We start from the raw sequence: 576,716 nt of genomic DNA, 5'->3' as shown, positions 1-576,716 counted from the left end.
GACGCTGTGAAATCTTGTAGATTTCCCTGCGTCACTTTTACGAGATTTTCTCACGTCGGAACACCCACCCTGCATACATTACACCTGACGCAGGTATAATGTAGTGCAGGGCTTTACAAAGTGATGCATCTCCCTAGATGCATCACGTTGTAAATATGTTGCAATGTGGCGCATTGTTTACGACTCTGCTGCGTTACCGAAGTGACGCAACAGCGGCGTAAAGTCGTCGCAAGGGGCTTGTAAATCTGCCCCAATGTTTACAACTTGCATTTCTGCAGCGGCAATTTAAAACAAGCATGTGCACTGCAATCGGGCTCGCATTTATGAAAGTTAGAGCTATTGGCATTGTAAATTATAATGTTTTTTACTTATGTTTTTTTGTTTGGAGTGGAGTATTATAACAGGTAAAGCAGCTGACTTTGGAATTGGTGAACTAAGTTTCAGTTTTAAGATTGATTAATCATCGTGGGCTTTATGTAAATTAACTTTTTTCTTCTTAATAAAAACTATTGCATAGAAGGTTCATAAAACCGAAAAAAGAAATAAAGAAGAAAAGCAGCGACAGTGAAGTCACCCACTCGCTGGTTAGGAAGAACAAAACTGCAGAGGTACATTAGAGGGCTTGAATTGGAGGGCGAGTGAGAAAACATCAGGCGTAGTTCGCAGAGTTTTGCGTGACAAAATATCTCCACGCAGTTCTGTAAGTTGCGGAGTGCAGTGCAAACTGCCGTTTACGCTAGTCTTCCTGCCGCTCAGGTAGAAATTCTACCTGAGCGGCAGCTCGTGGTTTCGAACTTCCCGGTTGCGTGTGCGAGCGGGGCAAAATCTCCCTGCACAGAGCGGACTTTTCTGTACTTGGCGAACTCCGCGGTGCGCGGACTACTGCAAACGGAGCGGAGTTCACCGACCAGGCCTAGAAAACACGGAGGTAGATGCCGAAGACAGCTTACTGAATGCACAATGCGAGCAGCAGCTTAGTGCATGAAACTACACATGGAAAGCGAAACTACCACAGCTCCTTCTAGATGTCTGGCGATATTAATCTCATGTTATTCTCAGTTTGAACTGAATACTAAATTTAGTTTATTGAAACGGCAAGCAACTTTAAGTGGCCATCCTGTCTATAGAGGGAGAAAAAAACCACAATACCCTTTTCCCTCAGGCTATATTGTAGAGCAGCGTGGGCTGAGAAAGCACTGTAAGGCAGGGGACAACACCTGTAAGACCCTCTGAACAATGTGTGCATAGTAAGACCGGAACAAAGTGCACCACACTGTACAAAAATGGGGCACAGAAAAAAAGCAATGTATAAACAGGTTCAAATATAAAGCAATTTAACCTTACTTTGCAAACCTTAGAAGGTGTGCAACATACGGGAGTTTTAATTGAAAGGGTCATCTTTGTTTACCACAGGGGTTGGTGGTGGCACTCAGAACTGGTGCCAACCTGGGCACTTTTGTGAGAGTGAACACTGAGCTGTACTGTAAAAGAGCAGAACTAGTGCACCGGGGGCAGATCGCACAAACCCATGTAGTGGCCTGCTAACACTTTGCCATAATGTGCATAAACCGTGCCCTGCAGCACAACTGCAGGATGCATCCACTGAAGTGCTTAATTTGAGCTGGTGGTTTCAGGTGCTTGGCAGCGGCAATTATTAGTCAACTCCAATACTTTTGACAGTCTGCCACTTGGTGACGCGGTTTGACTAATTTGGAGATAAGCACACCAGCTGTTTATTATTTCATCATACATTGAAAATAACAAATACCTTCCACCAAGCCAACCTTATAGCTTTGGGGACCTGGAATAGTCTAAATTGACACATTTGTGGGAGTGTGATGATTAGTAGTTGTGCTGGTACTTTATTTGGAAGCGGTGGCAGGGGTAATGGGTGGTACATTCTGCAGTGGCCCCCTGATAAGTGCCCTGACACATATTGGAGAAGTGTGGCTCACTGGTTAGAGGAGGTAGACCCTGATGCAGAGGTCAGACCCGGGACCAGGGTTCAATTTCCGACGCGGCAGGGTCTTGAGCTCAAAATGTCCATGGACTCGATAATTCTCGCCTCGGTGCCTACTCGAATCATGGGTTCACACTCTGCAACTCTGGGCAATAGCTTGCTTAATCTCCACTACGGCCCCCCGCGATGGGATGCCTGGTCTTCACCTTGGGGAGGCCCAGTAGGGGTTATCTCGCAGGGAAAGCCAGGACGGGTTCCCAAAGCAAGCGCTAAGAGACCTGTCGGTGATTTGGCGCTATATAAATCGAAATTAACATAACATTTATTTTTTACAAATTAAGCACTTGCCCACTGTGTTATTTAACAATGTGTGCCGTCCTGTTAAATTGCACATTCTAAGCTCTACAGCACAACATGTGAGCTGCTGCCCTCAGCTCTGAGGTAAATTGGAAACCTGTACCCTTCCCATAGCCAGCACAAACAATGCCCAGCTGCTATAACACAGTGTCTGGACACCGTCTGCAACAAAGGCATAAAAAGTGGTAAAATAGGAAAAGAAAACAAGCATTTGCAATGCAATAGGGCTTGCATTAGTAAAGTTAGAGGTATTAGTATTGTAGATGACACATTTTTTATTTATGTTTTTGTTTTGAAAATAGCGAAATTAATAACTTTGTCATTTACAATGCCAATAGTGTTAACTTTTGCAAACGTGACACCTATAGCATTTGTAATGCAATATGTGTTGTATTTACATGACTTAGATGTATTAATATTAAAAAACCCTGAGTGATGTGGTGATGTCCCTGATTGATGTGGTGGTGTCCCTGAGTGATGTGGTGGTGTACCTGAGTGATGTGGTGGTGTACCTGAGTGATGTGGTGGTGTCCCCAAGTGATGTGGTGGTATCCCTGAGTGATGTGGTGGTGCCCCTGAGTGATGTGGTGGTGCCCCTGAGTGATGTGGTGGTGTTCCTGAGTGATGTGGTGGTTTTCCTGAGTGATGTGGTGGTGCCCCTGAGTGGTGCCCCTGAGTGATGTGGTGGTGCCCCCGAGTGATGTGGTGGTGGTATATATGTATTTATTCTAAAGACAACCCCTCTGGACTCTTTATGAGGTCAGAGGTAAAAGTACAATACAGGGAACTTAATTAGCATACAATAGGTTGCACAGTATAAGTTTTGCCCTAGGAGACTCACAAACCATATGCTAAAATAGTGGTATAAAAACCACGTGAGGAATAGATAGCAAACCTAGGGCCTGGGCCATCGCTGGGGTTTCTAGGAACAACCAAGGGTTAGGATGTAGGAGGCCCACGGGAGATGCTTGCAGTGTCTAAACACAGCCGCGGGTTACCATTGACTTTCTATGGGAAACTAACAAGTTACAAATTTACAATTCAAGGACACCTCTAGGATAACTACAATGGAACCCTTTTAGACTTAGACACTTGGAGGGCCAATACCCTCAAGACTACCAGAGTACTCGTGTTACCTCACCCACGGAAGCCGGGTGCATAGGTGTCTTTAACTGTCGGGTTTCGTTGTCGATTCCAATGGAGAGCTGCAAAGAAGTGCTGCAGGCGACCAGAGGAAAAGTGTCCCGGTGGATCCAAGGGTGGATCAGAGATGTGAAGAACCTGAAAGCAGAGGAGACAGAGTCTGGGCCACTAGCCAGTGACCAGGGCGGCGATAGAAAGGTGCCACCAGATGTTGGGCGATTTCAGGTGAAAAGGTGAAGTTTGTCTCTTCAGCCACGAGGACCAGGAGATGTCGACGACGACCAGGAGCTGGATTCGAGCTGTCCTACGAAGGATCTAGTTGACTGCGGTGTTGGTATCCGGATTGGACACAACAAGCCTTGGCAAATGCAATCCACGGAAGATGTCAAGATTGGCTTCGGTGAAGACCAGCAAGGTCTGGGGCACTTCACCTTTGCAGGGAAGCTGGAGCAAGCCTGGAGCAACAAGGAAAGCAAAGTAGTTTCAAGAGTGGTCTTCCTGGGGGCTCACTAGCCAATGGACTAGGAACCGTGAAGACGCGTCGAGCTGAAATGCACAAAGCGGGCCCATGGGACACTCGTGGAGTGTGGGCCTTTGAGCTTCGGTGCAAAAGGTGTTCGGGGCTGGGGCTTCAAGCACCCCAATGCACAACTTCAGGGTACCTCGGCTATATCATAGAACAGCTATAAGGAGATGGTTCCGAAAGCTGCAGAGGAGCTCAGCTCTTGCTAAGGCACCCTCTTACATAAAACCAAGCACTCTACCTCCAGGATTGTCGAGGTCTGCCTTAGGAGTGGCTTATAGGTGTATATTTGTCTACATATGGATATAGATATAGGTATACTATATCTAAGTAAGGGGTGATTATACCACCTTACCCAGGCTGTAAGATCAGACCTGTGGTGTCAGTTTGTAAAGGCTAACCAGGGGTGACACAATACATGCTGGAGCCCCTGGTAGGCCTAGTGTGCATCTATGCCCTGGGTACCTATGGTACACTATACAGGGGCTCACAAGGGTGACCCAGTAACCAATCTGGTATGTACCTAAAGTACATGGTATCAATTTAGAGAGAGAACAGCTGGGCTGTGGGCCTGATTAGCAGGTCCACAGCCACACTAAATTCGAAAAACCAGAGAATCACAGCAAAAAGTGGGGGTAGCCATAGGAAGCAGACCCTACTCTCCTACACAACCCCCTACCCCCCCCAACCGCAGGGACATTAAACTAACCTTAACAAGTTGAGTCTTCATGTTCTAAGTAGAAATATCTGGAGAGCACATCTGCATTGGCATGGTTACTCCCAGGTCTATGTTCCACTGTAAAGTCCATCCCCTGTAGGGAAATGGACCACCTGAGCAGTTTGGGATTTTCACCCTTCATCTGTTTTAGCCACTAGAGGGGCTTATGGTCTGTCTGAACTGTGAAGTGAGTACCAAACAAGTATGGCCTCAGCTTCTTCAGGGCCCAAACCACAGCAACGGCCTCCCTCTCAATAGCTGACCAACGTTTCTCTCTAGGGGTCAGCCTTTTGCTAATGAAAGCTACTGGCTGGTCTTGACCTTCTTCATTTAATTGTCATAGTACAGCCCCTACCCCCAACTCAGAAGCATCTGTTTGAACAATGAATTCTTTGGAGTAGTTTGGACTTTGCTGGATGGGAGCAGTGCTCATGGCCTACTTCAGGTCATCAAATGCCTTTTGACAGCTGACTGTGCACTGAACTTTCTTAGGCATTTTCTTAGAAGTTAAGTCATTCAGAGGTGTCACAATGGAACCATACCCCTTGACAAATCTCCTATAGTACCCAGTCAGGCCCAAGAAGGCTCTGACCTGAGTCTGGGTGGTTGGAGCAACCCAGTCCATTATGGTCTGGATTTTGCTCTGTAATGGTTGAACCTGGCCTCCACCTACCAGGTGGCCCAGGTACACAACCTGACTCGGCCCTATCTGGCACTAAGTAGCCTTGATAGTTAGGCCTGCCTTTTGCAGGACCTCCAAAACATTTTTCAGGTATTTCAGGTGATCTTCCCAGGTGGAGCTAAAGACAGCAATATCATCAAGATAAGCTGCACAGTAGTCATCCAGGCCTGAAAGGACTTTGTTCACCAACCTTTGGAATGTGGCAGGTGCATTTTTCAGACCAAAGGGCATTACCACAAACTGATAATGTCCACCAGGGGTTGAAAATGCTGTCTTTGCCTTGGCCTCTTCAGCTAACCTGATTTGTCAGTAGCCAGCTGTCAGATCAAATGTGCTCAGATATTTGACAGAGGCCAACTTATCTATGAGCTCATCTGCTCTGGGTATTGGATGGGCATCTGTCTTCGTGACAGCATTGAGACCTCTGTTGTCAGGCTCCACGCTGCAGGATTCGGTCGTTGTACATATAACTCCACCTCCCGACCTCACCAACACACTGGTACTAAAAACACAGTGTGTTCGAGGGATAGGGCGAGGGAAAACAAAGGAACAAAACCAGGAGGGGAAGGAAAGGGTCAGCAGGGAAGGGATGGCTGAAAGACAAGAACACAAGTTTACGGGTTACCACTGATCACAAGGAAACACCTACTCTCATTTCACTCTCACTAAATAGTCTTAAGGGTTCACCTTCTCAGAAAGCAGTGCACTCCTCCTCCTTCCCGATGTGTGAATATGAATAATCGAACAGATAATCCCTATGGAACAATAACAACAGTTATACTCTCCTTTTATATAAACACCTGCATCAAAGTCTCTCTGCTGTGATAGTACGTACCCTGCCTGGTATGTGTTCCGTGCCCAAAGTATAAACGTGTAATGTTGAGTGAACTCCACCCTTGAAACAAAACAAAAGTCAAGTGTTTGGCAGTGAAAAAACATTCCACCTTAAAAGCACCAAGGTACTCCAAATCTAGAAACGGCAAGACGTAGCTTCCTACTACCATCTTCCGCTCTAAGCCAGCTCCTGTACCCACAACTCCAAACACGGTAAGGTGTAGATGACCCACTACCTTCCGCTTTGGCACTAGCTAAGCTAGACACTAGTGCCTGTCTTCGTAGCGGTAATGCTCAGAACACTATAGCCCTAATACACTCCGCTCCCTCTTTACAGCAATTATGTTCTTTGATACAGGTCGCCGCCGCGCCTGTACGATCCTCACTGTTCCTTTAACAAGCAGGCAAAAAATGAATACACGGCTTCTCTTCATACGCTACGCGTTAATTGTCACGCGGAGCATATCCTACTCACAGTACTTGTAGGGAGTCTCCCTTCCCGGTTCGTTCTCCTTCCTTTCCTCTTCGAAAGGACTTTGGCTCAGAAAACCTTCGGAGGCTCTTGAAAGGCAATGCGCTTCACAACGCGCTGCTCGGGAAACCCGAGCGAACACCAAGGCGCGTTTCCGCTTTTCCCCCTTCGCCGCCTTCACCCGAGAAATGTCAAAATCCGTCCTAACTCGGCTCGGAATCAAGAGCAGACGAGCAGCCGCTCTCCGCCAGGGAAACCACTAAACAAACGCTGCAACCACAAAATCACGAACAATGTTACAAGGTCACTTCCTTCCTTTATAGGACCACGCCCCCTTTTAGACTTCTGGGACTTGTGGTTCCTATATCTAGGCAGGCGCCTTGCTGAATCCTGACATCTGTAGTCTACACAAAACCTCATTTCTCTCTCTAACCATCTTGGGTGTGAGGTTTTGGCACCAGGACTACTGAACTAGCCCAAGGGCTATCTGAAGGTTCAATTACTCCCAATTCCAACATCTTCTGGACTTCTGTCCTGATACAGTTCCTGACATGATCAGGTTGCCTGTAAATCATACTTTTAACAGGCAGACTGTCCCCAGTGTCTACTTCATGAGTGCACCAGGTAGTCTGACTTGGAGTCAGTGAAAACATTTGTCTTTATGCCTGCAGAGCTTGTCTGCAGTCACTCTGCTGTTGGTCAGTGAGGCTGCCAGCCAAGGCTACACCATCACCGGGTGATTTCAGGTGAAAAGGTGAAGTTTGTCTCCAGCCACGAGGAGCAGGAAGCGTTGACGCCGACCAGGAGCTGGATTCGAGCTGTCCCACGAAGGATCTAGTTGACTGTGGTGTAGGTATCTGAATTGGACCCAACAAGCCTTGGCAAACGCAATCCACGCAAGATGTCGAGATTGGCTTCGGTGCAGACCAGCAAGGTCTGGGGCGCTTCTCCTTTGCAGGAAAGCTGGAGCAACCAGGAAAGCAAAGTAGTTTCAAGAGTGGTCTTCCTGGGGACTCACTAGCCAACGGACTAGGAACTGCGAAGACGCATTGAGCTGAAATGCACAAAGCAGGCCCACGGGACACTCGTGGAGTGTGGGCCTCTGAGCTTCGGTGCAAAAAGTGCTCTGGGCTGGGGCTTCAAGTACTCCAATGTACAACTTCGGGATACCTCGTGAAGTAGGTGCAGCGTGCAAAATGTAGGATGTCCAGGTGTTCCGGTCCCGCGTCTCTCGTGTCCGCCACAGATCTCAGCTTTGCTGTGAGTGAAGGTCGGGGTCAGAGATGTCTGGAAGTCTGTGTCCTGTGTCACAGATTCTTCGGGATCCGGCGGGAGCCTCGAAAATGCAGACCAGCAAAGTTGCTGTTGGTGCCTGTTTGAAAAGGGTGGTCACTCCTTGACCACAAGGGAGATTTCTTCCGTCTTCCAGTCGAAATGGAATGTCGAAGGTCCAGGATATATGTTTCCTCCAGGGTAATCTAAAGTCTTAGGGACTGGGGTTCATACTTATAGTAAGTTTAGGGGTTGGACTAACTCTAAGGTCCCTCCTAAGGGTGGACCTGGAGAGGAGGTGGTTACACCCCTTTCCCTTTGTCCAGTTTTGTGCCAGACCTGGGGCTGAGTGCCCCAGCAACCGGTTTGAACTGGGAAATGCATGGAGCACCTTGTGTGCCCCAGGCAGTGTTTGAAAAGCGTTCACTGAATGCAACCCACCCTGCCCCAATACACAAGAGTCTGTCTGGGGAGGTGCTGGCACCTCCCTGGACAGAAAACCTATTGTGCAAGCCTCCCCTGCTGGAGTTTTGTCCAGCAGCAGAAGGACAGCTTCATGTCTGTGGCAGCAGCATCCATTGTGTGATGCTGGGGCTCTGTTTAACTTTAACCGGGTAAACCAGTAACTACATGTCTTCTCCCTCTAGAAGGGTGGAATGCTACCCCCGCTGCCAGAACTGGCAGAGGGGGGGGGGGGGGTTAGTATTCCAAAGTGTTTGACACCTTACACGACATGTTTTGATAAAGCCAAACCAAACTTAGCATTAACCGCTAGGATTATAATGCACTTATGCGTATATGGTATGGCTATATCATAGAACAGCTATAAGGAAATGGTTCCGAAATCTGCAGAGGGGCTCAGCTCATGCTAAGGCACCCTCTCACATAAAACCAAGCACTCTACCTCCAGGATTGTCGAGTTCTGCCTTAGGAGTGGCTTATAGGTGTACATGTGTCTATATATGGATATAGATATAGGTATACTATATCTAAGTAAGGGGTGATTACACCACCTTACTCAGGTTGTAAGAACAGACCTGTGGTGTAAGTTTGGAAGGCTAACTAGGGGTGGCACAATACATGCTGCAGCCCCTGGTAGGACTAAGGTGCACCTATGCCCTGGGTACCTATGATACACTATACAGGGGCTCACAAGGGTGACCCAGTAACCAATCTGGTATGTACCTAAAGTACATGGTATCAATTTAGAGAGATAAAAGCTGGGCGGTGGGCCTGATTAGCAGGTCCACAGCCACACTAAAGTCGAAAAACCAGAGAATCACAGCAAAAAGTGGGGGTAACCATAGTAAGCAGACCCTACTCTCCTACAGGACTCACCAGTCCTCAAACCACTCCTATGGAGGTTCCAGATCTCCTGCATCTTCTTTTATGGCGTCTTCTACTCCGGCGTCTGGATTCTCCTAGGGTCGCTCTCTCCACACTTCCTTCTTTCCACTCCCGAACACACAACCTTCAGCCATCTCCTCCTCTGCTTTATTGGCCACATGGACATTTCCCTTCCGGCCTCAGACGGGGACACTCCGAACTTGACTCTGCCCCTCCAGGGTTCCACTGCTTCGATCTCTTTGGTTTCTTCCTGTGTAGGAGAAGGACAGTCCATTTTCACTGTTGGTGTCCTTTTTCAGCTCCTCTCGTCACCATTCGGCCCTTGGATGAAAGGAACCCCTGAAAGAAGTATGGAGATGGGAGCGGGTGACTGGTGGGGTTCAGGGGCGCTTCATAACACTGTACTCTGCTGAATAGGAGTGGAAGGTATATACCTCAAGTTAATAGAAGTTTTACATAACAAGCTCACTGCCAGAATACAGGTAGGAAATATAGTAACAACCTCTATCGAGATTACCAGAGGTACCAGACAGGGGTGTCCGCTCTCACCATTACTGTATGCTATCATTGCTGAACCTATAGCTTGCACCCTGAGAGAATATCATGGGCACAGAGGCATATGGTTCCCTGGCTATAGACTTATAATATCAACATATGCTTATGTTACCTTATTATACATTTGTGATCCTGAAAGTAATCTCTCCCCGGTGCTAAGAGAGGTAGTTCGGTTTTGGGGCCTGTCAGGACTCCAGATCAACTGGGACAAATCTAATGAATTCTGTCTTACCCACGCTATAATACTGTCATGGTTCATGGGGGTTCCTGCCCCTCGACTGTCCGCAGCGTGTTTACCTCTTTGCGCATGCGAAGAAAAGTTTTCCTCACTTCCGGGTGACGGGCGGGTTGCGGTCTAATTCCGCGACCAGAACCCGCCTTTGCTGCACTCAGCGCTTCTGGGGGAATCCGCATAACTTCAGCGGTTCCCGCCGGTTCAGAGCTTCGAATTGATGTCTGTTTTATGCCCTGAATCTCTGCTACGGATCCAGACCTCTCACCAGGTAATCCGATGTCGCGCTGGAGCGCTGCCTCGTTCATGCTTATAGACCCCCTATTGCTTCCTGCGGGGGTGCTCTGTATACTCCAAGCCGGGGTTTCCCTTGGAGTGTGTCGAGCTGGGTTATTCATCAACGGTGCCTATTAGACTTTGCGCACTCCCTGGCACCTAACCGCCTGACCCTGCACCGCGCTGGAGCGCTTGCTTGTTTATTTCAAACGCCACGCTGGAGCGATTTATCTTTGTTTTAGCTGACCGCGTTGGAGAGCTTATCTTTGTTTTGGCTGACTGCGCTGGAGTGCTTTACCTTTGTTTTGGCTGACTGCGCTGGAGCGCTTTATCTTTGTTTTGGCTGACTGCGCTGGAGCACTTTACCTTTGTTTTGGCTGACTGCGCAGGAGCGCTTTGCCTTTGTTTTGGATGACTGCGCAGGAGCGCTTTTTCTTTGTTTTGGCTGACTGCACTGGAGCGCTTTACCTTTGTTTTGGCTGACTGCGCTGGAATGCTGCTTCTCATTTCCATACTAAAGATTACTTCTAGACACATGGCGCTTCTAAGTACAAGGTAGATACGGTTTAGCATGTGTGTAAGAGGAGAACGTAGAGGAGGGTTTATCTGTGCCAATTCTAATAGGGTCTCCCTTTGTCTTCCCTACCAGCTGGAGTTAACGGTCATTCCCCGAGCCGAAGGAAGTCCACCTCTGGTAGTCAGGACACCATTTCCATCATCTTTAGCTTACTTCCCCGGTCCCATCTCCATCCTGGTTGGTTCACACTCCTCCGCTGGGGTAAGGTGGGTACAGGGGCAATAGCTCCTGTCGTCTCTGCGAGATTACTTCGCAAGCAACAGGTAAGCCTTGTGGGGTACCTGACAAATACAAATGAAATAAGCTATGAATTCCCTCTGCAATGGTCATCAGACCCGGACAGGGATTTAGGAATACAAATACATGCAGACCTAATACAGGTATTTAGGGAAAACAATGGTAAAACTGTTCAATAATTAGAGAAAGACATCGATAGGTGGATCAAATTACCGCTCACTATGATGTGTCGCGTGGCAGTCATGATGATGGTCATCCTCCCTAGATTCATATTCCTTTTCCAAAATATTCTGATGTCGCAGCCCGTTAATTTTTCCAAAAAACTGTAGTCTCAGCTGCTCAGGCTGGTTATTATATGCCCCCATTTGTTTTAACTGGACCTCATAAAACAATACTATTCTACATGCGTCTTGCTTCAGGTGCTCCTGCTGCAATTTATATGTTCTTTGAAAAGCACCACACTGCACCTTTGTGGAAGTTTTCCTTATATACAGTGCCTAAAATAAAATAGGGAGTTGTCTGAATGATTTCACACAGATTTGATAAAAATAGCTGATTCATACCTTTTTAGAAATCCTTCTCTAACATAATGTATGAATAATTGGCACTTTTCATATAGTTTTCCTGTTCGGCTAGCTTTTGCCTTTGGGAAATGACTGTCGCCAGGAGACCACAAAGTGGCAACATTAGAAGAAAATGAAAATTAATTGTTTTTAACTTCAGAATGGCTGCAAAGCTCTGGTTTTTGAGAAAGAAAAGGTGACAGTGGGGGCAACCATATTTCATGTGGATTTGCCTACAAACGTGCTTTTCCAAGTTTAAGCTTTCTCTGCCATCATTCCTCACTAAACTCTATGGGTCAGATTTACAAGAACTTGCGCATCTCTGCATATTAGCAGAGATGCGTCAGTTCATTTGCGTCACGTAAGAAAACCCTTGCGCCACCATGGATGCGTTGCATTTACAATGTGGCGCACCTCATTGAAAGGATAGACAGATGCATGACGCATCTTTCGGCGTAAAGGCAGCGCGTTGCTGGAGTTGTGTCCTAAGCACAACACAACTCCAGCAATGGTCAGGAATGCCTAGTCCCATCATGCTGCGTCACTCCTTATGCCTGCTTCAAGCAGGCATAAGGTTTTGACGCAGTGGCATCATAAAACTGACGCTGTGAAATCTTGTAGATTTCCCTGCGTCACTTTTACGAGATTTTCTCACGTCGGAACACCCACCCTGCATACATTACACCTGACGCAGGTATAATGTAGTGCAGGGCTTTACAAAGTGATGCATCTCCCTAGATGCATCACGTTGTAAATATGTTGCAATGTGGCGCATTGTTTACGACTCTGCTGCGTTACCGAAGTGACGCAACAGCGGCGTAAAGTCGTCGCAAGGGGCTTGTAAATCTGCCCCAATGTTTACAACTTGCATTTCTGCAGCGGCAATTTAAAACAAGCATGTGCACTGCAATCGGGCTCGCATTTATGAAAGTTAGAGCTATTGGCATTGTAAATTATAATGTTTTTTACTTATGTTTTTTTGTTTGGAGTGGAGTATTATAACAGGTAAAGCAGCTGACTTTGGAATTGGTGAACTAAGTTTCAGTTTTAAGATTGATTAATCATCGTGGGCTTTATGTAAATTAACTTTTTTCTTCTTAATAAAAACTATTGCATAGAAGGTTCATAAAACCGAAAAAAGAAATAAAGAAGAAAAGCAGCGACAGTGAAGTCACCCACTCGCTGGTTAGGAAGAACAAAACTGCAGAGGTACATTAGAGGGCTTGAATTGGAGGGCGAGTGAGAAAACATCAGGCGTAGTTCGCAGAGTTTTGCGTGACAAAATATCTCCACGCAGTTCTGTAAGTTGCGGAGTGCAGTGCAAACTGCCGTTTACGCTAGTCTTCCTGCCGCTCAGGTAGAAATTCTACCTGAGCGGCAGCTCGTGGTTTCGAACTTCCCGGTTGCGTGTGCGAGCGGGGCAAAATCTCCCTGCACAGAGCGGACTTTTCTGTACTTGGCGAACTCCGCGGTGCGCGGACTACTGCAAACGGAGCGGAGTTCACCGACCAGGCCTAGAAAACACGGAGGTAGATGCCGAAGACAGCTTACTGAATGCACAATGCGAGCAGCAGCTTAGTGCATGAAACTACACATGGAAAGCGAAACTACCACAGCTCCTTCTAGATGTCTGGCGATATTAATCTCATGTTATTCTCAGTTTGAACTGAATACTAAATTTAGTTTATTGAAACGGCAAGCAACTTTAAGTGGCCATCCTGTCTATAGAGGGAGAAAAAAACCACAATACCCTTTTCCCTCAGGCTATATTGTAGAGCAGCGTGGGCTGAGAAAGCACTGTAAGGCAGGGGACAACACCTGTAAGACCCTCTGAACAATGTGTGCATAGTAAGACCGGAACAAAGTGCACCACACTGTACAAAAATGGGGCACAGAAAAAAAGCAATGTATAAACAGGTTCAAATATAAAGCAATTTAACCTTACTTTGCAAACCTTAGAAGGTGTGCAACATACGGGAGTTTTAATTGAAAGGGTCATCTTTGTTTACCACCGGGGTTGGTGGTGGCACTCAGAACTGGTGCCAACCTGGGCACTTTTGTGAGAGTGAACACTGTGAGCTGTACTGTAAAAGAGCAGAACTAGTGCACCGGGGGCAGATCGCACAAACCCATGTAGTGGCCTGCTAACACTTTGCCATAATGTGCATAAACCGTGCCCTGCAGCACAACTGCAGGATGCATCCACTGAAGTGCTTAATTTGAGCTGGTGGTTTCAGGTGCTTGGCAGCGGCAATTATTAGTCAACTCCAATACTTCTGACAGTCTGCCACTTGGTGACGCGGTTTGACTAATTTGGAGATAAGCACACCAGCTGTTTATTATTTCATCATACATTGAAAATAACAAATACCTTCCACCAAGCCAACCTTATAGCTTTGGGGACCTGGAATAGTCTAAATTGACACATTTGTGGGAGTGTGATGATTAGTAGTTGTTCTGGTACTTTATTTGGAAGCGGTGGCAGGGGTAATGGGTGGTACATTCTGCAGTGGCCCCCTGATAAGTGCCCTGACACATATTGGAGAAGTGTGGCTCACTGGTTAGAGGAGGTAGACCCTGATGCAGAGGTCAGACCCGGGACCAGGGTTCAATTTCCGACGCTGCAGGGTCTTGAGCTCAAAATGTCCATGGACTTGATAATCTCGCCTCGGTGCCTACTCGAATCATGGGTTCACACTCTGCAACTCTGGGCAATAGCTTGCTTAATCTCCACTAATGCCCCCCGCGATGGGATGCCTGGTCTTCACCTTGGGGATGCCCAGTAGGGGTTATCTCGCAGGGAAAGCCAGGGCGGGTTCCCAAAGCAAGCGCTAAGAGACCTGTCGATGATTTGGCGCTATATAAATCGAAATTAACATAACATTTATTTTTTACAAATTAAGCACTTGCCCACTGTGTTATTTAACAATGTGTGCCGTCCTGTTAAATTGCACATTCTAAGCTCTACAGCACAACATGTGAGCTGCTGCCCTAAGCTCTGAGGTAAATTGGAAACCTGTCCCCTTCCCATAGCCAGCACAAACAATGCCCAGCTGCTATAACACAGTGTCTGGACACCGTCTGCAACAAAGGCATAAAAAGTGGTAAAATAGGAAAAGAAAACAAGCATTTACAATGCAATAGGGCTCGCATTAGTAAAGTTAGAGGTATTAGTATTGTAGATGACACATTTTTTATTTATGTTTTTGTTTTGAAAATAGCGAAATTAATAAATTTGTCATTTACAATGCCAATAGTGTTAACTTTTGCAAACGTGACACCTATAGCATTTGTAATGCAATATGTGTTGTATTTACATGACTTAGATGTATTAATATTAAAAAACCCTGAGTGATGTGGTGGTGTCCCTGATTGATGTGGTGGTGTCCCTGAGTGATGTGGTGGTGTACCTGAGTGATGTGGTGGTGTACCTGAGTGATGTGGTGGTGTCCCCGAGTGATGTGGTGGTATCCCTGAGTGATATGGTGGTGCCCCAGAGTGGTGCCCCTGAGTGATGTGGTGGTGCCCCTGAGTGATGTGGTGGTGTTCCGGAGTGATGTGGTGGTGTTCCTGAGTGATGTGGTGGTGTTCCTGAGTGATGTGGTGGTGTTCCTGAGTGATGTGGTGGTGCCCCCGAGTGATGTGGAGGTGCCCCCGAGTGATGTGGTGGTGTCCCCGAGTGATGTGGTGGTGCCCCTGAGTGATGTGGTGGTGCCCCCGAGTGATGTGGTGGTGCCCCCGAGTGATGTGGTGGTGCCCCCGAGTGATGTGGAGGTGCCCCCGAGTGATGTGGTGGTGTCCCCGAGTGATGTGGTTGTGTCCCCGAGTGATGTGGTGGTGTCCCTGAGTGATGTGGTGGTGTCCCCGAGTGATGTGGTGGTGTTCCTGAGTGATGTGGTTGTGCCCCTGAGTGGTGCCCCTGAGTGATGTGGTGGTGCCCCCGAGTGATGTGGTGGTGTCCCCGAGTGATGTGGTGGTGTCCCCGAGTGATGTGGTTGTGTCCCCGAGTGATGTGGTGGTGTCCCCGAGTGATGTGGTGGTGTCCCCGAGTGATGTGGTGGTGTCCCTGAGTGATGTGGTGGTGTCCCCGAGTGATGTGGTGGTGTCCCTGTACAAGTATGTAGTGTGAAATGATGTAGGTTGGGTTGGAATTGTTAGTTGTAGAATTGTGTGACGGGTAAATGGAGTGGATGTGTGTAGTGGAATTATGTGACATAGTGTGCAGTGGCATTATATGGATAGTAATTATGTGATTTTGAGTGTACTGGTATTATGCGTAGGTGGATTGTGAGTTGGAAAGTCTGGGGCAGTATTAGTGGAATAGCAAAGCCTGCTTGACGTGCAACTCACTGCCACTGTAAAAGGTGAAAACTGTGGTGCCTTCTAGTAAAATTAAAAAATTCCATGTTGTCGTTTCAGATACACTGTAAGGGCTGGGGACAGTGTCAGTGGCATGGGATGCCCCTGCTTGAAGAGCAGCTCACTGCCAGTGTAAAATACGAAAAATATGGTGGCTTTTAAAACTAGATATGCTATAAATGTGGGTCTGCACACAGACCGCACACATGAAGGGCTGCATATTCTGTAATCAGTAGTTGCACACAATACATCTCTTAATGTAAACAATTTATCTCTTAACACAGCTGTGCGTTGCCATTCATGTCACAATGTGAAGTGACATTGAAAATGTGCTTGTTGATGGAAAACGATTTGACTTCAATATACAAACACTTTGAAATAGCATTTGCGCCTGACTAGATTTGTGCGTGTGTTATCTCCAAGCCACAAAACACGATGAACTTAAGCACTCATAAAAAAAGACATTCATATCATGAGCAAGTCGTGTTTCGGATCAAGTTTCTGAAAGCCCAGCTATTTGTCCTCAAGGCCTCCCTGGTTGACACAGGCACTCTGTCAAATTAATTTGCAAATATGCTTTTATTCTTAATGAAAGATTCAAATGTGCATTTATTTCATGTATAACACATCCATTTCATTTGTGTGCACAAATACAATATTATTGTATGTGATAGAGCGAGCTTTAGAAAATACTTTATTCAAGCTCGTGATGTCATACTCTCATAATTTGAATTAATATATTAATGAGTGTTTGCATGATTTGTTTGATTAATCCAACCTAGATTAAGTTTGCACCACACATGAACATGCGGGAAACTAATTATATGTGCTTCTGTTGCATTTGCAAGTCTGTTTTTGTAACACATTATTAATATTGTCCTGTTTATTATGTCTGTCCTATTGTCTTTGTCACCATTAACATGCAGCTGATCATTCATGGAATGTGCTTTTATATGTGCTTACATGTATGTCCTATGTTGTGTTTGTCTGTCTGTGTATTATTTAATCATCTTTTTACTCTTTCAGAAACATAAAGCAGGATTACATGAAGAATGGTAGTTATTATATGTGTTGCTTTATTTGTTTGCTTTTGCTAAATGTCTTTTTATTAGTGGGTTAATTAATAATTAGCAAGGGCTGGGTGGTACAGAAGGGTTTGTTTTACCTGAATTAACTATTCTTTTGTGTTTGTTTAAATAATAGTTTTCTGAAAAAGTGACGCAAGCTGAAAGTGGCACAGTGACGCAATCAGAAGTGGCGCAGAAAAGGCCTGCTGATATTAAAACCCACATGAGACAATTTATTCTGAAGTGGAGGAAAAGCCTTTTATTATGAAAGTTTTAAAAATGAACTGCTAAAGACAACTCTGTGGAGTGGGTTTGGTTGTGCCACGAAGGTTCAGAACGGTCTGGCTCAAGGCTAAAAGGAAGAGACGTGACAAGATTTCATATTGTTTGAACATTTTTGCTACAAATTGTAGCGGACTAAGGAACTGTTGCCAGGATTCTGTGCATGGACAATGACTTTGTGTAAAGCCTGGTCTCGTGGTGGAAGATGTCACAGTTTACTGTGGCGTGAGGTGATTCAGCCAATGGAGAGCCAGAATTCAGCTGTTGGAATGTGAAAAATAGTTAGCTCAGCTTATTTTAGAGTATAAGAATAGGCGTTAGCTGCAAACTTTTGGCTTACGCTCTTGATTCCAGAAGGACGTGTTCTGCTGTCCGATGATTACACGTAAGAAATGTAACTTTTAAGACTTTGTTTTCAGGCGATGAGGGTAGCGACTGAGAGATAGTTAGGTTTTGGAAATGCTCTTCCTTTTCACTTATTTCTGCTAATTAATAATGTTTTCTTGAAATAAGCTCTCTTTATAAAATGCTGAATAAAACTTATATGACTTTTTCTAATGCTTGCTTAATAAAGTTCCAAACCTAAGTTTTCTTAAATATGTTTTATAAACTTTTTAAAATGACAAGCTGGTCTTGTTTATTGTAGATAGTTTATTGTCAAATTCAACATATAGTATCTATTCACCTCATGATTTCTTATGGGCCTGGTATTGATTGGTAAGTGTAAGTGTGATAGTGGATTATGACATCATTTATAAAGAATTTTAGTTTCTGGGCTCCAACAACTTGGTAGCATCCGACGGTTTATATGTTGTTTTTGACATGCATGTTACATATATGTTGGTATAGACATAGGATTGATGTTTAACATATGTTAAGTTTTTGATTTTGTCAAATTGTTATATGTAGTCTTAAGGAATTTTTCCAGCAGTGTGAAAGATTCCTGGTTAATTGCCGGCAAGGTAGTGTGACTAGAAGAGTTACACAGTGCATTTGTCTGTTTCAAAATTGTGGTATAGCATGTATCATGTGTTGTGGGCGTACAACACAAGTTTAGGGACCTTAGATTGCATGGTTAAATGTTTAGTGAGGATTGTCTATGAAATTGTAGCATTAAGCAGAGGGACCTGGTGAGCCTGTTTTAAAGCTTTCTGTGAAGAGAGTAGTAGATGTATCCAAGCTTGTGTGAAGGGTAAGGGTTGTTTTCTCTTCCAAGGTTAGAGTCCTAGGAAGAAAAATAAGCGTTGATTTCTCTTCCAAAGTTAGAGTCCTGAGGAAGGAAATAAGCGTCGTCTATTCTTATCAACGCCTGACGTTTTCTGTGGTTGGTTCAAGTCCTGCCAAGAATTCGTGTGTGTATGAACAGGGTTTTCTTTGTCTGAAAGTGTGTGAATGCTTTGTAAAACTGAAGGGTAGGGTAAGAATTACTCTATTAGCAATAGAAACTATTCTGTGAGAATAGCGTCGTCTATTCCACACTAGGAATACTTGAATGAATGTTTAAAAACCTATCTCTTTGTTAGAGAAGCAGACAAATGGTTTGTTTTCATGTTGTTATTAATTGCGTTTTATAAAAAATGATTTAAAGTGTTTCTAAGCTTTTATGGTGAAGAATACGCTATTTTAGGCATTGTGCGTTATTTTAAACATTCTAAAAGCATTTTGCGCTATTCAAATGCTTTAAAAACTGCCTCGATCGAAAATTGTAAGGGAGGGGCTGATTTGGAGTGGAAGCGTGTGAGGAGACTTTGCAGCTGCAGCCTGCTGCATACGTCAGAGCCTGCCGCGCTCTGATTGGTTGGAATGTTAGAACAAGCGCTCCTATTGGTTGAAATACGATCTTTGTTTAAAATACTGTTATAAGTATTTTTTTTACATATTATTTCTTATTTTTTTAATTGTGTAGACTACTTTTTTTTAATTGTGTAGACTTAACTTTATCATCTTGGTTATTGTTATTGCGCGTTCGTTCTCTTATTTAATATTTTTTCTAAGTCTCTTGACAACCCGCCTAACTATATGCGCTCGCCTCGAGCCTATCTAATGTTTTTGCTCGTTTCCCTCTAATTTGTTTTCTTCCGTATCTCACCGAGCGTTCTCGGTATTTTATGAAAGAGGGGGGAGGCCTGGGAGTGGTGAAAGAGTAGCGTGAGGGAGCTAACAGCTGCAGCGGCTGATTACGTCAGCCGCCGCGCTGCCATTGGAGGAGACGCGCCGTCGCGTCTTTGAAGGGCCGCGCTCTGATTGGGCGAGGCTGTCGGGCCCACGGAGGAGCCGCGCTCTGATTGAGCGAAGCTCCCGTGCAGCGCGCTCTGACAGGGGTGAAGTGAAGCTCCTTGTGTAACGCGCACATTAAACGAGCGCGTGGGCACTTGTTAATGCGAGCGCCTGTGAAGGGAAAGCGTCCATTGTTTCATTTGTTTACACCCACCAGACACGCGTCATCATAGACTCGTGCGCACCCATTGGATGGTGTCGTCGCGTCGTGTCAGAGTGGTCTGATTGGGCGGCGTCTTTGGCAGTGTCATCGGAAAGTCGCGCACCCATTGGTTGGTGACGCGCACACCCCCCTGTGTCGCGACCTCATTGGCTAAGGCTTCGTGAGCCTTAGGATTGTTTGTTTACATTTGGATTTTGCCGATATTTCTTAAATAAAAGCCTGATTTAGATTCATTTTTTTTTTGACACACGTTTTTAATTATAGTATTATAATTAGATAAGCATTGTTGGTGTTGGGCATTGTAGATCATTAGCCAATTACAGTCACACGCTAGTTGGCTGGAACACTTGTATTAATGCACATTGTTTGTAATTAATGCCTAATAATTATTTTTGATATTTAATATTTACAATTAATTAGTGAATAAATGCAGGAGATATAATTAAAATAATAGCAGTAAATAAATAGTGATTTAAATAAGGATATTAATTATTTAATTAATACAAATTAGATAAAAATAGTTGTTTAAAGTTACAAATAAAATATAGTATTAAACAGCATCATTAGAAAAAGTGTTTAGGATTATTTTTTTACAGGTATATGTTGCAGAAGGTGTGTAAGTGAAAAATAAGTACATTTAAAACACATGTGAATATATGTTGGTTTTTATTGTTGTAAATAAATAAATATTTTGCGTTGTTATTGTTTTTGCAAATTTATGTTTTCCCTTCCAGGTTTATTAAAATTAGTGATGCAGGTAAATTAGGAGATATATTAAATTGATCAGGTTATAAAGTTTTACTTCACCTGACCTTGTCAAATAAATTAATTAATTGATCAGTAAACGCAATTAGGCTAATTAAGTGAACGTAATTACTTATTGTAATTATTTTAAATAATTTTAATAAAGGTAAGTATTTTAAATTATGGATAGTCATTATTTGAAGAAGAAAACATTTTTCTGCTATCAGAAAATGGAAAATATATTCAAACAGGTTAAAAGGCTTGTTGCTACATGTGAGAGCAAATTAATGAATACACAGGTGAGTAATGAAGTAACCAGTAAGCATAATAAAAACACAGATGTTACCACAAAAGAAATAATTTTTAATGAAAATCCAATTCCTGAATTAGCAAATGTAAATAATGAACCTGATAGAGAAGAATTTATTGATCAGTGTAAAAATGATGTTGTAAATACAGATCAGGATAAAAATTCAAGCAAACGCCCAGAGCAGATTAATGTGTCGCCAAGAGTCCCAGTTCAAATTAATAGAGTCCCAGTCCATACCTCTTCTCAAGGTGTCACAACAGGTAGGTATGATGAGATGCCTAGTACTTCTGGAATTTATTTTGCTGATCATGTAAGTTCTACAAATAATTTAATTGAGCAGTTAACGTCAGACATGGAAGCAGTGACAGTTCCTGTGATAATTGGACCTGTTCCCCCAGTGCTTGGGAAAGATGAAACTAGTTCCACAGCTTTAACGGTCCCAATTCAAAAATTTGCTGAAAAACTTTATTTTAATGTACCTGAAAATAAGTTAATAATGATTCCAACCCAGCAAGAGAGAGTGATGGCTCTAGTTTCACCTAGTGAAAACACTGACGTTGAACTGACACAGCCTGGTGAGTATAAATTACTGGATAATACAATCAGTACAGACAGATTAAAAAGATTGCAGGATGATGAGGACATGGAAGGCTTGAACAATACAGGTAGGATTGCCTCTGCCCATATAAAAGATTTAATTTGGGCTTTGAGAAAAAGGGGTAGTCTGAATAAATGGAAAACAGAATGGACGAAGAAAAAAGAGAAGGAAAAAGCGACTTTAGCTTTTGTAGGAGAGTGTAAAAATCCACAGATGTAGAGTGAGATAAATCAGCAGCAGCAGTTACTGAATGAACAGCTACAAATACAGCGACAGGTGGTGATTGAGCAGAAAGAGATATCTCCGCCGCCATTTCTAAATTATGTTATTGAGCAGAAATACAATACAGATACAGGATTCAGTGGAGTCCAGGAAAATAGACCTGATCCAGTTAAAATTGCAAACAAGCAGGGAAACTTATTTCCTAATGTTCCACAGTACAAGATGAAGCCAGAAACAATTCCTGTTATTGAAACATTCATTAAGCAGGGTGTCTTAAAAGAGATTGAGAACAGTCTTTGTAATTCACCAGATATGGGAATTAGAATGCCACATGAAATGTACAGAATAGTACAGGACCTGAGAAAGGTTAATGAGATAGTTATCCCTTGTTGTCCTATTGTGCCCAAACTAGTAGAGATCCTTTGTCAGATACCACATGATACTGAGTGGTATTGGGTTCCAATGCACCCAGAGAGTCAAATAATTTTTGCTTTCAGGTTCCAAGAGAGAATTCCTAGACAGGTAACTTTTATGATTCAGACAATGGAATCCGCTAAGACGCAAAAACAGGTAAGAATGCTCCTAGGCATGGTTGATTACTGTTGCCAATGGATTAGTGTTTTCTCAGTATTTGCAAAACCATTGCAGAGACTGACAAAAGCAGATATAAAAGACCAAATTGTCCTGACAGAAATTAAACTTGAGGCCTTTGAGCAATTTAAAAAGAGTTTGAGTGAAGCTCCTGTTCAGGGCATGCCAGACTTCAACAAAGAATCTGAGCTTCTAGATCAAATAGCAGAAATAAAATGTGCTGGAGAGAAAAATGATCATGTCTCAAAAGGTAATGAGTACGCAAGTACCATTGTTAAATTTTGTGCTCAGAAGAGGGTTGCAATCAAAGGGGAAAAATTCAATGAACATGTTTCATGCATCCTCATACTAATCTTTGCAATTCAGACATGGCAAGAGTTAAAACAATTACAAGATGAGGCACATGTTGAGGAGGAAAACACATGGCTCAAAGAAGGTTGGAGGCAGCGAGAGGAAGATGAAAGGGTTTACAAAGATGGCGGACCTGTTATGCCCAATTGCATGATTGCTGACATGGCACAGATGCACCATGGTCTAAGTCATTTAGCAAGAGACACAATGATTCAACAGTTCAGGGAAACATGTCTGACATGTCAGAAAAACACATGCCAGAAAAACAATGCAGATCAAAAGACATTTGAGAATTTGGGAAGCATAGGTCGGGAGGGTGGTTCATTTGCAAAAATTCAAATAGATTTCTTTGAATTGCCCCAACAAAACAAACTGAGATATGTTCTAGTCATCATTTGTTTACTTTCAAAATATTTAGAAGCTTTTCCAACAAGAAAGAATGATACAGTTTCTGTATTCCATCAGTTGGGAACAGATGTGGAAAAGGAGCAGGCTCATGATCTATTGCCAAGAGACTTGGTCAGAACAGAGGTTCATCGAAGGAGAAACTGTCTAGTAGCCAGGTGGCAGAAAGCAAGTCAGGTGACAACAGATACTGGATGGATTCATATCAGTAATACCCTTTGTGTATCTGAACTTGATAACACTGATGAAGACAGTGAAGACACTACAACTGATTCAGACTCTGAAAAAGAAATTCCTGAAGAAAATCCAGATCTTGAAGATCGACAAGGTGGTCGACATCTGGATGATGATGTCAAAAATCCAGATCTTGAAGATCGACAAGATGGTCGACATCTGGATGATGATGTCAATGTGAATGAAACATTGAATGAAGAAGATCTAGAGATTGTGATTCTAGATTCAGAAGCAGAAAATTCTGAGCAAGAAGTTAATCTAGTCCAGGAGAGTATTGAAAAGCAGAAGAGTAGCTCTGAATGCGGGAACAAGAATCCTGAAACTGGGAAGCTGAAGGTGATCCCTGAAGAAGAGGAAGTATTACCAAGTACCAGCTGTAAGGATGATGTTCCTAATGGAGTGAAGCTGCCGAGTAAAGAAGTTCCTTGGTACAGATTTAAAGTCTCAGAATATGTTACAGATGGGAGTGATGAAGAGTCTGAGATAAGAACATTTGAAAAAAGGGCTTGGAAAGCTGAATGTAAAGAAAGCAAGCCTAAAAAGAAACTCTTGAGAAAAGGTGATGTCTGGCCTAAAGATTTAAAGTTCAAATATGAAGTGTCAAGTCAGAAGAGTGATTCAGAGAAAAAAGAGCAAGCTGAAGATAAGATTGAAATGATTGCCAGGAAAAGCAAAAGACCATTGAGACCAAATGTAAAATACAAGTCTCCAGAATGTGCCTACATAACGATCTCTCCAATAGTGGAGGAGCGCAGTAGCAGTCAGGTGGTCTTGAAAGAAAATGGTGACAATGACTAAGTTTAGTTTTTCTTTAAGTTAAGGTTTATTTTTGGCATAAGGCTGAAGACATTGTGTTAGTTTTCTTTAAGTTGAGGTTTATTTTTGGCATAAGGCTGAAGAAATTATGTTAGGGTGACACAAGGTCGAAGAAATTGTGTTAGCTGGAAACACTTCTATGTAAGACACTAGGTCGAAGAAAACATGTTTTAGTTTGAAAAAGAAAAAAAAAAAAAGAGGGGGTATATACTATGTACTAATTTTTCAAAAATTTTCAAAAATTTACTTTTTGTTTTTTGTTTTGTTTTATAATACTCAGATTGATATTTGTTTTGTTGGTGCAGTTCAAAATGTAGTTATGCAATTTAAAACTTAGTTCCCTAAATTCATTGGGGGTTGGGGATTCAAAGGTGGAAAGGATTCAACTTAGCTGAATAAAGAAAGGGTAAAGGATATAGAATTAGTAGAATGTAGGACTCAATACTCATTATGAGAGTTGCAGAAATATAGATGAAATTAGAGCTTAAATACGAATCCAGAGTAAGCCTGAAACATGTTCAATAGATAAAATTTTTCATTAAAATTTTTTGGGTGTTGTTTGGTGATTTTGAAATCACCAGAGGAGGGAGTTGATAGAGCGAGCTTTAGAAAATACTTTATTCAAGCTCGTGATGTCATACTTTCATAATTTGAATTAATATCTTAATGAGTGTTTGCATGATTTGTTTGATTAATCTAACCTAGATTAAGTTTGCACCACACATGAACACGCGGGAAACTAATTATATGTGCTTCTGTTGCATTTGCAAGTCTGTTTTTGTAACACATTATTAATATTGTCCTGTTTATTATGTCTGTCCTATTGTCTTTGTCACCATTAACATGCAGCTGATCATTCATGGAATGTGCTTTTATATGTGCTTACATGTATGTCCTATGTTGTGTTTGTCTGTCTGTGTATTATTTAATCATCTTTTTACTCTTTCAGAAACATAAAGCTGGATTACATGAAGAATGGTAGTTATTATATGTGTTGCTTTATTTGTTTGCTTTTGCTAAATGTCTTTTTATTAGTGGGTTAATTAATAATTAGCAAGGGCTGGGTGGTACAGAAGGGTTTGTTTTACCTGAATTAATTATTCTTTTGTGTTTGTTTAAATAATAGTTTTCTGAAAAAGTGACGCAAGCTGAAAGTGGCACAGTGACGCAATCAGAAGTGGCGCAGAAAAGGCTTGCTGATATTAAAACCCACATGAGACAATTTATTCTGAAGTGGAGGAAAAGCCTTTTATTATGAAAGTTTTAAAAATGAACTGCTAAAGACAACTCTGTGGAGTGGGTTTGGTTGTGCCACGAAGGTTCAGAACGGTCTGGCTCAAGGCTAAAAGGAAGAGACGTGACAAGATTTCATATTGCTTGAACATTTTTGCTACAAATTGTAGCGGACTAAGGAACTGTTGCCAGGATTCTGTGCATGGACAATGACTTTGTGTAAAGCCTGATCTCATGGTGGAAGATGTCACAGTTTACTGTGGCGTGAGGTGATTCAGCCAATGGAGAGCCAGAATTCAGCTGTTGGAATGTGAAAAATAGTTAGCTCAGCTTATTTTAGAGTATAAGAATAGGCGTTAGCTGCAAACTTTTGGCTTACGCTCTTGATTCCAGAAGGACGTGTTCTGCTGTCCGATGATTACACGTAAGAAATGTAACTTTTAAGACTTTGTTTTCAGGCGATGAGGGTAGCGACTGAGAGATAGTTAGGTTTTGGAAATGCTCTTCCTTTTCACTTATTTCTGCTAATTAATAATGTTTTCTTGAAATAAGCTCTCTTTATAAAATGCTGAATAAAACTTATATGACTTTTTCTAATGCTTGCTTAATAAAGTTCCAAACCTAAGTTTTCTTAAATATGTTTTAATAAACTTTTTAAAATGACAAGCTGGTCTTGTTTATTGTAGATAGTTTATTGTCAAATTCAACATATAGTATCTATTCACCTCATGATTTCTTATGGGCCTGGTATTGATTGGTAAGTGTAAGTGTGATAGTGGATTATGACATCATTTATAAAGAATTTTAGTTTCTGGGCTCCAACATATGCAAGCAGGAATTCACATTCAGGATTAAAGTGAATAGAACAGCATCGGGCAAATCAGTTTGAAAGGAAAACGTTTCTCTTCTGGGCATAGCTGTGAGAATTCAAAGTGGAAAACATCTATTAGAGTGTCAGCATCACTTTAACATATGGCCACTTTGTGCGATCAACAGTGTTTGGGGCCCATTTGTGGTGGAGATGGTTCTAGCGCCGATAAGATCTCTGCAGACTCCAGAGCAGCCAGCCGCTTTGTTTCCGCATTGTCACTTTCATGTGCACAACACGACCTGAAGTAGATCCCCACAAACAATTAGCAAGACCTGGATTCCTTTAGATAAAAAAACTGAATGTTATGCACCCACATGGGATGAACATCAGATTGGAATTTGCTTGTTTTTTATGAGCTTTTATTTACGTATGTGCAATTAGATTGATTTGTTTCACTTGACTTGTTTATTTTATGGTTTGAGAGGCGATCATTTCTAATAGCATGCTATATCTGTTTCCACATTTACACCACAAACACTTCACTGAGTCTTTAGTTACATCATTATCTTGTTTTTAAAAAGGGATTTGTTTCACGGTATCCTCAGTTTTTAAGCACTGCATATAACTTTATGAACTCACATACAGGGCACGTTAAGACGCTCGGAACGTCACATGCACAAAAACATCATTTCCGTATGGCCCTTCACGTTCATTTACTTTGTAGAGGAAACTCGGAGACTAGCAGTCAGTTTAAGAGGTAGGCTTGGTTGACAAACAGCACTGAATGGGAGCACTTTTGTAAATATTTCACAATTGGGGAGTATATGACACAGCAGTCACAATGCGCTGTGAATAACTGGGTACTGAATGTGAGCACTTTGCTTTAAACACGTTTCTTTTGAGTAATTTAATTCGGTTGTCAACCGGGGAGTTAACAGCACAGTGGTCACAATGTGTGGTGAATTTCGGATCCGGAAGACTCCGGGACACGCTGCGCACTCGCTTTTTATCGACGTGTGGATAGTTCTTTGGCTTTCTACCACATTGTATACCATGAACACCACGTTGTTTTTCAATAAAACACTCCACTATTTCGCAAAGCACTTTTTTCATCCTGTGTATAGATATTTCTTCATCATGTGTTATAGCATGGACATTATGTTCTAGTTACAAATACACAGTAATTGAAGTATATATACACCCTGGTGATTAAGCCAATAACACGGTGCATGTCAGATTTAGTTTTTAGTTTCAGTCTAATATTCTAGGACTAGATTGCGCTGACTATTGTTATGTTATTTGGGTTCTTCTATAGCGCAACGGCTACTCCAGTAGGAGTGTCCCGGCGCTTTGGCGAAGAAGTCCTTTAAGGAAAGGAAACATAACTGCAGAAGAAAAGGAACAGCGAAGTTAACTAGTAAAAAGCCAGGTTTTTAATGCCTTTCTGAAAGACATCAGACTAGGGGCCTGTCTGAGAGAAATAGGAAGCACATTCCAAGCGCGCGGGGCCAGGTAATGAAAAGAACGCCCCCCTTGTCTGGTTCGTTTGATGGACGGAACGACCATTTTAGACAAGGAGGCAGATCGCAAAGCTCTGCTCGGCTTGTAAAGAGCAAGGCGCTTCCTAATATACCTAGGGCCTGAGTCATGAAGGGCCTTGTAGGTCAGCGTCAGGCTTTTGAAGAGAACCCTCTTGGCTATAGGAAGCCAGTGCAGTTCCTTCAACAATCATGTTTTAGATTCTGTAATCGGAAGGCCGGTGAGGAAGGGTCATAGCGACACGAAATGCATTGGGTAGTATTCTTGTATTGATTACAGAGTAAACTGCTGAATATTGTATACCATGGACACAGAATAATATTGAACAGACAGCCAATAATAAATTGGTGATATATGATTAAAAGTTCGTAATTATTGGAAATACATTGAAGAACATTCAGAGATGTCTTGATGAAAAACAGTTTTGTTTTTAAGTTAAGTGCGACCAGCAGCCAGGGAGTGGCTTGCCGTACCTGGAAAACATTTTGTTGTTGAATTATTTTAGCGCCCTTCAGGCACGGCGCCATTGACTGGGACGCACACTGTGAAACTGACTTTATAAGAAGGACAACGTGACAAAACAAGCACTCAAAGAAGAGCAAATGGTGGGGGCCTGAAGCAGTGGAGTGGGAGAGGTGAGGGGGGAGTCACGGGGAGATTAAGGGACAGAAGGCAAGCGGCCGTGAAGTGCAGGCGGGGGGCGGGGAGCAGAGCCTTTGAAGAGCCAGAGTGAGTGAAGTGAATAATTAGGGGAGGAGAACTGGCAGTCTGATAGGCAGGAGGCTCAGGCAAGCTCGTGCACGAGGCGTGCACTTCCCAAAATCCTCTGGGGAGAGCCCTTGGCCTTAAGAAATGGGTTGACTGCATTAGGGCTCTTTTCCTATTCCTGCGGAATAGGAAAGGACGAGCCCTAAAAAAGAAAAGAACACGGGGAAGAGAAAGACAGAAACCAGGACAGACAAGTATGCTAAACAAGCCTTGTTAACATGAGTTTAAGGGAAGGGAAGATATAATTAAGACATGGCCAGACTAGCTGAGCCGGGTGGGCCTTGCTTGTTATCAGTACCCATGGTTATGTGTGTGTATATCCGGCATGTCAAGGAGGCGTGAATCCTTTTGTATTGTAGCATTAGCACCTAATACCTAGACGATACTTAATGCACTTCCGGGTGGTCTTGTAAGATGTGTTTGTAGGTTGAACTTTACAGAGTCATACAAGGAAGAGTTAGAGTTTACCGCAAGGGGTTATGAGAAGGGCTCTAAAATATTGCAGTGATTTGCTGCTCTGCTTCAGCGTGAAGAAAGCAGAGATTTAACAGAGACAGAGATGTATCACTGTATATATTTTACGATTTTATGGTAATTTGGGGCCAATGTTTAAAGTAAGAGAAGGGCTGGCCAATTAGGAGCGGGCTTTATGTAGTCTGTGAAGTCCATGGTTTTACATCCGGTTGCTGTAGCCTAAACTATAAACACTTCTACATGTAATTGTGAGAAACACAACCCAAAATAGGTGAAGTGTGTCGAAAAGCAATCAGTTGATAAAGGTTATGCTACATCAGTGTCAATTGAGACTACATGGTGTAAACATGTTATTTTAGCAAGAAGTAACATTTCTAGAACACTTTGTCAAAGTCATACAATGCATCTCCTTTTCGTGGCTTGTCAGGGTAAAAAACAACATGTATATTATTGAAATGCATGTGGAGTGCAAATCAAGCACGTTTACAACCAAAGGGCTGTGCATTGCAGATGGGTGTGAGGTGCCACGCTTACACTTAGGGCAGGGCCTCGGTGCACGTACAGCAGGTTTGTTAATCACGCCATGTCCAGCTAATTGGCTAAATGTAATCCACAGGGAATGGATCCCACCCGGATACATGTTCAGACTGGAGCATCAGGGCAGTCCCAAGCCATAAATAAATAATGCACCACCGAGGTTAGGTCTGCCCGAAGCGCGGCCTGTATGTGAACATGCACATTTGTGTGTGCTTGTCTGCCTCAGAGACAATGAGAGAATCTGGTCTAACGGGCAGAGTTGCCTACTTTGGTGCTGGGCAACCAGGTTCGAGTCCTGGTATCGGCTTAGCATACTGTGATTTTGGGCAAATCATTTAATCTTACTGCACCTACCAAAAATGAATGTGGCTTTGTGTAAGGTAACTGGTGCTCATGTAAAGTGCTTCAATGCTTTCGGGTCAAGTGCTATATAAATCTGCAAAATAAATAAACACAAGGCTTCAGAGTGAGTATGTGTGGGACAGCAACATAGGGACAACAGCCAGAGGAGAGTAATGAAGAGCAGCTGTTCTGAATAAAAACAAACTGAAAGGGGCAGGAGGTGTTCTGGAAAGGCACTGAAGATTAAGTGAAGTAGAAGCAGAACTGGGAGTAGCAGCAAGGAGAGAACAGAAAGTGAAAATAGAGCTGTGCGGTGAAGCAGAACATATGGCCCGTAGTGAAACGATTCATGTAGCAGGGGCAGTCTCCAGGCTGAAATAAGACAGCCCAAAGGCGGGACAAATGTATGCTATTGATTAACAAAATCAAAGGAAATTGTAAAGGCAGGGAAAGAACCAATGGTATGCGCTGGGTGTGTTTAAAAGCCCATTTCCAGATACAGCATGCCTCGCAGGACCGCATGCGCCGCTTAGGCTTAATCTAAACAAGCGTTGGCATAGCCGATAGGTCTCGCCTTTGGGACCTTATAAGTGTTTAGTTATCTAGCACAATATCCTTGTTACAACAACATCAACTGTTGCATGGCTAAACAATTATAAGGTCCCAAAGGCGAGACCTATTGGCTATGCTAATGCTTGTTTATCCAGTATTAGGGGTGTCTTTCATAGATTCACATGCCTGAATCATTGCCCGTCGTCAAGATGGGAGCCTCCGGTACATAGAAAAGTAATGTCCTATAGACATACGTAGATAAAAATAGGCCTAAGGGCCTCACCTTAGTAGCCTATCCTAGTCCTTATGTAAAAAGGACCAAACTCTTAGAGCCAGCCAATCAGCTATCACCTCCCTCTAGAACCTTCCTGACAGGAGCCTCAGTCTCTCAGATTTTCTACCGCATGTTGTGCTAGGGAGTCTCCAGCCTGAGTTCTCCTCAGGATCTCTTCAAAACCAACTTGTTCACTTTTAAAAGTGAGTTCTTTCTTCAAAATCTCGAACAGGATTACTTCAAGCCACTTATCACTGCAGTAAGTGATTTATTTCTTCAAAATTCTGGCATGTCTGAATCCCATAAGAAAGCCCTTTTCAGGGCCTGCTCTTCATGTGGGAAGAAAAGGCTACATGTTGAAGACAAGCATGACCTATGCTTATATTGCCTTTATACTGACCACATACCTAAAGACTGTAAGATATGTAGGTCTTTCCCTAACAAGACCTTGAGGGACAGAGAAGGTCGCCTGCTCATCTGGCTGGACAGGCTTAAAGAGAGGGAAAATGTGGAATCCTCAGAGGGAAGCTTTTCAATGACCTCAGAAGTCTCCCTGAAGAGGCCAAGGGTGGCGTCCCCTGGCCCCTCAGACACTCCTCCTATGAAGGCACAAAAGAAGTCTTCAGAGGCAAGATCGATAAAATCTTCAGTGTCTGTAAAGGATTCTCAGGCTTTTAAGAAGCCTACGCAGTCGTCCAGCAAACTTGCGACATCCACCTCGGCGCAAAAAAGAGTTGTGGCGCCAGTCGGTTTTCTCATCAACGACGACCACTCCTTCATCGTCGTCAGCAGGTAAACCTATTCCATCTATAATACTGCTGAAGCCGTTGTCAAAGTCCAAAACCTCGTCGACGACGAAGATTGCCCAGTCGACGACGACATCGTAGATGAAGAGCCCCCCTTCGACGGGGGTGTTGACGAGGAAGACGTCGATGACCAAATCACCGTCGACGGGGAATGAATCGTCGACGAGCGCATCGTCGACGAAGGCATCGTCGACGAAGAAAATATAATTTACGGAGGCACAGTCGACGACGGTCATGCCGTCGACGAGGGTACCGTCGACGGGGGAATCGTCGTCGGCATTGGTCATTACTGAGCTGTGGAAGAAATCCAAGCTGATAGAAACATCGTCTATGACCCTACCACCGTCGACAACACCAGAGACGACGGCAGGGGCTCCTGCAAAAGGTTCTGTGTCTGGCAAACTGACCAAGAAGCAGATTACACCAGAAACAACGTCACCAAGTAAGGTGCAAATTCATTTGCCTACGGACATTCTCCAGAGTGAGGAATCTGAAGAAGAACTCCTGGATCAGGCTACTTCCATTTCAGACCTTCACGTGAAATGCCAGGGCACGGACGAAGAACAGGATGAGATGAGCTACCAGGAACACTCTTTCCAAGCTCATGTTCGCACAGAGGTCACCCCGATGGTATGCCTTTCCGTCTCAATTGTAAATGACCTTAAATACCTTATCCAGGACTACAAACAGCGTTTCCCGGAAACACCGGCAACTGAGACAGGGGGCCCGACGCCTGCTACGAATACACAAGCGGCAGCCCCAAAACAGACACGACCAACTACTCAGGTCCGCCATGAGAAAGTGCCACCTCAGGTGATAGAATCATCAGATGAGGAGGATGAAGAAGTGGAAGAGGGGGAACTCCATGAAATCCAGACGGATCACGAAGAGGAGGATGAGTATGTGGCATCTTCCCCAGCTTCACCCCAACCGCGCCAGGCAGATTCACCGCCAGTGGACATTGGCAGTTTCCATAAAATAGTGGAAAGAGCAGCGAAGCGATTTCATATGGTGATGGAATCAACTGAGACCGAGTGCTTCTTACATGACTTCAAGGAGCAAACAAAGAAGACAACGAAGTCTATCCCAATAATAGAATTTCTCTGGGACCAGGGAAAGAAACTGATGCTGACGCCGGCCTCTGTACCTGCGGTTGTTCCACGCCTGGATAAAAAATACAAGGCTCCAACCACAGCGCCAGCTTGCCTTAATGGGCACCCGAAACCGGATTCGGTCGTAACCCAGGCGGCCCAAAAGAATTCACGCAACCCTTACTCTCCTCTGTCAGCCCCACCGGACAGGGAAGGCAGGAAGTTGGACACAATCGGTAAAAGGTTTACAATGACATCGGCCATGACCATCAAGGTGGCCAACTCCATAGCCCTGTTAGGGCGTTATAACCGCCAGCTTTGGGAAGATATAGTCCCATATATAGCGGAACTGCCAGACACAGTTCAGGAGGAGGTCAAGGCACTGCTTACGGAGGGTCAAACCTTGGCAGCTGAGATCATGGATTGTGCCATAGATGTAGCCATGACGAGCTTTCGACAACTAGCTGGGGCAGCAGTCCTGCGCCGTCAGGGATGGCTTAAGGCAACATCATTCAGACAAGAGGTGCAGACGAAGGTGCTGGACAAGCCCTTCGACGGCCAACACCTTTTCGGGGACAAGATTGACGAGGCGCTCCAAGCGATCAAGAAAGACACTGATACTGCTAAAGCCCTTGGTACTTTGCAGGCAAGGAACCAGTCCTTTCGAGGCAACAAATCCAGGGGCCAGTCCTCCTACAGGGGATCCTATCAAAATAGGTCCTCGTATTCCTACCAGAATAAATCCCAGTACCAACAGAAGCAGCAACAAGGTCGTCAGACTTCTTATGGGAGATAAAACTTCAGGGGCAAAAATCAGAAGAAGAACACTGGCGGACGCCAGTGACCAATTACTCCAGCCAGTCCAGCAACTATATCCCTCATTAAAGATTGGAGGAAAATTGACCCATTTCCTAGACAATTGGCATCTCATCACCACAGATCGGTGGGTACTCCAATTAATAAGATTCGGCCATTCCCTGGAATTCACCACCATCCCACCTGCAACCCCTCCCCGCAGGCTTCCGCACAAACATCTACGCCTGCTGCTCCAGGAAATATCTGCGATGTTGAAGAAAGGAGCGATCGAGCGAGTTCCATCGTCTCTAAGAGGGAAAGGATTCTATTCCCGCTTCTTTCTTATACGCAAGAAGGAGAAAAAGTGGAGGCCCATACTAGACCGCAGGGCACTCAACTCTTTCCTGAAGAGTCAGTCGTTCAGGACGGTGACGATCCAAGAAATACTAGGCATACTGGAAAAAGGAGATTTTATGACATCTTTGGATCTCCAGGATGCCTACTACCACATCCTGATACTCAAGGGACACAGAAAATTCCTGAGATTCGAGGTGGCAGGACAGCACTACCAATTCAAAGTCCTACCGTTTGGCCTCAAATCCGCACCGCGGATTTTCACCAAGTGCCTTTCACCTGTGGCAGCTTTCCTGCGTCAAATGGGTCACCAAGTCTTCCCCTACCTCGACGACTGGCTGGTAAAGGCACCTTCAGCTGCAGACGCGACCGAATCCTCCAACGCCTGCACCAATCTCTTTCAGCAGCTAGGATTGACTCTCAATCACGAGAAATCCTGCATGACCCCAATAAGAAACATCACCTTCGTCTGGGCGACCTTGAACACGGAATGCGCAAGGGCATTTCCTTCAAAGGAAAGGAAAAACAAACTAATATCTCTGGCCACGGCTGTGGCATCAAAGAAGTCCCTAAGAGTTCGAACCTACAAATCACTCCTAGGAATGATGTCTTCTTGTATACTCCTCATCCCTCACTGCAGACTCAGGATGTGCCCATTGCAAGAAGCCCTCACGAACCAATGGACACAGAGTACAGGTTCTTTCGAGGACATTGTGAAGATAACACCACAAATATCCAAGAGCCTGGAATGGTGGAGAAATCACAAGAATTTGTCTATAGGACTGCCATTCCTACTTCCAGCAGCACCTCTGGTGATCACCACGGATGTATCCCTGGAAGGCTGGGGAGCTGTCCTCCAGGACCTCCAAATAAGCGGCAAATGGACAAATCAGGAGAAGCAACTCCATATCAATCTTCTGGAACTGAGGGTTGTGTATCTGGCACTACAAGCCTTTTTACCACGCATCCAGAACTCCCAGGTGCTCGTCAGAACGGACAACACCACGACGATGCACTATCTCAACAAACAGGGAGGAACGCGTTCGCTCACTCTATCACGCAAATCGCAAAAGGTCTGGAACTGGCTTGTACTCCATGGGATCACGCTCAGGGCGGACTATGTCCCGGGCAAGGACAACACCATTGCGGACGCCCTAAGCAGACAGAAATCCCTCTCCCACGAATGGGAGCTCGACAAGAGTACGCTGGATCACATACTCTCAGAATGGGGAGTCCCAGGAATCGACCTGTTTGCCACCAAGGAGAACGCCAAATGCCCAAACTACGCAAGCTGGCGTCCCCAACCAAGGTCACTCGGAAATGCTTTTTCCATCGGTTGGTTCAGCGTATTTGCGTACGCTTTTCCACCATTTCCGATGATTCCCAGGGTTCTCAGGAAGATGAAGGTGGAGCCTTGTACCCTGATCCTAATTGCCCCGTTCTGGCCGAGGCAGCACTGGTTCTCAGATCTTCATCGCCTCTCCATCAGGACACCGATTCGTCTGAAGCAGCACCCGAACCTGCTGACAATGTCCAACGGGCAGGTGCAACACCCGAACCTGCAATCGCTCAGGTTATCGGCCTGGCTCCTGAGCACAGAGAGTTCTGTCATCTAAACATCCCGCAGGAGTGCAGGGACGTGCTGGCAAAAGCAAGAGCGGACAGTACCAACAAAACGTACTCTCTAAAATGGAAATGATTCTGCATATGGTGTTTAGAGAAAGGCCTGAGACCACTCCATATCACACCCAAACAGATATTGCCATATCTACTGCACTTGGCACAGTCAGGATTGGCGCACGCATCCATAAAGGTGCATTTGGCGGCCATTTCACGGTTCACCAGGACTTACAAGGGACCGTCTCTTTGGTCCAATAGGCTTATCAAGCAGTTCCTAAAGGGACTATATAGATCCTTCCCAAGACCTAGAAGGGTCCCACCGACATGGCACCTCAATTTAGTCCTCAACCAACTCATGAAGCACCCTTTTGAGCCCATTCATCGAGCATCCATCAAGTACATCTCATGTAAGACGGCTCTGCTGCTCGCTCTAACATCTGCCAGGAGAGTCAGCGAGCTACAGGCTCTATCCATTCAGGAACCCTTCATGCAGTTCAAACAGGACAGGGTGGTGCTGAGGACAAATCCCAAGTTCATACCGAAAGTGCATTCAGACTTTCACCTTAGTGAACCGATGGTTCTACGTTACTTCTTTGCAAACCCTACCACCGCAGCAGAAAGGACGCTACACTCCTTGGACCTCAAAAGGTGTCTAAAGTTTTACATAGACAAAACAAAGCGCTTTAGGAAATCATCACAGCTATTTGTGGCCTACAGTAGGCCAAGGATGGGTATGCCTCTAACGAAACAGAGCATCTCAAGGTGGATATCCTCAGCGATAGCATTCTGCCATGACAGGGCCGGACGACCTTTGAGTGCTAATGTTAAAGCGCATTCCACCAGAGCGATGTCCACATCAGCAGCGCTGTTCGTTGGAGTGCCGATTTTGGACATATGTTGAGCGGCGACATGGAAGTCACCGCACACCTTCTCCAGACACTACTGCCTGGATGCTGAACTTATGAAGAATGCAGCAGTGGGCCAGGCGGTGCTTCGCCATCTATTCCAGTGAGGTGAGCCTTCCAACATCCCGCCATCCTGGTATGCACATCTCTTGCTGTTATGATATATTGATGTATGCTAATGTTTCAAAGTCGCATGGTAATATGTGTATTATCTAAAATGACTATATAGCATGATTACATCAGAAATGTGCATAATGTATTGCTGACTACTCTGATTCAGGCATGTGAATCTATGAAAGACACCCCTAATACTGGATAAGAAACGCGTTACTTACCTGTAACAGCAGTTATCCAGTATTGGTGTCTTTCATAGATTCACATGCAACCCTCCCGCCTCCCCTGGAAGGACTCACGTTTCTCTCTAACTGTATTACGCCTACCTAGCTTGGTGCGTACGAAAATCTGAGAGACTGAGGCTCCTGTCAGGAAGGTTCTAGAGGGAGGTGATAGCTGATTGGCTGGCTCTAAGAGTTTGGTCCTTTTTACATAAGGACTAGGATAGGCTACTAAGGTGAGGCCCTTAGGCCTATTTTTATCTATGTATGTCTATAGGACATTAGTTTTCTATGTACCGGAGGCTCCCGTCTCGACGACGGGGAATGATTCAGGCATGTGAATCTATGAAAGACACCAATACTGGATAACTGCTGTTACAGGTAAGTAACACGTTTCTTTGGCATGCTATCATTTTGAAGTAGTAAAGGGATTAGGAAGCATGAACTTTGCCTCTGTGCCCTTAATGAAATTGAACATGCTTATGATAGCTAACAAATGTGTCATCAAGCACTATTAATTTTTAAACACTGCAGTGAGCTATTGCACATGAAGATGAGTTCAGAGAGCATCCTGCAAGTTGCAGGTAAAATGCCAGAAGGCGGCAAAAAAGATTAGTAATGCAATGTAAAACATTAACATCACAAGTTTTAACCTACATTTATTTGGTGTGTTGCTCATTTGAAATGGGTGTTTGATTTGATTTTGACTATAGCTGTAAATCTCTAAAGAATTGTTTCTTAGCTATTAGTGTTTCCCACTCGATCCTATTCCTTCTATATTTATTGTTGCTCTGCATTTAATATTCTTTTTTTTTTTTACATCATTTTTATTGCATCACCAATAGAAATGTACAGACAATATATTTAGCAATAGGAATACAACATGTACAGGCTTAGTGTGATCCAGTCGATCTCTATCCGGGAGGTTCACCTCGATCTCGGCTCGGGCGACCTCATCCCTGGCCATATCTTGTAACTCCTTACAATGTCTGACCGCTTCATCCAGCACATAACCCTGGGATGCTTTTGTGGTTTTCACCCCTCCCCCTCCCCAAATTTCGGTACCCCAACATCCCTCCAAAGCAGCCTCCTACCCGCCCTCCCCCGTGGTCGCTCTGCACTTGGTTAATAGTGTAAAAATGTCCGGTGTGTTGCAGGAGGAAGTGATCTTTCGCTAAGGTGTGTTCTCCTGTGTAATGTTAGGGTCTGCTCCATCTAGGTCGCTCTCGCCATCCTGCTCCTCATCGTCCACATCCCGGAGCGCCTGCACCATCACCTCCCATGCAGTCGCCCTTTCCAGTGCCTTCTCGTCATTCAACCTCCAGGCCATCTGGTATCGTAGGGTACTTTCACACGCGGCCCATCTCAGACACTCCCCATACCATCTTTTATATGTGGGCCCCACTCTGGACTTCCAGTTTCTTGTGATCTCTCGCTTGGCCAAGATAAGCCCTAGATCTATAAATTTACTAGTCATCTTATTCCTAGGTGTGTGCGGGAACCAATGAAGGACGCCAACTGCTTTAGTAAACTGGATATCCCTGTCCGTCGCGGCGTTAAGGGCCCGCCCGACTTCCTGCCAATAATCGCCCAAAGAGGGGCAATCCCACAGCATGTGACACAAATCCGCCCCAGCCGTGTTACATCTGGGGCAAGCAGCGTCGGTCGCCCCAAAATACTGTTGGATTTTCCCGGGGGTGAGGTATGCCCTGTGAATGACATAAAAGTGAATCAATTGGAACCTGGCATTCCTCGAGCTCTTCCGTGCCCGCCTTAGCAACTGGCCCCAGGTCGTGTCTGGTATCTCCACCTGGAGGTCCAGCTCCCACTTGGCCTTCAGGGCTGCCAAAGGCTGCAAGGCCTCCCGCTGCATCCTAGAGTACAGGCACGTGACAGCCTTAAAGGTTCCCGCCGCCATCATGGCGTACTGACAGGCCATCGAGGTGCCCGGTTCCTGCAGCCCTTCCCCCCAGTGGGCTCGCATGGCGCCCGTGACTGCTGCGTGTAGCAAGTAGTCGCCCCTCGGGAGGTCAAATCGCTCCTGCAGGTCCCGAAACGGCAGCAACACCCCATCTTCGTAGAGGTCACCCAGCATTTGTATTCCGGCCTCCTCCCATCCTAGCAAGCGCGACCAGTCACCTCCATGTGGGAGGGCGGTGACCATTCCCAGCGGTATTTCGGGGGCATACATAAGGCGGACACCCGCCCGCTTACGGGCCCGGTCCCAGCAAAGCCGGAACGTCTGCTCCTCGACCGTCAGGTCTCCCACCTGGAGTTTCTGGTGCAGCGTAATATAGGCCAGAACGTGTCGCGGGGTGCCTTCCACTCTCGCGTCCTCGGGGCCTCTATACACTCTCGCCACCTCCTGAGTGAAAGTCTGCAGCTGCGCGGCTAGGTAATAACCTTCAAAATCCGGCACTGCCATACCTCCTTCATCTTTGGGGCGCAACAGCGTGTCGAGCGCTATGCGCCTCCTACCCGTGCCCCACAAGAACGCTATGACCAGTGACCTCAGGCGTTTGAAAACAGAGCTCGGGACCCATACCGGTAGTGTCCTAAAATAGTACAAAAGCCTGGGCAGGGCTATCATTTTAAGCAGGGAAATTCTACCAGCCAGGGAGAGCGGCAGAGTTGCCCAGAAGTCCATGGACCCCCGCAGGGCGTTAATACAGCGAGTGATGTTGCCATCCAGTAGGTCGGACGGGGCGTGGTAAACATAGACCCCCAGGTAATGCAGACAGCGCGGCTCCCACCGGAGTTCCTGAGCAGTGAGTGGGCACGGTTCTCCCGGCCTCAGGGGAAACAGACAGGATTTAGGCCAGTTAACCCTCAGGCCCGACAACCTACCGAACCGCCCCAGTAGCCGCCGCGCCCCCTGGAGCTCGGGGCCCGCATCGGCCAAAAACTTCAGCAAGTCATCTGCGTACAGGGAGATGAAGTGCGGTCTCCCCCTGAATGACAAACCTGCGTAGTGGCGGCCCAGTCTGGCTTCCGCAGCGAAGCGTTCCATCGCCAACGCGAACAGGAGCGGGGACAGGGAACAACCCTGTCTAGTGCCACGCCTAATCGGGTATTGTCTCGAGATCAGTGTGCCCACCCGGACCCTCGCTACCGCCTCGGTATAGAGGACCTTGGTCCACCTTATATATCCGTCCCCCAGCCCGAAGCGACGCATCACCTCATATAAGTATCCCCATTCGAGGCTGTCAAATGCCTTCTCAATATCAATGGATAGGACAAACGGGGAGACGGCGTCCGGCCAGTCCGCACCCATCAGTCTCGTGAGTCTACGGACGTTATGAGTGGTGTTGCGTGTCGGTATGAAACCGCACTGGTCACCGTGAACCAGGCCTGTCATGTGTATCAGCAATCTGTTGGCCAGAATTTTACTGAGGATCTTGTAGTCCGTCGTCAACATAGACAACGGACGATACGAGGATAGCGCCGCACTCTCTCTGCCCGGTTTCAAGAGCGGGATCATGAGAGCCTCGCACATGGAGCCCGGGAGTCGGCCCTTCTCCTGTGCCTCGTTGTACACCTCGCGCAGCCGTGGTGCAAGGTACTCTAGGTATTTGCCATAAAATTCGATCGGTAGTCCGTCAAGGCCCGGGGTCTTGTTCCTAGCCATCTGTTTTACAGCACAACCTATTTCTCCCAGAGAGATGGGCCGCCCTAGCTCTTCTGCCTCCGAGTCCTCCACACGCGGCAACTGTAACCCGTCCAAGAACTCCTCAAGCTCCTCCGCCAGTCCCGTTCCACCACTCTCGTAGAGCCCCTCATAATAAGCACGAAACTTATTCAGGATCCCGGGTTGAGTGCGGCAGGGCTCCTCCCCTGGCTCCTGGATCCCCATGATCGGCACTCCCCCCCGGACTGGGTTAGCAAGCCAAGCCAACATCGACCCCGCCTTATCACCTTCCGCATGCGCCCTTGTCATGTACGCCTTGTGGTCGAAGCTACGCAGCCGCTCTAGCTCTACCGCCAGCCCCTCCCGTGCCCCGCTAAGCCCCTCCTGCAGTTCAGGGTGATTCGGGCGCCTCTTCTCGAAATCCCTCAGCCGTGTCTCAGCCTTATCCAAGTCATCCAACAGAGTCTTCCTAGCCCCTGCCGCTTGTCCAATACAGTGTCCCCGCACCACCACCTTGAACGCATCCCATTCAACCGCCCTCGTGGAGGCCGAGCCACTGTTCTCCTCAAAATACCTCTCAATGCGCTCACTCAGAACCTCCCTGAACAACAAATCGTCCAGGGTGTCAGGTTGCAGGCGCCATGTTGGCACGCAGTTAACAGTCACCATCCATTCCAGAGACATCAACAAGGGGTTGTGGTCCGATATCGTCCTGGCCAAGTATTCCGCCCCTCCCACCGCGGGGAGCACACACTCGGAACAAAGAAACGCATCCAGCCTCACATGCAAGTCATGCAGGTGCGAGTGAAAGGAATAGTCCCTAGCGGTGGGGTGCAACGCCCTCCATGCATCCGTGAGGGCCCAGCTCTCTTGCCATTCCAACCTACGCTTGGCGACCCTATGTACTGGGGACGCGCGCAGCGGGGGATGGGACCTATCTAGGAACACATCCTCAACCGAGTTGAAGTCCCCCCCCAAGAGGACCGGCCCTGCCAAATAACCCGTCAATTTGCCCGAGATGGTAGACAAGAAGGCGGGCAGGTCTACATTAGGAGCATACACATTACAGAGAGATATCACCCTGCCTCTCAGCCTCCCCTCCACCGCCACATATCTGCCCTCCGGGTCCACCGATGACTTTGAGACCTGGAAGGGGACCCCCGCCCGTATCCAAATCAATGCCCCCCTTGCAAATGCCGAAAATGTCGTGTAGAATAGCTGCCCCCTCCAGCGCCTTTGCAAAGCCGCCCCTTCTTGCTTGTTTAGATGTGTCTCCTGCAGGAACGCTATATAAACCCCCCTACGCTTGAGGTACGCCTGAACTTTATGTCTGCGCGTCATGGATTGCATACCCCGCACATTCCAGGTCACACATTTCAACGCCCCAGTACTAGCCATCCCCCCCTACACAACCGGACCATACAGCAAAGAACAATGTCCGCACAAGTCCCGCGACCACGGGCCCACCCACCCACCCTCTCCAAACAGGAAGCCGAACCCCTCCAACAACAACTACCCCTCGAGCCACCCCAACTGCTCGCAACTCCCACCCCCCCAGGACAGGCCCCCCTGCAACTGGAAGTACCCCCATCCAAACCAAAACTCCCGACCACCCCTCAAGGAAAGGTGGTAATGGTCGCAGTCCCCACTGCGATGACCTTAGGGGCCAGTAAGGCGCGGCTCAATGCGATAAGACCTTAAAACAAATCAGCCCCGCGCGCTCCACCCCACAATCCCCACATTACAGCTCCCCAAAACCTAAAAAATAATGGTCTACTGCTGCGGGTCCAGTGCCCCGGTGTCCAACCAACGAGTCCACTCCACCAGTTCAGTTCAACACGCCTCCAGTATCTCCCCCGAAGTCTGCGGCGTCACAATAGGGCCCCGGGCTCCACCAAATTCCGATTGTCCTGTCTCCGAGCCCGTGCCCGGGACCTCCGATTCCGTGCCCTTCCCGGACTGAGTCCTGGCGGTCCTAGATAAGTCCACTACCGCCTGTAGCGCCGCCTGCCTCTCCGCCTCCGTCTGCGACACCGAGGGTTTCCCGGTTCTCTTGCGGTTCCTCCTGATCCGTTGGGACTGCCTGATCGGCTTCGCCACCTTAGCCTCCTCCTCCCTGGCCTTAGCACCGTCCGTTCCCGCTTTATAAGTGTCCCACCAGTCCCAAGCGTCCGCGGAGGTCGTGAAGAATAATGATTTCTCATCCACCACCACTCTTAGCTTGGCAGGGAACAACAGGGAGTACTTGATGCCTTCCTGGCGGAGCTCCCGCTTGAGGGACAGGAAGTTTGCCCGGAGTCGCTGCGTCTCAAATGTGTAGTCCGGGAACATGGTGACTCTGTTGTTATCCACTTGAAAGGGCCCTGCCTCTCTCGCCCTCTGTAAGAGCCAGTCTCTGTCCCGGTAATGGAGCAACTTGAACACCACCGGGCGAGGAGGAAGGCCCAAGGCTGGCGAGCGCGCTGGAACTCTATGTGCCCGTTCCAGGGAGAAGAAGGGGGACAGACCTTCTGGTGCCACCTCTGTCCGCAGCCAGTTGTCAAGGTAGCCCACCATGTCGTCGCCTTCAATTTTTTCCGGCAGGCCCACTAGGCGTACGTTGTTGCGCCTGTTTCTGTTTTCGGCATCCTCGGCCCTCCTTTCCAGCACCTTCAGGCGGTCCATCACGTCTGCCATCTGGGCCTTCATCGTTTCTTGGCCTGGGGCTAATTCCTTAACCGTGATCTCCACGGATTTCACCCTGTCTTTAAGTTTGTCGTGGTCAGCCTTCAGGAGGCCCAAGCCCGTCGCCACCTGAGCTATATCTTGTTGCAGGGCGTCCTTTGTGGTGGCGATGGCCTCCAGGATACGATCCTGCATCCGCTGCAATGCCGCTTGGTCTCGCTCCGCTCCCTCCGCAGCCTCAGTATCGGTCGCGCCATCTCCCTTCCCCTTCGGCTTCCCCATCTGGGCCGGGCTGGGCAGTGGTCTCCGAGTAAGTTCCTGGTCGCCCTCCGAGTGCCGTCGGGTTCCGTCCTCCGGCAGGGCTCCCGGGCCCAGATTTGTCACCAAGAAGCAGGAAACACTGAGCGATCGCAGCCCGGCCCGCGCCAGACGTGCCAGGGGCCCGGGGCTCTCGTCACTGGGTCACTGCCGCACTGTCGTCGCCCCTACCAGGGGGGCGGTCCTCCGCTACCGCCCGAGGGTGCGCCCAAAGTTCACTCGGCGCCCGGGGAGAGGCGCGACGCGGCCGCCAACACCCTTGATTTGTCAGGGAGCAGTCCTCAGTGGGTCTCCGGGCAGATGTCTCCGTCGCGTCTGATCTCATGCCCTCGCCGCCATTTTGGGGTCCGCGACTTCTCGCCTGGGTTCAACTTTCAAAGTCGAAATATTGCTGTGGGATGGCTCGGTGTCGTCCTCCGTGGGACCCGGACCCTCCGCAGTACCTTCCAGTACCGGATGGTATCGGTTACCTCGGGGTCCGATCAAATTTTCAGGATATTTTCCGGGATCGGGCACGGAGCTCCGAGCTCACGCTGCCTACCTCCTCGGCATCCAAGCCACGCCCCCCTCTGCATTTAATATTCATATGGGTTTGATGTTAAAAGGTATGGGTTGTGGTGTCTTCCTTCAACTGTGTGTTCTTGATTCAGTTAGCATGTACATCAATACCGAATGTGTGTGCTTAAAAACTGATCTAGTGGAGCAGTTATAAGACCTGGACCAAAAAATTGATTTAAGAAGGCCCTTGCTAAACATATGACCTATGATAATGTTGTTTATTATTTTAAGAAGGAATCTTTGTTAGTTCTATAGTTAAACGTCCCTTGAATGGTAATGGCTACCGGTGCAGCATTTAAGAAAAGGCACCAATTGAATATGGCTATTTCATTAACAGGTGTCACAGGGAGGCAAAATAAATCTGCATAAATGAATATCCCTGTGGCATGTTGTACTCTTTGAATGTAGGTGCAAAATGGGATGCATCCTGTAGAAGAAATACATTGTGACCTGTTTACATTAGTAGGAAAGCATTATGCCCTAGTGTTGCAAATGCGTCACTACGCTAAAAAGAAAAAAAAAGAAAAGTTGTGTTATGTGGGTGAAACAATAGTAGACGATTTATCAGAGGGCGAAATACATTTACGCAGAAAAAAGGGTGAAATTGCAAGAGAAAAATGTAGCACGCTGATGAGGAGCCAGACAGTGTGAGGGAACAGAACACCCACAAATTGGAGTCAATCTAAAATATATCGGGAAACAACATATGTAAGATCAGCAGTACAGCCACTAAATTCTGCACCTAAAATGTACTTCATTAACAATTGCAACAAGCATTTGCAATGCAATCGGTCTTGCATTAGGAAAGTTTGAGCTATTGGTATTGTAAATGACAAATATTTTATTTATGTGTTGGTTTTGAAACTAGCGATATTAATAGCTTTGTCATTTACAATGCCAATAGTTTTAACTTTCGCAAACATGACACCTATAGCATTTGTAATGCAATATGTGTTGTATTTACATGACTTAGACGCATAATATTACAAATAACAATGGCTTTTATTTTTTTTAATAATAAATACTTAAATACAAGTTATTGTAATTTATAATTATTATTATTATTATTGCATTTCTTATATAGCGCCAGAATCGACCCCCGAAGGGGTATCTCCGCGCTTGCCTTGGGAACCCGTCCTGGTTTTTCCCTGTGAGATAGCCCCTACAGGGCATCCCCAAGGTGAAAGCCAGGCATCCCGCCGCGGGGGGCCGTTGTGGAGATTAAGCAAGCTTAATGCCCAGAGTTGCATAGTGTGAACCCATGATTAGGTCAGGCACCGAAGCGAGAATTATCGAGTCCGTGGACATTTGAGCTCAACACCCTGCCGCGTCGGGAATCGAACCCTGGTCCCGGGTCTGACCTCTGCTTCAGGGTCTGCCTGCTCTAACCAGTGAGCCACACTTCTCCACTTCTAATGGCAATAGCTTAAACTTTTGTAAATAACTTTTGGGAAGATTAAGTTCAGTGTATTTTATTGTGATGAAAATCCATTAACCGAAGTGAAATATTAACATCTTTTTGTGACAGTTGTAATAAAGCTTGAAACATTGAGAGAACAACATATTTGAACCAGTTGTTGAATGGTTGCACAGAGTGATGCTGTGGCGTTCAGTGGTGCTGAGTGATGCTGTGGCCTTCAGTGGTGCTGAATGATGCTGTGGCCTTCAGTGGTGCTGAGTGATGCTGTGGCATTCAGTGGTGCTGTGGCGTTGGGTGGTGCTGAGTGATTCTGTGGCGCTGAGTGATGCTGTGGCATTAAATGATGCTGTGGCATTGAGTGATGCTGTGGCGTTGATTGATGCTATGGCGTTGAGTGATGCTTTGGCATTGAGCGATGCTGTGGCGTTGAGTGATGCTGTGGCATTGAGGGATGCTGTGGCGTTGAGGGATGCTGTGGCGTTGAGGGATGCTGTGGCATTGAGGGATGCTGTGGCGTTGAGGGATGCTGTGGCATTGAGGGATGCTGTGGCATTGAGGGATGCTATTGCGTTGAGTGGTGCTGTGGCATTGAGGAGTGCTAAGTGATTCTGTGGCGCTGAGTGATTCTGTGACGAGTGGTGCTGTGGCGTTGAGTGGTGCTGTGGCATTGAAGGATGCTGTGGCATTGAAGGATGATATGGCATTGAGTGGTGCTGTGGCATTGAGTGGTGCTGTGGCATTTAGTGGTGCTGTGGCATTGAGGGGTGCTGAGTGATTCTGTGGCACTGAGTGGTGCTGTGGCGTTGAGTGGTGCTGTGGCGTTGAGTGGTGCTGTGGCATTGAGGGGTGTTGTGGCATTGAGGGGTGTTGTGGCATTGAGGGGTGTTGTGGCATTGAGGGGTTTTGTGGAATGCAGTGGTGCAGAGTGATTCTGTGGTGTTGAGTGATGTTGTGGCATTGAGTGATGCAGTGGCGTTGAGGGGTGCTGTGGCATTGAGGGATGCTGAGTGATTCTGTGGTGCTGAGTGGTGCTGCGGCATTCGGTGGTGCTGAGTGATTCTGTGGCACTGAGTGGTGCTGTGGCGTTGAGTGGTGCTGTGGCATTGAGTGGTGCTGTGGCCTTGAGTGGTGCTGAGTGATGCTGTGGCATTGAGGGATGCTGTGGCGTTGAGTGGTGCTGTGGCATTGAGGGGTGTTGTGGCATTGAGGGGTGTTGTGGCATTGAGGGGTTTTGTGGAATGCAGTGGTGCAGAGTGATTCTGTGGTGTTGAGTGATGTTGTGGCGTTGAGTGATGCTGTGGCGTTGAGTGATGCTGTGGCATTGAGGGATGCTGAGTGATTCTGTGGTGCTGAGTGGTGCTGTGGCATTCGGTGGTGCTGAGTGATGCTGTTGCGTTGAGTGGTGCTGTGGTGTTGAGTGGTGCTGTGTGGTGCTGTGGCGTTGAGTGGTGCTGTGGCGTTGAGTGGTGCTGATTGATGCTGTGGTGCTGAGTGGTGCTGTGGCATTCGGTGGTGCTGAGTGATGCTGTGGCGTTGAGTGGTGCTGTGGTGTTGAGTGGTGCTGTGTGGTGCTGTGGCGTTGAGTGGTGCTGTGGCGTTGAGTGGTGCTGATTGATGCTGTGGCGTTGAGTGATGCTGTGGCATTGAGTGATGCTGTGGCATTGAGTGGTGTTGTTGCATTGAGTGGTGTTGTGGCATTGAGTGGTGCTGTGGCATTGAGGGGTGCTGTGGCATTGAGTGGTTCTGTGGCATTGAGGGGTGTTGTGGCATTGAGGGGTTTTGTGGAATGCAGTGGTGCAGAGTGATTCTGTGGTGTTGAGTGATGTTGTGGCGTTGAGTGATGCTGTGGCGTTGAGTGATGCTGTGGCATTGAGGGATGCTGAGTGATTCTGTGGTGCTGAGTGGTGCTGTGGCATTCGGTGGTGCTGAGTGATGCTGTGGCGTTGAGTGGTGCTGTGGTATTGAGTGGTGCTGTGTGGTGCTGTGGCGTTGAGTGGTGCTGTGGCGTTGAGTGGTGCTGATTGATGCTGTGGCGTTGAGTGATGCTGTGGCGTTGAGTGATGCTGTGGCGTTGAGTGATGCTGTGGCATTGAGTGATGCTGTGGCATTGAGTGATGTTGTGGCATTGAGTGGTGCTGTGGTGTTGAGGGGTGCTGTGACATTCAGTGGTGCTGAGTGAATCTGTGGCGCTGATTGATGCTGTGGCGCTGATTGATGCTGTGGTGTTGAGTGGTGCTGTGGTGTTGAGTAGTGCTGTGGTGTTGAGTGGTGCTGTGGCATTGACTGGTGCTGATTGATGCTGTGGTGTTGAGTAATGCTGTGGCTTTGAGTGATGCTGTTGCGTTGAGTGGTGTTGTGGCACTGAGTTATGCTGTTGCATTGAGTGGTGTTGTTGCATTGAGTGGTGTTGTGGCATTGAGTGGTGCTGTGACATTGAGGGGTGCTGTGGCATTGAGTAGTTCTGTGGCATTGAGTGGTGCTGTGGCGTGGAGGGTTGCTGTGGCATTAAGTGGTACTGAGTGATGCTGTGGCATTGAGTGGTGTTCTGGCATTGAGTGGTGCTGTGGCGTTGAGGGGTGCTGTGGCATTAAGTGATGCTGAGTGATTCTGTGGTGCTGAGTGATGCTGTGGCGTTGAGTGATGCTGTGTCGTTGAGTGATGCTGTGGCATTGAATGATGCTCTGGCGTTGAGGGGTGCTGAGTGATTCTGTGGCACTGAGTTGTGCTGTGGCGTTGAGTGGTTCTGTGGAATTGAGTGGTTCTGTGGTGTTGAGTGGTGCTGTTGCATTCAGTGGTGCGGAGTGATTCTGTGGCATTAAATGATGCTGTGGCGTTGAGTGGTGCCGTGGTGTTGAGTGGTGCTGTGGTGTTGAGTGGTGCTGTGGCGTTGAGTGGTGCTGTGGTATTGAGTGGTGCTGTGGCGTTGAGTGGTGCTGTGGTGCTGTGGCGTTTAGTGGTGCTGTGGCATTCAGTGGTACTGAGTGATGCTGTGGCTTTGAGTGATGCTGTGGCTTTGAGTGATGCTGTGGCTTTGAGTGATGCTGTGGCTTTGAGTGATGCTGTTGCATTGAGTGATGCTGTGGCATTGAGTGATGCTGTGGCATTGAGATCTAGCCAACAAGGAAAAAGGAGTTCAGGAGGTTATTATGGGAAGTTAACCAACACCTCTTACACCCAGACACTTGTTTTGTTCGCTTTATGGTTGCCTGGTCTGTTTGCTCAAAAGTTTTTTGTCAGTTTTATTTCAGATCAGTATGTTTTATTTAAATTGGTCTGAAATATGCTTCGCTACAACAGTACTGTTAGGGCAGAGGTCTTCAAACTTTTTGATGCCGAGACCCCCTTGTAAAACCTTTTTAGGCGTAAGGACCCCCTTCCGACAAAAGTTTCTAGAAACTGGTACTCCTCATCATCAACTTTTGACAACCATAAATGCGCCTGTTAGACCTCATCATATCCATCCATCATTCATCCACCCACACTTTCACACATCCATCTATCCTTTCATCCTTCCATCCATCCTTCCATCCCTACCTCCATCCTTCAACCATCCACCCTTTCATCCTTCCATCCATACATCCATCCTTTACCCATCCACCATTCCATCCATCCACCCATCATTCATCCACCCACCTTTTCACACATCCATCCATCATTCATCCATGCAACCTTTTATCCATCCATCCACCCTTTCATCCATCCATCCTTCATCCGTCCACCCTTTCATCCTTCCATCCATCCGCCCTTTCATCCATTCATCCATCCTTCATCAATACACCCTTTCATCCTTACATCCATAAATCTATCCTTCATCCCTCTATCCTTCACCCATTCACCCTTTCATCCTTCCATCCATACATCCATCCTTCATCCATCCACCCTTTCATCCATCCATTCACCCATCATTCATCCACTCATCTTTTTACACATCCATCCATCCATCATTCATCCATGCAACCTTTTATCCATCCATACATCCTTCATTCATCTACCCTTCCATCCTTCCATCCATCCACCCTTTCATCCTTCCATCCATCCACCCTTTCATCCATCCATCCACCCATTATTCATCCACCCACCGTTTCACATATCCATCCATCCTTCATCCTTACATCCATCCATCCACCCATCATTCATCCACCCACCTTTTCTGTGCCGCTCTCATGGGGGGGAGGAGGGGGGTCAGTATCTCAGCTTCTCTTCCTTCTTTCCCTGGAAGGGCATCTCTGTGCCTCCCTGCTGGAGGCGGGAGGGGGGACGTGTCAGGGACCCACAGCTCCAGGCGCGCAACATCCATTATACTCAAAGGGCTACACTACAGTGGCTGAAACCGTTTCAGGGACACACACACACAGCCACACCCGAGTACTTGACATGTCTTTAAAAGACCTTCTACTTGTTAATGAGCCTTTGATGTTTTTCACACCTCGGTGTGAATTAGGCCTCCGCCACGCCACCGATCAGCCCAACGCCAGGAATTGCATGCCCCTGACAGAATCTGCGACCCCCCTCCAAGGACTCCACGACCCCCCTAGGGGTCGCGCCCCACAGATTGAAGACCTCTGTGTTAGGGTGTTCTTTAAAGGAAGTTAGGAGCTCAATCTATTCGATTAGCTCATTTCCTGTTTGGAGAATTATTTTGAAAGATGGTGCAGTACTAAAATCCGCCATTAGATGGCAGTGCATCACCTTTTACAATGGAAACTAAGTCCAGAAAAGAGCTACTGTATTGAAGACTGATAGGAAAAAAGTCGTTTTGCGGCTGTTCAAGCGGAGGAGTACAAGCTTGTTAAAAAAATCCTAAGAGCAACCAGATTCTGGAGTGAGTGAAGACCTTCAAGTCATCTTTGATCTGTAAGACAATTAGACATTAGTGTGTTTCGGTGGATGTCCATGGATGGGGGTGGTTGGAGATGGTTGATAAAAAAGTAAAGCGGTGTTCACATCATCTAAAAATGTGGCCACTGATATTAGCGTGTGTCTGTGCAGCTCAGTGCTGGCCGGAAAACGGTCGAGGGGGTGAAAGACCAACAGCTGAGAGCTGTTAAGTGAAACAAGTCTTCACGGCTTAATGCTGTTTGGTAGGTGGGAGGGGAAGTAGGAGAGGGGGAGTGATAGAGCTGAAAGCGCATTGCTTTGAAGTCTCATGGCGGGGGGTGAGGGAGCAGTTTGGGAGGCATTCCTTTGAAGTCTGGTGCTGAACTGATAGGTTTGACGTGGACGCACGTCTCACACGAGTGCATACCATGAACTGCATGTAACCCGCCTTGTTCAAGAGTGTTGTTTCCCCTGTAATAGTTCAGAGCTATAAATAGCTCGACCTAAAAAGCTGAAAAGCATCATTTTCAGACACTCACCTAAAGCTCATATGTGATAAGTCATCTCTTATCTTATTCCACAAAATAGATACACTTTTTCAAGGGTGACTTAATACGTATGTGGCACTCAAGGTGTAAACCTACTACCCATTACACATGGTCTAAAGCACCTAAAGGTCACAAAGAAAAAGAAATAACAGGACCAGATGGGACCCTCCCGCACTCTAGAAGAAAATATTATTACCTCAGATGACAAAAATGCCTAAGGCACTCATACAAGAGCACTAATACAGCGCTGGGACACCTCTGTTTGAGGTAGCTGTTGCGCTTTATAAGTGTCCATATTAATATTAATGAGCCATGATGGCGCCTGTGCGTGTTACCATGTGCGTAAGCACACACGCTTTAAGCCACACAAAAAGCGTGTGGTCACCTTTTTGAAGCCCACTAACAAAATTTCGCCAGAGCAGCGCATAACCTGGCAAAGGCGAGACCTAAAAAAGCAGGGCAGAGAACAACACCCAGCAGAAGTGGAAAGACTTAAATCTTGCCAAAAATGAACATGACAAACGGCTCGAAACAGCACGAGACGGAGTGCTTAATTGTACTGAAACTCCCTGACACACAAAAGCACACCACTCCAAATCAGTAGCCATCAGGAAGGAGGCTGTGGTGTAACCTCTGGATATGCCAACTTTGGACCTGGGGAACAGGGTTCGAGTCTCGTCCAAACTGTGAATTTTAAGAAATAAAAAACAAAATGTAAATACAGGACGATAAATGGCACGAGTGATGCATTGTATTTAACATCTGAATGACTAAATCTTCGAGAAAGAATTGGTGACTGTGGGGAAAACTACATTTAATGTAGGTTTGCAAACAAACTTGCCTTTTCCAAGTTTAATCATTCTCTGCCCTCATTCATCACTAATCCCTATATTTACAACTCGCATTTCTGCAGCAACAATTAAAAAACGAAACAAAAAAAGGATGGAGAACAACACCAAGCAGAAGTGAAAAGGCAAAAATCTTGCCAAAAATAAACATGACAAACAGGGCGAAAGAGAACGAGATGGAATACTTCATTGTACTGAAACTCTATCATGATAAATCCCCTGACACACAGAAGCACTTAGCCCACCACTCCAAATCTGAAGCCATCAGGAAGGAGGCTGTGGCAAAACCTCCAGAGCTGCCCACTTTGGACAGGGTTTGAGTCGTAGCAAAACTGTGATTTTTAAGAAATAAAAAAACTGAATGTAACTACATGACGAACAATGGCAGGAATGATGCAGGAGAGAGGAGGAGGCAGCCAAGTAGTAAATTATAAACACGTGGTTGCAGATTTAGGAAAGCATATTGTATGTGCAATAGGAGAAAGTAATTTGAGAAAATAGTGCCCACAGACATGAAATAAAACATATCGAGTAACAACACACGTAAGAGGACCAGTCCTCATGGGATGGGAGAAAAGTAGGTATTAAGGAGGGACTAATAAGCCTATTGACGAATCAAAAGCCATAACTTACAAAGGACAGGAAGAGAAGCCAATTGTAAAGATGGGCAGAGCTTAATGCCCATATACTGAATAATGCATGTCTCGAAGAGACAGTGCAAGCCTGCCTAGGCGAGACCTAAAACACATAAGCGCTTTTTATTTTTTATTTTTTTACCGTTCTGTTTCGAATCAGTAAAAAAAAAAAAATAAGGCACTTACATAATTTCAAAAGAACACATATTGTCACATCCTTGTGTAGTGATGTCATCATGCGTGCACAGACAAATACCTCACAGCCTCCAATATTGGGGTCTATGGAGGGATCCCCACAGCAATTGCGAACCTGCCAGCTGCTGTGCGCATTCCAGGGTGGTGTGGGAGCCAGAACCATCCTTCTTTGCGCTCATTGGACGGGGGAAGCCTTCCTTCTGGCTCCCCTGCTTGTACGGTTGTGCGACTTTTCCCCCAAGACATGTACATGGGAGAGGAGCACTTTGCCTGCCAAGTCTGGCTGTGGCCCTCGGGGAAGCCAAGCACTATTGCAAATGGGTTCCACCCATTTAGTCTACCAGGTATTTTAATTTTTTGATCACCAGGTGTGTAGGCTGCACGCTTGAGACTACTGTTGTGTCAGCTAGGTAATTGCACACAGGTAGCCTGGTGTAGAAGGGACTCTGCAAGGCTTGCTGCTGATCTGAGCTAGGCCTTATAATAGTATTGCGGTACAAAAGGGGGTGGTAATGGATGGAGCATCTAAACCAATCAAGCACTCACACCCAGTTAAAAGATCTGGGTTTAATCCATCACTGTTCTTTAGCCCACTCTGCCACCCCAGTTCAGACATGGCTACATGCAAATCAGTCTGACCCTGTGCCTCATGGGAACAGTCCAGCCTGAACTGCCAAGCCATGCCTTCCATGGACCGGAAACAAGCTTCCGAGGACCAGTTTCTGGTATTCCAGCCATCTTCAGCCCGGCTTGCTTGAATCCAGTGGCAAAGTGAGCAAGGGACTCATGTCTGAGCATACCCTGCCACACTTATGGCGGCCAAAAGCGGTACAAAAGGGGGTGGTAATGGACAAAGCATCTGAACCAATCAAACACTCACACCCAGTCAAAAGATCTGGGTTTAATCCATCACCGTTCTTTAGCCCACTCTGCCACCCCAGTTCGGGCTGGACTGTTCCGATGAGGCACAGGGCCAGACTGATTTGCATATAGCCATGTTTGAACTGGGGTGGCAGAGTGGGCTAAAGAACGGTGATGGCCGCCATAAGTGTTGCAGGGTATGCTCATACGTGAGTCCCTTGCTCACTTTGCCACTGGATTCAAGCAAGCAGGGCTGAAGACGGCTGGAATGCCAGAAACCGGTCCTCGGAAGCTTGTTTCCGGTCCAGGGAAGACATGGCTTGGCAGTTCGGGCTGGGCTGTTCCCATGAGGCACAGGGTCAGACTGATTTGCATATAGCCAATGTCTGAACTGGGGTGGCAGAGTGGGCTAAAGAACGGTGATGGATTAAACCCAGATCTTTTGACTGGGTGAGAGTGCTTGATTGATTCAGATGCTCCGTCCATCACCACCCCCTTTTGTACCGCTTTTGGCCGCCATAAGTGTTGCAGGGTATGCTCATACGTGAGTCCCTTGCTCACTTTGCCACTGGATTCAAGCAAGCCAGGCTGAAGACGGCTGGAATGCCAGAAACCGGTCCTCGGAAGCTTGTTTCCGGTCCAGGGAAGACATGGCTTGGCAGTTCGGGCTGGACTGTTCCCATGAGGCACAGGGTCAGACTGATTTGCATATAGCCATGTCTGAACTGGGGTGGCAGAGTGGGCTAAAGAACGGTGATGGATTAAACCCAGATCTTTTGACTGGGTGAGAGTGTTTGATTGATTCAGATGCTCCGTCCATCACCACCCCCTTTTGTACCGCTTTTGGCCGCCATAAGTGTGGCAGGGTATGCTCAGACGTAAGTCCCTTGCTCACTTTGCCACTACTTTGCCACTGGATTCAAGCAAGCCAGGCTGAAGATGACTGGAATGCCAGAAACCGGTCCTCGGAAGCTTGTTTCCGGTCCAGGGAAGATATGGCTTGGCAGTTCGGGCTGGACTGTTGCCATGAGGCATAGGGTCAGACTGATTTGCATATAGCCATGTCTGAACTGGGGTGGCAGAGTGGGCTAAAGAACGGTGATGGATTAAACCCAGATCTTTTGACTGGGTGAGAGTGTCTGATTGATTCAGATGCTCCGTCCATCACCACCCCCTTTTGTACCGCTTTTGGCCACCATAAGTGTGGCAGGGTATGCTCAGACGTGAGTCCCTTGCTCACTTTGCCACTGGATTCAAGCAAGCCGGGCTGAAGACAGCTTGAATGCCAGAAACCGGTCCTCAAAAGCTTGTTTCCGGTCCAGGGAAGACATGGCTTGGCAGTTTGGGCTGGACTGTTCCCATGAGGCACAGGGTCAGACTGATTTGCAAATAGCCATGTCTGAACTGGGGTGGCAGAGTGGGCTAAAGAACGGTGATGGATTAAACCCAGATCTTTTGACTGGGTGAGAGTGTTTGATTGATTCAGATGCTCCGTCCATCACCACCCCCTTTTGTACCGCTTATAATAGTATTGGGCATTAATTGAGAGATCTGTAGCGTTTACTGGAAAATCTGTAGTACTTTCACAGTATTATACATATAGATGAAATCTGCCTTAAAGGAGAGTTTCGCTCCACTTAGGATTACACAGTCCGTCAAGGTGGCAAACATGCATGCTGAGCATGAATATGCAGATACCAATAACACACATACACATTTTATGGTATGTCAAAAATTGTGATATTTCTGTAACTAAGCCCATAATGAGATTCCAGGTCTTTGTCCCGAATGCAATGTCAAGGTAATTACTATTCTTCCCACCAGAAGAAGAAAATGCGTTTCCACACAACAGGAGAAATTATCAGTTATTGAACTAGTTACTGGGAGAGGAAAGGAGCATCTGAAAATTAGCTTTCACACTGCAACTGAGATGGGTCAGCCTAGCCCACAGAACTAAGGAGGAAGCCCAGACATCTGGAGTCAACAGGCGTGGGGGCCCCCTTTGCATTTTGGTAGGAACCGAGCTGGCAGTTATGCCAGCTGACGATCTCAGGGGAGCTCGTCACAGTGGAAATTTGATGGTACCATATTGGATTTTCCCAGAACGCTGAGCAGGGGTGGAGGGAAGATGTGGCATCCTAAGATTCACCAGTGGTGCCTGGCATCTAGAATTTTCCATCCCACTTATACACCTTTGCACAAGAGGGACAAAGGAACAAGACACTGGACATGGAAACCAACAACATCTGAGTAAAGGACAACTGGAAAGAGAAGCCACCCAATGCTCAGCAACGATGGGGTGAGTTTGTCTCCAGCTGGCCACAAAACAGTGACACTGGTACCCTTATGCCCTCTGAGGACCAATTAGGGAAGACCTGAACTCCACTGCCCCCTGAGTACACTTCAATTAAGCCAGGATTCATACAGAGACGGCTGGTGCATGGAGCGAGAAAATCAAGATCCCAACAAAGTGCACCCTTTTAGAGCCCAGGAGGCTCCTAGTGGCTAGAGTTCACCAGGGTTCCACGAAATTGGCCCCATGTGGCCCAAGTTATGCTCCTTTAAAGATTTGACTTTTGACTCTGTAACAGAGAAATGAGTGCATGGCACTCCATCGTATCTTCCATAATTTAGCCTGGGGCTGGCCAGACCTTGGGCGCTGGTGTATTTTTATTTAATTTAATGGACAGGGATCCTTGATGTAACTTCCGAGTCTGTTCACACCACTCTAGCAATAGCCAACAGTGTCTCTGAGAGTGCGAGAGGAGGGGGGTCGTGGATGGCAGTATTGACCGGCGCACCAATAGGGAAGGGGCCTGAATTGGAGGCATACCTTGGGACATTGCGGTGTGTGACTAGTCAGCTGGGTTCCAAAAGCCCTCCGGCTCAGTGGGAGATACTGCGTCATCAAAGAGCTGTAGGGCTCGAACTCTTGGTGGTTGTAATCTAGCATTTTCCAGGCATCCCAGGTGATCTACCAGCGGCTTCCACAGCTTCGTGAATTTGGTTTCCCGCAGCTCTAGGCGAGCCGTGAGCAGTTCCATTGCCACCGTGTGCCACAAGCGAGTGAACCATACATTGATGGAAGGCGTTTCTGGTTTCTTCCAATATACAGTTTGCTTCGCAGCTCCCAGCATGTGAAGACTGAGGTGCAGATCTCGGCGGGTCATTGCTCGCAGGTTCACTGGCTTAAGGCCCAGGATGAGAAAGAGCGACTCTCAGGTAACGGGTAGCCTAACACCCGCTTAATATGGCTGAGGACCTCTTTCCAATATGTAGCAAGGAGAGAGCATGTCCACCAAACGTGAAAGAAATCCCCGACTGCTTGTGTACAGCGCCAACACAGAGATGATGCATTAGGGAACATCTTTTGAAGTCGAGATGGAGTATAGTACCATTGGGTCATCACCTTTTAAGCAGATTCCTGTTGGGAGATGCTACGGAAAGTTTTTGGAATGTCACGCCAAAGATGTGCCCACTGAGAGGGAGTGATGTCTGCATCTGATAAGGATTGCCACTGCCATTGGTAGGGATGAAGTTCCAAGCGGCGCGCGTGCTGGAGAATCTGGTATATACGAGTTATTAAACCCCTGGAGAAGCGGCGTAAAAGGTCCCGTGGCCGCCTGTGATAGAGAGGACCCCTGTAAACAATGCCGAAGTTGAATATATTGGAACGTATCCTTCTCAGTTAGCCGAAATTCTGGTTACACTGGGCAAACGTTTTGAGGTCGTCCCCAATAAATAGGTTGTAAATTGTTCTGCAGTCCTGATCTGTCCAGTTTGCAAAGTGAGGTGGGCGATACGAAGGGGGAACTGCGGGTTGCGAGCAATTGGGGTATGCAGGGACGAAAAGGAAGTGAGGCCTCTATGGACCGCCACTTTATCCTAAATCTCAAGGACCGCTTCATACAGACGAGCTTCTCGGCCCTTGTAATAGCAAGGGACGTGAGCACACTCCTTATAGTAGCTTTAAATGCATCCCACAAAACAGGAAGGGGCATGTCAGGGAGGTGGTTAGTTTCAAAGTAAGATATGATGGCCGATTGGAGTTCTTCCCTATCCACTGGATCTCTAAGAATATGATGCGGAAACCGCCATCTTGTAGGCCGTTTGGGGTATGCAAAGCTCTCATGGAGGAGTAGTTCCACGTGTGCATGGTCGGAGATTGATATGTCAGATGTCGGCAGAAAGGGTATCCCCAATCAGCGAGTGTGAGACAAAGAGAAAATCAATGCGAGAGTAAGAGTGGAGCGCGTGAGAGTAGTAAGTGTAACTACGATCCTCAGGCAAATGGTAACGCAAGATTTAAAGCAGTAAGGGAGTTTTTCAGTGCCGCCGACATAGCGCCCACCCCATGGAAGGCACCCTCGCTACGATCCATCTTCGCATCCCAAACTAAGTTAAAGTCTCCTCCAACTATGAGGTCGGTATTCATCGGCCCTACCTGCTCGCGGAGAACCCTGCTCAGAAAAGCATCCTGGGTGGTTTGGCGAGTACACATTGCAGAGGGTGAGTGCGCGATGCCCTCTCGTGACCTCCACTTTAAGAAATCTGCCCTCCATGTCCTGGACTATTTTAGTGTCGCCCTGTGGAATGCCTGCCCTACAAAGAATGGCGACACCCGCTGTCTTGGTGACTGCCGAGGACCAAAACTGGTGTGGAAAGCGTGGGTGGGACATGAGCTTGACATCACGCCTAAGGAGGTGGGTCTCTTGTAAGAGAATGATGTCTGGGTTTTGCCACAATAAGTAGCGCCATATTTGGCGGCGCTTATTGGAGGAATGAAGCCCTTTCACGTTGAGAGAAAGGGCCCTCAAACTTGGAACAGAGGTCATAGTCAGCTACTGTCAGGTAAGTCGCTGTGACTAGCAAGTGGCCCCTGGAAGTAGTTAACTGCTGGAGGGTTTCCTTGGCGCTCAGGTGTCCCCCCGCCAAGGGGACAGGTGTGGAGAGGAAGGAGGAGGGGAGGATAGATACAAAGAAAACAATATAGTAACTGAAATGGCCAACATGGCCAACAACATACTAATCCAGTCCAGGGAGTAGCCAGGCACACCAGCACAGGCTGTCCTGGAGCTGTCACTCTCCCAGGAATAGGTGTGGGGGTAGATCATCGTGCTGTAAAGTAGATCAAGAAGGCCGGGGCGCAGTCCCAGGCCGCCGCGGTGTACAACAAATGTCCAGTGAAGCTCCTTCTGAAGTAAAGCAAAAAAGCAGGAAGGGGGCGTTGCAGTGCCTCGTTGGTGGATTAAAGCCTGCCTTTAAGCATAGGGGAGTCGTGCAGCCCATGGGCGTCCGCAGGTAGGGCAAGGGGGTGCGCTTGCCCCCCCCTGGATCGCCGGTCCCATTCCTTTTGGTCCGTAATGTTCAGATTACAGCATGCTGTTCCCCTGTGAGAAGCCCCAGGAGTTTAAATGTTCTCTCACTTGGGGCCTCTCGCACTTTTCTTTGAACTCTGGAGGCTGCGGCAGCCCCTCCCCGACCTCGAGCAGACTGTGGACAGGCCCATTGTCATTATCTCTGCTGCTGATCATCACATAAAGAATGACAATGGGCCGTCTGCATTAAACGTGCCTTGAAGGCGAGTGAGGAAGTTAAAATGTTGCCCCCCCCTGGAAGGCGAGTGATGAAGTTAAAATGTTGCCCCCCCTTGGAAACATTTCTGCGGACGCCCATGGTGCAGCCTGAATACTGGAGACAGAGCAATTCAATTAGTTGCGGCCACCCACAAGCCTATAGGTGACACGGCTCCATCAGGAAAAACTGTGCATTGTAGGATAGTCTGCCAACCGAGTAGAGAACATCTGTCGCAATCCTTTATGAGGGAGCACCCAGCCATTCAGGATTCTGCCCATGTCAGTTGCAGTGTGGGCCCTCCTGAAGCTCCCAGCGGGCATACAGTGTAGCGTCCCAAGTGTCCGCCAATTGTTCAGTGCCAGGGGGGTATGTAAATGTAAATGTAAATTGATACTTGTATAGCGCACTACTCACCCGCAAGAGTCTCAAGGCGCTTGTACGAATACCGCTGTGGAACCCATCCTGGCTTTCCCTGTGAGGCGTCCACTCCTGGGCACACCCAAGGTGGAGGCCAGGCATCCTTAGCGTTGTGGGGGCCATTGTGGAGATTAAGCAAGCTATTGCCCAGAGTTGCAGTGTGGGACTCCATGATTGGAATAGCCACCGAGGCGAGAATTATCAGGTCCGTGGAATTTTGAGCCCAAGACCCGCCGAGGCGGGGAATTGAACCCTGGTCCCGGGCTAGACCTCTGCATCAGGGTCTGCCGCTCTAATCATTGAGCCACACTTGCGGACAGCAAGTATGACATGCCAAGTAGGAGCACTTCCAAGTGACGTGATCGCTTTGTGAGGCTGGGAGCACGGAGACTCTGAAATGGCAATGCAAAGGGTCATGTTGGTCGTGTGCTGGTCCGTCGCTAGTTTTCATAGACAGGACGTGGCTTAAGGGTCTCCAGAAGTCTGCACAAGTAACAACGGGGGGAATACTCGCAGGGTGAAAAGTATATCCTGTTAAGGTGGTCGACCTCTGCAAAGCTCATTCACTTGACCACAGCCGTTTGCGAGCCCGAAGGCGATCTAGAGATTGGATATGTTGGATTATGTCCTGCTTCTCTTGGGAGGAGCTGCTATGATCCCTAGAGGAGGAATGTCGAGCATGGCGCACCTGGTTCCATTGTGACTTTAGTGGGATTCGGGCCTTGGCGGGCACACAGGATGGGCTCAACAGGGGGGGGGGGGAGAGTCGGGAATTTGAAGGAGTTAGGCTGCCTCCCTGTATGATCTCAGCACTCACCGCTTGGACTCCCACTGGAATATGAGGGGGAAAGGGTGCACCGATTGGTAGCGGATGTTTAACACCAGAAGCTTGTCTGTGATGGGCCTAAAATCTCTGCGGCGTCGAAGCGTCGTTGGGGCCTATTCCTGATATAGCTGAATGGGTACACCGTTGAGCCGGATCTCAGGCTTGTCTCGATCTGCCTTGAGGATGGCTTCCTTCTCAGTAAAAACATGTACTCGAGTCAAGGTGTCAGGGATGAGGCCAGGCCTCCCAGGAGGTCTGGCCACTCGATGTGCACGATCCAAGGCAGGTGAAGAGGCGTCATCATCCCCCCTGATGTCGCGGAGCAAGTCTGCTACAAAAGTCATTATATCAGTACCTTCTGCTCCAATCGTAACCCCCTTATGCGTATGTTGTTCCGGCGCCCCCTGTTTTCCAAATCTTCCTGTTTGATCTGCAACTCAATGTGCTGCTCCTCCAGGGTGGCCAACCTCTGCCATAGGTGTTCTTGATCTAACGTGCGGGTGTCCAGGGTTCTTTCAAGGTCATCCACTCGATCACCCAGCTCTGCCACATCCTTCCGGAGATCTTCGACGCAGGCCTGAACCTCAGTTCGCAAGGACCCTATTTCCGTTTTAAGTTCCTGCCTAAAAAGCACCATGAAGGCCTTTGTGACCGGCTCGGATGAGCCCCCAGTCACCAGCATCTCTCCAGTAGCCGATGCCGGCCCTGGTTTGTCCCACGTGGCCATGTTTGCAGCTTCCTTAGGGGTTACTGAGGGGTCTTTCCCGGTCCTTGACAGTCATGATCGCGGAAAAGTAGTGTCCTGTCGCTGCAGACCCCAATGGAGGCGCCCCCTCGTTAGAGGCCGCCGCCAGACTATTGTATCTGTGTGTCCCGCTTCCCAGCTTCGGTGCCAGCCAGCGTGCAGTTCATATGAAGATCAGGCCCAGCAGCGCAGTACTGTAAGGGATCTTTACTAAGAACTATGGGATAAACTTGGGTTCCAGGGGATAAGAAACAGACAACCGGGCAGAAGCTCAAGCGGGTAAATGTCCAAGGGGATGGCTCAGCATCTCCCCTCCCCTCAAATAGTGAACAACTCTTCGATGAGGAAAAAGGGGACTCAGTCTGTGGGGCAGTACTCCCTCAGATTGTACACGCTCCGTATGGGGCTGCCACCGGGGTTCCTGGAGGGGACGTCCAAACCCAGCAAGAGTCTCAGGCAGCAGGTGCCGGCAAAGTGACGAAGGCCAGGTGCCCACCCGGGCCTGCAGCGCATGAGTGGCCTGCAGTTGTGGTGACTGACTCACTCAGGAGGGCAGGGGTGTCGCCGCTGGGGTGTAACGCCAAATTCAGAAAAACAACGGGGATTGCAGGGAACTCAGGCAGTCTATAGAATACTATGAACCCCCAAGCGGCAGCAACAACACCCCCTACCCCTGTACCTGCGCAGGGCCCGCTCTCCTGGGCCCCACCACCTCCAGCCAGTCGCCAAAGTTCAGACAGAATCGGTGCAGCTCTCAGGGGGCAAATTGGCGGTCTCCCCCGTCTTCTCCGACGTGCGCGTTTAGATAGTGGGTGAAGGGCCCGCCAGCATGCAGGAAACCTCCGTATACGTCGCAGGTGATGGTGGCAGAGTGACACAGTGCCCTCGGGTATCTGGCAGTGGGCCGGCCTGCTGATGCAGATGATTAGGGCAGGTGAGTCGCCTCCGGCGTGTGCTCTATGCCCCAAGGGGAAGGCAGGGGGAGCAAAACTGCAGGTGGCCCAATGCACAAGTGATGTCCCCCAGCAGCGGCACTGGCACCCCCCTGCCCCTGTACTTGCCGGGAAACCACGCTTCTGGGCCTCTCTGCCGGTGATTGATCAACACTGTCCAGGCCCGAGGTTCCCCACTGCCGGAAAATGGCAGCCAGTCCCTCTCCCCAGATTACCAGCCAGCTGATCAGAGGGCTCGTAGCACTGTGGTTCCTCCGGCAGCCCTCCCTTCCGTCTGCAGTGAGTACCACTCCCGGGCCCTCACTCCAGCAACTCCAGAGGCCTCAGTGCAGTCTCCCGGGGTTTAAGTCGCTATCTAAGATCACTCCACTCCACTCCACTCCACCTCAGAGCAATCCAATCCAACCCACTCCTAACCAAACCACTGACCCCAATCAAATCCACTCCAATTTACCACACTCCAATCCTCTCAACCATCCCAGTCCAATCCCCCAAAAAATCAGTCCCACTTCAATTCAAAACAATCTGCCCCACTCCAATCCAAAACAATCTGCCCCACTCCAATCCAAAACAATCTGCCTCAATTCAATCCAAAAGTCTGCCCCAATCCAATCCAAAAGACTTCCCCAATACAATCCAAACATCTGCCCTACTACAATCCAAAACAATCTGCCCCACTCCAATCCATCCAACTCTAATCTGCTCCACTCCAGTCCAAAACACTCTGCCCCACTCTAATTCACCCTACTCCAATCCAAAACAATCTGCCCACTCCAATCTCTGCTCGCTCCAATCAAAAACAATCGGCACTACTTCAATCCTTTACACTCCAATCTCCCCCTCTCCAATCCAAAACAATCTGCCCGACTCCAATCCAAGACAACCTGCCCCATCTCCAAACAGCCAGACTCAAATTCACCTCAACCCAATCCATCCCCCTACATCCTAATTCACCCCACTCCAATCTACCACAACCCACCCAGCTCTAATCCTATCCAATTCCCTCCACGCCAATCCAATCTACCCCACCTCAATCCACCCCACCCTAATCCAATCCACCCTGCTCACTCCCCAATCCACCACACTCCAATCCAATCCACCTCAATCAAAAATAATCTATCCCACTCTAGTCTGCCCTACACCAACCGAAACAATCTAGCCCACTCCAATCCAAAACAATCTGCCCACTCCAATCCAAAACAATATGCCCCACTCCAATCCAAAACATTCTACTGGCTCCAATCTGCCCCACTCCAAACCACCCCCTCCTATTCACTCCAATCCCCCCAATCTATCCAAATCCAAGGTACCCCAGTCAATCCACCTCACTCCACTCTTATCCACTCCACCCCAATCTACCTCACTCCAATCCAATACATCCAATCCACCTCACTCCATTCCAATCAACCCCACCTCATTCCAGACCACCCCACTCCAATCTAATCTACCCCATCCAGCCCACCCCCTACAATCCACCCCACTGCACTTCAATCTAACCCACTCTACCCCAATCCAAGCCACTTAAACCCATCCCAGTACAGTTCACTCCACTCAATCCAGCCCACCAAACTCAAATCCAGTCTCCTTCCCTCTAATTCCCCCCACTCTAATCCACCCCAAACCAATCTAATCCACCCCACTCCAATTCACTCCACCCCATCCAGTCCACCCACTCTACTACAATCCAATCCACTCCAGTCCAATCCACCCCACTAACTGAATGGACTTCAACCCACTCTCCTCTACGACACTCTCTGCCACTGAAGTCCACTCCCTTCTACTCAACTCTACTGCCCCCTCTCCCCTCTACTCTCCTCCTATAAATCCAGTCTATAACACTTTACTTCACCCACTCCACTATAGGACACTGTGGTATTCGTGTATGTATCGTGCGTGTGTGTCTCGTGTGTGTGGCGCGTGTGTGTGTGTGGCGCGTGTATGGCATGCGAGTGTAGAGCGTGCATGGCGTGCGAGTGTGGAGTGCGTGGAAGGTCGTTTGTAGAATGCAGGTTGGAGTCAGTTACTGGAGGGGAAGGCGGAGGAGGTCCTGTGCTCATGTTGCTGTACTACTTGCTACTATCAAATAAAGAAGAAGATTAAATAAGCAACCCTGTCTGCGTGTCCCTGCTTACAATACATGGCGACGAGCGGGATCTACAGCGACAGCAACATTGAGCACAAATTTTTTTGGGGATTTATTAAATTTTTACATGATTCATGAAATTATGCTCAACTAACTTCAGAACGGTAACTACCCAACGAGCGGCGATCTCCTCGGCAATTTGGTACGTTTTAAATTTTTTTTTACCTCCAAATACACTATTTGACATAGTGCATTTTTCAAGTTGTCCTCCTAACCAGCATCGGCACGCGCAAGCTGTTATTTCTCAAGCGTGGAACTCCAGAGTGTCGTCACTACGCTGAGCGTCATCACGTGACTCCACCTTATCGTCACCACGCTCACGCTTCAGTGATATCATCTTCACGCACAGCGGCCATTTTTGTTGTTCTACTGTATCCTAGCAACGCGCTAACGGAGCAACGCGTCAAGTTCACAGCGCGTTAAGGAAATAACGCGTTTACAAAAGATTTTCAACAAATACTATTGCCGGATGCTGATTCCAACGCCGGTTGCTGTTTTAATATAAATAACTGTGAATTACCATTTTTAATATTATTTTAATCTTGGTGAACTGTTGAGCAACATAATTATAAGAAGTTAAGTATTACCACATTATTTTGAACTCTGGTGAACTATTTGCGCAAGCATTTGTAATTGTTTGAGCAACATAATTATAAGGAAGTTAGGTATTACCATACCATTTTGAACTCTGGTGAACTTTTTGCGCAAGTATTTACAAAGGAATCTTTTTAAATATTTTTTTTTCTTTTCTTCTGTATGGTGTAACTTGTACTTTTATTGAAATGTCTTCAATTCATCCACCGCCATTTTTTTTAGCAGAATCTGGTGAACCTCCTATTGCATGGGACTTATGGTTAGATATGTTTGAAGCCTATGTGGAAGTTTTAGCTGAAGAAGAGTCTTCCCAAGAAAGAAAGGTGTCGTTGCTTAAACATAGATTAGGTGCTGTAGGATTAAGGGAGTTTAAAAACCTTCCTAAAATTGAGAATGCTGGCGACATGGGGGTTTACCAATGTGCTGTTAAAAAAATGCAAGAAAGATTTGGGAGGAAAATTAATGTAGTGATGGAAAGGTTTAAGTTTTATTCAAGAGCTCAAAAAAGTGATGAATCTATTGATCAATATGTATCAGCTCTAAGAGGTTTAGCTGTCACATGTGAATTTGAAAGCATGACGTATGATCAAGTCTTGCGTGATCAGATTCTTATGAAGACCAAATCGAAGAAAATCCAAGAGAAACTATGGTCATCTGGAAGCACTTCCTTAAAAAATGCTATTGAAGTAGCTAGGGGTGTAGAAATTTCCGACCAATGCATTCGTGAGGTCAGGAATGAAAAGAATGATTCTGATTCTAATTCCATTAATGTTGTAAATAAGGGCGACAAGTCCAAATTCAAGAGTGATAATAAGATGACAAATTATTCATCTTATCCCAGTAAGAAAGGAAATGAAAAGAGTTTTGAAAGAAATAATGACCCGAAAAAATGTGCATGTTTTAGATGTGGGTCTTCTACTCATTTAGCAAATTATAAATGGTGCCCTGCCCTTGATAAAATTTGTACCAACTGTAAAAAAAAAAGGACATTTTACCAGAGCGTGTCGAAATTTCAAAGCTAAAGTTAATTATTTGCAAGATGACGAGCAGGATGACATTAATTGTGTCCAGGATGAGAATCAAGATGATGTTTTCCATGTAGTGGGTGACATATGCAGTATTCACGATGAAGTGGCTAAAGGGGCAAGTAGGGTTAAAAAGTTACCATCTTGCCTTGTTAATATCGATAGGTTAGAAGTAAAGGTCATGGTTGATTCTTGTGCCTGGTATACTATTATGGGTATGGATTCATTCAAATCTCTGTGGCCCAGCAGGCCATTACTAGGTCCTGATATACATCCTGGGAGTTACACCGGACACAGAATACCTTTAGAAGGTTTTATAATAGCCAAAATAAGTTTTGGGTGCAACTCTTGTCAGGGAAAAATTTATGTGGCCAATAAGGGTGCGACTATCCTGGGGTGGCCACACATTTATGATTTAGGCATGAAAATTGACCCTAGACTGGAATGCCCAGTTTACTCTATTCAGGATGAGTGTGTTGAAAAGGATGCTTACTCAAATCTTCCAGAGGAATTTCCTGATGTATTTTCAAGTGGAATTGGCAAAATGGTGGGATTCAAGCACAGAATAATATTAAGGGAAGGCGCATGCCCTATTCGGCAAAAACTTAGAAATGTCCCAATTAGTTATAGAGAAAAATTGGGTGAGATACTTAAAAAACTGTGTAGTGATGATATTGTTGAACCGGTTGAAAGTTCTGATTGGGTTTCGCCAGTGGTTATTTCGCTTAAATCCAATGGCGATTTGCGCCTGTGTGTAGACCTAAGATGTTTAAACGAGGCTATCTGGGTTGACACATTCCCTCTTCCAAATTTGCAAGAATTGACATCATCTGTGGGTGGTTCTTCTTGGTTTTCCAAGATAGACCTAACTAGTGCATACCATCAAATTGTGTTAGAGGACGATTCTAAACACTGCACTGCTTTTATCACCACAGAAGGAATGTTTAGGTATAAGCGTATGCCTTTTGGGCTCGCTAGTGCATCTGCAGTGTTCCAAAGGGAAATGTGCAGGGTCTTACAGGGGATTGAAAATGCTAAAGTGTTTCAGGATGACATTTTAATATTTGGGAAGAACAAAGAGTGTCATGATAAAGGCTTGTTTGCAGTTCTAGAAGCATTAAGGAAAAGTGGACTAACTATTAAAAATGAGAAATGTGTATTTGGGAAATCTGAGGTAGAATACTTAGGTCATGTCATATCTAAGGATGGTATTCGACCCAAAATTAGCCACGTGGATGCTATTTTAGCTGTTCCAGAACCTACAAGCAAAGAACAATTAATGTCATTTCTTGGACTGACAGAATTTTATTCACGCTTTATTGAGAACTATGCTTCAAAAGTTGAACCGCTAAGATCCTTACTAAAGAGAGGTGTAACATTTTCATGGGGTGATCAACAGAGAACTTGTTTTGAGAAAGTGAAGAAGGAAATAGTTACTACGCCTTGTTTGAAACCTTTTTTACCAACGGCTGAATGTGTTCTATCTGTGGATGCGTCTGGGTATGGCATTGGTGCTGTGTTTTCCCAACGGGTCAAGTCTGAAAAGTGGGTAGTAGCGTATGCTTCACGTACCTTGACCAAAGCGGAACGGAACTACTCCGTTATAGAAAAGGAACTGTTAGCTGCCTCATGGGCAGCTGAAAGATTTCGACTGTATATATGGGGAAGGAAGTTTAAAATTTGTACTGACCACAAACCATTAGTGAACATTTTGAGGCCTGAGGGCGGGAAGAACTTAACACCAAGATTAGCTTGTTTGGCTTCAAAGCTGCAAATGTTTAGTTTTGACATTGAATACATTCCCGGTAAAGACAATGTTGTTGCTGATGGCCTATCTAGATTACCCAATGCAGATTTGTCTGATGCAAAGACCAACACTGATTGTGAAGTGGCATTTACTGCTAAGGATGTATTTCTTATAGACGCTGAGAATGTTGTTAGCAGTATTTCTGAAGCATCTTGGGTGAGTGAGATGGAGAAGGATGTGGTCCTAAAAGAAATTAAACGATTCATAGTTGAAGGATGGCCTAGAGAGTCATATTTACGTGGTGAATCTATTGCCTTTTCTAAGATTAAGGATGAGTTATGTATTGTCAATGATATCATCTTAAGAGGTGACAGGATTGTGCCTCCAGTTGGCTTAAGGAAAGACATTGCTGAGAGAAGCCATTTTGGACATGGTGGTATGTCCAGTTCAAAGAGAAGAGTTAAGGAGTGGTTCTGGTGGCCAGGTGTGGACTCCATGGTGGACAAATTAGTAAGGGATTGCAAAATCTGTAACAGCAGTGATAAAGTGGCTAAGCCGTTGAGTGTGCCATTGACCATGGTGGAGCTACCTGAATACCCGTGGCAGAAAGTAGCTATCGACTTTATGGGGCCATTTTCAGCTTTGTCTTCTACAGATTGCTATGCCATTGTATTAGTGGATTATTATTCGAAATGGCCCGAGGTAAGAATGGTGAATGGAATGACTACGGATGTTGTCATTGAGTTTTTAGAGGATGTATTTTCGAGAGAGGGTGTACCTGAAATGTTGGTTTCGGATAATGGTCCCCAATTTGTTTCACAAAAAATGGAAGAGTTTTTATTGGTAATGGGCATTAAGCACATTAAGTCATCACTGTACCACCCAGAGGGAAATGGCCAGGTTGAGCGCTTCAACAGGGTGGTCAAGGAAGTGATTGAATTAGCATTGAGTGCAGGGTTACCCTGGAGGAAGGCTTTGCAAGAGAGGTTGACTGCCTATCGTGTAACTCCCCACTCAGCTACTGGGAAGACACCTTTCGAAATTTTGAGAGGCAGAAAGCCATTTACGGGGTTGGTTCCCTGGTGGTTAAGGAAGAGAAATAATAAAATGCAATGTAACACCAAGGACGTTGATGAAGAAGTCAGATCTGAAGTTAAAAGGTATCAAGACCGCAATCAGCAGTATCATGGAAACAGATGTAACTGGCCTCTAGTTAAGATAGGTCAGATGGTTAGGGTGAAGAACCCTAGGAAGGTATTGAAAGGTGAAAGTGTATGGTCCAAACCTTTAAAGGTAATTAAGGTTTTTGGTAGTGCTGTTGAATTGGAAGATGGCAAAAGGTGGAATTTTCGTCAATTGAGTTTTTGTAATGAGAGGAGGGATGTGGTTGGTGTACATTCTGATGGTGGGTCTTGTAGGGGTTACTTGTTAGGCGATGATTTTGGTTTGGTTAAGGATTTGAGGCTGACTGGCAATGCAGGTTCGTGTGAGCCTAGAGATGTTGTTGACGTTGGTGACGCTGGTCCTTCTGGTGCTAGAGATGTTATAGATGTTGAGGGTGTTGGATCATCTAGCTCTAATGTTGATATTAGTGGTGAATGTCTTCGCCGTGGCGATAGAGTAAGGAAGATGCCAGCTAGGTTTTTGGATTTTAAGTTAGGGTGATTCTTCCGATGGTTCCTTAGCTTTTTGAGGAGGAGGGTGTGTGGTATTCGTGTATGTATCGTGCGTGTGTGTCTCGTGTGTGGCGCGTGTGTGTGTGTGGCGCGTGTATGGCATGCGAGTGTAGAGCGTGCATGGCGTGCGAGTGTGGAGTGCGTGGAAGGTCGTTTGTAGAATGCAGGTTGGAGTCAGTTACTGGAGGGGAAGGCGGAGGAGGTCCTGTGCTCATGTTGCTGTACTACTTGCTACTATCAAATAAAGAAGAAGATTAAATAAGCAACCCTGTCTGCGTGTCCCTGCTTACAATAGACACTCCATGCCAAGAAGGTTTACCAATGCTTAACAGCAGCCACACTGGTATACAACATGGCAAAAACGCATTACTAAAGCCAATAGCTCTTGTATAGGCGAGACCTATTGGCTTTGCCACTGCTTGTTTCTTTTAGTTGTCTCAATTACCCGTAGCAGCTGAGGTGCTATCCTAGTTTTGTATGTGGTCTAAAACGCTAATGGGTAACCATTTGTTCTAGGTAACCTCTCGCTATTTGCAAAAGTGCTAACTGTATCTCATTTATAAAGAATTGTCCTTCTAGTTTCTTGTTTTGTTCTGGGTTTTTGGAGGGCAATGGGAGTTGCCTCAGAAATTGCTTGATTGAGCGCTCCTCTAGGTCCGGTGGAACCTTTTGTAACCTGCGGTGTTATTCCTCAAATACTTCGTTTATTCCTGTTTGGGTATGCACTAAAACCATTTTGGGCGCGTATGGCACCTATCGGGATTCTGGTGATGTCTGATTTTAAGAGCCATTCATATAATCTGCCCAATTTATCACTTTCCACAGGTTGCCGGGCCACATGCTCCTTCTAGTCCAATTTACCAAACTCATTCACGGTTTTGTTGTATTCCAACCGGAGTATGGCAAGAGCCTGGGGTGATTCGGAATCCCCTACTCCTCAAGTTCCAGCCTGTGGATTTTCGGTTCATAGTCTCATAGGTGTGGTTTGCCCCTTTCAAAGCGATGGAGCATGGTTATTTGATAATGATTCTTCTTGATGAATTCCTGCTCGTTGCATGTAAAAATTACTAAACGTACTTAAGGAACCTGACTAACATTGTGTCCTGTTGAACATCGAGAGTTTTTATAAAACTGCATTGTAAAACCATGCAGAAGGGTTTGTTTTTAAGTAAAACCGGTTTGAGATTGAGTCACTCATGAAACACAGTTCGTGCTTTAGTGAATAACGTGTCAGAAAATGCATTAGTGAAAAGTTTCTTGCTTTAATGCTTCCCCCCCCCACCCCTTGACTTGTGAAAATGGAACTGCAAAATGTTGTTTTGATTTATTAATGAAAATATGAGTAGAATTAAATAGTGCTTAATGGAGCATATTTTTCTTATGTGTTTACATTTTCTGAACCTGGGTAGACTTCAATTTTCATTTTAACTTTTATATTGCAGACCTCAGTAATGTATTGTGTCCTTCTTTATTCCCTTTTTGCACTAGAAAAGCCGACTCGATTATTTTAGCAGCGAATATTATCACTAAAGTTTTCTTTCTTTCAGTTGAAATGTCCATTTGTTGTGCAGATAATGACAAACTTGTTGCAAGCGGGAAAGGAAATATACGAGTGTTAGGGAGATGTTTCAAATGTGCTTCCTAGTTCCGAGGTGAAAGTCTTTTCCATATTCTTGGAGGACAAAGAAAGAGACAATAGATTATGTGAGGGTTCCGAATGATTTGGACTAAAATTGATCATTCTGCAATCACACCATGAGAAGATTGTGGGAAGGAACTAAGAATGTTTCGAGGTATAATTGCTCCGTGAGAAAAGGACCGATGCTGGCTATTTTTCTGCAATTCTAGAGCAGGACATGCTGTCAGTCTGAACTTTGATTTCCCTTGAACTGAACTTTCCTGATTCCTCCTGCATTTCATCGGCTCGTGAAATTGAGCAGGCTAAACCTTTTGTCTGAAGGATTGACTTCTTTGGCTATTGCACGCTGTGCTCTGGTCTATCCTGCTTCTTGGTCTTGACTAATCTGCAACCGAATTTTGGTTCGTTTAATACTTGAAATTGCATGCTGTATTTGCAATATGTGTTCTTTCTTTCTCACTCTCTCTATACTCTCTCGCCAGGCATTTGATTTGTGATATATATTGCTTAAACTGTGATTGAACTGTGTTTTACCTGTGTACATCTGAATAACCCAGTATTAAATTATTCGAGTTTTATTTTTGAATTTTGACCATTTCAATTCTAAGTTTTAGATAAAATTACCTCGATAAGTATTCCGAGTTTGTCTTTCTTTGCTGACGTTGTTATTGACAGTTTATAGATTGTTGAATATTGTGATTAGATAGCCATTTCTTCCTTACAGGTCCTCATGAGGGAGTGGCATCTGTCTCTGAATTACCTGAGGCCCTATTAGCTCTTACCAAGCTCGATCGGAGGACCTCATGGTTTGTATGTGGTTGTTGAGTGTCTATGGGCCAAACTCTATGATATTGTGAAATGTTTTTCAGAGATTTTTGTGCTATATTGCGGTGAGTAATCTTAGGTTTATATGCCCAAATGTACACCGCTTCCGCTGGATCAAAAGTATATCTTAAACTGATTGTGGCCGGAGAGTGTTTGTCACAGATAATCCGCATCTACCACTTTCTGGCTTGCCTCTGCAGAGCAGAGCGCTATTTATCTATTCAAGTGTGGAGGGCATGAAACCCTGACTAAAATGAGTATTCTCTACCCTGTATGAAGCAGTCACCATGTCTGTTTCCGGAGTTTTCAGTAACACTGCTACAATTGACGAGCCGTCATGATCGACTGGACTCCTGACCCAGGCGGTTTGTTCTACAACTTGCACACAGATAAAGTCCCACTACCAGATTGTGGGAGATGTATATTACACAGGAGGGATGGTGTCGGCATGGAAAAAAAGGAGCCCTGATTTGAAACTAAAAAACACTTCTACAGTATTAATTCACTAAACCATTGCAATGTTGTGCAACACATTAAAAACACACTATTCTTCCACACTAACTAACATGTTCATAAGCCTCACAAACACATACCTATGTATCAAATAACGCACCCTCCTTATCCCTAAATAAAGAGCAATCAACCACAAATGTGTATAACTACAATCAATGCATACATTTAAACGCATAGTGCATAGTTTCATTCCCTTCTCACTCAAAATAATAATGGGTAATCCAGTTCCCTTCTCATATGCACTACAATACAGATACTCTCATTCACCTACAACTATATCAACAAACTGGGTGTTCATTTCCTACTAACACATCAGATAAATTGGTTACACTCATTCCTCTTTGAATCCATCTGCAAAATTGGGTATTGTCATTTCCCTGCAACTCCCCAGGACCTACTAGATGTCTACCGTAGCGCTGGCACCCAAAGGATGCATGCAGCAGGTGCATCACTGGTGTGTCAAAGACAAGTGCGTTTGTGTATGGACCTCATCCAGCTCCAGGAAACCTGATCCTCCCATTACCCACAGCTACCATGCTGTGGTCCTCCGTGCTCTCAACTTCGGCCACTGCTCACCACAGTACTGCAACAGAACATGAAGGGAGGTTCAAATGCGTCTCCTGTACGGTCTTATACATTCTATTACACGCTACACCCACCAGCACCACCCAGCAGCCAGGGCCAGACTCGCCATAGCGGACTCTGGGAGTTACCCTAGTGGGCTACAAGGGTGGGGGCTGGTTTTGGACCCCTGGGGGCCGTTTTTGTTACCGGGGTCCAGTTTTATCAGCCCCTTGAGGCCGTCTGACTAAATTGCCAGGGCTGGTTTGTGTTCCCAGTCCGGCCCTGCCAGCAGCCCATTCACTCACACAGACCAGCCACCCACTCATGCTCACACAGACCAACCACTGCCCATGCAGCACACCACCCTCGCATACTAGCTCCTCAAAACCAACTTGCTCACTAAAACCACGAGACTTACTGCACGACCATGCTCTGGACCAGCTCTTCAACACAACAATATGGCTAAATCCACCATCTGCACTGAACATAGCTACAGCCATCTCTCAGACATCCAGGCTAGACCATCAGCAAATGTCCAGGTGTGAAATCACCATCAGCTGGACCAACTACATGGACACCCCAGCAGCAATATGGAACAACTTACGTTCAAGATACGCATTAGAGCTAACTTCTCCCTAGGCAGAACCCTTGTATACAGACCACCAGGACCTTACACCAGTTTCGCCAGTGACATCACGGACTTTGTCGCACACCTGACCATCAATGCCAACACCTTCATTCTACTCCGAGACCTTAACATTCACCTAGAAGACCGCACCAGCCCAAACTCTATGGCCCTTCTACAAAACCTCAGAAACCTTTGCCTCACCCTGCATATGTTACTGAACCCACCCACACCACCGGATACCTACCAGACCCGATTTTCTCCTCAGTCAGCAGCATCACACTTCACAAGCCAGCAACTATGACCACACCATCATCAGTTTTGGCATATCAATTTCGGATTACTACAGACCTACTCCCACTGGACCCACCAGCTGCAGTTGGAAAAGCATCACAGAAGCGGAATACTTCCACCCTCTCTGTGCATCGGTCTAAGCACATCAACAACTTGCCGAAAGCCATGAAGAACCACAACATCTGAATCGCTGCTTGTGGTGACACTCTGGCTCCCTTTAGGTGCAACCCAACAGCAAGAGCCCCACCTCAAGACAGCCGGTATACAGGGGGACTAAGGCTGATGAAATACCATTGCAAGCAACTGGAGCGCAAATAGAGTACAAATCAAGACATTACAGATTAAGAAAATCTACTCTAAGACAATACCACCAGCAGATACGGCACACAGAGCACACAGCTCCTGCAGTCCGCATAGGCGCTGGCACAAACCAAAGCAAGGAATCTTTGCCATCATCAAAGATTTCACTGTGTCTCCTGCCTCCACATCACCCCCTTGCAAGACCTTTACAACAAGCTCTCTGTATTTTTCTGTAACAAAATTCATATATAATTCCAACGTAATAATTCTTATTGCCACTATAAAATGATTGTCAAAATTACAAGACGAATTACATGGTGGTATTTGTGCAAGGCATATAATGTGTCAGTAGTGAAACAAAATCAAAGTGTGGTTTGACTATTTTTTATTAACGTAATTAGTCACAGTTGGTGTTTATTTTTAGCACTTTCGTAATTATTTTTTTGATGGTCGCGTACATATAGGCATCTATATTGGCATGTGCATACGTGAATGAATTCATCACTATTGTTCTGGGCATAGAGTTTTGTAGTAACGTGAGATTTGCGATTCACTGAATTTAAGTAATTTGAATTAATTTATAATTATGTATAGCAATCGCAAACTGCACTGGCAGTGGATTTCAATCACAAAGTAATGCCCAAGCACGACAAAATCTTGCATTTGAATCGTGTGTGAAAAGATTTTTTCTATGTCTATTCAATAGCCGATGTAAATAAAGAACGTCATCAAACTGCTCTGACGATCGAGTTGTGCATTTGTATATAAACTGTCTCTTTTATATGGAAAGGTGTTGTGACCAAGGCGGTCTGTTCGCCGAAACGCGTAAAGCCATTTGCACAGGGTAAATAAATTCCCTTTTCGTGAAGCCCACGGAGTCAGCGCCTTTTCTTTCTATCCTGACGAGCAAGGTTTGGATTTTATACATAGGGGCGTGCCGGAGCCCCTTAAGCTGACCCTCCTCGCTTTGGCGCTCTTCGTTACCTGGCAAACCCGAATGGACGTTCTTCAAGATTGAGGAAAACGAAGAGCCCCCCGAGCCTGCAAACAATACGACCGACGCTGATAGACTGCCACGGCGTGTGCGGCTTCGTCTCTTGTGTATGCCGGAGGGTGTCCGAGGAACGAGGTAAGCCCGCGTGTGCGGTGATCGGCGCTGGGAGTGTAAACGAGGTGGCGGACGGGAGAGGTAGTCCGTAGTGCTGTTTAGCAAAAAGCGGCAGTGGGTTTCAACAAAGGAGGATAACTATTCCCTAACTATAACAAGCGATGGCTGAGGAGTGGGTGCGTGAACGCATGGAGGCGGCATTGGACATCTTTAGTGAAACAAAGTGTTGATAGTCCCACTACATCGGGACAAAGTGCAGATCAACCATCTGAGGGAACCACCATCAAAACCCTATTAAGAGACTTTGAACGATTCAGAAAACAAGAAATTTCAAAATGGTGGGAATGTACATCATTGCGCAAATACTTGGAGGTAGGTCGAGTACCTCGAGGATTGAGGGTATTGGTGGTACCGACCTATGAAAACCCAGATCCAGCGATGCTGCAGGAATGGGCAGATAATAACGCCCAGTCTTCCAGAAATATGCTACAAATATTGGTAAAATATGCTGCCACTGATCGAGAGAAAATTCTGGCGCAATTGGAAGTTGTCAGCAAAGAACTGGAGAGCCATGTGAACCAGGTAGAAATCAACAAAGCTATGGTGGACATTAAATTAAGAGTGGAAAAATACGAGCAAACCATTAAAGAACGTAAGGCAGTCAAATTTCAAAGAGACCGCAATGATTATCTAAAAGGAAGGATTTACACTTTCGCCTGGAAGTTTGATAATATCAGAAGGCAACAAGCATTTACAATGCAATGGTTTTGCCTTTGGAAAAATTAGAGCTATTGGCATTGTAAATGACAATTTGTATTTGTGTTGGTTTTGAAAACAGATAAATAAATGGCATTGTCATTTACATTGCCATTAGCTTAATCTCTGCAGTCACTCTCTACTCTGCGCACTCTCTACTCTGCGCACTCACAACTTCACAATCTGCACTCTGGGCACTCACAACTTCACAATCTGCACTCTGCGCACTCACAACTTCACAATCTGCACATTCTGCACTCTGCGCACTCACTACTCTGCGTACTCTCAACTTCACAATCTGCACATTCTGCTCTTCGCACTCACAACTTCACAATTTGCACTCGGCGCACTCTGCACTCTGCGCACTCATTACTCTGCGCACTCACAACTTCACAATCTGCACACTCACTACTCTGTACACTCACAACTTCACAATCTGCACTCAGCGCATTCTGCACTCTGCGCACTCACTACTCTGCACACTCACAACCTGCACTCTGCGCATTCTGCACTCTGCGCACTCACTACTCTGCACACTCACAACTTCACAATCTGCACTCGGCGCATTCTGCACTCTGCACTCACACTATAATAATCCTTATGTCCTGTAACCAAGGGTTTGTGTGTTTAATACACCCCAGCACTGCCAGTTACCAGCGGTTCAGTGCCCCTTTGGACGCCGCACAACAACGTGAACACAGTGTGCTCCGAGGGCAGGGGCTTGTCCCGGCTGAGAAGGGAGGGGGCATTGAAACTACAAAGAATTGTTGATCCTGTACAAATCCGGGCTGACGTTCTTTACAGAGCCTAAAACGAATCGAGAGCAGCTTTGCGTGTACCTGTGTTAGCCTTTTACATATACTAATAACCGGCATGTTAATAAATAAATACGTGCGACAGCAATAAAGTGAAGACGGTGGGAACGGACAGCGGGAGGCAGGAATGGGCTCACGGACAGCGGGAGGGGGGCGGGAACGGACAGCGGGACATCACGCAACCCACCCCTGCAAAGGACACTTCCGAAATGGCGAAAACAAAGCTTTAAAAAATAAAAAAAACACGCCCACAGCCGCATGACGTGGGCAAAAGCCTAAAATTCTCTGGAACGCCCACGAATCTGCTACGGCATTGACAGACATAGCTCTGTTCCAATGGCTAGCCTCCATTTATGGAGCTAGCCAATGGAACAGAGGGGAAGGACAACGCACACATACTGTAGACATAAGATTTCGCCTGCGCGAAAAGCTGCGCAGTGCGCAGCTTTCGACAGGCGAAACCTAAAAGCGAAAATGGCTGCAATTTACTATTAGGACATGCCACACACATCAGGGCTTGTCCTACCTTATACTTACAATGCACCCTGCCCTTGGGCCTACCATATGGGTGACTGATATGAAGAAAAGGGAAGGTTTAGGGACTGGCAAGTGGGTGCACTTGCCCAGTCAGCATGACAGTACCAGCCTGCACGAAGGCTCTGCAGTGGCAGACCTCAGACACATTTTACAAGGCTGCTTCCGTGGGTGGCACAACCAGTGCTGCAAGCCCACCAGCAGCATTTGGATTTACACACCCTGGGCACACTCAGCGCACTAGACTGGGGTCTTACAAGTAAACCAAATAGCCAAACATGGAACCACCGATTAGTACATCAACTTACAATAGGGAGCACTTTCACTGTGGCACTGAATAGCAGTGGCACAGTGCCCAAAGCATCTAATACCAGCAAAAATACATGGGGCAACAACAACAAAAATGGAAGGAAGACCCAGGCCAATGGTGCCAGGTCTAACAGGGCCTACGTGAAGATTCATGTTTTCAGTTTCTTCCTGAATTCAAGGACTGAGCTAGCAGCCCTAATATGAAGGTGGGAGTTTGTTCCAGGCTTTAGGAGCCAGGTACCAGAAGGGCGGACCGCCGATTCTAGCTCGTCGGATGCGAGACAGCAACAAGTAGAAGGTTGTCTGAGCAGATGTGTCTAGAGGCGGTGTGGAAGCTGCTGTGGCTATTCAGGTAAGAGGAGTCTAGATTATGCAGTGCTTTATATGTGTGTGTAATTTGAACAGTGCACTAGTGTGCATGGAAAGCCAGCTGAGGTCATTGAGGCGAGTGGAGTGTGGTTGAGTGAGCCTGGCTGCTGCATTCTGAATGATCTGGAGCAGTTTGGTCAGCTGGGTGGAGAATCTGACATACAGCGTGTTTCTTTAGACTAGATTGCTGTTGAGCGCCTGGATGGTAATCTGGTTGGGTGCCTGGGTGTAGAAGGAAAGCATCTGAAGATTTGGATAAGGGTGTTGAGGGAAGTCTTGTGGAAGTAGGAAGAGGTAATCAGGTGACTGGACATTGGTTTGTTGACTACAAGGATTCCCAGGTTCCTGGCCTAGCAGCACGGGATGGGTCCAAGTTCAGATAAGCAGGCTGGGGACAGAGTGGAGAGTCCTTTCCGAAGAGTACTACCACTGTCTTATTGAGGGTGTTCACAGACAGGCTTGCTGGGTTTGCAGGAAAATGAGTTCAGTAAAAAGCATGTAAACATGGGGAATAAATATAATTGCTACGTCAAAACAAAAAAGTGGATGCCCAGACTGAACATGTAACTCCACAGGTACATACCCTGGCACCACAACTCATGGCGTCACTAACGTGTGCATACATGTACAAAAGCATGAACGCAAACACTTCCTCCACTCATACTACTACAAACCATGGTGTTCTAGTAATGATTTTTTTATGCTCATAGCCCCGAAGCTTGGTGCCCACCAAGCCACAAATATGCAGTAAAATCTATTACCATTCACACAAGATCTACAATGTCGTCGTACGATGACATTTAGCAGTCTGCTGTGTAAAGAAGAAAAAAGTGACACAGAGCAGGGAGAAATCAACGACAAAACAGCAAATAAGGTATACAAAACAGCTTGCTATGCCAAAAGCGCAAATGCTAAAACATAAGAGTGGGTTCAAGCGGTTTACAAAGATGAAGTCCGTATGAAGAACTACAGTATGTACATCAGAACTCACTCAGAGAAGGTAAACCCTCGCAAACAGAACAGCATACTCCAGCAGTATACAGAACAGAAACACATGGTGGTTATGCAGCAGCCCAAAACAAGAACTGCATAGAAATACATCCATTCAAGTAACACCAATAAAGGCCCGGAGTCACCTGGTCATGTGTAAAGATAAATGTGTGCATGCCCTGAACATGGGCACCAACTTCTGTGGGGCCCAATCAATATTTCAGCTGATTAGCTCCACTTTGCAGCAGTTGAAAGCACATTAAAGGCTTGGGAATTGCTAAGGAACGAAACTTCATACATGATTGCTGTATTCTGCTCGGAGTCGGTCAGTTGCTGCTTCTCTGCAGCGTAAGTACATGAGCGGTGGGAGTTGCAGGATGCGCTATATAACATTAGTCAGAACCCAAGAGGGTCTCAGTGCATTAGGAAGTAATGTTTTATCAAGACTTACACTAGAATTTTAATCTATGCCTGTTTCCCACTTCGATAATTGATTGCTTTCAAGAATAAAGGCCTAAAGTCACAAACTGAAACTTGTTTTTAATACTTTTAACAAAGTTATCACATGGCCTATTGTGAGATTCCCTGGCTTCAGGCAGTGCTGGCTTTTCATGTAGCAGCATTTCGTATTGCGGAACTTGTGTTTTTAACATTGTAAATGTGGACCGAAAAGTACAGCAATCAATACCTTAAGTAGTCACCTGTGCCATACAATCACTGTGTTGCTCTGTTTTTAAATGTTACAAAATGGTCCACTCCATTACCAATTTGGTTACTGCTTGAGCCACATGTAATACTAAATTAAAACCTTGTCCATCAGTTTCACTGGAGTACATTATTTCATTCCCATCAGGCATTTGACTTTAGTATACTGAAAATGTTTTAACGAGCTTCAGTAACAGGCAAAGCATGAACAGCAAGGGCAGGAGCACAGCAATATTTATTGACACTATACAAAGAATAGGAAAAGTGGTTAAGGCCAGACATTTTTTCCGGATCACACCGTGCTGATATTTGTATGCCTGCCATAGGTACAAATTAAGGTCTGAGACTGCAAACAAGTGCCTATTCTGTGGGCAGTTTGTAAAAGATGTGCTGTTTGCGTGAGTCTCCATGATCCTGCTGCCAGGAAGACCCACAATAAAATACATGCGCTGCCCAAAACACCTGAATTCTGCCTGCTTCTCAAGGTTTACTTGCAGTCAATTTATGCATTTTTTAGACCGTAATTTTGCTTTGCATGTCAGTGATTTGAAAAATGGTCAGCTTTCACCCATATGGCAAATTAGTGGATTATTTCTCCCACCACAAATTCCGTAAATCGGTCCATAAAATCCATCATAGATTTCTTTAAAGCTCAAACCTGCACAACTCACTCATGCAGACTTTCCAGGAGGTGGAAAACAAGAGAATATCATGTGAAATTGTAAATGTAACAATTGTTCTTTTTCCATAGAAAGAATATGGTTCCCCAGGGAAAAGCGCTTCACCTACGCCTCTGTTAGAGACAAGCGTCTTCCATTCACCCAAGAAAGTCACCTGTATCTCTCACTAGAGTAACCCTGTGTTAATGCACTGTGTGCAAGCCCACATGCTGAAGAAATCTAAAAATATACAAGCCTACATGTTTGCAAGTATTCGTCTATTTGTGGGGGTAGGTAGATCATGCTAAAATTATCCAAACCTAGGCTATAACTAATATTCACAACATTGGAAAATCTGTCACCCTAGCTGAATAATGGTGTGATATTTATGAATGGAAAATACTTTTCCCACATCTAAATGCCATGCTGGTTTTAATGTTTTAGAAATATAGCCTGGAGCTAAGGAAGCGAGGGGCAGGGCAGTGTGTGAACTAAAGGGTCAAGAAGCTGCGAGGGCAGTGATTGATCAGAGACAAAAAGGAGCACAGGAGAAGGGGTAGTGTGTGAGGAGAAGGGACAGGGAGCTGTGAGGGCAGTGTGTGAGCAGAAGTGGTTGCGAGTGGAGACAGCATTAAGTCTTCAGATGGGGCCCAGAAGAGAGGCAGTGTATGAACGGGGCAGTTTGTGAACAGAAATGGCAGAGAGGGCAACGAGTGTTCAGCGATGGCATGCAGCAGAGAAGGCACATAGCGCGAGCTCGACCCACAGGTTTCGGAGAGCATTAGTTACATAACACAAGGCCCCCCCCCCCCTCTAATTCGATCCTGGCTCCCGCGGCGATAGCTCGGGCCACAACGCCACGTCCTGTACCATACTTCCCGTTTCCTACTGTTAAGTGCCAGAGATGCTCTCTCATTCAAAGTTGCAAGGGCATCAGCGCGTGCCGCACAAGAGGCATAAGGACAACACAGACACGGCAAGTGTGCTGTTTGTCCGGCCAAACGTCCGCATACAGCAGCAGAGAAAGTACACAACAGAATTAACAATTCAGAGGAAAGAAATGTCAAATATCAGGATAAAATCGATAAACGTGCGTGGGAGTTACACCGCTGGCATTATTCTAAACCAAATAACAAAAAAAGTGTCGCTAAGAAAGCAGCAACACTTTAGCGCGGGGAGCGATGTGTGAAATAAACAGTTGTGCGCACAACACAAATCATACTTTACTAACTTCATTAAAGCAGCAAACACGCACCGCTGAGCGTAGTGCAAGTTGTGCGTTGTGTGTAGTGAATGATGAGAGGCTGAGTCGCTGCAGCTTGTAAGCAGGTGTGTAGTGAATGATGAGAGGAGGAGTCAGTGAGACAGAGAATTATTCATGTAAATTCCTATCCCAATAGACAGGCGCCGTCCTGAATTCCGCTCGAAGGCGTGCAGCTATGGACTAGTGCCTTGAAGTGTCAAGCACACCGCTTGCTTTCAGGTCCAAATAGGATTCTACAACAACCTGCGCTACTGTTGGGATTCTCTTCCTATGTTAAGAATCTCGATTCAAAGACATATCCGGTTACCAATGTCAATACAACGTGCACATTACTGGGGCAAAATGCAACCATATCTCTAATTTTACCCGTCATGCCACTGGTGCGATGCTAAATTGAAACACAAAGTCCACAGACTTCAGCCTCTCAGCATATTAGGGAAAGCCAGTGGTGGCCGGTAATTTTAGCAGAGAGGAGGGTGGACGGGGCACACACGCACACATACACTCATTCACACCCATACATTTACACACGTGCGCACACACACATCATTCACAACACTCCTTCCCAAAAATTCAAATATACACGCATGCACCAAACATAAAAAGAATCGATTCGCACTTACCTGCATCTCTCTGCCTCGGAAGTCCCAGGAGGGGGAGTCACAGCACGAAGGCCCAGTGTGTTGCCGTCAATCAACCCAGAAACTCGTACAATTGGATAGTAAGACGCTAGTGAAGCTACTGCAGGCACGCCTTTCATCGATATAACAAGCACCACGAGCACAGGGAGGGAGGGGGGTGGGAACGGGCACAGGACAGGGGGGTAGGGGGGGCGGGAAGCGGGAGGGGGGCGGGAATGGACCCGAGCCGAGCTCCAGAAACAAATCACTTTCACACGGGGAGGGGGGCGGAACGGACACACGGGGAGGGGGAGGAAGGGGCGGGAAGGCAAGATTTAACACGCACTCACCAGGGCTTCCTCTGGCGGCCGGCAGCCGTGGTCTGAAAAACGAAACTCCGCCCACCGCCGAAATAACCCCGCCCACCGCCGCATGACTACAAAGAGGGAATAGAACACCGGCAATGCCGGACCAGATTCGGGGGCGTTCCCGGCTTTCGCCTGACGTCGCGTGACGTCGGCAAAAGCCAAAGAATCTCGGGAACGCCCCCGTGTCTGGTCCGGCATTGACGGACAGGCCCCTCGTCCAATGGCTAGGCTCCATTTATGGAGCCAGCCAATGAATGACGAGGGCCGACCCAAACCCACACTACAGTACTCATTAGTTTTTGCCTGCGCAAAAAAGATGCGCAGAGCGCATCTTTTTGGCGAGGCAAAACCTAAAAATTACCCACCACCACGGGCAATTTACAAGAAGGATCTGTCCCCAGTGAATCAGAGGCGAGCTCGGGAGCAGAATCAGACCCAGGCACCGAAGGCACTCGTGGTCCGGTACAAAACGTGCCAACCCCCGTAGATGAATTTGTTTTTTTACGGGAAGATCGCCTGAGAAGTCTCAGGTCATGGCAACCACGCCCAGAGTACAACAAGAAAAACAGAAATCAAGGTGCAGACGGCGCAAGAACAGAAGATGGGGCAAACAAAAAACAGCAAATAACAAAAAAACAGACATACAGGGCGAACAGGAGACAATAAATATAGATAATGAACATACCAACACAGTGATAAATTTATCAGACATGGCGCTCTCAAATAAGGATGAAATAATTTTGACAAGAGGTTTGTCGTACTGTAAAAGAACTAATTTTGACTACATCCAAACCCGCATAGACTTACATCAGTTTATAAGGAAACTGAAACTGCGCAAACACTATATTAACACCAAAGACAAAAATATGAATCAGGACAAGCAGTCAACATCTGATAATGAACAAACAAGTTGGACGGTGGCGGATATGGATTTTATCCAGGAGATGGCTGAATTGGATAAAGACGGAGGAAGTCAAGAGTATCTGTGGAACACGGAAATGGCAGCCCAGCATGCCGGTATCAACATCTCCGAATCCGCCAAAACATCTTTCAGACCAAAACCAACCTTTTGTCCACTAATGCCTAAAGACAATCTAGACATCTTTTCAGATAAGGTGATGTTAGACCTGGCACCTTGGCGTGAGTTTCCCTTCCACTTTTTGCTGATGTGCCTCCGATGTTTTGCTGGTTTCCGATACTCAGGGCACTGCGCCACGGCCGACCCGTGCCGCAGTGCAAGTGCTCCCTACTGTAAATTGTACATGCGATTGGTATCCCTGATTGGTTCATTGGATTTACTGTCAGTCCTTAGTAAAGTGCACTAGGAGTGCCGGGGCTTGTAGATGCCAATACTGCTAGTGGGCCTGCAGCGCTGGTTGCGCCACCCACCGAAGCAGCCGTAAAGATGTGTCTGGGGACTGCGACCGCAGAACCCGCGTGCGGTCTCGTACTGTCACGCTAGCTGGGCAAGTGCACCCACTTGCCAGCCCGAACCTTCCCTTGACTACATATTAGTCACCCCTATGGTAGGCCTGCGGGCAGGGTGCGTTGTAGGTGTAAGGTAGGACAAGCCCTGATGTGTGTGGCATGTCCTAGTAGTGACTTACAACCAAAATCGTATTTCACTATTGAAGGCTACCTGCTTCCGTTAGGCCAGACTGAGCTGCTGGAATTATTACACCCTATAATCCCAGCAGGCTCAAGGAGCATGGTAGCGAGTCGTGTTTAGTATGCCTGAACTCAGGATGATAAAAGATTTCTTGTAGTCAAGTTTGTTTTAGTATCCTGGGTTTGCAAATGCTACTTTTAGAAAGTTAGCATTTGCTTGCCTAACCATTTCAGCCCGCCTCTGCTGGTATGTGTATCTGACTGTCTGGGATGTGTGAGTGACAGGGCTGGGGGGATGACAGGTGGTGAATGCGCAGATTGCACCTTAGTGGGAGGTAGGAGTGGCTCTTGACTCTGGGTCTTGCTGTGCTCTGCCACCACAATGAAGGCTCCACCCTCCTGGGGAGCGACTGATGACTCAGCCGACACCTGGCCCAGGAAGGGCGAAGCCCCATCAACAAGGTACTCTGGCTGCCCCTGTCCGCACAATGCTGGCTCCACCTCCTGTGGGGCGTCTGATGCGCCTGCCCCTCACACTGGAAGCAGAAGCCGAATTACACCCACCGGAGCACTCAAGGACTGAAAGTGGCTATGCAAAGGCCCCCCTGGCCTGCGAGAACAAAAGAAATACCGTATAAAAGAAGGAGCCCTGCTCCTTGAAAGTTAGATCCAGTTTGGGCTACAGAAGGAACTCTGCCCGACGAGAAGGACCGTGAAGGACAAGGAAGGGTACGGTCTCTTGCCTGTGTCTGGTACCTTGCTGCCGAAGGAGAGGAAAAAGGAAAGACTACGAAAAGACTTTTGCTTTACAAGACTTTGTGCCAAACTCTGCTGAAACGATCTCCAAGGGCTTGCTGTGAACTTGCCCCCTGACCAGCGCCCCAGGACCAGTGGGCGCTACATCCTGAAGAAAGCGACTGTGGGTGCTGCTTATCGCTGCAGTACCGACGGAGGAATCTCCTCCAAGGCAACGACATCCCCCTGACCACCGTGACCGGGGCCCAAAGCAACAGCGAGAGCAACGTGAGGTCCAGCCGCCGCTGGCCCGAACACCGTGACCGCAACTGCACCGGGAGCCCGAGAGCAAAGTGAAGGAGGACCTGTCCGGTCCGAGCTCCCGAGTTGACTGCGCCACGAGCAGCCAATCCACTTGCAAAGACGGACAGTCGCCCTGTGAGAGTCCTCCTGGTCGGTATCCTGCCCGACAGTTCAGCTGTGAGCGCACAGCTACCACCGGCACTTGGCTGGGTACGTCCTGCACTTGAGGACCGTACTGCCACTTGCCGCCACCACACAGCCGCCGCCTCCAGGGTCGGAGCGGACGACGAGGAAAGGACCCTGCCGCCACAGAGCACCGCTGCCCCGGATGACCCGTGACCTGCTCGACTGAGAGCCGCAACGAACAGCGACCCCGGGAAGGCAACGCGACGTGGGACAGCTCCCCTGGAAGCCGCCCGCTCCACAAGAACTTTGTTGAACCGGCCAGAAGGCCCTAAAGAACGCTTATTGCTAGAAAGAACTGTGGCAACTTGAACTAAGTAACTTGGAACCGCTATTTTAAAGCCTGATAACTGTATTCACTTGCCTGCTTGAAGTTTATATAAAGAGATATATTTTCAAAGAATACAGTTTGGTCTCATTGTGTGGTGGGTTGGTTGTGACGGTGTAATATTGCAGGTGTTTAACCCTATGTGCCCCAAAGATTAGCCTACGACTGCTTAAGCCACACTACCTAGAGGGTAAGCAGAGGTTGTCTGGAAGGTAACCCTCAGCCCTGACGAGGAAGAGAGAGTCCCTGCTTGTCGCCAGTGTTGCACTGCGCCAACTAGAGCCTCCCCCTTCCTACATTGGCAGCAGCGAGAGGATTTTTCGAATCTACATTTGCAATATTTATACCTGAGCTTCCGACCATTGCGCAGTGATTACGGTCCAGTTACTTAGCCACAGACTTTGCTTTTGAATTTTGCCGAAAAGAAGATTCCGAGTGTGAGAACCATGCCGGGCACGAAGAGCCTGGATGGAGCGGAATCCACGACCTCTGAGGTGTTGGAGGTGGAGTGGGATGCCGCGAAGCTGGATAAATACACCAGAGCTGAACTGAAGTTTTTTTTGCAAGAAACTCAAGGTTCCGCACGTTGGTTGCAAGAATAAGCCAGAGCTCTACAAGGCCCTGAAAGCCTGGATAGAGTCCAGAAAGGCCCCCAAAGTAGTTCCCAGGGGAACCAGCAGCAAGGTTCTCAGCCTCCCCCACCCCCGAAGCAAAACGGGGCCCCGACAGGTAAACCTGTTCCAAAGGGGCCCTTCAATTGTTACAAATGTGGCGAGCCTGGGCACATATCCAGTGACCCCAAGTGTCGCCTGTTTGGAAAACCCGCACCCACTGGTGCTCCGCCCCGTCAAGTGACTAGTGTTCACTTAGGAGAAGAAGTGATGGTCCCGGGGGGGTGGAGATCCCGTTCACATGACCCTAGTCTCCCTAGGAGACAGTGAGATGATCCCTACGAACTACCTGCCCTCTAACACTAAGAAATATGGGCAGGTGGTGATCATCAATGGCAAGGAAGCTGAGGCTCTTAGAGACACAGGAGCCAGTGTGACTGCAGTGAGGCAGCACCTGGTGTCTCAAGAGCAGGTTGTACCCCATGCCTACTGTCGGGTTATCAGCGCTGATAATTCGGAGAGTCAGTGTCCGATGGCTCAAGTTCCCTTCGAGTGGGGGGGGGTCTCTGGTACTCTGCAGGTCTGTGTGAAGAAAACCATGCCTGTTGACTGTTTGCTAGGGAATGACTTGGAGCACTCCCCTTGGGAAAAGGTGGAGAAGACGACTCACATGCGGATGGTGGGGCTGCCTGACTGGGCGTGCGTGACCACCCGGTCGATGGCAGCCAGTAGGGGTGATCAAGAGGTCCTTGGGCCTGAAGGAGAGGCCCAGGAACCGGCCTTAGGGAGAAGGCGCAGGGGGCGCGGGAAACCGGCCCCTGAAGTTCCCACGGTCCAGGAGGAAGCAGACCTTGAGGGGGATGCCCTGGAGCCTACAGGGGAACAGATCGCCGAACTGGGGGACCTGCCTGAGCTGACCCATTGGCAGCAAGAAGGAGGACCCTCCAGGGAGGAGTTCTGCAAGGAGCAGAAAGAATGCCCTTCTCTCGTGGGTATGCGGCAGCAGGCTGCAGACCAGGCCAATGGTGTTCAGGCCAAAACACATTATGTGTACTGGGAGAACGACCTCCTGTATTCAGAGCCTAAGGCTGCTGAACCTGGGTCAGCCAGTGTGCTGGTGGTACCCCAGAAGTTCAGAGCCTTCCTACTGGGTCTGGCTCATGATGTGCCTTTAGCAGGACATTTGGGGATGGACAAGACCTATGACAGGCTTGTCACCCACTTTTACTGGCCCCAAATGCACAAGAGCTCAGACGATCATTGTAGAACCTGTCCGACTTGCCAGGCAAGTGGGAAGACCGGAGGGAAGAACAAGGCTCCCCTCCAACCCTTCCCTGTGGTCGGTACGCCATTCCAGCGAGTGGGTATTGACATCGTTGGGCCTCTGGACCCCAAGACAGCCATGGGCAACAGGTTCATCCTGGTCTTGGTGGATCATGCCACCCGGTACCCTGAAGCTATCCCTCTGAGGACAGTGACGGCCCCCGTGGTGGGACGTGCACTGATGGGAATTTTCTCACGAGTAGGATTCCCTCTAGAGGTGGTGAGCGACAGGGGGACCAACTTCATATCCAAATATATGAAGTCCCTTTGCCAAGAGTGTGGCGTAACGTATAAGTTCACCACGCCTTACCATCCCCAAGGTAACGGGTTGGTTGAGAGATTCAACCGAACCCTGAAGGGCATGATCATGGGCCTAGAAGGTCCAATGAGGCGTAAGTGGGACGTCCTCTTACCATGCCTGCTCTTTGCATATCGCGAGGTACCACAGAAGTCCCTAGGGTTCAGCCCCTTTGAGCTACTGTACGGTCACCCCGTGAGAGGACTGCTGAGTTTGGTAAAGGAAGGCTGGGAGCAATCTCCCAGGAAACCTCCCCAGAATGTATATAGCTACATGCTGGCCTTCAGAAACCAAACCAGGCGCTTCAGACAACTTGCAGAGGCAAATCTGGAAGCGAGCCAGGAGGAGATGAAGCGGTGGTACGACCAGAATGCCACTCTGGTCGAGCTTCAGCCTGGACAAGAGGTGTATGTCCTGGCCCCAGTGGAGCCCTGTGCCCTTCAGGATAAGTGGACAGGCCCATTTGAGGTTGTGGAGCGCAAGAGCCCAGTGACATACTTGGTGGACATGAAGACGCCCAGGAACCCTTTAAGGGTCCTACATGTCAACCGCCTCAAGCCCCACTTACGAAGGTCCGAAGTGGGCATGTTGTTGGCAACTGACGACGGAATGGAGGAGGAGTCGGAGCCTCTTCCTGACCTCTTAGTGGCCTGTGAGAAAGACGGGTCAGTGGATGGAGTTAACCTCTCACCCACCCTGACCCCCGAACAACAGGAAGACTGCCGCCAGCTGCTGGGGCAGTTTCCAGATCTGTTCTCCCTGGTTCCGAGTGTCACAGATTGGTGCGTCCATGATGTGGACACTGGAGACAGCTTACCTGTGAAGCATAAGGCTTACAGAGTGACTGACAGGGTCCGGGCCTGCATCAAGGAGGAGGTCTCCAAGATGCTTGCCCTTGGGGTGGTTGAGTCTTCCAGCAGTCCTTGGTCCAGCCCCGTGGTCTTGGTCCCAAAGGCTGCTGCGCCGGGAGCCACACCCGAACTCCGGTTCTGTGTGGACTACAGAGGACTCAATTCAGTCACGAAGACTGACGCGCACCCCATCCCCAGAGCTGATGAGCTCATTGATCGGCGGGGGGCTGCCCGGTTCCTCAGTACGTTTGATTTGACGTCTGGGTACTGGCAGATCGCCTTGACCAATGGGGCAAAGGAGAGGTCGGCATTCTCGACACCAGATGGGCATTTCCAGTTCCGGGTTATGCCATTTGGGATGAAGAATGCCCCTGCCACCTTTCAGAGATTGGTCAACCAGGTGTTGGCTGGGCTGGACGAGTTCAGTGCCGCCTACCTGGATGACATTGCGGTGTTCAGTGGCACCTGGCCAGAACACCTGCGACACCTCTGGGAAGTGTTGATGGCCCTGCGCAGAGCAGGCCTCACAATCAAGGCAAGCAAGTGCCAGATTGGGCAGGGTTCAGTGGTGTACTTGGGACACCAAGTGGGGAGTGGCAAGGTAGCACCCTTGCAACCCAAAATTGAGACCATCCTGGCTTGGGAACCCCCCAAGACCCAGACTGCGGTGAGAGCCTTCCTGGGGCTCACTGGGTATTACAGGAGGTTTGTCAAGGGCTATGGCACGATTGTGACCCCCTTGACAGAGCTGACTTCGAAGAAGCAGCCCAGGAATGTGATTTGGACTGACACCTGTCAGAAGGCTTTTGACACCCTGAAGACTGCCATGTGCACGGCGCCCGTGCTCCTGGCTCCCGATTTCTCCAAGGAATTCATAGTGCAAACAGACGCTTCAGAGCATGGTGTAGGGGCTGTTCTTTCACAGATGCCTGAGTAGGGCTTTGACCAACCCGTAGCCTTCATAAGTAGGAGGTTACTTCCACGGGAAAGTAGGTGGAGTGCAATAGAGCGTGAAGCATTTGCTGTGGTCTGGGCGCTGAAGAAGCTAAGACCCTACTTGTTTGGGTCTCACTTTCGAGTTCAGACGGACCACAGGCCCCTCAGATGGTTGATGCAAATGAGGGGTGAGAACCCGAAACTGTTGAGGTGGTCCATTTCTCTACAGAGTATGGACTTTACGGTGGAACACCGCCCTGGCACCGATCACGCCAACGCTGACGGTCTGTCCAGATTTTTCCGCCTTAGTGATGTGGAACTCCCTGGGGAAGGGTAGTTCCCCCCACATTTCAGCTGGAGGGGACACATGTTAGACCTGGCACCTTGGCGTGAGTTTCCCTTCCACTTTTTGCTGATGTGCCTCCGATGTTTTGCTGGTTTCCGATACTCAGGGCACTGCGCCACGGCCGACCCGTGCCGCAGTGCAAGTGCTCCCTACTGTAAATTGTACATGCGATTGGTATCCCTGATTGGTTCATTGGATTTACTGTCAGTCCTTAGTAAAGTGCACTAGGAGTGCCGGGGCTTGTAGATGCCAATACTGCTAGTGGGCCTGCAGCGCTGGTTGCGCCACCCACCGAAGCAGCCGTAAAGATGTGTCTGGGGACTGCGACCGCAGAACCCGCGTGCGGTCTCGTACTGTCACGCTAGCTGGGCAAGTGCACCCACTTGCCAGCCCGAACCTTCCCTTGACTACATATTAGTCACCCCTATGGTAGGCCTGCGGGCAGGGTGCGTTGTAGGTGTAAGGTAGGACAAGCCCTGATGTGTGTGGCATGTCCTAGTAGTGACTTACAACCAAAATCGTATTTCACTATTGAAGGCTACCTGCTTCCGTTAGGCCAGACTGAGCTGCTGGAATTATTACACCCTATAATCCCAGCAGGCTCAAGGAGCATGGTAGCGAGTCGTGTTTAGTATGCCTGAACTCAGGATGATAAAAGATTTCTTGTAGTCAAGTTTGTTTTAGTATCCTGGGTTTGCAAATGCTACTTTTAGAAAGTTAGCATTTGCTTGCCTAACCATTTCAGCCCGCCTCTGCTGGTATGTGTATCTGACTGTCTGGGATGTGTGAGTGACAGGGCTGGGGGGATGACAGGTGGTGAATGCGCAGATTACACCTTAGTGGGAGGTAGGAGTGGCTCTTGACTCTGGATCTTGCTGTGCTCTGCCACCACAATGCGGGCTCCACCCTCCTGGGGAGCGACTGATGACTCAGCCGACACCTGGCCCAGGAAGGGCGAAGTCCCATCAACAAGGTACTCTGGCTGCCCCTGTCCGCACAATGCTGGCTCCACCTCCTGTGGGGCGTCTGATGCGCCTGCCCCTCACACTGGAAGCAGAAGCCGAATTACACCCACCGGAGCACTCAAGGACTGAAAATGGCTATGCAAAGGCCCCCCTGGCCTGCGAGAACAAAAGAAATACCGTATAAAAGAAGGAGCCCTGCTCCTTGAAAGTTAGATCCAGTTTGGGCTACAGAAGGAACTCTGCCCGACGAGAAGGACCGTGAAGGACAAGGAAGGGTAGGGTCTCTTGCCTGTGTCTGGTACCTTGCTGCCGAAGGAGAGGAAAAAGGAAAGACTACGAAAAGACTTTTGCTTTACAAGACTTTGTGCCAAACTCTGCTGAAACGATCTCCAAGGGCTTGCTGTGAACTTGCCCCCTGACCAGCGCCCCAGGACCAGTGGGCGCTACATCCTGAAGAAAGCGACTGTGGGTGCTGCTTATCGCTGCAGTACCGACGGAGGAATCTCCTCCAAGGCAACGACATCCCCCTGACCACCGTGACCGGGGCCCAAAGCAACAGCAAGAGCAACGTGAGGTCCAGCCGCCGCTGGCCCGAACACCCTGACCGCAACTGCACCGGGAGCCCGAGAGCAAAGTGAAGGAGGACCTGTCCGGTCTGAGCTCCCGAGTTGACTGCGCCACGAGCAGCCAATCCACTTGCAAAGACGGACAGTCGCCCTGTGAGAGTCCTCCTGGTCGGTATCCTGCCCGACAGCTCAGCTGTGAGCGCACAGCTACCACCGGCACTTGGCTGGGTACGTCCTGCACTTGAGGACCGTACTGCCACTTGCCGCCACCACACAGCCGCCGCCTCCAGGGTCGGAGCGGACGACGAGGAAAGGACCCTGCCGCCACAGAGCACCGCTGCCCCGGATGACCCGTGACCTGCTCGACTGAGAGCCGCAACGAACAGCGACCCCGGGAAGGCAACGCGACGTGGGACAGCTCCCCTGGAAGCCGCCCGCTCCACAAGAACTTTGTTGAACCGGCCAGAAGGCCCTAAAGAACGCTTATTGCTAGAAAGAACTGTGGCAACTTGAACTAAGTAACTTGGAACCGCTATTTTAAAGCCTGATAACTGTATTCACTTGCCTGCTTGAAGTTTATATAAAGAGATATATTTTCAAAGAATACAGTTTGGTCTCATTGTGTGGTGGGTTGGTTGTGACGGTGTAATATTGCAGGTGTTTAACCCTATGTGCCCCAAAGATTAGCCTACGACTGCTTAAGCCACACTACCTAGAGGGTAAGCAGAGGTTGTCTGGAAGGTAACCCTCAGCCCTGACGAGGAAGAGAGAGTCCCTGCTTGTCGCCAGTGTTGCACTGCGCCAACTAGAGCCTCCCCCTTCCTACAGGTGATCAAAGATTTGAAACAGTTGTCCCTAGATAGCAGCAATGACTTTTTGAAATCAAGGAGAAATGAAAGAACTGAATACGAAAGTGTAATGAATAAAATCAAGGCAAGAAAGGACATCATGGTACGAATGTCAGATAAGGGCGGGAATGTAGTGTTATGGCCCCAAGAGATGTACAACAGAGAAGCCTCTCTGCACTTATCTGACAGGGAGTGTTATGTGAGAATTAGTGCCACCAACGTAACAAGCATACAGGAAAGGTACCATCAATGTTTGTACACCTGGAAGTCTGCAGGATTAATTTCAAAGCAAGAATTAGAATTTTTAAGAAACAACTATCCGATGACACCGCACCTGTACCTCATTCCCAAAATACATAAAGATGAACTGTGCCCCCCAGGGATGCCCATAATATCGGCAATCGGGAGGCTCTTTGAGAATACCAGCAAGTTCACTGACTTTTTCCTACAACCCTTTGTACGTTGCTTGCCCTCGTACATAAAAGACAGTGGTGATTTTTTGACAAAAATCTATGATACTGACTGGCATTCAGACTTTGTCCTTGTAACGTTAGATGTGCAAAGTTTGTACACAAGTATTCGACACCATGATGGGCTGCATGCAATCAAACATTATCTTGACACTAGGGACATAACACTACATCAGCACACAGCCATGTTACTGCAAATGGTGGAATGGTGTCTCGAGAATAACACCTTCATGTTCAACAAGCTTCTTTATCGTCAGATTCAGGGGACTGCCATGGGTACTTGCTTCGCCCCCAGCTATGCTAATTTGCATATGGGCTGGTGGGAGGAGCAAGTACTCATGGCAGAACACGGCACAGAAATGTCCAACAATGTGCTGAAATACAGTCGTTACATTGACGACATTTTTTTTGCTGTGGAAGGGCAGTGAAGAGAGTGCAAGATTATTTGCTGAGAAACTAAATGAGAATTCTCTGAACTTAAAGTTCACATGCAACGCCAGCAAATCTTCTATTGTTTTCTTGGACTTAGAGCTTTTTGTTTCTGAGAACAAGATTCAAACAAGAACCTACAGAAAACCCACTTCCGGCAATTCCATCTTACATGCCGGAAGTTTCCACCCACACAGCCTGATTTCCAGTATCCCCTATGCTGAGTGTCTCAGAATGAAACGTAATTGCAGTACGCAAGAAGGTTTTGAAACATCCAAAGACCAGTTATTCAAGAGATTGCGTACAAGAGGCTACTCAGAAAAAATGTTAAAAACAGCAGAAGATAAATGCTTGACGAAAAGCAGAGAGAGCTTGTTGTTTCAGAACAAATCTATTGTAACATCTATAGAAAAGAATGAGACACCAAGAATTATCACTGGGTACAATGCCTACCATACCCAAGTACGTAAAATCTTGTACAGGCACTGGCCCATAGTGCGTAGTGATCCTGCATTAGGAACAATGTATACCAAGTTGCCGCAGATTACTTACAGAAGGGCGAAATCGATGAAACAGGAACTGGTATCTAACATTCCGAGCCAACCAAAAAATACTAACAGGCTCTCCAATAAGAAAGGATTTTTTAAGTGCACTAAGTGCAAAGCTTGTCAGTATGGTGTCAATGTCAGCAAAGTACACCTTCCGCTTAGGAGAACACCATTGGAGTTGAGAGGGGCCTACAATTGCAAAACAGATTACGCAATTTATGTCCTTCAATGTACATGCAAAAAGCGTTATGTTGGCAGCACCTTACATCCGGTCCATGTAAGAATTTTACAGCATTTGAGAGCAGTGACCAATGACGATCAGAGCTACCCGTGGCTCGCCACATTAACGCTTTTCACAAAGGGAGAACAGAAGATCTGCAATACTTTGTCATCGATAGTATTAGCAAAAACATCAGAGGTGGCAATAGACTCCTAGCACTTAGGAGGCTGGAGTCGAGATATATAATCCTTCTCGACACCAAGACTCCAAATGGGTTAAATTCTGACGAAGCTTTAAGTGTACACCTGTAACATCACATCTTATTGGAAAGTAGCCCGGTACCTGTAATTCATAAATAAAAAATAAATAGCTCCATGCTAATCCACGTATCCCACTCCTCTGAACCTTAACAGTGTGGATACTAGTGTGATATCATAGTATCAACACACTTTAATTAAAAAACATGAGGCACTTTTTTATTTTCAGTTAGGAGCACAAAGGGTAATTATAATAGGTTAATCACGAGTAATGAACCCACTAATCTTGTACTGAATGGCCTTGAATTATCACGAATTGTGGTACTTATAAATAAGCACAGAATGACCCAATAATGATTTGCCCACTTGGGCTTAATTCCAACGTAATAATTCTTATTGCCACTATAAAATGATTGTCAAAATTACAAGACAAATTACATGGTGGTATTTGTGCAAGGCATATAATGTGTCAGTAGTGAAACAAAATCAAAGTGTGGTTTGACTATTTTTTATTAATGTAATTAGTCACAGTTGGTGTTTATTTTTAGCACTTTCGTAATAATTTTTTTGATGGTCGCGTATATATAGGCATCTATATTGGCATGTGCATACATGAATGAATTCATCACTATTGTTCTGGGCATAGAGTTTTGTAGTAACGTGAGATTTGCGATTCACTGAATTTAAGTAATTTGAATTAATTTATAATTATGTATAGCAATCGCAAACTGCACTGGCAGTGGATTTCAATCACAAAGTAATGCCCAAGCACGACAAAATCTTGCATTTGAATCATGTGTGAAAAGATTTTTTCTATGTCTATTCAATAGCCAATGTAAACAAAGAACGTCATCAAACTGCTCCGACGATCGAGTTGTGCATTTGTATATAAACTGTCTCTTTTATATGGAAAGGTGTTGTGACCAAGGCGGTCTGTCCGCCGAAACGCGTAAAGCCATTTGCACAGGGTAAATAAATTCCCTTTTCGTGAAGCCCACGGAGTCAGCGCCTTTTCTTTCTATCCTGACAAGCAAGGTTTGGATTTTTTTTTTTTTTTTTTAATCCTCATATTGCGAAAATTCTATGTATATGGAAAATTTGGTTTCTACCTCTGGAGCTTTTTTTTGTACCGTCACTGCCCATTTCTCACTTGCCATGTGAGTTTCCTTTTCCTTGTTTTTCTCAGAGGAGACCCCTTGCCATTACATATCCACAAGTCTGTAAGCGAGGGAAGAGGGAGCTAGCCACCTTGGCTACTCTTATGAGTATCATACTCATATTCCAGACTGTGTATTCGCTTAATCATAGGACAGAATGTTATATCCTTCTTATGGATTTAAGTGTTTTTCCATAATTTCCCAATAATTAAACCTTTTACTGCTATAACCCCTTCTGTCTAGTTTGTTTATTTTGATAACGGAGTTCATCCATTCCCCATGTGAGGGGGGTGTTGGTCCAATCCACTTGATGCATATTTCTCTTCTCGCTATTACCATTAAGACAAAAAGTAACTTTGTTTCCATTACTGTTAGCCCTATTTGATCTGTTGCGTTACCAATCCCAAAAAGAATAAGAATTTCACTTACTTTTAGATGTTTTCTGAATATCAAATTTAGCGTCTTACCAACTTCTTCCCAAAATGTTCTTATTGTTGGGCAACTCCAAAACATGTGAATGTCATCTGCCCTTTCTTCCCCACACTTAGGGCATTTCTTAATTCCTGCATTCTTAAATTTTGAAAGTCTTTTCGGGGTCCAATAAGCTCTGTGCAGGGTGTACAAGTGATTTCTTTTCAGTCTCACAGATTTTAGTGTTGACCAGCATTTTTCTACTGACTCTTCCCATAACTTTTCTAATTCGTCCGTTTCCAAATCTTTCCCCCACGTTTGTTCTGCTATTTGGTAGCTTTCCTCTTCTTCTGTTAAAAATGTCCAGTACCATTTTGCTACCTCCTTTTTTATGGGTAAGGTTTTTGTCATTTCTTTTTCCAGGGTCTTGCTATCTTTATCCTGTGATGGTATTGTTCTTGCCCAACTATTTAATTGATAGTATTTAAATTTTGATATTGTTCCATTAGTGATTTTATTTATTTCTTCCCAAGAGATCAATGTTGAGCCATTTAGTAATTGACCCCAGTAGTTGATGTTGTTTTGTCTTAAGGGAATTGCCATAACGTCTTTCAGACAGCTCGGGGTTCCTGGGGAATTCCATATTGGTGCCAATGCACTGTAGTAGGGAATTTTTAGAGTCAATCTAATTTGTGTCCAGAGTTTTAGTGCTTCCTTAAGGACCTTTAATTTAATTTTTTTAAAGTATTTTTGATGTCCAAATTTGAAAAGATAATGATCCTCTGCTTCTGTAGTTATTTGCAAATATTCTGGATAGTGTTGGTGTATTCCCAGAAGGTTCCTTATGTTTTTGAATTGGAATGCTCTACAGTATTCCATTAGGTCCGGACTTGCAATACCTCCTTTCTCTTTTTTTCTCCTTAGCTGCCTCCAAGATATTTTGATTCCCTTAGATGACCATATGAAACTTGATAGTTCTCCCTGTAATTTTCTTAGTTCAACTTTTTTGAATTGCAATGGAATATTGTTAAACAAAAAGGTAAATTTTGGGAGGATGTTCATTTTTATGATGTTTGACTTCCCTATGAAACTTAAGGGCAGGCTAGACCATACTTTAAGTGATTTTCTTACGTCTCGGGCTACTCTGTTTAGATTGTTTTGTGCTATTTTATCTATATTTTGATTTATCAAAATGCCCAAGTATCTTATCTCTTTTTTTATGTTAGGACTATGAAAATGGGTATTCCATGTCATTATTTCTGTTTTAGTATGGTTTACTAAATAACCTGAAACTTGACCAAAATTAGAAATGGTTTTTTCTATAGCTGGTTTGGATTTCTCATATTCCTCTGTAAATAGCATGAGATCATCTGCGTATAGTGCTAATTTTTTCTCCCAACCATGATATTTAAAGGGGATTATATCTTTACAGTTTCTAAGTTTATTAGCTAGAGGTTCTATATACAAGTTAAAAAGTAAAGGAGAAAGGGGACACCCTTGTCTCGTACCTCTAGCAATTTTTATGTTGTTTGTGAGATTACCATTTACTAAGATTCTGGATCTAGGGTTTTTATATATTTCACCTATTGCATGAAGAAAGGGTTCCCCTAGATTATTTTTGGCCATTATACTATTTAGGAAAGCCCAATTCACTCTATCAAATGCTTTGGCAGCATCGACCGTTAGTATTGTAAGAGGAATGTTTTTTGATATAGCCAGATCTATGGTACTTATGAGTTCATGTGTCAGTTCATGTAATTGTCTTCCCTTTGTAAAGCCTTTCTGATCTGTGTGTATGAGGTGGGGTATGATCTTTCCTAATCTTGTTGACATGATTTTAGTAAAAATGTTATAATCTGCATTGAGCAGAGATATCGGCCGGTATGATTCGCATTTTTTGGGGTCTTTTCCTGGCTTTAATATTATTGTTATTATTGCATCATTCCAGGTATCTGGCAATGTTTCATTCTGTGTTAGTATTAAATTTGTTAGTTCTGATATTTGTGGGACTAGTGTGTCTGTTAACGTCTGATATAATTCATTTGGCAGTGCATCAGGTCCCGCTGCTTTTCCTTTTTTCAGTGATTTTATTATATCTTTAACCTCATTAGGTGTGATTTCTTTATTCAGCTCCCTTTTCTCCTCCTCCGATAATTTCAGTATGGGCAAATCTTTTAGGTATTTTTCTATTTGGTCTTTAGATGGATTTATATCTTCAGTGTATAACTCTGAGAAGAAAGTCTCGAACTCTTTTCTGATTCATCTTCTTCTGTAGTTTGTCTTGATTGATCTTGTTTACCTATGATGTTTATTTTGTTTCTTACAAAATCAGTCTTTAATTTCCATGCAAGCCATTTCCCACATCCTTCTCCGAATTCGTGCTTAGCCAACTTGCTTGCTTCCCATTTAACTTTCATTCTTTCCTCAAGGATATCACTTAAACATTCTTTTTGTTTCTGTCTCACTTTCTGCAGATTTTCCTTCCTTGTCGGATCCCTTTCTGTGTGTATTTGTGTATCTAAGATGTTTATACCTTTTTCAATATCCAGTAGTTCTTGTTTTAATTTCTTAGTTCTGTAAGCTCCCAAACTAAGTAGCTTACCCCTAATTACTGCCTTATACGTGTCCCAAGCTATTTGTTTAGATGTTCCTGTTTTATTATTCTCAAAAAAGGTTTCTGTTTCTTCCTTAAGAGCTTGTACTATTTCTTGATCTGAAAACATGGCTCTTTCCACTGTGAATCTTTTCTGTGTACGTACTATTTTAGTTTTTAGTGTTAATTGTATAGCTGAATGGTCTGATAGGTGGGCTGGAATATGAGTTAGGTTTGTTACATTTGTTAGTAGATTCCTGTCTACTAGAAAAAAATCTATTCTAGACCTGTGTCCTAGCCTTTTGTTATGAAATGTAAACGGTTGGCCTTTATCCCCTTTTTCTTTCCATATGTCTATTAAATCTAGATCCCTCTTATATATGCTTATCCACTCCCTCATTTTCGGTAAATTAGGTGAGTTAAAAATTTTTCCTGGGGGAGACCTATCGTTTTTAGGATCTGGAATAAGATTAAAGTCTCCTCCTAGGATTACCGGGGTATTGGCTGTTAGAAGTTGTGTATACAAATTCTGTAAGGGTTCTGGGTCATCGAGATTGGGGCCATAATATCCTACTATTGTATATGCCGTGTTTCCTAGTTTTATTTTTGCTACTTCCCATCTTCCTTTCCTATCAACTTCTGAAGATTCTATACTTGCCTTTAAGGATTTTTTCAGAATGATTATTACCCCTTTAATGTTGCAACTTTGATTTGTACATATATAAGCATCTACCCATCCTCTATTTTTCATTGCCTGATCCCATTCTTCTTTCAATAAGTGTGTTTCCTGAAGTATGATAATTTCACTTTCAGATGTTTTGAGATATTCCAAGATTTTATTTCTTCTACTTTTGGTTCTCATACCATTAACATTCCAACATAATATTTTAATGGTTCTACTAGTGTCTCCCATTTTCTTTGGTCTTTTTTTTCCCAGTAAGTTTCGGTAGCATTCTGCTTTTGTTATTACATTTTTGTTTTTCCATTTTCTTTTCCAATATCGAGGATTTATTTTTTAATTTTTTTTCCCTATTTTGCTCCCCACCCTTTTTTTTATGTTTGTTTTTTGTGCCTTTCTGTTTTAGTGATTTGTTCTTACACTCCCCGGGGAAGCCTCCTTTTTCTTCTTTCTTAGGGGCTTTCATTTACCCCCTTTCCGCTCCTCTTCTTGGACCTGGGAAATATATTCAGGAATCTAGCGTTTTAGGCGCTTATTTTTTATCTATTTACATTTGTTTTCATTTACAGTCTATTTGCGGACAATTTTCAAATCGTGGAATTTTCCATTTGAACAGTGTCTTTCATTAGACAGATCAGATTTTTCGCCTCTTCAGGATCTCTAATGTTCCTCATTTTATTTCGCCACATAATTCTTAAAGAGGGAGGAAACTTCATTTGTACCGTGGCCCCTAAAGATTGTAACTCTGGCATGAGTTTCCCTAGTTCCCATTGTCTGTCTTGAGACGCTTTGGACATATCTGATCTTATTCGAAAAGACCACGAGTCTTTATTGAAAGTTCCCTTTTTCAGGGCTTCGCCCAAGATTCTCTCCTTTAACGTGTACGTCTTGAAATTTATAAGAATTTTTCTGGGGTTCTTTCTTTCTTTGGGCTTTCCATAAGGGTCTCTATGAACTCTTTGTATGTCTTCATCTAAGGATTCTGCTTCACACCACGGGAAATGTTCCACAAGTAGTTCCACAATAAATTTCTTAATATCACTACCCTCTTTATTTTCTGGAACATTCAAAATTCTTATGTTATTTTTTCTAGCCTGATTTTCAAGAGATTCCATTTTTTCGTTTATGGATTTCCCCTCTTGTCTCAGCGTGTAGATTTCCTTTCTGTTGCTTTCCACCCTACTGTTCAATTTAGACACTTCTCCTTCTATAGCTGTTACTCTCTCCCCTAGTGCGTTTAGTTTACAATCCAATTTTTCACATACTTCTTGAATTTTGTCTTGTTTCGCCTCGGATATGGCGAATTTGTCCCTCATTTCATTCCATATTTTCTCAAGAATATCATTGGTCTGACTCCTAGGACTTTTAGGACTCGTTGGTCCTTCCTTCTCGGTTACTTGTTGCTCTACTACCTCATTGTTACTAGATAGGGTTTCTTCTAAATCTCCATTTTCTTGTGTTGTAACTGAGGTAGCCTTGGTTGTTGGTGCACCTACTTCGGCCATTTCTTGCTGTTCGGTCTGAGGTCTGGTTGTATCAACTTTTTTGATTTCTACTCCAGCTTTAATTACCAGGTTTAAGGGGAGATTTGAGTTCAGAATTTTGCTTTGTGGGTTGATGAGAGACTCCTTTTGTGAGACGTAATTTTCTTCTTCTTCCTGTAATGGACTTTTTTTTCGAATTTATCCAATGCTGGTACGGATAAATTTATATCCTCAGCCTCTTTTATTTTTTGTACCTGAACTTTAAAAAAAGTTCTTAAGGAGGGAGTAATTTTTATTTTTTGACTTGTATCAGCTTTATCTCCGGGTAGTTTTAAGAGCTTTTTTGTACGCTCTAGAGATGATTTTTTTGTCTTCCTTCTTTTAACTTCCCTGGGGGTGATATTTTTAGGGTATTGTTCTTGTTTAAGGAAGTTTCTGTTCCTAAGGCAGTAGTTTGAAGCCACAGCCACTTCACTTTTCTCCTCTTTATCCTTCAAAATGTCTGATTTCTTTGTATCATCCCTCTCTTGGGGAATTCGTGTTTTGGCTTCTATTCCTTTTCCATTACTCAGATCTTTCCCTCTAAATTTGCCCTCCTCCTCCTGTACCTTTTTATTCATGTGAGTCTTAAAGCTGAACACAGCTTTTTTTTGGTGATTTATGGCTATGCTGATATTTAATTTCACTTTTTCCTGCGTCTCTCTTGTCTCTCCTGTCTCCTCAGTCTGACTTAGATTTTTAGTCTGACCGTTTATTTCATTTGCCCCCACGTTTTTCCACACATTTTCTTGGGTCTCAATACCACATGAAACCACTCTCTGCACTCTCTGCTCCCCCTCGTTACAGCCGTTACCTGTACTGCTGCTGTTGCTGTCTCTACGGCTGATTCCCCGGAACAGGAAGCCCAGCCTTCCACACGCCCTCCTGTGTGCCGCTTTCGCCTTCACTGCTTCAGCCCAGACGCCGACGAGGCTCACGGTGTATTCCGGGACGTTTCTCTCTACCCCTGCCGAAGACACAGCATTTCCAACGGACTCCGCCACCAACTCTTCCCGAAACAGGTAACTGACCATTGAACCAATCTCGTGAAACAAAACGCTGAGGTTGCGAGCTAAAAACCACGAAATTAAGGGTCTCTGTCCGTGATACTGTTGGTTTTTTTTTTCTGCTTGTATTCCGTATTCCGTCTTCTTATGCCACTTCTCTCCGCATTTCCTCCGTATTGGTTACTCCGCTTTTAGAAATATTCACTCAATTTCTTGACTTCATATTACGCCGCTCCAACTCCGTCGATTACGCCTTGTAATCTGTGTCCAGGTCTCTTGTGAGGAGCGCTCCGACCGAGCGTCTCACTCAGCCGCCATCTTCCCCCTTCGCCTGTCGGTTTGGATTTTATATATATATATATATACACACATATATATATATATATATATATACACACACTTCAACCCTCAACCAGACCCTGTCACCATTGAAACGAAATGTCTGATCACGACTATAGAACAAACCCTGACATTGTTGCCTGCCATCACCATGAATCTAAGTCAGTTCCAGAGTTGTGTAAGGGGTAGTTTACACATGTCTTCTATTCCATGTTACCGCTCCCCAGCTTCTAGATATGCCCTATTTACTGGCTGGGTCAGTGTGCCAAGGAAGAACAGCAGTAGGTTGTGTACTCTTACTTTTGCTTCCCCACTCACATAAGACCACCCTGGTGGGTAGGAGGTTAGATGGAGTTCCCTGGCAGGAGTCTGTCCTTAAGAATGGCCATGACATGTCTTAGACAGTCAGAAGGGTTAGGTGGGAGTGCGGTGGACTATAGAGAAGCAACTAATAACCGAAAACTTGGGAGGGAGAAACTGTTGCACCAGTCCTCTGTGGCTGTAGAGCATTCAAAGTAAATTTAAGGAACAAAAAGTTGTTGTGTATGTTTTGCACATGCAATATCAGCATTTTAAAAGCATGGATGGAGTTTAGAGGACATGTTTTGATTCACTGTAAAGAAATCTACACAATAAAAGGATGCCTAATCCTTAATCCAGGAGCCCAAGCCTCTCGAAATATTTGCCTAAGTCCATTCTTTTAGTCAAAATGATTTAAAATGAGCCTAGATGTGTGGCAAATCTCCCAAAACTATATTTTTGTTGGTCTCCTTAACATACCTCTGAGAACACCGTATCCACTTTTTAGTCCTTGAGTGAACTCAGCCATAGTCGAGGGAGAACAATTCAAGGAACTGATTCTTTAATTCCTTCTGTGTTGGTACTTAATTCCAAGGTCACCTACCGCAAGCAATAGTACTTACTGATTCCTAGCTCAGATTTCTCTAGCTCAGATTTCTCTAGCTCGAGGCAGTGTTTTTTGGGTAACTAATCCTAGTGGACAATTATGATGATGATTTGAGGGAGGAGGGACGAGAATACAGTCAATCTTTTGCTGGGATCTCTTTAACAGTCTGGTTTCACTTTCAATCAATGTATTTCCATAGTTAGTAATGATTGGCCATGACACCACGCTCACCCTTTGATTTTTAAGCCACTTTCATGTAGGATCCCATCATTTCACCCTCATACATATAACATAAATTTGCAGCATAGTTGGGAAAGCACCAAATAGCGAAAAGCTGGGGACTGAGTAGAAGGCCCACTAAGGAAGCCTAGGTGGCGGATATGAGCCGAGCCATAGTAGAAAAGATAAGATAGAGATGTCAGAACTAATGAGAAGGCAGCAGGTGAAGTTGGGGAGTGGGTAGAAATGTTAACTAATGTTACAGACATGCCACATAATAACAGAAAGCACACAATACAGGATCCGAAACCCCACAGCAAGAGGCAACAATGTAGGTGAGCACTATGGGCCAGTGAGGAGATGGAGAGGAGTCAAAGGCAGGCCTGCCTAATTATGACGGGAGGGTTGCTATCAGATGGAAAATGATCTGAGGGAGGAGTGTACATCTGTGTTGACCATGTAAACATTTGGTGCAGGAAATTATGCCTGGTCTGTGTGCTCTGGGTGTCCTTGTGTATCGTAATCTGACGTGTGAATAGTTTAAAAACCACAAATAAAGATGATAAAAAAACATAACAATACATTATACATTCTGTGGTTAATTAATTCACAATTTTCACTCCTCGTGAAACTTTCAGAGTATTCCAAATCCATCAGATCCGCATGCCAGGAGTAGGGTAGGTATGAAGACAGGGACCTGAGCCACACAGCGCCATAGGGGATGAGACGAACATATTAATAAGTAGGAGGTTGCTCTGGAATGTCAGCACATAAGCAGAAGCTGCAAGTGAGTCGAACAGCAGGTTCACGACCAGGTTAGACGAGCAGGAAGGACGCTGGGCACGTACAAAACACAAAGGTAAGGGGGTAAAAGGGAACAGTTCAACAGTACTTCAGAGAGTCGTGCCATAGTGTTCATCTCTGCCACAGCTCATCATACACATCTTAAAAAATACAGAGGAGTGCAACTCTGCCAGGTGAATCAAACGGTTGTGGATGGGAATTTCACACAGTGAAATCAAGAACCACCACCCCCCACAATTCAGAAGAGTGTACAACATGCAAACAACATGACATATGTTCCTTATTTCATATAATCTGTTACATCAGTCCAGATCGTCTTAATATCTTTCCTCCTTTATTTCTCCTCAGCACTCTAAAGCAGCCTGGGGCGGCTTAAACACCAGGCAAGCAACCAACCTGAATACATGACCTATTATGCTCACAAAGGTAAATATAAATATATGCATGGACCTAATTCTTGACAAGAGTATCTCCATATCATTTATTAAAAATAGCATTATTTAGAACATCCCCACATACCGTGTACGACACAATAAATACTAGTGTCATTGTCATGTGATTAGGAGTTCACACATCACAATTTTATGTCCAAATGCTATCTCAGTAGATCTGCAAATATTTCCTTTGTGAACAAGCGGAAGGATCTTTTCATGATCTGAAAACTTGTTGCCATCTTGAGGCTCTGCCTTTTGTCCAATGAGTGGATGGACCAGAGTTCCGCCCGGCGGATGACATGTGGTGTAGGCCAAGGATATGACAGAGGAGCCCACCGCATGTTCTTGTGCCCATTTTCCTATTTGGGGCAATCTGTAATCTATTGCCTCATTAGACTGAAGAAAGTAGTAGTACTGAAGAACTTTGACCCCAGCAGGTCTTCCAATATTTCACCAAATGTCTTCTTCTAGCGTCTGGGATGTAATACTTGTAGTGAGGCAGATCCCCAACTCTCATTGGCCATAAAGTGAACCTGGATAAACAACAAAGGCAAAAAAAGGGGCTCAAGTATTCAACTCGAAACAAGTGCAGTTTCATTCAAAATCATGAATTGCAAAAACTACTCGAAAATAAAAACTATATGGAGAATGATGGAGATAGAAAGTGATTGGAATGATATGAAGCAGTCATCACCTAGTAGTCGAGGCTCCTGAATGTGGACTCTTCTGTTGAAATGGACAATGGTTTGCACAGAATTAGACAGTTTTCCTAAAGAGCTGGTGGCTTTGGGATAGCCAGGCACATTACCATATCTAGCCAAACTAAACCAGGCTTCTGTAGGTACCAGCTTGTTAAAAAAGTTTTGTATTTACCTAAAGACCAGTCCACATCTCACGATGTGCTAACTTACGTCATTTACATGTACAGGAATTCTGTGATGTATGATTTATCCCACTTTGTCAGGCCTCGTCCTTTTTTAGGTTTTGCCTGGCCGAAGGCTGCGCACTTGTGCGCAGCTTTTCGGCGCAGGTGAAATCTTTTGTTTACCATATGTGCTTCAGGAACGTCCCCCGGCTCCCATTGGCTAGCTCCATAAATGGAGGCTAGCCATGGGAGCCGGATCTGTCCGTCAAGGCCGGACCAGATTCGGAGGCGTTCCCGAGAATTTTTCGCTTTTGGCCCACGTCATGCGGCTGTGGGCGGTGCTTTTTTTTGGTGGGGGGAGGTTTGTTTTGTTCATTTCTCCTGGAAGGCACGCAATGAGGGACGTCTGCCTGACATCGGCTATCAGGTAAGCAGCATATTTTACTCGTGTTTCCCGTCCCCCCTCCCGCTGTCCGTGAGCCCGCCCCCCTCCCGCTGTCCTTCCTTTCCCGCTGTCCGTTCCTTTCCCTCCCCCCCCCCCTCCCGCTGTCCGTGTTTTCCTTTTCTCTGCTCCTTTGTTCCTGTTTCGCTGAGGTCAACCCCTGACTTCATAGCAAAAAAAAAATTATAAGGTGGGAGCTTCATTAATACCATTAAGATTTACTTATGCATATAGACAAGTTAGGGCAGGTCCTCAATTCTCTGAGCCAAGAAGCTACTCGGGGTCAACAGCACTCAACAAATACTATTAAACAGATAAGTAATATGTAGGAGCGCTGCACCTCTAAGGGGTGAATCTACTCTAGGCAGGGGTGCGCTCCTGGGAACACATGAAAAGGCCACTGTCTGAGAAAAGGCACGTAACACACTTGCACTTTTCAGGCATTACAATAGCGGCGATAGATATTGCACAAATATATATATCAACCTACAACTTCGGCCCCAGTTCTGAGTGGATCAGACCCGTGACGAGAATCACGGGTCGCATCGGGATTAAAAGATGTGGTGCCTCACCTCGAGACTTCGGATTCAGAAACTTTAAGCGTGCGGGAATCCCCTACCACTCTGCAGCCAGGGTGCCGTGGGCAACTGCATTTATGCAAATGTGGGTTCAATTTAGCGGCAGCATGCTCGGCGAGCCGTGTAATCTCAGCATTCCTTCTGGAGCCTTGCTTGCTCTTCAGCAGGGGGGTCCGTTCCGAGGGTAACGAGGAATACGCATTAATAAGGTGTTTGCAAAGCACGCGCAGCGCCTGCAACGAGCAGTGCATGTAGGGCAGAGCAAGGCTGGAAAGGAGAAATCTGCAGAACGGGGAGGCTAAAGCTGCAACCGGGGTCCAGGGCATTCTTGGCAAGCAAGCCACATTTTCAGCCCGAAAGAGATGGTGTCACATTTTTCTGTAGAAGTATTTTGGAGGATGGGAACACTTGTAGATAACTACTTTTATATGTACTTTTTTTAGATTGGTACTAGTGTGTAAGATACTCGAATGAGCAAAATTACCCCAAATGGGAGCCCCCAGGCCTCTGAGTTGGTCGATACTTCCTACCGGAGGCACCTCAGAGCAGGGACTGGCCCTGCCTGGCCTGGGCTCACCGAGGGTGCTGTTATTTTGCCTGTTGCTAGGGTGTGGACTGCACTTTTAGGAGCACATTCCTGGATCCTAATTGAGAATAAGTTGAAGAGAGGAGGTGGGGACAGGGGTGAGGAACTGTACAGTCGAACCTGGGTGCAAGAAGGGATCTTCGTGCTGTGACGGGACGGGCTGGGGCAGTCCGGTGTATGAAGCAAATATTTTTAGGCCAGAGCATGGACCACCGGCTGGCTACAGTGCTGGGTAAGTGCAAGTGAGGAGAGGGGATTCTTATGTGTAAGGGAGGCACGTTGTCTGCGAGCTGATTCTTTCGCAATATGTGTGGTTGTAATAATGCAGGGTGGGTGGGAAAGAGGGGTGCCCCGAGAATCACACTGCTTGCCTGCCGCAGGCATTCTGAGCTCGAGGTGTCATTGTGGGTAAAATAAGGGTGTTATGGGAATTACTGGGCTTAGCTATCGTGTATTGACAGGCAGGATGCAAACAATGTCTGAAAGTGCAGTGCAGCAAAGTGAGCTCTGGTGATTGTAGCACTGGCAGAGTGCATCCTGGGTCTGAGACGGTATTCGGGTTAACAAAGGACGTGTTGGGCATCTCGTGACGTTTTGGGTTAGGAAGAGTGCATTTTGGGCCTGAAATGGAATACTGGGGTATGCCGATGAACATTGGGTGTGTGTAGTACATTTTAGGCATGAGGTCTAATTCTTAGTTACGGAAATCTCTCTATAATATGGCATTCCTGGGACTTGTTGGGGTCCTTCCTTGTGGCAGTTGTGGTTTGTATGTGTAACAGAGCAGGGTTTGGACCGTATTCCTGCTGTGACAAATCGCGTTTTGGTATAATAGTGTGCATTTTCAAGTTGGCATCGGACATTCTAAGGCTAAACGGGAAGCATTTTAGTGGCAACGGAGCAGATTGTTGGCCTCTAACAAGGAGACACTGTGTTTGAACCAGGCATTGTGTGGAAGTGGATATTTTTTGTGTGAAAACAGCATTGAGGTTGTGACGTACCTTCATTACTGGTGGCATTATGTGTCTAAAACAAAGAGATGGCGCTCCTGAAAGAGTGCCATGGATCGAAAGTAGAACATTGTTTCTGAGGGAGAGTCGCTGTGGGCCGAATGCGGAGCACATTGGCTCGAAAAAGGGATGCCTTTTGTGTGTAAAGGAGAGACATTTTAGGTTAAAAAGATAGGGATGCCGGCACTTCTCAAGAGAAATGCAATACCTTTAATTGGAAAGTACCAGCACTTCTCAGAATTCAATCAATCAATCAATCATAGCATTTGTAAAGCGCACTACATAACCGTGAGGGTCTCAAGGCGCTAAGGGGGGGTATGCTGCTACTGTTCGAAGGGTCAGGTCTTGAGAAGTGTTCTGAAGGTCAGAAGGTCTTGGGTCTGCCGAAGGCAGATGGGAGGGTGTTCCATGTCTTGGCGGTGAGGTGGGAGAATGATATGCCGGTGGTCACTCTTCAGATGTGGGGGACAGTGGCGAGGGCGTAGTTTGCGGAGCTGGCGGGTGGGGGTGTAGAAGCTGAGTGACTAGGGAGTGCAGAGTGCAAGGGAGCGACTATGGAGTGCAGAGTGACTAGGGAGTGCAGAGTGACTGCAGAGATTAAGCTAATGGCAATGTAAACGACAATGCCATTTATTTATCTGTTTTCAAAACCAACACACAAATACAAATTTTGTCATTTACAATGCCAATAGCTCTAACTTTTCCAAAGGCGAAACCATTGCATTGTAAATGCTTGTTCTCTGCTAGATACGGCTGGTATATTAAATCTGCGCACGGAGAAAACTAAAAGTGTTTCCCAGTGCATGTGTTTCCTTTATGATCTTAAACAGACTTCTCTAACAAGTAGCTCGTGAACTACTGGAAGTAGCAGTCCAGTTCACAAAATTAGAAATTTTTGCTTGATTAAATAAAATATGTATTGCAAAATTGAAAAGCGAGTATGCGAGACAAACAATGTGTGGATTTTCAGCAAATAGCTGAGTGACAAACTATGCAGACTTCGGGAAACTTATTACCAATATTATTTTCTTAGTGTCTGTGGCCTTATGGCTGTTATCTATTACCCATGATGTACTAAGGTGACCACTGCTGGTTATATTGCAGATCCCTTAAAACCTGGCTATTCTGCTAGTATGATTAGCTCTGGACCAACTGCTGTCTGTTTAATAGCGCCGGGACACCCCGTTGGGGTAGCTGTGCACTCTATAAAATACACAAATAAAATAATAGTGGCCACTAATGTGGTCACGATTACAACACTATTATTATTGTTAGTGTAGGATGATTCTCATTGAATATTATTAGCTCTTAGAACATTTTGTAAACCCCGGATCTAAAAGTTCACTGTAGTTCGTTTCTCAGCCGCAGCAATTTTTTTTAGTTTGAGCCTAGTACAGGGCATGCGCTGTTATGTGAGGCGTCATGTATCTCTAATTATTATTATTCCTTGATATAGCGCATGGCTACCCGTAGGCATCCCAGCGCTCGGAGCCGCCAAAGATGTTATCCAATCTTACTAAAAGTGCTGAAAGAACCAAGTTTTCAGTTTCTTCCTCAATTCGAGGTGATTAGTCACTTCCCTAATTTTGGTGGGAAGCGAGTTCCATAGAGTGGATGCTTTGAAAGAGAACAGGCGGCCGCCCATTCTGGTCCTGCTGATCTTAGGGACTTTAGCTTGAAGTTTATTTGAAGATCTCAATGTCCGATAGGGACAGTAGAACAATATCAGATGTTTTAGTATTTTGGGACCAGAGTCCCACAGAGATTTATGTGCTATAAATAGCAATTTGAATTTTATTAGTTCTGTAATGGGTAGCCAATGCAGTTTCATCTGCGCCGGTTTGGCTGATACATTTCTAGGAGCATTGTGCAGGAGCCTTGTGGCACAGTTCTGAACCACCTGCAGCTTGCTGACGGTAGACTTGGGGACCCCCAGATATCGGGAGTTACAGTAGTCTAAGCGTGTCAGCACCAGGGATTGAACCAATATACTGCGTGCTTTGTCTGGGAGCAGGGGAAGTATTTTCCAAAGTTGTATGAGAATGCCGTAGCATGAGGCTGCCACTAGTACAAACTGGTGTTTGAGATTTAGGGAAGGATCAAGCCAGATTCCTAAGCTTTTGATTCTATCTCTAGGTTTGGGAGGAGCCCCTAAGCGGCTGGGCCATTGTATTTGAGGGGAGCGGTTGTATTTATTCCCTAGAATCATTAGCTCAGTTTTCTCTCCGTTCAGTTTTAAGAAGGAGGGATCCATCCAAGCAGCTACTGTAATCAGGCATGATTTTAAATCGAATTCAGTCTTCTTAGGATGGTTAAGGGACAACACCAGCTGTGTGTCGTCGGCGTACGTCACAATCTGTACTCCATACGGGAGGACAATGTCGGCCAAGGGTTTCAGATAGACATCAACAAGGGTTGGGCTTAGTGAAGAGTACTGGGGGACCCCGCAAGTAAGTGGTATTGATCTTGAAGATTGAGAGCCATCAAAGACCTGGAAGGTTCTCTCCTCCAGAAAAGATCTGAACCTGGCCAGGGCTTTCCCTACCACTCCTACCGCATTAAGTCTATCCAATAACATGCTGTGACTTAAGTGGGCATTAATCACACCCCTGGCTCCCCATTAGTTCTTTTGTTTACTTGTCAAAAATCCCTTTCGTTCAGTGGCTCTTTTTCGCATTTGTCCCTCCTTTGGGTGGGTGGTTCGTGTCCTTGGCGACTGGCCCTCTTACATGTTTATTTATTTATTTATTTATTTTTGGCAATTTTTAAAGCGCTGCAATTACCCGTAGGTGTCTCGGCGCTGGCAGCTAAAGGCTAACTAACCAGATAATAAACAATGAAACAGTGAATAAAGTGATCTACAGGGATGTCATTGAGAAAACAGCCAAGTCTTTAGCTGCTTTCTGAAGACAATCAAAGATGGACTAATCTTTATGTTAAGGGGAAGGGAGTTCCACAATTTCGCCGCTGCTATGGTGAAACATCTATCTCCCCAGGTCACTTTTCTTGTTCTGGGGATCTGAAGCATGTGAGCCGTGTTGGAGCGCAACGTTCTGGGGGTTGCCAAAGGTTTAAAGGAACTTCTCAGGAATCTAGGTCCCGTGTTATTTATTGCCTTATAGACAATACAGAGGGTCTTGAACTTAGTGCGACTTCTGACTGGAAGCCAGTGCAGTTGGTCGAGATGTCCAGAGACAGAGCTGTACTTGGGAATGCCCAGTAGAATTCTGGCGGAGGCATTTTGTATTAGTTGCAGTTTGGAGATAACCTTTTTTTGAGCATTGAGGAAGAGGGAGTTGCAGTAATCGATGCGAGAAAACACCAGTGTGGATATGAGTGTTTTTCCCATAGCTATGGGAAGGTACGGTAGAAGTTTCTTTATCTTCCTTAAGATGTTAAAGGAAGATGACACTACCGAATTCGCATGATGATGGAAAAGGAGCTTGTTGTCGAATATCACTCCCAGATTTCTAACTTTACTGACAGGTTGTGGTGGGGTTCCTAATTCCTCAGGCCACCATAACGGGGACCACACAGGTTGAATATTTCCAAACAGCATAACTTCTGTCTTAGCTGAGTTGAGCTTTAAGCAGTTGGAAGCCATCCAACTGCTAATCGCCCTCATACCATTCTTGAAATTTGCTGCGACCGTGGGTCCATCTTTGTGAATAGACAACACCAGCTGAGTGTCATCAGCGTATGTTGTCAAGTTGATGTTATGCTCCTTTATTACCCTCGCTAAGTCCGAAACATAGATATTAAAAAGGGTCGGACTTAGCGAGGAACCTTGAGGGACTCCACAGGGAAGGCTGAAAGTGGGTGAAGTAAAAGTACCCAACTTGACCGCTTGGCTACGATCCGCCAAGAATGATGCAATGAGGTCCCTAGCTTTATGTTTAATGCCGATGGCCTCGACACGGCCGACCAAAGTTACATGATCGACCGTGTCGAAAGCCGCCGACAAGTCCAGCAGTATTAGGACAGCGTGTCCACCCTTATCCATTGTAGCCCTGATTTCATCTGCCGCCTTGATCAGGGCGGTCTCTGTTCCATGACCTTGCCGGAAACCAAACTGGGTTTCGTCTAGCAAGTCATTAGTATGAATGTAGTCAGAAAGTTGTTTGTTCATGACCGATTCAAAGATCTTAGCAGGAAACGGCAGAGATGCAATGGGACGATAACTGGAGGGTAGAGTGGGATCTAGGGAAGGTTTTTTAAGAAGCGGCCTGATAATGGTGTTTTTCCAAATGGTAGGATAGGATCCAGTGACAAACATACTATTGCAGATACGTGCAAGTGGCATAGAAATAATGTCTGGGATGTTATTGAGTATAGATGGATGACAGGGATCCAAAGGGGAACCAGATTTGATTGACTGAATTAATTTGTGAATATCCTGTGGATTCGTGCTGGTAAATTCAGTAAATTCAGTAGAGGCTGTCAGAGTCTCGTGTAACTCAGAGTCAGAGGTGTCGAAGGTTATCACTTTAGGGCTGAAATCCTTGAATATGGATGTGACCTTTTCAGAGAAAAAGTCAGCCAGTATGTTACAGAGATTTTGAGACGTTTCCGTCGGGGGGTTAGAAGGTTCAGCAAGATGGTTGACAACTTCAAACAGTTTCTTCATACTACATCGGGCTTGGTTTATTTGGGCAGTATAATAGATGTTTTTCTCAGATACTATGCTCTGCTTATAGCTAAGAAGTGCGGCTTTGTAGGCAGTCTTGTCTGCTGAGTTGTAATATTTACGCCAATGTCGTTCCTTGTTACGACAATATTGTCGTTGGAGTCTAAGGTTTTCGGTAAACCATGGGGCCGAAGGGGTCTTCCTGTTGCATTTGTGTGTTTTAAGGGGGGCCAAGGTGAGAAAAGCTTCTTCCAAAATAGAGGTGTAGGTGGCTGCTGCAATATTTGGGTCGTGTACAGTGTCTATACTTGCAAAGGCGTCAGTAAGAATCTGTGCAAGTTGATTAAAATCAAGGTTTTTCCAATCTCTGGAGGTAAAATCAGGATTTACAGACGTGGTGTAGGGGGCTGTAGTTTTTGTTCGTATATCAAATAAAATAGCAAAATGGTCAGACCAAGTTAAAGGAAATATGACCTTTTTGATAATATGGGGGTCGTTAGTAAATATACCGTCAAGCGTATGGCCAGCTTCATGGGTTGGCTCTGTGATCAGTTGTTCAAGACCTACCGCGAGCAGATCATTGGTAAGCTGATCAGTATCTTTATCTAACAGAGAATCGAGATGAAAATTAAAATCTCCCAGGAGAGTGAAGTGTTTGTGATCTGCAGATAGCTCGCTCAGTTGATTGAGTTGAGAGAGAAAAATAGAACGAGAGCCTGGTGGTCGGTATAGAAGAGTACCTGTAAATGTTTGGTTGGTGGTGAGGGTAATCGTGAAAGCCAACGCCTCGCAACTTGAATGTTTAAGGTCGATGGTTTTCACACGAAGACAATTGCGGTATATTATTGCAATCCCCCCGCCTTTATGGGCAGAAATACGATCCTGCCTATGGACACAATAGTCCTCTGGCATCGCAGCCTTAAAGTCTGGCCCTGATGCATTGTCTCCCCAAGTCTCAGTCAGAAATAGGAGGTCAATAGCATAGTTATTGAGCAACTCCAGTATGTCAATTTTATGACAGGGGAGCGAGCGGGCATTAACAAGTGCAGCATGTATAAGTTTCTGGGAATTAGGGGAGATGTGGGTTTGGGTAACCGTGCTCTTATTAGTGCACAAAGTGCATAGGAAAGGACCTCCAATAGGGTCAGCTAATAAGCATGTAGGAGGTACATGTACAGTCTGAAATGTGTTATTCAAATGACGAAGTTCATTAGCAGTGTAAACTAACCTTGCTGAGGGTGACGATATAAGGGGGGTGGCCCTGGGCTCGTTCCAGGCTCGGACGGGCGCAGACGGGCTTGGCTTAGGCGCGGCTTCGGCGCGCGCCCGGCGCGCCCGCTGCGCCAGCCCGCTGCGCCGTCTGGAGACAACGCACATTATATAGCTAGTTGAGGAGGGCGTGAGTCCTGCGCGACTAGAGCGCTGACTCCGCTATCCCCAAGATGGCGCCCACCGCTGCCAGACGCGTAAAGAAATCGCCACAGACAGAGGTAGGGAAGTATTGAAAGAGCGTGTCAAGGGTGTCAGAGTGCCTACAATAATTCCCAATTACATTCTCGAAATTAAAAGCCCCCAAAAAGAATTATCGAACTAAATGCAATTTTTCGCAGCCTGGTGCAGAAACGCTAAGGAACACAGTAAAAACAATCTCGGTTGAGTATCTCTGGTATAGCGCGATTAGCCCGCAGCCCCAGTCGCTATCACAGGGGAGAGCTTCTTAGGCAACGCGGCCACCGGGAGGCTGGCTTAAATTTACTGGGAGGGCGTGAGTCCTGCGCGACTAGAGCGCTGACCCCGCTATCCCCAAGATGGCGCCCACCGCTGCCAGACGCGTAAAGAAATCGCCACAGACAGAGGTAGGGAAGTATTGAAAGAGCGTGTCAAGGGTGTCAGAGTGCCTACAATAATTCCCAATTACATTCTCGAAATTAAAAGCCCCCAAAAAGAATTATCGAACTAAATGCAATTTTTCGCAGCCTGGTGCAGAAACGCTAAGGAACACAGTAAAAACACAGTAAAAACAATCTCGGTTGAGTATCTCTGGTATAGCGCGATTAGCTCGCAGCCCCAGTCGCTATCACAGGGGAGAGCTTCTTAGGCATGCATTATTGATCCTCTGCCTATTTCGTTTCATTTGTGAACTTTTTCTGTTTCTATTTTCCTTTGGTTTGTGTATCTTGCTTGTTTTGGTAGGCAGGAGGAAAGCCGACTTTGGGCACTTTATGGAATGTTTATATGCGAGTTTCATTTTTTCTTTATTAACACTTTTTAACACTTTGTTGCACGCATTGGTGCACTGAAACTATATATGCACGCTGAAGGCATTTACACTTTATTGGAGATATGTATTTGTGACAGTGCTTAGCTCACAGGATTAGTTACAGCCTGTTTTCTATTTTTTGGGCTGGAAACTGTATGTGTCTATATCTTGTTATATTTCATCCAGGGTTATATCATGGTGGGAAGCTTCCTATCCTGTAATTATGGCCACTGCAGTAAATATTTACATTACCAAACAAGGCCTATATATTGTGTGGAATAGCGATAGCAATCTTTATAGCTAAGCCTCTGCTTTCAGTTCTTAACTAGAGCCCATTCAGCCCTCCTGACTAGTGGCGGCTCGCATAGGGCGTGCTGCAGGGCGGTGGAGGGGCAGGGTGGGGGGTAGAAAACTCAGACATACGACAGAACAGAGGAACGTAATAATTACTTTCTTTTGTTCCGTAGTATGCCCGTGTTTGAAACCCCCCTACACTGCCCCTCCCCGCAGCACGCCCTATGCGAGCCACCACTACTTGTCGCACCCTTTTTACTGCCAAGACAATAAGGTCTCAGCGCTTACCAAACAACTTGAATGCTGGCAGCCTGTCTCTTTTCACCGAATGTAACAATTACAATATAAATACCCAGCAACAAATTCACAAGCACGCTTTCTTTCATACGCAGCAAAAACATGTTACTAAGAAGCATAACAAAACGTTCACTTTTTCAAGCGCACACAATCATATACCAAACTCAAAGTTACAATAGAAAGATACAGACACTGTCTTGTTAACAGCACATCAAAGGAGTGCTGCATCTGGGATAAGCTACTAGATGTTCCAAAAGCAGGGCATGTATTTCATAACGTAACCACACTCAGACTCTACACCATACAAAGGCATAAATCTTCACCGGGCCATCTTATTTTTTAGGAATTAGCACACAGTTATGGTGCATTAAAACAGTCTGCCCTTGCCCTCACTATTAGCACACAAACTACATGCACACCATTTCGTTGCCCCAACCTGTTTTTTTTTATTTTTAACAATTCAGACAATATGTGCATACAAGATACTCATGGTTTTTAAACTCAGAATTATAACTATATTAGCCTTTTAAATTGTGTATCTTTACATATTTTAGGGCTATTGCTTGCTAGGGGAGGGAGCGGAACGTATGTACCAGTAAATATTTGTAACCTTATTACCCATGGCTTCCATGCAGTCCAAGTAGCTACTGTCTGGGATTTCCGTGCATGCCATGTATCACAAGGGACCTAAATACTGCCCAAGGTTTCCCAAACATGTAAAGCAGATGCCAGCAGAGAGCGTTTAATCACTCAGCCATCTTGTCATGACTCCTTATTGCATTTGCCATACCAGGGCATTTTTATGGGGGGGGGGGGGGGGGGGGCTGATTTTTCACTTTATGGCAGGTTGTGGGTACTTATGACATTTCTGAAAGGAGGGCATCTCTAAGTACAGTGCACAGTGGTGCCCAAGGCCTGTCTGACTGCAGTGCACTGGTGGTACATGTGAGATCTCAGAGTGTAGTTCACTAATCGTGAGAATGGCAAATGTGTCAATAAATGTTTCCTGAGGCAAGCATGTATTCCTGAATCAGACTGCGTAATCCAGTGTGTAGTAATTGTATAGCTCTTCAGTTCTTGGTGGCACAGCACCAAGGATAATGTGCTGCATCGCTAAACACTCATAAGGTCTCAAAGGCGAGACCTATTGGCTATGCCAATACTTGTTGTTTTTTTTGCACGAGGAAGCACAAGGAGAGAGAGGCATTACATGAGGAAAGTGTAGGGAATCTTTCAAAGGATAGCTGTAAGGAGCAGAGAGAAAGAAAAACATTTCAGAACCTCTTCTTTCATGAAAGCCTAAGGTCAGTGGTCACCAAACAAGGGTTGGTGAGGCCAGGGTTGGTTTGAAAGGAGGGAATCAATGTGAATGGCCTATGTAGGGGTAGCACTTTTTACAGTTGTGGGACTATGAATGTTTCGAAGTGACCACTAAGGGTTTTCACCATACATCAGACACTGTAGTAACTTGGGGCCATATGTACCAAGCAATTTTACAGTTGCAAACGGGCTGAATCTCAGAATCGGCCTGTTTGTGACCAGAAAAATGCTTTGGGGAATGTCCAAATTGCGATTCGGTAACTTGTTACTGAATTGCAATTTGGGTTTTGTGATTCAGTATTTGGAAAGGGTTTGTTTAGGGCAACCCTTCCAAATACTGGATCGCATCAGCATGTGCGAATGTTTTGAGACCGAAATGCAATCAAAAAATAATTGCACTTTACCACCAACTCAAAGTTGGTGGTAAAGTATTCGCAAACCGGAAGGGGTACCCATGGCACCCCATCCCCTTTGTGAATGTTGGGAAAACATTTTTTAACAGCAGGCAGTGGTCCCACGGACAATTGCCTGCTCTTAAAAAAATTAAACAAAACGTTTCATTTTCCTTTAATGAAAACGTTGCTTTTCAACAACAAAAAAACCCTTTATTAAAACACAATCACAGACATGGTGGTCAGCAGACCTCAGCAGGCCAACATCCCTGTGATGGCTGCGAATCCTAATGGGTCGCAAACTGCGACCTTACCTTTTTAATATTCATGAAGTAGGTCGGTTTGGGAGCCACTAGGAATCGCAAGCATGAAACAGAAGAGTTTCATACATAAGGAGTAGCGATTTCCAATTATAGATTTGGATGTAATCGCTATTTGGAAATCGCTATTCCTAGTCTATTGTACGTGTGTAAAATCAGAGTAAAGACATTCCCTCCATTTCTGCTACGCATTATATCTGATGGTGTTTCAGAGTTAAGTGTCGGATTTTACATTGGAATACTTCTGCTGCCGGCCGATTCTCTACACGTTGGGAAGACAGAGACCTATCAAACGTACAGTTTTTTAAACTGTGGATGGGACTGTTATTCCAACCATTCTTCCTACCAAAAACTGTGTGACTCAGAATAAAGAGATCAGGGTGGATTGATATCCTGTTTGCTCCCAGGGAAACAGAACACCTGAAACACTTCTTCTGAAGCAGACTCGTTGACCAGTTGTAACTGGTCTGAGCTGTACTTAGTTGAAACTGGGTAGTGAGTGACAGCCAACTTACATTCACTGTGAGCTAGTATCTGGAACAAGACTCTGCAGAGGAAGGTATGGAAATTGGTGTCAGTGCAAAGAACTGAACTGACAGCTAAGAAAAAGGAGGTACTACCATCTCCTGACCTTGGGTGCCGTGGAAAGACCAGAAAAGGTTGTCTGCCATGGAGACTCAGACCAGAGAAACCCTAGCTTGGAAGAAGTGAATTGTGCCTGCCTGCACAAGATTACTCACTCTCATCCAGCCCCTCTCCTGGTTGAAGGCAAGACGCAGCCTGGAGAGGGGGGGTCATGCTTGGCTGAAGTGGGAAAGGCTTCCAGTGTCCACTTGAGAGTAGTGCACAGAAACCTTTGACTGTCAATGCAGAATGTAGAAGCCATAAGGAACTGAGCTATTATTTAAAAAGCTATACCTTTGGAATTACTGATCTAATTTGTCTGGGTTGGGCCGTATTAATCATTACTTTCTGATTTTACTAAATTGGTCTGGGAGCTTTACTGAGTGATTTCTTGATTCAAGTGTTATGCGGCGTCTGCTAATCCTGAACACATATTCTCTAAAGTAGCTTTCTGCCTCAGTTCTGTACTGCTAAGGGTTAAACAAGTCTTTCTTAGAGAAACCGTTTTTACCTGACTAGGAGCTACTTTTGAACAACCCAGCTTCCTACATTGCAGTTATCCACTGAAATCACATTGGATACACCATCACAGACTGTTTCAATTCGTTGTAGTTAAAGACTTTATTTACATAAATAGAACCTTGGTGATATATGTATCGTCCCCTTCAGTTTGCACCTAGCATCAAGATCACATAACTCTTTCCATAAACAACTGAGCAGAACTTCAAGGTGCTTAGAAGGGCTAAGCAAAAAGTTGCGAAGAGCGGAAGCAAGGACCAGGTAGCGATCTTGTGGGAGAAGGCAGCACTAGGACAACATTAACGCAGAAAGTGCAATAACTAAGCATATAGAGTTCTTACAAAAGTAGACCACAGGCACTGGACGTTTGTCACGAAAGGTTTAATTTTTTCCTGATTTCGTCAATAAGCATCTCCCTCGGAACATCAACCTGTGCAAAAAATGGAAGAGAAGAACCAAGACAAATCAATGAAAATAGTACAGTCATAATTATTGTCGAGCAACAAAATAAGGATGAATGGCAGTGGGGTGTAGCTGATAGCAGCTACACTATAACTTAATATCCTAGACCACTTTATGACACAGCATTGACATCTCAATAGTGTTTTCAACTGGAGGCTGCAGATCTCGAAGGCAGTCCCAATGAAGCAATATGTCATTTCTGAAAGACAGCCACTGATATATGTGAAATTCTACGAAGAGTCACCAAAAGACAGGTCAGCAACTAAAACAGGGTATCTTGTGTATATAATGATGTGTTCATTGTGGCAAATAACATCTTGTAAACTGAAAATGAATGGATGTGCCGTTCCTAAAGTGGAGGGAAATGGGGGGGGGGGGGGGGGGGGGGGTCAGGTCTCTTACGGATTGCCCTCACACACCCCGAAGGATGTCATGCTTCATCATAGGGGCTTGGCTCCTCATCGGGCCGGCGCTGCAATGCCCGACTTACACCCGTGAAGGGGCTCTTTGCTGGAGAACTTTTCTGATGATGCCGTTGGGTGTGTGGGGGTATCCTGTTCCCTGAAAGGTGTGCGCACGTACTCTACCCATCTCGAACCCACAGTCTCAATTGTGAAGCACGCACACATCAGTATAGGAGTCTTGTATATATGCCACATACCACAACACTGCAGGGCTTTGTTTTTCATGACCGAAACTGGTTTTCACTCAAAGCCAGGGTCTCACACCACATGCATAAGCCAGACATAATGTCTTTGCGAACGGGAAAACAAAAAAAGCATCAACAAAGCATTGCGTTTTCTATAGAAAATGGGTAATAAGGAACTGATTTTTGAAAAAAAAGTGTGATGGAAAGCATTTTTTTTTATATTTAAAATAGTCCTTCATTCACGAAGCACTCCGTAGAAGGAGGACTGATACACCAAACAGCCAATAGCATCAGTTAAGAGACTGACTGAGCCAAAGTGCACTCTGAGTTGATAAATGCTAAAAATATGAGCATCCATATATATTTGAGGAAGCTTTTAACTTGTGCCTGGTTTCTGCCTATAGGCGTTCTCTGTCTGCCTTCTGTTTCTCTTTGGTTAGAAGAAAGTGGCTTCATGTAGTCTGCAGAAATATTGGCTTAATGCAACAAGTAATAGATGGGTGAATGGTTGGATGGATGGATGGACAGAGACATGAGAAGGAGGAGGAAAGGTTTGGATACGTCGATGGGTGATTGGTCTGCAGCAACATATCTGCGGATGACTGTCATACAAACGTGGGTGAATCATGAATGAATTGGCAAGATGGACAGTAATTATAAAACAGTGTTGACGTCACATAGATGACAGGAGCTGTTTCATGCACTAGTCTGTACTCTTTGGTTTCACTTTAAGGCAACAAACCTACATTAAACCTCATATATATATTTTATCTCACTTGTCACACATTTCACTTTTATCCTCGTGAAAAAAAGTAGTGACTTTTCTTAAAGTGTGCATGACAATGTCAGGACTTACACGACTGGGAGATTTTCTCTGTAGTAACAGGTTGTGTGCAAGGCCCAGACCTCCCGCCCAGGATGAATGCTGCAACAGGTTGTTTTTGAAAGGCGAAACTTCGCCCTTCCCCATCTGCAGATAATCTTTGGCCGTGCTGCTGAGGTCACGGCCGCGTCTTCTGGAAGTCAGATAGACTTCCTCGCGTTTCCTAAATTCCTTGAAGGGACATCTGATTCCAGGGCATTCGGATGTCAAAATCCTGCTTTGCACTGCCTTGGGCCCTGGTGTTTAAGGAAAAGCTTCTAAAGGGACCAGGAGCCAAGGGCGGGAAAAGGTTGCTCGGCTACTGGCGCAAGGCAAGGAGGACAACTTGAGGCCTCTCTGCTGGGGGCAAGCCCACCGTTAATTGACAGGCTGTGATAAGTGGGAGACATTTTTCATCTTTGCCCAGTTCCGCAGCACTTGTAAGGGACGTTTACGGACTCACACTCCAGTATGCACTGTGCACACTCACGTACATTGTGGAAGAGGGCAAGATCACACACTGGGGCGCAGTTCTTGCCACAGGGCAAACTACCAACCTCCAGACACAAATCTGTGAGCCAACACTCACAAGCACACTCACAAAGTGTAAATCTTGAACTCTGCACTGCACTAAAATTGTATGACGTGACATCTGAATGGTCTTGGGCAAAAACTGCTGTGAAAGGAGTTCCGTCCTGACTCTGCAAAAACAGACAGCAGGAAACAAAACCCATCCAGTAGACAGGGCTGGGGAGCAGGACCGGGGGCAGCATGAAACCAGAGGCGGGGAGGTCTCCTGAGCTCCGGGGAGGCATAGAGAATCAGAAGGGGTAAGGAGTAATAAATGGGGACACAGGGGAGGCGGGGTAGAAAGAGAGAGAAAGAAGGTTGTGAAGGCTTGGGTATGAGAGAGTAAGGGGTAAAGGGGCGAAGGGAGAGACGGAGGGGATATTGAGGAGGAAACATGGAAAGGCACTAATGTGAGTGCCTACTACATTGAATATGGTAATATGTCTTAGTTTTCCCTAAAATGCGGCAAGTTCCTACTGGGAGGGGCCATCCTGAGCTCACCGCGCAATGCCGCCAAAGAACAACTGCCCCAAGTTCAGCACATCCGGAGCCTTCCTGGGTCTCCCGGAATGTGATGACAATGCATACAACAATCGTAGGTTGCAGAAGCACTTGTACGCCTACTACAAGTAGTATGGTAATTTTCAGCTCTCCCACTTAGAGCGAACTCATAGCAGCAATCAGGACCTCTGTTGACAGGTTCTCCATAATGCCGTCTGAGCGAGAGTGCCCCCAGGTATGTGCTCAAAAGGGGGGGGAAAGGATCACACACACACACACACACACACACAATGTGGGTGCAATGTGGAGAGCTCGCTGAGGCAACCATATTAGCAACAAGACTGAAATGCAGCTGCCTGCGAGCATACGGTGAAGCTGCTATGGCCCAGCCCATTTTGGTCCCGGCGCCTCTGTGGTCTCTTCTGACCTGGTCGATGGCATCCTTAACAATTAACGAAAAGATGCACGGCCGCGAGACGCGCTCTGTCATGGGGAGGGAGAGGAGCGTTCAAGCTCGAGCAGGCAAGAAGGAGAGGCAAAAGTGAAAGCAGGCTGGCTGGCGAGTGGTGTGCGATGTGCGCGCACCATGACGAGAGAGGAAAGCCATATGGCACCTCTGCTCGTCATTGTGCGCGTAACCGCACGCTCGAGCCAGCCAGCTTTTGGTAGGACTTTTAAAAGCCCATTTACAAAATGTCTCGCCGAGTAGCGCATGCTCTGGCTCAGCGAGACCTAACAAGCTGTAGTATGGCCTAAGCCTGCTTTGCGCGCATGTTATGTTAGCATGGCTTATTAGAAATGTAAACACCATTTTACCCTTTGCTACTTTTGCGCAAGACACTGCATAGCTGTTTTTGTAAGTTAGCCTTCACAAAGGTCTACATATGAGAAAAGTTTTTATTTTCGACACCTCTAGACTTACATCGTGCCCCTCGTCTGCACAGTGAGTGCTGAAGACGTCAAGGTTATCAAAACATGTTAGCTGTTTTTCAACATGTTCGAGTAACGCTTTCTAGACACAACAATTTTGCAGCTGTGAGCCAACTAAGATTCTGGTGCCCTTGTTATTACACACTTGCCATGATTTCACACACTTGGAAGATTTTCCGTTTTCACGGATGCAGAGAGTTTTGGCTGATCCGAATGTGATTTATCTTACTGAGCGGAAAAGTAATAGGGTCCCCCAAACAAGCCTTAGAGATCGTCTTTAGTTTATAATACATAGTTTCTATATAGGGAGGGTGTCAAAACTAGGCGCAACAGGACCTGTTTTCACCATCATAGAATATGATTTCTCCTTTTGTATTTTATGGAATTGTCACAATGCTGACCATATTATTTTTAATCATATGTCTGCTTATGTTGGCTAAGATACTGCATCAGAGATCAAGTTGTTAAAATAAATATTTTAACCTTAATGTGTCTCTTCTTTACTCCTGTTGTGGACTGGTATGAGAGTAAGTCGCTTGTTCTAGGTTGTCTAATCATTGGTTACTTTACTATAGGACGAATAGCTAATGTGACACTGATGCTAGCTGGTTGGGGGTTTTCTAGGTACTGAGGTGAGTTTCTGGTACACCACAATTCACTTGTGTCCTAGGTCTCTGTGCACAGTTCTGTGTGTGAGCAGGATCCTTGCAAGAAAGCGGTGCGGGAACAAACTCACTTTCTTGTTTACAGCGCACAGGGAGCAGTGGTGGAGATTTCGGGTGAAGGAGAAGACCACCATGTAAGAGGAGGGTACGAGCAGCAGGTCAGTATTCCTCTTCCCCATGGAAGAGGAATACGGAAGTCTGTTAAGGGTGCAGAGGATCATAAGTTGCGTTTCAAGTGGCTTCTGTACATGCAACTTGCTGCGTAAGTTTTAGAGATGAGGCGGCGTCTTCAGGGCTTAACAAGCAGCAGCGGCATCTAGTGGGATGACGCTCGCTTTACTGATAAATATATTTTTTAATGCTGTTCAGAAATCATACACAAACTCATTCTGTCGGTCGCCCCCTCCGCCTCCCCCTTTCCAAATAACAGGCCTGTGGTTGTGCTAGTTATGGAGTGTGCCAGTGGCACCAGTGTGCTCAAAGGAGTGGATGCATGCATTCCTGTGCAGAGTGCATGTCTGGACATGTAGAATGAGGTCCCTCAACCTCTGTCTGCCTCACTAATGTCACGTTTATATTGGGGTGTCACCAGCTGCCTCGTCGTTTCTCAGTTTCGTACCAGGGTGTGTGCTTCAGCTCAAGACAGTCTTTCGTGTGTGCTGTACATTAAGGCAGACCTGCCAACTCACGCAGTGCAAAAGGGTGACACATGATATCGGCTTCCATCACACTTTCACAAGGTGAGGAGCCGATATCACACAGTGGCAGGGAAAACGAGCTGAACACCAATGTAAAAAGTGGATTTCTAGCTTGATGTCTGAGGCTTTGAACTATCGATGTCCATTAAGGGGGCCTTAGTAAGCGCTTTAAAAAATATATTTTTAAAGAAGGGAGCTTGGGGGCAAAGGTGCCTCTTAGGTACTTCTCGGCACGAGGCCCTGTTCCTTCCTCACTCAGTGAGGTTTTTTATCAAGTTGGCAGGTCTGTTAAGTTCCGGTAAGCTGCTTGACCCACGTTTTCATATTAGTTGTCCCTAAAATGTTCTTGTTTTTCTGTATTTTGGAATCAAAGGCATGCATCTACGAAAGCCTGGCAGAAGTTTTTGAGGATTGCGCATGTTATGCACCTTTTTAGGTCTCGCCTGTCAATTGAGCTTGCGAGAATATAGGGGCTTAACCAGAGCTTAACCAAACGGGCGATTTGATGCTGTGCCCGTGAAAAGCAAGCTCAATGCGCAAGCGCATTGACCTTAAAAGCGCGTGCACATCAAAGCCAGCCATCTGTTCCCCAGCAGCTCTTCAAAGGTATCCGCTCCGCCCCTTGCTGCATCAAAGGCTTTCATTTCGCTGCCGCGTTTTTTACTTTCATTTCGCGGCCACGTTTTTTTGAGTCTGCCCCTGTTGTGCCGCCAGACTTGTCTACCATAAGTAAGTCATACCTTGACCTTACTTTTTCACCCCCGATTATAAGTGTATAAAGCCTTTCCACTCTGCTTGTCGTTGTCAGCTCGAGGCATTGACGTCGCGTGACTCATGGAATGTATGGGCTGTGCATTTAATGTGAGCTTCACTTCACTCCGGTCCGCCTGCACCTCCCTCTCTCCCTCCCCTCTCTCTCCCCACCCACAGCCTTACTTGCACTTCTCCTCCCCCTCCCACCTCTGCTGTTGCTGCCCACGGCCTCCAAAGGAGGCGTGTCTCGCGTTTCTCCTGTCTCGTTGTACCTCTTGCACTACCATTTTCCCCCTAATTTTGGTGATCACAAAGGGAGTGGTAAGAACACAATTCAACTAAATATTAAGAGTCATGTGTTGTGACTTAAGTATAACATAGTTTGCCACTCTGCTTGTCGTTGTCAGCTCGAGGCATTGACGTCGCGTGACTCATGGAATGAATGGGCTGTGCATATAATGTGAGTTTCACTTCACCCCGGTCGGCCTGCACCTCCCTCTCTCCCTCCCCGCCCACAGCCTTACTCGCATTTCTCCTCCCCCTCCCACCCCTGCTGTTGCTGTCCACGGCCTCTAAAGGGAGTGGTAAGAACACAATTCAACAAAATTTTAAGAGTCATGCGTTGTGACTTACGTATAACGTAGTTTGCCACTCTGCTTGTCGTTGTTAGCTCGAGGCATTGACGTTGCGTGACTCATGGAATGTATGGGCTGGGCATTTAATGTGAGCTTCACCTCACCCCGGTCCGCCTGCACCGTAGGTCCTTATGGCGTGTGATATGACCTGTAAGGCTGTCTGTAACACCGAGGAGGTGTTGTTTCTCCCTCTCCCCATCTCCCCCTCTGCCTGCTCTCCCTCTCTCTCTCTCCCTCTCGCCCTCCCCTCTCTCTCCCGGCCCACAGCCTTACTCGCATTTCTCCTCCCCCTCACACCCCTGCTGTTGCTGCCCACGGCCTCCCTATCCGCAGATAACTTTCTCTCGTGCTCTTTTAAACTTGTTTTGTTTTCGCCTTACTCGCATTTCTCCTCCTCCTCCCACCCCTGCTGTTGCTGCCCACGGCCTCCTCATCCGCAGATAACTTTCTCTCGTGCTCTTTTAAAATAGTTTCGTTTTCGCTACAGCTACCCCAGCATTTGGACACTTCTTTTCATGATGAGTCCAAGCAGCCTTTCTTCCTTCCGATATCGAGTGTACTTTTAAAGCGAACCGTGGTGGGTGTACATAATTGTAAAAAAACATAGGAGCCATTTGGCCAAACATTCACAAACGCGCACTTCAAGATTTCATGCTGCTGAGGTCGATTACATGCTACGGTGACCAGAGATCCCACTGTTTCACAATCTAGGCCACTTTTTCACTTGGTGTATGGCCTATTTCAGGGACATCTTAACTCCAGTCCTCTGTTTGACAGAGGGGCAATTACATAATGTTGTAAGTGTTGATTCCTTAAAGTGGAGTAATGCGTCTGTGATTTTTTTTTTATTATGCATCAAGCTCCTAAACCAAACGTGCCTTCCTGGTATTTCATGGTGCTGGAGTCGAAAACATGGTTCTCACTCTCTCCTCCTCTATCCCTCTCCCTGCTCTCCTCTCTCTCTCTCTCTCCCTCCAATCCCTCTCCTCTCCCTCCTTCCCTCTCGTCCTCCCTCTCTCTCCCTTCCCTCACTCTCTCCGTCTACTTTTCTCCCTTTCCCTCACTTCCCTCTCCCTCTCTCCTCTCTCACCCTCTCCCTCTCTCTCTCTCTCCCCCTATCTCTCCTCTCTCCCTCTCTTTACCTTCCCCCTGCTCCCCTTTTTCTCCCTCTCCCCATATCCCCCTCTGCCTGCTCTTCTCTCTCTCTCGCTCTCTCCCTCTCTCTCTCTCTCCCTCCCCTCCGTCCTTCGCTCTCGTCCTCCCCCTCTCTTCTTACCCTCCCTCTCTCCCTTTTTCCCTCTCTCCCTTTCCCTCACTTCCCTCTCCCTCTCTCCTTTTCCCTCTCTCCCTTTCCCTCTCCTCTCTCCCCGTATCTCTCTCCTCTCTCCCCCTCTCTCTCCTCCTCTTTACCCTCTCCCTCCTCTCCTTTTTCTCCCTCTCCCCATCTCCCATTCAGCACCACCACAGCATCACTCAGCACCACCACAGCACCACTCAGCAGCACCACAGCACCACTCAGCAGCACCACAGCACCACAGCACCACTCAGCAGCACCACAGCACCACTCAGCGCCACCACAGCACCCCTCTGCACTACCACAGCACCACTCTGCACCACCACAGCATCACTCTGCACCACCACAGCACCACTCAGCTCCACCCCAGCATCACTCAACCACATCATCAATCAGCGCAACCACAGCATCACTCAGCTCAACCACAGCATCACTCAGCGCAACCACAGCATCACTCAGCGCAACCACAGCATCACTCAGCGCAACCACAGCATCACTCAGCGCAACCACAGCATCACTCAGCGCAACCACAGCATCACTCAGCGCAACCACAGCATCACTCAGCACCACCACAGGATCACTGGTTCAAATATGTTCTCTCAATGTTTCAATCTTTATTACAAATCACATAAAGATGTTAATATTTCACTTCTGGTCTTGGATTTTCGTCACAATAAAAAACACTGAACATAATCTTCACAAAAGTAATTTACAAAAGTTTAAGCTCTTGACATTACAAATTAAATAAATTATTTAAGTATTAATTATTAAAAAAAATTAAAAGCCATTGTTATGTGTAATATCAATACATCTAAGTCACATAAATACAAAACATGTTGCATTACAAATGCTATAGGTGTCACATTTGCGAAAGTTATAACTATTGGCATTGTAAATGACAAAGCTATTAATATAGCTATTTTAAAAAACAATACATAAATAAAAAAAATGTAATTTCTAAGACCAATAGCTCAAACTTTCCTAATGCGAGACCTATTGCATTTCCAATGCTTGTTATGTTTGAAGCTGTGGTCTGAGTTCAGCTCTGAGGTTGGCTCTGAGGTTGCCTCCGAGTGCTGACAGAGGAGAGTAAAGGTGGGTTCATAAAGAGGGACTGAGGTAAGAGCTTTGTGATTAGACAAGCTTCCCAAAAATGCTCACTAGAAAAATATCGTGTCAAGGCGACTTCTTTTGGGGAAGAGTGGCTGCACAGGAAACATAGGTATATATATTTTCTGAAATCTGCATTGTTCGGCGTCCAAGGACAACACGTGACATGCAGATAACGTGTATTTTAATCTCAGTACTCTGGGCAATTTTTGTGATTTACGAGAGGACAGCAGATGCGAGGTTTCTGTTGTTCATCATCCTGGTGATGTTCGGAGATAAAGACCAGCCTACTCTTTGTACTTCAGTGCACAGGCCCTACGTGATGTGGATGTCTCTGCAATTTCTGTAAACATTGCGTGCGTATGGTACAGGTGAATTTCGTGCACGCTGCCTATTTATCCTGGTATCGCATGCAACAGATGTTTTCTGCTGCTCCTGCTGTTTGTGCACGCTGTACACTCCCAGCTGCTGACTTTTTTCGCATAGTGTGGGACTGCCCGGCCATCCTTCCGGACTGGAGTGGGGCGGGAGTTCTCGGCGGTACTTTGCCGCTGGCCGCGCGACGCGAAGGGGAGATAACGCGAGACAGCGTCCTAGTGACACATGCCTCGCGAGCAGAACGTCATCAGCGCGCCGGACAGGGTGCCGCCCCATTAGGATGTGGCCAATGCAGGGTGCGCGTGTAAGGGGGGAGGCGGACCCAGGGCCTTATCTAGGTCAGCGTGGCTTTGTCCGCCCTCTTTCTGCCGCGTTTCGTCCTGACTGCTCTGCGCTGTTCGCTGATTGTCCATGTCCGGCCTCGGTGGGCCGCCCTGCCTCGCTGGGCTTGCGTCTGGTTTTTAACCTTGACGGGTTTGCGGTGAGTGCTGGTATTCATGGGCGGCGGTTTGTGTGGCCCGGGGGGCCGAGGGAGAGCGTGCCGGGCAGTGTTTGTCATGGGCGGCGGTTTGTGTGGCCCGGGAGGCCGAGGGAGAGCGTGCCGGGCAGTGTTTGTTGTGGCGGTTTTCACACGTGTCCTCTGCGGCTTTTGTTGTGCGCGGAGTCTGATTGTTCGGTGTTTGTTGGATGTGTTCGATGCAGCCACTTGGCTGTTATGGCTTCTTGCGGGGCCTGGCTGTTTGCAAATTATTTTCGGAAATTTTGCTGTGGGAGGTACGGGAAGTTGCGTCCTTTACTCTCGTTCTGGGTGGCGCGGTTGGTGGTAGAGCACAGGACAGCGGACGTGGTTGGTGGTCAGAGCTCGCTGCAGACGGGGCTGTGTTTTGGCCTCGTTTGAATAATTGGGGTGGATGGACCATGGCGACGGCATGCTTGATTGGCGCTAGCTGCTGGGGGATTCTGTCTTGCTCGGGGCTGAGCTGGCTGCAAGCGTGGATGGGGTTAGCACTCAAGCCCTGTTGGTGACTCAGAGTTGCACAACTAATAATGCATTAGGCATCGGTCGTCGACCCCTTCTCCAGTCCAGTCTTGCGAGGACGCCGCAAGGAGCAACATGGGGAAGTCGTTTTACTGTTAACCGAACGGTTGTGCTGGATTGTGCCTTGACTGAGATAGCGCGCTGAAAGCCAAGCATTATAGAGACTCGCGCAATGTGTTCTCAGGGTTTAACGACACATTCTTATCGTTAGATGTTTCAGACAAAAGGGCAACTCTTATATAATGTTCCCATGTTCTTAACGGGATGGGTCATCACTGCAGGCTGTGGTCCGTGTAAAGCGCTGGCAAAAAGATCTGTTTCACTTACGGTTATTATCTCGGTGCCTTCCAATTGAAAGCATTGTACAAGTTAAGATGAATTACTTGTAGCTTAAGAAGCCTCTGGGAAGGTGGGCTGAAGTATGTAAACTGAACATTGAAGATCGATTGGCTTGCGGCAGTATTTTCTATGATCATTGTTATGACCTAGATTAACCAGAGCGCAGCTATGCTTGCGGCAGTATTTTCTATGATCATTGTTATGACCTAAATTAACCAGAGTGCAGCTATAAATTGATCCACAACATATACGTAGACGCGGAGACAATATTTTGATTTGCTGAATCCCAAATTGTTACATGAACAGGTTCTTTAATTGTATATATATTTTGATTTGCTGAATCCCAAATTGTTACATGAACAGTTTCTTTAATTGTATATTGCTTCATAGTCTTCTCGGTTCAATGAATAGGTTCTTTAATTGTATATTGCTGCAAAGTCTTTCTCGGTTCAATGAATAGGTTCTCTAATTGTATATTGTTTCTCAGTCTTTCTCGGTCCGGGACTTGTTTTGGAGCTTCGGAGGTCTGTGAAAATCATGCTTACGGGAATTCTCCAACCCCGGTATTTCGAACGTGGCAGCCATTATTAACGTTCTCTTCAAGGGACAAAGGGGTACTTGTTTAGTTGATTTGGTTTTGGGAGCAGGAGAAGCTGGTTATCGTATCTGAAGGGCAGAGATTTGCAAGCGGCTATTTGTTGTCCTATGAACGAGTGGGTATGTTGCATGACCAGTTTCCTTTTGTCCGACAGGTTACTTTAAGCCTCGCGGCACTTGGCAGCAACTCGAGCGTGGTTAGGGCTGCGCGCTGTATAAAGCCTAATAGTAATGGCACGAATGCTCGTTCTAGTTAGTCCCCCTAAGACTGTGTGGAAACGAGGGGGTCTGTGGGGTCTATGGTGGTGCACGGTCACGAGCTCGTGCGAGTGGGGTGGAGGGCCCAGCGCGCTGCCCGGGTCGCGTAGGAGTTAGGTGTGACTTACTCCTCGGTCAGCAAGGAAGGCGGGTTCTACTGTCCCGCCGTTTCACTGAAGGACAAATTGGCAGCAAGAGGGATCTCGGACGGGGCCTTCCACAGCGCCCCATAGCACTTGCACACCCTCTAGTATGAGATAGGGCCTCTTTCCATGACTGCACCCACGGTAACGACGTCCGATTACCGAGGTAACCGGGTGGCGCCAAAAAACCTGGGTCGCCATCAACGGCCCCCTTTGTTCGAGGCCCTTCGTATACCAGGCCATGCTGCTCGAACTATAGCGCCTATACGAGCGCTTGCTCCCTTCATTGTATAATGGGCTCCTACCAAGCTACGGGTTGTATAAACAATTCGGCAGTTGCCTTTTACTTTACTGCCTACTGCACCCACGAATCCCTAATGGACAGGGTGGGCCTTAAAAAGATCGGTAGTTTCCCACTCCACCCGCAAAAGTTTATATAATATCCTCAATGTATATATGCCCGCCCGCGCTCAGCTGGTTGGCAAATGACCGTGTACAGTAACGACCTGGAGGTCCGGGTTAACTTCGGTGCCTTTAATCAGTTGTGTGTGTTTGGGGCAGGTTTGTTGTGATTGTGCGCCCTGCTCCCATGCACCCCTTAGCGGGCAGCACCTGCGGCTCTTGTGCAACACAGGTGGGGTAGGGTATTTGTGGCAACACAGGTGTGGTAGCAAAAGCGCAAATATAGCTGGAATGACACGGTGGTTGTGAGACACACCAAATAACACCGTCCTATATCTTGTTACTGTTTTCTAACACGAGATGCATGGAAACATGATTGATGGTGTATAAGTGTAGACATATTTTGGCAAAATAATCAATGAAGTGAATTGCCTTCTGAATTCATTATCCTATTGACAATATGTTAGACTCATCTGATGAGTACGTCTCATTCAGTGAACAGGAGCTGGACTGATCACGTCATTGATTGCCCGGTCTCCACTGCTCTCGTTTGCAAGTTCAAAGGTCGCAGGCTCTGCGCGAGTAACACAGTAACATGCAGTCTTCGGGCTAAACAGGATTCTAGCCTATCTACCAGCTGCCCCCACTCCCCACTTCTAAAGCTTTATCCTCGTCGCTCTACCGGGGAGAGAATGTGTCGTTCTTAGTTTAAGGTCGCTGCAGTGGAAGTTTCTGAGTCATGTCGCAGCAACTGGGGAGAAGCTACAAAGGATTATCTTTTATTAGCACAGTAACTTATCATGTATTGACTAATTAACCGCAATATTTCTTTATGAAATGATGAAGATAATCGATTTAATTGGAAGTACGTTTTAAAATGTGTTGAAAATATGTACATCCGTATATTGGTTCATACAGCCATTCAGTCCTTGTTTTCCTAAACATGCGGTAAGTGCTAGGCATAAGACCTTTTATGTTACACGTATACTTCTCTTATGTGCGCCTTTCAGCAGATCTGTGTCGCTTCCATGGGGCAAAGCCCTGCTTTGTAGCAACACATTTTGGCAAAGCATTTCAAACGAAGCAGCTGTGACTTGGCGTCTTGGCGCTCACAGCATTGTTTCTTGTTTCAGACACTCTTTGATTTCTTTCTGACCAGAGTGAGACTGTCCCGTAGTTCAGTCGCTCAATTTTCAAGGTTTTTCATTGTTACTTATTTCTTAAACAGCGGTTTGCATAAAATAAATCACCCATGGAGGACTTTACTGACATGAACTGCCAAATGTCGCTCCAGTATCTGGGACCAAAGGCAGTGTGACCTGGGGGTGGAAGGGCAGATTTTGCGACTAGTCTTTTTTCTCGTGGTGCCCTCTAGGTACAATGTAATTCCTATGTTAGCAGTGCACGATGTGTGAATGATTCTGACCCAGCCCCTTGAGCGTTTCAGGACCACCTACTGATATAGTTGGGAGCGAGACGTGTCAGGCTTGGGCTCAATACCACATCATGCAAAAGTATATTTCGGTATTCACACATACCTAGTCTAATTCAATCTCATATGGCTGCTGGATGCGATCGTTTTGAAATACATCTAAGTGTTGAAGCACCTTTTCGAGGCATTTATTTTCAGCACTGCCGTGGGCTGATTGCTAGGGCGTTCGACCTCGGACTTGGGGAGTTGGGTTCGAGTCTCGGTAATGACCCAGAAACCATCTTCTGGTTTAGCCACATCACTTAAGCTGCGCTAGAAACCGTGAGACCCTCTCTAAACGCGCAAATATTTCCACGGTCTGTGAATGGGGCTTCCGGGGCAGCTTCCTCGTGGGTCCGGTGAATTCGCCAATAACACGATAATTTTGATATTGAGAGAATTTCATTTAGATCCGCAGTTACACGGAACACACAAATGGTCTGTATGTTACAATGGCTAAATGTGGTTTCTGCCTGGTTTCATATCACGTGTCTTTCCTTTATTCCAGGGCACGCTGACTTCATATGTATTATTTTGATATGCCCTTGGTTTTCCATTCTCAAATGAGATTGTTTCTTACAACATGTAGAAGGTGCTAGGAGCTGGACTTGTGCGCATTTACGCAACCAAGCCTGCTTACGGTTATACTGGATTTCTTGGCTACCTTTGTGATCGCTGGTTCCTCACTAGGCAACTGTGTTGAATACGGTAATATTTCAGGCAGCACTTCAGGGCGAATTAAAAAGGGATTTAATGTTGATTCACTTCCTTCAACACTGCCTTCTGGTAGCTGAGCAGGTCCAGGGGGAGTTGTTCTTACTACATCGTTCAGCGGGATACAGGCCGGGTTTCAGGCGCCTACCTCGGACCACTACCTATTTCATGCTGTGTGTGGTAGCTATAAAGCGCCAGCTGTCAATGGTTTTCAGAACACTATTCGATAGTAATTATGACGACCCAAGGTGTTGGAATGAGTTCGCCTACATAATGATGGCATAGAAAGTATTCAACAGATGAAACGTTTTCATGATTACAATAGGCTTATACTAAAAGGTTACAGCGAACATACCAAGGAAAACAAGCATGTAAAAAGCAACTCTGCTCATAAAATCGAAGGGCATGCTGCTGTTAAATCTGTATTTAAGCCTCCAGCTAATAGGCTAGTGCAGTCTTTGCGCAGCAGTCCGTACAAGCACTGTTTTGGTCCTTAAATGTATGCCTTGACTCACATCTTTTAAGCTGAGCTGCACAGCTGTGATACAGCCTTCATGGGTATGATGGAGAATGAGATATGAAACAGCAAACCATCGCAGCTTCTGTTACACTTCCCTTCCAATAAAATCTAGCTGCGGTTAAGTTCAAGTTTGCGAAGTTAACTTCAAGCAATGAACTTAATAGATCTGGGGGGTGAACGTAGCCATAACAGATATTTAAGACAACGGACAGCTATGGTGTAGGACGGACACGTGGGTAAATATTTTAAAGGGTGATTGCAGGTTTCTTTAATTCTGCAGGCATAAATCCGAACGTGTCTAACTCGCACATGTAATCCTAAAAGGCACTGCAGTATTATGCAGTACTCGCCACCAAGTACTCCATGAGGGATCTGCGCACACTGGAAAAGGTTTGTAAAACAAGCCCAAGTGCCTTCATTAAGGTTCACTTTTCAACCCACTCGGGGAAATGCAGAATCATGCTTTCCAATGCATCTGTGGCTGGCTGTGATTAAAGCACTGCCTCATACTCCTGCATAATTACTCCAATTTAATTTTGAGATTAAATTTTTTATGGGTTTAAATCCCATAAAACGCACTTTCCTTACGCACACGCTTGGAATAATACCATCTTAAATGACGTGAGCTCATCACAATAAGTACAAGAAATGACGGGTAATAATCGTACAAAAGCAGACGTTAAGCTACATGAGGTAAAAGTGACAATTGGGAGCAAGCAAAATACATGAGGTGGCAAACAGTGCATTACAGAAGGGATTATTGACAAGTGTGCAGGTACAGGAGAGACAAAGTACAATTGGAGGTAAAATACTGCAATATGTGCTAGACACTCAGGCCTAGAACAAACGTAAGGTAGGCGATGGTGGCACTGGTGTAAGCAGCAGAGGCAAACAACATGTGAGAAGTAGCAATCAGTGGCGGGTGCATGTACAAAATAGTACCAAGCGCAGGTACAAGGCAGATACTCCAGGGACTTAAGAGAGGCATGCCTGCCACTTGTTCACTATATAAATAAGTGCAGGCACTGTAAGAGTACCATCACCATAACCCGTACTTTCCCATAGCCAATGATAATCGCAATAAGTGCCTGAGGTAGAATCAGTCAGGTTACGTTGGGACAAAAGTGACGACATACAAGACACCGTATTATAAGTCATCCAGGATGGATTACATTGGTAATAGGAGCAGATGCATGGGTGTCAGATGTGGGAAGGGGCAGTCCATCCACGAAACTCAACTCAGGCATCAAGTGTAAGTCGCTAGTGCCATGTGGATCACTGCATAACGCAAGGGTATACACCAACCCAGAAATGATGGGCGAGAAACTTTACAGAAAAAGCAGACAAGTTACATGAGGTAAGAGGACAATAGAGAATAAATAAATACAGGAGGTGGCAAACAGTACAACAGTGTGCGGGTTACAAGGGAAAAGACAGTACAATTCGGGGTGAAATACTGCAATACATACTAAACACCCAGGCGCAAGAACAAACGTTACGTAGGCAAGGGTGGCACTTGTGCAAATGCAAAGGGGAACACATCTAAGCAATTCCCATTAGAGGTGCGGCTTATGTAACTAAGGGCGTGTCCTAAGAACCGTTCTAAGAAATCTCCATAAGTGGTGTGGTGAAGGATACTATGATAGAGGTGCTCTAAACGGACCAATGTGTGGCAGCCCGGGGTGGGCCTCCCAACATCCTCGTGATACACCTGGGTGGGAATGATCTGGTGACAATAGGGAGGCGAGCATTAGTGGATGCCATGCAGCGGGATGCACCGGGGGCTACTGAATTTGTATGGTCAGAGATTGCCCCCGCAGGAACATCCTCGTGATACACCTGGGTGGGAATGATCTGGTGACAATGGGGAGGCGAGCATTAGTGGATGCCATGCAGCGGGATGTCACTGGGGGCTACTGAATTTGTATGGTCAGAGATTGCCCCCCGCTGGACCTGGAGGGGAGCGTGGTCACCCCTTGCCATCGAGCAAGGCAGGAGGAGGGTGAACAGGGCCATGCAAACATTCATGGAGAAGAGGGGCCAGAACGGTGGGCTACTATTAAAGAGATGGGGTTCACTTGTCAGGGATTGGGATGGATGTTTTCATCCTTGACTTACAGGAAGCTCTGGCAGCAGCAGGGTGCCTATGATACGAGGGTGCTAGGTATAAAGGTGGCTAGGTGGTGGGGGGCTCTGTCATCGACGGGGGCCTCCTCCAGAGCTGTGGCGGAGTACAGGGCGATCTGGAAGCAGATGGACAGTAAGGGTACCTCTGCGGCAGAAGGAGACAGCAATACCTCTGCCTGGCACAGTAGGGGTGCCTGAGCCAAGAACCTGGAGCCGAGGGGGTTCCAGGAAACAACGTCGGCGCCCCGTTAGTCCTTCGGGCGGTCGGGGGGCCTGAACCGACCGGGGGTGTGCCTCATCGCTCCGCCCTGACAGGGGGGGCGGGAGTAAACGAGATAACTATCAAAGTATTGCACCGTCAAGAGCATCGACTTACCGTGCAAAATGGCTAATTGGGCATGCGGGTCAGCGAGGGGCTGCCGCTTTGGATCGCCTGTAAGATGACCCACCTATCTGCTACTTGTATGCAAATAAACCTGCACCACCGTTTTCCCACAATTATGTCTCAGGAGTCTTCTTGGTTTGTAAGTGTATGGGGCGCATGTTGGAGCGAGCGATGGCGGTGTGGGCACTATGCCGCTGGCCGCGCGACGCGAAGGGGAGATAACGCGAGACAGCGTCCTAGTGACACATGCCTCGCGAGCAGAACGTCATCAGCGCGCCGGACAGGGTGCCGCCCCATTAGGATGTGGCCAATGCAGGGTGCGCGTGTAAGGGGGGAGGCGGACCCCGGGCCTTATCTAGGTCAGCGTGGCTTTGTCCGCCCTCTTTCTGCCGCGTTTCGTCCTGACTGCTCTGCGCTGTTCCCACCCTGGCCCTGACCCAGCAGCAGAGCAGCAGGTTGGTGTGAGCAATTAATGGTCTGTTTTGTGTTGCAGGCGGAGTCACAGGGCGATCTGGAAGCAGATGGACAGTAAGGGTACCTCTGCGGCAGAAGGAGACAGCAATACCTCTGCCTGGCACAGTAGGGGTGCCTGAGCCAAGAACCTGGAGCCGAGGGGGTTCCAGGAAACAACGTCGGCGCCCCGTTAGTCCTTCGGGCGGTCGGGGGGCCTGAACCGACCGGGGGTGTGCCTCATCGCTCCGCCCTGACAGGGGGGGCGGGAGTAAACGAGATAACTATCAAAGTATTGCACCGTCAAGAGCATCGACTTACCGCACAAAATGGCTAATTGGGCATGCGGGTCAGCAAGGGGCTGCCGCTTTGGATCGCCTGTAAGATGACCCACCTATCTGCTACTTGTATGCAAATAAACCTGCACCACCGTTTTCCCACAATTATGTCTCAGGAGTCTTCTTGGTTTGTAAGTGTATGGGGCGCATGGTGGAGCGAGCGATGGCGGTGTGGGCACTATGACTTGTGGAGGGATTGGGAGTGGAGTGGGGGAGGGAATCCTCTATCTGAAAGGCTCTTTATAGGTTGGGCCTGTCTGGTTGCCAAAAGTAGTGTTTGCCGGCTGTGGAAGCAACCTACACACACTTCGATACAGCTGTGGTGAGCGGGAATCGATTGGTGCATCCAGCAAGAAAAATCGATCTCTGAGGCATGTGGATGCCCTCACAAGCATGATAAAGTTTGGGGGAAGTGGTGGTCTTATTACAGACGGTGCTCATGAAAGGGTGAGTTCTGGTGGGGCCGTCTTGTGTACGGTTGTGACTCTGAATGGTCTGCTTTTACTGCTGGTAATGTTGGATGGTAACGCTGTATAAACAAAATAAAGTTGGCTATAAAACAAAAAAAATCTGTAAACATTACGGTTGTCACCTTCGCACACTAAATGCTGGATACTTATTCAGGTTTAAGAGACTGCAAAGGCCCAGTCGTGATATTTCAATAGAACAACAAAATGAAGAAATTTCTCCTTATATTAGCTGCTTAAGTATTCAGCAAGTGGCATCTCCAGGCTGTTGGTAGAAATAAAAATGATAAAGAGAAACCAGTTAGTGCCTCCAGTTGTCCTTATAGGTCCTAAGAAATGAAATTAAAAAAGGTGCTTGTAAAACGCACGGCTACTCCACAGTGTCCCGGCGCTGAAACACCACCGAAGAACAGGTAACCAGAGCTCAAAGGCCAGGACAAGCCGAGAGAATTACTGCTGAAAGCCAAGTTTTTAGAGGTCTCCTAAAAGTGAGCAGGTCCTAGACCTGCCTAAGAAGGAGAGGCAGACAGTTCCATGAGCGGGTAGCCAGCACTTGAAAGGAGAGACCACCCATCCGGGAGCGGGCAAACTTGCAGTACGTGTCACAATGGCCTAGTGTTGGTCAATGGTCCCTGCTCTTTAGGAATGAGTGTTCCCTTCTACATAGCATCAGGTGATAATTTTCTGCTAACCTGGTTGTTCATCAACATTATGGATAGAGGTGGGCGAGCAACTGAAAACCTGACTCTGTAGTTTCGCTCAGCTCGAGGTCCTGTTAGAAACTTCTAGTCCATAATGAGCCTAGCTGTGATGTGGGTTCTGCCAGCCACTTTCCCTCTTCTTAGAATGTGGCGTTACAGCCAGAGCTGCCGACTTTGGATCTGGGAAATTTAAGAACTGGGAGACCAGGTTCGGGTCTCTGCGTTGAATCAACATCCTGTTAGTCTGGGCAAATCAGGTAAAGCCCCTATGCCTTTCAAAAATTAGAGTGACCTTGTGTAATGTAACTGGTGCTCTCAACTTTATAAGTATATAAATAAAACCTTCATTCCCTTCAGTTTAGGTTTGCGCTAAATAAAAGCTATAGAAACAAGCGTCAACATAAGGAAAGACAAATATATACACATTTACCGGCTGATTTGTACAAAGTGAAAAGAAACATTTCAAGTAAATTGCAGCATTCCAGCTTGAATTGTGTTGATCCGATTCAAATATTTTATTTTTATCAAAACTCTCTTTTTTCTTCATTATTGGTTAAGAAAGCACTTTCAACATGGTGCGTTCAGAATACCAATTGTATAAAAACCTATTGTGTTTGATTTAATAAACTATAACGTTGCTCTGTAATAATTTGGGCCATGTACAGGGCTTACATGACAACTGTTGTGACTCTTTAGTTTGCTAACGTTTTTGTATAAAAACTCTCAGTGCAGTGCTCTAATTTGACATATTAATGACAACCTCTATGTAGATACGATTAGCTGGACCTGTATGTGGGAATGCACCTTTTGGTAAATGAGTATGGGGTGGTATTTGTCACGGATATTGTAGCTACATTCACATGCACAGTCGAAATCTTGGTGCATATAGCCTTGGCTGTAGCGCACAGAGACCTTATGCTGCAGCACACAAAGGAAAATAATTAGAGCTAGCTCTGATGCCCACACCAGTGATTTTAGCAAACCTGACACACCCCTTCTGTAGCAGAGTATGTGGTTGGGCCTCAAATCCATTTTTGTGTGAAAACGAGGCCCACCGGTGCATTTTGGACTTGCTACTTAAAGTCAATTCATCACCTCTCCACCTCCATGGAACCGTCAGATTGTTGTTAGGGGCCACAGAAATCTGAGGCTTCCTGAACTTCTCTTGAATGGACAGACACATTAGAGGGGATAGACAAAGAGTCACCGATGAAGGCAAAATCTGATTCAATCTGTCGGTAAGCAAGTCCCTTCCCAGAAAACAGATCCCTGAGAGAGAAAGGTGATACCTTTCTTCCCAAGAGTGTATCTCCTCTGCTAAATGACACAGACCTGGGCTCATGTGCTGCCTAAATGATTCACGTATGCCACGTGGCCCAACTGTCTGAATCAATTTGTACATTTTCCATGTGAATCAATGGGGCAAACGTAACCAGAGCTTTAAAAACGGTCATCAATTCTTTCCGGTTGAACAAACTTTTGTTCCTCTATTGACCACCGAGCCTGCACTGTAGGAGTTAACATACTGCCCCCAACCCATTCTGCTTGTATCTGTAGTTATAACCCCTGCCTCAAGAGAAGTGGGGCAAGTTCCCTTGTTCAGGTTGGAAGGGACTACCCACCACTGCAGTTTGTTCGCCATCTCTGGAGATATCGGGACAAGCCTCTCATAACCCTGTGACAGGATCCCAGTGGAATAGCAAGTGATTGATTAGAAGATAATTGTAGAGACATGTCCAAGGAACTATCAGTAGAGCAGCTACCATGTCTCTTTGGGATCTCAACAAAGTCCTGGTTGGGCGTATAACCCCCAAAGAAGAGTTCTGAGCTAACTCTTCAGTATTCTTGTCTTTGAGGAGGAAAAAGACCCTTCTACCGTCTGTTCTGAAAATACCTCTAAAAACTGAGGGCTCTGAGTTAGAACAAGGTGAGCCTTCTATTTCGATGCTTGCTTTGTTCACTAGAGAGCTTCCCCTGCCACTCCATTTGTTAACAGATACCCAATGTACCCTTCCCCAGAATGGACAACTAGTTGGGTATGGTTTTCTAAAGTGTGGCTGCAGCAATATTTGTCTAAATATTGGTTTGCTTTCAGGATTGGGCTGGAATGCTAATGCGGCAGGGCAAACCCACCATTGCATACACCGCTAACCGCTCAGCGGACTGGTTTAGCAAAATAGCAGCTTTTCGGCAGTGATGAAGGCAACTATAGCAGGCCTATTCGTGCGCTGCTAACCTGCTAATAAAAAACATGCTGATATAAACATACATTATAAACAATTCAAGTTCTTTTATAACTTATCTTTTCCTTGAAGATGCTTTGTATGACCATGTTATCACACAGAGGAAACAAGCATTTACAATGCAATAGGTCTCGCAGCATTAAAGTTTGAGTTATTGGCATTGTATATGACAATGCCAATAGTTATAACTTTTGTAAATGTGACACCTATAGCATTTGTAATGCAATCTGTGTTTTATTTACGTGACTTAGATGTATTTATATTACAAATAACAATGGCTTTTAATTTTTTAAATAATTAATACTTAAATAAAAAGGTATTGTAATTGAGTCGGTGGAAGGGTGAAGTGGGTCGTGTCCCAGAGTGATGTGGTGGTGTCCCCGAGTGGTGCCCCGAGTGATGTGGTGGTGTCCTCGAGTGACAAGTGGTGCCCCTGAGTGATGTGGCGGTGCCCCTGAGTGATGTGACGTTGTCCCTGAGTGATGTGCTGGTGTGATGTTAGGTCGCTTATTGCAGAATACAGCCAATACAAGCAGAGTCACTGTCAGGCTACCGTGAGGGTTTCTGTGGAAGGGTGGCTGGCGCTTGAATCGCGCAGTACAGGCAGCATTCTTTCAGGACAAATGTCATATGGGAGGATTGTCGCTGAGTATAGGAGCTGTGTACACAGCACGGCGAAGGTCGGATTGGCCTTGAGGACAGCCTGGCAGTGCCAGGAGGGCTTTTTTGGTAGTTCAGTGTGTGTGTCTGTGTCGGTTTTTGGGTGTTTGTAGGTCTGTTTTTTCTTGGTGCGAGTGTGGATTTTACTGTCGGTTTCCACAAACCGTGCCTGCAGCAAGCACACACAAGTGTTTTCAATACACAGGAACCTATTTGTTTTGTCGAGATGTTCCTATTACATTATTGAGCTTTTCAGGCTGTCGTTTAGCTGTTAGCTGGAGCTGTTCAGTCCGCACGCAGGGGAGCATGCAGGGGCGTAGCTATCGCTGGTTCAGCAGGTACAGTGGCACCGAGGCCCGGTGATGTGAGGTGCCCAGTGCACCCCACCTGTGGCTGTATTTTGCTACATAAACCTGTGCTAGCAGGGCCTGTGGTCCTTGCCTGCACTAGGGAATATGCTGCCATTGCTATGCTACCTTGTGCATCCTGGAGTAGGACTCGGTAAGGGGGTGTGCATCTATTTAGGGGTGTACTGCGCAAATAACGGGCACAGGAGTCAGACACACCTTTATTCCGCTGTTCACGGAGTCAAGGGTGGTGGATGCTTATGCCCGTTACTTTCTACTTGCTGATGCTGGCTTATGTTCATTATTCAAGAGAACATCCTTGTTCAGCACTGTTGGTTTGTGGGCTGCGAGGGGGAACGGAAGCACGCAGAAGGAAATGACATCAGCTGGCATTCTCATGACTGTCCCAAGCGCTAAACACGGCCTCGAGCTTCCAGCACTGACTGCCACGGAGTCCTACCCAATATTTGAGATTTGAGAGGGGCAGTAATGGCAGGGAACGTTCTTAAACTTCATTCTACTCACTCTGCACACATTGTTTTCTCATTAGTGAGAAAGAAGTGGTAAAATAAACTATACCGTTACCAATTTCAGCTCGACAAGCGCAAAAAACTTCTTATTTCGTAATGGACAGTGTGTGTGTGCGTGGTGGGGGTAATATCGCAATATTCTTCAGAGGAAGTGCAGGGAATACCTCAGATCCTCGCCGTGCCGGAGCCGTTGTGAGAAAGCGGCACATGATTTGAAAACCAGCCCGGGCTAGCAGAGTACATCTAGAAAGTGCACAGCATGTCTCGAGCCTGCAGGAAATGAGAGGAAACTGGGTAGGCCTGGCGAGTTTCTCTTGCATGCCCATGAATGCTTGTTACTATGCATAGAAGAGTTGTCAAAAGTGTAATAATGTGCCGCCCACCTCATGCCCTCAATTTTCGGCCCATAACTTCTCTCCTGTCAAAACTTCTTGAAATCTGCCCAGTTTAGTGGTTTTCTTAATTTTCGGATGCGCACTGACTCAATAACTAGAAAAAGCATTGACGCTGCGTCTGCAGTATATTTTTAGCTGGATCACAAACCTGAATGTCCCCGCGTTTACCACTCACCGCATCATCACCGGCAGCGAACAGCAGCAGGCCGCAGCTCCCCAGCAGCAGCAGCGGGAGGCCCGGTAAAGTCCGGTCGAATGGCCAGTCACCGCATCATCACCGGCAGCGAACAGCAGCAGGCCGCAGCAGCAGCGGGAGGCCCGGCTCCATGGCCGCATCAGGCTCCGCCCCTCCCGCCCCTCCCGCCCGGCGTCGCAGTCCCGCCCGGCGTCGACGTCACTTCCGTTGCCAGGCAACGGCCCCACCGGCACCAATCCCAGCGCGGCTCCTCGTCTGACGTCAGAGGAGCTGCGCTTGGGATTTGTAAGACTACTGAAGTTCCCGGGCTGCGGCGGTGTTTACGGGAAGGCAAGTTTAAATTTCCATACAATGACGCTGTGGGAGGCGGCGGTGATATGAGACAGCGCACCTTCTTGCACAGTGCCTTCCCACGCGTAAGGGGAGAGGAGCCCGGCGAGTGAGGTTGAGGGTGGGGGTGTACGCGCATGTGTATGTTGGAGTGTGTTTGTGCGCGTGTGTGTGTGTGTGTGTGTCTGTTTAAGGGGGGTGCGTGTGTGTATGCAGCGTGTGCCTGTTTAAGGGGGGGTGCGTGTGTGTGTATGCAGTGTGTGTATGTGCGCATGCGTGAGTGTGGCTTTGTTTGAGAATGGGAAAATGAGGCACGGCGACGTGCGCGCTCACGAGGTAGAATCTCCGGCAGGAGACGCTCGCTCGTCACAGTCTGCTGTCCACATTCCCCTGAAAGCGACGACATAAGTTGTCGAGCCCTAGACAGCAAAGCTTCGCTTTGCTTTCGTCTAGGCTCGACCTAAAAACAGGAACCGACGTGGGTCAGTACTACTTTTAGTGGACAAGAACACGAAATACGCCATGTTGGGTGTACTGACTCAGATCACTTTCTTTTTTATTTCTGCTTATAAACGCTTGTGCCTTCATTTACTTGAGGCTCAATTGAGAGGTCTGCGACGGAGAGGACGGACGAGGAGGTTATGTGCAATGAACACTTTTAAATAGTGCTATTAACATTAACATGGGTCTGTATTAACTAAGGTTGACCTCGGATTCCTACTTGGGACATGCACATCTATCTGAAAAGCAGCAGCAGTTGGAGATATTTCACACGCTACTTTACTTCCCTGCAAGGACATATCCAGTTCTTACCTCTTCCCTGGTTTTCACAACACGCAGCTTGACAACACCATCTTTTATTTCCTGTTCACCGATGATGACAACAAGCGGGATCCCTGTCTCCTCACAATAGTGCAGTTGACTTAAAAGCTTTGGATTTTTCTTGTACAGCATCTCAGCCTACAATCAAGAGCAGATCAGAGTCAGCGATACATGTGGCTACAGTTACACAATATCGTTGCCCGCCAAACCCACTACATATCCGCCCCTGAATTGTAGACACACAGGTATAAATAGATACAAAGCCAAGGCACAGGCTAAGAACCTCAGACAAAAGAAGACCTGATATGAATGCCACATTCAGACCATAAAACAGGGTTGCGTAGTGCAGTGTTGTCCTTTTTCCCCTCAGGTGTGTTACATACCTAGCATCTGTCTGCTGGCAATCGGATTGGAGGTGTCCAGGAGGTGTCCCGTGAATTTACTGGGAAAGGTAATTGCCCTTCTACACAAAGGCCAAGATTTATGCCACCATCAATGTGAGACACACACCGGGGCAGCAAAAGGTTAAGAGAAGACCGGTGTATTGCTCTCTACTTAAACATCTTCACGACCCTGAATCCGGTAACCCATTCCCCAGAGGTGAACCACAGCTCCTTGAAATATCCCTGGCTCTTCCTTTAAGTACTTTTGCCAGGCTACTGGCTAAAGCAGCCGGTTGGTGCTGGTCTATGCCAGAAACACCAAGCACAATACAAATCAGTGTGGAGGTTAATTTAAGGAAGGTGGAGACAAATCTAAATCTAAAAAAATAGTAAATATGTATTAACTAGAAGACAATGTTTGAGAGAGAAAGTCTCCAAACTGGTCCTGGAGGGCCGGATCCATGCCAGGTTTTTAAAATTACTTCATGTATCTCAATGGGGATATCCAAAAAATCTGGCATGGATCCGGCCCTCCAGGACCGGTTTGGAGACCCCTGATCTAAACGATCAGAATAAAAATAGCCTTAACAGTTTCATGGGTGGCGTTACAGTATGGGTTCAGGGCCCTTGTAAAAATCAAAGGGAGGAGAGAAATATTCAAAAAAATCTTTTTAGGACTAAATTGCATTTAATCTGGAAAATTTAAATACCAGAACAAACACCAATTTGTACAGGGATCGTAATTCTGTGTTGTGCGTAGTGTGTGAAGAGGGTAGTGCGCAAAAAGGGGCCTGGCCCGGCAGTCTGATTTATTAATAAGGTCTGGAAGGTGCAGGCAACAGGATGGACTGCATGCGACCCGAAGGAGCAGAGACAGGCATGGCAGGCAGCCCGCACTATGAGGCAAAGGGCTGCCTGCCTTTTTCTCAGGCTGCTGAGTTATGCTCATGCCAGAATATCTGAAGAGTTCTCTGCCGATGAAAAAGAGTCCGACACATCTTGTGGAGGAGCTACACCGCAGAGCCAAACCACACTAAGCTCCATGTGCAGGATTGCACCAGCTGGCAAGAGTACTGCAGGCACCGGACTGCACAGCTCTAAGAGCAGTCTAGATTAGCCAGTGGTTCTTAACCTGTGGCCCGTGGACACCTGGGGTCCACAAAGCATATTCAGGGGGTCTGCGTGACTGTTTAGAAAATTAAATAATGTTAACAGATCAATACATTAAATATAATTAAGAAGCCAAATGTGCAACTGAAATAGTTAAATAATCTGTAAATGTGAAGGATGTTCAAATTGGAGGGTAAAAATCAAGTTGGGGTCCTCAGATTGATTCATGGTAGCATTGCAAGGCATCAAACAGAGTACAGTAAGGACAACGAGCGCCCTCAATTGAATTTAGAAAAGATCCAACCTTTCCATTAACATTTTGATTTGTTTATATGTTAATATTTATTACTTGTTTGATGAATGGTTCTATCTGGTTTTTAATGTATTTTCAGGTTTAAATAATCAAAAATGCTTTCCTGGCTTCCAGTAATCAATCAGTGGGGGTCCCCGGGATCCGGTAATGATTAAGTGGGGTCCACAGAAGAACAACTGGGCCAGGGCATAGTGCATCATCTCTGCCATTGCTCAGTCTGTTTTGCCATACAGGTTCTTGCCTTCAATCGCCGCTGCTAGCCTTTGTCCTCACCATCCTCTTAACTTGCCCTTGCTGTGTCCTTACTCACCTCACAGCAGAAGGGTTTCAGGTGGGCGTTCCTTATTTACAAAGGACATTTTCAGCACCATTGCTCTGGGCTCCAGACACCCTGGGATGAGCCTAGGCAGCATGTAGCACTCATTGCAAAATGCAAACAGCTCTCAGTAGCCCACATACGTGATCACACGCTGCTGCCCACATTGACTATCATACTAGGTTACAGCCCTGTGTGAGCCGAGGAGACAGACATGCTGCCAGACAGTGGGCTAATGTAAGCTTGGGGGGCATTAGAGGAAGGAGTGAGAAGAACTGGTCAATATACAGGGAGTAAGTACTATATACCACAGGAACATTTACAGCTCCTCCACCCAGCCTTAGTGCCCAAATGCAGAACTTGCCAAGCAGCACAAAGGAACTCTAAAAAACAAGCCCAATTCCCATATGGAAAGCACTTGCAAACCACAACCCCAATCACAGCAACTTTCTAGGGCAGTACCCCAAAATGATAGCCATGCAAAGGAAAAACATGTACTTCACCATGGACCATAATGCTCCAACACCGCATTATCATTACAACACTGTACATTGTAAAACCCTTGAAAATGTCGGATTCTGTTCTGATCTTTAAGGGTATCTGGTCACTGAATTGGGAAAGGAGACATAGCTAGTAGGGGAGATGGAGACAATAAAATATAAGCTGATTACACCGTGAAAGAAATATTGATCAGCAATGGGGCCTAGCCCTGCAACGAAGTTGACCATTGAACAATGTGGTAATTCTTGGCTTATACAAACGTTGAATGATGCAGAATGGTGGTATTTCAAGAATACTGTGGGCGTGCATGCCACGATTGTGCTCGCCACAACATGAGATCTCTTCCGGTTTAATGGTGGTAATTTATGGCTCACTGAGGATTTTTGTGATAAGAAGGTGCCATCCTATGGCATAATGCTGCCCTGGGATTTAGGTGATAAAACCTGCCATATTGTAGGCATGCGTGGTTTGATGGTACCTACCACTGGCCTAATGTTGGTCTTGGAAAAATAGCGCAACTGGGGGTTTGCCTATATCTCTGAATCATTCAAAACTTTAATAGTTTGAGCTTTACAGACAAACACCTTCTTCTTATGTTTATCCTGGTTTATTTATTCAAACCTCTTCACTTAATATTTTCAATTGTATTTTCACACATAGATCACATGAAGAAATGAAAAGCAAATGTCATTTAGTTTCCATATCACAAAAACATTTCATAAAAACATTTACACAATTATAGACAATAAATCATACTTTAACTTTACGAACAACCTCACAAGACACTTTGAATAGAAAATTTATGAAACAAACAATTTGTGAAAAACAAGTACACTACAAAAAAACAACTACTTTCTGTCTTATTGCCCTAGTTTTGACTCTTCATATAATGTCCAGAGAGCGTTTCCTTGGTTTACAAGCTACAATGGACAATACATTATGGGCACAGGGGGTATTTCTTATCCCTTAGTTTAGAATGGATTTAAACCATATGCTGACGCTTTTGGAAGAATGGCAGTAATTTTTAAAGTAGTTTGGGCAACAACAGCAATATGGCTCCTGCCTAGAGCATAAGGCTGGCCCTGACAGTAATGCCAGATATTAGGGGGGCCATGCACAATGTTGCAAATACCAAAAAGCAAGGAGGTCTCCTTACAAATCCAATTAGGGACAAGGAGAGGTAAACATACAACAGAACAAGTCCCTATATTTCCAAGATGGAAGAAAACCTTTTTATGCATCCCCTAATTACTTAAGAACCCATTAGTGCCAAATTCATATGTACGAAAAACTAACTCATCTTATTAAAAACTGGAGTTTTTTCAACCTCTCTATTCAATTTGAGGTTTTTGTCATGTTCTAACTGTTTCTTCTTCTTTAGGTTAGGTGCTTCTCCAGTTTTTAATAAGAACTTTGTCCTGATGAAGGTGTTAATAAAAATACCGAAACGCTGCGTCGACAACTTGTATTTTATTGCTCTTCGTGTGGATTGACACATTTTTAACTTTTTAACTTTATTGTATGGCACTTTTCCTTGTGCAAAATATTGTATTGTATGGAATAAATTGTACAATTTTCTTAAGATTGAATTGATTTTATTTTTCTTAATTAGTTTTTCGTACATAGGAATTTGGCACTAATGGGTTCTTGAGTAATTAGTGGATGCATAAAAAGGTTTTCTTCCATCTTGGAAATATAGGGACTTGTTCTGTTGCACGCACAATGTTGGCCACCTATGCCATAATGTTGACGCTGGCATAATAATGTTCATTTTTGCCATACACTTGGTATGCTGCATACAGTTGGTCCTGGCTTACCAATGGTACTTTCTGACATACTGTGGACATTAATGGTATGATGCTGTCAATGTACATCACTTTGATTACATTAAGAGTCACATAGCCTCTGAGAAGTAAGGGACCAGTGCAAGGGAACACACATAACCTTTAACCTAGTGTACATGCTTACCTAACCACTCTCCAAAACCCGGGATGGAGAAGTCTGCTGATGCCTAGGTCTTGGAGAGAAGGACAGGGAAGATCAAACCAGTGGAATTTGTAAATACTTCTTTTCAATTGAATTTGGTAGCAAATTACCGAGTTCTGCACAATATCTGCTGCAGCACGCAGGAGAGTGACAGCAGTTTTAATCAACTACAGTGTTTCCAACAAAGAGCAATTAGTCCAGGTTTCAAGGCGCCCTTCTACAGGCTTCACCCAGAAACTTATCATTTGGAGCAGAAAAACCCTTTCTCTCCTCGTCAGTTCGAGGGACTGAGGAGCAGAGGTAGCGTGCCAGGCATGTGGAATACAGCATCAGGCAAGACAGACCTATGACTCCAACAGCAAAGTAGTCATTGTGAAGGCAAGGAGGCAGGCAGATACTAGGAGCAATGTGTGGTCCTGCAGGGACACTTGTGTAATACAGAATGCTCTTGCACTGGCATTATAAAGTGTCATTCTTAGAACTGACTGGAGCGATTCAAAGATCTAGAAATTCCAATTGCAATCTCCCTAAAAAAAGAGCCTACCTACCACTTTTTCAGTTGCTAAATTGAAGGTAAATACTCACATTCTTGACTAAGTTAAATTTACATCTCAGGTTCACTTGTCTCCCATGGAACATGGCTACCTGCACAGCATTTTCAGCTGTAGCTCTAATATAACCAAGCGTTCTGCCTGGGAGGCTAACAGATACAGGCCATTGGCTCTCTCCAGTGGGTCCTTCACTTCTATGATAAAGCAGGCTCGAGAGTCTGTCATAGTTATGAGAAAAGTCACTGTTAATGCTGTTAAGAGAAGAAAGAGGCGCTCCTCCTTTGGAATATCAAATAGTGAGCTGCCTTGCCAGGAAAACGAAGACAGTTGTTATACACAAGAGACTAGATGACCGAAACCAGATTTGTAAACTCACTAAAATACTTAAATTATTCTATTCTAAACCCAAATAATTGAAGGTTTCGTCTGCATCAGAATTTTCACACAGATTAAACACAAGGATATATTTCATATGGCAAGAATTTTGTGTTTATAATAAAAACACTGTTATATTGTATATTTTACTTTCAATACTGTTCAAATTGCCTGGTAATACTACTCTCGTAGTCTTAATTAAAGATCCATGATTTTTCTGCAACTTGCACATGTATGCAAGGCCTTAATCGTGCTACTGCCTAGAACACAAAGGAGGTGGAGGTTTACCTGGTGGAAACAAAATCACATTTGCATTTTGGCAAACACAAAGGACAAGACCATGTTATGTTTTGCTCACCGGAATCCCAGAATCCCATAAACTCGAGATGAGTTGGAGCCTCTCCTTGAGGAAGTCTTTCTGAGCCGTTGCTACGAGAACCTGAGTGGCGGTCGTCCGAACTCGCTCTTCTGCAGCCTGAAAAGGAAGTAAGTTATTAGGCTTGGAGGCATCACTGCTTCAGTTTCAGTTCAGTTTATTTCACCTTTATTCGGACCATTGATCCACAAACAATACATATCATTAGTAAAAATTAATCTAAAAGAACATTTCATTAACACGCATAAATACATCCTAAAAACAAGTTTAGACCCGGCCTCGTGGCGTGGCCCTCCTGACCCGTAGCGACCCGACCCCGACCCATGCAACCCACCAGACCCCTGCTTATCTCGGCCCACTCCCTCCATGACCCCACAGACAACAAGAGACTTCTCCGGCCTCACCCCCCCATCTTCTCGGTCCCGGACGCATCCAAATCCAATCAGCCCCGAAGGCCTCCGGTGACCATTCCCCTGCACCTAAGATGGCCGCCCCGGCCCCAGAGCGACCTCGGGCCTAGACGCGCCATGCCCGGGTGGGGGGTAGAGAACTCCCAGTGAGCGAGAGAGGGAGGAGCAGTTTCTATCACACCTCCAGCCTCCCCTTGAGAGATGGGTTTCGATCGCCCCTCTGGCCTCCCTGAGAGCTGGCTCCACGCCTGCTGTGTGTCTGGGATCCCTCCAGGCCCAACTTGAAAGGATCAAAGGGCCGTGTGGCAGGAAACCCCAACAAGCGGCACCCAGGTGTTAAGACCCCAGCCTGCGAGAACTCCGGACATCAAAGAGGAGCAGACCTATAACAGGGGGGTACTCTGGGACTATAGACAGATTCGACTCCTGGAACTACGTGAGCCCTGCTGACATCGTCGCGGCTCTCACCTGGCAGAGACGGACTTCTGCCTGAACCATCTGAGTCCTGCTGACATCGTCGCGGCTCCCACCTGGCAGAGACGGACTTCCGCCTGAACCATCTGAGCCATGCTGACCTCGTCGCGGCTCCCACCTGGCAGAGACGGACCTCTGCCTGATCTATCTGAGCCCAGCTGACGAGGTCGCGGCTCATCTACTGTCCTGGTCCGGCTGGACCCAAGATCGCACCGTATCCCCTTGCTCGAGGATTGAGAGCTGTGCACCGGATACACACCTGCATTGACCCTGAACCTTAAGACTGTCCCGCTACCCCTACCCTTGCCGAGACTCTATGAGCCCTTGCTCTATTTGTAATTACGAACCTTGCGGATCATAAAGATCCTGATATCTTGCTAGATAAAGAACACATTCTTCCGAACCTACAGTGTGGTGTCTCTTTGTCGAATTGGTGCTAGCTCAGCGCGTACGATCCTAGATACGAGACCCTTCCGCAGAAGGATCTTCCGCCAGTGCTCGGCTGTATCCCTAGGAGAGGTGGGTCACAGGGTGGTCCGAGACGAGTCCTGTCCCCCCCTGAGGTCGCCCCTTCTAACACAAGTTCAGTCTAAAAACCCACTATTACCTAAATTGCGGGAAAACTAGCTAAAACTCATTAAAAAGATATAAAACTGCCTTCACTTTTTGCATAAATTTCCCCATGGCCACGGCAATATCTAAATAGGCCATTTCAGTCATCAGTGTCACAGCCTGGGTGCTTGTTTTAATCTCATATTTCATGAATATTGGTTTTAAGAACATAATACTTAAATCCAGGAACTTAAGGCAATCAAATAAAATATGCGGCAGATCACATTGGGTGCCCAAGGAACAAGTGCAGCTTCCCGTCTTGTTTACCATAGCACGCTTTACCAGATTGTTCATATAACAAGGGTTTACCCCAAATCTTAGCCACAAAACCTAATTTCGAAAATGGCAATCCGGTAGCTTATCAATATAAGGGAAGCATTGATAATTTTTCCATGCAGCAGACATAAAACAAAATCGAGGTTTTATTTGCAAGGTAGTTTTGGTCCAGTGCATAAGATATTTCCTTCCCCATCAACCTGAGTATCTTCTTATCAATATTAACCACCTGGTTAGTAGGGCGCATATTAACTCCTATCTTATTGCATAATTTTGTTATCATCCCCTAATCTCTTTTGCCCATTTTAGTTCACTATTCTGAATTTCATTTTAACACCATTGGGATATTTTGGTGTTTACGCCTATTTCTAGGCATTGCCAGAAGCGTAATAGGGCCATACCGACTTGAATACCCCATGAAGACAGACCTAGTTCCAGTCTTACGGCCTGAACCATTGCTGACAGGGGGAGTGTAAATAACCTTTTAAAGTTTTTATCTTCCTTGACATCCCAGTTTTCCTTACCACTTAAAAATAACAGTTCTGCGCCATACAAAAATTGTGGGGGTACAATAGCAGAATATGCTTTCAGCACAGGTCTATCGGTCATTGCCCATAGGCTTTATTAAATAATTCCAGGCCAATGATCGTTGCTGAGGTTCTTAATTTTGACGCCTCTAAGTGGGTATTCCATTTCAAACTTTTCTTGAACCATAGCCCCAAGTATCTGTACTCAGTAACCGATTCCACTTTCTCTGACCCTATCCACCATTAGAACCCAGTTTTCTTCTGGCCAAAGCTCAAGGTGTTGGTCTTATCCATATTTATCACCAATTTTTTCCTGGAACAAAAGTCATTAAATAAATTCAGTTTCCTTGCAGGCCAACCTCAGTCTTGTCCATAATCACCAGATCATCGGCATAAAGTAAGCATGCAATCTGCTTGCCATTTAATTTCGGGCTTGCCCCAATGGCATTCCCCAAGATCAATGGCAGGTCTGCTAAGAACAAGGAAAACAGCAGGGGAGCCAATACACATCCCTGCAGTAGGCCATTTCCAATTTCTATTTTCCCATTATCTGGGCCCAATTTTTAGTGTGGAGCATTTGTATCAGCCGTAGTAGATCATTAGGAATTCCATAACTAATTAAGGCCTCCCACAACAGCTCTCGATCCACCAGATCAAAGGCTGCATGGAAGTCTACAAAACAACGAAATGACCTTCCCCGCGTTTCCATCGACTTCCGTGCTATAGCCCAAAGAGCAAAGCAATGGCCAATTGTGGAATGGACAGTTTTAAACCCTTCTTGTTCCGGGGAGGATAATCTGGATTTCCTCTGCCCAGTCTTTTAATACATTTAGTATGGCTTTTGCAAATAATTTTTCCTCTATGTCTAAGAGTTTTATCAGCCTATAATTTTTCGGTATTTTGTGATCACCCTTTTTATGTATTGGCCTTATAATTGCACCCTTCCAACTTTCTGGTACAATTCCTATTACCAAGATTATTAGGAACATCTTTGCAAAGAGCCCCGCCCACCATTCTGGTCTCGTTTTAATTATCACTACCAGGAGGTTATCTGGGCCTGCAGCACGGGTAAGCTTCAGACTAGCTATAATTTCATTTATATATCTTGGGGTAAAGTATTCCTTTATATCATCCCTTACCTGTGGCCAATCTTGGGTTCTTGGCAATTCTTGTGACTGCCTTTTTCCATAAATTTCTCCCAAATAGCCTACCCAGTCATCTTCGGGGACCATACAAACCAAGGATCCTGTTTTCCTACCCATACTTTCTTGGACTAGTTTCCAGAACCCTCTCACATCTTTAGATTCAATTACCTCCAACATATTTGCCCAACACTTATCTTTATACATCCTTTTTTTAATCCGAATTAATGTTTTATACTTAACCTTAGTTGCTGAAGTGCCTGGTATAGGACCACCTTAAACATGGCCCTTAGTCTTCGCTCCTTCTGTCTTATCTGTGCCTTGGCTACCCTGCACTATTCGTCAAACCAGGGCTTCCTGTTTTTATTAACAGCATGGCTACCCAATCCGGTCTTTTTTGTCTTAAATACCTTCTTTAGGGAGTCTGCCAGCTTACCTATGGTTAGTTCGAACATAGGAATTCCTACTTTGAGTTGAATTTCTTCAGTTGGGATCGACTGCTGGATTAACTTTAACTTTTCTTTATATTCAACCGATATACAGGTTGTTAGCTGTTTTGGATAGTCCACGTGGACCTGTAGAGCCCTCTCTCTATTTTTACTTTTCGGTATGTGTAATTCTACCCTCAAGGGGAAGTGGTCACTACCTGTCGTTTTCATCACCTCAAAAATTTTAATTAAATCAAAACACCAAGCCTGGCAAAACACATAGTCTATTGGACAAAGTTGCTGGCCTCTCACAAAGGTTCGTCCCGCTGGCCGGTGTGGCTGAAATCTCCCATTTGCACATACCATGCCCAGAGACCCCATGGTCCTGCTGTGAGATCTCCCCCCTTGGAAAGATTGCTACTTCAATATTGTGGGATTCTAAGAATTCTTTATATCAACTATCCACCCTTTGGGGATCTAATCTATGGTTAAAATCACCTACCACCAATACCATGTCCTTCTGTTGCTTAACACTAATGGACTCTAAATCTTCTTTCAATTTCCCCAAATTCCCCTTATATTCATGATCCTTTCCTTTCTGAATATACACATTTATGATGCATATTCCCTCATAGCGGTGGTCTACCTTCTGCAGCAGAATTCTGCAGCCTAACAGCCACTCACAAAGTAAATTTAGCCTTTCGATTTTCCTATCTGTGAGGAGACCAGCATAAGTTGACCCCCTGATGGTCTCCCCAGATAATTTTTCTTTGCTGCTTTGGAGTGTTGGGCGACTCCTTCTGTAACTAAGGATTCTAGGGTATCGTCACACAGCCATGTCTCCTGTAGGCACACAATATCGTTACTCTTCATAGTTTTATCGAACTTGATCTGTGCCAATATTTTCTTGTAACCATTTATATTCCATGATAGGATTGATAGGCTGTGTGATGACCCATGCTCCTAGTTGATTTCACTGAGAAATCCCTCCTCATCATACTCCCTACATTCTGGGGATGCTAGGGCTTTATACCTATTTCCGGCAAATACATTTTCTTCATGCCCTGCAAATTCACAATCAGTTACAATAATTGCAATATCCTCCTTATTATTCCAATTCGAGTTAATTAGCCTTATCTGTCGTAACCCTAGACCAGCATGGTTCGTCAGGAAGTACTGTCCCTGTATTTCCCCCTTTCTTATCAGTCTGATCCCCTCCTTTTGTAGCTCATTTTTAGCTTTTTCCACCGCATTTTTCACCCAGGCAGAATAGAAAAAGACCTTGGTCACTTCACCCCCTGTACTGCTTGTAACAAACCCTACTTCTTTACGGTCCTTTTATGCCAATGCTCCTTAGACTTGCGCATTTTGCCATAGTAAATAAGAGTTGAAATCGATTTAATGGGTTTAGTTTTATAACTTTTTTACCACCTTTACCATTATTGTCAGGTTTTAGGATATCCCATAGATCTTGAGTACCTGCTTGCCTAGACCCATAAATATCCCTCTTTAGATTGGGTTCCCTTCTCCTTAACAAACCATCTCACTTCTCATTTTTAATCGGGGGCTTGCTGCACCTAGGCTTTCCTAGATCTCCTGAACTTACATGCCTCGTTGGTCCCCTTTTTGTACTTTTACCCTCTTTGCCCTCCATCTTCCTTATTGTAGGTACCAAAGCACTTTTATTGATCTTTAATCTTTCTAAACTTTTCCAATGTTCTTTCTGTTCCCTCATGGGCTTTACCTTGTTCTCCTTTGGTCTTTGTATTTTTTCCCTCTCTTTACCTACTAATTCCATCTTTTCTCCTTCCCTTCTTCCTAACAGGATATTTTGGTAGACATCTTTTTATGCGAGCGACCTCCCTTCTCTGGACACAACTCGCATAATATCTCATTTCACCCCATTTTTTCACAATCATTGGTTGCCTGGATATATATACGGATGGTTCCTCTTTCTTTGACATTGGGACCCTTAAAAAATCTTCCTTCTCCTCTTTATTACCTACCCCATCCTGATTTCCACCAATCGGTCCAACTAGAGCCGGTATTAAACATCTAATTTTGGACAACTCACCCAAAATTGCTTTGGACTGCTCCCCTTGGGTTTTTAAAAGATCATTATTTAGTACAGAAACCTCTAGCAAGCCTTGCAGGGTTTTTTGAAGGATCCACATAACCTCAAGCATGAAGGTACTCGAGGTTCCAGTAACCTCAAGCCCATGCAGTGGTTAGTGCAATTGATCATTCCCTAAACCAAAAAAAAACAGTCCACATCCACATTCTCCTTAGATTGTGTCATAGTTCCTTTTAAGTCTTTAGGACTTATTTATTTACTACTTGTGGGTACATCTTCACCTTCGTCCTCAATTTCACAATCAAGTGACCACTGGAACATTCTTGGCGAAGAAGACAGTTGTGGATTCTGCGGCACCCCAGATAAATTAAATATAGATTGATTCAAAGAGGTTAAAATCTCATCACTCCTATCCTCAGAGTTTGTATCTGCCACAACACTTGCCTCCTTACTATTTACATCCTTCCCCTTAAAATGTCTTCTCAAAAAGTCTTTACTTTTGGCTTTGCAGATTTAGGTGTTAAAGGATTGAGCATTTCTTGTAATTTGTTTCTTCCTTCTAGCTGGTTCACTTAACACTGATTTTGGATTGTCTGTTCCACTGCCTTCTCCGGGTTCTGATGAGTTCTTATTGGACTTTTTCCCAGTTTTTAAGTTTTTACGGGCTCATACTTTGGCCGGTGCCATTTTAATTAGCTTCTCTTTATCTTTGGACCCTCTCGGTGCATGGTGCAACAACGGTAAGACCTGGTTGAGTGAAGTTCTCCAACTCTCGTAATTACTGGGGAGAGCAGCTCCTTTTTACTACTCTTGACTATCACTGCATCTACACACAATCCTTCCAGTAGGCTTTCTATTCAGGGATGCTTGTTCATTTCATCTGTGAATGGAGGTGAGTCTGCACATATTTGTTTTTTAAAATTTGTCTGTGGGGCCCCCATAGCATCGAAGAAGTCAACCTGTGGTCATTTCGGGGCATGTTCATGCATACACAGAAGTAGTGGGGGAGGGGTTGAGATAGAGGTCAGTAGTTGTGGTTAACAGTGGGAGGTATAGTTTATGTGTCAAGTTTTTTCGTCAGGAAGGAATTGATGGGCGAGTGAATGTCCCTGAGAAGGTAGTTAACAGGCAGATGGGGAATTTCTTTTACGACAACTACTGCAATGAATACCAAGTAGACTTTGGTCTAACCACATTTATTTTAGACATAATTCACTCACTTTTTAGCTTCTTTCTGATGGTGAGATAGTTTATTTTGACAAAGTTGTGATTAGCATAATTCGTGGCTTTTTTCCTCGTTTGTCTTGTGTCCTGGCGTCATGTTTTTTGGACATCTGAATTCTGTTTGCAAATTGTCTTCGTCCTAGTTTCTCATAAGGCTGAGGTGGGGCATATATGGACCTAGTTTCATCAGATATTATGGTCTCCTGATTTTGCACTCTCTTCAAACTATATGCCAGCGTCTTTGGATGGCATTACCTTGCAGTATTGCCATTATTCAGGAGCTAGGTCTTTCCAACAAGTGATTCATCGGCAGGAATGCCAGGTGTTTCCTGATTAAGGATAGCTGAAGCCTGATCCCTTGGAATACTGAATGGAAAATAAAACTATTCCATGTGGAAAAAAATATAGTTGATGATTTGACCACTGCAAGATAATCACTGGCGAGAAGATCGAAACGGAAAATAGACCATTTGAGAAAATACGTACTAAAATCATGAAGAATGCAACAAGTATTCAAATTTCATGTCCAACTACTTCAATTAAGAAAGGGCCATATTTTAAAATAAATATCCATCGAGAATTAAGTTGTTCTTAAGGAAGCAAAGGAGGATGAGGTAAAGGTCAGTCATAGGTGAATGAATTTAACTCTGAGGCATTAGGGTACAATACAGGAAGCTATAAGAATTTCGACATTGAAAGCATGGCACCCACTAAGGGTTGCAGAGCAGCATGGTCTCTGTTTCAAAATCATTTATCCAGAGAAACCTTTTCTTTATCTAAGGGGAAAAATTATTGAGAACTATGATTATGTTAGTCTGGTGTATTGCCTCTTTTTTCCAATCATAGATTAATTTCTTCAGCAGCCTCATACATTTGTAAATCTAGTTCAGAGAAGTTGAGATATTGAAAGGTTGGGAACTGTCATTTGGTAACCCTTGGGGTATGCTCTGTAGGTCCATCCAATTCAGTGGCATACCAAAGGCCCCTGCGGTGTGGGGCTCTCTGAGCTCCAGGGGTCCCCGGTAGCACAGTACCCAGCCCGAGCGCTTCTGACTGAGTCCAGAGGAGGGGCCCCTCCATGTGGTTTGCAGGGGGGCCTCATAAGTTTCGTTACGCTACTGATCCAATTGATAGATCCCAATTCCTAACATCTTAGGGAGATTGCTGAAACGAGATTGGATTCATTCTAGGGTTGTACCTCATAGTCCTATCCATTTCTTTAAACTTTTCGCAAGGGTGCTGTGGTCACTGGAACCCACAAAGAGGTCAATAAGAATAAGAACAGATCGTTTTTTTTTCACCAAGGACACAAAAGTGATTTTCCTCATTATTTCTATTGCAGTTTAGTTCCCCCCAGTGTTCTGAAACCAAAGTAGCTGTTGTTGAATTGCTCAAAAGAATCCAGCAGCTGCACACAATTTGCTGAGGTACATTGTGTTTATATCGGTCTAACATTGGCCAAAGTGTTTGGGTCAGCTGAAGGCTTCAGCAGTGGGAAGACTATAGTTTATTTCATGGATGTAGGGACTTAGCCTCTTGGTAAGAAGTGCTTTAAGTTTGTTAATTTTTTCTTTGTCCGCAGTTGGTAGGACTTTGAGAAGGTACACTGGGAATGGATCTGCCAACATGTTAGAAGCGTTAATCTTGTTGGCTAGTACACCATTCTCTTCTAATATCATGGGTTCTAATGAGGAAAGGGACCCAGAGCTAATGAAGGGTATGAATAAAGCGCAGGACTATTGGAGGTGTCATCTCAGAATTTAGTTGGTTTAAAAAGGGGGCAGGAGTCACCCATGGGCTGCTTTTAAGAACTTCATGTGTTTTTTCACTGAGGATATTGCAGACTGTCTTCAACTGACTGGAGACAGAATAGATGCGGCTGACATTGTGACCACTTTGTACACTCTTAACTTCTTTGAAGTATCATCTAACTCAGCTTTGACACAAGATTTTCTTCTCATGGTTAGAGTCTCAACAGCAGTGTGCCTGCTTTCAGTCTACCCCATTCCAGGTTATCAAGATGTACAATATACTTATCTTCTGACCAGGCCCAGCCTTTCAATCCCAGCTCCAGCGCTGCCACGAGGCCCCCCTGCCTTGACTTCCTCGCTCTCCCGTGACCATTTGTTCTTCCTGTGCGCCTTTTCTCCCTTTCTCATTTTCGTTTATGTTTCTCTGAAACTTTCTCTTTGCTCCTTCTCTGCTGCTCAATAATTCTATTTCATTCTATGATGCATGTCTGTGCTTTCTCACTCTTTCTTTGCCTCTTTTTTCAGCCTCTCACTCACTTTCGTTCATTTTTTCCTACCCTCTTTGCGACCTTCTGTACCATTTGCCTCCTCTTCTTGCTACTTTCACTTACCACCTTTTTTATTCCTTGTCCGCAGTTTTGTGCCTTGCTCCCATGCTATGCTCCATTTCTGCTTCATGCTTAGCCCCACCCATCAATCCAAGCTCTTCTTAATTAATGGTAGTCGCACCACAGGTGTGTAGCGGATGCACCACTGATGAGCCAAAGTCAAGCCTGTTTGTGCCATCTGTGCTCCACCTGCAATAGGACTCCTGGTCCATCTCTCACCAAACGCCGCTACTCCTGTGCTTTCCTTCTCATCAGGAACCTCGAAAACAACCCAAAGGCGCTTCTGCAGAAAATCACTGACTGACGCCAAAGGTGCCAACTCCTGCCACTTTTCCTGTACCCTCCCACACCCCCACGCCAACAAGTATTGCACCACATCCAACACGCACATCATACACAACCACAATCACCTTTCAACCACCACTCTTTGTCCTGCCCCTCACCAAACACCCGCTCCCTCACCATACGCACCATGAAAATCAGGGAACTGGTGCTGCTCAACCACTCACCAAGACTTCCTCTTCCTGACAGAAACTTGGCTGACTCCCACATTAATGCCCAAAATATCTGCGGCTATCACCTCGTGAATACAAGGTCAGAAGACAGGTCTAACTGACCTGTAGGTGGACTTGCCATGATCTTCAAAGAGCCTATTGAGTGCTTCATTTTCCTCAGCATACACCAACAGCAACATGAACACCTGACTTTCAAACTCAACATCACTGTCCACTACACCCGGAGTGACACCCTCATCTACAGAGCCTCCATAACCATAAACAACTTTGGAAGCACAATCTCAGAATCTGTCGTCCCATTCATTCTTTAGTCCAGTGCCTTCATCCTCCCCGCTGACCTAAAGTAGCACCTGGAGGAACTCTCCGACCCTAACACTACCAACATCCTGAAGGACCTGACAAACTCTGGACTCACCCAGCGAGTGGAAGGCCACACCAATTCTACCGGACACCCATTGGACCACATCTTCCCTAGCTTTGGAAAACCCACAGTGGAGAAGCCAACACCCATCACCTGGTCCAAACATGCCCATGACCGCTTCAACATACCCCGCTCTCACCACTGCAGGAATGCCATTGTCAAATCCTTACAATGTGAATGGAATATCTCTGAAGAATCCTGATCCTTGGAGCACCTACACCACCAACCACAACACCTCAACGACCTTCCCAGAACCATCTCCAACTTCAACACCTGGATCACCTCCTGGGCACATACCCTATCCCCACTCAAGTCCACCAGGGCCACTAGACGCAGACCACAAGCAAAGTGGTACAGAGAATAGGGCAAACTCACCAAACGCCACAGCAAGCAACTAGAACAAAGATGGAGACTATGCCAGGTTGACAGCAACAAGAGCAAATACAGATCAGCCCACAGGTGATAACACCAAGAAATGCTCAGCTTTCACAGAGAAAGCAAAAGACACAGAAATGCTGGACGGAATGCAGAACAAATCAAACATTCACCCCCCAGTTAAGAGATCTGGGTTAAATCCATCGTTCTTTTGCTCACCATGCCACCCCAGTTTAAAAACAATGTATTTAGGCCCAGATCTATGAACTGGGGGTGAATGTTTGACATTGTTCAGCATTCCGTCCGTCAATTGTTCTTTTTGTATTTCTCACCCGGAGAGGGAGAGGTATGCTCAGACATGGGTCCCGTTGCTTACCATGCAACTGAATTCAAGATAGACTGACTGATGAGGGGTGATATCCTGAAACCGGTACCAGGAAGCTTGTTTCCAGTGCAGGGAGGATCTGGCCTGGCAGTTCGGGCTGAACTGTTCCCATGCGGAGCAGGGTCAAGACGGATTTGAATATGGCTGGGTTTAAACAGGATTGACATGATGGGCAAAAAACCGATGGAGTAAGGCGCAGATCTCTGTACTGGGGGTGAATGTTTGATATTGTTCAGCATTCCGTCTGTTAATTGTTCTTTTTGTGCTGCTTTTTTACTGAGTACATCAAAATAAGCCCCAAGGAAAACTTCACCATCATGAAAGATTTCACATCTCTGGCAGAAAGCTCCATCAACATCACTCTGTCACAGAACCTTTGCATCCAGATGTCCTTCTTCATCAGAAGCAGATCATCAGCAGGCACAACAATTTCAAGCCCCAACCAGACCCCTACCTCCATCCTTGCAGGTACCAACCCATCACTTCCAAATCAAAGATAATCACCCTGGACACCTCACCCACTCAAGAAACTGCAGCAACAAATTGGTCTATCCTTATTACATCCTCAACTAAAGGACTGGACACCATCAGCCCGCACTCACCCTCTTCTGAACAATGCAATCAACACAGTCACTTTCCTTGATGCCTGGAAACATGCCATTGTTCTCCCCTCTTTAAGAAACTTTCAGCAGACTCAAAGATGCTAGCACTCGATTGATCAATCTTTTCTAATACCCTTTCCATTGAAAGTCATGGAGAAGACCATTAATATGCCTAGCTAACCACCTCAACGACAACCACCTCCTCAACACCACTCAATCTAGAGTCAGACCCAACTGCAGCACATATACCGCCCTTATTGCCAACACAGTCCACACCTGGTTGATCATGGACAGAGGAGGCACTGCTGCCTTCATTATTCTGGATCTATCCGCACCATCAACACTGTCTCCCACCCCATCCTCATTCAACACCTATACAAAGCTGTCATTCAATGATTCAATTCAATGATCCTGGGCTCCACTAGATCTGTCATTCCTTAAAGGCCACACCCAGTTGGTCAAACTGTCTCCTTTCACCTCGGCTTCCACCAACCTCACCTGCGGCGTACCACAACAGTCCTCGCTTGGCCCCACAAGGCCTACATGGTCCCCTCGTTCCCACAGCATCAACGTTATATCCTACACAGACAACACCCAGCTCATTCTCTCCCTATCCAATCAAACACCGAACACTCGGACCAAGTTCACCACCTGCAAGACCCAGATGAATGAAAACCAACTGCCGCAAACTCCACACAGACAAGACAAGTCATATTCGGCAAAGACACCTCACTGTGAGACTCAACCTGGTAGCCAGTGTTCAAGAAATCACAGAGGGACAGGGTTTGTCAAAAAAATGTTAAGGGATGACACCTTTACCCACAGCAGGTTTAGAAATAATCAGCTACTCTATGCACTAGTCAAAAACGGTCTAGTTTAAGATATACAGATAAACAGCATAATCAGAAAATCTGGTAAACTTGGATATGAAAACTCTTCACCATGAGACTGCAAAAATAAAGCAATTAGAAAGCAGTCACTCTTACTCAAAAATGAGTGGTTTAACATGGTTTGACAGAGCCATTAAACAGCGTGCTGTAGCAAAACATGATTGTCTTCTGAATAATTTATTGTGTGATGATTAAGTGTATGTTTCAGCTGTACAACAGTTCACCAAGCATTGTAATGTAAGCAACTACAGGCGGCTGAATGTTACAGCAAACATCCAAAAGAATGAAGTGAGAGTAATACTCTTCTGAGCAGAGCCAACCCCTACTTTATCCATATTTTTGAAGACTTAGAAACAATAGGTCTTGCGCTGGTGTCAGTCTCCCAGCTTGGCTGCGTTAAGAGTAGATGTTAGGTTAGTTGATTAGAGACTGCAACGCCAAATCTCGTCATTAACTCTGTCAACAGGGTCAAGTCTGTGCAGTGTTGTTCTGCAGGTTTTCCTATTGCTTTGATGTCGATTTTAGCAGAGACAGCAGCAGGCATTTACAGTCACAATTCAGATAAAAACTTGTTGTGATTGGCTAGTTCCTATCAAGATTTCGGAGACAGTATTAATCGATCACTGAGCCTTGACTCTAAATCAACACCGGCTGCAAAACTGTCCCTTTAAAAAATACAACAGAACTACTCGGAAATCCAACTCGGACTTATTTTCACTTTGCGTATGGTAAATATTCATCATGTATTGCTACTCAGAATTAATTTCACCTGCTCCACTCCTTTGATTTATAGTTTCAGATTAACAATTCATGTGTCAGTTCCTGCATTCAGGTTGTGAATAAAAAAAACATAATTATATTCAGAGGACTGTTTTGTTGGCAGTTGGGCGGGATCTGCACTACTTCTGCGGATGACCGCTGCAATCGTGACACTATGGCTAGAATCAGTGAGTGCTCTTAAAATCAATGTCTGCCCCAGTGTGTTTCAGAAAATCTCCAAATATTTACAGCCACATGCATCAAGCTAAAAACCGGTCGCAAACGGGCAGATTCTCAGAATCCGCCCCTTTGCGACCGGTATTTTTGTAATTTGGGATGCAGCATCCCAAATGCAAAAATCGCAATTTAAGGAATCTCTAAATTGAGATTCCTTACATTGCGATTGCATTTAAGGAATCCCGAATTGAGATTCCTTAAATGCAATGCATCAAAGTAAAAAAATTAGCGATTTCGCTAATAGGAGTAGCAAATTAACATGAAGTTGAACTTCATGGTAATTTGTAAAAACTTTGAAAAATGCACTTTTGTGCATTTTTCAAAGTTTTATGTTGGGCACACACATGTCCTTAGGGCATGTGTGTGCGCAACATATGTGCACAGATCAATGTCAGGGGTGCAACACGGTGTCCCTTTGACACCCTGGTACCCTTGAAATTGCATTCTCAATTTGCGATTCTCTAATTGAGAATCGCAAATTGAGAATGTCTTCCCATTCATTAAATGCGATTCCTTAAAAATCGCAATTAAGGAATCGTAAAAGCCAACATTGATGCATGTGCCCGTTAGCCTACAAAAGTTACCATACTATTGGAATCTTCTGGACTCACACCATATAGACTGTCTCTTATACTACGGGCTATGATTCATCGCGACCTGCTCATCATAGAGTAACTGCTGTTCTTCACCATGGCAGGATCTCCTTCATGTCAGAGCTCTGGGGGTCTTTTTCACACACTCACACTTTTCAGAAGCTGCCAGATATACTTCAGTGTAACTGAGACAATATTCATCCTAAAATATATGGCTTCATGTAGTCTTTGAGTGTGGGGGGGGGTGGAGAGGGGCTCCGTGTGGCCGCACTGGATACCAATGTTTTACAAGACTTCCTCAGGGAGTATCCTTTCTTGCATTTTTGCACACTAAACAAACCCAGTCTGTGCCCCTGGCAGGCATATGCCTTTGAAACTTTAGTACACGTCTATTTCCTATGCACGGTAACTATGTCCTTCCATTTCCGCATGCAAAAAATAAAGAGTTAAGGCTGCATACCTTCTTCTCCATGAGGGAACAGATTCGCTCGATCCCGATACTGACTCCCACACAAGGCACTTTTTTACCCTTGGGATCAAACATTCGCACCAGTTCATCATAGCGGCCCCCTCCAGCCAGGCTCCCCACATTGAGGTCCTCATTGTAGTCCTTCTGCTGTTGGACATGCAATTCCTTTTGGTCCCAGAGCCGGACAGCCTCAAAGATGACTCCAGTGTAATAATCCAAACCACGGGCTAGGCTTAGATCAATGGAAATCTGCACAAAAAAATAAGATATTAATTCAGCAACCTCTTCCACCGGTGCAGCTCCGATCTGCCACCTACTTGTCATCTCTCACGCACCTGACTTGTCACACCAAAGAGCTCAAGGTACTCAAACAGTGTCTTCAAGTCATTTAGTCCCTCCAAAAATTGTTTGTTCTGAGAGAGCTGTGGGTCCTGCTGCAGACGCTGAATCAGCTCCACCCCACCTAAAGGGAATCAGAAGAACCCAGCAGTAAGAACCTGATACAGAAGAGGCTCAGCAAACAAGAAAATGAAATGGTTACTCAGTGGTAGTCCTGGCTCTGCATCGCAGACATCATCATTGATCTCATAAATGTTAGAACAATTTCCTGCTGCATGTCTGGACCCAAAACCCTCCTATCCAACATACACATAGATATCAGACGGAGAAAAGTACTGCATAATGTATACAGCAGAATATTCCAAATACTTAAACTACAGGATGTTATGATGTCAGGAATGACCTTTCCAAAGTGACACTGTGCTAATGTGCATGCAGCATGTACAAGAGCTGCCAAGGAGCAGACTGTTTAAGCTTGCTACTGAAATATGGCAGTAGCTCTGGTTCTGCATCACAGGCATCTCCACTGCCGACCTACCCTATTTATCCGCTTTCATTTTAACATAACAGGTGTATGTGTAAAGCGCACAATTATCTGAAGATGCCCTGGCGCTGAATAACAGATGTTTATTGTTACCCAACTCAATGGTACTCATTTTATTGACCTTAAATGGATGAAAGGCTGAGTGAACCTGTGACCATGAGGTCGAACACAGGCACCTGCAGTGGATGCTTTAGTCCGCTGAGCCACCAGACTTAGTCACAAACATGTATGTTTTTTGTTTCAGATTGGAGATCATTCCCTTATTCGCTCATTCCTCAAAAAGAACTTGGGTTGTGAGGCAGCTGTCAGTACTAAGCAACATGAGGTATGGAAGCCTCAGGATTTCTTAAAGAAGTGTGTTTATTTAACTGTTCTAATCTAAGACTTTCAGGCTGCTCTTCCACTCTCTTTTTAGACAGGATAAACAGCAGCCTTTCCTCATAGGAGCTGCAATGTAGTTTTGGAAATGCCATTCCTGATCTAATGATATTTATTTTAGTCCAAATATAATGACAATTTTGGTTTTTGGAAGGGGATTTATACATTGGATATCAGTGTTCCAGGTGCCCTGCGCTCAACAAATCAAACAATCTCATTATTGTCAAAAACAAAATCTGATAGCACGCATTAGACCCCGTATAGTATATGTATTAGGCTGGTTTACGGTGCCTATTAAAAGTTATGTTTTACTCTTCGTGACCTCCCCCATGACCATTCTTCCACCACAAATTGGGCATCAACCCCACACATTCAACCCCTGACTCACAGCTTAATATTTATGTTCATTACCACAAAGATACAACAATAGTTGCTAACCTAGTCTCAAATCCTTGCACTGAAAACATTTTTGTCACTTAACAACTTTTCCTTCTTGTAGACCTACATGCCTTTTAACATGTCTGCGGGTCACCAACCACTGCAATGTCTTCAATTAAGCCTGCTGATTTGGAATAGAAGAATTGTACGATTTTTACAGAGAACAGACTACAAATTAACATCCCACTCTACACTTTTGACTTAAAATCCCTGATGCTCCCTTGTGAGCCATGCACTTCCCATTGTGTCCATCAATATACTTATTTCTCTATAGCTGATGTACTCACCCAGCCTCAAGTTCACCTCAGTATGCAGTTTTTATCCTTCCCTGTCCCTGTCCCACTCCATGCAGGTGACCGAATGGCTTTCAATGCTCCCTAGGCTACCTGCCTTTCTCTCTCTTCTACCTGGCTTGACTAACTGACTTCTCATTGCATGATTTTCCAAATTGACTTTTTATTTCTGTCCCTCGCCTCCCTTCACATGCTCCTGGCTAAAATCATATGTGAACTAACTGTGGTGTCTGGACTCCTCCCTTCGTGCAATTAGAACTTGCCAACATACAACAAGATCTTTAGTGCTTACATTTTCACCACAGGTAACTGTGGATGGAGCGACATTCTCCTTGCCCGTCCCTTCCCTTTATTGCTCTAGGACTCCTAGGCATTTCCCTTGCACAGCAGGATGCTTCTGATGGATGACATTTCCTCTCTCTCATCCATTTCTGCACTTGCTGATGGATTTACTGCTTGTGACTTCCTTTTCTTCTCCTGAGATTCTGACATCTTACTGTTTGCTTACTTTACCACAGAGAACCCTGTACGTCGGCCAAAACCCTCAGCCTCTCTCCCATGCTGTCTAGAACGATGGAAGCAATGGAGGGTAGCAAAAGGTTTAGTTTTTTTTATAAACAAGAAACATGTTAAAGTATGTCGGGATCTGCCACTGTCCTATGACACACTAGTTAGCTGTGGGGTGTCCCACTGCATTTATTTAAAATTTAAGAGCAACCACTGCATCAACTTCTATTGAGCCTGTTGCTCAACAGTATGGATGCTGTAGCGGTGATGTTTAAGCTTACTGATTCACCCAACCACAATAAGCTGGATGGAAACCCATGTTTGATACATTCCAATCATGGATGAATCTGAACATGCAGGTCATTCCATCACACGAGCTGTAGCTAAGGTCTATGAGAGAATATTTATGGGGTCATTTTTGACCCTAGTATATCTCCTGTATCAATAAGTGAATTCAGCAGTGGCCTCACACAGCTACTGCTTAAAACCTCTGCACAGACTATGCTCTTTCCTTTCTCTTGGAGTTCAAAGTAACTGGATTGCCCAGGGCATTATTGACTTACAAATTGATGGCTGGAATGCACTGCTGAGCAATACAACAAAAAAGTAGAACAGCTCAGCGGTTGTGCAGAATTGGCAATGACTGTGGATGTGAGGCACACTGAGAGGAGAGCGCATTTCTCCAATCCTTCATAGCTCGCACCGGATGCCGCTCAATCAAGGATCGGAGTGAAGACCGTGTTCACTGAGCTTCAGGCAGCATCTGACAAAATTCAAAGTATCTGAAGAGAGCAGATTGAAGATGAACCCCACTCGGAATTTAAAATCTACTAGGCATTATTTCGTAGATTTATCTTAAATCAAAAGTGGTGGCAAATCATGATGTTCCTCTGTCTAATTCATTTTGTCTCTGTAGCTCATTTCAGGTGCTTAGAGGATCGCCTTGAAAAACACACAAAAGATGTGAAGCTCCATTCTCCTTGTGCTCCTTCAGTCCTCTGTCTAGCCCCGGCACTGACGGTCTGCGCCTTCAGTCCTCTGTCTAGCCTTGACACTGACGGTCTGCGCCTTCAGTCCTCTGTCTAGCCTTGGCACTGACGGTCTGCTCCTTCAGTCCTCTGTCTAGCCCCGGCACTGACGGTCTGCGCCTTCAGTCCTCTGTCTAGCCTTGACACTGACGGTCTGCGCCTTCAGTCCTCTGTCTAGCCCTGGCACTGACGTTCTGCTCCTTCTGTCCTCTGACTAGCCCCAGCACTGACAGTCTGCTTCTTCAATCTTCTGTCTAGCCCCAGCACTGACAGTCTGCTCCTTCAGTCCTCTGTCTAGCACAGGCACTGACAGTCTGCTCCTTCAGTCCTCTGTCTAGCCCCGGCACTGACGGTCTGCTCCTTCAGCCCTCTGTCTCGCCCCGGAACTGACGGTCTGCTCCTTCAGTCCTCTGTCTAGCCCCAGGCACTGACGGTCTGCTCCTTCAGCCCTCTGTCTAGCCCCGGCACTGACGGTCTGCTCCTTCAGTCCTCTGTCTAGCCTTGGCACTGTCGGTCTGCGCCTTCAGTCCTCTGTCTAGCCTTGGCACTGTCGGTCTGCGCCTTCAGTCCTCTGTCTAGCCTTGGCACTGACGGTCTGCGCCTTCAGTCCTCTGTCTAGCCCCAGCACTGACAGTCTGCTTCTTCAATCTTCTGTCGAGCCCCAGCACTGACAGTCTGCTCCTTCAGTCCTCTGTCTAGCCTTGGCACTGACGTTCTGCTCCTTCTGTCCTCTGACTAGCCCCAGCACTGACAGTCTGCTTCTTCAATCTTCTGTCTAGCCCCGGCACTGACGGTCTGCTCCTTCAGCCCTCTGTCTAGCCTTGGCACGGACGGTCTGCTCCTTCAATCCTCTATCTAGCCCTGGCACTGACGGTCTGCTCCTTCAGTCGTCTGTCTAGCCTTGGCACTGACGGTCTGCGCCTTCAGTCCTCTGTCTAGCCTTGGCACTGACGGTCTGCGCCTTCAGTCCTCTGTCTAGCCCTGGCACTGACGGTCTGCTCCTTCAGTCCTCTGTCTAGCCTTGGCACTGACGGTCTGCGCCTACAGTCCTCTGTCTAGCCCTGGCACTGACGGTCTGCTCCTTCAGTCCTCTGTCTAGCCTTGGCACTGACGGTCTGCGCCTTCAGTCCTCTGTCTAGCCCTGGCACTGACGGTCTGCGCCTTCAGTCCTCTGTCTAGCCTTGGCACTCACGGTCTGCTCCTTCAGTCCTCTGTCTAGCCCCAGCACTGACAGTCTGCTTCTTCAATCTTCTGTCTAGCCCCGGCACTGACGGTCTGCTCCTTCAGTCCTCTGTCTAGCCCCAGGCACTGACGGTCTGCTCCTTCAGTCCTCGGTCTAGCCCCGGAACTGACAGTCTGCTCCTTCAGTCCTCTGTCTAGCCTTGGCACTGACGGTCTGCTCCTTCAGTCCTCTGTCTAGCCTTGGCACTGACGGTCTGCTCCTTCAGTCCTCGGTCTAGCCCCAGGCACTGACGGTCTGCGCCTTCAGTCCTCTGTCTAGCCCTGGCACTGAGGTTCTGCTCCTTCAGCCCTCTGTCTAGCCCCGGCACTGACAGTCTGCTCCTTCAGTCCTCTGTCTAGCCCCAGCACTGACAGTCTGCTTCTTCAATCTTCTGTCTAGCCCCGGCACTGACGGTCTGCTCCTTCAGCCCTCTGTCTAGCCCCAGGCACTGACAGTCTGCTCCTTCAGTCCTCGGTCTAGCCCCGGAACTGACAGTCTGCTCCTTCAGTCCTCTGTCTAGCCTTGGCACTGACGGTCTGCTCCTTCAGTCCTCTGTCTAGCCTTGGCACTGACGGTCTGCGCCTTCAGTCCTCTGTCTAGCCTTGGCACTGACGGTCTGCTCCTTCAGTCCTCTGTCTAGCCCTGGCACTGACGTTCTGCTCCTTCTGTCCTCTGTCTAGCCCTGGCACTGACAGTCTGCTTCTTCAATCTTCTGTCTAGCCCCGGCACTGACGGTCTGCTCCTTCAGCCCTCTGTCTACCCCAGGCACTGACGGTCTGCTCCTTCAGTCCTCTGTCTAGCCCCAGGTACTGACGGTCTGCTCCTTCAGTCCTCGGTCTAGCCCCGTCACTGACGGTCTGCTCCTTCAGTCCTCTGTCTAGCCCTGGCACTGACGGTCTGCTCCTTCAGTCCTCTGTCTAGCCTTGGCACTGACGGTCTGCTCCTTCAGTCCTCTGTCTAGCCTTGGCACTGACGGTCTGCTCCTTCAGTCCTCTGTCTAGCCTTGGCACTGACGGTCTGCTCCTTCAGTCCTCTGTCTAGCCCTGACACTGACGTTCTGCTCCTTCTGTCCTCTGTCTAGCCCTGGCACTGACGTTCTGCTCCTTCTGTCCTCTGTCTAGCCCCAGCACTGACAGTCTGCTTCTTCAATCTTCTGTCTAGCCCCGGCACTGACGGTCTGCTCCTTCAGCCCTCTGTCTAGCCCCAGGCACTGACGGTCTGCTCCTTCAGTCCTCGGTCTAGCCCCGGAACTGACAGTCTGCTCCTTCAGTCCTCTGTCTAGCCTTGGCACTGACGGTCTGCTCCTTCAGTCCTCTGTCTAGCCTTGGCACTGACGTTCTGCTCCTTCTGTCCTCTGTCTAGCCCTGGCACTGACGTTCTGCTCCTTCTGTCCTCTGTCTAGCCTTGGCACTGACGGTCTGCGCCTTCAGTCCTCTGTCTAGCCCTGGCACTGACGGTCTGCTCCTTCAGTCCTCTGTCTAGCCTTGGCACTGACGTTCTGCTCCTTCTGTCCTCTGTCTAGCCCTGGCACTGACAGTCTGCTTCTTCAATCTTCTGTCTAGCCCCGGCACTGATGGTCTGCTCCTTCAGCCCTCTGTCTACCCCAGGCACTGACGGTCTGCTCCTTCAGTCCTCTGTCTAGCCCCAGGTACTGACGGTCTGCTCCTTCAGTCCTCTGTCTAGCCCTGGCACTGACGGTCTGCTCCTTCAGACCTCTGTCTAGCCTTGGCACTGACGGTCTGCGCCTTCAGTCCTCTGTCTGGCCCTGGCACTGACGGTCTGCTCCTTCAGTCCTCTGTCTAGCCTTGGCACTGACGGTCTGCTCCTTCAGTCCTCTGTCTAGCCTTGGTACTGACTGTCTGCTCCTTCAGTCCTCTGTCTAGCCCCAGGTACTGACGGTCTGCTCCTTCAGTCCTCTGTCTAGCCTTGGCACTGACGGTCTGCTCCTTCAGTCCTCTGTCTAGCCCCGTCACTGACGGTCTGCTCCTTCAGTCCTCTGTCTAGCCCTGGCACGGACGGTCTGCTCCTTCAGTCCTCTGTCTAGCCCCGGAACTGACAGTCTGCTCCTTCAGTCCTCTGTCTAGCCTTGGCACTGACGGTCTGCTCCTTCAGTCCTCTGTCTAGCCTTGGCACTGACGGTCTGCGCCTTCAGTCCTCTGTCTAGCCCTGGCACTGACGGTCTGCTCCTTCAGTCCTCTGTCTAGCCCTGGCACTGACGTTCTGCTCCTTCTGTCCTCTGTCTAGCCCTGGCACTGACGTTCTGCTCCTTCTGTCCTCTGTCTAGCCCCAGCACTGACAGTCTGCTTCTTCAATCTTCTGTCTAGCCCCGGCACTGACGGTCTGCTCCTTCAGTCCTCTGTCTAGCCCCAGGCACTGACGGTCTGCTCCTTCAGTCCTCGGTCTAGCCCCGGAACTGACAGTCTGCTCCTTCAGCCCTCTGTCTAGCCCCAGGCACTGACGGTCTGCTCCTTCAGTCCTCGGTCTAGCCCCGGAACTGACAGTCTGCTCCTTCAGTCCTCTGTCTAGCCTTGGCACTGACGGTCTGCTCCTTCAGTCCTCTGTCTAGCCTTGGCACTGACGGTCTGCGCCTTCAGTCCTCTGTCTAGCCCTGGCACTGACGGTCTGCTCCTTCAGTCCTCTGTCTAGCCTTGGCACTGACGTTCTGCTCCTTCTGTCCTCTGTCTAGCCCTGGCACTGACAGTCTGCTTCTTCAATCTTCTGTCTAGCCCCGGCACTGACGGTCTGCTCCTTCAGCCCTCTGTCTACCCCAGGCACTGACGGTCTGCTCCTTCAGTCCTCTGTCTAGCCCCAGGTACTGACGGTCTGCTCCTTCAGTCCTCTGTCTAGCCCTGGCACTGACGGTCTGCTCCTTCAGTCCTCTGTCTAGCCTTGGCACTGACGGTCTGCGCCTTCAGTCCTCTGTCTGGCCCTGGCACTGACGGTCTGCTCCTTCAGTCCTCTGTCTAGCCTTGGCACTGATGGTCTGCTCCTTCAGTCCTCTGTCTAGCCCCAGGTACTGACGGTCTGCTCCTTCAGTCCTCTGTCTAGCCTTGGCACTGACGGTCTGCTCCTTCAGTCCTCTGTCTAGCCTTGGCACTGACGGTCTGCTCCTTCAGTCCTCTGTCTAGCCTTGGCACTGACGGTCTGCTCCTGTAGTCCTCTGTCAAGCCCCGTCAAGGACGGTCTGCTCCTTCAGTCCTCTGTGTAGCCCCAGGCACTGACAGTATTCTTCTTCAGTCCTCTGTCTAGTCCCGGCACTGACGATCTGCTCCTTCAGCCCTCTGTCTAATTCTTTTTGTCTCTGTAGTCTCATTAAAGTCTCGCAGAGGATCGCCTTGAACAACACACAGAAGATGTGAAGCTCCATTATCCTTGTGCTCCTTCAGTCCTCTGTCTAGGCCCAGCACGGACGGTCTGCTCCTTCAGTCCTCTGTCTAGCCCTGGTACTGACCGTCTGCTCCTTCAGCCCTCTGTCTAGCCCCGGCACTGACGGTCTGCTCCTTCAGTCCTCTGTCTAGCCTTGGTACTGACGGTCTGCTCCTTCAGTCCTCTGTCTAGCCCCAGGTACTGTCGGTCTGCTCCTTCAGTCCTCTGTCTAGCCTTGGCACTGACGGTCTGCTCCTTCAGTCCTCTGTCTAGCCCCGTCACTGACGGTCTGCTCCTTCAGTCCTCTGTCTAGCCCCGTCACTGACGGTCTGCTCCTTCAGCCCTCTGTCTAGCCCCGGCACTGACGGTCTGCTCCTTCAGTCCTCTGTCTAGCCCTGGCACTGACGGTCTGCTCCTTCAGTCCTCTGTCTAGCCTTGGCACTGACGGTCTGCTCCTTCAGTCCTCTGTCTAGCCTTGGCACTGACGGTCTGCTCCTTCAGTCCTCTGTCTAGCCCTGGCACTGACGTTCTGCTCCTTCTGTCCTCTGTCTAGCCCTGGCACTGACGTTCTGCTCCTTCTGTCCTCTGTCTAGCCCCAGCACTGACAGTCTGCTTCTTCAATCTTCTGTCTAGCCCCGGCACTGACGGTCTGCTCCTTCAGCCCTCTGTCTAGCCCCAGGCACTGACAGTCTGCTCCTTCAGTCCTCGGTCTAGCCCCGGAACTGACAGTCTGCTCCTTCAGTCCTCTGTCTAGCCTTGGCACTGACGGTCTGCTCCTTCAGTCCTCTGTCTAGCCTTGGCACTGACGGTCTGCGCCTTCAGTCCTCTGTCTGGCCCTGGCACTGACGGTCTGCTCCTTCAGTCCTCTGTCTAGCCTTGGCACTGACGGTCTGCTCCTTCAGTCCTCTGTCTAGCCTTGGTACTGACGGTCTGCTCCTTCAGTCCTCTGTCTAGCCCCAGGTACTGACGGTCTGCTCCTTCAGTCCTCTGTCTAGCCTTGGCACTGACGGTCTGCTCCTTCAGTCCTCTGTCTAGCCTTGGCACTGACGGTCTGCTCCTTCAGTCCTCTGTCTAGCCTTGGCACTGACGGTCTGCTCCTTCAGTCCTCTGTCTAGCCTTGGCACTGACGGTCTGCTCCTTCAGTCCTCTGTCAAGCCCCGTCACGGACGGTCTGCTCCTTCAGTCCTCTGTGTAGCCCCAGGCACTGACAGTATTCTTCTTCAGTCCTCTGTCTAGTCCCGGCACTGACGATCTGCTCCTTCAGCCCTCTGTCTAATTCTTTTTGTCTCTGTAGTCTCATTAAAGTCTCGCAGAGGATCGCCTTGAACAACACACAGAAGATGTGAAGCTCCATTCTCCTTGTGCTCCTTCAGTCCTCTGTCTAGGCCCAGCACGGACGGTCTGCTCCTTCAGTCCTCTGTCTAGCCCTGGTACTGACCGTCTGCTCCTTCAGCCCTCTGTCTAGCCCCGGCACTGACGGTCTGCTCCTTCAGCCCTCTGTCTCGCCCCGGAACTGACGGTCTGCTCCTTCAGTCCTCTGTCTAGCCCCAGGCACTGACGGTCTGCTCTTTCAGTCCTCTGTCTCGCCCCGGAACTGACGGTCTGCTCCTTCAGTCCTCTGTCTAGCCCCAGGCACTGACGGTCTGCTCTTTCAGTCCTCTGTCTAGCCCTGGCACTGACTGTCTGCTCCTTCAGTCCTCTGTCTAGCCTTGGCACTGACGTTCTGCTCCTTCTGTCCTCTGACTAGCCCCAGCACTGACAGTCTGCTTCTTCAATCTTCTGTCTAGCCCCGGCACTGACGGTCTGCTCCTTCAGCCCTCTGTCTAGCCTTGGCACTGACGGTCTGCTCCTTCAGTCCTCTGTCTAGCCCTGGCACTGACGGTCTGCTCCTTCAGTCGTCTGTCTAGCCTTGGCACTGACGGTCTGCGCCTTCAGTCCTCTTTCTAGCCTTGGCACTGACGGTCTGCGCCTTCAGTCCTCTGTCTAGCCCTGGCACTGACGGTCTGCTCCTTCAGTCCTCTGTCTAGCCTTGGCACTGACTGTCTGCGCCTTCAGTCCTCTGTCTAGCCCTGGCACTGACGGTCTGCTCCTTCAGTCCTCTGTCTAGCCTTGGCACTGACGGTCTGCGCCTTCAGTCCTCTGTCTAGCCCTGGCACTGACGGTCTGCGCCTTCAGTCCTCTGTCTAGCCTTGGCACTCACGGTCTGCTCCTTCAGTCCTCTGTCTAGCCCCAGCACTGACAGTCTGCTTCTTCAATCTTCTGTCTAGCCCCGGCACTGACGGTCTGCTCCTTCAGCCCTCTGTCTAGCCCCAGGCACTGACAGTCTGCTCCTTCAGTCCTCGGTCTAGCCCCGGAACTGACAGTCTGCTCCTTCAGTCCTCTGTCTAGCCTTGGCACTGACGGTCTGCTCCTTCAGTCCTCTGTCTAGCCTTGTCACTGACGGTCTGCTCCTTCAGTCCTCGGTCTAGCCCCAGGCACTGACGGTCTGCGCCTTCAGTCCTCTGTCTAGCCCTGGCACTGACGTTCTGCTCCTTCAGCCCTCTGTCTAGCCCCGGCACTGACAGTCTGCTCCTTCAGTCCTCTGTCTAGCCCCAGCACTGACAGTCTGCTTCTTCAATCTTCTGTCTAGCCCCTGCACTGACGGTCTGCTCCTTCAGCCCTCTGTCTAGCCCCAGGCACTGACAGTATGCTCCTTCAGTCCTCGGTCTAGCCCCGGAACTGACAGTCTGCTCCTTCAGTCCTCTGTCTAGCCTTGGCACTGACGGTCTGCTCCTTCAGTCCTCTGTCTAGCCTTGGCACTGACGGTCTGCTCCTTCAGTCCTCTGTCTAGCCTTGGCACTGACTGTCTGCTCCTTCAGTCCTCTGTCTAGCCTTGGCACTGACGGTCTGCTACTTCAGTCCTCTGTCTAGCCCCAGGCACTGACGGTCTGCTCCTTCAGTCCTCGGTCTAGCCCCGGAACTGACGGTCTGCCCCTTCAGTCCTCTGTCTAGCCCTGGCACTGACAGTCTGCTTCTTCAATCTTCTGTCTAGCCCCGGCACTGACGGTCTGCTCCTTCAGCCCTCTGTCTACCCCAGGCACTGACGGTCTGCTCCTTCAGTCCTCTGTCTAGTCCCAGGTACTGACGGTCTGCTCCTTCAGTCCTCTGTCTAGCCCTGGCACTGACGGTCTGCTCCTTCAGTCCTCTGTCTAGCCTTGGCACTGACGGTCTGCGCCTTCAGTCCTCTGTCTAGCCCTGGCACTGACGGTCTGCTCCTTCAGTCCTCTGTCTAGCCTTGGCACTGACGGTCTGCTCCTTCAGTCCTCTGTCTAGCCTTGGTACTGACGGTCTGCTCCTTCAGTCCTCTGTCTAGCCCCAGGTACTGACGGTCTGCTCCTTCAGTTCTCTGTCTAGCCTTGGCACTGACTGTCTGCTCCTTCAGTCCTCTGTCTAGCCTTGGCACTGACGGTCTGCTCCTTCAGTCCTCTGTCTAGCCTTGGCACTGACGGTCTGCTCCTTCAGTCCTCTGTCAAGCCCTGTCACGGACGGTCTGCTCCTTCAGTCCTCTGTCTAGTCCCAGGTACTGACGGTCTGCTCCTTCAGTCCTCTGTCTAGCCTTGGCACTGTCGGTCTGCGCCTTCAGTCCTCTGTCTAGCCTTGGCACTGTCGGTCTGCGCCTTCAGTCCTCTGTCTAGCCTTGGCACTGACGGTCTGCGCCTTCAGTCCTCTGTCTAGCCCCAGCACTGACAGTCTGCTTCTTCAATCTTCTGTCGAGCCCCAGCACTGACAGTCTGCTCCTTCAGTCCTCTGTCTAGCCTTGGCACTGACGTTCTGCTCCTTCTGTCCTCTGACTAGCCCCAGCACTGACAGTCTGCTTCTTCAATCTTCTGTCTAGCCCCGGCACTGACGGTCTGCTCCTTCAGCCCTCTGTCTAGCCTTGGCACGGACGGTCTGCTCCTTCAATCCTCTATCTAGCCCTGGCACTGACGGTCTGCTCCTTCAGTCGTCTGTCTAGCCTTGGCACTGACGGTCTGCGCCTTCAGTCCTCTGTCTAGCCTTGGCACTGACGGTCTGCGCCTTCAGTCCTCTGTCTAGCCCTGGCACTGACGGTCTGCTCCTTCAGTCCTCTGTCTAGCCTTGGCACTGACGGTCTGCGCCTACAGTCCTCTGTCTAGCCCTGGCACTGACGGTCTGCTCCTTCAGTCCTCTGTCTAGCCTTGGCACTGACGGTCTGCGCCTTCAGTCCTCTGTCTAGCCCTGGCACTGACGGTCTGCGCCTTCAGTCCTCTGTCTAGCCTTGGCACTCACGGTCTGCTCCTTCAGTCCTCTGTCTAGCCCCAGCACTGACAGTCTGCTTCTTCAATCTTCTGTCTAGCCCCGGCACTGACGGTCTGCTCCTTCAGCCCTCTGTCTAGCCCCAGGCACTGACGGTCTGCTCCTTCAGTCCTCGGTCTAGCCCCGGAACTGACAGTCTGCTCCTTCAGTCCTCTGTCTAGCCTTGGCACTGACGGTCTGCTCCTTCAGTCCTCTGTCTAGCCTTGGCACTGACGGTCTGCTCCTTCAGTCCTCGGTCTAGCCCCAGGCACTGACGGTCTGCGCCTTCAGTCCTCTGTCTAGCCCTGGCACTGAGGTTCTGCTCCTTCAGCCCTCTGTCTAGCCCCGGCACTGACAGTCTGCTCCTTCAGTCCTCTGTCTAGCCCCAGCACTGACAGTCTGCTTCTTCAATCTTCTGTCTAGCCCCGGCACTGACGGTCTGCTCCTTCAGCCCTCTGTCTAGCCCCAGGCACTGACAGTCTGCTCCTTCAGTCCTCGGTCTAGCCCCGGAACTGACAGTCTGCTCCTTCAGTCCTCTGTCTAGCCTTGGCACTGACGGTCTGCTCCTTCAGTCCTCTGTCTAGCCTTGGCACTGACGGTCTGCGCCTTCAGTCCTCTGTCTAGCCTTGGCACTGACGGTCTGCTCCTTCAGTCCTCTGTCTAGCCCTGGCACTGACGTTCTGCTCCTTCTGTCCTCTGTCTAGCCCTGGCACTGACAGTCTGCTTCTTCAATCTTCTGTCTAGCCCCGGCACTGACGGTCTGCTCCTTCAGCCCTCTGTCTACCCCAGGCACTGACGGTCTGCTCCTTCAGTCCTCTGTCTAGCCCCAGGTACTGACGGTCTGCTCCTTCAGTCCTCGGTCTAGCCCCGTCACTGACGGTCTGCTCCTTCAGTCCTCTGTCTAGCCCTGGCACTGACGGTCTGCTCCTTCAGTCCTCTGTCTAGCCTTGGCACTGACGGTCTGCTCCTTCAGTCCTCTGTCTAGCCTTGGCACTGACGGTCTGCTCCTTCAGTCCTCTGTCTAGCCTTGGCACTGACGGTCTGCTCCTTCAGTCCTCTGTCTAGCCCTGACACTGACGTTCTGCTCCTTCTGTCCTCTGTCTAGCCCTGGCACTGACGTTCTGCTCCTTCTGTCCTCTGTCTAGCCCCAGCACTGACAGTCTGCTTCTTCAATCTTCTGTCTAGCCCCGGCACTGACGGTCTGCTCCTTCAGCCCTCTGTCTAGCCCCAGGCACTGACGGTCTGCTCCTTCAGTCCTCGGTCTAGCCCCGGAACTGACAGTCTGCTCCTTCAGTCCTCTGTCTAGCCTTGGCACTGACGGTCTGCTCCTTCAGTCCTCTGTCTAGCCTTGGCACTGACGTTCTGCTCCTTCTGTCCTCTGTCTAGCCCTGGCACTGACGTTCTGCTCCTTCTGTCCTCTGTCTAGCCTTGGCACTGACGGTCTGCGCCTTCAGTCCTCTGTCTAGCCCTGGCACTGACGGTCTGCTCCTTCAGTCCTCTGTCTAGCCTTGGCACTGACGTTCTGCTCCTTCTGTCCTCTGTCTAGCCCCAGGTACTGACGGTCTGCTCCTTCAGCCCTCTGTCTAGCCCCAGGCACTGACAGTCTGCTCCTTCAGTCCTCGGTCTAGCCCCGGAACTGACAGTCTGCTCCTTCAGTCCTCTGTCTAGCCTTGGTACTGACGGTCTGCTCCTTCAGTCCTCTGTCTAGCCCCAGGTACTGACGGTCTGCTCCTTCAGTCCTCTGTCTAGCCTTGGCACTGACGGTCTGCTCCTTCAGTCCTCTGTCTAGCCCCGTCACTGACGGTCTGCTCCTTCAGTCCTCTGTCTAGCCCTGGCACGGACGGTCTGCTCCTTCAGTCCTCTGTCTAGCCCCGGAACTGACAGTCTGCTCCTTCAGTCCTCTGTCTAGCCTTGGCACTGACGGTCTGCTCCTTCAGTCCTCTGTCTAGCCTTGGCACTGACGGTCTGCGCCTTCAGTCCTCTGTCTAGCCCTGGCACTGACGGTCTGCTCCTTCAGTCCTCTGTCTAGCCCTGGCACTGACGTTCTGCTCCTTCTGTCCTCTGTCTAGCCCTGGCACTGACGTTCTGCTCCTTCTGTCCTCTGTCTAGCCCCAGCACTGACAGTCTGCTTCTTCAATCTTCTGTCTAGCCCCGGCACTGACGGTCTGCTCCTTCAGTCCTCTGTCTAGCCCCAGGCACTGACGGTCTGCTCCTTCAGTCCTCGGTCTAGCCCCGGAACTGACAGTCTGCTCCTTCAGCCCTCTGTCTAGCCCCAGGCACTGACGGTCTGCTCCTTCAGTCCTCGGTCTAGCCCCGGAACTGACAGTCTGCTCCTTCAGTCCTCTGTCTAGCCTTGGCACTGACGGTCTGCTCCTTCAGTCCTCTGTCTAGCCTTGGCACTGACGGTCTGCGCCTTCAGTCCTCTGTCTAGCCCTGGCACTGACGGTCTGCTCCTTCAGTCCTCTGTCTAGCCTTGGCACTGACGTTCTGCTCCTTCTGTCCTCTGTCTAGCCCTGGCACTGACAGTCTGCTTCTTCAATCTTCTGTCTAGCCCCGGCACTGACGGTCTGCTCCTTCAGCCCTCTGTCTACCCCAGGCACTGACGGTCTGCTCCTTCAGTCCTCTGTCTAGCCCCAGGTACTGACGGTCTGCTCCTTCAGTCCTCTGTCTAGCCCTGGCACTGACGGTCTGCTCCTTCAGTCCTCTGTCTAGCCTTGGCACTGACGGTCTGCGCCTTCAGTCCTCTGTCCGGCCCTGGCACTGACGGTCTGCTCCTTCAGTCCTCTGTCTAGCCTTGGCACTGATGGTCTGCTCCTTCAGTCCTCTGTCTAGCCCCAGGTACTGACGGTCTGCTCCTTCAGTCCTCTGTCTAGCCTTGGCACTGACGGTCTGCTCCTTCAGTCCTCTGTCTAGCCTTGGCACTGACGGTCTGCTCCTTCAGTCCTCTGTCTAGCCTTGGCACTGACGGTCTGCTCCTGTAGTCCTCTGTCAAGCCCCGTCAAGGACGGTCTGCTCCTTCAGTCCTCTGTGTAGCCCCAGGCACTGACAGTATTCTTCTTCAGTCATCTGTCTAGTCCCGGCACTGACGATCTGCTCCTTCAGCCCTCTGTCTAATTCTTTTTGTCTCTGTAGTCTCATTAAAGTCTCGCAGAGGATCGCCTTGAACAACACACAGAAGATGTGAAGCTCCATTATCCTTGTGCTCCTTCAGTCCTCTGTCTAGGCCCAGCACGGACGGTCTGCTCCTTCAGTCCTCTGTCTAGCCCTGGTACTGACCGTCTGCTCCTTCAGCCCTCTGTCTAGCCCCGGCACTGACGGTCTGCTCCTTCAGTCCTCTGTCTAGCCTTGGTACTGACGGTCTGCTCCTTCAGTCCTCTGTCTAGCCCCAGGTACTGTCGGTCTGCTCCTTCAGTCCTCTGTCTAGCCTTGGCACTGACGGTCTGCTCCTTCAGTCCTCTGTCTAGCCCCGTCACTGACGGTCTGCTCCTTCAGTCCTCTGTCTAGCCCCGTCACTGACGGTCTGCTCCTTCAGCCCTCTGTCTAGCCCCGGCACTGACGGTCTGCTCCTTCAGTCCTCTGTCTAGCCCTGGCACTGACGGTCTGCTCCTTCAGTCCTCTGTCTAGCCTTGGCACTGACGGTCTGCTCCTTCAGTCCTCTGTCTAGCCTTGGCACTGACGGTCTGCTCCTTCAGTCCTCTGTCTAGCCCTGGCATTGACGTTCTGCTCCTTCTGTCCTCTGTCTAGCCCTGGCACTGACGTTCTGCTCCTTCTGTCCTCTGTCTAGCCCCAGCACTGACAGTCTGCTTCTTCAATCTTCTGTCTAGCCCCGGCACTGACGGTCTGCTCCTTCAGCCCTCTGTCTAGCCCCAGGCACTGACAGTCTGCTCCTTCAGTCCTCGGTCTAGCCCCGGAACTGACAGTCTGCTCCTTCAGTCCTCTGTCTAGCCTTGGTACTGACGGTCTGCTCCTTCAGTCCTCTGTCTAGCCCCAGGTACTGACGGTCTGCTCCTTCAGTCCTCTGTCTAGCCTTGGCACTGACGGTCTGCTCCTTCAGTCCTCTGTCTAGCCTTGGCACTGACGGTCTGCTCCTTCAGTCCTCTGTCTAGCCTTGGCACTGACGGTCTGCTCCTTCAGTCCTCTGTCAAGCCCCGTCACGGACGGTCTGCTCCTTCAGTCCTCTGTGTAGCCCCAGGCACTGACAGTATTCTTCTTCAGTCCTCTGTCTAGTCCCGGCACTGACGATCTGCTCCTTCAGCCCTCTGTCTAATTCTTTTTGTCTCTGTAGTCTCATTAAAGTCTCGCAGAGGATCGCCTTGAACAACACACAGAAGATGTGAAGCTCCATTCTCCTTGTGCTCCTTCAGTCCTCTGTCTAGGCCCAGCACGGACGGTCTGCTCCTTCAGTCCTCTGTCTAGCCCTGGTACTGACCGTCTGCTCCTTCAGCCCTCTGTCTAGCCCCGGCACTGACGGTCTGCTCCTTCAGCCCTCTGTCTCGCCCCGGAACTGACGGTCTGCTCCTTCAGTCCTCTGTCTAGCCCCAGGCACTGACGGTCTGCTCTTTCAGTCCTCTGTCTCGCCCTGGAACTGACGGTCTGCTCCTTCAGTCCTCTGTCTAGCCCCAGGCACTGACGGTCTGCTCTTTCAGTCCTCTGTCTAGCCCTGGCACTGACTGTCTGCTCCTTCAGTCCTCTGTCTAGCCTTGGCACTGACGTTCTGCTCCTTCTGTCCTCTGACTAGCCCCAGCACTGACAGTCTGCTTCTTCAATCTTCTGTCTAGCCCCGGCACTGACGGTCTGCTCCTTCAGCCCTCTGTCTAGCCTTGGCACTGACGGTCTGCTCTGTCTAGCCCTGGCACTGACGGTCTGCTCCTTCAGTCGTCTGTCTAGCCTTGGCACTGACGGTCTGCGCCTTCAGTCCTCTTTCTAGCCTTGGCACTGACGGTCTGCGCCTTCAGTCCTCTGTCTAGCCCTGGCACTGACGGTCTGCTCCTTCAGTCCTCTGTCTAGCCTTGGCACTGACTGTCTGCGCCTTCAGTCCTCTGTCTAGCCCTGGCACTGACGGTCTGCTCCTTCAGTCCTCTGTCTAGCCTTGGCACTGACGGTCTGCGCCTTCAGTCCTCTGTCTAGCCCTGGCACTGACGGTCTGCGCCTTCAGTCCTCTGTCTAGCCTTGGCACTCACGGTCTGCTCCTTCAGTCCTCTGTCTAGCCCCAGCACTGACAGTCTGCTTCTTCAATCTTCTGTCTAGCCCCGGCACTGACGGTCTGCTCCTTCAGCCCTCTGTCTAGCCCCAGGCACTGACAGTCTGCTCCTTCAGTCCTCGGTCTAGCCCCGGAACTGACAGTCTGCTCCTTCAGTCCTCTGTCTAGCCTTGGCACTGACGGTCTGCTCCTTCAGTCCTCTGTCTAGCCTTGTCACTGACGGTCTGCTCCTTCAGTCCTCGGTCTAGCCCCAGGCACTGACGGTCTGCGCCTTCAGTCCTCTGTCTAGCCCTGGCACTGACGTTCTGCTCCTTCAGCCCTCTGTCTAGCCCCGGCACTGACAGTCTGCTCCTTCAGTCCTCTGTCTAGCCCCAGCACTGACAGTCTGCTTCTTCAATCTTCTGTCTAGCCCCGGCACTGACGGTCTGCTCCTTCAGCCCTCTGTCTAGCCCCAGGCACTGACAGTATGCTCCTTCAGTCCTCGGTCTAGCCCCGGAACTGACAGTCTGCTCCTTCAGTCCTCTGTCTAGCCTTGGCACTGACGGTCTGCTCCTTCAGTCCTCTGTCTAGCCTTGGCACTGACGGTCTGCTCCTTCAGTCCTCTGTCTAGCCTTGGCACTGACTGTCTGCTCCTTCAGTCCTCTGTCTAGCCTTGGCACTGACGGTCTGCTACTTCAGTCCTCTGTCTAGCCCCAGGCACTGACGGTCTGCTCCTTCAGTCCTCGGTCTAGCCCCGGAACTGACGGTCTGCCCCTTCAGTCCTCTGTCTAGCCCTGGCACTGACAGTCTGCTTCTTCAATCTTCTGTCTAGCCCCGGCACTGACGGTCTGCTCCTTCAGCCCTCTGTCTACCCCAGGCACTGACGGTCTGCTCCTTCAGTCCTCTGTCTAGTCCCAGGTACTGACGGTCTGCTCCTTCAGTCCTCTGTCTAGCCCTGGCACTGACGGTCTGCTCCTTCAGTCCTCTCTCTAGCCTTGGCACTGACGGTCTGCTCCTTCAGTCCTCTGTCTAGCCTTGGCACTGACGGTCTGCGCCTTCAGTCCTCTGTCTAGCCCTGGCACTGACGGTCTGCTCCTTCAGTCCTCTCTCTAGCCTTGGCACTGACGGTCTGCTCCTTCAGTCCTCTGTCTAGCCTTGGTACTGACGGTCTGCTCCTTCAGTCCTCTGTCTAGCCCCAGGTACTGACGGTCTGCTCCTTCAGTTCTCTGTCTAGCCTTGGCACTGACTGTCTGCTCCTTCAGTCCTCTGTCTAGCCTTGGCACTGACGGTCTGCTCCTTCAGTCCTCTGTCTAGCCTTGGCACTGACGGTCTGCTCCTTCAGTCCTCTGTCAAGCCCTGTCACGGACGGTCTGCTCCTTCAGTCCTCTGTGTAGCCCCAGGCACTGACAGTATTCTTCTTCAGTCCTCTGTCTAGTCCCGGCACTGACGGTCTGCTCCTTCAGCCCTCTGTCTAATTCTTTTTGTCTCTGTAGTCTCATTAAAGTCTCGCAGAGGATCGCCTTGAACAACACACAGAAGATGTGAAGCTCCATTCTCCTTGTGCTCCTTCAGTCCTCTGTCTAGACCCAGCACGGACGGTCTGCTCCTTCAGTCCTCTGTCTAGCCCTGGTACTGACCGTCTGCTCCTTCAGCCCTCTGTCTCGCCCCGGAACTGACGGTCTGCTCCTTCAGTCCTCTGTCTAGCCCCAGGCACTGACGGTCTGCTCTTTCAGTCCTCTGTCTCGCCCCGGAACTGACGGTCTGCTCCTTCAGTCCTCTGTCTCGCCCCGGAACTGACGGTCTGCTCCTTCAGTCCTCTGTCTAGCCCCAGGCACTGACGGTCTGCTCTTTCAGTCCTCTGTCTAGCCCCAGGCACTGACGGTCTGCGCCTTCAGTCCTCTGCCTAGCCCTGGCACTGACGTTCTGCTCCTTCAGCCCTCTGTCTAGCCCCGGCACTGACAGTCTGCTCCTTCAGTCCTCTGTCTAGCCCCAGCACTGACAGTCTGCTTCTTCAATCTTCTGTCTAGCCCCGGCACTGACGGTCTGCTCCTTCAGCCCTCTGTCTAGCCCCAGGCACTGACAGTATGCTCCTTCAGTCCTCGGTCTAGCCCCGGAACTGACAGTCTGCTCCTTCAGTCCTCTGTCTAGCCTTGGCACTGACGGTCTGCTCCTTCAGTCCTCTGTCTAGCCTTGGCACTGACGGTCTGCTCCTTCAGTCCTCTGTCTAGCCTTGGCACTGACTGTCTGCTCCTTCAGTCCTCTGTCTAGCCTTGGCACTGACGGTCTGCTACTTCAGTCCTCTGTCTAGCCCCAGGCACTGACGGTCTGCTCCTTCAGTCCTCGGTCTAGCCCCGGAACTGACGGTCTGCCCCTTCAGTCCTCTGTCTAGCCCTGGCACTGACAGTCTGCTTCTTCAATCTTCTGTCTAGCCCCGGCACTGACGGTCTGCTCCTTCAGCCCTCTGTCTACCCCAGGCACTGACGGTCTGCTCCTTCAGTCCTCTGTCTAGTCCCAGGTACTGACGGTCTGCTCCTTCAGTCCTCTGTCTAGCCCTGGCACTGACGGTCTGCTCCTTCAGTCCTCTGTCTAGCCTTGGCACTGACGGTCTGCGCCTTCAGTCCTCTGTCTAGCCCTGGCACTGACGGTCTGCTCCTTCAGTCCTCTGTCTAGCCTTGGCACTGACGGTCTGCTCCTTCAGTCCTCTGTCTAGCCTTGGTACTGACGGTCTGCTCCTTCAGTCCTCTGTCTAGCCCCAGGTACTGACGGTCTGCTCCTTCAGTTCTCTGTCTAGCCTTGGCACTGACTGTCTGCTCCTTCAGTCCTCTGTCTAGCCTTGGCACTGACGGTCTGCTCCTTCAGTCCTCTGTCTAGCCTTGGCACTGACGGTCTGCTCCTTCAGTCCTCTGTCAAGCCCTGTCACGGACGGTCTGCTCCTTCAGTCCTCTGTGTAGCCCCAGGCACTGACAGTATTCTTCTTCAGTCCTCTGTCAAGTCCCGGCACTGACAGTCTGCTCCTTCAGCCCTCTGTCTAATTCTTTTTGTCTCTGTAGTCTCATTAAAGTCTCGCAGAGGATCGCCTTGAACAACACACAGAAGATGTGAAGCTCCATTCTCCTTGTGCTCCTTCAGTCCTCTGTCTAGACCCAGCACGGACGGTCTGCTCCTTCAGTCCTCTGTCTAGCCCTGGTACTGACCGTCTGCTCCTTCAGCCCTCTGTCTCGCCCCGGAACTGACGGTCTGCTCCTTCAGTCCTCTGTCTAGCCCCAGGCACTGACGGTCTGCTCTTTCAGTCCTCTGTCTCGCCCCGGAACTGACGGTCTGCTCCTTCAGCCCTCTGTCTACCCCAGGCACTGACGGTCTGCTCCTTCAGTCCTCTGTCTAGTCCCAGGTACTGACGGTCTGCTCCTTCAGTCCTCTGTCTAGCCCTGGCACTGACGGTCTGCTCCTTCAGTCCTCTGTCTAGCCTTGGCACTGACGGTCTGCGCCTTCAGTCCTCTGTCTAGCCCTGGCACTGACGGTCTGCTCCTTCAGTCCTCTGTCTAGCCTTGGCACTGACGGTCTGCTCCTTCAGTCCTCTGTCTAGCCTTGGTACTGACGGTCTGCTCCTTCAGTCCTCTGTCTAGCCCCAGGTACTGACGGTCTGCTCCTTCAGTTCTCTGTCTAGCCTTGGCACTGACTGTCTGCTCCTTCAGTCCTCTGTCTAGCCTTGGCACTGACGGTCTGCTCCTTCAGTCCTCTGTCTAGCCTTGGCACTGACGGTCTGCTCCTTCAGTCCTCTGTCAAGCCCTGTCACGGACGGTCTGCTCCTTCAGTCCTCTGTGTAGCCCCAGGCACTGACAGTATTCTTCTTCAGTCCTCTGTCAAGTCCCGGCACTGACAGTCTGCTCCTTCAGCCCTCTGTCTAATTCTTTTTGTCTCTGTAGTCTCATTAAAGTCTCGCAGAGGATCGCCTTGAACAACACACAGAAGATGTGAAGCTCCATTCTCCTTGTGCTCCTTCAGTCCTCTGTCTAGACCCAGCACGGACGGTCTGCTCCTTCAGTCCTCTGTCTAGCCCTGGTACTGACCGTCTGCTCCTTCAGTCCTCTGTCTAGCCCCAGGCACTGACGGTCTGCTCCTTCAGTCCTCTGTCTAGCCCCAGGCACTGACGGTCTGCTCTTTCAGTCCTCTGTCTAGCCCCAGCACTGACGGTCTGCTTCTTCAATCTTCTGTCTAGCCCCGGCACTGACATTCTGCTCTTTCAGCCCTCTGTCTAGCCCCGGCACTGACGGTCTGGTCTGTGATATACACTATTTGTAAAGTTCCAGTACTGAATCTGTAGCTTAGCAGTAGGTCTATTCCTTGGGGACTGTGCTCTAGATGCTGTAAAGTAGTAAATAATTTTTGATGGCTGCACTTCAGATACCTTATGTACTTTATTCCTCTATCCCCTCATTCAGCACCCAGATTGGCATGGTCTCCAATAGTTAACACTCTAAAAATAAAATACATCCATCTGCTAGCAGTCAATGTAGGACCTTTTATTGTAAGTATATATAATGGAAAAACACAATGCTGAGACGCTGTTTCAGTTCACAAAGGAATGAGGAGTGGAATCATCAATAACTGATGATCAATCGTTTTTACTGGAAAACAGGTATGCATCTTAGCACACAAAAAGGGAGGCAAATGGGCAGCAGGAGAGTAAAAGCATGCTTCAAATCTCAAAGGGTGATTCCAGCAAAGGTGTAACCGTACTTTACAACACCATATGCTTGCATGCTTGAAGAATATGTGACCTAACCTTCCAAATACAGAAATACAGTCTGTGCACAGTTTACAATCAGGATCATGAAACAAATGTTGAGACACAAAAAAACTTTAAAACACATTTAAAGGATGTTTTTCTTGCATTTTGTTTGGAATGAAAAAAATGTGTTGGAGAATTGTTGGGAGAGGGCAGGAAGAATCAGGTAGGGGCTCAGAAAAGCAGAAAAGATTGGGACGGAAACAGAGGTACGGCGTATAGAGAGGTAAAAAAGATCAGATAGGAGATTAATCAATCAAATATTGAAGTAATAAACATGAAAAGAAAGGGCGATGGAATTTGGAATAAATAAGGGAAAAGAAGATGGCCATGCATATGCTGAAGCAGGAGGTGTCGGGGAGGAGGTTATATGGGGGTTATCTCGTGTTTTTGCTTCAAACATATGAATAACAAACATGATCCTGACGCACAACATTAAAAATCAACTTTCTATCATCATTTAGAATAAGTTCCAAACACTAATGATTACAGTTACATAAGGCAAGAAAACTAGGCAAGATATAACCAGAAGGCAGTACATGTTACTTGAAAGGGCTGGGGTGAAAAGTCGACCTTTAAGATATCCCCCCATAAGAACAGAAATACTTGGATCAACAGAGGTACTACTGGTTATTTTAGGACTTTTCTAGGAAGGCACCCTGTAAACAAGATAAACTATAGTGGAGGTGGGAGACTTCCACATGCCAAATGATGCATGAAACAACCCTGGAAGCAGGAAGTACCTGGAGAAGGGTCCTTTTGAAGCCATTGAAGGGCCCACACCACCTGGTAAAAGACACTACTCATGGGGTTGGGATTGAGACATTCAAGGCCTACAGGATAGAATGCAACTGGTGGGGAATCAGAAGTCACCCACTTTGCTACAATTCATCTCTCAAAAGTACCACCAGCCATAACACAAGCACATTGTTTATGGTTCAATTACATTGCCAGGTACATGTCTATTTATGTGGTTTATACAATAGCTGCGAGTACTATTGCTCTATCTGTAACTATAAATGTTCAGTTGTGTATCACATGCTAAAGTCCACTGAAATAGTCTGAGCGCCTGCTGAACAGATCAGCGTATAACCTGTAGGTCATACTTTGAATTCTCACAAAGCTGGGCTGTGACAAATTGGGATGTTGGTTGACTGGGGTGTGAGCCCTGGTCAAGCAGCAACCACAATCCTTATCAGTGCCAGGCACAAGACAACCCTCCATTAACCTTTGCTCAACCCTCTAGTAGCTTGGCACAGAGCAGTCAGGCTTAACTTAGAGGCAATGTATAAAGTATCTATATCTCAATCTATCTAGCGCCCTCACTCTATCTAGCGCCCTCACTCTATCTAGCGCCCTCACTCTATCTAGCGCCCTCACTCTATCTAGCGCCCTCACTCTATCTATCTATTGCCCTGTCTCTATCTATCGCCCTCTCTCTATCGCCCTCACTCTCTCTATCGCCCTCACTCTCTCTATCGCCCTCACTCTATCTATCGCCCTCACTCTATCTATCGCCCTCACTCTATCGCCCTCTAGCTATCTATCTATCTATCGCCCTCACTCCATTTATCTATCGCCCTCACTCTATCTATCTGTCTATCTATCGCCCTCACTCCATCGATCTATCTATCGCCCTCACTCCATCTATCTATCTATCTCCCTCACTCCATTTATCTGTCTATCTATCGCCCTCACTCTATCTGTCTATCTATCCATCGTCCTCACTCTATCGCCCTCACTCTGTCCATCGCACTCACTCTATCTATCGCCATCATCCTATCTATCGATCGCCATCATCCTATCTATCGATCGCCCTCACTCTATCTTTCGCCCTCCCTCTATCTATCTTTCGCCCTCCCTCTATCTATCTTTCGCCCTCCCTCGATCTATCTTTCGCCCTCCCTCGATCTATCTTTCGCCCTCCCTCGATCTATCTTTCGCCCTCCCTCGATCTATCTTTCGCCCTCCCTCTAGCTATCTATCGCCCTCACTCTATCTATCTATCGCACCACCACAGCATCACTCAGGACCGCCACAGCATCACTCAGGGGCACCACAGCATCACTCAGGGGCACCACAGCATCGCTCAGGGGCACCACAACATCACTATGCGCTACCACAGCATCACTGAACGCCACAGCATCACTCGTCGCCACCACAACATCACTCCACTCCACCACAGATCAATCTGTGCAACCATTCAACAACAACTGGTTCAAATATGTTCTCTCAATGTTTCAAGCTTTTTTTTTTACAAATGTCACAAAAAGATGTTAATATTTCACTTCTGTTCTTGGATTTTCGTCACAATAAAATACACTGAACATTATCTTCACAAAAGTTTAAGCTATTGCCATTATAAATTACAATAACTTTTATTTAAGTATTAATTATTTAAAAAAACTAGTTGTCACATTTGCAAACGTTAAAAGTATTGGCATTGTAAATGACAAAGCTATTAATTTCGCTATTTTTAAAACCAACACATAAATAAAAAATGTGTCATATACAAGACCAATAGCTCAAACTTTCCTTATGCGAGATCTATTGCATTGCAAATGCTTGTTATATTTAGAAGTGAATGTTGGAATGCACGCACACTTTACCTTTGCAAGAATCATGTGTGCAAATTATGCTGTAATACTTTTTTTATGTGCTTTTATGGCCATAAAGGCCGAAATAAAGATTTTTTGAATTGAATACAGGAGATATGCAGCCTTTTTTGTGGAGATAGGACACAGCCTGTTCAAGTGTAAGTGGGACTGTGCCCAGCACCTCTCTCCATCCTGTCGATGATGGCCCATCCAGTCACACGTAAGCTCCCCATTGTGTGAGGAATACACAAAGCGCAACTGTCACCCACACTCAGCCAAATGATGCAGAGACAGGCTCCAGGCACTAAATGGCTAAGGTCAGAAAATGCCAACTTTCTACAACGGGCATTTTTAGAATTGAAATTCAAAATCTGACTTCACCATAAGTTACGATTTTTAAGTGCAATTCCAGAGACACCAAATATGAAGGGGTTACCTGTTCCCATTTTGAAATTACACTAATAAAATAGTTAAGTCTAATGTTACACTATGAGAGAGGTAGGCCTTGCAGTAGTAAAAACGAATGTAAGAGTTTTCAGCTACCAGGACAAGCAAAACTTAAAAGTACATGTTAAACTTTTTAAATACACTGCACCCTGCCCATGAGGCTGTCTTGGGCCTACCTTTCGGGGTGACTTTTATGTATTAAAAAGGAAGGTTTGGGCCTGGCAAAAAGGTTTAGTTTGCCAGGTCGAAATGTCAATTTAAACTGCACATACAAAGGCTGCATTGGCAGGCCTGAGACACGTTTAAAGTGCTAGTTAAGTTGGTGGTGCAATCAGTGATGCAGGCTCACGAGTAACATTTCATTCACAGGCCCTGGGCATAGGTAGTGTCATTTTAGCAGGGACTTATAGGTAAACTAAATATGCCAATTAGGTATACGCTGATTTAACATGTTTTATCAAGAGAGTACAAACACTTTAGCACTTGTTAGCAGTGGTAAAATGTGCAGTCCCCTAAAGCCCAACACAAATGGATTCAGGAAAAATGGAGGAGTGAAGGCAAAACGTTTGGGGGTGACCCTGCAGAAAGAGCCAAGTCAAACATGGACTAATGGGAATTTTCTTCTTTCTGAAGATGAAATAATTAATGGCATTAGGTGAATACCATCTATTATTATGTTCAAGGAATTCAGTGTGTGGTGTCTGCTCTTTAGTGAATATGTTTTCAGCATTATTTTTCATTGCTGGGGTAAGCTATCATGGAACCCATCCAAAGGCAATGTTGAGGTCTGTTATAAAAAAAAAAGTCTATAGTAGAGTGACCAGCTGATTTAGGTAGCTTGTGCCAGCAACTATCAAGGAAAATTGCACATACTGTTCCATGGTTTTGGAAATAAAGTCCTCACAACCGAATATTCTCTATCTGGGGTGTAGCTAGTTTTAGGGATTTCATATTTTGGCACATAAAGACAAAATAATCAGCACATATATTTTGGTTAAGGTGGTTGCTGGAATAAGAACTGCCACCGCTGACAACTTAGTCAAAAGACCGTATCAGCTGCAAATTTCTTTCACAGGACATACCACTCTGTTGAACATAGTCTCCGATATGATCTACCACCTCAGGTTTAAGCCCCTTCTCTTGGACCAATTCTTTCTTCACATCTGCCCAGGGATTCTGAAAAAGAGCAAAAGGGAACCTTGAACAGACATTAAGGGATAGAAACATCTCTTTCCACATTTAATAGCAAGGAGCATAAGCATAAAACAATCACCTTGTCCAGCTTGTCCACAGAGGAGCAAACAGTGCCAAACATGTTTTCTGGAACACCACAAACTGCAAACATGCCTTCGAGAATCCGCCGGTCATTGACCTGCAAATATGGAATACAACCTTTAGAATGTGCTTCTGCCATCTGATGAGACTCCATAGCTGTGATACAAATTATGACATCATTTTCTTTGTCTCAGATAACAACGTCCAAGCACTTTGGCTATGTTGGGGGTCCTCCACTTCTGTCCTTTATTGTGAAATGTATAGTGATAAGGCCAACAAAGAACGGTTTTGAGGCTTGTGCTGGTAACGCTTGATGATTATCTGTAGCGCCATTAGTCTAGAAAATTGTCTTAAGGACAAGCCTAAATGAACGCTATGGAGCTTAGCAGTATGATCTGATCAGGCCAAACACTAGGACTCATAAATTTAGCTCATCATGAATAAAACAGAAGTCACATATTCTTGTGCCCCACAAATGAAAGCCATTTTGCCCTTTAAACTGTAGTTCCTACATTTGCCTCTTAAAATAACATATTAGTTAGACAATCTTGGTCTTGTATGTGCATGCTGGAGTGACAACTCTTACATGAGGTAATTAAGTGGATGTGTCAAAAGAAGGGGCTAATTTACATCACTCCTGCACAAAACAGTCTTTTGTACAGCCGAGCTAATTCTGCAATGATGCACTATTATCCTTGTGGAGAAAGAGAGTTGGGGTCATGGTGAATTTCAATGCAAATGGCAATAAAGCATATGAGAAACAAGGAAAACTGATTAATTCTAGAATAAGATCTTAGAATCATTTTCCAAACAAAAAATTTGATATGGGGACAGATTTGTAAATCCCTAATTTTTTTTTTTGTTCTTAATAAACATTTTTATTTGAGATTTAAGCAGTAGAAAACAACAAATACAGATATGAGAGAAGCAGCAGCCAAATCCTCTAGACATCACATAGAGCGTTTTAAAAGATTTCGAAGTATCATAGGTGAGGAGTATAGTACCTTACATGGCATCACTTGCAGATCCCTTAAAGCGGAAAAAGTACAAGAGAAAACCACACTTCCGGTTCTTTGAGCAAGAAACTGTAAAGAGCATGGCCAAATGTGATATTTGTTCAAGGGTTGTCTTGACACAATTAAAAACTGATGAATTTTGTTGAGTATTAGGACTCAGACCATGCTACACAGAGCAAACAAGTTAAGCAGCTGAGCACTACTGTGTCTCTGCTCCCTCTCCCCCATGGGATTTGAGCTGTTTAACCAAGAGAAACAAATTGGTAGAAAACTTTGGCAATTTACGGCACATTTTCCCATAAAAATTGGCTAGAAATTAATAGGTTTTCTAAGAAGTTGTGAAGAGACACTCACAAACTACTCCCATACATCTGCAAGAAAGCGCTCTTTGGGTCTATGTTGTAATATGATAACAGAATCCAAATCTGCATAAATATTCACTAAAATGGTTTTGAAAGAGACCATATCCACTGTCTCAGATAGACTTAGATCGTTCACTCACCATGAGGTCACAGGGTGACAGGAAAGTTACGATTTTACCAACATTCTTGGCACTTTTGGACTCCATCATCCCAATTGTGACTTGAATCTCCTTCAAGTTTACTGATAGATGTCCTGCATGCCTCCTGTTCCCTAATGCCAGTTCAGTCAGAGAGAGCAGAAGCAACTCCTGGATCAAACATATCCTAGATATTTAATCATCAATGTAGTTTTTATGGGTTAGCCATAGAAGCAGCAGGTTAAAAGACAAAAACAACCACTCTCACCTTTCCTGAAAACTGAGTAACCTGTTGGAATTCTCGTTATTGTCTCCACCTCACTATTACACTGTTATTGTTTTGGCTGTCCTTATGGGCTTTTAGTCAGACCTTAAACGCTCCAACTCTATAGGATCTCTGGATCACAATTTATTTTCTCTTGTTGAAATACCACACTTGCCTCTATTCCTGCTCCTTTGGGGTTCTGCTACTTAAGGCCTTCCTGATTATGAAGTTCCTGATTTTGATGTGGAATTAGTGGAAGGACAGAATCTTTCACTAAGGGGGCCTAATCTCAAAATATACATTTTATCCCTCAAACGCGGAATAACTATACAGACAGGGAACAGCCCTTTACCGTGTGCTTCCCTGATTCTTCAAGCAAAGCTATCTTACAGCGCCATAAGGAGCGAGGTGGTGTCAGTACGCTGCTTTCCCTCAAGCTTGGGTATGAGAGACTTATGTTTCAATGTGTTTCACTGTGCTGCTATTTGCATTTTAAAACTGACTTTGCTGCTAAACTTGTTTTAAAACTAAAAACGAACGTTCACTTTCTTCCACTCACCATGCATCACGGGGAATTGTTGGGGGCATTCTGACATAAATTATGCGTGCTGCGTGGGCGAGCCGCTGGCACGCCTAAGGCAAGCCCACCTGCGCCCGTCAGCGTCCCGGAAGCGGCCAGCGCCAGTCATGCTGCCCGTTTTTCGCCGGAGCTGCAGAACGATCGCCTGACTTTTAGCCGTGCAGAAATTATGACTATTGGCTCTCACATGGGTAACAGTGGGCGACAATGGATGGTTCTGGACATTATTTTTAGCACATGCCAGCAGTGCAACTTCTGTTTTAGGAAGGACTTGGGCACTAGCACTCCCGCCAATCGCATCCCTTCTGCTCCACAGATCTCTCACTGCATACGAGCTGCCCTACTTAATTCCCGCTCCATGGTGAAACATGCCCTGGACATCTTTGAGCTTTGTTGGATAATCGGTTTGACACAGGGCCGGCGCTAGGCATGGGCAGCGTGGGCAGCGGCCCAGGGCCTCGCAGCCAGGGGGCCTCGCGCTTTCAAATGCTTCAGAGTTTGGAGGCCCAGGAGGCCCAAGGGATTTAATCAATATCTGCCTGCCTTGGCCTAATCGCTGCATCTGCATGAGGATAGCAGCGATTAGACAGGTAATTAAAGAGCCGTTACGTGTGGAGTGCGCCCTGCCCCTGGTTGAATAAGAAGCAGGATAACCTGCAGGGCGCCAAAGGAAAGATAGAATGACGGCGCCTCACACTGAAAACCGCTCAGCTCACCCAGGAGGAGGGAAAGGGAGCACAGAGTGAATGAAAGGGGTACGAAATACGGAATCAAGTGAGAGGGGGCGGGGGGAGCAGATGGGTGTGATAGCAGCCAGACAAGAGGTGCAGGAAGAGGAGCACAATCAAAATGTACACTTGGCTGGAGCAGGGCTTTCAGTGTGTTAGGTCCCTCGAGTCGTTACGTAAATTGAAATCGACATTGAAACAGGCCCCTACCGGACCCTATATTCTTGTCCTTTACTTTACCTACAAAAACAATGATCCTGCATCAGCACAATAATTGTATAACACATTGGCCGGGTTGGACATTAGGGCAATCAGGCAGTGTGTAATGGTCCAATCTGCCAGGTTAGTATTTGACCTGTTTTTTGGGCTGTTTGTTTGCCTGCTTTATGGTCAGATGAACATGTTTTTAATGTTGATTTTCATGATATTAAAACAAACATTGCCTGCAGCAAAATCAAATTATGCAATCTCTCATACCTTACAAAAAACGTAAACCGTATGTCTTTACAAGTTAAAAACTGCCCTAATTTTGACATTTCTAGCTAACTAATTCACTAATGGAGGGCACTTTTATTTTTGTGCTGGGCCTATTTCCTGACCCTATGAGGTCACTTCCTGTCAGGTTAAATCTTATGCAAATTATAGGGGCCTCGCATGTTCCTATTCTGCCCGGGGCCCCACAAATCCTAGGACCGGCCCTGGTTTGACATATTATTCATATCGGAGACAGTTCAATGAATTATCGGCACTGGCTATTGCTTTAGCCATCACAGTGTGGTATAAAATAGCAAGGGCAGACAGCAAAACAGGCAGAGGAGGAGGGGTTGTGGTAGTGTTCAGAAAAACCTGTTTTTTTACGCAGGCGGAGAACCAAAATATCGGTAAAGGGGAAGCCCTAGACTTCAACCTCACCATATCTCCTCACTGTACGTTGGGAGGCACCCTGATAGCTCGTCGTCCTGGCCCCTCTGGCACCTTTTTGAAGGCCTTAGACAAAGCTATTGTGCCAAGAGCTTTGACCTACTCGAATTTCCTACTTTTGGGGGACTTCAATATCCATTTGGATTGTGCGGGGGCCACTGACAAGAGGGAATTCAGTGACTCTTTGAATCTTGCTCAACTGACCCAATGGATTAGCTCTTCATCCCATAGGGGGGGGGGCATATTCTAGATGCAGTCTGCTCCAAATTCCCTCTAGTTGCCCAAGAACCACTTCCTGTTTCCTGGTCTGACCATTTTTTATCCAATTTTCATGGACTATCCAGACACCTTATCCGACCATGAGGTCACTTAAGGACAGACCTCCCCAACGAATTGAGCCAGCTGCCCTGTGCAGAGTCCTGTCAGACACCCGCCCTCCCGCTTCTAAGGACTTGACTGATGCTGTGGGGGGTTTCAATAACTGGATCTCACGGGCTGTGGAACACCTTTCCCTACCTTTGGTCAATAAGAGAGTAAGAAACACTCCGTCCAAACCATGGTTCTCTGGCGAGCTTAAAGAGCTAAAGCATTCATGTAAAAAGCTGGAGTGCTGCTGGAGACAGGCCTACTGCTCATTAGCAAAAATAATGTAATACTAAGGAAATCCCTATAAGATTACTATGCCGCTAATAAGAAGGCCAAAGGCAATTTCTACGCGGAGCGCATTCGAAAAATAACTCAAAAGAAATATTTTCCATCATCCAGAGTTTTCTTAAGAACGTATTGCCATTCCTGCCTCTAACTCTTGGAGTGAGAAGCTGTCCGGCTTCTTTATAGACAAGATCCAATCAATCCAGGACAGCTTCGGGCCAAGTATTCAAGTGCAGGAGGAACACCCCTCCCTGACTGCCCCAGCCCCTGACCCAGCACGCACTTCCCTGACAGCTTTTTCACCTATTCCCCTGTTGGATACATTGGCCATTCTCAAATCTCTCAAATCAGGTTCCCCAGCTGACCCGTGCTTAGCTAGGCAGTTACCAGCTGTGGCGGAGGTGGTTAACCTTGAAGTGAACAATATCATCAATGTATCGCTTCAAACCGCTATGGTTCCTCCGGAGTGGAAACTGGCTCAACTTCTCCCCCTCCTAAAAAAGCCCTCTTTAAACCCTGCTACACTAGCCAGTTATCGAACTATCTCACTTCTTCTGGCTGTGGCGAAGGTGTGTGAGAAGGCTGTCCTCAAACAATTTTCTATTTTTTTTTAGACTTCTGGTGTCCTTCCATCAGCCCAGTCGGGATTTTGGGCCAAATACAGCACCGAGCCTGCCCTGGTTGAGATGTCGGAGCCTATCTGAGACTGCCTAGACTCAGGTGCAGAGCGGCCCTGATTTTATTGGACCTCCCTGCTGTCTTCGATACAGTTCCTCAGCGCCAACTTTTGGCCCGTCTCTCTAATATTGGAATTTCAGGTTCGGCATGGGATTAGATTGAATCCTTTCTAGAGAATAGAACACAGCAGGTTTGGAGGCCTCCGTTTTCTTCAGCACCAAGAAAGGTGACTACGGGAGTTCCTCAAGGTTCAACTTTGAGTCCCCTTCTCTTCAACGTATACATCCCGGCGTTAATCTATCTGGCAGAGCAGCTGGGTGCAAAGATCATAGCCTACGCTGATGATACCCAGCTCTCTTTACGTGGAAGGAAAAAGATCTGTCCCTTGATCTAGCCAAAAACTGCCTTGCAGCAGTCTTTAAATGGCTCGCGGGGGCCCAGCTCAAATGCAATGAGGACAAGTCTGAGGTACTCCTTTATGGGTCCTTCCCTCCGCACTTCAGGGATGATCTGTGGCCAGCAGGTTTTCCCATGCCTAACTCAACGGGGAGTCTAGTGAAGAATCTGGGGGTCTGGTTAAATGAGGACCTCAGATTCTCTCCCCAGATAAAAAACAAGCATTTGCAATGCAATAGGTCTCGCATCAAGAAAGTTTGAGCTATTGGTATTGTAAATGACTAATATTTTATTTATGTGTTGGTTTTGAAAATAGCGAAATTAATAGCTTTGTCATTCACAATGCCAATAATTTTAACTTTCGCAAATGTGACACCTATAGCATTTGTAATGCAATATGTGTTGTATTTACGTGACTTAAATGTATTGATATTACAAATAACAATGTCTTCATTTTTTTAGGCATATGGCTTCGCCATATGCTGCATTGATAATTTTTGCCAAAACCCAGGAGTTCAACATTAGGAGTGATAAGGGCCCATATGGATAAATGAAGGCCCCCACATGGGAACCGGTGCGAACTTAGGAACCAGCCCAATGGAACTTGGGAAAATTCTGCTTTCACGCTGCCCGTTGTATCCAGCAAGCATATACTTCGCTATCCGTCAGTTCCTAAGGTAGCACCGGCTCTTATGTTGGGGCCTTGATTTATCCATACGGTCCCTCATACTGCCACAAATGTCATCACAAATATATCACACTGCCATGTGACCCACACATGCATGACTCACCACAATGACAATATCATGCACACATCACTATAAGGAAAGAAAATAGATTGCACTCCAATAACCCAGGCAAAGTAAGCTGCAGTATTTTATTGGTTCTCAAAAGGGAAGTGGGAGTCGAGGAAATAGTGGGAGGGAGAGCGAGGAAAAGTGAAGGGGGCAGGCGTGGAGAGAGTGAAGGGGCAGGTAGACAGGAAAGAGATGACTAAAAAAAAAAAACAGTCATAAAAGTTAAGTATCCTACAGAGTTTTTTGTTTAAAACAGCATGCATAATTTTAACATGACACTAACTAAAATAAAGAAAATGCATTGCACTGCAGTTACCCAAGCAAAGTAAAGCACAGCATTTTATGGGTTCTTATGAGGCATGGGGATTGTAGGAGGGAGAGAGAGGAAGAGTGAAGGGGGCGGGAGGGGAGGCAATGAAGGGGCAGGTAGACCGGAAAGAGAGAGTTAAGAAAGAGTAAAAAAAACAGCCCTGCACTGCTCCGGGCAGGACTTCTGAGGACTCACCTGATGGCGGCGCCGCTCGCTGTCACCGGGGTCCCACTGCTGGGGGGCTGCTGTGTGCGGGCCCCGCTGCTCAGCTCCCGTCGCAGCTCTGCCCGCAGCTGGAGGTAGCCCCCGAGGGTGACGAGGTGCAGCGCCAGAGATAGTGCCAGGAAGCCCAGCAGCAGCCGTCCTTCGCCGGCTGGGAGCCTCGGGGCGGGTCGGGGGGTCATGGCACCAGGAAGCAGGGGGCTCTCCGGGATCTGCTTCAACCAGCAGCTACTGCCCCATGCCGCAGAGCCGTGGAGACACTGCTGGGAGAGCCTGGGAGCCGGGACGCCAGGGGGTGGGAGAGATAGGGAGAGGGGAGGAGACCGCAGGGAGGAGCTAAGGGAGGGACGTGAAGTTAAGAGGGTGGGGCACTGCTGGAGCCGAGGACGGGGCAGCGGCGACTTCCTGCAGAGGAAATTTAGCAGCTAGGACGGGAAACGACACCGAAGAGATAGAGGAGCACCGCGGCCCACGAGACAGAGAGCGGAGCATGGAGAGGCAGGTAGGGAAAGGACCTGGAGAGAGCCTTAGGCAGAGGGAGGACAGTAACCTACAGAAGAGGAGGCGAGAGACGCCGAGGGAAGGATGCAGGCGAGAGAGACGCTGAGGGAAGGGGACACGAGAGGGGAAGAGGGAAGGGGACACGAGAGAGGCGGAGGGAAGGAAACGGGAAAGCCACTAACGCGGCATGGATGCGAGGCACTGCAGCCAGTTTCGCTTTCATTCATTGAAGAGCGCGCACCACGCTGGGGATGTGCACGGCGCCGGCTGGGCGTGCGCGCCCACGAGGTCCAATCTCGGCAGGAAAAGCGCGTGGCACTTTGCTGTCCACATTCCCCCAAAAGTAACTACATAAGTAGTCTCGCCCTAGACAGCAAAGCTTCGCTTTGCTTTCGTCTAGGCGAGACCTAAAAACTGTTCGGAGTGTTCTTCGGCACAGTGAAATTAATCAGGAAATTCCTGCCACTGCTGCCCGGATCAGCAAAAGAAATGGTGACTCGTGCCCTCATCCTGTCGCACATCGATTACGCCAATGCGTTATATATTGGACTTCCCGGTTATAAGCTGAAAAAGCTACAGACCATTCAGAATGCGGCAGCGAGAGCGCTGTTGGGCATTTCTGGTAGGTCTAATACAACGCAAATTCTCTGGGATTTGCATTGGCTCCCGGTAGGGCAGCGCGTTCTATTTAAGGCCCTCACCCTTGAACATGGTGCCTTATACAACTCTGGTATTTACAACAAGGGGTGGTGAGGGACAGAGTCTCTGAATTAAACAGAATACTCTCACCCAGTCAAAAGATCCGGGCTAGATCCAACACCGTTTTTTAGCTCACTGCACCATCCCAGTTTCAGAACCTGACTGTATGCAAATTAGTCTGTTCCTGTCCCAGTGCATGATGGGAACAGGGCAAACCAAACTACAAAAGCCAATTCTTACACTGGGAAGGAAACAAGCTACCGGGGACCGGTTTCTGGCATTTCAGCCTCTTCGGCCCGGCTTGCTTGAATCCTGATGGTGCAATGAGCAAGGGACTCACATCTGAGTATACCCTTCCACGCTTAGGGTGGACAAAAATATTTACAACAAGGGGTGGTGAGGGACAGAGTCTCTGAATTAAACAGAATACTCTCACCCAGTCAAAAGATCCGGGCTAGATCCAACACCGTTTTTTAGCTCACTGCACCATCCCAGTTTCAGAACCTGACTGTATGCAAATTAGTCTGTTCCTGTCCCAGTGCATGATGGGAACAGGGCAAACCAAACTACAAAAGCCAATTCTTACACTGGGAAGGAAACAAGCTACCGGGGACCGGTTTCTGGCATTTCAGCCTCTTCGGCCCGGCTTGCTTGAATCCTGATGGTGCAATGAGCAAGGGACTCACATCTGAGTATACCCTTCCACGCTTAGGGTGGACAAAAATATTTACAACAAGGGGTGGTGAGGGACAGAGTCTCTGAATTAAACAGAATACTCTCACCCAGTCAAAAGATCCGGGCTAGATCCAACACCGTTTTTTAGCTCACTGCACCATCCCAGTTTCAGAACCTGACTGTATGCAAATTAGTCTGTTCCTGTCCCAGTGCATGATGGGAACAGGGCAAACCAAACTACAAAAGCCAATTCTTACACTGGGAAGGAAACAAGCTACCGGGGACCGGTTTCTGGCATTTCAGCCTCTTCGGCCCGGCTTGCTTGAATCCTGATGGTGCAATGAGCAAGGGACTCACATCTGAGTATACCCTTCCACGCTTAGGGTGGACAAAAATATTTACAACAAGGGGTGGTGAGGGACAGAGTCTCTGAATTAAACAGAATACTCTCACCCAGTCAAAAGATCCGGGCTAGATCCAACACCGTTTTTTAGCTCACTGCACCATCCCAGTTTCAGAACCTGACTGTATGCAAATTAGTCTGTTCCTGTCCCAGTGCATGATGGGAACAGGGCAAACCAAACTACAAAAGCCAATTCTTACACTGGGAAGGAAACAAGCTACCGGGGACCGGTTTCTGGCATTTCAGCCTCTTCGGCCCGGCTTGCTTGAATCCTGATGGTGCAGGGTATACTCAGACATGAGTCCCTTTCTCACTGCTCCATCAGGATTCAAGCAAGCCGGGCCGAAGACGGCTGAAATGCCAGAAACCGGTCCCCGGTAGCTTGTCTCCTTTCTGGTAAAGAATTGGCTTGGTAGTTTAGTCTGCCCTGTTCCCATGATGCACTGGGCCAGGGACAGACTGATTTGCATATAGCCAGGTTCTGAGCTGGGATGGGGCAGTGAGATAAATAACGGTGATGGATCAAGCCCTGATCTTTGGACTGGGTAAGAGTGGTCTGCTCAATTCAGACACTCTGTTCATCACCACCCCCTTTAGTAAATCTTATACAACTCTGGGCCCTCCTATCTCAGGAGACGCTTTAACTTCTATGTGCCTCAAAGACACCTACGCTCCACAGAGCAATGCCTCGCTGTTATCCCACGCTACCGCCTGGCTAGAACAGGGGGCAGCTCCCTCTCATTCAGGGCGGCCAAAGCCTGGAATGCTCTTCCATACGATCTGCGAAACATTCAAGACCTTAGGCTGTTTAAAAAGCAGTAAAAAACCTTGCTTTTTAATTAACATCCAGCCTCGTTACATGCCCCTCTGTCGCGTCAAACTGGCTCCCCGCCGGGACACTCCTGAGTATCCATGCGCGATGTAAATGTCGTTTAACATAACATAACATTTTTCTGCTAATCAATTCTGGAGATAAATATCAGCGGGAAGTGTGGGGGAACATGGTAAGGAGTGAGATTTCAGTGAGAATGGGACGGGGTAGAGCAGGTTGAGAAGTCTAAGCAATCAAGGTCTGCTCCCTCCCACGTGGTGTACTGGTTGGCAATGGAAGGGGCTGCACACAGCCACAGTCATTGGCCTGAGGTTGTCCATCCTAGGAGGATGGAGTAAGGCCCGATTTATTTGCTTAGTCTGTACCTCCATGCAGATGTTGTGGCAGGTGAGGGCCCTAGCTGCTCCCAACCAGAATCACTGGCCCAGGGCTCAGTACAAGACTACATGCATTTGGCCTTGCTGCTTCAGGAGGTAGTCAGGTACAGAAGGGGGACTCCAGGTAAGGCCTGGGCCTACCCAGGGCATGCGTTATTTCTCCCTCCCTGGTGCTATAGTAGTTTGGTTGGGGCCAGGCTTGCTCGTACTATCAGCCCCTGCAGCAATTTCACACAGTGCAGATCTGCACCTGGTGAAACGAGGCCTGGAGTCTCCAGGCGTGGTATTATGGAGTATGGTGTAGACGGATACAGTATTACCAGATCTTGAGTTTGCAGATGCAGTAATTTCGGACCTTGAGATATCTAGCCACTTGTGATGATAAGTTGAGGATTATCACCACTCATAATCAGGTCCTTGGAGTTCTGCACTCATCCCTTGGGTAAAGCCATCTCATTAACCTACAGTGGTGGAAACAAATTACAATTCAGCAGGTTAATACTCTGCTATAGGTGGTAATTGTGGGACTGGTGCAACAAAAACACAAGTGGATACTGCGTTTTCCCCCTCCTACCCCTATACTGGCTGTTTTCCCAGGGCCTTGTACTTATTACTTGTTCTTTAAGAGGGTAAAGATGCCCTTCCTTTCCCTAAACAATGGAGGGGAAGGATACATGAAGGTTATCTTCATGTATGGTTATTATGCAATGCTGTTTTTTTTTTACTGGGGAGTAGTTATAAACAAAGACTGCAGGAAGTGAAGAAGGGCCACCTTAAGCTAGTAACTAAATTTGATAGTGATAAACTGGAGCTTTAAGTGACAAAAACATCAAAATAAGATACTGGACTTGAATGGCATGGCGGTTCAAGGCTCCTTTAATAGAGAATAAACAGGAAACGGAAACAAGAAACCAGGAAGTAACATGCAAGTGAAATGGTAGCCATGATGGATTGGTAAGTAATAATGATCATGGTGGAAAGGAAGCCATTGTGGACTGGGAAACAAAAATACCATGTGACCACGAAAATATAAAAAGAACATGGAAGCTACCAGAAAATAGGAAGCCACACACCTGAAATTATGAATGTGATGTGAAACACAGTATGTGAAGGAAAAATAGGAGACACCACTCTGAGCTTCCACAAGCATAAGCTGTGAGGCTGCATGCAGAAGACATTCTGACGTCTTCATGGTTACTCTTGGGCACAATAGTAACTGCCTGGGATTAACTATTTGAGTTTTTTCCCATGGTATTGTTGTGTGCAATTAACTAAAAGTACGATAAGGAAGTCTCTTTCTGGAGGAAGAGCATTTCAAGCACATTGCCCCCTGAAAGAAACTGAACTGCAGAATGGGGCAAATGTGCTGGGGGGCTTCCCCTTGTCTGAACACCACAATCAGCTCTGACAAAAGTTGAAACAGTTCCATTACAAGTTGGTGAACAAGAACATCCTGTCTTCTATAAAACATTGTCAGAATCTCAACAGAACTCTGTAAACACTCATGATATCAGAGAGTTGATTACTGTGCCACAGCTCGATTGCCTTTTCATCACAAAACCTGGCTCAAGGAATGGTGTAACCCTGAAATTGATGTAGCACTTCTCCCCAACTATACGATTTGCAGGAAAGACAGAGAGGAAACTAGTGGAATGGGGTTGGCTATCATTTTTCGTGATTCCTAGCAGTGCACGAATTTTGACCTCGACTCATTGAAGGGAGAAAAAGCCTAGGCTTCTGCTTCACATTCAACACCTCCTTCTCCTTCACAGGAGGCTTAATCTACCGCTCACCCGGCCCTAGTTCTGTTTTTTTTAGAATCACCAGGAGACACACTAAGTCACTTTCAGCTCAGTTACGCTAATGTCACCCTCCTAGGACACCTCAATCTCCATTTAGAAAGCAGAAATGAGCCTGGAGTGGACAATTTCCTCGAGATAATAGAATCACTCAGAATGCACCAATTAGTCATTACCTCTACACACCAGGCAGGTCACACGTTAGCTGGATGGAGTTCTAACTCTACCTCGCTAACGGTTGTCATCCCTATTCCTCAGATATGGTCAGATCACACATTTATGCACTCAGTAGCAAGATACCAGTTGCTAAACACCTCGCTAAGCAAGTACCCTCCCCTCACCAAAGACGCAAGTGGGCCCAATTGATTACCAACCCAAAGCTGCCTATTGTTGCTCATGCTTCCACGCCTGTTCTAACAGGTAAAATTCTGAAAGACACACAACTCTTTCATAATTGGATGACTTCAATAAGCGATGAATTAGCTCCACTGGAACAACCTAATAATAAACGTAAAGCCAAAACCCACCAAGCTCCTTGGTAGACGCCCACCTTAGCTCAACTACAGTGTAAACAACTGGAACTGGAGAAGAGCTTATGACCCAGCAGACCAAAACACTTTCAAAATAAGCAGGAAACAATACCACACACACATTAAATCAGCTTAAAAAGAAAAGAGTACTACTCAAACAAAATCTTTGAGGCACACCAAGATCAGAAAACTATTTTTTCAATTATAAAGTCATTCATCGACCCTAAAACAATGAGTAGAGTAATCCCCCCATCACAGACCCTATGTGACCAGATCTTGGTCTTCTTTGAAGAAAAAATCCATAATATATAAAAAGATGTTACCACAATCCCTAGGCGAAGCCTGGACTTTGAGCTTGACCCTACGCACACTGGTCCTTCATTCCAAGCCTTAGGAATAGTCTCACTCGAGCAGACATGTGTAGCAATTGCTGCCTGCAAATCGTGTTCCACTCTCGATGCTTGCCGACTCAAGGTCCTGCACCAAATCATAAACATCGTTAACCCGGTGATTAACCAGATAGTCAACTCCTTGTTAGCTACAGGGACAGTCCCAGATGAATGGAAATTGGCCATAGTTAAACCATTGGAAAAAAACGAAATATTGACTCAGCAATTCTCTCAAACCTGCGACCAATATAGCTGCTACCTACATTGGGTAAAATTACAGAAATACTGGTAAATAGAGAATTGTCCAACTTTCTCGAAACTGCCAAAATCCTTCGTACACGTCAATCAGGCTTTCGCCCCAAGCATTCAACGGAATCTGCGCTACTGGAAATAGTTGACACATTAAAATCTACTGAAGACAAAGGCAGTTCTGATTTTACTCGATCGGTCAGCCGCATTTGACACCATCTCACATGGCATCCTCCTTACACGGTTAAAGAATAGCGGTATCTCAAACGCATTTTAAACACAGCATTGGCCTGGATTAGATCCTTCCTCACTAATCATAGACAAATCAGTGGCCCTAGGAACGTTCCTCTCCTCCGAACGTCCTATTACATCTGGAGTACCACAGGATTCCTCTCGCAGTCCTCTGCTATTTAACATATGCATGACCCCTCTCATCTCCTTGATATCCTCTTTCAATATCGAAGTAACATCATACGCTGACGATACGCAATCGTTCTTATCCCTTGACAAAGATTCTGCTAAGGCAGAATCCAATTTACGACAGAGGTCATCCAGTGGATGAAGCTTAACCATCTCAGGTGTAATACAGATAAAACGGAGATCCTCCTGATAGGAAAGGACAATCTCTTTCAGCCGAGTGTGTGGTGGCCGGAAGATGCAACAGAACCCCCAAATACTGCTGAAGTAGCAAAAACCTTGTGAGTGAAATTCGACATCTCACTATCCTTCCGACCGCATTCCCCGACGGTGGCAGTGACCTCTTTCAACATAATCAAAACACTTAAAAAAAAAATTGTCTTTATTCCTCTCCCTGCGAGGAAGACAATTGCGGTGGCACTTATCCTGTCACGACTAGAATACTGAAAAAGCCTACTAGCAGGAGCAAATAAACAACTATTCAAGAGACTACAATTGGTACAGCACGCGGCTGCTCGTCTAGTTCTAAAACTACCACGTAGATCTTCCACCTCAGCAGCTCTTAAAGCCCTCCACTGGCTACCTTTGCATAAGAGAATCTTATTCAAGGTACCTTTAATCATCCTTAAATCTAGGATAAATGTATCTTTCAGCAGTTTTACCCCCTACACCACTGCCAGGACACTCATCTGCAAACTTTTTCAAGCCCTCTTGCTTTAGGTGCAAAACCATAGGAGGAAAGACTGTAGCTGCATTAGGAACCAAAAGCCTGGAATTGTATGCTGACACACCTTAAGCTGATCAAAACAGAAATCCAGTTCAGGAAGGACCTGAATCTTTGGATCCTCAGATGAACTTTGCCTTTCACTCTTATAATGTCCCCTCCTGTCCACCCTGACTTTCTCCTGCATAGTGCCAGGATGCTCCTTACGGAAGGACAGTCACGCTTTATAAGTATCTATTCAAATTCAAACTATTCAGTACATCAAAGAGCACTCTTAGCCATGAAGATGACATGTATTGAGTGGAGCAATCTATGGATGGGTACTAAACAGCCATGTGAAATGGTATAGTACCCTGACTTACAGGACTAATCTCCAGGAGTTAAGGTGAGTGGTGGGCAAGGTCCAAGGCACCACCAACAGTACACCACCAGTGGCACAATGTGTTTCAAAGGGATCAGTCACTGTAAAAAGACACTGTGGGCTCTGACTAGGAAGCGAGTGAGAGTGAACAAACGGGGGGGGGGGGGAGGGGGGTTCAATACTTGTGATGCTCGGGTACATAGGGACACCTGTGGTCCTCTTTTCCACAGACCGGGGGCAACGGATGCAGAGGTGTCTGTAGGTGGCAGGTTTCTCTTACCAGGAGCAGTTGCTGTAGAGGGGAGCCTGCAGGTGACGTTGGGGAGTCCACGAAGGGTGAAACCACTATGAACTCTAGCTCTGGAGGGCTGGGGCACCTTGTTGGCACCGGTCTCCCACTTAAACTTGGGCCATAGGCAACAGGTGCAGTGGTGACTTCGGGTGTCGGGTTTTGGCAGTTCCGCAGGTCTCGGAGTCTTCGCTTTTGGCGTTTCTGCAGGATACAGGGAACAGTTCCTCTGTTCTTCGGGACGTCTTGGTCTTTATTAAAGGCAGGCAGTCCTCCCAGATTTTGAAGGCACACAGCTGCAGGACGAGTTGTCTTTGGCGCAGGTTCGACAGGGAACAGCAGGCAGGACAGCAGGGCTGGGGCCAAGTCAGATGCTCTCTTCAGTCTTCTGCAGCTCTTCGTGTCCTTAGAAGGTTGGTAGGAGCTGCTTCTCTGGTGCCAGGGACCCCCATAAATACTGAATTAAGGGGAGTTAGGGTAGTAGCCAATGGGCTACTGACCCTTGGGGTCACTAAGCCCCCTATATGACCACTTCTTGTGGGAAGCGGGCATAATCCTATTCCCACTTGACATGACTAATTCTGAAAAATCATGTTCACCTCACAGTAGCCCACCTTAGGGGTGGTACTAGCCTGGGGGTGGAATGCCTACCTGAATAACTAATTCTCCTGCCTGTCCAGGTGCCAAGAGAGATCAGGACAGGGGGATGCTTTCATCTCATTTGAAGGGAGCCAGATTCTCATTCCAAAGGAGGAAGCTTCCTTGAAGCTCACCGGCCTAAGGTGGCTAATCAGCAGGTCATCATGTTAGAGGGGGTGTTAAACCCTCTTCCCGGACAGGCTTTTGTTCTGGGTGTCCCGAGAGCAAAAGGCGCTCACCCTAGGAGGTCCGAAAAACATCTCGGGTGGCAGGCTGGCAAAAAAAAAAGGTAGAAAGGACACCAAAAGCTGGCAGGTTTTTAGGGGCCACCTCTGAGTGCATGTATTGCTAAATCAGACACTGGCATCAGTGTGGGTTTACCAATATGAGATGTTTGATACCAACATTTTCATTTTGAGTGAACCCATCATGTAGCTGGGGAACTCGTTTTCACTAAAAATGGCTTCCCTGGTCACTTGGACTGACAGAAATAGGACTGACCAGCACAGGGGCAGATCTGCTCATGCAGGTATGCCTTCACCTGTAATATTCTGCAACTGCCTTAGGGCTGTTTGGCCTGCTGTAGGGTGACTTACAAATATTACATCTAGTTTTAGGGACCTGGCCCACAGGGATGGGACATGTTGTGTTTTTACTTTTGTCTGCACCAAGACTCGCAACCTACAATGGCAATCTTGCATGTGCTTGGTGAGGGGTTCCTGAGGGTGACAATTTGTGCTGATGCCGTTAGGGACTCTCTTTAGCACTTCAGGTTCTAGGTGCCAGGGGTACACTTTTCTAGGGACTTGCAGAGGTTTTGCCCATGGGGTAAACAATTGTACATTTTGGGGAAGGAACACTGGTACTGGAGACCTAGTTAGCAGGAACTCGGTACAGTTCAGTCAAAGGCGCATCAAATTCCAGACAAAGCGTGAGTGTGTGTGTGGGGGGGGGGGGAGGGGGCGGGGGTACTGCAACAAGTACACAGCTTCCTACAACCATGTTTAAAGGGCAGTGCCAGGACTGTGGAATCTAGCGTGGGAATGGGATGGGAAACTTTGACATCTTAATTTACCTAACAAATGACTGTCTAGAAAGGAACGTGGACAATTGTTATAACCAACTCTTTCCAAGATGCTGGCCTGTCAACAGGATATTAGTCAAGGGTCCCAAACCAAGCTGAAGTTGATCCTTTTTCTATTTTGTCAGTTCCTGTTTGGACCCTGCAATCACCAGCGAATAATGTTTTTGAAACATATTTGTTCCTTACGTTTGACCTTCTTCTGGATTCTACACCTGGAGTTTTTGCTTGGCTCGTTTCTCCTTCTGGATGTCAAGAGAAAATTGGTGCATTGTTGACTTCTTCAGTATTAATCTTTATCTTCAGTCAATCCACAAGACTGCCAAGGAAGTTTGTTCCTCTTAACTGGGACCCTTTTAGGACGACACATAACACTTTTCATGTACACTCTTCAATGCAGTGTGATATTGTGTCTAATGGGTGAAGTGGCCATGGCAGCTGGCAAGCAACAGACCTTCTAAATGTCCAGTCATTGACGTGCAGCCCAGTTGTTTCCTGAAAACCAGCATCAGGAAAAACCTCAGAACAAGCACAAGTTGTTGAAAATGCATGCAACTAAAACAGATTAAAAATACAAAAAAGAAGAACAGCTACAGTTGTGAAGTACTGCTTTTTGCCAAAACAAATTGTTAAAATGTGTGCCACTAAAAGCAACGAGGGACCTGTGTTGCATAGTGTCTGGACATGTCCAGTTTATCCTCCTACAATATGTCTAGAAAGGGGCAGCATAGCTAAGTATTTAGATCCAAGCAAAAATACCTAATTCAACCTGCGAATACTTCTACTTTACCTTCTACTCCACCTCCATTTGCTGTTGTTGGAGTACGCTTTAGTACACTTTTTTTACACTTGGGAAAAATAACTCACAGTTGGTGTTAGACCTGGCATCCTTGGTGTGGTTCCCCTGTCTTTCTGCCTCTATCTCCTGTATTTATGACTGTATGCTGAACTTTGGTTTTGCTGGATTTTGAACTCTGGGCAATTTACCACTGCTGATCAGTGCTAAATGGCAAGTGCTCGCTGTGTAAATTGTGATTATGATTGGCTATCCATGATTGGCATAGCTGATTTACTAGTAAGTCCCTAGTAAAGTACACTGTGTGTGCCCAAGGCCTGTAAATCAGATGCTACGAGTGAGCCTGCAGCGCTGATTAGGCCACCCACATGAGTAGCCCTGCTAACCGCTCTCAGGCTTGTCACTGCAGAGTCTACAAGTGCAATTTTAAACTGCAATGTCGACCTGACAAGGGTACCCACTTAGGCACACATGTTGTTGTCTTGATCATTTGGAAAAAGACTTCCACTCATTATTCCTGGTATTTTAAATGTCTTTTTAATTCTTTATGGTTGCATTCATGATTTTCAACTTCATTTCAATTTCATATGAGTTTTAACTATATGCGCTTCAGGCAATGTCATTTCAACGTATCCAATGCATTTCGGGCATTTCAATCAAGCCCTTCATCAGGGAATCGACACTGTAAACATAATGTAATAACAGTTACAATTATGTTTCTCACTGTTGTTATAAACATCATCATCACGTAATAACTTCACTGTTAAAGCATAGAAACAAACGATAAAAGACAATAGTGATAAATGCGGTTCTTAGTGACAGAAAGTTCCCTATGCATGAGCGTGCCATTGTTGTGTGAAAAAACGATCAAAAAAATATAAATGAAAACGAAGTTTCACTTACAAGCCTTTCCTCGAGTGGTTTTTGTTACCATCTGTAACGAGACAGTAAGAACACGGTCAGCGGTTTTAAAACAGCGTTTCCGTGAAGCGCTCAGAATATAAACCTAATGGGTTGTAGTGAACTAACCTGAGGAGTTGTTTGTTCGGTCTGTTGGTAATCTTCAAAAGCGGTGGCGCAGATGAGTTCTGGCCAGCGCTCTACTATTTTGAAAAGGTGCCGGTCATGTGACTGGTCATGTGACCATGGACATGGTCGATAGACTGAAATGTCATCGTTTTTCCCGAAAGCAATAAATTGAAGTAAAACTCAGTGATAAAAGTGCAGTGTTCTACGGTCGCTTGTGACGAAAAAATGGGTTAAAGGGTGATAAAAATGCTACACAAAACGGAGCAAAAAAAATATGCAAAAAGGAGGATGTGTGGGAACCCGGATTTGAACTCTGGGGAGATATGCTAACGAAATGCGTTACTCTAATGATAGAGCTACCTCAGGGTTCAACAAATGTCTGTGTTAACATGGGTATACGGTGTATGTGGGTGAGGTGTGTCTGCTGTTAATGTGAACATACACAGTAATAACAAGATACGGTCATTGGAGCAATTATTTACAAGTAACATGACAGTTCAATTCTTTCATTCAAGCCTGTTGGCTTTTGTGAGGAAAGTTTTTGAATCCAGTAGTTCTCTCTTCTTAGGAGATGTTTTGTATTGTCTCTCCCCTCAATTTTCTGAACGGTTTCTAGTACGACAAACTTTATTTGGGAGATGTTATGGTGTTGTTCTACAAAGTGCGCCGACAAAGATGATTTCACGTTCTTCAGACGTATATTAGATTTGTGTTCTGTTAGTCGCACTTTAATGCGACGTTCTGTCTTGCCGACATACATCTTTCCGCATGGGCATCTTATTCCATAGATCAAATTGCTGGTGTCACATGTTGCGTTTACCCTGAGTTTGATAGGGTTACCTTGGGTTGGATGGTTAATTGTTTTTCCTCTAATGATACTGTTGCAATTGCCGCAGTTGAGGCAAGGTTTGGTTCCAAAGTACTCTGTAATCTCAGGAGGTTTGGTCTGTAAAATTTCGCCCAAATTGTTTGCTCTGGTGAATGCAAATATGGGTGGTTGATTGAAAATCTGTTTGAAATCTGGTTCGATATTCAATATTGGCCAATGTTTTAAGATGACTTTTTTATATTTCTTACTGGCTGTTGAAAATTTTGAGACAACTACAGTCCGTGTTTGCTCGGGTTTTGGTTTGGGAGTTAAGAGGTTTGTCCTGTTGATTTTGTCAATCCTCCCTTTGGATTCTTGAACCAATGTTTGAGGGTAACCTCTTTTGATGAATTTATTGGTCATTTCTTTGAGTCTGGTATTAAGGGTTTGGTCCTCAATTTGAAGATTACCAACAGACCCGAACAAACAACTCCTCAGGTTAGTTCACTACAACCCATTAGGTTTATATTCTGAGCGCTCCACGGAAACGCTGTTTTAAAACCGCTGACCGTGTTCTTACTGTCTCGTTACAGATGGTAACAAAAACCACTCGAGGAAAGGCTTGTAAGTGAAACTTTGTTTTCATTTATATTTTTTTGATCGTTTTTTCACACAACAATGGCACGCTTATGCATAGGGAACTTTCTGTCACTAAGAACCGCATTTGTCACTATTGTCTTTTATCGTTTGTTTCTATGCTTTAACAGTGAAGTTATTACGTGATGATTATGTTTATAACAACAGTGAGAAACATAATTGTAACTGTTATTACATTATGTTACCGTCCTGATTCCTTCGGATACGGTCGCTCCCCAACGCTACTCCCTGCCCTGCGAGATCGCATTTGGTATCGTAGCTGCCTGCATTGACCATCACCGCATTGCTTATTGCGCTAGATCGCCTTAATTGGCAGCTCTTCTGTTTAGCGCTGTTTTGCCGATTTCACCAGCTCATTTACATAATATCGCGGCGCTAGTGCCAGTCTGTTGCATAGACTATTACTGCATTGCTTGCTGTGCCAATTTGTTGCCTGCTCTGACCATTACGGCATTGCTTATTGCGCTAGATCACCTTAATTAACAGCTCCACTGTTTAACGGTGTTCTGCCGTTTTGACGAGCTCATTAGCATATTACCGCGGCGCTAGGCTGCCATAACGCGCTGCTACGCTCTGTTTATCTCTGTTGCCTGTGCTTTGTATTTTTGTGCCTGGTTGTGCCTTGTGCCGGTTCCACTGCCTTAGTGATAGCGTTTTTATGATCATAGTGTGCCCCAACCCGTTCTTCGAATTTGGTCTGACTGCCATTTTGTGTCTTCCTGTTGTTGTTGTTTTTGCCTCCCTGCCTTGATCTCCGCCCCGCTCCCGCCTCCCAGCTGCTCCTCCCTCCCACTGTTGGTCAGGCTGCACCCTTCCAACTGACCTCCGTGACCGTCCTGATTCCTTCGGATACGGTCGCTCCCCAACGCTACTCCCTGCCCTGCAAGATCGCATTTGGTATCGTAGCTGCCTGCATTGACCATCACCGCATTGCTTATTGCGCTAGATCGCCTTAATTGGCAGCTCTTCTGTTTAGCGCTGTTTTGCCGATTTCACCAGCTCATTTACATAATATCGCGGCGCTAGTGCCAGTCTGTTGCATAGACTATTACTGCATTGCTTGCTGTGCCAATTTGTTGCCTGCTCTGACCATTACGGCATTGCTTATTGCGCTAGATCGCCTTAATTAACAGCTCCACTGTTTAACGGTGTTCTGCCGTTTTGACAAGCTCATTAGCATATTACCGCGGCGCTAGGCTGCCATAACGCGCTGCTACGCTCTGTTTATCTGTGTTGCCTGTGCTTTGTATTTTTGTGCCTGGTTGTGCCTTGTGCCGGTTCCACTGCCTTAGTGATAGCGTTTTTATGATCATAGTGTGCCCCAACCCGTTCTTCGAATTTGGGCTGACTGCCATTTTGTGTCTTCCTGTTGTTGTTGTTTTTGCCTCCCTGCCTTGATCTCCGCCCCGCTCCCGCCTCCCAGCTGCTCCTCCCTCCCACTGTTGGTCAGGCTGCACCCTTCCAACTGACCTCCGTGACCGTCCTGATTCCTTCGGATACGGTCGCTCCCCAACGCTACTCCCTGCCCTGCGAGATCGCATTTGGTATCGTAGCTGCCTGCATTGACCATCACCGCATTGCTTATTGCGCTAGATCGCCTTAATTGGCAGCTCTTCTGTTTAGCGCTGTTTTGCCGATTTCACCAGCTCATTTACATAATATCGCGGCGCTAGTGCCAGTCTGTTGCATAGACTATTACTGCATTGCTTGCTGTGCCAATTTGTTGCCTGCTCTGACCATTACGGCATTGCTTATTACGCTAGATCGCCTTAATTAACAGCTCCACTGTTTAACGGTGTTCTGCCGTTTTGACAAGCTCATTAGCATATTACCGCGGCGCTAGGCTGCCATAACGCGCTGCTACGCTCTGTTTATCTGTGTTGCCTGTGCTTTGTATTTTTGTGCCTGGTTGTGCCTTGTGCCGGTTCCACTGCCTTAGTGATAGCGTTTTTATGATCATAGTGTGCCCCAACCCGTTCTTCGAATTTGGGCTGACTGCCATTTTGTGTCTTCCTGTTGTTGTTTTTGCCTCCCTGCCTTGATCTCCGCCCCGCTCCCGCCTCCCAGCTGCTCCTCCCTCGCCCCTCCCCCTATACGTTCCACTTATGTCCGATGCATTCTTGCGCAGCGTTCACGCGCAGCGATCGCGCCCCAGTCGCGCCGAAGGTGCGCCAAAGGTAAGCCCGTCTACGCCCGTCCGCGCCTGGACCGCGCCCAGCGTCAGACCCCCTGGCCCCCATCCCTCCCACCCCTCCCGCATTACTTACGATTCCTCCACCCTCCTAGCCCTTAACCCCGGCCGTTCCCCTAACTGCGTCCAAGCCGCTCCTGGACACACCCATGGACCCTTTTCCTGCTACTCTTGCAAGTTCGACGGCACAAGAACAACTCCTCATCTACGAACACACAACAGATATCCGACCCCAACCACCTACAATGCATCTTGCTCAACACCCGCTCGGTCCACAGGCACGCCATCAACCTCTGGAATCTACTAGACACCATCTCTCCGGACGTCGCCTTCCTAACAGAAACATGGATGAACGCCACATCAGCCCCAGACATCACCATTGCTATCCCGGAAGGCTATAAGATCATTCGCAAGGACCGTACCGGCCACACAGGAGGAGGCATCGCTATCGTCCATAAGAAATCCATCCGCATCTCAACTAGCTCTGACGTCAATCTCGCCAACACTGAACACCTTCACTTCCAGATCCACATCGACCCCAAGACCACACTCAGAGGCACCCTCCTTTACAGGCCACCAGGACCCCGCGCACAATTTAGTGAAGACATCACGGACTTCATCACTCCACACGCGCTGCCCTCCGAGGATTACATCCTTTTGGGAGACCTCAACTTTCACCTTGAAAAGTACAACGACCGCAACACCACCACCCTTTTGGACAACCTCGCCAACCTCGGACTTAAACAACTTGTCACTACCCCCACCCACATCGCAGGTCACACACTCGACCCTATCTTCACCTCCAGCAAACATGTCTCCTTCAGCCACACCACAGCTCTCCTTTGGACTGACCACAGCTGCGTTCACTTTACCTACAACAAGCCCACATCCAACAACCACCCCCAACCCACTCTGCAAAGAAACTGGAACAAAATCACCATCGACCAGATCTCCTCATCGCTTCTTCAGAACCCCCCAGCCCACTCCTCAAACCCCGACCAAGCAGCCACCAACCTCACCGAATGGTTATCCAACAGCGCCGACATCCTAGCACCACTGAAAAAACGACAAATCAAACTAGGCAGCAAGAAGGCCTCCTGGTTCAACGATGATCTTAAGAAATCCAAGAAACTCTGTCGCTCCCTTGAGAAAGCCTGGAAAAAAGACCCAACCACCAGCACCAAGGACGCCTTTAAAAACGCCACCCGCATACACCACCAACTGATCCGAAATGCCAAGAAAGCCGCTTTCAAGGACCGACTAGATAACAACGCCCACAACAGCAAGGAATTATTCAACATCGTCAAGGAATTTACAAACCCCTCAGCCAACTCCAACGACATCACCCCCTCTCAAGCCCTCTGCGACTCCCTAGCCTCATTCTTCCACAACAAAATTGCAGACATCCACAACAGCTTCGACAACCGACCCGAAGACCAACCCACCCAACCCCCTGCAGGACCCCCACCCCCCTGAACATACTCAATGACTGGAAGCCAATCTCCACTGAGGACACCATCCGTCTGATGAACTCTATCCACTCAGGATCCCCCACAGACCCATGCCCTCACCACATCTTTAACAAAGCAGACTCCATTATAGCACCGCACCTCCGAGACGTCATCAACTGCTCCCTCAACTCCGCAACCTTCCCGGAAAGCTGGAAACATGCCGAACTCAGCGCCCTCCTGAAGAAACCCACAGCTGACCCCACCGAACTCAAAAACTACCGCCCTATCTCACTCCTTCCATTCCCGGCCAAAGTCATCGAAAAAGCGGTCAACAACCAGCTCGCCGCATTCCTCGAAACCAACAAATCCCTCGACCCCTCACAATCCGTCTTCCGAGCCAAGCACAGCACTGAAACCGCCCTCATCGCAGCAACAGACGACATTCGAACTCTACTGGACAATGGAGACACAGTCGCCCTCATCCTCCTCGACCTTTCCGCAGCCTTCGACACGGTCTGTCATAGCACCCTTTTACAACGCCTCAGAAACGTCGGAATACAAGGAAAAGCACTGGAATGGATCACCTCGTTCCTCACCGGAAGAACCCAGAGAGTCCGCCTTCCACCATTCAAGTCAGAGGCCACTGAAGTCATCTGCGGCGTACCACAAGGATCTTCACTCAGCCCCACCCTCTTCAACGTATACATGAGCCCCCTCGCGGTCATCGCACGCCAACACAACCTCAACATTATCTCCTACGCCGACGACACTCAACTGATCCTCTCACTCACCAAAGACCCGAACACTGCCAAGACCAACCTGCATGAAGGAATGAAAGAAGTAGCCGAATGGATGAAGCACAGCCGTCTGAAACTGAACTCAGACAAAACAGAAGTCCTCATCCTAGGCACCTCCCCCTCCGCCTGGGATGACTCTTGGTGGCCAGAGGCCCTTGGAAAAGCACCCATCCCGACGGACCACGCACGGAACCTGGGCGTCATCCTGGATTCCTCACTCTCGATGAACAGGCAAGTCAACGCCGTTTCTTCATCTTGCTTCAACATTCTTCGCATGCTCAAAAAAAATTCCGCTGGATCCCCACCGAAACAAGAAAAACGGTCACCCACGCTCTGGTCACGAGCCGACTGGACTACGGAAACACCCTTTACGCCAGTACCACCACAAAACTCCAGAAAAAACTCCAACGCATCCAGAACGCTTCAGCCAGGCTCGTATTAGACATCCCGCGTAAAGAACACATCTCTGGTCACCTGAAAAACCTCCACTGGCTCCCCGTCAATAAGAGGATTACTTTCCGGCTTCTAACCCACGCACACAAAGCACTCTACGAAATCGGACCCGAATGCCTCAACACACGACTGTCCTTCTACACCCCCTCCCGCCAGCTACGATCCTCCAACCAAGCCCTTGCCACTGTACCTCGCATCAACAAAACCACCATGGGAGGTAGATCCTTCTCCTACCTGGCAGCTAAAACCTGGAACTCACTTCCCACTCACCTTCGCCTTACTCAGAACCACCTAGCATTCAGAAAGCAACTTAAAACGTGGATATTTGACAAGTAATTACCCACCCGTCTTCAAGCGCCTTGAGACCCTCCGGGTATGTAGTGCGCTATATAAATGTATTGACTTGACTTGACTTGACAGTGTTGATTCCCTGATGAAGGGCATGATTGAAATGCCCGAAATGCATTGGATACATTGAAATTACATTGCCTGAAGCGCATATAGTTAAAACTCATATGAAATTGAAATGAAGTTGAAAATCATGAATGCAACCATAAAGAATTAAAAAGACATTTAAAATACCAGGAATAATGAGTGGAAGTCTTTTTCCAAATGATCAAGACAACAACATGTGTGCCTAAAAGGGATGATACTAGAGATTCTCTAGCTTCACTTCTAACCCATATGTTTTGACGCCGTTGGACCACCGACGTCACCTTTAGGAGCACCATAACATAAGAGTTAAACTTTTCTAAATTCCAATAACCATCAGCTGTGCATCTTTCCAATATTGTAAGGGTACCCACTTGCCAGGCCCACACCATCCCGTTTACTACATGTAAGGCACTCCTAAGCTAGGCCCAAGGTAGCCCCATGAGCAAGGCGAAGTGTATGTGAAATGTAGGACGTATTGTACATGTTCTGATAGTGAAATACGGCTAATTTCATTTTACACTATTGCAAGGACTATCTCTCCCAAAGGTCATCGTTGGAGTTGCTTTGTAACTTATAACAACTGTAACTTTAAATTGGGAAGGGATAGAGAATTTGAGTTTGGTTCCCTGAACTCAGGATTTAAAACACATCTTTCTGTGAATGCGGTCTTTAAATTGTGTGTTTGAAAATGCCTTTTTTAGAAAGAGGGCAGTTTCTTGCTTTCAATTAACAAAACAATGGACTGTATGGCTTTTTATAGAGGTCCAGCATAAATGCCCTGTCAAATGCTACTACCTAAAGATATGCAGTTATTCTATTCTCAGTGCCAATGAGACAAAAAATCAGGGAACCCCTGTTTGTGTGTGCAAACTGGGTAACTTAGAGAGAGAGAGGGAGGGAATCCTTCCTGTCGGAACTAGGGTCCTCACACACCCAGCCAGCTAGGGGTCATGCTTCATCCAATATATCATATTAGGGCTAGGGCTAGGCCTTTAATTGGAAGTAGTGATTAGGGCTTCTGGTGTGATTGGTTGCTGGAGTAGGTGTGGGACTAAGAATAGGGTTAGGCTTTCTATTGGAAGTAGGGACTAGTGCTGCCTGTGCCATTGGTTGCTTGGACTTGGGTTAGGACTATTGGTAGGTCTAGGGCCTCTGTTAGATGTGGGGATCAGGGTTTTTGACACTGATTGGGTGCTTGGACTAGGGCTAAGGTTGGCTGTAAGGTCCTGGTCTCCTATTGGTTCTGGATATTAGGGCTAGTATTGCGATTGGTCAGGGTTAGGGTTCCCATTGGCTGAAGGGGTCACATGATTACTAGGGCTATAAAAGGCCAAGGCTTTGGGAGTCTCTGCCCGGTCGTCGAGGCTAAGGGCGGAGAGGACAAGGGTAGTTGCCTTTTTGAGCCTGTTCGGGACTTGTCGGGACCAGGGTCTGCAATGCTGCCCATTTTCTCATTCTGTAATACACACCCTACACAATCCACATCCTCAAACACAGTAACACGCTCACACCAAATGAACACCACACACAAGCCTATGGATAAATCATTGTACCAGCATACACTACAAAACCAACCAAACAATATACATACACTTATCTCTGCTTCATTCCCTCACACACACAACATACACTCTACTCATAAACACATCACCAACCCCCTCTACCTTACAACCTCCTCTCACTGTTTATGATGTATCCAGGTGGGTACGTGCAGGCTTCCATATTACCATGGATGTTCAAAATGAATACCATTGAGTTAAGGTATAAAGGGACCTGGTATTTCTGGCACCTGTGTCGTCAAGTTTGTTTCCTGTCTGAGGATGACGAGATTGCGGCAGATGTGGACTGATACATATGGGGCAATATGAGAACATTGAGTGCTCTGATGTGGCATCGTTATGTGAGGCATGGAAGCTTGAACGCTGCAGTGCTCTGGAACTCTAAGGGCTGCTTTGGCATTAAGTCATTGGTCATGATATATGTGGTATGACTAATGGTGGCATTGTTGACACCATTGGCGATGTCACCACTGATTGGTTTTTTTTTGTTTAAATTTGTTTATTGAGATTTTCACATTTCCTGGTACAAGTTGTTGTTGCATCATTGACATATCATAACATATTTTTACGAGCATTTAATTAACAGTTTGATTCAATGCATTTAGTGGTCTCATCAACACAACTTGGATAGGGTAACTTACATTTGCCTGGTAGTCATCTTCAAGCTATGTGCTATGTCATGCAATGTCCTGTTGGGCATGTATCCCGGGGGGTGTGGGTTGGTGATTCACCCTCGCCTTTACCCATGCAAGTCATCCCTAACAGGATTCAGAAATGTATTCCTTGGCAAATGATTTTGGTTTCGAAAAAGCCAAGGGGGGAAACACAAACATGTGAACTGTGGGGGGAACTCGGGTGTAAGGGGGGAATGGGAGCGATCGGAGGATGCGTCGTGGTGTGTAGTAATATGGCTGATCGTGACTGACGTGCACAGGAGGGGGATGGGGACAGTCTACAGGATCGCGTAGGGGTGTGTCTAATCTGCCTTAGATATTACTTTGGTGATGAGCGTCTAATAGCTATTACGGGGAAGCCGATACCTGTGTTATGGGAGGTCGGGTGGGTGTTGGGATTGGAGTTGTGAGGCTTTAGGTGTCGCTACCGTTGTCATTTCCTGTGTAAATTGAAATAGCAGCTGTACCCATTCCATTGAGATATTTGCGTGTCCCTTTCACCTCCTCGTCTCGGAGTGCCTCTTCCTCTGCCGCGCCCCATTTTTTCATAGCACCCACCCATGCCTCCACTGGGGGTCCGGCTGTGGCCCGCCAACGGATGGCTATTCCCCTGTTTGCTAAAAGCAGGGCCAGGGATGCGAAACACCATTGTAATTTATCGGTTTTCTTTTTGCGGCAAACTCCTTTGCGGCATGCCTCCCATGTGGATATGTTTGGGAGATTTGTCGTCACTTGGAGTGAATGTTGTATCTTGTCCCAATACTGCCGGAGTATAGGGCAGTCCCAGAACATATGTTTAAAGTCTGCTTCCTGGTCTTGGTAGCGGGGGCAAGCAAAATGCGTGTTGGGTAAAATCGGTGTAGAGTTAGGTATGCACAGTGTAGGACATTGTTTGTATGTTTTTGAAACGCGCGTTCCAAGAAACTTTTTGGGGGTATTCCAGCACTTTTTCCCATTCTTTATCATGGAACGCCCGTCCCATCTCATCCTCCCATGTGTATCGTAACGTGTCTAGGGGATACTGGCCAGCTCTCGAAACACTTTGAAGTTTATTGATTTGTATAGAGCTGAATCCCTCAAAAGGGTATCTCTGTGCTTAGGACGCAGAAATCAGCCGAGGTAAAGAGCTAGAAAAGGTGAGTTTTCAGGAGCTTTCTGAACTGGGAAGATTCTGACAGTTGCAGAGATGGAAAGGTAGCTTATTCCAAAAGGCAGGGGCAAGGTAAGAGAGTGCTTTGCCTCCGCTGCGTGCTTTTTTAACTCTAGGGGTGCATAGCAAAAGTTCAGAGTCTGATCTAAGCACTCGTGCAGGGGTGTACATAGCTAGTTTGTTAGAAAGATAGAAAGGGCCTGGACCATTAAGGGCTTTGAAGATAGGCTGCACTATTTTGAAAATTACCCGCTTTCCCAAGGGGAGCCAGTGGAGATTATTAAGGAGGGGAGCAGAGGGTGTTCTAGCTGGGGCGTCAACTACGAGACGGGCGGCCGTGTTCTGCCTCACTTGTACTCCTTTGAGGGAGCCTTCGTTAGCCGAAAATAGTAGGGCATTACAGTAGTCTAGTCTACTTAGTACCAAGGCTTGCATTAACGTTTTTTTGGTGGAAGAGGGTAGAAGGGTTCAAATCCTTCTAAGTAGACTAAGGATGTAGAAGCAGGAGTCAGCAGTATTATTTGCATGTGCCTCAAGTGTTAGGTTTTGATAAATTCTGATGCATAGGTTCTTGACCACTTCCTTAGGGGCAGGGGAAGGACCTAGTTCCTCAGGCCACCAGTTTGGCGACCAGCATGCAACAGCTCCTCCAAACAGCATGATTTCTGATTTCCCAGCATTTAGTTGTAGAAAATGAGTCCGCATCTAGGCAGCGATAGCCTTCATGCCTTCGGAGAAAATGAGCTGTATATCTAGCCTGTTTTTATCAAATGTGAGGAGGAGCTGTGTGTCGCCTGCATATGAGATGGGATTGAATCCTAAGGACCTCATAAGCTTGGCCAAAGGGGTAACAAATATTAAAAAGGGTGGGGCTCAGGCAAGAGCCCTGCGTAACCCCCTTGGTCACTTTGGTAGTTGTAGATTTATAGGTTCCTAGAGTAACAGTCTGTGTTCTGTCAGTTAGGAAGTCAGTCACCCACTTTAGGGCCAGCCCCTGAATCCCTATGTCTCGGAGTCTATTCAGTAGGATCGAGTGTGAAATGGTATTGAATGCTGCTGACCGGTCAAGCAGCACCAAGAGTGCTGCCTGACCCCTGTCTAGTGCCATTCTGATGTTATCAGTAACTTCGGTAAGAGCTGATTCGGTACTGTGTTTGGCCGGAAAACCAGAATGTGAGACGTCTCGGTGGTGAGAGGTTTCAATTAACTCAGACAAGTGTTTGTTAATATGTCTTTCAATGAGCTTGGTCTGCAGAGGGAGTAAGGATATAGGTCAGTAGTTAGTCAGTTCGGCAGTCGGAATCTTGGGGTTTTTTCATATGAGTACTACTTGTGCGTTTTTCCATTCTGGAGGGAGTCTACCTAAACTCAGGGAAATATTAAGGATAGAGCAGATGGGAATGGCGAGCTGGTCAGCAAATCTGGAAGAAATTTTAGCAGGGATGATGTCCAGGGGAGAGCCGGATTTAGTTATGGCAAGAAGGGATAGGACTCCTGCTGGACTAAGAGGAGGGAAGCAATGTAATTGTGAGGAGGTGGTGGTCAGTGTGGCCTATTGTGGAAAGGGCAGACACAGCATTGGCAGAAATGATATTCCGGTATATGTTTAAAAAATTTTGAGTAAGGTAAGATGCAACACTATTGCACAGAGACTGTGATGGAGATTCCGCAGTATCACAGGCTCTGGGGTTGGTGTAGGACTTAACTATTTGAAAGAGGGTCCTGGAATTGGTTCCAGCTTGCTCCAATTGATGTGAGATATGGAGTTTGCGTATGTTTTTAATATTCTTGTGCTAGGAAGTTAAGGCGATTTTGTAGCTCGCTTGATCTAGTTCTCTATGAGAGAGTCACCATATCCGCTCTAATTTTTTACACTGACTCGTTTTGGTACGTAAGGCAGGGGAATACCAGTCGGAGGGGAGTGGGTTTGTGGCTTTAAGGGGTCTAACTCATCAAGGATGTTTAAAATGATGGAGTTAAAATGAGATAATTGCTGTTCTACACCGTAATTGAGAGTGTATTTGTCCCACGACAGAATAGGGGACAAAGTGGTCAGGCCTCATTTTATGTCGGGGTCTATACCATCTGTCCATGTGGGGTGTGGGAATAGGGGGGTATCGGGGCTCATCAGACGGGAATTTACCAGGGAGTGGTCAGACCAGATCAGAGGGAGTGTTTCCCACATGTGATATTCTGGGAGTTGGATAGAATGAGATCCAAGGTGTGGCCAGCTATATGGGTGGGTTCATTATTCATTTTTAGGAGGCCCGAAGAGGCCAAGCCCTTTAGGCATACCGTAGCATCATGGTTTCAAGCATCCTCACTATGAATGCTAAAATCTCCTAAGAGTAGGAAATTGCGGGTGGCAATTACAGGAGGAGAGATACATTCTAGCAGACGGGTACTAAAATCTTTTAGCGGCCCGGGGGTCTGTACACAAGAGCCCCTTTCCAGCTACGTTGGGGGTGGAGATCCAGTCTAAAGATGAGGCATTGGAATAGTTCAGTGCATAGCTGGTCAAGAATGGTGACAGATCTAGAGTCCTTATCAATTAAGGCTACTCCACCACCAGCTTGTTCAATCCCATCAAGTCTTTGGATGCGGAATCCGGGCAGTAGAGCCAAAGCAATGGCCGGGATAGCAGAGGGTTTAATCCAAGTCTCTGTTAGGAACCCAATATCTGGGTTTTTGTCAGTTAGAAGATCCCATATGTTCGTAGCATGCTTGGGGAGGGACCTTACATTAGCTAGGAGACAGTTCCAGACTTTAGTATTGGGAAGGTTAAGGGCAGAGCTATGGAGGGGTGGTGGTGGGGGGGGGGGGTTAGTAAGTGGGCCGGTGCCTATAAAGGGAGTAACATCTGCCGCAAATGAGTTGGGGGAGGAACTTGGGTCAGGGGCAATGACGGACTGATATCTGCAGGTTTTACACAAGAAAGGTCCAGAGTGTGCGGTGAATCCACAGGGGTCAGGTCTAAACCTGAGCAGTTTATCTCTAGTATATGAGCGCCGAGGACTTAAAGTTAATAGCGTGTCTGGGGACAAACCACCAGGGGTCCTGGCGACTGGCTTGCCTTTGGCGTGCCAGCGGCGCGCCTCTGCGCGTGTCCGCTGCGTGTCTTGCCATGCATAGGTTTTTCAAGGATTTGGCCACTAGACCATCACCTTGCTTTCCGGTCTCAGCCGGAAATGCCCCAGGTCGCTCCCATCAGCACTACCTCCCTCCACTCAACGGGCAAGCTCGAGTTGGACCGGGGAGGAGTGCTTGGAAGGCGGCGTAGGGTAAGTGAGAGAATGTGAAGTTTTAAAACACAAGTAAAAGTAGAGAGTAGTAGCAAGGCAGCAGTTACCAGGCATTAAGCGCGTCCGCGCTTAATGCCAGGTAACTGCTGGCATGTAGTGCCAAGTGACCAGGTGCCTGCCCGTATCCATACAAAAGATCGTGTGAAAGACCGGATGTGTTGGGGGCTCCCCTTCTCAGAGATTACAGTAGTGGTGGCCGCTATCTAAAAGTTGCCTATGTGTAAGGAATTGTCCTGGTGGGAGGTCATACTGTTCCCTCAGTTGGGCGTATGTCCTTAGCCGTCCCTCATCAAATAGGGATTCCATCTCAGTCATATCGTGGTCCGTCCATATCCGGAGGGCCTCTGCAGTATAATATTTATCCTTCCGGGGGAATCCCACTAGCGGAAGTAATGGGGAATATAGGGCTGTTTCTTTCGACATGCGATGTATTCGCAGCATACATCTGCGAGCTATGTGCGTGAGGGTTTGGTCCCCAGGCATCAATAACCTCCGGACCGCTGGAAGGGGTAAGCGGCCTTCGCCGATAATGGTTTCTCTTATGTGTCGTTCCGCTATCCAATGAGCAAGGCATTGGAGTTGTGCCGCGAGGAAGTACGCCTCAAAGGATGGAGCTTCCAGGCCCCCTCCGGTTGTGGGCAACTGTAGTGTGGTGAGGGCTATACTATGTCGCCTATCTCCCCAAATCAACGCTGTGAGCAGTGTATCTAATTCCCTAAAGGAGGAGCGTGGAGGCATGGCTGGGAGGTTTGTGAAATGGTGCAGCAATCGTGGGACCATAATCATTTTAGCGATGGCTACACGCCCGATGGGAGCCAGGGGCAATGTCTTCCAAAAATTAACTGCTGTTCGCAGCCAAGCCAGTGTCTTCCGGTGATTTCCTTCATATAGATCGTCGGGAGAGCGACATAGCTGCACTCCCAAATATCGGGGGCCATGGCATTCCAGGTGATTGTCTGGATTCCCACTGTGATGTCTAGAGGCGCCAAGTGGAGGCGAAGCGAGAAGATCGTAGATTTGTCCCCGTTAACTTTGAGCCTAGAGGTCGCCTCAAAGTCTTGCAGAGCTAACCATATGAGGGTGAGGTCACTGGTAACATCTCGGACGTAAATCAGGAGATCATCTGCGTATAGCCATACACAGTGTACCAAGTCAGCTATTGGAGTTCCCCAGTCTTCCCCCTGTCTTCTTAATCGTATTGCTAAGGGTTCCACTGCCAGAGCGAACAGGAGGGGGGAAAGAGGGCATCCCTGCCTTGTCCCTCGTTCTACTGAAAAAGACTCGGAAATTAGTTTGCCTATCCTGACTCTGGAGGTTAAGCCCCTGTAGAGAAGTTGCGTGTACGCCTGCAGAATAGGGCCTACATTTACCTTCTGGAGGACTGCAAACAAGTGCGGCCATAATAGGGTATTGAAGGCCTTTTCCAGGTCCAAAATTAGGCATGCTGCCCGTGGGTCTTTTGACCGGTCCTGGATATGGAACAGCCTGCATACATTTTGTGAGGTGTTGCCCCTTGGGACAAACCCACATTGGTCTGGGAGCACCAGTGCCGGGAGGATTTGACTATAACAATCCGCCAGTATCTTGCCTAAAATTTTGCAGTCCGCATTCAGCAAAGCGATTGGTCTATAGGATGCGGGTAATGTCGGGTCTCAATGGGGCTTCGGGAACGTCACTAAAGTCGATTCGCGGAGCGAGCGCGGGAGCTCACCCACGGTTAGTGCGTCCTCTAACATGGCTGCCATCCGTGGTGCCAGCTGGGTTGCAAAGGTGCCATAACATTCTAGCGGGAACCCATCCATTCCCGGGGCTTTGTTACGAGCTAACGCCCTGATTGCGCGTGTTATGTCCGGGGGGTTGATTTTTGTTTCTAGCTCCTTTTTGTCTGCAGGTGAGATGCTGGGCATGACTGATGGGCCAAGGAAGTGAGTCAACTCCTGGTGTGGCATTTTTGCTGGGGAACTATAAATTTCAGAGTAATAGCCCTGGAACACCTGCAGTATGTCTAGTTGAGAGTATTTAGGGTTTCCTAATTTGTCTTTGAGTTCTGTAATTGGTTTTACCTCTGTGTCCTGCTTAACTAACCAAGCTAACAGTGGCCCAGTTCTGTTACCCACCCTGTGCACCTTGGTTGCATAGGCTCTGAAGTTGTATTTACGGAGATCGCGCAGAGTTTCAGCGTGTAATGTTTAAGCCTTTGCTACTTGTGTTGGGGTGGCTACCCCTGTATCCGAAGCTTTCGATAGCTCTGACAGTCGTGTTTCTGCTTTCAATAATGCGCTCTCTAGTGTTTTCCGTACTCCCACTATTTGTTAGATGCAATGCCCCCTGGCTTCGACTTTGAATGCATCCCATTCTATTAATATGGAGTATGCCGTGCCGGCGTTTAGTGTGAAGTATTCCTGTATATGAGCCCCGTGTGTTTGGCGGAATGCCTTGTCAGTAAGGCACTCACGCGGCAACTTCAATGTCGGTACCAGGGGGGTGAGGTGGTTTCCATCTAAGAGTAATTGTGTGCGCGTCGTGATCTGAGACCACTCTACCCAGATAGTCTGTATATTGTACCTTAGGGAGGAGCGTTGTTGAACACAGAAATCTGTCTAGTCTCACTCATCTGTTGTGAGGGATTGAATGAAAGGAGTATATTTGTGTGGTTGGGTTCTGTGCCCTCCAAGTGTCCTCCAATGCCACTGGGCACTCACCCATTGTCTAAATCGTTCTGTTTGTGCGCTGGCGAGTGTGCCGGCGAAGGGTGTGATCTGTCTAGGTTGACATCTAGGGTGCAATTGTAATCCCCTCCTAGGAGCCATGGGACCGATGTGTGTTGGGTCAGTATTCCCTTAAGGAGTTTCCAATATTGTTCTTGCTCTATATTGGGTGCATATTTGCTCCCTATCAGTAATGGCTGACCCTCTAACAACCCTTCTAGGAAAGAGTATCGCCCTTTTTTGTGCACTATGTAAATGTAGTATACTTGTAAAGCGCACAGCTGCCCCAGCAACGGGGCGTCCCGGCGCTGTATAACCCTTCCTGGCTTCCCCTGCGAGATGCCCCTCCTGGGCACCCCCAAGGTGAAGCCAGGCATCCCAGTGTTGTTGGGGCCGTTGTGGAGATTAAGCAAGCTATTGCCCAGAGTTGCAGCGTGGGACCCATGATTAGAGCAGGCGCCGAGGCGAGAATTATCGAGTCTGCGGACATTGAGCCCAAGACCCTGCCGCGTCGGGAATTGAACCCTGGTCCCGGGCCTGATCTCTGCTTCAGAGTCTGCCGCTTCTAACCAGTGAGCCACACTTCTCCACACTACACGTGACTGTTCCCGGAACGGTACCCCCGGTCTAGTACAGATTAGGGTACCTCTGGCAAACGCTGAGTATGTTGTGGCACATATTATGCCACGCCATTTTTTATGTAAACTGTCTACCAATGTGGATGTCAGGTGTGTCTCTTGCAACAGGGCTATTTGCGCATGTTGTCTCTTTTTGTATGCATATATGTTATAGCGTTTGCATGCCCCTTACATTCAATGTGAGAAATGTAATATCTGCGTTAGGGATCTTAGGTGCCAGCCTGTCTGTTGGTTAGTCTAAAATTCCCTTTGGAGGGCGACCTTCCCGCCCGCTGCTCCCTCCCATCGGCACATCGCCAGTCTCTCGCACACCCTTCATGTTTGCCATGTCCGTACCTTCACTCCTTTGTGGATATCTGGGGAATTAGGAAAAGGAAAGGGGTAACATTAAACAACGAGAAACATTCCCAACTCAGGGGACCTATCGTGCGTGGCAATACGTCCATATACAAACTTTAGTTCATTGCTAGGGGGGTTGGCCGTGCATCTCCGCTGGTTCCCACTTGTAGACGATGTAGTAGATCTTTCCCAACAATGCAGTTTCTGATCACTGCCGCTTACTAACATAAACACTGGTTGTGGTGTCCCGTGGCAGTCATAGTAGTGTTGCTTCTGTGTGATGCATTGACTTTTCTGTGGGTATCCTGAACCTGACTCAAGACGTTGTTGACTTGGTCTCTCCGGGCGTTATGTCCATCATATTAGCGTGTCTGCCATTTGAGGGGTTACTATCGGGGGAGTTATTGAGCCTTCTCCTGATGTGCGTGTATCACTGCCGTCCTCTTCTACCGAGCTGAACAGATGCGGGCCTCTGTCTCCATCTGAACTCTCTCCCGTCTACTTCACTTTCTTTGCCTCTTGTAGTGCTCTCCTGCGTTCTTTTATAATTTGTTCTAGATCTGGGAAGTTGTTTGTAGTGGAGTTTGTTGATGTGTTGAGCTGCGTAAGGGTGACTTTCTTAAGTGTACGTCTTGGCGGTTACTCCGGCTGCAGTCTTGTGAACTTCTGAAGTGTCCTGGGCCATCACATGCTGGTCCAGGCTCGTGCTTCTGCATGGTCCGTGAAGAAGTGTGTAGCGTCCTCATGGATAATTTTTAGATGGGCAGGGAACAATAGAGCATATTGTATGTTCTTTTGACGCAGGGCGCGTTTAACTTTTAGGAAAGTAGCTCTCTGCCTGTGGACGGCTCGGGAATAGTCGGGGAACAGCATGACTTGTTTATCTTCCACCCGGAGCTTCCCATGTTGTTGGATGTTGGTTACATTGTTATATGTGACTCCATATGTGTTGTAATGCGTGATTTATTCATGCATTGGGGGAGCAGATGCAATGATGTAGTTCCTGCCATATGTCACTCCATGTATTAATATGATTTAAAAGTCTAATTTCAATTTTTGTCTGCCGTGAATATCAATATAATTGTACGTAATGTCAAGAAAACACCATAGTTGCAAAAAACAAAACAAAAGCAACTTTGGTCTACATGTACTTTCTTCCATTGTTCATCTATGTACCTTCCATGTACTTTAATGAGATACTGTTGGGGGCAGAACTGCCAGCAACCTGGCTGGGGGCTGAGATTGTGCCCATCTTAAAAAAAGGCTGCCCACTTACCCCTTCAAACTATAGACCAATAAGTCTGATAGATACATCGCAGAAGTTAATGGGAAGGATCATTCTTGATAGGATCCTCGGGTGGATAGAGGAAAATGAAATCCTGACCCCATTCCAGGCCGGCTTCAGGGCTGGCACTTCCACCTTGGACCAAATATTTCGCCTGTAGGTCCTTTACTGGAAAACAGCAAGTGTGGAGGGTGGCAGCATCTACCTTGTTTTTGTGGACCTGCGGGCTGCATTTGATTTGGTTCCTCGAATCAAACTGTGGAAGGTGCTGTCAGATCTGGGACTCCCGCCCTATCTATTGGCTATATTATCTAGGCTCCATACAGACAACTATGCCCAGGTTAGGTGTGGGAGGTATGGTGATCTCACAGAGCGCTTTCCTGTTCAGAAAGGAGTGCGCCAAGGGTGCGTACTGGCCCCCACGCTATTCAGCCTTTACAATCATGGTCTTGTCGACCATTTGAATGGCGTGGTGGACAATGACGCCCCAAAACTGGTGACCGGGAGAGTGCCAGCTCTGACGTTTGCAGACAACACTCTGCTGTTGTCGAAAACGTCATCTGGCATTCAGAGAACGCTTGATGGATTTGTGGCGTTTTGTGCTTTGTGGGGATTGGAAATAAACCTGGGGAAAACCAAGTTCATGATTTTCAATCCCCCAAAGCGGGCACGCTAAAATCCGGTCCTAAATGGGCTCCCCCTGGAGAGGGTCAAGACCTTTGTGTATTTAGGAATTACCCTTCCGGAGAACCTTGACTGGAATATTCAAACTACCAAGTCGGCGCTTAAGCTTCCTCAGGTCGCAGGGTGCATTAGTAAAGTGCTCAAGGGGTCAGCCTTCTAACCGGTATCTCTGGCTCTGGAAATATACCGTCTCCAGGCTAGAACAGCGGCAGTTTATGGTGCCGAACTCTGGGGGCACAAACAGGCATCAAATCTTAGTAGGGTGGAACAAACGTTTGTTAGGAATTTAGTTGGATTACCACCAAGCACACCACTGATTCCCCTTAGAAGTGACCTTGGGTTGGAGCCAATAGAGGAGATCATAAGTGCACGCCCCATTGTATACTGGAAGAGGATGTGGTCAGCATTGGAATTGGCGTCTTATAGAGCAGAATTTGCTGAGGTGTGGACCTCTCTTAAAAACAAAAAGATCCCATGGCTTCTACATATTAGGAATGTTAGCACCGGGATAGGTTATCCGCAACTCTGGGAAACACCCGAGATGTCACGTCCTGGGATATTGAAAAAAGAACTCTAAACTCAGATCCGTATGGAGAACTTCCTTGCATTACAGAGGTCTGCAACTTTGGGTAGGCTATCGTCAGAGTTCCTCCTTGTTAAAGTAGAACCTAAATTTGAGGAATTCATGGACGTAATACAACCTCAGCTTGCGAAAAAGCTCTATCTCTAGCTAAGGCATGGTACCCTACCGATTAGGTCTTTCACATCCAGATGGTCAAAGTCAAGGAAAGAAGCCTGCCAGGCATGTGATTATAAAAACGAAAATTTGGTTCATGTAATGTTTTTCTGTCCTGCATATTCAGTAATCAGAAGTTGTTGGTTGATGCCAATATGCAGGAACCTTAAGCTTCGACATGTCACCCAGGCGTGCCGGATTTTGTTTTACCATACCAATCCCCCCATTGTGTTTGCCGTATCTCGATACCTATTCGGTATGTGGCGCAGAAGACAAAGTTTTGTAACTTCTTTGTAAAATTCATGGCATCTTTTATTGTTACTCTTTGATAACTCAACTGTTTAATTCTTTTTTAACAACAAATGATCTGCTTACTATTTATTGTTTTAATACTTGCTGCTTGTATGAATTTTATTTGCACTTTTATGGTCTTTGACCGAAATAAAGTTATCAAATGCTAAATACTTCATATTTTACTATACTCATTTTCAACACTAATCATTTATGGGTTCCAGAGTAGTGTGCTACTCGCCAGAAAAGCACTTCAACACCCATCAGGGGTAACAGGTGCTGTATGAATGCAAAACTTTTCTCCCCCTTCTACCTCTCCACTATCCTTCTCACTCCAAATAACTGACTAATATCCACCACTCAAATTACTTTCGCATTTCACCAAACTAATTCACCACTAACCCTTTATGGGTTTCCGGAATAGCGTGCTTCAACACCCCACCAGTGGTAACAAGCTCTATATAAAATACAACCCTTTTTTCTCTTTTATCCTTCTGCTATCCTTCCGAATCCAAATAACTGACTAACCTAGCCACCGCTTAAAATGTACTTGCATGTTTTACTATACCAATTCAACACTAATCCTCTATGAATCTCGGAGTAGCGTGCTACTCGCCGAAAAAGTGCTTCAACGCCTCGTCATCGGTAGTAAGCGCTATATAAATGCAATTACAATACAATACATTACAATATGGACCTGCTCCTCGTCGGCGCTGCGAAGTGCCAGCGGAGAGGGGTAGGTGACTCTGCCCACTTCCTCAGCGGATTGGACACCATGGTCCAGGTGTCTTGATATTCTGCCGGACACCGAATGAAGTGATACTTTCACTACCGATAGGTCACTTTGTGACACTGCGGGAAACTGTGCTCGTAGTGCGAACACGTGGTAGGTAGAACTCAACTCACCCCCACCACTTTGTGCAGATACATTCACTTACTAGGTCCTGAAGAATTGCCACAGATCAAACTGACCAGCAGGCATGAAACATGTTGACCTTTAGAGTTGAGCATAGATTAACTGAACCATCACGTCAAAAAGCTGTCATTCTTCTTGCTTTTAATTAGGTGGATAGCCAGCCTGAATAAAAGTCTTATTTGGACTATCCTACCTAATTTAGTCACCTTTTCACTTCATCTTCACCCTCTAGGCCCCTCACACCCACTGCATCATATGGCGAGGATCAAAAGATCTCAGCTAAAGAGCCCCTTTATGGATGCCCGTTGGGTATTGCAGCGTCAACCCGACTAGGAGCAGGTCCATATGATGAAGAAAGACACCTAGTTGGCTGGCTGGGTGTGTGAGAACCCTAGTTCAGACAGGAAGGATTTCCTCCCTCTCTCTCTCTAAGTTTCCCAGTTTGCACACACAAACAGGGGTTCCCTGATTTTTTGTCTCATTGGCACTGAGAATAGAGGAACTGCATATATTTACGTAGTAGCATTTTCTTGCTTTACCATCCTGTGCCTCGGTCTTACTGTAGAACCCACGTCTGATTTAGACTGACAGTTGGGCTGTTTGCGCATTCACTCTGGATAGTCACACAACAGGATCTAAGGACTGCCCTGCATATCCTGAGGAGTGCCATGCATATCCGGATTGTCCATCACCAGGCTGATGGGTCTTCCTGAGCTAGAGTGGTGGGAAGAGTTGTCACTGACATCTGAATAAGGCTGTGCCTGTCCTCTCACAATGCTGTCTCCATCCCCCTCTAGTGCATCTAGAGCCAAAGACAGGATCTGTGCACTACAAAAGACTATCCTTTGAAGTATGCCTATTTCAAAGGCAGAAAGGGATATAAGTATTGGACCTGTAATCCCACAATTTTAGAACACTACTGGACTGAGGACTCTGCCAAGAAGAATACCTGAAAAGCTGTCGGGAGGAATACTGCCACTTTGCTGTGTTGCTTTTCTAGGCTGGCTTTCAGTTGCTGCGTTTGTCCGTGATGAGTGAAAGAAGTGGACTTTGCTTTCTGGAATGCTACTTTCAAAGTTCTACAAGGGCTTTTGTGTGCTTGCCTCCTGTTTGAAGTCTCATGGCCATCAGAGACTTCCCCTGCAGCACCTGAACTCCTCTGCTAGGAGTTCTTACTTGTCAATTCCAGTTCTGGGCCCTTGTAGTGGCTTTGCTGTAGAAAGTAGAAAATACATGCGGCGACCATTAGTGCCAGTTTTTCCAACTGAGAGCTTGACGTGCTGTTGAAAAACCAACGCATCGCTGCGCTGCGGCCGAAGAACTGATGCAACTCCAGTTTGCGCGGCTCCAAGCTTGCTGCAGCCCACGTCCTGAGCACAGTGTCTCCAGCGTCTGAGACACCCACTCCGACTTAGAAACAGGTGCTGCTGTGCGATTGAAAAATCATGGCATCGCCACGCAACACTCACAGGTTCGACGCAACGCCAGTTCGTGGCTGGGAGGATCGACGCAGTGCCTGTTTCACCGCCATTGCATTGGGCCAGTGCATCCGGATTTTCATTGCATTGCACCTGTGCACCAAGTTTCCAATGCATCGCCCCGCAGTACGGAGCCGCCTCTGGAAATAGACGCATCGCTTCTCCTCGCAGTAAGGAATTCTCCTGCATGCGGCAAAACTTATGCCTCCATTCCCCTGGGACAAAAGAAGCAATGTATCGCTGGGTTTTCTCAGGCTTTCCTCCTTTGTGGCTGTTTTTTGCCTTGGATTTAGACACATCAAAGATACTTTGTGCTAAAATCAACGCATCAATAGAGTTCTATGGACAGAATTGCTTATATTTCTACTTCTGTATTTTGAATGTTTGCAAATTTGGTCTTGTTCGGTTTAGATAAAGATTGGTTAATTTTCTAAACGGGTGTGGTTTTCAGTTGTAGTGTTTTCACTGCGTTACTGTGTGTTTTTATGTACAAATGCATTACACATTGCCTCTGAGATAAGCCTGACTCTTCGTGCAAGCTACCAAAGGGGTTAGCAGGGGTTATCTTGGGATGTGTAACTCCCTTACCCTGTCTAGAAGAAAGGGTCCCTACTTGGACAGGATGCATCCCACTGCCAACTAGAGACCCCCATTTCTAAAAGTTGGGAAAAAACAACTTCACTTGTTTGCGCAGTTCCTAATGGTGACTGGTTGTTTTCTCTGCTTTCGGTGCACCGCCATAATCATGATGTCTGAGTAAATCTGAAATCTAGAAGGGGACATCTCTCATTGTTCGTGTTTCAGCTAATCTATGTAACTGTCCTGCATTCATTTGTCACAGAACATGAAAACCCTTGTGTGTCCTACCATTCCCCATTATGAGAAATGGTATAGGAATAGATCTTCTCTATTTCAAACAGCCAGCACCTCAACTTGAGCCAATTCAGATACCTAACATGGAAATACTTGTAAGGAAATAAGTGGTGGAACACGCACAACAGGTGTTAAAAAGTTGTAGAGATTGTTGCAGGCCTCAGAAGTATCTTTCTCTGGTCAATCAGTGTGAAGTAATGATACTGAAGTATCGTCTCCTGTGTAGGGTCCGTCCCCCTGAGCACAGCAAAATACCCACCTTCCGGGGTATGTAGAATATTTTACAGGATCAAACGAACCATTGTTCAAATATCAGATTGCGACAATGAATTTGTAAAGTTTTTATTCGTCTTTCTGTATTAATTTCTCATATCAATGAAGTTATTCATAGAAGATGCATCGTATTAACATAGTCAACTGAGCTCATCCTTGGTTTCAATCATCCCTCCCAATGCATTTCGGGCTCCCTGAGCCCTTTGTCATGGGAAATTTAAGAATGAATACTCGATAACAGCGTGTGACGACAAATCTTTGTCGTCATCGGGAGGGATGATTGAAACTTTCGGATATGGAGGAATACACTCTTCTCTTCCAGTGAAGCTTAGGACAGATATTCTTTCTTTACAGGTATTTAGGGACCTACAATGGAAGTGTTAATCATAGTGTGAGAAATACTTGTTCTAAATTTTCCTATGGTGTTTCTTTGCTTTATAGGTCTCCCTCCCTGCTGTGTTCATCCTTTCCTTCCCTCGCTTAATAACCTCAACCTTCTGTGCTATTATAGCTATCAGAGAGTGAGGCGATTAAGAGGTGGACAAACTTGAGCATCGAACAGATCCTGGGAGTTTGGAATAAAACCTTTACAGAACCCTGGGGCGATTGCTATCTGGGCAGATTCACATTTGAATACACTTCATATTTGATTGCCTTGCTTTTAAGAAAGCAACTTACGTAACAGTTCATCCTGCTTCTTAAAATGGTTGAGTGGGCCTTCTTTCTTTTTTTAAAATGTGTCCATCCCCTACAGAATGGCCTTTATTACTTGTTTGCTTTCACTGCTTGCTTTTCAGGCACTCCTTTTCTTCTTTTTGATTAAGCACTCCATGAGATGCATGTGTTTTCCAGCATTCTCCCTTGTGCACTTCTCTTCTCTCCTAAGCTGCGATCCATGCTGCTCTCGCCCATTTGCTTTCCCCCCACCCCTTTCAAGAAAGCAACTTACGAATACAGTAGGGGTGGGCGGATTTTGCGGAATCGCGTTACACAAATCTCTGCGAAATGGTAAAAAAAATCTCTGCGAACACGCAGAAATTCTGCGAACACGCGGAATTGCTTGTATGCGAAGTTTTTTTACTGTTCGCAATTGCTGTTTGCGTGCTCCGGGGAAATATCTTGCGAACACGCATTTGAGAATGCGAACAAGCAAAAAATTCCGCAAATTCGCGGAACGCAAAATTTTGGGCAATTTTGCGTTCTCCGTGGAACGCGAAATTACCCAAATTCTGCGAGCGGAACAGAATTTACCGCCCAGACCTAGAATACAGTCAATTCTGATACTTAGACTGGTTGCATGGGCTTTTCTTATTTTTAAATGTATCCCTCCCCTAGAGCATGGCCTTATTACTTGTTTCCTTCCACTGTTCCAATTTAGATATAGATTTCTGTTTGCTTTTCAGGCACTCCTTTTTGATTAAGCACTCCATGAGATGAATTGCTTTTTCCATCTGTCTCCCTTGTTCACTTCTCTTCATGTCTAAGCTGTAGTCCTTGTTGCTCTCACCCATTTGCTTCTCCCCCACCCCCTTTGTGTTGGGCTTACCGGTGGGTGCTTCTCCCATTGCATTGCTTTCTCACTTGCATTCTTGCCCCTGTTCTGTTAACTACAGCATTGAGCAACCGGAAGGTGACCAGTTTATGCTTTCAAAGGGCCTACCATTGCAGGGCTAGACACGTGGCAGTGCTTTTAATAACTTTTGATCCATTATATGTAGAAAAGATTTTTGAAATTTGTAAATAAAGCAGTGGGGTAGGAATTGTGTGGCAAATTTTTTATTTAAATTTTTAAAATAGCTGCAGAATCTCATAAATACAGTGCCCCTGACCATAAACATCATATTACTATACATCCCAAAACAACTGAACCCCCCTGGGCACTTCGACACAACACCAAACATTTTGCCGACAACAGCAATAGATATAGAACACTATCCCTGCCTCGTACTACTCAATGGTGTAATTTGCTACCAGCCCAAAACCGGATTCGACGTCCCAGATATGGAGTTGTGTACATTTAAATATAAATGTATACGAGACCTGACAGCGGTCCAGGGGCGGCTCTAGGTTCATGGTGGCCCTGGGCAGGCAGCGTAGTAGCTTGGGGGCCCCGAAAGAGGGGGTCCGGGCGGGGCGGAGCGTGGAGGCCAGTGAAGGGGGGGGGGGGTCAGGTCAGGGTGTTTGTAAGTGGAATAGAGCCGGAGGCCACCAAATCCCTGCCAGGGGCCGCCATGCAAATATGTATCCATCCTCAGAGGATTATTATATTAAGGATATATATCGGTATGGTGGCCCCTGGGGTTTGGTGGCCCTGTGCAGGTGCACACCTTTCACATGCCTAAGGCCGCCCCTGAGCGGTCACAACATATTTTAGTGTCCGTATACGAAGCGCTGAGACGACTGACTGATGTGGTTCACAACAAGCGAAACTTGAAAGTATGTAGTTTCGTCTGACGTACTGTCTAGAAGTTTTAAATACTACGATTAGTTCTTGTGGGAAGGCTTTGGTGGCAATCAGCGGTCGCGCTGCTTTCTGTCTGTAGCGCCGAGCATAGTTGGGAGGGTCCAGATGTAGAATTGCAATTTTTAAATAGTATAGGAACTGTGATATGCGGGCAGGGTGAGTTAGAGTAGGGGCAGGGTCAAAGGCATGGGCCCAAATTTTTTTAAAACTTTTTTCAGTATTTCACTTTTAGGTAACTACATATAAAATGACATAGTTTTAATGAAAAATAAAGGCAAGTTAAGTTAATAGAAGTCAAATTAATGGTGGTTGGTGCAGTGGAGAAAAGTAATTCATGTACGTTTAGTGCTATGTGGTCCCAGACCACATAGCACTATGTGCCAGAAAGCACTGTGAATATGTAAGTCATTATTTGAATGTTGCATTACAGACAGTGGAGGATAGGCGGTGTCGTTAGGAAGTTTAAAGTGATGCCATCAATTAAAGCCAAAACAGGCTTACAAGCAATTTGTAAATTGACCAGTCGAGCACATTTACATGTCTTTCAGGCAACCAGGCTTGTTTAGCTGTCTGCCCCTCCCTTGGGCTAGTTGCAAGACTAAAATATACCCAAGTACCACATGTAGTGGTGGTGTCTGTCCCATCCCTGTGAATTGTACACCTTCTTGGGTATTCTGCGAAAGTGTTTTTTTTTTTTTTAAATAGCGCATGCTACCTATATTGAGTCTTTTAGAAGCTGCCCAAATATTTAAATACAACTGGAACATGGCATTAGTACAGAGAGCGACCTTTTCGTTGGGACCTGGGACATTAGGTGGTGACTGGGCGCTATATGTGGTGGCCAATGCTGTTTAACAGAGTTAATCATTTAGTAATAATTCTCTCCTAAGAAGGCAACAGCGAGGAGTTAAGGATTACTCCAGGAGACAGTAAAGGGATTGAACTCCAATACAATAAAACTCCTATCTTTTAAAAGGGCCTGATTTAGAAGACACCCCTTACTCAACCGTCATATATTCACACCTTTTCTGCAAAACCTACAACTAGAGCTAACTGAGTTTTATGAAAAACATTTATGAAGGTTTCTACCAGACACCTTGGAACGTGGTTAACTGCGTTGTACTCATCACATGAAAGAAAGGAGACTCTGACACAAGGCTCTTTAGTATTTGAGAATCAGTTATTTTTATTTAGTCAGAACAGTGCCCTTTAAAATATATGATTTTACAAAGCATTTATTGAAAAGTCAGATGAATGTGTTGAACATCTAGCGATTTAATAGACTCCTATTAACTAGAAAGGCCCTACTTGGGTTATTGTGCCACCACAGTTAATTTTTATCGTTACTTTACATTGCTTCTTACAAGTTTGGTTTATCTTGTTGGATTTTGTCACACAAAATGTATTTTTGTGCATGCATCAATTAGTGTCATTGTCTACATCCATTCCTGTGCTAGAATGCATGTATACAAGACTTATGTTAACTGGCTCAGAGGGTTATGTCTTTACGTATGACCACAATGTATGATTTATTGATTTCGTACACAGTAACTTGTAACACTGTTTAGATAACATTGTGGAGCAGGCTTTTATGAAACAGATAAGATTGTACATAGTTGTCAAATATCACAATGTCAAGTAGCCAGTGACGTTCACAATTATGTTATACAACCACACAAATAACTCTCTCACGCCTTCTGATCACTTCCTTATCTGGTGTTATCAGTTTGTCTGGGGAAACTGTGTTGAGGTTAATATATGTGAGCTCTTATCAGAGAGACACTCAGAGACTGAAATTGCCTTCCATGTTTTGTTGCACTTCAGATAAAGGGAGTGGATATTTTAGGCACTGCCCAGTGCCCGACTGAAGATATGATTTTGAGGACCGGATTAGTAATAATTTTATCTCTAAACTAACCACCATCTGTCAGCCTCATCCTTGACAACGCAGTGTAGGCACAGTGCTATAAAGATACCCAATCGCGAGCAGCTTATACAGTCCATGCTTTTGCTTTAACATCTGGGATCTGAATAATCGTTTATTCCATTATAAAATCAAGACTACAAGAGCCAGAATGCAAAGCAAAAACCATTGGACTATATGACCTAATGTCATACGGAACTAATAAACATGAGAACTGAGAAGAATATCATACAAGTCACTTCCTATTCTACCATTCCCCTATGCTTCTGTCCCATCATATAATCAGCAGAGTTCCTCTGCCTCAAATGGGGATTATATATATATATATATATATATATATATATATATATATATATATATATACATACATATATATATATATACATACATATACATATACATACACAGAAACAGCCAAAACTGCAACCTGGCCCCCAAGGAACCAGAACAGATGACCAGACGAATCCTCAGTAAGGCAAAATATAATTTTATTCAAGGCAAACTGAGCAGCAAAACTGACGCGTTTCGGGCAGTTGCCCTTGCTCACAGTAAAATGTTTACCCACAATGCCTGTAATTTTCAAATGCTTGCGCAAGTCATGTGATACATCATGTGACATAAATGAAAACTGAAAAGGTACTGATTTCATATATGTAGAGCAAATATACGAGGGAAAAAAATATATATATTTGCTATTCCTATTAGAATGCCGACGTTGTCACATGCTATTAAATATAACTGAATTAATTCAATATTTAGACAACAAAATATCTGCATGAATGCATTAATAGAGACAATTCATAGACCATAAAAATTGTGTTCATGTGCAAAATACCGCAAATATGTAAACATTGTATAAATAACACAGTCTCTGTTTTAAAAGCATATGTCAAATACTTAACAACAATTTGAATACAAAAATAATTTGTTATTCTAAAAAACTGCTTAGGTCATATTATACAAACTTACGCGATATATACTTAGTATAAACAGATTATTTGAATGATCTATAATGGTATAACTGTCAGATCTAATCTATGTTGTCTCGGGGACATCTCTAAAATGATGGCAACCCCTAGATTTATTAATTATGATAAATTGGGGACATCAATAATTGATGGCAACCCCTCTGCATAGTATTTATCTATCATGAACCAGTACCAAATTCGATTTAATAGTGCACCTAACACCTTAATAATAAATGTGCAACCAATATGTGAAAACAAAACAACCTATTGTTTCACAGTAAATAGCATTTCAACAGGTCAAAGAAAAATAAGGGTGAAAAGACAGATCAACACAATAATAATTTTCCTGAAAGAGGATTTTTATAATCCACAAATTAAATTAGTATTAATATGTGTTGTTGAAACTAGTAAAAAGATAAAGGGGAATGAAAAATAACCTAGAAAAAATCCTCTAGATTTAATTGAATTATTAAGATTAGTTTCAGAGAGGTATTGGATTTGCTATATAGAAGTAGGGATATGTAAATTCTAGATTGTTTACGAATACATATTACCCTAAAGGAAATGATAGAAATCCTCCGTGGTGTTCAACCCGTTAGGCACCTTGGTATCCAGTTCTAGGATCATTCGAGATTCAAGTTGGCGAAGCATCTTGTCTCTGTCTCCTCCCCGACGGGGTTGGGGTACAGATGCCAAGACAAAGTAATTGAGACACTCCAAGTTGTTGTTATGCACACTTTTGAAGTGCCTCGCCACTGGATACGCACTGTCATTGTTGACGATTGCACGAAGATGCTGCAATATCCTGGCGTGCACTGCCAGCCGAGTACTGCCGACGTACCTCAGGCCGCATGTGCACGCCAGGACATATACTGCATATTCAGTCCTACAGTTGTAATTTCCCCTAATCTTTAAGGGTGTAGGACTGAAGGGAGTCGTGTAAGTGCTGGTGTTGACACCAAATTTGCACGCCCGGCAACTTGAGCACTTAAAGAATCCAAGTCGCGGGGGAAGCCAAGTTGTAGTTTTGGGTAACTCAGGGAATGGGTTAGACACATGACTACGTAGGGAGGGTCCCCTCCTGAACGTAATCTTTGGATTTTGGGGTAGATTCAAAGCCAGGACCCCATCAGTTTGGAGAATAGGCCAACTTTTTGTTAAGATAGACCTAATTTTCCTGTCCTGGCCACTAAAAGATGTAATGAATCTAAGAGCAGAGTTTTCATTATTGTCATTGACAGTTGTTTTATCACTAAGCTGTTTAAAAAGTGATTCCCTGCTTCGTAGTTTCATTTTATTGACAGCCCGGCTGAGGATTTGATTGTTATACCCCTCTAGCACGAAATCTTGTAAGGGCTTCTGCTGTACATTTGTCTAACTCATCCTGAGAGCTGCAGATTCTTTTAAGTCGGAGCAGTTCCCCAAATGGGATATTGTCAATTGTGTGCCTGGGATGGGCACTACTTGCGTGCAAGGTCGAATTGCCCGCTGTTGCCTTTCTATGGAGAGTAGTAGCTAATTTGCTGGATTCAATGTAAACTCTAACATCAAGAAAGTCTACTGAACTCTTACTTATATGATGGGTAAACTTAAGATTGTAATCATTGACATTGAGTTTTTCAATAAAGTTCAGAGCACTCAACTCATCACCTCTCCAAATTAAAAACACGTCATCTATAAAACGAACCCACATACCAACATTCTCCAAAAAAGTATCTTGATGTTCACCCATGAGGACCTGCTTCTCCCAATAGCCTACGTGCAGACACGCATAGCTTGGGGAAAAGCAGGCCCCCATGGCGACACCTCTTCTTTGTAAATAGACATCCTTGCCAAACATAAAGTAATTATTGTTTAAACTCCATGATACAAGTTCCACCAACATTTTGTTGTGATTGTAACAGTCTATTGGTCTTGTGCTCAAAAAGAATTCAAGAGCTTTGAGACCCATGTTGTGTTCTATACTTGTATAAAGGGCCTCGATGTCTAATGTAATTAGCAGAGAGTCTTCGGTCCATATTGCATTGTGGATAATGTCTAGGAAATGCCCCGTGTCTTTGATGTATGTGGGCAAGCCTTTGACCAACGGTTGAAGGAAATAGTCTGTATACTGGGCAAGATGATGACAGCTAATTAGTCAGAAACCGGTCCCAGGATGCTTGTTTCCGGTCCAGGGAAGACATGGCTTGGCAGTTCGGGCTGGACTCTTCCCATGAGGCTCAGGGTCAGACTGATCTGCATATGGCCATGTCTGAACTGGGGGGTGGAGTGAGCTAAAGAATGATGATGGATTAAACAGTTGACTGGGGGTGAGTGTTTGATTTGCTCCAACACTCCGTCATCATCCCCTTTGGTATCGTCTTTTTTGGTTTCCTCTTTCATCACGCTGCACAGTATTGCTAAAAACCATTGGCAAAGCTAATAGTTCCCAAGGTTAAGACCTACTGGCTTTGTAAACACTGGTTATATTATGTTGTGGATTGTGTGCAATTACTTTATTTGACCCCTTTCCATTCCCATGTGATGAAGTTCACAATCTTAAACTTTCACCTAACCCGGTTTGATGTACACCACTCAACTGATCGGTTCATGCTATATAAATACCACCTATAAATAGCTACAAATACAAAAGCTTTCAAATAAGGTCTCAATTACATATTCTACACCCCCTTCCCATCACTTACTGCTTACTATAATTTAACTCCACCCATAATAATGTTATCTTCACAGCAACACACATTTAAGATATCCCTTCTAAATTAAAAACTTTAGGTGTAAAGTAAAAAACAAGAAAGGATTACCTTAATGAGAAAGTCACCCAGCTGCAGCTCACTCAAGATCTCATGCACAATCTTCAGGCACTCCGCATCTGGGACCATGGTGTCATACTTCCCAGCAATGTCGAAATCCTGAAAGACATATATTAGGATATGACAATCTACACAGATCAATCAAAACCAAGGCACTAGCTGTGCCAGATGAAGTTTCTAGGACAAGACCTTAATCATTGACAATCTTATGAAAGCAACGTTGTTGTTTGCTCCATAAAATGCCTCAAAACAGTTCAAAAAGAGATACAGACAAGACAAGAGTCTAACAAGAGTCCCTCAAAAAATATTTCTCCTGATTTTTTTCAATGTTGCAGTGCAGACTACCAACCCAAGCATCACAGAAGCCACTATTGAGATTCCTTCTGAACCCTGTCTTTGCATTCCAGCATTGGCACATATTTACCATCTTACAGAAGTGTTACAATTTACCTAGCAAGGTAGAATTCTGTTGCATAAATTGGAGAGTATGTGCAAAAAGCTGTAGTGTTCTGATAATTGCTGTCACCCAATGGTGGGATCATTATGGCCCACTGTGTATCCTTTTGATCTACAATGCGCTTTTGAGAGAACATCCACTATTGTGCAAATGTATGTTTCTACGGAGAGCTATTTCAGCCTTTAAAAATTAATACGAACAGCATTTACAACCCAAATTTCATAAAAACACATTATTTGTCATAAACTTTCTTCTAGTTTTAGTTATTTACTAAAGGACCATTTTCTTATTTTATTACATACAGAATGAAATCAATAACATTATTTCAAATAAATGCTCGTTGGACATTCTGCATACAATTAAAAAAAAAAAAAAAAGTTGGCAAATACTTTCAAATATTTATACAGAGCTATAAGCCATCCTAAAGTGGATTCGGTGAAGAAAACAAAAAAAATAGACCAGTAAGAAATGAGTGAGGAGTCTTTTGGATTAAGCGGGCTCCGCCAAAATGCTAGAATCTCACCATAAGCATTGTCAAAGTCAATAGTTCTCACCTACACAAGAGCTTGTTTAATCCATATTGTAAGTAATCAAGCGAGAATGAATCATTCGTCCTGTTTTTAACCAGGGTCTAGGGTTCTTACCGTCTTAAAGAAACCCTCATTCACGTCAAAATCGTAGTTTGCAGTATATCTTTGTTTTCCCCAAGGAGTACTACATGAAAAGCATCATCATTGGGTCTTTTGTTATGCGTTCCTCCGCCTGGAGGGACACCAACTGGTATTCACAGTTGTTATCAGAGATGGTGAGGGGGAGAGTGAAGTGCGTTTAAAATGACCTCCATCTATCAGAGCTAGATTTTATTATGTTGATGATGGGGTAAGGCTTAAAAAGAGAAGGGTGGTGTGTAAAATAGAAGAGTTACTGTTCTATAGCACCTGTTTAAAAAGCGTGAGTGGTCGACATGTTTCAGCCCTCTAGTGCCCCGTAGGGTCGTTGGGCTTTCTTCAGGACCAAGTGGTAGCAAGTCACTGTGCTATTAAGCACACGTAAGAAGGGTAAGTGCAGTATTTACCTGCGCGCATTACGAAATAGTAAATGTGCTACCACTTGGTCCTGAAGAAAGCCCAATGACCCTGTGGGGCACTAGAAGGCTAAAACACGTCAACCGCTCACGCTTTTTAAACAGGTGCTATAGAACAGTAACTCTTCTATTTTAGGTGCCACCGTTCCCTTTTTAAGCCTACCCCATCATCAACATAATAAAATCTAGCTCTGATAGATGGAGGCAATTTTAAATGCACTTCACTCTCACACTCACCATCTCTGATCACTACTGTGAATACCAGTTGGTCTCCCTCCAGGCGGAGGAAAGCATAACAAAAGACCCGACGATGATGCTTTTCACATAGTACTCCTTGCGGAAAACCAAGATATACCGCACCTATGATTTTCACGTGAATGAGGGTTTTTTAGGACAGTAAGAATCCTAGACCCTGGTTAAAAACAGGACGAGTGATTCAGTCTTTCTTGATTACTTGCCTATCGGATGGAAGCCAAATTAAACTTAGCTTCTCTCTCCCTCATTTCATTATGAGGTAATCCATATTGTGCCCAGCGTAACTGCTGTTCAGCATGGCTAAAGGTTAGTTGCGTAGAGGGGAGTGTTGTGGAGTGTTGTAGAGCAGAGTGTCACAGTATGGAGTGTCGAGGAGTGGAGTAGAGTTTCGTAGAATGGAGAGGCGAAACGTGGAGTAGAGTGTCGTGAAGTGCTGTAGAGCAGAGAGGCACAGTATAGAGTGTCAGAGTGGAAAGGCAAAGAGTGGGGTGGAGTGGAGTGCAGTGTCGTAGAGTGGAGAGATAAAGAATGGATTAGAATGTTGTACAGTGGAGTGTCATGGAGTGGAGTTTCATGTAGTGGAGTGGAGTGGATGGGAGTAGGGCAGAGTAGAAAGGTGTGGAGTAGAGGGGTGCAGAGTGGAGGGGCCTAGAGTAGATTAGAGTGGCATGGTGTGGTGCAGCATGTCAGAGTGGAGTGTCGTAGACTGGAGTGGCATAGACTGGAGTGACATACAGTGGAGTAGAGTGTCAGAGTGGAGTGAATGGAATAGAAGCAGTTGTGTGGAGTAGTGTGTCGGAGAGTGGAGTGGCACAGACTGGATTAGAATAGAGTGGCATAAAGTGAATGGCATAGGGTGGAGGGGCGCAGAGTTGATTAGAGTGTCGTAGAGTGGCACAGTGTGATGTAGAGTGTTGGGGAATTGAATGCTGTAGAATGGCATAGAGTGGAGTAGAGTGTCAGAGTGGAGTTGTGAAGAGTAGAGAGTCTTAGAATGGAGTGGCAAGAGTGGAGTACAGTATCGATGAGTAGCGCAGAGTGGAATGGTTTAGGGTAAAGTGCAGTGGAGTAGAGGAGAATGGCATAGACCAGACTGGAGTGGCATAAAGTACAGTAGAGTGGAGTGGGTACAGCAGAGTGGTGTGGAGAAGAGTAAAGTAGAGTGCTGTAGAGTAGTAGAAAGTGATGAAGAGTGTCGTAGAGTTGCGCAGAGTGGAGTGACAGAGTGGTAAAGTGTCAGAGTAACGGGGCATAGAGTGTAGTGTTGTAGAGTGGAGGGGTGTACAGTGACGCAGAGTAAAGTGTTGTGGTGTGGCGTAAAGTGGAGTGACAGAGTGAAGTAGAGTGATGAGGAGTGGAGCATCTTGGAGAGGAATAAAGTGGTGTTGATTGGAGTAGAGGGAATTGCAAAGTATGGAGTTGAGATTCACAGAGTGGCATTGAGCAGAGTGGAGTACAGTGGAAGGCGGTGAAGTGGCACATAATGGATTGGTGCAGACTGACATGGAGCAGAGTGGAGTAAAGTGGTGTGGAGTGGTGTAGAGGGAATTGCGTAAAGTGGAGTAGATACTCAGAGTAGAGTGGCATAGAGTACAGTGGAGTGCCATAGAGTGTAGTAAAATGGAGTGGATAGATTAGAGTAGAGTGGCGGAGAGTTCGGTGGCGCAGAGGAGAGTGGTACAGAGGAGCGTGGCGCAGTGGAGAGTGGCGCAGAGTGGAGTAAAGCTGTGTGGAGTGGCGTACAGGGAATTGCGTAAAGTGGAGTAGAGTGTCAGAGAAGAGTGGCATAGAGCACAGTGGAGTGGCATACAGTGTCTTAGAATGGAGTGGCAGATTGGTGTACAGTGGAGTAGAGTAGAGTGGCGAAGAGTGATGTGGTGTAATGTAAAGTGGAGTAAAGTGTTGTAGAGTGGCGTAAAGTGGAGTGGAGTAAAGTGTTGGAGAGTGGGAGTGGAGGGGCGTAGAGTGAAGGGACAGAGTGGAGCAGAGTGTCGTAGAGTGGAGAAAAATTATTTGAAATGGTGTAGAGGGAAATGTGTAGATTGGAGTAGCCTGTCACAGAGTGTCATAGAGCGGAGTTGCAGAGTGACATCCAGCGGAGCGGATCAGTGCTAAGTAGAGTGTTGCAGAGGGGAGTAGAGTGTCTTAGAGTGGTGTACATTGGAGGGGCGTGGAGTAGAGTGTCGTGGAGTCGCATGGTAAAGTGTCGTGGAGTGGTGTAGAAGGAGTTGTGTAGAGTGGAGTGCCGTAGAATAGAGTGTCGTAGAGTGGCATGTAGAGTGTTGTGGAGTGGCATAGAATGGAGAGTTGTAGCACAGACTGGTATAGAGTAGGGTAGCGTGGTGCAGCGTGAAGTAAAGTGTTGTAAAGAGGCGTATAGTGGCGTGGCATGGAGCGGCATACAGTGGAATGGAGTAGAGTGAAAGACATTGAAGTAGAGCACCAGAGTGGAGTGAATAGAGAAGAGTAGAGTGTTGAAGAGTGGAGTCCAATTTGTAGAGTGGAGTGGCGTAGAGGACATTTCATAGAGTAGAGTGGAGCAGTATAGTGTCAGAGCGACACAAAGCAGAGTGGAGTGGCATAGAGTGACCGTCGGACAGTGTAATGGCATAGAGTGAAGTGTCGTTGAATGGAGTGGAGTAAAGAGGCCAGGAGTGAAGTTGCACAGAGTGGAGTGGCATAGAGTGGCGTGGAGTGTTTTAAAGTGAAGAGTCAAAGAGTGAGTGGTGTAGAGTGGAGTGGAATGGAGTGGTGTAGAGTGGTGTACCCATGGTGTGACAGCGCACTGTCATCACAGAAAAACATTTCCAACTGAAATGACCATTGCATTTGCACATACAGTTTATACTGATAAAACTATACAGAGCAAAAATGATAATGTGTGGAAATGGCATCACCTGGTGTATTGATTTGTTTTGATCATATTAAAATATTTGTTTCCATTCCACTTCAGAATGACAAAATAATATGCTTCCTTTTCGCTATCCTAATTCGCATATATACTGAAATATTTTCATAGTTCATTTACAGGCATTTACATGTTCTTGTGTGTGTAGAAAAAACCATTTGCTTTACCACCCCAGTATCCAGCATAAATCCTCTCGCTTTGAAGTCAGTGAAAGAAAAGTAAACACCAAGCTCCTTCGGAAGATCTTTGTCTTTGAATGCTCAACAAATGTTACAGGATAAGAACAAAATTTAAAGGCCTGTTTACAGAAAGCAAGCACCCGTGGAAGAATACAAAGAGCTATGGCAAACAGGCTATGCTCCACAGGAGGGACAAAGACATGCTGGCAGCTTAAAACAAATCAAGCCAGCAAGGAAATGTGAGTTACAAACCACAAAGCAAACGGAAAAATAATGGGTGGAATGCATTCCATGGTAACCTTTCAATATGTCAGACTGTCCCCAGGGAGTATTTTTACAACCTGCTTCAACCTAAAAAGGATCAATAGTGCATTGTGACTAAGCAAGCCACATTGGGACAGCAGTGTGCCCTGCAAGTGAACATATTTCAATGTAACAAGGGAGACCATAGGTATCCAAGGGACGTGGGGCATTTATTATTATGAAACAACAGTGATCCCTAGTAGAAAAGGTAACACAGAATGCTAAACAGCACATTCAAATCGAAACAATGTTTTTGATATATAATAATACCTCCATAAATACAATTCTAAAACCAAGTACTGCAGTGTCCTGTGAATAGAGTGAGGGAAGTTCTCAGGCAAAGGTGTAATATGGGAGTGTTCAAAAACTGCTGCTGCATATCTGGAAGTAAAAGCATAGGTGAGCAGTGATATAAAATCTTCTGATTTGGGCTGGTTGCTCTTACAGCCCCCAATATCTGAAAAAGTTAGCAATTTAGAAAAAGTGTTTTGTACATAATGGGTTGTACCTGCTAAATAAAGAATGAGGTAATCAGCAAATAACTTTAACTTTGGGGTGCCAGGAAGCGACGCACAAATCTCGGGGTCTTGTCTAAGAGCCATTGCCAAAGGTTCTACAAAGAGAGCGGACAATACTGGTGACGCTGGACAGCCATGTTGCATGCCTTTGCGTATTGGAATAGTCCCTGCGGTTTTAGAGTTGATAATAATTTTGGCCTTCGTGTTGGCATATAGATTGCACAGTAGCCTTACTAGTTTGTAGGGAAATCCAAAACGCAAAAGAATCGTGAATATAACCTCTCACTGAACACAGTAAAATGCCTTCTCGGTATCGAGCATAATTATAGTAGTTTCTATCTTATTGGCTGAAAAAAATCTATTGCCCGCACAAGAAAGTTGGTATTCAATGACATGGATCTTCCGGGCAAGAAGCCATTTTCCTGTACCACTATCAAAGCAGGGGGGAGGCAAAGGAAAGACAACTCATGATTTTTGCAACAAGCTTCTAGTCTGAATGTAAAAGGCTTATGGGGCGATACGACCGAGGGTATTCAGGAGGATTGTCTTTCTTGGGGAAACTCACAATGACTTCCTCTGTGAATTCCTTCTGAACTTCCCCTCAGTCTAAGAGTTCGTCAAATAATACCGCTAGGAAATCCACCAGCTGAGCAGCAAATACCTTATAATATTTGCCCAGTAAAGGGTCATTAACGCATGCTTTAGCATTAGGAAGAAGCTTGATAAAATCTTTAACTTCTGCCCACTTAATAAGACAATCTTGCCTCTGCTGTGATTCGTTATCCAATTAAGGTAATTTGATTGGGTGAAAAAAGGCTTAAATTGCATTGGGCAAGGGATTGCTAACGGAGGTGTAAAGCTCAGAAAAGTGGTCTAAAAAATCCTTACTGATCTGGTCTATATCTGTCAAAGTGCAGTTCTGCTCTGCATCAAAAATGCCTTCGAAAGCAACCCCCTGGTTACGTTTCTTTTTAACCGACCATGCAAAAAAGTGCCCAGCATGTTCACTCTCTTCATAAAAACCTCTGCAAGCCGGACTTCTGGTTGATTAAGTCTCTAGATGTAATATATTCCTTAAAATTCTGACTTGCTGCTGCCAATTTGGTCTTTTAATTAGGTGGTGTGTAAACTAAGGTCAGCTCTCTCGGTCTGCTGTAATCCTTTTTGCAGGGTGGTGATTCCCTCCTGCCTTGCTCTATTAACTTGGCCTGTATAAAGGCTCTGTATGATCCCAAACTGAAAAGCTGGAGGCTGTATCCACATTTCTCTGCATAAAACCTTTTAATGCAGAACGCATAGTTGTCACCCAGCCTTCTTGCATTAGTAAGGGTTTGTCAAAAGACCATCGTGGTCTTTCTTGCCGAGGGTTATTCATATTAAGATCTGCATAAGGAACGGAATGATCAGAGAATGTTTGAAAATATGCCGGTTCCAGCTCTTCTCAAGCTATGTGATATTTTAAAAACATCAATGCGAGAAGCAAATTTGAAACCTTTACAGAAACGAGTACACTCACATCTCTTTATATAGTTGGTGCCCCAGGGGTCGATCAAAACAAGATCACGCCCCATATGGGCAAAAACGGTGCTGATTTTGGTTTCTTCTGATACTTATTTTGACGTGAGCAATCGCAAGTAACTTCCTGGATTAGGTTGTAGCCCCCCCCCCCTCCCTCCCTCCCAATTAATACTAACCCTTTAATGAGGCTAGAGTTTTGTAAACATCTTCTAGTGAAGTCTCCTGATCCTCAATAGGCCCGTAATACCTACCTAGATGAATGACTTGGTTATAGGTCTTCACTGAGACCAAAATCCACCTGGCATTAGGATCGTGCACCACCCGCAACACTTTGCCACTAGAACTTCGAGTTAATAAAATGTCTCTCCCCCGCTGCATTTGTGGATGCATAAAATGCCTGCGATACAAATGTGAACATCGTTGGTTGCTTAGCAGACCCTTTCAAGTGTGTCTCTTGGAGCAAGACTATTTGTGTACCTGCTGATTTAAGCCATGATAGAATAGATCTAAACTTCCTGTGATTATTAATGCCATTTGTATTGCATAAAACCATTCCAATGATTTCCATTTTGGTCTTGAATCAGTCATCCTGACTTCTCCCATTTAGCTGTCTTGCTGCAGGTCCACAGCTGTGGCGATCACGTCTCATTGTCCGCTACCCTGTCCCTGATTGGCCCACCCATAATATACTATAATCTCCATGATTCGAATGAAAGTACAAAAAGCCATAGTGCTATGCTTCAATAGGAATTGCGAACCTGATTATCTTTTTTGAGTGCCTCCCCTACCCATCCCCTTCCCCCAAGTGCCCCATCTTCCCCTCAGACTCAAAGGGTCAGATGTACAAACGTTTTTTGCGGGCGCAAATGGGTTTTAGACCCGTTTGCGCCTGTAAAAAACCTGTGGCCCATGTACTAATCCTATTTTGCGAGTCACAAATCAATTTGCGGCTCGCAAAATAGGATTAGCAACTTGCTATTAGGAAGGGGTGTTCCAAGGGCGTCCCTTCCTAATAGCAACTCCTTAAGCTATGTAAGAATGTTTTGTGAATGCAATTGCGGTTGCAAAACACTCGCAATTTACCACCCTTCTCAGAAGGGTGGTAAAGCACTAGCAAACGGGAAGGCGTTCCCACGAGACCCCTTCCCATTTGTGAATGCATGCGCAAATAATTTTTAAGGGCAGGCAGTGGTCCCAGAGACCACTGCCTGCCCTTATAAAATGAAACTGAAAAGTTTCAGTTTTATTTTTTAAATGCAGCCCGTTTTCCTTTAAGGAAAACAAGCTGCATTTTAAAAAAAAAATGCTTTATTTAAAAGCAGTCCCAGACATGGAGGTCTGCTGACCCCAGCAGGCCACCATCCCTGGGAGTGCTAGCCATTCCCAATGGGGGTCGTAAATTGCGACAGCCTCAATAATATGCATGATGCATGCAATTTGCGACCCCATTGGGAATCGCAAACAGTGTCTCAGACATTTTTGTGCATCCCAATTACTGCGTCGCAAATGCAGGTTGTACATCTGGCCCTTAGATCCTGGAGCCCCCCTGCCAAATTTGTCAGAGAGTCAAACCCACCCCCTCAGTGTATCCCTCCTCCCCGCTCAAGTCCCCTCCCCATCCCTAAAGTATGGCACTTTGGCATAGCACCTGAAGGCTGTCTGGGGCTACTGAAGGCATCGCATGAAATTGTAATAGTGAACCAGACAATTTAAGAAAAACATTCTTTCAAATATACGTACCAGGTCAAATAGAGATTCACACAATTCGCGCACTCTCAGATTTCAAACCTAAAGACACTTTACTTGAAGGATTTACCCCCACCCCCAGACTTCTGGATGGAATGTAGAAAGCCTCGCGCTTGTTCAACAGACTGCAAAATCTGTGCCCGCCCCTTATATAGAACTTTTAACTGGGACTGTTGAACAATGCCTGCTGGGACACCAAGACGCTGGAAGCTGTTGATCAGGCCTTTGAATTTTTACATCATCATGTGGAAAAGACAGACATCTTGACAGAAAAGTTTTCGGGGGTCTGATATTTCTGACGGCGTTGGGCAGAATACATTCCTCAATCCTGAAATCTCAAAAGTTCCATAAAATCGACCGAGGATATTTTGAATTAGGAGATTGAACTGCAGGAACATGATGGGCTCGAATGATTGTTACATCTATATTTTGTGCAGTGGCTTTACGATAACCTGTTTGAGGATAAGTTTCGACACTAGGCCGGTCATGAACTGGCCATTTTCGTGCCCCGTAGGAGCCCCAGTAAATTTTAAATTGGAGTGGCGCGACCGGTTTTGTGCGTTATCCATTTGTATCTGAAGTTCCGATGGTTCGGTCTGGCATCTTTCAGATCAGAGACTCATTGTTCCACAGAAGAAATACGTATGGAAAGCTGCTGCATATTGGTGTGGATTAAGCAGAGTTGTTGCTCTGTTTTTTAATGCACCTCTTCTTTGGATATTTTCATTTGTTTTAGTTCCCCATAAATCTGATGGAGGAGCTTGCTTATCGACGCAACTTGTGATTAATTTATCCCAAAGGTTTGCTCTTGCACTTAAATCCGCAGAGTCTCGGGTATGAAGACCAATGTTACCGAGGTGCCTGCCATTTTCGCCTGTATGCCTCCCCAAACCACAGGTGACAGAGAGTTAGTAGTCACTAGATTCAACCCTACTGTCTTGTCATGAGCCTCTGGGATTGGTCTGCCTTTTGATGGCAGATGTTTCCCTTCCTTACAGTGCTCTTTGGCCGCAGTGCAAAAGAACAAATGGTATGTTTGAAATAGCTGAGTTCCAGAAGGGCTGTTAGACAATTTGTTTGGCCCCTTCTTCCTATTTCTGGTCCGTCCAGCGACTTTCTTGATGCATTCATGCTAGACTCATTACCCATTGTCGTATCCATGCATAGTGCATCTGGGGACACCAAGCCACTGTTTTCAGCTTCCATGATTGTCTCTGATTCTTTGCCCAGTGCCAATTCTCCCCCTAGGAGTTCTATAGCTGCTCTATTCTTTCCTTGATGGGCTCCTTGACCAAACATTCAATCAGAAGTGTTCTGTAGTTCAATGTCGGCTAATTTAAGTCTGATTCCCCTAACAGAGGGAGTATGGCTGTGGTGTTTCGCTCTATGCGCTAGGTTTGCTGCCGCATGATTCTCGATTGCTGTGTCCCTTGACAGCCTCTTCATCCTTTTTGCAGATTAACGCTGGTAGACGCTCGTGGGAGGCGCACGGCGCACACCTGGCTACACCTTACATCTCCACAACTTTCCACAGGAATGCACTTTCAAGCCACTTCCCCAGAATGGCTTCCCCTGCCCCCGCCTCCAAAGAACATATATTTAAGTCATCTGTAGCTGGGGAAACGCTGTTTTGTCATCTCAGTTCTAGTCAGAAGTTCCACAGCTTGTGGCTACCAGGCATGAAAAAGCCATCAGCTCACCCCCTGAATTTGCCGCCCAGTCTCCGCTTCTCGCGGCACCAAAGAATCCCCCAACTGAGCCAGCCTGAGAGCGGGGAGCAAAAGGGAGCATGCAGATGGGGATCGAATTGCGGTCATGGATGGATCCCGGCTCCTCAGCCTGGAAAAAGATGTAGTGGCAAGTCGTGCGTTACCCGCCTGGCATCTTGGATGCCATCAGCACATATGAACAGCCTCAGCCGTGGAGCAGGACGGGTGCTCTACGCAGGTCACCGTTAAGGTAATATGATGTTTTATAAAGCTTTGCTATAGAAAGCTCCGAATATAATTCTTTTGCTCACACTATAATGATTCTGCAGAACAAATTATTTCCAATTGAATTAAATTGTATATAAACCCCTGATTTTGGGGGACAACCAGACCTTTCTCAATGAATTTGATGCCATTAGGATGCTGACCGATTCCTTAACGATTGTGCTGCTCACTTGGGACTTACAATTGTTTTGATTTGCACATTATTCTGTATAGCCCTATTCTGAGAAACCTTCATGACACTGACTTCATATATTGGCATGTATTATCTCTGCACTTGCACCTTTTGAATTTTTTAAATAAATCATGCACAACTTATTCTGGATTAAGAACTCATTGAGTGGGCCCTTCATTTATTGATTGCATTTCGCTATGTTGTGAGGTGCCTTATCTCAGGGGCACATTGCCTCCTGAAAATGAGGTTTAAACCATCTTCGATTCAACACACCGTGGGCGAGTTACTAAGGTAACTGAAGTAGTCTCTTCCAAGGATGCACACTGGGAAACAATGATGTGGTCCAAAAAACGTTATTTATTCTGGTAATAGGACTCCAGCTTCCTGTCTCTTCCTCCAACCAGAACAGCTCGCCTAAATCATAATCTAGTAAATGGAACCCCCAATGACATCAGGACTATCAAGACGCCACACAACCTCCCTGCAAACATTACAAACACCACAGAAGACCAGAAAAATGTCCAGAACAAGAAAAATAACCAGAAAAAGTGTAAAGAAAGAAAACACCACACAACCGGTGAAACAACAAATTTAGCAATAATCAACCTACAAAATAAATTACAGCAATAAATAAGGGCCACAAAGTGTCCTCACCTGTTACTTGGTACAGCCTAACATTTGATCAATTAACTACTGTAAAATATGTTAAAAAAATAGAGTGTGGCATTATCGAGTCTGTAGACATCTATTCTCGTGCCAGGTACACCACATATGTGATCAATTGCAAACAACCAGACGTCCATCTTCCAACTGTACTGCATTATTTAACAATTTTACAAACTTAAGAAGCTTGGTGAATTTGTAAAGATTAATATGACAATTGTTAGGATTGAAGCGCTTAACCACGACCTTAGCTCCAACTTCCACCTTCACATCCAAGACCCCTTTTTGTTATTCATAGGTCCGTTTTCTTCTCTCTCACACTGCAATCATGAGCCATATTGCGACTGCGTTCTAGCCATTCAAATTCATCCTGACCGGCACTCTTCTTCATCCAAAAGGGACAAGTCTCAGGGCTGGGCTATCTCCTGTGAAACAACTCAAAAGGAGTCTGACCAGTAGTAGCAGGCGGGGAGAACATGTAGGTTTTAACCTTTCTCCACAATTCACCCTTCCAATCTTTCCCACTCATTCTTGCCAATTGTAAACCCTCTTTCAAGCTTCTATTGAATTTTTTTCACCATGCTGTCAGTTCACGGATTATTAAGTGAAATATTTTTTGTGCAAAATACCCCTCTTACACAAAAAATTTCCATGGCACTTGATGTGAATTGAACACCATTGTAAGTATGGTCCCTGGATTGCTCTCTCGGCTGAAGACTTTTTCTAAAAACCTGATCACTGATGCCATAATAATTTCCGACAAAACAGCCACTTCAGGCCCCCAGGAGAACATATCCATTAGCACAAGTAAAAACATCGATTTGGACCCCATACTTATAGGACCCAAGGTCAATTTCCTCCCAAGAGGCATTTGGCAAATCCCTTCATACCATGGGGGGTGTTCTCACTTTCTTTGTCTTGTCACTTATCAAAATGTAAGAGGGCACCAATCTTAAATTCCTCATGCCCACTCTATTCATCACAGATAATTCTTTCCTCGTGCTGCAAAAGGCCTTCTTACTCTCATAGGACACATCTCAGGCCCCTCCTTTGAGAATCCTGTCTCCTACACTACACAACACACGGTTCTTGTACAATTCTTCCAACCATTCGGTTTCCTAGATGCACCCTTCAGTCCCTTTACATACTTGAATGTCTTCATCCACCCACCAATCTTCTATTTGAGATTTCTTACTACCGGACACTGCCAATCTGGAAAGACAATATGCTGCTTTATTGGACACTCCGGGCACATACTCCATATTAAACTGAAAATCCTGCAACCACACAATCCACTTGCAGATTCGACTAGATACAGTATCTAGGGCCGCATGTATCAATATTATGAATATTGATTACCTGATTACGATTTTCTATGAATCGCAATTAGGTCACTGCTATTCATTCCATGAGTTTCATTTAGCGATTCCTAAGGGGTCATAATAGACCTATCTCATTAATATTAATGAGGTAGGTCGCAATTTGCGACCAATTAGGAATCGCTAAAAACAAGGAAAATAGGCTCTCTGAAGAATTTCAATTTGTTTAGATGAATAAATTACAGCTACTACAGAGAGCAACTGCTCACATATCAGTTGCAGCTCAATGACTCAGTCTGCACTTGCTCCTAGAAAACTTCTAAACACAATTTAATAAAAGTATGATGATTTATAAGGCACTGCACAAGCTGGACCCTAATATTTTTAAAAAACAATGTGTCTCCCTACAACTGAAATTATGAAGCTGTCTTTGTGATCAGTCAAACATTTGAATCGGAAAACACAACATTTAAACTGTGATAGACAGGACTCTATGAGGAGTGCCCCATGATCGCAGGCACTTACAATAAATCTAGATATGCACTGGTTCGAAAGTTGTGGGAAAAAATCTGTGTTTCTGTTGGCCTTCCTTTCCCTTCAGAGATTAAGTTTAAGAGATTTATTGTGTTCATCGCTCGCTGTAAAGATCAAGAAATATGACAATAGCTGAGTGTCCTAGCCTATTGTAAATAAAGAATGTAATGGTGAAAAAGAATTACATTTATTTATGGCGAAGGGGTTTAGTTTCACAGTTACCACAAAGGTGATAAAATACCTTTCAACAGGCAGCACACCTCCCTGTCATGTAAGGCTGTATTTTAAGTGCCAAAAATAATCTGACATTTGCTTGGAGCTGGATCTACTTGAGGGACCCGTCCTCCCTCCCTCTGGTCAGATCCCCTGGATTAAATGGGAAGGTAGACACACAAGTCACATTTAGGGCAGGGAACTTGGTTAGCAAACTTTGCAAAGCTACAGGCTTTCGGATCATATGTCCTTACTGGAATTTTGAAACTGTGATGTGTGTGAAGACAGTTAGACAGTTTTCCAAGAGTGTATCACAAATTTTCAAACTACACAAATCACAATTTTACAAATACCTCCAGTTGCGACATGCCCTGGAACAGAACTGGGCAGTCTTTGCTGCCCTGCCAAAGGGAAAATGTCTTGAGGCAAAGACAATATTTTAAAAAATGTTTAGAGGGTGTACTTCACAGATTTACTCCTCCCTGGTAATTATCCTCATAGATGCTAGTAAACATCCCTCCCCAGTGCTGCGCTGTCCATTGGAACCAGTGCTGAATGGACATCCAATGGTCATGCGCAGCACTGGGGAGGTAGTGCTGCCGTCTGCCAACGCACCGACGCAGCACTTATGGGGTTAACACTAAAGCCTTCTATAGAAGGCAATGAGAAGCAGAAGAAAGACATCATTAGAGACAAAGACAGGGACTGTCTTCCAGATAAGACTTCAAATGGGCAAAGACAAAACACCATTCTGAACGTCATCATGGAACATAAAACAAAGAGGTGAGAGCGTTTCTGTGTCAGGGATCACGTGACCATAAAAGAATGAGTCGAAGTCACACCACGACCAGGTAAGGTCTACAGAGAGATGAGAGTGTCACATTTGAATAAGGGGGAGGCAACTACAAAACACATTACAACACCTTTCCCCTAGGCTAAAAGCCTAGGGGGAGGCCAACTTGGAGTAAATCGAGAACAAGTTGTGGAGCGTGTCTAAGATGATGCCTCAGGGGTTGGCTATCCACACCTCTAATTGATCCATTTAAAATACCATGATAGATTTTATTATAGTCTTAAAAGACTGTAGAGCACGGGGACGGTGAAGGCCACCCTGGGCAGAAACGGGGCTGTCCTAAGTTAAGGCTTCTGCGTGTAATGGAAGAATGGAGAAGTAGCTGGTGAGCTTAGGTTTCCTCTTCTCTAAATGAGATATCACTGCTCCTAGTGATCTGATGAGGTTGCATCACTGTAAATCTGGAGGAGGGAGATGTATTACTGTTTGAGGTCAGAGGAGACAATCTACAGATCTACATAGAAAGAGGGGGCCTGGTAAAACACCATAAAATATAGGGACTACTAAATAATTATTCTAATACATATAATGTTTGATGTACTATTCTTGGCCTGCATACTAATAGTTCAGCTTGCCTCGCTTCTATGTTCGAACCACAAAAACATTTGTTCTTAACTTATACCACACGTTCATAAAATTTAAACGGTCTGTTCTTTTTTTTTTTGATAATCACTTTTATCGAGTTTTTCAATAACAGACCACTTAGTACATTTCGAATACAGTACATAACAAACATGCAGCATCAACTATAAGTCGGTGGTAGTTACATAAAAGGTAGCTGCAATAGGAGTCTTAAGGTTCACTATATCACTCGAATTAACCCATTTGACCAAGCTATTTACTCCAAACTAGTTTGTGCTTTGACAGGCAACCTTTTGCCTCATAGATGGGTTCCTCCTGCATCAAGCACCAGTCCAGTTCTTTGGCCACTCTGTCAAGGTTGGAGGTGTAGGATTTTTCCATTTGGCTGCTATATTTTGTTTCACCACTAGAGTGGCTGTACCCAGGAATACGTTGTCTGCCCAGGAACCATAGGATCCCTCCAGCACCCCCAGCAAGGGGACCAGAGGAGTGCACAGGACCTCCCACCTTAGTACATTAGTAAGCTCTGTTGTTATGTCTGTCCAGTATTTGTGTTTCACTGTACATGACCACACCACTTGGTAAAAACTAGCGAGGGCACTCGCAGCATGGGCGGAGACTGGATCTATGTAGTCTGGCCGGAGTAAGATAGGCGCAGTAAAGGCAATAAATTTGAATTAATCTCAGTCTGGATAATATATTGATGACCCGTGGGGACATAACGGCATTGTGCCAATCGTCATCCTCCTGATGGCCCAACCATCTCTCCCAGTGTGTTCTTAGGTGGTCTAAAGTGCTGGGGCATTGATAATGAGAGTGCGATAAATCCGCGATATGCCTACCTTTCCCAAGGCCCTCATCAGGAGCTTAAAAACAGCTTGTTCTTTAAAGAAAAATAAAACATTAAAAATTGTTTATAAAAGAAAACAAATACCTTTCATATCTAAAAAGACTGCACATAATATTCCTCCACATTTGTGTCCAAGGAGGACTTATGATCTGTAATGCTCACCCTGTCAGACAGTTCAGAAGTCATTTCCCAGTACCGCGCACAAGGGTAAAGGCAAGGAGGGAGTAATACAACAGGAATGGGTAGGATCTATTTACCACGTCTAGACTGAGAAAACCCACACTGCCATTGTATTTAATAGTTACCGTAAGAAAAACGTAAACCCCCTACAGCCATCCTTCATCTTAATGAACATTATTGATTTTGGGCAGTTTGCACAAATACATATTTAACGTCTCTAGGCTTGATTTCTAAATCAATTGTCAGACATCCGTCCTTCGCTTTATGGCTGAACCTCTCTGATGTTTTACAAAGACAGAGTAAAGCTAGAATAGCATCTAGAGAAATGCAAAAATCGAGCGGTTTCAATTTGTATTAACAAACTGCAAAATACTTTACCATGGTGCTGGTCTGCAGGTGCCTTCTTAAATGACTATCCAGCCTCAAGTTGATCCGTTATGATTGGAGTGAACTCCTTCTCTATAATCTCTTTTTTCTATTTGACCCAGGAGAAAGACCTTACTTAAAAGTTAAGTTCTAGATGCTGATATACTTTTCAATAAAAATGGCACTGGAATTCATAACCAAACTATGAAGATACATTCAGTGAAAGTGCACTTCCCTCAAAGCACCACTGATTACATGGATGCTGCCCATTTTTATTTACCTTAACATGCTTTATCCAGTGTGCTGAACCCATTTGGTTAGGTCGCCCTAGACCTCCAGGCCATGTTTACTTATAGGGATTTCAAGAGATAAAGTAGAGACAGTACACCACTGGGCAACTCTCTACATGGATGAGAAAGATTTATGCGACTACTACCATGGTACAATATGGTGATGGAAAGCTGCTCTGTGACCGGAGAAATTTCAAATCTAATTTTACCTCTTCCTACTGCCACCCTTCACCTCCTCTCATGTTAGTTAGGGTTTAACATTCCCTTTCAGCCACATGCAAACGAGATCAGATAGTTGCTGTGCTATTCAGGTCAAGCTATCCTGGCTGAAGACAGCTGATAGTCAGAAACCGGTCCTAGGATGCTTGATTCCGGTCCAGGGAAGACATGGCTTGGCAGTTCGGGCTGGACTGTTCCCATGAGGCTACTGCAAGGCTTCCCCCACTTGGAGGAAGACTCCCCGGTGCACAGCACAAAGAAGACTAACAAGTCTAAAGTTCTAAATAAAGTTCATCCAAAAGTTAAATCCACAAGATTACGTCGTTTCTCAAATTTTTATCCATATTCATTATTTTCATGTATGGTTCATCAATGCTTCAAAACGTATGAAGTAAACATAATCCAAATAAGTGTAATCCAATCATTAATAATCCCAATGCATTTCGGGCTGATGAGAAGCCATTCCTCAGGGGACAGTTCTACAAACCAAAGGAAAACATCATAATGTCACTAGAATTGTACATATGCCACAGTATCGTAAAAGTAATACTAAGAACTCAACAGTGGTGCCATTAATGACAAACAGTGTTGGTGGGAACCCTCAAAGCCCAGTATACAGAAATAAAGAAATCAGAGAAAGCCCAGTGACAACAAGTATCGATGGGTTAATGAAAAGAATCGTGTTTGCCAGCAGTCAAGAAAACGCTAAAACAGGGAGTGTGAAGTAAGCCGTTTAAAAGCACCCAGAAACACGAACATGCAAAGTCCGTAACACCGCTAGCTGGGACTGGTACTCATGGGGATGTTTACATCCGTGATCAACCGTAATGACAACCTATGAAAATAAAAGCTTGCGTCAGTAACCACAAAAAGTGGATAAACCACAACATAGCCAAGTTCGCCATGGTCCTCGGTAGAGGTACTCACTGAGATTGAAGTCTGTGGACTCGTGCAATCTGCATCCGGCGAGAAGCCTCAAGCGTTCAAAGTGTCGGTGAAGTTAGTAAACGCGCTGCGTGCATAGTGATAATAAACGTAGGACTACACAACGAAAATCTCAGCGCCTTCTTAGACAGGTGTGAAAAGTAAACAAACGATAGGCCAGCGTGAAAGCAACCTCAACCAACACCCCAAATGTGCTTACCTAAAAGCGAAAGAAGAATATAATACGATAATGAATAGTAAAATATAAATTTAACGAGTTAGACAGGCCAGTAATGGGAAAAATTCACATGATGTTAATGGCAAATGTGAGACAATAATAGCACAAAAGATATACAGATCAAAGGTAACATAGGAATTCCATCCTATCATTGAGTCCTTGTGGCTGCATCGTCGCCATGTAGCGGATCCAAAAGTTCTCTCTTTTTAACAAGGTTTTCTTGTTGTTGTTGTTGTGTGTCGGTGTTATTTGCTCCAATATCAGATATCTTACACCCATTAATCCCAGACCTCCCGTGTTATACATGTTGTTATACATGTTGCCCAAAGTGCACAAGCACCCTACCAGACCACCTATGAGACCCATCGTCTCGACCAAAGGGAGTATTCATGAAAACACAGGTACATTTTTGGACAGATACCTACAGCCGTTTGTTTTGAATACGAGATCACATGTCAGAGACACCACCGACTTTTTGATTAAATTAAAACAAACCACAGCTACATTGGAGGACCGAGAGTTGATATTATGTACAGTGGACCTGTGTTCACTGTACACTTCTATATCTCATGACCTTGGCATAACAGCCGTTGAACATGAACTTTCCAATTCAGACCTTGATGCTGACACGCAAGTACTGTTGATGGAACTGATGGTATTTACGTTATACCACAGTTACTTCACAGTATCTGACAAATGGTTTCCCCAGCTATGCGGGACTGCCATGGGCATTTGTGCGGCGCCGTCGTACGCGAATACGTTCATGAAATCATTTGAAGAATCACATATATTGAATCAACCAGCTTGGCTAAGTTGTGGGATGCTTTATTTAAGATTCATTGACGATATTTTCATTTTATGGGCTGGAACAGAGCATGCTCTTTTGAATTTTTTGAAAACGTGGAATGAAATCAATGATCGAGTGCAGTTCACTTGGAGCTCCGACAGAGAATGCATCCATTTTCTGGATGTAAAGATAGAACGACATGCAGGTAAAGTGACCACCACCATTTTTCGTAAACCCACTGATCGTAACTCAATGTTACACTACCAGAGCTTCCATCGACCTGGGTTGAAACAGAATTTACCTCTTTCACAGTTAATGCGCCTGAAACGCATCGTCACATCTGATGATTTATGTCAACAAAAAATGTCCAACATGGTGGAAAGATTTAAAGCACATGGTTATCCCCAACAGATACTCGAGAAGGCTGTCCCCCGATGTGGGAATATGACTCATGATGATCTTCTACAAGTCCGACCTAAAACAGAGAACTCACGGATGGTAGTTGTGTCTAAGTACACTGTCTAGAGCAATCAATTTAGAAACATCATTTCCAACCATTGGTCCCTATTAAGCATGGAGCCTGACTTCCAGGGAGCCTTCACACAACCACAGTTGTTTGCGTACACCAGGGGACGCAACTTGAAAGAGATTTTGTCTAAACCCACTGAAAAGAATCAATCTGTAACCTTCAATGGACTCAGACCTAGTTATAATTGCAGCAATTGTAACAACTGCATATTAGGTAACAGTACTAATCATCCCATGAAGGGCCATCCCATCAAACTACGAGTTAATGTTACTTGCAATTCTGCGAATTTAATTTATATGTTGAAGTGTCCCTGCGGGAAGTGCTATGTTGGTCACACAGAAAGGAAAGTAAGAGCACGGCTACTGGAACACAAAAGTAATATAAGAACTGGCAATGTCAAATCCACAGTAGCCGCACATTTTGTGGAACAAAAACATACTGTTGCTCAGTTGAAATATCTGATATTGGAGCAAGTAACACCGACACACAACAACAAGAAAACCTTGTTAAAAAGAGAGAACTTTTGGATCCGCTACATGGCGACGATGCAGCCACAAGGACTCAATGATAGGATGGAATTCATATTTTACCTTTGATCTGTATATCTTTTGTGCTATTATTGTCTCACATTTGCCATTAACATCATGTGTATTTTTCCCATTACTGGCCTGTCTAACTCGTTAAATTTATATTTTACTATTCATTATCGTATTATATTCTTCTTTCGCTTTTAGGTAAGCACATTTGGGGTGTTGGTTGAGGTTGCTTTCACGCTGGCCTATCGTTTGTTTACTTTTCACACCTGTCTAAGATGGCGCCGAGATTTTCGTTGTGTAGTCCTACGTTTATTATCCCTATGCACGCAGCGCGTTTACTAACTTCACCGACACTTTGAACACTCGAGGCTTCTCGCCGGATGCAGATTGCAAGAGTCCACGGACTTCAATCTCAGTGAGTACCTCTACCGAGGACCATGGCGAACTTGGCTATGTTGTGGTTTATCCACTTTTTGTGGTTACTGACGCGAGCTTTTATTTTCATAGGTTGTCATTACGGTTGATCACGGATGTAAACATCCCCGTGAGTACCAGTCACAGCTAGCGGTGTTACGGCCTTTGCATGTTCCTGTTTCTGGGTGCTTTTAAACGGCTTACTTCACACTCCCTGTTTTAGCGTTTTCTTGACTGCTGGCAAACACGATTCTTTTCATTAACCCATCGATACTCGTTGTCACTGGGCTTTCTCTGATTTCTTTATTTCTGTATACTGGGCTTTGAGGGTTCCCACCAACACTGTTTGTCATTAATGGCACCACTGTTGAGTTCTTAGTATTACTTTTACGACACTGTGGCATATGCACAATTCTAGTGACATTATGATGTTTTCCTTTAGTTTGTAGAGCTGGCCCCTGAGGAAGGGCTTCACATCAGCCCGAAATGCATTGGGATTATTAATGATTGGATTACACTTATTTGGATTATGCTTACTTCATACGTTTTGAAGCATTGATGAACCATACATGAAAATAATGAATATGGATTAAAATTTGAGAAACGACGTAATCTTGTGGATTTAACTTTTGGATGAACTTTATTTAGAACTTTAGACTTGTTAGTCTTCTTTGTGCTGTGCACCGGGGAGTCTTCCTCCAAGTGGGGGAAGCCTTGCAGTAGTCTTTCAGTGTTGACGCTGACAGGTACAGACAGCGTTATCCCTGGCAGCACGCCACAGACCTTTACAGTGGTCAATCTTGGATTTATATAAAAAGCTGTGCAAATACCTCTTTCAATTCTTTGCTGTTCCCATGAGGCACAGGGTCAAGACTGATTTGCATATGGCCATGTCTGAACTGGGGTGGCTTGGTGAGCAAAATAACAATGGATTAAACCCAGATCTGTGACTGGGGGTGAATGTTTTGCCATTGTGCAACATTTCGTCCATCATCTTGTTTGTTGTGCTATTCAAGTACATCAAACCGAATTTTGTTATAAATGAAACATAGACAGTGTGGAGAGTGGGAAAATTCACTACAATTTAGAAAAATATTTCTTTTAGCGTTATGCTACATGGCACTTCTCATTATGGGCTCACGCCCACAATTTGGGCTAATAATGTCCATTTGGTGAATGCACATGTGTTACGGTTGACGCTATCGGGTAATAATGCTATGGTTTGAAAGCATGAGCAGTCTTCAAACAATAAAAGTGTATTAGAATAGTAATAGCTGCAATCATTTATGAAGCACAAGCCACTTCAGTGTGGATTGGCTCTACACGTTTGCAAATTAACATCTCAACACTGACACTACTTACACGACTGCGAACAGTTGGTCAGAACAGCACTGTTTTACTTAATAGTGCTAGGAGTTTGATTCTGCTGTCCAAATGTATCACATCCACCACTGCATGGCAGTATTCTCCAGGTCGGTGGGACTGCACTCACAGTAGATACTTACACACTGATAGAATTCTCTGTACCTCCCTTTGGCTGGGTTATCTCGACGGTACACTTTGGCAACCTGGTAACGCTTAATATTGGTGATTTTATTCATTGCCAAGTATCTAGCAAAAGGAACCTTGCAACAAAAAGTTAAGGATTAAATTATATTAACTGTGTTGTATGCTTTTAGTAATGCAGTGCACTACCAGTGTGAAAACACATTAATGCATTTAACCCACCGACGGAAGTGTCCTGGCACACTATTCACAAAGAGAAAAGCCTATCCCATTAGTGTTATCACAGTTAAACTTTCCAACTGTTAAAACTTAACCCCTTCCCTACTGGCCCGTTTCCGCCGCTGTGCGGTAAACAAAAGAACAGGGGCGGGCCATGACGAACCCCAGCCGTCATCAGCACACGAGCACCGTAGTGCATGACGGCTGCGGTTCGTCATCAGCATGGAAGGGGTTAAAACAGAACAAAAAACGTTTGGTTGTAATAATTTCTATGTTTGAACAGGAGCAGTCATTCACTACTTCAGGGCTCTCACGTCACAACAGGATTCTTTAAAATCCTACCAGAGAACCATGTATGCATATTTGAGGTCATCAGTAGGTCTTGTCTAAGACAGCACGCATGCATTGTCGCCTGCAAAAGATATTGTTTACAACAAGTGGCTTGAAGCCTGCCCAATGGTTACTATTTGTTTGCTTCATTGCCACTCTTATTTGCTGCCTCCTAATTGGGTAGCGTGTGCCGGGTTCACTCCCTCTTCTTCCGTGTGGAGCATGGATCAAGTACTGATTGCTTTATTTTGATTAGTCTTCTTCTGCTGCTCATTTAGATATTCAGGTACTTTCTTTATTCTTCCTGTCATCCTTGTCCATGTTGCTTTTTCCCCTACCTCTTCCTCCCCCCTTTGTTTGGGTTGCTTATTCCCCTCGCAACCCCTCCAGTGGTCTCCACAAATCCCTCCTTTGCCAGTGTTGCTTTTCCCCCTCCCACCCCCAGTTGCCCATAATAATATATATGCACATATAATGTAGATATACATAAATATACGCATATACACACATATATGTCTAGCATTGCAGAGGAATCATGACCAGATTCTAACATTTTCAGAGGAAGCTAAACTGTTTTTCAAACCACGCTAACAATGTTGATTTGCATTATCCAAGTTTGTTGTCCGGTTTCACGAAGAGAGCAATAAAAAATAAAAAAGTTGTGGCTGTTTTCGCTTGGAAGTTTTAGATTCAAACCTTCATGACTGTTAAAACCACGTTCAGTAGCACTTTTACCGTCAGCTGACCCATATAAAGGTATGTGGTGCAGCAAGGTAGGCAACATCTCTTTTATGACCTTACACAAATAGGTCTAAGAAAGGCAGTGGAGTGGGCGTGGTTGAGGAAATCAAATAAGGCTTCAAATGACAGCAACACAGAGCATTTTATTCCATAATCCCTGAACTCTGCCCAACTTCCAAACATTCCACCGCCAACTGGTAATTGGAAATATGATGCCCCAGAGTTAAAATGAACCTAGATTCTGAGTCCATGAGGTTTAGTTGCAATTACAAGACAATAGACACATGTTTATGTGTAGCCCACTCTCATAATGGACCGGGTATGTTGCTTCATAACCAGTCCCCATTCAACTGGTGTGCTTTGCCACAGGATGGCTTTGCACATTCAATCCTATTTATATTGTGTTTCTAGAGGGTAGGTGCCCTTCATCGGCCATCATTTCCCAGTGTTCTCAACATCTGCCTCCATGGTAGGGAGACAAAAGCAAGTCCTGCGGTTTGACTCGGTGCTACACAGCTTTAGTGAGCACTTCTGTACAACCATTTTTATATTTTGCTGTATTTTATAACCATAATTCTCCTTGTATGATTACTTGATGCTTCCGCTTGCTCTTTTAGTTTGCCAGACACTTTTCAGATGACTGTTACCCCGTATTTGTTTTGCACGAAAACTTGACAAGTGTTTAACAAATGTATTTAGATTGCCTCTGGCTAAAAATGACAAGCAGTGTCTGCCTCCCTGACACTAAAATCTCAGATACAGCACTGTACTTCTTTTTAGCATCCCGCTGCCTCTTCTTAGTGATTGTCCATGTGGCCCATTTCCCTCCAACCTCACTCCTGTTGCCTATGTTGTCTATCGCCAACTGCCATAAAAAATTGCTATCACATGGCCAGCGCTAGAAGTTTTTCTAAATTTAGGCTATGCGGCGCAGCAGCAGCAGCACTGCTGTACATGGCTAAAACCCTTTGGCAAAACCAAGCGATCTAAGATCGGTACAACCTGTTGGCTTTGCCAATGCTTGTTGTACTACAGGCACCACAAACTGACTCGCATTAAATGGAGTTGTAATTGTGCATGTTACACTGTGCTGTCTAACTGCTGGTTTTAGCTCCATTAGAGATGAAGAAAGGGTATATTGAAGGTCGCTCTTGAAGGTGAAGCGGATAGGATGGTTGTACAGAACCAGGAAGATTAGACCAAGGATGTTTGGGATCTCATCTGAAGCATATAGATGCAGATGGGCCAAGTTTCAAACAAGTGCCTCATCACAGGAAACAGTAGGAAACGTAAAGGAAGACAGGGCTGTGTGAGTCATCCATCTTTTTTTTATGTTTGGCTTAGTGCCATAAATTGGTTTCTTGCTCTACGGGAAGTCAATGAAGTGTGGTTAGGATATTGAAGAGGGATCTTTGAATGATCCTAATTGCCCTCACTTGCCTCTGCATAGGACGTGGATGACAGGGAACGCTTGCATATAAAATATTCTCATAATTTATTCTGGAATTGATCCAGGTGCCTACAATGTATAATTGCAATGAGAGTTAGAATAAATCTAAGGAGATATATGTAGATGAAGGCACTTTGGGTTCATGGCCTGCTATTCCATTGAATATAACTGGGCACACCAATTTAGGCAAATTTCTTTCCCCTACAGGACCCCAATTTTGCTAAGTACTGAGACACTTTTGGTTGTAGCGCTCAATTGGGAGTGCATGAGGTAGCAAACACTGCACAAATTGTGTATTGCTTGGCATCTGAGAAAGCACTGTTTTAACAGGTAAATAGGAGCATGTATGGTGCGAAAATATCTCAAGGGAACACAAGAGGACGGATCACATATTTGTCAACATTCACCTTTGCAGCTTTTTAAGGGCACAGATAACATCACAGGGAAAGTTATGAACTCTGTAGCAAGGGGACTGCATTGATCAGTGAAAGCACTGGTACTATCAAAGCTTACTACACAAAGGATACGGTCAAGTCATATCGCAGGGACAGCAGCTCTCCTCCCTGGTCTTTCAGCTCGTAGATGAGTTTGGAGTCCTCCCCATATTTTCCAGTTAATGTTTCCTATAGGAAGAAAAACGATATTTTCAGAACAGATGAGAAACACTCAGTTACAGAACGAAGTAAAACACGACACTGGACACACTGTATGAATTTGGAGGGCTAAATATTTATTCGAAAGAGTAAAGAAATTTCTGTAAACCCGAGTAGAAATGTTTCGACTGTGCACATTGCATCTTTCCTAATATGAAACACCCATGTACAAATGTAAATATTTTCCCAACATTTTTCATTTCTTCAAAGTCTTAGTGTGGCTTAGACTCCAAGACTTGTTGGTGCCCACTGTATCCATGGATCACGAGCATTAAGTGCACTGGCACCAGAATTGCCCAAATAATGCCCCACCAATATGCTTCATCTATGATGACAAACCAATTCTGTCCAACCAATGCCTCAGGCCGTGTCCTGGAGCATCACCATCCGAGGGACGAGAGGGTAGTTATAGTCATACGATGTTTGTCGGCATTTGGTACCGTTAAAGGACAGAGGAGTTTGTCTGCACGTTAATGGCAACTAAGAAAAGAACAAAAAAAGGTTTACAACTGCCCTGGAGGCAACGATAGTCATGGATTTGTTTATCGCCAAAAAAATCACTGTAACTTTGAGAACAGTGCTGACCTCGGCTGTCCACGAAAATGCACCCAAGAGACTGCACCCTGGTGCCTGGGGCCCTCCCTGGAGCCTTGAGCCCTCCCTGCACACACATACTGTTTGTGACTAAGAAGGAATAAGCATCTCCGAGGACGCAGGCTATCGGAACAGAGGCTGATGAAAAGGAACGAAGGGCCAATATTTTTGCCAATAGAATTACGAATGAAAACAGTGCAAAGAAATAAGAAATACATCCTACTCTCAATAAGCACCCATTGGTGATCATTTCATGGAAAAATGCACATCAAGTAATAATAACACTCAAACATATTACACACCACTATTAATCTCGAACACCCTGCCCCCTTGGCAGTTTGGTTATCTTCTTACTGGATCGTATCTTAAAATTCTTCTGGATGAGGCCCAGGCTAACACAGCAGCCCTTGTTTTGTAGTCAGCGTTCGACAAGATCACACTAGCCACTCTGATTCAAAGCGTAGAAGATGTGTCAAGGGTAAAGCTATTTCTTGATCACTCATTTTCTCTCTAAAGAGAACCTAGAAAATTTGGCTGCCACATTTTTCATCTAAATCTCTGCCACCCTCGCACATAGTGCCACAGGGGGTTTCCCTTCAGCCCTATGTGCTTCAATAGGATTCCCTTACCTGCCCTAACTCGCAGTTTGGGGTTTGAAGTATTGACATATGCAGATCACAGGCAGATTGTAATCACTAACTAACGAGTAGTCTCTGCCAAGACATATTTAAAGACTGCCTCACTGCAGTCTTCGCTTGGATGGACAAAAACTATCCGAAACTGAACTAAGGAAAAACAAAGATCCTGGTTCTAGGGAAAGAGCCTCAACTGCGGTCTTGAAAAGTGGTGGCCCTTTAAACTTGGCCCATATCCTGTCCCATCTGAGGCAGCAAAGTTTAACAAAGTTAAGGAAAGTGATTAGATTCCTTCCACAGAATGGTAGAAAGACTGCGAGGCATGCTATTATCAACTCCAGACTAGATTACTCAGATTCTCGCTACTTAGGTCTTCCCGTTAATCTTACCAGGAAGCTTCAGTTAACCCAAAACACACCAACCAAGTTATTACTTCATTCGCCTAATTCCTGCTTTATTTCAGCTAAAGGTCCTGCATTTGCTCCCTATTGGAAAAAGGATAACATTTTAAATACTATCCTTTATTCATAGTGCGTTTCACAAAACTGACCAAGGACCATTCAGAACGTCATTACTCCTCTGAGATACTCTAACTATGGTCCCTTTCTCCCTGGCCGGATTAATCATAGAGGAGGTCGTTCCTTCACAGTCCTTTATTCTAAACTTCTAGAACCAGCTTCCATGAATATATACCATCTCGAACCACTAAGGAATTAAAGACCTGCCTTTTCTGTCTCCTTAGTCTTACTGGTGTGTGCTTCAGGTAATCTTTGTCTGATCCTAGCACCTAAAAGCCCATTTCTTTGAACCACCCTCGATAAAGAACCCTATTTCATGAGACGCGTGTTGCACTGTTGCTAGGCAGATATAATAATGGCTACCACCTCCATTAAAATTAAAATGTTTAACAATTGTCTTGACTCAAATGTACGTAATATTTTTCAAGCCTATCTTAAATCTCACTAGATTTAAAAGAAAATCATATGAGTTATCAGTTTCATACATTGGTTCACGATACCTAGAGAAAGGTAACTATTAAAATAATGCAAATGTTTTCACTAATTTCCATTAAGATATCAGCGGCAAAGACAGAGGTTGCAAGGCTCATGACTGAAGGGGAAATTTCCCTCGATAATGGTTCTTCGAGGAAAAGTTCCTTTCCAGCGCCCACTACTTGCAGATGGGTCGAAGCATGCTCTATACTTTTGATTCAACTGCCAAAACGTGAGAGGATTGCTCTTTTTTTGGACAATGCCAATCAAAAACTATAAACAAAAACCACAAACCGCCTGTCCTAGAGTCAAGGCACCAACTCCCACTGTGTTTCAGCCACCTAACAGAGGCGCACAGCTCTTGAGTTCAAGTTCTTCTGTGCTTTTCACCTATAAATCTTTGAGGCTGAGCTAGCAAATTCCTCCTTCTGACTCAACAAGAATGTTTGTTGTCATTATTACCAAGTGCTGCTCTTCAAGCCTTCCAGGCACATCGCCTCTGACAACGCCAACAACAGCGTAGATGGACACCACACACAATGGGGTAGTGTTATACCTGGCCCTTTTGACAGGTTTATCCCCAAACATTTTACCTTGTTACTCCGATTTTTCTGACCCTGTTTTCGTTGGCTATAGTATTCTGGGCGCTTTACCACTGCTGACCAGTGCTAAAGTACATATGCTCTCTGTATAAATTGTGACAATGATTGGTTATCCATTATTGGCATATTTGATTCCCTAGTAAAGTGCACTGTGTGTGCCAGGGCCTGTAAATCAAATGCTACTAATGGGCTTGCAGCACTTGTTGTGCCGCCCACATGAGTAGCCCTGTAAATGTGTCTCTGATCTACCACTGTAGTGGCTGTGCGCTCAGTGGTAAACTGCTATGCTGTCCTGCCAATTTCACCTACTTGCCAGGCCCAAACCTTCCCTTTCCTTACATGTAGGGCACCCCTAAGGGAGGCCCAGGGTACCCCCATTGGCAGAGTGCAGTGTATGTGAAAGGTCGGACATGTACTATTGTGTGTGACACATCCTGATAGTGAACTACTGTGTATTTAATTTTTCACTGTTAAAAGGTTATCTGTCCCATAGGCTTATCACTGGAATTGCACTGTAACATTTGTAAATGTGTAACTTTCCATAGGGCAAGCTAGGAAAATGAAGTTTCAACTCTCTGAACTCAGAATTTATTAACGCTCCTTTTGGTAAAGGTGGTTTTTAAATCCGGTGTTTGAAAATGGCACTTTTAGAAAGTGAGCATTTTCTTAATTTACCATTCTGTGTGGCTCTGGCTGTTTGTGTATTCAGCGTCTAGGGTGTGAGTGACAGGAGCTGAGATGTGCATTCACTCTAGACAGTGCAAAACAATAGACGGTCCGTGAGTCATAACATCTGAGGAGAGGAAAGCAGGGTACATATAGAACAACAACAAAAGAACCTCTCCTTCACAGTACTCAATAATCGGGTAAGACCTCAAACATCAAAAATACATTGTCCCACAAAAACATTGTTTCATATTCTTTTTTTATTTATCAAAAATATTTTTGTATATTCATTTTTTCCAAGTGGAATAAATCAGCTCAATAATATGGGAGCCCAGAAAACAAGTTCAAAACATGGAACCTAAAACATGCACTCATCCATCATCAGACACACAACTACAATCATACATAACACTATCATACTACCAAACATAGCTCAACAAATCAATACATATAGTACATATTATAAATATATAAGTTAAAACATGAAAAGAAAAAGCGCTGATGCGAGTTTCGGAGGGGGTCAAAACCCCAGATTCCCACGTTAGGGTGCAGCTGGTCAGTTATACATTGGATAATTAGTGGTCATTCATAAACCTCCAATTAAATTTCTTATATGTGGTGCATAGCGGGCTCTATATAACAATTATCTGAGCCTATTTCAACGATTAGTCTTCTAAATAACAACGAGCTGTAAGATGAAACGTAATGAGAGCTTGAGTCGCTCAAGACGATAGCGGGTAAGAAGCCAAGGGGCCTAGTGTATTCATCCACCAAGATAAAACCATGCTTGGACTGTCAGTTTAAAGGTCCTCTAGCTGTACTCACAACCATGAACAGAGGTAGGGAAATATCCGTCTCGCAGCAATGTGTAATGCTGAAACTTACACCTTAATGTCATTATGATCAGATAAAATATATAATGATTAAACCACAATTTACTTTCGAATGGTTATAAGCATTCAAATCCGAACTTGCTATGGTCCCGCTCCATACATTTTACATAGATGAGAGACGGATACGGGTGCCCAGATGCTGGTAAATGCTTCTAGATGTGCAGACGGGGTGAAACCTCCATCGTATCAGGAACACAGACACCTAGACAGTCACTGGGGATTAAGGTGTGCTCTGCCTTGCCTGGGTGACTCATCGCAGGGCTGAATAGACCTATCTGCCTTTAGAGTGGTGGGAGGAGTTTTGCTTACACCTGAATAAGCAGTGTCTCCTTTTGCACAATGCCGTCTCCGCACCTGTGGCCATGCTGCACCAGGGAGGACAGGACTGGTTTGGACTGGGTTCAGAGATTATTGCCACAAAGAAAACAAAGACATTTTGGGTTATAAGAATTACACCTAAAACCCCAGGATTTATATAACTTCAAAGAACAAGAGGACCCTGCCAAGAAGAAGAGAGGAAGGACTGTGCAAGGAGCGCTGCCTTTTCTGTGTGAGGGTTGGGTTGGCCTTAAGTTGTTTCTTCTGTCTGGTGTAGGAAAAGGACTGACTCTTATTGCCCTTCTGTGGTATCCTGCTACATCAACCAAGATGCCTATAGGCAGAGATGGATATAGTAAAGTAAGAGATGGCCATGCCAGAGCTAATGCTGCAGCTGCGACAGGCACCGGGGAGGAGGGTGGGCGATATGAATGTCAGCAGCCCTACATGCCAAGAACAGATGCATACTGGTAAGTAGCATATTCCGTTCGAGGCATGTGGGCTGCTGAATTTATATCTGTGCCAGCTGCAGCAGTTTGGAAAAGAGTTTTGAGGACAGCCTGGCCTACAGCAGCTTGCTGTTTAGCTTGCACGTCTACACAGTAGTGTTTTGTGAAAATGTGTATGGTGGTCCATGTGGCTGCCTTACAGATGTGTTCAAGAGGAATATTTCCCAGGAAAGCCATGGTGCCCCCATTTTCCTTGTAGAGTGTGCTCTTGGGGGGACGGTTAAAGTGTGTTTTGCCTTTTGATAACAAATTTGAATGCATTTAACTTTCCATCTGGCTATTCCTGACTTTGAAATAGAATTTCCTTTGTGTTGTGGTGCAAAAGCAACGAATAGTTTTGTTTTCCGAAATGATTTAGTTCTGTCCACATAATAAAGTAGACCTCTTTTTACATCTAATGTGTGTAGGGCTCATTCAGCTACTGACTGTGGGTTTTGAAAGAAAACTGGCAGTTCTATTGATTGGTTGATATGGAAATTGGATACAACCTTAGGCATGAACTTAGGGTTGGTTCTAAGAACCACCCTGTTGGCATGTCTGCATGAAAGGTTCTTGAATTGTTAGTGCCTGTAATTCACTCACTCTTCTGAGTGAGGTAATGGCAACTAAAAATGCAACCTTCCACGTTAGGAATTGTAGTTCGCATGAGTGTAGAGGTTCGAAAGGAGGGCACAGAAGTGTGGTCAGTACTATATTTAGATCCCAGACTGGGGACGGGGGTGTCTTGGGGGAAATCACCCTTTTTAGACCTTCCATGAAGGCTTTGATTGCTGGTACCCTAAACAGTGAAAGGTGTTGCCTGTTTTGAAGGTATGCTGCTATAGCAGCGAGGTGTAGTCGTATAGAAGAGTATGCCAAGTTACATCTTTGTAGATGCAGCAGGTAACATATAATGTTTTGTATGGAAGCGTCTAAAGGGTTGATTTGGTTATTGTTGCAGTAAATAAATCTTTTCCATTTAGCTGCATATCACGCTTGTGTGGTTGGTCGTCTTGCCTCCCTAATAATGTTCATGCAGTCTGTGGGGCAAGCTGAGGTATCCAAACTCTACGACCTCAGGAGCCATATCGCTAGGTTCATCTGATTGGGATCTGGGTGTCTGATTCCTCCATGGTTCTGAGTTAGAAGATGAGGTGCAAGGCACAGTCTTTGATGAGGAACTACTGAAAGTTCTAGGAACGTGGTGTACCACGGTTGTCTCACCCATGTGGGAGCAACTAGGATCAACGTGAGTGTTGCCACAGTTTGCGTGCCACTAGCGGGATTAGCGGTGCTGGGGGAAAAGCGTACGCAAATCTGCCTGACCAGTTCATCCATATCGAATTGCCCTGTGACAACAGATGTGGGAATCTGGTGGCAAAGTACTGGCATTTGGATTTTTCTTTTGTGGCAAACAGGTCTATTTCTGGGTGACCCCACTCTTTGAAGAATGGCTGGAGAACTTGGGGGTGAATCTCCCATTAGTGTAGTTGTTGGCTGTGCCTGCTGAGCAGGTCGGCAATCTGATTGTCCTTCCCCGGAAGGTGCTCTGCTAGGAGAAAAATGTTTTTGGGAATCGCCCACTTCCATATGCTTTGTGCCAGATGGGACAGCTATGGAGAGTGCGTTTCCCCCTGTTTCTGGATATAGTACATTACGGTCATGTTGTCCGTCCGGATCAACACCGTCATGTTGTACATGTATTTTTGAAATGCTTTTAGGGCTAGAAATATCGCTAGCAATTCTAGTTGGTTGATATGCAGTTTTTCTGTTTGGGTGTCCAGAGCCCTTGTACTGTGTATTGAAGGAGATGGGCTCCCCAGCCTGTCAGTGATGCGTCCGCTGTTAGTACGAGTTGTGGAACCAGCTCTTGGAACAGTCGCCCCTTGGAATGGTTTTGTGGGTTCCACCACTGCAGAGAGTTGTGAGCGCGACTGTCTACCAACACTAGGTATTTTAGTTGTCCTTAGCCTGGTTCCATTGCCGTGCTTGGCATTCCTGTAATGAATTTGAAGTCTGGCATGGGGGACAATGAATATGCAGGAGACCATCATGCCTATGAGCTGCATAAAGACTTGAGCTGGCAGAGAGTGTTGTGGCTGGAATTTGCGAATGAGTATCTGCATACTGGCTATCCTTGCTGAGTTTGGATATGCCTTTGCCACTGAGGTGTCTATAGTGGCTCCCAGGTATTGCTGTACGTGGGATGGTTGCAGATGCGATTTTGTGTAGTTGATTGAAAAGTCTAGGCTGTGTAGCAACTGAATTGTTTGAGACGTGTGTGCTGCACATTGTTGGTACGATTTTGCTTGTATTAGCCAATCGTCCAGGTAAGGGTACACATGGACGTGTTGCCTCCTGAGATGTGCTGCCACTGTCGCTAAGCATTTTGTAAACACTCTTGGAGCCGTGGTAACCCTGAAGGGCAAAACCTTGAAATTGATAGTGTTGACCTTCCATTGTGAACCTGAGGTATTTTCTGTGGGCTGGATGGATGGGTATGTGAAAATATGCATCTTTGAGGTCCATTGTTGCTAGGAAATCTCCTTGTTGTAGCAACGGGAGCACTTGTTGTAGTGTGATCATATGAAAGTGCTCCGATAGTATATATTGATTTAGGGGTCTGAGGTCCAATATTGATCTGAGGGAACCGTCCTTCTTTGGAATAAGGAAGTATAGGGAGTATACTCCTGTCCCTTGTTGGTGGAAAGGGACTTGCTCTATGGCCCCCTTTTCCAGCATGCATGTCACCTCTTGTTGTAGCAGGGTGATGTGTTCCGTGGGCATAGGACGATGTCTGGGTGATATGTTTGGTGGTGTAGAAGTCAGTTCTAGGCAATAACCAGACTGGATAATTTCTCTCACCCACCTGTCCGTAGTAATTGCGTGCCTGACAGGTAGGAACTGTTGGAGTCTGCCTCCGACTGGTGTTAGGTGGTCTGGAGGTAGCGTAATGAAGTCACTGTTTTGTGGGAGTGGAGGCTCTGGTGTTATTGCCTCCTTGTCTTCTTCCCTCATTATGGTTACCTCTGTAACCTCCTCTGGTTGTGTTTTTGTTGAAGGAACCCTGTGTGTTACTTTTGTACGAGGCAGATGTTTGCGAGGTATTTCCTCGTGTATTTGCTCTGTATGAGGAGCGACGGAAGGAGCCCCTATGTTGCAGAAATTGCAATGCACCCATTGATTTTGTGGTTTCTGTGTCTTTTTTCATTTTATCCAAAATGGTGTCGACAGCAGGGCCAAATAGAAAGTTCCGATTGACAGGTTGGTTAAAAATGGTGGACAGCACCTCATTCTTAAAACCGAAGATACGCAGACATGCATGTCTGCGTAGTAAGACGCTAGTGTTAATTGACCCTAGCTGCGGTGTCTACTGCGTCAAGCGCACATTTGATGGAGGTGTTTGATATGAATTTTCCCTCTTGTATGAGATCATTAGCTTGTGCTTTAAAAGGCTCAGGTAGGTGCTGCATTAGGTTTTCGAGCTGATCATAGTGCGCCCTGTTGTAACGAGCCAGTAGGGCTTGTGTATTAGTAATTCTCCATGAGTTGGAGGCTTGTGCTGCTACCCTTTTGCCTGATGCCTCCAGTATTTTTGACTCTTTGTCAGGGGGAGGTGCTTCCCCTGTTGTCTGGGAGTTGGCTCTTTTACATGCGTTAGCCACTACCAGTGAGTCTAGTGGCAACTGCCCTTTGATGTAAGTAGGGTCTGTAAGAGCCGCCCTATACTTTTTTCTATTCTGGGATTGATGACCCGTGCCCTGGCTGTATCCTTAAATATGTCAGGTGCGTGTTTTAGAACTCCCTTTAACATGGGAAGTGTTCTGACACTTCTTTCTGCAGTAGGGAATGTGTCAAATAAGAAGTCTTCCTCCACAGGGTCATTATGCATGTCCACATTGTGGAATTGTGCTGCCCTGTCTATGAGTTGATTAAAGACTACGGGGTCATCAGTAGGTGACGACTTAGTAGGATAAGTGGGTCCATCAGGGATGGGATGGGTGTTGTAAGGGTCTGTTGGCTCTTCCCAAGGTTCCTCTTGTGGTTCAGGATCCTGTGGGAAATCATATAGAGGCTGTGGCTCATCCCCTGTGTTCCCCTCATTGTCCCCATGGTGAGAAGGAGAGTAAGGAGCAAATGGTGTAGTAGGCATGATAGGTTGAAAAGGGATGAAGGGTCTAGAGGGAGAAGTCCCAAAGTCCTTTTTCTTTAATGGAATAGGGGAATGAGGTTCAAAGTCCAAAGGCCTCTTTTTCCTATGCAGGATGGTAACTTTACTAGTCTCTGGATTAATATATATCTTTGCCTGGTCGTCTGATGGATCTGGGTGGAATAATTCTTCCTCTACAGTCTTGGGTTGAGTTGTAGACTTTTTTGGGTCAGTAACACCTGGTTTTTCGATGACTTTTGGTGTTTTGTTGGATTTTTTTCGGCTCGGGCACTTTTTTCGGGTCGACGGGTGTCTTCGGGTCGACCGGAACTTTCGAGTCGACACGTTTTTTGTGCTCCGTAGGCTTTTTTGGATGAGTGTCCTTTTCCGAGTCGATGTTCTTTTTCGGATCGACTGGTGTCTTTGGAGCAGTTATCTTTGGGTCGACAGGTTTTTCCGGCCCTGGTACGGGCTTCGGTACCGTACCGTTTGCTGGGTCGACGGATTTCGGAACAGTAGGCTTGTTCGGGTCGTCGACCTTCTTTGGTTCAGTGCCCTTCGGTTGTGTGCCTTTGTTCGGTTCAACCACTTTTTTGGGGTCGACAACTTTTGGCTGAACGGCCTTTTTGGGGTCGACAGTCTTCTTTGTCTCGACGCTCTTTGGCAGTACTTCCTTTTTTGGATCGACGCCCTTCGGGTCGACGACCTTCTTTGGCTCTGGAACCTTCTTCAGGACGATGGTACTGGGCCCTGGGGTCTCTGAAGGTTTCGGAGCCGAGCCGGATGGCGGGGCTTGCAAAACTTTATGATGATTGGCTAAGGCCTTTTGGCGATGCCTCGACCGGAGCCTTTGGTGACGGGCTAATTGGTGTCAGGGGCAGGGTACTCACGATTTGCCCCGGTGGGATGTCGTCATCGGAGTCTGAGTAGTCCTCGACGGTGACGATTTCTAGGTCAGAGTCTGGAGCTTCCGGTAGATCCTGGTCATCGTCCAAGATGTTGTCCGGATCGGGTGCCTGTCGCTGCATTTATTGCCTAGCGGCCCGTGGGTTTCGAATAGTTTTCTGAATCGAAACTGCGCAGGCTGGGCAGGTTTCTTCCCTATGGTCTGGGGAAAGGCACTTGTTGCATACAGAGTGTTTATCAGTATGTGGGAACTTGGAGTGGCATTGTGGGCACCTTTTAAACGGGCTTCTTTCCATCGACGGTTGGCTCGCGTGGCGTCGAAAAGGCCCAATGGCCCACGTCGACGACCGTTTCGAGATGGAAGGTTGGATCGAGTAGAGACGTACCGAACGAGAACAAAACCGTAGAAGTCGAAGGCCTTTTGGCCTTTAGAAAAGTTTTGTTTTCGATTCCGAAGTTGAAGTATAGGAGTTAGCATCCGAACCCAATGGCAGAAAAAAACTATCTAAGGATGGAGAAGATGCCCATGCGCGCTGTAGTCCAGGGGAGAAGTCACCTATCTCGTGATACTTCGAAGACTCTTCCAAGACAACAAAGTGCAATCATCCGGACCCAACACTAGGCGGCGATCTATGCACAGATATGAATTCGATTCAGAAAAGGGGGTGGTGATGAACAGAGTGTCTGAATTAAGCAGACCACTCTTACCCAAAGATCAGGGCTTGATACATCACCGTTATTTAGCTCACTGCACCATCCCAGCTCAGAACCCGGCTATATGCAAATCAGTCTGTCCCTGGCCCAGTGCATCATGGGAACAGGGCAGACTAAACTACCAAGCCAATTCTTCACCAGAAAGGAGGCAAGCTACCGGGGACCGGTTTCTGGCATTTCAGCCGTCGTCGGCCCGGCTTGCTTGAATCCTGATGGTGCAGTGAGCAAGGGACTCATGTCTGAGTATACCCTGCCACACCTATAGTGGCCAAAAACGATTCAGAAAAGGTGTGGTGATGAACAGAGTGTCTGAATTAAGCAGACCACTCTTGCCCAGTCCAAAGATCAGGGCTTGATCCATCACCGTTATTTAGCTCACTGCACCATCCCAGCTCAGAACCCGGCTATATGCAAATCAGTCTGCCCCTGGCCCAGTGCAACAGGGCAGACTAAACTACCAAGCCAATTCTTCACCAGAAAGGAGACAAGCTACCGGGGACCGGTTTCTGGCATTTCAGCCATCGTCGATTCGAGATGGAAGGTTGGATCGAGTAGAGAAGTACCGAACGAGAACAAAACCGTAGAAGTCGAAGGCCTTTTGGCCTTTAGAAAAGTTTTGTTTTCGATTCCGAAGTTTAAGTATAGGAGTTAGCATCCGAACCCAATGGCGGAAAAAAACTATCTGAGGATGGAGAAGATGCCCATGCGCGCTGTAGTCCAGGGGAGGAGTCACCTATCTCGTGATACTTCGAAGACTCTTCCAAGACAACAAAGTGCAATCATCCGGACCCAACACTAGGCAGCGATCTATGCACAGATATGAATTCAGCAGCTCACATGCCTCGAACAATATGGCCTTAGCCAATTATCATTTCGAACATTTCGAAAAACAATGTACTACATCGACCAAGATGTCTAGGGGTAATGACGCTGAGACGGGATGGCAGTGTGCTCCTATCCCCTTTCACTGTAGATTTTACTTGTTTGCAGCCAGTGTATTTGGCAAAGAATGCCACTGGCCCAAGAGACTTCCCTTTTCCCTAAATGGGGGACGACACAGGTCAGACTGAGAAATATACCTTTAATGTATGTCAACAGTTGTTTTTCTGCTCTTTGGATACTCGTTACATATTTTCTTTATGCAAATTCAAATTCTCAATAAAAAGTCCATGAAAAAAGAGAAGACGAATGTCCGTTTTATTTCGAAGGATAGTCGGTACCATGAAAAGTAGTTAACCTCTGAATTGTGGATGCTTCATGTCCCCTTCACAGTCACCCTTCAACAACCCTTTTTCTTTCTCATTTAATCTCCCTGGTGAGCTAGAAACTAGTAACGGGGACAACTCTGGCTAGAGGCTAGTTTCTGTCATCCAAGGATTCAATCCTAGGTTGGCTGTACGCTCCAACACTGGGGCCACGAGAAGACTGTTGATGTCTGAATCAATGGAATTTGCTGCTTCTGTGGTAACCAGACCAGGCAAACTCAGTTATTGCCCCACAGATGGAGGTGTTCCAGAAAGCTAGCGCAGACACGTGCCAGCCATACAGATCAGGAGAGCAATCTGCGACTTTGGTAAGTCCAGCAAACACCTCAGTCCCAAGGAAATGAAAACTGCCAGGTCATCGCTATACAGGAGATAAAACCAGCAGCTTCAGCAAAAGGTGAGCAACGACTGGTTGGTACAAACATTATCTCTACGACTGAAAGTGGTAGTTTGGATTGGGAATGGCAGAGTAAAACTGTTGACATGTCCCAGTATTGAAGACCTCAAAACATAGCCTGGATGATAGAAAGCATCGTTGGTTCTTTGGAGGAAGAACTTAACTAAGAGGTCTTTATTTCCAAGAAGGAAGCAGCTTCTTGACTTCAAACATAAGCTATGAACCAGAGTCAGCGAAAGCAGGTTAAAATAAGCCCTCATGCTCCGATTATGTGCAATAGTAAAGAAGAAGAGGTGCCAGGGCTCGAGTTTGAAACACCAAAGCTTATTTATTCAGCTGGTGTAAGCCTTCCTTTCAATGATTCAAGAAGGTATGTATTTATCATATTTCAACTTTTCAAAACATATTTACATTTTCGTACAATCTTCAGAGTAAGAAACATTCCTTAAGCTGTGGATACAGTTTAAACACTTTTTTTCATACATTACAATGCTTTCAATATATTCAAACACAAAACTAATAAACAAAATTCATCAATAGTTACATTCAAACTTTTTCATATGTGAGAAAAAAAGAACTGTGAATCATGTACACCTAAACTCATTCGGGTACATTTGTTTATGAATACATTGCCCTATGCTAGTATGCGTCTCTTTCGAACAGCCAGATAGCCGACGCGTTTTCAAACCCTTCTCTTAATCAATGGGGTTCTTCATCAGGGCTGGGCTGTGTACCTATGGTGTAAAATTAGGGGACATTTAGTATCTCCTTTTCCCTAACTTTGTAATCTGATTAATGTACAGGCTAAGCCTTTAGATTATTTTTACCTGGTTTCACGTTATTGTTGAGCTCTGTTTTCTGAGCGGGGCATCAAGTAAAACTTAAGTTTTCACCACTACCTAAATGGGGGTGAAGGTTAGCAAAGATTATAAGTATTTGAGCTTCTGTCACTACTTATTGTCTTTGGTTTTGTGTGTTTTAGAGCACTGACACTTACTTGTATATCTGTTCGTCTAATTCTTCACTACATCGGGGTGACCATGTCTAGAAGTCTACTGCGCGTTCCGCGGTGATTGTTATTCTGTGAGATCAGAAATTGAATATCAGTTCATGTCCGAAACTCATACTCAAATTTTATATGTATTTGTTTTTTATCCTGCTTACTTGTGCGGGATGCGGCGGGGGACCCAGGCGCTGCTACATTTGTATCTGGTTACGCGAGCGGCGACTCAAAGGTGATTCAAGATTCTGTGGGGAAAAGGCACAACGGTAGCTACCGTTACTACGCGGTCATATTTCTCTTTGATTAACGCTTCGGTTCAGTAACCGGGGACAATCTTACCCTGGTCTGTGTCTTCAGATTCCGCACTTGGGGGTCTATGCGCCGCGTGACTCTCACTCCGTTTGTCGATATTCAGGGCGGGTTTCAACACTCAGCGGGACGCGGTTTCCTATTTAAATATGCTGCTCAGCATTATGGGATATGTAGTTTTGCGGGTTTTCCGCGCTTGTTTACAAAAAAATATTTCTAGGGTTTGTGATTCTCATGACTACGGGTACAGCGCTATGATTCACGTCTCCTCAAAGAGTGTGTTTTTTAGAACAGGTGGGGTTCACAGGGGGCTCAATAGTTAGATCTTTGTAGTTCGGACATTTCGTTCAGGCCATCCATCACACAATTAAATTTTAGAATTAAATATGCTTCTTTCTGGAGTAGCATGGCATCGATGTTTCCTCCTCTGAGGGGGACTTTCATGGCTTGTAGTATTGTCCACTTAAAATCTGTCTCATTATGATTGTGTTCCACAAAGTGCTGAACCATGGGCGCGGGACAGCACTTTGTTTTTGATTCTCGATCTGTGTTGAGCTATTCGTTGATTAGCTCTTTGTGTGGTTTTCCCAATATACAACTTGGGACAAGGGCACATAACTGCATATATGACGTTAGTCGTTTTACAATTTGAGAACCCTTTATGTGTCCATTTTGTGGTATTGAATAGGAATTCTTCACCTTCTATTGTGTTGGGGCAAGAGACACACGAGCCACATTTATGGTGGCCTGTTACGGGAGGTAGTCTCCATAGCGTGCGTAGATCAGTTCTAGCTTGGCTGATGCCCAGATCGGCTCTGACTATGTGCTGTGCAATACTTCTATTCTTCTTAAGGGCAAACAATGGCTCCTCCATTGGAACTTCTGAATTCTTGATCAGATGCCAATTTTTTCGAATAATGGATTTCAACTTATTCGTATATGGCCCAAATGTGGTGACACATACCGGCCTTTCGAGAGGTTTGATTTCTTTGAGTTCAATAATTCCTCCCTTGGGGTGTGCCATGCCCGTGTGGTAGAGTGTTTCAATAGTTTGTGAGGATAGCCTCTCTGTTGCAGTTGGTCACTTAGTATCTGAGAGTGGATCAAAAAGTCTTCCTTCCTGGAACAATTCCGCCGGATTCTCAACATTTGTCCGTAAGGCAAGTTGGATTTTAGGCTTTTAGGATGGTGGCTTGCATAGTGCAAGATCGTGTTCTTGTCTGTATCTTTACGATGTAAGGTGGTTGTCAATTTGTTTTCATAGGGAAAAACCACCACATCAAGAAAGGTGAGGGATGTTCTACTGGATGTTATTGTAAATTTTATATCTGGATGTCTGGTGTTAAGCCACTGATGGAATTGGGCAAGCATTTCTTCAGACCCTTTCCATTGACACCAGATGTCATCAATGAAACGATACCATTTGGTGATGTTTTGTTGGAATGGATTATTGCGGTAAATGTAACGCTCCTCATACAGGGCCATGAAGAGCACGAATGGCAGAGTAAAACTGTTGACATGTCCCAGTATTGAAGACCTCAAAACATAGCCTGGATGATAGAAAGCATCGTTGGTTCTTTGGAGGTAGAACTTAACTAAGAGGTCTTTATTTCCAAGAAGGAAGCAGCTTCTTGACTTCAAACATAAGCTATGAACCAGAGTCAGCGAAAGCAGGTTAAAATAAGCCCTCATGCTCCGATTATGTGCAAGGCATCAGCGAGATTACAAACAAAGCGGTTCAGCATGCGACATTTAAAAGTCTGCTTTAAAAAAATGTGTCATTTATAAAAAAAAATCCATTAATGGTTAACTGTAGTTGTCCACCATTTGTGTGTTTATGAGCAGGCCTTACTACTGGGGATTCTAACACCTGCTGCTGAATTGCAGACTTACAGGAGAATCAATGAGCTGAGAATTTTCTTTTTTAAACATATTTTATTGGCATTTAATAATCAGCATTACACACACAATTCGTTTCACTGAGCTGAGAACATAAGACTGTTTCCAGAGAACATGACAACCATTTCCTCTTAGCAGGTTTACTTAACATGTTTAGCGCCAATTTGGAAATCCTGCCACCTCCCTCTATGGCCGGTTCTTGCTACAACCAAACATTGCCTACAGCTTTTTAGCTGTGACCGTCCATAGCCTAATTACACTCTTGTTTGAGCAGTATCTATTTTATGTCCTTATCCTGCAAGATCCATATTGAAGGCTTTTGGCAAGTAAATCGGAGCTTTCTGAAACCAATCTGGGGCAAAAATAAAAGCATACGATGGTGGCGGACACAGTGTTTCAAAATTGAGAACTGAGTCAGAGTTTCTGAAAGGGCCAGAGCTTATGTGCACTGTAAAGCAAAATGCAAACATCTGCGGCATTTCTTAAACACAAACACACGCCCAGAAGGTATTCAAATCAAATAAACTAATCACAAAAGGGGAAATAACAAAACAGCAAAAAAAAAAGTGCTTCTCCACCTATGCCTCTAGTCCCTAGAACATAACCGGCAGCATCATAACATCTCCAACCGTCCTGCATATTAGAAAAAAACTTAAGACAGCTCTTTTCAAAGTGCTCTACCACCCCAGATAAGAACCCACATCCTACCAGTCTTTCACTCTAGACGAGCCTGAACTGTAGATCAAAGCTCATGCTCGTTGTTAGTGCTCTGTTACTACCCAGGTAGGTGCGCACTATAGTGGTACCGGTCCATACGTACATAGAAGAAAGATACCCATCCGATAGAAAACTGTTATGATAATGAATCCAATACACAAGTAAATCTTGAAGCAGGTTTATTCCTCGGAGAAAGATCCTAAACAGCTTCTTCCCAGGCACAGCTGGACCAACTGATAACAGAGCCACAGCGGTGACATCATATTAGAATCTCTAGAGCATCATATGGATGCACCATTCCAAGCAATAACAAATGTGTAAAATGCAAGCCAGCATTATAGAAACATAACACATCTCCCCCCTTTATAGTAAGACCAGAAAAAAGAAAGAAAAACAAAAAAATAAATAAACAAATAAAATAACTGAGGCCATGAGTTAAATCAAGAAACAATCACTCAGATACCCAGGTAACCTTCTTTCACCAGCAGCCCTCAAAACACGTGAACCATCGAACCCATCTCCCTCCCTTGCAGGCGTATCTTGTTCATCAGAAGTATTTGTAAGTCCAGAGGAGGGAGTATCAACCCCTTGTACCTTTCCAAACTCTACATCCTTCATCAACATCCAAGGAGAACACTGCTCCTTATCATACCAACCTTCCAAATTTTCTACGTGTTTGGAGTCACGCCTTTGATATAAAGCAACCCGCCTGAGATTCCAAACTTGACCATTAGTTAATCTCACCCAATTGCTGACCACAGTTTTCACCTTGAATGGTCCTCTGAACCTGTTGACAACATTATTATGCCCACCAGGCTTCACTTTCACAAGATCTCCCACATTAAAGTACCATTTGCCATTCACATTCAACCACCCAGATTGTGATTCTGCCACTCTTGTTTTCTCCCTCATCCATAAAGGAAGTAACTTTGAGCCAGCCTCCCTTCCTCGCATCATTCCAAATGGCTCTTACCTAAGTCACCATTCACTGTTGTGCGATACGCCCACAGCATCTCACTCACTGACTCGAGTACAGGTAGACCAGAACCATGAGCCAATTGCATGGTACCCTTGACCATGCGGTTGATGCGCTCCACGAGTCCGTTTCCTTGTGGATTATATAGAGAACAACACACATGCTTTACACCAACAGAATCTAAGAAGCACTTCATTTCTGTAGAGGTCAATTGTGTTCCATTGTCAGTCAACAAAACTTCTGGAAATCCTTCCCTCTTAAAAATTTCTGACAAAACAGTAATGGTATCTTTGGTCGTTATACTGCTCATAAACGCAACCTCCACCCATTTCGATTTTGCATCCACCAAAACAACCGCAAACCTCTCATTCTCTTTTAAGAAAGAAAATGGCCTGACAAAGTCTAGACACACCTTTTCCCAAACCTTGTCAGCAACAGAAACATGCTGGGGCTCTTTGCTCGATCCAGTGCCAACCCTTAACCTCTTCTCAGACTCCTTGCATGCCACACACCTCTCTACCCACTCTCTCACCTGCTGATCCATAGCGGGCCACCAGTACAATTCTTTCAACCTCCTTATGGTCATTGTTTGACCCATATGGCCTTGATGTGCTAACCCAATCAATCTGCCCCGCAAACCCTGTGGCGGTATAAACTTATCCTGACGCATTAACACCCCATTATCTGTAACAGATAATTGATCTACAATTTTCAAATAAGGCCGAACACCAAGTGGAACAGAACTTTCCCTCCTGGTAACACCCTTCATCATCCTGCGGACACCAATCAAAGTTGCATCCTCTTCCATCTGCTCAATCCAGGTCTTCTTCTGAATAGCACCATCCATACCTTCTACTGCGTCATCAATACTTGCTACCACTTCCTCCGTAGAAAGATCCACAACCACAGCGTTCTCATCCGGCAACCTTGACAAACAGTCATGGACTTTATTGCGCCAACCTGGAACATACTTCACTTTACAGTCAAAATCTTGCAGCTTTACTGCCAATCTTGCTAACCTACCAGAACAATTGCTTATCCCTCCTGGACCCAAAATTTTCAACAACGGTTTATGATCAGTGCGCAACCGAAAATGACTGCCCCACAAAAATACTCTAAAATGACTTGTAGCCCAGGCCGCCGCCAATGCCTCTCTCTCTATAACAGAGTAATTGCGTTCACACTCAGACAAAGAGCGAGAAGCAAATGCTACAGTCCTTTCCACACCCCCACGCACTTGTGCCAAAACAGCACCTATGCACACGGCACTTGCATCCACAGTAAGGATATTATCCAAACCACTTTGAAATGGAGTCAAAACACCTGCATGAACTATTTCCTTTTTAATCACATCAAACGCAGATTGTTGCATTTTCCCCCAGCTAAACTTCTTACCCTTCCTTAAAAGCTCCCTCAATGCTTCTGTCTTGTGGGAAAAATTTAGAACAAACTTCGAATAGTATTCCACTAAGCCCATGAAGGAACGTAAAGAGTCCCTATCATGAGGCACACTTGGTTTCGCAATGGCACTAACCAGGTTCTCCTTTGGTCTTATCCCTTCCTCAGTAACCAGATGCCCCAAATATTCCACTTCCTGTGTCTTGAACTTGCACTTTTCTCTCTTTAAGGTCATGCCAGCCTTTGCAATCCTATCCAACACCTTAGCAAGAGCTTGATTGTGTTCCTTTTCATCTTTTCCAAACACAAGTATGTCATCCTGAAACACTACTGCCTTATCAATTCCACCCAAAATAGAATTCATCAAACGCTGGAAGACACTAGCAGCGGAACACAGCCCAAACGGGAGTCTGCAAAACTGGAAAGTGCCCTCCTCAGTAATAAAAGACGTTAGAGATTTAGATTCCGCACTAAGTTCTATCTGATGGTATGCACTGCGCATATCCAGTTTACTGAAAACCTTTGCATCATCATAATGCCTTGGAATTCAAGAATAAGAGGGACAGGAAAAGCCTACGTAATGGGATGATTTTAGAAGGTTTTCTTTTTTCTTTTTTTACCAGATCTCTCCAATTGCGGGGCCGCTGCCGGAAAAACCTGGGGTGAAAATCTTGAATGCCTGAATCTTGGAAAATTCAGGAGGGCTGAGACCATTCTTTGGGGAAGTTCTTGGATCCTAGCAATCAAGAGAAATGATGACAGATACACTGGGTAGGGCCGAGCGCTTTGACAGTTATGCAGCAGACTTTAAACGGAATCCTTAGTGAAGGGGAAGCCTTTACAAATCTAACAGGATGGGAATAATGGAAAAAAACTAAAAAGCACCCAGTGCGGTGCCTCTAGCTGAGAGCTGAGCAGGGGCAAGGTTTAAAAATGGATGCCAGCTAAAAGTGTTGTTTCCCTATGGCGTTGGTCTCTGTAAATCAAATGATGACTCTGTGTAGATCTCAATTTATTTTTAGCGTGTAGTAAGTACAGTTCGACACAGTGGGTAGTGTGTGTGTGTGTGGTGGAAATTACCAGGAGAAAAATTGGGATTTCATAGTTTTTGCAATGTGCGCATATCAAGTCTGGAATACATGAAAACACACCAGCTGGAAAGTGGACCAAAAGCAACCAATGGGCACCAATCACAAAAAGTCACCAATTATAATCCGGCAATACGAAGTGATCCTGTGTGCAATTCTCCAAACGTACCCCCTGTCCAAGAGCACTTCCCTACTACTAGGAGAAGCAAAATGAAAAAACTGTATCAGAGCTGCACCACTTTTCAAAAAAATATGCATGCATGTATGCAGCGTGACAATTCGTATTAAGTACTTTTGTCAAGCTCGGTATAAGTCCATGGGAGTGCAGATTGCAAATTAACAGCACATCATTGTCGCCATCATACCACGTGTATAATATTAACTGCTGCCTATCCCCAATAAATACGAAGAATTGGATGCAATTTTGGATTCCTTATTGTTCTCATTAACTTGGATCATCAGTTCGCTTAACAGATGAGCTTTAAGCATTGGTGCAACTGCCACCTTTGCCTACCATACATCTGTTCAAGGTTACTACCACATCCATTTACACCTAGTGGTCTATATAGAATCTCCAATGCCCTGAAGAAGTCCTGTGCCTAAGGATGAAATGCGATGGCTCTTTGTTTGTTTAAAGAACGAACTAATAAAGAAGAGAAAAACGAGTTCTTCATACAGCTACTTCTTTGCTACGTCGAACATTTATGATTCTTATGAATTTTATATTTAAGTGGTGCAGCTCGGATACAGGTTTTTCCTTTTGTTTCAAGTATGGAATATAGGAAAGGAGATGTTATGACTGCCCCAGTGACTGCCTTCTATTTTACATGGCTATGGTCCTCTAAGCGGCAGAAGGCTCTTTCTGGAATATATATAGGGAACTTGCACAGGACATACGACTCGACCTTGGAGGCCAGGCACATCGGAGATAGAGCCTTACAGACAATGATTTTACACTTTCTACCAATCAGTGTTTCTATCGTGGGAGGTGTGCCACTTTGCCACACTCCAGAATCCATCTCACCTTCAGCTCAAAGACAGGGGTGTCGATGGTCTGGGCACCATGGCGCTTGAAGCAGTTGATGATGATGTTAAAGACGCGCTCCCGGATTGCCATCTGCTTAGGATGGAAGTCTCTTGTGCCCTGTCATCAAAGAACAAAACAAGCATAAAACAAGCATAAAGCAGCAGTAAAGCAGGACTTCAGGGAGAGCCACCCAGAAGAAACAAATCATTTCCAAGAGTAGTTCAAGTACTTGCATTTGTGATTCATTGGGTTAAGCATGGCACGAACATTTGCAAAAACAATGGCCACATTAACGTCATTTTGGGATTAAAACATCAGATATGGTGAGGAGCAGTACCTTTGGTGTCTTCAGAACAAATTTCAGTTTTGCTTCATCATTTCCCGGTAGAGCCTTCCAATCCAGCTGCTTTGTGGCCTCTATTGGAGACTGTCAGAAAAATCAAAATTGGCGACAATCAAAATAAGAGCCCCAACATTGTTAAAGTCAAAAGACAGCAACAGACCCAAGACACACTTACCCAATAGCCCCACGTGAGAATGTACCTTTTTACACTTCTCCTAAATTAACTGATACATTTGGAGCAGTTTAATTGACTACCATCATTTTACAAGCGACTTAAGAGCTGGGTGGAGTTCCGGCATCAAACATGTTCTGGTTGTTCCTCAAGAGGGAAACAGCAGACACTTTTCCAGCATCTATAAGATTGGGGACTTGTAGAATGAGCAGTTGCTTTCCATGGTACCTTTATGTTAAATAATATAAGATGATCCCTTGAAGAGAAAGATAAGATACAAATGGGGCTAGCAAATGGAGTGGTCGATTCATCAAATTGAGATGAATCAGAGCTGCAAACCCATCGGTAATATTTTTTGTTGAACTCGTTATCTGGTCCAACCAGAAAAGCAAGCCTCCCATTATTGAAAATGGCTGTGCTTGGTTATCAACTAGAAGACAGACTTTGTGAATGAGAGAGTCAACCATGTTTACAAGTAATAAATAAACGCCAAACGTATTTATAAATACTTTTGCACACTGCGAGTAACTGTGTTTTCAACAAGCATAGCATAGGGTATTGCTGTTTTTTTAGATTCATGCTGCTGACACTGTACTAGACCCACACTAATTTCTACTAATTTGTCCTACTTTAGATTTCACAATTGCTTGTTCAATGAAATGCCGGGGATGAGAACAAAGCAAAGCCAATTGATATGGCCTACTTACAAACCCAAATATCCAACTACTCTACGGCGGTGGTAATGGTGGCAGAAATAATGGGGATAGTATTGATAATGGTGTGTGGGTAATAGGGATCACAAAACAATGTTTAAAAGCCATCTACAGTAAAAAAAAAAAAAAAAAAATTTTTTAAAAACTATACCTTTTCTTTCTGTATAACACACATACCCCAGATAAATAGTTGAATGTGTTGGGACGTATTGCATTTTCAGATATCAAATATTCCCTCGTGCCTTGCAGGGCAAGCAATTCATAGGATAAATAATGACGTACCAAAATGGCAATAGCATACAATGAGATGGAAAAAGTCCTTTGGGCGGACGCAAAGCCTAATAGTAACAATGGAGCACAATAAGGTATGCGTTACAATATCAAAGAACTCCACTAGGTGGCAGACAGAACGTAGAAATGTTGAATCTGAACTAGTAGGAACAAGAGGCGGCTGTTCTGATAAATTAATTGGATGTCGTCACTCGGACTATCCAAAGCCGGGATCTCAGAGAAGACTGCAAAGATCTATTATAAGTCAATTGGCAATGATCACACTACCTACTCCAGTCAACAAAGACAAGGAGTGTTATAACTTGGTACTTTGTAAGTGCTGATTAAATTAGAGCTGTGTTGCATTGAAAATAGTTGCCTGTAATCAGCGGTGGAGTGCATAAAATCGATGTGAATGTAATCCTAGGTCAAAGGTCTTCAAACTTTTTGATGCCGAGACCCCCTTTTAAAACCTTTTTAGGCGTAAGGACCCCCTTCCGTTAAAAGTTTCCAGAAACTGGTACTCCTCATCATCAACTTTTGACAACCATAAATGCGCCTGTTAGACCTCATCACATCCCTCCATCATTCATCCACCCACACTTTCACACATCCATCCACCCTTTCATCCTTCCATCCATCCATCCATCCATCCTTCATCCATCCACCCTTTCATCCTTCCATCCATCCTTTACCCATCCACCCTTCCTTCCATCCACCCATCATTCATCCACCCACCTTTTCACACATCCATCATCATTCATCCATGCAACCTTTTATCCATTCATACATCCATCCACCCTTTCATCTTCCCATCCTTCATCCACCCACCCTTTCATCCTCCCATCCATACATCCATCCTTCACCTATCCACCCTTTCATCCATCCATCCATCCACCCACCCTTTCATCCATCCATCTACCCATCATTCACCCCCCACCTTTTCACACATCCATCCATCCATCCATCCATCCATCCATCATTCATCCATCCATCCACCCTTTCATCCACCCATCCTTCATCTGTCCACCCTTTCATTCTTCCACCTATACATCTATCCTTCACCAATCTATCCTTCATACATCCACCATTTCATCCTTCCATCCATACATCCATCATTCATCCATCCACCCTTTCATCCTTCCATCCATACATCCATCATTCATCCATCCACCCTTTCATCCTTCCATCCATACATCCATAATTCATCCATCCACCCTTTCATTCATCCATCCACTCATCATTCATCCACCCTTGTTTTCACACATCCATCCATCCATCCATAAATCCATCATCCATCCATTCACCCATCCTTTACCCATCCTTCCATCCACCCATCATTCATCCACCCACCTTTTCACACATCCATTCATCATTCACCCATGCAACCTTTTATCCATTCATCCATCCATCCATCCACCCGTTCATGCTCCCATCCATACATCCATCCATCCACCCTTCCATCCTCCCATTCATACATCCATCCTTCATCCATCCACCCTTTCATCCTCCCATCCATACATCCATCCACCCTTCCATCCATACATCCATCCACCCACCCTTTCATCCATCCATCCATCCACCCACCCACCCTTTCATCCATCCACCCATCATTCATCCCCCACCTTTTCAAACATCCATCCATGCATCATTCATCCATCCATGCAGCCTTTTATCCATCCATACATCCATCCACCCTTTCATCCTCCCATCCATACATACATCCATCCTTCATCCATCCACCCTTTCATCCTCCCATCCATACATACATCCATCCTTCATCCATCCACCCTTTCATCCTCCCATTCATACATCCATCCTTCATCCATCCCCCCTTTCATCCTTCCATCCATACATCCATCCATCCACCCACCCTTTCATCCATCCATTCACCCATCATTCATCCACCCATCTTTTTACATATCCATCATTCATTCATCCATCCACCCTTTCATCCATCCATTCTTCATCCGTCCACCCTTTCATTCTTCCATCCATACATCTATCCTTCACCAATCTATCCTTCATCCATCCACCATTTCATCCTTCCATCCATACATCCATCATTCATCATTCATCCATCCACCCTTTCATCCATCCATTCACCCTTCATTCATCCACCCATCTTTTTACACACCCATCCATCATCCATCCACCCTTTCATCCTTCCATCCATACATCCATCATTCATCATTCATCCATCCATCCACCCACCCTTTCATTCATCCATCCACCCATCATTCATTCACCCACCTTTTCTGTGCCTTTCTCATGGGGGGGGGTGGGGGGGTGAAGGATCAGTATCTCACTGCGTCATCTTCCTTCTTCTTTCCCACTCATGGGAGGGCATCTCTGTGCCTCCCTGCTAGGGGCGGGTAATGTGTCACGGGACCCACAGCTCCATGTGCGCAACATCCATTGAACTCAAAGGGCTACGCTACAGCCACTCCCCCAGCAGCCCCAGCTCCCCCCAGCTCGTGTATGTGAGCCCGGCTGTAACAGCTTCAGGGACACACACACAGTCACACCCAAGTACTTGACAGATCTTTAAAAGACCTTTTACTGATGTTTTTCACACCTCAGTGTTAATTAGGCCTCCAACGTGAGCACCCTCAGCTCAATGCCAGGAACTGCACACTGCAGAATCTGCGACCCCATTCCCAGGACTCCACGACCCCCTGGGGGTCGCGCCCCACAGATTGAAGACCGCTGTCCTAGGTACATTGGGTTCAGGTTCGTTAAGTGGGGGCGCTCACAGACAAGGCTAAAAAAAACAAAATATTCTGTAACCATTTTCATGACAATTTTATATAGAGCACAGCCTTACCACTAGGGGTTTCCTGGCGCTTTCACGATAGGTTGGGTCGGTCCATGTCACTTTAAATGAAAACAACAAAGTATTTAGTTGTCTGCGGAAGATCGTAAATGAGAAACAGCCTCTCAATAGTTCTGGGAGGTCGTTCCACAACTTGGGACCCAGGTAGGCAAAAGACCAGCCTCCAATGCGGGTGCGTCTCACTCTGGGAACCATACTGAGGGAAAATTCGTGGAGCGCCAAGGACGTGCTAGATGATAGAGTCTAGCAAATTCATGAAAAGATCTTTGACCAGCCTCTGATCTAGCTCTGAGTATATAGCACAAGGTTTTAAACTGAATTTACTTTTCCACTTTAGACCAATGGATCTCGCGATGGAGGTGGAACTGCTTTTCGGAAGTCTGTATAACATTCTGGCTGCCTAATTCTGGACAACTTGTAATCAATCGTCTGATGCATGCTTTATCCGGCCCCCATCTCCCATAAAGCACGTTACCGTAGTTCTGTTGCTTTACTAAGTGCCTGGGTTACTGTCCTTTGAGTGGAGAAAGGCCGAAGCCAGGTGATATTCAGCAGCCATTTCAGGATGGCAAAACAGGTGGCAGCCATTTTCGACACTTGCGGTCGCATGGATAGCTCATTTTCCCACACGAATCCAAGGTTCTTAACTTTGGTAACTGGCTCCGGCAAGGAACTTATTGTTTCCAGTCAAAGTAGGGGAAGCCCACTTTGATGGATTTTTTCCCAGTACCAGTATCTTGGTCTTAGCTCCGACCAATTTTAGTGAATAGATGTTCATCCAACCCGCGACCACGCTCATGCAGGAGTTCAGTGCCTCAGAGTTGTAATTCAAGCAGATGACAGGGAGAAAATAAATAATCTGCTTGTCATCTACATATGAAAATAAAGTCAGTCCATAACTATCCACTACGTATGCCTAGGGACGCACATAGATGTTAAACAGTGCTAGACTTAGGGCTGAACCATGAGGGACTCATGCAGCAAGGGTGTGTCGCCCGGAGGAGGTACTGGCTGAGATCACCTGAAAAGAGCGCTCCGGTAAAAAGGATGCCATCCAGGAGAGGGCTATGACCTGGAGTCTTAACTCAGTCAGTCTCTTTAGGAGAAAGTTGTGAGACATATTATCAAATGCCGCGTTGAGATCAAGAACGATCAGCGCAACCATCTCACCCACATCCAGGAGCCGAATGAGATGTTCAGTGACTCCTAGAAGTGCAGATTCTTACTGTGTCCCCTCCTAAACCCTATTTGAAAAGGGTGGAGGGAGCCCTGGGCCTCAATTAAACTGCAGAGTTGTCTGCTGACATGCTTCTCCATGACTTTAATCCCACCACACTTAGCCAAAAAAATCCTAAACTGGCACACTTCTGATTTGATGATTTTTACTTGTTTCATAATTTTTGGGAAAACATTTACATATATCCAAACATCAAGAATACTCAAGTAGCAAAATTCACAAGAAACACCATACTACAAATACATTTTACAAACAATATAAATGAAAAACATTCACGAAAACACCATATACAAAAGAGAGGAAGAAACAATGCCTCTAAACATTCAATTCATGGGGCACCAGTCCTGATAACATAAAAACAGACAAGCGGCCGTTCACTTCTTTGTTTGCTGGCCTGCTTGTTTGACTGTGCTGGAAACTTTTTATTTAAAGGGTCCAAAATCAGGTAGACAATGTCCTGAATTACAATCCGGAAACACCCTTCCTGAATCCTGTTCCAGCACAGGGTCAACGCGTTTCGAACCCGGACACTATTTGAGGGTTCTCCTCAGGACATGGACTGGAGAGTGGCCTGTTCTGTGGGACATACAAATAAATAGATGATTGGTGTAAGAAGACAGAAAAGATTATACTCATTCGGACTCACGCACCCTTAAACTCGAGCTATATGTACCTGTTGTTCTTAAAGTGTTCCCAGGGTAACTGTGTTGATTCTTGGGGAAGCAATGATATTCTGCAAGTATAAGAATACAAAAAACCGCCTCAGTGTTGTATTTAGGGACTCGACTGGCATATCTAAATGTATGCATCAAGGCATACCTAGTATTACCTCATCCTGAGGCGTCTCAATTATATTCAGAGCTATCTTTTCTACATGATCCATGTCCTCCTCTTTTCTAACCAATTCCAATTCCTCGGTTACTTCAGTACTGGGCCCTGATATTAGCCCTTTCGATGCTGATGTCGAGCTCAGCTCGTCATCACCCACGGGTGTCGTGTGCTGATGACGAGCTGAGCTCGTCATAACACCAGCAAAATGGCAATTTCCAGCACAGGGGAAAAATCACCGCAGCAGCGATGTGGTTAATGATTTCCTATCTACCACCAAAACTCTTTCGGGGGTCCCTCTAGGAACGCGTAGGAGTTCCAGACGCTGAACTAATCCACTATCAATTAAGTTTCCGGTGGCACTGAATCCACCATTACTCCTATTTGATGAGTTTGTGACCCATCAGTCAGAAACATGGATAGCACAATATGTGATTTAGATTTAACCAACTCAATACCTGCCAAGGAAGGCAACTGCAAACCTGATGCTTGTAATTGTTCTACTGCTCCTCTTATGGCAGGTTTGTCAGAAAGGGATGTGGGTATCGTAGTAACGTCCACTTTTTTACTGGAATAGTACATACCCTGTTTCTTGGGTTTAGTGAGACAGTCTGTAACAAAGTGACCCTTCTTCCCACAATGGATACACAACCACAACATTCTACGGTTCTCTCTTTCTGATCTGGACAATGGGGCCCTAATAGCTCCTACTTCCATAGGTTCAGAATGCTGTTCAGAGGAGGACCCCGTTGTTCTAGCCCCTCTTTCAGTTTTCTCAGCATGGGTATATGTTCTCTCTCCCCGCCTTTCTGCTAACCTGTGATCCAAACGTAATGTAAGATTCATTAAATCTGTATACATGGTAGGTTGTGGATCAATCTGGGCAATCACATCCTTCATTTCATCCCTTAGACCTGGATAGTAAAGCGACATTCTTTTTTCCTCCGGCCATGAGGCTTCAGCAATTAGACGATTGAACTTAGTGAGGTAAGTCACCAAATCCGGTTTCCCCTATCTAAGCTCCAACAACTCCCTAGCAACAGAAAATGTCGTAGCCCTCCTATCAAATACCCTTTCAAATTCACGGCAAAATGAATCCCATTTGGAGAGTAGAGAATCATCATATATGACCAAAGGTACCGCCCAATTGGCTGCATCTCCAGTCATATATGAGATGGCAAAGGCCACCCTGGAATGGTTAGTGGGAAATGAAGACGGTTTACATAAAAAGTGTAACCTGATCTGCGTTAAAAATGTTTGAATTTTTAGAGGGTCTCCGGAAAACCTCTCAGGACTAGCCAATGGAATAGGGGGGGGGGGAGGTACATTTCCCTTGTATTTGTGACGTCAGTTGTGATGCGACTAATGGATTCCTAGCTTGTTGGTCTACCCTTTCCCTAAGGGCGGCCGTCTCTGCTTTAGATGCCGCCAATTCCTGTTGTACCAACACTAATGCTTGTAACAGATCATCTAAGGACGCCATGTTTGTCTTTCACCCAGACCGGAAGGAGTGCTATTTCGTGGGTGCGTTATTCTGTAAGATCCACAGTGACTCCTTAGGATCCAGGTGATGCACAAATGGGTCCACCTCCCGATGTCCCTAACTGAATAATGCAACACAGAGTATTAAGGCAATCAGGCGAGCTAAAGGGATTAGGGTAGAAACAGCGGGGATGAGGATACCTGCGACCCTTTCGGGAATGTCGCCGTATTCCTGTATATCAAATCAGAGATACTCGTCTCCAATTGCACCGTTGTAAATCCAAAGATATTCCTTTCACTCTCAGAAGAAAAAGAAAAGAAAAATAGGGATTTCCAATAATAACTTCCCAATCAGATTTCCAGCAGCATATCAAGAAAGGAGCCAAGAAGAGGGTATTCCAATAGGAGATTATGACAATGTTGATTCAAAAGGTAAACTACCAAGTCTCTGAAAATACTGTTGAGATGTACAGAGGGAGGTACCAGCAAAGAAATAGTGAGCAGTTTTCAGAACACAACCTACTTGGTTTTACTCTTCTCCCAATCTTTGTATTATACTCCAGCCCGTGAAGAAAGTCTTCTTCAAACTTCCAGTCGCTGGAGCACAGAGCAATTGAATCAGTGTTGCAAAATAGTCAATTACTTGAATCCTTTATCCACCAGCAGGCAGAACAAGGAAATCAAAGAAAAGATAGCGCTTACGTCAGCACTATCCCCAGACTCTAGAAAACAAGTCAAGCACCACAATAATCCTTGGCAATATTTGCGCTTACCGTAGCGCGGAAAATATCCAAACGAACTCCCCGTCACTGAAGCGCTTACATCAGCGCAGTAACAGGAACCAAATTGCAGCCTAGCGAGGAGAAACCTCGCAAGCCACAGAAGAAACAGAGTACCAACGATCTCTGTAGACAGCGCTTACCTCAGCGCGAAATCCGGAACAGAAGCAGCCTAACGAGGAGACGCCTCGCGAACCACCACAGGAGGTCCAAGAAGCTGTGAATCCTCACGGCAACAAACAATGGCCAGAATAACACGCGTTGAATGTTCGTGCTTGCAAGGGAGATGATGTGAAAGCCCCGCCCATTCCTCCGGCAGGGCATCTGGGAATTGTAGTTCTTCATCCAGTGTATCGGTAGGCACCCAGGCTCAGTGCCCGACAAAGTGCCTGTGCTCTCACTGTAAACATGGTCCAGCTAACTATCTCTGATTGACATAATTAACTTGCTCATAAGTCCCTAGTATATGGCTTAGAAAGTATACCCAGGTCCTGAAGTTAAATGCCACCTGTGGACTGCAGCACCTATTGTGCTATCCACACAGTGGGTTTATAAAACATGGCTTCAGGCAGATCTACCATGTGTAGCCGGACTGTGGCAGCCAATCATAAATGTGGCACCTCAAAGAACACTACTCAGAACACTTTTTAAACCTGCAGAAGAACAGAAAAGGACTGGACCAGTCTTGCTCCGATCTGAGATGAGCACTGAAGGACTAGGCCTGCTCCCTCATGGACCCAAGGCAAAGAAGTGGACTCTGAGGGTCAATGGGCAGACATCTTGTGTGGGTACAGGGACACATGAGCTACAAGAGGCCTTTCTTCTGAAGTTACAAGTTAATCAATACCAACTGAGCCTGGACTAGATCTTGCTGGTGGCCTCTGCTGGGCCCCAACTGCTGTCTTTGAGGAATGGGGGCCTTAAAAGAAACAGAGGAACTGTTCCAAAAAAACTGAAAAGTTGGGACTCAGAAAATGTTTGGACTTTTAAGACATCCAGAGCGTCGGAGGACCAGACTCAACAAATGTACGATTTTGATGCAGCTTCAGGCTTGACCCGCTGGAAGATTTAGACCTCCGAAAAAAAAGACTAGAGTCAGAAAGTCAAACCCACTTTGGGTTTCAACCTGCGCTCCATCGTGGTTGGACTGATATCGCACCTTGGTCCTTATATACCGCACTCATAGTCTATCATTGGCTCTATTTTTACATAAAACTTTAAACAGTCATATCTCCAGTTCCTGTTACTGCAATTTTTGCTGTTATTTAATTAATTTCATTTCTCTATTTTTCTAGTTCAGTATGGAATTTCTATATTTTGATATTGCAGGAGTATTTACACATTGCCCTAAGTTAAGCCTGTCTGCTCTATGCCATATCTACTATGGGGATTAGCTTGGGTTACTTTATTGACTTTGAGGGTTCATCCTGACACAATACTGTTATTCCTTCAGGTGGATGACGACCACCCCAAAAAATAACCTGTTTTCTTACAGTAAGTCATTAGTTTAATAAAAGTGCAACATACAGTTTAAGTCTGCAACAATTTAAAAAGCATTGGCAGACCCAATAGGTCTGGTGTGGACTGTCAGCCTTTTGGCTTGGTCAATGCTGGTTTGTGTCATTTTTACAAAACATTATTGTTGGGGAAACTGCTGGGCCCTCGTAAATATAAAAACCAATTGGCTAAAAGCAAAAATATGTTAGTCTCAAAAAGCATACACTGCCATAGTAGTCCCTGACACTTAAGAGAATTACCTTGTGCGTCTACATCCTTCTTGTGAAAGGGCAGAATGCTGTCACTCATAGAGAAGTTAACACTAACTTAAGTGGGCTGGCCAATTGTCCCATGCGGTACTGGACCGGAGGAAAAATGGGAATTACTCTATGGCATAACAATGGATGCTAAGGGCTGGCTGTGTTTTAGTATATCATCAAATACATTTCAGTAAAATCAAACAGTCTTGATTAACACAAGACCTAAAAATGTGTTGCACACAGTATAAGACAGAGTGCACACAGATAATACTGCCTTAAAATGTGAAAAAAGATTCAGTATTTCAATGCTTCATATTTTTATTAAAAACGCAATCAGGTTTCCATTTAAACAACGTACTCCAAAACAGGTACACCACTACAGTGCCTTTAAAAATGAATAACTCTTAGTCACTATAAAGCTTCACATAATTCTACCAATTGAGGTGTATGCTGGCTCCCAAGCAGCCTTTAAATTTGCTGATTATCAATTGCCCACATACATTTCTTTCAGGAAGCAGGCACCCTGGAGTCAAGGCTTGTTTTGTTCTGTCTATCAATTCTGCCAGGTGACACTAAAGAAAGCCCACTCCTTCCCTTTCAGAATGAGGCAACTCAAGGTCAGTATTAAATATTCGGGAATGGCTGTTTTTAAACAAAATGTTTGAAACTGTTTTAGAAAAATAAAAAAATAAATCTTTGGAACATGGTTCTCAATAGATCATGTCTACTTCAACCTTTAATTCCAACATTGTTTGATGGAGAAGTGTGGCTCAATGGTTAGAGCGGCAGACCCTGATGCAGAGGTCTGGCCCGGGACCAGGGTTCAATTCCCCGCCTCGGCGGGTCTTGGGCTCAAAATTCCACGGACCTGATAATTCTCGCCTCAGTGAGTTAAAATCTAGTTTGCGACATCAACATTATCGGCGCCATCTTGTCCCTTTTCAGGCTCATATGTGCGCGTAAGTAGCAGCCATTTTGAATACCATGGCCTCTCTGCCCACTGCCAATAGCCAGCGCGTCTCTCTCTCTCCCTCTGAACCTCGCAAACAATCCCCCCCCTGCACGCTGACAGCCCCCCGCTCTCACATGCCTGGGCCATAAACCTCCCTTTCAGTGCAACCCTGCCTCGGATCCACATCCCGTACCCAGCCAACACCTCCCTCCATCCCTTTCATGATCATGCATCCTTTTGATGAACCCCGTTCCTCTGTGCCCGATTGTCCTGCTCGTTCCCAGGCCGCCACCTGGCCCTGCGGATGCAGTTTATTGCCCCCATACAGTAGGAAGCTTCTCTCATCGAAGGATCTACCACTGATCAAAGCCCCCACCCCATGAGATCCGATCAGCCGCACACATTCCGGGAATCGGCGGAATGTCCAGCTGCGCGACAGTCATCACCTGCTGAGACCGGGGTGGGGACTTCTACTGTAAATGTGTGTGGGAACGGGCTTGAAGCGGGGATTCCGAGGATGTCTTTCCGTACATCAAAGTGTTGACAAAGATGTGTTTCATGTAATAAAGCCATAAACCTGTGTATAAGAGGCCAGGCCTCAGAGATGCGGAGAGAGCACCTCGAGAAGATACCCTGTTGTCTGATTTGATGTGTTCTGCTCCGTCGGAATAAACTCCTGTTTCCTGCCTTCCAGTCTCCAGCGCCTGCCTCTTTGTTTGATAGATTCGAATGGTATGAGAGGCGGTTAACGCCGGGCAATACTTAAAGGTTCTTGGTCGACATCGGCCCTACCTTTCTACAATTGGCGACCCAAACGTGGGGCCCATCAGCGACACGTGGATCCAGTGAGAGAGGTCCTGACGACAGAGTGAACGACTGCAATGATCGGGAGAGCTCCTGCCCGATAGACCCTCGTCTGGCAGCCGATCATCCGAACTTCACCGGTTCCGAGCAGACCTCTCTCGAGTGATCTACGGTCCTGACTGGGAACCATCAGGAGTGCCGCGACAGTTACGGAGAATAGAGGACGATCGGGCGCTGGATGTGGAAGACGAGAAACTGTCCATGCGGTCCGGGTAAGGTTGTGTAACACGACAAATTGCGAAACGATTGTTTGGAAAATACTAGTATTACTCTTTGATTGTTTTTCTTTTGAGATATTCTCTGCCTGCAAACGGGGAAGAATAGAAACATTCTCTCTTCCTTTGCAGATAGTGATGGGTAGGTAACGCGGACTTTTGTCTGTTGTGCCTATTTTTCTCCCCACTGATTGATTGATTGTCCGAACATTGATTGTTCGAAGTTGGTTCTTTAAGATATTCTCTGTTTGCTAATAACGTAGAATAGAAATATTCTGTCTAGTCTTTGCAAATAGTGAAGGATAGGTAGTGCGGACCTTTGTCCCCCGTTGTAATCTGTCATGGCCATCTTCTCCCCACTGATTGGTAGTTGGTTCAGCCCGGACCGCTTATTAGAGGTGAACCATCCAGCTCCACTGGAAGGCACCGCTAATGAGGACATGTTCACGAAATATGGACTAGTCGCCATAGCCTATAGCAAACTATGGCACAAATATACAAAAAAGGATCAGAAAAGTCAGTGGCCACTGATAGGATCCTTCGATGATGATAAAATGAACGCGCTGGAAACAGCCCTTCGTAACAATAAAACAACGCTCACTATGCTTGATAGTCTCTGCATGTGGCGCAAAGAAACAGAACAATGCAAAAAGAGAAACTAAGTCAGATTAGAGAAAGAACTACGAAAAGCAGCTCACCTAGCTGCCAGAAAGTTAGAGGAAGAGATAAAGGAGAGAGAGGAAGCCAAACAGAAGCAAGAGTCCGAAACATCGAGTCAGTGTCCTGTCAGAACACCCTCTACGCTCTACCCCGGGTTACCCTAGAAACAGCGAGCGAACGATGATCTATTACTAGGTCCTCCAATCATCTACATGCCCCCTCCATATGCCCCTTTCCGACCCTTAGTACAACACCCGCCACCCCCAAGCACAGATGAGAATAGTACCAGGGCCTCGGTCCTCATGGCCTCCGCGCCGGCCGAACCCCTTGTACTCGAAGCAGCGCAAGCAGCAGTATTAGACAACCCTGAGGCCCGAAAGAAAAATTCCACTAGAATAAACAGGTTGAGCAAGGATGAGCGAGCAGGGATCGACAAGATAGTAAAGACACTAGTGGAACGGAAGGAGAGTGAGGAGTACGTAATGGATATATACAATTCATATGCCGAGAACCACAAACGACACTTTGTCGTGCGATTTTGTTACCATACCTGTTAGAACTGGCTATTTCTGGTAGGCTAAGTCTGACGCCAAAGCCAGGCAGAAACCACCATTCTAGTCAGGGCAAGGAAGTCACACGCCAAGGTAACCCCTACTCACCCCCTTGGTAGCTTGGCACAAGCAGTAAGGCTAAACTCGGAGGCAATGTGTAAAGCATTTGCGCCAGCACACAACAGCAACAACATACTAGGCACACTACAAAAGGAACTCCACACAAGGTTATTAGAAAAATAACTTTTGTATTGTCAAAACACATATCAGATAAAAATCACACATGTACATTGTGCCAACTGGCACGGGCAACATTCATAAGGGATTATTTACAAGACAGGGCCACATGGACCACTGTCAGAATCAGGTATAGTACTTCTAGAATAAGAAATAATAAAAATAAAATGGTAATCCCAAAGATCACAACCAGTACCCACTGGTAACAGGAACCAGGACTTACTAGGACCACCTGTACTAAAAAGGACAACCACCTAAGAATAAAATACATTTAGGGGTATACCAGAACACATTACCCATGATGCATGAAACACATTCAGAGGAGTAATAAAGAGAAACACATGATGCCTAAAACATTCAGAGGTGTTAAGAATAAAGCACATGATGCAATAAAACACATTTCAGGGGTACAGCGCAAGAAGACACATGATGCCTAAAACATTCAGAGGTGCAGCGCATGGAAAGAAAGACACATGATGCATAAACCTACACATTCAGGGGTGCAGCCCAAGAAGACACATGATGCCTAAAACATTCAGAGGTGCAGCGCATGGAAAGAAAGACACATGATGCATAAACCTACACATTCAGAGGTGCCAGAACATAAGTCAATAGCACAAAAACACACAGTAGGCAATTACTATTAAAAACATAGGAATCACTTTGCGCATAACTTACATAAGCCACCACCTGTGGCAGTCCCTAGGCCAACTGGCCTTGTTGGGGCTCAGATGCCCTGTGTCCAATGTCAGGGCGCGCTGCCATGCAGCGACAGTCAGGGTGCGCCACTAGCGCAAAACCTAAACGGTGCAGGTGCCCACTACTTGCTGGGCACCTGGAATCATGCAGGAAACTGCGACAGGGTCCTCACTGACCCTTGGGCGCAAACTGCACCAACTGTGGGAGAGCCACACAGGCTCCAAAAACACATTCCTCGAAGGTAGGAGAGGGCGGGCACCGGCAATGTGCCCCGACGCCCCCTCTAACTAAATATGGCCAAACGCTGGAGTCAAACAGGCTCTTAAACAAAATATGGCCCCTCTGAGCCACACAGGCTCTGTACACAACTTAGGGCCGTTGGAGTCCCTCACGGGTGACTCGAGTCAAGAAGACGCCCTTCTGAGCCTCAAAAGGCTCACTAAACAACATGCGGGCTTTCGGTGGAGCCTCTCTGGGCTCTAGACTACGTTGGGGCGACCCACTGCCAACCGGGGCCGCCCTTGAAGCCCTCGTGGCTTCTCCACAATGAGCACGCGCTCGCGCTACTGCGGGGGGGGGGGGGGGCGGACACCAACAATGTGTCCCGGCACCCCTCCCTTGCTTCTCTGCCGTGGCGGAGCTCTCAAGCTCCTAATATCATGCCCCAAATGCTGGAGCGGCCCGCTGCCAAGTGGGGCCGCTCTTCGCCGTCACTGTGCCTTCAACAGGCACCCACAGTGGCCCACACGGAGCCCCCCAGCTCTTCGACTCACCGGGCTCCTGCGAGGGGCTCCTCCGGGCGGCGGCTCACTCCTCTCTTTTCTCCGCGGCCGGGGCAGGCACCGGCAATGTGCCTCGCGCCCCCTACGCTACTGCTCCGCTCCTCGGGGGCTCCCTCAGCAATGGGAGCCCCGTACCGGCGACACCAGCCCCCATCTTCGCTTCCTCGTCCCCGGGGTCGGTCGGCCAATCACTGTGCAGCTCCCTCGGCGAGCCCCCGGTGACGCGGTGAGGCTGGAACAGCGCTCGGCCAATCCCAGCGCGGCGTTTCCAGAGCAGCCGGCTTCCACAGCCAATCAGGGAGCGATCTCTTCGTACCAGCTTTCCGAAGCCCTCAGTCGGCTTCAGGCCCCCGGGTCGCGGCGGTGAGCTGCGGCTTGATGACTTCACGACGCCCAGGGTCAGCAGGGCGAATTAGGCACCCCCAAGTCCAAATAACAGCGCTACTAAGCGCTTAGGGGCAACAGCAAAAGCGTGCTCAGCGCTATAAGTAAAAATAAAGCGCTCCTAGCGCGATGAGCAAAACACAGCGCTCCCAGGCGCTGAGGCAACCACACTGGTCCACAAGCCCTCCAGCAGTCCTGGAACAATAAAGATGGAGCAACAAAGCTCCCTGCAGGAAAAATCCATCAGCCCTCTAGGAAATGCAGCAGGCAGGGGGACAGCCAGGAAGAGTTCCCCAGCAGTCCATCAAATGTCCAGGAGCTGGGCAGGGCCCAGGGATTCCCCTGAGCCCCAGCAGCAGCATGCCCCTGGCAGATTCAAGTTAGAAACAAGAACATTTTGGAAGGGGGCACAGCCCCTTCTTATACAGTGAAAAGTCTTTGAAGTCCTTTGAAGTCCTTTGAAGCAGGCAGTGTGAGAACCAGCTAGAACTGGTTATAGGGAAGTCCCTTCAGTATCAGGGACAGAGGTGACAGTCGCCCAGCGGGAGGTGGAGCCAGCTTTGTAGTTAGGCAGGCACAGCCCTTCACTATCAGGTGCCATCTCCTCCCACTTCCCTGGCAGCAGATGCTGCCTTTCATCCATGGGCTGACTTCAGACAACCTCCTGGGCTCTCCAGCCCCTGTCATCCTCAAACCAGACAGTCAATCCACAAGCAGGCCCAGGCACTCTGTGCCAGGCTCACCAGCCAATCACACGCCAGCACCAACTTACACAAATATGCCAACTTCCAAAAGTAGTACTTCTAGACTAGACACAGTCATGCCGCATATATCATTTTGCAGCATTCATTCTCACGAGTTCATACATACCAAACTCGCCCCTGCACTCCCCACACATCAGGAACTACCATGGGCATACATATTCCCCATTCATTCCTATGGGAGGGTAGGGAACTCACCATACATACATAGAGAGCTCCAGCACTTTACACTGTACCACAGTGAAAAAGTGCGCAGAGGCCTAAAATCATCAACACCAGGTTCCAGAAACAGGCTAGGAAAAAGCAAAAAGTCTAGGGGTGAACCTGCCTAAAGGGCCGGGTCCAACACAACCCCCTTCCAGCCAAAACGCAGGGTAGACCAATCACTCCACTGATGGGCTTCCTTGCTTTGGGCGACAAAACACGGACCCGCACAGCAGGGACACCTTCCGGTTCTACGCCACTCTGAACCCACCTGGTTACCTCTAAACAATAACTCTCTGACACAACAAGGATACCCCACTGGTACTTACTAGTCATCCACAGCCAAGACCATCCAAATATCACAGGTCCTAACCAATCCACAGAGCGGGGGGTAGTAACCCCTGGCACACAATAGCCATTCTCCACTCTCTCTCTCAGTGTAGCTACAACTACCACTGATCCAACAACCTAGGGTCCCCACCCCCAGGCTGACCAGAGATCACGGGTAAGAATGCCCCACCCTACCTCTACTTCTGGGTTTCCGCACCCTCACAGAGAAGCACTCACCAGAACACAATTCTCCTACCAGATCAGGACCTCACTCCATCACGGGTCTACCACCTGGAAACTATTCCACTTCTGAGGTACAAAGCACACAGCACAGTCCCTCTTCAAGCAGGTGGGGGGACACAGCACACAGCAAAGTCCCCTTTCTTCTACCTTAGTGAAAACAACAAACTGCAGGTGAGCCCCAGATCACACAGCAAGGGCAGCCCCCTCAGTCTCTTCAGCTGATCCACTTTGGCGGAGATTCCTCTTGACCTAGAAGTTTCCTAATCTCCCAACCTAAGATCTAAACACTCAGGTTGCACCGGGGTCAGAAGTAAGGACACCGTCCTTCTGCACCCCCTTCCAGTATGTCTCAGGCTAAACAGAGCACACGCCAGCGGCGTATCAGCGACACACTCTCCTCCAGTACTCCCTCCAGGTGAGGCCACAACCCCAACCTGGCTTTCCCCCCTCCTCGGGGAACAACCTCCAGAGGCCCCACAAATGGTCAAGCACTCTAGACGGTCAAATGCTCAGCGAGCTAGGACTTCTGCACCCTCCACTTAGGAGTGGTACTGCCCAACACTAGGACCGCCGGAGTTCTGGTTACAGACACTCCCCGTCCTCTAGACACAGGAAGATCCTCCTCAAATGACCTATGTACAGCTTAGGCCCCTGACCTGGCGCTCCCTTAGGGAACCCTCCAGGCCCTGAGATAGGGTTTCGGGCCAACGTGGGACACACCGTCCCACACTCACTCCGCCTCCACTGAGACAGGGCGTGAGCCCCTACACCCCTACCATACTACTCGGCCATTGCTGGGTTACACATGAACCTCTTCCCCTTCACAGGATCATCAGATACACAAGCCACTCCTTTTAGAATCACTCCCTAATCCCTCTGCAAGACATCTAACACACCGCCAGACATCCACCTTCCTGTCCAGTTCCTCTGCAGGACCTCCTGCACACCACCAGAGGTACACCTCACGTGCAAGCTCCTTAAAAAAAACCTCACACCAACTCCTCCAGTTCAACACACCACTCATTCACACACAACCCCCCACACCCCCCTCGGACTGGTAAGGCAGTTTCTACCACCCCTGATTCCTCAACCTGACCACACGTGACACAGGTACCAAACTCTTGGAGCGGGGCAGGGAACAAATGTACTGGACACTATTAAGCTGACACCACTGGATCCTACCACACTGGGGAATCCAGACTCACACACTACACTCAGGGAACAACCACCCTCCTGAGCTAGCCATTTCTCCTCCACACCCCTTTTCTCTCCTATCTACCCACACAGGGACAGGATTTGGGATTGGGCACTGGACCCAGCAAGGGATTCCAAATCTATGGGAACCTCCCCCTCTACTGGCGTCCCGCCCTGTCACTTTCTCTCATCTGCCACTAAACATAAAGCGCAGAAACACATTTGAAAATGACACTTTGAGGAAAAACAAAAATCCAAAACAATAATCCCAAACATGTGACTATCTGAAAAAATTGCAGAGTTTTTGTAATGTAGCCAGCTGTCGCTGTGGCACTGCGCAAACACAAGTCCAAATCCGCACCGCTGACCAACAATGTTAGAACTGGCCATTTGTGGTAGGCTAAGGCTGACGCCAAAGCCAGGCAGAAACCACCATTCTAGTCAGGGCAAGGAAGTCACACGCCAAGGTAACCCCTGCTCACCCCCTTGGTAGCTTGGCACAAGCAGTAAGGCTAAACTCGGAGGCAATGTGTAAAGCATTTGCGCCAGCACACAACAGCAACAACATACTAGGCACACTGCAAAAGGAACTCCACACAAGGTTATTATAAAAATAACTTTTGTATTGTCAAAACACATATCAGATAAAAATCACACATGTACATTGTGCCAACTGGGATGGGCAACATTCATAAGGGATTATTTACAAGACAGGGACACATGGGCCACTGTCAGAATCAGATATAGTACTTCTAGAATAAGAAATAATAAACATAAAATGGTAATCACAAAGATCACAACCAGTACCCACTGGTAACAGGAACCAGGACCTTACTAGGACCACCTGTACTAAAAAGGACAACCACCTAAGAATAAAATACATTTAGGGGTATACCAGAACACATTACCCATGATGCATGAAACACATTCAGAGGAGTAATAAAGAGAAACACATGATGCCTAAAACATTCAGAGGTGTTAAGAATAAAGCACATGATGCAATAAAACACATTCAGGGGTACAGCGCAAGAAGACACATGATGCCTAAAACATTCAGAGGTGCAGCGCATGGAAAGAAAGACACATGATGCATAAACCTACACATTCAGGGGTGCAGCCCAAGAAGACACATGATGCCTAAAACATTCAGAGGTGCAGCGCATGGAAAGAAAGACACATGATGCATAAACCTACAAATTCAGAGGTGCCAGAACATAAGTCAATAGCACAAAAACACACAGTAGGCAATTACTATTAAAAACATAGGAATCACTTTGCACATAACTTACATAAGCCACCACCTGTGGCAGTCCCTAGGCCAACTGGCCTTGTTGGGGCTCAGATGCCCTGTGTCCAATGTCAGGGCGCGCTGCCATGCAGCGTCAGTCAGGGTGCGCCACTGGCGCAAAACCTAAACGGTGCAGGTGCCCACTACTTGCTGGGCACCTGGAGTCATGCAGGAAACTGCGACAGGGTCCTCACTGACCCTTGGGCGCAAACTGCACCCACTGTGGGAGCCACACAGGCTCCAAAAACACATTCCTCGAAGGTAGGAGAGGGCGGGCACCGGCAATGTGCCCCGACGCCCCCTCTAACTAAATATGGCCAAACGCTGGAGTCAAACAGGCTCTTAAACAAAATATGGCCCCTCTGAGCCACACAGGCTCTGTACACAACTTAGGGCCGTTGGAGTCCCTCACGGGGGACTCGAGTCAAGAAGACGCCCTTCTGAGCCTCAAAAGGCTCACTAAACAACATGCGGGCCTTCGGTGGAGCCTCTTTGGGCTCTAGACTACGTTGGGGCGACCCACTGCCAACCGGGGCCGCCCTTGAAGCCCTCTTGGCTTCTCCACAATGAGCACGCGCTCGCGCTACTGGGGGGGGGGGGGGGGGGGGGGGCGGACACCGACAATGTATCCCGGCACCCCTCCCTTGCTTCTCTGCCGTGGCGGAGCTCTCAAGCTCCTAATATCATGCCCCAAATGCTGGAGCGGTCCGCTGCCAAGTGGGGCCGCTCTTCGCCGTCACTGTGCCTTCAACAGGCACCCACAGTGGCCCACACAGAGCCCCCCAGCCCTTCGACTCACCGGGCTCCTGCGAGCGGCGGCTCACTCCTCTCTTTTCTTAGCGGCGGGGGCAGGCACCGGCAATGTGCCTCGCGCCCCCTCTCCTACTGCTCCGCTCCTCGGGGGCTCCCTCAGCAATGGGAGCCCCGTACCGGCGACACCAGCCGCCATCTTCGTTTCCTCGTCCCCGGGGTCGGTCGGCCAATCACTGTGCAGCGCCCTCGGCGAGCCCCCGGTGACGCGGTGAGGCTGGAACAGCGCTCGGCCAATCCCAGCGCGGCGTTTCCGGAGCAGCCGGCTTCCACAGCCAATCAGGGAGCGATCTCTTCGTACCAGCTTTCCGAAGCCCTCAGTCGGCTTCAGGCCCCCGGGTCGCGGCGGTGAGCTGCGGCTTGATGACTTCACGACGCCCAGGGTCAGCAGGGCGATTTAGGCACCCCCAAGTCCAAATAACAGCGCTACTAAGCGCTTAGGGGCAACAGCAAAAGCGCCCTCAGCGCTATAAGTAAAAATAAAGCGCTCCTAGCGCTATGAGCAAAACACAGCGCTCCCAGGCGCTGAGGCAACCACACTGGTCCACAAGCCCTCCAGCAGTCCTGGAACAATAAAGATGGAGCAACAAAGCTCCCTGCAGGAAAAATCCATCAGCCCTCTAGGAAATGCAGCAGGCAGGGAGACAGCCAGGAAGAGTCCCCCAGCAGTCCATCAAATGTCCAGGAGCTGGGCAGGGCCCAGGGATTCCCCTGAGCCCCAGCAGCAGCATGCCCCTGGCAGATTCAAGTTAGAAACAAGAACATTTTGGAAGGGGGCACAGCCCCTTCTTATACAGTGAAAAGTCTTTGAAGTCCTTTGAAGCAGGCAGTGTGAGAACCAGCTAGAACTGGTTATAGGGAAGTCCCTTCAGTATCAGGGACAGAGGTGACAGTCGCCCAGCGGGAGGTGGAGCCAGCTTTGTAGTTAGGCAGGCACAGCCCTTCACTATCAGGTGCCATCTCCTCCCACTTCCCTGGCAGCAGATGCTGCCTTTCATCCATGGGCTGACTTCAGACAACCTCCTGGGCTCTCCAGCCCCTGTCATCCTCAAACCAGACAGTCAATCCACAAGCAGGCCCAGGCACTCTGGGCCAGGCTCACCAGCCAATCACACGCCAGCACCAACTTACACAAATATGCCAACTTCCAAAAGTAGTACTTCTAGACTAGACACAGTCATGCCGCATATATCATTTTGCAGCATTCATTCTCACGAGTTCATACATACCAAACTCGCCCCTGCACTCCCCACACATCAGGAACTACCATGGGCATACATATTCCCCATTCATTCCTATGGGAGGGCAGGTCACTCACCATACATACACAGAGAGCTCCAGCACTTTACACTGTACCACAGTGAAAAAGTGTGCAGAGGCCTAAAATCACCAACACCAGGTTCCAGAAACAGGCTAGGAAAAAGCAAAAAGTCTAGGGGTGAACCTGCCTAAAGGGACGGGTCCAACAATACCCTAAATGCTTATGAGGACCGATACCGAGACAAAGGTCCTGAGAGCCTAACGACTCTATATAGAAAGGTTGCTATCGGGGAGGAGGGCGAGTGTGACGTGACGGACCTCCTCACGCGTACTCTTGAAGTTTTCCGCCACCTCACTGAACAGGGGTTGGAAGCTAAAACTACGGCTCCTGTAGCGACCGAACCTCGAATAGAACAAGCTAGTGCCATGATGCCTATAAGGGAGGCCTCTCCCTACTGGGTTCCCCACGAGGTCTGGGAACGCACGATGATGTTAACCATCAAGATGCGAAAGGGAGGGTAGTTTATAACTGGGTCTACCAACCATGGGATCGGCAAGATATTCTGACGTTCCGAAAATCCCTGCCCGATTTACGGAAAAACCCCACTGCCTTTTACACTGAATTAGGTACAGCCTTAGGTTCAACGATTATGACCCTAGCTGACATCGATTTGTTTTTCGGGTTATGTCTGCCAGCTGATGTGTGGAAGAAAATCCGGAAAGTCGACCACCTTGAGTTGTTAGGACATACCTGGTCACAACTCGATGGCTTAGACAGACAACGAGAGCCTGGACAGAAACCTTTGAAATCCATTTTAGAACTCCCAGACAAAATCGTGCAGAAACTGAAAACCCTGATCCCAGAAAAGAAGGTGGACTGGTCGATAGTAACGGCCTACCGCCAGAAACCCCAGGAAGACGTGTCCGAATACTTCTCCCGGTTTGAAACAGTGTTTTCCGATTACAGCGGCCAGGACATGACCACTGCAACCGGACATCATCTGTTTGTTCAGAACTATGTTAAAGGTATGTCACAGGAGGTCTCTCAGAAACTACAGGGTAGAGAGAGTAGTTGGGCGGCCTCCAAACCTGCGGCTATCCTCCAGATGGCCCAGTATTATGAGCATCAGAAGAATGAAAACGATAGGGCGACAGAGAAAAAGAAAAAGGACTTGAAGGAAAGGGTGATGATCGCACAGTTGCAGGGGGTGACTATAGGACGAGAGCAGTACAAGGGAAATTACCAGTCGAATGCTCCTAGAAACCCACCCCCTAAAGACCATACACCCACACCCTATGCTGGACGAAAAGACATCGACGAGAACCAGTGTGCATTTTGCAAAGGATTCGGCCATTGGAAATCTCAGTGTCCGGCCCTATTAGAAATGAATAAGAATAGGGACACAAGAGATGTAGCGGGTGGGCCAAGAAATAGAGGACAGGGGCGAGGGTCCACGAACGACACCAGCAACGACAGGCCAGGCAGACCGAACACATTTGACCGTCCCCGAAAGAACCAGTACCAGCAGTCTGACTGCGACGACGCCCATGACTTCGCATAGGACTGCAAAGGGCAAGGGAGGGATCCAGTCGAGCTCTATGTTGACCAGCAAGGTCCTTATGTCACCGCTAAGGTCCTGGGTACGAAGTCTCTATTTCTGGTAGACACTTGCGCAACACGTAGTGCGTTATCTAAACGACTGATTCCAAGGGCACCCTTGTCTGGCTCACTTGTAACATCGATAGGTTTCGATCGAACGCCCTCCACTAATCCCTTGTCCACACCGATCTCCTTTGACTTAGAAAATAACACCACTGACACAACGTTTTTGCTCTCATCCAACACCCCTGATGCCATTATGGGACTTGACTTACTGAAGCATTTCCGAGCTACTATTAGGTGTTCGCAAGATGGAGTTCGAGTCTTTCTGTACGATAACCCGACTCTGCTCAGACTTTGTCCCTCCCGACGCATGTTTTCCATCTCTGACGCTGACCCGTCCCTACTTGACACTCTACCTCCATATCTGTGGGCCAAGACTGACTCAGACGTAGGACGCATGATGATCGATCCAGTGCACATAACTGTTCGACAGGACGCAATACTCCCAAAACTTCCACAAGATCGGATATAGCCCGAGGGCGAGAAGGCATTGGTAAAGATTATCCAGTCTCTGATAGATGCAGGAGTTGTAGAGGAAGTAGTTAGCAATGTTTGCAACAGCCCTATCCTACCCATTATAAAGAAGCAAGGTGAGGGAGATGAGAAAGCGTACCGCTTCATCATCAACCTACGAGAGGTCAACAAAGTAGTTGTACCTCAGTCCCCCGTAGTCTCAGACATTACCACTATTCTGACTCTGATTCCTTCCACTGCTACCACCTTCACTGTCATTGATCTCAAGAACGCTTTCTTCTCTATCCCCATCCACCCGGACAGCCGATACCTCTTCGGCTTCACCCTAAAAGCCCGATCGTATAGATTCTGTAGAGCACCTCAAGGCTACACTGAAAGTCCCAGCATCTATAGCCAGGCCCTCAAGAGACAACTGGACACATGGAGTGGTGTTGATACAGTACGTCGATGATATCCTTTTGGCGGCCGACACCACTCCACTTGCAGTCACAGCCACCATCCAACTCCTGCACTTCCTTGCGGAAAATGGCTACAAGGTCTCCAAGAAGAAGTTGCAATTCTGCCAACCCCAGGTCACTTACCTAGGCCACCTCTTGTCCAAAGACGGGAGAAAGCTTACCCCCGACCGGATTCAGACCATTCTAGAGACCCCGTCCCTAAAACCCAGAAACAAGTCCGCGCCCTACTAGGCCTCACTTCCTTCTGCCGACAGTGGTTGCCAAATTTCAGCCTCATTGTGAAACCACTGCTTTCCCGGCTGGCTAAAGATGTCCCTTTCCCGCTCCCTTGGACCCCTGAGTGCCAATCCTCCTTCATAGAACTACGAGATGCCCTCTGCTCAGCCCCCGTCCTAGGAACCCCTAATTACACGAAACCCTTCTCCCTCTACACTCACGAAAGGGAGGGATGCGCTTTGTCTGTCTTGACCCAGTCGATTGGCCCAAAGCAACGCCCATGTGCCTACTTTTCTGCCACTCTTGACCCCCTAGCCAGAGCTTTGCCTGCCTGCCTTCGAGCCGTAGCTGCCGCTGCTATCTCTATCCGACAAAGTGAGGGGATCGTACTCTCGAACTCCCTCACGGTGCTAGTACCCATGGGGTCGACACCCTCCTGAACCAGACTAAGATGCAACATCTGACTAGTGCACGACTGACTGGGTACGAACTGACTCTGCTTGCACCCCACATCACCCTGAAAAGATGCACCACGCTGAATCCGGCCACTTTGTTGCCCTTACCTGAGAACGACCCCAATGTGTCCCCTATACATGACTGTGTGACCCTCACGGACGAACAGACTAGGAGTAGGGTTGACCTCAGAGACACAGCCTTCCCAGACCCTGACGGGGAGCTGTGGGTGGACGGCTCTTGCATCAAACTCCCCGATGGCACCACCTCAGCTGCTTATGCAGTTACCACAGCCCGAACTGTAGTAGAGACAGCCCGCATCACACAACGATCTGCACAGGCAGCAGAACTGATTGCCCTCACATGAGCATGTATCCTAGCAACAGGAACCACAGCAAACATTTACACCGACAGCCAGTATGCCTTCGGGGTGGTTCATCATTTTGGGCTCCTATGGAAGGAGAGGGCATTCCTGACCTCGCACGGCACACCCATCTTACACGGAGATCTAGTCTCTGCTCTGACTGAAGCGGTCCTTCTTCCCAAGCAACTTGCAGTAATCAAATGCCAGGCACACAAAAAGGTGACAGACATCATTGGGCAGGGGAATGCACTGGCCGACATCACTGCCCGAACCACGGCTGAGAATAGGACAACGACACGCATGTATGTGACCAGGTCACATGCAGAAAAATGGACGGACGCTAGGGAGACTATTAGAGACATCCAAATGGCCAGCTCACCACACGAATTGACTGAATGGGCACGGGTGGGACTGAAAGACGATGAAGGCTCCTGGCGGACAAAAGACACGAACAAATGGTTGCTACCCAATTCATACCTGATCCCCATACTGACCATGGCACACTCTCCTGCACACATAGGATCTGCCCCTATGACCGAACTTGTCTCCAAAGTTTGGCACAATGACAAGATCGCACACTCTGCTAAAAGTCAGGTCCAACAATGTCTGATATGCTTGCAACACAACCCTGGGAAAGGAACTGTAGTACCCCGGGGAGGGTTTGGAGTTCCCAATCATCCATTTGAAGTCCTGCAGATGGACTACATCCAACTAGAAAGATGCCAAGGTCTGAAATATGTGCTTGTTGTCGTGTGCGCATTTAGCAAGTGGGTGGAAGACTATCCAACTCGCGACAACACTGCCATTGCCACTGCAAAGGTACTACTGAAAGAATTCTTCCCTCGCTACGGCCTTTGTCGAATTTTGTGGAGCGACAATGGCCCCCACTTCGTAGCCGAAGTTATCCAACTCCTCTTGAAGGGGTTGGGTGTAAAACAAAAATTTCATGCAGTCTTCCACCCCCAATCTGCTGGACTAGTTGAGCGACATAATGCCACACTGAAGCTCAAACTAGCTAAAATAGTGGCTACCACAGGACTGAAATGGCCAGACGCTCTCCCACTAGCATTGCTATCAATGCGTTCCATCCCCACCAAACACCATTTGACGCCTTACGAGGTCGTTTTCGGCCGGCCCATGAGCGTCTGGTCTGCACCAAAACCAACTTCCATTCACGACGTCCCGGACGTCCTAATGTCTGATTATTTGCACAACCTGACTAAGACACTGTCTGTTATCCATCAACAGGTGCTGCATGCCATTCCTGATGCTTCCAGGGGCCCCGGACACGACATCCAACCCGGTGATTTTGTACTAGTCCGAAATTTCCAGCGTGCAAAGGGTCTGGAACCTCGGTGGACGGGCCCCTGGCAAGTCTTGATCACCACCCGTACAGCTCTTCGAGTGGAAGGTAAACGGAATTGACTGCACGCACACCACTGCAAAAAGATCTCCTCAACCCTGACGACGACCGAAGACGTGGCCACCCAAGAAGAGCTCCTGAACAAAGATCGACCATCCCTGAGCTGTTATCCTGATAAAGAGACGCTTGAACTAACAGAATTTCCCGATCCCACTGTGCCATCCAGAGAAGGGTATAACCTGCGACGAAAGGAGGGAGCTTCGGCTAAGCAGACCACTGACTAAGTTACAATTCTCAAGAGCGGTGGCCTAACACTACTAAGGCTGCCAGGAGAGAAACCAAACGAAGTTTGCGGTTCTGCCCGCTACCGAGCCCCTTGAAGATGATGGAAGCGCCCGATATGAAGATGATGGAAGCAACCGGACATCCGAAGATTCACTACAGAAACCCAAAGACTGACAAAATCCATAGCTCAAAGACTATTGCTCTCTTTATCACCCTTCTCTTTTGCCTCCTCCTCATGACCACCCTCTGGATCATGGAAGAGAGCGCACCAGCTCATAAGACATTTCTGACCACTGCACAGCCTACCACAATGAAAGAACATTACCTGGTCTCTCTTTCACCTCAACTCCGAGAAAGACGTAAGGAGTTTTGGAACAACTCCTTCGTGCAATTGCTGCACCAGCACAATCTTGCCACCAATGCCACCAACTGCTGGATATGTGGGTTGTTACCCCACGCCACTGGACATTCCATCCCTTTCATCCCTTCACCTTTCTCAGTTCACGGCTTCTGCCTTGCTTGGCTGATCTTCTTGCAAGAAAGCTACAGGGATAATGCCACTTCCAGCAGAACTATGACACACTTCTTTCATGGGGTCTGGCAGAACAAAACAGGGCGAACTGCTGCACACTTTTGCCCTCTGACATCCAACGACTCTGTTCATATGGACATCCCTGTCAAAGAACGGATTGAAATGCAGGTGTTCAACAACCAAACCAGACCCACCTTCTCCTACCTACGGAAACGAACAGCTGCCACCCTGACTGTGGCCCTGTCTGTCGTCAATGTCTCAGGCCTTATGTGCATCGAAGGACTTGGGACACAGCTGGTAGGCCACAGCGCTTGCCGCATCACAAGAACTTTGGACTCAACAGATCCACCCTCCTTTGTCACTTCTCCGAATATGTACTTTGTTTGCGGTACAAAAGCTTACACTTGGCTCCCCAAAGGCTGGGGGGTACCTGTTACATTGCTTTCATTCTTCCTCCGTCCTATGTGGCTCCAGCAAACCATCACCGACAAAGGCAAGCAAAAGACATTGAGCAAGCCGACTCCATCGGAGCACAGTTCCTGGATGCTTTGAAGGGACTTGTTCTACTCTGGGGTCCGATGGAGAACAGCCGTGCCATCCAACACTTGACCCAGGCAGTTGAAACGACAATGAACATTACAGCTGGCATCCTCACAAACAATACAGCCGAGCTTCAGGCGGTTCGCCTGGTGGCTCTTCAGAACCGCCTTGTTCTAGATGTGGTTCTAGCGGATCGTGGAGGAGCATTCCGTATTATTGGGTCCAGCTGTTGCACCTACATACCGGACAATTCACCCTCAGTTTACAAATCCATTGAACACCTCCACAGACTTTCCTCAGAAGTTCACCAGGAACAAGAAGAATGGTCGCTTGGGAGTTGGTTCTGGAGTACCGTGAAGAACTGGGGGTGGAGGTTATTTATTATCATACTGATACCGATTGTCGTAAAATGTGGATTCTGCCTGGGTATTCAATGCTTGCCGCCCCTGTGTTCACTCTGTGCAAACTGTATCTGCCCTAAGACTCTGGACTTTGAAAAAGAACGCATGAAAGCATTGTACGATGTCGAGGTTAGGAATATAATGGGGATAGACATAGATTGACAAGCTGGCTAGATATGTTGAAAAGGGAGAACTGTTAAAAACTAGTTTGCGACCAACATTATCGGCGCCATCTTGTCCCTTTCCAGGCTCATATGTGCGCGTAAGTAGCAGCCATTTTGAATACCATGGCCTCTCTGCCCACTGCCGATAGCCAGCGCGTCTCTCTCTCTCTCTCCCTCTGAACCTCGCAAACTTTCCCCCCTGCACGCTGACAGCCCCCCGCTCTCACATGCCTGGGCCATAAACCTCCCTTTCAGCGCAACCCTGCCTCGGATCCACATCCCGTACCCAGCCAACACCTCCCTCCATCCCTTTCATGATCATGCATCCTTTTGATGAACCCCCTTCCTCTGTGCCCGATTGTCCTGCTCGTTCCCAGGCCGCCACCTGGCCCTGCGGATGCAGTTTATTGCCCCCATACAGTAGGAAGCTTCTCTCATCGAAGGATCTACCACTGATCAAAGCCCGCACCCCATGAGATCCGATCAACCGCACACATTCCGGGAATCGGCGGAATGTCCAGCTGCGCGACAGTCATTACCAGCTGAGACCGGGATGGGGACTTCTACTGTAAATGTGTGTGGGAACGGGCTTGAAGCGGGGATTCCGAGGATGTCTTTCCGTACATCAAAGTGTTGACAAAGATGTGTTTCATGTAATAAAGCTATAAACCTGTGTATAAGAGGCCAGGCCTCAGAGATGCGGAGAGCACCTCGAGAAGATACCCTGTTGTCTGATTTGATGTGTTCTGCTCCGTCGGAATAAACTCTTGTTTCCTGCCTTCCAGTCTCCAGCGCCTGCCTCTTTGTTTGATAGATTAGAATGGTATGAGAGGCGGTTAACGCCGGGCAATACTTAATGGTTCTTGGTCGACATCGGCCCTACCTTTTCTACAGGTGCCTATTCCAATCATGGAGTCCCACTCTGCAACTCTGGGCAATAGCTTGCTTAATCTCCACAACGGCCCCCACAACGCTAAGGATGCCTGGCCTCCTCCTTAGGGGTGCCCAGGAGTGGATGCCTCACAGGGAAAGCCAGAATGGGTTCCACAGCGGTATTCGTAAAAGAACCTTGAGACCCTTGCGGGTGAGTAGTGCGCTATACAAGTATCAATTTACATTTACAAGTAGTGAAAGTGGAACTTACACCCACTAGCGACAGGCATCCATGGTGGCACAAATAACCACATTTTTGATCGGGAGGCGCAGACAAATGCAGGAACCTTGACATCGGTATGCTAGGCAAAACATTTTTTTTTAATGCTATTCTGCTTTTACTTCTAGTATTTATTAATACTATTTACTTATAAACTATATATCTGATGCGGTCAAAGGTTCTTCTTTTCTTTTCTTTGTTAACGTTGGTCATTGAACACTAGGAACAACAAAACACAAACACAGGGTGTGGAATTTGTTTAGACTGTACACCCTTGTTGCTTTTAAACAAGGCAAAGAAGAGCTTTCACAAGGGCCAGGAAAGAAAAACAGAATAATTTAATAAGACGAAGAACGTCTACTTTAGGGGATAACATAGGTTTTTACACAAGCACTGGCAAAGCCAAAAAGTTGGTCTTTGGCGGTTTACTTTTTGACATTGCCAATGCTTATTTTGTTGGTGAATTATTTTTATATGAAGGTATAAAGGCAAATATATAAAAAATGTAAAACACACACTGCACATGAGTCTCTAACAATGAAGGGGACTGCTTACTGTGGAAGGGTAGAGTGTCGCCATGCATAGTCAGGCAAATAAACGGCCGAAGTGGACTGACCCTGTGCCCCAGGCATGTATGTATGTTATGATATATATATATATATATATATATATATATATCATATCTTCACCAAATTCCCCTCATTTGCCGAACAACTTGCGGGCGGGTGTCGTTGTCGTTACAGAGGCAGTCACGTAAATATTATTTCACAATTTGAAGTTGGAGACTCCGTGGAGTGCGTTGTTTATCCCGAAGGGGAATTGTGAAATAATATTTACGTGACTGCCTCTATCACAACAACGACATCCGCCCGCAAGTTGTTCGGCAAATGAGGGGAATTTGGTGAAGAAACATTTTTGGTTTGCCTGAACCGCCACCATCGACCAAGATGCAACTCCCATTGACCCCGAGTCATCTTTTACAATTAAAAGAAGGAGAATCGTTACGAAAGAGTTCCCTATGGAAGTGCCTCGAAGTTGGTGGGAGAGGCAGGGCGAGGAACTACCTTTCGAATTTTCGCCCCGAAGGTGAGCGCGATTTCATCATGAGCATTGAAGCTCTGTATTTCGAACCTACCAAGGTTTACAGATGTAAATCGAAATACAAAGACACTCACTTAGAGGAAATAATTCACCACGATGACATGGCGGACTCTGGACTGCTGTTACGAGTCCGTCATCACTCACAGTACGTCCCGTGGGTAATGGGGAGGTGCTACTATGAATTTTAACAGGGGCAGGACATAATACATGCATATGGCATTGAAGAAGGCGTGATGTCGAAACAGGTCTGCCGTTAATAAAAGAAACTGAAAATCGGAAGTTGGAGACTCCGTGGAGTGCGTTGTTCATCCCGAAGGGGAATTGTGAAATATATATATATTTCTTAATGTGAAGTTGACTACCAGTGAAGTGTATGGTATAAGGTAAAGGAGGCACATAAAACATGCTTGCTACACATAAGGGAGTTGTATCTGTGATTGCATTAATGATGCTTCATATTATTCTGAAGTATACTGAAAGCGATAGTTGGAATGCTTGAATTATTCTCATCCACTAGTAATTACCCAGGCAGCATCCCAATCCATAGTTATTTTGCACACCATACCACATCAGCTTGGACCCAGCTATATGCAAATCAGTGTTGACCCTGCCCCTAAGGAAACAGTCCAGCCCGAACTGCCAAGGCAGGTGCTCCCAGAAATTGAACACAAGCAACCTTGGACCGTTTTCACCCTAGTTATAGGCTCATGAGCCCAGTACATACTATTCTGAGCTATTTTGTGCCTACGCAATAATATTTTATAGAGTAATGTGTGTAAAAGAAGCTTGGATGATGTCATCAGCTATGTCATTTGGGATGCAATCAGTGATTTCATAAATTATGTCATAGAACATGCCATGACTGATGTAACATGTGTGGTCATAAGCAGTGCCTGAAGGGGGCGCAAGTTAATAGTCAACTCTGCTAAATAGAACTGGTGAATTTCTTTGTTTTTAGTTCAAAACATTAATGTTGCAACTGACGTATTCACCTAACGAGACCGCTACTTTAACCTTTGGTTTGTGTAGTGAATTTCAAAGTAAAAAAAAAATTTGAACAAAACCCTGATTTTTTTATCTCACCCAACTATAACGTTATTTTAACCTCTGTTTTTTCAGTGAATTTGTAAGGTTTTTAAAAAATATTACTTTATCATCATACATAAGCCAACCCCCTGCAGCACACTGCCCTTGCCCATGTAAAGTGGTGGAGATGTTCACAGACCCTGGCCTGTGGCCAAGCCATGTGGTCAACTCAACAGGAGGTAGTCAACCCCCCCCCCCCTCCTTTCCGCCACACAGAGGCGGTCAACCCGACGCCAAGAACAGCCCTTGGCCCTGCGTGATTAGTCTTGCAGCCAGGCCCTGCTTCCAGCTCCCCATAGGAAGTCGACCATGGGTGGCTGGCCACAGAGCTTGGCCTGCTGTCACGCCCTGTGGCCAAACACCCAGCAGGCTGCCAACCACACACCGCGCGCAGCCTTTGGCGCACGCAGCATAGGGCTGGCCTTTGGGCCCCAGGAACCCCATCTCCTTGGGTCAAAACATACATATTAAGGGGAAGAGGATTGCAGTCCCCTCCCCAAATGCTTAATTTGCCCTGGGGACCCCACCCCCCCCCTCCCTGGGCCTAAATAGGCCTCGGGCCGAAATTTTAATAAAACGGCTACTCGACTGGATTACATTGTACCAGTTACTAGTGAGTGCTACCTCGTTGGTTGAATATCTACTGCATCCTCTACACTACAGCTGTATTAAGGACCACAAGTTAATGCCTCCAAGTAACCTTGTGTACGTGTCATTTTGGCAGTGTGATTGTTCCTTGAACGTCTTCATACGGAAATCAATGACAAAATGAATCCTCATACAGAGAAGATAACAAAACTACAAAAAAAGAGGTGAATCTCCACCAAACAAGGGTACTTCCTCTTAAATATATGATACAAGTACTTCCTTTTTTTGGGTGATGTCCTCATAGTCCTCTGCATCAAGAATGCGCCATCCAAACTGACGGGAAACATGCTCGGGTAACTTTAGTAAATTGAGCTGTCCATCAGCCTGAAAAATGTTGGTAACACCACTGCAAACTACTAACGTGGAAGGGGCGAGTCCAAACGGGCAGATCTTATACGTGAGTTTGCGCATTTGCATGCTCGGGAGCAATCAAAAGGGAAAACCATGGACTCTGTTCTCAGACCAGGTGGCAAGAAAGAACCCACTCGTCTTGGACAGTCACTACAGAAGAGATTGTGCTCGAATAAATCAATGATGCATTCACCTCCATCAAAGATTATAGATCTTTTTTCAATCTACGATTGGATAGAAAATATACATACTTTGCATTGGCCATGCACAAGAGTTTAGGATGAATCAACTAGGTCACCTACTATGTTTATATTTGTTAGTGCTTCCAGTCAAAGTTTAATTTCTGTGAAATATGCATCAAGGCCAGAATATAACCTTGCCTTTGTATTTATCTGAGAAGAGTCCACAGTTTTTCACAAAGTTTATAATTAATGTTGGGGACAGGGGTGGGGGTCAGAGAGGGGGTGGTCTTGTTGCAGGAGCAGCATTGCTTCTGCCTGGAGGGAGCAGCTATTAATGATGCTCTCTCCGAGTGGGAGCAATTTGTTGTTTTGTTGTTCTGTTTCTCTGTCTGCATCAGTGTGAGCTGAGAAACAGAAGACAAGTCTGCTCCCAGCCAGGTGTAGCATTTTTAAAGTTCCTGCCTGCATGGAACAGAGTATGTGTTTGCTCCCATTTGAAAATGCTCCCGCCATGCAGGAGCACGCACAAGTTTCCCTGCCTATACCGATTTGGGCCGGAAAACTATTGTATCCCGTGGTGGGCTTCCCAGGACACAGCAAGTGAGCCGGCCCTGGGGCATGGGGTCCACGGGGCCATTAAAGGATCAGGGAGGGGTGTCCTCCTCTCTTTTAATTTAAGTAGGGTCCCTATGGAATTCCTACCTGCCCCTGTATATTCTTTTTTTGAATACATGTTCAGGACAGGGGACTCAGTCCCAGAGTGCAGTAATGGCTGCCAGCAACGATTTTCCAAAGTTGCTGGCAGTCAGAGTGCTCACTCCCACAGGAGTCTTACTTTAGCAGGAGTGAGATGGCCCAAGAAAAAAAAACCTCCCAGGGCCAATTAGAACCCTCTATTTTTAAGTTGGTGCTCCCGCAAGAGTCTAGAGACTTCTTCCGGACCCATCTACCCAGATATATAAACAATTTTGCACCTTAATTGCTCAATAACTGCTGAATGGATTTACACCATAACACAAAAAGCACAATCGGCGAAACAAGATCTAGCTTCCTGCCAACTTTTGTATAATTCAGTTTAGCAGTTTTTGCAGTAGCACTTCTTAAAGAAGTCTATGGAAAATGCATGAGGATTGTGAGCTTTGAGACCCCTCTTTTTTCTCTGCCCCTGCTTGACGGATCACACCTGAAACTTTTAATGCACACACACATATACATACATATATATTCCAAGCTGTGCCATCATAGGTCTTCCGACAAACTCAGTTCAAGGAAAACAGAATTATTTCTTACATTCAACATCAACAACCAAGCCCAAATTCAGGGATAGCTCACCAACATGGATCTTGAAGGTATCAGATTACAATCATTGAAAACGCTAAAAACTCTCCCATTCATGATCAACAGCGATTTCTCCTTCAAGACTCAAATTGCTAATAAGATCCAGCCAACCTAGTGCCAGCTATAATTCCAATTAAAAATAGAACAATACTTTCTCAATTGAACTTCCAGACCACAGTCTAAGCCCTGGACTTCAACCACTTGGATGTCAAGTATGGCAACACCATACTTGACCACATCCCTTATTTAACATCAGCTCTTCTCTTGTGGTTTCAAAGGACTAAAGAACTGAGATCATATTATATCACCCCACATGAATGACCCCGTTGGCTATCTCGGCAAAACTGCATCATCTTCAAAAAAGGTTGCATCCCTTACTGGACATGGTCAATTAATGTACAGCCATAATCTGGCTAAAAAGAGCTCGCCACCTCAAGAGCTTAATACAGTGCCAAAGGTCAAGACAGCATTAAGTTAGAATTGACAGGTTCAAAAAATGACCGAAAGACAAGCCTTTTTAAGCCAAATATTTAAAACTTGGAATTACATCTCAAACCACCACCAGCATCTTCACAGAACACCCATGCACTTCAGACAAAAACCAAAAGCAGCCTCTTTAACGGGTACCCCTTATGTTACTGCTAAAGTATCCAGGTCCTGCACTCATTCGATATAAAACCCAAGAGGCTCAATCTTCCTTACTCTTGACTGCTCTCCTGCAGATAATCTCTTATATATACACACACATATCTAAATTTCTTGTTATATTTTATAGCACACTCAGTTGCTTCCTGTGAGAGGCTGCCTAAGTATATGATGTACACTTATGTAAGTGGACACCCTGCATTGATCCCGACATCCCATATGGTGATTTTAGTGGTCTTAGACAACCTTAGAAAGCTCTCCAAGTGGTAGTTGTGGAGAGCAGATTTCAGGCTTAGTCCAGAAGGAGTGTAAAACAGCTTGTTTTACCAGTATACAATCTTATAGGTATAGATTAAATTAAACAGAACCACACAGTATATTTATAGAAATATGTTGGCCAAACCTACCTGCTCAGGAAACAACCATCACATGCGAAGTGTCCTCGCACAGTTCTGAGTTCATGGATACAGGGTCCTCCATCTTCTTTGAATACGGAGATTGCGGAGTCCATCACTGAGCCCACTCCAACTAAGGGACTAAGCCGTTCTGTTTGCACCCAAACTGGCGTCGTAATAACCTCCTCTACCTGCTGTAGACTTGGTGACACCCCAATTGATATTATTGTGGATACTGTATGTGAGTTTATTAAAGAACTAGTGGATAAGAACTTTACCACACTTTGGAAATGACTAGATCGTTTGGACACTTTGACTAACAGATTAAGCTCACAAACTAAAATTTCCAAGCCAGCTGCTCAACATGGGGCATCCTTTAACTCACAAACTATTGGTGCCTTTGATTCCACCACGCAGCTACAGGAACAGGCACCAACACCCACTTCATTTATTGGTGCTTGTGACATCTGCAGTAGGATTAAGGATTGTTTTCCAACTGAGTCTGTTGCTGTTCGGGACAATTCGTCTACTGTTAGAATCGTTAGCAGTCTCCCCACTATAACTCCACATATGGCATCGGTTTTACGCACTGCACCTGGGAGCATCTTGGGAAGAGCTAACCCAGAGGGTAGCACCTTACGGGAGGGTGTTTCAGCTCCTATGAGCATGGCAACTACTGAGGCTAGCAGGGAAGTCCTAAGTTTACCTCCGGCAGCATGCCCCCATCTTTTTATTTTAGCAGGGTTACCTCCTCTTAGAAACAAGCATTGGAAATGCAATAGGGCTCGCATTAGGAAAGTTTGAGCTAATGGTCTTATAAATTAAATTTGTTTTATTTATGTGTTATTTTTTAAAATAGCTAAATTAATAGCTTTGTCATTTACAATGCCAATAGTTATAACTTTCGCAAATGTGACACCTATACCATTTGTAATGCAACATGTTTTGTATTTACATGACTTAGATGTATTGATATTACAAATAACAATGGCTTTTAATTTTTTTAAATAATTAATACTTAAATAATTTATTTAATTTGTAATGGCAATAGCTTGAACTTTTGTAAATAACTTTTGTGAAGATTATGTTCAGTGTTTTTTATTGTGACGAAAATCCAAGAACAGAAGTGAAATGTTAACATCTTTTTGTGATTTGTAATAAAGCGTGAAAGCTTGAAAACAGTTTGAAACATTGAAAGAACATATTTGAACCAGTGATGCTGTGGTTGCACTGAGTGATGCTGTGGTTGCGCTGAGTGATGCTGTGGTGGTGCTGAGTGATGCTGTGGTTGCGCTGAGTGATGCTGTGGTTGCGCTGAGTGGTGTGTGCATCGGTGGAGCTTAGTGGGTGCATTGGTGGAGCTTAGTTGGAGCATCGGTGGAGCTGTGTGGTGGGTGCATCGGTGGAGCTGTGTGGAGGGTGCCTCGGCGGAGCTGTGTGGTGGGTGCCTCGAAGGAGCTGTGTGGTGGGTGCTTCGGTGGAGCTGTGTGGTGGGTGCTTCGGTGGAGCTGTGTGGTGGGTGCTTCGGTGGAGCTGTGTGGTGGGTGCATCTGTGGAGCTGTGTGGTGGGTGCCTCGGTGGAGCTGTGTGGTGGGTGCCTCGGTGGAGCTGTGTGGTGGGTGCATCTGTGGAGCTGTGTGGAGGGTGCCTTGGTGAAGCAGTATGGTGGGTGCCTTGGTGGAGCTGTGTGGTGGGTGCATCGGAGGAGCTGTGTGGTGGGTGCATCGGAGGAGCTGTGTGATGGGTGCATTGGTGGAGCTGTGTCGGTGGAGCTGTGTGGTGTGTTCATCGGTGGAGCTGAGTGGTGGGTGCATTGGTGGAGCTGCGTCGGTGGAGCTGTGTGGTGGCTGCATCGGTGGAGCTGTGTGGTGGGTGCATCAGTGGAGCTTTGTGGTGGGTGCATCAGTGGAGCTGTGTTGCTGGAGCTGTGTGGTGTGGTGCATTGGTGGAGCTGGGTGGTGGGTGCATCGGTGGAGCTGTGTCGGTGGAGCTGTGAGGTGGCTGCATCGGTGGAGCTGTGAGGTGGCTGCATCGGTGGAGCTGTGAGGTGGCTGCATCGGTGGAGCTGTGTGGTGGGTGCATCGGTGGAGCTGTGTGGTGGGTGCATCGGTGAAGCTGTGTGGTGGGTGCATCGGTGGAGCTGTGTGGTGGGTGCATCGGTGGAGCTGGGTGGTGGGTGCATCGGTGGAGCTGTGTCAGTGGAGCTGTGTGGTGGCTGCATCGGTGGAGCTGTGTGGTGGCTGCATCGGTGAAGCTGTGTTGGTGGAGCACTGTGGTGGGTGCATCGGTGGAGCTGGGTGGTGGGTGCATCGGTGGAGCTGTGTGGTGGGTGCATCGGTAGAGCTGTGTGGTGGGTGCATCGGTAGAGCTGTGTGGTGGGTGCATCGGTAGAGCTGTGTGGTGGGTGCATCGGTAGAGCTGTGTGGTGGGTGCCTCGGTGGAGCTGTGTGGTGGGTGCCTCGGTGGAGCTGTGTGGTGGGTGCCTCAGTGGAGCGGCGTGGTGGGTGCATCGGTGGAGCTGTGTGGTGAGTGCATCGGTAGGGCTGTGTGGTGGGTGCCTCGGTGGAGCTGTGTGGTGGGTGCCTCAGTGGAGCTGTGTGGTGGGTGCATCGGTGGAGCTGTGTCAGTGGAGCTGTGTGGTGGGTGCATCAGTGGAGCTGTGTGGTGGGTGCATCTGTGGAGCTGTGTGGTGGGTGCATCGGTGGAGCTGTGTGGTGGGTGCATCAGTGGAGCTGTGTGGTGGGTGCATCGGTGGAGCTGTGTGGTGGGGGCATGGTAGAGGTGTGTGGTGGGTGCATCGGTGGAGCTGTGTGGTGGCTGCATCGGTGAAGCTGTGTTGGTTGAGCACTGTGGTGGGTGCATCGGTGGAGCACTGTGGTGGGTGCATCGGTGGAGCTGGGTGGTGGGTGCATCGGTGGAGCTGTGTGGTGGGTGCATCGGTAGAGCTGTGTGGTGGGTGCATCGGTAGAGCTGTGTGGTGGGTGCCTCGGTGGAGCTGTGTGGTGGGTGCCTCGGTGGAGCTGTGTGGTGGGTGCCTCAGTGGAGCGGCGTGGTGGGTGCATCGGTGGAGCTGTGTGGTGAGTGCATCGGTAGGGCTGTGTGGTGGGTGCCTCTGTGGAGCTGTGTGGTGGGTGCCTCAGTGGAGCTGTGTGGTGGGTGCATCGGTGGAGCTGTGTCAGTGGAGCTGTGTGGTGGGTGCATCAGTGGAGCTGTGTGGTGGGTGCATCTGTGGAGCTGTGTGGTGGGTGCATCTGTGGAGCTGTGTGGTGGGTGCATCGGTGGAGCTGTGTGGTGGGTGCATCGGTGGAGCTGTGTGGTGGGGGCATGGTAGAGGTGTGTGGTGGGTGCCTCGGTGGAGCTGTGTGGTGGGTGCCTCGGTGGAGCTGTGTGGTGGGTGCCTCAGTGGAGCTGTGTGGTGGATGCATCGGTGGAGCAGTGTCGTTGGAGCTGTGTGGTGGGTGCATCGGTGGAGCTGGGTGGTGGGTGCATTGGTGGAGCTGTGTCAGTGGAGCTGTGTGGTGGCTGCATCGGTGGAGCTGTGTGGTGGGTGCATCAGTGGAGCTGTGTGGTGGGTGCATCGGTGGAGCTGTGTGGTAGGTGCACCGGTGGAGCTGTGTCGGTGGAGCTGTGTGGTGGGTGCATCGGTGGAGCTGGGTGGTGGGTGCATCGGTGGAGCTGTGTCGGTGGAGCTGTGTGGTGGCTGCATCGGTGGAGCTGTGTGGTGGGTGCCTTGGCGGAGTTGTGTGGTGGGTGCGTCGGCGGAGCTGTGTGGTGGGTGCATCGGTGGAGCTGTGTGGTGGGTGCTTCGTGGAGCTGTGTGATGGGTGCATCTGTGGAGCTGTGTGGTGGGTGCATCTGTGGAGCTGTGTGGTGGGTGCCTCAGTGGAGCTGTGTGGTGGGTGCCTCAGTGGAGCTGTGTGGTGGGTGCATCGGTGGAGCTGTGTGGTGGGTGCATCGGTGGAGCTGTGTCGGTGGAGCTGTGTGGTGTGTGCATCGGTGGAGCTGTGTGGTGGGTGCATCGGTGGAGCTGTAAGGTGGAGCTGTGTGGTGGCTGCATCGGTGGAGCTGTGTGGTGGGTGCATCGGTGGAGCTGTAAGGTGGGTGCTTCGTGGAGCTGTGTGGTGGGTGCATCTGTGGAGCTGTGTGGTGGGTGCATCTGTGGAGCTGTGTGGTGGGTGCATCGGTGGAGCTGTGTGGTGGGTGCATCGGTGGAGTTGTGTGGTGGGTGCATTGGTGGAGCTGTGTCGCTGGAGCTGTGTGGTGTGTGCATCGGTGGAGCTGGGTGGTGGGTGCATCAGTGGAGCTGTGTGGTGGCTGCATCGGTGGAGCTGTGTGGTGGGTGCATTGGTGGAGGTGTGTGGTGGGTGCATCGGTGGAGCTGTATCGGTGGAGCTGTGTGGTGGGTGCATCGGTTGAACTGGGTGGTGGGTGCATCGGTGGAGCTGTGTCAGTGGAGCTGTGTGGTGGCTACATTGGTGGAGCTGTGTGGTGGGTGCATCGGTGGAGCTGGTTGGTGGGTGCATCAGTGGAGCTGTGTCGGTGGAGCGGTGTGGTGGCTGCATCGGTGGTACTGTGTGGTGGGTGCATCGGTGGAGCTGTGTGGTGGGTGCATTGGCGGAGCTGTGTCGGTGGAGCTGTGTGGTGGGTGCATCGGTTGAACTGGGTGGTGGGTGCATCGGTGGAGCTGTGTCGGTGGAGCTGTGTGGTGGCTACATCGGTGGAGCTGTGTGGTGGGTGCATCGGTGGAGCTGGTTGGTGGGTGCATCAGTGGAGCTGTGTCGGTGGAGCTGGGTGGTGGGTGCATCGGTGGAGCTGTGTGGTGAGTGCATCGGTGGAGCTGTGTGGTGGGTGCATCGCTGGAGCTGTGTGGTGGGTGCATCGGTAGGGCTGTGTGGTGGGTGCCTCAGTAGAGCTGTGTGGTGGGTGCCTCAGTTAAGCTGTGTGGTGGGTGGAGCTGTGTCGGTGGAGCTGTGTGTGTGGTGGGTGCATCAGTGGAGCTGTGTGGTCGGTGCATCTGTGGAGCTGTGTGGTGGGTGCAACGGTGGAGGTGTGTGGTGGGGGCATGGTAGAGCTGTGTGATGGGTGCCTCGGTGGAGCTGTGTGGTGGGTGCATCGGTGGAGCTGTGTCGGTGGAGCTGTGTGGTGGGTGCATCAGTGGAGCTGTGTGGTGGGTGCATCGGTGGAGCTGGGTGGTGGGTGCACCGGTGAAGCTGGGTGGTGGGTGCATCGGTGGAGCTGTGTGGTGGCTGCATCGGTGGAGCTGTGTGGTGGGTGCATCGGTGGAGCTGTGTGGTGGCTGCATCGGTGGAGCTGTGTGGTGGCTGCATTGGTGGAGCTGTGCGGTGGGTGCCTCCGCGGAGTTGTGTGGTGGGTGCATCGGCGGAGCTGTGTGGTGGGTGCATCTGTGGAGCTGTGTGGTGGGTGCCTCTGTGGAGTTGTGTGCCTCTGTGGAGCTGTGTGGTGGGTGCATCGGTGGAGCAGTGTCGGTGGAGCTGTGTGGTGGGTGCATCGGTGGAGCTGGGTGGTGGGTGCATTGGTGGAGCTGTGTCGGTGGAGCTGTGTGGTGGGTGCCTCGGTGGAGCTGTGTGGTGGGTGCATCGGTGGAGCTGGGTGGAGGGTGCATGGGTGGAGCTGGGTGGAGGGTGCACCGGTGAAGCTGGGTGGTGGGTGCATCGGTGGAGCTGTGTGGTGGCTGCATCGGTGGAGCTGTGTGGTGGCTGCATCGGTGGAGCTGTGTGGTGGCTGCATTGGTGGAGCTGTGCGGTGGGTGCCTCCGCGGAGTTGTGTGGTGGGTGCATCGGCGGAGCTGTGTGGTGGGTGCATCGGTGGAGCTGTGAGGTGGGTGCATCTGTGGAGCTGTGTGGTGGGTGCCTCTGTGGAGCTGTGTGGTGGGTGCATCGGTGGAGCAGTGTCGGTGGAGCTGTGTGGTGGGTGCATCGGTGGAGCTGGGTGCATTGGTGGAGCTGTGTCGGTGGAGCTGTGTGGTGGGTGCCTCGGTGGAGCTGTGTGGTGGGTGCCTCGGTGGAGCTGTGTGGTGGGTGCCTCGGTGGAGCTGTGTGGTGGGTGCCTCGGTAGAGCTGTGTGGTGGGTGCCTCGGTAGAGCTGTGTGGTGGGTGCATAGGTGGAGCTGGGTGGTGGGTGCATCGGTTGAACTGGGTGGTGGGTGCATCGGTGGAGCTGTGTCGGTGGAGCTGTGTGGTGGCTACATCGGTGGAGCTGTGTGGTGGGTGCATCGGTGGAGCTGTGTCGGTGGAGCTGTGTGGTGTGTGCATCGGTGGAGCTGTGTGGTGGGTGCATCGGTGGAGCTGAGTCGATGGAGCTGTGTGGTGGGTGCATCAGTGGAGCTGGGTGGTGGGTGCATCAGTGGAGCTGTGTGGTGGCTGCATCAGTGGAGCTATGCGGTGGGTGCCTCGGCGGAGTTGTGTGGTGGGTGCATCGGCGGAGCTGTGTGGTGGGTGCATCGGCGGAGCTGTGTGGTGTGTGCATCGGCGGAGCTGTGTGGTGCGTGCATCGGTGGAGCTGTGTGGTGGGTGCATCTGTGGAGCTGTTTGGGTGGTGCATCTGTGGAGCTGTTTGGGTGGTGCATCTGTGGAGCTGTTTGGTGGGTGCATCTGTGGAGCTGTGTGGTGGGTGCCTCTGTGGAGCTGTGTGGTGGGTGCCTTGGTGGAGCTGTGTGGTGGGTGCCTCGGCGGAGTTGTGTGGTGGGTGCCTCGGCGGAGCTGTGTGGTGGGTGCCTCGGCGGAGCTGTGTGGTGGGTGCTTTGGTGGAGCTGTGTGGTGGGTGCATCGTTGGAGCTGTGTCGGTGGAGCTGTGTGGTGGCTGCATCGGTGGAGCTGTGTGGTGGGTGCCTCGGCGGAGCTGTGTGGTGGGTGCTTTGGTGGAGCTGTGTGGTGGGTGCATCTGTGGAGCTGTGTGGTGGGTGCATCTGTGGAGCTGTGTGGTGGGTGCCTCGGTGGAGCTGTGTGGTGGGTGCATCGGTGGAGCTGTGTGGTGGGTGCCTTGGTGGAGCTGTATGGTGGGTGCCTCGGTGGAGCTGTGTGGTGGGTGCATTGGTGGAGCTGTGTCGGTGGAGCTGTGTGGTGGGTGCATCGGTGGAGCTATGTGGTGGGTGCATCGGTTGAGCTGTGTGGTGGGTGACTCAGTGGAGCTGTGTGGTGGGTGACTCAGTGGAGCTGTGTGGTGGGTGACTCAGTGGAGCTGTGTGGTGGGTGACTCAGTGGAGCTGTGTGGTGGGTGCATCGGTGGAGCTGTGTGGTGGGTGCATCGGTGGAGCTGTGTGGTGGGTGCATCAGTGGAGCTGTGTGGTGGGTGCATCAGTGGAGCTGTGTGGTGGGTGCATCGGTGGAGCTGTGTGGTGGGGGCATGGTATAACTGTGTGGTGGGTGCCTCGGTGGAGCTCTGTGGTGGATGCATCAGTGAAGTGGTTTGGTGGGTGCATCGGTGGAGCTTAGTGGGTGCATTGGTGGAGCTGTGTGGTGGGTGCATTGGTGGAGCTTAGTTGGAGCATCGGTCGAGCTGTGTGGTGGGTGCATTGGTGGAGCTGTGTGGTGGGTGCATCAGTGGAGCTGTGTGGTGGAGCTGTGTGGTGGATGCATCGGTGGAGCTGTGTGGTGGCTGTGCGAGTGAAAACTGGAATGTTGCTTCTCTTGTGAACTGGCTTTAATTTCCATCATTGTTCTACGTGTTAAAACTTGAGGGATATTTAAATCAGTTGTGCTAATGTCCGATCCCGGAAACTGCATTGTGCACACTTCTAATTTCAGGGCCTCAAGTAGCAGTCACTGTGTTTTATTTGGGAACAACTCGTCTCTGGTGGTTGTGCTCTAGGAAGATAATGCAGAGGTGCGAATGGAGATGTCTGGAGTGAATGGGCCGAAGGGCTGGTTTTTTTCTCTCCTTCAATTTGCATCACGGGACCTGTGTATTAATGTCAACCTTTTTGTTGACTCGCGAATGAGGTTGAGTTCATCACATACATTCAATGAGGACTAAACCTCTTTAGGAAGGTGTTGCAGGTTTGCAAAAATGGTTACCCATATTGAAGTCTTTAGAAGCATGGTGCTTTGTAGGATGGCGAAAATCACTGAAAAGCGGACATCATCCAAATAAGGGTAAGTTAACAAGCATGCGTCTGCATGTATGGCAAAGTTATGTTTGAGACTGCGAAGAAAAACCTCACTGAATGAGAGATCAAATGAGCATAGGCGTTGTTGCTCTGTATGGGAATTGTGCTCTGGCAGGGGCAGCCAAGGCTTTCGTGATCTACAAAACAAGAGTTAATTGATTTGGGTAATAACTGTCAATCGTTTAACAGCAAAAGAGGCCTGATCTGGTATTTGCCTGGAGCCGTGCAAATGGTCGCCATAAAGTCTCCATGGTTAGATTGATATATTTTTGCTATGTCGTTTCTTCGTGTCCATGGTTGCCGGTTTGTATGTAGGCCCAGGCTGCAGAGTCTAGAGGCTGCATTTCTGCCTGTGTAAATCGACTCTCCCTGTTGCCGAGGGCCTCCATTGCAAAGCTGTGCCAGGGGCTCGGCCTCGGCGCTGAGCGAGAGGGAGGGAGGGAGAGAGGAAGGAGGGGTAGATAGAAATGCAAGGCGGCAAATTAAAAAAAACAAGCATTGGTAAATGCATTGTAAAAAAAAAAAAAAAGCGGAATGAAGTCCCAGGCATCGGAGCTAGGGAAAGTTCAGTGTGCAGGCCAGGGAACGTAGGGGGGCGGGGAGAGGCAAGAAGGGAAGAATAGCTGAGAGTAAGGGTGACGAGACGCATGGGGAGCAGCAGCCTTTGATGTGCCGGCCGGCCGTGGGCAGTGAATAATTAGGAGAGGAGAAATGCCAGAGCGCACGCTAGGGTAAGCTTGTAGGGGGAGGCTGGTGGCTTTGATGCTGTGCACGCGCTTTTTCACTGGCACAGCATCAAATCGCCCCTTTAGTTAAGGTCTGGATAAGCCATAATATGTTCGACATCTGCAATGCTTGCGCATTGGCAGAGGTCGAGCCCTAAAAAACAGTGAGAGACTTGGAACCAACTGCGAAATACAGTGTTGATTGGCTTGCTAAATACAAAGGTTTCCGGGTGGCAAACACTAGTGACATTATAATGGTATGAAGGGTAGGGTGGGTCCCTACCTCCTTAAAGAACATTGAGGGAGAGTATAGGGAGAGTTTAGAGAGTATAGGGAGAGTATAGTTATACATTTGCGTCATCTGTCCTTGGTAAGATCATTAGTGGTGGCTCAGGAGTCCAACATCTCTAATCCAACCGACAACTGTTCATTGCCTTTGGGCTATTTTTATAAGCCAACTCCGGGTATAATTACACATGATGCCATTCCTTTAAAGACGCACAACAGGCTTTCTGCTTTGTCTGATATAGATAGCCAGGTTGACTAAACACGAGTACTCCTTCACCTAATATGCCCGCACCTCCCGACCACCACACTGTAGTCACCCCAATCACCGACCTTAATTTAAATATATCAAGTTGGAATGTTGCAGGTTTGGCATCTAAATTAAATTTACCAGATTGGATTAAAATAGTCCAAAAATATGACATCCTGATGATACAAAAATTGTGGGCCCCCTGGGACCTCTGTTTAGAAGGGTTTGAATGCTTCAACTCCACCGTCCTGATTCCCAAGGCTGGCCACCCGTCAGGTGGACTCTCAACCTGGGTTCATATTTCCACAGGAGGCAGTGTAAAGGCTTTAGTTACAAACCATGATAAATTCCAGGCCCTGATTTACACATGGGGGTTTCAATATGCTTCATTAATTTGTATAACAATGATTTTCTTACCAGACCAAATGTGAATTTTATCCATTTATTTAATTTCATCACTACCTTACAAAGCCAAAAGGTGTATGACAAACTAGTTGGTATTTCCCTAGGTGGCGATTTTAATGCTAGGATCTCAAGTAGAAATACATTAGTTATGGACTCCCTCATTAATGTGTGCCCATGTAATAGGGGGATAGATTTATTGGACCAACTGGCCAATAATAACTTAATCAAAGTCATGGAAATTGCGGCTGTACCCCATAAGGATAAGCATGCTGTGCCAACACACAGAGGTCGGGTCAGCGCTCCCACTATTGACTACGTTTTTGTATCTGTAACATTGGAGGATTGCCCGTTAAAAGTTGAGGTCATACCAACTGTTCAGGGTGATTATAATCCCATAACAACAACACTGAGATTCGCCCCAGACCAAAATATGTTAAGGAGTGTGGGAAATCAATCTAGCACCCTCTACTGACAATCTAAGATTGATTTGGTGAGGTGTTGACAATGAGGAATTATTTTTTAGAATAGTAAAAGCACACCCTCTACTTATTGACACTTGCCTATCCCCAATCGATCTTAACCCGGAGGTGATAGATGCTTTTAATTAACTCTGTGAGGGCATTAAACAGATGTTATCCAGGCCCATAAGGGAATCACACCAAGGAATGAGATGGTTTAACAACGAATGCTCTCTAGCTAATAGAGAGCTGTGCAAGGCACTTAAAATGAACCAGAGAGACCCGGTCCTTGTTAAATTTGTGAGGCAACAATACATGGCGAAAACCAGGCTAGGGAAAGATGAGCTCATAAAATAACGTTGCATGTGCTGCTAGTCTCAACAACGGAAATGGTTTGTGGGCAGCAGTTAAAGATATGAGGTCCATGGGCCATACATTAACTCCCATAAGTTGTACTATAACTAGTGAAGCATGGGAAACCCATTTTTCTAAGATTTATATACCCCTGATACAAAATGAGGTGCTATATAACTATCAAACTGCTACTAGGATTCAGATATCCCTGTCTGAAGTAGAGGATGCCATCCATCAAAGCCTGGGTGATAAAGCACCTGGCCCTGACGGGCTCCCCATCGATTTTAATAAATTTAAACCGGAGTTTTGAGCGCCCCTTTTATTAAATGTTTTTAATAATTTTACTAATGCTACAATTCCGAGCACATGGCTCACCAGTATAATTGTTCCAATTTTTTTTAAAAGGTGTCCGTTCCAACCCAAGCTGCTATAGACCAATCTCCCCGATTAATAATACATTGAAAATTCTCGGGAGGAATCGGTTTAACAAGATCGGGGCATGGACTGAGGAAGAACACATTTTAAACTCTTGCCAGTTAGGTTTTAGTAGCAAAATATGCACAGTCGAACAGTGTCTGAACTTTAATTTGATCATTGGCAAACAAACCATAGCCTGGAAATCTCCTATGTACCTGGCTTTTATGGATCTTACCTCAGCCTTTGATTTTGTTAACAGGTCGTGCTTATGGTCGATTATTTTAGAATACGGGTTGGATGAGGTTTTAGTTCATTTTTTAGCTTACCTACATAGGGACTTGAAAGCCTGAGTGAGGATCAGTAAGAGAGGGGAGGTTTCTAAGGGTATTAACATTGGCAAAGGGGTCAGGCAGGGATGTGTACTGGCCCCTCTTCTATTTATTTTATATATTAATGATTTTCATAACTCTTTGATCACAATTAAAGGAGGTCTTCTTAATGCTAGGTCTCTACCTAGACACGCCCAGCATGTCTTCGATCTATTGGTTGAGGACAACTTGGACTGTTTATTTATTACGGAGACATGGCTAAATCCGTGCTGTGTCCCAGATATGGTACACTCCTTGCCACCAGGTTTCAGTATGCAAAGGAGAGACAGAGGAGGAGATAAACGAGGAGGAGGAATAGCTATAATCCACAGGGAGGCATATATATGTTCGGTGATTGAACTCCCTGAATTAAAGGAGGCGGAGGGGATGGGTTTTTGCATTAAAATCAGCGAGACCATGACATTTGCGGGGGCCCTCATTTACCGACCACCTGGTACATGTAAAGACTTCCTGGAAAATATAGGAGAGGCACTGAGTCCTCTGGTGCTCAGATACTCCAACTTTACACTATTGGGAGATGTGAACATACACTTGGAGTCTACCACCGATACCGCAGCTGTCTCTTTTAAAGAATTAATGGAAGTCCTCGGACTAGAGATTGGGACAGTTCAAGCTACCCATGACGCAGGTCATGCCCTTGACTGCATAGCTACCAATCTGCAATCGCTTAAGACAAACTTCCCAATACCTCAAACATGGACAGACCATGCTCTAGTACCATTCATGTTCCCCATTCAGAGTCCTAAGGAATGTAACAATAAGGTTAAGTACGACCAGGCTGACCTACAAGAATGGAGGGCCTTAATGGCAAATCCAAATCTGATTGAGATGGCTAGAGATTGTAAGCCTACCAGGTCAGGCTCAGGGTTTTCAGACCCCAGCACTTTCAGAGAATGGATGGTTGAATTAAAAAATATGACAGGGCGGCCAAACAGGACTCGAAAACAGAATACTAAGAAAAAATCAGCTCCATGGTACAATCAAGAATTAAAAATAGCACAGGGGGAGCTCCGTAGAGCAGAACGCAGATGGAGAAAAAACTATAGCACGGAAGAGCGGGGTAAATATAAAAGGGCTATAAGCACCTACCATGCGCGAATTAAATCAACAAAAAGGAAATTCTACGAATCTGCCATAGTTGCTGCAAAAAACAAACAAAAATGTATTTTTAACATTGTAAATGATTTTAATAAACCCACATTTTTAACACAGGAAATTCCACCCTCAAAAGACCTCTGCGAAAATATAGCTGATTATTTTGAGGACAAAGTACAGGGTCTAACCAAAGATTTTGAAATTCCCTCTCTGGAACCCAGTAGAGAAGGTGGAAGTGCTGATGAAATTGTGAACCAGTTAGCAACATTCCGCCCAATTAGCCTGGAAGAAACAAGGCAGTCAATCTCAACCACAAAATCTGGGTCCCCATTTGACCCCTGTCCCATAAGACTCCTGCATCTCATGGTAGATGAAGTAAACCCTATGATTAACGAAATCGTAAATCATTCACTTTCCACGGCCAATGTGCCACTGGAATGGAAACTTGCGGCAGTGAAACCCTTGCAGAAAAAACCCCTTCCTGACCCTGCGACTCTTTCCAATCTGCGACCTATCTCACTTCTCCCAGCATTATGTAAGATCGCTGAATCACTGGTTAACAAACAGCTGACCATGTTCTTAGAAGTCAACGAGATATGGCATCCCAATCAGGCGGGGTTTAGAGCCCAGCATTCAACAGAATCGGCTCTACTGTACACGACAGACACCATTCGTACTGCCCTAGACCAAGGAAAGAAGGCCGTCCTGATTTTATTAGACCTGTCGGCGGCCTTCGACACGGTCTCTCATGCCATCCTATTAGATCGGCTAAAAACATCGGGCGTGAAGGGGACGGTACTAGAGTGGTTGGAAAACTACCTAAGGGACAGGAGACAGGTGATAACCCTGGGGGAATTTACCTCCACGGAAAAACATCAGACGATGGGAGTACCCCAGGGGTCCAGCCTCAGCCCGACATTATTCAATGTCTACACTGCGCCTCTGATTAAACTAATATCATCTTTTGGCATAGAGGTAGTAGCATATGCCGATGATACGCAGTTAATACTGGTTACGGATAGGGACAACCAGTCATGGGAAGAAACATTCAAGGAATGTTTAACTGCCACCTTTGATTGGATGCGGAAGAATCACCTAAAATGTAATACAGGAAAAACAGAGATCATTCCGCTAGGCCCAAATAATGACTTCATTCCCAGGCAATGGTGGCCAGAAAGGGCAGAAATACCGCCTCATACAACCATAGTTGCTCGGAACCTGGGGGTCACGTTTGATTCCAATCTCGCCTTCAAGCAGCAGGCAATAAAAGTGGCAGGAATGTGCTTTGGCTTAATCAAAAGCCTGAGGAAATTCTTTGATTTACTCCCTTTGGAGGCGAGGAAAACTGTTGCAGTAGCGTTGGTAACGTCGCGCTTAGATTATTGCAACAGTTTGTATGCTGGCACAAATAAAGAAGTAACTTACAGGCTTCAGCTGGTGCAAAGCGCTGCTGCCAGATTGGTGCTAAAATGGCCAAAAAGATCGTCAGCCTCAGGGGCTTTAAAAGCTCTTCATTGGCTTCCCATTGTAAAAAGGATCCTGTTCAAGGTTTTGATTATAACATTTCGAGCAATGCACAAAACAGGACCATTATATCTACAGAAAAAATTCAAGAGATACTGCCCAACCAGAAACCTACGATCATCAAATTCCAATACTCTGGTGATTCCTAGGTTTCGTTTAAAAACCCGTGGAGGAAAGTCCCTGGCAGTACTGGGTGCAAAGGCTTGGAATACTCTGCCTCTTGCCCTGAGAACTCTGGATAAAGAAACAGAGTTCCGCAAAGAATTAAAAACTTGGATATTTAAACTGCAAGATAGCTTGGCCAGAACTCTAGTTTGATGCTTGCCTCTGTTTTTGGTCCAACTCTGAGTCACTTTGTCATCTGGTAATTTGCCGGAGGTAGCGCCTAGATGCTCCATTGGAGCGATTGCTGCGCGATATAAATAAAATGTTACATTACATTACATTACAATTACCACTGATGTTCCCAGAATCAATGGTAACACACTCCCCACCCTACTGTATGTGGACGATGCAGTCCTAATGGGCCGCACACCCAATGCACTATGCACTTTAGTCCGGGGCTTTGTTGATTTTATGGCAGGCTTAGATCTTTGCACTCATTTTAAGAAATCTTTTTTAATGGCCTGTGGTCCAAAAAGGCATCTTATTAATACAATTTTCATAAGCCCGACTATTTCACTGCACTTGCACTTTTCCCTAATTGGGGCTGGTGTTTGCAGCCAACTGCTCTTGGGCCGATCACCTGGCACATAGCAAGAGCAAGTTCTCAAAAGCCACCAATGCAATCCTTTGCCTCCCGCAACCAAAGAAGGCTGGGGTGGTCTTATCTATAACCAAGATTTTTAAGTAAAAATGCATCCCTGCCGCTACGTATGGTGCTGAAGTTTGGGGTTTTACAATGTGTAGCAGCATCTAGATTGAGGAAAATATGTTCTGCCAGAAACTTCTGGGAGCCCAGTTTTCTTCTCCACAGTGTGTTTGCCATAAGGGACTGAAAATATCAAACATTGAAGATTTATCAGGGCTCGCTCAGCTATATTCTGGCTTGCAATAGGGCAAAACCCGGTAGCGACCCTCACCAGAGATGTGATAACGGACTGCCTCAATTATGAAAAGGGTAGGAATATACCTTGGCTTGCCGCTGTAAAGGAGAGTTTAAGCAGTGTGAATCACGAACATATCTTTTTAAATCCACTGATGTGTCGGGAATACACAAAAAATCCCTCCGGGAGGCCCTATACACACAGTATAGCACTGCAAGACATGAAAAGGAGATTCAGAAAACTTTAGTTGCAAGATATATATGTCCTTAGAGGTTGCATCCTGTTTGTCATCACATTTGCCATCAAGCTATTTATTAAAACCTATTGGCCGTTGGGACAGAGGTTTGCTTTTTGGCCTAAGAGCAGGCATCTTGAAATTTCTGCTTTGTTTCCCCTTGGTGTTCAATGTCAACCTCGATCAAACACCATGCCCATTTGATAACCATAGCAATCAATCAATGCTATACTTTTTATTCTTTTGTAATTTCTATCAAAAATATGCAAATGGTTTTTGATTCCTTTTTTTAAGAAAACTGCCACCATTCATTATAAATCTGCCTATACAAAAATTCTTAGGTTAGATGAGGATGTTTTAGTTTTACGTTTGGGTTCCTTCTTGAAATTGGCAGTTCGCTCATGTGCCTCAATGCTTACGCATTGATCGCTGCTCTTCATCCCATCATATTTATTAACCTGCTATTTCATGCTTATTGCCAAACACTTGGACTTATGGGTTTATCTACTAAATTCTACACTCACTTTTTAAAGCATTATGTATATTTTATGAATCTATCTTTGAGATTATATTAGGATGCCCATCGTTTTTATCGGATTGCATTTTATAAACCATTGTATATCGTGCTGCTATTTGAAATATGTTTACAGGTTCCGATTTGGGAAATATTTCCATGAAGAGTGTACTTTTTAAAGTTTTACGCAATTTTCTGATGTTATTTGACCTGTGCTTTTATGGATAAATCTATATCCAAATAAAGTATAATTGAATTGAATACTATGTATGTATTACAAGACACTCACTAACACTGCTAGATATCTCTTAGCCGGAGATATATGTAATACACACAATACTCTGCAATATAAACAGGTAAGTAGCACAGAAAACAGTGGTCACCAGGGGGGACCAAACCATATACTAAAATAGTGGTATGCAAACCACGATGCGAGTAAAGACAATACTCGGAGGACATAGAAGTGCCGGGGACCCAAGGAACCACCCAAGGTGAGTATTTAGGTGCTCCATGGAGGTTGGTTGCAGCGTAAGATAACAACTGCGTTCTCCATACAAATCAATGTGTAGGTTGCTGTTGCAATTTTAAAGAAGAAGGACACTTCCCAGAGGACCCTGAAGACACCAGGGGAAGATAGAAAGTGGGAGAGCCATCCCACTTGTGGATACCTTAGGAACCAGGATACCTGCCCCAGGGTAGCTGATGGAGCGGTAATTTCTTCTGGTAGTTTGTCAATGCAAAACCCTCATGCTACCTCTAATTTACCGCTCAAAAGGTGTTGGGCCCTTCACACCATGTATTACCTTCAGGAGACTTTAAATAAAGATGAACAGTCAAAAATGCAATTATTATTTTAAGCCAATAAAGAGAGTTGTTGAGTATTTAAAGGGTTTTATTTTCTAGTCAAAAGTTAATTTTTCTCTGACACTTTATTCATTAGTAAAATATCAATCAGGTTACAGAATTTGGAAAACAGGAAAAATAGCATTAATAAAGAACACTTTACAGTCTGCATATAAGCATTACTTGTAGGAAAGAAAATGTGGCGCAAACTTTCAGTCAAAACTCTTAAAGAGTTTCTAAGAAAAATAGTCTTGCAAAGCTAATCAATAATTAAATAGTTTGCAAAAATCTCCCATTAAGAGAAATAAATGCATAAGTCAAATAAATCTTTTCAGACCTAATTAATTAGTCAAAGCATAAACTTAAAGTTTAGCATCTAATTCTATTTTAATCAGCTGCACTCTCTGTCTGTCTGTGTCTAAAGAGGAAAACAGCCCCTCCTTCACCAGACCTCAAAGGAATGTGGCCTGCAGTGCCAACATATGACGTGCCAAGACTTGGGAAAAAAATCACCAGGGAACCCCCCACCTGACTCGCCTCGGACGCCCAAGGTTGAATCCCGTGACTATCTCGCACCTAACCCATAGAATGTCTGGTCTAATCTGTTCCTTCTCTCAAGAGCTCACACGCCCCCCTAATGAGCCTAGAAGCCAAAGCCCCTCCAGAGAGGTCATTATTTATACTGTAATTTTTGGCAGTCCACACAAAAATGTTGCATCTCAGGAAAACCTGTACGTGATTGGTCAGTCATGATGGCATGACGTCTCACTACCCTGACTCATTCTAAAAACCTGACCATGCCAGTTTTAACAAAAGAAGCATACATAATAAATACATTTTATAAGTTTGCAACAATTGCTAATGAAAATGTTTCTATAGTTTTCCTTCCTTCCTGTCACAGAGCAGCAGGGCGGATACTTTATCAAACTGGTACATTGGCACAATCACAAGAATGTACAGTTCAAGATGTCCTTGACTTCTTCGTGGTTTGAGGAAAGCTGCCACAGTGTGCGCATGCTCTCTTCTCTTTCAAAGCAAGCCATTGCCTTGCTGGTTTCACAGGCAGCCATTTAATGGTAGGCCCAAAAATATTTCATGTAAATCAGCCCATTATGTTTCCCAACTCCATTCTAATATCCCTTATAAATGTTTACCTAGCCAAGCTATTAGTGTAAAGCAGCTTTTCTATTATTTATGACAACATGCAAAATAAATGTGAAATGTGCAACATAGCATCTTTATGCTTTAGTGTAAAATTTAAAAGCACACACAGTAAATATAGCGCACACAGTTAATACAACACACACAGCAACATGCTTTAGTGTTTCAGATAGCTTTTCATGCAAAAAAAAGCATTTAGCCCCCTGTGTAGTGTTTGGTCCATTATTAATTCACACACGTTATAAAAAGAGGTGTTATTAACTGAAAATATTTATCAAAATATGCAACAAGTCAAAGTCTCTTAAGACAGAAATAGTACAATTAGACTGCAAGGGATGAGCTGGGAAGAGAGAAACACATTCTATTAATCTTCAAAGCTAAAAAGGCCACTTTTCTCTACAAACGCAAAAACACATGTTAATTCAGCAAAAGCATTTCAGACTAAATAGGCCTCACTTTCATGTTTTTCATGTGCCATGTTTTTAACTTGCACCAAAATGTGTGTGGCAATTTAAATGCAGTCTGTCTGAAGCACAAAAAATAAAACAACGCCTGACTGCAGATGAAATCTGCTCCATCAAAGCCGGGTGAATCGGTGTGAAGTTGCATCAGAAATCGCAGTCGTACACAATGGAGAACTTCAGGAAGATGCTGCTGCTGCTGGAGAAGGTGAAAGTGTCCAGTGGAACCCAAAGGTCTATTCAAGTCAAGAAGTACCTGAAAGCTGAGGGGACAGAGTCTATGTCTATTGGAAGTGACCAGGAGGAACGGAAGACGAATGCCCACCAATGTCGGGTTTTGTAAAAGAGTGACGTGCCCTTGGAGCTGCAGCTGTGAGGACCAGGCGACGCTGTGGAAGACCAGGAGCTGTTCACAGGCTGTTCCAGGTCGGATGTTGAGAGTGGAGGGGTCGGTGTATGACAGGAGAACCGATAAGCCTTGGCAACTACAATAAACGTAGAAGAAGAAGGTGCAATGTCGGGACCAGCAAGGTCCAGGAGACTCATTACAAGCAGGGGAGTCAGGGCAGGCCCTGAGAATCAGGGGTGCCCAAAAGAATTCAAAAGTGACCCTCAAGAGGACTGACAAGTCGGAGGCACTGGAGTCTCAGGGGACCTTGAGCAGTTCACCAAAGATGCAGGCCCACGGTGCAAGTGAGGACGTTGGAGATGCTGGAGGTTGGACTACTTGGAGCCCGAAGATCTTGGAGGAAGGAAGCCAACAAGCCTTTGCAACTGCAAGTAGACGCGGTGCACCGGGGTCCGGTTCCTGCGGCTCCGATGAAGGATACTGGCCTCAAACTTGGGGAGAGGACAGGGCAGTCTGCAGGGGATATGAAGAGCCATCAGCTGTATTGCTGAGCCTTCCGGAGCCCGTAGGAGCCCAGGATCAGAAAACCGGTCAGCTTAGTTGCGTGCCTGCAGATGCAGGGAAGTGAGTCCTTCACTTCAAGGGAGATTCCTTCAGGCGTCTTGGATATCCACAGGCCCTGTACAGGTTCCTGTATGGAGCACAGGCACAGACGTTGCAGCGGGCAAGCAGGGCGAAGAGGTCAGGAGCAGCAGGAGTCTTCCCGGTTGCAGCCTTGATGCCCAGAGCAAAGTCCAGAGTGCCCAGAAGGTTGAAGTTGAAGTGGTGTCTGAAGTGTATTGTGTCCCACGACAAATCTAGGGACCTACCCACAGTTAAGCCCTCAACTACCTTAAGAAAAGGGTTGGGACGAAACAACGGCTCCCTGAACTGGTTTAAACAGGACTCTGACAGCAGGGCACCAAATGTTCCCCGCACGCAGACTGTGTGGTGCTGGCAAGTGCTCCCACCCTGCCCCAAAACACTAAATCCTGGTCACACCCCCCTGTGACAGTATGCCTATTGTTCTGCCTTCCGCCACTCGAGCTTGGCACAGCAGCAGGAGCACAGAATGTCTCTGGTCGACAGCAGCCATGTTGTGCTGTCTGGGTCTAGAAGACTGGTACCGGGAGCACTGAGGACCTAACAGAGGGCCTTTACAGTGATTGGAATCATACCTTCCTCACCGTTATGATTCCAACATGTTTGATACTAAATACGACAGGGTTTGTTACAGCCAGTTTCGAGATGGACATCTTGTAATGATACGGTGCCCATCTATATGTTATATGGCTGTCTCACAACCCGGGAGACTGGACTTCAAAGACTGTTGGGGTGTCCTGCTCATGCAGGGGCACCCTCACACTTGGAACTGAGCACCCTGCCCTCAGGATTGAAAAGGCCTGCTGTAGGTGACTTATAGGTTTCAAGTGCTGTGACCCTACATGTAGGGAAACCTATATCTTTTGTAAGTAGTGCTAGCACCAGCTTACACAGGCTGCAATGGCAGGCCTGTGGTGATAATTGGAATGGTCTCCCATAGGTGGCATAATACATGCTTCGGCCTATAGGTGAACTCTGGGGTATCTATGCCCTGAGTACTATAGTACCATATACTAGGGCGTGATAAGGGTACCCCAGTATCCAATCTGGGATGTATTTAAGTACTTACCATACCAATTTTGGGGAGAGAAAGCAGGGAGACTGGGGCCTGATTAGCAGGATTCCAGTCAGACTAGTCAGAGCCAGAATTACGTCTAGCAAAAAGTAGGGGGTAACCACAGAAGTAGATCATACTTTTCTACACTTCCTAACCATGTTTACGATATACAGATACTCAACAATACATACAACAGAATGGTAATTTCTTAAAAGTGAAATCAATAAGAAATTGTTGCTTGTAATCTAACGCATTCATAATTTCTTTGTACAACGCCAAAACAACTCTTAGACCTCAAGGTGTTTCATTCCTATTTTTTAGGTCTCGGCCTGCTAATGCTCTTGCGCATTGCTGGCGAGACATATAGAGGGCCACTAGCAAATCCTACCAAGAGGGTTTTGCAGTGCGGATTACGCCCAGTGCATGTGAGGCATTCAAGCGTGAATCTTCACCAGCGCGCGCTCGGCCTCACTTCCTGCTCCCCCGCTTACTTTTGTTATTGCTCACACCCCATATGCTCGTTCCCTCCCCGACTTCAAAGAAACGCCGCTCCCCTGCTCCCCCACCCCCGCATCACTTCCTGCTCCCCCTCTTACTTTCGTTATTGCTCACACCCCATATGCTCGTTCCCTCCCCGACTTCAAAGGAACGCCGCTCCCCTGCTCCCCCCGCCACGCAATGCAGAGATGCTCGCGCTTCTCTCATACTTCTTGTTTTATTTCTCTCTTGCCACACGAACCACCCACCTCTCTCGCTTTGCACTTTCTATTACGGCCTTCCTTTTCGCATTCGTTTCTTCATCTAATTCAATTTGCTACTTTTTCCGATCACCTATCTCTCTCTCTCTCTTTTCTTTCTCTCTCATGCACACTATCTGTCCTACCTCCTCTAGCTCGTTCCTCGTTAACGCTCTCTGTTTCCACCTGCTTGCCTCTCTTCTTCCTCGTTCACCTCTTTCTCCTCGCCCTTCTCTCACGCTCCCTGTCTGTTCTCTTCTCACTCCACACTCTTTTCTCTCTCGCTTAGCCGCTCCCCTGCCGCTCTGTCGCCATCTTTCGGTTCTCTTTGTTTCAGCCCCTCACTCACTCTTTCTCCCCTCACGTTCCTGTTTACCCCTCATACCCCATCATGTCCCTTCACCTTCTACCTCCTTCCTTGTCCTGACCACCTCTCACCCGAAAGACCTTGCGGGACACTTTCTCCCCAGCACCTCTCACTTCTGAACATGTCCTTGTCTAGAAGGCAGGCGCTGGCCCCAGAAACAGTATCACTCAAAACACAATTAAAGGTGTTTCTTATTATCATAATATTCAGAAATTGGCGTGTTTTTGAATGAACTTCTGCTCTTCCACCTTGCTGGCGTCTCTGTTTCTCTCTTACAGTCTCTTTCGCTGGTTATCTATCTATCTCTTCATCTATCTCTCTCTATTTATCTGCCTGGTTGTCAAACATACACTCTTCCCTCAGTCTCTGTCTTTCCTCTCCCACACACCTAAATATCTGTATTTCTTTGCTGTCTCTCTCACTCCACTATCCATTTTTATCTCTCAGTTTCTCAACCCTCTCCATTAACACGCCAGTCCCAGCCCCCAATCCCCGTCTCCTCGTTTTCTCTCCTCTCAAGAAAATCTTTCTTTCTCTTTCCATAGTTTACCTTTCCCTCTCCATTTCTGACCAATCACCTCTTGGACCCTTGTCTCTATATCTACCCCCCCCCCACACATCTCACTCTTTCTGTCCACCCTCTTCTCCCCCACTCCTCAATGTCCTTCTCACGAACTCCATCTATCAGACTATCTTTCATTTACTGCCTCGCTTCCACCATCTTCACAGACTCCCTGTTTCGACTCTGAACGCGCTCGCTCTCTGTCTTTCCCCACAAGCCTCCCACTCCTGCCGTTCTGTTTCTCATCCCGACTCTTCTCTCTTCCTTCTTTATCTATTCTCCTTACTCTGTCTACCGCGCTCTCTCCCACCTTCTCCTGTCGTCATCTCTCTCCTGCTCTCTCGCGCTCTCTCTCTCTCTCCATCTCCCTCTCTTCAGTCTTCATGTGATTTTCTTTCTCGTTTTCTATTGCTCTATCTCTATATATTTATATCTCTCCATCTCTGTTGCTTTCTCTTCCAGTCTCTCACGCTCTCTGGCTCTTTCTTTCTATAGCGCTCTCTCAGTGTAGTCTCAGCACTCCTTGTCTCGGTGGTGCATTCATACCATGAACGCATCTAGCTAAGAGACAGCCGGTGCTCGCCTAGAAGGATCCAGGCAGGCACGAGCGCCCACTGCCCTGGAGCGGAAATCAACTTCGGCTGCCTTGTGGACTCTCACAACCCGGCGACTCGGAAGCAAGAAGCGGCGGTGCTCACTTTCACCTCCTGACTGTGCCTCATTAAACTGAACCACCATTAGGTTGGGCGCAGGGAGGGCACCTTCGTCGTTTCCAGAGTTTTATCTTGTTTTTTTAGTGGACTTGTTTGCATATTTTGACATGGCGCTGAGTGGGAAACAAATAGTTTCTCTTTTGTTACAGAAGCAACATTTCAAATATTTGTTCCTGATATCCACGTGAGTTGGAAATTACGTAAAACATGCTATTTCTGTGAGAAGGGCAGTGGTTAGGCTTCGACTGTAAATTTCTTCTCCATGGTTTCTTACAACATTTAACAGTTTAACAGTAGCACTCTACCGCCCTCACTCTACCACTCTACCGCCACCACTCTACCGCCAGCACTCTACCGCCAGCACTCTACCACTCTACCGCCTCACTCTACCGCTACCACTCTACCGCCCTCACTCTACCGCTACCACTCTACCGCTACCACTCTACCGCTACCACTCCACTGCCCTCACTCTACCGCTACCACTCTACCGCCCTCACTCTACCACTCTACCGCCCTCACATCCTCAATCTATCGCCCTAACTTTACCACTCTACTGCCCTCACACCCTCAATCTACCGCCCTAACTTTACCACTCCACCGCCCTCACTCTACTGCACTCACTCTACCACTCTACTGCTCTACCGCCCTCACTCTACCGCCCTCACTCTACCAATCTACTGCCCTCACTCTGCCGCCCTCGCTCTTCCATTTCTTCTCCATGGTTTCTTACAACATTTAACAGTAGCACTCTACCGCCCTCACTCTACCGCCCTACCGCCCTCACTCTACCGCCTTCACTCTCTCGCCCTCCCTCTCTCTATCGCCCTCCCTCACTCCATCTATCGCCCTCCCTTCCTCTATCGCCCTCCCTCAATCTATCTATCGCCCTCCCTCACTCTATCGCCCTCCCTCTATCACCCTCCCTCACTCTATCTATCAATCGCTCTCCCTCTATCGCCCTCCCTCTATCGCCCTCCCTCTATCTATCGCACTCACTCCATCGCATCACCACAGCATCACTCAGCACCACCACAGCATCACTTGTCGCCACCACAGCATCACTATGCGCAACCACAGCATTAATCTGTGCAACCATTCAACAACAACTGGTTCAAATATGTTCTCTCAATGTTCAAGCTTTATTACAAATGTCACAAAAAGATGTTAATATTTCACTTCTGTTCTTGGATTTTCATCACAATAAAATACACTGAAAATAATCTTCACAAAAGTTATTTACAAAAGTTTAAGCTATTGCCATTATAAATTACAAAAACTTGTATTTAAGTATTAATTATTTTTAAAAAATTAAAAGCCATTGTTATTTGTAATATCAATACATCTAAGTCACGTAAATACAACACATATTGCATTACAAATGTTATAGGGGTCACATTTGCGAAAGTTAAAACTATTGGAATTGTAAATGACAAAGCTATTAATTTAGCTATTTTCAAAACCAACACATAAATACAAAATTTGTCATTTACAATACCAATAGCTCAAACTTTCCTAATGCGATACCTATTGCATTGCAAATGCTTGTTATGTCTATGAGTAACACTGAACAGCCGTTACCCTTCCTTTCTATATGTAACTACTCGTTATAATAAATAGCCCCCGAGTAAAACTTTAATAAAATACTACAAGCCACTTCTGATGCCACTTGTAGGCTAAATAGAGCATCACAACTTCGTGAACTTCGCTGCAACACATTAGCAGCCCTCGTATTATAAATAAGTGTATTTGAAATTCTAGTTCTATTTGTGAAATTTGAGTCAAACATCTGGCCTGCAGTACTGTAGATGTTGTAACGTATACAAGACTGGTTACTTCACTTAAATGGGTTACAATGCAGAATGATGGAACAACCAGTAACATGACCATAGTTCTGATATGCAATGTGAAAATAGATTAGAAAATATCCCAGAAAAAAGCGGCTCACCTGGTTATTGGGAGGGCAGGACATGCAGCGTATTGTCGTACAAGTGAAACGCATTCTTCTACCGGTGAAGGCAACCAGAGCTTTCACGGAATACGCTCTTATAGAGTTCATGGTCTGAGTATTTACCGCTTGACTTGTAGAACATTTGACATCCAAATTACGCAGAAAAAAGACGTTCAAAGAGATCAGAATCCGTGCATTGCTAACAAGTCTTCACTCTGCAGAGCGGATCTGCTTAATACGGGACAACGCAGTGAAAAAAAGCCAAACATTTTAAATGTCAGTACTATAGGAGTGCTACGCGAGCCATTGCCAAGTTTCACCCACGTAAAAAAAGTAAATGTATGGAATCCAAAAAAGGTAACAAGGTAGCAGAAAACTACTATAATAGGAATAAAGAAGAAGAGGTGGTAACACAGGAACACACGGTGAAAACTACGGTGGAGAGAATACAGGAGAAGAGAAATCAGAAGTACTGAGTGCAGGAACAAACAAGAAATTCAGCAGGAAAAAACCAGAAGAGGGAAGCAGGTACACATTAGATTCAACGCAGAATAATAGGTGCCGAGAAAATAAAACCGTGGCAAAAAAAACACCAAAAAACCAGATGCCCTGCTGTGTATGAAGGGTGGTTACTACTTAATAGTAAAATCGTGCAGATACTTGTTCAGACTGCGGCTGTCTGCTGACTTTTCACCCCTGATCAAAGAGACTGGAGCCAAAGAGGTTCTAGCACACCAGGACAAACCTGGCGGATAAGCTGGTAGCCATCTTGAGAGTATAAGATTTCTATTACTAGAAACTATTTAACCGTGAAAGAAACGTACACCTTCCTATTCAATATAGAAAAATGTAATGTGTACAGAAACCTGGATTTTTGTTTTCGGATTTTTCTGTGGATAAACGTAAACGACATAACTCTATAATTATTACAACAGTTACTTATAATCTCGAGACAGCGCAAACTTGGAAAATCCATCACATCGGAATTATGAGGATGTATATCACTAAAGAACACATTCTTTCAAATTCGATGTATATTTTTTTTACGTGCAGTATTCGGGCGCAGCGACATTTTACTTTCATATACTACAAAAGGAGAGCCTACACTGGAACGGCCAAATACCGACATGACAGTTCAATTTATTAGGTGGGAGGCGTTGCTTAGCTCAGGCCGTCCCTTTTCTATGACTGCTGGGAGCAAGACGTAGGACGCTCTTGCGGCTGTCTGAAGTCTCGTTGGTTCTTCCTTTTACTGGTGATTGTTTGTGTTAGAGCCAGTTTACTACAGCTTCAAGATGGCCTCGGGAAGCGGGGTAGGTATCCGATCCTTGGACCATAGAAGCATGAGGAACTGATGGGTGCCGCCGCGAGCGAAGCTTTTGGGGGTATTGCCCTGATTTTGGAACTGTAAAGTTCCTTGGGAAAGAGCAGAAAAGTGTAGGTTTGGCAGAGTGACTGGACCTGAGTAGGTAAAAGGGACTGTCTAGTATGTCAAAGGGTGACGTCTTTGCAGCCAATGGGACCCGGCTGTCAGAGTGACGGTATATTGGTTGGCTGTGGAAGAGTTAGAGTAGCCTGCTAATAAGGAACGTGTTGTGTCTAGCTATCGCTTTGGCGTGACATTTCTGGTATTTACAGTGTGCCACTATGTAAAGTTTTTATGCTGCCTCTAGCTACTCTGACGTCTAATGAGAAGCATTTAAATACACAAACGAATGCGGTCGTGTACAGTAAGTTATACGTAGTTATGTATTATCTAACAATCAAAACTACACATGCCAGAATAAAGGTCTGAGATACTCATAAGTGACATGGTTAAGTTTTGATCTCTGATGTTGCCTCATGTGAGGGCATAGCCTACGTTCTTTTTGCCTCTCTTAACATTGTACACATTTGTTTCCTAGAAAATCATATTCTGTTTTTTGTTCCCCATATGCATGGTAGAGAGATTTAAACTTGCTCCATGCCCTGTGTGAGTAACACAGTCAGTATATTTCCTTGCATTACGATGCTCGTAGTCAGGGGTGTAAAATTTAATAAAATATCTACTTGTCCATGGGGCAGGTTGCTATTAAATCTGCTAGTCCTGTAACAAAATCCACTTGTCCCTTTAGTGACATGTAGTGCGGCCACAAATTATGGCAACAATCTCATTATATAAGACTGATATACCCTCTCTGATTATGCCAGGGATCATATTATAGTAGTGTTTGAATACTTGCAATCCCCTTATGTTGCCACGTTTACGCAGATCTACATACTGGGGCTGAAGGCAGTGGTAAGCAATAGTTCCAGGGTTAGAATGCCCTTTTGAGTCTGTGCAAACCTATTAACTTGCATGTTTTAAGGGTTTTCAGCAACTCTTCTCTAATCTTTTCCCAGAATGAGAAATGTTGAAAATGTGCTCCTGACAATGGCAGACGTAAACCTTCTTTAAGAGTTGAGGGAAAAAAGTAGGTGGAGAGAAAAGTGAACTTGTAAACACTCAGATTTTCATATGAGCAAATCTACGCATGCATATTTGCTCAAGCTAAAATGCAGTTCACATATATTTTCTAGGAGTACTATTTCTTGTCCTACTTCTTTAAATTCTTTGGAATTAACGAAAGCCGTATAGCTCTGCTTAATGCAAGGACATATACCATGGGTGCACTTTTAAGACTTTCTTTAATAATTGGGCCCCTAATTTGCTCTGGCTTTGTCCATGACCTTTTGCATTGATAAAAATTCTGTCTCTCGCTCTGTATCGGCTGGCTTCACTGTGAGTGACAACATTCTGCTCTTTCACAGGGAGTATATCGGCACACAAAATAGTTTTGTACAGTGCCAGTAACTACTGTGACAGTGTGTGCATTTTGAGATGAAAAACAATGTTTGCTTTTGCCAATGTTTGTTTCAATGGTGAGGGCCCAGCAGCTCCCACACCAATAAGGTTTTACAAAAAACAAGCCAAAACAAGTCACACATTGACAAAACGAAAATGCTGACCACCAATTTCAGACCTACTGGCTTTGCAAATGATTGTTTACTTTTGTTTCCCATAATCTTATTGAAACCGGTTACACTGATTTTCCATATTGAATTATTTTGGGAAATACTTGCATACATCAACACATGTTACTAAATGATGCTGCAAAGAAATGGTATCCGACATTTTACAGTAGTTTAGTGAAATGCTTCTTTTTCTGCTTTCTTTTATTTCATGAACATTTTATTTTGAAACCAAAGAATCCTCAATCTTGCTTTCAAGCTTCTTCAAATGTTTGAATCAAATCAGTGAGCATTCTGGGAGCATTATACAAAGCCTCATACTGCTAAATTTGAAAACGTGTGTACACATTTTTATACTGGAACCACTGTCAGAAGTGCATTCAGAGCTTACAACATTTACTTGGAGCGCTCACCCTAATAATAAAGGCTTTCAATTAATGAACCATAAATACAAGTTTGAACAGCATTAACATATGGACAAAAATACTACCTTAACTGCAGACAGTGCGCTTCCCTGATCCATAATGTGGTACTGCAAACTGGCAGCCAAAGGGCTTGTACTGCAGGGGGTTGGCCCTGCTTATCTTAAGGACAAAATACACATGAAAACCTGTTGCCCTTAACCCCAAACAATATGTCCTTGGTGTTGGGCTATATGAATTCCACATCCCTGTCTTAAATACTCTGGATCTGATATCAGATTGAGAGCCTGCTGTCATGTTCACCATTGATTGGTGCTGATATAATTAGTGTCCAAGCATTATCGAAAAAACACTTGTCAACTCCACAATACAATTTAGGTGCTATTGCTGGTTGATATGTTTAACATTTTCATGACAGGATGGCCTAGATTTATAATGCTTAGGTATCCATTACATACGAGTGACTAGCTATCACGTATGCTTTGACTTATTCTGTAGCGTTGTTTATGCTTTGAGATTGTGGAATATTGATAGCAGCTAAAGCTTGGCGCCTTAGCCGCCACAATGTTGGCTTTATTATGATTGATTTTAGAATTCATTTTTTTTTAAATGCAAACCGTGATCTTTGAATATTACTCTTGGATTCCTAATGTGATCTGTTTTCTTAGTTGTGTGAAGCATTACCTTGCTTTCTTCTCTCATATATATACCATCTGTGGCACCTATCTTCTGATCCGAAGTCAGACGCCTTATCCATTAGGCCACGCGGTCATATTCCATCTGTGGCACCTATGATGATTAAAATATGTTGTCTCCATAACAAATTTGTTTCCATACGTGAATACACTATGTATAGAAAAAGTTCCTGTCCAAGTCCAGATATTCAACTGGTTCCGTATATTTTCATACATTTAATTTACACTTTTTTTTACTTCTTTCACTATGTCTTAGGCACATACCTCACATAATAGGACATTAGAGATAAGTGTAATGAGGGACTGTGGTCTTGGTGAAAACGCCCGACCCAGTCTATAGCAAGACTGACTAAAACATGTTGACCTAACCACTCCGGAGTGATTGCCAAACCTTGAGTCTGTGTTTACGTTTACCTTTATGAAGACCTGAATTAAGTTGACTGAGTCTGTCCAAGAAGTCATTTTTACAGTTAGTTCGGTCTACTGCATGTCTTTTTTAGGTCAAGCCTCTCAATGCGCAAGCACATTGAAGAGGCAAGACTATAGCGTCTTAAACAGACTTTATCTAACTGGGCGATTTGGTGCTGTGCCCGTGGCTTTTAGGTCAATGCGCAAGCGCATTGACCTAAAATGCGCGTGCACATCACCAAATCGCCGTCTGTTCCCTCAGCCACACTCCTCCCACACCTTTTGAAGTGAAGCTTAGCTTCACTTCAAAGGCCCCTGCTGCTTTCACACCCTGTCCCCGCTCCGCCCCCTCCCCTGCCCGCCGTGTCGCATTTCTCCCCCCCCCCCTTCTCTGCCTTTCTTCCGTCACTTGGCCCCCTCCCCTGCCTGCATTTTACGGACTTCCTTTTATCCTGTGCCCTTTAGCCCTGTTTCTTTTTCCCTAATCTTAGTCCGTATTTTCTCCAAACTGTTCACACTATCTTTCTCAGTCGTTTGTAAATAATTGTGCTAGTGTGTGCACATGTTCAGCTGCCACCACTGATTTTGTGAGAGTTATTCTACCCGAGTGGCACAGCGGCTTCGCATGCCCGTGTTTACACACGGTCACCAGCCTGACACTGAAGCAGGCGGATTTTCCACTTGGGCTGTCAAACGTAATCTTCATCAAGAAGGCCCCTACTACTTACAGTTAGCTGCGAAAAACACAGTCTGGCGGATGCTACAGTCATTTAAGCACAGTGCGAATCTCAAGCTTTTATTCAACGCTATGGCTTCTTGAAAATAATAAATATTAATGTATGTTTAAACGAATGTGTCTGGGTTGTCCAAGAGTCCGCCAGTTTGACTCTGGATACCGTCCAGCCAAGAAAATGTTCGATGTTGAAAGGTAAACAATGTTTGAAAGATGCACTGGGCTGCGCAGTTATCCGGGTGAATGATGGCGTTGCAGGCATGCATCCATCTGAGTGTGCGTCTGTAAAACGCTGTACGGCGCAACGACAACACGAGCGCTTTGTGCAGCGCTACATAATAAATATAAGAAAATAAAAGGAGATGTTTGCTTCAGATCAACAGCTCAGGCTCGAGGTATGCACCTAAAAATAGGGTACTTTTTGTTTTTTCGCATTTTTTTTTAGTCAGTAATGCTAGAGTTCCCCTGTTTCATGCTAAAACGGATCCACCACCACATCCACCATCACCATCACATCCACCACCACATCCACCATGACATCCACCGCCACATCCACCACCACCGCATCCACCACATCCACCACCACCGCATCCACCACCACCACTACATACACCACCACATCCACCACTACCTCACCACCACATCCACCGCATTCACCACCACATCCACCATCACCACCACATCCACCACCACCGCATCCACCACCACCACACCCACCACCACTACATACACCACCACATCCACCACTACCTCACCACCGCATCCACCACATCCACCACCACCACATCCACCGCATTCACCACCACATCCACCGCATTCACCACCACATCCACCATCACCACCGCATCCACCACCACCACCGCATCCACCACCACCACCGCATCCACCACCACCACCGCATCCACCACCACCGCATCCACCACCACTACATCCACTACCACCACCACCACCACCACCACATCCACCGCATCCACCACCACATCCACCATCACCATCACATCCACCATTACCTCCACATCCACCATGACATCCACCGCCACATCCTCCACCACATCCACCACATCCACCACACCCACCACCACCACACCCACCACCATTACATCCACCACCACATCCACTACAACCACCACCCCATCCACCACTACCACCGCATCCACCACATCCACCGAATCCACCATCACCGCCACATCCACCGCCGCATCCACCATCACCTCCACATCCACTGCATCCACCACCACATCCACCATCACCACCACATCCACCGCCACATCCACCATCACCTCCACATCCACCACCATCACCACACCCACCACCACTACATCCACCACCACATCCACTACAACCACCACGACCACCACCACCGCATCCACCATCACATCCACCACCACATCCACCATCACCTTCACATCCACCATGACATCCACCGCCACATCCACCACCACATCCACCACATCCACCACCACCACCACACCCACCACCACTACACCCACCACCACTACATCCACCACCACATTCACTACAACCACCACCCCATCCACCACTACCACCACATTCACCACCACCACCACATCCACCATCACCACATCCACCGCCACATCCACCATCACCTCCACATCCACCATGACATCCACCACCACCGCATCCACCACCATCACCACACCCACCACCACTACATCCACCCCCACATCCACCGCATCCACCATCACATCCACCACCACATCCACCATCACCTCCACATCCACCATGACATCCACCACCATCGCATCCACCACATCCACCACCACCGCATCCACCACCGCATCCACCACCGCATCCACCACCGCATCCACCACCGCATCCACCACCGCATCCACCACCGCATCCACCACCGCACCAACCACCACTACATCCACCACCACCACCACTACCACTACCACCACCACCACATCCACCATCACCTCCACATCCACCATGACCTCCACCACCCCATCCACCACATCCACCACCACATCCACCATCACATCCACATCCACCATCACATCCACCATCACATCCACCGCCACATCCACCACCACCACCGCCACATACACCACCCCTACATCCACCACCACCTCCACATCCACCATGACATCCACCACCACCGCATTCACAGCATCCACCGCCACATCCACCGCCACATCCACCGCCACATCCACCGCCACATCCACCGCCACATCCACCGCCACATCCACCGCCACATTCACCACCACATCCACCACCACCATATCCCCCAGATCCACCACTACCACATCTATATGTGTGTGTTTGTGTGCGTGTGGCTCTGTGTGTGTGTGTGTGTGTAGGTGCAAATGCAATGTTCTTGGATTTTCGTCACAATAAAATACACTGAACATAATCTTCACAAAAGTTATTTACAAACGTTTAAGCTATTGCCATTATAAATTACAATAACTTTTATTTAAGTATTAATTATTTACAAAATTAAAAGCCATTGTTATTTGTAATATCAAGACATCTCAGTCACGTAAATACAACACACATTGCATTACAAATGCTATAGGTGTCACATTTGCAAAAGTTAAAACTATTGACATTGTAACTGACAAAGCTATTAATTTTGCTACTTTCAAAACCAACACATAAATAAAGTGTCATTTACAATACCAATAGCTCAAACTTTCCTAATGCGAGACCTATTGCATTTCCAATGCTTGTTTTTTTTTGGTGTTGTCCAGATAGTGTAATATTAGCTCTATGAAAATGAAATGAAAAATACGTTTATAAAGCGCGAGAATGCCATGGCGTCTTGGTGCTGAAAGCGGTGAGACAGTGATGCTCTGCAAGTTCATGTAGCTTATTTAGGAGGGAACAGCCAGGATTTAAGTAGTTTCCTAAAATGCTGCAAGTTAGGTTGCAGCCTCATAACAGTTGGCATCTTGTTCCACAGAGTGGCTGTACGATTGGAGAAGCTCCTGCCTCCCCATCTAGCTCTGCAAAATTTGGGAATTTGAACAAGACCCACATTAGTTGATCTTAGGTTCTTCATAGGCAAGTACCTTAGTAACAATTTTTGAATATCAGAAGCTCCGCCACCATATAATGCCTGGTGGACCTGAGAGAGGCCTTAAACTCCACTCGTTGCTGAATGAGAAGCCAATGAAATGCTCTTATTCCAGCGGAGGTAGAATGGCCTTTTGAGATATTTAAAAGCAAGCGAGCAGCTGCATTTTGTAAAGACTGTTATTTGGACAACTGAGCTTTGCCAATGCCTAAAAAAAGTGTGTGACAGTAGTCTATTCTAGACAGAATAACAGCTACCACCACTGTTCTCCTGAGTTCCTGAGGAATAAAAACGAAAATCTTACTTAGGATCTTTAGTTAGAAAAAACAAGAAGACGTAAGGTGGTTTATCTGGCCAGCAAAATTTAATTGATTGTCCAAGATGATTCCTAGATTCCAGACCTTAGATGTTGGACATGAACACCCACCCACCTCTGTTGGCCACCAGGTTTGGTTTCACAGGGAAAGGCCCATACCAAATTCCATCATTTCAGTTTTCTCGGTATTAACCTTAAGAAAGTTTTGACTCCTCCAGCTCATGATTTCGGTCAGACAGAAATGGAAGCTAACAGCAGTAGCTTCCAGAATTTTTGATACAGATATAATACGTTGGGAATCATCTGCATGGGAGACCAAGGTGAAACCATGCTCTCTTATTCTAGCTAGAGAAGTGCCATAGATGTTGAAGAGGGTGGGTGATGGGGCCGAGCCCTGCGGCACCCCGCAAGGAAGATGAAAAGTGTCAGATTGCAAATGGTCCCAGACTATGCTCTGCTCTCTACAGGCAAGGAAGGAGGTGAGAAGGGCAGGGCCATTCCCTCAATCCCCAGAGCATTCAACCCCCGCAGTAACACCTTGTGAGTCACGGTGTCAAATGCTGCCGATAGGTCTAAGAGGATGGCCCGGCCCCCCTGTCAACCTGTCTGCGAATCCCTTCTGTAGCCATTATCAGCGCCGACTGTTTGCAAATGTTATACTGTACGGTACAGTGGCAAGATTGAAAGCCATGCTGACTAGAATCTAACAAATTGTTAGATTTGAGGAATTGAGTTAATTCCATTTTCATCGATTTTACGCCCCCCCCCCCCACAATTTTTGGCAGCTAATCACATGCAAGAGATTGGTCGTTAGTTTTTAACCTCAGTCGGGTCCAGGGTTTTAAAGGAACGGCCAAATACAAGCTTTTTTCCAGGCACATGGGGAGATCCCTGATTCCACTACTTTATTAAGTAAGGGAGTTGGTAAGGGATAGGTGTTGATTGTATCTGAAACTAGATGTAAAATGGAGGAGGGACATTGATCATTGGGTGAATCTGACTTACTAGTTAGGAGGTGATTCACTTTCTCCTGTGAGAAGCTTAGAAAACTCGTAAGCTGGTTCTGAGAGAGATTCTCCTCCACAGATGACTTACTAGATGTAGTTGCAGTACTTACTGTGAGTAGGAGATCATCATAAATAACTTGCACCTTTTGTTTGGAAAAAACTAGCCAACTTATTACAGAAGGCTTGGTCAGGCCTGAACTGATTGGACTGTTGTGGCTTAGATAGAGCTTGGACTGATTTTAAAAAGCTGTTTAGTGGAGTTTTTATGCAAGGGAAGAAGGAAGCCTAACAATAGCGACGACAGTGCTTCATACTGCTGCCTATCGTTACTTATATTGAAAATAAAGTTCTGGCTAAATTCTATACACTTTTCCTCTTGAATGCCATTGAAGGACAGGTACACCAAGATGAATTCATATTTAGGCTAAATAGAACAATTTTAATGTGTCTACAGAACTGCCGGAAGTGCACCCGAACAGTCCCGTGCCTAAATGCTTTAAAGTATTTAATTTGAATATATCTAATGACTTTTGATGTTCAGTCATGGGGGAAATGGCATACAAAAATGGTTAATCAGTCATTGCACTACCTTTTATTACTTAAGATAGACTGTATGTCTATTGTATTGTTTAACAAAGATTCATGCAGCCCAGTTGTGAGGCAGCCAGCCTGAGAATCGAGGGTATTTCTGGTAAACAATCACCAGTATGCTGGGCGCATAGCTGCAATTAAAGTATATACAATATTCAATTCTCATTCAAAATTAAACCGAACATACTCAAGCGTTCATATTAGATTTGCATTTCAGTTACTTTACTCATTGATAATGATAATAATAATTCCTTTATTTAGATATAAAAACAATATCTTTAAAAGTTTTCCCAAATCTCATTATGTACAATATTGTAAAATAAAAAAATAATTAAAAGAGTAGAAAGAGTAAAATTGGACCGTAAGCATGCTTGCTGCAAGATTTCAAATTGTAGTGTAGCCCTCCCAGAAGTTGCAAATTCTATTAAGATACATATTCAATCTAAACAGCGAGCAACGGGGCCTTGGCAGTTTCCATTTTATCTAAATTGTGGTACGCTTGCTGAATAAATTTGGCCAATTTTATACTTAAAACAATGTTATGCAAAGACAAAGCAGCAATAATGGCATGCCTACAAGTCCGAACTCCCAGCCTGTTCCATTCTGGCCTAAGCAAACACCTGCGTTGAGAATCGAAGGATGGACAGATACAGGGCACATGCAAAATTGTTTCCGTCGCTAACCCGCATCCTCTACATGTTTTATCCTCCTTCCTACGGCGCCAGGTGGGTAGGTCTTGAAGAAAGCGCCAATCTCCCATTCTTAGGGCAATCAGGCAACGCTTTAAATAAAGTGAAAATGTCGTAGAGAGGTAGGTGGCAGGGGATAGCTGTTTGTAGGAGTTGACTACTGCGCAGGAATGACTGCGTTTCATGAACAGAGCTTTATCTTTAACAAGGGATGTCATTTTTACACATTTTTTTATTGTGTTTTTAAAGGCAGTCTGGCTAGGATTAAGAGCCCAAAGGTCGGCAGCTGACATTTGATGGATGTAATCATTCAAAAGGCAGCCGAATGATCCCCCTGGATTGATCTCATTAATTTCTTTCCAGACTAGAGATTCCACAGTACCTGGTTCAGCCTGTCTTAATTTATGGCAAAGCTTAAGATATGTACCAACATTGGAGGCTTCATAATTGGTTAACCCCAGCTCTAATCTAATCTGTGCCGGGGATGCGGTGCTCGGCAAATGAAGTACCTTTTTATAGATTTTAGTTGTATGTTTATTTAAGGCAATGTTCATTTTGCCTTTAAAGATCTCTATGCCATATGAAAGTGTAGGCCTGATCTTTGCTCTAAGAACTTCCAGTAGAGGAAAAAGGGTTGGACCTGAAAGTTTCTTCGATAGCTTAGCCAAAGATACCACTAGAGCCGTGGCTTTGGCAGCGATCGCATTACTCTGCTTTGTAAAACGGCCCCTGGATTCTAAATAGACACCTAAATATTTATATGATTGGCCAGTTGAAAGACTTGTTTTATTAAATGACCAGCCACCACCACAGTAACGTTTCTTACCAAATGGGACTATCAAGGTTTTTTTCATGTTGATTTCTAGTTGATTGCTGATTGTGTATTGCGTTAATGAATCAAGGAGCCTTTGTAGCCCTACTCTGGTGAGGCTGAACAGGGCTAGGTCATCGGCGTATAATAGGTTACATAATGCCGTACCTCCTACTTTGGGGGGGTGACTGTTTACCTTATCTAAGGTGCTTGACAGATCAGCTATAAATAGGTTGAAGAGAAGGGGGGCCAGCACGCATCCCTGCTTGACACCACATGAGGTCATGATTTTTCGCGAAAGATGCGTGCCGGACCCTAAATTCACTCGAACCCATGTATTAGAATACAGTTGGATGATAGGGTTCAGGATTTTATCTGGTATTCCCCACTGCTCATTTTTTTTCCAGAGTGCCGCCCTTGGCACCCTATCAAATGCTGCTTTGAAATCGACAAAGCAGCAAAATACCATTCTGGATGTTGAGAGAGCTTTGTCAATGATGGTGGAGACTGCTAGTAGATTTGTCATAGTTCCTGAATTGGCAACAAACCCTGTTTGATTCAGAGGAATCAGATTATGATCCTTTGCCCATTGCCTAAGGTCCTCCAAGATGAGCCCTGCATAATGTTTCGCCTCTATGGCCAGAAGGGCGATTAGTCTTTAGTTATTCGGAGCGGCTCGTGATCCAGCTTTATGAATGGGGTGAATAATTGCACCCCGCCATGAGTCCGGGATTGTCCGTGTCCACAAAGTATAGTTGAAGAGGTTTAATAATACCATGGGCCAGAAAGGAATGTCTGATTTAAATAGCCTCTGTGGCAGGCCATTCGGGCCTGTGCTCCTTCTTGTCTCCCTTTTGTCAATGCTTTGACAACTCGTTCTTCGGTTAATACATATACTGAGGCAAATCCCTTTACTGTGTCGGAGGACGTACTCGGAAATGCGCCAGTGCCGTGTACTCTGGCTGATCTAGTGCAATCATGGTGATCTTGTGCCTGAAAGTGATCCGTTAGATATGATGCCCATTCTGCTTCCTGAATGTTCGCTGAACCGGAATTTGTTAGGTTCAAATTGGTGCGGTTGACAAGAGACCAGAATTTCCTTGAGTTTTTTTGCTTGCTTTCCCACACCAGTTTCACCCAGTATTGAGTTTCCTGAGCCTGTTTCTCTTGGGTGACTGCCCTCCTGAATGCTTTTTGAGCTTGGTGATATATGATAAAAAAAGCACTGTTTCCTGGGAATTTTGAGAGCGACCTCAAAGCGTTGTTTCTCGTTCTCTTTAGTGATTTTATGACGGTAGAGGCTGCAGCCCCTACTGATGGAGTACGGTTTGAGCCCTGCACAGTCACTGGGTAAAAGCTGATCAGATGAAGGTACAGCTGCGACCATTTCACTGTTGGGGAGGCATCTTGATCAAGACTACCTATTGTGAAATCCTTGCTTGCTTTTAGAACACTCTGACTGTTGAACTCGCTCCATTTGAGGCGTTTTAAATTTTCAGAGTGTATTCCCTTATAGGTTATAGGAGCCGTTTTATGGAATTCTGGGTTTGTGATGAAGGAAATGACCTGCGGCCTGTGATCGCTTTTAGACCATGAGTGGATGCAAAAACTGTCCAGGTTAAACAGTAGTTATGAGTTGCAAATAGTAAAATCTTAGTAAGACTTTTTGCTTCCATTCGACCAGGTCCAATTTGGGGGTGAGTCGCTGGTTGACCTTCCATTCACTACCAGGTAGCCTGCGTTGTAGAATCTCGTCACTGAGAGCTCACCTAATGAGTTAGGGGCTTGCATCGGAGGTTTAGATTGAGTCATAGCCTCAATAATGTTAGTAAAGTCGGGCCCTTCCATGTCTGCTACAGTCCCCTGAAATAAGTTTGTATTGAAATCCCCTGTGACAATACGGTCCGAGTTGGGGTATTCGGTGGCAATGTCATTCATAATTTCACAAAGGCGGGCCAGATGGTCTTTTTTTGTACGGGTATTGGGGTTAATATACACGTTTATGAGGAGGAGCAAACGCCTCCTCCACGGATTAATTTTGACCCTTAGTAACCAGTCTTCTTTGAGGTGGATTTGATTAAATACACCTTTTAAGTTATTAGAGATGTATATGGACAGACCGCCTTTGGGGTGGCCAAAGCGGTTGTCCCTGAGTGCTGGTTTCCGAAATTCAATGTATCCTTACTATGGGGCGGCCCTCTAACGCCCAGGTTTCCTGTAGGGCGATTGCTGCATGTTTACACATGAAGGCCATGGTGTCAACATTTGAGGTGTTTTGATGGAGTCCGCTAATGTTCCATGAACACAATGCGAAGGGCAAACGCCCTTGCCTGTTATCTGTTTTTTGCTGTAGATCGACCACTGAGATGAGTTTTCCAGAGGGATTGTGTTTTTCTACGAATGTTTCAGCCACAGACTGTTAGTTTGAGTGTTTGGAAGACAGGATAGCTGGCAGCCACCCCCAACAGTGGTTTAGTTCTACATTATCTCCAGCTTTTTCGGGTCGTTTTGATTCAACGTCAGACCCTGAGGCGTTTTTTAGGATGGAGTAGGGTCCCGCACGTTCTGTAATTTTGATTGTAGTCAACTGACTGGGTGAAGTCGGTCTGGTTAGCAGGGAAATTGGATACCCTGGCGTAGAGTAAGGGTACACTCTAATTCCGCAGTTCCGCAGAATGGACTTCTGTTCATTGAAATCACCAATATGTTTGTTGAATGCATCAAAGTTGCCAAAACATTGGTAGTGTCATAGCTTAAACATGAAATAAAATTATATAAATGCAATATTTATAAACAACAAATGTTGAAGCGAGAATCAAATGTTCATATCCATGTCCAATGCATTTCGGGATTATAAACAAATCCCTTCTTCAGGGGCCACTGTAGAAAAAAGACATGAATCCATGTACTGCACACAAAATATTACAAGCACATAATGAATGCACCGTCAAACTACCAAAATGGCTTTCTAACTGTGAACAAACGTGTTGCTGAAGATCCTTATATACATCTTACTGGAGGCAATAGGAATAAAAGCTGCCAAGTGAAGAATAGTAACCGTCCTTGTGGTTGTGAACTGTTAATTGTGCGCAGAAAACGGAAAAGGGGAAAAAAGTGCGTTTAAGAAATGTTAATGGTGACCAATTTCAAACTAGGGAACTGGTGTTGTGTTTGCCTCAATCATTATTTGTGAGACCAGGGATCGCAAAAATGTAGAGAACTTACTCTAGGGCAAAGAAGTTATAGAATAACTAAACTTCCCAGCTCACTGAAAGCTGAAGTCTCCTGCTGAAAACAACGAGAAAAAGTGGTGACTGCCCCTGTCCCACGCTATCAAGTGTTGATACAAAAAAGTTCTGAATCTGACTTACTTAGCACCAGAGACGCTGGAACGCGTTCTTGAGGTGATATCCTGCTCACTGTGTTGGTTCTGAATAAAGTAAAACAGCAAACACGCTGTTGACATCACGTACATATATGGGTTAAACACTAGAGCATAGAAAACACGCTGAACTATTTACCTCGACTGTGAAGACACTCTGTGTAAGCAGAATCACTCAGGAGTGGAATGAACCCCTCATGGAGTCTTCCAAAGAACCGGTACCGTGTACTCGCTCTCAATCTAAAAATTAACAATGCGGCCGATTTAGACATTGTGCTGATGCCTGAGTGTCAAAATAAGGGATGTGCAAGCTGCCACGGATATATTAGCCCACCTGACTGGCGGTTATGAACAGCTGTAAAACGCGAAACTCCTGTAATCCAAATTGAAATGCGCGGTAGTGCTCCCTCCATTGCAGGTCCCCTTCTGCTCGCGCTGGCGCCGCGAACACGTGATCGTACGTGTTCATTGAAACCGGATTGGCTCGGTCATATCCCGAGCGCCATATTGGAATGTACTCCACCACTGAATATTCGAAATGGTGTTTCCAAAGACGTAAAAACTAATGCTGTGCTGAAATGACTAATAGAAATCAAAAATATGCGTGTGTCTGATCTCCACCACTGAATAATCATAATGATGTTTCCAGAGATGGAAAGGCTAATAATATACTGCAATAGCTGATGAAGAATAGAAAAGTATACATGTGTCTGATCAGTGGCAGAAATATGTAATGAATAAATAAAAAATGCGAAATAACAAAAAAATTATTTTTGAAACTCCCCCGAAAGTGATTCCCCAAGAAAAGATGTGGAATTTCAATATTACCGCGAGTGTCTGTTGATTCAAATGAGGAAGAGTAAAAATGTATTGCCTGGAGAACATGTATATTCACAATCTCTATATGAACATGCAGAACAAAGAACACAACGCTACAGTCTATGGCGGACAACAATGTAAATATAAATACATGTGACAATCTCATGAACTGAACATTGTTTTATATAAAACAAGACATTTCTGTCCGATCATTCAATCCCCCTGGCATCATTGCCTGTAGAAATTTGGTCCACCACATCTCTCTCTCTGTGCCAGTGCCCTGTTGTTATCACACCCAGGTTTGGGTGCTAAAACTTGTAGAATTGTGTATTTAAGCTGTGTGATGGTGTGATTATATTCTAACCAATGTTTTGAATTATGTGATTTAGTGCTCATAGTACAAATGGTACTCTTGTGTTCTGTGATTCTAACTTTGACTTCACGTGTAGTTTTTCCTACATAATGAAGCCCATAGGGACACTTAATTGTATAAATCACATTTGCTGTGTTTCAATCCCCATTATACCTGAGCTGAATTGGTTGGCCAGAATGAGGATGATTAATGACGTTACCCGTCATTACATTATTGAAATTAACGCAATTAAAACATTTGCGCATTTCTGTGTATTGTTGTATTGCCATTTTCGATGTAGTTACCATTTCTTTAAAATTTTTGCTGCGAGTGTACGCGAACAATGGTTCATCGATGAACAGACCATTGAACTCTGGCTCATGTTTTAAAGGTTCCCACCTATTGCGGATGATCTTTTTGATGGTTAATGACCTAGTGGAAAATCTAGAGACGAACACATGTCGGTTGGAACTGGTCTTGGTCTGGGAGATCAATAAATGTTTACGGTCTTGAGACTGTGTTTTATGCATAGCCTGTTCCAACACAGAATGTGGGTAACCACGGATTTTGAACTTGTCACTCTGTTCTTCAAGCGCTCTTTTCAATATCTCTTCATCAGATGTTATTCTCTTGATCCAGAGCATTTGGGAGTACAGTACATTTCTTGTCCGTGTAGGAGGATGAAAACTAGAATATAGTAACAAATTGTTTCTCTCTGTGGATTTTGTGTGTACAGATGTTTCAAAATGTCGTTCGCGCTTGGTTATCACGATGTCTAAAAAAGAAATGCTGTTGTCTCTAATGAAATGCGTAAATTTGATGCGTTCGTTCTTCAAATTTAATGCTTTAATCAAAACTTCCAGAGCTTCTTTGGAGTTTTTCCATATGAGGAAAATATCATCAATGAAGCGTGCGTAGAACACCAGTTCTGTGCTCCACGACTAATCAGAAAAAATGTACTCTTGTTCAAACCAAGACATAAAGGTATTCGCATAAGCCGGTGCCTCCGAAAAACCCATTGAGGTACCGCTTATCTGAAGGTAGAAATCGTCTTTCCATTGTAAATAGCTATGTTGTAGGCAGAAGGTCAATAATTCTAGAACCAAAACTTTATTGACACAAATTTCCGGTAATTGTAGTAAAGCCCATTCACTCGCTTCAATCCCTTCCTTTAGAAGAATAGAAGTATACAGAGAGGTCACATCGATTGTGCACAAAATCCAGGATGGTGAGTAATGGTCATTGATGTTCTGAAGCAAGTTAAGGAAATGGGTGGTATCCTTTACATAGCTGTACCCGGTTTGAACGAATTTCTGTAAGAAATGATCTACTAGTCGACCAGCAGGGGCAAAGATGGAATCACAACCTGAAACTATGGGACGGAACGGAGGGTCATGGAGGTTCTTATGGACTTTTGGCAGCATGTACAACTTGGGTCTTCGAGGATAAGATGCTGTCAAATACTTGCGTAAATCTGCAGTGGTCCAGGACTTCTCTTCAGCCTGATCCAGAATCCGGTTCAAAGTATCCATGATAATATTGGTGGGATCCTGATCAAGCTTGATGTAAGTAGTTGTGTCTTGAAGATGCTGTGATACCTTGTATTCATAGAAACTTGTATCCATCATGACAAGGGCGTACAACCCACACTACCTTGGATGCCTTAAGTTAATTCATATGGTGCTAATGGTTAGAGTTAAGTTGAATGGGGTCTTGCACTTTTTCCAGGTCGAGAGGAATACCTGGTGGGGTGAGGTCAGTCATACTGCCTTTCTCTACAATTTGTTTTATTCTGGAGTACATAACTTTCAGGATAAGAAACGTGTTTAGGGAGCTACACTGGTGTAGGGATTGGGAAAATTGAATTACTCAGTGTGAAAGCAATATCCTCGTATACATTGCTACCCAAGAAAAGACAGTTGATAGTTTTCTATACTTTAAGACTGACTGCATTCACTCCAGATTCTGGACTAACTTGTCTGAATAAAAACAGCTATTGTTAATGCAACCTGTGTGAACGTCAGGATGGTGAACTTGTTTGGAATAATCTTCTACATTCCCCTCATTGTACTGTGCAATACCTGTTTACAATGATTACCATATCAAACTTACTTTCTTAATGAAGACAGAACACCCCTTTTTGGGACGCGAATATCCCCTACATGGTATAAAGTTATGCACGCTACCCTGAGTGTCTCGCTGTGGGCATCTGTTAAGCCCTGTTTTTCATTTGGCGCTATTCTTCCACCAATCTAGTGTAAGGTCAGAGACCAATGCTTGTCCTTGACATGAGTGAGGTCCTGACCTGGAGGGTACTCCAAGAATCCTGTTGTCACTGAAGCGACTGTGGACTACTGTCCCTGTCATGGGTTTAGCACATCGAGTGGTGGCGGCAATGCACTGAGTTTTGTGAGTCCATAGTAGTGAAAAGACCTTTTTTTTTTATCAATGCCACTAGAATGCAGACCTGCTGTCTCACTTGTGTAAAACTTTGCTTCTGTGCCGTCGGGCAGATCTTTACGTTAACATCCTATGTACATCTTTGCGTATGTGGCCTGCGTAGTAAATGCATGTTGTGTGTAAGAGAGTATGAAAAGTGGAAGCCAGCGGGATCCATTTTAGAAACTCCAGTCCTGACTTGCCACATTAGATGGAGGTGATGCTGTTTTCCCAGACAATGAAAGTGTATTGCTGACTTTCCTGAAGCTGGAAGCAGGAAACCTAGGCACTGATGGGAGGGAAGAAGAGGTAAGGTTCCTTTAGAATTGTTAGGCCATATCCTGAGCAAGGAGCTAGTGATCAGTCTTCGGAAAGCACTGCCATTTGGTAAATGATGGGTAGTGAAAGTTGGAAATGCAGACTCATTGTCCAAGGTGAAGAAGACCCCTTTCCTAATCACAATCTTCAGTGTGGCTGATGACAGCCTGGTGCAGAAACCACACATCTATGTGTGCTTCAGCTGTGGGTGCTCCAACCTGAGGATACAAAGGCTGTGTTTAGAGAGCAGCATGGAAAAGATGCTTGAAGAGAAAACCAAATCAAACTGGTTTTGAAAGTGCAGACAGTGGAACCACATCTCCTCATTTCTTTTACTGTAAAACAAAGCAAGCGTTGGCATAGCCAATAGGTCGTACCTTCTGGATCTTATATGGTATTAGCGCAGCATTAGATTATCCTGTGTGCTACAACATTTACTCTTAGTTCTCGTGTGACTGGTGAAGGGTCAGACACACCTAAGCTTGTGTTTCCATTCTATTTATTGTACCTTGGAAATGCAATTTATGCCTCTATTTGGTAAGTTTATTTTAAAAAAATGTCTATAGCGCGAAATTGACAACTGTGGGTATTAGAGTGCTTTACAGTTTATACATCAATAAGGATACAGGAGGTAAAAGCAGAACAGCCAAACTCAAAGCAAAGTTGAGTCTTGTAGAACTGGGTGCTCTAGGGAGCCTTGGAAGTTAGGAATTGAAGGCAGAAGTTTCTTCATATCGTTTGCTTTGTGAAAAGGCAGTGGAGGGATTCAGACTATGTAGCATACAAGGCCATAGGGGAGTCATGGCACATAACTGTATAACATTTGCAAACGGAAGAAGCAGAGGCCACAAAGGACCAACAGCTCCACAAAACAGAGTTCACAGACTCAAACCAGCGAGGGTGTCCTCTAGCTCCTTGGAAGCTCCCTTTCTATGACAAAAATGTCTTCATCAGTAACAATTTAACTTCCTTTCTGAAAAGGACAGTAGAGGGATTCAATCTGGCTTTAGAGTTCAGGGAGTTCCAAATCCTCGGCGCAATACCCTAGAAGGCTTGATTGTAGCTGTTTTACTAGAATTTTTGTGGTTTGAGCACTAAAGTGATGGCACTTCTAGAGACTCTCAATCTACCTGAGAGCTCCAGTTATTGAGCAAGGTACATTGTGGTGTTCAAATGAATAGCTTTGTGTACCATACATGCAATTTTTAGTTGTATCCTAGCTTCATATGGGAGCCAGTTCAGGGATATCAGATCTGGAAAGACATGATTGTATCTTTTAGCGCCTGCTAAGAGCCTTGCTGCAGAATTGAGCGCAGACCTGGGAGGAGCTGTCTTCGATCTTGGAAGGCCTCAAAGGGTAGAGTTACCATAATCCAGCTTTGAGATCATTAAAGCTTGCACCGCATCCTTTAAGTCATGTGAAGAGAGAAAAGGTTTTATTTTCTTTAAGATGTTGAGTTGGAAGTCCTCTCCTTTGGTGAGTGTACTAATGTGCTTCTGCATGTTCAGACTCTTGTCTAGCATTATTCCCAAAGAGATTGTGGATTCAACGATGTGTGGCATACAATTAAGAGCTGTTAGTTGTTTAATCCATTGTTCGATGATTAAAGATTGCTTGGGTGGTGCGATTAAGAGGAATTCCGTTTAATGTCCGGTGGTTGTGTCAACCAACTTTGTGTTTTCAGTAGGACTGGGTTGAGGGACCTGATGTCCTCAGGGGGAGGAGATCTTCAGGTAAAGATGGGTATCATCTGCCTATATGTGATAGTGAATGCTGGATGGTTTCAGAATTTCTGTTCAAGGCTCCATGAACAGGTTGAAGAGAGTGGGTGAGAGCGGGGATCCCTGCGGAACCCCCAGCGTGACCGGAGGAGCATGAGACCAGTACTGGTTCACCTTAAAGCTTTGGGTCTATTGTGGCGGAATGAGGAGAATCAACTTAGTACAGGCCCAGAAAGCGCCTCCTGTGCTCCAAGAGGTCAATTAGGGTATCATGTTTAACATCAAACGCTGACGAAAGGTCGAGGATGATCAGTAGGAAAGATTTGTTTTGAGCATGCAATCTTAGCGCATCATCTACAATGTGAGTGAGCGCAGATTCTATGCTATGACCCTGGCGGAAACCGGATTGATCAATGTGGTTACACAGTTTGACGTGCACCCATCTCTCCAGGAGCTTTGCCAACGTTGGGAGGTTAGAAATTGGGCGGAAGTTGTGTTGGTCAGCGGGATCTTCAGATGGTTTCTTGAGAATAGGGGTAACGTGCCCAGATTTTAGGCAGTCTGGAATAGCACCTTGCAGAAAGTGAAGCCTTGACAATCTTTGTCCAAAATGGGTGTATAGAGGTTCTGATTTCCGAGAAGAGTTTCAATGGCAGGGCGTCGTTGAAATGATTAGATGGTTTCAGAGTAGCCAGCGTTTTGCGTACAGTGCTTTCATCCGAGGTTTTTAATATTCACCAATCTGGGTTGTTTTGGGGGTGGGGGGGCAGAGCTGAACAGGCAGGACTACATCCGACCAGGGAGGAAGGAGGGCGTCGGGCTGGGTGATTGACAGGTGTGTTAATGCTGACCATAGTTCAGCTTCGATCTTAACAGTCTTATCTGGGAAGAAATCAGCAAATTCTTCGCAGTTCGGCTGTGGACCTCGGCCCAATGAGGAGAGGTTAGGTTGACTGTTTGCTTGATGCTTGATGAGCTCAATCAGTTTTTTGGGACTTTTTTTGCTTGCTCTAATTGGTTTCTGAAAAAGGTGGCTTTTGAGCATCTGATGCATTTGTTATAGATGTTTCTTAAGGATCTCCGCTGTTTAAGACGTTCAAGGGAGGGAGAGGATCGTCACAGTTTTTCCGCTAGTCTCAAATTCCGTCTTTCAGTATTAAGACTATCATTGTACCAAGGTTTCGAGACTTTGGAGGACAATCTTTTTAGCTGTAGCGGTGCCATTGAGTCTAGAACACTAGTCCTGGAGTGGTTATAGTGGGCCGTAAGGTCATGGACGTCAGATATGTCCACAGGAGGGGGCAAGATGTTATCGCAGAGAGCAGTCAGATCATGAGAGTTGATGTTTCCAATGTCTGGGGTTCTTACGCTAGACTCTATTAACTCTTACAGAATCCGAAGTGAGGAAAGTGATGCAGTGGTGGTCTGTCCATTCACATGGAACGATAGATTCCAGTTGAATGGAATTGATCTTACCAATGACTAGATCTAAAGTAGCTCCTTTAATGTGCTTGGGGCTGTGGCAAATATGGATTAGATTGAGGTCTAACGGGAAGGATTTAAGGCTATTGACTGCCCCATCATTCATGTCATTCCAGTGGAGGTTGAAATCCCCTAGAAAGATCTGAGTGCCATGAAGATCTGCATTAGATGAGATAATGTCCATGATCTGTTCTATGAAGGGAAGGTTGTCGCGTGGCGGGTGAAGGAACGTGAACAATTTGCATAGGTGTTTTGCTACAAGCAACCTCAATGCAAAGGTATTCACCACACGGCAGAAGATCAGATTGTGATTGTTTGACTGTTAGATTGCTACAATGTTATACAAGCGATGCCTCCACCTTGTTCGCTTGATCTGTCCAACCTAATGACGTCGTAGTTGGGAGGCACTAGAATGTCTATGATGGGAGCAGAGGAGTAGTTTAGCCAGGTTCCAGTCAACATTACATGGTCAAGACCCTGTGCAAGGATGAGTTCAGCAATGTCAGCAGCGTGTCTTCCGTTCTGCAGTCGAGAAGCACACATTTATGTTTTGGATTGGTGTCCCATGTGGTAGAAAGTGTGGTGGTGACTCTCTTGAGTCTGTTCTTATTTAAGGCGCTGGTCTTTACTCTAGGTTCCCTGAAAGGGTCCACAAGGATTACTTCAATTTGGTGCAAGTTTATTGTGGTGGAAGAGTGTGTTGGATGATATGAGAGTAGGAGAGAATGAATATCCTTGTCAGACAGTGAGACTATACATCTAGAGGGCTGAGCATATTTTGGTGCCAAAAATCATATTGTGTCCCCGTTTAGTCACGATTACAAAAGGAATGGCGTCCCACCCTAAACCATGGACGATCTGGATTTGATAATGGTAAAGATTATCGGAGTGAAGAAGATTGCAAGATGCAACAAGTTCTGAAGCATATGTTGTTTTAGAACACACACACACCCTGGTGCACAAATGGTGATACACTTGCATGCCAATCCAAGTTGCCGCTCACACACCGTGTGAAATTGATCCAGAGAGAATCTTCCCAGCTCGGCCAGTTGTTTCTTAATGCAGCTTCTATGGTCTGTATTGAGTGGCGTTAATGTAACAGAAATTCATGATTATGGTTTCTTTTTAGAAAAAAATAGTATATGATGCTACAGAATCCACTCTGTAAGATGTCCCCCTTGGATAAGCATCTGGTGCTCCTTTTCGAAGGGCTAGGTTTCCGTAGTTGATAGTGATTTGAACTGGAAAGGAGATGGGCACACGTGCATAGTCATCCATCCCTTCACAAACCTACACATGCACACAGCCACCCATTTACATGCACACTTGCATGTATATAATCCTTATGGAGTGAAAATATGTGGAATGGAATTTTGTTTTGTGAAGTGCTATGTATTGGCGTTGAAGTGTGTGGTGTGCAGTTGATTTTTGTGGCATGATGAGGAATTTTGTGGTGTTGATTGTATGTATGTAAAGTGTGTGTGCAACAGGCACAAAGGATAGATAGGACACAGTCAAGTGATCAGACAAGGTGCTAGGCTCAAAACACACAGTCTAGCCTGTCTGTACCTAGAAGCGTGCCTGTGCTAGAGTTCTGTCAGCCTGCAGGGACCTCAGTATGTGGGGCATGTCCCAGAGCAGTCAGTGAGTTCACAGTGGAGCTGGGAACTTCTGGCAGCGCCACAACAGCCCACCGCTTTAGAGCAACATATTATATTTACAAAAAGAGAAAGTGGGAAACCCAATCAACCCTTGGAGGCTTGGGAAAGTTAAATGTTAACAGGTAAAAGTGCCTACAAGGGATTCACTTATGTGCACTCATTTAAACAGTTCATGCAATGCTATATCAAGGTTCCAGCCGGTAACCTGTAGTTAAACAACTTTCAATTCAGTTTACAATTTCTTCCCATCAGATCTACAAAAGATACTGATAATACTACCTGGGGACTGTGTGAGCCGGTTATCTTGTGAACGGACCTTCTCTTCCCCCGCATTCCGACGGATTTTAATTTCCCGTATTGCTGCCTGTATTGCTGGTCCCCTCGCCGCCGCACCTGTCCATCACCGCGGCCGCCGAGGAGGGGCACTCAGCACTACATTGTCCAGGCTCCCCAGCGGGTCACCACCTGTGCAACGCAGTTTCGTCATCTCGGCGCCCGGAGGCGCTAGAAAGTGCGGCCCATTCCTGCGTCGTGGGAGCGCCCGGGGCAAAGCCTGGGCAAAGGGCGGGCCCTCTGTGGCCCTCATAGGCCAGAAGAGGCCGGGCTGGGCCCCCCCCCTTTCGATGGGCTACCCATGGCGAGGTCAGACTGATTGTAATTATACGTACCTGGGTCCAGCAATTTGTTCCATTTACCCCTTTTTACAGCATATTTGATTACGTTGAGTATTGTGTATTGGGTGTTTAGTGCCTGGGACGTGATTATATACAGATTAAGTGTGTTTTGGCGAGGTAACCACAGTGTTAAGTTGGCACAATGACTACATCTGCCCCCATAGTAACACCCTTAGTAGGCGGAGGAGAAAAACAAGGGACATTAGACAGTTATCTTATCAGGGCAGCTGCAGGAACCGATAGGGACGTCGCACTTGCTGAACGACGGGCCAAAAGACTTCGTTCTGTTGAGCTAATTAAAAACAAACGCTCATCGCTGGGCCCGCTACAGCTAGCCATGTCTCCGCTTCCCATTGTGCAGGGTGAAAGTGATGGACTGGATATATCGTCAGGAGAAAGAATTCCTTTACTCTTTCAAGATATAACCCCCCTCCTGATCTAAATAACGATTTGCTCATAAACTTCTCTGTCTCCTCAGGTAACATGACGCGGGAGGCAGAAACCTTGGTAGATATATCGTTACCACTGACAGAGCCTGTTAAAAAACGTAATAAACCTTCTAAAAACCCACGGCCACAAGGTCCGCCCCCGACAAGAAGGAGAAAGTAGACCACAGACAAATAAGATCAGTCTCATAGACTCTGCCAAACCCAGGAGCTCTTCATCTAATGCTTCTACACTATCTGTATCAGCAACCGAATCACCTTTCCCATTGTTAGATCCATCTAGTATTAATTTAATGGGAAACATTGACAAATTAATTAGGTCTTTCATATTGCCTTTAGTAGCAAGGTTACAAAAAATAGCTCAACAGCTGGAGAACTTAGAACAGGCAATTGATGAAATCAAAGAAGGAATTAAGATAGCCCAAGTGCCTTCCTCAGTGTCTTTTAGTACTGTATCACTCCCAAACGTAATTGATCAATTAGCGGCTAAAACTACAAACAAATTAACCCGAAATCCTCAAAATTAACGCCCACTAAAACATCCCGGCAAAAGGCAAAAAACATCGACAAAGTGGCCCAGGTGGGTGGAAAACCTAATCCCCAAGAATAACCTAATCCCCCTGGAAATCCTCATAAAACCATTGATCACGAAGACTCTGTGAGGCCATCCTTTTCTAAGAGGTACAATGTGGATCTACCTCTGGAAGCAGCTTCACTTGTGGTGGTCCTCACTGGAGTCCCGGTTCTGGAAGAAGGTAAAAATGAGAACCAAATTCAATTAAAAAATAAAGTCATATTTTGGCTCAGGAAGAACCGCCCACTTCCTCCAAATGTGAATGGTAAAATTCTGTACGCCAGGCGTCTTTCCTGGCTAGCTCGTAGTACAAAGAACATCACAGGGGATATCATTATAATAAATTTTAGAGATGCAAGGGCAGTCAGATATATTTTAGACTAGGTTTCCTTATGACGACAGTAATGCAATCACAGCCCGTGATCTGACCTATTTTTACCCTAGAAATCTGATAACCCTCCTAATAATCCTAGGCTGCCATTTCATCACCAGGTTGATCATATTAGACCTGTATTCCAACGTGAGGTCCATCGCTTTAGGCCCTATTTTAATCATCAAGATGATCACATTAGACCTCTATTTCGATACCAGGATGCCCGCTTCAGATCCCCACCCCTACATCAGATTGATCACACTAGACCTTCATTCCATTTACAGAATGATTATTTTAAGCCCCCAGGTACTCACTATCCCCCACTATGGAATAATTTTCCTAGGCAGGAACGCAATTTTAATCATCAACTGTCTACAAGACCATTCCTGATTCCCACCCAGAATCGATTTAACATTCTGTCAGGAATAGACGATATAGAATGACTGATAACGAGCCCAACTCCTTTGGATAATCTCAATTTACGCCCTCTAGATAACCTGACTGCACCTAAAAATGTTTCATTATTGGAGGACTATTGTGGCAGCTTCTCGTCCTCTAGTGATCCTCCAAATAAGGCCCTGGAAAATAGTATCCTGACTGAAGGGCCTTGGAATCTATTACAAGATCCTTCTCCGGTGTTACAGGACAAAATTGCGGAAACTCAAACCCATTCCACACAGCCGCATCCTCCTCCCAAGGTTCTATTATCTAGCAGCCAGACCCTTTCTATTACATTCTGGAATATAGCAGGCTTGCGCCCTAAAGTCAATCAACTTAACTGGCTAGAAATAATTAGAAATTATAATATAATATGCTGCCAGAAAACATGGTCGGTAACCGCTATCCATCTTCAGGGGTACAGACTGTATAACTCAAGTGCACGTTCCTCCCTTTTTGGTAGACCTAAGGGAGGTCTATCTGTATATGTATCCAATATCCTCTCATTTAAGGAAATTGTAGAGCTATCAACCGAAGAGAATTATCAGATACTTTAACTCTCAGTGAACCAAGGGCACACATATTTCCTGGTAAATTTCTATAGCAACCTGTTACTACCTGACTTTGTGAAAGTCCTAACTAGGTTAACCCTTGTTTTAGATGAGCATTGAAATAGATGTCCCTCTTCGCCTTTCAAATTGATCTGGGGTGGCGACTTTAATATTACTTTATGTAAAGAGTATAATAATCTAAAGTTGTGGTATTGTAGACGAGGTAGGGAGACCTTTGACACATTTTGCACACTCCAGTGCTGGGAACATTTTAAACGAAAAGTTTTTTAACCTAGGACTGGGGTTTGCAAATGAATTAGTTGAACCCCAATTGATTTCTCCCCCACCTTTCACGGCAGGGGCTGTAACAGCATAATTGATTTCATTTTGACCTCCAATCTAATGAAGGACGAGTTGCTGTCGTTTTTAACTGGAGATGACATTAGTAGCGATCACTTCCCCAACAGTGTTACTATCTCATTGCAAACTGCACGTAATACAACTTGTAACCCTGGATTACTAAACCAAAAGGCCATAAGTATAGACAAAATCAATGGCTATTCGGTTAAATGGTCCAAAGTAGATCCGGATGCTATCACAACCACCGTCATTACCAGAGCCCTCGCTATGCTAGAAACTTGCCTAAATTTGGACACCCCGGCAGATCAGGTTCTGACTACTTTTATTAACATTACCAAGGTAATTTAGCAAGGAGTTGCAACGGAAACAAAAACAGAATTTCTTACATGAAAAGGGGTGGTTTAATTCTGACTGCCTTAAGGCTCTTTCAACTTTAAAAAAAGCCTTGTGCAAACCTAAGAGGGACCAACCTGAAGTTAGGAAGCTGAGAAAGTGTTATAACTTGGCCAAAACAGAATGTAGGAAAGAAAGGAAAAAAGATCTGTGGGAGAAGCTTCACGAGAGTTGCAACAGAAAGGATAGTTTCATGTTTTGGAAAGAGGTCAACTCACCCTTCTTGAATGATGGGAACTTTGGACCCAGCATTGAGGTAGCAATCACAGCTGAGGGATGGGTCTCTCACTTTTCAAAAATATTTTCAGCAGAAGGTGTCAATCCAAATGAAAGTGGGGAGGAAGCTATCACATACACATCACCCTATCCTATTGAACTATCCTTCAGTCACAATGAAATAATTAATGCCCTGACATCCTCAAAGTCTGGTAAAGCCCCTGGGCCGGATGGACTACCCCTGTATATTTACACTCATACTCAGGAGCTCTGGACGCCAGTGCTGACCAGAGTAATTGAAGCAGCTCTAAAAGGAGACTTATAAAATCCTGGTCAAGCTCTATTCTGTTGCCCATTTTTAAGAAGGGTGATCGCAACAACCCCGCATGCTACAGGCCCATCTCACTCCTGGACTCTCTCGGTAAAGTCGCCGGCCGTTTGATCCTAGATAGACTGCTGGCCTGGTCTGAGGACAACAACATCATGACAGACCTGCAATACGGCTTCCGGGAGGGTCTGGGCACTGTGGAGCAGGCGCTGAATCTCTTGCTTCTCATCGGGAAATACACCCAGGCTAAGAAAGGTAATCTCCACTTAGTCTATGTTGACTTGACCGCAGCCTTTGACTGTGTCTCTCACTCAAGGTTGTGGTCAATTTTAACAGACCGGGGCGTAGACCTACCGATAATATCCTTTCTACGCGAGTTGTATTCTGAAGCATCGGCCAGGGTGAGATTTGGGGTGAATGGTGAGCTTACTCCCCTTTTCGCTGTCACCAAGGGAGTCAGACAGGGGTGTGTCCTGGCTCCATTCTTATTTAACCTCTATACCAACGGTCTTGAGAAGGCCATGTTAGAGGGGAGTCGGGACCTGCCAGCAATCACCCGTCGTCCCATTCCTGCTTTACTTTACGCGGACGACGCAGTGATCCTGGCGCGCACCCCATTACAACTTCAGAATCAGTTAAACTCCTACTGTAAATTTATGGCCTCACTGGGCTTAATGGTCAATATCAAAAAAACTTTTGCTATGCATTTTGGTAAAAAGACAGCCAAGAAAAAATCGATACATATTGAAGAAGCCAAGCTGGATTGTACCAAGACCTATCCATATTTAGGTATTTTATTTGATAACATTTCTTCTTGGAAACTGGCCATTGCTGTTTCTGAGGGCTACTTCTGCCCTTATTGCCTTTGCTCGTAAAATAGGGAAGCCCCCCCCAAAAGACCTTATACAAATATATTATGCAAAGTGTCACAGCATAGCTGTATACGGTGTAGGGTTGTGGGGTTATGTACCCGTGGATATTTTACAGAGGGTAGAGCACAATTTCATTTCTTTCTTGTTGGCCGTTCCACAATGCTCTCCAACTTTTGATTGTCATGTCGAATTGGGCATGGATTACATTGCTGATTATATTAGAATTCAGCCAATATTACTATGGCACCGTATTTGGTCTACGGAGCAATGTAGTCTAACACGTGGGCTAGTTTTAGACTGTTTTGGCCTAGACAATTGGTCAGATATCCCGTGGCTGTCCTTCGTACACAACTTCCTTAAGGATTTGGATCTTTCTATTTATTTTAAAGAACCTTCTATTTTAACCACTATTACAAGAAAGACCTTGAGGACGCTATGTTTGTCACATTTAAGAGAACTACGTATAGCCCAAGAAATTAATAAAGTGTCAAACCAGCATATTTTAGCAATTCAATGTACCCAGGGCATACAACCGTATCTCACCTTTTGTCTGGCCAGCTATGAAAAATATTTGCTGACACAGTTTAGGCTCAATATATTTTTCTGTTTGGTTACATTCCCAAAGAGACAAGATTGGTCTACTACAATTATCCGGTGTCCATGTGATGGTATTTCTGAACAGACCACTGTCCGTGTATTACTGTTCTGTAAATTTGATAAATCACCACGCAAACGTTGGATCATTCCATTCCTGCAATCCCAGGGTCTGCGCAGATGCCGCCCTGCCTTTATGGCATTACAATCTCTAGAATCAGTATCAAATGCTAAAAGCATAGCTATGTTTCTTAAAAACTGCTTGAACATTCGCCCCAAACATGATCAATTGTAGTTCCTGTGTTGTACAAAATTGTATGGTTTAAAATTGAAGTGTGTATAGTAATTACGTTTGGAATTGTACAAGTTTTCAGTGGAAATCAAATCCAAATTTTTATCCAGAAATTGTAGTTATGTAAGACTTTACTATGTAAATGCAAACTAAATGTTTAATAATATTTTTAATGTATTTTTATGATTGCGTATGAAATTGTATATTATGATTGTTGCTTTTATGATTTTAATCTGTTTTAAAATCGAATAAAGCTTTCTACTACTACTACTGATAAAACGGGTGTGAATTCTTCATAAATCAAATGCATATAATATGAATAGACCGGGTACAAAGATTAAAGCAACACAAAAATGACCGAGGTTTACAAATAATTTCTATGCTATTAATACCTCCGAATCATTGTTGCAAGCATCTATTCCAAACAACAATGCATCAACAGAATAGTGAATCTGAACAAAACAAAGAACACTTTCTGAAGAACAATGAAATAATAAGGAAATAGATGAGATTGTCGATGTTTCGGTGTTGTTGGTGTATACATCCGTAAGACCATCTTCAGGACAATGAGATAGGCGTCTATTTGACCCTTATGACCATTCCTTGAAGAATGTCTAATCGTAATTGAATTAGTGGATCGATAAACTCTTACAGGTCAATTACATGGAAAAGGAAGAAGCTATTGAAGAGCTCGTGGAATAGGTACATTTCCAAACAAACTATAAGGCTCTGATGTAGTAACCTTTAGAGACTGGCTGAAGCTTCTGTTCAGTCATCAAGCAAACAACATGGTGATTTTCCTTTGTTAGGCCGCAGTCACTGCAGTTGGTGTCCAGCGTGAAAGCTTAAATATAATCACCAATTTGCTGGTGCTTGTGCTCGCAAATATCGAGCCAGGCACAGAGTGGAAATCCTCCGGTACGCCTCTATCACTGCAGTCGGCGTCTGTTCTATTCATAATATATAAATTAGATTTATGAAGAATTCACACTTGTTTTATTAGTATCTTTTGTTGCTCTGCTGGGAAGAAATTGTAAACTGAATTGAAAGTTGTTTAGCTACAGGTTACCGGCTGGAACCTTGATATAGCATTGCATGAGCTGTTTCACTAAGTGCACATATGTTATATTTACTGCACAGCAACTTGATAACAAGATGCTTGCTGTTTTAAATGAGGCTCTGGGACCTAACCAGATGGGCCTTGAGTGCTACAGAGTACACCTCCTTACCATAAGAGAACCCCAGTCAACAAGTTCCCCATTATGAGTGGTCCTCATGAAGGTGGTAGTAATACACAGCCACCGAAACGTACGTTGAACAGTCTTGGAAAACTTTGCAAAGACAACACAATAGTAGGTGAGGGCGTTGCTTGGGCGCCGATTGGAGAGGCGGCGTGAGTTGGTAGCTCTGTGCCCGATCCCTCAAATATCCTGATAAACTACGCATCGAGCTGCTGTTTTCGAGTGCAGAGGGTCGGAATAGTAGAGGGAAAGGACGAGATCGCCCTCGGGATATTTGGACTCTCCTGTGCAACCCCGGAGCGAAAGGTGGCAGAAGACGGGCCTTGAAGACGAAGGCGACGACAAGATGGCGGCAGGGGCCGGAACTGACAGACGTCCCGAAATCGCCTGAGTTCCCTACCAAAAGTAAGGTGCGAGGACGCAGGGACTGGTGGGCTGACCCTGCGTTGACTGGGACAGTGGAATCTGATGCCCTGAGGGGAGCGACTTGGACTCCGGGTGGCCGAGATAATCGTAATGGAGACCTAAAATGGCGGCTGGAGGGTGGTGACGCGGGGACCCTGATGCCAGTGCGCTGTGTGAGAAAGGAACCTTTAGGCTGGGACGGCCGCTGCACGAGATATTGGAGGAGTGGAGTGCTGGAGAGCAGGGGAAGTGCCTAGGAACCAGCCAGGGTGGCCCTGAACGGTGGAACCGGAGACTGGATCTTAGGGTGGCCGAGGAGTGCTGCGCCACAGGAGAAGGGGCAGAGGAGTGTGATCAGCGACGAAAGGCTGGAGAAGGGACGCTCAGATTCGCAGTGACCTCTGAACAGAGTGACTGGCGGTAGTGGGTGGCGCACTGGTGGATTGCGGCCATGAAGCCGAAAACCAAAAAAGATGAGGCGGTGGGCCAGGAAACCACTCGTGGAGCGGAAGGAGGGGCGGAAGCAGCTCGGGCGGAATCTGGGCTCCATCAACATCTGGGCAAAATCCTGGAAGCCATCGCGGCCACGAAAGAGGCTCTACAGAATGATATTGCACAAGTGACAACTGGACTGGGGCTTTTGAGAGCAGATCATGCGAAGCTAGTGGATAGGGTGAAAACGAATGAAGCAGCATTGAAGGATCTAGTGCCGCCCCAACCTGCTATGGATGTTAAATTGGGGCACGCTTTGGAACGTATAGAGTTGTTGGAGAAGAGAGCGGAGGATGCCGAAAGCAGGAATCGCCGTAATAACGTACGCGTGGTAGCCCTGCCGGAGAAAGTGGAGGGGCGGGGGGAACATGCTGGCCTACTTAAAAGATTGGCTCAGGACAGTGGTCGCACCAGAGGGCCTGTCTCCCTTTTTCACGCTTGAGATAGCTCATAGGGTCCCGGCTAAGCCTCAACTACCGGCCTGGGCGCCGAGACCTGTGGTGGTGAAGCTGTTTCATTATAAGGACAGGGACACGCTAATTCAGAAAGCACGCACGATGGGGCCCTTCACGGTCGAGAACAGCAAAGTTACGCTGTTTCCGGACTACACGCAGGAGATCCAGAGACGCAGGGCCTCCTATCTGGCGGTTAAAAAAGAGCTCAGGGGGTAAGGGATTCAGTACTCGTTACTATTTCCAGCCAAGCTGAGGTTCATTGTCGATGGCACAACGCAGTTCTTTTTTACCCCTGACGAAGCGTGGACATGGCTTGAAACGTACAGGGCGGGCACGGACCGAGGGGCCTTCCGACACTCTGAAGTGTCCCAAACATCGCAAGTGCGTAAATCCCAACGGATAAGGAGGAGGAACAGGTCCCTGCGGAAACAATAAACGGCGCAAATGGCGGCTGATAGACAAGGGGCATTTGCGTCGACGGTGGTGATCACTGGGTCGCAAAAGACTGAATCTGAGGTGGGCACAGAATCGGAAGACGAAAGAGTGCGATCGGACACTGAACTTTCTGAAGCGGACAGTACCAAAGGCCACTCGGTCACACCTGGGACGGCGGGAGGCATGTTGGATAAATGAATCATCCGAGAGGGCCGGGGCAGTTAGTAGGCCATTTTAGACTGGCAACACAAATGTTTTTAATTGGGGTTGGCGGGGGGACTGATTTATAAAGAGCACTACCAAATGGGATCTAGGGCAGGGGCTAGTGAGGCGAACGCCGCTTCCTGTTGGAGCCGAGTCACCCCTCAATTGCCCTTAAGGCACTCTGTAGTGACTACTGCAGACTATAGTTGTGTGTTTTTGAATAGTTTGGATGGGGACTGATAGATTGGTATTAGGTCCTGTTCTGGGGGGAGGGCTGTGGGAGTTGAGTGGGGTGTTGATTTTTGGGGGGTACTGGTGGTGTGAGTGGAACTGATACGAAACTCTTGAAGCGGGCAGGTGAAGACGATGGGAACGTTACCTGAACTGCGATGCATCACATGGAACGTAAGGGGTCTGAATACGATGACTAGGAGACATAAGGTGCATGCATATTTGGTAAGAAGGGGGTGTCCAGATAGCCCTGCCTCAGGAAACCCATCAAACTAGGGAGGAGGGTCTGGCGCTACAGCGTCGATGGAGAGGGCAAGTCTTTAGGACGGCATATTCGGCCTTTGCAAGGGGGGTGCTAATCTGGGTGAGAGCGAGAGTCCCTTTCCAGGCCACAAGATATATTTTGGATACGGAGGGCAGATTTGTAGCGGTGGAGGGTATGCTGTATGGGAAGGATGTAGTGCTCTGTAGCATTTATGCTCCGAATGTAGAGCAGGCGCGCTTTTATGAGAGGCTGTCTGGGACATTGGCACATTAATTGGCGGGTCCTGCAATAGTGGGGGGAGACTTTAATGCGATAACGGACGTTGCCTTGGATAGATCACATCCTCCGTTAACTGCATCTCCAGTCAGGAGATTGGCGAAAAGCAGATCAGAATGGCAGGACAGCTGGAGTCTGGTAGATACATGGCGTAGGCAACATCCAAGAGATGGGGATTATTCCTTCTTCTCCTCCATACACGACCTGCATGTTAGGATTGATACAATTCTCTGTTCTCGCGAGATAGCACACGTGGCTGCGCGCTCTGAGTACCTCACACGCACCATTTCGGATCATAACCCGATGTTACTTTCGCTTACTTGGCAGCGCGCGCGCTCAGCGACCTACGAATAGAGCACTATTTTGAAGAAAATCATGGGACAGTGAATACTAGGGCAGTGGAATGGGACGCCTTTAATGTTGTGTGAGAGGATTGTGTATTAGTAAATACTCGGGAGCCAGGAAGGTGGTACTTAATGATGTGGTAAGGGCCGAGGACGGATTGCGGGACCTAGAGAGGCATAGGCCGGAAGAGCCGGAACTACAGGAGCAGCTACTGGAGGCGAAAGAAAAGGTAGCGGTAGAAGTTGAAAGGTTGCTCTGCTTTGACCACAAAAATTATATGGCGAGAACGCATGCGGAGGGGGATAAGGTTGGGACCCTGCTTGCAGGATTGGCGAATCCTGTGCCGAAGGGCAGCCCGATCTTTAGCATGGAGAGCGAGGCGGGACAGCTGGTTTATTCTCAGGCGGAGGTGCTTACCCGGTTTCGGAGTTATTATGAATCCTTATATAGGAGTACGTTAGAAGCAGGGGATGCCGATATAGAGAAATATTTGGATGAGATTCCACTACCTCAATTGGAGGACGAGCAGGTGACACTGTTAGACCAGGATATCACGCTGGCTGAGATACGGGTTGGGATAAAGCAAATGGCCCGAAATAAGACTCCGGGTGTTGATGGACTTCCCGTTGAATTTTACACACAATACATTGATATTTTGGCACCTCGATTATTGGAGGTCTATAAGGAAGCCGGGGAACAGGGCCATCTGCCAATGTCAATGAGAGAGGCGTTGATTATACCACTGTTGAAGCCGGGGCGAGGCCAGGAGGATGTGGCTTCTTACAGACCGCTGTCCATGCTAACAGTGGATTATAAGATTTTGAGTCCGATCTTGGCGACCCGACTCTTGCCGTTCATGACTACGTTGGTCCAAAACGACCAAGCGGGGTTTATTCCTACCAGACACACTGCGTCGAACATTAGGAGGTTACTGCAGGTTATTGATGAGGGTCAGCATGAATCGAGACTGCCGGCGCTCCTGTCCGTCGACATAGAGAAGGCCTTTGATAGCTTGGAGTGGGCTTTTTTGCATCGGGTGCTGGAACGGTTTGGCCTGGATGAGCGATTTGTGCATTGGACAAGAGTGTTATATTCTTCGGCGACGGCTAGAGTGCGTCTGGGAGAGGTCATATCTACCCAATATCCAGTTCTGAGGGGAACGAGGCAGGGATGTTCGCTCTCCCCGCTCCTGTTTGCGTTGGCCATGGAGCCATTGGCGATCCAGGCGCGATCGGGGCAGGTCTATCGAGGGCTCATGTTGAAGGGGGCGCCGCAGTATATTTCTCTGTATGCGGACGATTTGCTCCTTTTTCTAGAAAACATCAGGATAGCATTGTGGGCTGCGGAATCGTTGCTTTTGCGATTCGGGCAGGTGTCAGGCCTTAAGGTAAATTGGAGTAAGACCTGTCTTTTCCCGGTCCGTACTGGATTGGGTAAGCCGTTGGAGGTAGGGGAGTTAAAGTGGGAGCCAACATGCTTCACCTATTTAGGGGTAAGGATTTATCATGAAAGTGCAGACTTGCTAGATGGGAACGTAGGGAGATGTATAAGCGCTCTGAAGGGGTGTATGGCGTATTGGTCGACGCTCCCTTTGGTGGTGGTGGTGGGGAGAGTAGCTCTACTCAAGATGGTGGCTTTGCCCAGATTGCTTTATTACTTCCGTACTCTACCAGTTTGGGTTCCGCCACGGTTATTTAAGGAGTTGAGGTCCCTGATCGTGGGCCTTTTGTGGGGCACTGGGAGAAGGAGAGTAGCACTGACTAGCCTGATGAGACCTAAGCAGGAGGGAGGGATGGCTGTGCCTGATTTTGAGCTTTATTATCTGGCTGCTCAGTTGCAGGTATTGACACAGGAGATTGCCGCTGAATTCAGGGGTCCGGAGGATAGGAGGGGACTCTGGATACAGAGTCACATTTTTTCCTATATAGTTATGCAGCAGAGGCTTGATGTAAGGGATCTCACGTTGGAGGAGCGCACGCTGCGGCAGTGCTGGGCTAGGAGTCAGCGCAGCGCAGGGCAGGTGTTGTACACCCCTATGCGCCTGAGATTCCTTTGGGCATGCTGACGGCGCTTCCACATGGCGGGGACTGGTCTCCCCTCCTGGAATGGGAGGAGCTAGGAATCCAGCTGGTGGGGGATTTGTACATGAACAGAGAGCTGAAGGCGTTTCGGGCGCTACACGACACGTTTGGGCTCCCGGAAGGTATCTTCCTGCATCACGCGGCGGTAGCAACAGCGGTGAGGAAACCATGGGGTAGAGGACAGGAGGAACCTGAGACCATGATGGCTTGCCAATATGTTATGATGGCAGCGGGGACGATCAAAGCAATCCCTTGCCTACATCTGAGGATGCTGAATGAAGGGTTGAGACCGTTGCTGTAATTGAAATCGAAATGAGAGGCGAGTATAGGCCGCCCTATCCCAGATACGACGTGGGGCAATATTCTTAGGAGGGCATGGAAAGGCTGTAGGAATAAGCTGTTTCAGCAGGTACAGTTCTTTATCTTGCATCAGGCTTACCTGACTCCGGGGAAGATTAAAAAATATTTCAATGTACAGACTGCAGCGTGCCCCAGGTGCCGAGAGGAAGAGGTGGAATTGGAACACATGTTAAGGCATTGCCCGGTTTTGAGGAGCTATTGGGTGGAGGTAGGCGCTCTTCTGACTGAAATCACAGATAGGCAACTGACCTATGACATGGCAACATGCTTACTACACTGGTTCCCACACACAGCCAAAAATAAGATCACCAGCAAATTTATTGACTTGGGGCTGTTGCTAGCCAAGAGAGAGATAACTTGGCATTGGAAATTGAAGGACGGGCCCTCTGGCAGCAGCTGGTGAGCGGAGTTCTGTAAGTGGGCAAGCAGCTAAAGTGTTATCAGGTTCCAGCAGGCTAAGCGAGGGGGGGAGATAAGGCAATGGAGATGGCGAGAGCATGGGAAGCACTGGTTCAAGCTTTGTTGCAACAACAGTCGGACGGAGGGGATGATTAAGTAATTACGTGCATGTGGTCGTCCACAGGGGGGAATTGCATATAACTATCTGACCTGCTAGGATTTCTAGGTATTATGGAGAAGTGAATATACCCACACCACTGCGATTGGGGGGGGGAGGGTAGGTCTGGGGAGAGTTGGGGGAATAACTAAGGGGACATGTTTGTGGTATATAAAGAATGTAAGAAATGTTTTCTTTGTATGATGAAAAATGACCAATAAAATATGTTTTTTAAAAAAAAGACAACACAATAGTAGGACATTATGAGATTGAGTTAGCCCACTAGTTTATCTATAGTGCATGTCATATAATTGGAAAGAAGTTTCCCTACGATTGGTGTCTGAGTGTGTTGCCTTTGAGAGAGTTCTGGTTGGTGAGATAGAATGTTTGATGGGGTGTTTTGGGGTCAGTTGTATTTTGGGGTCAGTTGTATAAATGACTAAAAGGATTTTTCGTTTCTTTCATTGTATTGTATCTGTAAATAATATGTTTGTAGCGATATTAATCATTAAATATTTTCTATGAACACTGATATATTTTTTATACATTAACATTTGAAAATGATTGTATACGCCTGCATTGATTGATATTGTGAACAAAAACCATAACATTGTTTTAAAATTTGAGAAAATGCTGAATATATATATATATATATATATATATATATATATATATATATATATATATATATATATATATATATATATATATATATATATATACAAAATATTTTAATAAATATTAATAATTTTCGACAACATGGAATGGAAAGACTTCTTGTCGGAACCAGCTCGTGTGATGAGCCCTAAGGAGGCCACAAGTAAAAGTATGTAGGTCTGACGAGTTTTCATAAGAGCATATTCATTGTCTTTTCCCTCTTACTCTTGGAACTCAAAGCATTACCAGTGGGCACCTTCCCTGATATATGGAGGAAGCGTTGCTGTCTGTTTGTGCTTGGGGGAGGGCTCATAATGCGTGTAGGAGGGGGAAACAAAAATAAGCATGCAGCAACAGGCGGATGGTGGTGTGGGGACAGCACAGGGATTAAGTGATTAATGGAACTGCGAGCAGCGACTGGAAAAAAAGATGAGCAGGAAATCATGAGGGCGGCCGACTTTGATTCTCGGAGGTTAGCTCCTCTGGCGGGCTAATAGAAATAAAGCCCCTGCCATGAAGTGGCGTGCGCTGAAGAACGGAAACACGGAAAGCCATCAGCTGAGTGCGAGTCAATGCAAGCAAAAAAGAGTTCTCACAAAGTGTAAGAAATAATATAAAGAGTAAGAGCACATGTAACGGGGCAGTCCTCATGGGAGGTTACAACAGTAGAAAAGGAGGGACTATTAAGCAAACTACCCAAAGAAAAAACGGGCAGTTACGAAGAACAGTCAAAGTAGCTAATTAAAAAGCTGGGCAATGCTCAAAGCCCATATTCTACATACAGCATGTCTCGAAAGAGACCGTGCATGTGCTGCCTAGGCAAGACCAAAAAATGGGACCCTTGATCCACTTGTTCTAAGTTCACAATGATAAAGAAAGGAAGTACTCTGGAACGCTGTGCAAGCAGATCTGGTGTTTGCTGGTTCACCAGCTTCCAAAAGGTGATGGGACATCCCACAATTCTACCCCCTGCTGTACACATATTCTGAGGTACTAGGAAGCACACCTGCTTGCTGAGAGAGGTAAGGAAGCGATCAACCCAGCAGAAGGAGTGGCTCCATTAAAAGTGTGTTGTAGCGTAATCACAGCCTGTGGGTCAGGCAGGCTACCAGAAGAGGAGACTGTGGAGACCAATCTGTGTTCCTCAGTGTTGACTGCCAGCAGTCTTTCCCCCTGCAGTTCCTGGCAGGAACCTTGAAGTGTGACTGAAGATGGACAGAGCCCAGTTATGGCTGTGCTGCTCTGCGGCATGCCATGAGCTACTGTCCTACATGAGAAGTTCTTGAGTGACTTAAGCTGCTCTGTCATCAAAGATGTTAGGGCATGACCTGAGCTGCATTCGCCAGAGTCTGAGCCTGTGCTAGACCTTTGTATCAGACTAAATCAGGCCTGTGCATGGTTGATCAGCCTTAGACCAAACTGTGCACTGCCGCAACATCCTGGGCAAAATAAGCCGAAGCAGGGCTGCATCATTATGTGAGCACCTACATACTCAACCTGTGTATGTGTTCGAGAATCTCCCTGAATAGCCGTTCCTGTCTGTGAGGAGCAAGCCCAGTCAATGGAGGACAAGAAGCAGCTTCCTTGTCAGAGATGCAACAGCCCAAGGAAGCCCTGACCAGAAGTGCCAGCTCGCACTCTCTTAGAAGCTGGAGATTGGGTGAGAGATAGAAGAGCCAGTCAGCCGACCACCTGAGTGCGCTGACACAAAGGAGTAACACACTAAGCATGGCGAGATAACTTGAATTGTGAGAGAGACTGTGCACATTGAGAGAACCCGAGCTTCATCGCACTAGACATTGACCCTGAACTGCAAGGCGAAACTGAGGCCAGTTGTGGAAAATGGTTGTATACAGAACACCAAGTTGCATCTTGTTCATGTCATATGTGTAATATTTGTTCTAGTGTGTTGAAGTAATATTCTTCTTGTAAGTGAAGCACTGGGTTGGAGAAACCTTTATTACGCTAATGTATGTATGTTTGTTGAGTTGTTGAGTTCTGAGCTGAGACACCCTCATCCTACCTTTCTGAGAACCCTGTGACTGCTCGTCATCACTACCATTGATAGGCAGGTGCTGAAGAGGCTGTTCTTGGAGCAATTTGCAGAGCCAAAGCTGGAGGAACCCTAATTCATAGGAGGAAACTGACATCCAACCAAACGGTTGAGGTCCAGTAGCACCACATGTCTCTGGCCCAAAATACTGACCGATTTCCATGTTGTCTAATTAATAGCGGTATATACATTATTTTCCAACCTGAGTATGATGCATTGATCCTAGGGTACATGCACCACGTGATATTTCTGTCATACACTGTGCCAGTCTTCTGAGATCCAGGTTTTCTGAACAATGGGTATGCAGTGCTTTATTAGGGATTGGTGTGTGGCTGTGTAGTGGATGATGTACACTAGCAGATGATGTCCCAAGAAGTTCTCTAAGTTGTTGGATGCACTGATGAGGCATTGTGGCCTCAAATCAACGTCCACACTTGATGTCTCTCTAAGACACACGATACAGACCTTTACAGTTGCTTGATGATGATTCCCACAAAGTGGTCTTTTTATGTTTAACACAAACTATTGGTTAGGATATGTTGATGCCCTGAATCCTCATGCTGACTGCAGGAGGTGGGGGGGGGGGGGGGGTGATTACAGGGTATCGGTAATATTTAGTAATAAATACATGTTAGTGTTATTGTTTAAAAAGTGAAAAACTTAAAATAACAAATAATAAACACAAAACGTGGAACAGTACCTCAGGAACCAGGCACGCAAAGAAGAAACTTACAGGGACCAGGGATTAAAGGGAAATGCAACAATCTCTGGCTGCCTTTAGACTACTCTGCATCCAAGGCTATGACAAAGAGTAGAATTCCAGCAGGCTCTCAGTCAAACCCCTGCCCAGCAAAACCCTCAAAAATATCCTATTTGCCCCAATTGCTGTCAATTCTGCAAAAACTATCCATGCCAACTGTCTACCACAGGCACTTTCCTAGTCATCCTCAAAATGACATAGACATAACATCATTCATCTAGAAAAAGATTTTTGAACTTGCACATCCAGTCACCTACTGACCAAATTCAAGTGTTTTAGACCTCCCACGTCATAGAAGGAAACTACTCTTAGACACAGGCAGAGACACTAAATGTGCCCTGATAATAATTTAAGGTGATATGAAAACAACTGTGGACTGAAATGTAGGAGCTGCATTCAACACGGATGGCTCTGTCTCCTACCTTCTCCTACCTCTGTGGCAGGTCCGGCATAATCTCATTCCCTCATTTAAGTGTGCTCCTTTCAGCGTTGACTTTAGCATACTTCAAGGCTTGATAATCTTGCCACTCCCATTCAGCCTCTACCTCGACGCTATTGAATATTAGCAAAGCTTTCAATCTAACCAGCTACACTGGCAACATTCAGGTGTTCCTAAAACTGGAAAACCAGATGGATGTAGACTCCTTAGTACTTAATGACTGCTTCCGAGTCATCGACCCATGGATGCTTAGTATTCACCTTAAGCTTAGCTCTTGTAAACCTGACATCCTTATCTATGACAAATGGAAGCAGTACCAATATACAAGGGTTTGGCCCCAATAACGTGACTCCACACTTGTCACATCAGCTAAAGTAAGACATTTCCCATGAAAAGGTTTCTACACCATGCAGACTCTTAATCCTCTTATTTATCTTGGTTTCCCTTAGCAGCTGAAGGCTTCCTTCACCCTTGCAATACCTCAACTTGACTTGACTAATAATCTCTATCATTTTCAACCTTAAGGACTGCAAACAATCCAAAAAGCAGTAGCTCCAAGCACTTCACTGGCTCCCTGTTATTAGACGCCCAAACTTCAAGCCAATTTGCATACACTACAGCATTATCTATTGCAAGAGTCCATTCTTCTTCGAAGTGGAGTTCAATCTCATTGTCTGAACAAGAAGCAAAATCATGCAATTTTCTCCTGAAAAAGGGCACAAATATCCTTGGTCACTTAAAAAATGTAGGAAAGAAATAAACCCTTGGCTGTTCCCAAGCAGAAGATGCTTGGATAACACTTAACAAGAAACAAAACTAGTCTCCCACACAAGGAAAATTATAGCAATTGGATGACTTTGGACCATACCCACCCAAGAACCAGAGCTTCTTCTACACAACCGTCTCTGACTCCACTTTATTTCACTTCTAGTATAAGCACAGCTACAAAATCCCAGCTACCTGACGTAAATCCAGTTCTCATGCACAGCACCAAAGCAGCACTTCCCACACAAAACACACAAACAAACCATATAATTACAGCAAGACCAAATCATAACATAAAACTAAAATCTTCTATCCCAAATTCTTCTTCTTTCACTTTAGACGCAGTGGTAAATGACAAGATAAGAGCACCTTTCTGGTCATCACACAAGACTTTCAATTGGCTACATTGCATGCACTTCCAACCAAGCACATGCTATGGTGTAGCATGCTACCCATTTGCTAATAATTCGCCATGAAGCATTATGTAAATGCATCTGCAATACAATATTGGTTTACTTGATCTTTATTTGGTTCATGTATGTTGTTCCTTATATATTATGTTGCAGTTATCCGTGTCTATTGTTTCTTAGTGGGAAGTGTATGGAAATTACATTGATACCTAAATAGGGATCTAATTGTGGGTCGGTTATCCTGGAATCCCTCAGTGGGGATAGTGCTCTGCCCCATCATGGTCCTGTGTTTCCATTCCCGGATCTTGTGGGTGCAGGAATACTGTCTGGGCCCTATTTTACCAGCCAGTAAAATAGAATGCAGGTCTGGCAGGGGCTAAGGGATAAGTGCAGCTTGGCCTCTGCCCTATACCAGTGATCAGCACACAGTGCAGTCATTTTGTTTATTGTGAAACACTGGTTATGTGAGAGGGTATTAGCCCTTTCACATGAGGAAAGGTGAGATGAAACGATGTTTCATTGAAGTCCCATGATGCCCCCAATTGTCTTTGTATTGGGTCTCCGTTCAATTCTCATTGTGCAGATTAAGTCTACATCAATGTTGTCTCTGCTTTATATCGAGCCTTTGTCATTACCGCGACATGAGGCAATCGATCAGTGCTATGTTGTAGTGTGTGTGTATATGTGTGTGGGTGGTGGCCAGTGTTGCTTGTTGGTGTGCCAGATCTGCAGATCGTTAGGACCACAGCTTTCCCACTTGCCCAACTAAATCTTGGACACGTAATTTTGTCTCTTTCTGGCTCCAAAGTCCTTTAGGCAGTTTCTCTTTGTAAACAGGCTTCTCATTTTTAGGACGTGCTTGAAAGAGCACATGTGATGTTGCTAGCTAGATATTTCGTTTCTTTAAAAAAATAAAAATTAAATTAAAACCCTTCCATTACTTACTATTGGTTGGCTTCATCTTTATTCTCCTTTCCTTGATTCTCATTTGTCACTTTCTTCTTCATGTGTTTTTCCCTTCGGTGGAGCATGTACTGATTAATTGCATAATGAGTGTCCTTCCTATGCTCCTGCTCTGATTCAGGTACTATTTTAAATCTCATATCCAGCAGCACATGCACTCAATGCACTCTCGCTTACATAGGGTATTGTTTACAATAAAGGGATCTGAGCCAGTCCCTTTTTTGGCTTAACTGTACAACTCAAATAAAACAAAATGTTATGTGGGTTGGATTAAGCTGTTAGAATGTATAAATGCCATACTAACACATTTACACCTCCATGGTGTTTACTGTTGAACACCTTTTTTCTTTGTATTTCAGCCATTTATCTCCTTTATGCTTTATACCTTTTGCATTGATTTTACGCTCTGTTCCATATTTAGGTTACCAACACCCACAACTGTACTGCTATATGCCATTCCCCACTGTGCCCCTCCACTTTATGCCACTCCACTTGACTACATATAGTGCTACTTTTCGGCAGTCTACACCACTCCACAAAGTGCCACTCTACTCTATGCCCCTCTACTCTATACAGCTCCACTTGACTGGACTCTATGCCACTACACTGCACGCCACTCCATACCCCTTTTTATCATGCCACTCTACTCACTGCCTTCTATGCCACTCTACTCTGCCATTTCACTCTGCTCTGGGCCACTCCACTCTATGCCACTCCGCTCTACTCTACTCTACTCTGTGCCCTGCCACTCTGCACTACACCACTCTACATCACTCCATTCTATGCCCTCTACTCTATGCCACGCCACTGTCCTCTACACCACACCTCAAACTTTTACGAACGCTGAACATCTGGCACCCTGCGATAGAAAATAGCTAGAAGACAGTGGCAAAACCAATAGTTCTTGCAAAGGTTAAACCTATTGGCTTTGCCAATGCTTGTTTCTTTCTTGCTTCCCTAGTTGCTTCCTCCTCATCATTGCCTATTCATTGTTGATTGCCTTCTCGTCATTGTTTGTTTGCTACCCTCTCACCCCTTCCATCATTGTTGCTTGCCTCCCCTCCCTCCCTCTCACCATCGATGTTGCTTCCCTGAACCCCTGCTCATCCTCACCCTGCTGTTGCTTGCCATGACCCACTTCCCCCCCATTGCTGCTTGCCCCTCCTCCTCGTGCCATAAAAGAAAGCAATATGAGGCAGACAGGGCTGGCCCTGCCGTAGTTATTTTTTTTCTCCTAAGCGATTGCAAAGCCAATAGGTCTACCCTATGGCTTTGCCAATGCCTGGTTAGTTTTTGTGCTTGCCTCGCAAGTAGAGGTGGTTGATGGCAGATTACGGGGTCCCATTTTTTTTTTTTTTTTTTTCCTTCGAGTAGGACCTGGACTTCTCTGAACTTTCCATGTTAATGTTAATGTCAATTACATTTGTAAAGCGCTGCTGCTATCAAAAGGTGTCCTGGCGCTAGGGTGAAGTGCCTACTGACTGAATCTAGGCAATTGATTTATATACTAAAAACGACCTAATTGTTAAAAAGCCATGTTTCTAAGGCCTTCCTGAAGGCCATCAGGTTGGTCATGTGTCTTAGATGCGGAGATAGGGAATTCAAGGCTGTGGCTGCATTAGCGATTAAGGCTTCTGCCGCCCCAATTGGCTTTCTTTGTACGGGGCGTAACAACCAATTTGGCATCCGAAGAACAGAGTGTTATTTTAGGCGAGTACCATCGGAAGTGTTTTAGGAATTTTGGTCCTATTCCATGCAGTGCTTTGAAGACCAGACACAAGGCCTTAAACTTAGTTCGCTTCCTCATAGGCAGCCAGTGTATCCTTCTGATTGAACCGGAGATCGATGCATATTTAGGCGTTCCAGTAAGAAGTCTGGCAGCTGCGTTCTGGAGAATCTGTAATTTACAGAGAAACAGAGGATGATGGGGGGCCCTAGGGGAGAGTATTTTTATAGACCTACTTGTACCTTGTCCCCCTACTTGTACATTGTCCCACTAGACAATTAAACTCACGAAAGATACCAAGGGTCTAAATCTACTAAGTTACTGATTGGAACCTGTGTAGTATCCCACAGAAAAGACAATACCATGAGGTTATTGAGGAAATAGACACAGGAGAAAGGAAGGTAAGAGGTAGGGTTCAGAATAAAGAACAAGTAGATATACCCATCAGCCCACTCAATAGTGGAACTTCGTCATCTGGGTTTTCACGTTGGAACCAATTCAGACATAGAATTGAACAATGTCTATAAATTATTAATCACAGCACGTGGTAAGTGTTGCAGTAGTGCATCATAGGTCCTGACGAAAGCCCATAAGGGCTGAAACATGTTGACCAGATATCATTCATGGTGAATAGCAATTCCTTGCATGCTATTGTCACTCTGCTTTTAATCATACCACCTTGATGGACAAACCTAATAAAGTTTCTTTATGACATCAAGATAGGTATTTTTAATCCTAAAAGTAAGCGTTGGCAAAGCCAACGGGGTTCACCAACAGTACTCAATCTCTTAAAATATTAATGTTCACTCTGTTTCAATCAAGCATAATTGTACCTGCAACAGCCATCAAAGACTCCCCATTGCCCGTTTAAGTGCTATTGTTTGGGAGGGTTGCAGAGTCCTAATTATAGCAATGTCTACGCTGTAGATCGCAGACCCTCAAAAGCAGTGTCTATGGTGTTACCCATGGAGTGTTTTTTTCTGTAGTGAATCCACACAAACTTCCAGATGTGCAACATCCGTCATTGGGTGGGGCTAAGACTGGCAAGAGTGTGAACGGTATTTTTATGGGCTGTCATTTGAAGGAAAATAAGTAGTCTCTACTGAACGACTTCTAAACCTACTTCTGTCTGATGCATGTGCTAGAAAATAATTTTGATTGAACAATAAATCTTATTGTGTCACATGTTGGATAACTCAACTTATAGAAGTGACTAGAGTACTGCTGCTATCCTGCGGCCACACATGTGCTACAGATCAAGGGCTTGCCAACGAGGTTTGTTACAATTCTGGACATCACAGGTCTGAGCATCTTGGCATTAAATCTGACCAGTAGCTGTGATGGGGCAGTTTGCCAACTCATGAACAGATGGTGAAAATATTCAAAAGATAGTATAGCCCACGCTTATAAACCACAGCGACACACTGCTTACATCTACTTCGAAGGTTGGACTTCTTGAATCGATTTACAGTAACACCTGCAGTCTAATTTGACAGGTAGTATTAAAATGTGACCCATCAGTGTATATTTTTCTGGGTCATAAAAGCTATGATTGAAAGGCGCTTACTGTCAGTCGAGAAGACTGTTTGTTTTGGTCTTTTAGATCACACCCTTAGCATTTAATGGCTGGCATGTGCTTGATTCAGTTATTACTGGACTGTACCAGGAAACGTATGGGTAGAAAACATGCTCCTACAGAAGTGAGACATGCACACAGTGTGTGTGTGTGTGTGTGTGTGTGTGTCTCTCTCTTTCTCTCTCTTTCTCTCTCTTTCTCTCTCTTTTTCTCTCTTTTTCTCTCTCTCTCTCTCTCTCTTTCTCCCTCTCAACTAATTGTGCGGTGAATCTTTCCCTCTCTTTCCCTCTCTTTCCCTCTTTCTCTCTCTTTCTCTCTCTTTCTCTCTCTTTCTCTCTCCTTCTCTCTCCTTCTCTCTCTTTCTCTCTCTTTCTCTCTCTTTCTCCTTCTCTCTCTTTCTCCTTCTCTCTCCTTCTCTCTCTTTCTCTCTTTCCCTCTTTCTCTCTCTCTCTCTTTCTCTTTCTCTCTCTTTCTCTCTCTTTCTCTCTTTCCCTCTTTCTCTCTCTCTCTCTCTCTTTCTCTCTCTTTCTCTCTCTTTCTCTCTCTCTCTCTCTCTCTCTTTCCCTCTCTTTCCCTCTCTTTCCCTCTTTCCCTCTCTTTCCCCCTCTCTCTCTCTCTTTCCCTCTCTTTCCCTCTTTCTCTCTCTTTCTCTCTCTTTCTCTCTCTTTCTCTCTCCTCTCTCCTTCTCTCTCTTTCTCTCTCTTTCTCTCTCTTTCTCCTTCTCTCTCTTTCTCCTTCTCTCTCTTTCTCTCTCTTTCTCTCTTTCCCTCTTTCTCTTTCTCTCTCTCTCTCTTTCTCTCTCTTTCCCTCTCTTTCTCTCTCTCTCTCTCTTTCCCTCTCTTTCTCTCTCTCTCTCTCTCTCTCTCTCTCTCTCTTTCTCTCTCTCTCTCACTCTCTCTCTCTCTCTCTTTCTCTCTCTCTCTCTCTCTCTCTCTCTCTCTCTCTTTCTCTCTCTCTCTCTCTCTCTCTCTTTCTCTCTATTTTTCTCTCTCTCTCTCTTTCTCCCTCTCTTAACTAATTGTGCATTGAATCTCTTTCCCTCTCTTTCCCTCTCTTTCCCTCTCTTTCCCTCTCTTTCCCTCTCTTTCCCTCTCTTTCCCTCTCTTTCCCTCTCTTTCCCTCTCTTTCTCTCTCTTTCTCTCTCTCTTCTCTCTCTTTCTCTCTCTTTCTCTCTCTTTCCCTCTCTTTCCCTCTCTTTCTCTCTCTTTCTCTCTCTTTCCCTCTCTCTCTCTCTCTTTCTCTCTCTCTCTTTCTCTCTCTCTCTCTCTCTCTCTCTCTCTCTCTCTCTCTTCTCCCTCTTTCTCCCTCTCTTAACTAATTGTGCTTTGTTTTAAAAGACGTTACCCTCCGCATACAACTATATCCTTTTAAATTTTTATAGCTTATGTAATCATTAATGTCGGATTTCTCCTGCTTAGTGTTCGAGTTTCTGGCGCCTGACACCTTTTGGTAGCCCGCGGGCAGACCATGGGCTACTCGCCTTAACTATGGTGGAGGAAGTAGCGTGCTATTAGTGCCCATCCTGCTATGGCTTTGCAAAATCGGCCAGGTACAAATCTTTCCGTACTCCACTTTTAGGGTAGGAAAGGCAAGCAGTCACTGGTTCTTGGGGCTTGAGCTTAGTCCTGAGAAACCTGTTTAAGTCAACAATCAACCAACAGACACAATAACTTCAGCGTCCAGTTCAGTGCTTCTCTATTAGAAAAAGAAAGTCCTTTTTATTCTCACACAGTACAAAATACTAAAAATTAATCAGGTATATGGGACAGTGATCATGATCACGAGTCTCTTCTGGTCTGCTGATTTCCTCCTCCCAACCCTTCGCGTTTCCCCCCACTTGGGCGTCCTTTGCACTTGTACCCTCAGCAATTATGGAAGAAGCATGAACCTGGGAAGACGCATGACCTGGCTCTGGTACAGATTGTCGTGCCCCACAATTCAAATGTTCAATCACTTTGTGTTTTGTATGTTCTTATCCTTGCAGAGTAGTGGGTAGGAAGTTAGTCTCCGAGTCTCCCAAGCTTGACTACTGCAGATCAAGCAGCTTCGCCTTCTCTCCATATGATCGGGCCTGCTGTAGTTGACAGTAGTCTTTGAAAGCCGCCAAGATGGCCGCACATAGCTACCCAAACTTTTGTCCAGTGTCGATTAGTGACCCTGCTGCTTCTTTGTTGGTGTGGGTCCGGCTGGTGGAATGGTTGCTGCCTTACTCAGGATGTTGGCTGATGCTGAAGTGGGTATGGGCCCCCACTGGGCAGATACAATCCTGAGAAGTGACAGCCACGACTAAGCTGATGCAGTCACAAAAGCAGCTGCAGCCCAACCATGCATTTTTGTTCACACAAGTTTTTAGTGGTTCTGCCCATAAGCATATGAGAGAGCAGGGCACCATCTGCAGCGCGGGTCGCTCCTGGCATTGGCTGTTGCGCAGCCAACCCACAGGGAGGAGTGAGAAGAACACAGGGTAAACTGATCAAGGTGCACCCTCCCTCATAACAACAAACAATATAAAGTACCACATCCTTAGTAGGGTCTGTATGATGTACCTATGAATACTTCCTCCTAAGTTGGCCATGAGATTTTGTTAAAAAAGGATGAAGGCTCTCTTCCGCCAAAGTGGTATGCTTCATTATTGGCCCTGCCAAACCCCAAACCCCGTAGGCTGGGTGAGGTGGAGTCCACCTGCAGCTCTTTGTGAGGTTCTATTTTTATATGATTGAACTGGTTACCTTCTTGTTAGTGAGGTAAGCTGGGGCCGTCAATGAAACCAAAAAATGGTTCTAGAGAGGCACTTCAATTTTTTATTGGTGTTTCCAGGTCCCATTTTAAAAACAAAAACAAACAAGCATTGGAAATGCAATAGGTCTCGCATTAGAAAAGTGGGAGCTATTGGTATTGTCATTTTTTTTTTTTGTGTGTAGTTTTCCCAAATAGCTACATTGATAGATTAGTCATTTACAATGCCAATAGTTTTATTTTTTTTTATTGTGACACCTATAGCATTTGGAATGCCACATGATTTGTATTGACGTGACTTTGATGGCAGCTTATGTTGTTTTGCCACATTTGTAGAGAGCAGGAGAGTGCAGCAGGGGATAGAAGCACAGCCCTGCAAGCTGAGCGTCCTCCCATCGCCCACCCATCTGTGGCTTGAGTGGTGTGAGGGTGAGGGGTGTGAGAGTGAGGAATGTGAGTGTGAGGGGTGTGAGCATGAGTGTTGTGAGTGTGAGGGAGTGTGAGTGTGAGGGGGTGCGAGTGTGTGTGATGGTGAAGTTGAGTGAGTGTTTGTGAGGCTGAGTGTATGTGACGGTGTGTGTTGGTGAGGGTGTGTGAGGGTGAGTGAGTGTTTTTGATGTTTAGTGAGAGTGTGTGACGGTGTGAGGCTGAGGGTGTGTGAGGGTGAGTTAGGGAGTGTGATTGTGTGTGAGTGGGTGAGTCTGAGAGTTAGGTGTTGTGATGTTGATTGAATGTGAATGAGGCTGAGGGGATGATGGTAAGGGTGTGTGAGTGTGAGGCGTGTTTATTGTGACAAGTTGCAAGGCTGAGCGTGGGTGAGTGTGTGGGAGGGTGTTTGATGGTGAGTGCGAGGTGTAGTGAGTGTTGTGACGGGTGTCAGGGGAGGGTGTGTGTGTGAATGTCATGTGTTTGAGGGTGAGGGTGTGTGTGTGTGTGTGTGAGTGTGAGGGTGAGTGAGGGGGTGTGAGGCTTCGGGTGTGTGACGGTGAGTGTGAGTGTGTGTGAGGGTGAGTGAGGGTGTGAGAGGTGTTGTTACGCAGAGGGTGTGTGACGGTGTGTGAGGGTGAGGGTGTGTGAGGGTGAGTGTGAGTCATTGTGAGTGTGAGTGAGGGGGTGTGAGGGTGTTGTTGTGAGGGTGAGGGGAGTGAGCGTGTGTGAGTATGATGGGGTGTGAGGGTGAGGGGGTGTGAGTGTGTGTGAGGATGAGTGAGGTTGTTAGCGTCTGAGAGTGTGTGAGGTGTAGTGAGTGTGAGAGTGTTGTGATGGGTTTTAGGGGAGCGTGTGTGTGAGGGTAAGGTGTTTGAGGATGAGGGGGTGTGTGTGTGAGGGTGAGTGATGGGGTGTGAGGTTTCGGGTGTGTGATGGTGTGTGAGTGTGTGTGAGGGTGATTGAGGGTGAGAGAGGTGTTGTTAGGCAGAGGGTGTGTGACGGTGTGTGAGCGTGAGGGTGTGTGAGGCTGAGTGTGAGTGATTGTGAGTGTGAGTGAGTGTGAGTGAGGGGGTGTGAGGGTGATAGGGTGTGAGGGTGAGGGTGTGTGTGTGTGTGTGTGAGGGTGAGGGTATGCGAGGGAGTGTGAGTGTGTGTGAGTTGTTGAGGGTGAGAGTTAGGGTGTGTGAGGGTGAGGGGATGAGGGTAAGGCTGTGTGAGGCTGAGGGGTGTTGATGGTGAGAGAGTGTGAGGGGTGTGAGTGGGTGCGGCTGTCCGGTGTAGTGAGTGTGAGCTTGTTGTGAGGGGTGTTATTTTTTGAGGGGAGTGAGGGTGTGTGAGTGTGAGGGGGTGTGAGTGTGTGTGAGGTTGAGTGTGGCGGGAAGAGGGCATCAGCTGGCAAACCAGAGAGCTCCCTCAGACCTTGGAGCGCCAATTGGCTCTGAAATGAAAGGCCACTTCGCCACACACACAGTGTACACACTTCCAGCTGCTGAAACGTTGTTCATCTGTGCTTTCACACTTGTAATCAAAAGCCCGGGCAAACCGCGTAATGGCCCGACCACTCACGTCTTATTCCAGGCCGAATTGTAATGCAACAAACATTGTGGGGGTTGATCGTGTGTCTTGTTCTGCAGAGAGCTTTCTGTTTTCACAAGCTAGAAAGAAACCGGGACCGAAAAAAAACTTTAAAGTATGTGCCACACAGCTGTTCAAAAACTGATATGCATGGTTTCATTCTTCTTGAACGCAGTTATCATTTGAAAAACTGTAGTTTTCTTGAAAATCCAATATTTAAAATGGGACGAGTCGCAAAATACATAGAATAAAAAAGTTAATTTTCGAAATGCATTGCTTTACACATCTGTTTTTCACACGACTTTTAACGTGCATACCCATTGATGCAATTTAGGGTTGCATTCATGTGTCTGTGTATATATTTATATATGTGTACATACATGTTTACATTCATGTTTATTTTCCTGCAAGCACACTCACGCGCTTAGACAACCTTCATACATGTTAATGTATCTATCTACTACGTCGAGTATGTGAAGCCGTGTCTTGCAGGCAACGTGAACAGTCCTAGCGTGTTTGTAGACTTTATGGTAACCGATTTGTTATGTGACCTTGAAGTCGTGTATAATATATAACAGGCATGATTCTTTTTTTTTTTTTGGTTTGTCTGCAAGAAAACGTTTATCACCTCCACGTGGTCGATGCAAAATCATGGCCCGTTGGCTTTTAAAACTTTTAATCTTGGAGGATTCGCTGGTTATAATGGCGCGGTAGCATATTTTTTTCAACACAGGCTCTCCATCCGTGAGAAAATATAATCTAAGATTTGGATCTCAGGAAAGCATATAGTGTAGCTGGAAACTACATCACGAGAAGCGGAAAGTGCCTGTTATTTAGAGCAGGCCAAAATATTGTTGTGGGACAAATTGTACATTCACTTTCTCTGGATCCGCGTGCCTCCTGTGAGCGTTCGGACTATCGCGAGCAGCTTACTGGGTGAAAATTCGCCGGTCCGAATGGACGTGCGTTATTTAATATACTGCTGTAAATTGCACACACAAAAAATAACAAGACGGAGGGAACTTCTTGCCTCTTGGCAAATAATAACAATTAATTTCCGTCGATTTTATGTAAAAGGTAATTAGTGTGTGTGTTGGGGGGAGGAGGGGGTGGGGGAACTCTTAGTCCCACGTTTCTCTCAAATGTAGTGGCGTACGTCACAGGGTGCATTTGCATTTTGGGACACGATGTGAACTCAACATGAACAAGCACACTCTGAAAGACAACAGCATTGTTTTAGTGTTCATTTACAATTAAAAAGTCCAAACATACAATGTACACGTTGTGTCAAAGCGCTGTAATGCGTGCCTCGTGCACGTTTTACATACATTAGAACAAACTCTTGCACCAACCACAGCATACAAAGAAACGTTTTCAGGTGAAACAGTTCTGGGGGGAAATGTACTCTGTTCTAATGTATGGGCTACCCCTCACTTGCAAACTCTTCCCCTCACACTCTTGCAAACGGTTTAGGTTGCATTTTAGTTGTTCGAAATAAGTTCCCTTCCAACAAACTGATAAGGAAAAATATAGTATGTATACCCATATTGAGTGCTGTTATTTTATGTTACTTAAACGCACATGCGGTTTCTATAAAAAAAGAAGAAAAAAAACAAGGCGGCGAGATTCATTTCAAGACGTGGCATTCCCCAACTGCTATACACACAGCAGCAGACAGGGGGCACAGTCGAGTTGTATTTTGAAAGGGGTTAGTGTAAGAATCATTGCCTGAAATGTCATTCACATTTTAATGTGCGTGTTACTTCCACGTGTACACAACATCGTTGAACTGACAGCTTTTAGAAATAAGCAAGTTGCCCGATAGACTTCCTTCCTCTGTGGAGTTGCTGTCACCCCCAACAACGTCTATGTACATCTTCTGATCTGTAGTGTATGAATCATTATTTTTAGCGATTACATAGATAGGGGCTGTAGCGCCTGGAAGCGTCAGTGAGCTGGATCAGTAATATGCTGATTTTATTGTATATTTAATCCAGGACTTTTTACTCCTTTCCATGGTGTCATCTGGATGGTGCCACCCGAGGCCAGAAGAGCTGCATGTCACTTCCCGTCTTGTCTCCAGGATCGTGTGAGGTTTTCGTCACGGAGTGTGATTCGTTCTAGCCGTAAAGTGAAATGGCTCTACTGTGGCTGTGAGGAGGGAGGCGGGCACACACAGTGACTTTACTCAGCGGGAAATCCCTGAAGCCGACGTAGACAGTGCAAACTACTCTTCCACTGAAGGAAGGGGCGATTCAGGCGAAGCAAACGTGGATAGAGAAAGTGTCACAGATGATAAGTAAGAACTCTGCAGATGTCACCACCACCCTCTCCTTGCTCAATGAAAGCATCCCCATAAGCCGAGAGGAAACAGAAGCCAGCACAAAGTCTGTGTGGAACCCACGTTTAGGCGGACCTCGATGTATGTTCACGTTCTCTATTATGAAGTACAGTATATACACAGATTCAACGGAGGGAAGAGAGAGAAGGGGAGGGGGGAGGAGAAATGCGACACGGCGGGCAGGGGAGGGGGCGGAGCGGGGAGAGGGAACAGACGGAGGGAAGGTAGATAAGGGGAGGGGGGAGGAGAAATGCGACACGGCGGGCAGTGGAGGGGGCGGAGCGGGGGCCTGGAGTGCGGCTGAGGGAACTGATGTGCACGCGCTTTTAAGCTCAATGCGCATGCGCATTGAGCTTAAAAGTCACGGGCACTGCAAGGAATCACCACGATTCCTTGCAAGTCAGTTAAAGAGTGGTTAAGCCCCCATAGTCTCGCAAGCTCGATGCGCATGCGCATCGACAGGCGAGACCTAAAAAGCAGCATGCATAAGGGTCTTGTATAATGCAGATCCTTGGTGTTTTAGTCGTTAACATTTTGGAGTCCATGGAAATTGCCCCTTTATGGGTCCTAGCATTCATCAGGAGGGGTTCCCTACTCTCTAGCCAGTTGGTGGTTCCCTAAGATTCTCTAGATCTATTCTGTCTCAAGAGTCAGTCAGGTAGTTGGGCAGAACACAAAAAAATGGAGGGTGTTTTTCAGCACTTTTCTTTTTAGGTTTCATAAATTGGTCAACTGGCCTATGTTAGCATGTAATTATGCCTCCTGGCTTGATCAGTGTTTGAGCACCTCTGTTTGGGGAACCACAGACTTGCTGTGAGCTGAAGTGCCTAACGGCAGAAACCAAATAGAAGCGTTGTTGGTTTTTTTTGGTGAGAAGAAGGTAACTGCTTACATCACTGTAAAAACCACATCACAAAGAGCTCCAGGTGGAGTCCACCGCACTTATCTGATGGGTGAGGACCAGCCCAATGATAAACATGCTACCTTGATGGAGGAGGGCCTTCATCATTTTATAAGAAAAATAGTCTGGCCCACCTTGCAAGCAGCTTTCACTTCCTGACTGAGGACCTTTATTACCTAAGTACCTCCTATTTGCCCTACTGTGGATCTGATAGTTTGTGTTTGTTGTATTTTAGGCAGACCGCTTTCTTCAGGTGTCCCTCCATCCAGGAAAACATTGAGGTTCTCCTCTTGTACAGTCTCTTTCTGCAGGGCCAGAAAAACTCTTCTCTCTCAGCAGGCGGTCCGTTCACATGATGTCCACTCACATCTTGGATCCTTGTCAAATAACAGCCCTGTTTACACTGCAACCTTTCTAGTACTCTGCATGGCACTCCCTTTCTTGTTCATGAAGGTCTTGAAATAGGAACCCAAGAAAGACATAGTTGTTTTCATTTGCCAAGAACGATAAACCCAGAAACAGTACAAACTTGACTCTGTGACATGAACCATGACTGGTTCGAACTCCCACATTCACCAAAAGCCTGGTATCTTGGATCCATCTTGGACACCAACACTGTCAAGGACCACCTTGCCAGAAACAAAGATGGTCCAGCAGTGGCTCTCTGTTCTTAAGACACTGAAACCATTTCTTCCAGAAAGTGACTTGAGAAATGCTGTTCATGCTCTCCCAACACCCTGTCAATGGCATACCAAGCTGTACTCTGGTACTCCTTAAGAGCATCCTAAACCCTGCAGCAGATCTCATACGGGGCCTAAGGAAATATGATCATTTCACCAACATCCTGATGGAACTCCATTGGCTCCCCTTGCCGGCCGACACCATCTCAAAAACTAACTGCATAATTTACAGGGTAATCACAACTAGCACCCCTTCTCTTGCAGACAAGCTCACAGTCCCTGGTGGCTCCTGGCACACCGTCAGCTAGGAACCCATCATACTAATAAGAAAAATGAAGAAAGAAGGCAGCTGATCTTTCCTGTCTATGCAGCTGGGATCTGGATGGGCATTCCCTTATCCACAGGACCACTGTAATTTAGGAAATAGTAGAAGACCTGCCTCTTTAAAGAGCACTTCATCATAATTGAGTAACCATTTACAACCTAGCTACCTCTGCTGCTTTTTGGGTAGGTTAGTGCTGTAGAAATACAATATTTACACATACAGGAACAAAGTGGGGTGTTTTGGGTCCCAATTTTAAACATCTTTTCTGCACAGTAGATGTGGATGCACGTTTTAAGTCTGCAGAAATGGTTGAGTAGTTCTCTTTCAGGTTTCCTTCTCTGTCAGCTCTCTAGACACAACCTTTGTGTAAAGTAATGCTTCTCACAGCAGGTAGCACTGGGGCTGTCTCAAAACCTGAGCTCTCACAACATGGGCTTAATAAAGTGTGAAGCTTCTGCACCTGGCTATTATCAGTCTTTCTGAAGCAGCAATCGAGAAAAGACAAAAATCGAAGGTCTGACTTTGAAAGTTCCTCAACTTGCCCAACAGAAACTGCAGTTTCATCCATCACCTCTACCATCAACCAAATGACAGCGCTTTGAAAGAACAAATCAGAAGACCTTTGCTAATAAAATGCCTCATGGAATTTCTAAAGGTAGCTCATTCTCCATCATCCTTAATTGAGTGTTAGATCTTAATCCTCCAGCCTTAGGAATGCAGGCAATGTACTTCCCATATCTTTGTCTGTCTGTAAAAGCCGTCCGCATCCTCCATCTTGTGCCATACCAAGCCATGGACATCCAAAATGGATCCCATTGGCTTCAGTACTCAGACTCGCAAACGCACAAAGTCCTACTAGTGCACATGTTTTACATTCACACTACACATAGACCCACTCTTGACATACACATAGGATGTTAGTGCAAGGTTCAGGTCATTCACATAACAGTAGAACATTACACAAAAGGGGCATGCAGGCCACACTTGTAGTGATACAGTTAAAAACGTCTGGTAGCACTAACCATTTCAACACGTTATGTTGCTAGCACTGCTTCATTTGTAGTGCTCCTAGAAACACCTGATGTTCTCTTCTCCAGTTCACAGGACCGCTCCAGGACCTCACATTGGCAGGGACAAGGCAAGGCCTCTGTTCATACTTAGATTATCATGATGCTGTGGCTAGAAAAATCGGGATACCAGATACACACAGTTGGGCACAGAGGGGACAATGCTCCTGTACTATGCAGGGACATTCCCTTTATTGCCCCTTCATCTCATGTGGGCAGTTCAAAAACTAAACTCTACACTTTAGCTGAATGTCCCAGGGTTTGGTCCCTTGCCACTTCGGTTCAACCCAAATAGCACTGCGCCTCCATGTGTGGCACCTTTGCAGCTCCATTTTTCACTTCATAGATAGATTACAAAGCAATCCTCAGTAGGTCCACTTCTTTTCCACCCCTCACTTAGCACGCAAAAGAGTTTCCAACCATGCCTTCTCATATTTTATTGTTCATCTCCCCAGCATACTAGGCTCATTTCCTTCCCACTCCACCCTGTTGTCTACACTGTTAACTCTGTTCCCTTTTTCTCCCCGATTTGCACCCCACTGTGACCAATTGCATCTCTGTTCTTCCCATTTGTAAATCTTGATACCTGCCATCTTGCCTGCCTGTCCGTCCCAGCCAAATCCCGGCTTTCAGTATTTTAACCCTTTCGATGCTGATGACGAGCTCAGCTCGTCATCACCCACGGGTGTCGTGTGCTGATGACGAGCTGAGCTCGTCATAGTGCCACTAAAATGGCATTTTCCAGCACTGGGGGGAAAACGCCCAGCAGCCATGTGGTTAAGCATAGGAGTATTATTACTCATTTATTCCCCCCTCCTTATTTCAACCCATATTTTCCCACTATGGGAACCCCCACAGTAGAACTATCCATCATCTTGTCTACTCTTAGGCTTTCTTGTGCTTTCTCATTCCATCAGTGGAAACCAGTATGATATACCTAATATCTTCACTGACTCAATGTGGCATAAGCTTCATTCACGAAGCTATCCAATCTGGATGCAAGATTCCTATACCAAACAACTCCCTCAAAAGTATTGGGTGGCCATCTCCTAAAAAAATGCTATTCCAAGCATGTTTGCTATATTTTTTAAAACCAGTCTGTGTATCACTACTAATTAATGTCCATAATAACACTGTCTGCTCCTTCTTCTCATATGTAGACCTCCACTGACCGACGCAACAATTGACAAAGTTTCTATAGATTCATCAGTGTCCTCTTGTTGGACGACCACAGCCTCGCCATACATACTTGCACCTGGTTTGATAAATAACACATACCCCAGTTAAAATCTTTTGTCCCCAAAGGATACGCCTGGAATCTGGAACACATTGTTCATTGACCAGTCCTTTCTCCAGGGCACACTTTAGATCCCATCTTCAATTCTTATAAGACTCTTTCATTTGCCAGAAACAATAAGTTGATTGAGACTATTGTTTTAGCCCCCCTAAAAGCTTAATCCCTCTGCAAATCCTTACACCACAGATTTTGTGAAAACTGGGAAAATGCTTCTTCTTGAGGACCAAAGTCTCTTTTTTTCAGAGTATCTGTTTTCCCCATGGCTACCTTCAATATCAACACATACCAACCTGCCAAGGAGAGAAGAGCAACTATGGAGCCCACAATGGCTCATCAACCCAGGAAGTAGAGCACAGGGTAGATCCTGGAAAAATGAACATGACTAGAGGATGAGCTACACAACACTGGTTCTATAAGAGAGCTGTCAGAAAAATGAAGTAGTCCCTCAACTTTGATCAGCTTCACAGAACCTGCTGGCCCATGAAGGGATCTCTACAAGATCAATGCCAAACTATCCAAAGGCCACCTCCATGGACACTTGCATGCAGCTATTATGTGAACCTCTTGAAATCTTTCATTTTTAAATCACAAGATTGCTCTATCAACCACTTCATAAAAGCATCACGAGAACCCTTTTTGGAAGACCATGCATCTTACCCCTTCTCACAGCTTAAGAAAGCCGAGATCTCGTAAGGTTGTGCAGTAAACAGCCTCCCTAGTAGACCTCTACCTACCAGGTTTTTCAAAAACATCCTCCTTTTAGCCTTCAACAGTGCAAGCTAAAACCAGCAAAACCAACTCCCCAATGTCCAGCTACTTCACCTTGGCCCTCAAGATGACTTATATCAAACCACTTCTAAAGATACCATGACCAGCCTCGCTCAGCCCACTACAGATTCATTGCCAACGAGTGTTTCATGTGCAAACATTCTGAGAGCAGCCTTCTAGCAACAATTCTAGTTCATTGAATTCAAGCGGATGCGATACTGAATCATTGTTGATATCCTTCTCTGATGATCTCAAAACACCAGTTGACAGAAATGGAGTTGTACCATTCCTAATAGTCAATCTTTTGTTTGGTTTTATCCCACTTTACTGCACATGCTTAAGGATCCACTGATTCAAGGGTCAGCCAGACTAGATGCATTTGTTTCTCCTCTATACCACAGCGACCATCAATCTCTCACATCTTCACTATTCAGCATTGTAAGAGGCTTCCTTCAAGGCTTCACGAGTGCATCTTTATTCTTAATTGCTTACTCCAGACATGGCCGTGGCATCATGAAGATCTTCAGACACTCTTGCTACAGTTACAGATACTCAAATCCTCTTCAGATTAGAAAACACAGCTGACTTGGAATAACATGCAATAGTGCCTTCCGACAGGCGAATACTGAATGAACACGAAGCACATCCAACTCAATGCAACGTAAAATTGAATCCTCACATGTGGTAGTTACCAGCTGCCTTCCTACCTTAATGTGCTTGATGGTCAAAAGGATCTTTTACTAACCGAATACTGCGCTCTGATTACTCCTCGAGATAGTTTTTTTTTTTAAGCCACAACACACAACAGAAACCTCCTTTTTATAAGATTCTGTCAGTGGGTCCAAGCAATCGTCGGCTTTGGACTCTCCCAGCTACACCAACAGCTCATACCCCAGGGCACCTGCCTTCTTTATATGCAGGCTTAAACCAGTACAGAACACTGTAGCCAAACTTATCATCCACTTCTGACCATGGCACTACTGCAGGTGCTTCACTGACGCTTAGTATCAAGACCCATCTCCTTCTAGACTTTCTAAGTTGAGCATAAGGTATCACGGTTGTATGTTGGAACACGAGTTCCACAACCACGATTTCCCAAACAACGAGGTCGCAATCACAACCTCGTCTAAACCATGATTTTTTTTACCGCGATTTTTCATGTTAAAGGAATGCATGTTAATTTTTTTTTACTATTACTACTACGATCCCCCGAAACGCCCCTGCCCCATAAAAACGAATTCGCCCCACACCCTACTAACAAATATTCATCCATTCCCCCTAAAAACTAATCCCTAACGCCTACCCCTAAAAACAAAGTCAACCCCCTTATAACGAATTCCTCCCCCTTAAAACTAATCACGATCACCCTCACCTCTTAAAAACTAACTAAACCCCTTTTAAACAAATTCCCCTCCTCAAAATTAATTCCGATCACCAACGCCCCTAAAAACAAACTCGACTCCCTTCAAACGAATCCCTCCCACACCTTCTAAACAAACCCGATCATCCATACCCCCTATAAACTAAACCCCAACCCCAAAAAACTAACCCTCCCACCCCCAGAAAATTAACCCCTCTTACCCTGTTCCTCTGCGACTCTCCTCCGAACTCCGCCCTGCCCGAGCACTAGACCGAATCAGCCTTAACCACGCACATGTGTGGTTAAGGCTTAGTCGTTGTTCGGGCAAGTCGTTGTTCCGCTTGCGTGCCTCTCCGGAGTCGTCGTTCAGGATGTTTCCCAATCATCAGAGTACACCCTCTATTTCTTTGATAAAAGCTGAGAGCTGTCTTAAAGAGAAATTAGGTCAAAATCCGCATCACTAATTGACTTGCTAAACTAACAACATTTTTAAATGGCTGGCTGCCGCCTTCTCGGTACAGATTGCTACATTTAGGAACACCCTTCCTACCCATACCAGAAATCTGGGAGACCTGGTGTTCAAGCAAACAATAAGTACTTGGCTTTTCTCTCTTCTCGTATGAAATACAGTGTGTTGGCAATCAAGGTGGGCAGTCCTTTGATACCACAAGAGCATGCATAAAGGGCATTTCACACCTTTGCTTTCCAATACATCATCTCCTGGCATCGCATCCCGTTCTCACTGACCAATATGGAACACCCATCAAACCTCATACACCAAGCCAACTCTTTCCACATAAGTATTCTTTGTCCACGCACTAAACCAATCGCTCTATATCAGTCACTGCACAATGATCAGGGCCACCAAGCATACCAAGCGCAAGTCTATCATTCTCTTACCTTCTTTACATGCCATCACATTTTGCAGTCTCTGGTTTGCAGTGTCAGGTCTAGGCACCTTTGAGAAACTCGTGCACTACCTTTAATGTTCTCATATAGGATTCAGTCCACCAATGCACTCCTCCAACCTCTCAGAAAAGCATGGTCTGCTACAGCCAGGCAAACCCCAAGAGCACTACGGGGTACACTAATGGCAGCAGTGGTTTTTACTAATAACCATAACATGACTGGTGGTTTGCTTTGCAGCCGGTTATTTGTCTACCATTGGGTTTTTGTGCAAGTTTCACTGTAAATTGATATGGCATTTTATCTGTAACTTGTCACTATTTGAGAACTTCAACTCATGAACTATTGTGACCGTGTTAAAGCCGACAAAGTAACTTTTGTATTGGACACATAAACAGAGAGTGTAGGCAAACTGCTCAGAAGTTGTCAGTGGGACATAGGCTGGATAAATAACTTTCTTAATTCTTGCCGGCTTTTAGTGTTGACATTTCGATTGCATCTTTAATATGTAAAAGGTGATCTATCTGCAGTTAGAACAAAATCCACACAACACTACCCGTCTAAGGATAGTGCTGTCATATTTTTTGTGAAGTTCTATTTATTTATTTATTTTATTTAATGGTTTTTGTAAAGCGCGTAGTAACTCCGAAGAGCATCCCAGCGCTGATCTGCTTCTCCAGGGGTTTTGAGCCAGTTAGTGAGACTATATTTGCGGGAAAAGTAGGGTCTTTAGGGTTTTCCTGAACTGGAGATAGTTCGGTTCTGTCCTGAGTTTCCGGGGTAGGTGGTTCCATCGTCTAGCCGTGTGAACCGAAAAGCGACGGCCACCGGTCTTGGCTTTTCTCACTCTAGGGACTGAAATGAGATTTTCTGTATTGGACCGGAGATTTCTCTCTGCTTTGTATGGGATTAAAAGTTCTTTCAGAAGAGGGGGGCCGTTGTTGTTGAGGGTTTTATGGGCCAGGCAGAGGGCTTTGAAAACGACCCTTTCTCTGACTGGGAGCCAGTGGAGAGAGTTGAGAGCCGGCCTGGCGGAGGATCTTCCAGGTGTGCCCGTGAGTAGGCGGGCTGCGGCGTTTTGGACTTTTTGCAGTGAGTTCAAGGTGGCTTCAGGGGCACCCAAGTATAAAGCGTTACAATAGTCCAATCTTGCCAGGATTAGACCCTGAATAAGGAGCCTCCTTGCGGTATCTGGGAGTAGGGGAAAGATCTTCCTGCAGGCTCTAAGTAGCCCGAAGCATGTCCCTGCAGTTCTTTTTGCCTGGGTTTTAAAACTCATGTCCTTCTCGATCCACACACCAAGGCTCTTAACCTCCTCCTTGGGTGCGGGGGGGTCCCCTAGGCACTTGGGCCAAAGGTGAGATGGTAGAGAGGGCCCATCGTGGCCCATTAGGAGGATCTCAGTCTTGGACCCGTTCAATTTTAATGAGGAGAGGTTCATCCATTGATGGACTTCGGAAAGACAGCTGTGGAGGTCGGATGGGGCGTGATGAGGATGAGAGAGGGTAACGATCAGCTGAGTGTCGTCGGCGTAGTTGATGACTGACACGCCGTACGAACTGACCCTCTTCTCCAGTGGGGCCATGTACACGTTGAAGAGTGTAGGGCTCAAAGATGAGCCCTGTGGCACTCCACACCGGAGGGGGATGGTGGGTGAGCAGCTGTCGTTTTCCCGCACCTGGAAGGAGCGTCCAGTCAAGAAGGATTCTAGCCATTTCAAGGCCATACCCTTTAATCCGATCCCTCCCAGTCGGTGGATTAAGGTGGGATGGTCTACAGTGTCGAAGGCCGCACTGAGATCTAGGAGGATCACTGCCACTGATCCTCCCATGTCCAGAATGCTTCTGGCCTTCTCCACTGCTGTCAGGAGGGCGATGTCCGTGCCCTGACCTGGGCGAAATCCTGTCTGGGAGGCCGCTAAGAGGTTGTTGCTTTCTAGGTAAAGCGATAATTGCTTATTTACCAGCTTCTCCGCGATCTTGCTGTTTCCAGGGAGAAGGGATATGGGCCTGTAGTTGGCGAAATCCTGTGGGTCTAAAGAGGGTTTTTTCAGTAGACCCTTGACTGCCGCCGCTTTCCAGCTGGGGGGGACAATACCCTCTGAGAGAGAGGAGTTGATCAGGGCCGTGAGGGGGGGGGGTGATGGTACTTGACACTTTTTTTAAGAAACGGAGTGGGGCAGGATCAAGAGGGGAACCGCTTTTGATTGCGGCCAGCGTGGCTCCTACTTCTTCCGTTGTAACGGGGCCAAAAGTGTCCAGGGAGGGTTGGGGGGCTGGCGGTGGAGGAAGATTGATGGTGGTGATGGTAGGATCCGGCGCTGTGCGGTCCTGTTCGGGAGGGGGTATGGTTAGAAGAATGTTTTGAATCTTCTCGTCGAAGAAGGTGGCTAATTTTTTACATTTAGTTTCAGCTGCTTTGGGATCGAGGGGTTTGAGTGGGGGGTCAGGGGGGTGGAGTAGTTCTTTTAGAACTGAGTAGGTTTCATGGGCCGAGCAGGCCGCGTTTTTAATTCTGTCCTCGTAGAAACTAGTTTTGATGCAACGGAGCTCTTTTTTGTAGGTTTTAACCGCGGTGCGGAATGCTTCTTTCCGTTCCTCGGTTTTTTCCTTCCTCCAGATACGTTCGTTTTTTTGCAGGCCTTACGTAGCAGATTGAGTTCCGGGGTATACCAGGGTGAGGGATTGACCCTCTTGATGTGTCTGAGGGAGTGGATTTTGGGCAGGATGGCGTCGAGCGATTGGGTAATCCAGGAACTGAATTTTATTTCCCCTACTAAGGTGTTATTAGGGGGAAGGGGAACGTTTTCTCGGAGTTTGGCTGCCCAGATGTCTGGTTCCAGTTTCTGCCATCGTCTGGAGTACGTTCTGATTTTTGGGGGTGGAGGGAGCACAGTAGTAATGTCCCATTCTAGGGGGACCAAGAAGTGGTCCGTCCAGGGAAGGGGGATATGGTCTAGGGATCTCAGGTTGGGGATGTTGGAAAGAATGGGGTCAAGCAGTTGCCCTTTTTCGTGGGTGGCCTGTGGGTTTTTAAGGTCAAGGCCCATTGAGGTGAGATCCTGGAGTAGTTCATTGGCCGGTTTGTCGTCTGGATCCAGGAAATGTACATTCAGGTCTCCTAATAATAGGTAATTCGTAGTGGACGTGCACTTGGTGGAGGTCTGGTCAGTAATTTTGGTCGGAAAGTCACCTAAGTTGCCTGGTGGACGGTATATTAGTGTTCCTGATAACGAGGTGACAGGGGAGATTATGATGGTATAATGGCAGCTTTCATAACCCTTGATGTTGCCATCCGACGTTCTGCAGGTGAAGGTGTCTTTGAGGAGTATTGCGAGTCCACCTCCCCTACCCTCTGGTCTGTTCTGTGAGCACATAACGTACCCGGGGGGGAGTGCTAGGACGATGTCTGGGCCACTACTAGAGGTAAGCCAGGTTTCTGTTAAGAACAGAATGTCTAGGGCGTTATTAGTGATTAGGAGGTTCACTTCTTGTGCGTGTTTCACAAGCGACCTGCAATTAAGTAGGCCTAGGTGCAGACCCTTTGATGCCATGGTTTGATTGCTGGGGTTGCATCGGTCACAGCCGGAGAATTGTGTGTCTCCAGTCAAGATGCACGAGCAGGAGGGATGTTTGTTGGGTTTCAGGGCGAGCAAGTCAGCCCGAGAGTAGATCAGGTTGTTAGGGGCTGCCGCGGGCAGAGTGACTAGGCCTGAGGCCATCTGGGCCCGGACGGGCCCAGACGGGCTTGCCTTTGGCGCGCCTTCGGCGCTGACTGCGCGTCCGGTGATTGCACATCTTTATGGGTGGAAAGGGGGCGGGTGGGCGTGGCCTGAGAGTGGGCGTGGCCTCAGTTCCTCGCCGTGAAAGGTGTCCAAATGTTTGTTTTCCTGATTCGGTGCAGCGAAGGGGTCGCTGTTCTAGCGTGTCTCAAGCCCGCTGCAGGGGTGCCAGCCGGGTGAGTGTGCTGATTGAAATACAAGTTATTAGCAGAGTGACACAGAAAGTTTCAATTTTAAAAATTAGGTCGTCTCCCGGCTTCCGCCTCAGGAGATTTAGCAGTTCTAGTTACTCGGCGCTGTTAATCGCGCTTTTGTACTGTGGCGGGTGGGCGTGGCCTGAGAGTGGGCGTGGCCTCAGTTCCTCGCCGTGAATGGCGTCCAAATGTTTGTTTTCCTGATTCGGTGCAGCGAAGGGGTCGCTGTTCTAGCGTGTCTCAAGCCCGCTGCAAGCCCTTTCAAAAGTAGTTTCTCTTCTCCCAAAGTTAGGTTTTCCCCTCGAATTACATACGCCTTGCCCTTTTCAAATCCTAAGCTGAGGTGTAATTTTAAGCTGTTGTAATATTTTGAGATGTAGTATCTCTAAAATTCTTAAATAACTTTTCCTTTTAAAAGAAAACAGAATGCGCATCTATCTCTTAAGTTTTGACACAAAAGGACCTATTTACAAACTCTGTTTGGAGCATGTGACATAGTAGTCCTGTATTCCTTTTACATCTGCGTACATGCCTTAGTTAACTGGTTACAAACATCTAAAATGGGGCTGACATTGGAATATTCGTGTAAAGTTAGTATAAATGAAAAGGTATTGGCCTTTTTTGCACTTTTACTAATCGTGAGTTCGACGTTTCGGGTTGATTTCGAAAGGCATTAAAGAGTACCCCTAAAGTACTACTTTCCATACATATAAATGTTTTTTGTGAATCCGCACCCACAGTTCTTACTCCAATTAATTTTAAACGTTATACCCATTATCTTTGCCTCTTTTTGAATCGCTTTAAAATTTACTATGATAATCAGGAGCTGTTGATGAAATGCTTATTTTGTATTTTCTTTTTCTGACGTTATTTGTTCCCAGAAATGTCAATAAATGATACAGAAGCATTTTTTTTTCATTTTCAGACCAAGAACATGGACTTCAGGAGAAAGTGGGACAAGGATGAGTATGAGAAACTTGCACAGAAGCGAATCACAGAAGAAAGAGAAAAAAAAGATGGTATGTTTTATCTGCTTCTACCTGACCTAGTTTTGCCTATTCAAGGTTACAGACTGTTAACAAGTAAATTATTGGCATGCTGACATTATGGTATTTTATTGATTTACAGCAGAAAAGACTAACTAAACCACCAATACAATTGGGCCTCTCGCCAACGAATGTCCTCTGTGGAACAGTATAGCAAAAAGCACAATGGTAACATAAAAACGAATCTTAGTCCTTTCCTGTGGAGCCAGAGCTCTTTCCACAGATTATTTGGCCCATAAAGCACCATTGTTTCTCGGTTTAGGAGTGATTCCATTACTGTAATAAATGGAGCTGCACTGCTTGGTAATGCTAAGTCAGGTTGGGGACACCCAGGCCAGGCCCCCTGTCACTGGAGCTTGATATGCAAGATTGCGGTGCAAGCGCTTATCCCTTCTGAAAACGGTTACATTCCAGGCGGGAAGGTCTGAAGTATGCCCGCATGCCGTGGAGGAGCGTGTTGGCGGTAGAGCCTGTAAAATGAAAAGGGCTCTGAGGAGAGCTATCCTTCCAAGCCAAGAGAGGCGATAGTGCCTCCACTGGGCGAAGTCTGCCTTGATCGGACTGACAATCACGGACTGTGTCTGTGATTGTCAGAGCAATCTGCGCGCCCAGGTAAAGAATACAGAAATTGGCCCGCACCAGGGTGTGGTAGGTAGCCAGCCTCTCCTGAATGTGCGGCGCAATGGAGAGGTTAAGTGCCTGGGACTTCTGGAGGTTGAGTCGAAAGCAAGTCACCGTACCAGTGTTCTTTGAGTAGGGAGTGTAGGGGAATCGTCCTTGCGTAGGCCTCGAGCCCCACCCTGTTAATCCTGGGATCCTTGCATACCCTTTACACCACAGGCTCCATATATAGCTTAAATGGCAGGAAAAAAGTAGGCATCCCTGCTGTGTTCCCCTGCAGATCTGGAGGGAAGTAGAGAGCGAGCCTTTGTACCTTTACACCGTTATAGGGTCAGTATAACTGCTTGGGATCCAACTACATAACATGCTTCCGAAACCAAAGTCGCTCAGAATTGCATTGTATGGCAAATGCACCCTATCAAGCATTTTTTCTGCATCGATGGCCAGGAGTATCACCTCTCTCTGCGACCTCTTGACTTAGTCTATGCTGTGGAGGATTCTTTTAGTATTGTCTCCTCACTGCCTATGAGGGATGAACCCAGACTGGTCAGTGTCTACCAAACCGGACATCAAGTGTTTGAGCCAAGTTGCAAAGATGCCAGTGAAGAGCTTTGCATCCACATTTAGAAGCTAAATGAGTCGGTATGAGCCCCACACCTTCGGTCCCTTCCCAGGCTTTCGTATAAATGAGATTGAAGTCTCCAACATAGATCGGGGAAGGGTGCCTGTGCCTGTGATGGAATAAAAAACCTGGCGAGGCTTGGGGTAAGCATAGTACAGAAGGTCTTATAAAACAGGACGTTGAAGCCATCGGGGCCAGGAGACCTATGCAGCCTCGGGCGGATGGGGTGCTCTAGGGTATTAGCCTGTTGTGGGGTCAGGCAGGAAGTGTGATCCATCCACAGATAAGGTTGTATGCCTGCCTCCTGTAGGTCTTGCGCCTCTTATAGGGGTTGATAAATCCTGAAAGGTCTTCCCTATCTGGCCATAGTTGGAAACCTTGACACTATCAGGGACAGCAAGCATCTCTGCCCACTTCGCCTGGTGTTTAACCCGAAGCTTATGCCCCAGTACCCTTCCATAGTTGTCTCGACCCATGTAGAAAGTGGGTTTTAGTCGTATCCGGGCATTTTCTGCTCTGTCCATGTCTAAGCCACCCAGTTGAGCCCTCACAGACTTGAACTGCTGCCAGATTCTTGTAGCCCCTGTCTGCTTGCTGCTTTCTGCATCTGAGCCTCCAGTTGCTTTCTAGCAACTGAATTAATTTTGTTGTTGGCCATAGAGAGGGCAATACATTTTACTCTCACTATTGCCTTAAGCATCTCCCTTAGGGTGGACAAAGGAGTATCGCTTGGATCCTTGATAAATAGAAAGTCTGAGATATGGCAAGTAATCTTGTGTACGGTCTCCAGTTGGTGCAATAAACAGTCTCCGAGCCTCCATGAGCCAGCTGATTGTTGCAGTAGGTCTACCCTCACAAAATGACTCTGGGGAGTGTGGTCTAACAGGACCCTAAGCTCGTATGTGATGTGCTTTGTAATTGTATGCTCCGCGAACCCAAAAAATAATGGATACAGGTGTATGTTTTGTGGACAAGGGAATAGTAGGTATTATCTCTAATATGCAGGTGAGCTAACCACCACAGGTCTCCATTTCCCGCCTCCCTCAGCCATTCCTCCCCATCACCTAGCGAGGTCCTCGCCTTGCCAAACCTTTTCCCTGAATTGTTGGGGTTGCTGCTCATTACCATGTTGAGATTTCTCACCTCCAAGCCCCCCTGCTCCCATCGACTGGTACTCCCTGATCTGGTGCATCTATAGTATTCTGCACCGCTCTCTACAGGAATTGCTCCTGATTCTCATTAGTAGCATATCCTGAGAAGATCGTAAGGAGAAGTCCCTCTACCTGAATACGAAGCACCAGCAACTTCCCTCGTACCTCAGCGACTTTGTTCCCAACCGTTCCCTTAAAGGAGCATGCAAACAGAAGGGCCACCCCGTCTTGGTTGAGTTAGAGGAAAGGTATTGGTGGTGGGTAATGGCAGGATCTAAGCCTGTGCAATCGCGGGACAGTAGGTGGGTCTCCTGAAGAAGGCATATGTCCCCCCTATTGTGTTTCAGGAAGGACAGCACCGCCTTTTCCTTAGCTGGATTGTTGAGGACTCGAACATTGACGTTGATAAATTTAGGTCAAATGGGTGGAGCTGGGCGAATACATATGTAGTACCATTCTCTTCTAGGTGTAGTGGAGGACTGTGACCAGAGGCTGTGGAAGCAGTCAGTGCAGTGATTAATTTGAGCCTGTGGTTTCCGCTGTCAGCACCGGCACTTATTACAGTCTGCCACATGGTGGCGCTTTTAATTTAATTTAGTGATGAGCATACCAACGTTTTTCTCTTCATGAAATAAACATAAAAATGTACCAGTACCTGCCACCCAAGCCATCCCTATAGCTTTGGGGCTTTGAATAGTCTGAATTATCACACTTGTTGGAGTGTGATGGTTAGAAGTTGTGTTGGTAACGTCATTAGCAGCGCTGGCCGGGTCAATGGGGGGTGCAAGCTGCTTTTGCCTCCTGATGAATGCCCTGGCACGTATTCCTTTTTTTAAAAGAATCTGTGCAAATTATGTACTGGGTCAGTGCCCCTGTGTTACAGACCCAGCCCAAAGAACTCTATGTATGGAGGAATACTTATAAACCCCTAGTAAGACCCCAACCAATAAACGAAAAATAACATAACGCAGACAATGAAACACAATGTAGTCCAGCTCATACTATTAGTCTCCAAGGTGGTCCTATGAAGGAGTCCAAGACAAAGGGCGGGATGCATCACCACTTTCGATGGGTCATACACACTCTGCCTCTTCCGCCGCCCTCATTCTTTACAGGGAGAAGACCCTTCTGTGCTCTTGCCCACCTTCAGTGCCTGCGAGGTCCACCCCACACTAAGTTTGCGATCAGCCTCTTTTGATCTCCTGCAATGCTGTTCATGACTGCTTGCCTCTCTAGCGCATAGTCTCCCGATCTGGCCGGTAGCCTGTGCGTCGTTTCCAGTTTGCTGCCTTCGGTGCTTTTGTCTCTCTCCCGTTGTGGGGGATCTGCATGGCTAGCTTCCCCCTGCCTCCTGTGGAAGGCTCAGTCAGTGCGTACCTCCGTTATCGTTTATAAGTGGTGCAAGTTTTCTTCTCAGCACATTGTTAGGTGGAACTGGTGGCCCCACCTACAGGAGAGTCCTTTGCTGCGGAGGAATTCTTTAATGAGACAAATCTTTCTACACTTCTGGAGTGGAAAGGTCTTGGTACAGCACAAACTTATGGCCTTGGGATTGGATAGTGTGAACGTCCCTTGCCGTACGCAAGATGCTTTCTTTGAGCTTAAAGTTGTGAACACGGAAGGATGTTGGGTGGTTGGGATCCCTCTTTCACCTACGTGGCTTACTCTGTGGACTCTATCCAGCTATATGCGGGGCTCATCGGAAAAGTCCAGGATGTGATGAAAGAGCCTCAACGTATCCTAATATGTCCAAACCCTCAGCCCCTTGTGGAGTCCCCAGGATCCGAATATTATTTCTGCGGGAGCGGTTCTCAAGGTCATCTGTTTGGGCTTGTACGTGTACCTACTGCTGCTGTAGACACCGGTACTCCTGTCTCAGATATTCAATCTCTTCTCCTTTCACGGTCTCATTATCCTCTAGCGTGGAGACTATCTCCCACCTCTGCCAGGTTGCGCTTCACATCCTTGGGATCCTGGGATAGCTCATGTTTGACTGACTGAATGTCCTCACGCAGGGAGGCAAAGAGGGTCTCCATAAAGCACCTCTTTAGCGGGGCCTCTTCCTCGCCTCCCTCCACCATGGTCATGGCAGACAGGGGCGGGGGGTTAACCTCTGTGGCACCTGCGGGGTGGATGAGCATGTCTTTCAGAGTGCAGTCCTGACGGAATACTGAGCCACCGTCTTCAAGGCCAGGCTTCTTCTACCTAAAAGATGCTAAGGGAGGCGCAGGCCTGCATATATACATTATATGCCTGCATATATACATTGTTTTAGCACCATGGTAGAACTCTACCCATTATTTACGCTTATGTTGCACTGACGATCCAACCCCATTACCTGATGGGATAGAGTGAAGGACCCTGTCTTGATCACAAACTGGACACCTCTCATGAAATGTCAGACTACATTCAAGGACCTCCATGTTGGCTATAGTGGCTCCAATCTCTGTCCGTCTAGACCTCTTCTGTGCCCCTGTAAGTGGCCTATAATATGCTATGTTGTGGGGCACCTTCCGCCATTGGGCATCCATTTAGCCTAGGTCTTGGAGCAGTGAGAGTGTCACGGGTTGCGATGTTGGCTCGTATCGGACACCCACTCTACTAGCGTCTATGCAGACCCTTGACTGCTGGCATTTAAAGCCGCCAGGTCACTCACCCCCAACTTGTGCTGAACTCAGTGCCCGTTGGACACTGTGGCTCTTTTCACAGGTGTACTTCCTTCTTAGCATTAGTACTGACAGGGGCCCGCTCTCTGCACAACCTGGGCACTGTTGCTAGCTTATGCCATGGTCTCTCGATTCTTCTGGGCCAGTTGATATGGTGCCTCTGCTCGTGGCTCCAGCTGCGCACTCTACAGGGCCCCAGGTGTGGTCCTCCTCTCTCCTTTTCCTGTGGCGGGTCCCAGTCAGCCAAACCACACCGCTCCAACCCACCTCCTTTCCCTGGGTCAGCCACAGAAAGCTCTCTGGATAGCTTACGTAGATTGCACTCTACCCCGCGGCATCCGACATTTTGTGCCCTGCGGCCCACACTCCACTATCCAGTCCCCAGAGTATTCTCGCACTGCTCCGTCCTGACCCGAAGCTCGCTGAGACAGGCTCATTCTGTGGCGGGTGGTCAGAGTAGTCTAGCAAGACGTTTATATAGGTTGCCATCTTGGCTCCGCCCCCACCCATTATGGTGAATGCCAAGTATATGAACGTTGCACGGATACATGTCATGACTGTCATTCCTCGGGTCAGAAAATATTTTCTTACAAAAGTAACAAAAGAGATTTGTGCTCAGTAGACAGGAGAGGATCTTTTTATTATGCGAAAACTGTGGATAGGATATCAAATGTAAGCTTTTCCTTTATTTTTGTGTTATTGCTGTTCGCAGAGTACTTGTCTTTTCTTATCATTTTATCTTGACATTATACCAAATATATTCTCTGAATGTAAAAAAAATGTGAGATTGATGCCAGTATTCATTCATATGTTAAAACTAGAACATTTAAAAAATGTTTTCGCTTCTTAAACTGTGGTTAAGTTCTTGTAAAGTTTGTAGTACCGTCTTGGCTTAACATGCTTGACAAGAATGCTTTACACATTGGCACATTTCCATGACATATGTCACGGTTACAAGGCTGCTCTGGAAATTCGCGACCGGACAAAATTATCTTGGGCTGACTCTTCAAAGGACTATGTTAAATGAGTTTTTTGGTTCAAGTCCACTTCCATTGTTAAAATCTCGCCAGTAACAGACAGTTGGTGCTTGTCTGCCGAGCTAAACTATGAGTACTGTGGGATAGTTATAGACCCTGGAGCACAACGTGAAAAGGGACATGTAGAATCACTAAGCTGCAATTTTGACGATTTTCGTTTTTTAATATTAACAATTAATTTGATGTAAGATATAGAAAGCAAATCACTGTTTTTACTTCACCAACATAATGTTTTTATTGTCTGTTTTAGGCAAGCCACTCCAGCCCCCAGTCAAACGGGAGCTCCTCCGCCACAGAGACTACAAAGTGGACTTGGAGTCCAAGTTGGGGAAAACTATTGTTATCACCAAAACCACACCCCAGTCCGAAATGGGAGGGTGAGTAAGACCAGCACTTCCTTGAACTCTTTGAAAAGTTTTTGGAAACCACCGTTCGAAGCATGGAGGAAATATTTGTATTCTCTCATTGTATGGGATCCTGGGAAAGCTTTATGGCTGCACTTACTTAATCAACATACAGCTCTAAAAATATATTTTTTTAAATGCCAACCGAGGCAACATTTGACAGCGTTTCTTTTTCAAACTGATCTAATCTGTTTTGTGAAGCATTGTTGTGACTTGGCCGATAAGGGAGGGAGTCCTGACTTTTTTTTTCAGCTGCCTACTCTTATTTTCCTTCCTTAATTATTGCACTGGCGGAGGCTCCTACATTTACGTGATATGTCCCTTTCGTCTCTGTAGCCCCTTGTTTTCCGTCTTTTTTCCGATGTTATTCCCTTTACGGAACAATACCCTAGAACCCAGTTTGCATTCCCAAACTTGTTCCAGGTTTTCTGAGGAATTGAAATAAGCCAAACTTGAACTTCGCCGGGATGAATGCAAATGGCGTAACAATTTCTTACCTGCAAAAAAGTAATCTGTACGCATCTCCTCAAAGAATATAAGAAACTCATTATGCAAGCCAAATCCACCTTTTTCTTTAATGATATACTAAACTCTGAGTAAACCTAAGGATATCTTTGGAATTGTTTTCAATCTGTTAAACCCTGACAGAGTGATCTTTCCCATACTACCTATTCAAAATTTATGCGACGCTCTCACCACCTTCATTGAGCAAATCAAGCTGATAAAAGACAATATAACTTCCAGCATATTCCTCAATGCAGCTTCTTCAGAAGATAGAAATCTATGTCCCTCTTCAACATTCCTGCCATCAGCAAGGATTGCATTGTGGACCTGCTGACATAAGGTTAAGTCGCTATTTCCATATGATACTTGCCCACCTAAAATACTAAAAACAGTGTTCTCCGCATTCCCAGACCTGGCCATTTTATTCCTTAACTCATTCATCTGGCAAGGCGCTGCCCCTTTTAAAGAGGCCATTGTGGTACCACTCCCAAAAAAATGTGGCGAAGACTCACTCGTTCTGAAAAACGACCTCCCTATTTTCTTGCTTCCTTGTCTGGTGACGATACTAGAGGCCCACTTCACTCGCCATCTCTGCTCCTTTTTAGAGGAATCCTATTTCCTCGACCCTCAGGCTTCCGGTCAACCAACTCCACTGAAGCTGTCATCCTCTCTGTTGTGGATGACATGCGAGAAGTTGTTGGCAAGCATTACAAAGGCGCTGGTCCTCCTTGATTTATCGGCTGCCTTCGCAGTCAAACATAATCTCTTTGTAGACTGCATCCATGCCCGCGTGGTTGCGGTGCACAACCCTTAATTGGGTCATCTCCTTTTTAAAAGACTGCTCGGACAGTTTGGTTGACTCTCTTTAGCTCATCCAAGGTTCGGTGAACTGCTGAGTACCCCAAGGATCCTCCCTGTCCCTTCACCTCTTCAACCTGTACATCTGCCCCCTCGTGCCCACTTTAAACAAATAAATGTCAGGAAAATTAGGAAACTCCTCACCGCGGATACCCTTGCCCAAGTTGTCATGGCCCAGTTCATCTCTAGAATCGACTATGCAATCCTGTAGGTCTCGCCAAATGACTCAATCTAAGACTCCAACTGGCCCAGAATCAAACGGCGAGATGGATATTCTATCAACCCAGACTCTGCCACATTATCCCTCTGATGAGAAAATTATGGCTACCTGTAGAACAATGAACCGTCTTCAAGACGGGCTGTATTATTTTTAAATCCCTTTGCAGAAAAACCCAGCTTTCTTATCAGCCCAAACACACAAATACATTCCCAACCAAAATCTAAGATCCATCCACATGAACCTTCTTACCATTCCCAAATTTAAAAAGAAGAAAATGGGAGGCCCCAGATTCTCAGTTTTGGCTTCCCGCAACTGGAACGCCCTATTCCCTGAGATAAGAACCACGCCCAGCTATAGGACATTGAGGCTGCTACTAAAAACATGGCTTTTTAAACAAGCATATGACTAAGCACTGTTGAGTAGTGCACAATATTTCTGTTACCCAAGCGCCTAAAAATCGCCATGGTGTACGTCGCTCTACCAATAATAGCAACATAGCAGAATGTTTTTTGTTTTTTAAATGAAACAAGTCTTTGAAATATTTTCCAGCAAGACCATTAGACTTGATCTACCACGATCTGCCGACTGCAATATGATACCCTAGATCCCTCTATGGAGACTGAAACTTTTGCTTGCTAGATACAGGTGTGATTTACTGTTTACCATCTGGAGCATCCATGATCGCCTGCAGTGCCCACTGAGCCTTGAAAACCTTGTTGTTTCCATTGATTTTTGCCACTTCTGCTCCTACGTTGCATAAATGTTATAACACCATGATGGGTGCCCTTGACGAATACCACACTCCATAAATTGCTTGATGCCAGGCTAGTTCTTTTCAAGTGGAAAAATGATCCCTTCTTAATTCTGAAAATATTTTCTTTTATATTTGATGCCACTTTTTGTTTTTTGTTGACACCAGTGTTCTCAAAGCAGAATATATCTGCATAGGTCTTGAGGTTAATGTTATGTACTGTGCAACCCTGCAGTGTGTGGCTATTTCTTTGCGAAAAGGAGTTAGTCTTGAAGCTGCACAGTGTGAGCATATCCAAATAAACCGCACTAAGCACCATTACACTTGTATTAATAATTGGGATCCTTTGAGTGGAAAAATGCAGTTTTTATTATTTGTGTGCACACATAATTTTATGCTGTGCTTAGTGAAATATTTATATGCATTACATAAATTGTTTTACTCTGAGAAATCAACAGGATGTGATTTATCAGAGTGTAATTGTGTATCCATGCAAGATATAATATTTAATTTTCTTTGTCGCATAATTCAGTCACCGTAGCTCGTTAATTTGGTTATTGCCAAAAGACAAAACAATTCTGATCTTGGGCAACTCCCACCACCTTTGAGAGCTGAACCTATATTTCCTACTTACATTGCTACAATAAGACTCATTCAATACTACTTGATCTCTCTGCAGCTTTTGATACGGTAAATCATGGATTGCTGTTGGAATGTCTGACTGAAATCATTGGCACTGGAACGGCTTGGGACTATCTGAAATATTTCCTTTCGAACAGAGAACAGTAGGTCCATCTGGTTGAATTTGCTCCTCATCCTTTCTCTTTACCATGCGGGGTCCCTCAGTGGTCCTCGCTCGGTTCAACTTTATTTAATGTCTACATTACACCTTTGGCCAGTGTAATTAGAAATGTTGGCTTCTCCTTCACTTCCTACGCAGACACTTCCTACCCAAATCATCATCTCGCAGGCCAAGGATGATATAGGCGTAAGTACCAGATTTTGCGACTGCATGCAGGCAGTCGGCACATGGATGAGCAGGAACTGCTTGAAATTGAATGCAGGAAAAACGGAAGTGATACTCTTCGGTGCACAAACTTCCGTCTGGACCCCGTCCTACTGGCCAGCAGCTATGGGCCCTCTGCCAACTCCTATCACCAAGACCCGGAACTTGGGTGATCTGATCTACAATAAACTAAGCTTTACTAATCACGTCAGTGCCCTGTCCTCTTCTACTTTCTTTACTCTGAGAATGCTAAAAAAGATTCTCCTGCTTTATTCTTGTCCACCTCTAGAAAATTCTCATTGCATCATTGGTAATGACTAAATTGTAATACTGTAATGGTCTACTACTCACCGTACACCAGTTTATCCTTAACACACTGCAGAATGTTGCGGGAAGGCTTCTCTTAAAGATTCCAAAACATCACTCAGCAGCCACAGCCATCAAAAACTTGCATTGGCTCCCTATCAGACAGAGGATCGCGTTCAAAGCACTCTGTATCGCCTAAAAGGTACATCATGGCTCAGGCCCCGACTTTCTTCAACCAAGTTTTAACTGGTACACTTCAGGCAGAACCTTTCATTCTGCCACGGCCAAACATATTGTTGTACCCAGATTCAAACAACCCACCTGATGCGGCAGGAGTTTCTTTCTGGGAATGACAACAACTTGGAATGCCTTACCACTGCAATCAAGAGTGCACCTAATCTAATGACCTTTAGGAAGCTCTTGAAGACCTGGCTCTTTCTTCAACACCCGCTAGATCTACCCTGCTAGTCTTCTCCGGTATCCAAGCCAGCGCCAAGACACCCTTGGGTAATCGAGCGCTTTAGAAATTTATTAACATAACATATGAAGGGGTGTGCTGGGGTGTTTTACTTCCTGCCTTGAAATTCCCCACATATGTAAATAAAGTGACTTAGTCATGTCACGATTAGCTACCGACTTTACGTTGTTTTTTTCATATATGCAAATGAAAAATAGTGTAGTAGTCATATGCCTAGTAGTTAAAATCGCCTCTAGCATACGCAAACTCCATGTAAATCAGTCCCAAAAATAGGCTGGAGATGGATCGAAACCTGCAAGTTACACTAAATTTCGAGTTGCGGGCTTGAGCAGTATAGTCCCAGCACTGGATTCATCTAATGTTGAAAACCGTATACTAGATGAAGCATCGTCGGAAGCTTTGAAAAACCTATTCAATAGTACCATAAACTGATGTTTTTTTTTTAAAGATTTGTCATCTTTTCTAGATTCACGTGCATTGCGCCCAGCACAGTTAGTCCGAGATGGAGGACACGTGTTGCTGTCATCACCATAAAATAAATAGTAGATTAAAGTTGTACCCAAAAAGGACTATCGGTTTTCTTAAGAAATCCTGCCATTCCTGTTTCGGCAGTATTCCTAGGTTGGTTTTTTTTCTCCAACTTTCAGAGCTGTCCTCCGTGCAGCACACGTTAGCATTACCTTACATTTCAACCGCACCTTAAAACATTCAGATATTTCTTTTACCTTAGCCAGATAATGCCAGGGCTAGTTGGAATAGTGAATATGACTCCTGGATTATTTTGGGGGAAGTTGCACTTCCTTCCAGTAAATATTCTAGGATTGGGGTTAGAATCGTAAATTAGCTTCCAACAAAAATAAACAACATTCCGCATGGGTTTATCACATTTTAAAGCAAATTCGATTGAACCACAAGGTGGCGCTGAAATGCTAGTCATGTTGATCTACCGCCTAAAACTACGTTGCAAAAACCCGCCATTTCCATAGTGTTATGTTGTTTGAAAAAAATAGGCTATGGATTGCAAAACAGCGAAAAGTAAACGCATTTTTTTTTTAAATTTAGGGCACAACTATCAAAAACGATGTTTGCAAGCTTTCGTACAAAATTAAAGTAATACTTTTTTTGTTTTGTTAATCTGTTGCACATCTTTTTGCTTCAATTATCCAGGGACATACTTTTAAACGTGAATGGAATTAGTATACGTTTTCTCGTGTGTTCTTCCTGTATGTATTGTTTGCGGCCCAAAGCGAAAAAAAATTCAAGGCTACTCAAATTTTATATTTTCACGTAGAGCTGAACGTGGGTACAAGAAATCAGCCCTTTCTTTAACTTGTGAAAATCCTGCACATACTTCTTCTTAACATGCACTTCATCCCACTTTTTCGCTCCCCGGGGCACCAATGTTACTACATCTAAATGTGATATTTGTATTAAAATACCGCATCTACATACGCATTGTGATTAAATAAGTGTGTTTACTTAATACATTCCTTTGTGTGCATTTGTATACATGATTATGCAATTTTTTCTTGTTTTGTCTTTAATACTGTATACTGGGACCCCCCTCTTTATGTACCATATTGCACCCAGGTCCCAGTGACTTTAATGGGTATACCCTTCTACTGTAACATACAACGGTACAAGAGATGCAGCAAGCTATCTTTCCCCAGGCCTTAAGTGGCTTATTTAGGCTATGTTTAAGCACCAGCATTTATGTGGCATGATGATCATACCTTATATATTCTCTTTCAGCTATTATTGCAACGTGTGTGATTGCGTCGTGAAAGACTCCATCAACTTCTTAGACCACATAAATGGCAAAAAACGTAAGTTTTGTTATGTTGTATGATTTATAATAAAAACGACACCTAAAGGGAAAATGATAACTTAAGCTAGTTTAAGAAACTCAATTTTAACAAATGAAAGAAATATATAGCACACCCTAATATTTGTCTCTACGGTCCATAACAATTATGGACCTTTGACACAAATATAAGGGTGTGCTATATATTTCTTTCATTTGTTACAATTGTGTTTACTCAACTTTTGGTTGAGTTGTTGGCACCTTTGGGTAGTAGGAGCAAGGAAGAATGGGCTAGCACCCCGAACAAACTATTGATACATGTGTAAGGAAATTCACACTAAAAATTGTTACTGTGAAATAACTGGTGATTGTGCGGTTCCAATCCTTCGAAAGGATACACTACTACCTGTAAACTTATGGTTAATTTAAGAAACTGACCGTTTTTATTGTGTTGTACGACAGATCAGAGAAACCTGGGGATGTCTATGAGGGTGGAGCGCTCGACTCTTGACCAAGTGAAGAAACGCTTTGAAGCCAACAAGAAAAAAATGGAGGAGAAACAAAAAGATTACGACTTTGAGGAGAGACTGAAGGAGCTCCGAGAGGAGGTGAGCCGGAGTTTTGGAGTAATGATGAGGCCTGTCACCTTTTTAAGGCCAGGTTATTGCTGAACACAAAGGGAGTAATAAAGTCTACACGGAGTTATGTGCCAGCACTGTGCTTGTGCATCGCGCCACGTCAGGGCACGAGTCCTAAAAAGAGAAGTGGGGGGACGCTGTCACCGGAAGTGACGTCACGGCGGGAAGTGACGTCACGAAAGGTGCGGTCCGATCTCGTCCCAGAGAGGCCAAAGAGTGAAGTCCAGCTGTTAGGCAGGGTGGACGGCGTTCCCCCGGTAAAATAAGTGGGGGGATGCCGTCCACCCGCGTGGTACCCCGACTCGAGCCCTGCGCCACGTGTAGTGCTCAATGGCAATTCCTGAAGACACCGTTTTTGTTGATTGGAAAGGGACTCTTGAGCTGCAGGGCATCTGCAGACTGACTTAATAATATTATGCCAGTCTTTAAAAATTCAACCAAAATGGTGACACTACTCATTTGTGCTTGCCACAGAAGAGGGGGTTTAGAGTAAGCCTGGGTGAAGGGTAAAGTTCTTGGAGTTCCGCTTTGTGGAACTCCGCGAAGTGACAAAAAACTCCACCAAGCTACGCTGAGTTCCGCAAACGGCAGAGTGGGTTACCCTGTGCCGTTCGCATTGATTTTTAGTGCCGGGGTTTTGTCCCACTCTAAAATCAGCACGAATGGCATCTTGCACAGTGCAAGAGGGCGCTGCCTCTTATTGCCGCTGTAGTAGAAGTTCTACATGAGCAGCAGCTTCCTCAACGTGAACAGAAGGTTTCTCAACGTGAGTGTTAACAACCATCCGAGACTGCCCGCGTTGAGAAATCTTACTGGGAAGTGGTCTAGTGTTAGGATTTTTCGTGATTGCCAACTTACTGCCGGCGAGCGAGGAAAAAGTTCAGCTCTGTATAGTTTTTCGGAACTCCGCAAGCTCCATGGAGTATGAAATACTCTGCAAACTTTGTGAACGGGGTGGATTTCACCGCCAAGGCTTAGTTTAGAGAAAACCGAACACAAATATCGAGCAGCTCTTTTCTGGTAATTTCCTTGTAATTGCTTTATCTCGCCAGCTGATTATTGCAGTTCCTTAGCTCTGGGTAAGAATTATCTCCTTCATTTCTTTATTTTTTAATTCCAGTGCTTTTGCGTGGATATTTTTGCGCTGTTCTTCGTCTATCAAGGCTTGCGTTCTTGTCACTTGTTCACGCGCTTCTTTCTCCCACATTCGTACACAATCAAACATATCCTGTCTACTTTTACGTTTAATCATACATTGTTCCACATACTGAATCTTTTTAAGATCAAATAACCAATTTATAGGCCATCGCAGCTCAGGATCCTTACTAGTATATTTATTCCGTAATGTTCTGTACATCCTAGAAGAGATACAATTTTTTATATACATGTCCCTATTTGGTGTCCCATCCGGGGGAGCCGGCTGATTCCTTTCAAGTTCCATACTGGTACCGCCACAAAAGCAACACATTCCACGGAGTGTGCTAAGAACAGGCATGCCAAAAATATTGCAGTATATGCAATATTCTACGCCAAGTGGCACTTATATTACGGTGTGCCGTTCACATTTTATAAAAAGTAGAGAAAAGTCTCCTCATTACCTATCTATATGAATTGCAATTCATATATATCCAAATTCCAAATATTGGTCAATTTCCATACAATTCCAAAAACCATAAGCATCACAACAAACAACCTTACAAAGCAAAAGTCTCCAGATTCCAACTGCCAAGTTCTGAATCGACGAAATGGTCTCTGCACGGCGAACACCAGAAAAGATCTCAGTCATGGACCGGCACCACCTGGAGGCTCAGATCAGAAAGAGAGGAAAAACGCAGTGGGGGATTCCAATCCTTTGTTTCAACCACTCCTTCAGGCATCCGAGTCGCCTATGAGCCCCACTTGATTGGGCACCAATCTCTAGAGGTGGGCCTTAGCCAGACCTACCAGTGCTAGGGGTTTACCCTTCTCTGCACGCAAGTCCTCAGACCAGTAAATAGAAGTTGGCACGTAAACTGAAATGTCAAAAGAGATATTTATTAAACCTCATTAGGTGGAACTACATTCACAGAACACCCTTTGATAGAGTATGAAGTAGCACAAGGAGTAGAAGAACTATGGGTCTTTTATACCCACACAGGAGCTCAAAATAAGGCGGTACAAGCACACATAGGAGAGTTACATACATAAATGGTCATACAGAAATGCACAGTCAACAAAGAAGGATGAGCCAACAGTTGTTGACTTTAGTATAAACATCCTGACTGTAACAAACCTAAACAGATGCATGGGCAGCTACAAACTCTTCTGCACATGTGCAGAGTGGCAGAGGCTAAGTATAGCCAGTTCTTTGAGCAAAGCACAAGGGCAAACGACAGAGAAGAAGGAAAGAACACATGGCGATCACATGGCAGACAATATGGCTGCCGTAAACAAGATAGCTTCAGCTAAATGCTAACGTCGATCTCTGCCAAATTTCCACACCTCCACTATTTCATTGCCAAAAAGTACGGGTCCCTCAGGCCTATGCTGGACCTCGGGCCCCTCAACGAGTACACCCTTCAGAACACTTCCACATGATGACACTACAAGATGTCATACTGCTACAGCAACAAGGCGACTTCATGGATGCCCTCGACCTCAAAGACTCCTACTTTCACATCCCAATTCACCCAGCTCACTATCACTATCTCTGGTTTGTAGTAAGTGGCAAACATGATCAGTTCAAAGTGCTGCCCTTTGGCGTCACTCCTGCTCCCAGAGTGTTTACATAGTGCTTAGTGGTGGTAGTCGAGTACCTGCGGCACACAGGCATCCACCTATTCCCTTCCCTGGACAATTTGCTGATCAAGAGCACAACTCTCCATCATTGCCCAGCACACACTCTGGCTACTATACACCTCCTAGACGATCTGGAGTTAACCATCAACACCACCAAGTTCCATCTCCAATCCCTCCAGATACAGCCCTATCTATGAGCAATCCTGAAGTCTGTGGTGAGTAGGGCCTATCCGAGTCCTGCAAGGGTGCAAACCTTCCCTGGATTGCTCCACTTTTGCGGCCAGATCAGCAGGTCACTGTCAGAAACTCATGTGCCTCCTCGGCATGATGGCCTCCTGCATTGCCATAGTCTCCCACACCAGGTTACATATGTGCCTGTTGCAAGAATGCTTAGTGCAACGATGGTGTCAAACGGATGATCACTAGGAAGATCTAATGCCTCACTCATTTCGGCCAGACCTAATCATGTAGAACCATGGAGAAATCTGGTACCTTGCGCTTTGGCTCCTGAGGTCCGAGAGTTTGGGTATCTTAAACTGTTTACAAAACGCATGAACATTCTTAAGGAAGCACAGAGGCCCACTGCCCCCCACCTACTATGCTGCAAAGTGGAAGCAATTTGTACACAACTCCCTATTATGACACATTGACCCTTTAGCAACAACTGTACAGGATATTGTTTGTTACATTCTACACTTAAAAGACCTCTGGCCTAGCCTACACTTCCATTCGGCTCCACTTATCTGCAGTAGCTGCCTACCTTATTTATTATTTATTTATTTATTTATTTATAAAGTTCTAAATAGCGCCAACTTGACCCACAAGGATATCGGAACGCTTTACAGTATATAGTTAAAGATATAAGAAATGAGGTAGTATACATGCATTTGATATTCGTCATTACTTACAAAAGAGGTAAAAAGTATAAGATAACATAGGTATAAGATAACATAGGTGACCAGTGGACGACACATGATGATCACAGAGGGCAATAGCACATTACAGTCTAAACGGTTATTGAGCCTTAGGTCGGTATTGTGGAAATAAACAAACATATAATAATCTTTTTCAATCCACACGAGGTAGCCAGGTATGAGGATCGTATCGTCTTAGGAAGTCAATTTGTTCATTAGGAGAATTTTTACCTCTTTTTTTTTTTTTGAAGGCAGTATAGGAAGAGATTCCCCGAACCACTGGAGGTAAGGAGTTCCAAATCTTTGGAGCGATCCCTGAAAAAGCTCTGCAACCAGTTCTGTTTTTATGAAAGGATTGTGGTTTCAGAAGTAAAGCACTCGCGCTTCGTAGTTGTCTGCATCCTCCGGATCGTTCAAGCTTTAGGGCTAGGTAACTGGGTGTGTTGCTATATAGTGCTTTATGGGTCATACAGGCAACCTTTAGTTGTATCCTTGCCTCATATGGCAGCCAATTCAGCCTTTTCAAGGTCGGAGAAATGTGGCTATTTCTTTTAGATCTTGATACCAATCTTGCTGCAGCAACAGAGAACACACATCCCTGTTATCAAGGCTTTTATGGAAGGTCTCAAGAGTCATTCCTCCACAGGTCCCTCCCCTGCCCCAGTATGAAATCTAAACATAGTTTTCACTAGACTCGTGGGCTCCCATTTTGATTATTGTCTCCTTTATTTCCTCCCCTGGAAGATGGCTTTCCTTGTCTCTCAGACTTATCAGTGAGCTCTAAGCGTTAACATTTGAAGAACCTTTCTTCCAAGTCCAAAGAGATAGGGTTTTCCTCCATACTAACCGTAAGTTCATGCCTAAGGTGGTTTCCTTCTGCGACCTTAAGCAATCTATAGAGCTGCTAGTTTTCTTCTCCCACCCTGCTTCAGGCGCAGAAAGGGCTCTACATACCCTAGATGTTAAGCGAGCCTTTATGTACAATGTGGATAAAACAAAAGTCTTTCTCAAAACTCAACAACTCTTTTTTGCCTTCTCAATGCCGCACAAAGGGCTGTTCCTTCCAAATCAGGCATAGTTTAATTGATCAGTAAATGTATTCAAACATGTTATTCAAAAGCTATCCCTTCCAGAGCCAACTCTGCCCATAAAAAACGGGCCTCTGTGGCCTTACTAGGAAGCATTCTTGTACCTGAGATCTGCAACAATTACCTGGTCCTCACCACATGCACCTTCACTTAACACTAATGTGTGGATGTACTTGCACACCAACAAGGTAACTTTGGTCAGGCTGTACTCCGTAACTTTTACAATCTTCTGCTACATCCTCTGGCTAGCCACCGCTTATGGGAGGACTGCTTTACTGTCTAGGCACACATGCCTCGCACAGAAAATGTTACAAAGCCTGTAAGCATCAGATCGTGGCATGTAGTTCTGTAGGTTCACATGCAACAAACCCTCCTCTCCGGAAGTCTTGGTTGTTAGAGATATCCTTTACCTTTTCTGTCTTTTATTTCTTGCATGGTCATCTCTTTTATGTATCTCTATGCTCCATCCTCACCCGCCATGCTGAAAACAATCCAACAACAGAGCCGATGCCCAGGTGCATTACCAGCAATAGGTGGTCACTATACCTCATGACTCGAGAGGATGACTTTGAAGAAAAACAACCTGCACGCATCTGAGCCCAACACTAGATAGCAGGAGTATGCACAACATCTACAGCTCTACATGCCACAAAAAGATGCTTATAGGGCAAATAAAATGTTCCTTATGTAGCGCCTACCACTCCTTCATTACAGTGAGTAGAACTTTAGTCCAGAACCATATGTTTGTGGTAAACCGATCGTAGATGAGTAATATGTGCTTCTTTTTCCATGTAGGATTAGTTGAGGTAAGTTTGTGCTCTTGAGAGCTCTTGCGATTACTCTGTTTTGAATATGAATAGCTCACTATTAGAGAATATGGAAGCTTTTGGAAGTGTGGACATGTGTGCCTTTTGGATGAATAGATTGTTGAAGCTTAAACAGGGGAGAAAACACATTGGTAAAACAAAGTGCTAAAGATGCACACAATTTCAGTTTGCGTAGCACACTCTCTCTGTTTAGGGTGGAGGCACCCTACGGTTCCATATGTTTTGTTCCCTCTGTTATTCTGTCCCAACAAATTAAAAAAAGATCCAGCAAGTAGGAGACTGTGAAACGTCCTTTTGGAAAGCGACTGTCTCTCTGCATTTTCAAAGCTAGGCATACAGGTTTAAATATATGCTACATTTCTTCTCGCTTCAGTTAGACTGCATTGATTTTTTAGGTCTCGCCTAGTATATCTCGCAGGGATAAATCGTCGAGATTTATAGTAAGCGGTTCAAAAAGCCTACCAAACTGCGGATCGCTTGCAGTTCATGTGAGCTATGTGCATGCACAGAGCCAGCCACGAGACACACCACCATTTGTCTGTGCCTCGGCATCAGACTTCAAAGGCAGCCGCTCCCCCGCCCCCAGCTTGCACATCGCACTCCACCATTTGTCTGAGCCTTGGCATCAGACTTCAAAGGAATGCGCTCCGGCCCCCCCACCCCCGCCACAGGGGAAGCCGTGTATTGTTCGGCCTTCTCTGCACCATTCTTGTTTTTTTTTCTGGATCAAAGTGAACCGTACTTGTTTACAGTAGCCTTGCTCCTCAAATGCTGTTGCTGTGTTACCACCTCTCTAGGGACCCTCAGCTCGAAAACACTCAACTTGCTAGCTGCAATGCTACATCCGCTATGCTTTGCCTCTAGACACGTTGATCCCTCGCAGACTGTGCAGACTCTGCCCCTCCTTATTCTGAAACTGACCAACGCAGTCACCACGCAGTCTCTTCTCTCTGTCTTATGATGTCTGCCCTGCCACCATTTCCTGCGGACCCTCACCCTCAAACCTCCTCACCCTCACACCTCCTCACCCTCACACCCTCTCACCCTCACACACACCCTCGCTCACCGTCACACCCTCACTCACCCTCACACCCCCCCACACCCCTCTCACCCTCACTCGCCTCGCCCTCACAACCCTCGCCCTCACAACCCTCTCACCCTCACCCCCTCTCACACCCCCACATCCTCTCACCCTCACCCTCACCTTCACACAAACCTCCTCACACTCACACCCCCTCACTCACACCCCATCACCCTCACACCCCCTCATCCTCACACCCCCTCACCCTCACACCCCCTCATCCTCATCCTCACCCTCACTCACCCTCTCACCCTCACACACCCTCTCACCCTCACACACCCTCTCACCCTCACACACCCTCTCACCCTCACACATCCTCACACATCTTCACACACCCTCTCACCCTCACACACCCTCTCACCCTCACTCTCACACACCCTCTCACCCACCCTTACACCGCATCACCCTCACACCCCCACCCTCACACCCCCCTCACCTCACCTTCACCCCACCTCACCTTCACACCCCTTACCATCACACCCCCTCACCCTCACGCCCCCACACCCACATCCTCCCTCACCCTCACACTCCCACACCGTCACACTTCCACACCCTCACTCACCCTCACACTCCCACACCCTCACACTCTCACCCTCACACACCCTCTCACCCACCCTCTTACTCTCACTCACCCACCCTCTTACCCTCACCCTCACACACCCTCTCACCCTCACACACCCTCTCACATTCACACACCCTCTCACCCTCAAAAACCCTCTCACCCTCACACACTCACTCACCCTCACACACCCTCACACACCCTTGCCCTCACACCCCCTTACCCTCACCCCCTCTCACCCTCACACACACCCTCACACACCCCCTCGCCCTCACACCCCCTTGCCCTCACACCCCCTTGCCCTCACACCCCCTTGCCCTCACACCCTCTCACCCTCACTTACCCTCACCCACACACCCTCACACCCTCACACATCCTCACACACACTCACCAGCATAGGATAACAAAACATAGCGTAACAAAACAAAGAATAGGATAGCAAAACAAAACATAGCATAACCAAACAAAACATAGCATAGCAAAACACAACAAAGCATAGCACAGCATAACAAACACAACAAAATCTAGCATAGCATAACATAACAAAGCATAGCAAAACAAAACATAGCATCGTAGAACAAAACATAGCATAGCATAACAAAACACAACATAACATAACCTAAAACAAAGCATAGCATAACAAAACATAAAACAAAGTATAGCATAACATAGCAAAACACAACAAAACGTAGCATACATAGCATTGCAATGCATAGCAAAACATAGCATAGCATAACAAAACACAACAAAACATAGCATAGCATAACAAAACATAACATAACATAAAACAAAGCATAGCATAACAAAACAGCAAAACACAACAAATCCTAGCATTGCAATGCATAGCAAAACATATAGCATAACAAAACACAACATAGCATAGCATAACAAAACCAAGCTCAGCATAACAAGGCATAGCATAACAAAGCATAGCATAGCATAACAAAACACAACAAAACATAGCATAGCATAACAAAACACAACATAGCATAGCATAACAAAACAAACAAAGCTCAGCATAGCATAACAAAACAGCATAACATAGCCTAGCATAATAAAGCATAGCATAACAAAACATACATAGCAAAACAAAGCATAGCATAATAAAACACAACAAAGCATAGCATAACAAAGCAAAGCTCAGCATAGCATAACAAAACATAGCATGGCAAAACAAAGCATAGCATAATAAAACACAACAAAACATAGCCTAGCATTACAAAACCTAGCCTAGCATTACAAAACATAGCATAGCATAACAAAACACAGCATAGCATAACAAATCAAAGCTTAGGATAGCAAAACATAGCATAACAAAACAAAACATAGGATAACAAAACAAAACATAGCATAGCATACAACATCACTCCGCACCACCACAGCATCACTCAGGGGCACCACAACATCACTATGCGCTACCACAGCATCACTGAATGCCACAGCATCACTCGTTAGCCATCACAACATCACTCAGCGCCACCACAGCATCAATCTGTGCAATCATTTAACAACACCTGGTTCAAACCACCTACAATGCATCCTTCTCAACACCCGATCGGTGCACAGGCACGCCATTGACCTATGGAACCTACTAGACACCTTCTCTCCAGACGTCGCCTTCCTTACGGAAACTTGGATGAATGCTTCCTCCGCACCAGACATCACCATTGCCATCCCTGAAGACTATAAGATCACCCGCAAAGACCGTACCAGCCACACAGGAGGAGGAATCGCTATCGTCCACAAAAAATCAATCCGCATCTCAACCAGCTCAGACGCCAACCTCGCCAACTCCGAACACCTTCACTTCCAGATCCACATCGACCCCAAAACAACACTCAGAGGCACTCTCCTCTACAGACCACCAGGACCCCGCGCAAAATTCAGTGAAGACATCACGGACTTCATCTCTCCGCACGCGCTCCCCTCCAAAGACTATATTCTTCTTGGAGACCTCAACTTTCACCTTGAAAAGATAAACGACCACAACACCGCCACCCTCGTGGACAACCTCGGACTTAAACAACTAGTCACTTCCCCCACCCACATCGCTGGTCACACAATCGACCCCATCTTCACATCCAGCAATCATGTCTCCTTCAGCCACACTACGGATCTCCTATGGACCGACCACAGCTGCGTTCACTTCACCTACAACAAGCCGAAACCCATCAACCACTCCCAACCTACCCTACAAAGAAACTGGAACAAAATCACCACGGACCAAATCTCCGCATCGCTCCTTCGAAACTCCCCAGCCCTCTCTTCTAACGCCAACGAAGCCGCCGCCAACCTCACCCTATGGTTATCCAACACTGCCGACACCTTAGCTCCACTGAAAAAACGTCAAAGCAAACCTGGCAGCAAGAAAGCCTCATGGTTCAACGATGATCTCAAGAAGTCCAAGAAACTCTGCCGCTCCCTTGAAAAGGCCTGGAAAAAAGACCCAACCACCAGCACCAAGGACGCCTTCAAAAGCGCCACCCACACTCACCACCAACTGATCCGAAAAGCCAAGAAAACAGCATTCAAGGATCGACTTGACAACAACGCCCACAACAGCAAGGAACTTTTCAACATCGTCAAGGAATTTTCCAATCCCTCGGCCAACTCCAACGACATCACCCCCTCTCAAACCCTCTGCGACTCCCTAGCCTCTTTTTTCCACAACAAGATTGCAGACATCCACAACAGCTTTGACAACCAACCCGGAAACCAACCCACCCTACCATCTGCTGACCATCTTCCCCCCGTGAACACCCTTAACGCCTGGAACCCAATCTCCACTGAGGACACCATCCGCCTGATGAACTCCATCCACTCAGGATCCCCCACAGACCCATGCCCTCACCACATCTTCAACAAAGCAGACTCCGTCATAGCACCGCACCTCCGAGACGTCATCAACTGCTCCTTCAACTCCGCTACCTTCCCAGAAGACTGGAAACACGCTGAACTCACCGCCCTTCTGAAAAAACCAACAGCGGACCCCACCGAACTCAAAAATTACCGCCCCATCTCGCTTCTTCCATTCCCGGCCAAAGTCATCGAGAAAGCCGTCAACAACCAGCTCGCCGCCTTCCTCGAAGCCAACAAATCCCTCGACCCCTCACAATCTGGCTTCCGAGCAAAACACAGCACTGAGACCGCCCTCATCGCAGCAACAGACGACATTCGAACTCTACTGGACAATGGAGACACAGTCGCCCTCATCCTCCTCGACCTCTCTGCAGCCTTCGACACAGTCTGCCACAGCACCCTTTTACAACGCCTCAGTAACATCGGAATACAAGGAAAAGCACTTGAATGGATCACCTCGTTCCTCACCGGAAGAACCCAGAGAGTCCGCCTTCCTCCATTCATGTCCGAGGCCTCTGAAGTCATCTGCGGCGTACCTCAAGGATCCTCACTCAGTCCCACCCTCTTCAACGTATACATGAGCCCCCTCGCGGCCATCGCACGCCAACACAACCTCAACATCATCTCTTACGCGGACGACACTCAACTGATCCTTTCTCTCACCAATGACCCCAGCACCGCCAAAACTAACCTACACGAAGGAATGAAAGAAGTTGCCGAATGGATGAAACAAAGCCGTCTGAAACTGAACTCAGACAAAACAGAAGTCCTCATCTTAGGTACATCCCCCTCTGCTTGGGACGACTCCTGGTGGCCGGAAGCCCTCGGAAAAGCACCCATCCCGACGGACCACACACGGAACCTTGGCGTCATCCTGGATTCTTCACTCTCAATGAACAGACAAGTCAGCGCCGTATCCTCTTCCTGCTTCAACATTCTTCGCATGCTCAGAAAAACATTTCGCTGGATCCCCTCCGAAACAAGGAAAACAGTCACCCACGCTCTGGTCACGAGCCGACTGGACTACGGAAACACCCTCTACGCAGGTACCACCGCTAAACTCCAGAAGAAACTCCAACGAATCCAAAACGCCTCAGCCAGGCTCATATTAGACATCCCACGCAACGAACACATCTCTGGCCACCTTAAAGACCTCCACTGGCTACCCGTCAATAAAAGGATCACTTTCCGACTGCTTACCCACGCACACAAATCACTCTACGACATCGGACCAGATTGCCTCAACTCTCGACTGTCCTTCTACACCCCCTCCCGCCAACTACGTTCTTCCAGCCAAGCCTTCGCCACTGTACCTCGCATCAACAAGACCACCATGGGAGGCAGGTCCTTTTCATACCTGGCTGCTAAAACATGGAACTCACTCCCCGCTTACCTTCGCCTCACCCAGAACCACCTAGCGTTCAGAAAGCAGCTTAAAACCTGGATATTTGACAAATAATCCTCCTCCCCTTCCTAAGCGCCTTGAAACCCTCTGGGTATGTAGTGCGCTATACAAATTTTATGACTTGACTTGACTTGAAATATGTTCTCTCAATGTTTCACGCTTTATTGCAAATGAAACAAAAAGATGTTAATATTTCACTTCTGTTCTTGGATTTTTGTCACAATAAAATACACTGAGCATAATCTTCACAAAAGTTATTTACAAAACTTTAAGCTATTGCCATTATAAATTACAATAACTTTTATTTAAGTATTAATTATTGGAAAAAAATAAAAGCCATTGTTATTTGTAATATCAATAGATGTAAGTCATGTAAATACAACACATATTGCATTACAAATGCTATAGGTGTCACATTTGCGAAAGTTATAACTATTGACATTGTAAATGACAAAGCTATTAATTTCGCTATTTCCAAAAACAAAACATGAATAAAAATGTTGTCATTTACAATACCAATAGCTCAAACTTTCGTAATGCGAGACCTATTGCATTGCAAATGCTTGTTTTCCCTTTTCTTTCTCCCTGCTACAACAATGATGTGCCGTCCCGTTTTAGAGGATCCTTTGTGTTCCCTTGCAATGTATCACCAGATTGGGACGTGGTTGCCGTCAGATTAAACGTGCTTCAGGCGCAGCATTCTTAAGCCTCGAGGAATGTTTGTGAGGAGCAACCTTCTGTAGTGCCAACTGGAGCCCAGGGGACTACCAGACCTATTCATGCACCGTCGGTCGGGGATAGTTTGTGTGGAGGGGACGGAGCAGACTGCGTGTTGGGAATGAGATAAGCCAGTTATGTCTGCGGAGCATGCCCTCTGGGCCAGTAGTCGGCATCTGATTCAGGAAAATTATTGAACTGGGATAAGTAGCCGGGAATATTGTAATCCAGTGGGACTGCTTTGACAGTCTGTTGGGACGCTGAACCATTTTTCTTTATTTTCTGTAATTTTAATGATTTGGTTAATTCTTGACCGAAAATCACCCGGCTTGCGCGGTATAACGCTTGCCCTTCCACCAGTAATGAGGGCAAAAAACAATAGCCTTTGCCTTGCTCCATTTTGCTCTGAATTTAGTTTGCCAGTATGTTCGGTTGGCTAACGATCAATTGTTTTGCTGAACGCTGCCAATCAGCACAATTGTTAAGGCTCGCGAGTTTTGTCAGCTTTGGACATGACAACATTGTAAGAGACCACATGTAGGCAAGTGGGGAAACTGGAATGTTGAATAAACAACCAATTAAGTGTCCTGCAGTTAAACCTTTTTTTTTTTTAAAGAAAACCTTTTTATAAATCGAAGGGGATAGACAAGTCTTGCACATCTTGATTGAAAAATTCAAGATATCAAGCAAATAATATTCTTAAAGATATCAGTATCTGATTTAAATGTGTGGTCTTCGTCTACACATTACTACTGCAGCATAGCTTAAGAACGTAAAATAGTCCCGTCAAGGGCCCCATAGTTTATTGTGCCTCTTGGCAGGAGCGTAGCTTGGTCAGTAAGTTTGGGGGGTGGTGAGCTTCAGATTCCCCAATAATCAAACTGGCATATAGGGGTCTATTTACCAAATTATCACGCAGCGCAGCAGCCAAAAATGGAGAGTGCATTATTTAGAGATATGTCACTCTCCTCCCCTCTCTCTAGCATCTGCATACAATCGGGTAACCGTGCGCCACACACCCACCTTTGCACCATAGTTCAAGGTTGTCTTTGTGAGTCTAGCAGTTCAAAATACAATGCTTAGACTAACTTTAAAACATTTCCCATTTTAAGTTTTGCGCTGAAAAGTAATTTGGGAAAAATGTTTTGTCTATTTGCGTTACTTTTCTGACACAAACACAGCATAGAATGTTAGTAAATATACCCCATAATGTTGAAATACATTCTACGTCCAGCAGGGGGCACGAGAGGGTGTTCAGGGGCAGTGGAAAAGGAGAGTAACGTGGATTGGGTAGGGAACTAAATGAGAAACCACATTATTTTGTGAAATAGCCCAAAAAATGTCATTCTCTTTCCAAACTGAGAGAGAGGGAGTGTGTGTGCGCGTGTTTAGTCTGTGTTTGTAAAAATTCCTAGTGAAATCCAACAGACTCCTCACCATACCAGACTGAAAGCACCTGTACCCAACTGTTTATTATAAAATACATTGATTAAAGAGGAGTAACATCCCAAACAAACCCCCTAAAGCTACGCCACTGCCTCTTGGAACTCCTCCTAGCTCAGTGTCCTACTGGCTCATCACACCTTGCTTTGGAGATAGATGTATTGTACTATGTAGTATCTCACACCACAATGTTGTCTCTTGTGTCTTTAGGAGGAAAAGGCCAAAGCTTACAAGAAGGAGAAACAGAAAGAGAAAAAAAGGAAAGCCGAGGAAGATTTATCCTTTGAAGATGACGATGAAATGGCGGCTGTGATGGGGTTCTCTGGATTTGGCACAACGAAGAAGGGCCACTGATGTCGTGTTTGCTACTTCCATCCACCCTTTCATAATTTTTACCGCCTAATGTTGTTTGTCCCAAGGAGACCTCGAGTGGGGAAAATCCCCAGCTCCAATGGACTTGAAATGTGTGCTCCCTGGTGACAATCGACTGATGGTGCAAACTTTTGTATTGGATAGTAAAGCAAGGTTGGACTGCTTTTTTTCCATACCCCGGGTTCGGAGGGTACTTCATTTTAGTTCGCCATACTTTTCTTTTGAGCAGAAAATGAAAGAGAAATCTTTGAATTAGCTGGAAATGCCCCATTTCCTGTGTTGTATAGTGCAGGTCCTGCCCCCGCACGTGCTTTTAAATAAACTCATTGCCTCTGTCACGGTTACTGATTTTGATTATTTTCATCTATTGTGAGGAGGCTGGAGCTGAACAGTTTTATGGGAAACAATTTACTATCCATTCCAACATAAGTCACTGTGCAAGTCCTGGAGGTTTTTCCCCGTATGTGCTCTGTGGCCTTGTCTGATGCAATATGTTGGGTACATTGTGTGTTCATAAACATTAATAAAATCTTGATGGCAAGGTCTGAATGATGAACGGCGCTGTTAATTCAAGTATGAAATAATGTAATAACTCATGTTTTCAGCACTGCAGGTTTATTTAAATAACCTAGCCAGACATTTGCAAGTACAGTGATTTTTTGCTTTGGTGTTTCCTTTTTTTCTCCCGGTGGTAGGGGGGGGGGGGGGGGGGGGGGCTGCAAATATTTTCATACATACAGTAGTATCACATGGCGCTTTGATTTTTATGTGACTTTGTTTAGTTCTTGTGTGTCATAAGCTTCTGTGTCCCTCTATTTTTGTTGTCATGGCTCTTATTGAGCGGTTTCCATATTGGGATGGCTTTGTAAGGAGGGCAGTGTTTTCTTTGATAAAGGTTGTATTGTAAAAATAGCTCCCTCTGTTAAAGGAAAAATCTGCCATACAAATCAGTTATGCACTTCATTAGTTCCTGTTTTGGCTTACCAATGCGATAGATGGCCAACTCTGTAGAATACTCTGTCGACCCATCCCCACCCCCACCTCAACCTCCACCTAAAAACCCACTACCACCAAACACCCACTACCAGTCCCCTACCGAAGCCTGTAGTTGTCCCGGCGACTCCATCCCTTGGGACCCCCTCCCCAAGCTGTATTAGGCCCCAGGTATCCCATCCCGGGGGCTGAATTCTTTTAAGGGAGTGGAGGCCACGAGGCCTACTTCGCAAGCCTTAATAGGGGGCCTATGATCCCTGTCTGATTTCATTAAATAGAAGCATTGACATAGCCAATGGGTCTCACCTTTGGTACCTTATAAGTGTTTAGCCAGAGCTATTGGCTTTGCCAATGTCTTTAAGCTATGTTGCAGAGCATTGTGGCGGCTGTGCAGCATGTTGAAAAGTTCTAATAAAAAAGTGTCATAAGCATTTTTGTTACCTTATATATAACCAAGAAGACCGAGAGTGGAGGTTGCGAAATAGTACCTGAATTACAACACGTGCAGTGGAAAGACACTAGAGGAGAATCAACAGATACCAGATTCCAAGGGCAGACTGAGATAGTGCTGAGTGATGCTGCGATGGTGGTGTGCTGGTGCGGAGGTGGTGCTGAGGTGGTGATGCTGCACTGGTACGTAGGCTGTGCTGAACAATCCTGAGTTGGTACAGTGCTGAGATGCTGCTGCGCTGTTGCTGAGGTAGGGCTGTGCTTGTGGTGGTGCACTGATGTGGAGGTGGTGCTGCACTGAACATATGAAAGACGCGGCTGCTATACTTAAAGATGAAGTGCAGCGTGTTAGGAGTGTGTGTGAGTGGAAGAGAGGTGTAAGAGACCTAGAGGAGTGTGGGGCCGAGGTGGACCAGCGGATAGCATGAAGAGGTACAGGAAGGTAGCACTCGTCTTTAGCGCACCCGGCGATGCTGCGTTTGATAGATAGGGGTAGGCTGTAGACTGTACATTTTTACAGCCTATCTCTTTTCGGACACTGTGGACTCACCAGCTACTAAGACGAGAATAGAACGGTGAGCCGGGGAGCTGGAAGACTCCAAAAGAGGGTCCAAAGCAAGCTGTGTGTATTGCTTTGTTTTAAATGGCAAGGGATTGTCATAGTGACTGTCACACTGGTTTAAAGTGAATACGCAAAGCCCAATCTGTTCACTGACTTACTGTGTGTTATTGGAGTCGAAGAGTATGAATATAGTTCTACTTCACAGAGGATCAGTTTTTCTGAAATCCAAGCTTTTAAAATGATAAAAGGAAACCCCACAGTTTGTAATATGAGACACGACCCCTAGCATGAGCAAAAACATGTGCTGGCCATATGCAAGGGTGTTGGCACCTTAGAGAGAGCGCTGCAAAAGCAGTTTCAGTTCTCTAGAAAGAGCGCTGCAAGACAAGCCAGCAGTTTGAGTTTCCTGGAAAGAGCGCTATAAGAGATGGTTTCAGCTCCCTAATGAGAGCAATGTACGAAAAAACAGAAGTTTCAAGATCCTGGGGAGAGAGCTGCAAAAGAGGTTATGGTGTTTAGACCCCTTGAGAGAGTGCTGTAACAGAAGGCAGGAGTTTTATGACCTGGACAAAGCACCGTAATAGAAGTTGTAGCTAAAGAAAAAACTGTAGAGATCGCTCTAACGAAAACGGTCAGTCGGTACTGTGAGAGAGTACTTTAAGAAAAGATAAGGGCAGGGCTTTAAGTGGGTCGGGTCTCACCGGTGCTGAGCACCGGTAGTTTTTTAAAGGAGGCCTCGAAACGGGTCTCTACCGGGCTCTGTTTTGTGTCCTAGCACAGGCGGCCTGTTTTTCTCCAGACTGCAGTGACAGCAGGCACATCGATGTGCCCGTTCTCACACTGCTCACTTCTCACTAGTGGAGAAGTTACGGCATGACCTTATGCCAGATGAGCGTTGAAGGGGAATGGAAATCCTTTAAAGAGTCATTTTCTTTCTGGATTTGCCTTCTCTTTTCGAAACTCAGGAGCAGCAACATTGTTGTGGTGTCACCAGGGCTTTAAGTGGAAGTTTTTTCAATATAATTAGGGCTCCTGGTTTTATCGTATTTATTTTTTTCACATTTCCATCTGTAGTTATCCATATTAATTTTTTGGGCCATATGATCTGTAATTATCCATGTTTATTATGTTATTTGCGTATAAATGAAGTTAAACTGTAAATTTCCATATTTATTTAACTGATGGACACGCACTCGCACTTTTATGTCTGTCGTGTTTTAGATATTTAAGCTGTCAAATATTACATAACAATGCATCCACTGGTAAATACTAGCTTTATACCATAAATGTATGTTGACATATGCCTTTATTCAAATACATTTCATCCTGTTTTTAATTTCCCATGCTATCCATATACTCAGCTGCTGGCCTATACTTCATCAAAGACTGCATGGAGAGTCACTTAAGAGGAGCACAATTTTCTGTATTTATAGACTTTTAAAAATAAATGCAGAGAATACATTGTTTTCTGTATGTATATCTGTAAAAACCCATAGAAACTGAAAACAGGGAGCCTTAAATATAGTATTCAAGCCATAGTTGCTACTTGTTTACCTTATACAACGAACTACCATTGACAAAGCCAATCGTCTTGACTTGTGGTAATGTTATTTGTTGTATTATATATCTGGATGCAATGACAAACAGCAAAATATAAGTTAGACAGCACACTATGCTAAGCACAGATTTTTAGGTTACATGTTTTAAGCCACACCCGTAATTACATTGGCCACACCCCTTTGAGAGACCCTCCAGTTTTTTTTTCATCTCACTTAAAGCCCTGGGTAAGGGGTTATAGAAACCAAGGGGGTTTCAACCAAATGGGGTTGTGTTGTAAGAGATGTTACTCTGTTCGTTACCTGGACAGAGCACTGTAAGACAAGCCAGCCTTGCCCGGGCTCCGGAGATTGATTTGTGGGAAAAACATGGGGTGTCAGCACTGGGGGGAGCTGTATTAAATAAGTCTGGTTATAGAACATGGTCAGTCTGTTTTAAGAAATGGCGGGTAGGTATCACATAGCACTGTATAAACAACAATGTATCTTCTGGGCACTGGTGTTTCACGGTGCAGGTTAAGAGAAGATTGTGTGTGGATTTGAGAGCAGAGACTGTGAAAGTAGGGAGCCAGCTGTGTTTGATCAAACATTTAGGAGACACAACTAGTTCAATGATTGTTTTACTTCCTATGCAGGAACACACACTCCTCGCAAGGCTCTGGCTGCTCCAGTTTAATAGATGCAGCACTAAGTGAGGTTGTGCCACGTCTTGGTGCTTTATCGAGACCCATTCGTGGATTGCAGGAGATGAACTTAATTGAAGTGAGGGCAACATGGGTTCCCCACATGTCCCCGCTGCGTGACCAGGCAAACAGGGCTGCACAGGAGGTGTCTGTGCCCCGACCACGTGCTTGGCGATTGACAAATGCCATTAGACTGCATTGGCGCCCTCAAAAAAGCAACCTAAGAGGCAAACGAAAGAGGTATGTACTACGCAACAACATGTGCACATACAGGGCACAAACGTGGTTGTATTGGGGAGCATTGTGCTGAACAAAGTGAACATTCAGGCCCCTTCACACTACACCTACACCTGGCTACCTTGTTAAACGTGCAAAGCGTGCAGAGGCTTAGGCAGAGGCAGCTTCTCCGTTATGGCAGAGGAGAGTCACACCCCATGCTGAAAGCCCGCAGAGGCAAAGGACAAAATTAAAATGATGATAAAACATTTTTATTACCATTTTAATTTTAGCCTTTCAGGTTGCAAGCCGAGGGAGGGTCATGAACTCCCATATTGACGCTCCTGCACCAGGGAGGAGGAGGATGTGGTAGGCCCTGCCAAGTGCGCATGACGGTTTAGCTGGCCCTCTAGGGCCGGCGAAACCCTCATGCGTACTTAGCCTTTCTCTACCCGAGCTGTGTTGTACAGCTGGATGGAGAAACCAACACAGGCTCCCAGTCTGTCTGAGCGCCGAACCGAGGCGCTCAGACCAATCCCAGAACTGCTCACATGCTGGGAATATTCTCAGCACGTGAGCAGCGCTGGGATTGGGAGCTGGAAGCCTGCGCAGTGTGTATCATGTTCCTGACAAGGACGCGAGGATCGGGAGCAAGGTGGCAGCCGTCGGAGCAAGTATGTTTTATTTTATTTATTTATACATCTGTTTTGTTTTTTGTGTTTTCTTCCTCCCACCCCTCACCACTTAGCAATATGAGTGGCAGCTACTGATCTTAGGATGTTAAACTAGTCACCGAAAGGGAAACTACTGCTAAATTCACAATTATGGCAACCCATTGGTATTACATAATCTGTATCACTTAAATAAACACGTACACAACACTGCAGTTATCCGCTGGACTATGACAGTGGACTTAATTTTTTTTACTTGTGGTGTTATAGAGGGGTGGGTAGCACAGCGCTAAACATGTTTTTTCTGTGCTGTACAGACTGGTGTGAAAGGGTCATGACAGTTGGAGATGTGGTAAGTGCATAACTGGGAGCTACTATGCTGCTCTCTGCCACGCCTATCCCTGCTATGCTGCACTCTGCCACGCCTATCCCTACTGTGGCTCACAAAAGGACAAGTTTTGATCGCAGCTCCTGGCATGTTGGTGACTTAATTTCCTGTGACCTACAGAAATACACTGGCTGTTGACCAGCAGCCAACACAACAGCCGCATAAATGTTACCAAAGTAAATAGAGGTGGGTGAGCCGTGCAGAACAAAAGAAAGGTGTGTGGCCGACTTGCTTAAAGCTAAAGCGCTGTTTGGCACATTTCCAAAAGAACCCAGAATGTTGCCAAAGTAAATAAATGGAGTTGGGGAAGCTGTGCAGAACAAAAGAAGAGAGTAAGGTGGAAAAAAATGAAAGTGTCTGCACCAAATTAAAAAAGCACTCTTTCTGGACCAAGATCTGGCTTTTTGCCAAATTGGGTGTCAATCGTTCAGCTGTTTGCTCTATAGCTGTGTCTGAAGTTCCTGTGAAAAAATTAATGGGGAAAACGTGCTTTGGGATCCCATCTTTTTTTCTGCCCCTGCTTGTCAGATCACCCTCAAAATTTCCAGGATTGAGCTGATGTGGAATTTTTGTATTTATTTTTAAGTTTAGTGAAAATTCGTCAAATGGCACCAAAGTTGTTGGGGAAGCAAAAAATGATTTTCGTATTGAAATGTGTTGCTAACTAGAACTACCCAGCGGCAACTGGTAGTTAGGACCACATTTCCATAATACCAGTTACTGAACATGCTTTCAGTCTGCCCTCTTCATTCATGGGTCTACTGTGGTGTTGTTAGATCTGGGGGTCTCTAGTTGGCAATGGTATTCACCTTTGTCCAAATAGGGACCCTTACTTCTAAGTCAGGATAAGGGGATTACACTCCTTAATAACCCCTGCTCACCCCCTTGGTAGCTTCGCACGAGCAGACAGGCATCTCAGAGGCAGTGTGTTCAGCATTTGTGAATATACACAGTAATACAGTGAAAACACTACAGATGGACACAACAAAGGTTTTATAAAAAGAAGTATTCTTTCTAAAGACTTAACACAAGACCACAAACGACCAAAATCCACAATACTACACTTAAGATTGCTTAAAGATGATCAAACGTTGCTTAGTTCAAGTTGATGGTAAATGCGACAAAGTTCTCAACAAAGTACATGGATGCGTAACGCAAAGTAAACAAAAGGCTCGCAAAAGGGAGATGCATCTGTTCCATGATCCTGGGGAGATGATGCGTCGGGCCTCAATGCTTGCGCAGAGTAGGGGATGCGTCGTGATCCTTACTGGTGCGGAGGTGATGTGTAGATTCTCGGCCTGCGGGCCGTTTTTCGGTGTGCAAGATGGCACCTTGATGCCATGGGATGTTGCGATGCGAGAAGATGGCGCCCTTGATACGCGGCGATGCAATGCCGATGCGTAGACGCCCTGGCAGCCTTGCGATGACTCTGTACTTTGGAGCAGCGACAGGCCCTGCGACGCGCTTCTCCGGTGATGCGATGGTGACTCTCTCGATGGCGTGACGCTTCTCTGGTGATGCGACAGCGGGTAGCTTCAATGAACACACGCTTCCAGGGAGATGCGGCAAAGGCTCTCTTCTCTGGCGAAGCAACGATTTCAGCTGCGGCAGCGACGCAACTCCTCTCGATGCGTCACGCTTCCAGCTCCCGGTGACACGCAAGGGCCTGGAGTCAGAATTCCCAGCAAGGAAATTCAGAGGGGAGCTGTAGATGAAGTCTTTTGTCCCTGAGACTTCAGCAGGAGGCAAGCACATTTCAAGCCCTTGGAGAATATTCTGTAAATGATGAAAGTCCTTAAAAAGTTCTGTCTCCTTTCCTTGGCAATGAAGCAACCACTGCAGGCCAACCCAGCAAACAGCAAACTGGCAGGGGGGCAGTAAAACTCCTGCAGCTTCCTTCGTTCTTCTCCTTGGCAAAAGATTTCTTGTTCCAGAAGTGATCTAAATTCTTGGGATCAGGGTCCCAATATTTATACCCCAAAATCCTCTGTTCTTTGAACGCAGAGAGACCTCTGCCTAGTCCAAACCAGTTCCTGAGCACTTTGTTTACATGAGACTTCTTCCTTTTTCTGTGCAGGGCAGAGACATCAGCTGCCGCACAGGAGGTGGAGCCAGCACAGGGGAGGGAAGATACAGCTCTGGAGCACTCTGTTGACATGATTCCTCCTCTCCTTTCGCAGTGCAGGGCAAAGACATCAGACCTGCCACAGGAGGTGGAGCTAGCATTGTAGAGGGAAGGCCCAGCCCTATTCATGTCCCAGGTGCAACTCCTCCCTCCCATCTAGATGCAGTTCTCTCTATTCACCTCCGGGCTGCCCCAGCCCTGTCACTCACAAACCCAGACAAGGAATCCACAACCTAGCAGAGGCAGGCCTGGACAGTTAGACAAAAAAAAATGCCTACTTTCTAAAAGTGGTATTTCCGAACAGAATATTAAAACCAACTTTACTTAAAGATGTATTTTATTATTCTGAGTTCAGGCATACTAAATTCGAATTTCTACCATGGTCCCTGAGTCAGTTAGGATAATAAGAATGTAATAATCTAACTGCACATTCTGGCCAATGGAGAACAGGTAGCCTTCAATAGTGAAAAACGAAAATAGCTGTAATTCGCTATTAGAACATGATACACACATCAGAGCATGTCCTACCTTATATTTACAATGTACCCTGCCCGTGGGCCTACCATAGGGGTGACTAATATGAAGCAAAGGGAAGGTTTAGGGACTGGCAAGTGGGTGCATTTGGCTAAGCCGACATGGCAGTGCTAGACTGCCCACAGGCCTTGCAATGGCAGGCCCGAGACACACTTTACAAGCTGCTTCTGTGGGTGGCACAACCAATGCTGCAAGCCCACCAGCAGCAGTTGATTTACAAGCCCTGGGCACACATGGTGCACTGTATTATGGGCTGACAGATAAATGAAATAACCCAATCATGGAATAACCAATCCTGGAATAACCAATTAGTATATCAATTTAACATAGGGAGCACTTGCACTGTGGCACTGATTAGCAGTGGCACAGTGCCCAAAGCATAAAACCAGCAAAAACATATCAAAACAGAGGAGGCAAAATGGAAGGGAGACTCATGCCAATGATGCCAGGTCTAACGGATGTCATCTACATTTTGCTTTGCTGCACCACAGCATACAGCATTCATCTCACTTCAGCCTTTGGCTTATCTGACTGAGTGACAGCATTCTGCCCTTGCACAATGTGGACATCCACTCAATTAATAGCTCCCTTCAGTCACATGTACAAATTGTTCATTGTGTGCCTTTTACATTAAACACATTTTTGGCAATTAGACGAAGCTTGTTCTACTTAGGGGTAGGCCCACAGCCTCCAATACTCCTACCAAACCGTTCATGTCACGCGTCTTCATACGTAAGCGAGTCACAAACTCATTAGCAAAGTCGTAGGTCAGAAGCCAATGCCAGCCCCATTGGCTTTGCCAGTTCTTGCTTTCATAGAGCGGCTCAGCCAGGTCTTGAAATCTCATCACACAGGCCAGGGTAGTTTAGCTGTGATAGATAGGGAGAAGATCTAAGCGAGCATCTTCTGATATCCACTTGAAATAAATACACAACCCATATCTGAATGCTTGTGATATTAAATATTTGCGATTTATTTAACAAAAACCCTATCACGATCTGCACAACATGGCAATTCTGACGTAGCTTCTGTGCTATATTTCTTTTTTGCTGGACTCCGTTGTTCAAAGATGTCTGAGTTGTACAAAAAAATCAACAAGATGCATATATTTGCTGACTAGGAATTTGTGTTTTTTAAGACTGAACCCCATTAAAAAGCTTGCAATGCTCTGTGTTACAGCAGAGCATTCCAGTGTATTAAAAACAAATATAATTGGATTCTGAGAAACTGCATGAAATGAAGGCAGCAAAGCACAAGCGGCACGGCACTCTGATTCAAATTTAGTTTAATAGTTTTCAGTGAAGGTACCAGCCACATTCTCTAGATGTTTTTTTCAAAGCACGCCCAAAAGAAAGCTCTTCAAAATGTCCCCGTCACAGGTAAGCGAATGAGATTTGCACTCTGGTTTTACCATATAACATTTAAAACCATCATGTTCATTTAGAGATAATTGCTGTAAACGCTTTGATAACACAAAAATAATAATCATTTCCGTAGCCCAGCTGACAATGGCAAGTGGATGTGATAGATTCACAAAAAAGAAAAATGAAAAACATAACTTTCACACTTGTGAAATCAACAATCTGTACTGCAAATATAGTGCCCTTGACTGATGAACTCTGGCTTTATCTAATATGTTTTTTTACACAGACCGCTAAACTGATGCCAGGTATTTTCTAATTTTTTAACTCTAGATGGAGCAAGGCAAGATGTTCTAATGTGCAGTAAGTAAAGATTTTCTTCTTTTAAGGTATAACAAATTGAGTGTTTTCACTTACTATCGTGCAAAAGACAAGTGTTCACGTTATGTGGCTCTTAATTATGTTTTTTTAAACTTAATTTATCTTTTCTTAACGAAACCAGGTACTGTGATTGTAGTAAGTGAAACCATTCACATAAGGTACAATCGGTTACCCGGAGAAAGCAGCAGAGAGATACAGGTTAGGTGAGATTGCATAAGATAACATTGCATGTCATACAGAAAGAGAGCAGGCTTCCCAGCATTTATACAATAATGCTAATGGGTGACAAAGATAACATACCGCAGGAAGAAGTGTTACAATAAGACAGATCTTCCAGCCAGGCCGCCACCATGGGGAGTGTGTCCTCCACCCACCCCCAATGGAGCAAGATCTGTCTCTTGGCTGTAAGTGGGGCTATAGCAGTAAAGCAACATATCCCCAGTGGCAAAGGCTTGACATATCCCAACGCCAGTAGGGGGGGCGGGGGGGGGGGGGGGTCAGGTGAAAGTGGCTACTCAATCATGAGTGACAAAGTAGAAAAAAAAGCCCTCCAAAAGGAAGCTATTGACTCACACGTCCATGTCAAATGGGAAAAGTCTGCGTATTCGGTTCGGCACTTCGAGCACTGATGTAATCTAGTACGGTCTAGCTTTGACAATGAAGCAGGGGTGGTCTAAGCTCTACGTAGGTATTTATAGTGCAATATTTTATGTCTATGTTTCCCCGAAACCAGCTTAGTTTACATGGAGCAATAACACCAAACTGTATCTGAGAGTGACGCCCATGTGTGGAGTTGGCCTGGCATATGCTGTCCACTATTCTAGTGGACACCTTGCACCAGTCCAAATGACCCTTATTGATGGTAGGTTTAAAGACAACCTATATAGAAAGCTATCCTAGTGGTAGCTGTGGAGAGCATTCTTCAGGCTAAGTCTTGCAGGAATGTAAAGCAGCTTGTTTTACCAGTCTATAATCTCATGAATGACCAAATGAAAGGAGAACCACACCAGGTATATATATATATATATATATAATATATGTATTTATTCTAAACACATCCCGCTAGTCTTTTTGAGGCTAGAAGCAAAAGTACATACGGTAAACTTATTCAGCACACAGTAAATTAGCACACTATATGGTTAGCCCCAGGGGCCTACCAAATCATATACTAAGAAAGTGGTATAAGAACCACAGCAGACATGGAGACCAGCCCTAGAGCCTGTAGAACTGCTGGGGCAACCAGGAACCACCCAAGGTAGTGACATAGGTGACCCACAGGGGACGCATGCAGTGTCTTAACCCAGCCGCGAATCACCATTGACTTCTACGAAGAAAGTTGCAATTAGAATTTAAAGATTAGGGACACTTAGAAGTGGACTTGGAGCAAACTCATTTGGAACTAGGCAGTTCTAGAGTCAATACCGACGGGAGCACCGGAGTACTCGAGTTACCTTACCCAGGGAAGCCGGGTGCATAGGTGTCTTTTCGTGTTGGGTTTCGTCGTAGTTTTCTATGGCGAGCTGTGGAAAAGTGCTGCAGGCGACCAAGTGGAAAGTGTCTGGATGGATCCAAGGGTGGATCGGAGATCTGAAGAACCTGAAAGCAGAGGGGACAGAGTCTGGGTCCCTAGCCAGTGACCAGGAAGGCGATGAGCAGATGCCCACCGATGTTGGGTGATTTCAGGTGCATAGGTGAAGCTTGACTCTTCAGCCACGAGGAGCAGGAGGAGTCTAGGATGACCAGGAGCTGGATTCGAGCTGTCCCACGAAGGATGTTGAGTGCTGCGGTGTCGGTATCCGGATTTTACCCAACAAGCCTTTGCAATCGCAACCCACGCAGAAAGCAAAGATTGGCTTCGGAGCAGACCAGCAAGGTCTGAGGGACTCATCACTCGGTGGGGAGTCAGAGCACATCTTGAGCTACCAGGAAAGCCCAAGAAACAGAGGAGTTACCTTCCTGGGGACCCACCAGTCGACGGTCCAGGGATCGCAAAGGAGCCTTGAGCGGAAATGCTAGAAGTGGGCTTACAGAACACTTGTGGAGTGTAGGCCGACAATCTTCGGTGCAAAGGATGCTCGGGGCTTGGACTACAAGTAGCCCAATGCACAACTTCGGGAAAGCTTGGGAAGTCGATGCACTTGCAAATGTGCCCGGTTTTCAGGAATTCCGGGTCTCAGCTTTGCTGGGATCTCGTGTCAGCCTCTGAGAAGTCTGGAAGTCTGTGTCCTGAGTCGCAAATCCGTCGGGAGCCTTGGAAATGCAGACCCGCAAGATGCTTCTTTGGTGCCTGTTTGAATAGGGGAGCCACTCCTTAACCCCAAGGGAGATTCTTCTGTCTTCTAGTCAAAATAGAATGTCGAAGTTCCAGGATATATGTTGCAGAGTTCCGTCCAGGTATATTCTAAAGTCCTAAGGACCGGGTTCCTACACTTGTACTAAGTTTAGGGGTTGGACTTACTCTAGGGTCCCACCTATGGGAGGACCCAGGGTGGGGGTGGTTACACAACTTTCCCTTTGTCCAGTGTTGCGCCATAGCAGGGGCTGAGTGCCCCTGTAACCGGTTTGAACTGGGGTATGGACAGGGATACCAAGTGTGCCCCCAGCACTGTCTGAAAAGCATTCTATGAATGCACCTACCCAGCCCCAATAAACTAAAGTCTGTCTGGGAGGTGGTCACACCTCCCTGTGACAGGAAACCTATTGTCCAGGCCTCCCCTGCCAGAGTTTCATCCAGCAGCAGGAGGTCAGACTTGTGTCTGTGGCTGCAGCATCCATTTTGTGATGCCAGGGCTCTTTTAAACTATTACCAGTTAAGTAAGTATGTACATATCTTCTCCCTCTAGGAGGGTGTAATTCTACCCCCGATGCCAAGACTGGTAGGCCTCTGGGGTACCTATGCCCTTAGTAGCGAAGGTACCATATACTAGGGACTCACAAGGGTAACCCAGTAACCAATCTAGAGTGTACCTAAAGTACATGCAATCAATTTAGAGAGGAAGCAGCTAGTCTGGGGTCCTGAATAGCAGGACCCCAGCCACACTAAAGTTGAAAAACAGTGAAACACCAGCAAAAAGTGGGGGTAACCATAGTAAGCAGATCCTACTCTTCTACAGCCCAAATCATGCTCTCATGATGCCCGTACTCTATCCATCTCCGTAGGATTCAGTCTAATGGAGACATGGTATAGTTTAGATACTAAGTGACAGTTCGCCAATGACTTAATCAGGCATGCAACATTGTCCGAAGGGTACTGTGCAGACGGTGGAATGTATATCTGTCTATAATCGACAGTCGATCTGAGTTAGCCATTGCAAAGCTGGCCTTAAGAACTCCATCTTGAAAAAGGTCGCCGATAGCTTGTACCCATGTGCATTAAACGTATGCTGTACCTGACGTTCGAGAGTGAGCCAATGGTTACCCCGAAGAGGGATGTGAGGGAAATACAGAAAGTCCCCGCCTAGATACTGCAGGAGTCTAGACAATGCTAAGCTAGTAGTGGCCAATATTTGAATTGTGCAGGGATCACGCGGGAACCCTTGGGGCAGAACAGGGTTGAAGGAAAGATGTGGCAGCTGCATGAGTTCAAGTTTAACCCCTGCATGCTTATGACGAGCTCAGCTCGTCATGAGCTACAGTGCCCCGGTGCTCATGACGAGCTCAGCTCGTCATGGCCATTAGAACGCTCACACGCTGGGATAATTCCCCTGCTGTGCTGAACATTCTATTGAAACGGGTGTGGCCATGACGAGCTCAGCTCGTCATGAGCACAGGAGCACTGTAGCTCATGACGAGCTGAGCTCGTCATGAGCACCGGGGCGCTGTGCACGCCCCCCCCCCCCCCACCCCCCAGCACAGCAGGAAAATTACCCCAGCAGCCAAAGGGTTAAGAAATGGCAGGCGAGCATCAGGTTAATACCAGTAGAACGCGTAGTGTGCTTGGGCTATATAGTTTCTGGTTCCCGTACCAACAGTAATATATCATCCACATAGAGGAAAGCTGACAATATCTTTTGGGAGAATCTGAGGCCCAATATCGAGGTGCCTTTCTTGAGGATGGCGGACCAATGGGTCCATGGCAATAATAAATAACAAGGGGGAGAGTGGGCATCCCTGTCGAGTGTTCCTTGTCAAAGGAAAGGGGTCCCTGAGTGTTCCATTGAGGCACAATTGGGCCTCTGGATCTTGATACAGCAGGTGTATTAGCTTGTGAAATCCAATGGGCATTCCCAGCTTTGCCAGTGTAGGGTGTCAAAAGGGCCATTCACAGGAGTTAAATGCTATTTTTGCATCAAACAGGGCAACGACCGAGGGGACAGTAGGGGAAATTTGGTTAATTTCTACAAAGAGGGTGCAAAGGTTAATAGAAGTAGAGCGTTGTGGGACAAAGGGAAGTTATTGCAATTCATCAGCAAGGTCAGGCGGGTAGCTAAGACTTTGGCCAATAATTTAATATCAAAATTGAGAAGTGATAATTGCCAATATAAAGAACAGTGATAGGCTGGTTTATAGGGTTTGAGCAGGATCGTAATAACCGATTTGCACTTTGGGGGGGGGGGGGGGGGTTAAGAGGCCTTGTTCCAGGAACTTCGCACACATTCCTAGTAAGTGCGGGGTCAGAAGCTGTTTGTAGGCCTTATAAAAAGCACCGGTAAACCCGTCTAAGCCTGGTGCCCTGCAGCAACCTAAATCCTCAATAGCCTGGGAGATCACCTTGCCATGATCGAAGCGGATAGAAAGTGCTGCTGAACGGTCTCAAGCCACACTATGGCAATTTCGGACAGGTAATCAGCTAGCGCTTCTTCGCTGGCACCTGGGCTGGCTGTGCAAAGCGAGTTGTAATAGTCTGTAAACTCCTTGAGAATAGTAGCAGCATCCATAATTTCTGTGCCATCTGGACAATACATATTTACAACAAGGGGTGGTGAGGGACAGAGTCTCTGAATTAAGCAGAAAGCTCTCACCCAGTCGAGATCAGGGCTAGATCCAACACCGTTTTTTAGCTCACTGCACCATCCCAGTTTCAGAACCTGGCTGTATGCAAATTAGTCTATTCCTGTCCCAGTGCATGATGGGAACAGGGCAAACCAAACTACAAAAGCCAATTCTTACACTGGGAAGGAAACAAGCTCCCGGGGACCGGTTTCTGGCATTGCAGCCGTCTTCGGCCCGGTTTGCTTGAATCCTGATGGTGCAATGAGCAAGGGTCTCACATCTGAGAATACCCTTCCACGCTTAGGGTGGACAAAAATATTTACAACAAGGGGTGGTGAGGGACAGAGTCTCTGAATTAAGCAGAAAGCTCTCACCCAGTCAAGAGATCAGGGCTAGATCCAACACCGTTTTTTAGCTCACTGCACCATCCCAGTTTCAGAACCTGGCTGTATGCAAATTAGTCTATTCCTGTCCCAGTGCATGATGGGAACAGGGCAAACCAAACTACAAAAGCCAATTCTTACACTGGGAAGGAAACAAGCTCCCGGGGACCGGTTTCTGGCATTACAGCTGTCTTCGGCCCGGTTTGCTTGAATCCTGATGGTGCAATGAGCAAGGGTCTCACATCTGAGAATACCCTTCCACGCTTAGGGTGGACAAAAATATTTACAACAAGGGGTGGTGAGGGACAGAGTCTCTGAATTAAGCAGAAAGCTCTCACCCAGTCAAGAGATCAGGGCTAGAACCAACACCGTTTTTTAGCTCACTGCACCATCCCAGTTTCAGAACCTGGCTGTATGCAAATTAGTCTATTCCTGTCCCAGTGCATGATGGGAACAGGGCAAACCAAACTACAAAAGCCAATTCTTACACTGGGAAGGAAACAAGCTCCCGGGGACCGGTTTCTGGCATTACAGCCGTCTTCGGCCCGGTTTGCTTGAATCCTGATGGTGCAATGAGCAAGGGTCTCACATCTGAGAATACCCTTCCACGCTTAGGGTGGACAAAAATATTTACAACAAGGGGTGGTGAGGGACAGAGTCTCTGAATTAAGCAGAAAGCTCTCACCCAGTCAAGAGATCAGGTCTAGATCCAACACCGTTTTTTAGCTCACTGCACCATCCCAGTTTCAGAACCTGGCTGTATGCAAATTAGTCTATTCCTGTCCCAGTGCATGATGGGAACAGGGCAAACCAAACTACAAAAGCCAATTCTTACACTGGGAAGGAAACAAGCTCCCGGGGACCGGTTTCTGGCATTACAGCCGTCTTCGGCCCGGTTTGCTTGAATCCTGATGGTGCAATGAGCACCACCCCCTTTTCTAAATCGTTTTTGGCCACTATAGGTGTGGCAGGGTATACTCAGACAGGAGTCCCTTTCTCACTGCTCCATCAGGATTCAAGCAAGCCGGGCCGAAGAAGGCTGAAATGCCAGAAACCGGTCCCCGGTAGCTTGTCTCCTTTCTGGTGAAGAATTGGCTTGGTAGTTTAGTCTGCCCTGTTCCCATGATGCACTGGGCCAGGGACAGACTGATTTGCATATAGCCAGGTTCTGAGCTGGGATGGGGCAGTGAGATAAATAACGGTGATGGATCAAGCCCTGATCTTTGGACTGGGTAAGAGTGGTCTGTTTAACTCAGACACTCTGTTCATCACCACCCCCTTTTCTAAATCGTATCTGGACAATACAGGCGTGTTACATATGAGGCGTGGTATGGGGGCTGCAGCAAGTGTGGCCTAGGCACTCGCCCTCTCCAAATGATGCACCCGATAATATTTTGCCAAATATGCAACCTCACGGTGATCTAGATCATGAGTCGTGCATCAACTTCAACTTATCGCGCAGCTGAGAGTCAGGGGTTGCGTCTCTGCTAGTAAAGTTCAAGAGCCGAAGCCTGTCCTCCACCCCCGCAAGGTCAGCCAGAAGACTGTGAAGTACCCCTGTGTGTTTGTGCATATCGCGCGTATGTAAGCCTTTAAGGCTTCCCATAATGTGGAGGGACTGTCCACCGACCGGTATTGGTGGAGAAAAATTAGACTATGGCATCTCGGACCTCAAAGCAAAACCTGCGACATATAGCGCGTTAGCGGGAAATTGCTGCTGTCAGAAAGCAGGGACAGAAACAGATACTTGCTTTGTGATCACTACAGGCGCATGATCAGACCGTGTGCAAAGAAAATTAATAATAGAGGGCCCCCATTGAAGTGCATTCGGGGAAATATACCAATGATCGATTCGCATCCACACATTGTGTGCGGCAGAATAACTCGTCTGACGGGTGGAATGTATTCAGGAGATCTGTAAGGAATGCCGTTTTGATATCGTAGTAGAGCCAGTGGAGTCAAGCTTGGGAGGGAAATTCAGATCAATCAATCAAAAATAAGTTTATTTTGACCATTTGGCCTTTAAACTACATAGTCATCTTATCACAGAATAAAAATACAATTATTAAAAATTCATAAAAGCCTAAAAACCAATTTCAGTATATTCTCATAAAAACATATTTTTGTAATAACACATTGTAAATCCTGTTGAAGTACTTAAATATTACAATATATAAAATGATTACAGACATTTTATTTCTATCAATTTATCACCCCTTAGACCACCCTATTTTGTATCATTGTGCCATAAGAAATCTTTTGGCTACTTGTCTAAATTTCACCAAGGCGATTGTACTCTCTAAGCTCTGCATATCCATAAGTAGCTCAATTGCTTCCAACCTTGTGCTTGTTCCATATTTTAAAAAGTGGCCTTAAAATTAGCCGCTGTACTGATATCAATTTTGGGCAATCCATTCCAAAATGAACGCTAGTACATTTTAAATCTAGCCCAAAAGTACATTTACCATAGTCATCCATTAGCATATTTTTTACTTTCTCATTTGTACGGGCGGGATTAATACCTATTCTCACTTTTAATAATTCCATTCTCATCCTATGGTCTGGTACAGTATCTAAATGTGGGTATGAATTATTGTTACTCCAGGTTCTTATCATAAATTGCACAGACTTGTTTTGCTTCAAATAATCCACATCGATCTGTCTGGAATTTTCATTTCCCAAGTTTTTTAGGACACTCTTCCCTTCGTCAATACACAATGATTCTGGGTCAATTTTTGCTTCCAAGTTTTCACAAATAGAGTACAATTTATTTCTAGTAGCTATTGCCCACTTTAATTCACTTTGTTGGATCTCCCTCCTACACCAACTCGACACTTTCTCCTCTTCTCCAGCTCCCAACCTTTTCCAAAATCTGCACAGATTTACCTGAGCTTGTATATCCCATGCTGGCCAGTCCAGTTCTAGCCTAATAGCCTGTATCATTGAGGAGCTAGGCAAGGAGAGAAGAGATTTAAAAAAAAATGTCCTTCCTCCTTCTCCCAGGCACATTTCCCCCCCAAGCACAGGATTTCCGCCCCATACTGCATTTGTGGGGGAATCCTAGCCTTAAATGCTTTCAGCACTGGTCTATGAGATGTCTCCATAGATACCATTGAATTGTTTCAGCCCACAAATGCCTGCTAAACCTTTTGTTTTTTGGGCCTGAAGGTGCATATTCCAGTTTAACGCTCTGTCAAACCATACACCTAAATATTTGTATTAATTTACATCTTCTAATTTTGTATGGCCCAGAGCCCAATTATAATCTTTATTTTTCTTTCCAAAGCACAGTATTTATGTTTTATCCATATTTACTATTATGTTTTTGGATACGCATTAATTCTCAAAAACATGTAGCTTTCTTTGCAACCCTATTTCTGTTTGGTCTAGAATAACTAAATCGTCTGCATATAGCAGGCAAGTCAGATGCTTTCCATCTACCTTAGGGCTTGCTGCTCTTTCAGTTATTAATAGTTTCGGTAAATCAGCAAGAAAAATAGAAAACAATAGTGGGGCAGAGACACATCCCTGTCTTACCCCAATATTATTTCTTATCTCTTGGGTTAAGCCTCCTGCTGTATCTTTAATAACTTGTGCCCAATGTTCATTATGCAGACTTTGAATTACTTCTAGGATGTCAATGGGGATATTATATATTTTTAACGTCTCCCATAAGCATTCTCTATCTACTAAGTCAAATGCCACCCGGAAATCAACAAAACAGCAGTATAATCTACCCTGCTGTTCTACTGTCTTCCTTACCGGGGCCCACAGGGTGAAACAATGGTCAAGTGTTGAATGCCCCTCTTTGAACCCTCCTTGTTCTACCGGGACAATTGCATTTGAATCAACTCATTCCTTCCGTTTACCTAGGATTATTTTAGAGAACACTTTAACACCAATATCTAAAAGATGAATTAATCTGTAGTTCTTAGGGTCCTTTTTATCCCCTTTCTTATGTATGGGCCTGATTACGGCTCCCCTCCAGGAGTTTGGGATTATCCCTGTGGTCAACACTGCTGTAAACATTTTTGAGAAAAATTGGGCCCACCATTTTAATTCTGTTTTTATTATTACGGCAGATAAATTATCAGGCCCTGCTGCACGGGTTAAGTTTAAATTCTTAATAGTATCTTTTACATTTTCAAACGATTCAGATCCCTGCCCACAAGAATATAGTCCACCTGGAATTGGCAGATTTGTGACAATAGATCTGTGAAAAAGTCGGGAGAGTCCGTGTTTGGAGCATAGATCTTGACAAACAGAATTGTGTGGCCCACTGGCATACGCATCACCAACAGATAGCCCCTGGCAGCGTCTGTGACAGTCTGTTGGTGCTGGAAGGGGACGGTGCTATGGAGGAGGATTAAAACCCCTTCTAAATAGGAGCTATAGTAAGAAAAGTATCGATGTGTGTCCCATGTCGCAGAATATCTGCAATCCGCACTGGGAGCCAGGTGCGTCCCCTGTAGGAAGGCTCCCAGGATTGCGTGCCGATGCAGGTAGGCAAGGATTTGCCTCCCTATGCTGGGGTTATTCAAACCTCTGATGTTCCATGACATGCAAGAGAGTACAAACATTTTGTCTCTACCTATTATTGAAGGCATAGGGCTGTTCTCCAAAGTACCAAAAGTACATTGGCAGTAAATGTGCGAGGGTAATTCTGAAGTGTACCATGACGGTAAAAAGGTCTCAATAAAAACACGACAATAAAGCAATCCCTACTGCCCCCCACCCACCCACCCCAGCTGAAACAGAGGCGGGAGATCCCAATAACTTGAAAAGAACATTTCAGCTACAACCATTATGGTGTACACCATGAGGGATGACCACGCTCATAAGAGCAGGCCTGGAATCCAGTAATTGCATATTTGTAACTGGTATTGAATGAATACGTATAAAGCACTAACAATTAGTAGCGTACAAAAAAGATAATACAAGTCTATTAATCTATATCAATGAGGTGATGTCTAATCAGGCAAGGCGTGAAGAGGCAATAGTCTGTGCACAACAGTAGATACCCTGGAGATTCTTATGTAGCGTCAGTCTCTGGGAGGAGATGAACCAGAATTCGTGCCAACTCAGGACTTATTGAGTGAGCGCTGCTTACAAAATTTCTCTGCATCTGAAAGAGTATTGAAGAAGTAGTGGCCGCCATCTGATTCCACCTGGAGTCATGCAGGATAGAGCATTCCATACTTGAGGCTCAGTTTTTGGTGAGAGCATTTGGCATCGGTAAATTTGCAGTGGGCCTCCTGCTCCAGCGGAGTGTAGTCTGGGTATAAAGATATTCTAGATCTTTGATGCTGGACGGCACCCTTCTCGTGGGACAGGTGCAATGCAGAAACACGATCTCTGATGTTCAGGAGCCTAGCAATGATCTTTCGAGTGGGACTACTGGAATCTGATGAGGCCTAAGTGTCCAATGGGCTCTTTCGATTATAAATGTATCCTAAAAAGATTTTCTGTCAAAGAGCTCCGCAAGCAGCTGTTCCACAAAGGCCTTCATCCATCTGGTGTTGGTGGATTCAGGAATACCAGCTATACAGATGATATTTTGGCAAGTCTATGGACTTGAAGCTAGCATGCAGCTCCGCCATGATGGCTGCCATACCATCCAGGGGTGGGTCCGCTCTTGTAGAGTCAGAGACACTAGTGGACTCTGAGGGCGAACGCTGGTGGTGTGGATTCCTGTTTGGCTCAAAGGTAAGTGTCTCTGCTTGGGGTTGCCGCGTCCCATTGTAATAGACCAGCCTTTCCCAGCAAGGAAACAGCGCAAGCTCTGTTGCAATCATTGCAGATTAGCCTGGTCCGATCAACCCAATCCAGTCGCTAGGTCCACGTTGGGAACAGCTGCGTAGCGCCTCGGTCACAAAGGCAGTAGGTCACAGTGTTGGCAGTAGAATACCAAGCAGTGGCCCCCCGGAGTCTGCAGATGGTGCATCAGAAATACTACAACATGGACCGGGTCCCATAGACCATGTGGAAAGGTCGAGCTCACAGCAAGCCAGCCACAGCTTCCTAATGTCAGGGCCCAAGCGTCAGTAGCTGCACCAAGCCCCCAACATGCAGTTTCAGTCTCGCGCAGTTGACAATCCTGTTAGATATGCCACAGGAAATGGAGCAGGTAGGAGGGAGTCAACTCATGGCACTGATCACTGGGGGCAAACCCAAGGAGATGACGGACAGAGCTCTGAAACTTTTTAGACACCCCCAGTCTCAGATCTGGATTGAATCCATCATCATTCTTTACCTCACTTCGCCACCCCAGCTCAGACCCAGCCGTATGCAAATAAGTCATGACCCTGTTCCTCATGGGAACAGTCCAGCCCAAACTGCCAAGCCAGGTAGTCTGTGGACCGGAAGCCAGCATACTCGGACCATTTGCACGGTAACACCCCTCATCAGCCAAGCTAGCTTGAATCCAGTGGCAAGGTGAGCAAGGGACCCTGCCAACTTAGGGTAAACAAAGCAAACACAAGGAGATGATGCACGGAGTGCTGAAACGTTTCCGACACTCCTACCCCGCCCCCCAGTCTTAGATCTGGATTGAATCCATCATTGTTCTTTAGCTCACTTTGCTACCCCAGTTCTGACCCAGCCATATGTAAATCGGTCATTATCCTGTTCCTCATGGAAACAGTCCAGCCCGAACGCCCAAGCAATGTCTTCCCAGGACCGAAAACAAGCAACCTGCCAAATTGAAAGCAAGGAAATGTGAGTTTACAAACCACAAAGCCAATGGTAAGCTGAGCTAAAAGGCCTTCTTAGATCAGCTTTCAGAATGTTCCCAATAAGTACTTGGCAACCAGTCTGTGCAGTCTGGTAGACTTTGATCTAAAAATTGTCACAGAAGTAAAAATTGTCTTCTGCCAGGAGAAATAACTATTACACATTCTGTGTAAGAATACATGAGTACCAATAAAACAAAATCTCCATTGAAATCCTAGTGACACAAAATATAGTTCTCTGCCTTCCTGACATGCACTTGTATTATAAATCAGTCACAGAACATCGTGAACAGCCAGTCACATCATCTGCTAATGAAGACAAAATGTCCATGTCACTGACATTTCCTTTAGCTAGAGGACTCTCATGTTAATTGCAGTATTTATGTACCAGTTACATTGCAATACAGTACTCGTCCATTAGTTAATTTGAACAGCCATATAAAAGGTATTCCTACTTTTTTTTTTTACCCCGAGCTGCGCCCTCAGGGCAGCCAATCAATCAAGAAATCAATGGATCATGTATTTATAGAGCACACTACTCACCCGTCAGGGTCTCAAAGCGCTGGGGGTGGGGGGTTTGGGCAGCTCCGAGGTCATCCGAAGAGTCAGGTCTTGAGGTCCTTTCTGAAGAATTGCAGTGATGGGCTTCGTCTGATGCTGAGGGGGGAGTTTGTTCCAGGTCTTGGCTGCGATGTCGAAGGATCTGAGCCTCTTTCTGGCTCTGTGGATGCTGGGCATTCAGCAAAGTCTAAGTCGACAGAGCAGATGTTTCTCTTGGGGGCGTAGAAGGAGATTCTTTCGTTGAGATATTGGGGTCCGGTATTATGTAGGGCTTTGTAGGCGTGTGTGTAGTTTGAAGGTTACTCTTTTTCCGTGTGGGAGCCGTGGAGGTCGCGGAGGTGCTGGGTGATGTGGTCATGTCGAGGGATCCTGAGGATGAGTCTGGCTGTGGCATTCTCAATGGTCTGGAATTCAGAAAGGAGAGTTTTGTTGATTCCAGTGTAGAGCACGTTTACGTAGTCCAGCCTGCTGGTGAGTGCATGGGTGACGGTCTTCCTGGAGTGGGGTCCATTTGAAGGTCTTGCGGAGTATGCAGAGGGTGTTAAAGCATATGGAGAAAACTGCGTTGATCTGGCGGTTCATGGTGAGGGAGGGGTCGAGTATAATGGTGAGGTTGCGGGCGTGGTATGTGGGGGTGGGTGGGTGGACCTTTTTAAGGGCGGGGGCCACCAGGTGTCGTTCCATGCGGAGGAGGTTGATCCGAGGATGAGGACTTCCGTTTTCTCAGAGTTGAGCTTCAGACAGCTGCTGCTCTTCCAGGATGCAACATATTTCATTACTTCCTGGAAACTTTGCCTGGTGGTGTCGGGTTACTTGGTGAGGTAGAGGATCAGCTGGGTGATGTAGGCATAAGGTACAATGCTGAGTCTGTGTTTTCTGATGATGGTTGCAAAGGGGGGCATGTAGATGTTGAAGAGTGTGGGGCTGAGAGAGGATCCTTGGGGTACTCACCTTCTGATCTCTGTGGGCTCGGAGAGGAAGGGCGGGAGTCTTATTCTTTGTGTTCTGCCAGAGAGAAAAGAGTGAATCCGGTCTAAGGCAGTTCCCTGTATGCTGGTGTTCTGGAGGCTAGTGTACGCTGGGAGACTGTGTCGAAGGCTAATGAGACGTCTAATAGTATGAGGGCTGCAGCATGGCATAGGTCAAGGAACGTGCAGATGTTGTTAGTGGTGGCTATGAGGGTGGTCTTGGTGCTATGGTTGCTGCAGAATCCGGCTTGAGATGAGTGGAGGATGTTGTTTGTTTCTATAAAGTGCGTTAGCTGGGTGTTGATGATTTTCTGGATGGCTGGCTGTGTAGGGGAAGAGAGAGATGGGCCCGTAGTTCTTGAAGGCCGTCAGGTCTGCGTCAGGTCTGCAGAGGGCTTCTTGAGGAGGAGTTTAACTTTGGCACGTTTCCAGTCGTCCGGGAACGTGCCTGTTTCAAGGGTGCAGTTGATTGTCCATCATAGTTCTGGTGCAAAGGTGTAGGGGTCAGTGGGTGCTCCGAAGGGGATGCTTTTCATAGTCTTTGCGGTGTCTTCTGTGGTGACGGGTCCAGGTGAGGATGGTCGCTGGGTGGCGTCACTGGTGGAGGGTGTTGGGTAGATGCCTTGGTCGTCAAAGTTGTCGTAGAGTGTCCTGATCTTGTGGAAGAAGGAGCTGAGTTTGTTGCAGAGGTCCTGGGAAAGAGGGACGTCGGTGGTTTCGCAGTGGGGTCTGGTGAATTCTTGTGTGATGGTGAAGAGTTCCTTGGAGTTGTGGGAGTTTGAAAGAATTCTGTCCTGAATGGAGTTTCTCTTTGTTATCTGATTATTTGGTGGTGTGCCATGTGGCGGCCCTGCAGACGGTGTGTGCTTCTGGGGTTTTGCTGTTACTCCATACTTTCCCCAGTTGTTGGCATGAGCGCTTGAATTCTCTGAGTTCTGTTGTGAACCAGGTGGCTTTTGTGTTGTGTCGTCTATCGGAGTTCTGGATGGGGGCAAGAGTGTTGGCGCAGTTGGTGATCCATTGGTGGAGGTTGTTGGTTGCAGTGTTGGCGTCTGTCGTGGTAGGGGAGGAGTGCCGCTGAGGGCCGAGGTGAGGTGTTCTTTGTGATCTTGCTCCAGTTTCTGCATGGAAGGCATAGCGCTGACTTGTGTGTGGTGGGTTTCGAGAAGGAGAAATTGACGCAGGGGTGGCGGTCCAGAGAGGTTTTGTGGTGTGACTGAAGCAAATGCTGTTTCCTTTGGCGAAGATGGGGTTAAGAGTGTGTCCAGCTGTGTGGGTGGGTAGGGGTGGTGATGAGTTGCTTCAGTCCAATGTTCTCCGTGATTCTCTAGGAGGGCGGTGGTGCTGGGGTTGCTGAGGTTGTATAGGTGGAGCTTCAGGTCTCCGAGCAGTGCGTAGTCCGTGGAGGCGAGGGTGTGGGGAGCGATGTAGTCTGCGATGGTGTTGGTGTATGGGGAGCGGGGTCCGGTTGGTCTGTAGGCCTGGTCTGGTAGTTGAGTGTTCCATGTAGGGGCGAGGTGTCGTTCGAGATGGAGGTTGTCACTCTGCTGAGGGAGCTTTTGTGGACGATTGCGGACCTCCCCCAGGGCGGTTGGAGTGGTCTTTCCTCAGGATCTTGTATCCGTCTGGGATGGCAGTAGTGAGGTCGGGAGCGGATTGGCATTGGTACACGTCTCTGTGAGGAAGACTATGTCATACGAGAGGGTGTTGAGGAGGTTCCAAACTTCTACTTAATGTTTGTGCAGGGAGAGTTCATTGAGAAGGATGCAGCTTAGGCGTTTGAGTGTGCTGGTGTCCGGTGGGTTGGTGGTAGCTGTCTGGGTCCGGAGGTGGGTGAAGGTGCAGCAACAGTGTCGGCAAGATAAAGGGCCTTGAGAGTTGCTCGATGTTAAGAGCTGGCAGTTATAGTTGTGTCCAGTGTTGAGTGCGTGGAGAGTGCTGGAGTCGTAGTGGCGGGGGCTCGGGGGACCCGGGTCCCTGGCGCTGTCGCAGTCGGGTTGCGGATGGACGCAGTTGAGCCTGCCTTCAGCACGCCAGTGCCACGGCCGTGCAACGGACGCCATTACGTAGGGGCTGGGGGAAGGGTGAGCAGGCGGGAGCGGGAACACACAGAGGGGGGGGGCTGCGGGGCAACAGTGGTGGGAAACGGAGGCAAACAGAGAAAATGGCAATCAAAAAGGCAAAATCAAAGAAAGACAGGAAAACAGAAAAAGGCTGACAACCACAGAGCGGACCAGCAGAAGAGCAGGCTCTTCCATGGGACCACTACGGATGAGGCACAGGCAGGAGCCTGTGGGTGGAGGAGGTCCTCAAACACCTACCTGGGACACCAGAAGGCTCTGGGGCAGTGCCTTAATGACTGAGCTGTGCGAGGGGAGAGCAGTTACCCTGACTGGGAGGTCAGAGTTCTTGCTCACCCTATCGTGCTCCGGCCGCCATTAAGTAGGGGTCGGGGGAGGGTGGGGAGGCGGGAGCGGGAACACGCAGGCGGGAGGGTCCACTGGGGCAGCAGCGACGGGAAAACAGAGAAAATGGGATCAAAAAAGGCAGAATCAAAAAGACAAAAACAGAGAAAGGCAGAAAAAGACAGGAAAACTGAAAAGGAACAGAAAAAGGCCGACAACCACAGAGCAGACCAGCAGAAGATCAGGCTCTTCCACTGGACCACCAAGATGAGGCGAAGGCAGGAGCCTGCGGGTGGAGGAGGGTCTTGAACACCTACCTGGGACACCAGAGGGTTCTGGGGCAGTGCCTTAAAGATGGAGCTGCGTGAGGGGAGAGCAGTTACCCTGACCCTGGGGCAACACTTTATGCCATTCAAAATTACTACTTTTCATATGTTGTGATAATTTTACCTGCCATTTTGTGTTTCTTTGTGATTTGTCACACTTGATGTTTTATATTTTAAATATGGGCACATGCAAGGCCTCTGACCTTGTTCAGGGTCCAGCAAAGCATACCAATGCATCTAAAACTCCCAATAACTGTACGTTGAGTGAAATTCATCTTCTCATCGAAGAGTTTGAATCCATTATAGGGGTGAATCCATGCCACAAGATGTTTCTTCTGGCAATAGTAATAAATAATTCGTGCCCCAGGATGTTACATAAGCACTAATAAAAAAAATCCCCCTATTCTTCCCACCTATTTTACAGGTAAAATTGTGAGGGAAAAAACTTCTATGGTCCCCTTTGCTCCAACCGAAGCAGCCGCAGCTAATCTGAGTGTGCACCATGCTGTTTCACACTGATCACCCGTCCCCTTTAGCTTCCATACCGTGTAGCAACCGTTTCTCTTCATTAGCTGATTTTTATGGAGCCTATGCAAACTCAGTTTCTTCCTAGGACTTGTTGGATGTGTTGCTGTGGCACCACCACCTGTTGATAATAATGCAGACTTAAAACTACAAAGTATGGAATTGAATTTGGAGGTGGGCGACCTTAAATAGCTGACAACCTATCTGAATAATAACATGAAGCACCTATTATCGCAAAAGACAAGTGGCACTCAGGGATATTCGGCACATAGTTACGCTGAGAGTGCACTAGCCACAGACCTGCCTTTCCCTGCAGGGTGTTATGACACTTTTAATTGTGGACGTCCGGTTTTAAAATAGTTCATCCAAAAAGAAATTCTGCCAAAAAATTTGTGCCCCACAGCCGAACACAGGCACCAACTTTGTAATTTTAGCCTCACGAGGAAACTTATTTCCTGATAAACAAACAACTAGCACAAATAATCTGACCGCGAAGAACTGTTGTGGTAGATGCACCCCCACTAGCCCGCCTCTCCACGAAACAACCTCCTCGTCCATGTTCTATTTTTATGGTTAATGTTCCTAAAAATCACCGATCTTGAGAGGCCTGATGACGAAATTCGTTGATAAATAAGGCAACTGTAAAGTTGCTCAATAAACACTCGAGGCACGTTGTGGATTTACCGCTATATTTATTTAGCAAGTAAAGTAATTAAACCGAGGAGCGCCGGCCGGCGCTCTGCTCTCTCTGGATGCTCGGCGCGCTAATGCCTGCGCGCGCACCCCGGCGCCAACATGGCCGCCTGCATCACGTCAACGTGACGTGACAACAACTAGACCGCTACATATCTCCCCCTTTTACCAAACCAAAGATCAGTCACTTACAGTTCGCAGTTTAGTTCAACGTCTCGGAACCTGGCAGGCCTTACAACTTGTCTTCCGCTCCTGGTCACCTTACCAATGTTCTCTCGAGCCCCATGGCTCTGCATTTCCTCTATTTCTGTTCCTCCACTCATCGCTCCTTCGCTATTCATATTGCCTCTCGGCCTGTCCATCTCTGCCACTGGAGTCTCACCTCCTGACTCGCCTTCTTGCTCCTCTCCTGCACCTGCTTCTTCCCTTTTTTCACTCCCGCCAATCCTGTTCTCTTCATTCACGTCTTCCATGTCTTCACCTTCCGGACACCACTGTTCCCATCTCAGTATCTTGTTGCACCGGGCCATGCGGTCCTGCGACCACACATTACCATCACTGAGCAGGGCCGCTCAATCATAAACTTCTTTAACCTGCATCGGCTTGCTGTACTTGCTGTCTCCCTTTCTTTGTAGAGTAGCCAACTTTACTCTCACCCATTCTCCTCTCTCAAGGTGAGTGTCCTTCACATTCCTCCTCTTATTGTAGTTGTTGGTGTAGATGGCTTGTGCTCTTTCCAGGTTGGCTCTTACTACAGCCGGAGACCATTCGCTGGTCACCACCTTCTCCTTCCAGATCCTGTTGTCATGCGTGAAGGGTTCACGTCCTCTCAATATTTGAAACGGGCTGTACCCCGTGCTTGTTGGCGTTATTCTGTAGGCCCATACCATGTTCTCCAACGCTTTCTTCCAGTCTTTATTACAAGTGATGGCCGCTTGTATGGCCCCCATCACCACTCTGTTAAATCGCTCAACCAGACCGTTGCCTGCTGGATGGTATATGGCCGTGTGCCCATGAATTGTTTCCATCTTTCAGACGTGAACTGTGGTCCATTGTCACTTAAGATTGACTTGGGAATTCCTTCTCGGGTGAATGTTTCAGATAGAAACTCCAGGATGTTCTCCGTGTCCATGGATTCGCTCACTTTTATCTCTGGCCATTTGGAGTAACGGTCTATGAGGACACACACATATTTCTGTATGCTCTGGTCGTCCAGCACCGGTCCTAGAATGTCTATTGACAACTCTTCCCACGGGTTTGAGGGATTGTCGAACTTCCCAAGGGCTGGACGTAGTGGCCTCAACGTTTTGTCGGCCCCTTGACATTGGGGACACTCTCTGACATGCCTCTCTGCTCTTACGTCCATACCTGGCCACCAGTAATTCTGTTTCGATCTGGCCTTGAGCTTCCCTATGCCAAGGTGGCCATCATGTAATAGGTCCATCAGTTTGTTGATGAGATTCGTGGGGGGGATTACCTTGTCTCCCCGGTAGATGAATATGCCTTTGTCACCTACTGACAGTTCCTCTTTAACTTCATAAAATGGCTTGAGGTTAGTTCTCACCTTTTTCTTCTCAGGCCACCCTTGTGTGATGTGCGCTCTTACTTCCTTGAGGTCGGTATCTTCTTCATAGGCTTCAGTCCATTCTTGAATGCTAATTATCTTCTCTTGGTCCTCTATGAGAGCTACCATCTCTCCTCTGTCAGCTGGGTCTTCTTCTCCCGGCTCCATGGCCGCTGCTCGACTCAAGTAGTCCGCCACTCGATTCTTGTTTCCAGGGATGTACTCTACATCGTATCTGAATTCTAACAGTTTTAAGGACATCTTCGATATCCTGGGGGTGGCATTGGCGTGTCCGCACGATGTTAGTACCTTCACTAACGGCTTGTGGTCCGTCTTGAGCTGGAATCGGGTACCCCATAAGAACTGCCGGAACCTCGTCATAGCCCACACTACCGCTAGCATTTCCTTTTCGATGACGCTGTACTTGCCTTCTGTCTCCGTCAATGCTCTGGAGGCGAAGCTAATTGTCTCCATGTCCCCTCTTCCTCGGTCTTGCATTAGTACGGCGCCTAACCCCTTGTCGCTGGCGTCGGTGATGAGCACGGTGGTGCCTTGTGGGTCGTACCCCTTGAGTGGTATGGCTTCCGAGATTCCCTTTTTGATGACTTCAAATTCCGCTTGGGCTTCCGGTGTCCACTGAAACACCGTGCTCTCTCTGGTCAGCAACCTCATGTTGTAGGTCTTGGAAGCGAAATGTACCACGAACTTGCTATAGTACTCCGCCATCCCCAGGAACGACCTGACTTCCTCCTTATTCCTAGGGGGCGGTGCTTCAGCAATGGCTTTCACGTTCTCCTTCTTGGGTGTGATCCCCTGTTGTCCAATTTCATGGCCTAAGTAAGTTACTGATTGCAGTCCCAATCGACATTTCGACCATTCTGCCGTGAGACCCTTGGCTTCCAGCGTTTGTAGTACTTTCTCTAGTTTCCGGTCATGATCTCTCCTATCTCTCCCCATCACTAGGATATCGTCTTGGAAGTACTGTACGTCTTTGCAGTCTCTGAACAATTGGTGCATCATCTTCTGAAAGACTGCTGCCGCCGAAGCTAGCCCGAACGGCATGCGACAAAATCTGTAGCACCCAAACGGGGTAATGAACGACGTCAGGCTTTTGCTGTCCGGGTGTAGAGCTATCTGGTGGTAAGCTGAGGTGAGGTCAATGGTGGAGTACCACTGAACCCCTCTGGTTTTGGCCAACATCTCCTCTATCTTGGGAAGGGGAAATTTCTCCACCACTATGTTTTTGTTTAGTTCTCTCAGGTCCACACAGAGCCTGACCTTCCCGTTGGGTTTCATTACGACCACCAAGGGCGCCAGCCATTCGGCACAGGTAATGGGTTCTATGATGCCCTTTTTCTCCAGATCTTGGAGTTCTGTCTGGACGGCCTCCCTCACTGCAATGGGCACATTCCTCACTTTATGTGCTACTGGAGTGGCTCCTTCCTTAAGCACTATTTTATGTTGAAATTTCTCCATTTTTCCTACTGCGCCCCCAAACACTTTCGGGTAGTTCTTCTTCCATCTGTTCATGTCCGGCCATTCCTCCTGTTCTGTGAGCAGAATTTGTTCCTTCCCTCCTGGGTCGAGTTTTATGCCTAGGTCGCCCTGGTCTAGCCATCCTAGGACGGAAGGTCCTTTCTCGGCAACATATAGTTTGCCCCACGCGGATCGGCCTCTGAACTCAAACAGTAGGTGTCGGAAGCCTAACATGGGAATGCGATCCCCATTATAGGTAACCGGCCGTATGTCTAGTTTCTCCAGATCTGGGCCCAGCTTGGTTTGGAACTTTTCTTCCCACACTGCTCTCTGTACGATGGTAAAAGGGGATCCGGTGTCTGCCACTACCGAAATGGTGATGCCGCCCATGGACATCTCTAGGACTGGTTTGGTTGATCTCTTGCCGTCTACGCTCAACACCTGATCGTATATACATAAGACGGTGACCACTTCTTCCTCTGTGGCTTCCTCAAGGTCTTCTTCGCTTTGGTCAACATATTTCACCACTCCCTTCTGTTGCTTCTTCCGACATACCTTCTCGTAGTGACCTATGATTCCGCAGTGCAGGCATTTGGCTCGGAATGCCGGGCAACGTCTGTCGTGGGCTTCATGGGACCAACTTCCGCACCTGTAGCACATTTTCTTGTTCTCACTGTTCACTTGTTTCCCTTGCCATCTGCTGGTCCCTTTGGCTATGGGTTGTTTGTTTCTTTGGTCCTTGCGGTGATCTTCTTCCTGTATCCTGTTCACCATGGTCGGGGTGACCGCCTCTTTCTTGGTTGCATTTGCGCACCTCTTTGCGAGTTCTGCCCTTTTCACTATGACCAGTACTTCTTTGAGTGTGGTGTCCCCACTTGCCCACAGCTTGTCTTGTACGTTTGCACTCGTGGTGTGCATGACCACCTGGTCTTTTATGAATTCGTCTTCCCACAGTGCGTACTTACACGGGGCTGCTAGCTTTCTCAACGCTGCTACATACTCTTCGATGGTTTCTCCCACCCTTTGTTTCCTTTGCTGGAAGTTATATCTATCCACTGAAACACAGATGGTGGGGCGGTATCGTTCATCTAGGTCCTCCACTGCATGCGCATACACATCGTCATCTGTGTCTTCTCTCTTCTTTGGTACTAGACTCTTGTATATTCTCAGTCCTTCTGGGCCTAGGTTTAGTAGCAGGATGCGTTTTTTCCTCTGAGGAGTAAATTTTTCTTCATTTTCTTCCTCCAGGACCCCTATGAAATTGTCTATATATTCCTTCCAGTCCTCCCATTTCATCAGTGGGTCTCCGGGTTTTGGTAGGAATTGCACGGGTGCAATCGCATACCCTGCCGGGGTACTCATCTTCACTTCCTTGGCGTTCGTTCCGTCGGTGGCTTTACTTGGGGGGCTGCCTGGAGTGTTGTTGTTGTTTCCTGTATGCTTGATTCTCTGGGGGCTCTTGTTACTAGACCCCACTTCCTCCTCTTTGGTAGCCAGCGCAGCGCTCCCTGTACGTGGTTATGTATGAAGGTGGCAAGTGTGCTCTTTGCTGTTTGTGGGTTGCGCTGTATCTGTGGCCTATATGCAGCTCATATGCTGTGCTGTGGCGCTGCCACGCTCCTCGGTTTGCTCCGTACCTTGGATCGTCCAATGTGGTTGGGTAGGACGTTTTCTGTGACCCCTCCGCTCCAGGCAGGCCTAACTGGTGTTCGGTTTGGGCCTGGTGGCTTGCATGCGTGTCTTCCTTCGCCTTGTGGGGGCCAGGTGGGATATTGCCCTCTCCTGTGCTCCCGCGTCGGTCTGGTCTCTGTCCCGACCTCGTCGCCACTGTAAAGTTGCTCAATAAACACTCGAGGCACGTTGTGGATTTACCGCTATATTTATTTAGCAAGTAAAGTAATTAAACCGAGGAGCGCCGGCCGGCGCTCTGCTCTCTCTGGATGCTCGGCGCGCTAATGCCTGCGCGCGCACCCCGGCGCCAACATGGCCGCCTGCGTCACGTCAACGTGACGTGACAACAACTAGACCGCTACAGCAACTTACTGGATCAGACACTCAAGTGGATGTCACTCAGTTATAAGAGACGACATCCTCTATGCGAAAAGGCATGTATCGAGAAGCCCAAATTTTGTCACCATAAAGCATCTCCAGAGAAATTGAGATCTTGCTGATAATTTGGTGGCCTTTGACATGAGGTTGCGTGTTCTTTTTATTCCACTCAAATACGATTAAAATAACACATGCCAATTGGGAGCCACCCGGGGCGTCGTTTAGGTGCTGTACGAGATGGCCGCTTAGAACGGCAGCTCCGCCGCATCGGGGCATCTCTGCAAGCTGCGAGCTGGTTTTTGTGGACATTCCTGCCTGCAATTCATCACTTCATGCGTTGGAACCAGCGCGGCCCCTGGAGAGACTTTTCCAACATTTAAGCGCGACGCGCTTAATGAAATAATATCCATTTTGCCGCCGCCTCGCATACATCAATGCGGCCGCCATTTGGAAGCGCGAATTTTCCATCGGTGCACGTCATGTCTGCGAACACTGCCCCCTGAAGGATTTTCTTTCTTTTTTTGTTTCTTTATTTAAGGAAAAGACTCTATTTCCACAATACCATAACCACTGCTTCAAGACACTGCCTCTTGTCTCATAGCATTATGTACACTTCTGCTTGGATGGTCATATTTATTTCTTCAGATAAACCACCATTTTAGGTAGCACCTCATGTTTCTTCATATGGTGACAAACTTCCTATTTACATTGCTACTGTTTTGACAAGATTACTTTTTTGAATTATACTGCAGTGTGCTCAACTATATTTATTTTTCCTGTGGAACTTTATATCAAAATTTTCGGTGGCTTATTCTTCTCATCTATGCCTCCTGCGTGTCTCTGGATGTTGCATTGACTAGCTCTTTCACATCACTGTTGTTGGTATTTTACTGTGCCTTGTCATATTTTATTGCGCTTTCTAGGCCCTGAAGGCTTATGTCTATGGGCAAGCTGTGCAATCCGAAGTTTGTTTTTGCTCCTTCCAAGCCTATCTCTTCAGCACAGTCTTCGTGGTCCTTAACATCAGAGTCTTTGTCTCATACAGACCAAATGGCGGGTGTTGCCTCTAATCGCTCCTCTACGACACAATCCACCTCAAATAAGACTTCTCTTCCAAAAGTTTGAAACATGATCCTCTGTCTCCTGATAATCCATCATTGCCTATATCTATGGAACTGATTTTAGAGGAGATTCGCGCTTTGCGCCCGTTCGTTGCAGAAACAAATCGCAAGATGCAATTTCCTGGGGAGAAATGGACTACTATGGACAATAGAGTGTCGTCTATGGAGCAGCAAGTTTCAGAAATGCAAGATAATTTGTGTTGCATCACTTCCTTGGAAAAGTCTGCACTCACTCTTCAACAACACACTGCGGTCTTGGAAAACAGGAATAGGAGGAACAATCTACGTATTTACGGATTACCGGAGTCTCTAGAAGGTGATGATCCTGTGCCATTCTTCACCTCCTTTATTCCAAAACTCCTAGACATGCCAGCAACAACGTCTCTTAGCATCCAGAGAGCTCATAGGCTTGGTCCTCGATCATCTGATTCTACTCCATCTAAACCACGAGGTGTCATCATTCTTTTCTTGAAATTTATGGATCTTTTCTAGTTCCATCTGCAGCCAGATCTAAACGTCAAGTTTCCTGGTTAGGTCAAAGAGTATTACTGTCTCAAGATGTATCCAATGCCACTGCAGCTAGATAAAAGGAATTTTTGAACCTCCGAGCCCCTTTTACGATCTTTGGGTGCTATATTTGGTTTATTTCATCTCTGCGTCTTCAAAGTAACTTACCACAATCAAACTTGGACCTTTCAAGATCCAGCAGAACTCAAAAACTTTATTCACATTCAAACTACTAATAATATGGATACTTCTACTTCTCCTAATTGCTGATTATTTAACCTTCTTAATTCCCACAGGATTTTTGCTGATGCTTTGTACTGGCTTGATTTAATGCTGTTTCGGTTCTTGTTACTCCTTGATTAGCCATGTTAACTTTTTCTCAAGATTATACGGTTTCACGTCATTCTATATTGATATTGTGATGTTTCTGTTTTCTCCCTGTTGTCACGCAGATTGTTGTTCGGTTGTATGTGTCCTAATGTATTTCCTTGCTGTTATACAAATCCTATATTTTTCCTTTTTATTTATAGATTCATTGATGTGTCTCCTCTCAGCTCATATGCTCATTTTTTCCTCGTTCCTCGTCCTGATGTAGTTTGGACTCCTGTTGTCGGGTGGTTCGTCTTGTTGAGTGTCACCATTTCCCCATTATCTTCTTATCTTCTTATTTTATGTTCCCCTCAGGTATGTGCATCTCAGTCATCCTTTTTGGATATGTACGGTCTCTTCTTATACTTCCCTTTTTTTTCCCTTCCCTCTTTCCCTTCTTTTTCCTTCTTCTTTACTGATTATGCTTATATCCCTATCAACTTTATCTTTTTCTCATGTTTACCTCTGTACAAACTTCCTTTCTTTCTTCCTACTTCATTTCCACTCCTTTTCTGATGTTCTCTAGTTTCCTTGCTTTTTTCTTTCCTTATCTTTCAGCAATATTTTACTTCTTTAAGCTAATATGATTTGTTCTTCTAATTACCTTATATTGTTTGAAAATTCAGAGTTATCTCCTGGAAAGTAAAAGGTTTTGTTAGCCCTATTAAACGGCAGAGAGCCCTTTCCCATTTGGCCTCTTTTAACCCTGATATAGCTCTTTTACAAGAGACCCACCTTACGGAGGCTAAATCCCTAAAATTAAAGAGGAGTTCGGTGGGTACAGTTTTGTTTTCGCCGTCCACTAATAAAAATAATGTAGTTGTTATTTTATGTCCCAAAAAATTAAAATGTAAAGTTTTATCGCAGGAAAATGACTCTGATGGTAGATGGATATTAGCTAAATTATTAATAAACTCTATAACTTTTTTTAATGTCTATGGTCCCACACAACCTGACTGCTCTTTCTGGCCTTCCATCACGAAAAAATGTTTTCAGCATAAAGATGATCTGTTTATTTTAGGTGGAGATTGTAACCAGATTGTTGATCCATTTCTTGATCGTAAATCCACAGTTCGCTTCATAACCCATAAGTCACACAAACAATTTCTTGATACTATCTTGCAAACACATCTCGTTGAATCTTGGCGACACTCCCATCCTGATAATCTGGACTATTCCTTTTTCTCTCCTCCCCAAATGTCTTTTTCTCGTCTCAATTACATCTTTCTTTCTCATTCTTTGCTTCAACACTTATTGTCTTCTTCAATTGAGCCCATAGTGATCTCGGACCACTCTCCTATTGTAACAGACCTTGATTTACTTTCACAGTTACCCAAATCCTCTCGCTGGCGTTTTAATAGTTCCCTTCTTACTGATCTCAACTTTTCCTCCTCTTTTCGATCCTTCACTGATGGTTTCTTCTCCCTCAATTGCGATCCTCACACTCCTCCTCATATCCTTTGGGACTCTTTTAAAGCCACTGCAAGAGGTTTCATTATAGATTTTGTATCAAAGAAGAAAAAACAATACCTCCAGAAAAGGAAAGTCTCATTGGATCATTTAAAATCTTTGGAGCATAAGTTTTATACTTCTTCAGATAAGTATATACCCCCAGAACTTTTACGGGCGAAACTTGAGTTCAATAAATCTACTACCGATAATGCATCTTTCATTCTTCTTTGTAGTAGTGCTCGCTATTATGGTGGTCGTAACAAATCAGGGAAGCTTCTAGATAATTATCTTAAATCACGTAAAGAGCACACCCTCATAGAATCTATTTATTCTTCTGATAATACTCTTCTCCATAAAGATCAAGACATACTTACTCAATTCCAATTATTTTACCAATAGCTTTACACACCAGAACTTCCTCCTACTCCTTCTCTCATTCAATCCTCCTTTGATAGACTTCCTAAACCCTCTTTTTCCCATCTTAACTTTCCGGATCTTGAACTAGATATTTCTCTACATGAACTTTCAATAGCTTTGACATCCCTTACTAAAGGTAAAGCACCTGGTCCTGATGGATTCACAGTTGAGTTTTATTTACACTTTTCTGATCTTTTACTCCCTCCTTCTTTTAACACTTTTCCAATCATTCTGTTCATCTGGTAAGGCAGAGGGCACCTTTCAAGATGCAACCATCTGTCTTATTCCTAAATATGGTTGTGACTCCCAATTTTGTAAAAATTATCATCCACTTTCTTTAGTCAATGTGGACTATAAACTTTTTGCTAAATTACTTGCGTTACGTTTAGACCCCTTCATGCCCCATCTCATCGGTAAAGAGCAATGTGGATTTGTTAAAGGCAGACTCACTTCCGACAATTCTTGCCTCTTTCTTAATGTGTTGAATACGGCCTCATCTCTTTCGATTCCTTTAGCTGCTATCTCTGTTGATGCAGAAAAGGTTTTTGACAGGGTTGATTGGTCTTTCTTGTTTGCTTCATTACAATGGCATGGATTCGGTCCCAAGTTCATATCCCTTATCTCCCTCTTATATTCGGCACCCAAAGATTCGGTACTCGTGAATGGTCAAGTTTCTTTGTCCTTTACTCTCCAACGAGGTGTACGTCAAGGTTGTCCTTTATCCCCACTCCTTTTTGTCCTAGCACTTGAACCCTTTTTGTCCTCCATTCGTAACAATCACTCTATTTTTGGCTTCCAATATGGCCATAATCAACTGAAACATTCCCCCTTTATTATTTGAGTTTGATTTACTTTCGCAGGTTTCGGGCTATAAGATTAACTCAGATAAGACTGAAAGTCTTCCTTTAACCAAAACTTGTCTTCCTCATCTTTTTTCTTCTACCGGCTTTACATGGAATAACTCAAATATTAAGTATCTAGGTATTTGGTTTTCAAGTTCTATTCCTTCTTCAATTAAGCTCAATATGTCCACAGTTTCGTCCCGCATTGATAAATTATTCTCTACTTGGACTCATCTCTTTCTTTCCTGGTGGGGTCGATTGGATTCAATTAAGATGATGATTGCTCCTATTCTAATATATATCTTCTCTATGTTACATGTTCATGTTCCTGCAATCCATTTTAAACCTATTGACTCATCTCTTTCTTTAGTAAGGCAAAAAATCTAGACTTTCTCTTGACGCTCTTCGGAAATCCAAATCTAATGGAGTTAATTTTCCAGATTTCTGTCTTTATCGTAAATCTTTTTCATTACGCCAAGCTTCGAGATGGCTTTCATCAGACCCGTCCCCTTTCACCCCCCTTTGGCTCCTCATTGAACAAACACTACTTCATCCCTTTTCCTTTGATGAAGTTATACGTTTTTCTGCCAAGTCTCCTCATACTTGATTTCCCTTATTCAAACACACTTCTTCTCTTGTAAAGCCTCTAGTTTCTCCTATCACTATCACTCGTGAATCTTTTTTAAATACCCCCATTTGGTATAATTCACTGATACTTTTAAATAACAGACCCATTTTTTGGAGCTCTTGGAGAATAAGAGGTGTCATATGAGTTAACTAACTCTTCGATGGGATTTTACCTTGTTCCTTTCCCCAATTTCAACTCTTATTTCATTGTCCACTTTCCTTTTTACAGAAGTTTACCACTCTCATGGCAGTAATTCTTTACCTTAATTATTCTCTTCCATCTTCTTCTGCACCTGTATCTAACTCCACACTCCTTAAGGTTCTCACTACCCTTCCTAAAGCATCTCTTGTTTATACATTTTTTACTTCTCCCGATCCAGAACGTATTAAAACTAAGCTGGAACTTTCCTGGGAACGGACTTTGATTGTACTTGGTCTGTCGCACTTTGGGATAAATTATGGTCCAGATCCCTAAAAATCTCTCGTTCTGCTTCTCTTACCCAATCTTTATTTTATTTTTATCATCAACTTTATTTTTCTCCTCTTATTTTGTCACGTTTTTCAACCTCCTCTGACTCTAAATGTTGGACATGTGGCACTCTCAATGCTGATCTTATTCATCTTTTCTTTCTCTGTCCTGTCATTTCTAAATTCTTGGAAAACATTGGGTCAGATCTTACACATATTTTTTCACTTACTGTTCCCTACTCTAACTCTCTTCTCGTTTTGAGCAGCCTTTCTGAATCTTTGAACCTCCCCACACACTCACATTTTTTTTTTATCTCATGCTTGCTCTTGCATTTCAACATATATCTTCTAATTGGAAATCCCTCACACACATCTCTATACAGGGTTGGTGGAACACTTTGTGTCATTTTCACAGACTGGATGTTGCCTCTGCCTCCTCCTGTCAACCACTCCGAAACACTGATCTGTTCTGGTTACCTCTTACCTCATATTTGGATCGTTTGTCCTCAAAGAAAGCTGTGCATATCTACTCAGAAAACTTTAAACCTCCTTGAAGGATTTGATTCTATCCCTTCTTTCTTGTCATCTTTTATAGGTTTATCTTGTCATATTATTTTTTATATTGAATACTATGTATTGATTGTTTGTATCATTTATATATATGCCGCACTTAATGCTATTAATATTTGCTATTTACTGTTTTATAGATTGTTAACTTAATTTCTTCTCCCCTTCCCCCCTCTCAGTTCCTTTCTCTCCCCTCCTCCCCTTCTTTATCTTTAAAACCTCATAAAAAGCTGTTTGTTCTTGACATCGATATCAGGATTGATGTTGTTTTTATATTTTACATTATGCTTGAACGTTTATTCTATCCTTTCTACTGATATCTTTGCCTGTTAACAATTTCATCAATAAAGCTTTTTCAAACACAATTAGGAGCCACCCTAATTGTACTTCTAGTTCTGGTCAATCAGTGCTTAGATCCCCAGTGCCTGAAGTGGACTGACTACCCCCTCCAACTAGTATTTTATGTTCTACTAGTTTAAATTGTTTATCTGCTACTTTTACTACTAAATGGCAACTACAAAGTCCATATCATCTAACAAGCCTGCCATGTTGTAGCCAACTATACTTGAGCTAGCAATTTGGTTAATTCTCAAGCTTTTGGATTGTGTCTTCATCTCTAAATGTTTTGACAGTTAGCTTTGGCTCGTTATCGAGTTCTCAGGTTACCCCTTCTGCTATGAGGGTAAGAGTGCCTGGCCACCCATTGACTAAATAAATAGTTTCTTGGAATGTTCCTGGCCTTAAGTCTAAAATAATGCTGCCAGATTGGAATAACTACATGGAAGGTTTTCCTATTGTTGTACTCCAAGATACCTGAACCCATGTTTAAAGCTGGTTACCTAAATTTCCACATCCCATCAGCTTACATTCATGTAAGGAGTCCATCTGGCGGGTTAATGATCTCGCTGAAAATCACCTTGAATTGTAAAATATGCCATTTAAACAGGGCAGCTGTAGAAAAACTCACCCCAGTTGTTTATCCAGTTTCTTCCTGCTGCCTGCGTTTAAGATGAAGACCCTGTTAGCTAGTACCACCTCTGGTTCCCTGGACGATCCATGTCCATCTAGGGTCCTGCAGCTGGTTCCGGATATCATGGCTGAGGCTTTGGGGAAGATCTTTTCCGAGGTCCTGGAGACCAGGATGTACCCACAGAGCTGGAAGCAGGCAGTTGTCATCCCTGTGAAAAAGAAACCTGATGATGACTCCAGCGATTTGAAATATTTATGCCTGGTCTCTTTGTTGCCTGCTCCTGCAAAGATCTTGGAGAAGCATATAAACCAGGAACTAGCCAAATAACTTCCTTGATCAAGAACTCATGGACCCTTCGCAGAATGGGTTCAGAAAGAATCATAGCACCGAATTGGTGCTGATCACTAACACAGATTCTATTTGCAGACAAGTGGATCAGGGAGGTGCGACTTTCCTGGATTTGCTAGCCCTGTCAGCAGCCTTTGACAGCATATCTTCATCACTGTTAGTTCAAAGGCTGAGGCCCGTCGGCCATAAATGATGTGGCTCTTAAGTTGTTCCTTCCAGTGTGATAGAATGTTATCAGTGAGTTGTGACAATTTCAGAGCTTCCAGCTTCCTGTGAAGTTCCCCAAGAGTCGTCCTTCAGACCTACCCGATTTAGGTTGTATGTCGCACCCCTGGTGAAACTACTACTCTTGTTCGGTTGCCAAGAATTGTCCTATGTGGACAACATCCAGCTTATTGTCTCCATCTCTGATGACTGGGAAGAGGCAGCTGACAGTTTTAGGGCTTGTATGAGGTAGATCAGTAGGTGGATGAGAGAGAACTGGTTTAAAATGAATAATGAGAAAACCAAGATTGTGTTGTTTGCAGTGGACAGCTCAATCTGGACTGAACACTGGTGGCCAGATTCTAGTGGTACTTTACCTATTCCAGTAGCTGTGGCTAAAAACATGGGTGTGATGTTTGATAATACCTTGACCTTTGACACCCAGGTCAATAGAACGGTTAGTTTTTGCTTTGGGATGATTTGGATCTTGACGAAAAATACTGCATCTTCTTCCTAATAAGCTCAGGGCATCAGTGGTCATTGAGCTTGTCACCTCCCGTCTGTACTAAAGCAATGCCCTTCACTTAAATATCAACCAACTTTCATTAAACAAACTCCAAATCATATAGAATGTGGCTGGGAAGGCTTGAGATATTTTAACTGGCTGCCTATAAAGAAACGTGTGTCCTTTAAAGCGCTTTGCTTGACGCATAAAGGTCTCCACTTTAAGAGATTGAGCTATCTTAAGACAACCCTGAAATGTCACCTTCTCAGGAGACTTTTGAGATCAGTGAGACACTATCGGACTGCGGTTCCTAGATCCAAAAAAGCCAGGTGGGGAACGGGCTTTCACAGTGGCGGTGGTCAGACTCCCTTCCTGAACGTATCAAGAGCCTGAGCTTGCACCTACTGTTCTGTAAGCAACTTAAAACATGGCTTTTTTAGATTAGGTTTCTTTTAGGGGTTGCATTGCAGAGGGTTTGTTTGCTTTGAGATACCATAGTTCACTCTGTCTCTTCCATTCTTAGCGCTTTGATACCTTCTGGTCTAATGTGCTCTAGAAATACCATAAATACAAATACAAAATACTAAGGGAGCTCACACATATAATAGACCGCAACATAATAGTTGTATCAATTTTATTTTTGTGGACCTTAGGCTTTGGTTATTGGTTGTGAATATAGTTGTTGAGGAGCATCTAGAAAGTGACCATAATCCCCTTAGTCTTACTATGATATCTTTTCTCAATGCTCACTCTTTCTAGTTTCACCCTTCCTCTATTACTGGGGAAGGGATAGCTAATAATGACCTGCGCCACCTTAAATATTGTAAGGTAGTTCTTAAACCAGATCTACTATCCTCAATGAGCCAAGAGCTCCAAAAGACGTGTTCTGTGGAGTCTGATCTGACATCTCTACACCATTGCTTTTTTATGTTATGTTATGTTAATAACATTTGTACAGCGCACGAATACCCTCGGGTGTCTTGGCAATCCGGTGCAACATACTGTGCTAGGTACTACAATTGCTGAAAAAGCCAGGTCTTCAACTGTTTCCTAAATTCCAGATGGGGGAATTTTTCTAAGATGTGAAGGGAGGGAGTTCCATTCCTTGATAGTGTTTAAGGTAAAGCTCCTCCCCCCCAGTTCATCTTTTTGATCCTGACTGACTGCATCAAATGTGCATTAGCTGAATGCAGAGTTCTGTTTGGAGAATACCATCTGAACAGGTCCTCTAAAAATGTCGTCCTTTCTTTGTATAGTGCCTTGTGGGCCATGCAGAGTGTCTTAAACTTTATGCTCTGGCAGACTGGCAGCCAATGGAGTTCTTGCAATGCTGATCTGACAGTCTGTTATTTTAGAATGTCTAGAATCAGTCTTGCACTGGCGTTTTGCACTGCCTGTAGGTGCCTAAGAAGAGTGGATTGCACCTTAATGTACAGTCCATTACGAAAGTCAAGTTTAGACAAGACTGAGGAGGTTATTACTGATTTTCTGCATGATTTGGGAATGAAAAGCAGCATTTTCCTAATATTCATAATCATAAAGAATGAAGAAGACGCAACCTTAGAGACTTGAGCTTTACAACTAAGCTTTTCCTCTATAATAACCCTAAGATTTTTTGCTTTGTCTACCAGGGTGGGGGGTGGGCAAGCTTACCTGGCCACCAAGCTGGGGACCAAGTAGGAAAGAGGTTTCCAAACATAATCACCTCAGTATTTCTTGAGTTTAACACCTTGGCTGCTAGGCGTTTTCCCGTCCTGTGCTGTGATTTTGTGACACCCATTGTTTCATGACGAGCTGAGCTCGTCATCAGCACAGCTCACCCGTGCATCATGACGAGCTGAGCTCGTCATGAGCATCGAAAGGGTTAATGTCAAGCAATGGGTGCTCATCCAGTGACTTAAGGAGAGCATCCAGTCATGAAGCTTTAACAAGTGATTAATGTCCTTATCCATTGTTGAGATCACCAGCTGGGTGTCATCGGCCTAAGATGTAGGAATCAGATTAAAACTTCTTATCAGTGGTGCTAATTCCGCTACATAGATATTAAGAAGTGCAGAGCTCAATAGCGAGCCCTGCGGAACACCACATGGAAGAGAAAAAGGTGCAGACTTAAATTACCCCAAATGAACTGATTGGGTCCTCTCTGATAGGAATGATGTCAACAGGGAGAGGGCTTTACCTTCTATCCCAGCTTCTTGTAGTCGATGAAACTAGAAGAGTATGATCTACCGTATCAAATGCAGCGGATAGGTCAAGCAGCACCAAGGCTGCTGACCCACCGCTGTCCAGTAAAGTGCGGATTTCTTCTGTGGTCGTAATCAGAGCTGACTCAGTACTGTGGTTAGCGTTAAAGCCAAACTGGCTGTGGTCTAATATCTGATTGGTTGCAATAAAAATAGAGAGTTCCGCATTCATGATCTTCTCAATTTTCTTAGCCGGAAGTGGAATTCTCGAGATAGGCCGGTGGTTAGCTGTATCAGATGCATCAAACATTTGTTTTTTAAAAGAGGCAGGATAGAAGCCTGCTTTCACACAGTGGAAAAAGATCCTTGTTCTATCATCTGGTTAAATATCTTCGATAGGTGTGGACCAATGAGATGGCAAATATTTTGTGAAATTTTAGGAGGGCAAGGATCTTCCGGAGAACCTGACTTAGCCATGGAGATTAATTTAGTGATTTGCAAAGGAGAAGTCCCAGAGAAGTTAAAAGAGGAAGTGTTTCCACTGATTTCTTGATCCAATCTTTTACCAATTAATGTAGAGTAAGTGAACCAATCATAGATTTGGTCTACCTTTGTTCTAAAGGAGAGGGCTAAAGCATCATAGAATTCTTGATTAACATTAGTCGAATCATCTTTTTTGATTGTAGTTAAGTTTTTTACTATGCAAAATAGTTCTTTACTAGAACCACTAGCATTTTCTATCTTTGCTGTGTAATAGAGAGTTTTCTCTCTGATCAACTTTTTCAAAAAAATCTGAGAGCATGGATTTATATCTCTTTTGTTCTAGAAGTTCATAGTTTTTACGCCAAATCCTATCTTGCCTTCTTCAAGCCTGTTTGTCTATTCTCAAGGCTTCAAAAAACCAAGGGGCAGAAGGTCATTTTCTATTTTTTTTAATCCGCGTACTAGGGACTAGGTTTGCAAAATTGGTCTCAAGCCAGGTGGTATATTTTTTGGCTGAGATTTCTACATCCTTCTCTACCTCCTGTTCGCTTTTTACAAGCTCATTGAGCTTGTGCCATGCTCTGCCAATAGTTTTTAGATTCACATTGTTTAGGCTGTTAGTTAGTGGCAGCTTATATTAAAAAAGAATTGCTTGATGGTTCGATCAAATTATTGTAAGAGTAGTTAAGTTAGAAATGGCCTGGTTATTAGTGAACAGGCCATCCAGAGTGTGACCTGCTGTGTGTGTGGCACCCTGGACTAACTGACTGAGTCCATACTCTGATGTTATATCTAGTATTTCCTCCGTATCTCTGTCATCAGATGTTTCTAGGTGGAAATTCCTATCACCTAGAATTGTAAAGAAATTAGAGTGAAGAATAAGTTCTAACAGGGAATGGAAGTTAACTAGAAAGTCAGATCTAGGGCCTGGAGGGTGATAGATCAGAAGACCTTTAAAATAATCTTGACCAGAGGAAGTGATTTTAAAAAGCAGAGCTTCATAGTCTGGTGTGTCTATATCTGAACAGAAATAACTTAATTCAGCCTAATGGATCAGAGCCAATCCATCACCCTTTTTTAGCCGCCCATCTAATCTAAAAGTACTGTAGCCTTGTGGCGTCGCTATATTAAAATCGGAGTCTGACGAATCTTCACCCCAAGTTTCTGTAAAAAATGGTACATCAATTTTATAATCTGGAATGAAGTCAGCAATTTCTTATTTATGTCTAACCAAGGATCTGGCATTGATAAGTGCTAGCAGTAGATCTGTATCTATTTGATCTTGAGTCATTAACCTTTTCAGGGGATTAAGTGACAGGTTTAGAAACTCTGGTAATTTGCCATCACAGCCTGGACATTGGAGGTGCTCAGGTTTGGTTATGTGTATACAATTCAACTGATAACATTTCTTATGCAATGGCGGACGTAAAAGCAAAAGGCTCTTACCTGAATATGAAATTAAAGATCTATTTATAGTGTGAGAGCCAGGATTTAAGACCCTGGGTCCGGTCCAGGCGGAGACGGGCTTGGCTTTGGCGCATTGGCGGCACGCCCGCTGCATCGCCGTTCCAGCGTGGCCCTAAACAGGAAATTTCTAAAGACTAGAGCGCTAACCGCCAGAAGTGGGTACGCGGTAGTAAATGCCTTGCAATGAATCTGAGATGAGGTTTCTTCCCTCCGCAGCAATCGGTATAGACCGTGGCGGACCGGGGAAGCCTCCCTAGTGGATTACATGTAAATACTAACAACCCAACTTTAATAACACAGTGATTAAAAGATTTAAAAACCTTGCCATAGGCGTGATGACTAGAATGAATTAAAACTTTATTGGGTAAAATGTGTGCAAAAACAAGCAAATTAGAAGCTTTCCAAACATTAGGAAAGGATCAAAAGGAGCCCTGTAGAAATAGCAGCATGTCGTAGCTTTGGCAGCAGCAGCATGCGACTTCTATTGTCTTACTTTTCTGTCCAAGCATCCCATAAAAGGAAACACAACAGTAAAATCAATACTTGGTTTAACAAGGACTGCAGGCAAAATCATAATACCTTTGCACTGGCAATACAATTAATAGATCATGACCAAATGTGTAGGGCAAAAAAGACTATAAACTAAGCTTTGCTGCTGCTAGGAGGGAATGGAACGAACATGTTGACAAGATCTTAATGCAGCCTGCCTCGCCAATGATTCATCGAAGTTTTGGTCACTGGTCAACTTTAGAATACCATTAGATTGATTTCTTATTTTTCCACTATATTCTGGAGGCAATGAAGCTCATTATATTGCATCTTCCTCGACACAAGTCATTTCTACCCACTGAGAGCCCATTGTTTGATCTGTCAGAAGTGTCAGTGTCCCTCAACACTGTCAGAAGTGGTAGGGCTGTGGAACCTGCTTGTGTACCTGCAGACCCATTTCTAAATGATAAGCCTAGTTGGGGGAATTATATTTTAGTTCTAGCCAATTCCATTGCTAAGGGAGCTACGATCCCCGAGTCATGGAAAGGAGCCACAGTAATTCCAATATTAAAAAAGGGTGAAAGTAGCTCCCCAGCAAACTATAGACCAATCATACAGTTAGATTGTATAAAGACAACCTTTTCTAGAATACTGCTGAATAAAATCCAGGTGTGGATTGAGGAGAACGGTATTTTTAAACTTTTCCAAGCTGGGTTTCACTAGAGAACTGCTACCAGCGACCAGGTTTCTCGATTACTAGCTTTATACTGGAAGATAGTGTTGATCGGCAAGGGAAGCTTGTGTGTTGCCTTTGTTGATCTTAAATCCGCTTTCGATATGTGCCCCCGCCCAAAGCTTTGGCAGATACTTGGTGTTATGGACATGTCACTTGAGTTGTGGTCTTTACTTATTTGTTTACATAATGCCAAATCTGTCAGAGTTCGGTGGGGAATGCAAGATCAGATTACAGACAGAATCCCTGTAGTTAACGGTGTCCATCAGGGCTGTGTCCTTGCCCCAAAACTATTTTCATTATACTTAAATGGCATAGTTGACTACCTTATGCAGATTTCATGTGAAGCTCCCTCCCTTCCTTGTTGGTGTTAAGACCCTGATTTTAATCTTTGCCGATGACACCCTGCAGATCTACAAAAACCCCAGTGGACTTCAGTTACCGTTAAATCATTTTGAGGGGGTTTGGGGATTTGAGGGGGTTGGTAATCAATGCAGCGAAGACCAAATATATAAAATGTATGTCCTTTAATGAGTACAAGGCTTGCAAAAGTAGCCCTGTTTTGAATGGTATGTTCCTAGAGAACGTTGATTCATTTGACTATTTGGGAGTGTGTTTATCCTCCACTGTGTCATGAAAGTACCACCTTGACAAAATGAACATCCAGCATAAACTACTAACGGGTGCTGTTGTGAAGGAACACTGGGCGTCAAACACTAAACCTGCCACCCAAGTTCTGCAACTTTATGAAGCTAGAGCAGTAGGGTCTGCCTTATATGGAGCAGAGCTTTGGGGTTTACGAACTGTCAGGCCCTGGGAGAAGCGGAAACAAGTTTTTGAGAAATATTGTAAATCTACCATCTAGTACACCATCACTTCCGTTATCCCTTGACTTGGGTAGGAAATCTATTGAATACTAAGCTAGATTACGAACTTTACTCTATTAGAGTAGGCTGTGGACTACTCTAGAGTCAGCCCACTATGCTACACCCCTCCTGGATATTATTAACACAGATAGCTACAGTAGAGTGGCTTATTAATATCGAAGAGCTAGTAACCCTTTCGCTGCTTGGCCTTTTCCCCCTTGTGCTAAGCCTTGTTTTGGCTCTTCGCGGTAGTTTACTCTTAGGCCCCTGTAACTTTTTACCCACATAAGGTATCTGCATTAAATTTGCGTCCTTTTCTTCCAACATCATAGGGATTTTAAAGGTATCCAGGGTTTGTGGATTCCCCTGGAAGGGACCCAGAAATTCACCAAAATACAGCTATTTTCTTTTTTAAAAGGAGAAAAAGTGCTGCAGAAGAAAGCCGCTGTTTTTTTCTACCTGCAAATGGTATCAACGAAGGTTTTGTGGTGCTGAACTTACCATCTTCCCAGCTTTCGGGGACAGGCAGACTTTTGTCAGAAAAACATTTGTTACAAAGTTTTGGCATTTTACTTTGACATAGCCTATTTTTGTTAATTTTTGTGTTTTCAACCTCCTTCCAGTTAGTGGTAGAAATGGGTGTGAAAGCAATAATGGATCCTGGAAGAGTAGACAAAATTCTGAATTCACCAAGGAGTCATTTGTGTAGATCCTTCACGTTTTGTATTATAGTAAGTAACAGTTAAAATTAGGAAACATTGAAAATAAGTTACAAAAATAGCCATTTGTCCCAACGTTTTCACCTGTAACTTCTTCTAAGTATGACAAATATTTGAGAGCAATATACCGTTACAGTTGCTGGACCCTTCTCATTGTGGGGATATATAGGACTTGTAGGTTCACCTAGAACCTGGGGAACCCAGAGCCAATAACTGCAATGTTTTTTCATTGTGTACCGGGTATATAGCAATCCATTTGGTAAAATATAAAGAGTGAAAACTAGTTAGCAAAGACACCTATGTATTTACGAAATGGGAACAAAATATTGAGTTTAGAAACAGTAGCTATTTGCACATCTCCAAAATTGTGGGTACCCATACTACCATGTGAATTATAGGACATTTTTCAGAGTGACTTCTTTTTTACACATTGTCTTACATTTGAAAGGCAGAAATGCATCGAAAGCCAATAGGTAATAATGTTTTTTCTACAATTCTGTGTCCCCCTATGTCTCTTGATAAAAATGGCACCTCACTTGTGTGGGTAGGCCTAGTGCCCGTGACAGGAAACTGACCAAAACGCAACATGCACACACCACATTTTTACAACGAAAACAGGCCCTTTATTTGCAAAGTGCCTAGCTGTGGATTTTGAACCCTAGCTCAGCCGGCACCTAGGGAAACCTAGCAAACCTATATATTTTTTAAAACAAAACACCCAGGAAAATCCAGGATGGGGTGACTTGAGTGGCTCTCACCATGTCCTGTTACCCAGAATCCCTTGCAAACCTCAAACTTTGTAAAAAAAAGAAAAAACACACAATTTCCTCACAACTCTGTCATGGAAAGTTCTGGAATCTGCGTGGATCCACAAAATTCCACCCACCCCACATTCCCCAAACTCTTCTGATAGAAATGGTACCTCACTTGTGTGGGTAGGCCAAGTGCTCATGACAGGAAAATGCCCAAAACGCAAGATGGACACACCACATTTTTACAGTGAAAACTGACCCTTTTTTCTTGCGAAGCGCCTAGCTGTGGACTTTGAAACCTAGCTCTGCTGGCACCTCGAGAAACCTAGCAAACCTATACCTTTTTGTAAAACAAGACACCCATAGGAATTAAGGAGGGGGTGACTTGTGTGGCTTTCTCTAGGTGATGTTACCCAGAATCCCTTGCAAACCTCAAACTTTGTCAAAAACAAACAAATGTTCCTCACATTTCTGTGATGGAAAGTTCTGGAATCTGTGTGGATCCACAAAATTCCACCCACCCCCCATTCCCTAAAGTTATCCAATAAAAGTGGCACCTTACTTGTGTGGGTAGTCTTAGTGCTCACGACAGGAAAGAGTCGAAAACGCAACGTGGGCACACAACATTTTTACAGTGAAAACTGACCCTTTTCTTGCAAAGTGGCAAGCTGTGGATTTTGAATTCTTGGCTTGGCCGGCACCTTGGGAAACCTACCAAATCCACACATTTCTGAAAACTAGACACCCTGGGGAGTCCAATGAGGTATGGCTTGTGTGTATCCCCCAAAGTTTGCCTACCCAGAATCCCCTACACACCTCAAATTTAGCTTAAAAAAAAAGCTAATTCTCACATTTCTGTATGGGAAAGTTGTGGAATCACCGGGCTGACACAAATGTCCTACCATCCAGCGTTCCCCCAGGTCTCCCGATAGAAATGGTACCTCACTCGTGGGTGGGCCAAGTACCTGCGACAGGCAAGGGCCAAAACGTATTTTGGAGACATCAAAATGACCTATCTCAAAACAACCTGTTTTTGCAAGGGGGGTTCATCTGGGGCTTTGGTCCCTGGCTCGGCAGCCATCTAGGAAAACACCTACCACACCCACACATTTCTGAAAACTAGAGACCTGGGGGAGACCAGGAAGGTATGGCTTGCATCGATACCCCAGCGTTTTCTTACCCATAAACCCCTTGCAAACCTTAAATGTAGCAGAAAAAAATCTAATTTTTCTCAAATTTCTGTGTGATAAAGTTGTGGGATCACCTGGATGACACAAATTTCCTACCACCTAGCATTCCCCCAACTCTCCCAATACAAAATGGTACCACACTCATGTGGGTAGGCCAAGTACCCACGACAAGCAAGGGCCCAAATCGTATTGTAGAGACATCAAAATTACCTATCACAAAATGACCTGTTTTTGCAACGGGGTCAGAGGGTTTTTGGCCCCGGGCTCGGTGGCCATCTAGGGGAACCTACCAAACTCACACATTTCAGAAAACTAGAGCCCCATGGTGTCCAAGGAGGTATGACTTGCATGGATCCCCCAATGTTTCCTACCCAGAATCCCCTGCAAATCTCACATTCAGCAGAAAAAAAACAAATTTTTCTCAGATTTCTGTCTGGGAAAGTTGTGGAATCACTGTGCCGGCACAAATGTCCTACCACACAGCATTCCCCTCAATCTCCCAAGTAAAATTATACTTCACTTGTGTGGGTGGGGTAAGGGCCTGTGACTGGGAAGGGCTAAAAACACAGTCATTAAGGGTATATCACAGCGAATTCCAAGCGCTACATTAAAAAAATATATGTTTTCGGCAAATTCTGCATTGGACCCCCATACAAGTGAGGTATCATTTTACTCAGGAGACTTAGGGGAAAGCTGTGTGGTAGGACAAATGTGCCGGCATGGCGATCCCGTGGAAAAATATGTGGAAAATTTGATTTTTTCAACCAAATTTGAGGTTTGCAGAAGATTCTGGGTAGGGAAACCTTGGGGGATCCATGCAGGCCATACCTCACTGGAATCACCAGTTTTCAGAAATGTGTGGGTTTTGGTAGGTTACCCTAGATGGCCTCCGAGCCCGGGGTCAAAAACCCAGGCTGTTTTGTGATAGGTAATGTTGATGTCTCCATAATACGTTTAGGGCCCTTGCCTTTCGCGGGTATGTGGCCTACCCACACAAGTGATGTACCATTTTTATCGGGAGACCTGAGGGAACGCTGGGTGATAGGAAATTTGTGTCAGCGTGTTGATCCCACAACTTTCCCACATAAAAATGTGTGGAAAAAGTGATTTTGTTTTAGCAAAATGAGGGGTTTCTGGGGGATTCTGGGTAGGGAAACGTTGAGTGATCCACGCAAGCCATACTTTCCTGGACTACCTAGGGTGTCTAGTTTTCAGAAATGTGTGGGTTTGGTACATTCCTCTAGATAGCCGCCGAGCCCGTGGCCAAAGACCCAGGTGCCCCACTCCCCCCTTGCTAAACCAGTTTGTTTTGTGATGGGTAACTTTGATGTCTCCACAATACATTTTGAGCCCTTGCCTGTCGTAGGTACTTGGCCCACCCTTTGGAGTAAGGTACCATTTTTATCGGGCAACCTGAGGAATGCTGGATGATAGGAAATTTGTGTCAGCCTGGTGATCCCATAACTTTCCCACACAGAAATTTGAGAACGTTTGGATTTTTTTCAGCTAAATATGAGGTTTGCAGGGGATTATGGGTAGGAAAATATTGAGAGACCCACACAAGCCACACCTCCCTGGACTTCACTGGGTGTCTAGTTTTCAGAAATGTCTGGATTTGGTAGGTTCCCCTAGATCGCTGCTGAGCCCAGGACCAAAAGCGCAGGTGACCCCCTTGAAAAACCAGATTGTTTTGTGATAGATATGTAATCACCTGTATTTTTGGTCCCGGGTTTGCAGACATATAGGGGAACCTAAAAAAACCCAGACATATCTGATAACTAGACACCGATGGGAGTCCAGGGAGGTGTGGCTTGCATTGATCACCCAAGATTTTCCTACCCAGAATCCCATGCAAACCTCAAATGTAGCTGAAAAAATCGCATTTTTCTCAAATTTCTGTGTGGGAAAGTTGTGGGATCACTGGGCTGACGCAAATTTCCTAACAACCAGCATTCCCCTAGGCCTTGCAATAAAAATGGTACCTCACTTGTGTGGGTGGGTCAAGTGCACATGACCGGCAAGGGCCCAAAACCTATTGTGGAGATATCAAGATTACCTATCACAAAACGACCTGGTTTTGCGAGGTAGGGCACCTGGGTTTTTGGCGCCTGGCTCGGCGGCTATCTAGGAAACTCTACCAAACCCACACATTTCTGAAAACTAGACACCATGGGGAGTCCAGTGAAGTATGGCTTGCATGGATCCCTTAATGTTTTCCTACCCAGAATCCCTTGCAAACCTCAAAGTTATCTGAAAAAATAACATTTTCCATACATTTGTGTGTGAGATCACCATTCTAGCACAAATGTCCTACCCTCCAGCGTTCCCCTCGATCTCCTGAGTAAAGTGATACCTTACTTGTGTGGCTGTCCAATGCAGAATTGGCTAAAAACGTATTTTAAAAAAAATGTAGCGCTTAGAATTAGCTTTGCAATATTGTTAAACCCTCTGTTTGTGGCTTTTCCCAGTCACAGGCCCTTGGCCCACCCACACAAGTGAGTTATCAAAACCCGGTGACCACCTTGCAAAACCTGGTCGTTTTGTGATGGTTATTTTTGATGTCTCCACAATACGTTTTGGGCCCTTGCCTGTCACGGGTACTTGGCCCACCTATACAAGTGAGGCACCACTTTTAGCGGGAGACCAGGGGGATCGCTGGGTGGTAGGATATTTGTGTCACCCCGGTAAACCTACAACCTTCCCACACAGAAATTTGAGAAAAATTCATTTTTTTCAGCTAAATTTAAGGTTTACAGGGGATTCTGGGTAGGAAAACCTTGGGAGATCCACACAAGCCATACCTCCCTGAACTCCCTCGGTGTCTACTTATCAAAGGTATCTGTGTTTGGTAGGCTACCCTAGATTGCCGCTGAGCATGGGTTCAAAAACCCAGGTGAGCCCCTTTGCAAAACCAGGTTGTTTTTTGATAGGTAATTTTGATGTCACCACAATACGTTTTGGGCCCCTCCTTGCCGTGGGCACTTGGCCCACCCCCACAAGTGAGGTACCATTTTTATCGGGAGACTTTGGAAAATGCGGGGTGGGTTGAAGTTTGTGGACCCACACAGATTCCAGAACTTTCTATCACAGAAATGTGGGGACAATGTGTGGTTTTTTTTTTACGAAGGTTGACATTTGCAAGAGATTATGGGTAACAGAACCTGGTGAGAGCCAGACAAGTCACCTCCTGGATTCTCCTGGGTGTCTAGTTTTCAGAAATGTATAGGCTTGCTAGGTTTCCCTAGGTGCCAGCAGAGCTAAGGTTCAAAATCCACAGCTGTGCAATTTAAATAAAAAATGGTCAGTTTTCCCTGTAAAAATGTGGTGTGTCGCGTTGTGTTTTGGGCCATTTCCTGTCGCGGCCACACAAGTGAGGTACCATTTTTATCAGGGGTATTTGGGGTGAGTGGAAGTTTGTGGATCCACAGTTTTCAGAGATATGTGTTTGTTAGGGTACCCTAAATGGGCGTTGAGCGTGGGTTCAAAAACCCAGGTGAGCCCCTTTGCAAAACCAGGTCATTTTTTGATAGGTAATTTTGATGTTGTCACAATATGTTTTGGGCCCTTCCTTGCCGCGGGTACTTGGCCCACTCCCACAGGTGAGGTACCATTTTTATCAGGAGACTTTGGGGAATTCGGGGTGGGTGGAAGTTTGTGGATCCATGCAGATTCCAGAACTTTCCATCACAGAAATGTGAGAAAAAGGTGTTTTTTTTTCTGGGTAACAGAATCTGGCGAGAAGCACACAAGTCACCCCATTCTGGATTCCCCTTGATGTCTAATTTTCAAAAATGTACAGGATTGCTAGGTTTCCCTAGGTGCTGGGTACTCTAGGGCCCAAAATCCACAGCTGGACACATAAACGTCAGTGCCTATTGGTCTTCATCCACCCTGGGAGGGGGGGCAGATTGGGGGTTATTGCCCTGATATGCCCCCAAGGGATGTAGTAAGACTGTGACTATTTTTAGGGGGGTGGGGGCATTGGTGTGCCCATTCTGGGCAGCTCACACCCTTTCGTAAAAAGAAGCCAGAGTAATGCCTGGCGCCTTGTGGGCCCTCTGCACTCCCTTTGCACCCCCTGGGGGCAGATCAGGGGCTTTTTCCCCCCGAACTGCCTCTTGAGGGTGCAGAAAATCTGCGGCATTTTCTGAAGGGGTTGGGGGCATTGGCATGCTCATTCTAGGCAGCCCCCACCCTGAACTTTGGAGGGAAAAAAATCCCTAGTGCCTAGTGGACTTTGTGCCCCGTGGTGGCAGCTTAGGGGCTATCGCCCAATATGCCTCCAGGGGGGGCAGAATGACTGCAGCTAATTTTTTGGAGTGGGGATATTAGCATGCCCGTTCTAAGCAGCCCCCACTCCTATGTATTTAAAAAAAAATCCCTGGTGCCAAGTGGGATTTCTGTCCCCCCCCCCCCCCGGGGGGCAGATCAGGGGCTATTGCCCCCATCTGCCTCCTGGGGGGGCAGAAAGTCTTTTGCGTTATTTGGGCAGAAGGCTGGGGCATTGGCATGCCCATTCTGGGCAGCCCCCACCCCTGGCCTATAAAAAAATAATACCTGGAGTCTAGAGTGCTTTCTGCCCCCGCAGAAAGACTGGTTGTGGCAGAATGAAATGGGTGGAGCAAAGCCCTTGCCCAAGGGATCGCTCCCCCCTCCTTGGTGGCTAGTGGGTGGATCCCGGCTAGGGGATCGCCCTGCTGGGGTTAACCCCAAGCAGGGATCCACTAGAGAAGGGTACCATTCCAATGATACCTCTCCCATGTGTTTTGGTGCTCGGGGTTGAGATAGCCCCACAAGCACAGAAACTGTGAAACTGAAACTAAGTTTCAGTTTTGTTTTCATTATAATGATGACAGCATGCCATGTGCCCGATCTTCATTGCAAGGAAAACAAAAAATATGCCTTGGGAGGTTGGGGAAGCTCTTCCCCACCTCCCATGGCAAAAAAGAAAAATAGGAAATCCCTCTGCTGTTTACAGCAGAGGGATTTTTTTGCAAGTGAGCTCATGAGTGAATGGTTCCGTCACAAGCACATTTGCATTTGTGCTCATGACAGAACCATTCCGGCATGAGCACAGGAGGGGTAACTACACTGGGCTGGGTTGAATTGTGGGCTATGCCGTTCAGTGCTCTGTTTACTTCTAAGGTGATAAAAAGGCACTTTTGGTCTTGGACTTCTCAGAGTATTGTGAATCAAGCATCTCCTTGAGTGGGGACGTTCTTGATTTTAAATGTGAATGTGTTTTACAACTCTTCTGGGACATTATTGCAGTCCCTTTCGATCGAAAGTTATATTTTCAATTTAGGATTGACACGCTACCTACCTTTGTATTTTCTTGTAAATGGATGGCTATTGATTGACTGTTATGCCCAGCCTGTAAAGTCATGGATGAGACAGTACCTCATATTTTATGTGTTTGCCCGTCATACACTAGACCTCGTCAATCTTGGATTAAAGCAATATGTGAACAGTTGGATACATACAGTTATCAGACTTCACTTAGAACTTTGAGATGATCCCAGCCCCCGTTATTGCACTGTATGTAGCCAAATTTTTGGGGTGAATGAGGGCTATAAGGAGAGCGGCAAGTCTCTTAAAACCGTATTAACAGTGTCTTTTTTTATTAAAGGAGTAATTTTTTGGGGGGGGGGGCATACGACCCATGAACATGTTTAATAGTTATTTTATTTCAAGTATGTTTATTTACGCTTACATACCAGAGCCTCTGTTATTTGAACTGAACTGTTTTTTGCCACCGCAGATATCGTCATATATCACTACTTTCTATCTCAATTGCATATATGTTGTGATGGGTAACTTGGTGATTTGCATATTATATCCATGAACACTACTGATCCAAAATGGATAAGTTAGTGCATATAGGTCCTTCCCTTTTATGTTTTCCTATCCATAATTACTTATTCCATTGGTCTTTGGTCTGTAGAGACCTTAGTTTTACCATTTGTAGGGGCTTTATTGGGTCTTAGGTCTTACCTAAGAGTTGTTCAAGTATTTAGATCCAGTAATCCAATTGTAGGAGGACATAATGGACCCTCATTTCCAATTTTTGTCCTCCTCCTTTGTTTTTTTGGAGCACATAACCCCTTTTAGCCACTGTGTTTTTGTCTCTGGGTAAATAATTGTTTTCTTTCTCTTTTTCCTCTTTGAGGTGTTATTTCCAGAATTGTCTTTTAACCCCTGTGGGTCTTACTGGAGTGTGTTTCATTTTATTATTTATGTACAGACCTATGTTGACCTGTTATAATGCACTTTACTTGAATGTTTCTCTCTCTGCTGTATTGTTTTTATCTTTGGATCTTGGGATTTATAACAGTTGTGGTATTCATTGACCCATGTTTGCTGATAAATTTGTGTTTTGTTTCATTCTGTACTTTTATGGCCTTATAGCTGAAATAAAGTTTTACTACTTTTCAACCATTCCTAAAAAACTTTGGAAATGTATAACTTCTCCCAAAATATTCCAGGACTGAAGTTGAAATACTAAACAAGCCTCCTGGAATATTTGGTGAAAAGCTGTGCATTCCTTAAATATTTGAGGACTGGGAACTTTGTCTTTCCAGTGTCCTCCATGCCCACTGCTGCCCTAAGGGTGCATTTCAGGGCAAGACACATGCGCCTCTGATGTGTTTTATCTAGGAACCCGATTCAATATTGTGACCTTATGCCCCTATACGGCTATAATCAATAAATATCCCTATAATGGCATAATAATCAGAGCCATATTTCAGTAAATTGCCTCTGCAGTCCATGACACAGCAGAAGCTACTTCCTTAGATTCCTAGAGAGCACACCGAGTTCTTTCGACACACCAAACCCCCAGCAACCTGGGAAAGCCCCGCCTGCTTTGTTTTGATTTGTAATGGAACTCCTGCGAGCACTGTAAGAATGACCAGTTGTTAGTGACATCTTTATTGCCGTCTTATGTCCAAACCTTACATCAAACTCTGCACCTTTCAGGTATAAATTTACCAACGTTGCCTTAAGCAAAAACACGGTGGTGATTCTGGAGCAGAGCAGCTAATCTACTTTCCGAGAGCCCAGCAGAAGTGAGAAGCCCACGGACGCTGCCCCTCCTCTTTGACGCGCTGAGAAAGACGCTGTCTTTTCTCCTGCCGAGAAAATCCAGCTCCGGCGTTTCCAGCCTACCCTTGCGGGTGACTGAGAGGGAGATACCAGACCTCCTACATTCTATTCCCAAGGTACAGTGCTGACTAAACCCTTAGAGAGAATTCTTGAACAGATCCTTGGCAACAAACCTACTTAACTTAAACTGTTACTTACTTACTCCTTCCCACGTATTAGGCTTAGGTCAGGTACACCGGGGTAGGCGTAATTTAGAAGCACCAGTTGAGCACGTTAGCCTATGTGTGTATGTATATATTTTTTTTTTATCCATTTTAAAAGTGTCTTATGGCTAAGAAACCATATCAATGCTTTTACAGTATTATTTCATAATACTCCTTTTACTGTACGCACTTTACTTTATAGCAAGTATTGCAATTGTGGCAATTCATTTCTCTTGCATGAGAAGGAAGACTGCTCAATAAATAATACTTTTTATTGAAAACGCCCGTCTCTCTATTCTATGCACCCTGGTGAAATTAAATATGCACAACTGACTGAGTGAAATAGCTGTCTATTGTTTCACACAACTCTAGAGATTGACTCTTATTCTGAGGGAGCAAAGTTGTCATGTTTATGCGGTTGTCGGAAGCTGAATCCCTTCTTGTCTGAGCCAGGGAAGCTGATCTCTTCCTATTCGGTCAAGAAAGTTTCCAGTGACCTCTGAGCTAGCTGGCGCAAACCTAAATTAAGTCTAACATAGTCAGTAGAGACCTAGAAGACCTCAGTCCTACGTCTAAACTGCTGTTTATGTTATTCCAATGCGCAGGGCATTTAGGGAAAATAGGAACTACACTACATGGCGCCAAACGTTTGGTAAGGCGATAAAAATAACGCAAGACGTTAGAGTAACTCAATCGTGCTTTTTCTCACAGACCCTTTCTCCCGTAAATACTTCAATAGACGTCTGGAGTGGGTGAAAGGTTATAATCCGCCGGAACTTAGTAGGAAGAGATTCCTATGTGGAGTTTCTGGTTTAGTCAACGTTGAAGGATACAGTGTTCCAAAATATTGTGCACCTAATCTTTTGTCTCCTTGAAACCTGATCTGCAACAAACACCTTTCTGACAGTAAAAATGCCAGGGAGTGAAGAAGAAAGGGAAGCAGCTAGATTAGCAACCCGACTACTAGAGGAAGACACGAGTCTCCTACAGAATGACCAGAATGCTATCCTCATTCCGGTCAACATAAGAAAAACTAACTTTAAAACTTATAGAAAACGGACTGACATCACGAGGTGGTACAGTCATTTTCGTGATAGAGGCACATGAATATCGGCAGACAGAGGTATTCTATTCATGGATAAACTTTCCAGCGGCAAACGCCACAACACACGAATTCCACTATTACAAAATAGAGGAACGACCGGAAGAATATACTCCTTTCGAGGATATTGGAATACCACTAAATTACCAAGAGCACCTGCTCTGGTTTAAAGGCGCCCTAAAACACAATGATCACATCACCAGGCTCGGTCCACTAGGTAGACCAGGAGCAACGTGGCCGGTTCTAGCCAGCTACACACCACATCCAGACATTGAAAAAATCTCAAGAGAAGAACTTGTAGCACAGCTAAAATTATTAATTAAAATACACAGACAGTTAGCCCAATATGTAATGCGGACTGCAACAGTCCAAACAGCTGTTAATATTCCACAGCTGACCCCTCATCAGGGGAACACAAATAAAATTACACCACAGAACATACAATCATGTCTGGGAAAAACACCCGCAAAACGGGAACAAATTCCATTCTGGCTGGCACAGACAATAACTCAGATAGAGGCAGTATTCCCAAATACTACCCCTATTGAGAAACACAGAATTCTGACTATCTGCCTTCCAATGGGGGTCGCACCACATGTGGAGGACTGTGACACTTGGGGCACAGTCTTTGCTTCCATTTACACAAAAACACATGGTGTTCCGTCCATGGCGGTAATACCAGATGTGCTAAAACAAATTCAGAATGAATACGGTCCAGAACCTGCTTTAACTCTTGGTATGAAATTACTGAAAGACTTCAAGCAGGTCTCGGCTATATTATTAGCCAACATAAAAGGAGAAGCAGCATCTGTGGCGATCCGCCAAAAATTGAAAGAAACAGATATAACAGATCAACCAATTGAGCTTGCCAGAATCATAGAAAAATGCTATGAAGAACTAGGTAGAGATAGTTTGGGTGGGAAACCAGTAAAAGCCCAACTACTTGAAAATCCTGAAAAATTATTTATTAAAAATAATCTAAACACTCCTAAAAAGAGCTGGGATGGAAATAAACAATCCACTCTCAAAGAAAAAGGTTTCCAGTACAGAGGAAGGTCTCCTCGGCGGAGAGAAAGAACTCCGAATCGAGAACACCAGTCTCCCCAAAGGGAGCCCTCTGAAAAAAGATACAATCTTAGAAATAGGGATAATTTGGAAAAGCCTGATAGATATCAAGATATTGATACACGTCCCTCTGGATCTTTTTCGCAGAAATCGGAAAGAAGAGGACGGTCAGAACACAGGGAAGAGCACGCCAAGTCCAAAGGCAAGGAACCTGCTCAAAGTAAAAAATTACAATTTCCAAGAAAGAAGGTAGCCAGTATTAAAGTAAATCAAACATGCTGAGGATACTGAGGACACAGCTGAAAAACGGAGAGTGGGCACAGACAATGCTAGACAGCGCAGCAGAAATCAGCATAGCTCGGAAGATCCTGATGAATCATCTGGAGACAGTGGACACGAATGAATACATTCAAGTAAAAAATGCAGATACCAGAGTTAGCGAACCTCATAAAATATACGAAATAACATTGAGTATAGAGGGAGATAAGACTAGGAAAATAAGGGGTCTGTTTTGGGATAACCTCTCAAAAGGCTATGACATCCTGTTAGCTGCGAAAGATTGCCCCCCAGAGTTTGTCAGGGAGTGCCCTCATGGCGAAGAAATGATTATGCCTGCCTTCTCAAATCATATTTCAATTCACATAAAATATATATATGCAAGAAAATGGGAAGTAGCCCAAGCACCTGCATTATATAAGGATCATGTAGGATGGGATGAGGACTCTCCTCCTCACAAAATCCAGTTAAAATGTCAACCTACTGCACAAAGGCAGTACCGGATTAAGCAAGAAGCTAAAAAACAAGTCAGGGAGATTTTAGATCAACTTGAATACCAAGGGGTGATTGAAACAGGCACCTCTCAAATGAACAATCCTGCGTTTCCTGTCTCCAAACCAGACTATTCATATCGTCTAGTCTTGGACTACAGACACCTTAATTCATGTTGGAAAACATTTGCGGTACAAAATTAGCACAGTGCGGCACTAATGAATAACATAGTTCGCAAAAAATACAAAACAACATTAGACATTTCTAATGGATTCTTTTGTCAAAATATTGCACCGGAAAGCAGGTACCTGACCGCTTTCTCAATAATGAGGTCACATAAAAATTTCTGTAGGCTCCCACAGGGATTCAAGAACAGCTCAGGATTATTCTCAGCCAGAGTAACAGAGTTACTACAAATGTATGATGATGAGGCATTATCTTATGTCGATGACATCTATCCCACAGATGATGACTTGGATACTTGGGTTCGCAGCAGAGGGTTACAAATTCAACTTTAAAAAGTCATGAATTGCCCATCTAACGGTCCTGTTTTTAGGATACGAATTATCAAGTGAAGGCAAAAGCCTAGCAGACAACTTCTTAGAGAAGTGCGCTGTACTCCAAGCACCAAAAACGCTGAAGAACTTACAATCGATTCTAGGCTTCCTGAATTTCGGAAGAACTTACATTCTAAATTATGCAGAGAGGGTTAAACCTCTCTATGAATTAATAAAACCTGATTTTAAACCAATCAACTGGACTCAAAAACACACAGAAATTTTGAGATCACTGCAAACATGTTAGCTAAAACAAAATTAGAAACACGTGATAATACACGCAACCTTGTAATCCGAGTCATCCCAGGAAGATGTGGATTCACGTACCTGACCTCTAATGAGGGAGAAACGGTACCAATAGCTTACAAATCACATTTGTACACAAAAGCAGAAAAAACATTCAGTCTTACAGAAAATACTGTAAAGGCAGTTCAAACTGCTGTAGCAAGAGAACGAGCCCTAGCCCAAGGCAAAAGAATAACTGTTTTCACAGCAGAATCAGCCTTCGAGGCGCTATTCAGCCCAGTAAATCTAAAAACAGTGGCACTAGATCCAAAATGGATACAGTGGGAAAATTCTATTGATACAGAAAAAGTGACATACTATTATGTCCTGAACATGAAAAAACTGAATGTTTTGAAATATGAAGAAGAATATCCTCTGCCAATCGAAATTCTGCCTCTCCAACAATACTCTTGTATAATCTATACAGACAGATTTGTACAGCATTACAATGTAGATTATAAATCCTACAATGCAGCCTGCACTATTGTTAAAGGTCGCTGGCTCTGCGGTAAATTCAGACAGAAAATAACAAAAACGGAATCACTGAGAAACTGTTCGGCTCAGCAAGCTGAAATCAGATCTTTAAAGATGGCGCTTGAAAATGCAGAACGTGAATTCCCGACACTAATAGTGTGCGATTCGCATTTCTGCATCAAATCTTACAATAATGATTTGCAGAACTGGGTTCAAAATGATTACAAAGATGACACAGGTGCCACAATCAAGCATAAAATGCTTTGGAAACAGGTAGTTCTTTTACAGAAAGAACTACAAAAGACTCACGTGATACACACTCTGAGTCATCAACGTGATGGCGTTCACGTTGCAGGGAATTCATTGGCTAATACAGCCACAGCGGAAGCAACTAAACCGGCCTCGATAGCCACAAAAAAGTGTTCAGAAAAATGCATAGACGGGCAAACCATGCTGCTGGTAAAAACGTCTTCAAAACGCAACTGTGCAGCACTACCCGTGAACTATCCACTCAATTATACATACAAAATTGACACAAACTCCGTTCCTTTTGCTCTAATCCCTGGAGTGGGGGATAGGGTAATTCCAAACACGAACCGAGAGTCTTATTAATATCAGACGCACACATGGGTGAAGGTTCAAAGCACAAACAGATGAAGGAATCTCTGACAGAATTGCAATCAGAATACTGGTGGCCGGGGATGAGCCTGCAACATTATAAATTTGCAAAGAGCTGTCCAGACTGCAACAGAGACCGCAGTAACGAGTCAACCGGAGTATTGCCATGGCCCTTTCTGTAGTTAGCATAAGGCTATCTATACGTAAAATCCAGCATCCTATTAATTCCTTTTAAGACTAAAATCACTTAAAAATGTGGCCCCAGCGCTCGGCTGACGCCAGAACTGTTATAAGAGATTTGCGAGTCTTTATCGGCACATACGCAATTGCCATGCTTCATCTTTACCAGGGTCCTGCTTTTAGCTCTCAAGCTTATAAGGAGGCCATGACCAGCATGGGCATTGGGTTGCGGTTCTCTTGTCCCTTCCATCCTGAGGGAAACGGGGTTGTGGAAAGAAAAAACCGAGACATAAAGCAATCTATACCGGCAAATGTATTAGGTTCGGGTGAAGGGTGGGTCCAGCATTTAACAAGTGTCCAACGTAGTCTTAATAACCTGCCAAGAAATTCTCTAAAAGGTTTCAGCCCGTACGAACTATTGTTCGGAACTAGAATGTATGTTCAGGACTTAGATAGTCATGCTTCAGTGGTAGAAGATAAGAAAAAATGTTTTGACATCAAAGATCGTTTAGCTGTTTTACAGGACTTAAATGAAACAAGAAAAGCCCTGAGCAACATAAAGTTAAAACAGCAGCCAACAACCACTGAAGACACACCACCAGTCCAAGCAAGACCTGTCTGGATTCCAAAGATTGGGGATCTGGTCAGAGAGAAGATTGCGGTGAAGAAGGAATTTGGGCCTTCTTACAGAAAAGCAGTACCTGTCTTAGCAATCAACGGAACAAGATCAGTTGTACTACCGCCCCTTGCTGGTAAAAAGGAGAACCGAGTTGTATCCATCGACCTGGTAAAACCACAATCATGTGGCCAATAATAAGTAGTAGGCCCAGTGGACTCCCAAGAAATAGCAGAATACCAACATTTGCTACAATCCAAGAGGTTCAAACTGAGAGACTAATCACATTTGATAAACCTGCAGTGAATAAAAAAGGACTATGCAGAAATGCCATGGAACTTGTGCCTCTTGAAACCCAAATTGAAACAGTTCGTCAAGAAACACCAGTCTACAATGATGTAGCATCAGAATGTGCTAATGAAAGGCAAATTGAAAAAACAATTCCACCAATTGACAGAACTGCATCTGGCTACTTCATCAATTTCGATAACTTTTCTGAAGATCAAAGCGAGCCTGAAGTAACTCCAGCAACAAACATTTTTAAAGACAAAGCAATAGTACTCTTTCATCAACTCAAAGAAACCTATCTTATTTCCCCATGGTTAGAATTTGGATTGTGCTAGGGGTATTTTTCCTCCTGCTTTAGCTCATCATGGTACTTTGTTTGGGAAAATTCATTGAGGGAAAATACAGTACAATGGACACAGCAAGGCAGAACATCAACTTAGTTCTGAAGCCACACAAGTCATCTCACATCGAGAAAAAAGAACTATCATCAGTGAATGTCACAGCCATTCCAATACCGGGCGGGGTAGTTTGGGACAAAACAGATTACGAAATATATGGACTGGTCGAACTCTTGAAATATCCTCATCAGTTTAAGGTTTCATTAAGTGACTTTGTAAAACCAAGTACATTCTCTGATGATTGGGACTTTGAAAGCATAAATAATATGATGTCAGATTTAGTTATGTCAGCAAAATTTACAGAACATGATTATTTGCAAGGTTCATCGAATTATGAACAGATGTATTGTTATACCCATTATGCAGACCACTATTTGCATAAATCTGCTCAACCTAGAAATGTTTTTAAATATAATCAATGGGAACATTGTGCAACTCCACCTAAAAGCAGTTCAAAAACATTCTATGAGAAATTCCAATACTTCTCAGGGTTTAACACGAGTGATGCAGAAACATTTTATTATAAGCTGTTAGATAAAACAGGGACAAAAACCATGCTGACAAATACAAAATTGATCTATTCGGAAACATTTTATGAAAAAATGATTACATTTGGTTTTGATTTCTGGAAAAACAACATTGAAACAAAAAACATCTGGGGTACAAAAGAATGGCAGGTACAAGGCCTAGAAGCATTGTTTCGAGCCTGCATGATACCAGAACAAATAATGTTCTTGAATTACACCATTCAACAAACTACCTGTTTTGGCCATCTGCTATAGATATAATAGATCAGGATTTCAAATGTTACAACGTGGTCAGTCCCAATTACGTTCTATTGTACAGTTAGGCTGGACGTTGCAAAACCTGCATTCAGGCTATGTGCCTTGGCGTTTAATCAACACAACGTCATTGTTCTCTATCTTTAACCTTACTGATAATCAAATCAGTTTGGCACAGAAAGGAGCAGACTATACGATTCTGAGCATTGAAAAACTTGAGAGATTACCATTGACAATGTCAGAAAGACCTGTCATTGAATGGATAATACACGGAATTATCACAATTCCGATAACAACTTTCCAATTTAACAAATGCCAAGAGTATATACCAGCAGCCCAGTATGAAAGGGTGGGTAAAGGGTACATTAAGTCATCATGGAAATTCCCTTACACACACACATGTTATAGTGACAAAAACCAGAATGTATTTCTTAGTGGTAATAATTGTAAACAATCACTAAGCGGTATACTTCTGTGCCAAGGTATTAATTTACATGGGGCCTGTGAGGGGACTTCAAATAACCTTTCATGCCACCAGCACGGCACACCTGCAACACAAATTAAGCCATTCTTTAGACAACTTTCTAACTGGAGTTACGTTCTAATAACGGACCACAGCTGTTGTGGCATAGTGCCAGGGAAAGCATATCTCTTAAGCGTTAGTTCCATGGTCACTTGCTGTATGCAAGCATTGTATCCTAACGGCCCTGGAGACTAAGCATGGGCGAATTTTGCGGATCTCGCGTTCGCGGATTTTGCGGATTTGCGAACTCGCAATCTGCAAAATCCGCGAATTCTCGCGAATTTGAGGATTTTTTTTATGTTCGCACGGGTTTCTGCAAGTTCGCGAGGGTTTTGTACAATTTCGCAAATTGCGAAATTGTACAAAACGCGTGCGAACTTGCAGCAACCCGTGCGAACACAATAATATGAAGAGAAAGAAGCTCCTGGTCACAGGAACAGCACGGGGAGTGCGCTCATGAAAGTCAAGGATGCAAAGGCCTCTACCCAGCATCACAGCTGATTTTCCACAGTAGATTTGGGAAGAGGCACACCTGTCCCGCCTCGAAGACGCTCATGATTGTTTTTGGGCTAATGAATGAGTCACTGATTTTGAGCATCAACTAGTTCGAGCGACCATGTGCGTGTTAATATGCAATCGCCCCGAAGGGCGCAGGGGTCCCTTGAGTGAGCTGTCCATCATAGTGGGTGAATGGCGGGAAGACGGTGCAAACCGCGAGTGTGTGGGCTGGGCCAAACGGGCAGGGCTACCATGTGAGTTCACACATGCTTTTAGTGTGTATAAAAGGTCAGAGAAAGATCAGTTCAGCAGATGAAGAGAAATAAGCTCCTGGTTACAGAAACAGCACGGGTATTGCGCTCGTGAAAGTCACGGATGCAAAAGCCTTTATCCAGCATCACAGCTGATTTTCCACGGTAGATTGTGAAGAAGTCACAGGAAGGGCATGGTAAATATTTTAGGATGGCGCCGGCAAGCTGCCAGCGCCATCCTAAAATAGTTACTAAATTAGCTTCAACAGGAAGCTCTAATAGATAAAATCGAGCACCTGCTTTATTTTATCTATTAGAGCTTCCTGTTGAAGCTAACTTAGTAACTATTTTAGGATGGCGCTGGCAGCTTGCCGGCGCCATCCTAAAATAGTTACAACAGGCCTTCAACTTTTGCCCCCGGAAAAATCTGCCGCTCGCGGATTTGCGAATTCTCTGTAAATTTGCGGGAGTTCGCGGATTGCGAATTTACCGAAAATTCGCAAAATCCGCGAGCGGAACGGATTTTCCGCTCATACTTACTGGAGACTCAGAGGCGACGATTTGGCCTCAGTTGAATATCTCTTCTATACGAATTGATTCTTTAAGCAGAATGAAGTCTGTGCTTTTACAGACAACAGTGCCCATCACGTCATCAAAAGAAACGTATGATCTTCAAGTTGCAAGGACAACGGCAGAGATACATACACTTTTATCAACTAATTGCCCCGTGCATTTCGCAGAAATGTGAAGCCAAATCCTAAATATGTCAGATGCCAGTGGTATCTCAAATGTATTTCAATTTCTTCGGGACTGTTAACACCCTTCGAAGCAGTCCTGGGCATCTTTCCCAATTTTGTCCATTTGGTTTTTGGTGGCCTACCACTACTTTTGGGACTCATAGCAGGAATCTTATTTTTGACTCTTCTGCTCCGATATGGTAAGCCAAAACACAGACATGACTCAGGCAAGGATGGAAGAAACGATCCTAGCAATACGCTACCGGGAACGCATAACTAATGTCCTTGGATTAGCCCGGCTAAGAGATCTGAATATGACCTGGTTTCTTTCATTCAGACCTATATGACAGAACTGCATCTTACCTGTGCTTCGATGTATGCTATGCGGAGAAGAATGCGTGTTAGACACCTGTCTTACACTACAATCAGCAGTACCAATGGATGTCGATACTTTGCTAAGTCCAGTAATGGCTCATGCATCATGTTGTCCCCAGCAGTTACCAATCCTGATGACGGCATTCGTTGAGACTTCTGCACTACGATTAGGTGGTGGCAGTGAAGCAAGGAATGAGAGCAACATCACCCAGGTACGACCTTCTGTGAGCATTGCTGATCCTGAAATCGATGATAGCAATCATTCTCACGACTGCCCGGTTACAGCATTATCATCCTTGGTCGAACTTTTACCTGAAGCTGTAGACTGTTTTTTTGCACATCTATCTGAAGTGATGTTCTCCCCTGAACCAAAAGAATAACTTTTAAGCAAACCGGCACACAGTGTTCCCATGAACTCTGAATTCGGCCTTCAGCTTTGAAAAACAAAAGCTACTGAAAACATTTGGAACTATTTTTTCCCCTGAAACGAAATTATTTTTTATAAAATTACAAAATATTTACCTTTTTTTGGCACTTGTACTCTGCTTGAAGTAGAACTAAAGAACAGAGCTTCTATTTTTAGCAAATCTAGAGACAATATGTTACCGCAGCCTCTAGCACACTCACAAGCAATTTCATTTATTTGTGATGAAATAGTCTCGACCTTCTTTTCTGTAAATTAAGAGACATTTCATGTGTAATTTTCGCAAATCGTTCAACTGAATATATATGCAATTTTTTTGAATGATTACACTGCTTATAAAACGTACAGTACCTATAACGTTCCGTGTATTTCGCATACACCATTTCGAATGCAAAATGTATTTTGGGGTGGGTTGGAATACACATGCATCTTTATTGCTTAAGTTTTTAGTAATTGATGGACATAAAACCGTGGAGTGGGTGATGTATTTTATCTAGGAACCCGATTCAATATTGTGACCTTATGCCCCTATACGGCTATAATCAATAAATATCCCTATAATGGCTTAATAATCAGAGCCATATTTCAGTAAATCGCCTCTGCAGTCCATGACACAGCAGAAGCTACTTCCTTAGATTCCTAGAGAGCACACCGAGTTCTTTCGACACACCAAACCCCCAGCAACCTGGGAAAGCCCCGCTTGCTTTGTTTTGATTTGTAATAGAACTCCTGCGAGCACTGTAAGAACGATCAGTTCTTAGTGACATCTTTATTGACATCTTATGTCCAAACCTTACGTCAAACTCGGCATCTTTCAGCTATAAATATACCAACGTTGCCTTAAGCAAACACACGGTGGTGATTCTGGAGCAGAGCCGCTAATCTACTTTCCGAGAGCCCGGCAGAAGCGAGAAGCCCACGGACGCTGCCCCTCCTCTTTGACGCGCTGAGAAAGACGCTGTCTTTTCTCCTACCAAGAAAATCCAGCTCCGGCGTTTCCAGCCTACCCTTGTGGGTGACTGGGATATCGGGTCCTGAGAGGGATCAATCAATCAATCAATCAGTGCATTTATATAGCGAACTACTCACCCAGAGGGTCTCAAGGCGCTTGGGGAAGGGGGGTCCGCTACTGCTCGAACAGCCAGGTCTTGAGCTGCTTCCTGAAGGCGAGGTGGTCTTGGGTCAGGCAGAGGTGGGTCGGGAGGGAGTTCCAAGTCTTGGCGGCCAGGTAGGAGAAGGACCTTCCTCTTGTGGTGGTCTTCGGATGCGGGGGACGGCGGCGAGGGCGTGGCTGGTCGATCGAAGCTGGCATGTGGGAGTGTAGAAGTTGAGGCGGCTGTTGAGGTATCTTGGGACTTGGTTGTGTAGGACTTTGTGTGCGTGGGTGAGGAGACGGAAGGTGATTCTCTTGTTGACCGGTGCAGGTCTCTCAGGTGTCCGGAAATGTTGCAGTGTCGGGGGATGTCGAGGATGAGTCTTGCTGAGGCGTTCTGGATCCGCTGGAGTCTCTTCTGGAGTTTGGCCGTGGTTCCGGCGTAGAGGGAGTTGCCGTAGTCCAGTCGGCTGGTGACGAGGGCCTGAGTGACCGTCTTCCTGGTCTCGGTGGGGATCCACCGGAAGATCTTACGTAGCATGCGCAGGATGTTGAAGGACGACGAGGAGACGGCGTTGACTTGTCTGGTCATGGAGAGGGAGGAGTCCAGGATGAAGCCCAGGTTACGTGCGTGGTCTGTTGGTTTGGGTGCGCTGCCCAGGGTGGGGGGCCACCAGGAGTCGTCCCAGGCGGAGGGTGAGGAGCCCAGGATGAGGACTTCCGTCTTTTCTGAGTTCAGTTTCAGGCGGCTGTTCATCATCCACTCGGCTACGTTTGTCATCCCTTCGTGTAGATTGGCTCTGGCGGTGGCGGGGTCGTTGGTGAGGGAGAAGATCAGCTGGGTGTCGTCAGCGTAAGAGATGATGTTGAGGTTGTGCTTGTGTGCAATGGCTGCGAGGGGGCTCATGTAGACGTTGAAGAGGGTGGGGCTGAGTGATGATCATTGTGGTACGCCGCAGATGACTTCGGTGGCCTCGGATCTGAACGGGGGGAGGCGGACTCTCTGTGTCCTTCCGGCGAGGAAGGAGATGATCCAATCTAGTGCCTTCTCTTGGATTCCGACTTTGCTGAGGCGCTGCACTAGGGTGCGGTGGCAGACAGTGTCGAATGCTGCGGAGAGGTCCAGGAGGATGAGGGCCGCAGTTTCCCCTTTGTCGAGCAGGGCTCGGATGTCATCGGTGGCTGCGAGGAGGGCGGTCTCGGTGCTGTGGTTGGCCCAGAAGCCAGACTGCGAGAGGTCGAGGGATCAGTTCGTCTCGAAGAAGGCGGCCAGCTGCTTGTTGACGGTCTTCTCGATGACTTTGGCCGGAAACGGGAGGAGCGAGATGGGGCGGTAGTTTTTGAGTTCGGTGGGGTCCGCTGATGGTTTCTTCAGTAGAGCGCTGAGTTCGGCGTGCTTCCAGCTCTCCGGGAAGGTAGCGGTGTCGAAGGAGGTGTTGATTATGTCCCGCAGGTGGGGTGCGATGACAGCGTCGGCCTTGTTGAAGACGTGGTGAGGGCAGGGGTCGGTTGGTGATCCTGAGTGGATGGAGTTCATCGTGCGTCGGGTTTCTTCGGTGTTGATCAGGGTCCAGGCGCTGAGGGTGGTGGTGGGGGGTGCAGGTGCGGTCGTGGGGTGCAGGTGCGGTCGTGGGGTGCGTTGGCTGTGTGATGAAGCTGTTGTGTATGTCTGCGATCTTGTTGTGGAAGTAGGAGACGAGGGAGTTGCAGAGGTCTTGTGATGGGGTGATGTCATTGTTTCCGGCGTTGGGGTTGGAGAGCTCTTTGACGATGTTGAAGAGTTCCTTGCTGTTATGTACGTTGTTGTCCAGTCGTTCCTTGAATGCGGTTTTCTTGGTGGTGTGGATCAGTTGGTGGTGTTTTCTAGTGGCAAGCTTGAGGGTGGTCATGTTGTCTGGTGTTGGGTCTCTGCGCCAGGCTCTTTCGAGGGCTCTGCAGTTCTGCTTGGAGCTCTTGAGTTCGTCGGTGAACCAAGGTGCTTTCTTGCTGCCGGGTCTGCTAGGCGGGGTCCTCAGAGGGGCGAGGTCGTCTGTGCAGTTGCTGATCCACTTCGTGAGGTTGTTGGCGGCCTGGCTAGGGTTCGCTGAGCTGGCGGGGGAGGTCTTGGCTCAGGGATGCGGCGAGCTGGTCGACTGTGATCTTGTTCCAGCTTCTGCGTGCAACCTGTTGCTGGTGGTGGTGGATCGTGTTCTTTCTGAAGCTGAAGTGGACGCAGCTGTGGTCCGTCCAGTGGAGTCCGGCGGCGTGGCTGAAGGCGATGTCCTTGCTGGAGGAGAAGACTGGGTCGAATGTGTGTCCGGCGTGGTGGGTGGGGGTGGTCACCAGCTGCTTGAGTCCGAGGTTGTCCAGCAGGGTGGTGGTGTTGCGGTCGTTGTTGTCCTCCAGGTGGAAGTTGAGGTCCCCGAGGAGGATGTAGTCAGCGGAGGGTAGGGCGTGCGGGCTGATGAAGTCGGCGATGTCTTCGCTGAATTGTGTGCGTGGTCCCAGGGGTCTGTAGATGAGGGTGCCTTTGAGGGTGGTCTTTGGGTCGGTGTGGATCTGGAAGTGCAGGTGTTCGGCGGTTGTGAGGGTGTCGTCGGTGTTGGTCGTGATGCGGATGGTGTTCCTGTGGATGATGGCGATGCCTCCTCCGGTCTGATTGCCGCGGTCCCTCCGGGTGATCTTGTATCCGTCCGGGTTGGCGATGGCGATGTCGGGTGCTGAGGAGGCGTTCATCCAGGTTTCCGAGAGGAAGGCGACGTCTGGAGATGTGGTGTCGAGGAGGTTCCAGAGTTCCACGGCGTGTGGGTGGACGGAGCGGGTGTTGAGCAGGATGCCCTTCAGGTGGTTGTTGCTGGTGGTCGGCTTGGTGGGTGCTGGTGCAGTGCAGGTCCGGATGCAGGTGAACTTGCAGGAGTGGCAGCTGAAGGGTCCGTGGGTGCGTCTCGGGGTGGCTCTGTAGCATCCCGGGATCCGGCCAGCTTTGAGTGCGTTGAGTTCGGTGGCGTTGTAGGTCCGGCGGGTGGGATGGTGTCTGCGGGGGCCAGGGGATCGGGCGCTCTCCAGGCGCGGACGGACGCAGATGGGCTTACCTTTGGCACGCCTTTGGCGCACTTAGGGCGCGCCCGCTGCGCTTGCACTCTGCGCGTTTGCCACTCTGCCATATGTGGAGAGTGGGGGGGCGGAGCGAGGGAGGAGCAGCTGGGAGGTGGGAGCGGGGCGGCGAATGGGAAGGGCGACCGAGGGAAGGGGGCGGGGCCGCAGGGGGTAGCGGCGGGGAGCGGGGAGGTGGCGGGAAACGCAGCAGGGGCTGGACACAACAACAAGGGGCAAACAGCGGAAGCGAGATTCACAGAAAGCAAAGGCCGAAGTTACACGGAGGAAAAAAAGCGGCAAAGTTAGCAGAAATTACAATTTACACAGGGGGATGACGCGGCAGGGGCTGGGCACAACAACAAGGGGCAACCAGAGGAGGAGAGAATGACAGAAGCAGGAGCAGAATTTACACGGAGGAAAAAAAAGCAGCAAAGTTAGCAGAAATTACAATTTATACAGGGGGATGACACGCAGCGCAAACAGGGCAGATGCAGTACCGGCTCGAGAACCGGGAGCACAGCTGCGGGCAGCGGTGGCACTTGGCGGGCACGGGGCAGCCTGGGCTCACTCACGGGGAGTGTGCGCTGTGCGTGGGGTGACCGGCCCAGACGGGGAGGGAGATACCAGACCTCCTACATTCTATTCCCAAGGTACAGTGCTGACTAAACCCTTAGAGAGAATTCTTGAACAGATCCTTGGCAACAAACCTACTTAACTTAAACTGCTACTTACTCCTTCCGATGTATTAGGCTTAGGTCAGGTACACCGGGGTAGACGTATTTTAGAAGCACCAGTTGAGCACGTTAGCCTATGTGTATATATATATATATATATATATATATATATATATATATATATATATATATATATATATATATATATATATATATATATATATATATATATATATATATATATATATATATGTATCCATTTTAAAAGTTTCTTATGCCTAAGAAACCATATCAATGCTTTTACAGTATTATTTCATAATACTCTTACTGTACGTACTTTACTTTATAACAAGTATTGCAATTGTGGCAATTCATTTCTCTTGCATCAGAAGGAAGACTGCCCAATAAATAATACCTTTTATTGAAAACGCCCGTCTCTCTATTCTCTGCACCCTGGTGAAATTAAATATGCACAACTGACTGAGTGAAATAGCTGTCTATTGTTTCACACGACTATAGAGATTGACTCTTATTCTGAGGGAGCAAAGTTGTCATGTTTATGCGGTTGGCGGAAGCTGAATCCCTTCTTGTCTGAGCCAGGGAAGCTGATCACTTCCTATTCAGTCAAGAAAGTTTCCAGTGACCTCTGAGCTAGCTGGCGCAAACCAAAATTAAGTCTAACATAGTCAGTAGAGCCCTAGAAGAACTCAGTCCTACGTCTAAACTGCTGTTTATGTTATTCCAATGCGCAGGGCCTATAGGGAAAATAGGAACTACACTACACCTCCCCATCAATCAACAGAATTTCTGTGCATCCACTATTGTACCACATATTTCTCCACCCATCATTTTGCTATCTTCACAACCTTACAAGCAAATTGGGATTTTCCTCTGGGGCAATTGCAGTTTGCGTCACCACAGTAAAAATCATACTGTTCACCTAAAAATGAAGGTAGGCTAAGCCAGAGGGAGCACGTCCCACTCATTACCTTCTCTACTGATTGCCAAGAGTGCAAATTCAATTATTTCACTTTTTATGTAAATTTAAAGTTTACCCATGAATGAAATGAGTCTTCAATGTATAGGACTATGCATATACATATATATATATATATATATATATATATATATATATATATATGTATATATATGTATATTTCATGTTTCGTCCAAAAATGAAGGCGCACTCCACTCCGGATCACTTTTCTCTAAACCTTTTAATTTGCAGGAGCAAAGACTGGTAAAGAGTGTCCAACAATTATTCGTGCCTAACGCGTTTCAAGCCTCCTGGCTCTTGATCACAGGCTAATGCGGCATCACAGAACAATCGGCGTTGATGGCAATAATATCCCTCCAGTGGGAATTCACAGGGGATTGTTACTAAGCCGTACTGCACTTTGGGATTTGTAGTGCAACTACTTCATTAAACCCTCCAGTGGGTATGTTCCGTATGCCCAATTTCTTTAAAACAATAAAACCCTCCAGTGGGCTTTGGTCACCCTGAACCAAGTCAAATAATACGATCCGAACTGACCACACAGGGGCAGCGAACAGTTCTGTGCCCCCGCGGCTGCACTCGACACTCCGATGGTGGTGCAACCTTCCCGGCGGGACAGCGTTATCATGTTTCGTCCAAAAATGAAGGCACACTCCACTCCGGATCACTTTTCAAAAGCTTTTAATTTGCAGGAGCAAAGACTGGTAAAGAGTGTCCAACAATTATTCGTGCCTAATGCTTTGCAAGCCTCCTGGCTCTTGATCACAGGTTAATGCGGCATCACAGAACAATCGGCGTTGACGGCAATTATATCCCTCCAGTGGGAATTCACAGGTGATTGTTATTAAGCCGTACTGCACTTTGGGATTTGTAGTGTAACTACTTCATTAAACCCTCCAGTGGGTTTGTTCCGTAAGCCCAATTTCTTTAAAACAATAAAACGCTCCAGTGGGCTTTGGTCACCTTGAACCAAGTCAAATAATACGATCCGAAGTAACCACACAGGGGCAGCAAACAGTTCTGTGCCCCCGCGACTCCAGTGGACACTCCGATGGTGGTGCAACCTTCCCGGTGGGACAGCCGTTATCCTGTTTCATGTTTCGTCTAAAAATGAAGGCGCACTCCACTCCGGATCACTTTTCAAAAGCTTTTAATTTGCAGGAGCAAAGACTGGTAAAGAGTGTCCAACAATTATTCGTGCCTAATGCTTTGCAAGCCTCCTGGCTCTTGATCACAGGCTAATGCGGCATCACAGAACAATCGGTGTTGATGGCAATAATATCCCTCCAGTGGGAATTCACAGGGGATTGTTACTAAGCCATACTGCACTTTGGGATTTGTAGTGCAACTACTTCATTAAACCCTCCAGTGGGTATGTTCCGCATGCCCAATTTCTTTAAAACAATAAAACCCTCCAGTGGGCTTTGGTCACACTGAACCAAGTCAAATAATACGATCCGAAGTGACCACACAGGGGCAGCGAACAGTTCTGTGCCCCCGTGGCTCCACTCGACATGCCGATGGTTGTGCAACCTTCCCGGCGGGACAGCCATTATCATGTTTCATCCAAAAATGAAGTCGCACTCCACTCCAGATCACTTTTCAAAAGCTTTTAATTTGCAGGAGCAAAGAGTGTCCAACAATTATTCGTGCCTAACACGTTTTCAAGCCTCCTGGCTCTTGATCACAGGCTACTGCAGCATCACGGAACAATCGGCGTTGATGGCAATTGTATCGCTCTATGAGAATTCACAGGTTATTGTTATTAAGCCGTACTGCACTTTGGAATTTGTAGTGCAACTACTCCATTAAACCCAATAAAATTAAAAAAATATTATTATTATTATGTTTCTTATATAGCGCCTGAATCGACCCCCGAAGGGGTATCTCGGTGCTTGCCTTGGGAACACGTCCTGGCTTTTCCTGTGAGATAGCCCCTACAGGGCATCCCCAAGGTGAAAGCCAGGCATCCCGCCACGGGGGGCCGTTGTGGAGATTAAGCAAGCTTAATGCCCAGAGTTGCAGAGTGTGAACCCATGATTAGGTCAGGCACCGAAGCGAGAATTATCGAGTCCATGGACATTTGAGCTCAAGACCCTGCCGCGTCGGGAATTGAACCCTGGTCCCGGGTCTGACCTCCGCATCAGGGTCTGCCTGCTCTAACCAGTGAGCCACACTTCTCCACTTATTCAGTCAAATGTACTCTTCGGGGATTTTCAAAACAATTAATGATCAAGCGTCTCTTTTCTGTTGCAAACATTTGATGGAAAGAACATAAATGGTAAAATGCAATGATTAGGTAGTTCAGTTATCAAAATTCTTACAATAGAGAAAACCACTATGACAAAGATCATTAATCCAAAACAATGTATTCTCTGCAATTACAGGCTTGATTCACATTCTTTGTATTAAATGACCTTTTACATTGTAGATACTGCGGTGAGTGCTTATGCCACACACGTTCACTCAGATCAGGGTCTATGTGCTATCTTGTTCCTTGAGGTCCATCCTCTAGATTGATAGACCTGCTGCTTTGATGTTAAGGAGGCATAATCGTTTTGAACTCAATAGAGCTCACTAGGCCCTGCCCTCCTGAAATAGAATTTTAACATTGCTAATGATGAAGCGTGATTTTTGCGAAATGATCCGCTTGATCAAATCTGCTCATATTTGTGTAATTAACTAAACGACTAATGGTGTAAAAACTATTAACAAGGGTGCCATTTAAAGCTTTACGTGAAAACGTGCAAGAGAAGCACAACACGTTTAGTAGTTAAATGTAGCATTAGACATGCAGAAAGCATGAATAATATAAAGTATTTTTTTATTTGGACTAAAACATTATGAGAGAGACCTGGATAACATGTTGCATTATAAAAGCTTTCACGTAGAAATATGAAATAGTAATAGCAAGAATTCTCATAGAAATTTTTTTGTGAAATGCTTATTTCCTTTCTTTATAACATGAGAGAAACATAATTATTATTAATAAGACTAATTAGATTATGTTTATGAGTTTAATTAGAATAACAAATTTCTTATGTATTTTCTTTATATTTCCCTTTTAATGGAGTGTGTTTCCTCTCTGTGCTAAAATATTTATCCTTCTATGAATAATTTTGTCAACAAATGTTGCAAATTGATGTTGAGTGTGCACGAGGACATGGATAAAGTTGCAAGATTTCTTTTCCTGCTTCCGTGGAAGGATGACTTCTTTCGTATTAACAATGGACTGTTTAAAGGAACCTGGAGGAGCTGGTTAGGGTGATGATCACCTCATTTTTAAAAGCCAATGAGATTGTGAAGAATTTCTGAAAGTAACTTAAGGGGGTTGGACATTTGATATTTTGGGTATAATTATTACAGTAAGAAAGAATTTAGTAGCAGCTGTTTCTATGAAAAGAGAAGCTCTTGCTGTCATGCTTTCTGTGCTACTCTGGCTGTCTATCCTTGCAATTTCTGAACAAGACTGGTCTGAGAACTCTGCACTTCATCGGCTGGTGATGTGACACTAGCTATACCCATTCAGCTGAAGGGTTAGCTATTTTCTTAACTTTTGCACACTTTGCATTACAAATTCTTGATCTGCGTTCGTATGAGATCCTAATTGCATATTTATATTGCAATGATTTTTCTCTTTTGTCTCTCTCCTCTCATTTTTTATTGATCCAATGTATTTTGATTATGTATTGTTTCTTTATTGTGAATTACCTGTATTAATGTATAACAGAGCTTAAAAATACTAATGTATTTGTGTAATTGACCATTCAGACATTTAGGTATATTAGATAAAGGTATATTTATGAGTAATTTTGAGTCTCTCATTACTAATGTATATTGAGACATAATGTATGATGACAAAACTGTTAGGCTATTTCTTCATCGTAGATCCTCATCGGGAAAATAGCATCGTCTCAATTTGCCTAGTCCCTATCAGCTGTACTAAAAGATCTATTGGAGGATCTAATGTTTATCTGGGTTCCAATCTTGTATTTAGGTAAATAGTAAACTGATCAGTGATAAATAAAAAATTACACCGCTTCTGCCGGATCACTAACATCACAGCCCTTTTCCTGGTCTGAACTGAGGTATAGTCGACAAGGCCTTGTGACTGTTCACCGGACTCAATCACAAAAAGGGCTGCAATGATGGCCATCAATGTGCTTATTTGCAGGACAGTAAGTGGCAGGTGCAAAGATTTATTTTCTTGTTATTACTTTACCTCCTCCTTCCTCTTTGGTATTATTGACACATGTCCAAATTTTCCGCTCCATTCACCAAACGGCCTCAATTAATTTCTGCATTTTATCCCTTCTTCTATCACCCTCCATCCTAGTTCTTTGTCCATCCACTCCTCTGCTTTGGCCATTCACACTTCACATCCAATGAGGCCTTGATGACAATTGATGAGTGCACCCGAGCAGCCCAGTTCATCAGATGGGGTCTCCAGAGCGAAAGACAGCGCTCACGATGATGGGAAGAGTGGTCATGCAGCCTTCCTTGTCGGCTGGACCCAGATTTTCCTCTTGTCCTCCCTGATGGTCGTGTCTTTTCGTTACCCTCTTGGGGAGCATTCAATAGGAGGTGCTAAGATGCTCATGAACAAGGGGAGCTTGCACTGCTGCTGTCTGTGTTGTACCTGTTCAGTGTCTTGCTCCAGTCTGAGTATACTTTTGGACTACACGAAAGCTAAAACTATTGGCTTTGTCAATGATTGTTTACAAAATAATGGGATGCTCTCCCCTCGCATCAATAGTATATTTATTGATGTTATCCCTTCTGTTCTCCCAAATGAGATGCGCCCCACAGACACGTGGAGAGCACAATCCTTAAGGCGCCGTGTATTCTAAGAGTAACATTTTCCACTTGACCAGATTCTCTTCTATTATTGCGGCAGCTTCTTATATGATTTAAGCTCACAGTCCTGTCCTGTGCGCCCGGAACCACCAGACCAAGATATTGCATTCCCGGAGCTCGATTACTCCTAGGCCTAATGATTTTCAACCTGCCGCGGCCCCACTTCTTGCCCTTGTCGACATCAAGTGAACTTGCGCTGATTTATCTGTAATGGGAAGCCCGGCACCGGTTCTATTTGTCATGGCTGGAGGCTCGCTTGCGGTGAACTCCTGAGGGCCGTTTGTCTTTTGCGGCCTTCGGGTGCGGAACAGATACATACTGGGGAAGAAATGCAGGCAGCAGGACTCGGGCATTGATGACGGATCTGTAATGCACATGGACGAGGCCACAAGTACACTGGTGCTCGCCTCTAGTTCCACTCAGCTGTCATCAGCAGCGCCATATTTAAAAGGCACACTGGCGCAACACAGAGGCGGGGATCACACGGCACCCGCTGCGGGTCACAGGGCACCTGCTGAGGGATCACACGGCAACCGCGGTGCGTGCATTCGAGGCTCTGTGGAAGAGGTGGGCAGGTGTGTGCAAGGCGTGAATGTAGGTGACACACTTGGATGCTCCAAAGAACTCTGACCAATGAGGGCGCCGCTATTCCTCAACAGAGCTTTGCCATAGGTGAGACTCGTTTAAGAAAGAAAGGTAGGCCACAGAGATGCCTCTCAGGAATAATGTGGTCTGTGTGTGGTGATCTAGAGGAGTGTGGGAGGGAGGGAGGGAGGCAGGTAATATCAAAGGGTGAATAGAAACTGCTGTTGTATGCTCAAAGTCTCTAGTATTATTTAGGTTTGTTCTACTATATTTTAGTTTCATCTATTTTTTTTAATGCATTTTTATTTCCGTTTCACCTGGCCTGGACCAAGATTATTATTATTTATTTGACTGTCCGATATGACTCATGTCGATGTTCTAATGCTCGATCATTTGGATTGTTTTTGTCGCTCCTATCGTTTGCTGTGCTATATATGATTTTTTGTTTATGCTATACCTCATACCTGTGACTTAAAAAAATAAAAGATTATTTAAAAAAAAAATGTCTGCCAATGAAAAGCGAGAGATAGGAGACTAAGAGAAAAGGATATGTAGAACTGAGAAAGGGAATTAAGTGGAATGCGTGAGAGCACTTGTTTCAGACGAGGAAGGAGAATGAATGAATGTTGGGGAATAAATACCAAGAATGAAGTTTTGGAAAAAGAGGTCAATGTGGCACTGGGGAGCAGTCTAGTGGAAGATGATGGGCTGCTATGAGCAGGAGATTTTATGCAGCAACACAAGTGGCACCATTACTAGAGGATGGGAGGTGGAAGGATGTACCATCATCTCAGGTGGCTAAGCTGAGTTCACTGGCCATAGCTGCTTGATAGGGAGCCTGGCGTCCACTTTCCATTAGCTTGGATAAACGCCGAGGATTTGAAGACTCTGGTTTACTTCCGAATATTGGGGTTGTTTAGATCTCCATGCGAATGCAGGTAATTGGATTACCTTGATGGAGATCCTCACGAGAGTTGGATAGACACAGGTTGCTCATTTAAAAGGATTTGTTCCTGGCCTTAACCTGTTAACTACGGAATTACATCGACAGCCTCTGACCATCATAGCCGAAATCTATTTGAGAATTATCTTTTGGATTACTTGTATGATGTTTGTGTTGCCCTTTGTCCTGATGAGGCCTGCAACTGTTTGACAGGCCGAAACGCGTCGACAGTTAACACTAATTTCGACACCTTTCTTGACTTGGATATCGCTTGGATATAATCCTCAGGAGCATTATATTGATTTGAGGCCTTTAAAACGTTTTTTTCGCTTAATATGCTCTTTGTTATTTTGGTGCTCGAAAAGGAAATTAGGCCTAGAAAAGACATTGCCAGTATTTTCCTTGAAACAAACTATTGGGCTGCTTACATACCCTTGGATTAAGGGTCCACAATAACATGATATTTTACTTCGTGGATCTTGAAGTAAATAATTTGTCTTCTGAATTTTGATAAGTATTTTCACACAAGATTAAATATTACGTGTCTTACTGATTTGTATTTATGATGTATAAAATGAAGAAGGATCTTTAAGAACAAATTACGAATCAATTTGCTTGTTGTTTCTGTATTTTTTTGTTAAGTTGTTGGTAATAACCGGTAGATGAACGTTACATTTGATGACAGATAGATATCATACAACTTATGTTGTGATAAGACAGATAATTAGTAGTGTTTGTCTTTATAAATAATTTTTCTGAAGTAAATACCGTGGCATCCTCTTTTCTATAATTAGGGAAATAGAAGCAGGAGATAGGAGGAAATAACAGAGGGGGCAGGTGAGCTATAGCGGGGCTGAAGGAGTAGGGAAAATTTGAAAATTGTGATAGAGAAGCTTTTATTTGTTTTCTTGCTCCTTCCATGCTGTATTTGTTCTATGAGGAAGCACAGATTGCAGTGCTGCATCCCTGTTTGTATCTGCCCTGTGAAGGGGGCAGCTTGCACTGCTTGCTCCTAAGCTGTATCTGCCTTGTGTGAGACAGGAGCTTCATTGCATCTTCCCATCTGTGGAAGGCCGTTACTAGGCCGTACACGTGTTCCCTTGAGCGGCAATGAAGGAGACATACACAGTCAGTAGGTGGTAGCCGGAAAGACCCCGAGCGGTCTTCCACCTTGTTTATTTATACCCCGGTGCGAGCCCGCCCCAGGGTATGCGTTGATGCAGGAGGATGTAGCAACATTGTCTGAGAGAGTCCGGGTGACTCTCTACATCCCTCCTTCAATTTAGTCTGTCCTTTCAACCCAGCCTGCGCTTCAGGGCGTTGTCCATGCAAAGTCTCTCAACCTCTGGTTAGTCCTGGGTTGGGTCATAGGTTGTATCTTAGACTGCGTGTACCCGGGGATGTTACTACCCCAGCCGGGGTTGCGTCTACACTTTCTCCTCTGCCAACCACGCTGGGTCTATTGGGGATAATCCTGTTGTCTTGGCTCGTTGCCAGGTGCAAGTTTACTCGGTCTTGCGTGGCCAGCGGCGACCCTGGGAGTGATGTTTCCAGATCTGGACCCAAATGTTCCTCCTCATCACGATCTTCAGCCGTTCTTCGGGCCTCCGCGGGTCCTTTCGCCTTCTTGCAACAAGACACGTTGCGGGTAACCACCTGCCCTCCATGTCTGGCGGTAACCATGGTGCCCCGAACTTCCTCCACCGTCCATACTTCTGGCTCATACGGGGTTCTGAACTTCAACCCCGGGTGTCGATCTCGGACCACCACGGAGTCACCCACTTGCAGAGTCGGTTCTTGGGCATGTCTTGCCTCACTTGCTCTTCTATTCGTCTCTCGTCTCCGCGCCTGAATGGCTTCCTCATTCCTGCCTTCGGGCAGCCATGTGTGGTCAGTCGGAATGCTGTCACGGGGCACTCTTTGGAATAGGATGTGTGCTGGGGCACATTTCGTGTTGCTGTGTGGCGTCTGCCGATAGGCTCCCAGGAACTGATCAAGGGCAATTCCAGGGTCCTCTCCACTGTCTACCGCAATCCTCAGAGCTCGATTGAGGGTCCTCATCAGTCTCTCCACTTCCCCGTTCACCAGGGGCCATAGCGGGGTGATCTTCCGGTGTGTGATTTGGAGGTTCTGGAGATAGCTCTGAAATTCTCTGCCCTGGAAGGGTGGCCCATTGTCTGATTTGATTTCCTCCGGAAGCCCCATAGTGGTGAATATGCGGTTCAGGGCCTTCTTGATGTGGGGAAATGCCATGGATGATATTACTTCCACTACCGGGAACTTGGAGAACGAGTCCACCAGGACGAGCGTGTGTCGGCCATCTGGGAAGCTCCCGAAGTCAATACTGAGGTGGGTCCACGCGTCTGGGGAGCATCTTCCGTTCTCACCGGCGCTGGTGCTGGTTCGCTGCCTGTAATGGTGCAGGCGTGGCACGAGCGCACCATCTCGTCTACCATGCTGTCCATGGCTGGGAACCAGACCTTGCTTCTCAGGCGTGCTTTTGTCTTGGCCATCCCTTGATGACCCACGTGTGCGAGCTCCAGAATCCTGGGCTGGAGGCTTCAGTTATTACAATTAGGTGTCCCCTTAGGATGACTCCTTCGTCACCTACACTCAGTTCACTCCGGATTTGCCACAATTGTCGGCGTGTGTGACTGACTTCTGCTCAAAGGTTTTGTGCCACATCCAGGAAGTGGGCCCACCTGTTTCCTTCTAGGGCATGCCGGACTCTGGCCAGCATTTCATCCTGTGCAGTTGCCTCCCCTATCTCTGTCAGTGTCATCGTTTCCGGGCACGCTGCTTGCGAGATCATGTGGACGAACGCTTCTGCTCCCGTTACATCTTCCAGCGGGTGGATTGGGTCTAGTAACATCCGGGTGTCGGGATAGGTAGTCAGCGGGGTTATGTGCCGTGGGCTGGAAGACGATCTTGAAGTTGTATCCTTGCAGCTGGACAGCCCAGCGCTCTATCCGTGGGGGTGCGAGCCTGGCAGATCCCGCGAAGAGAGGCAGTAGTGGTTTGTGGTCCGTCACTACGCTGAATTTTTAACCACACAGATAGAGGTGAAAGTGTCGGCATGCCCACTTTATCGCGAGGGCTTCGCGCTCGATTTGTGCGTATCAGGTTTCAGTGTCAGACAGAGCTTTGCTGGCGTAAGCCACTGGCTTCCACACCTCCGGTCCATGTTCTTGCTTGAGCACCGCTCCTAAACCTACTGGACTGGCGTCGACTATTAGCTCCGTTTTATGGCGGGGTTGGAAGTAAGCCATCACAGTCGTGTCTAGGAGACTTGCCTTTATGTCTTGAAAAGCTTTGTTGGCTGCTACTGTCCATTCCCACTTGTGATCTTGTCTTTTGAGCGCTCTTACTGGTACCACCAGCGCGGCTAAGTTAGGGATGAAGCGGCCACAGTAAGTGGCCATGCCTAGGAAGCTCCGCACTTCGGTGGGGTTCTGCGGAGTGCTGGCGGCCTTGATTGCTTCTGCTTTCTTGGGATCGACCCTCAGGCCTTCTCTTGTGAAGGTGTATCCAAAAAAATCTATGGACTCTTGGTAGAAGGAGCATTTTGATTGGTGTAGGGTCAGGCCGCTGTCTACTAGTCTCTTAAGGCTTGCCCTTAGGTGTGCGTGGTGTTCCTCAAGGGTCGCAGAATAGACCAGGATATCATCACTTAAGTTAATCACTCCACTCAGCCCTGACAGCACCTCGCGTATGGCATTTTGAAATACCTCCGCTGCTGAGGACACCCCGAAGCTCAGTCGCTTGTACCGACGTAGTCTGACACGGGTGGAGAAGGTGGTTATGTATCGGCTCGCGGGCTCTAGCTCGAGTTGATGGTATCCAGAGGTGAGGTCTAGCTTCGAGAACAATTTTGCCCCGTTCAGATCAGCCACTATGTCGTCCATGGTCGGGGTGATATGTCGCTCCCTTTTGACAGCTACTTTGGGTAGCCTCATGTCTACACACAATCTGATGGCTCCTGGTTGTTTCGGCTTAGGTGCAACTACCAGCGGAGACACCCAAGGGGTCGGGCCCGTCACCTTCTCTATTACCCCAAGGTCTTCCAGCTTCTGGAGTTCTGCTTCCACCTGGGGTCTCAGATTGAATGGTACTCGCCTATGCCTCAGGGCGACAGGCCGTACTTACGCGTCGATATGAAGCTTGATCTTTTTCCCTTTTAGTTTCCCCAGGCCGTGGAATAGTTCAGGGAATTCCTTCAGCAGAGTGTCTGCGTGAGCCTGATGTACCTGGTTCGCAAAGAATACCAGTCCTAAGTCTTCCGCAGTGTGGCAACTCAGCAGGGTGCCCTTCTTCCCTTCGGTGATGGGAAAACGAGTCTTGGTGGAGTATTCCCCATTCACAACGGTTGTCTCTATGACTCCTCTCAGTGGTAGCGTGTCCGTCCCCCCGTAGGTGTATATCCGAGCATTGGAGGCCGCAAGAGGGGGTTTTGGTATCATCTTGTCGTATTGGTCTGAATCCATGACGTTTACTGATGCTCCAGTGTCGATAAGAGCTCTCACTTCAGTGCCTTCTATGGAGATGGAGCACATGGGTGGCGGTGTCTTCTGCGTTGACACCCTGCTAACATACGAGATGACGTACACCTCGTCATCACTGTCGTCTTCATACCTCGGTCGCCTCTCCTGTGCTTGGTTGTCTGGGGGATACAGCTCCTGGTCCATTGACAGTTGTCGGACTCGCCGTGTTATGTTCTTGGACCTCGGGCCTGTTGGCCCATATCGCCCTCCTCGGCATACTGCTGAAAAGTGATTCAGCCGGTCGCACTTTAGACATGTCTTTCCTTTTGCCCCACAGGTTGCGGTCGCAGGGTGATCTTCGCCGCAGTAGTTGCACTGATTTCCTTGAGCGGTTGTGGGGCGCTGGCAGTTTCCCGGAGGTCTCTTCTGGATCGCCTCGACCTTTTCCTCCTTGATTATCGGCTGTGTCCGGGCCTGAGCTGGTATTGCCACCGGCGTTCTCAGGGCCACATCCATTTCCTCCGCCCTTGCGTCAGAGAGTTTGTGTGAGCGTGCGAGGACCAAAATTTCATCTAACGAAATTCCGGGTTGTCGGAGTATGAGCTTTCTCAGTAGTTTGGATCGACACCCCACTATGATTTGGTCTCAAATTTTCTCTCTCAGGTTGGTGAAAGGGCATGAGCGTGCCAGCCGGCGCAGCCGCTCGTGGAACATATCCACGGATTCCGAGTCTGTCTGCCAAGCCCTCTTAAATTTGAACTTTTCGAAGTCGTGGTTGAGTTGAGGGTCGAAATGTGCGTCAAGCGCAGCAACCGCTGCATCATAGTCATCTTCCCGCCCCGTTTTGGGGAGTGTCTTGAAGAGATCATAGATTTCAGGCCCTCCATATAGGATGAGGAGTGACCTTTTGACCGTTCCATCATTCTCTCTAGTGCCTTTGAAGTAAAGGTTGAGCCTTTCTACCCAGGCTTTCCACCTCGACGTGGCTGTTGCTGGATCCGCTGCTTCGCTGAACGGGGGAATCGATGCTGCACCGACGTGTAGGTGGCTGGGTGGCTGTGGTGCAGCCGCGGCAGCTTGATTCTGGGTAGGTGGCGGTGGTGGTGGTGCGGGTGGTGCGGCTTGATTTTGGCCGCCTCCCGCCTGGCCAGGTTACGGCGCCGTGACTGACATGATAGTGACCCTCTTCTTCTGCGAGCCTCTAGGGGCTACCTGGACAGCTGGGGCATGCTAGGCTGGCTTCTCCACACATGGCACTGCGCGTGCACTGTCCACTTCCGCTGCGCTCCGTGCAAGCCACTCCTCCGCGTCTAGTGATTCTCTGCCCCCCCCCGGATCTCTGGGGAAATGGGTGAGGCGATGGTAAGCTGGGCCTGGCCGTGACTCTGTCCACGATGTTCTGTGTGGGCTGATTTCCCCTGGTTAGTAGTGGAGCGCTGTACTGGCGTGGGCCAGTGGGTCAAGAGGGTTGTACCAATGCTTGTTTGGCCTTCCGCCCCTTAGCCAGCGAGTGAAGCGAGCTGCTGTATCCGCCGGGTCCCACACGCGCGCAGGACTGCGAGGTGAACAGGGCTGCCCCTTGTTGCCTGGGAACCTCGATGCACCTCGCATCAAGATACCCCTCTCTCTGGGGTCCTGGCCGTGTTGCCGGGTTGTGCTGCGGTTGGGCACGCACGTGTCTTCGCGCCCTTAGAGGCGCACCTCCTAAGCTGGGATTGCAGCGTGAAGTGCACGCGGGGGGGCACAAACGCTAGACTCACCACACCGCCGTGCAGGGCCCGGCGAGTCCCGCCAGCTGAAGGCGCTCCTAACGGGGAGACGCGTGGGTGGGTCTCGAGCCTGGGTGCGGGCGGGTCGACGGACCTCGCCGCAGGTAGGAGCGTCGCGAGCGAGCTCCCAGCGACGTGCAGCACCACGGCAGGCAGGGGCAGCGATCAGGCAAGCGTGGGCTCTGACCGCCTCATCGCCAATGTGGAAGGCCGTTACTAGGCCGTACACGTGGTCCCTTGAGCAGCAATGAAGGACACAGACACAGTCAGTAGGTGTTAGCCGGAAAGACCCCGAGCGGTCTTCCGCCTTGTTTATTTATACCCCGGTGCGAGCCCGCCCCGGGGTATGTGTGGATGCGTGAGGATGTAGCAACATTGTATGAGAGAGTCCGGGTGGCTCTCTACACCATTTACACCTGGTCTCAGAGAAACGGTTCCTGCTCTGCTGTATCTGTTCTGTGAAGCAGAGACACATCCACTGATGCTGCGCTATCTGTGCCTTCTGTGAGGGTCTTACATCCACACTGAGAGCTTACCACGGGTAGTGAGCCTTCAGCGAAAGACAGTATGCTCCTCGCACAATCAGGCAGCATTCTGCAGTATGGGGTGCTAAGGGCAGGCCTGGCCATGCTTGCAGTCTTCTCCGCTGAGGGGTTTGTGCACTTGTGGGCATCGAGAGCAGTGTTCCACGGCGTCTGGGGAGTGTAAGACGAGAAGGGCATGAGCAATTCTGCTTAGTTCTGCTTTCAATGAACGATGTCAAATCTGGGCATCTTCCACACCTGCTCAGCGAGCACCATTTATTAGAAGAAAGAGGCGTGGCCATGCCTTATGAATTTCCCTATCCATGCTGGTGGTTGGTCCAGAGAGTTCTGTCTGAGATTGCAAATCCAAGATGAAGTTGAATCTTTTCCAGTGATGTTGTTATTTGCCAATCATGTGTAATCATATAATGGAGTCATCAGCGAGTGAGGCATCAAAGGGTGATGGATGTGTCAGAATATATTTCTCTTAGTTTTTCGCCGCGTTCTTCACCCACCTGCTACTATTTTTGTGTGTAATTTTTTTGCTCTTTAAATCCTGAATTCCCTCCGGATGTTCTGCTGTATGCCTTTATTTTGCGCAGGTTTTCTTCCCTAATGTCTAGGGGAGTTTGTTTATTTACTCCTGCATAATCTTCATCTTAAATCAAGAGCTAGAAGACTGCCAAACACGTTTTGTGAATTTTGTGGTTTATTCCTCTGACTGAGAATCTCTAAAGGACACATTTGACACTTTTCATAGGTACGGTCAAAAGCAAGGTGGCACAATGGCTACTGGGAGGATTCTGCCTTTCTACGGGCAATAAGGAATAATTTCCCATTCATTTCTATGGGCCAGGAGACCCATAGGAATGAATGTGAAATTATTCTTAATTTGCGATTCGCAATTTGCTAATCGCAAATTGAGAATAATTTCAAGGGTGCAGGGGTGTCTCAAGGACACCCTGTTGCACCCCTGAAAATGACATGTGTGCGCCTATGTGTATGAGCATCACATGGCACCTTTACAAATTGCATAAAGTGCATTTGTAAAAGAATTCGCAAATTACCACCAACTACAAGTTGGTGGTAATTTGCGATTTCTTAGCCAAAATTCGCTAAAATGAAATGTTTCATACATAGCATTTAAGAAATCGCAAATTGCGATTTCTTAAATGCTTGCGCAATGTTAATGAATCGCAAAATTTGCGATTCCTTAATATTGCTAACTTTTTGCATGATACATTTCATTTCCCATTTTTCTTGTCGCAAACGCTGCTATTTTGCGAATCGCAGCGTTTGAGACAATAAAAAAGTTTGATACATCTATCCCATGGTCTTTCCAGTAAGATGGAGGCATCCTATTACCAATGGCCAAACACTAACACTTTTCTAAAAACACTGAAGGGCATGCATCGTAAAAATGACTTTAGCATCTAGAGCAATGAGAATCTACATGGGGTTAGGCACTCAAAATAGCACCGCTTGCAACCTCACTCCTGACGGAATTAAGTAGGTGTGGTAGCAAGTGCAAATATGTCTTGAAGAGACATGACATGGTGGGTTTGGGGGGCAGCCGAGCTGCGAGGTCTGCCCCCCCCCGGCAGATTTGGGAGGGGGAAGGAGGGCGAGAGCGAGAGCGGCCATTTCGTCGCGTTGGGCTGCCTGGTAGTAGCCCAAAGACAGCCCAAATTGTCAGTTACAAGCCCAAGGGCTATTTTAGGGGTTCCCGCGCTTGCCCAGCCACCATTGTAGGTACTGGTGACCTGGTGGCTGGGAACGTGGTAGATAGGCTTTTCCTTTGTCTATCTAGCATTTCGTTCGCAACTTAATGGTATTGCATTGGCGTCCATCGACGAAGTCCGCGTTCTGGAGGCCATCCGCCTGCTGAGCGAGACAGGGCGGATGGACCTCCTGGTGGGCCCACAGGGAGCGGCGCGCCCGGCATGGCACGCTTCTATGGGCGTGGCGGCCATCGCCTGCTAGCCGCCACGCAAGACGGCGCTTCTGCAGGTAGGTTCCCAGGGCCGCACGGATGCCAGGGATCCCCTGGTGGGGTCGGGAGGCGAGGTACAGACGGGGCCCGGGGCGCGGGAGAGGAGCGCTGTCACCGACTCCTCTCCGCGGCCTCAGGAAGCGAGTGACGGGCAGCCCGGGGGTGGGGCAGCGGCTGGAGGAGGCTGTGGGCGGGGAGTGTGCTAGAGGGGGCAACTCCTGGCGCGGCCGCCCTGATCCTTCAGGAGAGGTCGGGGAGGCCCTGCAGCGGTGCGGGCCTCCTGGAAAAGTTCGAAGCTGGCGGGAAAGGCGACGGGAGGGCAGCAAAAGGGGGGAATGGGCGGGAAGGCCTCGGGAACGGGTGTTGGAGAGGTGGGGCAGCCCTGAAGGAGCGGGAAGGAGGGGCAGGCAGGCGAAGGGGGACAAGAGGGTGGGTGGCTTGCAAGGGAAAGAGACAGGGCAAGGGGCAGGGCGGGAGGGTGGAGAGCTCATCGTCCGCCCGGCACAGGGCTGCTTTGGATAGGGGGAGAGGTAGGCGAAAGGGCAGGACAGAGCCACGGGGGGCCCCTGGGGGAGGTGGGGCATGGTGGTGGAGGGAGGGGGGTTTGCCCCAGGCGTGCTGGAAGAGGCAGGCAGGGAGGTAGGGGCCCAAGGGGTGTCTGGAGGAAGGGGGGGAGCTGATGCAGGCGGGAGGGGTCTCCCCTTTGTTGGAGTCTGAGGATAGTGAGAGGGAGTGGGAGGGCTTGGACGTGTTTGAGGCTTGGGGGGAGGGGGTGCGGGAGGCACGGAGCATGTCTGGGGGCAGGGCGTGGCGCGGAGGAGAGGGGTTGGGTCTGTCGTGGGGGGGAGCGGCTGAGCGGAGGGAGCAGGAAGTGGGAGGGGTTTCTGTTGAGGGAGACTGGGCGAGGGGGGACGTTTCTTCGGATGAGGGGGGAGCAGGGTTAATTTAGAGCGAGGATGAGGAGGCCGGGGAGAGCGGGGGCGGTTGGGGGGTGGGGGTAGAGGGGGCGGTGTGGGGTGGCGTGCAGCGCAGATAGAGGGGGCCAGCACACCAGACGTACCTTTTCTTTTGCTGGGGGAAAGACAGCGTGGGGCTGCAGACTTGGTAAGGCTGGGGGCGGCCCCGCGACACCAAGGCAAAGGGAGGGCTGAGCCTCCTGCGGCATGCTCAGAGTCCGCGAGGGAGCACGTCACGGCTGGCTCAAGAAGGCCCAAAGCGGGCTCACAGGCCCCTCCACCCACAGGGCCGCAGCGGCTTGGGGAGCATCGGCGGATGTGGAGCACCGGCACAGGGGATTGATGTGTGTTAAGTGGGGTGCAGGAGGGAGTGTGGGCTGCCGACAGGGTGCAGTCGGCGCCGCCGGCCGGCCAGAGTTATGTGTTTGGTGGGGTACAGTTGGTTGATGACAGGGACATAATGGAGGAAGGGGAACTGAGGTATGGTGAGGGCGGCAGGGTGTCCAGTGTGTTAGTAATTTTTTGCAGGTGTCATGGGGCCTGGGTGCAACGACGACCCGGAGACACTCTTGGGAGAGGACGGCGTCGGATTGGAGAGGTGAAGAGCGGCGAGGGGACTCCTTGGCGCCAGGTACTAGCGGGGCGTGGTGCGCATGGTCTCAGTGGGAGTGGGGGGGTAATGGGGGTTTGGGGGGAATGGTTGCGTAAAGGGAAGTATGTGGTGGATCGGGGTGTTGGGCCAGACGAGGCCGCGCTGGCACCTGGTGCGAAGGAGGGGGATCACAAGAAGGGTGGGGGGGGCCTGGTGTGCTGGGGCAGCAGGGTGCTGGTGGCGCGGGTTCGGAGGGGGCTCCGGATGGTCTGGAAGCGGCGGGTTCTCATAATGCGGCGGGTGGCGCTGCCAAGCCGGAGAGCAAGGAGTTAAAGATTAAGCGGCTCCCGTATATAGGGGTAACAAAGCCGCCTGGGGCGCATTTGATGTTGTCCACTAAGGAAAAGATATGGAAGGGGGAATATGTCGAGTTGTTGAAATTGTTGCATCGCGAGGTACGGGCGAAAGAGGGTTCGAAGTAGGAGAAGTACGAGCTGCAGAAGAGGCCGAGGGTGCCTTTGACGATAGATAATTGGACGGCAGCATTTTTGCGAGCGTTTATTGTGAGAAATTTTTGGAGCGTTCGGTGTCCTTGCTTAAATACACGGATGTCATTCGGAAGGCGCAGATCACGGGGGGCGGTTATGCGTGGGCGCAGTACGATGAGGAGTTTCAGGCGAGGACGACGTGGGACCCGGAGGCGAAATCGGGTGAGTTGCATTGCGATCTCTGGCAACATACGATGGGACTGGCGGGGTCGGGCAAGACCATATTCACGGCCAGTGGCTTACCGATTATATATCAGCCCTTTCAGGGCCGCCCCACTCGTGGAGGGCTGGGGGCTGCGTTTAAAAACCAATCCGGATCGGTGGGAGACTGTTGGGACTTCAATAAAGGGGCGTGCGCCAGGGAACATTGCCGCTTTAAGCACGAGTGTTCCGGTTGCGGCAAATATGGACACCCAGTGGCACGATGCTGGGGTTTCCCAGGGCAGCAACAAGGGGGTCAGTAGATCTCGGCCGGGAATGCACGCTAGGGAAAACCACAGCCGTCGGGCGGTGTCCGGGGAGGTAAGGGGGCTGGGCCAAAGGGCTCGTACTCTGGTTAGGGTGGATCGTTTGATAGCGGCCCTATGTAATTACCCGGAAAAGAGGGCCGCGTATCGGTTGCAGACCGGGTTTCAGGAGGGATTTTGGTTGGGCTACACGGGCCCTCTGCAGAGGAGATGGGCGGACAATTTGCGGTCGGCCAGGGAGCACCCGGAGGTGGTGCAGTGAAAATTGGAGATGGAGGTCAGCAAGGGCCCCATGGCGGGACCTTTTGAGGACTGGACGTTGGTTGCATTGATGGTGTCCCCCATAGGGGTTGTGCCCAAGAAGGAGGCAGGGCAGTTTCGCCTTATCCAACACTTGTCGTGGCCGGAGGGTGGTTCGGTTAACGACTATATTGATGAGTGGGAGACCACGGTGCTTACTCCTCGGTGGAGGAGGCCACGGCCTTAGTGGTGGTGGCGGGCAATGGCGCGCAGATGGCTAAGTGCGACATCAAGTCAGCTTTCCGGCTGCTTCCGATTCACCCAAATGACTGGTGCCTACTGGGGATCCAGTTTAATGGTCGCTGGTATGTGATCAAGGCATTGCCGATGGGCTGCTCGATGTCCTGCTCGCTTTTTGAATGTTTTAGTACGTTCCTGCAATTTTTTTTATGGAACGGACGGGTCACGGGAGTTATGCACTACCTGGATGACTTTTTCCTGGTCGGGGCCCCTGACTCCATGGACTGCCAGGTGGCTCTGGACAGGTTTCAGGAGATCATGGAGGACCTTGGGGGGCCATTGGCGCCGGAAAAGACAGTGGGGCCAGGCACGGCGCTGTCATTTTTGGGTATTGAGATGGACTCGGTGTCGATGGAGGCACGTTTGCCAACGGAAAAGAAGCAGCAGATGTTGGGGCTACTGGAGGTCATGGTGGAGAAACACAAAGTGACAGTGTTGGAAATTCAGGTGCTGTTGAGGCACCTTAATTTTGCGTGCAGAGTGGTACGCGTTGGGCGTACATTCTGTCAGAGGTTGGGCCGATCCATCACAGGTCAGAGGCCCCCGCATCACCACGTTTTGGTTGTCGGCTGGCGTTCGCGAGGATTTGCGAATGTGGCAATTTTTTCTGCAGCATTTCAATGGGGTCCCCATGCAAAGAGCAGAGGACAGGGTGTGGGATGTCCAATTTCTTTCTGACGCGGCAGGCAGCGACGGTTTCGGGCTCTATTGGAACGGGAAGTGGTGCGCAGAGCGGTGCCCCCCTGAGTGGTTGGGGGGGAGGAGCATAGCGTTCCTGGAACTCTTCCCTTTGGTGGTGGTGTTATGGCTGTGGGGGGAATTGCTGGCCCACAGATGGGTAACTTTCAATGTGGATAACATGGCGGTGGCCCAGGTGGTGAATCGCCAGTCTGCCAGGGATGAGCAAGTGTTGAAGCTGCTGCGAGTGTTTGTTTTGGGCTGCCTGCGGCATGAAATTGCGTTTGGCGCGGTGCATGTCCCCGCAATTAACAATGACATTGCGGATGCTTTGTCTCGTTCGCAGTGGGGGAGATTCCGTGGGTTAGCCGAGTACGTGGAGCGGGACCCGACGCCGATGCCGCCGCAGATATGGTACATAGGCATCACAGGATGTTGCAACTGGTTCTAGGATCCTTGGCGGAGTCGACGAAGACAACGTATGTGGCTGCGTGGGGGGAGTTTGTGGCTTCCGGGGCGCGTTGGAGGCCCCGGGCGTTGGAAAGACAGGAGGATGTGGTGCAGTTTATATTGGCCATGATCGGCAAGGGTCTGTCGCGGGTTACCATAGCGGGCAAGCTGGCGGGGATTGGTTCATGGGCAAGCTGTTGTGGGGATACGCCCCATCTGCGGGGGAGCTTGGGTCTTGGATGCTGGAGGGTTGGGCCTGGGAATGCGGGCGGACGGGGTGGTTGGCGGCCTCTGTTAGAAGAAATGTTAGGGAAGGTTGTGGGGGTTTTGCATTTAGTTTGTAGCGATGGAAGGGAAGCTTACCTGTTTGCTACCCTGATGGCGTGAATATTTGTGGGGGCTTTCAGGGTGTCGGAGCTGCTGGGTTCGAGATCTGGTATGGGGTTGAGGTGGCCGCAAGTACAGTTGCGGCGGGAGGAGGTGCGACTTTGGTTGCGTAAGTCTAAGACGGATCAAAGAAGCGTCGGGGCGTGGGTAGTGTTGCGGAAAGTGGAGGGGAGGGCCGTGTTCCTGGTGCGATGGGGTTGGAGATGGGAGGGGGGTGTGATGGCGCCGGAAGATTAATGTGGAGATGGTGCGTTTTTGTAGACATCTGGGTTTTTTGCGTATTTGGCATAAGGATATTAAGTATGACGCGAAAGAGTTGTTAAGGGGCGATGGGGTTTACCTTTCCCGCATGGGGATGGACCTGTATTTGTTAGAGCTCAGGGAGGTTTTGGCCAGGCTGTTGGGGGTGCGCCGAGAGTAGGGGCCTGTGGAAGGTGGGAGTTTCTATGGGGGGGGCAGGAAAAGGGGGAGGCGGTGTATTCACCTACCCTTACACCTTTTCCTGGGTGGCAGAGTTGTTTTGAATGTTGGCCAAGTTTGGGTGGTGTTCGGTACTTTATCGTTAAGTTTGGAGAGTTGGGGAACGGGAGCGGGGAAAGGGTAAGCAGTTTGGAAGTTACATTAGAGGGTAGTTAGTTACAGTTGCAAGAAGACAAATAGGACTGTAGGTCTTGGGAGGTTTGGAGTTATTATGTAGGTGATAAAATTGTGTATTATTGAATGTATTTGAAGTTATATATTTGTATATTGCACTGTGGGGGATTTTTATCATGTGGGGACCGTAGGGGTGGGGGGGTGGAAAAGTAAAGGGGGTCAGGTAACTCGATGTTTAGAGAGGTTTTAGTTTTGTAAGGCGGTTGCCAGTTTTAATAAGTGTGATGTGCACCTGTTTCAATAAAGCGGCCTTTTACACACACAAATGGTGGTCAGTGTGCTTGCCCCCCCTTTCTCCCTCTCAAAATGACAATGTGCTGGAACCCCTCTTTCAGAACTCTGGCTTCATATGTGAGTAGTGCTGACAACACCTCTGTGAAGCGCTGTTCATTGAAAAGGTGCAATTTGTGTTCGCACTACAGCTTACCCTTAAAAAATCTCTGAGTGTGGCACCGCTCAATCTTTGTAAACATTTGGACTTTTTGATGTAGGACATGAGGAGCATCATGGGCTCACACATTTAGCCCATCCTCCTCCTTGCACCAACATGAAGCTAATTATAGGAGATGGCAAGCCGACCAGATGACTCTGTGCCAGGCATGGCATTTCGGATAACAGTGCTCTGCATTTTAGGATTTGTGTCCTGGATCATTTCAGTTGATCTCATTAACTGAATTGTACAATAAAACCTCGGATTGGAGCATTGCTTCCTTAGTGATATAAAATCATCTTGTAACTTTTGTGTGCTCTAAAATCATGCACTACCGCCTCAATGTGAGTGACAGTGCACAGTGATTGGGGGCGGTCTCCCAAGATTCCAAGTACCTGTCCCATAGCTTTCCATCCATAATCGTACCCGCAAAACCTCTTTGTTTTAATGACACAGTGGTTGTGATCTGCTACAGAAAGGAGCACAAGGGATAGTGTTATCAAATAAGAGCACCTAAATCGATGTCCTGACCTCCTAGTTTAAGCTTCCAACTTGTTTTGGTAGTAAGTATGTGCCAAATACTTATTAATTGTATATGTTTTTCTGAAGTCATTGTGGTCGGTTCTTCAGTGTTAGCAGTGTAGACTACCATTTTCTTATATTTTACTGTTTGTATATTTTGCTTTATTGTATTGGTAGTAAGTTGAGCACCTACATGTCATCAAAGAGGAGGCTGTTTGATTCTAGGAAATATGAGAGCTGAGTGAAAGTTGCTTTTTAGATCAGTTTGAAAACGGAAAGTAGTCCGGTTGATATAGATCTATAAGTTGTTGGGTCTTCTGGGTCTACTTTGTGCCTCTTCAGGATTGGCTTGATGTAAAATTGTTTTTGCTTGCTATGGAATACTCCAGGTTATAGGGATTTTTTAATTATTGCTCTGGTCAGTATTGTCAGAGAAGAACCTTCAATAATGTTCTCTAATATCTTTGGGGGCAGAGGTCAGCAGGCTGATCCATTGATTCTTCTTGTCATTATGAATCCATGTGTTTCTTTTATGAGTAGTAGGTTAAATACAGGGGGCGCAACTAGCCCTAAACCTTGGTGGGAGCGAGTACTTCAAGCCGCCGTGGTGGAGCTACCAAGACATCAAGAGGTAGACTTACCTGGACCCTCATAAAAGTGTATAATAATACAGGAGACCACCGCACTCAGGGGGTAATCAAGTATTTCCAAGTCATTCAAAGTTCAAATAGTTAGGGTGCTGAAGATGTTCACCTCCTGTTCATAGAGGTGCATATAGATTTAAACAACAGAAGAAACCTTTCGCTGTGAAAGATTAAAATCTAGAGCACTCCTTGAGCGATGAAAATCGCTGAATTTCAAAAAGAGGTAGAAAATGCCAATTAACAGTTCTAAGATGATCCCATGTTTATTCAGTCTTTAACATAATCATATTACGTCATATGTATGTAAATGTATGTAAATGTATTGGCATTTATATAGCGCACTACTTACCCGTAGGGTCCCAAGGCGCTTCGACCGCTGCGAAACCCTTCCTGGCTTCCCTGAGAGATGGTCCCTTAATGGGTATCTCCAGGGTAAGACCAGGCATCCCCAGCGGTCTGGCGGGGCCGTTAGTGAAGATGAGGCAAGCTAATGCCCAGAGTTGCCGAGTGTGATCGCTGATCAGAGTGGGCACCGAGGCGAGAGAATTATCGAGTCCGCTGACCCTGGTCCAGAAACCTGCCGCACCGGGAATCGAACCCTGGTCCCGGGCCGTCCTCTGCTCTCGGGTCTGCCGCCTCTAACCAGTGAGCCACACTACATATGAAAAGTATTCCATCAGGAAAATCATTCCAGTGGGGAACATCAATAAGTTCCTTAATAATCCATTAGCATATAGTAAACATGTTGGAAATGTCTCACCCGATGCATTTCGAGCCGTAGCTCTTCTTCAGGGGGAATTATCTAGAAAAAATGTACAAAAAAACACATGTATAGCGATCCAATGGGGAATGCATCAAAGAGATACCCGGAGAAGTATCTATGAGTATCAGGGAGTGTGGGGTGTCAGTCACATGCAGATGAAATGGTACATACATAAAAAATAGTGTAAAAAAACCAGTGTGATATGAGAGCACACGGGTAGCATTCGTGAAACAGAGTGAAGGGTGATGTAAATGTAAAGCCCAACGGGTGTATGAAGTGCAGTACATGTGATAAGGATCCGCAGTTCTAAGTAGTGAACAATGTGGAAACTATAACGAGAGAAATATGAACAAAACCAAGTGACAGGTACTATCCGCTGCCTGCTCGGGTACAAGCTCTAAATAATGAAAAAGATGTGTGAGCAAAACTCATGCATTAAGTGGCTGGTATGAATAATGGAAAGCGCAGCATGCATACCAAAATTCCCCGTCAGTGTCTCACGTGCATATCGTAAATGAGTGCCAGTTCTAAACAAGCGGGGAGTTGTGAGGATTAACAAACGGATTAAAAGCGTCCACCCAGTTAAATAGTGTAAGCATTCACTATTTCTTACCTCAACGCGGTTAACAAAGGTCACACAGGTGTACCGGGGTACAAAGAACGCTGTGGTAGCGAAACCAACGCGGCTGGCCCTTACGGAAAAACCAGAAGTAAGTCAATGCGAATTGAGATGGTGTAGATATAGAAAAAAGACTCCAAGGGAGAGTCCAGAGTGTGCTATGTGAAACAAATAGACTAATAAAGTTCACAGAGTGCGAACATGCTTAGGTGCATAAACAAAAAAAGTGCCAGAAGAAATATTAGAAATTCCATGAGATATATGAGCGCAGAAAAGGAATAAACACACGAGACTGCAAAAAAGAAAGGCGAATGAAGCAAATAATCACGGAAATGAACGACAAAAATTAGGGAAGAACATACAAAGGACTACATGTACTAAAGAAACAGAGAAATATAACTGAGAAACACGAAAATTAACATAAAGCTGCATGTGCAGTATAGGTGCTGTATATCACAGGGACAGAGAGAAACAGCAGACCAGGGTGGCAGGCCAAGGTAAACAAGTAACATTATAGAAAACAACTAAATCCTAATCTCTCATTAAGCCCTTTCGGATACAAGGCATTCAATGTATGCATCCAATAAAGTTCACTTTGCAGTAAAAACTTCTTGTTGTCTCTGCCTTCTATCTTGTTAACAACTTCTACCCCTTGTTTTGGTAGTAAGTATGTGCCAAATACTTATTAATTGTATATGTTTTTCTGAAGTCATTGTGGTCGGTTCTTCAGTGTTAGCAGTGTAGACTACCATTTTCTTATGTTTTATTGTTTGTATATGTTGCTTTATTGTATTGTAGTAAGTTGAGCACCTACATGTCATCAAAGAGGAGGCTGTTTGATTGTAGGAAATCTGAGAGCTGAGTGAAAGTTGCTTTTTAGATCAGTTTGAAAACGGAAAGTAGTCCGGTTGATACAGATCTATAAATTGTTGGGTCTTCTGGGTCTACTTTGTGCCTCTTCAGGATTGGCTTGATGTAAAATAGTTTTTGCTTGCTATGGAATACTCCAGGTTATAGGGATTTGTTCATTATTGCTCTGGTCAGTATCGTCAGAGAAGAACCTTTAATAATGTTCCCAAATATCTTTGGGGGCAGAGGTCAGCAGGCTGATCAAGTGATTCTTCTTGTCATTATGAATCCATTTGTTTCTTTTATGAGTTGTACGTTAAATGCTGGGGGATCGGGCATCTGGCTTGGAGCTTGCATCGGCACGTAGTGGGCCCTCTTTGACCCACTCCGGTGTCGGTAGGTGAGCAGTGATGCCTGGATGCGCAGGGGCGGCCATGATGACTTCGGGGACCAGCGGCTCGGGTGCAGCAGGTGCACAGGATCCCAGGTAACACCGCTCACGGCATAAGCCTCGTAGTGGGGTGAGAAGCGATGCCCTGGGTGGGACGTTGGGCATTCCAGAAGAGGACTACGCCCAGGGTTACATGCTTTTTATTCACACCCCTATGCTGACCTGGCATACGCCAGTCCAGCCCACTCTGCACACGCTTACAGGGGGGGGACTTAACAAGCTACATTTCCTTGATTTCTCCCACTGTCTGGGATGACATGGTTGTGTCCACTGTCCACTACATTCCAAACGCCAGCGTTGTGTATCGACATGGATATGTCTGTAGTATGCATACTGCAGTCTGTCCAAAAAATCCACCCCACACTTGGCATTGTGTGCAGTCTCATTCATCGGTCCCGTTGCCTCCTTCACACATGCCTGGTTCCCTCCTCTTCCCACATTCTGCTAATGTGTGGCTGAGGTGCCATGCCGTTAATGGCTCATATACATGGCTAGGCCAGGTTCCCATGGTAAGGTGTGCTGTCGTGTCTGGTTGGTGGGCATGTTGTTTGGCATGTGTTTATGTGACTTTGTGACGTGTGCATTCCCAGAGTTGTGGATTGCCTGATTGTGTTTTTGAGGTGTGTGGTGTGTTCATTTGGTACTTACCTACAAGCAGTGCATTTCCGTAGGTGCCATCCTGGAAGCGCTGGTTGATGATGGACTGTCGGAAGATGAAGGAATCATGCACACTGCCTGATGAGTTGGCGACGACGTTGGTGAAGAGTCCCCGGTAGTCCACTATTGCCTGCACATTGATGGAATGCGTGTGGTTTCTGTTCCGGTAAATGTGTGCAGTGTCGGCAGGGGGCAGTCAATTGCTCCCAACACGTGCGGGAAGCCAGCTATGGCGTAGAAGCCTTGCTTGATCTCCAGCTGTTCCTGCGCAGTGTGGGGGAAGTATAGGTACTGGGGTACCAAGCTGATGATGGCATCCAGGGCAGGTTTGAGGAACTTTGATAGGGCTTTCTGTGAGACTCCTCCGACTCTGGGGGTTGCTGGTTGGAAAGTACCAGAGGCCAACAGGTGCAGCACAGCCAGCAGCTTTGTCTGAGGTGGGGTGTAGCCTCTTATGTGCTAATACGGCTAGAGCACAGATTTAGCTGGGTGAGCAGCGGAGTGTTGTATATTATGGGAGTGATGGAAGCTGAAGTAATATTTCATACATTAAATGAGGGCTTACTTCTTTGAATAACACACAGTTTTGCACAATAAGTCATCATCAGAGATTAAGTGATTTGCCCAGAACTGCACAATTTTAAGTCAAGTGCCAAGCTGGATTCAAAACTAGGTCCCTATGGTGACTTCATCACTACACCTCATCTTCTTTCTTAGTTAATGTATTAACATTTTTTTCCAAAAATTAACTATTTAAAATGCTCCCAAATTTCACTGTCACCGATCCTTGTGAACACATATTATTTTAATATTTTACCATATGCATTCTACTGTGTTCCCCATGATGTTGAGTTAGTAGACAGAATGTAAATGATTGTGGTGTTTAGTTATTGTATAGGGTTCAAATCTTGATTACGTTGTTTCTCGTTTTAGGTTCAGTGTTTTCTAAGTGCATATGGACTGTGGGGTAAAGTATAAAGTGATGTATACCATAAATATTTACGTAGTTCTAAACAATGTAATGATTTATTAATAGTGATGCATCACCAATGTACCCATCAGGGTGGAACAGAGATCATGGTTCAGATAACAAGTACCTTTTTTACTGGGGGATTTTCTATAAGTTAAAATAGTATACAAAGGGTTGATGAATCTTTTTTCAGTCCTTGGCTCTACAATACTTTCTTTAAATAGCTATGTTCTGCTGTGACAGGAAAGCACCAATATTGCGAATTACAGCTATAAAGCCAGTTTCTGTCTGAGAGCTGCAGGTTAAATATCTTTCACAAAAATACACTTGCCAAGTCCAAATTTGCCCTCAGCCACATTTCTTTTTTCTCCGAATGAAGGTGGATTCGCTGAAGATGGCAACATTTAAATTTGAGCATCCTGCACCAGAAATTAATTCTAGTAAATAATGTCAGCCATGCTCATGAAGGAGCCGAAGCTGTGTAAAAATGAGATTAGACCTTGTTACAGTGAACATCAACAGCACAAGACACTGCAGCAGGATTAGAAAGAGAGATATGAGGATAAGCAGAAGGAGGCCTGGACATAAACCCATGAATTTGTGAAGGTGTCAGCATGCCCATGAACCTGCGGCAGCCACGCTGGAAGGCTGTTTCTCTAGCTGGTTGGCACGCCCTGCACCGCTAGCCAGTATGGAGCTCATGGTCCTTCACCTGAACAGATGCCTATGATCTCTTGCAGGAAGATGGAAGGAATAGCTTACAGCCGAGGGGAGTGCTTAGACCATTTTTCTGCTGAGTTAGATCCATTGACAGCAGTACCCAGAATGAAAGCAGCTGGAACTTACAGTATATAATAGCAGCAGATCTCTCTCGTTGGTTTTGCTTTGTTCGCCCTAAGTTGGCAGGGTACACCCAGACGTGGGTCTCTTGCTCACTTTGCCACTGGATTCAAGCTAGCCTGGCTGATTAGCCAGAAACCAGTCCCAGGATGCTTGTTTAAGGTCCAGGGAAGACATGCTTGGCAGTTCAGGCTGGACTGTTCCCATGAGGCACAGGGTCAGACTGATTTGCATATGGCCATGTCTGAACTGGGGTGGCAGAGTAGAACTGGGGTGGCAGAGTGAGCTAAAGAATGATAATGGATTAAACCCAGATCAGTTTACTGGGGGTGAGTGCTTGCAATGTTCAACACTCTGTCCATCATCCCCTTTGGTTTTCAGAACCAGACGGAGGCCTGGGTATAAACCCATGTATGTGGGAAGGTGTGAGCATGCCCATGAACCTGCAGCACCTCACACTGGAAGGCTGTTGCTCTAGCTGGTTGGCACACCCTGCACCGCTAGCCAGTATGGAGCTCATGTTCCTCCACCGGAACAGATGCCGATGATATCTCACAGGAAGATGGAAGGAATAGCTTACAGCCTAGGGAAGTGCTTAGACCTTTTGTCTGCTGAGGGAACCATATCAGAGCCTGAGGCTGCTGAAGGAAATCCTTCCTCCTGTACCCTTGAAGTTGACCTACTCTCATAGGCTTTATGCCATCCATCTACTCAATTTGGGGTTTGCCTGCTGCAATCAACCAGAAGAGGTGGTAGCAGAAGGACTGACAGCTGCATTACCAGTGAATGTGTCAGGATGTTCTGAAGAACCATGGCACTGGCACGAGTTAGATCCATTGACAGCAGTACCCAGCATGAAAGCAGCTGGAACTTACAGTATATAATAGCAGCAGATCTCGCTTGCAGGGACAAAGGCACAAGTTTCGGGGCATGGCAGCATTATGACCCGCAGGCACCTAAGCCAAGACTCAAGAACAGCAGCAAGGCTCTAAGATATGACAAACATAGGAGTTGTAGTCACAACAAGACTTTATATGATAGCTTCAGAAGTTTCAGAATATCTCAGAAGCATCTCTAACAGCATTGTGAGTAAACAAGTGTGCCACACGTACTGTCGAAACACTACCAAAGTGAGAGTGGCTGCAGCACGCACACTTTCATTGATAACCTATTTCAATGGATTTAGAAGCCACTTCAAAGACTGTGTAACCTGCGTCCTGTGCTGTATATGTTCTGTCAGCGATAACAGTTAACACTACAGCTACCTTGTTGTGTCTGTTCTAAATGGATGTTGAGCTTGCACTGCTGCTACCTACTGCAAGCAAAATGTTTGTTGCTGTTAAGTAGTAACTCTTCTGTGAGGAAAGAAAGCTTGCACTGTAGGGACCTGTATATTGTGAATCTTACATTGCTGCTGCCCAAGACATACACGTTCTGTGAGAGAGAGAGGCTTTCAGTGTTGTCACCTAGGTTGCACCTGCTCTATCCGGAAGTGAAGTTTGCACCACTGCTATCCCATCTATTGTGATAGAGAGAGGCATTTCTGTGAATGTTCATTCTCTACCTGTTCTTCAGTCAAGCTTTCACAATAGACCTTTTTGTTCCTCTAATGTTTGACATCTCTGTGCTGCTTCTACTACTGCCACCACATGCTCATTACCTATTCCTAGCGCTAAGGATGCTGCTATTGTCATGATTTGATGTTAGAACTTCACAGAAGCCAAACAAATGACTTGTCATTGTTAATTTGTATACTAGATCTTAATAAAAGACCAAACTTACCAATATATGCTAAAAGGTTAATGCTTGATGTCCCATGTGAAGCACAGTTTCAAAACGAACTATACCACCTTGTACAAGGTTATAACATGGCTGCCAAGTGACTATGTTATATGTGCAACAGCTTCACACCCGCACAGTGCTTAGTTTGTGAAAAAAAACACCATAAGCGCTGTTACCCAAAATGTTTCATTGCACCTGCACAATCCACAACTCGTAACGCCATTGGTCACTGACATGGTGACGGTCAGACTTCTGGTGAAGAAGAGTGCAAAATTAATAGGTGAAATGCCTTATCATTACTTGCTACTTTTTTTTTACAGAGATTTATATAGCGCGAACTTGACCTGAAGGTATCGGGTATCAGAGCACTTTACATAGCACCAGTTGCATTACATGAGGACACTTGTTGACACGTCACTCACTCTACCATCTCCAGTTTCACATGTTTTCTCCTCTCATTTCTTTTTCCTCTTTTTGTCTCTCCTTATTCTCTTCTGTGTTCTCTCTCTTCTCTCTCACTCTTCTCTATCTTGTCTTTGTTGCTGTTTTCCCACAATTTCTTTCCTCAATCCATTCCCTCTCACTTTCATCCTCCTGACTCACTATCAGAGACTGGCTATGTCAGACAATAACAACTCCCACAGATTAGGAGATGGTGATTAGTATCTCAGTCGCCCACAGAACTTCAGCTTTTACATTGTAGGAATTAATATTGAAAGAGCTTACCTCTGTGAACTGGCTCAACACAATCTATGAATCAACACGACTCCTGTTATGCAGGGGCTCAGCTCTGTCTGCACAGGGACTAAGATCTGCTTCAGTACAAGAAATTAACTGTCTGCAAAGAAACTCAACGTCATATCTCAGTTCCATCTTTGCATAAACTCTGCTGTATCTATTCAGGGTTGCAAACAAAAACAAGGGACACCCTACTCACTAGGAACCAGGGTAAGTAATGTATGACAAAAACAATGGTTCTTGTAGAGAAGTACTTTTCAATATCAATACTACAGTGCCCAATCGCAATGGTTACGGGTCACACAGATGTCAGAAGGAAAGGAGACCGAGTACACTTCTGTTTTGTAATCACAATCAATATTCATATTTGATTTAGAGAGTAGAAGTATAAACAAAAAGCAAAAACATATTATAAAGCAGTGCTTAGTGTCTCCAGTGTGAATGGAACCAAATAGACAGACTAGTGAAATTGTGACACATAGAGATTGGTTTCCATCATTTAAAAAACGACCATCTATGAATTCACAATGTTTACAGCCACTGTATACATTAGTCAGAGCTGATACAATGGTTCGCTTTATACATTTGTCAACGGCGTTTCGACCCTTCATAGGATATAGGGGCTTTTCAGGCCCTATAGATATAGGGACATCTAAGAGTCAAAGAAAAACAATGTCACCAAGGATGTTGGAAATGAGTACAGCACTTAAGAAGAAGAAACAAGGCCACGCGGTACCTAAAATTATAAAGTCACGCAGCCACGTGTAGAAAGAGTGAAGACACCGGTCGAGTGAGAAGAATAGGTTAAGATATACTCACACTGGACCCAGCCGGGTACTACAAGAGTGAGAGAAGGAAAGCAGATTGCAGTTAGAGAGGAACAAGCAGTGTACTACTGTGCACAGCGGCCACTTTACCTTTGGTTCATTAGGCAGTTCCTTACCCCAGTGTGGCAGATGGGGTGAAAGGCCAGCAACCACGAATATGTATCACAGCAAATGCCACAGTATGAAAAGCAAGACTTCTTGTGGGTTATGAGCAGTGCAAGAATTTTATCCGTAAGGTAAAGAAAACGATAATGTTGAGTGGCGGGTGTAGGAGAGTAGGGTCTGCAATCCTATGATCACCCAGATTTTTTGCTTTTGTTTCACTGGTTTACGACTTCCTCTGGCTGTGGGCCTGCCAATCAGACCCACAGCCTGGCTGTTCTCTTTATAAATTACGAGATGTACCCTAGGTGCATTTACCAATTGGTACTGGGCCACCTTATCAGACCCTGTAACCCAGGGCGTAGGTGTACCCAGGGCCGTCAGGGGCTGCAGCATGTATTATGCCACCCCTGGCTGGCCTCCTAAATTTGACACAACTGGCTGCATGACAGCTGGGGCAAAGTCGTGTAATCACCCTTTGCTGTAGATATAGTAGCCCTATATCTAACCCTCCAATGGACACCCGAGTTCCTATCAGTCACTCCTATGGCAGGCCTTGACAATCCTGAAGGCAGAGTGCATGGGCTCGCGTGAACTAAGCTCTGGCCCGAGCCGAGCCCGGTTGCAGCTTGCGGAATCGAGACCCAATGGCTGTTCCATGATAACGCGTACCACATCGGTAATTCCGGTGTCGCGTTATCAAGACATGTCGAGTAAGGTGTCATACGAATCGGGATGCTGCCCTCTCACCACCTCTGGCGACGAGGTTAGCATTCCGCCCTTCTAGAGGGACACGACATGTACGTAACTGTGAACCCCGGTTAAAGTTAACGAAGGCCTCAGCTCCACAAAATGGATGCTGCCACCACAGACACAAGTCTGACCTCCTGCTGCTGGGAGTCCTTCCAGCGAGGAGCACTTGGACAAAGGGTTTCCTGTCAAGGGCGGTGTTCGCACCGTCCCAGACAGGGTTTGTGTATTCTGGGTAGGTAGGGCTTTTGCGAGAAGGTGACTGCGGAGTGGCACCCCGGTGCTCACTACGCATCTGCCGGTTAGAACCAGTTCCAGGGGCGACAGCCCTGGCCTGGGGAAAGTCCGGCAGGGGAGAGGGGTGTAACTACCCCCCTTCCTGGTCCCACCCTTAGGGCAGGACCTAGTCATGTACCCACCCCTTTCTTTAGGATAAAGGCCGGAGCGGGGACCCTTCCAAATTAGATCATCTTTGAATCAAGAATACTTTCTACGAAAGGACTTCAAGACTCTTCTTAAGATTTCTCCCTTGTGGCTAAGGAGTAGTCACCCTGCATCAGCGGGCACCATCTAAGAACTCTGCGGTTTGCTGTAAGTCCTTCCTCAAGGAATCCGACGGCCCAGCTCGACGAGAACCGGCTTCCCTGGCACCTCTGACCTCTACCCACGTCATCAGCTCAGCTGTGATCTGTGGGTGCGACGAGACCTCGAGGGACCGGCCATCATCAGAACCTGCACGCTCTTAAAACCAGCACGACCATCGAGGCAACTCTCTGGTGAGTGCTCTGGGGTCCGAGAAGCCCCGACCCTGAGCCGCTCCAGCACCGAAGTGCAGTCTCCCAGCATCTCCACGATCTGCGTGGGGCCCTTCTGCTCGCTGCTCAGCACGTTGTCTGGTCACTTGCCGCTGGCTTGTGCCCTTCCGTGACGACGACCAAGAATCAACACTGCCGGTCTGGTTGCTCCAGACTGGCCCTTGCTTCCATCTTTCCGAGAAGCACCCCGGACCCTCCTGGTCCACCCAAGACGCCGACAGCGACATCCGTCGTGGGACAGCTCGCACCTCCACCGTGGTCGCCGACAACGCCTCCTGGTCCGTGAGACTGCAGAGCCGAGCGTCGCCCACTCACCTGGTCGAGGTGACGGCCAACCGGTGCCTTCCTGGTACCCTCTGACTACTGGCTAGTAGTACGAACTTGGTCCCCTCTGCTTTCAGGTTTCATCAATCTCTACGAACTATACACCACTGGTCGCCGGCCAGCAACTCCTTTTCTTCCGGCTCCTGGCTCGTCAGCGAAGACCCCGACGCCTGTAAGACTTGCAGCCGCAGCCCTCGTGGCTAGGTAACTCGGCATTTCGGTGCCTGCATAGCCCCCTTACTCTAGGGTCCCGAGTCCCTCGCTTCCGACTTGCCTTAACCTTTCCGTGTCCTCGGACACTTGTCTTTAAACGTGCACTTGAAGTATTTGCTAAAGAGATTTGGTTGTGCTTAGTACCCTGTCCTCATAAAGAGTACAGGGCTGTTGTGATTCTTAATAAATATACTGTTTATTTTCATAACACTTGTGTGGTGTCCTTTCACTGGGTGTTCAAGGGGTACATGTGTGGTAAACAGCTGGCTTAACGCGCCCTCTCGAGTCTTTAGCCTTAGACTGCTCGTATCCACGCTACTAGGATAGCTGGTCTATAGGTTGACTTACAACCAAACACCATAAGGGTCGTTGGAACGATACATAGCGGTCGCTAGAATAGCGAACGTTGCATATCGGGCCAACTTCTCACATTGGTGAGCAGCGGTTGGGATTTGAGCTTGCTGTTGTTTTACCACACGTATCCTAAGAATATCTTGTTGAAAGATCGCACAAGTACTGTTAGTACATATAACTAAAAGCTTAGAATACTCTGAGTTCTACTGAACCAGCTGTTGTAGCTCCTCAAGGCTTAGCACACCTTGGCTACAACTCTTAGCAAGGGAAAAGTAGGAAAACACATAGTGTAGGTAGGTGCATCACTTACACCACACTAGAAACAGTATGTCGGGCCAAGGAGGAAACTCTGAGTCTCCCCTTGTGTCAGTTGACCCTCCACAGGTCATCCCTTCAGGATATACTGTGCTGAGCTTCAAGGAGTTAAGACGATTGTGTCACTCCCGGAAGATTCAGCAGGGGTCTAACCCCACAACGTCCTTTCTGATTGGTCTCTTGGAGACTTATGATGCCAGGAGAGCTGAGAAACTTCGTAGCTCTTCTAATCCAGAAGGAGACATGCCTCCCCTCGAGGGAACCCGAGACGATCCTGACCTCATTCATCTCGCAACCGAGAACGAGGATGTGGAGGAGGACGAGGATGAGGATCTCTCTGGGGACGAGGCAGATAAGGGACAGGTAGAAGTCGTCAGACTAAGCAGGTCCAACTTAAGCAAACATGATAGCGGTACTGGGGGACCCCTGGGGCCACTATCAGGTCAGCTTAACATGGGGAATGGACGAGCCAGATCTCTATCAAGAGGCTCTGGCAGATCCCTTCATACCAACGGCTCTCACAACTCTTCTCAAAGAGGGATGACGTCCCCTCAGAGGAGAGTGTACGAAGCGAAGGAAAGGGCAGCTAATCTGCGGATCGAAAGGGAAGAACTTGCCCTGGCCAAGGAAAAGCTTGCTTTCGCTAGAGAGCAACAGTTAAGTGGGGCAGTCCCCACTGGTGGCAGCAATGTACCTAGTAATAGGGAAAAGAGTTTCGATACGAAACACCTTGGGAAGATAGTGCCCCCCTTTAAACAAGGGGACGACATCCACAAATGGATTACTGCTTTGGAGAGGGCCTGCACTGTGCAAGGCGTTCCCCAGAGTCAGTGGGCAGCTATCTTGTGGCTCTCCTTTGAAGGTAAAGGAAGAGACAAGCTCCTCACCACAAGGGTAGAGGACGCCAACAATTACCAAGTCTTGAAGAATACACTCGTTGAAGGGTTCGGCCTAACCACTGAGCAGTACAGGGTGCTGTTCAGGGATACCCAGAAAACGCAGTCTCAAGATTGGTCTGATTTTGTCGATTGTGCCACTAAGGCTTTTGAGGGCTGGTTGCTGGGCAGTAAGGTTACTGATTACAAAGGATTGTATAATTTGATGATGAGAGAACAAATTTTAAACAATTGTCAGAACCAGTTGTTGCATCAGCATCTTGTCGACTCGGATCTGACCTCTCCTCAAGAATTGGGGCAGAAGGCAGACAAATGGGTTCGTACGAGAGTTAAACAGAACCAGGGCCAGAATCAAGGTGGTCAGAAGAAAGCAGACCAGAAGGGTAAAGATTCTAAGGGGGAACAAAATGACCAGAAGTCTTCGACAGGTCCCCAACAACCCAAAGAGGGTGGGGGTCAGGCTCCCCAAAAGAAGAAAGAAGGCCAATCCAAACGATGGTGCCAGTACTGTAAAAGTAAGTCTCACTGGTTTAGTGAGTGCACCAAGAAAGGAGGAGGGCAGACTCCTGCCACTGCAGCCCCTAAGGCACCTGTGCCCCCTAGTACAGTCAGCAGTGGTAGTGCGCCTCCCAAGGGTTTAGTAGGGTTAACCCTGGGTTCTGAGGGGCGTGACAACTTAGTTGGCACACTCACTCAGGCTGTCCTTGTCAGTACATGGGACGTAGACGTGTCCCCTGACGTAAGCCCCAATACTTTGGGCAAATACAGACAGACGCCTTTCATAAATGGAAAGATGGCTCAGGCCTATAGGGACACTTGTGCCAGCGTCACCATGGTGACGCCTAACTTTGTGGACCCTGGACAGATCATGCCAGGTACAGAATTCCTGGTGACCAATGCAAGCAATGTCACTACCAATCACAGTATGGCAATTGTAGCTTTCTCCTGGGGAGGGGTAACTGGCCAAAAGAAGGTTGTAGTTAGTCCAGACCTCCCAGTGGATTGTTTGTTGGGCAATGATTTGGAGTCGTCACAATGGTCAGAAGTGGAGCACCGGACTCACATGGAAATGTTAGGTTTGCCAGCACATGTGTTCGCTGTGACTAGGTCACAGGTCAGGAAATGCCCCACTGAACAGGTGCTGGATCCTGGAACAACGGACCAGACACCTCCCAAGAAAAAGAGCAGTAGGGTTAAGGCTGCGCCTTCCCCCTTGCCCCAGGTCGAGGATCAAGTCTCAGAGGAGGCTGACCTACAGGAATTGAGGGAAACTGAGCCGAGAGAGTTCGAACTTGATCAAGTTGAATTCTTGGGCTCAGGGGGACCCTCAAGGGAAGATCTGGGGAAGGACCAATTAGACTGCCCTTCTCTTGAACCCCTCAGACAGCAGGCTGCTGCTGAGGCTGCTGGGAACGCCACAGGTACCCACAAGGTATACTGGGAAGATGGACTCCTGTACACTGAGGCAAGAGACCCCAAGCCTGGCATGACCAGGAGGCTGGTCGTCCCCTTGTCTCAGCGTGGTTTCCTACTTACCTTGGCCCACGAGATTCCCTTAGCAGGTCACTTAGGCCAGACGAAAACGTGGGACAGGCTTGTCTCGCACTTTCACTGGCCTCACATGAACGAAGATACCAAGGAGTTTTGCCGCTCCTGTGTCACTTGCCAAGCCAGTGGTAAGTCAGGTGGCACGACAAAGGCCCCCCTTATACCAATGCCTGTGGTGGGGGTGCCCTTTGAACGGGTGGGGATCGACATCGTCGGTCCCATGGAACCACCGACAGCATCAGGGCACAAGTTTATACTGGTGGTAGTGGATCATGCCACCAGGTATCCTGAAGCTATTCCCCTTAGGACCACTACAGCCCCTGTTGTGGCAAGAGCCCTAGTTGGAGTATTCTCCAGAGTGGGCTTCCCTAAGGAGGTCGTCTCCGACAGAGGTGCAAACTTTATGTCGAGCTACTTAACTGCTATGTGGAAGGAATGTGGTGTCAACTACAAGTTCACTACACCCTATCATCCACAATGCAATGGGCTTGTTGAGAGATTCAACAGGACCCTAAAAGGGATGATTCATGGACTACCGGAAAAGCTTCGGCGTAGATGGGACGTCCTGATCCCCTGCCTCTTGTTCGCCTACAGAGAAGTCCCACAGAAGGGGGTTGGCTACAGCCCTTTTGAACTTTTGTACGGGCATCCTGTAAGAGGACCCCTGTGTTTGGTGAAGGAAGGATGGGAGAGACCTCTCAAAAAGCCTGCAGCCAACATAGTGGACTATGTGCTCGGCCTCCGCTCGCGGATGGCTGAATACATGGAGAAGGCATCCGAAAACCTTAAGGCCAGCCAAGAACTCCAAAAAGCTTGGCATGACCAAAAGGCTGTCTTGACTGTTTACCAGCCCGGACAGAAGGTGTGGGTGTTGGAGCCAGTGGCCCCAGCAGCACTCAAGGACAAATGGTCCGGGCCCCACACCATCCTGGAGAAAAAGGGAGAGGTCACCTACCTGGTCGACCTGGGAACTCCCCGGAGCCCCCACAGGGTGCTTCATGTCAACAGGCTAAAAGCATATGTCGACAGGAAGGACATGAGTTTGCTCATGGCCATAGATGAGGGACAGGAGGAGGAGAGTGACCCTCTCCCCGACCTGCTCTCTCAGAATCCTGACGATGGCTCGGTAGATGGTGTTGTCTTTTGCGGCAGCCTCTCCGACCATCAGCAGAGCGACTGTAAACAGGTTCTTCAGTCGTTCCGACATCTGTTTTCTCTGACACCCAGTCAGACCGATTGGTGCACCCATGAAGTCGACACTGGTGACAGCCTGCCCGTAAAGAGTAAAATCTACAGGCAGCCTGATCACGTCAGAGACTGCATCAAAAGTGAAGTGCAGAAAATGTTGGAGCTGGGAGTCATTGAACCCTCGGATAGCCCTTGGGCTAGTCCCGTAGTTCTAGTGCCGAAACCTCACACCCAGGGTGGTAAGAGAGAGATGAGGTTCTGCGTAGACTACAGGGGTCTCAATGCAGTCACTAAGACTGACGCCCACCCAATACCAAGGGCAGACGAGCTTATTGATAGGCTGGCTTCGGCCAACTACTTAAGCACGTTTGACCTGACAGCTGGGTATTGGCAAATCAGGTTAGCTGAGGACGCCAAGCCTAAGACAGCATTTTCAACCCCTGGTGGGCATTATCAGTTCGTGGTGATGCCCTTTGGTCTGAAAAATGCACCTGCCACCTTCCAACGGTTGGTGAATCATGTCCTTACTGGGCTGGATGACTTCTGTGCGGCGTATCTTGACGATATTGCTGTCTTTAGCTCCACCTGGGAGGATCACCTGGTCCACCTGCGGAAGACGTTAGAGGCACTGCAAGCAGCAGGTCTCACTATCAAGGCCACCAAGTGCCAGATAGGGCAGACACAGGTTGTATACCTGGGCCACCTTGTAGGTGGAGGTCAGGTTCAGCCACTGGAGAGCAAGATACAGTCAATCAGGGACTGGGCTCCTCCAACCACCCAGACTCAGGTTCGAGCTTTCTTGGGCCTGACTGGATACTACAGGAAGTTTGTCAGGAACTATGGGTCCATCGTGACACCATTAAATGAACTGACAAGTAAGAAAATGCCAAAAAAGGTTCAGTGGACAGCGAGCTGTCAAAAAGCATTCGATGACCTAAAGCAGGCCATGTGCACGGCGCCTATCCTCAAGAGTCCGGACTACTCCAAACCATTCATTGTCCAAACAGATGCTTCTGAGTTGGGTGTGGGAGCTGTTCTTTCTCAACTGAATTTTGATGGTCAAGACCAGCCCATTGCTTTTATAAGCAGACGGCTGACCCCTAGAGAGAAGAATTGGTCAGCTATTGAGAGGGAGGCCTTTGCTGTGGTTTGGGCCCTGAAGAAGCTGAGGCCCTACTTGTTTGGCACTCACTTCAAGATTCAGACCGACCATAAGCCCCTCTTGTGGCTAAATCAGATGAAGGGTGAAAACCCCAAACTGCTTAGGTGGTCCATTTCCCTACAGGGGATGGACTTCACAGTGGAACATAGACCTGGTACTGATCATGGCAATGCCGATGGGCTCTCCAGATATTTCCACTTAGAACAAGAAGACTTACCTGGTCAAGGTTAGTTAGTTGTTCCGACGTTTGGGGGGGGGTCATGTAGGAGAGTAGGGTCTGCAATCCTATGATCACCCAGATTTTTTGCTTTTGTTTCACTGGTTTACGACTTCCTCTGGCTGTGGGCCTGCCAATCAGACCCACAGCCTGGCTGTTCTCTTTATAAATTACGAGATGTACCCTAGGTGCATTTACCAATTGGTACTGGGCCACCTTATCAGACCCTGTAACCCAGGGCGTAGGTGTACCCAGGGCCGTCAGGGGCTGCAGCATGTATTATGCCACCCCTGGCTGGCCTCCTAAATTTGACACAACTGGCTGCATGACAGCTGGGGCAAAGTCGTGTAATCACCCTTTGCTGTAGATATAGTAGCCCTATATCTAACCCTCCAATGGACACCCGAGTTCCTATCAGTCACTCCTATGGCAGGCCTTGACAATCCTGAAGGCAGAGTGCATGGGCTCGCGTGAACTAAGCTCTGGCCCGAGCCGAGCCCGGTTGCAGCTTGCGGAATCGAGACCCAATGGCTGTTCCATGATAACGCGTACCACATCGGTAACTCCGGTGTCGCGTTATCAAGACATGTCGAGTAAGGTGTCATACGAATCGGGATGCTGCCCTCTCACCACCTCTGGCGACGAGGTTAGCATTCCGCCCTTCTAGAGGGACACGACATGTACGTAACTGTGAACCCCGGTTAAAGTTAACGAAGGCCTCAGCTCCACAAAATGGATGCTGCCACCACAGACACAAGTCTGACCTCCTGCTGCTGGGAGTCCTTCCAGCGAGGAGCACTTGGACAAAGGGTTTCCTGTCAAGGGCGGTGTTCGCACCGTCCCAGACAGGGTTTGTGTATTCTGGGTAGGTAGGGCTTTTGCGAGAAGGTGACTGCGGAGTGGCACCCCGGTGCTCACTACGCATCTGCCGGTTAGAACCAGTTCCAGGGGCGACAGCCCTGGCCTGGGGAAAGTCCGGCAGGGGAGAGGGGTGTAACTACCCCCCTTCCTGGTCCCACCCTTAGGGCAGGACCTAGTCATGTACCCACCCCTTTCTTTAGGATAAAGGCCGGAGCGGGGACCCTTCCAAATTAGATCATCTTTGAATCAAGAATACTTTCTACGAAAGGACTTCAAGACTCTTCTTAAGATTTCTCCCTTGTGGCTAAGGAGTAGTCACCCTGCATCAGCGGGCACCATCTAAGAACTCTGCGGTTTGCTGTAAGTCCTTCCTCAAGGAATCCGACGGCCCAGCTCGACGAGAACCGGCTTCCCTGGCACCTCTGACCTCTACCCACGTCATCAGCTCAGCTGTGATCTGTGGGTGCGACGAGACCTCGAGGGACCGGCCATCATCAGAACCTGCACGCTCTTAAAACCAGCACGACCATCGAGGCAACTCTCTGGTGAGTGCTCTGGGGTCCGAGAAGCCCCGACCCTGAGCCGCTCCAGCACCGAAGTGCAGTCTCCCAGCATCTCCACGATCTGCGTGGGGCCCTTCTGCTCGCTGCTCAGCACGTTGTCTGGTCACTTGCCGCTGGCTTGTGCCCTTCCGTGACGACGACCAAGAATCAACACTGCCGGTCTGGTTGCTCCAGACTGGCCCTTGCTTCCATCTTTCCGAGAAGCACCCCGGACCCTCCTGGTCCACCCAAGACGCCGACAGCGACATCCGTCGTGGGACAGCTCGCACCTCCACCGTGGTCGCCGACAACGCCTCCTGGTCCGTGAGACTGCAGAGCCGAGCGTCGCCCACTCACCTGGTCGAGGTGACGGCCAACCGGTGCCTTCCTGGTACCCTCTGACTACTGGCTAGTAGTACGAACTTGGTCCCCTCTGCTTTCAGGTTTCATCAATCTCTACGAACTATACACCACTGGTCGCCGGCCAGCAACTCCTTTTCTTCCGGCTCCTGGCTCGTCAGCGAAGACCCCGACGCCTGTAAGACTTGCAGCCGCAGCCCTCGTGGCTAGGTAACTCGGCATTTCGGTGCCTGCATAGCCCCCTTACTCTAGGGTCCCGAGTCCCTCGCTTCCGACTTGCCTTAACCTTTCCGTGTCCTCGGACACTTGTCTTTAAACGTGCACTTGAAGTATTTGCTAAAGAGATTTGGTTGTGCTTAGTACCCTGTCCTCATAAAGAGTACAGGGCTGTTGTGATTCTTAATAAATATACTGTTTATTTTCATAACACTTGTGTGGTGTCCTTTCACTGGGTGTTCAAGGGGTACATGTGTGGTAAACAGCTGGCTTAACGCGCCCTCTCGAGTCTTTAGCCTTAGACTGCTCGTATCCACGCTACTAGGATAGCTGGTCTATAGGTTGACTTACAACCAAACACCATAAGGGTCGTTGGAACGATACATAGCGGTCGCTAGAATAGCGAACGTTGCATATCGGGCCAACTTCTCACAGCGGGGGCCTGGGACAAAGAGCAAAAACAGAGGGAGGGATCGCCCAGTGGCAAGCAGCTTACCAGTGTTTGGCCTCGTGTCTGGGCAGGGTGGTGGCATTCAGTTCCAGTTTATAAAGGTGTGTGGCTCAAAAAGGCAAGGAAGGCGGCTGAATAGCAAACTGTTTGCATCTATGGTAAAAACTGAAGTCGAGCTCTAAAAACATGCTAGCTCTGTGAACAGTGCTTTAAACTAATTATGTTCTGCTTAATTGCTCGAATGCCTCCGATAAGAATGTTTGATAGAGCCGATCTTCCGAAATAACTGCACTATGTATGCAGCGTCTCAGCTGTAGTGTTACGGCCAGAACTGCCGCCTTTGGAACTGAGGAACCAGGTCCGAGTCTCGGTACTTCTCAGTCTCCAGTCCCCAACAAATGAATGTGACCTTGTGTGATGTCACTGGTACTCCTGTGAAGCACTCCATTACCTTCAGGTCGTTTTGGTGTTATATAAAACTGTGGAAAAAAAGATAAACTCTATCTGTGAATGAGCTCCACTGTTCAAGAAAACAGAGTTTGTTTGTGACCAACTTCAGTTTTGGATTCCTAGGAGTGGTTAAGAAGGGAAGTGGTATTTGGAGAGCGTGACTACAGGGATAGAGAGTAGTATGAAAGTATGAACAGTGCTGAAGCCTTGGTGACTTCCTATGTACGAAGTGCTAGAAGTCAAAATGCACTGCAGTCCATCGGAAGGAAAAGGAGGACATGGGCAGAAAAGCAAAAGACAAAACTAATGTGAACAATGTTGGAGCCTCCGTCATTTATGTAGGGGCAAGTGCAAGGACGGAGACGGTGCCCAATGACAGTTCTTGCCATCATGTGTGGAAATTCAAAATTTCAGCAGAAGCCAGAGAGCGGGCAACGAAGCCTGTGAAAACGCAAGCTGCTGTAAGGTCAGGTGAATTCCAGATTTGGCTCTAATTATTACCCTATGGAGGGGTCGTGGAGCAGTGATCTGTAGACGGCTGCAGTTTGGGCACTACAGTAACTATATTTTGGCTGCCAATGGGTACTCCTTTAACAAAGCCTAGGGGTGATTTAGGAGATGTCTATCACCAGGAGACCAAGATATGACCAGGCTACCCGGGTCCATCTTCCAAAAGGTGTCAGGGGTATACCATTTTGGGTTGCTCTGGAATGGATTAGGGTGCGACTTACTGGTTGAACCAAAGGGGCTCCCCTGGTATGAGGGCTGTTAGAACTGGCATCATTGGCATGAGTCTCCCTTCCATTTTTGACGGATTGCCTCCTCTGTTTTGATATGTTTTTGCTGGTTTTCTGCTTTGGGCACTGTGCCACTGCTAATGAGTGCCACAGTGCAAGTGCTCCCTATGTGAAATTGATGTACTAATTGGATTCCATGAATGGGTTATTTGATTTATCTGTCAGCCCCTGGTACAGTGCACCATGTGTGCTCAGGGCTTGTAAATCAAATGCTGCTGGTGGGCTTGCAGCACTGGTTGTGCCATCCACAGAAGCAGCTTGTAAAGTGGGTCTCAGGCCTGCCATTGCAAGGCCTGTGTGCAGTATAGCACTGCCATGTAGACTTGGCCAAGTGCACCCACTTGCCAGTCCCTAAACCTTCCCTTTGCTTCATATTAGACACACCCATGGTAGGCCCAAGGGCAGGGTGCATTGTAAGTATAAGGTAGGACATGCTCTGATGTGTGTAGCATGTTCTAATAGTGAATTACTGCAATTTTCGTTTTTCACTATTGAAGGCTACCTGTTCTCCATTGTCCAGAATGGGCAGTTAGATTATTACATTCTTGTAATCCTAACTGACTCGGGGAACATGGTAGAAATTCGAATTTAGTATGCCTGAACTCAGAATAATAAAATACATCTTTTAGTAAAGTTGGTTTTAATATCCTGTGTTTGAAAATTCCACTTTTAGAAAGTAGGTATTTTCTTGCCTAACTATCCAGGCCTGATTCTGCTGGGTTGTGTATCCCTTTTTCCTGGGTCTCTGAGAGACAGAGCTGGGGGATTCCAGGAGACAGGCTAGGCAGCCCAGTGGTGAATAGAGAGATCTAGATGGGAGGGAGGAGTTGCACATGGTACCTGAATAGGGCTGGGCCTTCCCTCTACAATGCTGGCTCCACCCTCTGTGGCTTGTCTGATGTCTCTGCCCTGCACTGTGAAAGGAGAGGAGGAATCATGTCAACAGAATGCTCCAGAGCTGTATCTTCCCTCCCCTGTGATGGCTCCACTTCCTGTGGGGCGGCTGATGTCTCTGCCCTGCACAGTGAAAGGAAGAAGAGAGTCATGTAAACAAAGTGCTCAGGAACTGGTTTGGACTAGGCAGAGGCCTCTCTGCCTTCAGAGAACAAAGGATTTGGGGGTATAAAAATTGGGACCCTGATCCCAATAAATTAGATCACTTTTGGAACAAGAAACCTTTCTGCCAAGGAGAAGAACCAAGGAAGCTGTAGGAGTTTGGATTGCCCCTCTGCCAATGTGCTGTTTGCTGGGTTGGCATGTAGTAGTTGCTTCATTGCCAAGGGAAAGGAGAAGGAACTTTGTAAGGACTATCATCTACAGAATATTCTCCAAGGGCTTGAACTGTGCTTGCCTCCTGCTGAAGTTTCAGGACAAAAGACTTCACCTCCAGCTCCCTCCTGAATTTCCTTGCTGGGAATTCTGACTCCAGACACTTGTGTGCCGCTGGGAGCTGGAAGCGTGACGCATCGAGAAGAATCGTGTCACCGCCACAGCTGAAATCATCACATCGCCGGAGAAGCGAACTTTTGCCGCATCTCCCTGGAAGCGTGTGTTCATCGAAGCTGCCTGCTGTCGCATCACCGGAGAAGCGTGATGCCATCGTGCGAGTCGCCATCGCATCACCGGAGAAGCGTGTCGCAGGACCAGTCTCGGCTCCAAAGTACAGAGTCGTCTCAAGGCTGCCAGGGTGTCATCGCATCTTCTCCGCATCGCCGCATCAAGGGTGCCATCTCCTCGCATTGCAACTGGTTCATCGCATTGCATCAAGGCGCCATCTTGCGCACCGCAACGGGCTCGCAGGCCGAGAATCTACACATCACCTCCACCGGTAAGGCTCATGACGAGTCCCTACTCTGCGCAAGCATCGAGGCAGGAGGCAACCGTTACCCGGGATCACGGAACCGACGCATCTCCGCTTTAGCGAGCCTTTTGTTTACTTTGTGTTACGCATCCAGGTACTTTGTTGAGAACTTTGTTGCATTTTACAGCAACTTGAAGTAAGCAACTTTAATAATCTTTTAAGTAATCTTAAGTGTAGTATTGTGGATTTTTGTCATTTGTGGTCTTGTGTTAAGTCTATATAAAGAATACTTATTTTTATAAAACCTGTGTTGTGTCCATCTGTAGTGTTATCACTGTATTACTGTGTATATTCACAAATGCTTAACACACTGCCTCTGAGATAAGCCTGTCTGCTCGGGTCAAGCTACCAAGGGGGTGAACAGGTGTTATTAAGGAGTGTAATCCCCTTATCCTGACTTAGAAGTAAGGGTCCCCATTTGGACAAAGGTGAATACTCTTGCCAACTAGAGACCCCCGATCTAATAAGGGCATAGAGGTTATAGTGGAAATCTGGGGGCACATTTTCTTGGGGATAGGGCTTGAAGGGCCAGCTCAGTGGCTAACTATGATTTTGTGAATTTCAGACAGAAAATGTTATGCATAGCCTTGTATTGATATGGATGTTCAATATACATGAAATAGCTATTTTGAAGTGTGTCAACATGACAACATTTTATTTATGTATCTGTAGGAGAATAAGTATGCCCAGATAATGTTTAATTCTCAAAACTAAGTTTATTGTCCTCAGGCTACTTCATTGCTTTAATGCTGGGATGGGCAAGGGGCTGGCTAAGTATATTCACCCAGATGCCATTCCCACTCAAACTCTGAGAGTCCCTCATTTGTGTTAATGTGAACTCTTTTTCCAGAACCATGCTTGAGCTTTAACCCCTTCCATGCTGGTGACGAACCCCAGCCGTCATGCACTAAAGTGCTTGTGTGCTGATGACGGCTGGGGTTCGTCATGGCCCGCCCCTGTTTGTTTGTTTACCGCACAGGGGCGGAAACGTGCCTGCATGGAAGGGGTTAAAATCCCCTCTTCAGGAAATCATTCAAAATATGGGAGGCATTTGGATTGTATCTCAGCAGAAGGTGCATTAACGAACAGGATTAAAGTTGCCAGATTGAAGTTGGCATAGGATAGTAGACACCAGCTGCTGTGACAGAAAGCTTTGATGGGCGCAGTGCCAGGTGCTGCCCATACACAGTGCCATGAAGATCCACTTGTCAGTCTATTATGTATGCTAAAAATACCCAGGAGAAGAGGCACACACAGCGTTCCGCGAGGTAGACTGTGAGTGGTCAGCCCCCAGCAGTCCTTGATAAGTTGCAATGGGATATTGCAACCCATTTGTGTCCCTACTGTGTTGCACATGTCCCGCCCTACCCAAACTGAAATAGATAACAATCATGAGGTAGAGGAGCACAGTTACAGGCTGCTCTCCTCTGCTGCCTTTGTACAAAGTGTTATAGTAACTGCATGGCTGTTAAAGTAAGTGTGTGACATGATGTTATTTTCAAACCATCACCCTGGTGCCAGTACTGCCTGGCAGACTAACAAGCAACATTAATGCTTGGGCCATGGTTGGCCGCCTACTTCTTCTAGGATAGAACATGCATCCAGGAGCATTTTACTCAGAGACTGGCCACAGGACCATCTTTTAAAAGTCAGTGCCCCCTACTAATAAGTGCTGGTGCCACCTACCATCTACCACCAAAACAGTAACTGCTGCCCAGACCCCTATTTTCCAATATCACTTTGCATGTTATGACTTTTTAGCCAGTATTGTACTTGGAATTTTCGGAAGCTACAACACAAGTGCCCCAGAATGCAAGACACTGTTGGTAAGATAAATGTTGGACTGTATGATTGACACTGAATCACTGTAATGCCATTTTAAAAAAGAAAACTACATTCTCCCTTTTTTGCATTAATATAGCCCTTGCTACCCCTTGTCAAGGACAGTAAGTACTATATCATTTCAAGTACATGCAATCAGCGCCACTGAAATTATGGAACAAGGGAGGGCCAAATTATGCAGCAGGGTTGAGTAAATTATGCAGCAAGAAAAGCCAAATTATGCAGCGAAATGGGCCATATTTTGTAACACTATTACTTCATTATTTTGTCATTTTTACACTTCTTAACACTGTCTGGCATTAGTTGCATCTCATTAATAACAGTATAACACCACATAAAGAAATGTAAGTAACCTTTGAACTGTAAGAACTTGAAAGAATTTTGTTTGTTAAAATCTGCAGATTATGCAGCCGAAGATGTGTCATGTGACAAATGTGGTAAATCATTGTCTCTCCTTTAAAACAGTGAGGAATGCTAAAGTACATGCTGTGCACAGTGAAAGCCCTCACCATGGGGCCTGTGAACAAGCATTTTATGAGTTACCGGTGATCTCCACCCTTCCTTTAGAGACAGATAGCGCCGCCAGCCGGCCGGCTACATGCCGGCATGGCTGCAAGTGGAGAAGGCCATCCTAAATAACATAAGCCTTCTCGCTCTACTAACAGCAAACAGATACCCCCACACCTCAAAGCCGATCTTTAAAAACACTAAAATTGCCCTACTGAAGGTAGATAAGAAGCTAGAAAACAGCATCAAAGGGTCGAAAAACGAATCACTCTAGGCCAATAGCAGGATCCTATACAAAGGGAAAAGTTTAACTTTTGAATCATGGATCGGGAAAGGGATCTGCTATCCTCTCCAATTAGAAAATGAAGCTTACCTGTCACCTTCGCCGACCTCAAGGAAAGACACAAACTAAATGATATAGAATTTTATAACTTCCTAAAAATCAGGTCGCCTTTGTCAAAAGCCAAACTTTTAACCTCGCAACCGTGAATCTTCCAGTTCGTATCTAACATAAAGAAATTAGGGTACCAGGTCTCAAACCTCTACAAATTCCTCCGTCCTAAATCCTCTAAACTTAACGACAAGACAGAAGCCTACTGGAATAATCAAACTAAAGCCACTCTCAATGATCAAGAAAGGGCCACACTATGGACATCGGCATCACGTAATAAGATTTCCCCAGTGCTCTCACAAACAAAATTTTGGTTGCTTCACAAGGCTTTCTGTTCCCCTGCACGATTATACTCATTAGACCTCAGGGAGGAGGCAGTATGCTGGAACTGTAACAAAGAAAAAGGGGATCTAGCACACTTTATCCTTTATTGCCCAGATCTCAAATCATTCTGGGGAGAAATCTTTCGGTTTTTAAATAAACTGTTTGACTGCACGTTAACAAAAGAATTCTCCACTATAACCACGGCATTTATGAGCAAGGTGCTGAGGTCAGTACACGACAGGGACCCTCTGGACTTGCTACTGACAGCAGCATCCTCACTAACTGGAAAGACACTGGTAAGACATTCTACAAAGGATGGTTCAACGGGATCACGCGTCTTACAGCAGCAGACAACATGGCACTTCAGAATTTGCCCTGGCAACCGGTCTCCAGAAGGATGCGTAAGTCCCCGGACACATTCATAGACTCTTTTGAGCCCCCATGAAAACGTGGTAGGCCGGGGAGTCACATCCTGGCACCCCAAGTGAAGCTCCACCCCTTCAAGAATGTAAAGGGGCCCTAATGGTCCCAACCAATGTGTTCACTAGGTCCTGCAGGGATGTCATAAGGCGTAACAACTGCCCCACTGTATGTCAGACGTATTTTACAAGCAATGTAACTCTCAGGTATCTGTCACCTATCTCTTCTTTCACTCCTTGCTTTCCTGCTCCTTTCTGATTTTCTTTCCCTTCTTCACTGTTATGATATGTAGCGTCTTCAAAGAATTATATGGTCTAAAAGCGAGTGGACCAAACTATGCAAACCCTGTAACAATATTTCTAATGTGTTCTTGTATAAAAATTAATAAAAACATGTTGAACATGAAAAAAAACTTAGAGAATGAGCACCAAAAAAAACTTCCCAGCAGCAGGGGGAGCTGACCGTGTCTCTCTTAAAAAACTGTGTTTTCTTCAACTCCGACTTCTCAAGTAGTTTCTTGAAGTCAGTTGCAAAGTCTGTGGTGCAGTCTGGCTCTGGTTCTGGAATCCCACAATACTGAGCACCTACAGCTAGTGTGACATCTTACTGATTCTTCTTTCTTTTTATATGGGCTCTCATGAGTGGGTTACAGCAAGTATCTTGGCCCGCACGTTGTTCTGAAACTCTCAAGAGGTAGCACAGCTCAGTTGCTGAATGCATGTTTGAAAGTGACTCACAGACCAGCTATTCCTGCGAAGCATGCTCCGCTAAAGCGCGAGAGATCTCCTAGCTGTAGAATGGGCTGGTGAAAGCAGCGCTTTGCAAATTGGTTGGCCCTGGGCCCTGTGGTGGTTGAGTCTTGAGTAAGTGCAGAATGGTCTGCAGTTAGGCACAGGCCATGTAGGTAAAGGGTGTTATATTATCAGCAACAATGTGCCAGTATGAGGCGCTTAGTGGATGCAAAGAAAAGGAAATTTCAAGTGGGATCGATTTGTTGATGTATTTTATCAGGTTTGAAGGTAATCTGGTTACAAGCATGTTTGACTAGCACATCTGGCAATCTAGTGCCCAGGATTCAGTTATATGAGAATGGCTTCTGAGGATGTAGTAGCATGCGCTCCTTTTTTTAAGTTGAATAGTCTACTCACAAAGGTGCGATGAGGATGTGTTGAACCTGGTAAGGATATGTTGAGGAGTGAACGTAGAATTGCGCCTTACCTTAGTGTGCACATGTGTCCTTGAGTTTTGGTAAATAGTCGTGGTTGGTGGGTCACTTTGCTGCAAGTCTGATGAAGTGTTGTTCTGCAGTGCCATGGTAAAGAGTCACAGTTTAAGGACCAGATTTCATGTAAGAAACATATGTTTCTAGGGACGGTTTCTATACCTTACCAACTTGTACGGTGAATGAGAATCCTCCGGGATTTTTTTGGAGAGGGACAATGTTGAGTGTTTTTTTTAGAACTGTTTTTTTTTATATGTTATATCAAACAAAAAAGCAAAGCGTTGTCCTTACATAAATCCATGGATTTCATGCAGTCAGGAAGTTCAAATATAACCTTGACATCTGACCCGGCAGACAACAAACCGCATCCTCTGGGATACATCTCGCATGTATTTCATATTCCTAATCTCTTAGTTACATTAGTTACATAGGACAAGAATCATAATAGCGTCCCTCCCCTCCTCTGCGCTCCGTCTTTACTGGATGGCAGTGTGTTCTTGGCACGTCTAGTGTGTTCTTTTCTTTCAGTGGCGTTAATGCGCGTTTGACGAGTTCCAGTGTATTAAAACATTAAAGTTAACCAGTCATCCCACTTTAATTGCATTATCACTAATTCAGGTGCAAGCGGCACTACAACTGGGTCTGGGGAACAGGCTGAAATGCTAACACGAGACGATGACAGAAAGCACTAAGGAGAATAGTGTCTTAGGGCAAGAACACTGACCAGGTAGTTTCTATGAATTGGAAGCACTCATCCCGCCTCCTGATTAAAAACAAACATTGGCAAAGCCAATAGGTTTCGCCTATGGCTATTGGAAGCGTCAATGTTTTTAGACATGTTGCACAGCAGTGATCGCGCTGCTGGGCAACATGGCTAAAAGTAAAGAAAATGATAGTGTTATGAAGCAGTCATCATTGGCCGCATTATAGCACAATTATATTCTTTACTTCAATCCATACATATCCAATTGAATTGCCCAGGATCACATCATGTTGAGCTAACGCCAAGAATCAAATCTGGTTCCCCAGTTCCAAAGTTGGCATCTCTGGCCAAAAACCCACATCCTAATTTCTTCAGGAGCCTTTAGTCATGCGCTATTTACTGAGAAGGGAGCAAAACAATGTTACCAAGGATGGAGAAGCAAGCAGTGCCTTGAAGGCGGCAGAAGAGCCTGCTCGCCTGGGCAACAAGACTTTGCACAGCCAATAGCTCTTGCCTATGTGAGATCTAGTGGCTTTGCCAATGTTTCTTAGCCATGTTGCCACATAGATGAAAGTAAAGAAAAAGAGCTGTATGACACAGCCAGCGTTGACCACTTTGTAACACTTTGTTTTTTTCTTCTTTCTACTTTCAACAATGCTGCACTGAAGCCAGCGCTGGGGTACAATATGGCTGAAATAACATTGACAAAGTCAATAGGCGAGACCTATTGGCTTTGCCAATGCTTGTTTTCATTGAGTGATCACATCTACACCATTGAACAGGCTACCACCATGTAAAGTAATAGGATCTTAGACATGCAGTAATTGGTGAGGTTTTTGCTGGGTGTTTGCTCAAAAAAAGTATTAGAGGTTGATCTCTGAATTGTTCTAATAAATCTATCGCTTGTTACTGGTTGGCTATATACATACTATAGAAAGGGCTGTCCTTAAGTGGTATGTATCGGCAGGGTGACGCTGACATTCAGAATGCAAAGCTCTGTTACAGATTTAAAAAAAAAGGCATATATTTGACATTTTCCAAGAGATGTCTTTTAATCAAAGCATATAGCACACAACTCTGTATGATTCCCTTTAAGTTTTCTGCACATCTGCATTGATCAAAAAAATTATCCGTTAATCTCTCTACCCCTTTACTGAGATATGAGAGCTCTATGGCATATGCAATGGCAGTTGCCAAGAGCGGTGTAGTTTTGTCACTGCAAGGAGGCTATTGGAAAATGGGTGGATAAGGCTTCTTTGTGGACAGCCCTCAAACCTATCTCTGTCTCTCAAGGAACTCCTTTGTGGGGAGTAACACCTTTTGTGGAGACCCTGTGTGGTACTTTAAGACAGCTGTCTGTGGTATGCTCAGTCATTATGCTGTAAACCCAACAGCTCAGCAGCAGTCGGAATAGATATACTCATAGCCACATTGGCACATCAACGGATCTGCGATTTGTGAAAAGGCCAAATGGTCTGGAGTGAGTCAGTCATATGTAATACGTCTGGCACGGGCACCTATCGGCCTTCCAGCGACGCCAGCTTGGGTTGATAAACTGACTAGTTTGCCATTATACCACCATCTTTTTTAAATCACATATATTTATATCTCTATTTTCTGCTCTCACAGACAACCAAATGGGGAAAAACAAATAAAAAAAATATGCAATCATGGCACACAGTGCAATATGAACGCACAATTTAAATTAAACAATGACAAAAAAAAGTTTTCGAAACATGCAATGAAGCGAACATAGCCTGAACACAAACTGTCAAATTTCCCAGGCTTATGCGGCAAACGGAAACCATAAATAGGCATACAATGAACCACTAAATCAAAGGCTTACTGACAGACACAAAGGTACCTTAGCACCAAGAAGAGGAGGGTAGGTTTCAGTAACAAGAAAAGCAAGCCCCTTTGGAAGACAGCGCCTGACAATTTGACTTCGGTCTTTGAATGCCCAGCAAATGTAACAAGAAAAGAACAAGATTTACAGGCCTATTTATTACAGAAACTGAGTTTGTGGAAGAATACTGTAAACAGGGCTTTCGCATGGGGAGGTACGAACTCAAGCTGGACAAGCAAAAGCAAATAAAGTCAGCAAATGGTAAGCAAGAAAACGTGAGTTACAAACCACAAAGCCAATGGCAAACAAAGGGCAGAATGCATTCCCAGGTCAACTTTCTAAAACTTCACAAGATGTCTTTCGTATACCACACAGCTGGCTGTCTGGTAGGCTGCGACCTAAAAAGAACACAGGAGTGGGTGGGAGATGTGCAAGGCAAGAACATTGGGGGGGTTAGAGGGCATGCATTCTTGGAGCGCTAGCCCAAATATAAAACGTGCTATGACGCAAAAATAGTTGATTAGATTAGATTGAAATAGTGGTAGAGCGCATGGCTGCCTCGGCAATGGGCCGTCCCAGCGCTGAAGCCAGACGAAGTGGAGGGCAGGTGAGGAATTAAAGTTGAGAGAAAAGCCAGGTCTTCCCCAGCCATCTGAAGACCTGGGGACGTTTGCACCGCAACAGCCTATCCTGTACCTGGTATGTGTGTGTATTAGTGAAGTTTAGAAAAAAATCTTTTGACGGTATGAAATAAAAAACTACCAGCTTCGTAAGAGCTTGTTTAATAAGTAAAATGATAGACAGCATGTTCTGGTGTCGTATTTTTTCTCCTTTGATCCACACTGGGGAGCTTGCGTGCGAGCGCGGTCGGACTCCATCACATTGCACTGCCTCTCTCTCTCTCTCTTTCTGGGAAAGCCATGGTAGCTGCAAGGGTGCTGTATGAGAACAGCTTTACTAACCTCCTAAATATACATAAATGAATTCTCAAAATAATTAAATAAATCACACGAGTCGCAACCCTCAGTGCGTCCCCAAATCACCCCAAGAAAGGTACCGGGTGTAGTGGTTGTAAAGTTCCCTGTGTGGTGGGGGGAAAGTTCTGGGAGTGCACTAATGATCAGCCGTTACGAAGGGTATTCATTACTTCCTCGTTAGGCTTCCTCGCCACATGACTTACATAGTGAGCTTCAGCTCCACGACAGAACCCTCCAAAGTAAAAAAAAGCCTCCCATCCCCTCCCAACATGGCCGACCAGTCACCCCTGACCTCTATAAGAGGCGGGCCGGCCCAACCAACAGCCTGTTTTTTTTGTTCTGCGCGATTCTCTTCAGAGGCGCTGTGCAGATAAGTTGAACCTGCTCTAGCTGGTTCATGGGTTTTGGGTTGGAGGTCCTGCCTTAGCGGACCCTGGGACCTGGGACTTCAATTCCCCCCCCCCTCTTCCTTCCCCCGGTCCTGTGGGGCCGGTTAGGTGCTGCTTTAGCGTGCCATGGGTGTACAGGGGGGGCGGCCGGGGATGTGGGGTTTTGTTTCCCTTGGCTGTTCCCGGTCGTTTTTTATGGACCCTCGCCCTTCGGGCTCTGGTGTCCGGCGCTGGGGGTGCCCCTGATGTTGCTGGGGCCCCAGTTGCTTGCAGGCCCCTTGCGTGGGGCGGCCGCCGTTTCTTTTTTAATTGACGGTGAACGCGGGACCGGCCTCTTTGGTTCAAACGCTGTGTGCCGCTTCGCCGTCTTTACGGCGCGTCCCTATCTGCCGCGTTTGTTAGGCTTATGTGTTTACATGCGCGATCTTTCTGCGGCTTTCTGGGGCTGTCCTCTGGGGCGCTGTTACATGCTCCCCTCGGTCACACGTTTCCCGGTGCGGGAGCGGGACTTATGTTTTTCAGTATTCCGGTCTCGTGCTGACCCCCGGTGTGGGAGTTTTTTTGCACTTACCTTCTGCCGGTCCTGGTGTTCGTTTCACGGCACTGGACGCTGCCGCCTGAAACGGGGTTTTCTAGCCTTCAACCCGCCGCTCTGTGCCGCGCTAGGATTGGCCCTGGGCGCGTCCCGTCCCTTGTGGGTGGGCTTTCGCGCCAGGTGCTGCTTGTTGGTTTAGTTGCCTTCAGCTGGGTTGTGTGTCACGTCTCCCCTGCTGGCTATTTATTTCCGGCGTCATGGGTGCCCCTGAGTTTCTCCATTGAGGTGGTGTTTTGCTCTGGGATAATGGATCAGGGATTCTGTCACGGCGGGGTCGGTGGCTGACTCCTTGTCTGCGATGCCTTTTTCTGCGCAGTCCCTGCAGTTGATGATACAGTCTGCAGTGGCTGATGCCCTTGCGCAGCGTGATGCCCAGGGCCCTTCCTCGCCGAAGCGTCCTCCCAGGGACCCCACTCCTGTGTCTGATGCGGAAGGGGAGGAGGAAGATCTCCATGGCCATTACATCCAGGGTCAGGAGGTTCGTGAGGTTCTTTCCCACATCAAGGATAACTTGGCTTTCCCTCCTCCTGCGGCGGCGGATGTTTCCGAGGATTTCTTTGTCCAGTATCAGCCCAAGGCTCCTGATTCCCTTCCTCTGCATGCGTCCATCAAGAAAGTCATTGAGGGGGAGTGGTTGGATGTGGACAAGCAGTCCTTTCCACGGTATCTGTCTAAGCGTTACGCTATTGATGAGTTCACTGAAGATTTCCCTCCGGCGGTGAAGGTGGACTCTCTGGTGGTGGGACTGTCTTCCCAGGGTTCGATCATATCGGAGGACGCCTCCCCCTCTGACCCTGTGGACAAGCGCGTGGAGGCAGCTGCGAAACGTTCCTATGCTGCGGCAAATTTCACCATCAGGGCCTCGGCCTATTTGTCTTGCACGGTGCAGTCTTTGTTGAAGGACTTCCAGTCCCTGGGTGAGCTCCTGGATCAGGGGGCTGATGTTGTCCCGACCCTTGCCTTGATGGAACAGCAGACGCGCCTTTTGTCGGACATCTCCTTTGACACTCTGGGTGCGGCGGCTGCCGCTGGGGGTGCTGCGATACAGGCTCAGCGTCAGATCTGGCTGCGACATTGGAAGTCGGAGGCTGCCCAGAAGGCTTTGCTCATGAAGATACCGTTTTCTGGGGCTAAGCTGTTTGGCCCTCCTCTGGAGGTGATGATTAAAAAGTCTGCTGAGGACCGCAAGTTGCTGGCTCCCATCAAGTCATCTGGGGCCCGCTTTCCTGGGCGCGGCCGAATTTTCTCCACGTCATCCAGGGGTAAGGGCAGCACGCCCTTTCGAGGGAAGGGTCGCGGCCGGGGCGCCCCGTTCTTCAACAAATCCCGGTCTCAGCCTGCTGCTGCCGCTTCCTCTTCCACCCCTAAATCCTGACTATCGGCCGTCTCCCTCCGGGGTGTTCCCTGTGGGGGGCCGTCTCCGCCATTTCGTCCCGGCCTGGGAGGAGTCTGTCTCAGATCTTTGGGCTCTTCGGATTGTGAAAGAGGGATTTTCCATCACCTTCTACTCCCCTCCTCCAGATTTTTTCCTCGCTACACCCCTGCCTTCCTCCCTGGTCAAGAGACGGGCCTTGCTGGCCGGCGTCCAGGACTTGCTTGCCAAGTGGGCCATCTGCCCGGTCCCGCCTTCTCAGAGGAGTTCGGGCGTCTACTCCATCCTTTTTCTGGTAAAGAAGGTTTCTGGGGATTTTCGGCCAGTTTTGGATTTGAAGTGGTTGAATTCTTACATTCCACATACTAAATTCAAGATGATCTCTCTGCAGGAAATTCTGCCTCTTCTGGTTCAGGGAGAGGTGGTGGCTTCTCTGGATCTCCTCGACGCCTACCTCCATGTCCCGGTCCATCCGGTTTCTCAGTCCTTCCTCCGGTTCTGCGTTGGGGGTTCCCACTATCAGTTCCAGGTACTTCAGTTTGGCTTGTCATCTGCCCCGAGGGTGTTTACTAAAGTCCTTGCTCCCCTGGTGGGTATTCTTCACCGGGAGGGGATCAGGGTTTTTCCTTACCTGGACGATTGGTTAATCTCTGCCTCTTCTTTTTCCAAGGGGATGCTGCACGTCGGACGGGTCTGCGAAGTACTCTCCACCCGCGGCTTCCTGATCAACGAGCGGAAGTCCCATCTGTCCCCCACTCAGGACTTGAACTTCATTGGGGGTCGGCTGGACATGGTGCTGGGGAAAGTGTTCTTGCCTCTGGGTCGCCGGAACACTTTGTGGCGGGATCTGGGGTCCCTTCTGGCTCAGGGATCCGCTCCTGTTCGCCTTTGGCTGAGGGTTCAGGGCCTGATGTCGGCGACCTTCAATGTTCTCCCCTGGGCTCGCCTCCACCTTTATCCCTTGGTCAACCATCTGCTTTCCCTCTGGGATCCCCGCTCGGAGGATTACGAATTCCTGGTCCCGGTCTCCCCTCAGCTTCGTTCGGAGATGGGTTAGTGGTTGGTGGAGTCTCACCTCTCCGAGGGTCTTCCCTTCTTGGTTTCCCCATCCCGGGTGGTCACAACCGATGCCAGTCTCCTCGGCTGGGGGGTGACCTTGGGCTCGGGGTCGGTTCAGGGTCGTTGGGATCTCCTCCAGTCACGCTGCTCCTCGAACTATCGGGAGTTGAAGGCGGTCCTCCTGGCCTGCCTTCACTTTGCTCCTTCTCTCCGGGGTCGCCATGTCTTGGTCAGGACGGACAACCAGGTTGTGAGGAGCTATGTCAACCACCAGGGGGGGTGCAGAGTTCACTCCCTTTGGTTGCTGACTCAGGAGTTGTTGTCTTGGGCGGAGTCGTCGGTCCTGTCTCTTCGGGCTGTCTATCTCCCGAGGTCCGACAATGTGGAGGCGGATCGTCTGAGTCGGATCTTTCCATCTTTGTCCTGTCTCTCCCTGACTCCGGTGGTGTTTCACCGCCCGGTGTATCGCTTCGGTCTGCCTCTGGTGGATCTGTTCGCGGACGGGGAGTCGGCCCTCCTGCCCAGGTTCTGCTCTCTCCTCCCGCTTCCGGGGGTGTGGCGTGTGGATGCCCTGTCATTCCCTTGGCCCTCCGGTCTCCTGTACGCATTTCCCCCCATCCCCCTGATCCCTCGGGTCCTCTGCAAAATTCGCATGGACAGGGCCAGGGTGCTTCTGGTGGTTCCCGGCTGGGTTCGCCGCCCCTGGTACCCTCTCCTTTGCGAGCTGGCGGTTCGGGCCTGCTGGCCGATCCCGGATCTTCCTTTTCCATTGTGGGGCCCCCGCTCCCAGAGTCGCTGTTGCGCCGGCTCCATCTACAGGCCTGGCTCTTGAGCGGGTGATGTTGCTTTCCCGTGGTTGCTCTTTGGGGGTGGTGGATTTGCTGCAGGGCTCTCGCAGGTCTTCCACCTTGTCTTCCTATGCCCGGCACTGGTCTTCCATCTCACGTTGGTGCGGTCTGCAGGGGGCTGAGCCCGCCTCCGTGGAACCCTTGCGGGTATTGGATTTTCTTGCTGAGGGTTTTTCCTTGGGTTTGGCCCCTTCATCCCTGAGGGCCCAGTGGGCGGCCTTGCGGGCCTTCCGCAGTCCGGATTTTGACGGGCTGGATTCCCTGGTGGCTCGTTTGCTCCGGAGTTGTTTTCTCCGTCGCCCTCGGACGCTCTGCCTGTCTCCCCCTTGGGATCTCCCCCTCGTTCAGCAGGCCCTTCAGGGTCCCCCCTTTGAACCCCTGGCCTCGGTGGCTCTGAGGTTTCTCACTTTTAAAGTGATTTTCTTGGTGGCCATTGTGTCTGCCGGTCGGATGGGCGAGCTGGGTTCGTTCCTCCGCTCTCCTCCCTTCTTGCGGGTTTTGCCTGACCGGCTGGTTCTCCGTCATGACCCCCGTTTTCTTCCCAAGGTTCCTTCCATGGTGAACCGGTCTCGGGAGGTGTCGTTGCCTTCTTTCCCTCCCGACGCGGATCCTTCCCTGTCCTTGCTGGATGTCCGGCGTGCTGTTTTGGTTTACCTTGAGCGCACGTCTTCCCTTTCCCGGTGTGATAGCCTGTTCGGGACATTCGGTCCTGTTCATTCTGGCCACAAGCCCTCTCTTTCCACCTTGAGTCGCTGGCTTAAGCAGGCTATCCTCCTTGCTTATGCTTCACTGGGTTCGGTTGTTCTGGTGGGGGTCCAGGGTCGTTCCACTAGGAGTGTGTCTGTATCCTGGGCCTCCTTCAAGGGTGTCTCCACTGAGGAGATTTGTCGGGCGGCGACGTGGTCATCCCCCCACATGTTCATGGAACATTATCGTGTTATCCTGGGTGGTTCTGTTCCTGGGGAATTTGCTGGGGCCGTACTGAGTGCTGGAGCGGTGGCTCCTTGATGGCCCTTTGTTTCTTGATTCAGGTTTGCTGATATTCCTGTTTTCTTTCTTTTGTACTGAATAAACCTTGTGTTGGTTTTCTACTTCACCGTGTGGTGTTGTTTTTCTTGTGGTCAATGAAGCCTTTTGGCTTGGGTATTTGCTCACTATGTAAGTCATGTGGCGAGGAAGACTAACGAGGAGGTAATGCCCCGGTTACTTACCGGTAATCTACATTACTCCGAGTATAGTCTTCCTCGCCACATAAGTTCCCTCCCCCCCTCCCTGTCTGGCTAACGGCTTCATTGTTTGCTTGGTGGTTCAGGTTGTTGGTTGGGCCGGCCCGCCTCTTATAGAGGTCAGGGGTGACTGGTCGGCCATGTTGGTAGGGGATGGGAGGCTTTTTTTACCTTGGAGGGTTCTGTCGTGGAGCTGAAGCTCACTATGTAAGTCATGTGGCGAGGAAGACTATACTCGGAGTAATGAAGATTACCGGTCAGTAACCGGGGAAAGGAGCTGCATAGACGCAAGAATGTATGGGAGCTGTGCAAGGCAGGGAAGATGACAAGGAGAGGGTATGCATTCATGGAGTGCTTGCACAAAATAAATAGCGCTAGTACACAGCCAGAGTTGACTACTTTATAGCGTTTTTTTCCCTTAACCCATGTTACACGGCAGCCCATGGGGGTTGGGGGTGGGGGAAACAGCACCCGGGGAAAGAAACTGAAGACTGGGGGATGAAACTTGGATACAGGAGGAAGGTGGACGGGCAATGATCAAACAGTAAACACTGGAGTAGGACGGGGCAGTGATAAAACAACACAGGAGGAGGGTGGGGTAGTGATGAGAACAGACATAGGAGGTGTCCTGTTCTGGATTGGTTTTTCTTCACAGCACAGGCAAGCATAACACTCTGCATAAAAGACAGAACCTGGCATAAGGCTATTAACTGATCTTTATTAATTTCTCAGCTTTTAGACATACTGATGAGGTGCTACTCTCCACACGTCCTCTTCTCTCTGATTCCCTCAATGTAGTGAGAGGGAAAACTAGTACTTCCGGTCTCCACCCAGGAAGGTCCTGGCATCTCACTTTTGTCTGGACCAGCTAGACTGCTGACCTACTTATATAACAATGGGGCATATTACCAACAACTAGCGATAATTATCGCTATGTTGGTTTAGCGGCAATATTTTTATCGGCCGAAATGCATGAATATCGCTGAAAAGTCAGCGATATTCAGCATTACCGAGCTAATGCTCTTAGCCATGTTATCCACCCACCATTGGATAACATGGCTAAGAACTGCTCAGGGGTAGGTGTTAGCTTTTGGAGATATTCGCGCTGAGCGCGAATATCTCCAAAAGTTGGTAATAGGAGATAGCGATGTTAGCGACTGTTTCCAGTCCCTAACATCTTGGCACGCCCACTTTGCATGTCATTAGTGATAAATATCACTGACATGCAAAGCGGGGCCCAAGATGGTCGCTTTCTCCTACTAGCTGTTGCTAACTGGTGTTAGCGACAGCTAGGTAATAGGGAGATAATTTCATCTCCACTTTCTTGGCTTTTAAAGCCTAAAAAGCAGAGATAAACCCCCTTGGTAATATGCCCCAATGTCCTTTCCTGGAGGACATGACAGGAGGGGGGAGTGATTAAATGACAGATATGGGAGGAGGGGGATGGTGAGAAAACAGACAGCATGCGAGGAAGGCCGGGTGTGGGACTACATACACATGCACTGTCTAAGAATGCATGTGGAAAAGTGTGGATTTTGGAAAAAGAGTACATACAGTAGCCTGTAGCCAGTGGAAGGACACTCGCTACAGGAAGCAGTACTTGGTCCAAGCTCCACGGCATCCACCATGACTCTGAAGCTCAGGAGGAAGCGGGAGGCTAGGATTAGCCAACAGTAAGCAAGGAAACAAGAGTGACATGGGAGTCCACCAATGGTAAATACATGTAAATAATGGATGGGCTCAATGTCTCTCTTAAGATTTTGGTTTTTCATCACAAGAGTATTTTCAAGCACAGCGCAAGCGTTATGCAGGCGAAACCTAGTGAGGGTTTATATAAACCTGAACTACCTGCCAGATGATCAAGATATTCCGAATATACCCTCTCGGAAGGAAGTACAACACTGAACCTCTTTTTTTTAAAAAATATATATTTTTTTATTGTTTTACCCCCATTTTTTGAAAGACCCCTCAGGCACATATTAAACAATACACAGAAATTGGAATGACCATGATGTTCATTAGACCTAACAAAAAACAACAACAACAAGATACCATACAAAAACAATGAAATAAGGGAAAGGGCAGGCATGTTAAAAGAAGCAAGATAAGCAATCACAGTACAAAATACAAGCAAATATGCATTAAACTCCTTTTAAACATAAAGATGTCCTTTAAACCTGTGAGCTATATTTAGTTTACTCATTGCCCTTTGACCCACCAGGCTTCCCCAAGATTCTCTCTCGGATCGGCACCCAGATTTTAGCCCCCATTCTTCTCTTCCTTCTCCCTCTGATTCTATAAATTGATTCTTCAAAGCTATACATAGCCAGCAATCTAGCTCTCCAATTCGAGAATGTTGGAGGCTCAGGGCTAATACACTCACTAGTAATACATGCTCTGACTACTGCCATGATAATAAACAAGAGTGCATTTGCAGCATCATTAGTTATAATGGGCGAGGACTTCAAGCCCACCCCCAAAATCACAAGTTCACCCAAAGGGGTTATTTGTTTTTTAAACAATATGTTTAGGAAACCCTCCAAATCATACTAGAACCCCCCTCATTTTGGACAAGAAAAGAACATATGAATTGAGTCGGCCGCAAACAAACCACAACGATTGCACTTATCCCCACCTATTTTTCCCCATCTAGACACTTTTCTGGGGGAATAGTGCAAGTCCCATAGAGCCATATAATGCTGACTACGATGCCTGCCTGTCATTAATACACTGTTGGCAAGTTCCAATGATCTATTTATATTGATGCCCACCACATCAAATTTATGTTCCCATTTCAATTGACAATTTTCGAGATCATCTGGGAGGGCTGTAATCAATTGTTGATAATAAAGTCCCATCTGAGTCTTCTTCCTAATTTTCTCAATAAGCTCATTTTCACAAAATTGAGTTCCCCTATTAGAACCAAATTTGGCCATAAAGGTCCGTATTTGTAGACATTTAAAAAAGTCTCCCTTGTCCAGGGCGGACTTTTCTCTAAGCGCTGAAAATACCATCAACTCCCCTTGATCATACAAATTCCCTAAACAAACAATTACTTTTCTAATCCATTTAAAGCTGACGTGGTCCCTAAAAATTGCTGGCAGTAACCTAGAGGCATTAAACGAAGTATAATGATTCAATTTCGGAATATTACATAAGCGTCTGACTTGCTCCCACACTCTATAGGCTGCCCGTAAAACCTTAAACCTTCTTTTTTATAATACGACGGCTCCAGGTTGGAGACGAAACAGCCTTTGGCTTCATCACCCTTAAAAAGCACATACATCGACGGCTGATGACATGGAAGAATGGGGACCTTGCCCCCCCAAGATCAATGGTCCCATAATCTGCATCATGTCTGCCCAATAATACATAATAAAATGCGGGACACCCCACCCGCCACAATCTCTTGGCAAAATCATTTTCTTATGGGCCCTTTGTGTTCTCCGATATCCCACAAAAATCTTGAACAAATTCTCTCCAATTTTAAAAACATTGAATTAGGAAATTCCAAAGGGATTGTTCTGAATATATACAGAAATGTAGGTAGAATAAGCATTTTTTAAACGCTACATCTCCCATTCAAGGAGAGATGTAGGTGATTCAAACGTTCCAAAGTGGTATTGGCCATTTCCATGACTGGGAAAATATTCAAACCGGGGATTTCATCCACTTTAGGAGAAATTTTAATTCCCAGATACATTGCCTTTGACATAACTATCACGCCAGCGGGGGGATCTTGCCCTGAATAGAGAACGTTGGTTTTCCCAACATTAAGCTTATACCCTGAAAAAGAGCCGAACTGCACCGCTAAGGTTTTGATGGTTGATAGAGCAGTTACTAACTCACCAGACACTATGATTATATTATTAGCGTAAGCCAATGCTTGATATTCCACTCCGCTGAAACTAATTGGTTTAATGTCCTCATGGCAGTTTAGTTTGCACAAAAATAAATCAATATATAAGGCAATTAAAAGAGGAGAGCACGGACATCCTTGACGAGTGCTGCGCCCTATAGTGAATTCAATGGATTCCAACCTTGAGATCCATATATTGGCCGCCGGACTAATATATAAGGTCTTGACTGCTTGGATTATTTCAGGACAGAAACCTTTCCACCGCAGGACCTACCACAAATAGCACCAGGAGACCCTGTTGAACACCTTTTCGGCGTCCAACAGGATCACCCCAATACTGAATCCGTTGCCTGTTCCCAATCCAGAACGGTAATAAACCTTCTTACATGGTCAGCAGTGTCCCTCCCTGGGATAAAGCCATGTTGGACGCTAGATACCAGAGGAGTGATAACGGCCCCTAATCGCCGAGCAAGAATTTTATTTTGCTGTCAGAGTTGATTAAAGATAATGGTCTATACGATGAGGGGGAGAGCTTGGGCTTACCCTTTTTTAAAAATGCAATGATCGTGGTTTTCCTCCATGAATCTGGTGCTATCCCTCGTTGTGCATTAAGGAACAATGTCGTAAGCTCTGATGTTAAAACACGGCGAAATGTTCAATAAAATTTAAGCGGAATACCATCAGGGTCTACTGCTTTGCCCCTAGCTAACGATAAGATTGCTGCCTCCACCTCTTCCCAGGTTATATCTGCTGCTAGGGCCGAATTTTCAGCCTCTGATACTTTATTAGTCCCTAAGTTACCTCGAAATTCTTCCATTTGCCCTTCTATATTTGTTTTAACATCATCTGATTATAGACCAGCATAAAATCTACGAAATACCTGCAGAATGTCAGTTGGTGACTCCAGTACCCTATCATTGTGATCACATATCCTGGATATTCGATTCACATTCTCCCTCTGCCACAATCTTTTTGCTAAAATTCTCCCTGCATCCTCCCCTAATTCGTAAACCTGAGCTCTATGGACAGTCAACTGAGTTACCATAT

General features: G+C 46.3%; 2 protein-coding genes across 2 annotated transcripts; one reads left to right on the top strand and one right to left on the bottom strand.

The window, feature by feature from the left end:
* Positions 1-103,974: 103,974 nt before the first annotated feature.
* LOC147702786 (histidine--tRNA ligase, cytoplasmic-like) lies at positions 103,975-348,737 on the bottom strand. Its single transcript, XM_086931377.1, has 14 exons — positions 348,051-348,737; positions 288,066-288,155; positions 287,726-287,845; positions 266,566-266,661; positions 263,298-263,417; positions 241,153-241,260; positions 190,443-190,541; positions 190,252-190,345; positions 164,088-164,215; positions 163,744-164,001; positions 148,963-149,079; positions 143,061-143,207; positions 118,430-118,518; positions 103,975-104,487 (listed from the first exon to the last, which is right to left on the bottom strand). The coding sequence occupies exons 1-13, from the start codon at positions 348,159-348,161 to the stop codon at positions 118,459-118,461; spliced, it is 1,548 nt and encodes a 515-aa protein (XP_086787503.1). The 5' UTR covers positions 348,162-348,737; the 3' UTR covers positions 103,975-104,487; positions 118,430-118,458.
* Positions 348,738-349,222: 485 nt separating this feature from the next.
* ZMAT2 (zinc finger matrin-type 2) lies at positions 349,223-441,797 on the top strand. Its single transcript, XM_086931376.1, has 6 exons — positions 349,223-349,366; positions 414,023-414,116; positions 420,491-420,617; positions 426,520-426,593; positions 427,034-427,179; positions 441,091-441,797. Exons 1-6 carry the CDS (start codon positions 349,349-349,351, stop codon positions 441,232-441,234), a joined length of 603 nt encoding a protein of 200 aa, XP_086787502.1. The 5' UTR covers positions 349,223-349,348; the 3' UTR covers positions 441,235-441,797.
* Positions 441,798-576,716: the final 134,919 nt, after the last annotated feature.

The sequence above is a fragment of the Lissotriton vulgaris genome, chromosome 7, assembly GCF_964263255.1.
Source record: "Lissotriton vulgaris chromosome 7, aLisVul1.2, whole genome shotgun sequence".
NCBI classification, from domain to species: domain Eukaryota; kingdom Metazoa; phylum Chordata; class Amphibia; order Caudata; family Salamandridae; genus Lissotriton; species Lissotriton vulgaris.
Note: the sequence above shows the minus strand (reverse complement) of the source record. Positions and strands in the feature narration are given on the sequence as shown.

Coding starts and splice junctions, on each gene's coding strand:
- LOC147702786 (XM_086931377.1), bottom strand. CDS start 348,161: ATGAACTCTATAAGAGCGTATTCCGTGAAAGCTCTGGTTGCCTTCACC. Junction 288,156..348,050: donor CCTGCCCTCCCAATAACCAG/GTGAGCCGCTTT, acceptor TTTTTCTGACAG/TCTCCAATAGAGGCCACAAA. Junction 164,216..190,251: donor AGACTATGTTCAACAGAGTG/GTATGTCCTGTG, acceptor GATTCCCTTTAG/GTGGGGTGGAGCTGATTCAG.
- ZMAT2 (XM_086931376.1), top strand. Junction 414,117..420,490: donor AGAAAGAGAAAAAAAAGATG/GTATGTTTTATC, acceptor TGTCTGTTTTAG/GCAAGCCACTCCAGCCCCCA. Junction 427,180..441,090: donor TGAAGGAGCTCCGAGAGGAG/GTGAGCCGGAGT, acceptor TTGTGTCTTTAG/GAGGAAAAGGCCAAAGCTTA.